The sequence below is a fragment of the Diorhabda carinulata genome, chromosome 2, assembly GCF_026250575.1.
Source record: "Diorhabda carinulata isolate Delta chromosome 2, icDioCari1.1, whole genome shotgun sequence".
Lineage (NCBI taxonomy): Eukaryota > Metazoa > Arthropoda > Insecta > Coleoptera > Chrysomelidae > Diorhabda > Diorhabda carinulata.
In genome coordinates this window covers 22,959,488-23,417,181 of record NC_079461.1, presented here as the reverse complement: position 1 = coordinate 23,417,181, position 457,694 = coordinate 22,959,488, and the positions used below count along the sequence as shown (strand labels likewise).

Sequence of the window (457,694 nt, the reverse complement as noted above, 5' to 3'; positions counted from 1 at the left end):
CATAGCTTATTGAAATTTCTAATAATCTATATTCGCAATTTTGTGTACGTCACTGATCGGCTTAATATCTCGCAACATACGATTTTTTTTGTTTGTTCTTTTATTTCCTCAACTAATTTTGTACAAACTTTAATCTCTACTTATGTAGTTGGAGATAGCTACAAGATTGTTGGGAGTAACTGTGGGGTTATTCAATTCTCTTCCTTACCAAAATTATACCGTCCTTATCAATGCCGAGATGTGCTCTCAACAGTGATCATTAGAGAAAAGGTCAACTTGAATTGGATATAATTAACTTAATTCCGTACTGAAATAAATTGTGCCACCATTAACTGAAGAGCAATTCTAAAATTGTTGAGAGAAATTTGCTAAAACTGACATGATAAGAGAGGTTCGAAAGACATGTAACATCTCAAATGATTTTCAATAAAATCTCATTTTGTTTTATCTCTATTGGTGATACGAATTGTAGCAATTAACTTTTATTAATAATTTCATTTTCTTTCTGTTCTTTTTAATCTTCTCATTTTTTCTGAATCATCCATTTAACTCTAAATTTCAATTTCTTGGGCGAGAGTGGCTCTCTAGACTCACGTTCGTAGCGTTAGAGTTCGTTTCGTATCTGGGGTGAAAATATTTCTTCATCATCATTTAATTAAAAATGATTTTCAAAGACCTATTGATGAGACTCTACTCAATAATTCATTACAGGGATTCAATTAACAGAGTTAGGAGTGCAGTGCTATAATAATGATGTATACATACAAGTCCCCGTTTGGGTGAAATGAATCTTGTAGGACATAAAACATTTTCTATTCCAATTTATATAATTCACGGTTTAGCCTTGCTTAACGAAAAAACTAATTTTTAACATTTAAAGTGCAAGTATGCCTCGGAACTTTCCAAAAAATTGTAGAGAGAAGTGTTTTATGTGGCAAATATAAAACAAAGTTATTGGGAAAAGTTGTTTAGAATTGATATCTAAGCTCATATACCTTATATTGAAATCATTTGTCAAACTATTCATTTCTTGTTATAGATAAATATATCTATATCAACTGACCAATTCGAATCTTAATGGTCGCGGCACTGTGCACGTGCAAGAGTGCAGTGGTGTGTGGGTGCCACAACAAATTCAACTTAACGTGGTAAATATGTTACAACGTAGTAGTTACGTTATAATTAAGTATAAAACCCAACCGGCACCACTCTGCTTCCTAGTGCTGTAACCGACCAGACCGACCAATATCCCACTTGAGTTGGATGTATCTACGCTCGTGATTATGTACCCGATACATCAAAGATTATTTACACGGATAAATATGTCATCAAGGGAGATTCTTAGCCCATGCTTCAGAGGAGCTAATGCAAGCGACCCCATTGGCGTGCTATGCGAAATTCGAAGGGGAAAGAGGTTAAATAAAGTAATCACCAAGGAGTACCAGAAATAAACCAACTGCTGGACTAAAAATTATTTCATTTTTTTATCATATATATTCTCATACTTCTGTATCGTCTGTATAATTCTTTTTTGCTATAAGTATTAGTAATAATCTAAGTAGATATAAATCAATTGATAAACTAAAAATATATAAGTCATTTCAAGTTATTTTATATCGCCTATATAATCGTAATTCTTTTATTATAGTTATTGTGAATGATCTATAGCTATAAGTTGAGATATTTTTTTTCCCAAAAATTTTGAATGTCGAACATTAGTTATTTATCACTAGTTGTAGTTTTTCTCCAATCTCGACAGTTTTGGGGGGTGAAACAACATTTTTGATTAAAGTGCTTTCGTCAAAATGAATTGTTGATTTATAAAAATTTCTGTTGTCTAAGATTAGCTCCCCTAAAGACAAATATAGCTGCAATCAACTTGCTTCGTTAATTTCTTATGAAGCGTGAAAAATTTTACATTTTTTAGTTAAATTTTGAGATCTGCATCTATTGAATTTAAAGCAACCAAAGGTCCTGCATCAGTTTCATCCAAAGATTTGTATATTATTTTAACGAATGCTTCCTGTAGGAAGAAATCAACACCACGCAATACATTCAACAGAGCCATATTTATTGATTGTTCGCTGTTTTCACAACAAAGAATCACATAAACTTTTTTAATATTGTATTTAAAAACTATTTAAATCTTATTAAGTGGGGTTTGACAGTTCATTTTAACAAATATATATTGATATCAATACACTTGATTTATGAAAAAATATGAAAAAATTATAGTTGATCAATGATATATGAATCTAAATGTTGATTCCAAACAACTTATCTAAAGAGCTTTCTTTCATATAAAAATAGGTTTTCTAAAATTTCCAAATACTTGATTCTTTAAAATCGAAATTATATTAGGAATTAGTTTATAAACAAGCAAGGCTGGAATCATACGGGAAGCTAATAAATCTATTATTTTTTAGTTTCCTTTTCATTCCGGTTTGACTTCTAGATGTAAATAAATCTTTTCTTTGGTCACACAGATTATTTTGATACTGTATTAATGTATCTATTTACAGAAAGACAATGTAGAAATATACAGACTGTACAAAAAATAGTTAAATCCAATTTATTAAGCGTCATACATTTTCATTTTTTGAGTTTCCAATTTTTTTACAAAACAGTTTCGTTAGTACAAGTTCTAGGGCCATTCACAATGGAATACTTGGAAGAACCGTTTCTGGCGTTTCCAATATCTTTGATAAAAATGTCTTTGAAAGTTTCTCTAAATTGTCTAGACATGCCACAGTATATGGCGAAATTAATTGGGTAACTTAATATGATGAAAAAATTTGTGAATAAAATTAATGTGTTCGCAACATCGTAGTCTAGAAATTCGAAAACTGTACTAGATATTATGTGTAAGATAGTAACAACTACTAATGGTATTTCTACAACAAGAAATACTGTTACAACTACTATAAGCATGAGCGTTGTACAATTCGAATCTCTTAATTTTTTACATTCATTCTTTTGATTTTTTTTGGATGATAATAGGATGTCTCTCCTCTTCTGAGCTTCTCTTAGGGCTTTAAATAAGAGTAGGTTTAGTATTACTAAGGATATGCAGGGAAGCAGATGGACGAATAATATCCGGAACATGAAATAAGTCACAAAATAAATGTCTTCATTTAGATATTCGTTTATCCATTCGGCTCGTCTTCTAATACATATTGGAGTGGTAATGTTGTTCCAAGTGATGTTAACCTAAAACAAAATAAATTGATTTTTATATATCCAAATATATGAATCTCTTTTCGGAATTCTCTAACTAAAATAGTGACATTACAAAATATGAGTTAATGGAATAATTTCGGCTATCTTGGAGTGGTTAAAACCTATTCATTGTTATATTTTGTATTTCAACAAGTCAAGATGTTATTTACACAAAATAAACATTTTTCATAAATATGTAACTACTACCACTAATATGTGGAGTTACGTAAAAATCAGTTGTAGTTTTGTTACATTATTATTGTTACATGAGTTAAAATAACAAAAATTGTTAAGTTATAAGTTCATTGAAGTTGAAGTGTGAACATAGTTTATCTGCCGATCAAGTTCATCCTAAAGGTGCAGTACATATGAATTGTACTGAAGAGATGCAATAATGTTGGAGACAGTCTTTTTTCTCTATATTGCAAACCAGACTTAACGGTTGAGGTATCTATATAGCCAGGAATTGATTCAACGAAAAATTGTAAAAAAAATGTATTACACATGAATGAAAAGATATTAAGGCGCAGAAACTATGTTTTCCACAGTACACAGAACATGCCCAGGTATACAAGGGGTGGTGACTTTTCATTCCTTTTTATTCTAAGCACTTAGTCCAGCAAGATTTTCAAACCATTTAAAATAGGAATGAAAATTAATTGGTGGGAGCTATTTCAGGTGAATATATCAGATGACGAAATATATCGTAGTATAAGTAGTTAGGATAGTTTTTATGCCACAATAGCAGACGAATGAGCAAGCTCATTGTTGTGAGGAACAAAATTATTTTCTTTAATAAATGCACGTCAACAAATTAGCATGATATTGACCGTTTATCTAAATCATAAAAAAATACATATTTAGAATCCCCAAACAACACTGTGATATTAGATTTTTGCAGAAAACACGGTTTGGTTTTTTGACAGTAAACAAGATTAACAACAAACTCCATTCTATCCTTATACTGTGAAAGTATGAATATACAGGGTGATTCATTAAGAATGTCCAATCTCGGAACTGTAGATTCTAGACCTTAAAATATGATGATTCTGTTCAGCATGCCTCATGCAAATATTGCTAGCTTCCGAGATACGGGGTGTTTAAAGTTTAAATTTTAATTTTCGCAATAATTTTATATGTTTTCACAATTTCTCTTTAAAAATTGGCGCAATTTCATGTTTTTTGGCATGAGGAATCATAATTTGCACTCTAATTTAACATTGCTAATAGAGGGCGCTAGCTACACTTGTTTGTGTTAATTAAATCAAAGTAAACTTTTTTTGGGCTAAACTTACAATTTTAATTTTTTAATAAAACAATTTTATTATTCCTTAAATATGTAACAATAACAAATTTGTAAACAAAAATGAAAAACTTCAAAGCAAATGCTTAAAATGCCCACCTCTTACTTCAATACACTTTATGATCCGCATTTTAATTTTTAATTACATCCGCGGTTTCTTCTATTTTCCGCCGCAGTTGTGGAAAAGAAGTAATTTTTTCTTTGTAAAGAATATGCCTTCATTTGCGACCAAATTGAAAAATCCAGAGGATTTAAATCAGGGTCTCTTGGTGGCCAAGCAAACTCACTTCCCCGACCAATCCATCGATGCGGAAACTGTTCGTTTAAGTATTGACGAACTTGTAGAGAATAATGTGGTGGTGCTCCGTCGTACAAAAACTACATATTTTGTCTTAAAGCGAGAGGTATATCCTCTAGTAATTCGTGTAAATGTTCTTGAAGAAAATCTAAATAAAGAGGTCCATTTAAATTGGTTGGCAGTTCAAAAGGACCTATTAAATACCCACATATTACACCACACCAAATGTTAACCTTAAACTCGTGCTGAAAATGTGTTTCCCTCATTGCATGTGGATTTTCAGAATCCCACAAATGATTATTTTTATAATTAAATATTCCTCGTCTGTATCCAGAAAATCTGGGTTAACATTTTGTTTATCTTGCAAAAAATGGGCAAATTGTAGACGCTTAGGTGAATGTTGAGGTAATAAATTCTGAACAGGACTGTAATGACGCAAATTTTTGCCTCTTCAGTATTCTAAAAATAGATGATTGGCTTATACCTGTTTGCAGATTTAATACTGATGTCTAGATTCTCCGTAACACAAATTAAAATTTAATATTCTTCATCGGCAGTGATTTTTTTTGTAGCACCGTGCTCAGTTTTAGAGCGTAAAGACCCGTTTTCACCTAAGCGGTTGTAAACATTTCGGTACAGTTTGTAATTCATCATATTTTGAGGTCTAGAATCTACAGTTCAGAGATTGGACATTCTTAATGAATCACCCTGTATATGTATTGAGTTATTATTGATGCTTTATTAAGGCTTCATAATTTTGATAAGAAATAGCAAATAACATTAATTAAGCGTTATGCATAAATATTCTTTTCATCTTTCCTGAAATAATTATTGTTCATACACTGGGTATTGGTTTTTAATTTGGCTTGATTTGAAATAACAATCTGGTGGAATATCGACAAGGTAGGTATTTTCTATTACTTCTTCTTGGTTTTGGCAATTTAATGTAAATATTTCTTTGAGAGTAAAAAATGGCAATTTAATCAAACAAAATATAATCATTTGTTTATTCTAATCGCTCGACGAATGGATGATTGATGACGATACGTGTTTTGTAGCAAGTGTAGGTGTTTTTCATATTTATTAGTTTGTTAAATGTCTTGTAGTTCGATGTTTTCGCAGAAGTACTAATTCTTCAGATAAAATTTAGGAGTGGATTTCCTCTTAAAAACGTATTGATAACTGTTTTTTCCAATAATGTCTGCTTTTAATCGATCTTACTTACCAATTGGTATTGGATACGAGTGATAGTAATCGAAATTTTCGGTTGAAATTGTAGGTATTCGTAATATGTAAGTGATTCTATTACTAGAAATATATCTATTAATTTTTATAAATTTTCTAAATGGCAATACATTTCCTGAATTTATTCCTATTGGTAGGGGCAATATTTCTCGTAATTTATTTTCGGTTTTGTCTTTTAAATAAAATAGGTTATTTTATTATAAATATTTTGAAATATGTATTTGTCGACATCGTTGATAAGTATTAAATTATGATAATAATCAATCATTTTTGCAGTTTCTAATTCTAGTCGTGTAAGTTTAAAATTGTTATTATTTAAAGTTTTTAGGGTCATTTTATTTGTGAGGATCCCAGGATTTCAAGCGATCTGAAAGAAATTGAAAAGAGTTAATTAGGAAAATCGTAAGTATTGTGTAAAGGTCGTTTTAAATGGCCCATTTTCGTTTTTGAGTTGTTCGAAATTATTTTGTTTTGTGCGTTTACCTTATTTATTGTTGTGGATTTGTTGAATGCGTTTGCCTGTTTCTGTATTTTGTGAGTTTTAACATATGTCTTTTAATTCTGTTGAAAAATCAATGGATCGTAACGGATCTTATTAATTTTTTCAATTCGTTTTTGTTTTACATTTAATAAGTCTTTTAATTTTAGAGTATAGTATTTTAGTTCTCTCTTTGTGGTCTTTGCTTTTGTGGCAAATATCGATATTACCTACGAAAGTTTGTATTGATTTTTCTTGTAGGTTTTTTCTATCCCTCTGTGGTTCGTCTTACTTTCATGATAAGTTTGTATATTTTTTTTTATGTCGTTTTCTTTTGTTATATATATTAGTCTTTTGGTACACCTGTTAAATTTTATAGAAGAATGTTTGAAAAAAATTTGCAAGGTTACTAAAAATTTTTCAAATATGTTTGCGAATTGAATATAATGAATGTTATCTGGGTTGATATAGTTTTTATGAGGCGAATGACATCTTATGTGTTATTAGAGATTTGAGCATTTAGTTTTTCCTTTCCAAACAAAATTTTGTCTTTAGGTGTAACTGTTGAATGAAGTACGTCATTAATAATTATTTTGTTTTGTCCTTGTTTTACTACAGTAGTATCTTGGTTTGTTGTTCGGGTTCGATATTTGTTATTCTCTTTTCCTGTACTTTTAAAGATATATTGTCTGTGTTTTCGTTTGTTAATGATATATCAATCAAAAATTAAATCATCAATTAAATCATTTAAAAAGTTATAGGTTTTGTTCATTGCGTGAGTCTACAACTTTTGGTAAGTCTTTACTAATTGGTCCTTGAGAAAGGATTGTTCCAAGAGCGACATTGCTTGTATCTGTAGTAAGTTTTGGAAAAATCAGGGTATTGTAGAATCGTCTGATTAATTAATTTTTGCATGTTTCAAAGCAATCGATAAATTCTTGTTTATGTAGTTTGTTTTCTCCTTTTTTCAAGCATATAGTCAAGAGCTTCGTTATCTAAAGAAATTTTGAATAAATCGGCGATAGTAGCTTAATAATTCTAAGAATCCCTTAATTTGAGTAGTACTAGATGGTATTGGGTAATTTTTATAGCTTCTATTTTATCAGGATTAGGTTTTACGACCCGCATCTCTAATCTGTTGAAAAACATTTTTTAAGCAATCAATACGTTCCTGCAATGATGTTGAACATATTATTATATCATCTGTATAAACTAAACATTGTTCGTTCTTGATACCACGTAGTTTCTTGTCCATAACACGTCGCTGGTGCTCCTTTAAGGCCAAATGGCATTAAACGCCGTTTTCTCAATTTCATTTTTATACATTTCGATCTTGTGAAGCCAGATCGTGGGTAGTGAAATACTGACATCTACCGAGTTGTCTAGCAAATCGGTGATATAAGGGAGAGGATATTTTTTATCAATAGTTTTATAATTCGATTGCCTATAATCGATCGCTACTCTCCATACTATATATTATATGTATATACATATATATTTCACTTTTATTCACATTTCCAAGAGATATTATTTGAGGTTTTATGTAGTGGCTATGAGGCCGGCCTCTTTAAAAATTTTTTGTGTTGTGTTTCTTCATGTAACTCAATGTAACTGCATTTTATTGAATTCAAACTTTGTAAAATTCTGTCATAGAAATGTTGAGATTTCTCTTTATTTTCTTGTCTCATCATGACAAGATCACGATTTAAGCTGGCCTCGTTTCTTTGATTTGCAAAATTTCTAGAAATGGTGTCTCTAAGTGACGTTTTGCATATTTACAACCAGTTTAGCGCTATGACGAAGTTTAGAAATTAAGAAAATAATCAAATAAGAATTTTGAAAATGATTTAGTTGAGTTCTATAGTAAAAATTGTTAATAAGTGATTCGCACACGTAGTTCATTAGGGTTACCGTCGAATTCTGGTAAGCAGCTAGAATACTCTGGTTTAAAATCTGCCATATTATCACAATTATATTTGTATTTGATTTTCTGTTTTTTAATCTTTTATGGAATATAAAACAGCTTCCTTTCTCTGGTCTAGAAAGATCGATTAGATCAAAGTCCAAATCAATGAATACATCGATAGACATATAATGACAAAATGAATTCAAAACTATTACGAATTTAAACATCTCCTTATCCAAACTATAAGGCTGAGGCTGAACAATGTTTGTCTTAAGTTTAGACGTTAGACGTTGTGAAAAGTCGTTGTAGTAGTCCTCTATGGATGAGATTTTCGATTTTTTAGGAACATCTCCACTCACGAATCACGTCACCGAGTTCGATTTCCAATCATTCGTTGAAATGAAATGGTTACGTTCGATATGCGACAATTTTGGAAATTCAATCTGACTATATCAGTTGAATAACTCAACTCACAATTTTGTAAGAAAACAATTTATGACGCAAAAGAATAAATAAATGTGGTTTCAATAACCTGACTAGCGTATTCGACGAATATCGAATTATTAAGAACCCAGTATCAGTGTACAAACTGCCTTAAATACCGAATATTATCGTATACAATAATAACTACATATTAATAATTATAAAATCAGTAGATAAGGATATTTATTGTTATTCAAAAATTACTTCTATATGAGATAAAAATATGTAATTGTAGATGTGTGTTTGTTATAAATAAAGGCACTTTGAATCACTTAACTAATGATTAACAGATTCTAATGGTTCCCCTGAGAGTGGTGGAATAATTCGGAAGTCAAAGTAACAGTAATTATTTCGTGTGTAAATTAACAATATTATTTTAACACTGATTCCATTATATTCATAATTGTTGTCTATATTATTTTTCCTGATCGATTTTGAGTTGTAATTTTTCTGTTTTTTCTGATATTTCTAAGAAAAAATTGATAATTAACTTTCAAGTGCCATTAGATATCAAATTGATTTTCTCCGAGGGTAAGGTCGAAATAATATAAAGGACTTCACAGAAAGCTTTTTAATATTAAATTTCACGAAACACTTTCACAAAATGAAGTGAAAATATTATCTTAACGATTTCAACGCTTTCAAAGTAGGCACTAAACTGTTTTTATCGTTACATCATAACCTTGACAACCTCAGTGTTTTGTATGTTGTCTCTGAAAAAAATATTCTAAATTATTTATATGAATCTTTACTGAATAAATAATCTCTTGTCCAAAATTAACATCGAACTTGAGAATTTGGGGTTTTGTTTAATTTAAGAAAATATAAATACACATTATTAGACAATAATACACCATCAAATATTTATTTTAATATAAAATTTGAAGAATTAAGCATAAAATTTAAAAATTATAATAATCTACTAAACTTTACAGTCTTACTTTTGCACAATCATGGTGGCAAGTACAAGATGCCGAACTAATTTTTAGCGGTGGGGTGAATTTATACTACTTTTCTAATTTATATACACTCTAACACAAAGCACACTAAACTAGTTACTATTTACTAACCTATGCACTAATACTTATTAATAAATGCTTATCTCCTAGCTCCGAACATTAATTTATTCGACACACCGTTTACTTGTCTCTCCCAATGTGTTTGGGATGACATCAGATTATTTACGGAACTCCTCCCTGATAAACAAAAAGGATTTCTCGGTAATAAACAAACCGCCGCAATATATAAAACATATAAACAGCTTTCCCAAGAACCGCCGCATCCGCCAAACATTAGATTCTTAGATCATAATCGACTAGGATCGCCTTCACGGTCCATGTCGTGGACGAGCTCGTAACAATACCATTGGATTTGAAACAGCACGATGGTTACTGTCAGATTTGAATGTTGCTCTCATTCAAGTAATTCTTGTGAGGCCTTCGGTTATCGTGCATTAAAATGTAGGTATTTACTTCTTATAAACATTGCAAACGGTATCAAACGATTTTGAATAATGTTTTACAGACAGGAGATCTTATAATTGAAAAATGAGATTGATGCTGTAAAAATTATTTATCATACAATTATTATTGGCAACGTTCAAAGTAATTCTCTTCCGCACTAAAACACTGATTTCAGTAATTTTTCCAGATTTTATAGAAAGTCTGTCTTTCACTGGAATTTTTGGGACATGTTTTTTTTTGGAACACATAAAGAAGTCGCATATATATTTGGCGCATATGGTGGCTTTGGTGATACCAGGATCTTTCTGCGGCCTAAAAACTGCGTCAAATTTAACGAGTAGTGGCAAGGTGCCCTATTGTAATGCAACACGCGATGTCTGGGTGCACTTTGTTAACCTTAATCTAGTTTATCAAGTGCTACGTGATATAATACTTGATTCACGGTGTGCGCGGCTGTCAATGAAGCAGATTACAATATCGACTTACTGTTTGTTAACTTCCTTTGCTTCGTTTCGGCGTCCTACTGGTAATAGTAGTACTCATCATGCTGAAAAAATTCGATCGAGTAGTGAAGCATCACATTCAGCCTATTTTGCGATTGACATTTGGTGTTTTTGCGCTTTTGATATCGGTCTGAAGTTTTCGCGTATAATTTTTTTTCTCTCTCCTAGCACTTCATCTTCCAGGCTTTTACTGCCATCCTTATGTCAATAAAACACTCGTTTACGGCGCATAGAATCTAAAGAACAGCAACTGTTCCGTTAATATCAGTTGCTGAATCGGTCAATTTCGCACAAAACTTGATCGCAATTTATCTTTTCCATTTTTATTACGAGAGCCACGTCCATGTATAAAACTCAAAGCTAAGAGAGAACTGATAATTGCACGCAGCTATATATTAATGGATACAGCAGGGTTATCACATTATGTGCTAAAATTTTTGTCGTTTTTTGGGGTTAATGAAAACACGGCAAAAATCCATCTCACTCATTTAATTGTGAGACCTTGTAGAATTCGGCATTTATGGTTCAAGGACGAATAGTAACCACCTTTGAAATATTCCCGAGAATATTCTTGAGCCTCAACCCAATAGCCCTTCAAAGGATAATACCAAAAAAAATCTTCTTCGAGGTTTGTTTCAACCTTTATCATAAACATCTGAAGATTTTTGGTTCACTCACAACAACACACTATTTCAGTCAAACCGCTTTGTAAGACCTCCAGCGAAACTTAATTTCTATATCTAATCTGTAGCAAATTCTTGTTCTCCTAAAGGTTGAGGCAGACATCCTAAAAATTTTAGTAGTATCGAGATAATTACTAAGCACTTTCTTAATATCCGTTGTTGGAGAAAGCACTCATAAATTCGACTTGTAGTTCTTTTCATGTCTTGACCAGGTTTTTTATGATGTGCTCTAGTTACTTGAATCATTCAACTATAAACTAATTTTTATATGATAAACACTTGGCCAAATACTTCTTATTTTTTCTAGTTCTTACGATTTCATCATTGTTTATATGAAGTGCTTTTCCTAGAAAACCAATTCCCACGAAAGAATAACTAACAATTCAATAGCAACTTCAAATAATACATTTATCAAACTGGAAAAAATTACTCAATTTTTTGATTATGTTAAATGTCATACAGTACTACTAATAAGCAACTACTGATATAAGCCACCTAAGATTTCTCTCAGTAAATCCTAATATTTGGCCTAACTTATTGAAAAACAAAAAAGTAGTTGATGGGTTAATTGCAAATTTAAATACGTTCAAGTTACTTTGAATTCACTATTTGAATTCTTTAATTAACTAGTGAAAATCTATCTATAACTTTTTATTGATTCACCCTGAATGTCAAATGAGAAAATTGGGTGTACAAAATATTATATATTTTGTTTACAAAATCTTTATTTATATAAATCAAATTAACACATTTCTTATAATTTAGTTAATAAATATTTCAGTCTATTTTCAGGAAATAACTTTTAGGTCACAGCACATTCTTTTCACAACATCTTGTTCTGTTATTGTCTGCGGTATTCTGTTGTAGATTTCAATACTTCTGTATAAAGACGAGTATTGTGCTTTTTTTGTTCTTACAAATTTGTTCACTGGCTCTTCCTTCTTTCTTGTATTGTGAGAGTGGCAGTTTTTTAATTGCACTAGAGTTGTTTGTATTTTTAGGTGACGATTTTCTAGTTGATATATTAGCTTAACTTGTTCAAACTATTTTAGCTTATCAAAATTTCAAATGTTCTATAAAAATTTATCGTGGGGGTGCTATATGGTAGTGAGTAGTTTATTTTTATACACTTATTTTTCTAATGATTTCTTAGGCAGATTTCCCCAACATGGTAGTAAGTATGTAAGGTGTGGCACTACAAAACTATTACACTGATAACTTCTAGCAATATTATTTAATGAGTATGCACATATTCTTCAGTAAGAACTATGATATGAATGTTCCCGTTAAAGCCATCTTATTCCTTATGCTTCTTAAGCTTAATGTTTTTTTTTTAACTTGTTTTACTCTTTATTATTTACATTTTCAAGTCATCTCCTCTCCACACTCCTCTCATAACCTTATCCCCTCCATTTTTCGTGAGAAAAATCTTGCCATTTTTGTAGTAGTTTATTTCTCTTCTTAAAGTCTAATGCTTGTTTGAATAACCTTTGATTTGCCTTTGTTAGGTCTTCGTTAAAGTAGATATTTCTATTTGCATCCTTCAAACCACACTCTTGTAATTTTATACCTTTTGTTTCTTTTACTCGTTTAATCATAAAAGGTTTTAGCTTATGATCGGCGTATCTTTTAGGAGTATTGGTGAAGTATATTTATTAGTAATTCTGTAGGCTGCTACTATATCTTTTTCTCGTGCGTTGATTTTCATTCACATTAGTACAGTGAAACTTGGTTAAGTGAGACATCAAGAGACCTACACTGTCGTTTCACTTATATTTACTTGTCGTATTCGCAGGCAGATACACGAGTTTAATGTGGCTTAGCTCGGACATATTATTGTGAGCAGTACAATTGTCCACAAACATTAAAATTTTTCGCTTCTGGGCTTTCATTTCTTGGTTTAAATTCTTCAACCAATCAGAAAAAATAATGGATGTCTCCATGCCTTTTTATTATTTTGGTAATTCACAGGCAAAGTTTTAATACCTTTGAAACATCGCGGAGACTTGGATTCTCCGATTAATAGGATAGACTTTTCAGTTCCTGACATGTTAGCACCTAAAAGTATTGTAATGCGCTCTTTACTGAGTTTCCCGCCATGACAAGACTCACCTTTTAAGGTAAAAGTTTTATCGGGTAGATACTTGTAAAATAAACCCGTTTCGTCTGCGTTCAAAATATCATCAGCAGAATAATTGCGTAATAGAAGTGGTAGGTCTTCAATCCATTGGCTACATTTGTTAAAATCAACAGCGTTACTTTCTCCACAAATTGCTTTGAAAACTATACCGTTTCTTTTCTTAAACCCTTCCATCCAACCATTGCTGCTACAAAAATTATGAATATCGAGCCTTCGCGCGAAATCTTGTGCCTTTTCTTTAATCATCGGTCCACTTACCGGAACGTTTTTGTTAAGAAGTTGCTTGACCCACGTTAGCAAACACTGTTCAAGTTCAGGATATTCTGATAAACGTACACGTATTAGTTTTCCTTGTCCTTCAGAAAATTGTGATTCAATTTTATGTTTACTCTGAATTATTCTACAAAGAGTAGATTTTGGCACATTAAATTCGGCACAAACTTCTTCGCGTGTCTTCCCACTTTCATAAACGGATATTAACTTCAGTTTTTCACGTAATGATAACGATTGTAGCTCTCGTTTTGGCATTTTTGTCTTACGTACTTGAAATTATGTGTGGAATTTGTGGGTAGAATAAGAATGAGTAAACAAACAATGTTATCTCAGTTACAGAGGTTTATGCATATAAAATTTACTCGCTGTCTCAGTTATAGAGGTAACTATGATGATAAATCGAAAGAACAAATCCCAGATATAGAGGCTTACCTCGTCCCACTAACAGAGGTAATTCAGTGCCAAAGTGTTGGGACCTCAGCATGAGTTCCAGTTATGGAGGTTTCTCACTTATCCAGGTTCCACTTAACCGAGTTTCACTGTACCTGTTTTATTATTTTTTAGGTTTGTTCTCAGTTTGTTTTGGTATACCAACAACCACCAGATTTTTTTTTGTTTTTATTTCTGTTCGTGTTTATTCAGTTTTGCTTCTAGTACTTGTAATCTTTGTTTTAGGGCTTCGTCTTTCGTTTTCAGCATCTTTGTCTCCTTTATTGCTTCCTGGAACGCCATTTTCTGATCTTCAAAAGCGTCCGACATGTACTGCATGGATATCTTCAAATTTACTGCATCATCTTTAATTTTTTTGCGAAACGGACGAAAATTTTTTCCGTATAGCTCCTTTACGTCTGCTTTTAGTTGGTTTTCATCAGATTTTTGTAGAAAACCTCATTTTTTGCATGTATTTTGCAACATGCTACAACATTTTCGTAATTGCACAGCTTGGATGGTAAGAGGCATCACAGTTTTCGCAATCCAGTGATTGTGATACTTTTTTCTTGCAATGTTATTCCGTTTTTCCATTCTCAATTTTTTTAGTTGTTGTTAACGACGCCATAACCACAAACTTAATGATACAATAAGAATAATATTTGCGTAAACGAAAGAAACATTGTCCAAGGTTTTAAAAATAGAACAAATTCATACCCCAGTTATTTCGATAGATCCTCATCGTAATCGTATTTCGCGCAATTTCTCCTTCCTTTCTTTCCTTCAATTTTATAGAAGATAGATTTTCTTAGTTTAGCTGTGAATCCTAACATTAATCGTCAAGAGTGTTTGTTTGCTACTACAAATGAAATTCAAAAGAATATAGAACATCGCGCTCTTTATAGATATAGAGTAGTGAGTATGTCGGAGTGTTTCCTATTCTCGTTTTTTTTTATTTCAGCTCTTTTCATAAATTCACTCTATTTATACTTTATATAATCATAATTATTTTTATTCGTTTTTGCCTTTATAACAGTATTTGTATGTGTTTTCAACACCAGAAGACTTTTTTTCATTGTTAGTTTTTTGGGGGACATGTATCGCTTATTTATTGTGGTATTTGACCGGGACTGTAATTTCTATGTTTTTCAAGTCTTCTATGAATGTTGATCCTGGCTTCATATTCACCCTTCGATATTCAGCTTTTACACCGTACTTCTCCATAATTGATATATATTTTCATTTTAGGACCTTGACGCGTCTTTTTCTTGAAAAAAATAGTCTAATTTCTGTTGTTCATTGGTTGAAAATTCGCTTCAATCAAATTCAATATACAAATAGTTATTCTATCAAGTTGATGTGATAACATTCAATTAAAAAAAAATAAGAAAAAAGAGCAAGCGGGAAAAGAAGCTCAATAGGTCGAGTATGGAGGGTAGAGGTAAGGAGAACCGTCTTTGTGCTACAGAAAGTGTCCATCAAATCCTTTACACTTCATAATTACTTGCAAAGATTCTTACAAATTCACAATAATTAATTAACATTCAGCGTTATCTCACAGTAACTTTTCTAGGTTAAATTTACAAAATTATTTTGGACCACTTGAATAGTTTAGATTTTGTATACTAATATTTATTTAAGGATTTTAGTCATTTCAAATACTAAATTTTCTAGCATTGCATACTTCAATCTATATAAAATAACTAAGTTCATGATATCTCGTAAAACAGGAGCGCCAATCTGGTCAAATTTTGAATTATAGTTTACCACAAGCGGACAGTTTTTAAGTTAAGCCCCCATATGAGATTGTCCTCCTTATCTCTACCCTCCATAAGGTCGAGGTTCATTCGAAACGCTAGCTTGTCATACTATGTGTCTCATATATTCTATGGTCTCTTATAATATTCATGTCTCGAAAAAGCCAAACCATTTTTAACGTTCATATTCTACGATTTTATGTACAGTGTTTTGTAGTTTTCTCAATATGCTCCCAAAGAAAAATATAAGCTTATTGTCTTTTGCATCTATCATTAAAAGATACTAGAAATTTAATTGTCAGAAGATTGTTTTCCAATTTCCAATTAATTACAAGTAAGAAATACATCGAATAAATATTTAGTTTCTTTGATTTGAATTGGAAACATTCTCATTAAATATTTTATTATTTATACAACGTTTTAAAAAACTCTATAAAGGAAAAAAGTTGAAAATTTTATTTCTCCACTAAAAGCGTTCGTTTATCTGACAGCTTTTAATTTTTTAATTCCTTCTCTACTTTTATTTCCCAAAACATGATTTCCATTTCATCATTTTTAAAATTGAAAGATTTCAAAGAGATATGCGATTTAAAAGAGTGGAGAAATTTCCGTATAATTAGTTTTATCTGAAAAAAATCATTTACTACTCTTTGATAAATAGAAGTAAGGTATATAGAAATGTTAGGTAATTACCCTTGATAAAAGTTTTAGTATAATTTTTGTGTTATTAGAGACAATTTCCAGTTGGAAAGGCTTTTGAAATATAAAGTTTTATTACTATTGAAGTGGTTCAGCTATGTACACGTAGGTGCAGTTTCTTTGTAAGAGGGATATTGGATGCAATCCAATATCCCTTTTGACTTTCGATTGTCTCAGCTTGTTGCCCTTTAAAGACGAGAAAACGATTAGAGTGAAAAAAGTGATTATTCATACGTTTTTCAAGAGGAAAATGTCTTTTCGACCTGATTTATCATGTAGAGAGTGTACCAATAAATTTAAACAACTGATTTATGAAGAAAAAACTGAAACATACAGTCTTAGGAACAGGTGGTAATTAGAACGAAATTTTAGTAAAATAAGATATTGAACAATACACAAAAAAGAAATTTTAATAAAAGGCGGTGTTTGTTTGAAGGGCTTGAGCATTAAGAAGTCGTACAAATTGAAAACTGGATGTAATATCCTCCAAGCGGGAATTTATGTAATAGAGATGTCTGTCAAGCTGTTAAATAAAATTGTCGATTCACAACAATCTACACAGATCACCAGGAAGTTATAAAGAGAATAGCATCACAAATAACACAATCAAAAGTGGTAATGAGCTGTCGCGATTATCTGTGAAACTAAAATAAGTCTCCTCCTTCCAAACAAACCATGCAATGAAATAAATAGCACAATTCCCTTAATATCAAAAAACTTTGTTAAAGGACAGGATAACACTATAAGTAAGAGAATTTATTCAAACCATTTATACCAAGCATTTCATTTTAGTGCAATGTAGTGTAATTCATTTAATTTATACCAACACTTTTGCATATAATGTAGCTGTTGGTAGCTTAGTTTTAACCGTCAAGCTAACAAGCGTAGAGCTGTAGGTATAAAAAATATCATCACCAATTTACTGTTAGTTGTTGTATCTGCTAGCAACGCTGATTGAACGAGGTCAGTTACAGTTTACTGAAATTATCTGAACTTTTTCCAACTTTCACATGGCCTTCATTTGTTGTACTGGTTTGGCTAGTTTCTTTTTTTATGTATATGTGGTTAGATGTCTATTGAAATCTATTAACGATTCTATCGATTTCCTCTATCATTATTTAATTCGATCTATCATCTGCTATACTTGATTATTGATTAGTCATAATATTCTTTAAAACTTTGGTTTTCAATTACTAGATTTTATTTTATTTTTTTATGTAGAATATGTTGTTTTCATTTTACAATTTTGTATACATTGTTGATTTTTTAGGTTGGTATTTATTTTTATAACAAGGTATCTTCACATTGTAAGTTCCGTTTCTATTTCTATAAAAGACAGCGCTGCGTCGCAGTTCCGAGCATGTGCGGCAGTTACTCTGACTCACGGTCTTACATACAGGTCTCGAAACCTTCTACAGAGTAGTAGCGTAGTTCTCTTCTTGTCTGAGTTTTAATTGTTTGAAATATTCATGACGCACGATGATATATAGAGGTAGATAAATTCCCTGTATTGGAAAATCTGGACACGAGATTGGTTAGCCTTGAGCTAAGAAATTAATGGCGGCTCTTATAAAAGAAGCGTGCGAAACAATGGTCTGTTTGGGCATTTTCCAAATACTTTCACATTTAACAAACGTGAATATCCATTTCCATTTTCGTATCTTTGAAATACTTCGAAATACAATACAACCAAATACAACGCAAGCAAATGCAAGTTTGGTCTGTTTTGTTGCCATTAATTTTTTGAAAGTAGAGAATAGAAAAGGACGCAGAATTCTTCCACTTACACTTTTCGATAAAGGGACTATAAGGGTGGACGTTGGTAAGAACAGAGATTAAAATTTTGACACAAAGTATACAACCTAAAATCGGCAAATGCGTAATAAAGCGTCCTATGCTCCAATTAAGTTATTTCGTATTTTTCATATTCACTATAATTCATTTGAAGTTTATTTTTATTTTATTTTTTAACCGGAGTAAGTTCTTTCAGGTATTTCAAATGAGAACCATGTACACAAATAATGATAATGATATAAAATGATAAAATTTCACTTCCCTTATTAATTGTATTGACAAAAATAGATTTTATGAGCATTCGAAAGCAATCTATCTTGGAAGAATCAAGGCTGAAACTGAAACATCAGCAAGAAAAATATGATCTAGAGTTGAAACACAATCAAAACAAACATGAATAAGAATTCAAAAATGGTGAAGAGAAACATGAAATTAAGATTTCAATTTTGAAACTTCAACACCAAAAGCTAATAAAAGAACTTCAGAAAATTAAATATTAATATATTAAATTTTTGTTAATTTGATACTATAAGACTACACAGAATAAGTGACGAGGATTACTGTCAAAAAGTGTCTGTTTTTCACGATAATGCTTTACTTCTGAACGTGACAAAAAAACTCGTACAGGAATTTGGCTAGGACGTGTTTGATCAATCTCCGAACAACCCGGATCGCGCTCTTGAAATAGTTCCTTGGTAGTAAACATTTCCATAATGATGGAGAGCTGAAAGAACATGTCACCACATGGTTGAAAACTTAATAGGTGATCTTCTATGTAGAAGGCATACAAAAACTTGTGCCACGCTATGGCATTCCGCTAGCTATGTAGAAAATTAGTTGTAGATTTTTGTACGATAAATATTTTCTCTTTATCTATAAATGTTTTTTTATATAACTAAACGGAACTTACTTTGTTGATATATCTTATTACCTTTATTATGTTTGCTCCAAATTGATGTTGCATGAAATCATATTATTCAAAGTGATAGGTGTTATTTCTACTTTGTTCAAAAAAATGATTTTTTGATAAATTACAATCTTGTAGGTATATTGTTGGACTACCAATTTACAATTTATTCATTTCTAGTTTTCTACACATTTATAATATGTCACTAATTTTTGTTACAATATTGAAGAGAGGAAAAATTAAATACTTACTGTAGTATATTCCGTATCAACAAATCTGAGTACTTGATGCAGAGTTGCTACAATTAGAACCCCAGCAACGCTTTTGTATACGTTCGGTAATGTGCAGAATTTTCTTGCGAGCGGTGCATGACAAACGTAGATATATCTCTGTATTGCTAAACCAAGTGTTAACCATATACTCGATGTATGAAAAATGCACGGAATAATCTGGAACAAACAATGACATGTTGATCGTACAGTTTATTCATTTCCGCTAACAATCAAAATGTCAAAATGTGATTACGAAATGAAATAAACAGTTGAAAATGTGAATCGAGGCTTAGTAAAAGAAAAATATCTTTAAATTATAACCATGTCCCAGTTTCAGTTTTCTGGTCCTAAAGTCTTAAACTTTGGATATGAAACTGAACCGTATTAGCTATTAGGTCAGAGACACTCTGTCCGGGTAAACGCCTATTTCGGGTTTTACAGAAGAAAGAAAAAAACTTTTTAGAGGTATTTAGGTTAATCCTATTTTAACAGCACAATCTATTCTTTCGGCAAGTTTTTAACGATTTATGAAGGTCGTCATTTGACGAATTTCTAGAGATTCATTCAAGAAGGTACCAATATGAGAAACAATTTTGCAAACAATTTTCTAACTGCTCCTCTTTTATTTTTGTTCTTATAAATATCTAATGTTCTGTCCCAAAGTTCAAACCTCTTCTTTACAAGCTTTTATTTAGTTTCACCTTTCCCGTTGTCTGTAATCAAATTTTGTAAGTTAAATTTGATTCACTTCCCGGTTTCCGATTGAGCTGAAATTTTGTATGTATGTATAAATCGGATGAAAATGCAATATTATTATGATATAGAGCTTTGATAGTGGAGCTGAAAGATGGCCATAGGAACTCCGTAATTAAACAACGCAAGCCCATCGAGTTTAGGCTTATTTGATTTCGTCTTGAGAAAGAGAAAGAGAGCGCGCGAGAGGGAGAGAGATAAGCTCTATTGTCAATAGAAAATTTAACAATTTTACGGATAAAGCGACATTTTATATTAGATAATATAAAATAACAATTTGGCTTAATAATAATGATTATAATACATATAATATCTTACTTCATACTAAATTGAGTTATGCCAGTCTATTGAGTATATTGTAAATTATAGAATTCTGCCTCAGAATAATGAGGTCTTCCAAGCCAAAGTACCTTTGTCAATCTTTGGAACTTATTAAATGAATTTGCCATTCTTAATTCTGAAGAATAATTTTTTGACACTGAAGATGATGAAATTTTTTATCAGTTCAAATTTGGGTATAGTTAAGTAAATGTCCAAATTCTTTCTTCTAGCTATGAATGGGTCTTTCAGTTCAGTTGTGAAAATGTTTGCGAATCAATGCGTTCTACTACTTAAACCATAAATTTAACGAATAGTTCTTTTTTGTAATTTGAAGATAGATTCGGGAAGGTGCAAACTACAAGATCCCCAGAAAGGCAAACCATATTGAAGATGCGATTTGAACAACGATTAGTAAGTTGTTAAAGCAGTACGACAATAGAGCTGTTTAGATACAGATTTATTAGAAAAACAAGTAGAGGATAATTTTTTCGCCAAGGTCTTTACATGACCATTCATGGGCATCGTTAATATATAGAACAAGAAACTTGATCGAATTTGAGGACCGTATTAATTCACTGTTGAGTGAGAGCTGGTGAAGCTGCTTTGTAGGATAAAACTAAAGCTTTCTCAGTGTTTAAACAGAGGCCGTTCGCGTAAAACCAGAACATAATAGTAATGAGATCTTTGACAATGGTATAATGTAAAGCTTGTATATCTGGACCACTCCAGGTTACACTGGTGTCATACGCGAATTAAGTGAGTTTACCAGTGATTCGTAAGTCTGTGACGTCATTGATGAATACAAAGACAAGAATTGGACCCAAAACTGAACCCTGTGGTACACCACTGTTAACTGGCAATTTACTTGAAACTTAAACATTGGCTCGTACTAGTTATTTTCTACATTCAAGGTACGATACAAGCCATTTTCAAGGAGCGCCTCAGATTCCATAATACCCTAGTTTGTTAATCAGAATTTCATGACGAGTGCTTTGATACTATATGGTAACACCAGGGTCTGTTGATGGAGCTGGAAGGTGGCCGTAGGAACTCTGTAATTAAACGACGTAACGACATCGTTTAATTCGACTTGACGAGTATCTGATTGGCCGTAATATGCAACTCCAACAAATTTGAGAAAAAAAAGTTCTTTCCGTTTGCTATGAATGTGGATTACGTCTGATTGATTATGTGGATCACCTAATGTTAAGGTGAACACGTGCCAAAGGCTGAATAGTATGAGGATGTATAAACATTTTGTATAACTAACATTGGGTACCTCAGGTTGCCTCAGGGTACCAGTGCGAACCTTGTACTTATCCCTTTACAATGGACCTCTGGGGGGATGGACCATTTTACTAGTGGGAAAAACATGAACAAAAAAAATTAAAGAAAAAGAAATATTTTTAAAAACAAGCTTCTATTATCTGTTATATATATTAGTAAAATGACTCTAATAAGAAATATCATTATAATTAAGCTTCTTCGTCTACGACAAAATAATTCCATATCGATGTACATAATTATATATTTTCAACACTTCACACCTTAATTATTAAATCTTCGCGTTTTTATAATAGTTGAATTAAATTACAAATAAGAGCGTGTTACATTTTGTTGGTATAGTTAAGATGTAGGGATGGATTTGGAAATGTAATCATCGAAACAGAAGTTGATTAAAAGTTATAATAATGTACATATATTTCCAACTATACACCAATTTGACTCCCCAATAATTTGAAAATGATAACTATTCATGGAAGAAACTCGGCACGTCTTGAACACTCGACATACTTAGATTATAATCGTGCATATGTCATGAGAAATCTTGTTATCTAAGTTCAACTTTTGTCGGATATTGCGAAAGCTAAGAATTTAATTGAATCGATTTTGAGTTATAGTTTCCTTTGAATAAATGAAGAAATTTTGTTATCTTTTATATATTCCGTGGAAAATAATATTATTTCCATGCTCATAGAGAAGCACATATAGCTTGGTAATGTGGTTTCTGAAAGCATTGCATTACTGAATAAGGTGAAATAAATGGGATACGAGGGCTGATGAGTTCACGTACAATAAAAGTTGGCAAAGAGATAATTTTCAATTTTTAATTAAGTCTTCATCAAGATTAACATATTTTTCCCATCGATGCTTTGGCATTTCTAACTAATCTCGAAATAAATATTTCAAACCGCTAATTTACTACGGATGTGACTTCATTACGTGACAAAAATCGTTCTTTCAGTTGTGGAAACAGTCAGTAAGCGTTGGTTGCCAAATCTGGAGAGTTATTACTAAATTTAATAATGTAATTCAGAATTCAACATTTCTACATTCCTCTCCAAAGTGGAAACCTTCAGCTGTCTGACATCATCTTAATCTGTAAACAAATGACCTTTGAATAATTTCAGGCGTTATATTTTGTAACTTGGCTTTGATTCGATGTTATAGTGTTTACAATTATTTGAGGAAAATCCTTACAAACTATAAACTTTGAATAGCACCAATAGCAATAGTTCCGGTTACCTTGCTACTTAATATAAACTCTTTCGCCCACCCACTTTTGCGGAGATACAGTGTTCAGGTATTATCTAACCCTAGTTGCATGATTAAGTGATTAATCATAGTACTGAAATCAAATTTCTGCTTATAACTGTAAATGGTTGATACCATAGAGAAGTGAACCATTTAATGTGTCTCTCATAAAAAAGGTCCGGATATTATTCCTCTGACGATATTCCTTCCATCCAATGTGGAGTACTATCCAACCAATACCGACAAATATTTCAAGTTATGAATCCATTCAAGCAAAATGTTGTTGCATGAGAAAATTGAATGTGTCTCATTCATAATTGCTTTGCAAAACTGTAATCGGATTTTCTTCATGTAATGCTTGGTGTCATTGCACTTTATTAGATTTCAATTTATATTTTAAGTATGATTCACACAGATCTCACACTAATATAGTTATTTATTGTGAGTGATAAGGTTCTTCTTGTACACACCCGGACCTAATAAATGGTCTTCCCACGACCTGACCTGACCTACAGTGGTCAGATAGCGATAGTGTAGTCTTTTCAGTTGGGTTTTTTACTTAAAACATAACTTGTGATTTACCCCGTGTCGGCTATGACGATGACCGATTTTATTCATTCACACATGAATAATCGACTCAAATTAGTTACTATAAATCACACAATGGATAATCTAATGTCAACTAATATATTTCTGGTTGGTCATTTGCTTTCCATCCCGGCCTAGTGATGGGTAAATATTCTATTTTTAATATCTAGAATATCAGTTTCAATAATTGAAATTGTGCATTATTCAATGATCCAATCAAGCTTAATTACATAGTTTCAATTTTTATAAAGGTTTCTTCTCTTTTTTTACCTCTCCACTTATATTTTAGTAGTTTCCTTGATAATGGAAAAAACACTTCCCGATTTTTAGTGGAATAAAGAGTACACAATATATCTACATTCGTAGATTATGGATTTAATACACAAATCTAAATGAAGATAATCTGGAATAGAAGCATATATATAAAAGTTTGAGTCAGCATATCGAGAGCTTTGTTTTTCTCTGGTTTATTGCTTTCCTTTGAATTGGTTTGTTGTTGAACCATATTTCGGTAAATATGGTTATCAGTGATAAAATCAAGAATTTGTACGGAGAAAATCGTCAGTTTTGTGAAATCAAATTTGAAACTTATATATTTATACCAGCGACTCGACGGTTCAACTCAGATTGTTGATATCAAACTACTATATGTATATTTTATGTTGTTGTCGTGAATTCACCAAGAGAAGATTTGGAAGTTTTCAACAGTAATGACATATTACATCTTAACTTATTTCATTCTCTGTAGCAGTAACTTCTAATTTCTAATATGTAATTTATTTATGTATTACCGTAGGTAGAAAGAATAATATTATTAAGCAGTGCCAAAAAAATTGTGTACTATTGTGTATTAATCATAGCTAACATAATAAATATAAAACATCAAAAAAGTGGATCTTGATAATAACGTTTTGCGAAGAATTATTGAAAATTGGTATATGCAAGAAAAAACAGCGCCTTCTCTATACGCTCACAACAAAAGGTTAAGGATGACTTGGCATTCGGGGGCGGTAGAGACAGTTAAATCATGAATAAAAAAAATTTATGAAATTTATTCAAGGAAAAATTTTCTTTTCAAAAGCCATAATTAGAAGAACCATCTTAGAAGAATAAAATTGTGAAAAAAGAATATAAAATATTAAAGCTCTCTATTTGTTTAGAACAAAACAACAAACGAAATAAATTTTTTTAACTAGTTTTAATTAATGCCACTATTAAGGTGGAAACGATAATACCACGATATGAAAAAATTATCAGAACAATGATGAAAAAATTAAGTTTTAAATAGAAATTTGAAAAATTGATATTTTTCGAACTCTTGGTTGGTTTTCAGAGACCGAAGTTAAACTAAAACTTAATTTGTCCTACATATTCATGCTAAATTTTTCGCGCTAATGAACTTTCCCGTTAATTCTAGAGGGAAACCTATTTCAGATGGAAAATTTCACATTTAATATTTATCTAATAAACTAAGAGTAAATTTAAAATTTTCCAACTGTACATTTCATTTCCTAATAGACTAACTGACCAGTGTCGTGTCGTGTCTGAGTGATTTCAACAATCATCTTTTAAAATATAAGCCATCATTTCAATCTTTATATATATAAATCTTTTGAACGTGTGTTTGTAATTAAACTCCTTCTAAACGGCTGGACCGATTTTGATGAAATTTTTTGTGTGTATTCAAGGGGGATCGGGAATATCTTAGATTCACAATTTAATCAACTAGATAATGTTTTATCAATAATTTTTAAATTGTTGTTGATGTTAGAACGTTTTCCAAAGAAATCCGACAGATACAATTTCAAAATTATATCTCATTTTTAATTATACTTTACTGGAAATAGTGAATATACAAAACTAAGAAATGAAATCATAATTACAATATTTGTTTAGTACTGGAAACTTTCACTTTTAGAAGTTACCTACATTGGTTGTTGTGTATTTTTCATAGTATTTTATTTCTACAAAAAAATGCCACGTCTTCGCGGAAGAGCAAGAAATATTGGTGGACGTTCTCATAATGCGCAAACGACTTCGGTATAACTTTTCAAATACCCCTCGAAACACATCGCAACTCTATATTATTGCAATGAGAAATTCAAGCTGATTCCAACTATGCAATGAAATAAACGGTGCATCCCACTTTGAGTCGAATTTGTGTTGGGATACTAGCATCCCAGACTGCTATTTTATTTTAATTTTTTGCCAGTCGTCAATATGACCCCCACGTATGAAGAGATGTTGTTGCTGATGTTACTACACGTAATTAAGAAAAGAAGGCGTAGTGCAAAAATGAAGTTTAGTGTGGACCTTTTTAGTTGTCCGTCGTGTTAAAAGCCTGTATATTACATTGTTTGATGAACTGTGCAATGGTGAAACAAGATTTTTTATTACTTTAGAATGTCACTTCCTTCTTTCAAAGAGTTTCTAGGCTACATCCAAAGCGACATATCTAAACAAGATACAAGATTCCTTAGACCAATTTCACCCGAAGAGAAACTAGTCATAACTCTGAGGTAAGATACACCATAATAATTATTTTTACATTTACGTAGACTACATGCACAGAGTTTCTAAACTAAAAGAAAAAGCACATGAAGGAATAGTTGAAAAATTGCTTTAATTCGTAGGTGTGTGACGTTTTATAAAGTTCCAGTTTAACTTAAAGTTTACAACTTAACGTAATTAACAACTACACCACTCAAAGTTCAAATCATTTGGTAGAATACTTTGACATCATACAATACTCAAGTTAAATGTAAATTGATTGTGTCATAAGTTGTTTTTATAACTTGGTTTTAATACAGTTACCCCAAATAAGTTAAATTACTGGAATTAGATGAATCATAGGGGGAATTCAATAACGAGTCTGTGGAGGTAGAAAAGGTGCTAGTGGGGCGGGAATTTGATTGTTGAGGTTGGGTTATGTTATTCATATTTTGAGGATCAAAAGTAGGAAACTGGTTTTGTTGATTAAAAGAGGCATAAGCCGTTGGGTGTGGATGTTAAGTAGGATGGGTTGTTAATAAATGAGAAGGATTGTTTGATTGAAAATGTATGGTTGGAAAACCGAACGGAGGCTGGTTAGGATTTGACTGTTGAGGGGGCCAATGAGTGGGGGGGGATATATGGCGCCGATGGAGCCTGTGCATTAGCTATCACCGAGAGAATATCTGATCGAACTTTTAACTTCCTTTCCTGTGGTATAAGCTTCATCTCTGGTAACAAAGACAGTGAAACCAATTTGTCCCCATCAGTTTCTTCACTTTTCTCTTGCACCTCACCACTGATGACTCTCTTTTTTAATACTTCAATTAACTCATCGTCTTGCTGTGTTTTTATCTGTTTGTAATTTTTTTCGGTAGTTATTGTTTCATCTTCCAACAATTCTGTAGTTTCTAATTCTGTTTCGGAGGCATTCTCATTGGAATGAATAATTTAATCCGAGTTTTTTTTTGGTTATAAGATCTAGGAAGCGAAGTTGTTCAAAGTACATGTATTGCTTTCGAGGTTTACTTTCAGAGCCATATTTTTGTTCAGATTTCCTTTTGACAATCTCCCTCGCATAGCTACCTCGGACATGTTTCCATTTTTTCATGATAATTTTGGCTGAAATAAAAAAATACGCATTAAAACAGTAATGTATTAGAAACAGCGCAAATTTACATTAACATAGAGTATGCTTGAATTTTTTATTTCTTTACAGGTATCTCGCTACTGGAAAATCAATGGCTTAGGATATCAGTATCGGGTGAGCCAGCCTTCTATATCTGGGATTGTGCGGGAAGTTACCAACGCAATTTGGAAAAACCTCAAACCTATATGCTTTCCAGAGTTTTGTGAAAAGTTTTGGTTAATAACGGCAACACCATTTTATGAGAAAATTAATTTCCCTCATTGCCTTGGGGCTATTGATGGCAAACAAACCAAAAAACAGTGGTTAATTGTATTATAACTATTTCTCCTTAGTTTTAATTGCAATGTGTGAGGCTTCTTACAAATTTACCTATATTGACGTTGGTGCATACGGAAAGTCTGCAGATTCTACAGTGTGGAAAGGAAGCACATTTTATAAACTGCTTCAGGAAAGATCGCTGAACATGCAATGATGCAATGCCATTTGTGTTTGTAGCTGATGAAGGATTTGGGCTGTCTAACAACATCCTAAGGTCGTATACAAGAAAATCACTTTCAGAAAAAAAAAAGAATTTTCCATCACCTTCTCTGTCGTTCAAGAAGAAACATTGAATGCTCTTTTGGTATATTAACTAAAAAATGGCGTATTTTTCACCGCCCGATGGATGTTGACATCTCTTTGTGTGAGAACATTGTGAAAGGTAGAGTAGAGTTGAAGATTGCTTAAATATGGATGGTTTGTATGATATTGATCTAGAACATTGTGAGCAACCTAGAAAAGCAACAAAGCTGAGGGACAAATTCGCTAATTACTTTGTTTCTGAAGAGGGAGCCGTTCCATGGCAGTGGGACCGTATAAGTTATAAGAAAACCAACACCATCAAGTTTACTATTTATGAATGAGTCAAGTTGCATTTGAAAAACATAAAAAGTTGAATGTTTGCAAAAGCATATGTTTAAATATCTTATCATGAAACCTACGTTATTAGCTCTTCCCTATATGGGAAATTCGTTAACAAAATACTTGTTTTTGTTTTCCTGATGTATACATGTTTTCTTTTTAAAAGTATAATATACAGACACACTCTTATTTGACATACATATATTGCATGACTATGCAGTATATGTAAATAAACTAAATTCTAAAAGTAGAATGCTGGTAAACTTAGCGGAGATACTATTGAAAAGAATTACTTACCGATTTTATCTTTTTTAAACTGTGTCAACTCTTCAAAATCCTCAAAGATTTCCATGCATTCATTTTGTCAATCTTGTGGGCGGTTTTGTTTGTTTTTCCACTTCTTTCTTTCCTCTTTCTTTTTCTTCTTTAATTCTAGTTCTTTTTGTTTGGTTCTTCTTCTAGAGAGAAGCCTTCCGAAGGAGCATTTCCTATGTCACCCACTTTCACTCACGTCATCAAACATTTCACTTTCCATCGCAAAACACACTAAAGATATACTGTACTAGACACAGTAATTACTCGACTCGAGACGACACGTGATTTGCAGACAGCAGTCTCAGGTCCTCACGTGATCAAACTGCGTGCGGGCGCATATGTCAAATAGAGCGCCTGCTCATATGCTAGCATCCTAGTATAATGCGCTGCATTTGAACCAATGCCCCACAACCGATTTTGTGAATCCCGGGATGTAAAAGCGACCGGCTGCTCGCATTTCAGCATCCTAGCCGGGATGCACAAAATCGAGCCTCCGGGTGGCTGTTTTAACATCCGATACTGCCATCCCTAGTCTAATCGCTCCCATTTGATTTAATGCCCCGCTAACCTCCCAGGTGCCAGCATGCCGGATGCTAGCATCCTAGTATAATGGTAGCCTTAGTCTTGATCAAGTACTCATACAGATCACATCTGGTAAGAAGACATAAAACGTCTTAGTGCGTTAAGTAAGTGGAATATATAAAACTTATTCTCATGTAACCTTTCATAGGTAAGTTATTAAGAAATTACTCAATTATTAGTATGTTTAACTTCAAAGTTACTGAATAGTATGGACCGAACTCGTTCGAAGTTAAAAAATTTTCAATTATTACCTCAAATATATGTTTTATAACTTGTATTATGCTTACATACATATATTAATTATAATAGTATTAGTTTAAATTTAAATTTGCTTAAGTTAAGGTAAGTATATTTGACAAATGTTTCCAATATAGAAAATACGGATTAATACTTTGCAAATATACCATAACATTTATTTATAACTTAATCACAAATATTGTTCAGGACAGAAGAAAGTGCCACTCTTCGATTTTTATGTTTTAAATAGGCGGTGTCAAAGAAACCATAATAATCCAACATATCATATAAAATATGTGTGAAAACGCGTAAAAGTCTCTCAGTGATTAATGTTTATTTTAAGAAGAATATATGGATTGAAGCAACATAAAGAGTTAATTGGCTTCCACGCTCTATCTAAAAGAGATGTTATCTGCTCTGCACAATTGTTTTTTTGAAATACTTTTAGAGGTTCATCCATTCATCTCCCACCAACGAGAAAATAAAAATACGAATGATATTGGAAATAATTCAATTGAATGCTCTGAGATTGAATTGCCAGATTTTGCCAATTTGTCTGAGTTTACAAAGAATTTTGTTATTTATATATCGAGATTTTTAGTAAAATACCTTCAAAACTTGAATTTATGTGGTGGAAAAATATCAAAAGATTTGTATAAACCAAAATTCTATATCTATATATATTTTGTAGATGTTGATATTTTTTTTAATTTGCAAATTCATCACTTTCCTGATTTTATTTTAATTCAGACAAATTGATTTATTTAATATATTGAATATAAAATATTTATCGATTAAAATGAAATAAATGTATCAAATGATCGATATTATTTTTTTTTCACAATAAATCCATTACCTGCTATTGTTACGCTTTTATATTTTTATGAGTACGAACCTGTCTTGGATAGAGATGGAGTGAGGCGATAATACCCCTTCCGCACTATAAGTTAACTTTTGCGCATTCCCCCTATTTTCTTTTTCTATTTTCTATTTTCTTTTTCTTTTTCTATTTATGTATTTCTATTCTCCAGTTTTGTTCTTCCTCGGCGAATTCTTTACAAATAATGCGCTGTTACTAGACTTTCTTGTAATATTTTTTTATTTATTTATTATATTACTGTGGGGTAAATTTATATAAATACTAATTAAATTGAAAACGCCGTTAATTTTCTACTATTCTGATAATATATAGGATTATTTACTGACTTCTACGGCTGTTTATATATACTATATAATCATATTCATATTCATATTCAGAATGTACGAAATCTCTAATTTGCCCTAAGCAAATAGAAAGGCCTCTTAAACATTGCCTCTATAAAAACGGCCACAACAAATTTAAACAGATTATAAAAGCAATATAAAAAAATATGATGTGCCCTCCGCATCCACAATACTTTAAATTCTAATAACATAATATAGCTGGCTTCACGGTTTATGTCATTATACGTGTTGGGAACATTATTGAGAAGCTCACTTTAGTCACAATTACTAATTAGAAAAAGAACTATAATTAACACATGAACAAGAATATATTTAGCACAGATACATACTTTTAGGCATGATATTAAGTTTTTTTACATGTGAAACTTGATATATATTTACGATTAACTCCAATTAGATATATTACTTATCTACTAAATTTAATTAACTTTGATTTGTCTACTGAAAAGTTATCAAACCAGAAAAATAATTAGCATACAATGAATCTTTTTCTTCTCTGAGAGTCACAATACTGTCAGTTTTTGAAGTCAATTCAAATATTCTCGGGTATATATTAAATTTAAATTAAGTCCCTATCAAATAATAATCTTAACTCCATGCTTGCACAAACTAAATTGAAGATACTGATTCGTTCGATGTACTTGGCTAGATACTCTTCAGGCGTCAATAAAGAAGCAAACTGATAATTTTTTTATAGAATACGCAAATAATTTGTACGTAATTGTATGCTTATAAAGTTAAATAAAATAATGTTTAAAACTTCATTTTTACACTGTATGTATGCTCGTTACACGTATTAAATATTTTTGAATAATTTTGCATCAAATTAAATTAGCAATTACGGTAAAACATAACGGCTTTTCAATAATATATAATGTATTCAAGCTTATTTACGATAAATTACATCGATTACCCTTATCCTTTCTAATTTTGGTTTTAAATCTACGATAATGGAACTATCAGGATTGGTGGTCCCAGACTATCAATTGAAGCGAGGAAGCTTTTACCTTATCGGATAAATTTCTGTTGGAGTAACGATATAAATTTGCCAATCAGTAATTTTACGACCGAAACTGACGTCGTATAATCGCGGAATATAGGGACGAGCAATTTTTGTGACAAGATACTGATGGTAGCATATTGATTTTAGAATAAAGTTTGCATTAAAAACAACAGTTAACATGTAGTTATAAAATTTTACTTTTCAATGTTTTTTCCTGTTTTCTGTAGTTGTTAGTACAATAACTTCAAATGTATTTCCCGTTTATAATGATCAAATTTAGTTTTTGATACAGCTTTTTCCTGATATATACAGGTATACTACGTAGCGGTCCATGAGTTCTTAGCTATATATAGTAAATGTGTTCGCAAAAATCTTTATGCACGCGTCAGTAACAGGTCTTAATAATCTGTACGTAAATTTTCAATTTGCTACTTCGATCCATTTTATTATAGATAGAGCACCATTCAGTCTAGTTGTATTGAAAAATGTTGCAAATTGAATTTCGCTATTTTATCAAATTTGTAACTAAAAAAAGATTAACACCAACACAAACTGAAAATAGAATGAAGTCTGTTTACCGTGACTTGGGTCCATTATTTTCATAAATCATTGGAAAATGAACCACGTACGGGAGGTCTTGTGACTGTGACAAGTATTCTAAGGATCCTACACGAGCATTTGAATATGGAGAAAATTAGTGCCAGATGGGTACTTGGAATTCTCTGCGCAGAGGAAAATCAGTGTCGAGAAGGATGTTGTGACCGATTTTTAGTGCTTTGCCGCGAGGAGCAAGAATGTGTAATCAAATCAACTATAATGGTTATAAAACTATGATCCCACAAACAAAACAGATTCCATGGAGTGGTAATGGAAAAGAGTAACCGTCTTAAAAAAAGAAAACGTCACGAAAAGCAGAAAAAATGTAATGGTCTGATGGTGTATCAGTAAATAGGTTTATTATCAGGGAAACGCCAAATTCAGTTCACGAGTTAATACAAACTTCTTGTGAAGACGGTTCTACGTCTATTGATAAGATGCTTTTTGAATATTTGAGCACTCGGTATTCCATCTAAAAGTTTTACAAATACTGTATTCTTGAATGAGAATTTATTTGATATAATCTGCATTAGACAGCATTAGCTCGATATACGTATGTAGTTTATAGTATACCAAATTAAGAGGTTACTCATTTATATCTGGTTACTGTAGAGTAGTCTTCTAGAAACGTACTTGGCGGTGTAACCATATTTACATATCATCATATTAATATTATTTCTAGATATTAGTGAAAGTAAAGGCAAATTAGATTTATTTGTCAACCAGCTACAGAATGTCATGGATAAGTTATACACAAGATACAAATCTATTTTGATCACAGAGGATTAGAAGCTAGACTTGAATGATGATGGTGAGTACTTGAAGATTTTGAAGAACATTTGACGTGCGTAAGGTCTCAGGTACTTGGTTCGCATGCAGACTAGAATACTAGTTCCTGTCTTGATTCTATAACAAACTTAGATAATAAACTGTATGCAGGGGTATAAAAGCCAATAGTGTCGGATCAAAGTGTTTTATTATTATTTATTTGGTCTGACTTTGAACGTCTAAATTCAAATCGGTATGCAAATCTCATCACTGATATTATCAGCTTATGCTGAAAAATAACATTTAGCTCTGCAGAACCAGTGAAATTATTGGGAATCACATTATATCCCGGTATAAGTTCGAGGAATATAGACTCAATGTTCTCCAAAATGTCATCACAGCTTTACTTTACGATGATCCAGTCAACTGGCTTATGGTATCCCTCTATAGAGCTACTTTAGCAGAGTTCAAAAGGTTTTTACCCTTTAGAAGGCTGCTTTGGGTATTATTCACAATACAAGAAGTCGAGTACATTGCCGCGAACTCTTCACGGGATATGGGATCCTGTCATTGCCTTACATGTCTTAACAAGCCATTCGGCTTGTTACTTTTTTCTCCAAACATTTTGAATATTACTTTGTTCACGTATTGTGGCACAGTAGTCACTTCGGATTTATTTATTATAATATTCGAGTTTTTGAAGAAATTAATTTGTTATCGACCTCCTACTTTATTCGATAAATTCAATAAAACCTCGTAATTGAATCGAATTCTTCCTCTACCTATCTACACTACAAGGATCAAAATAAATTTTAGTAAATTTTTGGTGATTTTATTCTTTATATTCGCTGGTAAGTATTTCATTGATTTTTTATTGTGTTCACTAAAATTTCTATGGATTTCTTTTGTTTTAAGCAGAACGGAACAAATAGAATAGAACAAATTCCTGTTTGGTTATATTTTAAAAATGGCATGTTACATTGTATATATTTGTATTCATAGGAGTGTTCGAGATAAGGTAACTTATTTTGATATTCATACTTATATCACCACCATGGGTGCGGTTAGACTCATTATATCCATTTTCTAGACTACAACAAACACAATATAACAAATTTAATGTTAGATTTTATAACAAGTTTCTAGATTTGCATATTGATAAAAACGTGAAAAATATAAGCCAGTTTGAAAGTTCTATGAACTTTCAAAGCGATTTTTATTATAAATTGTTTTTAGGAGACTACATATGTTTCAATTTATAGTCTTACTTATTGCATTATTATTTATATCAGAAATCTAATTTGATGAAAATATTGGTTCCAATTTTCTACTTTATCATCTCACGTTATTGATAACCGCTTAATAATTTACTATTGGGACTACAGACGTTATTGTATTTATACTAATCAATAAATCATATCGTAATGATGATATTTCCATTAAAACAATGGATTAAATCATTTTCAAGACACAGAAAAAAGTATTTGTATTGATTATGACAAATTTTTTCAGTAACACTCGAGCACTAAACTTTCAAGCTATTTCAACTTATGTTGTTTGAAATATTTTTGTTGCAAAAGGATATTTTCATCTGGATCATTTTCCTCATTTAGTGATGAACAAGAAAGATTTCACCAAGATATTTGTATAATACAGAGTATAAGTAGATGGGATGTGTCATGTATAATGACAGATTACTAATGAATTTTTATACAAGAAAATCATTAGAAAGATAGTTTTCATTTACTTTTAGAAATTGAATTATTCTTGAGGGGTTTTTCTAATCAATTGCATATATGTCATTTTCCGAAAACTGAAAGTGCCAGATATAAACAGATTTAATTTTCACGACGCCATTTATCTTCAAAGAAGCTCCTAACGTACTAGTATTATTCTGTGAAATCATCTTTGTAATAATGCGTTATCTTTATTAAAAATTTCGGAACATTCGAGTGAATTATTAGATTCCTTGGAATCAGTGAAAGGTGTTGACGTGTTTCAATATCCTTCTTCGTCAGTTTTTATCCCAAAATCGATACAAAATATGAATGCGTGAATAATTTAGTTGAAAATATAATTCGGCAAATATTCAGTTCCCTAATTTGGTTTCTTTTTATGTTAATTATTATTGCAGTAACCTTAGTTCAAGTTTAAACAGAACTTACTTCGTATCATGTCCTTCTCAAAATACTATAACTCTACTGACGTTAAAAACTTTAAATATTTATTTTGATTTTCACGATTCGAACTTCACAAAGATTTTACAAAGATTACTGTATTATTGAAGTCAAGTTGACTTCTACTTAATATACTGATCGATAGTTTCTATTCTATTATTTGTAATGTCATTTACTGTAGGAAAGTTGTTCAAATATTTCTCGTGTGATCAATTAATCGGGAAAAGCATATCCGTTTCTCATTTAATCTCTTAAAAAGTATTTTTCACAGACTAAAGTTACTTCATCCATATATAAGACTCTTTTTGTTAGCTCTTTGATCCTTTTATACTCTACAATATTTCTTGCTCACTGCTTTTCTTGGGAAGTAACATTAAGCTTCAAAGCAATTTACATTTTAAAAGTATCTGCCTACCCTAATATTTTCTTAGTTATAGACATTATTTGCATTCGTTTATAAGTATAGAGGTATTATTAAACCATTTTATTACCATAAGTCAAAAAACATTCAGATGCCCAAGTAGTATTTATTTAAATTATAATGGATAACACTAGTTTACAAAATTTAACTTTTTGTCTGTTGTCACGAATTTTATGGTTAAGTTTTTGATGCTTTGCTTTTGAATTTTATCATTTAACTATATATATGTTAATCATTAGAGGCGTTATATATATATATATATATATATATATATATATATTTATAATTTCTTTAATTTCTTATTCTTTAGACCTTTTGATATATTTATCCTTCCAAATATTCTTGGTTTTAGGTCTCTTCTGTTTTAAAATTAATTTTTTTCAATAATTTTTGAAAGATTGTTAAAAAATTGACGTTTCAACTTAACTTCAGTCTCTATCAAAATATGATATTGACATTGTCAATTTGCGTATTTATATTAATCAATAGATCACCTAGAAGTAACTAAAAAGCAAGAGTTCCAAGAAATGAGAAATTGAAGAAATGCGGAGAATATGTGAACTCAATGATTATAGAAAAGTTATAGCAGAGTTTGTGAAAAATATCTATTTTAGTATGCTCTTGGATAAAAACAAGAAGTTTTGGCTTCCAGTTGTGTGGATTATTTACGATAACGGAAGAATGGCAAAAAACTGACCATTTTGCGAGAACTACGAAATCATCTCGAAGATTGTTATATTTTTACGATGGCTAGAGATGGTGCTTCATAACCAGAAGTCGAAGCGAGTTGTTAGGCACACTACTTTTGGTTTAATCCACGTTGAGAGTCATAGAAAATCATCGCAAGAAAATATTCTCGATTTAATTCCATTTTTAGACCACAATGATTAATTTTTTTATGATATTTTTTCTTCGATGTACATGTTTTTTCGATAGTACATCTACATAGTTAAAACTCAGAAACTAAAGCTGATTAAAATCCTCATATTATATTTTTGAACATGGCCTATCGTATGTACTCAACAACAGCTATAATTTCAACAGATATACTTAATGTAAACTAGAATGAAACATACTTTTCATTAACTTAAAAGTTGTTCCAATGTACTTAAATATTGCATAATTTTTGATCTGTGTTCATTAAATATTTCATTGTTTTTAAGTAAATATTTTTCCAAAGTAAGAATATATGTGAATAAGAATGATAGGGAAAAATTATTATTTGTAAACTGTAATTTCCTATTTCAGGTCAATATTTTCTTTCGATTTACGGCACGCACCACTCCATGACTAATGTCATTGAAATTAAGAAAAGCAGAAGAAATTTATTCTACTGAATACCCTGCAGGGTATTTAATAGACTTTACGATCAACATTCAAGCCGATCAACTGAAATTGATAGTTTTCTCCTTAATTGTATATTCAGAAGTTGAATTTGGATCTCCATTGAAATTTAAGCATTTTGAGGGTATACCAACGTATATAAAATGAGAGTAAATAATAAGAGTTGAACAGAATTATAAAACAACTATAAATATACATTGTTATGATAAAATAATTTTCAAAAACAGATAATTTTAATAAAAAACAAAATAAACTTGATAATCAATTTATGGAAAAAACTACATAATTAAAATACTTGAAACAGACGTTTAGAATTTTGTGAGGCATTGCGATGGAAAATTTTATAAAAAGTGTGGTATCTTTAGACAAAGCAACGTTTTGTTTAAATGGTGCAGTAAATCTACAGAACTACACAATTGTTACTCGGCTCGAGACAGCTCCACTGGAGTGAGAAATAAAAACGCCCAGATCCCTAAAAAGATTAATGTTTGGGTAGGAATCGTCAGGAGAAGTTTTAAAGATTTTTATTTCTTTCGCGAGAAATTTAACAATTGATCTATATGCGAAACTTCTTCGTATAACGGTTCTTCCGGAACTAACTGCACTTCCGAATCTAAATAATATGGAAAACAGATACCAGTTTTTGGTTCTAGCAAATGGTGTACCTTCACATGATGGTCCTAATATTCGAAGGTTTCTGGAAAACCAGTTGAAGGAAGATGGTACTCGGATCAATAAAGTGGTTCAGGTTAATTTGCTTCCTCATCCATCGTATAGACCAGATTTGGCCACACAGCACGAAATCGAGAAGTTGGAGAAGCGTTGGAATGATTGTATTGCTCTTGAAGGAAATTACATGGATATGAAGTTAAGTGAATTAAAAAACTCTGTATCTCAAGTCCACCATCGTCTTACCCTATGCTAGATAGTGAACAGGTCATATGTTGAACAATTTCTATAAGAAATAGTTTTGGTTTAATAGACTGTTTAGTTGATTTGAAAGTTTTAATTGACAAGTAATTGTGTATTGTAAAATATTGAGCCCTTAACTAATTCTGAGCGTGAAGTAGGTAGGTGAAGGTCGTGCTCCACGTTCCTAAGTGGATAGCCATGCAACGTCCTTTCTGAAATTGGAGAAGCGTACTTACGAAGTAGGCAAACGGATTTAAATATGAAAAAGAAGGAAGAATCAGAATTTTTAATCTTTTAAAGAAGTCCCTGCAGTGAGCCCTGCTGTTTAGTGCGAGTGAATATCTAACAGCTCTCTTTTGTAGTTTGAAGATTCGGTCAAATTGAATTGCACCACAAGCACACCAGAAAGGAAGGTCATATCGAGGATGCAACTCAATAACTTCCTAACAGAGTGTTGATGAGGTGGATAAATTCAGTTCTTTGGAAACTAATCTCAGGGCAAAACAGGAGGAATTTAATTTTTTAGATAAGGTGGCAAAATATGTAATTCCCATTTCAAAGAATTGTCCACAACAAGCACTAATAATTTGACAGATTCCATGACATCAATGGTGGTGTTATTTAATAAATAAGGCTGCAATGTATTTTTGTATGATAAAACTTTGGTTTTAGAAACGTTGAGACAGAAGATCACTAGATATGTTCCTATAAAGCCGTGCGATCAGGGTTGCTCCAAAAGAAAATAGTATCGTCTGCAAATAGACATAATCACCACTGATGTCTAGATATGCGATGTCGTTTATAAACAGAAGAAACAAAATAGGGCCTAGTACTGAGCCTTGGGGTACTCCATATGGCTTGCAAGAAAACATCGTTGTATCAACCCTTACAAGCTGACTTCTTTTGGTAAGGTACGACTTAAATCAGGCGAGAGGGGTTCCCCTGAAATCGTAGTACTGCAATTTGTTAGTTCAAATATTATGATTAACATAATCTAAAGCCTTAGAAATATCACGAAAAGTTGTTGTAATGGAGTGATGGCTGTTTAGGCCAGAGTAGACATTATTTAGGGGGAAGAATATAGCATCTTTGGGCATTTGTTACTTAAAAACCCAAATTGATGAGTAGTAAGTATTTTATATTTAAACAGAAATGATAAAAGCCTCTTTTTGACCAATCTTAGATAACGTGGAAAGGAGTGCAATTGGGCAATAATTCGATGCTTGATTTTTATCTCCTCCTTTATGCAGAGGTATGATTATAGTCATCAATGGGGAAAAGTGCCCTTTTAAAATGAAACGTTAATTAAAGTGGTAAGGTGATTTAAAGTGCAATCGGGCAGACTCGAAAACATTTTTAATTCAAGTCCATCAGTTTCAGATGAGTATTTATTTTTTGTACTGCGAAGCTCTGCGAAAAACTACGGGCATAAAGAAGACACTATGTAAGTTAAACATGGTGGCCACACTGTTTCTATCAAGTCACTGTACTGTCTCGCACGTAGAACGCTCCTATACTATACATCAATTGAAAATTTTGTCGCGTCACTTCTGCTGTCCACGTAGAACGGGGGACGTACTATCTAAAATATATATAAATAAACCGATATTGATGGCGTAGTATGGTGGAAAATTTTTCTGAAGCTTTAATGGCCCTGTAATGTTTATTGAATAGCAATGAAATAGAACAGCGTACTTTTAAGTTCAACGTTGCGACAAGAAAGTAATTACTCTTCCAAGTGTGGCAATAAATCTTGCCCTACAGACATTTTTGTAGAATTAAGTGGCTTCTCATGAATGTGTTTCGGTTGCGATACAGCAGTTTTTCTCATTTATAGTTCCATCAAGGTGAAAATGAGCTTTATGCGAATAAAAAACCTAGTTACAGCGTGGTTCCCAACTGATATCTTCAAAGATTGTTTTTCCGGTGTTAAACTAGTATCCTCAAATTGTTTGATCAAGTCGAATGAGAGGTATGCTTGGCGCACATAGACCAAACAGTTCCCTGAATTAGCACGATTCTATATTCCCTCAGCTACTTTTAAGACTCAAAAAGAATCGATGTTTTTAAGGATCGAAAATGGTTTTCGATTCCATTACAAAAATTGTGAATAATTATAATGGTTTAAGAAGTACTAGAAATGATTTCTATTTTCTTCAATAAATCAAGATCGATTGTTGATTCCAAAAAGGAATTAAAAATTAATGTTGCTATTATCTTTAAATAATTGAAATGCATGAGCTGAAATCAAGTTATGAAAAATTTGATTCCCGCTTGAAAAATGTATCTATAATCTCTGTTATTTCTGTTATTTCTAATAGATGTTTTATAACTTTCCTTTTTCCATAATAGTTCGCACATCATTCAAGTACAGAAACCTCGAATACTGTTAGACTCACTTTTCCGAGAACAATAACTAGGTAATCCGTTGATTCCGGTAATAGCTAATAACTTTTAGTGTTTGTTATAAAAAAGAGCAACGGAGTGATTTGTGGGCTTTCGTCATACCAATGAAAATGCAGAAGGTATACTCTTCTCTTTCTTCCACTGAACTAATAACCTGCTACACCTGACACAGCAGACATGGAGAGATCTTTTTGTCTTGATCTCCAATTACAACAACAACATGTATGGAATAACCTTTCTCACATTTTCGAAAAATGGTCTGGATTCTGACTTTACCATAAATTCTCCACATTTGCAGGGTGTTTCAAAAAAAGTTGATCGCGTTTCTAGGATAGATAGAAAACTGAAAATTTCGGGTTTGTTAAAAAAATATTCCGTAACCGCATGCGCATTCAAGATAAAGGGCGCTGAAGAAAAAAAATAATACAATTTTTTGTGGGTTTTTCCGCAACTTTCTTGTAATATTTGACAAAAATCGTAATGATAAGGATGTAGCTGTTGCTCTTTAAATATTTTCGAAGTACTTGAAGAAAACTTATTCCTTTCAATATATGTTGGATTTTGATCAACTAAATTTAAAATTATTTTTATTTTTTTTAGGTCTCACATTCCCAGTTTCTCGAAAACGTCGTTCAATGTCTCTAGATATATTTTTATTTGGTAAGTTTCTTAGAGAGAGCTTTTCTGCACTAAAGTTTCCTCAACACTCGTCTAAGGTTAATAACATGTCAGTGTATTCAAAATTTGGGTAAACTTTGATTAGCAATATCTAATTCCACAAATAAACATTTCAGAAATGTTATTACTATTCACTCAACGTCATAACTATCAATGAATGACAGTTTTACATGGGAAACTCAGAGAAAATTCTATTGCCTTATGAAATTCAAAGTTAAATAATTATGGGTACTTAGTTATTAGGAGCATTAGTATTAAACAAACAACATTTTCCCCATATATGTTCCTAATGTATCTCGAAAGATTGTTAACATCTGGAAACCACTGATTTACTACACGTTTGACTTATCCATAGAAAATCGTTTATACACAAATGTTTTTTGAGTTTTGGAAACCGTCAGTGATGAGTGGGAGCCAAAATACGGCCTACCTTTAGATGGTGACATCTATTGTACGGATTTATATAAAGAAGCGAGAATGCTGGTAAAGAACAAATACTTCCCATAAGAAAATTCACTTCTATTATGCAGACCGAGCTATTAAAACTTATTCTCGAATGCTACAAGACCCCAAGCTACCACTCTAGCATACCTTTATTAATGATAGAAACTTTAGTTTAGTTTTGGTCATCAAAAATACTACAACACAAAGTATCCCCATTGTTAGTATTAGTATTAGTTATGGATTCATATTTTCGGTTTCATATATTATTTGGATTTTAAATGTAATAAAAATGTTTCCAATATTCTCTATGAAACCATCAGATATAATTAGAAGATTATAAACTGTATAAATTATTCTCAAATATTCCAAAATTCTCCCGATATCGATAGAGTTTACATTAATTTATCTCTTGAAGATTTATCGGTAATAATAAAACTGCGTTATTATGTAATTAACTTGAAATTGGTTGCTATCATTGGTCGTATACTTTACTCAACTGTCATCTGCTTAGAATTATAGTCCAATTAATTTATAAAACTTTATTACTGAGGCGGAATCATCACAGGGGCCAATGAAGCTATTAATCGGATAAGATAGAGATATTTATATATTTTTCGTTTCTCTACATTGGAATTCATTTTTGTGGTTCAAATATAAAACTTGAGAGAATTTACAATGAGTTTGGTTTGATATCTAGATGAAACTGAACAAACCACATATATTCTTAAGTAGAAAAAATTGAATGTATGATTTTATGAAGTATATGAAAAATGAAACTGATTACCGAAACAAAAGTGAAATTTGAAAACTAAAATATTGAGAATAGATTCATTCGTATTGAATATAAATAAAATTCAGCGTTTTTTTATGCGTTAATACTCGTATGTTCAATTATTATTGAAATGATCGAATCAAAACAAAAGAACTTTTCCACCAAGAATTCTGAATATTTATAGCTTCCTATTACTTTATTGATTTATATATTTGTTATGTTTCAATGCTGAAATAATTTTCTTCAATAAAATAAACCTTGAGTATTAAGCTGAAAAGTTTAGGAATACAAAACTTTATTCTTGATGCGCCATTAGGTACATTGGTACAAGATATTTCAGCTAGGAAGTTTCAGGAGCTGTAGTCACTGTGTTTCGTTCTGGAACATCATCTTTGTGGGTTTATCGGTGGAATCGTCGAATCCCTCGAAAATTCCTGTTTGTTATACGCATTTTTTTACATCAAACGGAAGTATAGCACATATTTAGTGTGTATCCATATAATAATTAATCAGGAACGAATAACCTTTGAGGTAACTAGATAAATAGAAGATTTGATCGTGATGGTAAAAACCAGTTTTTATTGTTCTCATAAATATATGACAAAAAAATTTCCCAAATTTCTAAGATCAGTCTGTCTACTACAAATTTTTTGTGTAGTACATTGGATCATTTTGAGTGCTATAAATTCTATTTCTCACGAATTATGGTAGCTATGGAAAATGGCTGTTGTCATTACGAAACTGCGGGAAACTTTGCAACGAGTATTTCAGCGGTACGAAGTAGGATTACTTACTCGAAGATCTGCTTCAGAATCAGGAAGGCGTACAGTGCTAGAGATGTTTTGAGAATTCGATTCAATTTGAAATCATTCATAAGAAGTGATAAATTGTGAGTGGATATTGGAGAGGTACTGCAAGTAGCTGGATTTATTTTCTGAACTAAAGCTACTGAACTCCCATTTTTTCATGAACACGTTATATTTTCCTACAAATCATGATTTTTTTCTTGCAAGTTTAGTTAGATGTGAAACTTAAGCTCACACGGAGTTAGTCTTCATCCTTATTGTACCATTAATGGAAAAAAAGGCAACTTTTTGGGTGATGATTATACTGATATGGAAATGAGAAATTCTTCGGATGGATGTCAATCAACATCTGGTACAGTGTCGTTATTTACATGTTGTTATCAGTGCTATACCAAAGTCATTAACTCTTTTTGTTTCAACTAAAAGCACAACACATTGTTTCTTTCAAAATTTGAAATGAAAATGAAATAACAATTTCTCCTGTTTCTAGCAGACACGACAGAACTTGTGGACAAAACTAGTGAATTATGTTACAACGGCAATCAAAAAAGTTTAAATGATGGAGTAGCCTCATGGTTTTTATGTCATAAATCCAACATCTTCATAAATCTGACGGACAAAATTAGTCTTATCAATTATATACATAAAACTTTTTCTTTGTTGGGTGAATATGAAGAAAAAAGAATTTTCAGTGTTAATCACAATTATTTTGTTGTGAAAAATTGATGAACACATGTGGTTAAGGGTAAAATCCTTTACCAAACGGGTCGTTTTATTTGAATTTCGGTATCAAAATGTATTAGCTAGTCAGCATAATATTGATTAGTTACCATTTTCTCTTTTAGTAACTTATCAATGAAATTTACACTTTTCAAACTTCAAAATACGGTGGCCATGCCTTTTTTGACCTAAAAATGTTTTTGATTTATTGGGTTCAGACGAATGTATTTTTCTTACCTGGTCATAATTGTGCAGCCTAGCTTCATCTACTATCACATATCAATGAAAAAATTTATTTTTGTGGTTAAAATATCTACTTCATTCACTATATTCTGTACTATTGATGAAAGGGCACGGACTTTATCAACCATTCCTGGAGTATAAAAGTAGAGAACTAATTACAAATCATTCCTTGAGAGAAACGACTTCCAGAATAATATTTACGTCACTTTTTCTCGAGTTTATTACTCAAAATCCTTTATTTTCAATATTTTCCATGGATATAGTTGTATTGTCATATGTCAAATGTTGACATATGATATTAGAAACATGGTAAGAACTAACAGTATAATCACTGTAGCGAAAGTATTGTCAACTTCGACCCTAGCTCTGGTGACGTCACATACCAATAGAGATAGATTCATTGACCTATTGTTGTTTGTGTTTAATGTTCTCTGATTGTTAAAATCGATCTGTTCCGAAGCACTTTCCAGACAATTTTTCACAGTTCTCGTAACTAATACTAAGCTGGAGTTTCGGGAACAACAGTGACTTAATCCGTGGCGACCTACAATTGGTTCTGTCTTTCTCAGGCAATTGTATGTTTTTGGTACAGAGAACAGACGTGCCTTGGTGATGGGGCAATTGCTGGTATGCCTTGTTACTGATGGAAACGTTGAAAGGTTGAAAGAATATTCAAGATGGAGCTATCAAGCGATTGAGGCAACTCTTAGTGTTTGTTCGTCAACAGCAACTTCAATTTATTTGAAAAAAGCGTTATCGTTGGGTACCACATACGCATAACGATTCATAAAAGACAGAGCGAGTAAGAATTTCGATCGAGGTAAGTGTTAAATATGTTATATAATCATGAATATCGTATTCTTCCCAAAATTTGTAACATCTAATGAAATATACATACCATTTAACGATACTTCTATTCGTCAGGAAAGCCGTGTTGTGTTCAAAATAGTGAAAAGGAAAATATATGTCAAGAAACATGTACGAAGTTTTCTCTCGTAGGATAATTTCACAAACGCTGCCACTAGCACAGACCGTGAAGCCAATCTTGTTCAATTGTTAATAGTTGAAGTTTGGTGGACGCGCCGGTTACAATTCCTAGAAAGCACCGGTAAGAAAGCGGCATCCTTTGTACAGTTTTTATAGGATATTTACATCGTGTTTTGATTGTTTTCATGAAGACAATTTCTGATAAGGCCTTTTTGTTTGTTTATATTCTAGACCAGAATTATCTAGAAAACTGTTATATATGTATAACTAGGCAATAGCTTAGCAGCCAGAGTCAGAAAATAATCGGATGTCGTAGTGAACGTACCCATAAGTTAAATAAACCCGTGTTTTAACCCACCTCATCATTAAAAATCTGTTTAAATGAATAAGAAGAACATTACAATATAATTAATTGAAGCAATTAAGCTTGAAGATCAACGTATAGTTACAGCAAACTGGTACACCACAAAATATTTATCTGCAATTCATTAGTCAGTAAATATTCGCACACAGTGCATACTAAATTCTCACGCGAACATCCTCTTTATTTGCCTTATTTATTCTCAAGTGATTTATGGTTATTTCTTAGCTTAAAGAAACATTTACGTTGTTGAACTTTCATGACGGAGTGGGAATGAACAGAGTATTTCATCATTAATTCATCAAGCTTTTAATTGTGGAAGCTTAGGTTAGAATAGTGCAATGATGTGGTGATTAAATTGATCATTTATTTAATTTAACGTATAATGAAGGATATACTAATACTAACTATAATAAAATGTAAGGCTCGATATTCAATAGCCATACCTCGTATAACTTACACTCGTTGTTCATAATTACCAAACATTACTTTAAATACAAGTTGAATGAATGAATGAATTTATTTGCCAGATATGAAAAGCAAAATTAATATTTCTTGTTAGTTAGATATTTTTTTAGTTCAGAAAATCTCCTTTAATAAAACTAGTCTGTAATATCTTGGATATAAGTTGAATATATGTTCATTGTATATTCCCATGATTTCCAACTGATTCTCATTAAGAAAGCGAGTATTACATAATAGATACTGATTCAGCAATTTAAACTCAATATGGAACTAAATATGTTCTCTGAAATTATATATATCCGAATTTGTTGATATTTGAACTGAGCCTCATTCCTTCGATATTGAAATCAAATTAAACTGATTTACTTAAGACATCTTGATTTTCACATAAAAAATGTACATCCGCATATTAGAATCATTTATAAAAATGCTTAAAACGATGATCCGATTCCATGGTCTCAATCTGCCTACTCCACGTAACTAATCACCCCTTTTCCCTGGTTGATTACACGGCCTCAATCTGTCCACTACTTGGAACTTTACCGATGAAATGAAAAGCTGAAACAAAGAAAAATATGAAATGATTGAAATAGAAAATAAAAATTATATGCTTACCATTAAGAACACTGTTGACACTAACACCCTCACTGCAGGTCTTGATCTAGTCGCCTGGACCTTATAATTATAAGGGACCTATTGGCGGGTTTTGGGGATTTGGCGCGTGTGAGAATTATATCATTGACGGAAGGGGTAATAAATGTATGGAGATTGGCTTCTCGGGGGGTTTAAGAAGAAATGTTGTTGTTGGTTCGAGTGGTATTGGAGCGAAGTGGATGAAGAAGTTGTTTCCAAGTTTCCGGTAATTTCTGGCTATCATCCCTTGTATTCAGACAGTTTGCAAGTTTCTCTATTTCGATAGCTTCTCGAATAATCCTGGACTTGAAGGATCGGAGTAGGGCGATAGTTTTGGTTCTGTTGAAATCGATTCTATTTAGGTATGTCTGGCCAATATAGGAACGAGAGCAATCTGAGCAGGGGATTTCATACACTCCATGGTGTTCATTGGATATTTTCTGATTAGGTGGGAGAGTTTCTGATTGAGTTTGTGCAATTGTGCGAATATCGTCGGAGTTTAAAGATTCAGAAAATTTTGTCTATTACATGTAAGGAAGGGATACCCTCAGTCGATCTTTCAAACCAGTAGAGAAGGATGGAGGAGTTAGAGATGAAAATTTGTGGATGCTCTTAGCAATTTGGGATTTGTTATAACCATTCTGAATCAATGTTTGTCTTAAAACATTGATTTCAGATGGTTGACTGGATTCAAAGTGTCATCGATGGGGATTTTGGTAAATAAGGAGATAATATCAAAGCTGACAAGAATATCTGTGGGGGAAATATCGAAACAGAGAAACGTCCAAACTGTCCGAATACAAGGAATGATAGCCGGAGATTGCCGGCAACTTGGAAACACCTTTTTCATCCACTTCGCTCCAATACCACTCCAACCAAGCTCAAGACCAGCAGTGAGTGTGTTAGTGTCAACAGTGTTTTTGATGCTAATCATATTATTTTTATTTCCTATTTTGATCATTTTATTTTTTTTTTGTTTCAGCTTTTCCTCGGTAAAGTTCCTAAGAGTAGGCAGATTGATGCTTTGGAATCAACCGGTATAAAGGGGTGATTCGTTGCGTGGAGTAGGCAGATTGAGACCAAGTAATTGGATTACTTCTTACCAATGAACGAATAACCACCCTATCCATACCCTTCTCTTGATGATGGCTCCAAAGTGGGAACCGAATCGTCGAGAATTTTTAAAATTGCAATACGGTGATCCAAGTTCTTTTGTTTATAATAATGTCCGCGGAAACCTTCTATAATATAAAATCTATAAAATATTGAAGCTTACTGATAAACAATTTTAAATAATAAAGTCAAATCTGCCAGCAATAAGTTTTAATAAATGACATTACCAGAACTTTGCTTGTGGTAAATGAATGTGAAATACTCAAAATAGTCAAAATTTAAGTTAACAAATGTACAGCTTTGGGAATAATTACTTACCAGAGTACATTTATCAATCGTACAAATGGTCAACGTCAAATATAATTCCCACAAGAAATTTTTGGTTAATTTCACCCATTACAGCGCATAGTAATCGCTCCCCGTCTGCAGTTTGAAATGTCACATTTGTGGCGTGCAAGATAAATATTTGTCAGTGCCCAAATGAGTTCCCTAGAATCAAGCTCTCAATGATAAGGTTGTTGTCATGAAATTGTAATACATTTAATCGACAACGGATTTAATGTAATTGACTCGATGTAATTTCATAATTGCTATTTTTTTTTAATTACCCCTTATCACGTAGCCTTTATTGCATTTCAGCTTCACATAGGAATATAGATTGTTCTTCCACAGGTTGTACGATGTATTCCAATCACACGATTTTAGTTTCCTCCAGTTATTCACCCTCACTATAAGTTAATATAAGCTTTTTGTTGTTGGTGCTCAAAAAAGTATCGGCGCACCATCCGGGAGAGCTTTCCAAGTGCTTATGATGGTTTCAACCCAAACTTAGTTAACCGTATGCCCAACCTCTACCCAAGGTTTATGTAAAATACCAGTACAACTATAAACGGTCCAAATCCGTGGCGCCTCGTGTTGAAAATATTTTAGGTGATTTGTAATGTTCCCAAAAAGTTTACCTTGTAATAGATTTGTCGTCTTGTCAAATTTTGTTGGCACACAACAAAAAGGAATCACCATGCAAGCACTACTTTATGTCTTTGCCGACGTTTCCCCATACTTTAATTTTATTGTCTTGAAATTTGCAAAGTTTCAATTTTCAAAAGTCTCATGAACAACTTTAACAGATTTAACACTCAACCATGTAGAACTATTGGTCAACTAAGTTAGGTATGCTTCAGAATTCAGTAGAATTGTATCTAATTTAGACGAAATACTATTACCTTCAACATGTCCGCGAGGAGCCCATTCAAATAATCATATTTTATGATCGTTCATTTCACCCGTTTTATTCCCTTTGTCTGAACTGCCTCGTTTTTCCTATATTTGATTATTATGTACTTAATCTCTTTTTGCCATTAACATGCTTTTGGTTTTATTTTATTTAGCTCTCTCTATACTTATTTCATTCATTTCCTTATATAATTCATTCATTCATTCAAATCATTTTTTATTAACATGAGTGGCAATTTATGGTTTTGTATTTTTAATCAGGTCTTGAATGTGTATATTATTTTTTTTATCACGTATGTGAGTGAAATATTTATATAAATGCCTTTTACTTTATGAGTACTTAACAGTAATGGAATGCGTTAAACATTTTAGACCAGATTTCAACCTCAGCATTATATTTTAACAAGACTCGTTTCCCTATAAATGGAACACAGAGATGCCTCGCTGGAAAAGGAAATATAATCATTTTACGTGAAATAATATCTCATTTGGTTTGAATAACTAAAATATGAAAGGACGACGCAATACGAATATATTTTAGAACCTTCATATTTTGCTCTTAATGTTTTTTTTTATTTTATTGACCGAGAAATACCCCCGTCCGGAATTTTTTATAGGTATACTTAAAATGACGTAAGCAATAAACGATGGATGTTACTAATTCCTCATCTCATATGTAACAAGCAAGTTTCTATGAAATAACTTTGATTACATTTAGAAATTCAGTAGGATTGAAATGGAAATTTGATTTCGTGATGCAATATGCAGATTTCAGATATTAGTTGACATCGTTGAAATAGTTACTGAACCTCAAATACGAATCCCATGATTTCGTCGATTCGATATAACTTTGCAGTGAAAGGACAATATTTGAATGTACTTAATAGAATATTAGACTATTTTTCGGAAATACTCCAATAATATTCTTCATTACATAATAAATACATTAATATTATCAATGTCAGCATTTTCTTTTATTAGATAAAATGTCTACTGCAACGGATCTCAAATATAATAATATAGCATTAAAGCGTCTATTACGAAGAGAATATTTCTTGTATTAGTGTTGTGTAGTGGAAGAATTAAGTGATTCGAAGTGTCCCTTATCGCAGTGACGCTCCATTATCAATTATTATGACTAAGATCTCTAGCCTCATTAAATTTATCATCACCAATAAATTGTTTATATTTCATATTTATGTCAGTTATACATATATTGTCAACTTTAGCTCCATTAACGAATCATCTTCAATTATTTATTTTTATCTTATAGTAATGTAAATATCCTCATCTACTGATTCTATCATTATTTATAATTATTATTGCATACGATAAGATTTAGTATAAAGGGCAGTTTGTACACTGATACCATGTTCTCAATAGTTTGATATTCGTCGAGTACGCTGGTCAGATGACTGAAACCAAAAGTAACTTATTATTAAATTCTCAGTTCGATTAATAAATTGTTTTTTTAGTTTGTGAAATGAGTTATTTGATTGTAGTGTAAACAGTGTGTTTCGGTATGACCAAAAGGTGGAAAACATGGTAGATCATAGCTTGCACATGTTCTATTGACAAATTCACCATTGACAGTATTGACAGTATTACCTATTGTGGTATTTAAAAACGCAGTGCTGATAGACGTATCTCATTTAGTTTCGTGGCATCTCAAAATATGCAGAGTGGCCTTAGTATTTGCGAACCATGCATCATTTGAAACAGTGTTGGAGCAGGCGTGTCACTATATTAGTTTAGGACACATACCGAAATCCTACAGTGCAAGATCCGGCGAATGGTCTAATACATGGATATTGAATTTGGCTAGGAACAGACAATGTGGTTTGTTTCGATTATTTCCAGGATTTGTATCATCTTTAATTATAAAAAATATTCATAATTGCTTTGTACTTTGATTTCAGTATCATGAAAAACCTCATTTCCCATTAATTTGGGATATTTTCAATGTCATTCAATTTATCAGTTGAAAATTTTTGTGAGCTTCTATTCTAATGTGAAAATTCCACACGTTTTATATTTCTACATCTTAACATTTTCATGTAGAATTTTCTTAATGAAATTCTCTATCGAATCGTACACTTCACCAATCTCACAAATACCTAATCGACGGTAAGGATCGAAGGATATAACCAAGTTGGATGTGAAAGTGTTATCTGGGCGAAAATCATTTAGAAAGTTTTCTCGTCCATCTTGAAACCTCTTGGCTCGTCTAAAAGCACGGGTCATATATTTTTTCGATTAATTATAATTTTTAGTTGCGGATTTTCATGTGATACTTCACACTACAATTTGTTGCAGTCCAATTCAATTATACTAAATTCTGATGCGAAAGGTATAAGTAAACTGATTTGTTTAGTAGTATATTATTTTTCTGTAACACGCCAATCTACTTATTGAATAGCCATCCTTCGTATAATCTTAGTCATAAAAAATAAATAATATTTGTTATTCAAAAGTTGAAAAGTATTGTATATATTTTGTGAATGTACGGTTATCAAATTTGCAGTCAATCTTCACAACTACCCTTTTAAAAATAATATGGCTCAGAGTATAGAGCACTAAGTTTTGTTCGTGATATCTGGATTTTAATAACATCTACATTGGGATTAGTTTCCAATTATTATTTAATTGGACATTATTTTGAAACACCCAAATGTAATTTATCACTATACTATGTTTCGTTGCGTGCCAATGAACGCTGTTATTTCTAAGTGGCGCCTGGAGTACAGTAATAAAACTCTCAAATAATACGAGGTCAATAACTATAGAAGTTGATACCGCAAGAACCTATAAAATCGTACAATAGGCTATCAATTTATAGCTTTATGTCTGTATATTTAATGAATTAGTTAACATCTAATATTTTCCTAGAAATGAAAACATAAAATAATTTTGGCATTTCAGTCGTGGATGTTATATGTGTGGAATTCACACTTAAACAGCCACGGAATTATTAAGGCATTATAATGTTCGATGTTGGGGGGTGAGGGGGATGGTAATATGAAGTAATCGACTAGCGGACGACAATTTTGAAAGTACGCATGCAATCGGGCATAAATTGATTCAGAATGAGACCCGCAAACAAAGCTATTAGTGATAAAAAAGTCATCATAGAATGAGATCTAGGTTGATCTGGATTATTTTTTTTGGAACATCTTCAATTTCCAAAGAAAAACATTCAGGTAAATAACTATCTAATCGTCGAAGGGACTGATTATTATATCATCACGTACTATACTACTTCGGATATTCACAAATAGTCATCGCTAAAGTCAAGTTTACCAAGCTCAACACCAACAAGAAACGCTATGTACATTAGACCTGGAGCTACACGCATGTGCAAAAATTTAATTAAATCCTTTGTGCTTCTTTTCGTTTTGAATTACAGATGACATGGTAAATCTATACCAATGCAGAAATTGCAATAGAATACAAAAATTATAAGAATGTACTTCAGAGATCAACAGATGCTGTTGAGGTTAGGACTCATTTGCTATCAAAGCAGTATGTCGAATTGGCCTGCGTCGATGACACTTGAGACTGGAGAAAGAGAAGCTGCAGGTTCTCCTATCGTAACAAAACTTTGTGCCATATGCCCGACAGCAAAATTAAGGGTGACGAAAAGTAGTCGCTACAAGTACAATGAATCGTAGTGTGGAGAACACAAACTTGAGTTTTTTTCAAAGTATTTTGTTATAGTTTATAATATGTCATCACTTAAATACCAAATATCTTTTATTAAAGCTGAAAATAAGGTCTTAGTGAAAAGGTTGATTATATAATCAATATGTAACTTAATTTAATGAAAATGTTATATTTTACATAAAAAATAATTGTAATTAAAAATAATATGGAAGAAATGAGTATTTTATTCAATTAGACATAATCCTTCACTAGAATTTTTATGTCGTTTCGAATGTCAAAGTATTGAGGTTTTAGTTTCCATTCTTCCCTGCTGAAACCAAGTTTAAATGGGTACTCTTTTTATAAAACCCAATTAAATTACTTTTTTGACTGCATTGTCGGATTGACGAAGATTATCAATCTTAATGGTTACTTATAACAATGCGATTTTAGTTATAATTATTCATTTTGTTTGTTAACCAAATTAGATGCAAAATTTAGAAAGCCCTTAAACTGAATATGTAGAACTAAATTTATTGTTTCTTCTTTTATTTATTGCATATATACTAATTAATTAGAGTAAGAAAGAATGAATCTCACTGAGATAGTTTATGCTTGGTATGTGTTTTTTTACTTATACAGTTTTCTAAATGAGAGATGTAGGTCATTTCTAAGAAGGTTCTTTTTTGGGATGTGGTCCAGTTGTTAAGTCCATCTGATAGTTGGTCGAATTAATATTGTTTGTTACAATCTTTACATGGAATACTGTAAATAATGTAAATAATATTTTTAAGTGAGAATAGAGATGTTTTATCTTTTACTTTGAAAACGATAGATCTGACTGTTAAAATTGTTTTATTTGCAATCTTGAATTTGTTATCGAGAAGAGAGAATGGAAAGTAAATATGTGTGAATTATATGAGATTGAGACAGTTCAGATGCACTGTTGGGTGTTGTAATAGAATTTATAATGGTGTATCAAAAGTTTGTTTATAAAATTTATCATTAAAAAAATATGTATTGTTGATAAGAAATGATATGAATTTAAAAAATCAATTCTTTTACAATGGATACTGACTTGTTCCCAATTTTTGTCAATAGTTCCAAGACAAGCTTCTAGATATACGTTATTGAAATATTGATTAATCAATATTTCTATCAACGTCAATTTGAATATTGAATTTTGAATTCTATGAGTTTTCTTTTACAAGCTTTAATAATATCAAAAATCACCAGCAATCTTGATTAATTATTTCCCAGACGATGAATACATAAGTATTCGAAAGCTAGGGAAAATATATTGAAGTTAGTACACTTTGGTGTTTCCTAGCCACGTTCCCAATAAAAAATCGCATATTATATATATATATATATATATATATATATATATATATATATATATATACATGAATTGTAAAGAAGTCTTTGCCAGCTATATAATGAGGAGTTTTTTATTGGGAACGTGGCAAGGAAACACCAAAGTGGACTTCAGTATATTTTCCAAGCTTTCGAATACTTATGTATTCACCGTCTGGGACTGAAATTATGGTCGAATACAATATATAAGAAATATTTATAAATGTATAACAATAATAAAATTTTACTCACAATAGTTAATTTCCGGTGATTTTGATATTATTAAAGCTTGTAAAAAATTTTAAATTCATGGAATTCAAAATTCAATATTCAAATTGACTTCAATAAAAATATTGATTAATTAAAATATTTATTCTGGTTACTATAGGAATTTTTAATAATTTTTGATTGGTTTTATAAGTTAGATAGGATAATTTTTAGTGATTGATGTTTAATATTGATTGGTGAATGGATAACATTAAATTTCAATAGGTTAGGTCGTTATGACTGTAGTTGAATATTCATTGGCTAGATCAGGGAATTAATTATACGTGAATTGCTATGAAATATATTTTTTTTCAAATCTAAATATAATTCCGTTTAAAAAAACAATCATCAAAATAACAAAGACGTGAATTTATGTCTTATTTTCATTTTGTCATTGCTAATATGCTTTAACGTTTTGTTTATTTTTCATATGAAGACTCAAGCAATGGGGCGTCTTAGTTATTCTAATTGATTATATAAAATATTTGTGGAAATTCAATATTGTTTTCGCGTTTTGCGTTTTATGCTAGGGAGGAAAATTAAGAAAATCTGGAAACTTCTAAAGAGAAGCTTTTCAAATATTTACGGATCAAATTACAGCATGCATCATCAAGCAGTACAATTGAATAGTTAAAATTGGAAACTTTGGAAGAACAAAATTTTAAACGTCGTCAGTTGGTTTTCTGATCGATCTTTCGTTTTCATTTTCGTTAAAATGAATGTATTATGAGGAAGGAATTATATGTAATCCTATCTTAATTTCGGAAATATATTTATATCAAAGTACAGTTGCTATTTTTTCCCGTCTGTGGAACTAATTCGCTATGAATAACTATTTCTAGATTATTTCATCATACAAAAAAATACAAAGGTCGACATAAGTCAGTCAACAAAACTTTAAAAGAAAAAATGCAGCATCAAAATGTTTTTATCAAAAGAAATTACAAAGAGGATTCGACAAAGGGTTACTGTAAGTACTTAAATCGATGCTCATCTTGATCAATGCATACCAAGTTGTCTGCGAAGAGTGTTAGATTCTTTTTCAATTGCAGTTTGAAGGTCAGGAAGGGTTTGTTGTCATTCTGTAGAATCGTGGTCCTTAAGAAGGCCCCACAGGTCAGATGATCGTGCGAGCCAATCAACGAATCCTCGACCGCCTATCCATTTTCCAAAATAAATATTGAGGTACTTCCGCACACATAAGGCGTAGTGCGGCGAAGCTCACGTAAATCTTCGAGAATTTCCAGATAGCTTTGGCCCATCACGTGATAAAAAAAGTACGTACTCACGAGACAGCATGGATTCCTGTCCACATACACACCCAAGGCAGGTTTAATTCTTCTTCAATAAAGACGTGAGGATTCTGGTCGTTCCAGTAAACGTAGTTATGCCTTTTGACCGTACTGATCAGCTTGAAGGTTGCTTGACCTAACCACAAAATGGATTGCTGATTATTCTGACTGCATCCGAAGTACTACTCGTGCGTGGAGGAGACGCAGACTGTAAACTCGATAGTGTATGCGTTTCAGTATTCGTCTCTGTCCCGATAGCCGCACCCGGTTTTTGGTTAGTTGTTATAGATACCAGTCGTCCAGAACACGGCGCATCGGCAACAAAGCCCGTTTTTAAGAATTTCTGGTACGTCTTCCACACTGTTGGACGATTTGGTAGCTGAGAGTTCGGAAATTGATGTTTAAATTCGGTAAACATAGTTTCGTAATCCGCATTCGTACGCATTCGTACGTCACAAAAAAATCCGCACATGCTTTGTTTTAATCTTTTTTAACAGCGTTGCCAGACATCTAGGCGATGCTGGGCTCAAGCCGATTTTTTGAGAGCATTGCCCGAATTATTTCGATATCTGTATCATTCATATTTGGTCCTGATAAATACATCAATAAATTAATATTGAGTCATATAAAAAAATACACAAAAAGCGTCTCTTTTACATCACGAACGTTTTCCTTAACTTCTGAAGATGATTTGATCAATATGATCGTATATATATAAGAAAATTAGTTACAGAGGTGGAATTAATTAAAAACAGTATACAAAGGATTTCAAAACAACTCAATTCTTTTTCATAACAACAGTATAATGAATAAACTTTATACCTTTACTCAGGGTATTCACTGATTCGGCATACCTTTGCGCAACTAAGCTGGTTAGGTTAAGTTATCAATCATCGCGCATATCTATTTTGGTTTAGTATTCTCATAGGGGTATAAGGGCTGCTAGTACGGACGGTCTGCGATTATATTTCAGTATGAGAAAAATAGTGAGTAGGTTATATCCACTTAAATTTTGATACAACAGCCAACAACTGGGCAAAATATTCTTCTCAAATATTTTGTTATCTTTTAATATGTAATGATTTTAATTCCTCTAAATTGATCATCGACTAGGTCTAGAATGCCTAATAAATGAGAGCTGTAGCTACTGATATGTCGGCGATGACTGCTGTACTGCGTTGGGCTGTTTCGATTCGACAAACACGTTGTTTCCTGTATATCTAAATATTTCATTTCCAATTGAATGGATTTTCGTTTTTCACTATTCTCTGTTCTTTACGTAGATCGATCAATTCATACGTATATAATGTTTTGGAAATTCTAGCACGAAAACAAAAACTATTAGCTACAGGATTCTTGATAAACTGAGGATTCTAGTGTAATGTGGGCAATATTTTGGTAGGGGACTGCATTTGTCAGCACTGAAAGCAAAACATTTTCTTATACGATTGTCTGATTATCTAGATCATTCATCGGAAATCAAAACCAGATGCAAAGTAATTGTGTGAATCCGGTACATTGACCTCAAAGCTAAATATGATACAAAAATCGGACAAGAATCAGTTTCTTAGGATGAAAAAAGAATGTTGCTTCTTAAATATATTCACACTGCTAAAATAATAACAGTGAGGTATTATTTGATTCTTCTGGATCAACTGGGTAGAGAAATGTATAAAAACACACCTGGTTTACACAATCATTTTCCAATAAGGTAACTCATCCCCTTAGACATATATCAAAGAAGTTGATAGAAATTGGAGGTGACTATATCGATTAATAATATCTTCCTGAAATAATAAAATTGTGATTTTTTAAAGAACATTATCAATTATATTCAGAAATTGGTAAGTGAAATATAATTTGTGGATTTTGAAGGTATCAAAAAAAATCGAATTGTACATTCTCGAGGTTGAAGTAACTGAATAAAATAAAAAAACATTATTTTCATGTCTATTCTAAATACAAAGAAAAAGATTAAATGTTTTTCATCAATAATTATTTCCTTTTATAGCTCTTTCATATTTGTACTATGTCAAAAACACTTGTGGTGCCGCAGGCGGTGAATCGTTAGCTTTGATACATAGTGAGAATCATGTTGTTTTAGAAAGTACATTGAAATTTAAAGAAAAAGCTTTTAGAGTGCATATAATTCAGTTTTAGCTGTACCTTATTCCACCTACTAAGGATTTCAACTTTTTCATCCAATGTTCGTTTACTCCCAATTTTACAACATGAAGACATACTTGACGCTTTATACCTACTTTATACTTTCTTAACAAAGTTTCATTTTTAAAAAACTCCCTTTCATGCCCCAAAGAAATAATAAAGATCGCGCGAATTTATTCAGTTCTATTCAAATTAAGATTCTGTGAGAATCTGAATTGGAAATTTAATGAAAAAACTTGGTTCACGTGTCGACAGAAATTTCATACGAAAAGATATTTTTTCGATTAAAGTTTGAGTTGAAAATTGATTGTAGGCTCTTCTAACAAATATCTTGAGAAACGTTCTCTGTTGAGATCTGTTTAAATGAAGTCATTTAGGTATCGTCCATCAATTTATCTTTGGCTTGATGCAGTAAATAACAGTGAAACTTATTTATTTTATTCTAGACAAATCGAGAAATTCTCTTCTTGTTCAGTGGACATTTAATGCTTGTTTCAACGTTATTATCTGTTGGTATTGTAGTTTCTTTCTATTTGTATAGCATGTGTGTCTTCATACTACCGAGGCATACGTAATAATAGTTTTTTTCTGGAGACTTTCTCATTATAACTCATCTTAATAGGAATTAGGCATGGAATGGTTCACTATGTAAGTAACTAACTCTGTTACTTAGATCAGGTCATCTTTTAATTAAACTTCACTTGGAGTGAACGTTTGAATATTTTGTGCAAACATTACGTGTATATATTTGAAATTTCTTAAAGGGATTCTGGAAATAAATATACTATCATGTAAAGATCGTGTAAAATTATCTATTCGGGATACGTTTCATGTAAAAGGTAATTTGTTTTTATGATACTAAAAAAAAGGAAATCTTTTACATTATTTACAATATGATGCACCCGGATGCAGCAATTAGTAGGAAAAAAATAAATAGAAATTGTCCAGTATTATAACAAAACGAATATTGGAGTCGATACAATGGATCAGGTGTTGGGTCGCCACATAACCCACAGACGGATTAACCGATGTCGTCTCGCATTTTAAAAAATATTCTGTAAATGTGTGGTCTTGCAAGTTACATAATTTATTATGAAAATAACAAAATGGGAAAAAAGACAACAGTGAAGAATTATGTTTGCTATCGATTGAGACACTGTTTCCAAATATTCGAATTATGAGAAATTTCACCTCTTGGATTGCAGGTATAGAATAAAAGTTATTCCTATAAAACTAGTTAACAGTAGTTTTGTTGCCCTTGATATGATATTGATTCTAGATATATTGATGGTTACAATTTATGAAATAATCAATGACTTTGCACTCGTTTCTTCACAAGCTTAGAGAAACACGAAATAAAATATAAGATCTGTTTAAAAACTCAGTTTCATTTATAAAAATTTAGATACATCAAAGAATTCAATGAGGAAAATTTTGAGAACATAATTATATTAAAAAAGCCTTTTAATAGCTTTTCTCTCACAGACCAGCAGTAATTGAAACAATCTCCTGATCCAACGGTTTGACAAAATACTTAATCATTTCTGACTTGGTATATAATGGTGGAAATAATATTTTGTTTATGCTTACGAACGGTTCCCTTATCATATTGACTTTAGCGACAGAATTTCTCACAGATCAAACATCTTTTTCCAATGAAGTTTCCACATACAAATGAAGAAAAGGTATTTCGTGTATCTACTTTGCTGGCAAAGAAAAAATTTAATTTAATATTTTTATATTCTTATAGAGTTTCATTAAATAGGAATGTGAAATGGATGCAACGTTATTTTTATTGTGCAGGAAGACGCATTTTGAACTAGTTTCACAAATGTCAATAAATCAGTTAGTTGGTTTCTGTTTATGTAAATCAATGTCTAGGGGCGGCTTTGCGATATTATTCCAATAAACAAGTTCTTTATTTTCACTGAAAAATGGTGATAACTCACTTTCTCGCATTCTTTATGTTGTTATTGTTACCATTAGTGCTAACCATTTTTTTAATCGCGAGGATTGAAATCATGTATTAAAACTACTGAGTAAAATCAGTATTCGGTTTGACTCTTTGACTGGTGCATTGTACAGATTTTTTTAATTTGGCAAATCATTGTTTCTGAGGGCATGCGAATTATTGTTGAAACGTAAATGGGTCTAAGGAGTGTAAAACGGGACATTTTGGAGACCAGGAGAGTCTGGATATTTCCCGTTTGATTTCGATTAAAACCTTTAGCATCTAATATGAAAAAGTAACAATCATCAAAATGATTCTTAGGCTCCATCCAGATCATAGACTTACCAAAGTTTAATCCAGGAAGTTCTTTTCTTCACAACTACAAACAATATAAGGAACTCATGTCTTATCACGTTTGTCCATTTTAAAATCCAAATATTATGAATAAGTCTCGATCACAAAGTCTCTGATATTATATTTTGGTTTTTTTCTTATATAAAACCACAAAATAAATCATTACTCTATTTTCACTTTGTTTGGCGAATGCGGTTTTAATATTGACTTGCTTATATTGTTTTATTAAACAATTTCTAGAAAAACCTATTGCTCAAGATAGTGATGTTTTTTGTGTTGTAATTATACATTGAAGAAAATTGTTAACAACTAATAAAATTGGTATCTGAGGCAGTTCACTTTTTGTTCATTTTCGATTTATGTCCAAAACGTTAAGACATACCAAATCCCTCTCTCGAACAGAGCACGGAGTCGTCACGTCTCGCTTAGAGTCTGGGTCGCAACATATCGGCCCCCTTGAAAGCCTCCATATGTGGCTTTAAAAGTTTGATTAACAAGTACACATAAATTGACAGCTGGTCTTCTAAAAATTGCCATCGAGATCTTGACAGAGGCTACTCGAACGATGCCATCCTTACCAGGGAACATTTCGGTTATGCGGCCTCAGTTCCATTGGAATCGTGGTAGATTATCTTCTTTAAGAAGAACTAGCACATCGGGTATGAGGTTGTCTTGGGAAGAATGTGTCCATTTGGAGAAATATATTCCTTCGACCATCTTTTCCAGAATTCTTGAACCATGGAATTGTTTGAGTCTGTTATCAGGAACAGACACTAAGTTTCACTCTAGAAGGGCTGTCAATGAAGCACTAATTAGGAAGTGCGAATTAGGAAGTGGTGTATTTCCGATTATGCGTCGCGGATGCTGTTTCACCGATTCAACGCCACTTTTCCATATTCCTTAAAAATGATGAGCCTTAGCAGGTATGGCAGATAATTTCTTTCTTCAAAGAACAATTTAATTTCGTTTGAAGCTTCTACTAGATTTGTGTCGTTATCGGAATTGATAATACTGTATTTTCCTCGTCTAGCTAAAAAGCGCTTAAGGGCGGCTAAAAACAAATTTGTACTCAAATCTCCTACGAGCTCTAAGTGTATAGCCTTATCCAGCTTATAGTTGTTGGTGATTCTGTCTTTTAGTTTAAAAGGGCCGGCATAATGGAATTTCACCCATCATAAGTGTGACTGACTTAGTATTCCCTTTAAAACATATTGCACAATTATGAATGGCCTTTTTGACTATATTCCTAATATCTAGGAGCCAAAGAGGTTCTCTTAAGGAAGCGAGAGTATGTTGGGGACCTGCATGCAGCAATCTTATATGTTACCTACTCGATATGAGTCTTGATAGAAGATAATTTCAATATAGGGCTGCTGCTTGGAAGTAAACCAGTTTTTGATATTGAAGACATTTTCTTTGGGAAATGGTTAAATTGAACAATTTCAATCAATTAATTTATGGAATTATCTAATTCCTTCAGTCTTGAATTCTTTGTTTTTTGAATTGTTACAAAATATCAAGACGTAAGAAAATACTCTTACCAGTCGGTTTAGATTCGAGAATCTATTTAATTGAGGGGAAGTATGAAAATCTGTCGTTAAATTGGCCGACAATGTAATTGCCTTAGAATGAATTTCGGGTAGATAAGAAGGGTTAATTTTGGCAAGATGTGACACTTGTTGTTGATTGGGTGGATATCTTATCATATCAGGACCGTATCATCATAGATTCGAATTTTTTAATCTGACAATGATATGCCCCTGGTTAATAACTTCGCAGGATTGCTTTCAGTTGGTATAATGAAACAATTTATTGGGATTACTTAGTCTGATTGATCTTTAATCCATGACAGGGTTATCGTGGAATCGGTATAATAAGAAATACATTGGATATCTAATTTCATGGAATTAACAATATTTAGGATAAGCTCTGCCAAAAGCATAGCAGCGCATAGTTCTAAGTTTGGTATTGTTGAAGTTCCTTAATGTGCTATGCTATTTTAAGAAAGAAAAATATGGCAATGCACTGAATTGTTTCTATCAACAGATTTAGCATAAATGACTGCTCCATATGTAATTTGAATAGCATCGGCAAAACCATACAGCTCAATAATTTTAGAATCGACGTGCCTTGGAATGGAAATGTTGTTGAGATAAAAAATTTTGGTTCGAAAATGTATCCACTTACTGTGGACGTCTAGGAGTACTAATTCGTTTAAGAAAAGCGCATCTGCCAAAGTTTCTGCAAGAGAATCTTAGGAGTTATAATAAATAGTAAGAGTAATCCTAGGGAATCAAATATCAAATTGATCTCTTGGTCACACAGTCCTGACCAATGACGATTTTTACCGAATAAGTTAGGGTATCTACATATAAGACATAGAGTTTTGGTTGGTTCGTTTGAACACAAATCGACTGTTCAAGGGGATATGCTGTACATGTTTTTTGGACATTTACTTATAATAAACATCAGTTTCTTAAGGGGAAATCCATAAGAAGAGAGTACAAATGAAGTTTCTTCTTTTATTTGGGTGATTTCAGATGAAGATGATTCACCCGTTAGAAGGTCGTCAACATAAAAGTCTTTCAGGATTATGGAGCCAATTGAAGGATTTTTATTAGCTATTTGATATCCAAAGTAGCGCTGGGTCATCGCGCCAAAGAATGCATTTAAGATTGCGTTGATCACCAACAATCAGGACTTGCCTGTACATTTTTTCTATATCACCAGAGAGAACTTATGTATGCTTCCTAAACCGAAGTAAAATGGAAAATAAATCGGATATTGGTAGTTGTGCTGTCCTCCTTGACTACGTAATGGTAGGGAAGATAATACAAAACCTAGAAAGTGGGATCTGATACAAGTGACATATACATATGTTCTAATTGGAAATATTCATGAATGAAGTTTGTTTCCTAGTCTGTAAAAACGTTTTTCAGCTAAGCATTCTCCAAGTATATTTGTATATTCCTTTAAGAGGTATTTGACAATAAATCGTCTCAAGTTTTCTCGAATAAGAGTTTCGAAAAAATGATGCTCACATAATTGTTCCTCGCGCGCCAAAAACATTGAACTATTAGGCGGTTCCTGTATCAGCCAGAACCTCTGAGGTTATTATTTGATTCTTCTAGAGATTGATTAGAACTGATTTAGTTGATGTGGAAACAAACAGCGAGCAAGTTGTAACTGGATTATTTGAAATAGTTTTTAGTCTTTGTGATAAGGAAATGGAGCCTGAAATGATCCAGGCAAAGTAGAGATTTTGAATGGAGATTCGTGCCAAGTATAATCTGGCCAATGCAAAGAATGTCCCAGAATATTTCCACTTTGCACATGGAAGATTGAAAGTTCTGCTTCTATGAGAGCATAAGATAAATCAGTATTGAAGGCACAAGTTTGCGATGAAAAGTTTATTCTTGAGCTTATTTTGAAAGTTTGATTGCCTATACAAGTGATAGTACATGAAATTGTGCAGGAAAGCCATGAAAATTTTTCACGGTAACCAAAACAGGTGACAAAACGATACAATTATTATTAAAAGACAATAAATCTGTGAACTACATGAAGGTAAGGGATTATTGGAGTTGGGTCGACTAACTTCTGGTTATATCTTCGTCATGATCGACTCTCTTCACACACAAATTCCTTCTCTCGAACAGAGCGTGGAGTTGTCACGTCTCGCTTTAAGTCTGGGTCGCAACACCTTATTAGTTTTTTTGTTCACTTTCTGAAATTCTAGAAATTCCTTTCTTGTATAAATTCGTGTTTGTTTAGCAGCGAGAGTGAGAATATAACGGATCAAAATACTAAAAAGTAACCGGTGAATTTAAATAAATTATATAAATTAGTTAAATATTAGTAGATAATTGTTGCTATATAAGTTAGTTAAGTCTAGTGCGAGTGATTGAATAAATTAAATAAGTAAAATAAATCGTGTGTTTAAATTTACCTCACCGCTAGAAATAGTTTAGGTGAATAAGAACAACATTACATCAGAATGAACATTCCAGTGGATGAAATAAAGTATGTTGAGAACTTGAGACTATTTTCTATTCCTGCACGGTTGACAGGATAGATATATCTTCAGCTTCCAGTTCTTTTGAGAGATGTACTTCTTATTATTGGCTAGAGAACCTAGGAGATCCAATTGTTTGGAGAAACCTTAAAAACGCAACCTCAATATTAAATTTGGGAGGTATTCAAAATTATATCATACCTACAAGGCTGTAATATTATTCGATTTTTCCTTTATGCTTAACAAATGTTGTTGCTTCTAACAAAATAATAAAACAATTCGACACCCTATAAAACTTTTCACGAATGTTTATACGAACTTTTCGTCTTAAAAGCACCAATACAATATTTTCGACTACTCAGGGAACACTGTAATAAAGTCACATACTATATTTTTCCTCTACGGTATAGTCTCTACTCTCTACCTATTGATATAAATGTCGTCATGAATAATAATCTCTTCTGATTTACCTTCCGTGAACCAATGCAATTACATTGCTACAAATTTACTTTTTCATTTGAAAATTCGATTTTTCAGAATTATATTCCCATATCAAATTACCAGGAATGGAATGAATTCATTCAAATCAGTATTTCCAAAAGCGTTGATACATTTTATTAATATATATACGAGATTTATAGAAAAATTCATTATTATGTTATCATTCTTTTTTTAACCCTTTGAGAATTCGTTATGAATGATAAATCCGAATCCTAATTATGTTAAATAAATTTTAATGAACACCCGTTTTGTTTAAACATGTACTTGTTCTATTCGATACTTTTTCCGATCCGAAAATTCTGATTCTCAAAAATTGTCAGCGATGTGGTTTCTAAGAAAACCTTCCTAGATCGTCGTGGAGGTAAGTGACCTATTTTCGATTTATTTTGCTGGGTTTTCTTACAAAAATTTTGGTATTCACAGGTGGATGCATATCTATTTCATTTATCATCATATCGAGTAAGTGAAATAAAGCAGTGACATAAAAAAATTACACATTCGAACATTATGAATTTTTAATGGAGAATTAGGTATGTCTATGTAGTGTGTTTGATGAAATAAATAATTTTACACTATTATCTGAAGGCCAGGGGCAGCTCATGAAAAATTGTTAACAAGTGATTGTGCATTTTGTTTGCATTGTAAGATATTGAGCCCTTAACAAATTCTGAACGTGGAGTGCTCGACGTTCTTACGAATAATGCAAACAGAATCTAAGATGAATAAGGAAGAAAGAGTCAGAATTTTTAATCTTTTAAAGAAGTTCCCTTCTTTTTCTGTTTATTCCCTGTAAATATCTTTTGCTTTTTGATGTAGTTTGAAGATTCACTCAAATTAGGTCGCGCCACACGTACCCAAGAAGGGAAGGGTGTATCGGAGATGCGACTCAATAAGGAGGTGGATAAGTGATTTTTTAAATAAGGCGGCAATGTATTTTTAAATAATAAAACTTTGGTTTTAGAAACGTTGAGACAAAGAAGATTAGAATCGTATCATGATTTAAGGGTGATTAGGTCACTAGATATGTTCCTATGAAGTACCATGAGATCAGGATTACTCCAAGAGAAACTAGTGTCGTCTGCAAATAGATATATTTCACCACTGATGTCTAGATAGGCGATGTCGTTTATAAACAGAAAAAATAAAATAGGGCCTTGTACTGAGCCTTGGGGAACTATTTTATTGGCTTGCAAGAAGACATTGTTGTCTCAACCCTTACAAGCTGATTTCTGTTGGTAAGGTATGAGTTAAACCATGCAAGAGGTAGTACTGCAATTTGTTAATTAAAATATTATGATTAACACAATCAAAAACCATAAAAAAATCTCAAAAAGTTATTGCAGTGGAGTGATGGATATTTAGGGGGGAGAATATAGCATCATTTGTGCATGTGTTACTTAAAAACCCAAATTGATGGATAGTAAGTATTTTATATTTAAAAAGAAATGATAAAAGCCTCTTTTTGACCAATCTTTCTTTGATCTTAGATAACGTGGGAAGGAGTGCAATACGGCGATAATACGATGCTTGATTTTTAACTCCTCCTTTATACAGAGGTATAATTATAGCTGTCTTAAGGCAATTGGGAAAAGTGCCCTTTTAAAATGAAACGTTAATTAAAGTAGTAAGGTGATTTATTGTGCAATCGGGCAGACTAGAAAACATTTTTAAAAGTCCGTCAGTTCCAGAGGAGTATTTATTTTTGATGTCATTAATTGCGAAGCTCTGCTAAAACTACGTACATAAAAAAGAAACTGTAAGTTAGCATTAGCATGAGGGAGATATGAAAGCGGATCATGAGAAGTAATTATTGAGGTTATCAAGTGAAGTAGAGATTATGCTCGATGAAGAAGCCTTATTTCTTAGATCATTCATAATGGACCGACCATGTTTCTTCAGAAACATAACGAGAATTGGCGAATCTCCTATTATAATTAATATCTTTGGCAGCTTTTATTGTCTAATGGTAAATTTTTCTTTATAGTTTCACGTAATTTGCTTACAAGCCCGAAGGAGTCTAAACTTCACTGATTGTCTCAATACAGGAGGGTACAAGATATACTTTTCAAAATAAATGAAACTGATAGGAAAAAGGCGATGGTCGTATTATTTTCCACGTAGATCTATGCAAATATTCGTGTTCTTCTTAAGAAAATTCAATTAAGAAGTTTTGTTGGGATGAATTAAAGAAGGCTAAATTCGGGAACGTCAATTTATATGTTCGCGTTATATTGTGGTGAGATAGAGAATAAGCAAACACGTAAATTTCAATTTACATCGGCTATGAAGCCTCACCCTTGGGATTCAAATATTGCTGGTAATTTCAAGAATTTCCTTGGGAAAATCATACGTGTTAACTTGAGTTCAAGATAATTGGTTCACATGAAAATAGGCTCAAACCTAAAACAATTTGGATTGGAATAAACTATTTTCCCAACAAATACGATTATTCAATGACGATCAAATATTTAGGTTATGTTCTGGGTTTTTGAATAGGGGACAAATGCGGTCATATTCCGAAAAACATTTTTGAATAACTATCAACTTCAAATCAAAGCAAAAATATGAAATTTCAACAGCTTTTTTAACTTGTGATCTAAAGAGCAATGAAGAATGTTTTTGTGTATTAAAATGAATCTATCAATTTTGGTAGTGGGAAAGTATTAGGCTTCATGGTCAAAATTTGAACGTTCTGCAGATATTGCAGATAGTGCATTCTAATTATTACCGCAATATAAATTCTGAAACCAGGAGGTGTAATAATGGGCGAGAATATTATCCAAGCATTATTAAACTGAATTCTTTGGAGACCAAATTTGTGGAAATGAAACTACGAGATGTTTTTGTCTCCGATCGTCTTGTATAGCGGCCACGCATGCAACAGTTGATTGATGTGAGTCGTAGCTATGTACCTTCCACACGTTTTGTTACTAGCAAGTCCCCTAAATAATTTCGTGTTGAGCTTTACCACATAAATACCGCTGCTTCTATTGATTCTCCTATTAAATGTAGATTGATAAATGTTATACCTTTCTTGTAAGCCGCGGAATTTAATAGAAAGTCAGTGAATAAAATTTTAAAGATCTCTATGATAAAGGAGATTAATTAAATGATATTGTTGAACGAGCTGACCAAAATGTTAAGGACAATCAGAAGTTTACCGTAAATCAAATTTCCAGTAGTTTCAGATTTTTATTATAATATATTTTTACTAAGCAGTCAGGCTACAGAAAATATTGCGTTCGCTGGGACACTAACTGGGACCGACGAATGTTGATTGACTACCTTGAATGATTGCGGCGTTGCAATACTGATGACATATTGGTTCAATATAATCAAACGTCAATCACACACTTGATAATAATAATATCGCAAACACGCTCCCTAGATCCTCTTAGTTATATCCCGCCACAAGTTCCTATTTCATGTCTTTTCCTGCTAGTTTCTAAGTCTTACTACGCTCCTCCACCTCTTTTAATCATATTGTGCTAAACCTATCGTGTCTTTTTCTACCACTGGGATCCCATTGCATCATTTGTTTTGTGAGTAATTTACTTTCGAATAATATCCTATTAGCATGGAAGGCTCTCTTTGTATTAATTATTTTTTCTTCAACCTCAGACTTTTCTACTTCCATAAATTCATACTACCAACTTTCACCTTTCCAAATCTCATTATTTTTGTTTTGTTTCCATTAATTTCCAAACCTATCCGTTTTCTTCTTTTGGTTTCAATTACTATATCATCAGCGTAGGCGATAATTTGTCCACCACTCAGCCTCTTATGAATTTTCCTCATCATGTATTCTAATGCTAAGTTAAAAAGTGTTGATCCTCACGTCGTTTATAAAGAGCAAATACCTCTAAAATTTGTACTTTTATATATATATATATCAGACTTAACAGGTAAACTTCCCGATAATTACTTCTGGTACTCAATTTAGATTATACCAACAAGCAGAAGTTTAATGAAGTGAGTCTCTAGGTTTTGCATTTGAACGTTGTTTCACATTAAATTCAGTTAGGAATATTATAGTTGAACTTTTTATTAAAAATATTTATAGTATATGTTATAGTATCTATGATTTTATTCGAAGGCACAAGTAATCTCTATTTTTCCTAAACTTCCCGAAAAATAACTTGAAAATCAGTTACAATGAAATGGTACGGTTACTGCTCTATACAAGACCAGAGCTGGACGCAGTTCTTACTAAACCTGTATATACTTTTTCTATGGGGTTACCTTAATGAAAGGGTATACAGTATAATCCCAAGAAATTTAAACCAGTTCCGTTGAAAAATTAAGAATATCAATTCAGATATCTCTTGGTGGGTAATTGTACATTTTCGCTTAAATCTGGAGGAGCTATAGCAGTAGCTTTAAGACAAAATGTACTTTACAAGGATTTTTAAAATTTGAATCGTATTGAAGTGAAGGAAACCTTTTGGGAAATTGTATTTACTTTATACTTTTATTTTATTTTATATTTTTTTTGGTCCTTTTTCACTTCTTTCCACTCCATATTTTTCGAGTTGGTTTTTCTAATTGATACAGTATGATTAGTAGAGATATTTGATATAATTAATAGCTAGTAGTAGTTCCTCAATAACAATTTTTCTTATACGTGAAACTGTATAGATTGGAACAGTTATTGTAACGACTTCTGGAATTTTTTGATTAATGAGTATTTTATCCTGTTATTAAATCCACCAGTTGACCATTTATCAAAAATATCAATAAAAAATACGACAGCAAAATGACCCAGCTCTCATTTTATTACTGGATATAAATAATTCTAATCTAGATACCCGACAGTTTCGCGTTACATTTGTATTGTTCAAGAAATGGTTTTTTCTTTTTCGTTTCCAGAAACTATTTGTTCCCCAATGGGAGAGCATTGACATGAAAAATGGAATTTTTTGGTCAAACTGACAACATCAAGTGAAAAACAAGGACTTCTTCCTAATAAATACAAAAGCATTATACAACGTCACAAAACACAATATTTGTGTGAAATATACAGTGGCTATAACATAATAAATTCTCTGGATACTTTTCTCACATGGTTAGGTAACTCTTATTTTTGCTGTAAATTGGCCTTTACCTATATGCAGTTATCGAAAAAATGGTTCCCTAGAATGCTCTAACTGTATGCGGATGGCTATAATGCAGTGCACGATAGGAGGAGATTAGGCCGATAAAAATTAGAAACGAGCATATAATATAATCTACAAGGAAGAAAATTACTAAACGACCCACTATACGCAAGTAGAAGACTATACTTTTTCGACGACTATACAACACACACTTGAAATTGAAACAAATTCATTATAAAAAAAACATTTAGATAAGAGCCTATAGTTTAAATTTTCTTTTCGATAAAATTAATTATGACATAAGTGCAATTAGTTATAATTGCTACTGATAGTTTTGACTCTTGACTGCACATAAAGTATGAATATTTGATGATTGTTCAAAATTATAGCGACTGATTATTTACCGTATACGTTTTGTTTGTCATATAATCCAATATGTAGCCTTCTGTTACCGACTTGCTCTTGAAGCCTCCGTGTCGCTTAAAAGAAGTAATTTCTCCACCAGCGTCAGCTAGCAGGGTGGCAGAAAATCAATGGAAGCTATATTCTGTGTATAGATTTGCATTCGATAACTTTAAATGGAAAGATATTTGTTTTCACATATATTAAACTTTATTAATATATATTTTCTGTTTGGTATACTTTTTATTTTAGTGTAGATACGGTAATTAGGAGAGGCGATTCAAAGTTTTGAATGTCTTCCTATTCCATGGAGTATGTCACTACGACAAGCATCATATACGCGTGTCATTAATGCAACCTCCTATGTTTATGTTTCTAAATGTTCTTGATTTTAGGTCTCTTCTGTTTCAAAATTAGTTTTCTTAATAATTTTCAAAAGAATTTGACGTTTCGACTTTATCAAAATATGATATTGGCATTGACAATTTGCGTATTTATAATGATAGATAGATTACCTTCATCATGAATATCAAAATAAGATTAAAATCAAACTAGAACTTTCTTCTAATAGCTCTATTTTGTAAACCTTAATAAAACTACAAATAACTTAATATTTGAAATATGAGGACTAAGGAAAAATTAATTTTTCTTATTAGAAATAGAATTTGAAGAAATATATAACAACTTTTCGTTTTAAAAAGTTTCGAATATTCTATATTTATTACATTATTTAATGCTTGTTAACACTGAGTATATCTTCGACAAGAACGAAGATATAGTTTTCGAAGAGTTTTGAAAAACATGCCACTTTGTCACGAAAAGATGTGACTTCATTAATATATCTCCATTTCATAAAAGCCCTATGTGTTTTATTATGGTGTTTTCTTGATTTCACAATTTCAAAATTATGCTTTCATTGTTATTCGAATTTATTTTTAGAAGAAACTTTACAAACATAACACGAAATATCAGTCATTAATATTTGGTGATTTAGGGACTTGTTTAGTGGTTGCTATACAACGTGCCACTTCTGTTTTCTACTCAATCTGAATCTAACGATCGTTCAAGGACCGTGGATTCCGAAAATACAGATATTAGTCGACATGCCGTGGATTTCTCAGCACAAATGATATTATTCTTCAATCCAACATCTAACAGAATTGTATATATATTCTTGAAGAGTCGTGAGAAAGTTGTGAATTTCAATTATCGAAATAGATGGAACCCCAATTTATTACAGAAATGGGTCAAATGTTTTTAAGATGAAAAAAAGATGATAGATAATTATACAAGATATATTACATTTTGTTAATACTTTAGATAAATTCATAACAGATATAGAGGAAGTATATGGAATGGGTAAGTGGCGATGATGTACTTTGGATCAGCAGTAGGAATAATCGTAATAAATGGTAAATGAATTTATAACGGACAGTGCGAGCATGAGTCCTACAGTGAGATATAATAATTCCATAAAAGTATAAAGCGATTAGAAACTATGGTTACAGCTGACAATTCTGGATATTTGAATCATAATAAAGAAAAATATTTCAGGAAGAACGGTTTTGTAGTTTTTTTGAATGAAGAAGCAATCATTTCAGTGGACCAGCTCGTTGTAGCATTGGAATTTGCACACTAAACAGCAAACGTTCTTAATAACGAACATTATTGATTAAAAATAGTTTAGTTTCCGGTCTCCCTTTGTATTAGTATACCCAAATACTACACCTATTTCTAATATTAGTGTTTAGGTATTATTAGGATGTTCCTCCTGCTATCAAATTTGTTTAATTGCTGGAGTACAACCGTGATTGATTTGGTTATCAAAGCCTTTAACACCCACGTGTTGATTTGAGATGTGTAACTTCGTACACACAATTCAAGGGCGCTTACATATAAAAATATGCAGATGAGAGTACAGGATTGTAACATTTTTTTCTTGTTTTATTAGAAACATGTAAGGATATAATTTCAGTGACCTGTAGGTCGAACAATATTATTCACTTAAATCTATTTTATATTGAACAAAGTGATATGAGAATTTAGATACATTAGATGTAAACTGTTACTTTTTGCTTAGGTAGAGTTTGATTCCATTAATTTTCACGATTATAAATCAATATAGAATACTTCCAGGTCTCCGATGAGTAGCAAGTTTTTTCAATAATCGCTTGATAATGTTTTAATCCCTTTATTTTGTAAATATAAAACAATAAATTACCATCCGGCGCTATCAGTCTTTAACCCTTTTCATTTCATACTTTGTTCAAATGTTAACGTTCTTCTATCACCATATTTTTGTGCGTTTTAGATTTGTCATTACAGACGACCTCGTTCAACAAATTGAAACAATGGTTAGAGAAATTCGTAGGTCCACCACAACAACTTTGTCTACAGAAACTGTTTTACAGTCTATCATAACTGAGACTTTGGGCCATGAAGGAGATACTATTTTTGATGTGAATTTATTTCGATACGTCAAATACAGAAAACGTCAACCATAACAAAGGATGCATTCATATTCAATAAACCAATCAAAATATTCCAAACTAACGTTCAGCAACAGCAAAGGTATGCTTACTGTGTTTTGAGAGTATTCTTCCTAATTAAGTTTATGTAATTAGGAACCACTATTGATGAGGCTGTTTATTATCAAACAGAAATGCATTCAAAATAAACTCCTGACTTAACACCCAGCGACTTTTACCTCTTTCAAGAACTGGAGATTAGGAGAGAAATGCTTCCAAACATTTACCATAAATCTCTCCATCTTTTGGTGAATATGTGAAAACGTAACCCTGAGTCTACAACCCTTTTGACGAAACATTTATTATTTTATATTATTTTGTCTTTTATTTATAGCCCCCTTCTGGGTTAGTAAAAGGAGTACTGCCTAATTAACAATTTTAGTTTCCTTTTTTTGATTTTTTCTATCGGCTTTAGTTTTAAAATTTACCACGTGCCGGAGTCCTAATTTTTTCCTCTTTTTTTGTATGGTCTCATATCCGTGGCAACTAGTTTCTATTTCATTCCATTCACTATCGTTGACATTTTGGTACCATATGCTGCTGATTTTTTTATCACTTTGTTATCCATTCGTTTCACTAAAAAACAACTTCACAAAGAAAACATTTTCCTCCAAATTTTTTCTAATATAATTTATAAGAGAAAGTTGATCTGATTTTGATAAAAAATGATTCCGTTGAACTGGAGATAACCAAATTTCGAAGATAAACGTTTATGTTTGTAATGAAAACAATTCTGATTCTGTTTCCGGATGCTAGAAATTCCCTATTTCATAATTCAATCGGAAAAGTGACTCCATCCAACTTTATTTTTTGAAATCTAGAGCGACCCACAGCACAAGAGCCAATCAATGCTCACAAATTTTATAAGGAAAATCTCCCATTCGAAGTGGTAAAAATAATAGATAAAAGACTACATTATTCATTATTATTGTTATAATAATAATAATAAGTCGTAATATAATCAAAATGGAACACTCATAACGTAATGTAACTTCTACTATGATGATTGTGAGAAAATATAATGTTAATGATACGGATGTACTTGATGGATTGACAGCAAATTATCAATATTTGGTTTGAGTTTTGTGAGGAATAACCACAAGTCTCCCCGTTCTGTGATATTCGATCTGCTGCTTTTTTTGTTAATAAGTTTGTAACGGCACTAGAACTTTTTCGACATAATATGATGAGGGATACGAGATAAGAAGCGCTTGCACAATTCCCCAGTCGGGTATATCTACCTGCAGCGAAAATTTTGGATACTCTCTTTAAAATGTTATTCTCAGCTTAGCATTAGTGATAAGCGCTAGTAGCTCGTCTCGTATCACATCCTCCACATTCGATTTATTAAATGAATTTATGATCTATAACATCTTCCAATCTATTTTTAAAATCATCATGCAGGGTAGTAAATGTTGAACGCTTGTTTGAGTATCTTTATCAATGCATTCTACCTGCGACAAGTTTGAAAACTATGAAAATTCGCGCCGACCAATCTTTTCCACCATAAAATTAATCAAGAAAAGCTGAAATTACATTTGTTTTCAGTAAATTGAAGCTGTCCACTTGAAATTGCAAGTTTAGGTTACTAAATTTTTTAATATATCTGTCAAATATGCGATGTCTGCTTTAAAATTGATCAGGTTTTCTTTTAAATCAGGAACTTCACTTTCCACAAACTCCAAATTTGAGTCAAAAAGCGAATAAAATCTTGATAAATATGTTCCTTTTGACAACCAGCGTACTTCGGTATGTAACAACAATCGTTTGAAGTAGTCATCATTTTCATCGCACAATTCTGCAAATAAGCATACATTTCTTCTTATATTAATAACTGCATTAATCACAAATTGAAACGATTGGTGCAATCTTTTACTAAAATTTTTTGCTACTAGATGTTGCCGGTGGATAACACAGTGAATTGAAATTACCTATTCACCTCTGGTATAACGCTTCTTAGATGGCTTATGAATATTAAATATTAATTCAAATTCACTTTTTGTCTCTAAAGTTTTCGCGAACTTCATAAATTTCCCATAACAAATCGAACTTATGCCAATAATAATGCTTCATTGCCAGGTAAAGTTGACTCGTCTAGTTAAAGAGAAAAATGAGTTGTTCGCATATGATCACACAAGAAACTTAGAGCTCATTTTAGTACTTCATTTTAGTACAGTGTTCTTGCTCAAAGGAATTCTTTTGAGTATGTCAAATAAAGTTCATTATAGAAACAATATAAATTTCATGGAACCTCGGTTACGAGTCTCCCGTGGATCCCTGGTGGACCACTTTGGGAATCACAGATTTATATTAATATTTACTTAAAAAAAATTACCTATTACATAGCTCTGTGTTCTGATTTCTAAAATAATCTGGAAATGAACCTCTCAGGCTATCGGCTCTGATAACGTAACTTATCAACCGATTTATTCAAATTTTGATAATTAAATGTTAAGTAACTAAGTTACAGAAACCAAATAAAGTGCTAAATTCTCATTATAAAGTACTTTCTAAAACATAATAATGCAAATGTCATTTCCCTGCTTATTTTTCTAAAGTTTCATGGTACGAGTCATCGGCGAGTCTCAAGTGAGACACATTTTCTCACGTATTATACTGTTTTTGTTCTACGGATGCGTTATTTTTATATATAATACATGTTTTTCTTAAAATGATAATTAACATTTATATTTGAACAATTTTGGAAAGTAATTCCTGGTGGATCATTGTGTTCCAACATTTCCGGTAATTGAAATATTAGCTGAGATCGAAGTTGATGCGAAACGTATTAAGCTTCTACGCATTGATTGTTCCAATCAAATTCTAGCGGCACAGGAGATGAATAGATCCTGTTGCACTTTTTTAAAATTTTAATTCTAATAGATTCAGAAACTTTGATGCATTTCCAATCCCAATAGTGTTTAAGATCTGCATCTGCATTAACTAAAATGGTGACATATTACTTAACCAGAAAGAGTACATAATTACGGATTCGGTAATTGCAAAATTTTTCCTAGATCATTTCCTACTGTACCAAGTTGATTCATTTTCACTGGCTGTTTTCTACACTCTGTAATTTAAAAAAGAAGTGTCTCGTTCGTGAACGATAGAAGATTTCTATATTTTTTTTTAAATTTGGTAGAATTCTTTTGTGACTATAAAAATTTTTTGAACTTTGGCTTCAGTTTCTAATAATATTTATGAAAGGGTCGGATTGAGATGTTCAATTCTTAATTTTCGTTTCGTTCATCACTAAAGCATGCCCCTGAACGACTAATCTCTACCAACAAATACTTTTCAGCAGGTGCATATTTTATAAATTATTGAATTCCTTGGAGAGTTCAAGTTATTGAAATTGATTTTTTCGAATTTCGTCCGTGTATTTCGATATATCAACACAGCTTTGTATAATTATGGTTCTCCTCAACATCGCATACTGGGACCATGATATTATGGTTCTTATTTTCGTGATAACTGTTTAAAATGAATGAAGAATCATCAGATAAATCTTGCATGCTCCAATGCATAAAGTTATTGTAAGCATAGTTATGTCTTAATGTGATTAGCAGCAAATTATTACGAACATATGGAGCTTTTGAACAATATCTAGAGGTCTATATTTAACCTATTTAACCTTCATTTGCCGTTGAAATCAGTACTCAATAAATCAGACGTTTTAATATGAAAAACAAAAAGAAAACTATTACCTTTTAGAAAGTTGACATAAATAATAATTGTGGAATATTTTGATTGTGTTGTTATCAAAATGTCGCAATGGCATGAATAGGTATTGTACACTAAAAGTCATCAAAACAATAAAAAAAAATTACTCTCTATAATGATAGATATTTTCTACATTTTTTAGCGACTGTAGAAAAAATAGTGTAAGCATAGAATCATTGTAAAAAAATTGTGTGAGCAATAAGTTATCTTTGCATTGATATCATAGGTATAGTTAAAATAATATAAATCATTTAGATGCCGTTCGAAAAGGTTTATGATGGGATTGATGTTAACACTGGGTTCTACAGTATCGCTGTAAGAAAGGAAAACAAAATAGATCTTTTGGGTCGCAGTTTATACGAGACCCCAAATCCAAACATACATACATACATACACGTAGTGGGGAAAAAGCAAAATTCGCTGTTAAAGCTCTAGTCTGCTTCTGCTGCGCGATTTCAATGGATATCCATATCTAATGCAACTGCCTCCCTAAATTAGCTAATTTTGTACGTCAACGTTTGAATAACATGCAAGGACTAGTCAAAATTAGATAAATCAATATACCTAATTACATCAATCCAGTTCAATTGGAAGTTTTTGAGCAGTGTATGATGGACGGTGACAAGCTAAAAATGAGAAATAATTACGGTGTGGAATTTTTAGAAAACTACGCAAAATTTTTAAAATCGCAGCTGTATATTACTTAAAACTTTAACCAAAGATTCACGTGGAAAATACAAGCTCCCATTTGAAATATAAAAACTGGTTTATGACATTGTAACTTCACAATAAGTGGAATCTACGATAATAGCAGGTTTCGTATAGATACAGAATATTTGAAAATAAATTGGATTTCCTTTTTCGCTGGAGCTGTTTACAATAAATCATAGGAATTCAATCCAAAATTAATCGGATAGCTGCGAATCAGTTATAATATTGATGGGAAAGAAATAGTTGGGGACAATAAGAGAAATTTCTATCTCCTGGTAGACAGAAGTGATTATAATAACAGAACTTCCGTGTACAACTTGGGACAATTTTAAAAGTATCTCTAGTTTCCGAGTTAAAAGCATTTAAAGTGCAAATTCACAACAGATATTTAAGTATATTTTCTAAATTGTACATTCGAACATTATGAATTTCTAATGTATGATTAATTATGTCCATGTAGTGTGTATGCGGAATAAATAATTCTACACTACTGTCTGAAAGCCAGGGGCCGCTCATGCCTAATGGTATTCTGTAACTTGTACAATCTAAAAATAGAAAAAAATATTTTTTCAATCGATTTTTCAACAAAAAGGTACGCTTTATTACACTCGATAAAATTCATGGCTTAGGAGATATACAGATTTATATATCGTTGTACATGGCAAGGAAACCGTTCGCCATAAAGAGACATTCTGAAGAAAATTATCCTAAATTGTATCTATTTATTGAAAATACTTACAGGAGGTATTAAAACACAAACGTTTCTTGGAGAATTAATCAATGGATATCATAGATCACATTAATGGTATAAGGAGAAACTTGAGGAGATTAATAATTATTTGTCATCTAGTAGGCTACTGTCAAATAAGCTAATACGTGATTTTCAATTAAATTTGCAAGTAAATTAATTTGTCAATGTCCGTTTGCTGTCAATCTTTTCAAAACCTATCATTAATAAATATCACATCGTATTTAAAGATTCAATTTGGTAGAATTAGAATTTATCTTTAGTGAATATGCCGACATGCATTTGATGTATGATTTGGCCTCTGGTAACTCATCATAAGCAAGAAGGTTGTATTCTGAACATTTTCTGGCAGAATTATTCCCGACTGTATATTTTAGGTGTCCCTTCTTAGTGGAAGTAGATGATTATCCAGCAAGACTGGCCTACGCTCATTGGTTTCTAAATAAATAATGAGTAGATAATACATTTGTTGGAAAAGTACTGTTGACTGTTTCACACAAGACGGTTTCGTGAATTCCCATAATTTACATTTATGGTTAGATGAAAATCCTCACGGTACAATTCAAACAAAGAATGAACATCGATTTTGTGTTAATGGGTGGGGAAAAATAATGAGTAATAATTTAATAGGTCCAAATTTTTTCATAACAACCTGAATGATTAGCGAATTTCACCAAAATGATTTTAATAACATTTTCTCTAATAGATGTATTGATCGGGAAGGTCCGTTTGCATGGCCACCACGTTCCCCTCAATTAAATATAATTTTTAAGGGGTATTTTAAAAGTTTGGTATATCCAACACCGGTAAACAGAAGGAACGAAATGGTCGATAGAATAAACTTTGTGATGACCATTGTGATGCTATGTAATTACAATTTATAATAATTTTCTTAAGAATGTCTTTTTATATGCTATGCCCTGAACCGTAAATTTTATCGAGTACAAAGAGTACCTTTTTGAGGAAAAATCCACTTCGAACATTAATTATAGTTTTTTTTTTGTTTTTATTTGATAAGTTGTAGGCTAACCAACTAACTTTTTTGACATCAATTTTTTCCTTATGTAAGTAACAGTATGAAGTTCAATTAGAAATGTTTCATTGCAAGTATTTTCGGTTATATATTTTATCGAGCTAAACAATGGCTATTTTTTTGTTAAAAAATTGATTGAAAAGTTTATTTTTGCTATCTGTATATTGTACAGGTTGTGTTTGTAAAAGATAAGTTTTGTTAACCATTGGCATGAGCCGCCCTTGGCCTTCAAATAGTAGAATAATTTATTCTGTTAAACACACTACATGGATATACGTAATTATTCATCAAATTTTCATTACGTTCAAATGTATAATTTAGAAACTATATTTTTTTTACATACTGTACTGTAAAGTCGACTTTATAGTACTAATTTGAGTTCGGAAAATGGCACTTTACGGTATCCTTGTACTTTACTGTACTCACAATTCCAATACTTCCAAAAATTCGATATATCTGCCTTTTTTTACAATGTTACCTTAGTGACTTCTGTTAATTTTTATTTTTTTAATTAATAAGAGGATCAAAGTAGCTATGTCATTTTCTATTTCATATTTTAATAAAATTTTGCTTTTTATTTAAAACCAAAAAGAGTATAAAAAAAAAAACATATTACTATATACGTTCGTGAAGTTATTATTACGGTATTAGATATTCTTCACTCGGCTCCTTCGTCGCCTCGTCCCGTCCATAAACATCTATTTCATACCGTACTAAATCACCTCCCGGACATATAATATAAATAACTATAAATATAAGTTTTGATTTCGCAGTTTCAAAGGCCCATATCAGAAACGAGGGTTCGTATGAGAAATTTTTTTTATGACACAGCATTGTATACATTACATATACAGTCGAATTGTTCGAGTCGATTCAAGATTCATAACTGTAGATGCAACCTTTTAAGGCGAGCAGAGTAGCTTATGAAGACCGCGTTTAGTTACACAGATAATAATATGATATTTTTTTTAAAAAACGACAAGCAAATCTTATTTCTTCACATTTATTTATATTAATGGTAATAATATAACAGTTTGAAGTATGTTAATGTTAAAAGGTAGTTAGCTGGTTGACTATTGTCGAACATGAAACATTTGACAGTTCAGTTACTTCAGTGCCTGGACACAATCTATTTCACTCCCGATTTCTTTCAACCAATCGCCATTATTTTCTCATTTTACTGCCGATTTCGGAAAAAATATATTATGAAAATGATCAATTTATACACTTATATAGTATTTCTTTTCACCTAATTTATTATCGCTCTGATGCCTACAAGATGTATTAATTTTTTATGGTCATACTTAATTTGATCAGTATTTTTCTAAAAGTGGGTAGATCCTATCAGCTTTTTCAGATAGTGTTTCTCCCATGACAAAATGTACTTGACAAGCAATTTAAATATTAATATTGGTTTAATTTTCCGAAGCGTAATTTTCTTTGTTTTCTTTCCAATAGCATTTATGTCACCTAAATTTATTACTGGAATCGAAGAACATTGTCCTTGACTCACGCCGTTATTACCGTTTCAAGTTGAAGGAAACTTTGAGTTGATTAGTACAGTGACAAAACAAAGTTACTCATTTGTAAAAGTCTGGTATCTAATTTTATTTTGCTTTGATTGCATAGATAAACAAGAAAATTATCGTACAATTGCAGTGTGTACATCAGCGTCTGTTTTGAATTGACTGTTAACCTATAAAGTAAAGTTAAGTGATAGAACAGTTTATGTTAACGTAAAATTCTGATAATAATAGGACGGCCTTCCGGGATAGCTACTGAATTGATTTGGCAAAACCTTCAAGAAAAATGTATTAAATATCCTCGTATTTTTGATATTAATACCCCAATTGCTACAGACAACTTAGCTAGTTTGATGATGGCTATTTCAGCTTTTGAAATAAGAAATGATAAGGAGATTGCTACATTCTATATTGCTAGTTTGCTCAAATAATTCAAATTCACAATGGAAATATCTCAAAGGGCGTTTGGTGTGCCTATTTTTTTTCAAGTCACTCAATTTCTTCAACGAAATCAGTGAATAAAATTAAAATGAATTATAATTAATTGATCTTCTTCGATCAAAATTACCTTGAATTCAATGAAGTATATCTGAGATCTGATATGGACATTGCTGCATACCGTACTTCATGTGATTAATCCAGGGCCATACTTGATGCTCTGAATTTTGTGGATAACGAAGAAATAATGTTAAGAACGAAAGAAGTTAGATTATCATCAATCATAAGCAATGTAAACCTGTAAAGTAATTTTTTAAATAAATATTGAACAAAACTCTTCATGCAATGATAATTTATAGATATTTCCTCTCCTCACAGTTCTAATAATTGATCCTATAAATAATTTATATGAAAGTACGTCGATCAAATAGTAGTGCTTTTCGTGAAAATATATAAAAATTTTATGGGAAGATCGTAAGATTTATCTGAACCTTTTTATATTTAGTATAATCGTTCCAAAAAATGAGATTTTAGGCATTCTTATCTACAGTTGATAATGAGTAAGACAAACAGAATTTACATAATAATGAACATAAATTCGAATGAATGGATCTACTTAAAAGGGTTGGAAAAAGAGATTCTTTCAGTCCATTATTGAATCCAACAATATAAATATACTCTCCGGTTTGTTTAATGTTTCTTTTTGTTATCGTTTCTAAATTAATACGGAAATATTGCCGGCGTAAAATGTTCCCCTAATATCCGTAAAATATGTAAAATAATAATTTTTTATTTTCGCCATCTTGAGCGATCATTTTCCCACCAAATCTAATGGTTCTGTGAAAACGTCATTAAAAAAGATTTCAAGTAATATTTATATGTTATGAAAATCGTTAAAGAAAGTTTGATATCTCGAAGGTGACAGGTGACGATTTCCCCCTCTAAATAATGTGACAGAAGTTCTTTGCAAGTACATGAAACTTACCAAGTATCCAGTTCCTAAAACTACTTAAATTTACTAACCTACTTTTAAGAGTGATATATTGGGTGAGAAATTTTTGTTATGGGAAAGATTCATAATTTCATGACTGAATGTTTTCACATGAGTTTCATATCAGCATTATAGGAAGGACAATAGAAATAGTTTATTAATCTTTTGATTTTGCTCCTTCCTCCTCAGCAGCGAACGTGCTTGTTGTTGTATAGACAGTCTCCGTTGATAGCATATCTTCCAATATATTTACAGACATCATGTCTACTCCTTTTCAAGCGTTGCTTTCTGCACAGACTATGCAAACCTGGGAAAGAATATCTGGGTTGGCTCAGGTAGTAATTTATCTCTCATCATTTGGTACAAGTTGTCAACTAATTAATATATTAAAGTAATTATTTTAGTCCCTATATATGATTAAAAATTATATAAAACAGCGTCAAATTCATTTTCAAGATAGTTTATAGGATCATTTTCAACTAAATTGCATTAAACACCAATGTAGCTATTAAACCTCTAATTATTTTTTACAAATAGAAATATCTGGTATGAGACAAACTGAGGCACATATAGCTGGATCTTATGTATAGTTCACCAAACAACTGTTCTACTTGAATAGGTGGACCAGTGTTTGATCTTTCAACCAGACACGGTAATCTAAAACGCAAAACCCATGCTATAGACATCAGGAGCGATCCAGAATGCATGGAGGAGAAAGTGATATTAGAAGGTTCAAGCCATGGTGCCTGATTAACTTTTCCAAGAACTACGGTTTTTAGTAATTTCATGTGGGATACAACATGCCTGGTTACCGTCACTGACTCTCCACTAACTTGACTATGAACTTAACTATGAACTTCTAAAATTTTGAATCTAGCAGCGTTGTGATACTTGATACGTGATACGTATGTAATACGTGAACTGAAAAATTCAGCTTTAGTTATGAAAAACACAAGAATTGAAATGAAGGAAATGTCGATCTCCAGTAAATAATATCCTATGAGAATTAAATTGGAAAATTGTAGAGCTAGACGTTATCAACTTTTTACACTTAACACAGAATTATTTAAGGAACTAATCTCTCTCCATCTCTTATCCATCCATACTAAAAATAAGGGATAAGATGTAATTTTGCATGTTACTTTCTGTAGAACATTTTCAAACTGAACTGAATCTAACCTCTTCGAAGTCTACAACTTATCCAAGGATTGTTATAAACTATTTAAACATCAACAGAGGATAAGTAACTGAAATTGAAATTTTTCTATGATTAATTTTGTTCTGGTATCAAAAAATATAAGCATATATTATTTGAACATGAACTGAAGTTATATTGCATCCTATACTTTGTTATAAAAGTTTTTAAGCGCTCTATTCCAAGACATGACGAATACTTTTAACTGAGTAATCATGTTGAAAACAATGTATACTTGAAACACTTCCATTGTTGTTTTCTGAAAGTGAATAATACATTCAAATTAGTTGGAATTTACCTCATGCTGTTATTTCCACAGTTATTCGATGTGTGAAATCCACATCTAAATAAATAATAGTTATTTGTTTTCCCAATATTCGATCTCAATTCGTAATATGGTTTATTTTTTTATGATTTATAGGATATCATTACAATGTAGCAAATAGATTCATATCGTACCCTGGAATCGCAAGTACAAAGAATGAATTTAGAAACAGTTGGCCGTTTGGTTTTTAATGTAACGTTTTGGAGTTTTATAAATCGTGTTTTTATATTCCAATATGGAAAGAAGCTGCAATACACACAAAGAGAGAATAAAATCGAATGTGTGTAATTTGTTGCGAAAGCTTTTGGTTAGTTGTCAGTAAATCTAACGTTTTATCTATAAGTAAATCCACTGTTATTTTTTATAGGAGTCTCAGTAAACAATGAAAAATTTGATTCCCAAAAGAAAGTTGCAAACCGTTAGATTTTTCTGTAAAAACTTGCGTAAGGAGGATTATTCAGACTATTTTTTTGAGAATTAAATACTGAAATACCAACGATTATAGTTTTGATGTGAATAATAAATACATTTATGGATACTATTCGGTTTTTCCGACGAAGCAACGATTTTCCTTAAAAGTAATTGCAGCTGTGGCTTGTGTCATTTTGGCTTAATGAGTGAGAAAAAAAAAGAAAACATAACATGGTCACTTTCGTTCATATTAGTAGATGTTTTCTCTGACAGTAGATTATTATCCAATGAAAAGGTTGAAAAATCGTTCACTGGTAGTTATGATGACTCCAAGGAGTTTCTTCATTTTTTTCTTTCAAGTTTCACTAAAAATTTGAAAAATATCAAACTTTTTTCTGCTGTTCTTGAAATATCTTAAATGGTGATTTCAAACAATTTCGTTATTTTGTTAATCTTCCATAAACATTACAGTTTTTTCGCTTGGTCATTTCTACTTCAAAAGGAGTCAAAAATATACGTGTACTTGGTGGTAGATTTGCAGCCACAAGCCACAACCAGCAAAATTTTTGTAGTAAGGTCTCTGGTACTGCACTTCTGGTACTGCTAATAGACGGAGAGCTAGCTACATAAAAACGACTCGAAACGGTTGCAAAGATCAGAGCCTGAAAATTGCAAGTAAAACCCCAATACATCATTAAATGGCTACTGTGCCGGTGCGAAACGTTTGAGCATGAAATTGCCAGCCGATTTTCCACGATGCAAAGCTTGCGAGAAAAATCGATAAGGTTTCCAAGTAAAAATTGCTTACAAATGTTCTTAATGCCTTAACTAACAGCGGTAAAGCAGTGGCAGAAGGTTTCATCGTACAAAAAACCCTTGGCAGAGGCGATTGAAAAGTGTCAGTAAACCCCCCCGAAAAATCGATACGGTTCCCGGGCCCAACTTTTTTCCCAACATTCTTCAGCCCTTAACTAAGAACTGTGAGTAATGGCAGAAGTTTTGGATGACAATAAACCCTCGGCAGAGATTATTTAGTTGGAAAATTTCAACAAATTTGTTAATACATGATTGTTCGTTAAGTTTACAAGTTGAGGCTAATTTTATCTATCTGACTGACGAATCGATGGATACCCCAAAGATTTTTGATGTAATGGAAGACTTTGTATGTCGAATGTATGCGCAAAAGAAATGTGTAAGAAAAGTAAATGAGGCCAGATTAGCCAGGTTAGCTCAATAAAAAGTACGATTATGATGATACTGAAGAAAGTTTCGAGAAATTAGACGCGACAAGCATTGATTCCACAATGTTGCCGCCATATCAAAGAGAACTGTACCGACACTTCTTGCGGTTTCATTTCATCGCTTGTACATGGGGTAATGCCGATCTCATAATTCCGAACGAAACAATTACACCAGAACAATGCGGTTGGATGAAAAAAAATTCCCCCTTTGAGTTTGTTTGGTTTGAAGGATCTCAGTGGCCGGCGCGTATAAAAGATGTAATAAATGCAATCGCAGAAGACGATGGTAACTACTTTTATTATTTGCAATCAGCTTATCGATATATTTTTTCATAATAATATTGTTTTTCTTTATAGAGAAAATGTCCAAACCATATGAGACTCTTGATACTGGTGACGGAGGCGATAGTGAGGTGATAGAAGATACCGAGGAAGTAAATGATGTCAATGAATTTTTCACAGAAAGCGATAATGACGATGGTGACAGCAATTATGATGATGATGATGATGAGTCAGAGACGGATAACGACGATGTGTAATTTCAAATAATCCCGTATTAGTGCATATTAACCTTTATAGTAACTATTGTTTTTTATTAGCAAATGATCAAAGTACATTTACCTTTCCTCCTGATTATACATTATTTACATTATATAGATTATATTACTTTTTATTTTAGTATCGAAATACAACCAATATTAAAAGAATAAATCTCTCTCTCTCTCTCTCTCTCTCTCTCTCTCTCTCTCTCTCTCTCTCTGGGTCCTGGCGAAAAGCGAGAGAGTGTTTCCATATTTTTTTTAAATTCAGGTAGAATTTGAAAATAATTGTAAAGGCATTGATAAAATTAGCCTCAACTTGCAAACTTAACGTGTATTAACAAATTTGTTGACATATTCCGACTAAATAATCTCTGCCGAGGGTTTATTGTCATCCAAAACTTCTGCCATTACGTAGAGTTCTTAGTTAAGGGCTGAAGAATGTTGAGAAAAAAATTGGGCCCGGGAACCGTATCGATTTTTCGGGGAGGTTTTCCGACACTTTTAAATCGCCTCTGCCAAGGGGTTTTTGTAAGATGAAACCTCTGCTACTGCTTTACCGCTGTTAGTTAAGGCATTAAGAACATTTCAACGTGGAAAACCAGCTTGCATTTTTATGCGCAAACGTTTCGCACAGGCAGAGTAGCCCTTTAATGATGTAGTAGGGTTTTACTTGCAATTTTCAGGCTCTGATCTTGGGAACCGTTTCGAGCCGTTTTTATGTATCTAGCTCTTGGACTATAGGGTTAGAGAATAACTACTGTTTTTCCGCATGGGTGGATCAAAGTCTATAGTTTATAAGGATCTACCTCAAACTCTCCAAGAGCTAGAATCAAATTCGCAGTATTTCAGAATTCAGAATTAAACTAAGGTCATATAGTAACAGATTTGGATACTTTAAGGTAACAACTATTGTTAATAAATACGAAATATTTATTTCCATTATGTATTGAATAAATATTCAACTCAACCATCGAATTTAATATTATTATTATTGTTACCGTAAGTCAGAGACCAACTATCTCAGGTAATAGTAAATTAGAAAATATGATATATACTAAAAAACCATTGAAATTTCACTCGATGAGAGCATAATCCAAAATGGTGATATAAACAAACACCATCACACAGTATACGAAATATACAAAAAATATATTTGAGACAAATTCGTTGTTTCGCTCATTTTTTTCGACACTGTTTATTGATAGAAGATGTATTTATTAACGACTGCTAATTATGCTCTAGTTTTGATGCGTTGCCGTGAGTTCGAAGTAGGCGTTTGATAACTTACGCTCAAGTGTTTTGATTAATGAGAATATCTGTTGACTACATCCTACATAATATTTATATATTTACTTTATAATGTAGTATTCATCAATCATCTGTGAAAATTTTTTATATTTTCCAGTTAATAGAAAGTCAGTACACTGTAATAACTCCAAGATGTACATTTTTATTTTTATCAAGTTGTTCGCGCCTCAAATGTTATGTTTGTTAATTATTCTCATTTGCTTCTTCCTATCACAAAAGACAGTTGCCTTAAAAGTAGAAAAAAGAAAAAAAAAGTTATTTATGTCTTGAGTTATGCCAGTGTATCTCACATAAAATTACTAATGTAGAAAGATGTGTGGTCACTGCTATTAAAATAAACAGTTACGTTTATTAAATAACCCTTCGATTTGAATTAATGCGCAGGCACAGTTCATACGCACAATAATGGGTGATACATAGTAACCAAATACATTTGTCCTTCGAAACGGATACTTTTGCGCACGTTGAAAATACACAAATCATCGAAAATAACGGGTAATTTTTAGCCAGCGGCAAGTAGCAAAACGAGACATCAAGAACCGAAAACAATTGGAATTCAGTCAGGAATCAGAAAAGCCACTCCAAACCAAGAATTAATCATCGCAATAAAAGGTGCAGCTTATATCCTTTCCATCCACACAATTCCTATAATCCACGTTCACAACTAAGTTCTTTTTTTCATTTCACTAAACCACAATGGCTGAAAAGGAGTTGAGAATTCTAGTTAGAATACGCAGCAGTTTCAAAAGGCCACTGAAGTTATTCAATAATTTTCTATCCATATTAGATGTTAACAATTTATCAAGTATTGACATCACCAACTCAATACTAAGATTAGCAAAAATTGCAACTTTATTAGATTTATGTCTCTAGGTACAAAATGAAATTGAAATATTGGGAGATGATGAAAATATGAAAGAAACAGAATCATTTCAAGATTGTTATTACAAGGCTAGCGAAACAAATTATAGAGAACTTTAATAAATCAATGCCGGACAATGCTGGAAGAGCGAGTCTTGACAGCTCTGTTCATTCAAAAGGAAGTATTGTATGTACATTTTCTGAACACCCTATATAAATTTTTGTCAAGGTTTTCACATATTTTGAAAGCTGTATGTGTTATTTGTCCAAATTTCAAAAATATTAGACATGACTCACTTAAACTTAGAAACATAATTTTTTTAGTGGAGGGTTAAATGTGTCCAAAAATTCCGAAAATATGAAATAATTAAAAAATGGTAGACTTTAGGCATACGATGCCTTATATAAAGTTTTATTCAAATTTGCGTAGATTCCAAAAATTTAATAGAAACTATAGCATTCCGTTTAAAATAACGAAATTTGGGTCCACTTCCGGTATAACCGGAAGTTTCAGAAAACTGAAATTATTTTAGCTGAAACGAGCTTTTAGGAAAACGCATGCAAGCTAATTTTCAGAACATTACTCGCAGTACTTTCCCATATACATAAAGAATCAGCTCGTCGTGAAAGACCCCGTACTCTGATTTTATCAGATGTATATAATTCACTCAATCATGTAGAAAAAAATTTAACCTGATTCCAAAAGAGGATTCTATCTTCTTTACCATCCAGATATAAAAGATTATAGTGAAACTATTAAACTGCGAGTGGTCTTAGATAGTTCATGTGAATTAGATTCTGGTCTGTCAATTAATGAATGATATATTTGGTATTCTTGGAAGATTCAGAACCTATTCTTATGTAGCAACAGCTAAAATGTACCGCCAAGTATGGGTACATCCTGATCACAGACAATATTAACGAATAATTTGAGGACAAAATCCTAACGAAACTTTAAGAACTTAAGAAATTAGCTATTGAGAGTCAGGATGACTTTCCAAACGAGTCTAGGGTAATCAAAGAAGACTTCTCTGTCAAAAACCTTATGACAGGGACAAATGTGATAATTGACCTCCAGACAAAAAAAATATCTTACAAAAAATTACGAATGTAAAAAGATATGTATGGTCACTTATATTAAAATAAACAGTTACGTTTATTAAATAATCTTTCGATTTAAAGTAATGTGCAGTACATTGCAAGAATATTGGATACCTCATTGTAATCAAATACATTAGTGTTGTGTAGATTTTTTTCATGAGATATCGTGTTATTGATTAATAAATCACTTAATCCATTTCACTACCGTGTATTTGGAGTAATTTTGTGATTTCACTAAATTATATGTTTTTTATTCACTTCATATTATATATTTTATATTCACTTGTATTGTCTCTCGTAACAAGCACCACATTATGTGGACCCACATGGGTGTAGTTATATAGAAATGTTGTTCGCAACCCTTTGTATTTAAAGTAAAAAAGCAATCACAAATTTCTGATACAAACTGAAATCATCAAAATTAAAACATTCTATCTCTATTTTGACACGTGCAGTATAATTTTCTCATAAAAATATTGTGTGTATGTTGAAGTATCATTCAACTATTAATCTCGTAGAAGCCATAGAAAGTACTAATATCTCTCCTCTCATACGACTTTTCAGACTAATTCCATAAATCTCGTGAGTAATGTCATTTTGGATGCATTACTAACACAAACAACAAGTTATATACACACACCTTGTGCATTACATTACAAGCTTAACATGAACTGATGAGCATATTCGGCCACAAAGAGATTATAATAGGTATAATACAAGAAGATTATTTATAGTTGTTTTAAAGAATGCTAGAATTTTAAAAATAATAATAGTAGAGGCCACGGAAAGGAACGCGTTAAGAAGAGCAAAGAGAATGTCAAGGTTAGGTCCGGTCAGAAAGGACACAATAAAAGAGGAAAGAAAAAAAAAAGCCTGAAAGTAATTATTATAGAACATATTGAGGAAAAGCAGTTGATTTGATACGGACACGTGCAGAGGATGGGGGAGAAAAGATTGTCAAAAAAATAATAAAATGAATACTAGAGAAGAACAGAGGGGAAGACCAAGAATGTCATGGATGCTTGGAAGAAGAAAACGAAACCTAAACGATCAGAGCTTCGGTGAAAAAAGTGGCAATTAGTCATTGGACAACGTCGTAAGACGTTTTGAAATCCGAATTTCTATATACATTTATAGTTGAGAGTAAGTCAGAGAGAGTAGAGTTCAGAAGAGCGCACCAAACTCTAGGAGTGTATTATACACGTGAAAATAATGTAAAAAAACTCATATGTTCTTATCCGATTTTCATTTGTTTTCAAGTTATGGAGTAATTAAAAATGTTAATCTAGTTTTCCACTTATATCTAAATGTTAACATTATCAAAGTGTGCCATTTTTGATGCTCGAAGCCATTTGAAAATTCTGACGTTTTGATGAGCTGTCAGTGTACAGTGAACAGTAACTTAACGTTTAATTTCCAATTTATGTGATTGTTAGTGTTGCAAAATGCCAGATACTTATTCAAATTTAGAATATGCAAATATGGTATTTGTTTATGGTTTCTGTAATGGAAATGCTACAGCTGCTGCTGAAGAATATCGTCAACGTTTTCCACAGCAAAGATATCCTGATAAAAATGTATTTATTAGAGTTTTTAACAAATTGTGCGTGACTGGTAAGCTTCCCAGTGCTAACATATCATCTGAACGCGCTACTCGACAAGGTTTGGTAGAAGTAAAAAATATTCTACATCTAGTAGAAGAAGATGCATCTACTAGCTCACGGAGAATTGCCACTAAATTGGGAATTCCACAAAAAAGGGTGATAAACACACTCCACGAACAAGGCTTATATCCTTATCACCTACAGAGAGTACAGCACCTACAACCAGAGGGTTACGCTAACCGTATGGAGTTTTGTCGGTGGATAAATAATAATTATCGTGTTGTATCGGATGAAGCTACATTTTCCCGTCATGGCATTAATAATACTCGTAACTATCATGTATGGTCGGACGAAAATCCACACGTAACAGTCGAAAGCAATATGGTTGACAGTTATTTAATTGGATCTTTCACTTTGGAGAATCGTCTCACAGGAGACAACTACCTAAATTTTTTACCAAATGAATTACAAGGCCTACTAGAAGATGTTCCTGTAAATATTAGAATGTAGATGTACTATCAGTACGATGGAGCTTCTGCACATGTAGCTCGTCAGGTCAAGCAACATTTGGACGAACGTTTTCCAGGACGTTGGATTGGTCGTGGATGTCCCATTAATTGGCCTGTAAGATCTCCAGACCTTACTCCACTAGATTTTTGTTTATGCGGCTGGATGAGAAATGAAGTCTACAAAATAAAAGTGGACACACGGGATGCACTAGACGAATTGAGAATACTGCAGCCCATATTAAAGAAGAAAGAAATTGGGAGAGCAACAAACGCTCTTCGTAAAGCAGAAAATTTTTAGAAGTCAATGGCGGTATTTTTGAGCATTTATTGAAAGAACGCTATTATTAACAAAAATTTTTATGTGATAATTTGTTTATTGGTTAATATGCTATAACTTGAAAACATATGAAAATTGGATAAGAACATACGAGTTTTTTTACATTATTTTCACGTGTATAATACACTCTTAGAGTTTGGTGCGCTCCTCCCGACTCACCCTGTATATATATATATATATATATATATATATATATATTTAAAAAAAGACGTATTATTACTAAAAAATAATTATATGTATATAGTTATATAGTTAAGAATAATTGTATAGTGAGTTGAAACCTTTCAGAAAATTTATCTGAAGACTTTGTTTTTTCATCTCCACATTTATTAAGATGTACTAAACTCCAGTTAATTAATTAAATTGATTTCCAATATGATATAGCTCGCTCTGTTCTAAAACGTATATGACGTTCTCGCATATTATGTTTTATCCTAGTTTAATTAGGTGTATCTTTATATAAAACTTCCTCTGAGAGAACCTGAATAAATCATCATTTTCAATGCAGTGAAACTATGGATTACTGATGGAATAGTTTTGTAATAGCATTCTAGCGTAGAATTAGATCATTTCAATTGCCAATTCTCTAGTTTAGATGCTTTTCTGGTAAAATACAGCGGGAGATGTATCGTTTCAAGTAAATGCTTCGAAATGAATTTGAATAGCAGTATGTTATTAGAGTGAACTGTATTTAAAGGGTAATTTCAACACCTTTCGGTTAATTTGATATAATCAAATTGGAGCGGACGAAGTTTCAATTTGTTTAAATTAAAAAAAATAGGTTTTACTAGAAACAAAATATATAAATTTACATATTTGTTAATTTTACTATTAAGTTTGTAATTTATGAATTTAAATTTATGAATCTAAAAATTCTTTTATAACCACTTCACATTGTAATCTATTATGTACAGACTCACGCTAGAAACTGATAAGTCTGAACCAGCTGAGCTCAATTTTCAGAATCAAAATGGATCGTGTCGAACTTGCCTTTAAAAGAGATGGTTCCAATGAAAATTTGCTAAGATATATATGTGATGCGCAGTCGTATATTAAACTATTACAGTATTAAAAGTCCATGATTTCATGTTGCTAAATCGACATGTAACTATTAGACAAATTCACACTGGTCAACTCGAAAAGCCATTTTGTTTGACATGGATCCATCACTATGATGTAGAGATTCAAATGTAGAATGAGAAGTGGGAACATCGAGTTTCAGCACCTCTAAAAAATTAAATATACATCAATAAGAAAGATCATACTAGTTTGGTATGCTGTGAAAGATGGCGTTTATTATGACTATCTAGTTCCAAAATTAAAATAAAGAGAAACAGTTGTGGAAGTAGCGCAAGGACGTTTTCATGTAAGAGAATGGCGGACCTAGCTTTGCAACATCTGCAATAGTTTAGGTAGACCCTTTCTGCCTCATAATGCAGATTTAGTTCCAAGTGATTATCATATCCTTGGAGTGCAGCAGCTACAGAACGGTTTCTCTTATCTCCCACGCTAGTAAGATCTTCCTGCATAACTTACACAACCGTCTCAAACCATTTCTTTTGCCACAGCATTTCAGAGGAGCAAGCAGGTTTTGAGCCAGGAAAGGGAGCTGGAGAACAAATCTTCAATATCAGACAACTTATTAAAAAGGTGAGATAATTTAATATACCACTATATCTCTGTTTTGTAGATGATCAAAAAGCATTTAATAAAGTTATCTGGAGCTAACTTTGGACCGTAATGGAGGAAATGGGAACGCCAAAATACCTGGTTCAACTAGTGTCCAACCTCTATCAGAAAAACAACGCGAAAATCAGAATCGACGGAGTTTACTCGGGGACTTTCAGAACGGTCGCGAAACGAAAATAATGATAGTTGATAGACAAGACAACAATTCTCCGCAAACATCAGAAATAACAGGCCAGTGGTAAACTCCGTCTAGTTGATGCTCTTATCTTCCCTATTGCAACGTACGCAGCGGAAGCAAGGACTTTCGAAATGTTGTTTTATAGATTACTCTTACAAGTATCGTGGACAGAACACCGAACCAACGTATCCGTATTACAAGAAATTGGTCCACGTACAAGGCTGCTAACCAGAATAAACCGCATGTATCTGCAGTACCTGGGTCATATAGCTAGAAGATCAGGAACAATGGAACAATTCATCATAGAAAGGAAAATAGAATGCAAACACCTAATAAGCAGATCTCTAGCTAGATGGGTAGACCAAACAAAACCCTTAATAAATATGAGACTGCATCATGCCTATAAGATTGCACAGGATAGGCAAGCATGGAAACAACTGCTGAATCAAATATAAATTGTGGAAATTCTTTGAAGGATAATAGAAAGAAGAGGAGGATTATCATGTGTTTTCAAAACTTAAGAAATACTTGCTTAGTAAAAGATTTTTTCGGATACAGAAGAATAGCGAATATCCTCACTTTTTAACCATCATTGTGAAATCCCATCAAATTGTAAGGGTCTCGTTATATAAACTTACTGTCATAGAAATTGTTTTTCGAGAAGAAATTTTTTGTTTGATAGCTAATAGCCACCTTTTTTTCACCTAGAAGACACGAGAACAAATTAATTACTGTCATGCTTTTGATATTAAATTTACAAGTAGTTTAAATTCTAACGTCACTTTCATTCTTTTTGCAGCCTCTAATTCGAGCGGTTATCACTGACAGTCACTACTTTCTGCTTTCATTCAAAAGGCATGTTAAATCTTATTTCAATTTGTCATAAGCGTTTTTTTACTGTAATCCATCTTCTGCCATTGGTTAGCGTCAATCCCGTGGACTACTATACCCTGCAAAAGTCCTTCTCACTGTGATAAAAATGGAACATATCTGGAATATTTCACAATAATTTCAAAAAATTTTAATACAATTGTGAAAAAAAAGTGATTTGTTGGGACAATTGAACATCCGATACATGTATAGCACGAGTTGCACTTGATCGAGTAAGCAGTTTGTGCGTAGTCATGCTTTTGCGAAGTGAGTTGCGGTATGCGTTAACGATCGAAATGACCGAGAGCAGTTAAGTCTGAGTCACAAACCGTTTCTCCGATCTTGTTAAATGAATTGGTTATGAGAAAGATCTGAGCAATTTCAGTAAACGAGTTTTTGGTTCCTCAACCTCCTTACTTATTTGACGTTATCATGTAACACTGAAACATTCAAATAGTGAAGAGGAAGACTCTCTCCAGATCCAGCACTAGTAAGAGGAGTGGAAAAATGGATTGTAATGGTACTTGGCTTCCAAAGAGAAACAAATATTCAAATATAAATCTACTCAAATGAAAATAATTCAGAAAATCAGTCTTATCACTTAATTTTCACGTATTTTCTTGTATTTTAGTATCTGGGCTTGAAATGATACTTTTGATAACAAAACTATTTTCGAACCAATTTTTCCGAATAAAAAGCGTATTGCACAAATGTACATAAAATATTATAGGAAGATATTTCACCAGGATAGAATTTAGTAAAATGGAAACTGAAATAATATGCAATACATCAGTTGATATGGAAAATAGAACACGGCGAGTATCTGTTTACTTTTACCATTAAGGATTTTATCATAGTCGCCGTACTCAGTGAACATATTGAATGGCACAATTGCAATGTTGTTAAAGATTCAACTAATTGATATTTTGTAAAAAAAATAATTTTTGAATATACTGTAGAAGAAAATATTCTTTAATATGACTTTTTCAATTCAACAGTAGACATGAGAAATGGTATAGAGTTGATTGGTAAAACATCACAAACAATGAGCATTTTTTTCAGTATCCTGGCTCTGTGAAATCAGTAAAACTAGAAATGATGAATGTTTGCAATTATTTTGAGAACATTTGGTTAGTATTTGGTCTAATTCGGTCCATCAGAAGTATCCCATTAAAGATGTGGGAACGAATGAAAGAAGCGAAATGGGATGTATTTTTCTACCATTCAAAAAACATGTGATGTGCCATTAATGACATTATTTAGTACTAAATTATTGTTCGTTTGGAAGTTGTATAATGTCCAGTATAATTCTCTTGTTCTACAAATAAAAGTAAAATTAGAGAAAATGTTTGTAACAAAGCGGAGAAGTCCTCACCTATAATTTATTCGAAAATATATAATAATACACATTTCATAGCGAATACCTATATGAAGGTATATAGAATAGATTCAAGAATAACAGCCTCGAAAAACCTCGATTACAATAAAATGAATTGAGCAAATTCTAACGTAACAGTAGAAACAGCAAGTACGATAAGCCATCCCACTACGATCATCATGAAACCCTAAACATAGACTATTGATATTACGAGAAATCGATTTAACATATCCATTTTATGCAGAAACATTTATTTGTAGCCATTATCTCAAGAAGGCTAACAGATATCGAACCATGGATAATTTTGTTCCATAGATCTCATCAAGATCTATCTGTGTGTGATTATTGACGCATCCGCAGAAGAGTTTCTGTGGAAAAAATATTCAATTAGATAAGTAAGTAAAAAGTTTAACGAAGCTGGTGCAGTAAAATATTTATCCAAATTATGGCCCAGAAAACCTACAACACCCGAAGACAAATATTTGAATATTTGTGTCATGTTAGAAGTAAATCCACATAAATGCGATTTTCAAAACTTTGCAATGCATTTTGCAACGTCCTTGACTGCTCAAGTCTTTTTATTTCTATGGTAATTCTTCCTTTTAATTCTTGAATATTGGCAGATTTTGTTTTATAAACAATATTCTTTAAGAGATCCCACAAGAAATAGTCTAAAGGATTTATGTTGGGAGGCACATTATTTAGGTATTGCATTACCACATACGCTTAGTGAGGTGGGGCACGATCTTGTTGTAGCCAAATATTGTTGTTTGGGACATTGTTAATGATAACACTTGAACCAACGTTACTTTCCATGGATATATGAATTTATTATCACGTAAAAGTTTCATACGGATGTTTGCGAAATATCAACTTCCCTGGATATTTGTCTAGTACTCAAGTGTGGATCGCCTTCTAACAGGACACAAACATCTAAAGGTTTGTTTTCAGTTGTTGCAGTTTTTCTGTGCTCTGATTTGAATGAATATTTTACTGAACCAGTTTCGTTAAACTATTAAACTTATTTACTTGCAGTAGATCTTGTTATGGGATTTCTGTTAGGATATAAATTATTGAAGATATTACAAGTTTCTTGTTGACTTTGTTATTGTAGCTGTCATAGCCGCCTAAATATATTATTTTAACTTCGGCGGAGATAGGCAAATGTATCCTTAACTCCAAAATTATGGCATTTAGGTATAGGGAACATTAGGTGAAAAATAACAAGGATTTCTAAAAACACAAAATATTTAGGGTGATCTATTTCGTTCCTTAGATAATTGAGGCGATCCATACATAAAACTCAGTCTGTATAATAATAAATTGGTCTCCTCACGTCTGCAGGACCCATACCTCATTTGTACTCTTAAGAATGCTATTAGGACTTTTCGGAAACTATGATCACGTACATCGTTGTTCGGAAACTAATCGAGTTTATCGGGTCGTACTCATATTAAATGATCCTTTCTATCCTGGTAAACCCGTGTGTGAATTTGATCAGCTGACAGGTTCTTTCATTTGTCTTTGATTCTTATAATTATTTATTCCTCTCAAATGTCTACAATTAATTTCCAACAGCATCGTCGTGATAAGTTACTGAGGTATGCGGTTTTGATACTTATTGGCATTTCTGCATAAATATAGCTCATTAATTTCAAACTTCAGGGCAAATTCCCTGAGAAGGGGTAAATCGTTGATAACTGCATAATAAAAATCACTAAACATCTAGAACATCATAGGATAATTAACGCAATAACAGTACTAAAAATTAAAAGTACTTGTAGATCATGTTCTGAATTTGAAATTTCCAAAGAAAAGTGACGTTCAGAAATCTCTTTTTGGGTTAGGATCCGTAATCAGCTGATAAGTGATCTATCTGAAATCGGGTTATAGCTTATTTATATTTTTAACCAACGCATTTACTTACTCACTTATTCCATTATCATATTTTTTATTTTTACCAAGAAACAAACCAAAAAATGAGAATATCAAATATCATAGTACTGAGCCGAATTCTTTGGTAATAATTCAGATGTAGTATTCGGCTCTTATCAGAGATACAAAATTCATAGGAATAATTCCTTTTTGTGCGAGATTTGTATTAAATACTGGCAACAATTTTTAGTGTGAACTGTAAGCAATATTATGATTGAACGTCATATAACATAATCAATTCACATAAAAAGCGATAATATGGACATTTCAAAAGACAATTAACTGACAAGAGACGTCACAAAATGATTCTCTTGAAATACTTTTATAGAAATAATTCGCTTGTTGAGAATAAGAGTGACATGATGCAAAACGTCCAACAATAGGTCACTAGTGTCGAAGAAATGTAAGTGGTTAATAAAAGAGTCAAATGGCTTGCAACCCGACGTAGTAGAAAGAAGTCAGGAATGTGTAGGTGGAAAACATTAAAAAAATAGAAGATTGGGTTTCAGTTAACATTGAAAAAATATATCTCTACTAATTTCGTAAAAATGGTACTTTCGGCAGAAAAAAACCAGAAATCATTTAACGGTTTTCCCCATCTTCCTATTTTGAAGTTGTGGACGAAAAAGAATTGACGTGAACTGTTGATTTTTCAATTCTCTACAACTTTCTCCTTTATATTATGAAAGAAAGTAGCCTGTAATTATTCTATACTGTTCTAAAAACGTAAGTATGAGTGAAATATATAAATTTATGTATACTAAACTTTCCAGCATATATTTCTTTCCTTTCTTATATTCAAAACGTGCGCTTGTGAAAGAAAGGTGGAGTTTGGCGTAGCATAGGTCGGTAATGGTCCCGAAGAGACTTCCTAAAACGATGTTTACAGAACTAAGATATGGACAAGTCGAGCGAAAACCGAGCGGAAATATGTTAGGGTGGTAGTTACATAATTTCTGTGTGCTTTGAATAACAATGTGGTGGTGTCGGAAAGCTCTTAAACTTGAACGTATACCGTGGCGAGAAAATGGAGCATGTCCTATTAGTGATAACGATGGAGCATGATAAAACTTGGTGTTTATCGTTTCTCCTCAAATTACTTTAATATTTTGAGATATTCGACTTATGTTAGAGAGAAAGCTTCAAAATTGAATCGGAACAAATATGATAAAAGACTCCTGGAACAATAATGATCAGATATACTCATCTTTATAAATATTCGTGAAGATCTCACAGAACCACTGAATTTTTGGAAATTCGTATATGGTGTTACAGTTAATATTTATTCACAGAAAAGAAAATGAAGAAATTATTTAGATAATTGAGAATTTGTTATGATTTCATCGATGTTAATATATGCTAAGGAAACTAGAAATTATTGTCAATTATCGGAGCGAATTTATGGTACTTACTCATCTTACTCATCTTAAATCCTTCCTAAATTATCAAGTACAAAAGTATTCCATTTATTAAGTATTTATTAATAAGTAGAGGCAATGAATTATCAAACATTGCAAAATACGAATCTAATTCATTTACTTGACGTACCAAGAGAAGAGATACTTAAGAAATTCATTTTTATTGTTTACTATTTTATAGTCACTTAGTCTCTGTGAAAAAATAAGTTACTGCTATATAATAACGAGGCGGACGCTGTAAAATATTTTTTCTCCAACCATCAAAAAATGTTGACATTTTAGTACTATTTTCAGGTGCAAAAGCCATCAATTCCCTTACCGTACAAAAATTTGCTCGTTGCTTAGCAACAATTTTAATCCTAGGACTAAAAGTAATTGTATTTGAGCTTTCTAATTGAAATTTGAAGAAAAAAACATTGTCTCTTACTAATTTAGTAAAACAAACTAATTGGGCAACTATATATAGGTATTTATTTGTTATTTAAAGTGATATTGAATGTACAATTGGAATAATTGCCAAAATTCAAAACACCACTGAAATTATCACTAACAATTTTCGAACAATTCAAAAGATTCTCATTAATGCTAGAACTACTCAAAATATTCTCCATAACTGTTGATGAAACATTGGAGGAAATATCTGAACAGGTACTTGTACCTTTTTTGTCAGATTGCAATATTTTTCTGGCAGTATTCTCTTTGTTGATACGTGATTCTTCAATATATCCTTCTGCTACCGTACTCGATTTCCAACCTCCATGTCTTTTAAGACAAGTGAGGTCACCGCCACCATCATCAAGAAATGTAGATGTTCTTCTTAGTGAATGTCCAGTATACTCCTTCCAATTTTCTAACTTCCAAAATTTTGCAATTTCTTGCGGCACGGCACTAATTTTGTGGATACCAACAACTATTCTTTGACACTTCCCATTAACATACTTCAAAAATAAACGACGTTCCTGTATATTTGATGGCCGTAGTGCAACATATTTTCGAAATAAACGCAAATAATTATCGCCTATAATGGTAAACAAACGAGGTTTCTTGTTTTTTGTCTGCAAAATTTTTACGACCAGGACCGAGTCCATATCCTCAATGTCATCAATTTTCAAAAGAACTAGTTCGTCACAACGCATAGCCCCTCCAATTCCTAATACTAGAACAACTTTTATCATGAAATATAAATTATCAGGTGCCATATCCAGGAACCGATCCATTTCCTCCTTTGTGAAAACCCTAGACTTTTTAGGCATATATCCATCACTTTGCCATTTTAACAATCCTCCCAATTTTGAATATTTACTAATAACCACACCATTTTTGATATCCAGTGTGGATGGCAACATTGAATACTGTAACCAAAGAGTAGATGGCTTGAGGGTCTTCGTTAAATTTGAGAAATACACCAATCCATGAATCGCTGATGTGCTAGTTCATAAACTTGACGAGATTTGAGTGGCAAAAGATTTAGATATACTGCTTCGGCATTTTCCAATATAACCGCAGGTATATTTTCATCGTGTTCAAGATTCATTTTGAAAGCAGCGTAAAAACTACTACAAAAATTATATGATTAGTACGTCTACTTGACAATCGAATCGATATTTACCAACAATACCAGACATCCGTGACTACCGACTTGCTATCGCTGTTATAATTAATAGGTGTTCAAATTTATTACCAAATTATTAACGATTTTTAAATAAAACTAACTTTATTTTAATTTTGACTTGGTTGGAGAAAAAATAGTATATATCATACGGACTAAAAGGACTATTTTTACTCGCATTCAGTCGGCTGAGGATTAAAATTTTTTCTCTATTCAAAAACATAAGAGGTAAAGAAAAAAATTTTGAATTTCCAATTCAAATTTCTATTGCAAACTAGATATCTCGTATTTGGATCTGCCTAATGCAAAATCTATTTGTCTTAACATACTTTGGTTCCATTTGTTAACAATTGGAAATTAATTGAATTTGAAAGTAAGAAAAACATAAATTATTTCATAGCCTTTTATATTTTGAAAATCTTAGATAAAGTAAGGATGTAAAAAAGTCCGTAGAAAAACCTATGGTACCACGAGCATTTTTAAAAACAATAGAATTCGACCGGCGTAAGAACCGGTGAATAAGACGGATGAACAACAGCAGGATATAGAGCTTGAAAAGTTTTGACTGACAATATGTAATGGATACCAATTTGGAACATTTTTTTTGTATATGTTATATTGATGGTAAATGTCGATTAATCCATAGAATGATTTTGGACGATGACAGAAAAATAAAAGATATTATACAATTTGTCTCTATTCATAATGTATTCTTAAAATGTAATTATTTAAATACTTCCATGTTCTAAAACTTTTAGCATAGATAATAATGGAGCTTTAGGAAGAATATTTTAACACATAAGAATAATATGGAACTTTTGTGAAACTTCCATTGTTATTAAGGCAGTGAAATAAGATTTGTGAAAACAGCTGCTTTTGCTTATTTTCCACAAGTTTACTTGAGTTTGTTGTTTTGAAATTTTTAGTAAAAAGTAAAGGTGGGCTACAGGATACTACTAGATTAAATCTTGATTAATGAAAATATATCGTTTCAGTTTATCAGTTAAGATATAAAATTACAGTATATGTGGTTGGGTTTCCTCAAAAAATGAATTATGGCAAATGTCTTTTAAAAGAAGCTAGTGCTGATGATCAATTTTCTCTACGTAGAGAAAGTAAAGAAGAAATATAAAAGCAAAATCTACAAGAGTGGTTTAGGGAGAGAGTAACTCTTCAAATGTATTATGTATAAATATTTTTTCCAGCATAGTTTCAACTTAATACAACGAGTTTATGATTTTCTCAAACAATCCGAAAAATAATCGTTCGAAACTCCACAAAATGTCTTTATCATTATTTCTTCGCTGCTGCTAATTTTCCTGCATTGATAGCTGACAAATTGATAGATGCATTATTTATTTTCTTCAACAAATGAGGTCGTTTTATTCCCGTATCTGGCACGAAAACGTATCAGCAAATCAAAACAACATTGACAAAGCTATTGTTATCCGTTCTTATAAATAATCAATTGTGATTACACCTATGGAATCTGAAGACATGATGTAGAAAAATTTCCGTTCCTCGGATGAAGTCTATTGCTTATTAATTGTTACTTGAGCAGTTGCAGTACATGATGGGCCCGGATGTTCACCATCATTCATATTCATATAGCAAATTTTAAAAAGAGAGAGCGATCTTCCAGCGGACGTAAAATATAATGCTTAACTAACACTTGAGATTCTTGTTTACTCTTTATATTTACCCAACAACAAAAACAATTTTTCTTATAGTATTACAACTAATCTATATATAACCTATATATACACTATACTACAAACAAAAGGTGAAGCTAACGGTACAACAATACAACAAGGAGTATTAAGGAAAGCTTTTATTCGCAAAAATAGACTTTTTACAGGATTTTTCTTGATCATTTTGCTGACCATCTAGCCTGTTCTCAAGCAATAAATCGAATAAATATTTCAATTTTAGATATTTAATCACAGCAACAACTACTACAAATAATAGAAGGGACTTAAATGGAAAAAGGAATTGGGGATTTTCATAAGTTGCCTATAAAAAAAACAGCTCTCTACATGTAATATACTTGCAATGGAAAGATACTCCAGATATTTTTTATTGTGGTATCTTTGTTGTTTCTCTTAAAATGTATTTATATTTACATTGTAAATACTAGAAATCGATTTTTTAGATATCAATTTTTGAGTTTGAATGATTTTCTACTCACCTCATGCATATAACTCCATGCGTAACATAGTCCAGTTGGATATAGGGGTCTGTAGTGGTTTCCTAAAGTGTACATGTAGATCAACCAAGGTGACGGAACTAATAAAGTGAACATATCGCACAGTGCCATAGCCATTAGTACAACATTGGTAGGACTACGCATATGCCTTCTACTCAATACTATTACAATCAACGTATTAGCAACAATGGTTATTATCAGTAAGATAGGCATTAGGTAACCATATAAAGGTATAGCGTACGTAATAGGCATTTCCGTTGTGATATTTATTACGTTTAAATGTGATAAATTTGAATCATGAAGTGTCAGATTCGATGATGTCCTATCTTGGTTTATGTAAGTATCGTTTTCGGCCATGATGTTATCCGACGAATTATCGATCAGTAGTTAACTTGATGGTCGTTATTACTGGATACAATGTCGAGGTGGGATATTTTTAATACACGCTTGATTCTTCATGCTTCTATTATTTTCTACGCGATGACAATCTGTAATAAGAAGGAAGTATAAATATATGAAAATTGTATAAGTTTGTATATGTATACCTATAGTATAATAATGATATTCAAAAGCCGCGGGGTAAAAGTGAGTTCATTGAAGTTTTGGAATGAAACCATATGTATTATGGAAATTTGTTTCCAAGAAACATGATATAATAATTTATAAAATTTTAATAATTAAGAGAAGTGGGATTAGAAATAACAAAAAAGTATATTCTAAAACTCATTATACAATAAAGCACTTTAAACTGAGCAGCTACTTTACATAATTCAACATCTAAAGTAGGAATAGTATATAAAAAGACTAGAATGTATATCCTTTTGCAATTCGAATAACAAAAAATAATAAATTTATGGCACATCTTTTGATTTATATGATAGTCACGCATCTTTCCATTCTCCTATTTTCTACTTAGAATGTATGGAGTAAGATTGAAAGATACTGCGATTGAATATTTGTAGCAGAATTTATTCAAATTGAATCTGCTAATGGTATCTCCCAAACTTCCAAGTGCTAGAACTGTGCTGTGGCAAGCTTGAAAATATATATGTCGAAACTACTAGATGACAATATTGGTATTGTCATAAATATAATCGAAAACGATAATTATCATCTGAGTACGAATTATAAAAACGCACCTTCATGGAAGAGCACAGAGAAAATATTAAGTTGACAAACTAAAAAATGGACAGAAAGGGTTTTTACTATTTTGAATCCAACTAATTCAAAAATAAACTATTTGACTTGTATTAGAAAGTATATTGCTTTATCACCTCCTATGGTGGATACTTCCAGATTCTTCTCAAAATATGTGAATGATAAATTAACAAAACAACCCAGTGGGCAAAAACATCTATTATAGCAAGATCATCGAAACCATCTTAACAAACTCTGGAGGAGACATCCTAGCCGTAAAAGAACACGGAGGCTGGATGTTATCTAGAGTTGCAGAGAGTTTAGCTTAAGTAGACTCTACATTAAGTAAAACAAATAATAATTCTAAATAAATATTAATGAGTGATAATATCCCTTTTCTATCCGAAAATAATGGTAATATGATTTTATTGGAAGATAATCCATTTCTACTATATCCATGCTCGTTACCGGCAATTCTTGCTATGGAATACTTACTAAAATTAGTAATAATACTGTAATTGCTGAATCTGTTTAGACCAAGCTAAACCATTGAAATTTGATAATTGCACATATCACACATACTGAGTGAGTTTTAATTTAGTTTAATCAAACGATTTATAGGATGTTTGTAAATTTTTGTGCACAAGGGTCTTGTGATACGGCCGGTATTATGGTGGTATCTACATTGTTGTCAGATCTTATCTTTTTCCGGAAAAATAATGAACTTTGTTATTTCAAATAGATCACCGCATATATTTTTCGCTTTTCGAAATCCTTAAGAAATATTGATTTTTTTTCATGTAATATTCTCTATATCCAAATGCCATAATTTCGGAGTTACGGCTACATTTGAAGTATCTCCACCAAAGTTACAATATATATTGTAGATTTAGATGTCTACGATTCCATCAATGAAAAAGAGACCAATTATTTTGTCGCCTATTATTCCAGTCCATACATTCAGTTTTTCTGGATATTGGGTGTGGAATTCATACATCCAACGAGGTTTGTTACGAGACCAGTATCTACAATTATGCCGATTTACGTTTTCATTAATACAAAAAGTTGCCTCAACCCAAAACATAACATTACTCAAAAAATTTGATTGTAACATTTTTCCATCATCAGGTCTGCAAACTCTTCACGTCTATCAAAATCGTCATCTTGAACCAACGTTATTTTGTATGGATGGAATTTATTATCACGTAAAATTGTTATTACGGATGTTTGCGAAATATCAAGTTCCCTGGATATTTGTGTAGTACTAAAGTGTGGATATCCTTCTAACAGGACACAAATACGAGGCATATTTTTTAAGTAAGTACCGTTTTGCGATTCCGCCGTCGCAACCTCAAGGTCGGCGTTCCGCACATGCGCGCTGGTTACCTACATCTCTTGTCTACGCACTGACGCCATTACAGTCTGATTCTGAACATGGTGTACGTTGTTTACTGAGTGTTTAAGATGCCTCCGACAATCGTGAGTCCCGCTGATCGTGAAGTACGGGCTGTTATACGATTTCTTAGTGCTAAAGGCGTAAAACCGATCGATATCCATCGTGAGATCTGTGAAGTTTACGGACAAAACATTATGAGTGATGGAATGGTAAGGAAATGGGTGAGAGCATTTAAAGATGGCCGCACAAATGTGCATGATGAAGAACGGAGTGGGTGTCCTTAGGTCGTTAATGAAGATTTGGTGCAGAAAGTGGACGAAAAGGTGAGAGAAAATAGACGCTTTACAATTTCATCATTGTGCGACTCCTTTCCTCAATATTCTCGTAGTGTTTTGTATCACAAGTGCCTCAATATTCACAGAAATTATGTAGAAAAGTAGATTAAGGTACAGGCTTTCAAGTAAAAATAAAATTATTGTGATATCTTTACATTTCTTTTTTTAATTCCAAAACGACAAGTTTTGTTTTCAGTTGAAGCGGTTTTTCTGCACCCTGAACCAGTTTCGTTAAACTTTTTTACTAATTATTTTTTTTTTTTTATAAATTTATTGTCGCATCAACTACAAAGGTTATTAGCGACATGTCAATTATAGTTTGTGATATAATTTGGTGTCTTTCAAATACTTAATTATGTTTGCGTTATTACAATTTTCATTGAGTAAGGTGGTTATATTGTCTGGAAAATTGTTAAGTATTCTTTCATTTCTGTACTTTCGACAGTTTAACAATAAATGTTCAGCATTAAGGTTCTCGTTACAAGTTTCACATATCGGTGGGTTTTCTCTATTAAATAGATGGGAGTGTGTTGCTTTAGTGTGACCCAGCTTTAAGCGATCGATTTTTATTTGATCTGCGCGACTTTTTGGGCTACCTTTCCATGGTTTAACGTATGGTTTGATGGTTTTCAATATTGACTGCGATCTGTTCCACTCACTTTGCCACTTACACTGAGCTTTCGCTTTTATTACCGCTTTGAAATCACTGACCATCACTTCGCGCACAATTGTTGCTTTGTTGTTATCTGCTGCTTCTCTGGCGTATTGATCCGCTTTTTCGTTTCCTGGGATATTGGTGTGTGATGGGACCCAGATAATTTGGACGCACGCTTTGGATTGGTGGAGGAGGTATAGTTGGGTTTTAATGAGGGAACCTAGTGGGTGTTTGGGAAAGAGTTGTTTAATGGTGTTGATGGAGCTCATAGAATCAGTAATTACTGCAATTTTTTTATATTCATTACTAATTATTGACAGTAGATCTTGTTATGAGATTTCGGTTAGGATATAAATTATTAAAGATATTACACGTTTCTGTTGACTTCTATTCATTGTGACTTTCAATAAACGATAATAATTTATTGAATCGTCAAATTTGTTATTGTAGCAGTCATAACCACTTAAATGTATTGTTTTAACTTCGGCGGAGATAATGCAAACGTAGCTATAACTCCGAAATTATGGCATTTAAATATTGAAAACAATTGAAAGATAATATATAAGATACATTTGAAATAGGGTGATCTGTTTGAAATAACAGAGTTCATTATTTTTCCGGTAAAAGGAAAGATCTGACAACAATGTAAATATCACCATAATACCTGCCTTATCACAAGATTCTTGTACACATAAATTTATGAAAATCGTACAAGCCGCTTCAGAGATAATTGAGGCGTTCCATACCTAAAACTCTGTATAATATTTTATTTATAGTATTTTTAATAATTGCATTCGTCTATTGCTGTGTACTAATTTTGATTAAAATATTGATCAATATATCATATATATTCTCTTAGGAATCAATAAAAGCGTTACCTATAGTTTCTTCTAAATACGAATTGAGCTTACTCCTCTCACTAATGCGTGAAGAAACATACTTTACGCACAAATGTGTATAGAAACAATCCACGTAATTTTCAATATTGAGTTCATAAATGTATAATATACAATATCTGAATACGCCTTACATGGTATATTTCTGTTATTTCCAATAAATATTGAAAAGAGTCGAAATGGACTGTTTTGTATTGTTCGTTTTATATATGAGAACCATAGATTAATATTTTTAACATTAATTTAACCACGTCAAATGTGTGTGGTTTTACTTTTTATACATTTCACCCATAAACACCTGAAGGTTTTTATTTCAAACTTCCCTATTAATTAAAAATTACATAAGTATTTGCTTTTGTTTATTTTCGAATTTTACGATTAGTTTTAGTAATAATAAAGTCGATAAAAAATATGATATCCGTTCCGACAACCAGCATATTTTTGATTAAAAATTTTCTACCACTCCCATTTATTGTTCCTTAGCTTAATTTTCACATTCATTTTTCCAAGCTTTAGATATTATTTCAAAATAAATTGAGAATTTCAATATTTCTTATTGTGTCGATCAAATTTTTGAACTAGGCTTGTATTTGATTCATAGAAAAGTATTGTAATGGAAAAGCAGCATTTTTTCAAGAAAATTGGAGGATTTAATTAGAAAAATAAATTATCCAGAAAGGAAAAGAAATCTTATTTAGCAGAAATAGGCTTTAGAATTACAGTTCTCTCAAAAAATGAGAAAACTAACTGAATTGGGAAAAACGTTATAAATTGCCTGCGCATTCATTATTTGAAGGTTGAAACTTGAAGGTTGTGAGTCAATTGCCTTGGGAGCTAATTAGATGTCACCGTAACCCTTATATTAAGGTAACGTATGAAACCACCTGAGATTGAGGGTAAGTTTATCATTTTAATTGGTTTTGAGATAAAGAAAATTACAATGAAACAATGAAAAATGTAGACTGCTTATCGATAAAAATATACAACATTTTGTGTATCCATATCACGAGTGCATTCAAAATTATATAAACCTTCTACGAGTGCATACCCAACTTCTGAAATCTAAAATGGAAATGTTGGTTGATTGATACCTTATTTTGATCGTCGTTAACATATTTGATTTTTTTCTAGTACGTGAAAATATTTCATGATTTAGGTATTTGGTAATAAAGTTTGAGTAATTAATTGATATTCAAAATTATGTTCAATGTTTTCTGAACTGTGATAAAGTGATAAACTTCTTTCTAATATTTTGAAAAGCTTCTTCCCAAAGCTCTTTTCATGCAGCTTTTATTTTTTTCACCAAATTTCGTGGTAACTATTCTATCGATTTAGCTGAACAGCAACTTAATCGTTCATATCTCATCCAAAAATGTGTGGATTCTTATTGTTTCTTAACAAGCGTAGCAAGAAGAAACGTACACTCATTAGTTAAGTAAATATTGTGAGAAATACTCTGATTTCCACTTTGCATGTTAATCTTTAGTGTTCTTTTACTCTTCTTTATGATATTCCTACCTAGTGTACCATATTGCGAAGTAACTTGGTGGATTAAGCTATTAAGGTGTAAATTTGAGTTTGTTCCGCGCCCTACAAATCAAGGCGATCATATAACATGACCTGATTTATTATTCAGATATCTTTCGTTGATCATTTTTCTACCGCATTTTCTGCCACACTTTCGGTTATTTATGTACATCGTTTGAAGACAATTGAATGTAATATCTAAGCTCATTTACTTTAAAGTGATTTTTGCGCCTCAAATTGAAGATAGGCATTGCCAAGCTAACATAAGTCGAATGAACTCAGAGCAAAGGAAATCCTCATGATACCTCCTGACAGAATATAGAAATCCTACTCACTTGATCAGTTGACGGACAGGCTACACTGTTGGGAGGGACAGCTATTGCATCGATGGACCAAAAAAAGCAGGTAGATACATACGAAATGGAGCTAGAGGACACATCCTTTCCCCTAGCAAGGCACGCTTCTGTTACGCTTTTGGCCATAGGGGACTTAAAGCAACCTAAACTTTTGATAGGACTCGAGCAAGCAGTGAAACCCGTTACTTGAGTATGGAGAAACACCTCAAACTGTGGAAAACGCAAGCGTCATAGGTGAGACAAACCTTTAGGCTGGGTGGAGAGAATATTGCCTCTGATAGAAGGAAGGCAAAAATACAAGGAAATTATCCAGGCAATTCAATTGGGCGTCCCTATTCTTAGTTATAATAAAACCAGCTGGCTTGACGACAACAGTGTCGAGAATGTTGAATAAAGAATATTTAACAAAACTTGTACAAGTAAAAAAAGTTTTGAATAGTTTTCAACAGATTTCTAGCGAATTATTGAGGATCGGGTATGTTTTTCCTTCCGTTGAAAATTTTAGAGGTTCTCTCCGGCCTCGATAGAGAGTAGATGTAATTATAAAATAAACACATAAACCCGTAAAAATAAGTATATCGTGGATTTGCATGTGAATTATAAAGTCCAAAATACAGAATCGTTTTCAAATTGACATCTTGTACAATTTCACGAACAAAATGTACTTTCAACAAAAAAATTTCACAAGATATATTTTGCATAACGTAGTCAACGCTGTAATCACTAACAAACGCTTGTTTACAAATACTAAAGACGCTTTCATTAAAATTTCCCACCAACTTTGTGGGGCAAATATTCAATGATCATCTCAAGCGCCTTAGGTAAAAAAGGCGTTGATGTTAGTATATATTTCAAGGTAATGGAAAAATGAAGGTTTTCGTCCTAAAAGATCAAAGATTTTACATTATGAACAAGTTGAAAAGTTTATACTCGAGGCACCAGATGATAAATAATTAATGGTTGACGTTGCAACTGTTTTCGGATTATGCGGAGCCTGTCGGCTTGGAGAATTGTATACTTAGGTAGTTCATTGATGAAAGATATCGAAATAACAAATAAATAATTGGCTATACAACTTTCAAACACAAAAACAAAAAAGTCAGTAATTTTTTTCTATATTATTGGGATGTATTTTAAATATTTCCGTAAGTACATTGCACTGAGCCCTTATTGTTATAAAAATATATTTGGGAAATTGCCAGAACCAAAGCAATATGCAGGCCACTGTTATTGTGTTCAGGAGCAAACATTAAGGAGATAAAAAGCCAAGGTTATTCCTTGTTTATTCCATTGATTATTCCATTGCATATAAAAATGCCATTGCGGAAAAATTTCTCTCAAAGCTGGTACTGGAGATTCTAGTAATGTGTAGTGATACTCCCTAACCTCACAAGGCATTTATGTTAGTGATTGTTATAGTTAAACGATAATATTGATGTGTTTTGTTATCATAATTTCATTTGATTTCATGAATATTTTTAACACCGTGTTAAAAAAATTTTTAACACTGTTGTCATTAAAAGTGTCACACTTATTGGTACTTGTTCTAAACAGTCTTCAAACATCGGTTTTTGTACACTATGTGAAATATGAATGTTATTTGTTCATTCACAAAACTGAATAAATACTAGAAAATTGAAAAAACTGCAATAACATTCGATAAAACATAGCAATCCTAGGCTTCCTTTCTTGTTTGACATATTCATTCATTACATAAAGAAATGAAATAATTACCTCATATCTGTCACATACGATCATGATTAGTTATACATTTTTCCAACATATCTACTTACAGTAGTAGTAGTAATTATCTTTTGAAATATGAAACGGAATGTTCAACATAAATCAAGAAATGTGACAGCAGTTAGTATGGACAAAAATAAGGGTGGTAAATTAAATTTATTGTAGCGTAAAATTGGGTCACAGATCAGATAGGAACAAAAAGAGTTCATTATTCTCATACTGTTTGAATACCATTTGAACTCAAAATGATATATAGGGTCGGAAATTTGTTGATTATCACTTGGATTCAATCGTTTGTTTCGGAAATACTAGTTTACATGGGTAAAATTTTTTATTGAGTTGGTAAAACCTTCGTTATGTTCGTGTGCAGTTTGAGCGCAATATCTCAATTAGTCTGTGGCTATCAGCTGTTTATTTATATAATAATAACGTTACTGAACTTCGGATTACACGTTGAGAAAAGTTTATTAAATACATTAACAAAAACATAATCTACTACTACAATATCCATATGTTTTATAAAATGCCTCGTCGGCGTTATGCAATAAAGCTTAATAAACAATGTTCATTAACGCAACTCGTCCGCTCTAAAAGAGAACTATGGGGATGGACCAGAGTTGAGGAAAATTTTCCAAAATATCTTCTTCTCTTGCTGTTTCCCGTTCAGGTTGATTCTTCTTTCTTCTTATTTCAATTATTAGGTATATAACATAGGCTGTAACTATGAGATATAATAAAATTGAATAAAAACCTATACTTTGAAAATGAATGAGTAAAGAATTTATCTTCTCAGCTGACTTCTTGAATAGCACTCATGACATTGTTCATTTTGTTAAGATCGATTGAATCCAAATGTACAGATTTCAGGTTAACACTATCTGGGGTGAAATTTTGTACGAATATTTAATTTGTTTTTATATTTTAGGCTTCTAGATTTAAAAGTTTTTTCTATTAAAATGTCACATTCGTTATTATTAAGTTCGATTAGTAAGATAACTAGCGTTCACAGAAAAGTTTGTAATGTCTTTGTTGCAGTTTTGTTTGACTATAACACTATACGGAGTGATCACAACTGGACTTCGCAAGGAGAGTTACTTCATTTTGCTCTTCTTTGTAATCCTTGGCAGATGAATTTTTCTTGAATTATTTCTTGACACTTAGAGTTTGTAGAGTCATAGTTTTGCTCATTAAAAGGAGAAATTTGGATTGGGGTATTATGAGTTTAATTATGAGTTTAAAATTTTGGTTTGAAGGTGTGGGTAAGGGGTAAAGATGATAGTAGTTATATTCAAGAAATTCTACAATCGGTACTTCTAATATAAAAATAATACTATTATATTTACTGTAAATTCGAACTTTAATAATTTCTTCTTATAATAAAATACTAGCTTTTACCCGCGGCTTCGCTTGCAACGAATCCATTAAATAAGTATCAGAAATCATTATAATAGAAAAGAACGAACTCTGTAGCTATATTAGAACCTGAGATATAGATCTTTGAATGTAGAAAAATTACCAAAAACCTACAAAAATCCATAACTCCACATTGAATGTCCGCGCCTAGCTCCTCTCCAACTCAACCGATTTAAGTGTTCAAAAACTCAAAAGAAAGAAGGTGTTTCAGCGAGTGTTCTTAAACCAAAACGAAGTCTCTATCTTGAATAGAATCTGAGATATTGAGGATAGAACGTGTGTATGTGAAAAACTCCCATAAGTAATGTACAGGGGGAAATCGCATTTGAGTATAACTTGAGAATGGTGAAAATTAAATGAAATCCGATGGTTGATGGCTGATCTGTGCATCAATACCTTTCATTGAAAAAAAAAATTAAGCAAATCGGTTGGGTAGAACGCCTGAACGGACTCGGAATGGAAATCATCAATTTTTTTAATATATAAGATTATTCAACGATTTCAAAGTTTCAAAAAGGAACTTGTTATTTTTATCAATATTTTTCTTAACTGATATTATCTCTGAAAGTATTTCATTTGGATTTGCTTTATAATTGTGGGAAGTATTCATTTTTGTGAAGCTTATAGCCACTTCAATTCTGTCGAGTAAATCATGAATGATTCGAAAGCTGATAGGAAATTGAGAATCAAATTGTTCAATTGAAAAGAAATGGTAAGTTTCTATCATTTCTATTTTCAGATTCCGTAATTCTTTTTGTAAATCATTAATACGTGAGCTCAATATTTCTTGGTTGCGGGATAAGATGATTCGAGTAATGTAATTTGATGTGTGAGCAATGTTTTGATACTATTTTGATTATTAGATAAGGCTTTAATAGCTTCGTTATATCGTACCGCACTAAATTACCTGTTAAAAATTTTATTGCTGAGCCAATTCCGTCAAACAGAGATCGTTCACATGTTTTCTCCATAATGGATTTAATTGTCCTTTTTGATTTTATTTTCTATTACTTGAATTATGTGGTGGGGATTATCAAAGTATTCTGTAAAGTTGAATATGCTAGGATGATTCGAAAGAGATTTATATAGATTATCATATTGGTCCTTCGAATTTAAAAAGTGGTCGGTTATATTTATAATGTCATAAACATGTATGAAAGTCCGAAAGTCTGTTTCTATATATGCTGTGCCTAGTCGTAAGGGTAGGAGGCCAGGTTTATTGTTTAAGTTATGGAATTTGGGGGGCATCTAATCTTCCTTCGGCGGTCCGAAAGACGAAACTGAAATGGGAGGTTTTTTTTTGTTCGAAGCTTGTAGAGCTGTGTATAGAGTTATTGTAACCTATTTTTGCGTAATTCATTAAATCGGGATAGAGTTCTCGTAGTATTCTAAGATGTTCAATCAAGGTTGAATGAACTCTTTCGGCTATAGAGTTGGACTCATGAGGACCAGTTGTGGTGGAATGTATATTAATTTTGTGTAATGTGATAGTATCGTTATTGAATTCTGTACCTTTAAATAAAACAATTAATTGTGATACTCCGAACAATGTGAAATATTTGATTAGAGCTGTACTTATAATAACAGCTGTTTTAGAAGGAATGTGCATTGCTTGTGCGAATTTTGTGAATGCATCTGTTAAGGTAAGATAATATTTTCCGATGTGTATAATTTGGAATCGTTTTGATGCAGCAGAACATAAGGTTTTTGCCTAGCATATTTTTCCAATAGTAATTTACTTTTAATTTTTCGAAGGTTTCTGGAATTCCTCTGCGTGTAGTTTTGCCTTCGTGATAATTTCTGAGTAAAAGGATCTGTTCTTTTTCATCTGATACAGTATCAACTGATTTAGTGCATTTGATAGGTTTTGGTTGATTTGAAAAGAAATGTCTTAAATAAACTCTATTAAAATCATGATACAAGTTGTCTATGTTAAAATAAAGATAGAATGTGTTGCTAAGATCTGTGTTCACTACTAAAAATTTGAATACAAAACGTCCTTTGTCATTTTCTAGAATTTTAACTTTTGTTATCTTGTGATTTTAGTATGTATTGTGAGAGATATCTAGTTTTTGATATAGATTTGGATATACTAAACTTTGTTATTAATAATTACATCTAATAGAGAAAATCCTTGGTTAGTGGTTTCAAAAGCTGAATGAATAGTTTAGGAATTGGATTTAGGGGTAGTAGGTTTCGTCCAGGTGTATTAAGTTCGTCTCGTAAATTTGGAGGTATATTAGTGGTATTTTTAGGAGGCTGTAATTGTATGTTTTTTCATATTCTTCTAATTTCAAACACCATCTCACCAATTTTGAGTAGGGTTTTTTTAACTTGAAAAGCCAGGTTAGGGGTTTATGGTTAGGTCGTCCATGCATATGTGTTTGCAAGCCCATTCGATTGCAACTAATTCCTTTTCAATTGTAGAGTAATTGATTTCTGAATCGTTCGGGGTTCTTGAGGCGTAAGCTATAGGTTTGTCATTTGGAATAGTACCTTGTGCCAATACTGCTCCAAGGGAATAGTTCCTACTATCGGTTGTTAGAATCATCGGTTTGGAAAATTCTGTATATTTTAATATAGGATCGTTTGTTACAATTATTTTATAATTTTGAAAAGAGTTTATGAATTCTTTATCATGAATTATTCGCATTCCTTTTTCGAGGAAACTTTTGATTTCGGTTTGGGTTTTGGGAATCGGGAAGTTTTTGATTACAGAAATTTTTTCGGAATTGGGTTTTACACCTTCGGTGGTAATTATATGACCTGAGTATACGATAGATTTTTGAAGGAATTCGGATTTGTCCAGTTGTACCCTTAAGATAAATTTTCTCAGTCTGTCAAATATTTGTTTAACTCTCCGTATGTGTTCCTGAAGAGAAGTACTGTATGGGGTATTTTTAAGCCCAAAATACATTCTCTTGAATTGAAAGTGACCTTATGGGGTGCTAACGGCAGTTTTGGGTACGTCTTCGGGGTCAACTTTGATTTGGTGGAAATCCAAGGATGTAAAATAGTTAGCTCTTTCTAGTTTGTCCATGATTTCGCTTATTATTGGGACTGGATAACAGTTTCGAATTGCTTTTTCATTTATTCTGCGGTAATCTATTACCAGTCTCCATTTTTTCTTACCGGTAGCATCTGATCGTTTTGGGATGATTCAAATAGGTGCAGTAGATTCTTCTATGATACCTTCTTCTCCATTTGTCACTTCACTTCCTCTAGATGAATTATCGTGAGCCGATAAAATTTAGTGTATATTGGACTATCGTCGGTTAACTTAATTTTATGTTTGATTTCGTTAGTAAAACTCAAAGTAATACCTTCGCAATAAAAAATGTCTCTATATTCACAACAAAGTTTTCTTAACGCTTCCTTTTCTTCTCTATTGCAATGATCTAACCTTATATTTTTTTGAATTTCCTTTAAATTTATTATCATTGGAATTACCTAAGTTTATATCTGATTCTACTTCCATTTTCTCTCAAAAATTTACTTCAACTAAATTCAAGGGTTCGATGTTAAGAGGTTACAAGGTTCTCATTTGAATTTATTATTCAGATTATTGCAAAATTATTAACTATATTCACTAATGCTTTTGGTGTTCCAAGATCATTACCTAATTTTTCGAAATCTAATATTCCAATGCCATTTTTATCATTAACTGGTAATTTTACAATTTCTTGAGTACGACATGGTATTATTAAAGAATAACTTTTTGTTTTTATCAGCATCTGTACCAAATATTAGAGGAATAATTGTATTAGGAGTAATAATTTGTTTTTCACTAAACTTGGAAAGATAGAATTTGTGAGACTCTTGTAAATTAAAAATATTGAACAATGGAATATACACTACCTCGTCGTGATAAGTAATATGAGCAGTTTGAATATTAAATTTTTGTTAGATTTATACGCTATTTTCGGATTTTGAGCTTCTCGTGTCATCTAAAAATATTGCATTTATTTCTGGAATTTCTATAAATGACAGATTTGTTTCTAGTGTGTTAAGTTACTTTGCTTGGGCTCGTGAGAGTATGAGAATCCTGAGTCTGATTATTTGATATTTTCTTTAACGTGAGCATCTGTGTAGAAATCGTTGCAATTTATCGTGGTTCAAAAGATATAATCGTTTTTCACTAAAGTCTAAATGTAAAGTGTGATAATGAGGTTCCTAGAATCTTGGCATCGCATACCAAAATTATGAAGGGTCTCATTCTTAAATGGTTATGGTTTAATAAGATCTTGAGCTCTTGAACTAAACAGTCAATGTGTCGTTGGTCTTCAAAGCTTAAATTTAAAGCTTATTTGATTTGATCCCATGTTTTCAATTTTGTGCTCCAACCAATTACTATTTGAGCTTTACCTGTTAATTTTCTTATAATAGCTCTAAGTAAAAATGTGTTCAACGCATTATCTGAATTACTAGCAAACGCAGAAATGAAACTTTCACAATTACCTATGAATATATTAAGCGTATGAGGGTTTGATCAAAATTTGGAATTGAATCTAAATATAAGTAGTTGTAGTTGGTAGTTTGTACCTGATGTGGTCATTTTTAAATCTATATTTCCTAAACTATCTTCACTAGAACTATTTTCAAAATTATTATCTTCGCTTGGTCGTAAACTTAAAATGTTTTCATATAATATCCTTATGCTTTCTACTTCAAATTGGCTCTCAAAATATACTAACGATTTTCATTTATTTGATTAACAACTAAATTATTGAATGTGGAAAAAGGAATGAGCACTTACGTTAGAACTAAAGCTATCATATTCTAGGGGTCCTAAAGGCTGGAAAGATGTTAGTTCTTAACCGAGGAAAATTGCGGTCTTCGTTTTCTAGCTCTTCTGAAGTTCTTCATTGGTGTCGTCCACTGAAGCCGCTGGAATCGCTCGATGTCCACTCGAACTATCTGCAGTTCTTCGAATTCACAGTTTCCGAACACAAATTCGAATATTCCGATTAATCGTTAAAACGAAAAATTTCCCGTGCGATTCAATAAATTTACGAAATTCCCTACTGACTGCACCAATTACGTTACTGAACTTCGAGAAGGCGATTTTAGAAAACAAATTACAGGTTGAGAAACTTTTATTCAATACATTGACAAAAACAGAATCTACTACTATTACAAAGTTACAATATTTATATATTTTACAGTGCCTCGTCGGCGTTATGCAATGAAGCTTAATAAACAATGTTCATTAAGGTAACTCGATGCAAAATTTTTTTCTGGCGATATTGTATGAAGAAAAACATTGAGCAACCTTGTTTGAACTTCGTATTTCCATTTGAATTGCGACTCCAGAATCATTGATAATGCTACAGATGGGTTCTGAAGTCTAATTTATCACGCACGCGCGAGTGTTTGAGTGACACAAAGCATTCAGTGGAGGTCATGAAGTCGTCAAAAACTTGTCTCATGTGAGTTGCCCATACACCTCTGTTAACGACAAAAAATATGGAAAATCATCGTATTGGAATCCAAAAAGAAGCAAAGACTAAAATCTAAGTCTGGCAAAATTATTCACTATTTTAATTTGTTTATTAGTTATCAGATTTCGTTTTCTACTTGAATTTTACAATTTTATGGAATCATGATGGTTGATGGGTTTCTTATTTCCATTTAACGGTCTAAAGCATATTTGGATAACACTTTAGTTTCCGAATTTAGCATCACTAAAATTTCATTATTAGTCACTTGTTCGATAATAGTTTCCTGGAGGTGCACATCACTAACATAACAGTTTTTAGACGAAGCGGGTATATCTGATCGTTCTTCTTACTAATGAAGTTTTGATTTCAACGTTTGAATGATAAATGCAGTGATGGTAATACATTAGCGATAACAGGTCTTGACAAAAATTTATTACTACCGGTTGCAATATATAGTTTAACTGTTTTTATTTATTTTTCCGATGTTCTTTTCGAAAATTTAATGTTTGATCATTATTATTTCTTTTAGCCCGAAAAAATTATATACTTTTGCTTCCATTTTCTCATTTTTGTCATCATTATCATTAATATATGATTACAATCCTTCTGATGTAAAATTTGGCTAAGTACCTAGTTTGTACGTAGGTATTTGGTTTAGTTGTAGTAATGTTACATTATAATCATCATGTAGACAAAAATTGATGATGTAATTTGTTTATTCGCGAGTAAAAGCTATTTCTCATTCGGATGTATTATACCACTCGCTATGGTGCAATCGTTAAGTAATAACCATCATTACACGCTCATTGAATGATAAATTTACGATTATTTTTCTATCTTCCGGCAGATAGTCAAAAAAATGTTTCCATACTCGTATCTTTTAATTCCTTCTTCTTCTATCTAAGAAGAAATGTTTGTTGTTAGTATAAAAATAGTAACGGAAATTAATTAATAGAAATAATAAACTTTCACTATTTGAATTTTTTCAATACTCGTTCACAAAACAACTGTAGATACACAATCCAATAATAGATATTTTACCTTTATTATATTATCCAGTAAAATGGAAGCATTCATTTGCTTATTATATTAATTGCTTCCCTCACAGTTGACTACGGTTCGTATTATAGACGGGGAGCTGGCTACAAAAAACAGAGTCGATAAGGTGCGCGCCATTTCAGCTTGTAAACTGGCGGCTCCCACTTAATACATCACCGAACGCCACTTCTTAAGGTCAGCACAGGTCGGATATGAAAATGCCAGCCGGTTTTCCCGAACGAAAAAATTGCGCGTGAAACCTTTAGTAACGTGGGGTTCAAACCTCAAATAAGAGCGGTGTAATAGCGCAAGAAGTTTTGCAGGCCGAAAAAAATTGAAGAAAATCGTATATTTGAAATGAAAATTTTTCGTATTCGGCTTAATGGAAAATTATTTTTGATGTCTCCATTCAAAATACCTGTTTGAGCTACCCGAAATTAAAAAAAAATCATCAAGATAAGATGAAAACTCGCTGAAATATAATCATTTTTTATCGCGCGCGTGATTTTATAGCGTTTACTCATTTTCCACCTACTCGAGCCGCCGCCAATAACGCAAAAACGGGCTTCTATCTTTTTTTTTTAATTCATTTACTGCGCCAATTATCAAGTGATTTTGATCAAATTTTTTTTAAAACTTCTGGGAATGGTTATACTTTTTGATAAAGTTGCTCAGTATTGAGTAACGGCTCGTGATGCCCCAAGAAACTTTGAGGAACGTTGAGGCAAGATGATAATCTCGGCGCTCGCCTCTATCATTGCAAAAATACGTTAAAGTATATACTTATCTAACGCGCGCATTTCATTTTTAATTTATTATGATACTTTTTAGTTGCAATATTATAATAAAAGGAATAGAATTGAGCTGTATGATCCGATACTTTCGATCCCTTCTTACGAGGGTTTTCCGGCCTGCAAAACTTCTTGCGCTATTACACCACTCTTATTTGAGGCTTAAACCGCACGTTACAAAAGGTTTCGCGCTCGCACGTTATGAGGTTTTTCAGATGAGTTTTCCGACACTTTCGATCACTTCTTACGAGGGTTTTCCGGCCTGCAAAACTTCTTGCACTATTACACCGCTCTTATTTGAGGCTTAAACCGCACGTTACAAAAGGTTTCACGCGCACCCGTTATGAGGTTTTTCAGCCAATTTTTTCGTTCGGGAAAACCGGCTGGCATTTTCATATCCGACCTGTGCTGACCTTAAGAAGTGGCGTTCGGTGATGTATTAAGTGGGAACCGCCAGTTTACAAGCTGAAATGGCGCGCACCTTATCGACCCTGTTTTTTGTAGCCAGCTCTGGGACTATTATAACCAATTTCTCATTCATAAAATGAGCTTCACTACGATTTTAGTCTTATGATGTCGACTAAAAAGAAGAGCTTTTATTGCATTCTAGGAAACTTTGAAGCAATGAATGTTTCTGTCTAATTATTCAAATTGATCCGAGCAAATACCTATATCATAAAATAATTATCAATATCACATAAAAAAATCTTGAGAACATATTCATAGAGCAAATGAGCAAATAAACGTGTTTTAAAATGTATATTTTCTCATTCCCATTTGTTCTATAGTCTTCGTTCTCAGAATATAAATTTTTATCAAGCATTGAAACCGTTACATAATATAAACTTGTATATATGCATTCCTGCTTAGAAACGAGTGACTAGTCCTTCTGAATGGCAATGTTAATCACTCCAAAAAAATTACGAACTGTAAATGATCTTAGTCCTAATAAGGACAAACAAAAAAATAAGTTAAAGAGAATGATAGCAGACATTGAAAATAAATAAAAACAAAACGAATGTGTGGCAAGTATTTTAAATAAGAACAAAAATAGGAGATTATAAATGGTACTAAACTAGTCTTGGAATAATGATTAACAGATATAGGAAATAGCTATTGAAGCATATCATACAATTTATAAAAAACGACCAATACCAATTAAGAGAGCCAAAATGGGTATATACAAATATATAATAAGATCGATACTAATGTATTTTACTGAAAGAATGACAATAAGAGAAAAACATGAGAATATATGGAAATTGTATGAACGATGAAATAAAAGAGGGACTTGGAGGGCAGAGCCAAAGAGGACACAATATGCTACAGTGAGATCCAGAACGTAAAGAAGCAGGGGAAGGCCCAGGTCAGAATGGTTAGAGTCTATAGTGCACAAAGAAGCTACAACAATATAAAGATATTCATTCCATCAAGCAGGAAAGCAGCCCTTTATGGTATGGTCATGTCTCCGAACTCACTGAGAACAAATAAAAGTTACTCTGATGTGGGTAATGGTCATACCCAAAGTTCACTGCAACAAATCACTTGATTACCTGGGAAATAAAAATACGAACTATTTCATAGGATCCCAACCTTTTATAGGTTTTCTAAAAATCCATCAAGTGAATGTTTTTGAGAAATAGGAAACAAGAAGAAATCATAAACCTGGAGGGAGATCCAGATCTGAAATAATCAGAGAGATTTACTTCGTATTCTGCTAATCGGACACAAAAGTTCCTTTTATCCAACAAATAGGAACTCTGGAGGATTATAGGTATGCGCACTGTTTGTTGAAGTATAGCTCTTGTTGTTTCTGCAAGAAACCAAAGTAAACAGCCGAATACTTTCTCTGTTATTGCGAGACTATCATTTGACAAAGTTTACGGTACTCAATTTACTTGGAGAGGTAAGCCACATAGTCTCTATACGGTAAAGTACCCACGGTGGTACTCACTAGATTAATAGACCAAATTGTCAGCGAACCAGTACAAAAAATTTATATAAAACCATCTTCGTTCAGTTCCTCAATAAGTTATGTTATTTCTATTCTATTTGGTTATATTTCAAAATTGTGGAATTGTGTTAGTATTATCACATTAGTTCTATGCACAGTTGATTTACAGTAGGTACTATTCTCAGTGATCAGTGACCATAATAATTTCTAGGATGCATGATAATTTCATGACTAAATTTCTTAGTCACTGATTTTTTTGGATTATCTCCTCTTTTAATTATCTATCTAAACCAATTGAATTCTTATTATCCATCAGCTTAACTTTTTCTAGTCTCTAATCTACTAGTATTTAAAATCGATGTCCTTTTGATTGGAATGGAAATAAAGTTCGAAAGTGAATTTACGATAAGCTGCTACTTCTTCAATCCCCCTTAAAAGATTTACAATCTCTCTGCAGGAAAAGATTGATGAAATCCCTGCCCTATTCGTTCCTATCGCGATGAACCTATAAAATGACGACCCATTTTCCGGAATAACAACGAAATATGTCAAAATATTCGTGAATCAGATACAAATATGATCTGTATTCCAAGTAAGTACCTACTTCAATACTAGATTCTTCAAAGTTTCGAAGTTGTTTAAAAAGTGGATAAAAATGTGAAACAAAGAGAAATAGGACGGTTTTCTGAACTCGAATTCTTAAGATATAGAAATTCTTTGTATTTAGAATTATTCTTTTTGACTTAAAGATGTTTTGTTTTTTAAGAAGAAAGTAAAAATAATATAGGAAAAATAACTTTAATTAAAAAATGTCAAGAGACTGTTATACATCATTCTCAATTTCTAATTACTGGGTGTGAAAGTCTAGATATTAAAAAATTCATTTTTACGGCATAAACAATCAATTGGATTTCATTTCCAGTTTGTTCGAAACAATTAAATCGTAACGAGTTTTAAAACTTCCTGGTGCTGTTGAGCAGAAATGAAAGTACCACAAAATTGTTTTTACTTCTAGTTTTTAGTTGAAATTACTATTAGATGGAATGATTATACTCTCAAATAATATGTTTCGTCCAAATACTATGAATTTTTGATTACAATGTATCTTTTTCAGAATAATTCATAAATTCTATGGAGGCGAATGACTTTTGTGGAGCTCATTCTATTATAAGCTACCCACTAAATAATGCATTTTTCATATAAACTGCATTGAAAATGGGAGTTTTAATGTCTATCTAGCCAACCGAAAACAGCCAATTTCAGCCAAATGCGAGTGTTGCTGGACATAACTCAATAACTTTCATCCCTGCGGTAGAAATCGATAATTTTCTGCCGCATAATGAAGTAGCAGCTTTCCTTTATATCTTGTAAAAATATATTTTTTTAAATTCAAGCCTCTATTTCTGTTATTCTAACCGTAAAATGAATTGATAGATATTATATTTTTAGGATTAAAGTGAATAATGATTCATTAAACATTAATACAAAAATTGAAAAAGGAGCTACTTCATAGTTTGAAGATCTATTGAAATATGCTATAGGTCAAGCTGCAAGATAGTCACAGACAATTTTGTGTGCAAATCATTAGATCTTTAGGTCGACTATTAGTAAAAAATAAAATATTGACATTATTCACCACATATTAGTTTCCTTGAAGCAAAAAACGGAGGTTTAGTTTTTTACATACAGAAGTAATTAACTAAACTAAATAATATTTTTTTTATATTTTTACTAGGATCAAATGTACCACAAAAAGAGGTATAATGGCGTCCGATCGTGTTGGTCACTCTTTCAATTTGCGCATGCCTATCGACTTATTTGGAGAAATTTGGTTTAAGTAGCGCTGGACATTCATTTGACAATGATTCGGAGCTCCATCTTGCTGAAATCATATTATATTTGTAGGAACTTGTGAGCTTGTCAGAGCTGGCACAGCATTATTTTTGAGCAGTTCTAATAGCTATTATCCGTTCAAGTTGCCACAAATGAAAAAGGGATTCACGATATGATTTCCAGCAATTCCTTCATAACTTTTCCAGGATGGTGCATATAATCTTCGCTAACAATGAAAATTCTCATTAGAGGAGAATGCATTAATGTCCAAAAATTATAACAATTTATAGACAAAAACATGTAACAACTAAAAAAACAAACATAAAAATAACTAAATAAAGATACAAATAAAATAAAATTTCAAAATACAGAAAAAAACCACAATAAGTAACAAAATTATAGGTAATAGTAATAGGTAATATTTAGTATATAAGTCCATGGATAAAATTAAACCGTAAATATGACCTCAAATTATTGCTGAATGCGAATGATATCGATTTGATTTCAATTGGCACGTGATTGTGCATTTTTTTGCATTGTAATATATTAAGCCCTTAATTAATTATAAACGTGGAGTAGGTAGGTACAGGTCGTGCTCCGCGTTCCTAAGTGGATAGCCGTGCTTAAAATTAGGGAAATGGATTCAAAGATGAAAAAGAAAGGAAGAATTGGAATTTTTAATCTTCTAAAGAAGTCCCTGCAGTGAGCCCTGCTGTTTAGTCCTAGTAAATATCTAACAGCTCTCTTTTGTAGTTTAAAGATTTTGTCAAATTGAGTCGCACCACACGCACCCTAGAAAGGAAGGTCATATCGAGGATGCGACTCAATAAGGGCATAACAAAGTGTCGAGGAGGTGGATAAGCTCAGTTCTTTGAGAACTGATCTCAGCGCAAAACAGGAGGAAGTTAATTTTTCAGATAAGGCGGCAATATGTAACTCCAATTTCAAGGAATTGTCCACAACAAGCCCTAAGAATTTTACAGATTTAATAAATAAGGCTGCAATGTATTTTTAAAAAATAAAACTTTGGTTTTAGAAACGTTGAGACAAAGAAGATTAGAATCGCAACATGATTTAAGGGTAATTAGGTCACTAGATATGGTCCTATGAAGTGCCGTGAGATCAGGGTTGCTACAATTCGTCTGCAAACAGACATATTTTACCAATGATTCTAGATAGGCGATGTCGTTTATAAACATAAGAAATAGAATAGAGCTTAGTACTGAGCCTTGATTAAAATATTATGATTAGCTTTAGAAAAATCATGAAAAGTTGTTGCAGTGGAGTGATCGCTGCTTAGGCTAGAGTACACATTACTAAAGATGGAGAATATAGCATCATTTAGATAGCGTAAGAAGGATTGCAATTGGACGATAGGGAAACTGGGAAAAGTGCCATTTTAAAATGGAACGTTAAAAGTGCTAAGGTGATTTAATTTGCAATCAGGCAAACTCGAAAATTTTGTTATCACTGCTTCATGATCGGAGAGATCTGATTGAAAGACAGTACAGTCGGTGGATTATGTATCATACGATGACATGACATAGTCCATAGTACTTGAATAGATGATGCTAGGACCATACCAAAAGAATCATAAATTGATGAAGACATTCTTGACCAGCATACACACTGGAATAAGCAATATTAAGATCGCTACATGGAATTAGTTTGCTTTTTAGAAGTAAGGACTCCAGTAAGGTCAGTGACAGATAATGTGCACATCAGCGTCAGGTGTTCTGTAAATACGAACAATATAGAGGTCATAAGCCTTGTGGTAGACGATAGAAAATTCGAGTGTTCTCTCAGATATTATATCATTGAACAGTTTTATTTCGGAAAAGTCGTTGTTTGTGGACATGACCAGAGTACCTCCATGGGGTAAATTAGTTTTGTTGAATCTGGCTACTGTGGTATAGTTATTGACAAGTACAGGCTCATTATTACTTAACCAAAGTTTAGTGATGGCAACAACAAAATTAAGCTCCTCTAGTAAAACATACAGTTGGAAACAAAAGAAACAGGCCGAGCATGCCATCATTCAGTCTTTCAGATGTTGCTTGCTGGTGGAAAGATCTGCTTGAACTTCGGCTGAACCAATACCATACGCGTTGTTGAACCAATAATATAACACGCAAGGAATCCACGTCCCTCTAATACTAGCATTAGTTTGATGCTAGTATTTGTGTGTCCTTCGAAGCACACGCTGTATGGTTGTCGTGGATATAAGCGAGGAATAGCCTACGTATTTCAAAGATTGTGGGATCCCTCAGCTTTGCCAATGCATAGCGTCCAGTTGTCGCATTTTTTTCTGCGATTATATTAGACCTTTCTATCTTCTGGGATTTACAAACAGCTATAGCCTCTCTGTCAGAGCCTATTTTAACACATTTAACCTCCTTAAAGAAGTTTCCTCGAGTGAAGCTAGATTCATTTTTCACATTGTTCATTTCATTATGTTCACTGATAGACGCAGTACTCACGGCGTTAGGTTTAAAGGTTGTGAAGGTGAGTTGGCAGTGTCTATTTTGGTACCAGGCGTCCCAGGCGGCCACATACTTATATCCTTGAGCTGCTTCAAGTGAATTGTTTTTGTATACCAATTTTGAAATCGGAGTGCAAACTGTGCCTATTTTTCAGCATCGGCAAGCTTCGTATAAAGTCATTTGTTCTTAGTTTTTCTTTCACTTAGTGTGCAAGCTGATCAGACCAATAACGGCAAAAGATAACATCTTCTAATTGGATCGCATTGTTATCTAACATTGCCATCATCTCTTCACAAAAATACATTCTCCTATCGAGATCATCTACCGTAAACTCTTGAGTTGGCATAACGTTGAAGTGATGCAATTCATTCTCCTTTGATAGTCGAAAAAGTGATTTGTGACTGGCTGGCTGCTTTTTGACCAGAATTACGTGGGTGTATATATACCTAATTTATCTAGAAAAAAGTGGAAACACAATAAGTATCTTATTCTTTTTGTACAACGGTAATCAGCTTCAAAATATTGAGAAGATAATTCACAACTTTGATGAAGTCATTGGTGTTAAGAGTACGTATTAATTGATCAAATGTCTAAGTTCATTATATAATGAATATTCTAAACATACTCGTAATTACATTATTGTTTCCGTCTCATGCAAGTTACATAGGCGTCATATCTACTTTGTAAATCATACCTAGATGATATATTTTTAGAATTTTGAAACTGCAAAGTCTGATTTGGGATATTATTATAATTATACAGGGTGTCTCATAACATAACGGCCGAACTGCTTTAGCTGGAAAAAAATACATTGTACTTATTTTTATATGGATTTATTGATATGAATTAAAAAATAAGAAGCAAAATTCTACTTTTTAAACAAAAACTTTTTGAAGAAGTGGTCGAGGAATACTTCTGATCTTTTCTTCAATATTCATAAAAGTAGGGCCCAATAATGCAGTTCGCCGACATAGCGACCCATACGGTGACTTTTGGGTCATGCAACGGGCGTTTATGTGAGACCTGTGGATTCTCTTCTCCCCAAAAACGACAATTTTGTAGATTTACGTATCCATTCAAATGAAAATGTGCCTCATCGCTGAAAAACATATTGTTGAAATTGTTAAATCTCTCTAACATTGCATTCACAGAATTAAATCTTATAACTTAATCATTTTCATATGGAGCCTGCACATTCTGAATTTTATAGGCGTTTAGGAGTAAATCAGATCGCATTATGCGGGGAATTATCGCTTTTGATAATGCCAGTTGAGATTTACAATTTCTGACTTTGAGTCGTGGCTGTCGGCTTATAGATTCTGCTACTGCTATTTCACTGCTAATGTTTCCAGGCGTTCCTACTGTCCTTGTGACATTGATTTGAATATTTAAAAACATCCTAACAGTTTTAGTTTCTACTCTCACTTTATAATATGATAGAATTGTAAAGTTCCATCCGAGCATCTGTAGATTGAAGAGTTTTGGTTACTGTTCTTTTGATGAAAAAGTGACATCTAAATATGTAAACTTTTTCGCTACTTCCACAGATTCGTTATTATATTTAAAATTAAGTTTATAGTTTTTGTTATATCTACCCTTAATGAATATCATTATTTTAGTTTTTTTATGTTTACTTCCAATCTTATGGAGTTGGAATAGAATTCTAACGTTTTTAATTTACGGCTAATATCTATCGGAGAATCATATTATATCATCGACGTACAGAAGCAGTAACACGTCGTTTCGTCCATCTATGTCAAGTCCAGTATGCCCCACAGATCTAAAGTTATCTTCAATATCTGATAGAAACAAAAAAGACAGCAAGGAACTTAATAATTATCCCTGTAGGTCTCCTTCAGTTATATCAAACTTCTTGCTGAAGCGACCATTCAGTTTATTAGACATAAATGAGTGATCGTATATATTTTTTATGATACGAATTATTTTAGAGCTCACACCTGCTTGATATAATTTATACCATAATAAATTATGGTTAATACTATCAAATACTCTCTTGAAGTCTACAAAAACAGCAAAAACTTTTCTTTTTGGTAACCGAAGGTGAAATTGTAGAACTGAGTTTAGGATAAATATATCATCTTCGCAACTTCGAGTTTCCTAAGCCCAAATTGACATTCCGATAGAATACGATTTTCTTCGCAGCAATTATTATCTAAGTGATTTAATAAGATGGTGTTGAAGAGCTTGGCAAAGCAATTAAAAATTGAGATACCTCTATAATTGTTTGGGTCATCATGTACACCTTTTTTATACCACATAGTTAGTTGATATATTTCATCGGTCGTAAAATGTGAGTCCTAGTAAAGTGAGTAGGCGTCATGAAATATGGTCACGGAGATGAGTTTTAGTTGATCAAATAAATCAAAAATTGTAGAGCATATGTTGAAATAAGCATTTTCTGAGCTAAGCAGCAACCCGACATTTGGTGAATATTGCATTAAGGATGTGTAATAAATACTTTCTGATCCACTCAGCTGGAGTACTAACAATTGCATTATACCCTGGACAGACACAATCAGATTCTACCTCGAGACCAATGGGAAAGTGATCAGATAGATATTAGTCCTCAATGATGTAAAAATTCTGTATTACATCAAGCTTATCAGTACTACAAAAGCATTAGTCAATTACGCTTTGACCAAGTGAACTACAATGAGTAAACATCGTCTCTCTGATATTATATGTCCGTTAATCAAGGATAAACTGTTTCTAGAAGTAAAATCTAACAGAGCATCTAACTTAGCAGAAACCATAAAGTGAAGTAAATAATAAAAATATCGAAATTGACCAATGCAATAATAATGTGAAATATGAAATAGCAAGGTTGTCAAATAGATTTTCTTAAATCGTATAGCTGATAGTTGGTTCATGAAATAATGTAACTAATATTTCGATATCTGTTTCGAATCTGAATATAATTTTTTCAAGTAATTTCACCTATTTGCAACAGTGAATATTTTTTTTCCATTGATATTAAGTAAGTATACTACACGCAAGAAACTGAGGTTTAACTTCTAATAATTGCAAAAATGCTTGAAAAATTCCTATTATCCTGTAATAATTAGTAAATTTCTATGCATAAGTTATGTATGTGACTGAAACATGAAGTGGTAGGGGTGAATCGGGGCTGAGTCGACCAATTAAAAGAGCTCCAAATTCCTTGGATGTCCTCCACGATAGAGTTTTGATTTAAATAACCGACACGAGACAATTTAAATAGATTCTGATTATTCATTGAATTATTCATACAGAGAGAGAAAAGTGGAAACAGACAAGGTCATACATTTGTCTGCATAACAAAAGGCTGGAAGAGAATAATTGTGATTACAAGGTGCAATATAATGATATAATTGGTTTTCTATCCTGTGCATCTTTGAAAAATACACAGAAAAAGAAGCGACAGCATTAATCGTTTTTTCGATTTTTCTACTTGGCTTCAGATAGCTGAAAAATCATAAAATAAAAATATTAACCAGCTGTAACAAACAGTATTTTCATGTTTTTATTCCTATCAAAAAAAATTGTCAATATTTTTATGAAATGTTCCATTGTATGTAGCTTTTGCGCATTGAAATTCTAAATTTTTTGCGGTTTTTATTTTTCTATTCTTTATTTAGTACCTACATAGAAATGGATGTTTGCCACGACACTTATTCTTCATTCTATTCAATGAAATGTCTCACTAGGCATTGTTTGTGTATGCGTTGAAATAGTTTCAAGAACTTTTTGTTTGTAATTTCAATGGGGAAATTCTGTTTGCTGCAAGCTTTTGAACAATTTGACAGATTACTTAAGTCCTGTTAACAAGTAACTTTTTAATCTCTTTGTAAACTTCTAGGCTCATAATTCAGAACTCATTTATCATCTCTGCTCGTGACAGGATTATACAAAATTGTTGTTAATTAAATAGCTCACAGCTAGCGAAGTATATTATGCCAATTAAATTATTAAGCTTGAATGTGTCAGTATTTCAAAGTTCAAAGCAAAATTAACTTCCCAGGAACTTAGAAAAAAATAGCTTCCTAAAATGTACAAGACACATCAAATTGTATTGGTTGGGGGACACCTATTTCATATTATGATAGAAACTGTTTTCAAAGCTTTATCTTTTGCAAGCACTAGTAACTGACATTTTCCGGCATATTAGAATCATGTTCTAATGATATCCATTAACATTCAATTTCTCAGGATTTTGTGTGTCTCTATGACTGATTAATGATCACTCTCTTTCTAATAACTACTGTTATTTAACATCAAAATACAAATATTGGGGGAACATATATTGAAAAATCGATACGGCTTGTTATTAGAAACTTCACTAAAATCTTTTCAATATTCTACCAAGACCAGGTTCATCTTCGTTTCATTCATGCACTAATCTTATTTTATATATGTCTCAGTTGATGAATTATAGCACTGTCTGAGGGTGCAAATTTATGATTCACATTACCAATAATACTTTATCATTCATCAATCTATTTATGCTACGCCAATAGATGTTTGCGTAAAATTTATTATGAGAATTATATTTTCTTGATGAATAGAATATATCAATTTTCTTACTGCAATTTTATAACAAGTAAAATCTCACAAATTGATATTTGGGCTTTGATCTTTAGGGTTATCCTTAGCAATAAAGATTATCTATACGATGAGCGCATAATATTGTCAATGAAGTATATCTCACTTTGAAAAGGTTTCTAGAATTGATGGTTTGTTTGTAATAGCAATTTCCTCTCCCACTTTTCATCAAACTAGAGCCAGAGCTCCTCGTCCATTCCCAGTAATGATTAAAATTTCTCGAAAAATCTGTGAAAATTTTAATGACATTCATGTGATATATCCGAATCGAGGATATGTAAAGTAAAGTAAGAAATTGAAGTGAAAAGTTACATGCTGATAATAAAAATTTCCAGAAGAATATATAAGTTGAAGTTTATAATTATTTATACAAAATGAATTACACAAATATTCAAAAAAAGACAAAATGGGAATTGTACATTGCATTTGTGTTAAGATATGACATACAACTAACTTCATCGATTAAACAAGAGAAAAATATGAAGTTTCAGATTTTCGCGAGAATATTTAGAAGATATGATATGTCTCTTTTTTCTTTAAAAAATATGGACACCAACACACTATGACGACGTGAGTTGGTCTATTTCACAATTTATATTCTGTCTTGATTGCTAAATATCTTGAATCCATAGAAATTCATTTATTAGGTACTTAGAATCGTACAGAAAGGGTCAACTTCTAGTCAGTGGTAAGATTTCTTTTTCTATAGGCACGTGTTGTATATTTCTTGGTAATAAAGCATTGGAATATTGGTCATAGCTCAAATGATCTATACGTTTGATATTTCTAGCGTTATTTGAGATAAAAATTGGTTATATAATAAAAAATAGCGGAAAAAATGTGTAAAAAAAGACAGTTTTTCATCATTTCTTCACTAAACAAGTATTTAAAAGTCAGATATCTATACACAGTAACTTTTCAAGGAAATTGAATTTCAATAAGTAAAAATAAAGTCATTTGTTTGAAGTCATTTGTTTGATAAGAAAGTTAAATGGTGGTAGGATGTAAACCAGAATTATATTTTGTATACAAAGATGTGAGGAGAGATCAATGATGGGTCAACAGTTTTTTGAAAATATATGATTGTCCAGATTATACTGGGAATGCAGATCAGAACATGGGGACAGAAGTGGAAATGAAACCTCTCCTATAAATTATTATCCTACACGTTATTTAATGATATTAAAATTTCAGTTAAATTGCTTAATTTATACTTTTCAATATATAACTTCATTAACTTTATGATTTTGATGTAGTTTTCGCATCTATTATCGTACGGAATGTAATCCATCTTGGATGAAGTAATAAACATAATTGGTTATAAAATGAAACATTGTAAGTTCCCTAATTAATATTCTTGCACATTTCGCATTTATGAGGTTGTTAAATGGATGTTTTAATAACAGTTTTCAGTGTTAAACTGAAAATATTGAGACCTAACCATAACTATATCGATAAAATGTCAATATTAATTGAGTTTCGAGGTGTTCTATTAACTAAAAAAATTTTATATGTCTAGTTTGATGACCGAAATCATAAATAGATTACACCACTCTGCATTTAAAAATTAATTTTTTTACGGATGATTACAAGAGAATAGCCTATTTCTGTAATTTTTATGTTGATCCTATATCTGTTTTCTGTTTCCGTGTGCTAAGAATTCAGAACAAATGTTCACATTTGGTTTGCTTTTCAAACACACCCCTATCCAGCCTCTGCGCCACTCCCAAATCTCTTTAACAGTCAACGTCAGTAAGGAACAATTTTTTTAATGGTGAAAATTCTCAATTTTTCAAAGTTAACTTTTAATATTATACACTTGATTACAATAAGTGATTTTAAGAATGTTTTTGTTTATATAACTTTAATGATTACTTAATAAAAAAGGTACAAACGATTATGTGAGAAAAGGACAATTTTAAAAGAAATTGTTATTATTTTTAATTGTAAAAACATGATAAATCAACATTTTCGTATAATTTTACACATGAATTAGTGCATTTTCATGAACATTTAAAGCCATGAAACCAATATAAATTTTTATTTTTTCTCTTCCCATAATTTTTTCGTAAATCCGCTGTAAAAACGAAGATTTAAAAAAAATTCATCGAAATCGGATGATTTTCCGATTTTCTAGAGCTAAAAAACGAGGGGACCATGAAAGTATCAAATTACCTTAGTTTACGTGTGCAGGGATGAAAATAAATAGTTGACGAAGAATGATTTTAATATCATTTCTAAATCGCCACACACAAGCCATTGGTGCACCGTATATTTGATATTACCCAATAGAGTTCCTATATTTTCATGTTTCCTTTGAGTGAACGGAATGGCCAACTGGAATTGTGGCCATTATGTAGAAGAAATCACTCACTTTGTGTAGACACTATTTTCATAGTTATTGGAAGAAGAACAAGAATTGAAGTGAATATAGAATGAAGAATTAACTCGCTGGGTGAATCATGAATGTGCCCTTTTCGCGTTGTGCGGGTGTCTAATTATTTAGTGGCTGGGAATGAATTCTCACGATAGAAATTATCGAATTGTGAGCTAATCAGAGGTATCAGAAAAAAATGAATCGTATTTTTGGAATAAGACTGAAAAACTGCTTAAAAATAGATTTTGATGCAGGGTGGTGCTTTTAAACTCCAGTAGTTGTCAAAAAATATTAAACCAACGTAGCCAATATGATTCTCGCTAGTGTATCAGCTTTGATTCGAGACATTTTTCAAATTTTTTAGTAAGTATAAAAAGGCGGTAGAATCCAACGCTTCTATGAATTATTCCTCGAGGGTTAAAAATAACTCTAGCTTCACACCTTTAAATTGGACATAATAAAATGATTGGATTAGTTTCATTTAATTATGTTTATTTGGATGTCTCTTTTCTGTTTATCTTCAAGATATTTATAACAGGATAAATACAAGACCTAGAGTCGAAAACTCATGAGGTAACTCGAGTGAGATGAAATCCTATAATTAAATCAAATTTTCAGTATATCCAAGAGCATTCTCAAGCACCCGACCATATATAAAGTACGCTTAAAAGCTAAGCCAATTGCATGAGCACTAACATCGTAGATATTTCTTGGTTGTCTGAGGTTTTTTTCTTCTTAAAACTTTACTTTTGTACAATGTAAATTCGAGAACTGAGGTTAATAGTAAAAATGTTAGTGTATGCGGTTTATACGTTGAATGAACGGGAGATTGCCTTGATCATGCGGGAAGTCATCTTAGTTGCGTAATCTTTACTGTCTATATCTTACTCCCGACTGACTCGACTGCTATTGTCGGCTTTACGCTGGTAAAGAAATCTCGTGTTTCATACGTGGATGTAGGATGGAGTAGAGCAATAATCTCAATCCTACATGCGACATCCTGCTCAGAATACACCTCGGATTCGTCGCTTTAATAGCTAACCCACGGTTTTATTTATTCAGCGCATGTTATCCTTCGGTTGGGTCCCTCGTGATCTCCGATTTTAACAACGTCATATCTATAATTTTCCTCAACCTTAATAATTTCGCACGGACCTAAAAATTTTCTCTTTAATTTGGATCAGATGTAAACTGGGCTCTTTTTATGGCAATCATAATATTAATATTTTCTTCTGGGCAATATGATTAGAATTCTTCAGAACGGAACGCGGATTCTCTGTCAGATATTATCATTGAAAGTTTTCTAAATGTTTTACGTTGTTTTTCAAGACAGCATATCACTTCTTTTGTCATGGTTGATGTTGTTGGTTAAAGCCTCATAAATTTGAAAAAGTCATCAACTACGATAAATATGTGCTGATAATTTTTGTTTGTTGACTTCATTGGTCCTAAGTGGTCGACGTGATACGTCTTTAACGGATCTTCTAGCTTTTGTATAGGATGAAGCATTTCTTCTTTCTTTCCTTCCTTTTTATTCTGTAATATACAAGGTATACAGTTATTTTTAATTGTTTCTATTTTTTCTTTTAGTCTTGGTATGTAAAATTCCTTGATTACTAGAATTTTGTCTTCCTCTGATTGGATTGTTCCTACTATGAATCTCAAAAACTTAACCTTGGTTTTCAATAGTTGACACTTTTTCTTTTTTATTTCTAGTTCATATTCTTCAGCTGTCTTTAATACAAGTTTTAGTCTTTCTATCCCCTTTTCTTCGTCGCACTCAAGATGATAAAATCGTCTATGTAGTGTATAACATACTTTCTAGTAGTCAACTCCCTGAAGATATGAGCGAAGAATCGTTGGAAAATTGTTGGACTTCTACATCTCATAAACTTCGTAAATTTTGTACTGACTATTCGGCGTTACAAAAGAATTATATTTTGTACTGTTAGCACATGAAAAAATCCATTTTTCATATCAAGGGTGCTGAATATCCTTGATTTTTGTAAGTTGTCTACGACCTCTTCGACAAGGGGAAGTGGGAATTTATCGCCTATTATATTTTTGTTGAAATGTTGAAATACAATAGGGCTAGCGAAATTCGAACAACTCAGTTTGATTATTCCATATTTCAACCATTTCTCTATCTGTCTATCTACTTCTTCTTTTTCGGGTGCCGATAATCTTCTTTGTCGCTAGTAAATGGGTTCTTCGCTTTTGAGTACAATATTTATCTTAATATTCGTTGTTTTTGTTTTAAGTGGTTTGTAGTTTTCTATTAATTTCTTCACCTCCTCCCTATATCTTGTGTTTTTTGTGTGATACATCTACTTCACACTCATTTTTCTCTTCTACCATAATGTGCATTATTGAGTTTTCTTCCGTCTTTTTGTATATTACTATACCATCGTCACCATGTTAACACTCGCTTGCTTCAAAACTTTGTTTCCAATTATAGCCCGATGGCATGTAGCTACTTCGGGAATTACATGGAACTACAGATCGAACGTTTCATTATTGATTTGAGTCTGATTACTAAATGATCCAAGTGTTTTCACTCTGATATTTTCGTCTAAGCCTTTTAACATTATATTGTCAGGCATCAATACTAAATTTCTAAAATGTGCATTATAAACATCTTCTCTGATCGTACAAACATCACTTCCAGTATCAAATAGAGCTGAAATCCTTACTCTTCCTTACGGCATTTTTTGGTTGAGTTTCTATTACATTCATGCTAGAATTTCCAGCAGTAGACTTTGCAACGTTCTTATTTGGACATTTATTTGACATGTGGCCATATTTATTACAGTTGAAACACATCGTACCCTTCGATTTATCTGGGCAAAGTTTGGATTTATGTCCTTGAGTTCCACAGTTGAAACAGGTGAATCTGTTCTCCTTTTTGACATTTTGAACTATTTCTTGGGTATCTCTGTCTTGATCTTTCTTTTCGATAGATTCCTCATTTTTTCTAAATGTCTATTTCCTTGTTTTAAAAGTTTGTACATGAGCATTACTCTTCTTTATCCGCTCATAAAGTGCCTTTCTTCATACCGTCGTCTTTCTTCAAATTCATGCGTTCTCTCTAGCATATATACGTATATCCTCGAGTCTTTTTGTTCTCTCTTCGTCTTTCATCATCTTCCGGTCTTTCTTCAAATATTCGTCTTTCTCTATCTCTTCGTCTTTCTTCATATAATCGTCCATTTTCATCTCTTCGTCTTTCTCTATCTCTCCTGTTTCGTGCGTAGCTGTAGGATGGAGTAGAGCGCTAATCTCAATTCTACATGTATATATAAATATAAATGGCATATGACAAATGTTAACATCACAATTTACAAATTTGAACCTACTAATAGTGATAAAAAAAGTCTATGACAGCGTTCTCATTGTTGTAAATTCAAATCACCAATAACCAGCTCCACAATATCGTTGGTGTATATCCATTTCATTATGAGCTATTTTCAGATCAGAAAAAAGTGGCTGATGAGAACACGTATAATTTTTCCCTATACATTGAAAGTTTGATCACATATTGACGAGTCTTCCATCAAAAGACGCATACCAACTATTGAAAAATGGAATAATTAATGACCTAGCGATTTCTACGTCCTTGTCTTATCTGATGTGAGGTATACGTATTGTACATTTGTATACTCTAATAATTTATGTTAAATAAAAATTTCTTCCTATAACAGGAGACGTATACAAATAGGTCCAGTCCTAGTTATTATTACACAGATCACCCAAAACGAGATAATATTAACATAATTAGTTAATTGACTTATAAAATTCATTGGGCTACGAAAAACTAATTTTCATAGTTTTCAAAGTAAATTTGTATTGATGTATAACTTAATTTATGTCTATAAGCCTTTTTTGAGAGCGATCAACTCTAGTAAATAATTTTGTAGAGATCGGAGCCAATGAAAGCATTATATGAAAACTACTCAACATATTTTTTGGTGACAAAGATAAGTGCTTAAAATTGTACAAATTTTAGTCAACTGGAATCTCAATTACTCAGTGATTTTTCTTCTATTTTTTCATTTACCTTATCAGGCCCTCGAATTTAAGGTAATGAGAAGTTACGATTTACGTTTTTCCTCTAAGCTCTAAGCAAAAGAATATTGTGTCCTTTTGCTTGAAAAAATACTATTTTTGTTACAATTATTCAAAGTACTGAACATGTTTATAATATTTATAGTATAATAATAAATCAAGAACAATGATAAATACATACATTAATAATAAAACAAATATATTTCTTATGAAAAATAAAATCAAGATAGGTCTAGGAAACCTCACATGATAGAGAACGAAGTTATCCACGTGGTTCACGAAACGTTGAACTAGTTCACTATTTAGAAAAATTGTCGTCCAGAATAATTGCTAATAAGAAAAGTTCATTTCGAAATTCAGGTTAGTTTGGCAGATAATCCTTTGAGTTAATAAAGCTGTTGGTAACGAGTTTGAAGTTATGTCTCCAATCGTTACAGTGAAGTTATTAAACTCGCCGGGTGTGATAGAGGCAGAAGTTTTATGCCCCATTAATTAAACTCCAAATGATTATTTCTATTATGGTCTTCGCAGTAAATTTTGAGTTCGGCCTGATGGATTTCCCTCCTGCGAAGCTGTGAAGTCGCCCTATATTTAATAGCACATCACTAAAGTTACTAGATGATGTGACTGTCCTGTATATTAATATGTATAATGTATAAATATTAATCGCTCTCCACATAGGAGAGCGATTAATATTTATCATCTCAGCATTTTCATTTTTGATTATTTTGTCAAACATTATTCTCCGACAATTTCTACAGGTTCAACGGCATAAGAATGGATACTCTATTATTACAATCGTTACAACTATTCTTGCCAAGTGAATTGATACGATAATATATTGGTATTCTGCTCACTTGAAACCATCGATTATCAGTTGTCATTGATCAAAACTAAAAATTCAATTCTTACAGCCACTGAAGAAAGTCACTTCTAGCAACCCCCAATGATCGGAATAAGCTATCCCAAAGGATATATTTTTTTGAGTTTTTATAAACTACATAAAACACAAGGATAATATTCTCAGTAGTATGACATATACATAATAAATTTTCCAGAATATTTTCGACTTCCTATTGAGAGAATTTCAGAATTTTTTATTAGAAATATTTTTGTTAAATCTTTTCACTGTCAGCACATTTTCCACATTTTATGCTTTGAGATAAATCTGATGAGAATATTTAAATATTGAAATTTTTAATTGCCAAAAGCACGTGAATTCTTACACAATGCGATATTATGAAGAATGAGAAAGTCGTAGGTTTATTCTTCGGATTTCTTCCTTCGCACATCGTTCTATGAAAGATTCAGTATTTGAACCAAAAGGTCTGTCCACTTTTAGTACATGTTTATATGTTCATGAGGTCGAAAGACGCCCTAACTTGTAGCCGTCCACTGACTCATTGCCCTTTTTAAATCACTTATACCACTTCAGATTTCAAAGATACAAAATTACCTGAAACAATTTTTTCACATTCCATGAATTTCTTCTTCTTTGAGACTTTTTTCAACTTCAAACAAAATTAATGTTTATGTGTTGGGTAAGGTCTACGTTTTATGACAGATACTTGCAAACTTTTTATTTACCAGAGGGAAAAGGTGCTAGCTGCAAATTTTCAAATTGATAACGATAAATTGAGAATACCAGTCATATTGCAACAGTTCCTTCTTGAACACACTCATCGCTGCTTCCTAGATATTCAAATGACTCTATCGTTGCAGTATTCACAAATTAATTTTGAATATTGCCAATTCTACCCCCAATGGGGGGTTTCAGGAAGAATGCTTAATAATTGTCATGATATTTAGTGTCGGAAACAACTAAATGAACTCGAACTTCTTTCCAAAGGGTTCCTTTGAATGAAATAGTGGTATTTCTTTCAAATTTTTAGAGTCTTTTTATTATCAACCTCTTTAAATATCGTTGAAATTTTTTTATTTAATAAACGAACAATCTCTCAAAGGCTGGATTGCATATGTGCAACCAGGGCCATGAAATTATACTACCTCTCTACCTCTACCTCTCTACATAGTACTAGAAAGTGTGGCAGAATCACCAAAGTAAAACCGTCCCTAAATAATGACCAAACCTGTTACATGCCTACACCAACACACATACATACTTACTTGGCTATTTGGGGTTATAACATTCCATTCCATTTAATTTATATGGGCCAATTTGATTGCCCTTGTCTAACAGCTGTAGGGCATGATTGAAATTTATATTTAATTAAAAATCATCATTGGCTATGAATAATACTATAAGAGCAGTCAAGAAAAGGTGTCATAGTTATTTCAAATTCAACATCAAAACTTTGTATGTATTTTTAGGTATTATTTAAAATGTCGTATATTGAAAATCATTCTCTAATAACTCTTTGGTGGCAATAAAGAATCTTTTATTGAGGTTTTTTTAGATATAGGGATGTACTCAAAATTTTATGCGTTCACTGTATGCAAAACAATATGACGACAATTTAACTTATTTGAAAACTGTTTCGTTTGCGGATTAAATGCGTAAAGAAATCCATGCTGTGATATATTTGTGGTACATGTGTAAAATATCAGGTAATGCATGATTTGTATCTTTTATAAATTTTTTGTCATTTCATCCAATACAACATACAATTCTTACCTCTTGATCATCACCCACTCCTCTTTTTAGAAAAGAATTTAAATAAATGTGTACAGTATATTGTTTGAATATAATTTGTTTTTAATCATAATCAGTTTATTTATGAAAATAAAATTATTTTTCACAAAGAAAATACCGTTTTGTATCCACGACCCGATAACACTGATAGATATAAAAATGTTTATGGAATAAGAAGCCAACTACGAGATAGTCATAAATAATTGAATATGAAGAACAAACATTTACAATTTACGTAGATAATTAGTTTATACGGTGTCGCAAGCATATTTAATGATATAATTATTAGAAAGAGAGTACAGATACCCTTGTGCTTGGGAGCATTGTAACTGTCAGTAATTATAAACGTCGTTATAATATAACTATAATATAACTATTTATCTGCTTTCCTAATTAAATTCGAAACACGCGGCAGAAGAAGTTTATTCTTCAATGTAATCAATGCTCAGCTCTATACAATTCCCCCCCCTTTTATACTAAGAACCTGCTCATCGAGTGTCGATTCTACTTTATCATCTACTGAACTAATCTCTCAAGTTTGAAGATAGACATAAAGAGAACTAAATCAGGCGAATAGAGTGTATGAGGTAATGTCTTAAACTACAATAAATCAATCTTCTTAATTGAAATAAATAATTGGTAAGTTGGTGAAAAACACTTATTTCTTAGCCAAATTTGACCATTTTTGCTCAAAATATTCCTTCAAACCTTACATTTCGTATAATAGGTACTCGCTGTTGATAGTTTTTTCTCATATTTACTATGTTTGCTTGTTTTAGTTTTCCTGGTTTCTGTATCTGAATCCTACCCAATTCTTTTCCATAAATGTTTGTAACCCAAAAATACTGCTGCTAGTGTTAAAGCTTTCTGAAACAATAACGCATTAAAGCATCTTACTTGCAAGTTAAGAAAGAATTTTATAAAATTTATTCTTACTAGGTAGTAGATACTCAAGCAACAATGTATTCTGTACAAGTCGATGCATATCTTTTGGTTTTCCTCACAAGGTTTGAATTTTTTTTGCTGATTTTGATAATTACCTCTAAGCTATTTCATAAATACTACTACTTTTAATCGTTGGATTGTATTTTATGAGGACAACAGAAAAATATTAATTCAAACTTATTATTCTAAGTAGCAAATGAAAATCTTTTCGTACAAAATACAAATTACGAGTATACTATTAAAACTCATTTATTTTTTTAGAAAAATGTATTCAATCCGGAACACTTGATAGTCTTATTCAATTTTGGTATATTCATATAGATTTTAACAAGATAACATAGAAGATTTAAATACTTTAATAGTTGGTCATCGGTTGATTAGCTGTTGTGTGATCGCAATGAATACGTTTATACCAGGGTTTTAGGGAAGTTGGGATCGATTATTAAATAATAATTGTTCATTTTATAATATTATTATATCAAATAATAATGGACCCACAACACTTTGAAATTGAAATTATATGATAGTATGTGGTTTCGACAGTTTCGACATTTGATAAAAAATATTTCTATCAATTAAAGTGAAAGACGCCAAAAATAGAAGTAATATCTAGCGTTAATTAATTGAACCAAATATTAACGTGGAGTTACTACTTGGTGTCCTCTTTTACTCAGTGCTTATTAATGTTGCATTCCCACGCTAGTTTGGACGTGCACTTAATAGGTTTCAAGACCTTCAATGCTGCTTGGCTATCTGAGAGAATATGAATGTGATTTGTGGAGAGGTTTCCATCCAAACAATACTGAGCACATTGGTTTATTAGTAGTAACTCCACCAAGAAAATGTTGAATAATTCACCTAGTAGCATGAAGAGCTTACATTTTGGTCCACAAATACCCAATCAAGGTCAAGGTGCCAGGTTCAGCTGCGCTTCTAAGGCTATGGTTGGGCAGATTGTTTTTGCTACTGTTACCACCTGGCAGATCAGTATTTGAATCATGTCTAATTTTTCGTGAGCTGTTATTTGTTCAGCTTTCAACCAGCAAACGAGCGATGTGTACGTGATCATGAGCTTGATTACTGTTTGGTATACCCATTAAACAATTTGAGGCCAAAGTCCCCGTGTATCGTGATAGATTTCGGAAAGTCAACCTTTGGAAATTTTGGAACAGTTCTTTGGTGATATTCATACTCAATACACTGTTTAAACTACCACTAGACTAACACTCACACTGTCTGACGCGTGCTTCGATTACCAAAGTTTCGTCTGAAGGTTATGTTAGGTGTAATTGTGACTGTTAGTGTAGTGGTAATGTTAACAGTGTGTTCAGTATATATAGTAATGGTTTCTTTGATAACACAAGATAAGTATTGTTCATGAAAAATTTTCCTTGTAAAATCAATATTCCATTTTTATAATTTTCATCACTGCTTCGTTGTTCGTTTACGAGTGAATCCGCAATCTTGCGACATAATTTTGAATAAAATTTTGAGGTAATTGGATACCCCAAACCTTTCTTAAACTCATGAACATATACGAAATGGATATTTTTCTTTGTACAATTAATTTAATTTTAACGAAAAAAGTTCACTTCAGTTATAATAATTATTCAAAATAAGCACTATAAAGCACTAGAGTTTCCACAGAGAAAGGAATATTTTTTGGACTCAATACCAAGATTAAGATTACTTTCACTCAAGAACCTTTTTCCTACTAAATGTAATGAATTTTATAACCTACGAAGCAAATCCAAAGTTTTTTTTTTATTTAAGAAATTTATTTTCATATTTTCACACAAAGTATTTTTCCAAGCCCTCTCTTGAATCATGATAATGAATATTTATTAGCATTAATTATATCCATTGAATTCATAATAATATGCGTCTGGCTCTTATGTGCGTCGTCTGGCCTGTTATGTGCATCGTGTATTTCACAATTCCTCGGGTTTTTATTCTGTTATAATGCCGTCTAGAAAGGAGATTAATTCTTTGAATAGCAAATAGTTTAATCTATGACCATAATTATTATATTTAATAATACAGATTCACCAAGAAATTTCCAGATATGTGAAATGGGAATTAATTGAATAAATGATCTTTGGAAAATTCATTTTAATATTTTTTTTCTCTTCTGATGTCCTAAGGGCACGCTCATCTTTTTACGTAATCCTCAAAGCACGGCGAGTTTTAGCTTTTCTTTTTAAATCCTGAAATGACATCCTCAACTAAAAATATCCTTGATAAAATTTAAAATCATAATCATATTTGATTTTGGAAAGTTTTTCAATGGATCGCAGAGAATCTCGTGAATCGGTACATAAACATTTGAAGGAAACTATTTGACAAGTAATAAAGTCACAAAATATTTTCGCATGTTTTCTTGAATCATGGTGATAAATATTCATTAACATGATTATGTTATGGTCTAATTATATCTATTGAATTTAAAATAATATACGCCTCATGCATTCCCCGATTTTCTGGGTATTTATTATGTCATAATGCCATCGAAGTGTTAATTGCTATTTTTTTCGATGATCTTAAAGAAATAAAGAAAATTGGGAAACAATTTAAAAGCATTATCTGTTGAAATATTCAAATGCCGTTTGGCCGCCCACATCTACGTATTGAACAATGTTGTAATTTCCAATCAATATAGAAAATTTAATACGAAGCAATAATTAACCCTTTATTGAAATTCAGTGGACATTGTTTTCAATCATATTCGGAGAATCAAGAGCTGTTACTATATTATTGGAACATATATTGACTTGTTTTGTTTGTATGATATGCATTCGATCTAAAATATTTGTGTACTGATGTAGTTCAATATGTAGTTCAAATGAATTACTTATTAGGATCCTATACAAGTTTTACATTCCTCTATATAGCTTTATTGAACTACCACTGCAAATTAATGGGAAATTGCCAGTTTGTTTATCTTTGTCATTGAACTTTGGATGTAAAATTAAAATTTCCTATATTCGATTGTTTAAGATTTATAAATAATGTTATTCACTCGGTTCGGTTATTTTTCTCTCCTTTGTAACCCATGTTTAGCCTATATGATCACGCAGTTAACGAATATTCTGTTGTATTTTTTAACAATACAGGATATTCTTTCAAAAGAGAAATTCAAGTGATGTGTTTCAGATTCTAAATTTTAAAATGTTATTAAATATAAAAAGTTATTTGAAGTTTAAATAAATATTAGGCTGTTCTATTTAAATCGACTAGTACAGGATCTTAAAATATATAATGTTAAACCAATCACAATACTTGGTCAATTAAATACAGGTCATTACTTGCCGTATATTTCGGTCGTTTTACAAATTACATTATAATAACCAAAGTCCAGGTGTAAATTTCATTAAATCACAATTTGAAAACTTCCAAGCAGTTGGCACGATTTTTACTTGAAAACAAACGATCACGGAGCAGGAGAAGCAAAGAGACCGAGGCGTAATCAAACAAATCTGTTAATCCAAGGTACTCTAGGTGCAAGCAGTTACATGCTAGAGCTTCATGATGAAACATAACTCTTTTCTTCAACAAACTCTTTCATATGTTCTCAAGTTTGGCCCCACAACGTATTAGCAACTCAATATAATATTGTCTAGTCAACTTTTTTTTCTAAATAATCAAAATAGATAACACTCTAGGATCATGTCCTTATCGGACGAAAAAAAAATTTTTTTTCTTGTGAGTACTTCTTCGGATTATGTCAAATGTATTGACTGTATTTCTAATTCTTTGATCAGTACTAAGCAATTGATTGCAGATAGCTTCTTAATATAAAAAATTGCATGCAAAATATTGCATACCCGGTCGGCTGACTTATTTCCTTTATTACTTATTTCAAGTACTTTTATTGTTGGCTTTCATGTTGGTAGTCATATTAACTATCATTACTTTATTTACTGCAGCGCGGATAAGCTGAGTTGTTGATTTTCCAAAGATTTTTCAACCGCGATGCTGTGAACCGATCTATATTTCTCCTTCCCATTAATTTGCCTTGAATTGCCAAGTGCCGTACTATAAAGGTTGCACTTCACATGACTAAATTATTCTGATATACTTTTTAAGCAGTTGACTATTTCTGAAGTTTTGCTTATGAGCTAAATAGCCTCAGTCAACCCAACTTATCTTTAAAATAGATCCACATCTCAAACGTTTTCAAAAGTTTCAGCATATTTTCCGTGAGTCTCCACGTCTCTGCGCCTTGAGAGAGCACAATCAAAATACAACATCGTGCCATCCTGATAAGGAGATGAAGGTTAAGATCGCGACTGCGAAACATTATTTTTCAAGTTTTACAAATATTCCTCTCGCTTTGTACGTTATTAACCATGATTTTTCTGTGCGATGCAAACGAGCAAAAAGTATTATCAGTGTAACATATTTTGATGACAAGTTTCCTATTAACCAAGGTATTTGCACCCTCATCTCACTCCGATTCTTATTCAAACTTCAGGAGAGCTTTTAATCCGGTAATCTAAGCGAAAGTAGAGATTAGCAATAACGTGAGAAACTTTAACATCTATAGGTGACTTCCAGAATTTCTAGTATCTTATCATGTCTGACTATATCAAACTATCTCTCAAAATCGACAGAATGTTATAAACGTCGTGGTTCATTTCTTTTTGATTTACTATACTGTAGATTATTGTCAGAAATGTTTTCAATAAGAAGTTAAAAAGGCTCATAGTTCTCACTGTTTTTTGTTGCCTCATATTTTTTCAGAATGTCTACAATAGTGTACTTCAAACCAATGATAGAATTATGTCAGATACATAAACATTATTAAACAGGTTTGTAAGTACTTCTATTTCATCTTCACCAAGCAGTGTCTGCACTTTATCTCTCGTACTGCTTTCTAATTCTAATTTATTATTATCAAATTAGTACATATTGTTGCCAATGTTCAAGCTGCTTTTCATCTTCAACATTAATGGTTATTCTGATTTCAGGCGTAGTAACATAAAATTACTGTCTCGAACCTTTTGATGGTTACTTTTGAAAACAAAAACCCTCAAATGATTCCTCATATGGAGAATTCTGACAATAATATTCACGTAACTTTTCCTTGATCTTTCCATTTGTTTTCTCACGTAACAAATAATGGTCAATCAATTGATTTGTTGTTGCACGGCAGAAATCATTGATATGTCCATTGAGTTAAATTGGTCTCGTATTTTTGCTTCCCAGTATTTGTTTAAGACTATTCTATAATGTTTATTTCTGCAGTTAGATCGTCGATCACGTATATGCGGGTCTAAAACACTGAATCGATGGACGTCAACTGTCGATATGCCGGACGTGATGACTGTGATGTTCCGATTCAGTGGGCGCTCTGCTTAATTTGGTAAACTATTATTATTTACGCTTTGTTAATTCACTATGACGAAGTTATATCCTTGTTATTTAATACTATATTTGGAACATGGAATATTTCAGTTATTTATTCTATGATACCCACAGTGCGTATTGTAAACAGCGATAAGCTCATTTTATGAAGGTGTAAATGTTATTAAATGTGAAACAGCAAACATTAAACTGGTAGAAATGGAATTTAATTTATGTGGGTGATGTTTGATATTATAATAAAGTGTTTTGGTTACGTTTTCTGATAACTGTTAAAATTTATTCTGCTCTGCTAGTGAAATTGTTGTTTATACCAAGACGCTAAATTTCGTAGCGAAAACTTTTCCTACTTCAGACGGAGAAAAGTATTTCTACAAAACAAATGCTGATATTATCTAAAGTGCAATTCAACCGTGTTTGTAGGAAAAATAGTATGTAGAATTTGTTAAAAATAAACTTTTTCACATTATTCCACTTTTACCTTTTTCTTTTCTCGTTACGTGTTAATATTCAGAGTATTCTACAATTCACCGGTATTTATAATGATTGATCAATTACTCTTGAAAATGCTGCTGCTATTCAAATCATGAATGTGCGGCAATGGCGGAATTGGAATCCAAGTAAAATGACTAGCTAATTATATTAATCAGTGGAAGCACTTCATATTGAAAATGTCGGCGATGATATAGAAATTATGAAATTTCCAGACCGAGTGTCCAAGACGTTTTCTCTAGAATTTGTTTGTTGAACTCCTCCATAAATTATTTCTCAAGGACGAAAATAAGCATCATTCCTAATTTAGGTTCAGGAGGTTCGTGTAAATAGTATCAAATACTCAGTTTATTTATTGTTGTTTGTACTACGTGGGCTTTGTCACTGCTTTCTCTGAAAATAGCTTTATTACTTAGAAGTATTTATACCTTGAATAAATCCATGTTGTGTCGATGTTTAGGCAGGAATAAACACTACTGATTATTCTAACATTCCACTAGGCTTGTTACATTCTTCGGCATATACTTTTCCTTTTCATTTAATAAATTTTTTAAGGCAATAACTACTCCTACTGAATAATCATGTCCAAAAACTACAAGAAATCAATATGTCTCAACAGGGTGGACGGGACTTGATGCAAAAAATTCTAAAGTGAGTAGATGACGTAAAGATAATGCTGTGACTGTGACAACAATTTCTCATAGAGCCCGTCATTTCCGAGTTTCAGGCATTTCAAGTTTAGATATCAGAGCTTATATTTAAGTGTATTTTCTAAATTATACATTCGAACATTATGGATTTTCAATGGATGATTACATAGGTCCATGTGTTATGGTTGACGACATAAATAATCCTACACTACAATCAGAAGGCAAGGGGCTCATGCCAAATGATCCGTAACTTTTACAGGGACAAAGATAGCAAAAATGACTTTTTCAATCGATTTTTCAGAAAAGAGGTACTCTTTGCTTAACTTGATAAAATTTATAGCTTAGGAATTATGTAGATTTTTATATCGTTGTACATGCCAAGGAAACAGTTCGTCATAAAGTATCATAAATTGTAATTTTCCATTGAAATTACTTCCAGGAGGAATCAAAACACAATTACACATTTCTAATTGATCAGTCGAACATCGTGTTACTTAAATGAGGAAAAAATTGAAATGTAGAAAAATTTAGTTGGTTAGACTACAACTAAAAACAGAAAAAAATCATATAAGCCATATGAAATGTTCGAAGTGGGCACCTTTCACTTCTACACCTTTCCGGGAGTCTGCGGAGTATATTACTCTTAACTTAGAAGAGTTTATTTTATCTATTTCGTTTACCGGTGTTGTATATACCAAGCTTTCAAAATATCCTCAAAAAAATGAATCCATTATATTTAATTCATGGAACGTGGTGGCCACGCAAATGGACCTCCCCGACCAATTTAGGTATTAGGAAAAATGTTATTGAGATCATTTTTCACATCATTCATGAAAGGAAGTGGAGAAGGGCTTCATATCACATGTCATGGGTGGAACAGGACCATTTGCATGGTCACCAAATTCCTGAATTAAATGAAATGGATTCATATTATTAGGGATATCTTAAAAGCTTGATATATGCAACATATATGGAATGAAATCATGGATAGAATAAACTTCAATTGTGACGTCATAAGGCACAATCTTGAAATACTCCATGTTCAAAGAAATATATGTGCGTATTTGCAGCTTGTTGACGGCTTTTTTTTTCTTTCAAGGATACATTTTGAACTATTCTTTTATATATTCTTTTCAGGTGTTCATCTAATTTTTTAAGTAAGCAAGCAAGCTCAAGAGGATCCATCTTGAGAAACTCGAGTAGTTCTAGTGACGCATGCCGTGTGGAAACTTGGACTCGCAATAAAGTGATGTTCTGGGCGAAGGGCGAACTCGGTGTTCATGAGCCACATCTGCCTGTCGAGTAGGTCTTGGAAAAACTGCTCTACAGAGACAAGTGAGAGATAATTCTTCTAAGCTCTAAGCTGTCCAAGTTTCTGATCAACTCTGGATCGCAAGTCAAATTGCTAACTTCTGTAATGAGTCAAGCTAGTGGATGAGTGAGGACTATAAACCGTACTATGTTAATTTATTAAGAAGGTTGGCATGCCAAACTCTGTCAAAAGCCTTCGATATGTCGAGTGCAATTGCTTTGGATTCTTCATATTTTTCTATTACTTCAGTCCAAAAGTTGATCACAGGCCAGGAAATCCCCGGTTGATCTATGCTTGTGGAAGCCGTATTGATGTTCGCTGAACATGTTAGGAGATTCAAGATCTCAAGTTTTACTGGTTAACCACTTTCTCCAAGATCTTGGAAATGGCAGGAACTGAAGCAATCGGACGTTAGTTGATGGAAATGTCTTGTTTGCCTTTTTTATTAGTATGAGTTGTGCGCTAGCAATCTGCATGGAAGAAACCTTTTATTGCAAGTATTAGGAATAACTGCCTGTATAGGGTATCACTTGGAGGTCTGTATGGGAATGGAAGAAATTTTGTTATTCTTTGAGTCGTTGATTTAAACCCCATAGCATCGAATTCTGAAGGCTCATCTAATAAGGTTAAAGCAATGATTTTCCAAAACTTTTGACGTTTAATACTTCAATAATTGTTTTGTTGATCGAGTGTACCAACTCCATCTTTTGTCATATTATAAAAGGTAACAATTTCTGGTTTATATCGATGCCCAGATTTTTTATCAATCACGCCGTTGTGATGTTTGAGATAATCATTGTTGACGTGTGGATATCTTTTGCTTATCTGCACTAGTTATTGATACGGGTTGATGATGGAATCCATGATTAAGGGCTTGATAACGTGCAAAGTGGATATTAGATCAGCTTATAAAGATTGTTTGTTACAACAAAATTGTAACCACTTTTTTCCTAACTAACTTTTTATCATTGACATGTGAGAAAGAAATTGTTTGGATGTATATTTTAATGTCATTTATCATCATCCCTAGCTTATTTTTCTAATAAGTAACCATTTATTCGTTATATCTAAATGAACCATCATCTGTAAAATATTGTAAAGACTAGGACTTTGAGGGACGTTGCGTTTGAACATTTTAGAAATATGGTCGATATATAACTCACTCACTATCTAGAACGTAGTTTAATCCAAAACATTTTTAAGAATATTATAAGAATATGAAAACCTCATGTGATAGTGTGTGGTCTTACGTTATGTGAATTTTATCTAAAATTTACAACTAATTATTTTTTTAAGTTCAATCCATCAAGTTAGTTTTGATCTATTTCCGAAATGAAATTGATCTATTTAAAAATTTTTATGTTTACGGACTCAGCAGGTTGGACGTCAGACTCGTTTAATAACTTGGTTTAACAGCGTAAATAATTCAGCCCAAACAACTTACCTATATTTCAGAAATTATTATGGGTAATTGAAAAATAATAACTGCTGTGTCGACATATTTATGAAAATTTGGTTTATTTATTGATTATTTCTTTTTGCATAATATCAACACGTTTTCTAGGATGCTGTAACATTTGTTTATATTTTAAAGATCAGTTCAAGTTATTTTTAGTATTAAATGAATATATGCAGGGGTTGGCGAGACTCGCCTACACATTTGTATACATTAAACGGTCTTACTTCGACAAGTTATCATATTTCATTTGATGGAGGAAATAATAAGAAATGGAAAAAATCTCACTTTGAATGGAAAAAACAGGAAACTAGCTATATAAGTACGAAGAAGGTAGAGATCTCTATCGAGTTGAATTCATTTTCTGTCTTTTTGTTTAATACGACTTGTTGATTCATTTTATTAGAAGAAAATTATTTTAAGAAATTTAATGAGAAAACAGCAAGTTGATTATTGATGAATTCCATTCAATACGTATAGTTACATTAGTTATAATCAATATTGTAGCCTACGCTATTTTAATAACATTTCAAAGGAAATTTTATAAAGTTAATTTTATTTAATTGTTAATGTGGCTTCTGTTTCTATTTTGGAACAATTTAATGAAATATTTCTGCTTCGACATACACTTAAATCGTCACCAAGAAATATAAAAACGAATTATCTCGAAAAAAACTCATTACAGTATATTAAAGAGAGAGCGGCTCAAGCAATAGTTCTTTTATAAGGAAGTTTAAGTTGAAAAACCACAAACCACGTATTTTATAGACTTTTTAAACAGATGGCCAAAGGTTGAATCATTTTTGTAATTAAAGTTCAGAACCCTAGATAGATCCGCCACCATAACTATATATCCAGTTGGCGAATGCGGCGCAAATGGATAATTTATAATGTTGAACAGTTTCTCTTGATGATTTATTAATACTAAATTAACTACAAAGAAATTGGAACAATCTCTATGCTTGGGATGAACAAGAGCAGTTTTTGAAAACTATTTCAACAATTTTTGTTCCAATTAACTTCACTTTACACTCACTGATGAGTGTACGTTTGCGAGTAAGAAAATTCGCAATTGTGAATTTTTAATAAAGGTCATACACAGGAAGTAAACATTTTGGTTGATATCCTTGAGTATACATTTTTTGTTACGGCTGATTACATAATTTTGCAAGATCTTATACACGTTCAACAAGATGAATCTCCACCACATTACTTTCATTCGCTTATAAAGTTACCAAATTTTTCGGAAAGTGAATTGGAACAATTGAAACAACATACATACACAAGAGATCTCTGCATATACTATAGAAGTGTACGTGTAGCAGTACAGAAAAAATCGAATGAGTGATTATTCATTTCTAATAAAATGTTAACGTTTAATTTAGCAACTCTTATACATGGTTTAAGTTCATGATTTATTAACTAACGTGAGTGTTTCACTATACTCGGACCGGTCCTTCATCTGTTGCATAGCAGTGTTCAATAAGAAAACGATACTATTGCCATATTTCTGACAACGTAGTCATCCTGGCCTGAAGTAAGTGATAATAAATAAAAAAAAACACTTAACTAAACAGTAAAGAATATCGTAGAACAAGAATAAATCGTTACACGTCAATTTCACAAATAAAAAGGAGCAGTACAAGTCAAAACTGATTACGAATACGATAACACAGGCTTATGTAGCAAAATATTTAGGGCTAACCCTAGATGCGGAGTCACGCGGGCAAGCTCACATCAAAAAGTAAGGAGAATTCGGTACCAGATAAACGAAAATGTATATAATAATATATTACATATTACAATTCCTCGAAACGCTTCGGACCTATGCGAAAGTAACACTAAAACTATTCAGAGATTTCAAAATATGGTAAAGTTGGAACTTTTGGAACCGTTGGTAATATTCATTATGAACACTGTTTACACTACCACTACATCAACAGTCGTAATTACATTATCTGACGGGTGTTTCAATAACCAATTTATCGTCTTCAGAAATAAACTATTTACTTTCAGTCTCTGAAATAAACGTATGGTTATGGTTATGCCAAGTAACATCGTTGATGCATCTTCCTACTTTCGAAATAATGAAATGAATGAGAGCAAATCGTAAATTCGTAAACATTAGTCTTCATATTATTTTATAATACAATTTATGAAACTTCTGAGTAAGACCCTCCTTAGTTTTAATAAATTCATAGTAATTCAGGATAGAATAAAATTGATCCCAGTGATGATCTCATTAGAATGATAAGGAAGCCTCGAAGGTTTTTTTGAAAGAAACAAAAACTTGTTGGAAAGAAACCTATCAGTTGGTCCAACAACTGTCTCATTATCTATTTATGTTGGCAGAGTCTAGGAAATGGAATTAATACTATAAGTCGTTTAAGGGTTCAACAATAATTATGCACTTGTTATAGAAACATCATGTTTCTGTAGGTTAACTGTATTATCAAACAACAGGTTTAGTAAAAGTTAATTGTGTATTTAAAAAATACGATATTATAGTTATAATTGAAAATGATAGCTATAATTGAATGGTTTCTCCTGTTGGCTAACTAAAAAAGAGAGATGGTGCGTGAAATCAGCAAATCTGATTTAATATGAAAAACCCAGTTATTATTGAATATTTACTCACCTGTAATCAACATTCATAGTACAAATTCCTATGAAGTGTCACGAATACTAACGTATGCCAACCGTTACACATACCACAAACAGTAAATAGTAGTTTCCAACATTCTCGTTGAAAAATACGAAGTGCAACCGTATCACAGATAATTGTTTATTGCAATGAAATTTTTCAATGTATCTACTAGCCAACTACTCAAACTACATTCAAACCACAATTTCGAATTTTACCTCAATCGACTATCAATTTTTAGGAATGAAAGTACACTGCATTCTATCAAAATAATCAAGTATACTTAAGAAAAATGTGATATTTATAAGTAGGTAATGTTTATAAACGAATACATTATTATATACAAAATTCTGTTCTGCTATAAAGGAAACAAAAGGTGGGATTTCATTAGCGTAATTCCTAAAATTGATGTGTACGAATTTTACAGAAAACTGAATGAATATTTAATTAAGTAGTTCATGGTTTTATGTTAAATTGTATAAATGAAAATAAATGTGAAAAAGATAAATTAATAAGTTGGTTTTCACTGAGAAGATTTTAAATTAAAGTGTTGGCGGTAATTATCACAAAAAATCTTTATAAGTAGAAGCTAGTCCTTATTCACGAATCAAAAAATTTAGAAAAAAATATTTTATGAAACAATAAAATTAGAATGGTTAGCAGTCAATAGAATTACAATGAAGAATACAGTCATTGTAAATAACCAAATTTTGCTTTGAAGTCATAGATATGGTGGGTCAAGCAGTCAATAAGCGGGAACTTATTCTTGAACTTGACAGATGTTTACTATTCCGATTTTCTTTTAATCAAAAGAATACGCTGTTTCTCTTCCACCCGAATATAAGGCATTAGTGTCTTGATATTCGAGAGTTCAACCGGTATTATTGATTTTATTACCATTTTCCTGCTTGTCAGAATAAATACATGGTAAGAAAACTCGCTCGCATGTTACGGCTTGACTTTTTTCATGAATCTTTCATTCAAATAGTCTATTCGGTCGTTAGTCAATAATAGTAATAACACAAGGACAGTAATAATTGTTCGAAAAAAATTTATAACAGACTACAAAGTTCCAGTGAATAGAAAATATCAGTACAGTTTGTTGAATGTCGTTGACGAAATTATCGCAATTATTACTGCATCTTAGCCTGATACTATGATGCAGTTTGATATTTCTTCCGATAATTTTGATCCGAGGCTTAGATATCCCAATAAATTAGCTTAAGTGATAGCTGTACATATGAACCTTTTTTAGTCACTATTTTATTCTTCTTTAAAACTATAACTACCAACTAAGACTTCATGTAAATTATTATTAACTGTTCAAACGAAGTTACTAGAAAGTGAGTGTAATTATAATACAACTTCTACCAAAAATTATATTTAAAATACTAAAATGAACCGAATTATGTTGAAGAAGTTTTTCATATTGAAGAAGTCCTCATTTAAGGCATCGACAAAGGTGAAACCGTCTTATCAAGTATTAGACTATCGAATTTGAAGGCTATGAAACTTTGAAAAAATAGGTAAATGCTCCTAAATCCAAATGATCATCGAACCTCTAGTCAGTTATGTCTTAGGAACAAGAAGTTAATGTATACACTTATAGAGAAAAGTCTGATTGTATTTTGGATAGCGTGCACCTTCAACCATTTTTTATAAACGTAGCTCTATTCTTTCTATATCTATCCAACATTTGGACAATGTTAGTTTTGCTGCTGTTAAAAAACTAGTTTAAAAGCAATATCATTGAATTAGATAGCGGGATTGCTGTTATGATAATGAGAAATATCATAATTTCAACATCGATTCAGCTCTGCAGTACTGGAATATTATAATTTTTCTGGAGGAGACCAAGCAAATAAGTTATTATGTTAAACAACTGAAGTTATTAATTGAACTGCAGGGAACAAGGTAATTTGCAAGAATACGATATAATAATTCATCAAAAATATCGAAGAAACATCATAGAAGAGCAAAATATTATGAGAATGTCACACTAAAAATCACCCTTAAAATAATTCGATGAGATCCTTGCATGATCTAAATTGTAAATGAATTGTTTTCGGAACCACCATTGTGACATTGAAATAAGTATCATGCGCTTCCTTATTTATCCATTTTTGATTCCCCAGGGAATTAATGATATACAAAAAGCAGATGAAACAAATACTTTGATTGTTTTGTTTTAGATAATAACATTATCAGTATATAAAAAATTATTTATAAATACAGGGGCATGGGATTTGTGTGCCCTAATTATTTTCAGAATATGTTGTGAAACAGTGTCAGTTTTAAATGAAACTTCTCAATACACCACTGGATTAATATGGTCTCAAAATAACTTGTGTTATTATTTTAAGCAATAAAAAGATATTTAATTTATTTTTTTAACTGTGCTATATATTACTGCAATAATCCCGTTGTGTAAATCAACAGAATCGAATTTTTAGAAATGATATATCTTCATTTAAATTTGAAATAATAAATTCATGTATATGCAGAAATATTTGCAAAAATCTCATCATCTCACAACCTCATTATATTTATTATTGAGGTTATGAAGAGAATATTTCATCATAAATGGATCATCTGATACTAGTCTTACTATTTTTTCCGTATGGTTATAATAATAGAATCAATTTTCTTGATGTCACATTATATAGAATTAACAATAACATAAGAACAGAATAGTATACGAAGCCAACTTGGTCCTCAATATATTTAAACTTCAATTCGTGTCATCCTATGTCACAAAAAAGATCAGTGATAATAAGTTTGGCTGATAGATCTACCCAACTAACAAATCCTGAATATAGACGCTTAGCTATTCAAAAAGCAAAAACTGCATTTAAATATCCGGAAAAAATAAGAAATAACATATTCCAGAAAAGGATAAACAGATACTACAATCAATTTGAAAGCAAAACAGAAACGAAACATCAAAACATAAAACATTTTTCATTACTATATGTTCAAGGACTTTGCCAACAATTATCGAATTATTTCAATAAATATGATATTAGTATAATAAAGTCATAAAAGACATAATACATTAACTAAATATTTCACGAAATTAAAATCTAAAACAACAAAAAACAAAAGAAGTAATATTATATATCAAGTGCCTTGTATTAATTGTGACGCTGTCTATATAGGGCAGACATCTCAGTATTTAGAAAATAGATTGAGAGGTCATTAATATGATAACAAAATAGAACTTCATTAACGAATCATGAAATATCATATAAACATTAATTCGATTATAAAGATTCAAATATTCTTGAAACGGAATCTAACATAGGGAAAAGAGAATTCTTAGGAATAGTTCGCATACATAAAAACGAAAAAGCTATAAATGATAAAAAAGACCTAAATATTTTAATTAAAATTTATAGCTCTATATTGTAAATTCTAATAAAACTACAAATAATTTGAATGACTGCTATATATGTGAGATGTAAGTACGAGGGAAAAATTAATTTTTCTTATTAGAACAAAATTCTAGTTTGATTTTATTCTTATTTTGATATTCATGATGTAGGTAATCTATTGATCAATATAAATACGCAAATTGTCAATGCCAATATAATATTTTGATAAAGAGATAAAGACTTAAAGAAAAGTCGAAACGTCAATTTTATCTATCTTTCAAAAATTATTAAAAAAAACCTAATTTTGAAATAGAAGAGACCTGAAATCAAGAAGATTTATAATAATAAACATATCAAAAGGTCTAAGAAATAAGAAATTGAAGCGGTTTCTTATTGGGAACGTGGCAACGAAACACCAAAGTAGACTAACTTTAATATATTTTCCGAGCTTTCGAATATTTATCGTCTAGAACTGAAATTATGGTCAAATACAATATAAACAAAATGTATGAATGTCAAATAATAATAAAATTTTCCTTACAAGAATTAATCAAGATTGCCGGTGATTTTTGATATTAGCAAAACTTGTAAAAATTTTGAAATTCATAGAATTCAAAATTCAATATTGAATTGAATTTTTATAGGTTAGATAAGGATGAGTTTCAGTGAATGATGTTTAATATATATTGGTAAATTTATGGATAACATTAAATTTCAATAAATTAGTTCGTTATGAATGTAGTTGAATATTTTAGGCTAGAATATAAATGTTGTAGGTTAGGTCGTTATAAGTGAAGAAGAAATTTCTATCAAAGTCAATTTGAATATTGAATTTGGAATTCTATGAGTTTAAAAATTTTTACAAGCTCTAATAATATCAAAATCATCGGAAATCTCAATCAATATTTCTTAGATGATGAATACATAAGTATTCGAAAGCTCGGAAAATATATTGAAGTTAGTCCACTTTGCTGTTTTCTTGCCACGTTCCCAATAAAACACTACTATATATATATATATATATATATATATATATATATATATATATATATGCATCAAATTAATGTAACAAACAATAAAAAAATATCCATCATTATCATTCTCATTCTTATAGCGGCTGGTTTATCCTGCATAAGTTTCCTTTATTAATTCAAAAATAAATTTTACAATAGAAGCATTGTACCTGAGAATCTTGAAGTTATAAAATATTGGAATAAATTTGACCATTACGAAGAGTAGAAAATTGGATGAAATCTATCTTTAGAATTCCAATTATTCCGCTTCCACATGCTGAAACTGTACAAAAGTTCAGCCTTTTATTACTTAGATGTGCATTGATAGTGCTCACGTTGTTACATAGATGATATGATCACAAATGAATATATTTTTGATGCTAACTAAGTAGGAGTATGAACATATAAATCGATTAAAAATGTGAAGACGCAGTAAAATATAATTTTTCACGTTGTGTTCACATTTCTTAGTTAAATAAATACATCCATTGTCTTCATATCATTTTCTATTCGTTTTGACGAATTATTGACACTGATTAGCAATCTCTACAGAATTGTTCCCATAATCAACGCAGACATAGTAGGAGGTGGATAAGTGTAAATATTATCGAAGAAGATTACAGTTCCGCTTGGTAAAACGCCCTAAATATTTTTATTATTCACCTAAGCTTCATTTGTTATAATGTTATTGTGTTGACTATTGCAATTGTATATGAGAATTGATATTTCATCAATTTATTTAGCCTACTTGGAGTAAACACAGTTATATGATGGAAATGCAACTCAAAAATTGCTTTGTTCTAAAATAACTTGCGTCCGTGTGAATATTACCGATGAATTGAAGTAAACTGCTTGAAGTAAAACATTGTCGATGTACAAGTTTCTCAATAATTATTGATTCAGTTCAGATGAGCATCGTGGAAAGATCGATACAAAGAAATCAGAAAACATTCTGGCAAAAACGTTATCAGTATTTCGTAATGTTTTCTTTGCAATTTTTATATCAATCAATTATCATACTGTAAAGATAATAAGAACGTGTATTATAATTTGATCTTATTATTCGACATTGATCTTTTTTCTTTTTCTCAAAACTAAGTGAAAGACTTGAGAAAATAAGAGGAGCTTTTATTTAGAAAATTGGATTATCCACGTAAACTTTCTGATTCGTATATCCTGTATTTAATATTGTTCAAAAGATGTGAGCCTTTAAATGTAATGTTTATAATAATTTTTTTATCCCCACTTTGTTATAGTAACTAAATGAGACACAGAGAAATACTATTCAACCTTTTTTGGTTAACATTTAATTTTCTATCGAGACAACACAACTTTTTTGTCTGTCAAATATTTTCAAAGTTACTGTGGAAATATTTTTTTTCAATTCAAAAGTATGGTTATCAAAATATCAGGTCCAAATGTATATGTATGTTAATGTTCACTGAAAATATCCTGGAAAATTATAATTATAATATTATTCACGTGTAAAGCATTCATAACGCGGATTAATGTGCGATAGAGGGTACGGAATGAGGGCGTGCATGAGATATGTTCAAGTATTTCTGCCAGGTAATAGTCGACATAATAACATCTTTAAACAGAAGTTTCTGCGACGTGTTGAGGTGTTCTGCCATCTTCTGAAACCCATACAATCGATTCAATAATGGAAAGATGTGCTTCTTTTTATATATTGACAGCGTTCTGCCATCCTTTTAAAAACGCGAACACTGTTAACATTAACGGCACTTAGTAAAATATTAGTCTGTGAAAAAATAAGTGTTAACTAAATCATCACTCAAAAATGTTTGTGGCCCTCCTATTATAATTATTGCTTAGAATATCATCATGTGGATTTTTATGGGAATTTTTTTCCAATACATCATTCATAAAAAACTAAATTTAAATGGAAAAAATATGAGACGGACCGTTTATTTTAGAGAATAATCTGTTAAATAAAGTAAGACTCTTTGATTTAAATAGGTATAGTGCATATATACATGTCCATGTACATAAAATAATGGAGTATGAATCAGAAGGGGTTTATTGTAAAACATTGCCTTTAACATTTGCTTCAGAAAGTTGAGTGTTTTTTATATTAAAACTTGAATATTATGGTATCAGCTTTGAATGCTCTGTTAACTCTAAAGTCTTTTATGACAAAATTGCTTTTAAATGATAGATCTATTGAGTAATTGTAATTGGAGTTGGACTATCTCGTTACCTCAATTTTCTTATGTTGCTCGATTGTATAATATACAAATGGCCCTGTATGTATTGCATATGTGGCTTGTAACATTCTTCTTTAAATCGGTTTCTTATTTGGTTAATTCATTATTTTAGCATAATAGAGTTATAGCCCCTTTCAAATTAAAAAAGAAATTAATTTGTTGTCTGTTGTCGAGGTTTCATTCAATTCAAAAGATTTTATGAAGTATCAGTCTCAAGATTCAAAAGTTTTCTTTTTTTATTACATCACTTACCAAAGTGTGAATATATTTTAATAAACTTGTGATGATATTATCATTCATACTCGTCGATAAATTTTTACTAATAACTTCCAACTTTGCTTGTTATGTGTAGTGTTCTTTCATAATTTGATTATAATCTACTATTGCTTGTAATCTATAATTTGAATCAAATTCTCTGATTTATTTTCTGGAAAAGCCGCTTTTTCTATTTATTTGGGAAAAAGGTTATATTCTGGAATTGAAAATTTAGTTCTTGTGTTTCTTAGATCATGATCTGCTTTTTACCCATATCTGTTCTGCCTACTTTTTCATTCCTCATCATTCATCATTCTTATCCGCATTCCCGTTCCTCTTCTCATTTCTCGTTTCCACTTTTCTGCAGCTGTCACGTTGGGAAAATATAAACCATCAACGGTTACATTTGTAGCGATCACTACAGCACCATCAACAGCAAATAAAAAAAAGATAATTGGAAGGTTAGCCTGGCCTTCTCTGTGGAATCCTAGTTCTGTGACAGGCACGTTATGTGACATCCTGAATTGGGAGACAGATCATAGTTTTATGTTTTTTTGATATCTCCTATAGAGAAATGTATATTATTGATAAGAATATTTTTGAACAAAATGTTCAGAATTTTCAAACAAATATTTAATACCCATAGTTGGATATTTCATGTAGTGGCTTATTTGCTGAATGTAATCATATAAGTAATATTTTTATATGGACAGTTCTTATGAGTGGAAGGTGTTCCGATTAAGTGAAACAAATAGTGTATCGTTCTCTCTCTTCTCCGAGCGCTTCAGTTAGCTCTGTGCTTATTTTGTACTCATGAAGCATGCGCAGTATAGATAAAGTGTCTCGAACGAGAGAGAAAATGAATATTGTCGGCACCGTAACGTTGTCATATTTTTCCCATAACAAGTGTCCATATAGGAGTATTACATATATGAATGTGATACATATCATTTTATATAGAAAATGATATTTGATAGAATGACCTTTGATTTATTTACATAATTCTCACTTTCCCACTACTTCATTGGAAGTACAATTACTACAACAATCAATTAAGAATGTTTTTGTTAATGAAAACTGACCAATTCGATTTTATAGAATGAGAAATTGGAAATACACAAACCCGAGAAACACTAATCAAGTCAAGAACTTAATTTACGGTTAAAGTTTCTATCGAAAGTTATTTTGTAACAATGAGGTAATGGCCTAGTGGTTAGTTACTTCAAACATGAGTGTTGCTTTTGAAGAGTTTGTTTAGGGTTTGCAGCTTTAAATTATTTGAAAACTTCGACGCTTTTCACGTTCTCAATAAAATAACTATTATACAAGTACATCAATTTATGACAGGATATCGATTCTTGTGAAAATTATTATTTTGTTCCTTTTCAATCTGTGTTGCTAGGATTCGGCGAGAAAGCCTTAAGGGCAAAAATACTTGTTATTGAATTATTTCTTCGATCAAAACTGGTCTTTGCAGTTCAACAATTAATTCTAATTTGATAATATTCACAAAATTAGTACTCGAATGATCCGTGTTCTGGTAATGTGTTCTGCTATGAAAATTAGTTATTTTCCATCTCGTACCGTTTGGTGTTTACCTAGTAGCTGCAGGGCTTTAGTGTATAGATGTAGTCTGGCTTCATAATTATCAGCAAATCTGTTTATTTCGTTTTAAACTGAGAAAAAGGTTGTTCAAAAATTTGAAAAGACTTTATTATTTGAAACTAAAATTATGCCTTAATAAATAGTCTCTAAACAAGTAGAGTTGGAACGAAAATTTGAATCGAGAATTTCTTTGATCTTTTACATGAGTCGTTTTTCTTTTTAAATATTCAAAAATATTTAGTTATATGTCAATAGCTACAAACTTATGTTGAAATGATTATAAACGCTAGCAGACGACGCGTAAACTCAACTATTATGTACATATCCAATAAATGGAACGAACATGTTATGAAGCGTAATGTAATGAAATTGGTAGGATTCGATTGATACTAGAGAACATTGGATTATGCTGGTGAAGTAGTATATTTATTCAGTCTGTTTTGAATGCTAGACTGAACCCTTCTAGAATTCTCAAATGAAAATTGTGAACTGATTTAAATTAATATTTTTCTAATAAAATTATTGCATCTGTGGGAGTCGATCTCGAAGATAAGAGGTTCATTTCTTTGTTAATATCTTTATTTTTATCCGTTGCCCACAAATGTGGATGGCCTGAACGAATTTGTTAGTAGGTTTATGGTAATATTCTTTTAGTTTTACGTCTTGTTTTGACAAGTCTTAACTATTTTATAAGTGATATTTGAAGAGTTTGTTCAGTTGCACTTGACAATGAATAGTTCCCAAAAATGACTTTTTTTCACAAGAAGAAAAGTAAGAGTTGTCCTTATTTCATTTGAGAAATTTTTAGTTATTTCCTTATGACAATGTTTTTTAGAATCATCATGACAATTTCATAATATGGAAAAACTACGAAAAAATCATTCATTTTAAAAACACGATTTACTGAAATCTGTCATACTTACGAATATGATTGATATATGTAAATAACTAGTAAATACAAATTGACATTTTCATATAGAAATGGGAGTAATCTCAATAGCATGATAGTTATTGCTGATAATGATACAAATGTAATTTTGGAAATAATATTAAATACCATGTTTATTGATGATTCATTCATTTCCCAGGTAGGCAGAAAAAAGAGAAAGAGTATATATAATGGGGCTTATTAAATAGGGATTAAAACTGACAGAAAAAACATAATGATGCTCTTTCTGAAATAATTTTTCGTCAGAAATACGTACTGGTTTCTCGCTGTTGCTAAGACACAATAATTGAAATTTAAGTCCGATATTACAACTTCAACATTTGCATATAATTTTTTTTGATAAATTGATATTCCGATCGTTTGAATTAATAATCTGGCTTCTATGCAAGAATTTCAAGAATTATTGAATTTTTATATTTGAATGTTTGTTTTTTTCTAATATTTCACGGTTTGTAGAAGCAGTTGTATCTCTCTCAATTATAAAAACTCAAAAATTCCATAAACGGATTCAAATAGAAGGTAAAAAAAATAATTACCAGAAATTGTTCATATACATAGAAACGAGAAAGCTGGCAATGATAAAAAAACCTAAACAATTTAAGTACAATTTATAGTTCCATTTTATGAATTTTCATCCAACTACGAATAATTTAACTGATGGCTGCTACATATTTTTCACATGTAACAACTGAGGAGAAACTATTCCTTGTCGTTAAAACAGATTTCTCAATGTTAAATCATATTCAAATGAACGCCGAAGTATCTTTAAACGTAAATTTTTACCTGTTTTTGAAAAGTAATTTTCCATAAAAAACACCAAAGAAGAAAACTTATCAAGAAGAACCTATAAAAAGGTCTTAGAAGTATAAAATTAAAGTGAAAAGTTTTTTGTTACAAGTTTTTAATGTATAACCTTGAAACCTTGAGTAAAATTCTTGTAGTTATGACAAGTTCATTCCTATATTAGGCAATATTATATACAAAAGGAACGGGAAATTGGGGTTTATTCAATTGTCTTTTAAGTAAACTATTTCGAGGTGGCATATGGAGATTATTCAAATTTCTTCCAGCTCTTCCAGGTATCAGCACTTCAAAATGAGCATTTCCTTAAATATTCCACCAAACAAACCATTTTCGGATGTGAGTTTGGCTTAGTTATTCTTCGTGGTGGTTGATATGAAGAGCTTTCTCTTGGCGGCTCTTTCCTTGTTGTTTATGCGAGCTGTTTTGTGTTGTGACTTTTTAGTAGAGACCATTTCTAAGAAGGTCTGTTAATATGTTTACGGCAAATTAGAGATTTCCAGGAGTTCGAACATTCTCGACACTGAGTGTATATAAATGAGTATATAAACAGCCGTAGTAGTCAGTGAATAATTCAAAGTGAACACATCGGAGTAGTGAAAATTGAACCACATGTATTTAAATGAGTTGTGTGTTGAGTATTAGTGAATAGTGTGGATAAATTCACCCCATTGTTTAAAAACTGCTTAACTAAGTAATGATAATAATAATAAGAACATTACAATATACACTATTAGAAGTGCCAGATTAAGCCCGCGTGGGGAATGTAGCAAATTCGGCCAAACGAACCCTTGGTTTACTTCTGGTTCAGGTGTATGTGAGAAAACCCGGAGCAGCTAGGTGGCAACACCTTTACCTATTTGTGTGCGTGTAATAATACCATTTCTTGAAATAAACCTCCTATATTTTTTATTACTTTTACAAATCATGTTCGCTGGATTTTTAAAACTTTGGTTAACGAAATAGTTCGGATGTATATAATTTAAAATTTTTATTACATACAATCAAAGTTACATGCGAACAATCAAATTCAAGTATATATTCGTGGTAGTGAATGACTCCATGATAGAGGGAAAGAGCAATTTGAGCCAATTTGCCTAGTGTCACTTAGCTGATTGGGGTTAAGCCATGAGAACTGACAATAAACTTTAGATAGCCTTTTTATTCGCGGCGGGTTAACAATAGTTGGGGATTTGTAAACTATAATGCTAGACTAACGGAGTGAATCAAACATACAACCTTAGGAACCTTATTGTGCACAAGTTTTTAATATTGTCGTTTGGTATTCAAATGCTGAGAGCCATAATAGAAATATATATATATATATATATATATATATATATATATAAAACAAAACACACGTACCATTGGAACCACTTTCTGTGAAAAATCGACCAGTTTATAGTAGCTTCTTCGTTTATGGAAAAGAGGAAAATAAATCTATTTTGGTTTTATACTGACGACAAAATAGACCTAGAATCAATCAAAAATTTGCCTTTAAACACGAAAGAATATATATCTACAATAATTTTAAGGGTGGAGTTGATGTAGTAGATATGATGAAGTCAGAATATTCTGTTGACAGAAAGAGTAACAGATGGCATGACAACTATAAATTCACAGATAATATGTGCAGCAAATACTCAAACAATTCTAAGACAAAGACCATATATTGCCGCATTAGCCAAGCAACTAGCTAGACCCCAACTATAGTAAAAAAGCACAATTCCAACACTGAGTACGTCGAAAGGTAACCAATGTAATTGATCGTGAAAACGTAAATTCCATAGTACCACAATAAACGCAGTCATAAACCACACTACGATGCAAATATTGTTCTCTAAAAAAAATATATTCACACAGAACAGTTATACCAACTGTTCTATCCCAATATACAAGGAACATACCGCTACTGCAATGTATACATGTGTCGAATGCCACAGAATAAATATTCAGATTCTGACTCCTGAATATGCGGCACCTTAAATTCATATAGATTTAATTTTCTTCACAACTTCAAAAATTCCGAATCATCTTCATCCTCATTTGACTGTTCACTATTGGTATTTTCATTCACATGATCTAAAGGAGCTTCGTCAATGTCACTATCCGAATCCACTGTTTTATATACATCAACAACAATTTCATCCACTCTAGGAATTTCATCAAATCATTTGAGAAGTTGCTCTTCCATTTTAAGATCCATACTCTGCAAAACAAAATCCATACGTAAAGAAGACATATGGAAATGAAGCTCGACTACACTGCATTTGACTTACAGAAGAAAATATACTCATAACCCTCATATTGCTTCAGGTATTCAAGTAAATAGTAATGTAAAAAAAATAACACAACTTACTTCACGATATTTCGCTGGCGTATTTAGTCGCGTTGTTAGAATTTCTCTAACAAAAGATAATACGTAAATGATTAGATGTACTTTTTGATAGCCTGTTAGATTTAAACTAACAAACATCAGCACCTAACTGCGGATAACACTGAACTGAAAGGCGCTACACGTACACATGGTTAACACTGGCTTTGAGGCACTTGCTATAGCAAAAATTTTGAAATAAATATTTAGGATAATCGTAATCTAACAACGCGACCGCTCCCGGGTTAAGCAAATTATGCTCTGTATTCATTAAAGTAAGGAAAAAAGTTGTTCTTGCCCCATTGCATTCTTTAACTCATTTTTTATGCGATTTACTGTAGAAAAAGATTATTTGCCAGTGTATTTAGTCATAATCAAAACATCTTTGGATCCCAATTCAATATCAGTTGATAAAACTTCTTATAGGTTTAATTTTTAGTTACCTTCTTTGTATTAAGCCGTTCTGCAGAAGTTTTTCTAATTCATTTTGGATTTTATTTAGACTTAACGTATATCTGTATCTTAGAAATATAAAAATATATCTCTTTTAGACAAAAATGAAACGTGCTACAGTAATAAATATATATATAAAACTACCTAATAACTACTTTCTGTAATCCACTGTTTATACTTGGTAGCATAGGAAAAATGATAAATAAATTTTGAGATATGGCAACACTGATGTGAATAAGTCATATCTGACTTTGCCATCATAAAGTTTGACATTATTAATTGTGAACATACTCAGACCGTGTTGTGTGAGTGCTATTTGAGTTGTTTACAAAAACATTTTTCTGTGTTTTTCTACACCTGAAGAAGCGGTTGATGCGTTCAAAGCGCATGTTTTGGAAGTTCATTCAATGGGAATGGAAAAAACGCTTCGACAATTGGTTCAAAAGCATGCAAAAGTGTTTTGAGCTCAATAGAGAATATTTTGAAAAACAATAAAACTCTATCCAATTATTAATATTTCTTTTCATTTATTTATCTCAAAACTTGAGTAGCAACCCTCGTATTTTATCTAAAAAATTGTGTGGAAACGTTGTATTCATATAAGATGTATCTCTTTCTGGCAGTTTTCTCATTACTAAGAATCATGATCACATTCATATTGTGTGCTATTAACATTACAAATATTAACATAACAAAAATCAGTCTATCGAATTAGTTAGGGCTACTTAGACTTTCCTCCCCCTAGGTTTCTTGAAACTCTCAACCTCTTCAGGTTGTTTCATGATTCCGTTCATCTTATACACAAAAATTCACACGACACAAAATATACTATCCTGAAAATACTTGAAACATTGTGAAAAATGGCATATATACAAATAAAATACTAATCACCGATGATTAACACCAATTAGTTTATTTATCTAATAATTGAGCAAGTTACCAAATTATATATTTAACTTTCGAAAATTTATTTTTAAAAACATTATTCACAACAATAACATAAGATACAATTTTAAAAATGAATGAACTTAATAAATTTCAACGATTGTTTGTCTTTCGCGAGCTTTGTCTTTCGCACCACAAAAGTTTATGATGTGGCGCGGTATTTCCGTTCATTACGAATGTTCATATTTCTAAGAATTCATTCGTTAGATATGTGCACTGTACATGAAATTTTTGCGTACACCTCTAGCACCTCATTTCGAACAAATCAAATATCTTTCTGATATTCCACGATACAGCTTCATATCGATAGATGAAGAGTAGTGTTTTAAATGTTTTAAATTGAAGCCATCTTTCCAAATCTGAATCTTTCCAGGCAGTGATAATCACTTTCAGTTTAACCCATTCTTCTTGCAACTAATATGTGAATTCACGATTTAAAGACTACTAATGGTTATATGAAACCTGTAGAATTTTATCATTATTATCATCATATTATTATCACCAAAAATCCAACAAGGAACACACTGCAATGGAGAATGAGATTTATCTTAAGCAACTATATGAAAATATCAATTCATAATTACAAAGGAATCTCAATATATCGTTATTTTTCATATCTCGAATACTTGATAGTTATTTCATTGGTTTGTTAAGAAAGTTTGTTTTTGCTTTAAAAAAACTGTAATCTTGGGTAGTTTCGGTATAAGCATATTCAAGGTATCCCTTAGTTGCCGTTAGAAACTGTCTACTGGTCTCGAGATGCGCCCTTAGAGATATAATAAATATCGTATCATATGCAGTATGAGGGCAGCACGTGCAATATAGTAGCTTCAATTTAAAGCCAAACTTGTAATGAGTAATGTGTGAAATAAATTTAGAATATTGAGTATCCACCTGTTGAGAAATAAATTATTTACTAATTTCAGATTATTATACACATTGGATAAATCATTTAATTCAATATACTTTTTTCATACTTATATTTGATAATAAATGAACTCGATTACTAGGACCAGAGACAGCATTCTCTGAATTATACCCTTCAGAAAATGTCATTACGCTGTTAAATAGTAGTTACATTTGTTCTTTCTTTAGTAATATGTAGAAAATCGCTTTGCACAATTTCGATACATTTTGTTCAAAAACAACCTTTAATTATTATGGTTCTACGCTCCAATTAAAGCGGAATGGAAAATTTTGTCGCAATATCTCAAATTAAATCGGCGTCAAATCTAATGATAAAATTGAATAAAGCAAACTCATACACAAAAATTCACACGACACATAATAAAATATCTTGAAAATAATTGAAACCTTGTGAAAAAGTGAACATCTACAAATGAAATACGAATCATGGATGATTAACACCAGATAATCTATTTATGTAATAATTAAAAAGCAATAGGATCAAATATCATAAACACTTTGTCAGCATTTATTTTATTATAAATACGAATGTTGTAAATAACTTTTTTAATGAATTTAGTTCATTCAATTGATATAGTTAATTCGCTTGTGAAATTAAATTTGTTCATTCAACTCTATAAAATTATTGTATTTTTGAGTTTAATAAATTTTTTAAAAACATTTTTTCAGCAATCGAAAATATAATTGGCGCCGTCATTCGGATTAGTGCGGTCGTGAATTTCACGTATAGTGCGAAAAAGTTCCGACTACGTACTTCAGTACAGCAGCACTAGATCTACGTGTTCAACGAGGAACTTCAGGACTTCAGATAGCTGTTAGTGCCAAGTTTCCTTTTTTTATTCCTTTTTTATCTATCCTTATCAAACTTTGAGTAAGGAAGAGATAATTTATTAATTTTAATTCAATTAAATATATGAACGATTTAGATAATTTACTAAATAAATTTTGTAAATTAAACTTAAAAGACTATTCAGATTGCGAAAAAATGGCAACAGCAAATCAAAAAATTCTGAACTGGGATTTATTTAAATTAAAATTAGAGAATATAAAACCTTACGATGGTAATATAAATATATTAAATAAATTTATTAACAGATGTGAAAGATTAATAGACACGTATTCGATCTATAATGATCAAGACATTAACAACTATGTATTGGAATGCATTCAAGAGAAAAACATAGTATCGTCCATCGAAAATATAATTACCGTAATAGATTTAATTGAACCAAACATACAGACAAACTGACTACAAACTCGACAACAGATTTATTTTATTTAATAAAACCGGGCTTGTCTAACTGTTGAGATTTCAAACTTGGTTGAAGTTTTGCAATATTCGTCCAAGGATTTTCGTAGCTTTGTCTTTCGTACCACTAAAGTTTATGATGACTTGGCGTGGTGTTTCGGAAAATCTGTTCCTCAAGGGATTATTTCGACACGGATACGTAGTTTTTAGATCCATTATGCGCAAACACTATCATTTTTTTCCTTAATATAAGATAAAATGTATAACATTCTTGAGTAATGTTAAGTTTAATACTAATGTCTTTAGAGATTTAAAATATTTACCGTTAAGGTATTAAATATGATTTATTACAAGATTGATTGTGGCGATACATGAACTGAACATCATTCAATTTATTATTGTAGATCTAGCTCGATGAATATTGCGTTTTCTAGCACATTTCATGACGTTGCCTTACAGCTACAAAGTGATTTTGTTTTTCTATTCCAACTAGCCGGAGATCTAATCTGAAAAGCATCCATCCTTGTGGATATATTTAATAACTATTAGTTCATTAAAGGGATGTTTTCAGAGACAATAGATGTGAATACTCTTAGTCTCCAAAATCGCATGTCTTTTGTCTTTCAGCTGGGATGAGTTGATTTTGAGATGGAATCTATCTTTATGTATTTCTATTCAGACGTATTTCTTAAAAAGTGACATTTTAAAACTCTCTCAAATACGTATTCTGATATATAATCTTTTTCTCAACATTTAGAATCAAGTTGATCAAATGGGTGTTTCGAAAATGCCTCATTTTTAGAATAAAAACTGCAGTAAAAAATTAAAAATGGAATTATTGGCATCTCATCTGTTATGAAACTTGTAGAATCAAGTAAATCCAATTAAAAATACTATTATATAGTGACAAAAATACAAAATAGAACATTCTGTTTTATATTATGAAAATTAACACAGTGATTTCTCGCGAAGTTATTGAATATTTAACTATCTTTTCCAATGACTTATCTATTGCTAACAAAAATAAGAAATAATGCGAAATTTCGAGTCAAAAAATTGATTAGATTCATCTGAACACAAAAAAAGATAATCTGACAGAGTAAGTTAAATAAAGTGTGGTAATCATGAGAATTGTCATTAAAATGAAGCTACTATCCCAACAACTGTTTCTATATGAAGAAGGCATCTTCCGGAATGAAGTCGTAGTTTGTCGTAATCTTCAGAATATCGATAATAGCGTTTCCCTTTGAACGTATTTATTATTCACAAAAACTAAAAAGGCTATGCCTAGTAAGAAGGGTTGATTTGGGTATAAATCAAGAAATATAGTTTCCTAATAGTCATGAATTAGAAGCGACTGTGGCATGGTACGTTGTCATAATAAAGAAGAAGTCGTTAGTTCGTTTTGACGTTGACATGAAAAAAAAATCCAATACTGAAATACTTTTTTGTTTTTTATCTCGCATTTGTAAAGCATCTGGTAAATGCTTCCTACGAACGTGTTTGATATTGTTCTTGAAAGCTGAAACTTTTCCACATTACTATTTTTTATTAATATATACCTTTTCCTCAATTGAATACTTCTCACTTTCAACCAAGAATAAATGTTATGCATTGTACAAAATCCGATAAAGGCATAAAACATATTAAGTAAAGTAGATAGATACAGCGTTGGTTAATAATTCGATAAGGATTATTGTAAGTTAATAGTTTATCCCACCTGTATATAATGCGATCTCAAGTAAAGTTAGTTGCAAACATATATTCGAAGAAGTTATAGTTTGTAAATATCCAATTCTAATTTGAATTGATTCACAATGAAAAAAGGATGAGAAATACAACGGAATTGTCGCTTCCAGACTAATCATAGTTTACCTGAGGTAGGAGACATTCAATTTACAATTCTTGAGCTAGACATATTTATATCCCTCTCAATCTGTTTTATGCATTATTCATTTATCTTTCCTGATCTAAATGTAAATGAGTTCAAAAGCTCAGGAGAAACGAATAAGTCGGCAAAACTGGTTCCAAGTTCGCGATCTCATTTACAAAAAGATTGAATCATTACTTTTTTCCATAATTGCCAACTGGTTTGCCTTAATTATAAAAAGCTCAAATATCCAAAAGGGTTAAAAAAGTACAAATTGAGTATAATTTGAAAGTTTTCACATAATAGAGTCAACGTTACTGAAATATTGAATTCATAATAATGATAATAAAAGTAAAATATGCATACTAACGCTGTATAGAAATTTAAAGAGCAATAGGAACAATCAAATTGTTGATTACATCCTACAGATTGAAATAAAGATAAAAACAATTACTAAAGGAATCTAAGTAAAAAAATAAAAAATTATCAACTAACGACGGAACTCTACGTAACAATCGAAAAAAAAAACAATCTTAGATGGTATTAAAATCAGAGACGTCACTAATAGATTCGATTTCAAAAGAAACAATGTCAATGATGTAGTTATTTATGAATTAATTATCAACAAAACTATTCAACTGCAGCACTGAAAGAAATTCAATTTTTTCTCTTTAATTGCTGATGAAAGGAAATTGCATGTTTCCAACGCAACGAATCATTAAGTGCATGTTTACTTGTTGGGAAATAATTTGTTTTGGTAGTTTTCTTCATTTTTCTCTAAAATGAACATTCGACAAATAATTTAATTGGGCTATATTGAAATTTTTCTTATAAAGGATATTGATAGGTATTGATTGTACTTTATTCATTTGTAGTTTATTGGAACAAAAATTTTTCAATTCCTAATAATATAAATTAGAGTAATATGAATCGATAGATAGGTGATGTAATATATTTTGAAACACAAAAAACTTAAAAGTCATTGTAGCAAAATTATTTTATCTTTGTTCAGACTAATTTTGGTCATCTTTTGTAGTAAAACGTTGACCACGTAAATGTTTCTGGATGTTAAATAATGAGCAACAATCACCAAATCAGATGTGTAGGTAGATTGTTCAATGACTCTTACATTATATTCATGTAAACATTTTACTGTCTGTCTGTGCAGTGATACAATATTAAAAGAAAATCGACTGACTTAAGAACTGCAATATTTTGTAATGTACCAGTCTCCTGTACGGTGATCTTTCTACTAAATTGCTTCTACTAATCCTGTACGGAATATCTTTGCTTTTTGGCTTACCAGTACGTGTATAGTTACCAAGCATTATACCTACGTCTATTTTAACTTCGCTACAGCAGCAAAGTACAGTTAATCGTGAAGGAATTTAATTATCGACGGCGAGTCGCAGCCATTCAAGACTTTAATGTTCAGTTAATACATTGAACAACAAAATTTTTTGACGAATCCTACTTAAATGCGGGCAGAGCTTACCACTTATGGATGGTGGCATACAAAATTTGAGTGTTTAGACTCCTAATACCTCTAGTTTCGTGGCATCTCAAAACATACAGAGTGGGTCTGCAAATAAGTTAATGTTATATATTGATGGTACATATTAACTTCATTATATGTTATACAGTAGATAGTGCTGTTGGCGGTTGAGAATGGTCAATCTGATTTTACCAAATATTATAACGTTAAACACAAACAGTCTTAGTTAAAACGTAGCGTAGTGACCACGGACTGCAAAATCCGGAATCGTAGCCCGTGAGATTCTGAATGTTTGGGGGAACTAGGAATACTAAACTTAACGAATGAAAAAGTAGTGCCCGGATTTTGTTGATAAAAGAGGCGTTGTGTTTCACCACAAAACGCCAAAAATTTACTGAATTTAGTTGAGACAATTACCCACCGTATAGCTGAATGTGGCACTATCTAACTATACTTGTGAAGGTCTTGTAAAACTTCATGGGAAAGAATTGGGAACTTGAGAAGAAGTCCAATCGAGATTTTTCTGTCAATAAACCACACCGAGAGAATTATTAATCAGGATATCTTTCTCTAAATATATTTTAACTTCTGTTTGTGTTCTTGTTCTATTTCAATATTCAATTCTTCTTCTATGAAATTATTATATATTTCATTATATAAAACATAATGTATACGATGTATTCAAAACACGGAATTGATTGGTTGGGATTACCGATTAGGTAACGAGGGATGTAATAAATTATTGGAGAATTTAATTTTGGGTTTATAAAGACTGAACACACTGTATAAATTAACATTCTATGTATAAGATCAAGAATAGAAGTAGTAATCGGCGAGTCAGAGCATTTCTGAAAATATATATTTTATACCTATAAAAATTTATTCTCCAGAAGCCATTTGTTTCAAACGACTATAAAAGAAACAAATGTGCCACTTTTGACAAACTCAAGTTTCCTACAGAAAACATTTTTAGAATTTTCGTTTCAGTGTCTTTTCTGCACGTTACGCTCTGAAATATCTCGTGTCTCTCAATTGAACATACTGGAAACTACAACTCAAAAGAACAAAAGTTTATTGAATATCAAACGATTTGTTCATACTTCCAAGATTCATTATCCTCCTGTACGAAATGAATTCTTAACATCTTCAATTATTAACTTAATATTCTCGTTATCGAAATTGAACTCATGATGTTTAAAATGTTGCTTTGTAAATTTACATCAATTTGAATGTTTTGAATAAGTGTGCATAGAGTGATGAATTAATTCTTGTAGATGAAGGAGCTTTCGAGCTTTCTGAAATATTAATCTAAATGTTTACGTATGAACTTAAACATTTGCGTACGTGAATGTTGAAGAAAATGGGAGTCTTATAGCTAACAAACCAAATTTGCGGCCGTCATTTCAAATTAACTCCAGAAATTACTTTTCTTTCACCACGGAATATCTCAATGAATTTTGAAAATTCAATTTTACTATGTTTCAATTTAATTTCCAAAAATGATGATTTTAATGAAAATTTCCAGAAAAAAACATTACACTCAGATTTTGTCAACTGATCTAGTAAAAATTTATAATCTGTGGGAAACTGGAAACCAATTTGATAAGTGTTATTTATAGTTCGTTTATATATAGTCGTAGAATTAACTATTGAGACAGGCGGCTTAGCAGTTTCAAGAAATCTTCGACTGTGACTTCCGTCAGCACGCTTGCCACAATCATGTCAATTGATTTAAAATGCTTTCTTTTTACGTCATTTTTTAATTTGAAGATGAGAAATGGAATAGAATCGACGGATAGAGTGGCTGTGATAATATTGGCGTCTTTCTGAGAATTAAAAAATGGGATACGCTCAACGCGCAGTCGCAGGGTGCATTGTCGCGATGTATCCCCCAATCTGCGATATCTGGGCGCACTCTGTTGACGCTTTTCAGATGTCTACCAAGTACTTTGAAATAGAAACTTGATATTCACCTGTTGTCTAGGTGGAACAACTTCGTTTAAATTACCCCGCAATTGTCAACGAAGCAGATGAGCACCGTTTTCACATTCCACGTTAGAGGAATAGAGAAATTCAAATGATCGCAATGAATCGATTTATCTTGATAAATCGAATCAAATAAGTACCGGGAACATAACTGGCAAATATGAATCGATTTTAAAATGGTACATTTTATTCCGGGATAGCGATGTGAATTTACAAATGGGCTTGAAACAATTTGTCCTGGGAACCAAAATCATTATCTCTTCTTGTTAATAGAAATTTCATAATCTTGGTACTATTGTATATGAAAGTTTTATTACTGAAGTAACTTATTGATGCACCTTTAAAAAATATCTGTATCAGCAAAAATTTGAATTTCTAGGTTCACCATTTTTGAAATGAAGAAACCCATATGGAGCAAGCCGATTTCTCACTTTGCCAAGCTACACGAGAACACAACGGGGTTGGAAATCATAGAGATACGTTCTTATTTCTTATTACCTTATTCTTATTTTCACGGTCTTCATATTTCAATCTGGGTTAAACATGAATCATGAACTGAAACTAAAATATCAGAATAACGTCGCACACGCAGTATTATAAAAGTTGAGTTGACTATATTCAATGACTCAGTGAACAAAACTGAAATGAAAATAAGATTGGAAAGTATTGTTCATACATTTTGATAATCATTAAGAACACTACCACTACACCAATATTCACAATTATACTGTCGACGCGCGTTTCAATAACCAAGCTATCGTCTTCAGAGACTGAAGCTAAACAGTTATAAATTTTTGGTAACAATAGACAAAGTTGAGCAATTTATTGAGATGAAACAAAATGATTACAATCATATAGTGAAAGCAACTTTGGATTTCCCTATGCCAGAGATAAGATCAGAAAACTTATCTAGAGACAACTGTGTAACTTGATCAAGCGGTCGTTGGTGACGCAGACATGCAGCGATCCATAAAAGTTGTCAGCTAGACAAAGAGAATTTAATTATCATATTCTACTATTCAAATATAGAATCGAAATAACCTAGAGAATGGATGAATTAATATCTTTAGTATAGTGACTGTAATACAGAAATAACTACAGCACAACATTAATGACTAAATAGAAAAAATTTTTAAGAAAATCCTAATTGGCCTGTTGGTACATCAAAAGTAGTCTTAGCTCAAAATTTGTGAGTGTTAATATAAAAAATATCAAACTTAACTTATGGGATACAAGTTTCGAGAAGTAAGCTTCGAATTTTTTATTTGATTTGACGTTTGTTCTAGTGGCTATGAAAGCCGCTGATAAGTAATATTTCCCTTCATTGGTAAACAAATGACGGCCTTTAAAATTTAAAAATTTGAAATTATGACAAACCAATGATTAAAATGCTAACCAAACAACAATAACTCCACTAAACTAATAAAAGAGGTTATATATTTGATTAATCTTCCAGAAAACTTGAAGACCTCGTGCTTCTAGCCAAAATAGCAGCTTAGGTATAGAATAGTGCAATATGCTCAAAACCCAATCCAAAGAAAGATAAGACAACCTTCAAAAATACCACTGTGTATAGGACTAATAAACAGTTCACTTTGAATATCACCCATTATTGCAGTAACTCTAAAACTTGCAATTGGAGAATGGTAGACTAGTTCCCATGTTATCAAAATATCTATGATATTTGACTGAGATTACTTCTTTTACAAAACATTCTAGCAGGCTTACGAAGAAAGTATTTGAGCTCCTAAAATTGTAGAAAACTTTGATAGAATCTATTCAGATTATCTATCAATTCAAAATGGCTAATGTAAGTTAGACCAAATATCAAGAACAATTAGATATCGCATTATGGAGGAGCTTCAATAATCGAGTTTTTGGACAATAAAAACAATCCCGATGATCCTTAACTTTCTCATTCACTCTGACGTGAGCGCTACTATCTTTCTTTCTTTTCTAAATTGCAAACTCTTCTGAAGGGACGTTGTTTGGAAACATTAGGAAACATTTTAAAAGGTAGTAAGTGACCAGCTAAAAGCTAGTTCGGTAGTTCAATTCCTACACTTCAATGATGAGTACCTTCTTCCTAATATTGCAAAGTGTATTGTGGAATAATAACTGAGAATATCACATTTATTATAGCATTATATGAACAGAATTACAACTGTAATTATCGAACAAATAACTTCGTTCCTTTTTATCAAATGCAATAAGTCCTTGATTTTTTTCGTAAATCATTAAATAGTTATAAATTATCTTGCCAATTCAACTGTCTCTCAAATCACAAATCAATAGAACAATCTATTGGGCTCATGAAAATAATCATGCAATAATTTCGATATCATTAGATATAGTTTGACAGCCTCCATTAACGGTTCGTGAGCGTGATACGGTATCGATACCTTATTATATTACATTAAAGGATAAGATCCAATCATGGATTATATTGATATTGGATAAACTATTAGTGTTTAGTCTAATATAGATTAATCTCTCCTTAAATGGATTGAGAATTAACAATTCTGCTTCGTAGTCCTATATGCTAATTATAAATATTTAACTAGATTTTTTAGACATCGTTTTTTTCTGATGCTTCAACGGATATTACATATTATTCAGATTTATATACTTTTCATGTATGGTTCACATCTCACTCTGATGTCTAACAGAAAATGCTTCATGTTAAAATCTTTTCAGAACTGCCCATTTTTACCACATATTATTTAACTCACTCTGTTTGTCTGTCTGTGTGGTACAAATTTTCGTTAACCAATCAACTTGAAATTTCGCATGTTCACTTACTCTCGATGACAATAGATCAATCAGTTTGAAAATCTACGAATTAACTGACCAATTATTGGTAATTAATTGAATAAATATTTGGGGGAAGATCGTGGATTGTGAACGTGATTGTCGTGGATGCTTAGTGGAATGCAGCTATAGAGGTTCACTAAAAAAAATTAGGAATAGATAGGGGTCGTAGCAGACACAGTTAATACATATAAAGTTGAGAAAAAAAATATTATAAAAATATTGGTGCTTTATAAGAGAATATTGATACTTGCACCTTTTTAGCTGATTCCAAACTCTCAATTTACCTACTACGTGAAATGAAAATATCTTTTTCTTTCATCTAAAATACCGTGTACTTACTACTGATTCAAAGCCAAATAAGTAGAATTCCAGAATATAGCCAAATTGAGCCGTTGAATTCAACCGAAAGGGTTGATTCGTTATGTAGAGTAGTCACATTAAGATGACGCAATCTTAGATTGATGAACGATTAATTAACCCAATCTTCCATTTTCTCATAATGGCTTTAAAATTGGAAGGGAAATGTCGAGAGATGTGGAATTTCTATGCGATTCAACCCTTATTTTCTCATAATTTTAAAAGTCGAAGTCGAAGTGAGATGCAAAAAAATTGAAAATTCACAACGCTTCACCCCCTATAATGTGTGGTTTATCAAAACTCCACAAACCTGACATTTTCCTTCGACTAAATTATTTGAAAAATGTTTTGATAAAAATTTTATACCAAAACAAATACTATATTAAAACACATTGAATTTCAAAGAAAAAATTAAAAATATAAAAATTCCTAACGAATATGTATTTATTTTGTTAGATGTGATTTCTTTATATACAAATATTTCTATTGCTATTGTGAGTTATATAATTTAAAAATTGGACAAAATTTTAGAATTTAAATACCTCTAAACGAATTTATAAAAGATATAGAACTCACATTTACAACAACATGGTTGTGCTATGGGAGCTTCTATTTCAAGTTTTACAGCACAATTAGTAATGGAAGATCTTGTGGAAACAGTCCAAAGCAAACTCTATAAATATTCCACTCTTTTTCCGATATGTAGATTGTATTACTGCCATACGAAAGAATCAAATTGAAAAATAAATAAAAAATTCAGTTCTTATCATTTAAAGACTTAATTCACAATCGAAATGGAACAAAATAATAGAATCAATTTTCTGGATGTCACATTATATAAAATTAACAATAACATAAGAACAGAATATGGTATACACAAAATATATGACCACAAAAAAGATCAGTGATAGTAAGTTTGTCTGATCTATCCATCTATCAGATCCTGCTTAGCTATTCAAAAAGCAAAACTGCATTAAAAGAAAATAATTAGACAGAAAAAATGATAAACAACATATTCAAGAAAAAGGTAACAGATACAAAATCAATTAAAAACAAACGAAAAATCCAAAAATAGACCATTTTTCCTTATACCCGTATTTTGATAAAGACTAAAAGAAAGAGACCAAAAATCAATGACATTTTCGATTATTTTAAACTAGCTAACGAGTGAGCCTTCGAACGTATTTGAGATAGTGGTAAGTATTATTTGGAGATTGTATTCAATAGTTTCAGTTTTTAGGCGGTTCCGCATAATTTGGTTGATCTATTAAAATTTGTCTTGTTCTGAGACTAATCATACCTCTGATAGGTAGTAAAGAGATATTTAGTCCTAGGCAAATAGAATACTATTATGGAAAGCTATAATTTTCAAAGAATCAACACTTTTTTAACTCAAAGTTAGTCGAGTGACAAGCATTTAAGAGTATTAATAGCCTTTACAACCAAGGTAGGTTAGAACTTATTCTCATAAATTGTTTATTTGATTTCGTTAATCACCTATTCTAATTTTAGGTGAACGCGGTTAACAATTGATATTTAATTTGTGTTGAAAATCACACCAGTCATTGCTTCAAGTTTCCGACGGAGTTTATTCTAATTAGATGTTTCCCTTTATAATATTGAAGAGAAGAGTAGTTATTAATTCTTCTGTAATCCTCAAGTTTCACTTGGTTTGCCTAGAAATTATTCAAATGTTTCTTTAGAAATAAATATTCAACTGAATTGCAAATAATGTTTCTAGAGATATGATTCCAAAGAAAATGTATGCTCATCAAATATGCATGACTTTGCTGACCGAAGAGAAAGCTATCCCAATATGGAAGTTCATCAAATACTTGGACTGAAATTGTATGTAGGTTTCTGTATCTATGTATTCTGTCGTCAACCAATTTACCTTAAATATTGGATGACATTGACTTGACTAAAATAAAATAAGATCGAAACGAGGTCTGGAAATTAGAGTTAACCTACAACTGAATAAAAACAAATAAAATGAGAATATAAAACTACGGCTAATTAAATATAAGCAGATGTTGAGAGTTAACAATAGCAGTGATTTTTATAAATGTTTTTGAGCGACAAGAATTTCACACAGCAACATTTTAATTCATTCAGTATAATTATAATATTCGATTCTAGATTCGATTATACAGTCAGCATCTGTTCATAGTTCATCTAAGTCTGATTTATTGAGATTGAGAATTCATCTGTATTCATCATGTATTAGTATACAAAGTCACACTAATATTCGCATTGGTAGTGGAGGACCAAAGGCTTCAATAGGAAAGTTACAAAGCAAAAAATTATTATTATACAATTTTCAGCAGACGAGGTACAGTAATACATCTGAGCTTCAAATTATTGATGATTAAACTTCAACTATTCAAGTTTATAGTATATTACTGGCACCTTGCGCTTCATGATTACCGAGCTTAAGCCGACGACATCATGATGAGCTGGACCGAGATATCAACTTTCAGCCCGTGGACTTTAACGAAATTCCCTCAAATCTCTGTCGAAGGTATGTAATTTTTTGTAGGGACGTTAAACATTTTATTTCGCCTCTGGTATTATGACACGCAGGGCCGAAAATTCAAAATTTGGCATTGTACTGTAATACGCGCGTATACTTCTTATAGGGAGTGCATTTTAAACTTACTAGGGAGAAAACTAAATACTAAAAATTATTTTATCTGTATTTTTTGTGATTGATCAACTGACTTTTTGTAACTGCGCAAAACTTATTTCTAATAAGTATTCAAAACTGTGTTCTCCAAGACCTCCAGGAAAAGCGACAGCAAAGATATTGTATGCGAGAAACAAAGTTGTCGAGAATTATCAACAATTTACCACATATCCAATTCATACATGATAGGAACACCAAAAGATCGGTTCAAGATAAAGATGTTTAGCTTCATAATATGTATAGTAAGAAAAACAAGTAGATAGGAGTGATTGAAGTGAATAACACACACGCCACAAATTCCCTACGGTTATTTCAAATACCAATAATGTAATTAAGAGAAAACTCTCTATATGGGTTTTACACAATCAATGTAAAACACAACATGCGATGTGTACCGCTATCGGTTTCCGAACCACTTCAATTGCTTTTCTAGTGAAAAATCGAGTCAACAAGTCCGTTTTTGTCTAACAAAGCTTTGTAATTGGCTCGAGCTGTTAACACACACGTGTACGGCTCGTTTGTTATAAAAATCTATGAAGAACTCCGACAAGTGAATTGAACAGTTGTCCTTCTGAGGTAGTTAAAACCAAATGAAAGAACTATTGAGTCATTTCACGTATACCATTGAAATGTGGTATATATATATATATATATATATATATATATATATATATATATATATATATATATATATATATATATATATATATAATTGTAAAGAAGTCTTTGCCAGCTATATTAGGAGCAGTTTCTTATTGGGAACTCGGCGACGAAACACCAAAGTGGACTAACTTTAATATATTTTCCGAGCTTTCGAATACTTATGCATTCATCATCTGGGACTGAAATATTGGTCAAATATAATATAAGAAATATGTATGAATGTATAATAATAATAAAATTCTACTTACAATAATTAATTAAGATTTTCGGTGGTTTTGGATAGTTTGATTACTTGTATTCACTACAACTTATCCTTATCTAGCCTATAAAAATTCAACAACGTCATTCATAATATTACCAATTTAAAATTAATAAAAATTCCAGTAGTACCAAACAATAATCAATATTTCTATCAACGTCAGTTTGAATATTGAGTTTTGAATCCTATGAGTTTGAAAATTTATACAAGCATTAATACTATCAAAAACCACCGAAAATCGGTGGTTTTGGATATTGTTGTTAATTATTGTAAGTAAAATTTTATTATTGTTACACATTTATACATATTTCTTAAATATTTCATATTTGACCATAATTTAAGTCCCAGACGATGAATATATAATTATTCGAAAGCTCGGTTAGTCCACTTTGGTGTTTCGTCGCCGCGTTCCCAATCAGAAACTGCTCCTAATATAGCTGGCAAAGTTTTAGTTTTAGTGCGAAGGTCGCTTCAGTTATCGAGTTTGATTAAGCTACAACGCAGCTTATTACAATTACGTCTTCGTTTCTGTGTCTTTTATTTTATGGCCGGAAATGTTTCTTTTAAGCTTCGCGATTGAAGTGAGAAATATTGATTTCAATCAATTGTATTTATTCTACGAGGATCGTCCAACAATTACCTGGTCCAACAAAGAAAACAAAAATTTTTAAAAAAATATATTTATTTTTAACCGTAATCTACTTTTAGCTCCATACACTTTTCCCAGCGATATTCAATAAGTTCAATACCATTTTTATAATTAGAATCGTAAAATTCTTCAAAATAGCCATTAAATACAATCATCACCTCTTCATTGTTGGAAAATCTTTGACCACCGAGCCATTTTTCCAAGTCTGGGAATAGAAAATAATTTGGTGGCTAAATCTGGCGGACAGTGCGCATGAGGTAGCAATTCAAACTTTAATTGATTGGTTTTGGTCATTGCAATAAGGGAAGTGTGAGCTGGTGCTTTGTATTTATGAAACAACATTTTACGGCCGTTCCATGCGGCCATTTTTACTTGATTTCTTCACTCACACGCTGCAATAAGCTCGCATAATATTCACCGTTGATAATTTTTCCTTTTTTATGGTAGTCAATGAAAATTATTCCACGCGAATCCCAAAAAAATCGACGCCATGACCTTGCCTGCAGAAAAACTGTCTTTGGTCTATCACAGCGATGATGGTTTTCGCAGATCGTATGGCCTCGCTTAAGCTCTGCTAACGAATATTTTATTGTTTATAACGAAGGAGCAGTATCACCCAGAGAAAAAATTTTTATATTAGTATATAAGGCTAAGCCCTTTCAAAAAAAAGTTTTGTATCATACAACGATGACCAATTTTTTCCATGTTTACAAATTCACTGAAAACATTTACTATTGACGGCTCCCGTGAAATAGTTTATGCTAGGTTTGCGTCAGTATCGTAGTGCTGTTCAAAACAATGTAATAGGAATAGACCGCGAGATATGGCCGTCGTCGTAGATGCTGTCAATAAATGGTAAGGTAAAAATTCACCGTCACTTCCTGTATAAATTACTATAATTTGCCGTCCAGCTTTCCGGTTGCTTGTGATGTCTGTGTCTCTTATAAATGGTGATTTTTCGATTTTGTTTGTGAAATTTTATATTTTTAGTGGTATTACGCAGCTTTGCTTGATAAGTTAAAAGTTGAATGAAAGTGATTTTCCATCAAGTCAACGCACTCCACGATAGTAGTCAAGGATAAAATGCACGAATTGGTTGACCAATACCAATACTATTTTAAAAAACGAAAAAGATCGAAAAAATGTTTTGTTTCTTTGTGACCTGAAAAACTTTTATACAACCCTCCTACTTGTTGATAGAGGGAATAAATTTGAAGTGGAATATATTGTATTTTCTGGGGCTGGAAGATGGAAAGGTAACAGAACTGAGAATCAAAATATTGAGTATTCAGTCAAGACATGGATAAACGTAGGTCATACTTTGCATGAAGTATAAGTAGATAACAGGGCAGCTCACTTGGACAAACTAAAACATCCTTTCGTTTACCTGCAGTGAATGCTTTCGAAGATAACTTGGAAAAAGTATTGGACAAGATGAATGAAAAGGTTTATATTGTTTATATTTCTTAGCACAGTAGAAGATTGCATGAATGTCTCAAAACGGTTATAAAAGCTATAAATTAAGATTGTCCTTTAATATCAGTTAAATCTTGTAATGCAGTAGAGAAACACCTGCACTTATAAAACGCATTAGTGCATTACGTATCACGGTTGTCATCTTACCATTATGAATATCCAAATTCAATAGAAATAATTTGGGCTAAAATTGAGGGTGAGATTACAATCAAAGAAGCCGTGCAATCTATTACAGAGGAAAATTGAATATAAGCAATAGAATAGTTGGGATCATGAACGATATGGAGCGGATGATAATTCTTTATTTAGCTATTTTTATGTTTGTTTTTTAAATTCTACAAGCTTTTGTCTACAAATGGTAACAATTTTTTGACAATAAAGCATTACCCTTTCTCTCTCTGATACAAGACAATCTGAGTCAGATGATTAAATCCAGAACGATATGTCAAATATCAAAATATGATTCAATATCTCATAATTAATTGTTGATTCTCTCATGAAAAAACTGTAAGGAACGTGAATTTGAAACTGCCAGCATAATCTGTTTTACCTGCTCAACCAAAATGCTGCTATAAAGAATATTAACTGGGTAAATAATAGAAAATCCCTATACTTTTCAGCGTAGTTATTTAGATATTAGAGAAGATATAAATGATGATTTAAATTCTTTATAAAACATATAACTATAATAGTTTTATTCTTTTCCTCCATAACGTTTATATAAGAAAATTGTTATGTATCGATAATGTAGCTGCTTAGTTACATTTTAGTTTGTTAGACTTCATAAATAAATATTCTTTGCATATTTCTTCCATGAAACATATTCTTCTGATCAATAACCTTTTGGAAATTAACAGCCAATCAAATTTTTCATTTAACAATATATTTTTCGCAGTTTAAATTGGTCTATATATAATGTGTCTTCTAGATTTATTGCTCAAACTATTTGGAAGTTATGTTAGTCTCATAATATAACAATACTTTGAGAAACATATCGCGTAATCGCTGAAGTTTTGGGTCATAAATCTAGTCGTGACTAACTCGGAAAGCAAAGTTAATATTTAACTTTCAGAAAAATATGAGTCTTAGAATATGATGATGTTAATCAATATATACTTTTCTTATTCTGTTCAGTCAGTATTTCCTTTATACTTAAAAAAACTCAACCAATTCAAAAAATTTTTCATGATAATGTAATATGGAAAATACTTTTTAAATTGTATTTTTGGTGGATATAACTTAAAATGGCAAAACGTGGAGTGCTTGACATATATATTGTTCTGTATTGTTGCTTTTTAATGTGAGACTAATAAAAAACTTTTTTTAGCATGGAAGTTTCTCTTATTCGATTCTAAGCTTAATAAAAAAATAATTAAATCCATGCAGAGACATCCTACGGCGTCGTTATTAAAACATGTTTTCCATTTCATAATTTTATACTCTTATCCGCAAAATGGCATAATGAGAAAATATTCTTGAAAATACGCTGTAATTAGTATATCAATATATGTAATAACGAATCCTATTAATTATCGATTGTGGAATTACATCGTAACGTTTCTGTTGAAAAACATTAAATTATTCCATACATTTATTTTCATGGCAATCTTACCTGCCTTTGTAATGTTCTACATCAATTCTCCGTCTCAGTCAATCAACCCACGCACATTTAAGGTATATTCTGTTTTTTTCCTACACGTAAAAAATTAGCACATTTTACACATTTACAGAGCATAATTCAAGAAACTCACCTTAGCGATGTGACGTATTTATATTTCAGATTATTTCGAAGTTTGTGGCATTATTCATATTAAATCTGCAAACAAAATATAATATTTTTTTAATGAAATTGAAGTTGGTTTTCTTCTTAATATAGAATAAGCCACTACACGATGTCTAAAAAATTATTCAAATCTCAACAATTTTTGAAGCTTAGCTATTGTTTGACGATCGAATAAGTGAGTCGTCAATATTTCTATCAAAATGTGAAAAGTTGAGTATCGAGCTGTCATTGAATATTTGTTTTTTAGAAGCAATATGGCTTCACAAATGGAAGAGGAGTTGAACACTATGAACGGTGTGCAAAAAAATTCTTGTTTCTTTTTTTGTTCAAAATATTTTCAGAAAACCCTTGTATTATTGCGGATTTCTGATATTCCTTTACTTGTCGAAGTATATATGTTGTACTCAATTGGTGGATTCGGACAAAGATCGAAATTTATACGCATAACGTACTCACAACGAGTTTTGGGCAAATTAGCAAATCCCGCAGGACTAATTGACGATTAAGAATGAACAAGATCGTCGGTCTATGGGTAATGTGATTGAGCCACAAAGCAAAGCATCATAGCCTATTTTATTTGGTGTGATTTCCGTAATTCGATGAAAATATGGAAGATATGTGAGAAAAATTTGAGGCTGGTTTGAATAAACTTCATGTAAGGATTGATAATGGATCTATACTTTTTTGAGAGGTGACTATAAATTATTGATAAAAGAAGTTGAACAAGCACAAAGATTACAAGAATCAGGAGGCACACTATCTCATCTAAATAATAAAAATATGATACGCAAAATATTGGACAAGAGGAAAAATTAATAGCTAAAATATATACGGACAATGATGATATTAAATTTCATATCCTCATTAAAAAGTTCTTCGATATTATCCATAGGGCTCATATAAATACTGAACATGAAAAATAAATGGCAAGACTAGTCAATTATTGCTGTTAAATGAATCTCAAATAAATTCATATTCATATCTGCGTTTTTTGGCATGAAACATGAATTAAATAAAAAATATGTTAATATCACTCAAGATATTATTAACTATAACGCGTGTTGAAAAAAAATCAATTTTTTAAAAATTTGCTCAAAACGCGTTGTATGGAATGCGCTTCACTCATTGGCCGAAATAATGCGAATAAATTTACTCACAATGCGAACTGAGTATATTATCAAGTCCACAACGCGTGGTGGGTATAGATTTCGGTCATTGCCAGAATTCGCCAGCTGAGTACAACATATTATATAATTTTCGGTCTAAAAATATTCAAATTTAATCTTTTGAAGTTTACGAAAAAAATTTAAAATATTAAGTCACGATTTCTTTCCAAATTAATGAAAAATATATCTGATACTTTGACGTTTTGAAATTGAGTTAATACCAAATTATTTTGTGTTTTGCGCTGAAAACTTTCACGATTGGTACAGTAGGAAGTCATCTTTCACAAAAAATGTACTTTTGGCGTATTTCAGCGGACTTAAGACTAAATATATAACATCATCCGAAGTAAACAGCAACCTCAAGGAATTATTTAAATGTCGTGCGTTTCTTGCTTTACTGGCCACGTATCTATTTTTGTGAATGGAGATGTTCCAACAATAATATTGAGAGAATATAATCTAGTTGGCTGAAAGCCGCATAGAAACTGTTACAGATGGAATCAATTACGGGAAACTTATGTTCAGCAGAGAACTCAGATGAGCTAAATGATGATGAATATGTGAGTTTATTGAACGTCGATTGGAGAAACATGTAACTAAAAAGACAGAATATTAATGATATGAATGAAGCTTATGATTCAATTCACTATTTGGAGAATTCTTATATTATAGCTTAGAAATATATTCATCTTACCAATAAGCTTGAAGCAAAAAGAGAAGACATATGTTTAAAATTACTTATAGTCTATATACAATGCATTGCTTTCATCCGTCGTCAAAAACTTCATTAGTAGATGCTGATGGATATAATACTGCACTGAAGCGGCGTAGCGGTTGCTAATCAACTACTATAGCTGAGGAAAACGTTGATGATTTCAAAAATAATGATATAGATACTGCAAATAGAATTTTCAGTTCGACAAATCCTCAACCTATATACATCAACAACATATATGGAACAAAAATAAAAAGAAATAATGAACGTGCATGAAGAAGTTCGACATATTCGGTTTACTGGCTGTTCAAACCTCACAACTAATTTTATTGATATATCGAAGAATAATTACAACTAAAATTTTTTTTCTCTTTTAAAGGTAACTATGAAAATTTGTGAATAAATTTGGTCTTTGTACTTGTCTCTTAGTATAGACGCAAAGTATTGTGGCATTATTATATCGCAGATAAGTTGAATAATGTACTATTATCACTTATTTTTGAACTTACTCTTTACTGGTTCTGCATCAACATTCACAATTCCACTATTAAACGTAGATACTAAATTAAATAAGATTGATATAATGTCAAATAATTTATGTCTCGATAGATTTATGATTCACACAAACAGAATTGACTTCCGACTCTAGATTATTCATGAAAAAATGTTACAACCTGAGTATATAAATCTAAAATAAATCTTTTTTATCGAAACGCGCATCAGACAGTTTAATAGTGTAATCGTGGATTGTTACTGTAGTAGCAGTAAACAATATATTGAGTATAAACTTCACCAACGGTTCCAGAAATTCTAATTTAGTATTATTTCACTCATTGCAAAGGAATTAACAGAAATTAAGTACCTAGAACCTGTTGTGTCATTTCGTTTTCTTCTAGGTAGAAAATGTTGCTTCTAAGAAACCCTTATTACAGTGTCCACGTTTATTCCTCTCTAGTTTAGTATACATATGATCAACAGGTAACAGTTAAAAATATGAATATAATATTTTCTGTCCCTAAGGTGTTTAAAATTTGCAATAAAATATTTCACAGAGGATCACCGGATATCATATTTTGTGAAATAATGAAAAAATTTAACCAGAACTAAAACGATATGGATTTGATGTCGTCCACAATATTCTCCAAAACGTCTCGTCTGGTCTCGGAAAAGCGAGAATAATTTTCTTTCTCTACGAAGCTAACTTGGAATCTAACTATATCAATCAATAAATCACGACGATTTAAAAACATAAACAATATTTTTTAATATTTCCGTATATTTTTTGTAGCCAAAATACGGTGTTGTTAATTCTCTTGTAATTTTCATTAGATAAAAAATATCTTACATAATATTTGCAGTACACACTATGTTTAAGATGAGATTGTTTTATATGTGGTTTTTCAAATATATTTGTTTGTTTGGATTGTGTTAAAACAGAGAACCGAAAAATTATTTTGTCAGTAGACAAAATGGATTTTAAAAATTTTACGAACGCTGATTATATAAGATTGATTCACGCCCAAAGATTGGTCTTGGATTAAGTTTTAGAGTCAGATTATTGATAATAGTCTTATACATGGATTATGCTATTTCTTGAAATAGAAATATTGGATGAAAACGCCCTTGGAATAAATTTTTATTCATCCAAAGATATTCTCTAGAATCTGATGTAATTCTTCATAATTTTTGAGAACCTACGAAAGCTTTGTATCTATTGGTATATAGTAATTAGCAATTATCTGTGCATTCATTAAGTACGAATTGAATGAATTTGGATATTAGATTGATGATTAGAAAGCAAATGTCAGTTCCGACGATTTATTGAAATTTATCAATTATATGCAATATTTCCTTGAAATCATGAACTTCTATCATCAATACGGATAAAACTAATACAGGACACTGCAAAAATCAGATATTAACAAAAGTTTTATGATATCTTCCTTAGTATTACTATCATATTATGATACTTCCTGTCTATAACTGGTTTCACTGTAAAGAGGATAAGAATTTCAATATTACCTCTTTAACCTGCTGAATTCCAATTTACTGGAGCAAATATTAATGAAGCCGCGTATCTCATCTATCCACTGGATTCCTATTCCAGTCTATGAGTACCTTCCTTGTTAGAACCTAAATCGATCGGTATCAAAAGAAAAATGAGGAAGTGTACGTTAAGTCCACAAAAATTATAATTTTCAAATGTTATTCTTAAAATATATTCTATTATGTATAGAAAAAATTGTCACAATACTTTAAAAACATGGAATTTGGAATTTTTGTATCCACTTATGTACTTTTTCGCGATATCTATTGATAATAGATGTTTACCACCAAGTTTGTCAAAAAACTATTTTTGTTTCTATTTGCCATAATTTCAAAATTCTGCCCGTTTGACGAAGTCATCAGGATATATTACATTAGTTGTTTGTTCGTTTAAAAACATTCGGCTTAGCTTTCGTGTGGAATGGGAAGCTAACAAACTTAGTTTATAGCGAACTTTTTTTTAAATTCACTCCGATAGCTTTAAAGTGAGAGCAAATTCCCTTGGTATAATTGGTACGCCATTATGTGGACTGTACTAATTTAGTGTTATCAAGAGAATACATTTGTGCGTTCTCCATGTAAGATGTGAAATCATTTATTTCAATACCCACATAAATATTTTAATGGAATTTTTTTTTTTTTCTAAATTTTAAGACTAAATGTCATATCAATTGTTACCTTAACAATAATTTTCTATTAATCATTTCTCTTGTTACTTCCATTGTTTTTCATATATTCAAAAATACATTTTTGTTTGTGACTACAATGGATATCACCTTTTGTTCAGGTACCAAAATATGCATCTTTTTAAAAGGGGAAATATTGAGTATACAAATAAATTTGACACAAAATGGACTTTGATGGTTTTTCCGAGTGCTTTTCAATTCGTGAAAAACCTCCATTATTCAAAATATTCTTTACATTTGCAGTGTCGAGCTTTTTTATTTCCTAACTTTTTTCAAGAAATGCGAGCAAGAATTATATGGGAATCTTGGTTACAAATGAAAAACTATTTAGAAAATGGTCTACCAGAGTATGAATATTGGGGTACTATGGATAAGATATATGTTTCAAGAAACAAGAAGTGCTAGAATAATAATATAAAAAACTATAATATTTGCTTCTTATAAATGTTATGTTTGCTGATTGAATCTCATTTTATGTGCACATTAATAAAACTGTTTCTGATTATTTTATTTATTATCAAAGTTTGCTCATCTCTAGTCTTATTATCTGATTCTGGAATACTTTATCCACTGTTTTTTTTCTCAAATATTTCATTTTAATTGCCATACTATACTCTAGATTGCAACTACTCATAAAAAACTGTTTTTTAAATACTGTGATTGAATTTTTATTTCCTTATAAATATTTTGAATTCGCAACAATATTATTGTACAAATTTTTAATATCATTTTTCAACTTTAACTCTAAGGTATATTTAGTCGAATAAAGAAAACAAATACTGAATATGAGATGAGCTATACTATTCATAATCTGATTATCTAGGTATCTTTTCTATGGTTGCTTGTACTTTCTCATCTCTGAACATCACTTTGTAACGTTTTGAACTGATTTTGAATTAACTTTCTACTCTGGATAAATTTTTTGGTGCTTTGTTGTTGAGAATTTTTTTCGTATGGTAGATGGACAATAGACGGCTCAAACTTTAGTTCATTAATGATTTCTTTCATCTTCTTCAGAATTTTATAATACATCAATATTCATTGTGTATCATCCTGAATCATTTTATCACCTCAAATTGGTTACCATTATTTTTTTATTTGATGAAGAGTATAGAACCCTTATAATAGTATCTCTGGTATTTCGAACTCCCTTCAAGTTATTAAATATAACTTGCTCATTTTAATAGGATGTAAATTCAATTATTCAGTTGATTATCAATAAATTTTCGAGATATTTCTTAACTGGTGGATTGTCTTTCCTCTGTTCCGTGAACCGATTGTGATTCTAGAACGTGTAGGGCTACTTTCAATTTGAGGCTGATTAGTTGAAAACATTAATCTGATTGAAATTGAATAAGGCAAGAGGCTGATCCCTTTGTTTGAAACAAATTTACACTTAACTATTATGACGGGCCCTTATGTCCTGCGTATATCAGCGTATCTAGGCCAAGCAGATCTAAATATACTCGATTCTTTAGAGATCAACTCTAACCTGGTTGTGTGTATGTTCTAAGGATATTGCGTAACTTTAATACATTTGATCTCTATAGAATTCAGATCTGCATGGCTATTTGTGAAGATCTATATCCACAGGCACCTCCACACGGAAAGCACCACTTGGACTACTCGAATGTAATAGGTCTTATTAATTAATAAGAATGGGGAGACTTTGAAAATGGAGTCCCTTCACAGATCTAATGGCCTCCGCCCTAGCTCATGGAGTTTCTCTAAAATTTTTTAGGGTATGTTGAAATCTTGGCAGTTACTGAGGATATATAATGTAGTTTGTTTTCATATTCTCGGAAATATCCAGATCTCTTCGTGTTGTATTCCTGATACTCTATTCAGATGTATTTTTATATGATGGGATGGCGACAAACTAAGATGCAATAAAATTGTTAATAGATTTTTTTGCATTACAAATTATATTTATAATAAATGTTCACAGCTAATTGTGTATTATGGGAAGACAAATTTCCACATATGTGTATATGAAAGGGTTAAAAGAGAAATTGTAATCGATTAGTTGATATGTTTAATTAAAATAATTTCTTCATTTCAAGAATATTCGAATTATGAGTGCTAATGATATCTGTGGAGTCGAAGATAACACGGTGAGTAATATAGGAAACCCATTATTCATTTATATAACTCGATAAGTGATTCTAATTTATTCCTCCAAAAAGTAGAAAGCTATGTTAATGAAATCTATTTGCAAGTAATAAAGTAAATATAGTGTTGTTTATAAGAAGGCTTGCCGTAAATATTTTGATGATATAATGTCACACGGAAAAGAATTTATGAACATGTTATCAGACTTTATTTCTTCATTCGTACTATTTGTACCGACAACTCAAAAGAGTTTAAAAAGAAATTCAACAAATATGCAACCGATTATCTCCATTTTTATTAGTCACCAGTGTGATAAAAAGTACTTTATATTATGTACTTTTGTGCAAATTGTTAAGTTTTTTTCATATATCGAGTGTATAAAGTTACATTCCTTGAAGCATGAGTTGTGAATTTTTAAAAAGATTACAACAAAGGGACGAAATGTTTCATTCATAAATCCCATATAGTTGTGAGCTGTAATTATATCAAAATTGTTGGTGAGAAAGACTGAGACAGATATTTTATTGTTTTTTATGTGTTTGAACCAATAAAGTTTAAAATGAATAAAAATATAGAAAACGTAAATTTTACGTAAAGTGCAGAGATTGCAAAGTGTAGATTCCGCTCGAAGTTGACGAAACCTCTACTTCTATCTAGTGCCAGATAATACCGAGAACCAGAGCATTACAACTGGTGGCGCATGTATTAAAGAACAAAGATCTTTTGCAGTTGGGTCATCTCATATTTTTAACTTTCTGGAAGAAGTGAGATAATATATCAGCTACTGAGCGAGCACCTCCCAGTGCCACAGCAATAAAACTACACATACATACAGTTATTTGACATATAACTTTTTCGTAAAAGTACTATCGGGTTTGAAAAAATACACACTATTTTTCTGCAATAATGTTAGGCAAAACTAATTGAAATTTATTATAATAAACATAGTAGGATAAAAAGATCGTAATTCACTGTGGTTTTCAAGAAAATATTTAGTTCTACAGCATTATCAAAATACAAAAATAACGCAATTTTTTTAACTACGTAGTAAAATCAGGCAGTATTACTAAATATAACAAAGTGTACGGATACTCCTTGTGGCAGTATGATTTCATTAACAACTCTGCTATCAAGTTGACAAAAACACATACTGCTAATAAGCTCAAGAAATAAATCTATATCTTTGCCGTATTTATTACATCAATTTCAATGACAATATTTTTCTATTGATTTCGATTTTTAAGAATATTTCAGCTTATTCTGTGAACATCAAAAAGCAATTTGACGGAAACTGTAACATAAAACTTCCGATATATAATATAATATGCTGATATTCACCACCTTGGAGAATTTGGTCTTTTAGTTGCAATAACTTTGTGCATTTTACACTTCTCACACCTTGTTTAATTATTTGTGATTTATTTTCTATATATGTCTACCTAATATCGTACTCAATAATCCACAAAACCAGATATAAAACAAATTCTTGTGATTTGTGAGCTTCAAATCATATTTGTACAAAATTTCACTATAATGTTGCTAGTAATTCGATGAAATCGTAGAAAAGATCCTGTAAGTTGTAAATAGATAGCGTTATCAAAATTTTTCGCCTAAATTTATTTTGGCACGTTTATTGGAATATTCTGTACACCAACAATATACACTAGTATTTATCGCTTATTAAATATCAATATTCATTTAAACCAAACTAAATATATTTAACCCTGTAGAATAAAACCAGACATTGACTCAGTGTTAATAAGTAGTATAAATATTATTCGGTTATATTTGGCAAGGTGATAAGTACAAAAAAATCACATATCATACTTAGAAAGAGAGTGACACTATTCAGATCAACATGATGGCTAAGGTAAGTGGAAATGTTGATATATATTGCATGGATTTCCAAAACTTTTTATTGATTGCTATATATTTTTGTATTTTATTCACTACAGTTAAGTAGCGCCTAATCCAAAGAGGAAATAAATGTTATAATTATGAAAAATTAGATTTGAATCGAACTTTGTAATCATTAAAACAAACCGAAACAGAATAACGTGGTCTTTCTGAAGAAGAAAAGCTGTTGGTTTTTCTCGTGCAACTAACTATAAAGTATTAAACCATCAAATTACCAATTGACAGTAGTCTTACAGCCCCTTTCATATTCCTCTAGTCTTTTTGAAAATATTTAATCGAGTTTGAATCAATAACTTTTGTACGGACCGAAATTCAAGAGAGAAATATCACCTATCTATTTTGATTAACATTTATAAATTATATCTTATTGAGATGAGATCCAAATACTACAGGATAATATGTCCTTAATTCAATAATAACTCCGAATAGCATTCTATCATTTCGGTAGTAAATTATTTGTACAGGTCTCTGAATTTGACATAGTAAAAAGGCAAATACAATTTTTTACTATTGCGGAAAACATTCTCAATGTAAACAGTAAATAATAGATCCCTATCCACGGATCTTGACTAAATTAATGAAAATAACCAAAAGTATACCAAAGTCGCTCTAGAAAACAATTCCATTTAAACGAGAACTGATTTATGTATGAACAGATACTTTGCAATTCGTTCAAAAATATGAATGATTCCATTGTTTGTGTTATGATCTAATGAGACCAAAGCGCAGTATATGTTATAATTTATTCAATAGTTTAATTTTCTTTCTTGTTTTACAAATCCTTTAGTATGCATTTCATGGATTTTTGGATTTTTCAGAAAAAAATTCATTTGGGCTCTTCCATTTCTAAATAGAACATTCCTGTATTTGAAGAAGAATTGGAATATAACCAGCAGTACTGTGCCATCTGCATTACAGCGTAGTGTGTAGAATGGTCTAAACATTTGTCTTTTAGCAAATTCTTTATTATCTAAAATGAATATTGTAAGAGCTTTGAATAGTAGGAAGACTTTTAGTCTCTGATGATACAATATCATCAGAGAAATATTTCGTTGATTTCTTTGGCACTTCTTTAATCCAGAAATAAAACTCCATGCTACTAGATTGAGATCCACACTGCGCAAGGTATACTATATATCAATGAAGCGGCAATATTACCATGTAGCTAATTCCAAACAGAATCAAAGTACTTGTCTTAACACATGAGTTGAAATAGAATCAATAACTTGAAATGGGAAATACGTTAATATACAAAATAGCTAGGTAATCTCCTAATTATTGGATATGATCCGTTAAAGTGTGAAATTTTACTTAAAATAGCAAATATGTAGAATTTGTGTTATCTAGTTATTCCGCTTATTAACGGATCTACTATATCGTTGAATCGCGATGGATATTAAACAGAATCAATTTGTATAAGTTTCACGCCTCTGAAGAGTTTTAGCAAAAAATGATATTTTTGATATCGATATTACTCTACGTCAAACTGCCACAATGCAATAATAAGGTAACGATGAAGGCTTAAAAAATATGACTATAAATCTAAAGGTATAACTTAAAGTTTGGTTTTGCGTGAAAATAAAATCTTATGTTATACTTGAAATAATTATTTTTTTATGAGAAGAATATGTGATAGAGATGTTAGAATGATTAAGATCCCTTATTTATTCAGATTGTCTTATGTTAGTTCTGTTGATTTTATTGAAGTGATTTTTCAAGTTCCCTGTCTAAATTGATCTATAGTGATGGGATTAATTTGTTATTCCCCGCTTCGTCTGTTGCATAATATAAATAAATAGCTTGGGCTACATCGATACGGACAGCCCTTGATTTTCCACAACCTAAAAACTGATATAATAACTTAACCAACCTTCCATATTTTTCCTTTCCTTGCTCGTGTTTGAACAGCTGCAATCTGAAATGAAGTTTTTCGGTTTTTCTTTTTCTAATTCTGCAATTTCTTCAGAAAAATTTACTGCAACGGCACGGACTGAGCCTTTCCATAACGTTGATCGTTGATTTGTTAGCAACCTCTTTCAAACATTTGACTTTATTGGTTTCATATTATTTTTGTGATAACGGATTCTTTTTTTTTCATAACACAGGCAAGACTTTTATTTTTAAAATGGTATGCAATAATAGAAAACATATTTATCAAGCCCTAACACGTACCACTTTTCAATAGCTTCATTATCCCTGTTGACATTAGCAGGTAGGTAATTTTATAAAGGGGCGGTTAATATTAGTGAATTTCATGGCCGAAAAAATACCTGAATTGTATTATTCAGAATAATCAACATAAAAATAACATTAAAAATTCATAGTGCAAAAATTAATTATAAAGACGAAAATGTCGAGTCAAACTATATTTGTGGAGAATTTATGGTGAAATCGTAGGCTAGGCCATTTTCCGAAAATGTGAAAAAAGTCCATTTCAAATATTTTGGAACTTTAATTGGAGACCAAGACAAGAAGTAGGCCTCCCACACGTGCTGTGTTAGTTGTAGGGTGTCATTGGTGCAGTGGATGAATGGGAAGAAAAAAATCATGCGTTTAAAAATTCCAAAGGTATGGCAAGAACCTACTAACCATTTTGACGACTACTATTGTTGTCTAACAAAGACGGAAGGTTATTCTAAGAAAGGAAAGCATAAGATCGAGTATCCAAATTTGCCGTCTGCTATACGACCTGTTTCCCATAACGAAAATTTACCAGCACCGATTGCACCCTTAGATACGCAAAATATTTTTTTAGAAGATGCTGGAGAAGACAACATATCATCAGGAAGCTCCGAAGAACAATGCACCGACCCTATTTTTACTCCAAGTACCAGTTCCGGCGAGCCACATTTGATTGTTCTAAGTGAGTTAAATGATTTAGCACGTGATTTGGGGTTATCTGACATTTTTTCCCGAAAATTTTGGAGCTGTCAGGGTGAAAGGTTCCACCAAGATATTAGAATAATGGAAATTCGGTATCAAGATTCGGCCATGATTGGTGATTACTGTTGGTTTTTAACAAAAGAAAGTGCAAACCCTCATTAAAGGTAAAAGTAGAGCTAATTGATATTTAAAGTAATGTTTTGTTTTCAATAGATGAGACATAAACTATGAATATTGTCAATATATACAATTTAAAAACGTGAAATTATTTTTTTAATAAATATTAAATATTTTACCAATGGTTCTATAAATGTAACATAAAAGCTTTAAATGCTACAATTATTTTTTTCATATCTTCGTATTTGTATAGGACTATTTTATCACAATCACATTTTTTTTTTGTCGACCATTGTTATTATCATAATCTGCACATTATCACCAGTGACTGCAAGTTCTGACTATGAGAGCGTGAAACACAGGAAAACGTAAGTTCTGCATTACAGAGACAACAGTGCCCGGGTTTAATCGAAATTGAGACAGAGAACTAACCTCCATGAAGTGGTTTCTAATAATAGCATTAACCTACGCTGTGGGACTGTAAAATCTGCTCATCATAGATCTAGCGAGAAGGGAAAAATAGATGTTTTAGGTCGTAATCTCATATGTCTATGACTAGGTATAATATATTAAATATAAGTTATAAAGCACCTAGTATAGAGTATAGATGGTATGGATAGTAATTTTAAATACAACTCTCTCAACTGAAGAATATTTTTTGGATATCAGTTTTGTAGAACAATTTCGTGCACATTTCAGATTGGTGAATCATAAATAATTCGGCCATATTGCATATTACAACAACATTTTTTGTGCAGAGTGAAACAGTGCTCCAGCTCACATAATGAAGTATAATAAGCTGCGATCTTTATATAGTGGCTAAATAATATATACAAAAAATATGACAGTTTGTAGTGGAAAAAAACAGTGATTTCTGGAAAGGTATTAGACGTTATTAACAAATCAATTGTTTCAGATTGTGGTAGTTATTTTACTTGCTTTATTCGTCTTTTGTAACAACTACAGCAAAGGACATTTCTTTGGTCAACGTTTTGGAGGTGGTTTTCGACCAGGGGCAGGTGCCGGTTTAAGAGGTCCAGTTATTGTATCACGTCCAGCACCACCACCTTCACCACCACGATTTGGATACCCACATTTTGGCAGAAAAGGATAAAAATGTATATGTAATAAATTATCCTTGTTATGGAAATAAACTGTTTATGATCATTCACATTCATTTATCTTAAAAAAATTTATTTCAGAAACCTAAAAACATAAAAATAAATAACATAAAAAATTAGGGAAATCAATGGAAATTACATCGCCAGATAATAATAAACTAGATTCCAATTAAGGAAGCGTACATTCGATATTTAATACTACTTACCTAATATATCAGAAAAAGTGAGATATTATGCAAAGTCTCAAGTTAAATTTTATAAAGAAGTATTTTCAAATATATCGACAAACAATAATTAAGAGGATTATGATCAGAGGTTTTTAATTACTTATTACCGATACAAATATTAACCCTAATAAATAGCTACTGATACGTAAATATTAAGATAATTTATTGTTCATCAATAAGTGAGCAACCTCTTGAAATTGTGAGCTAATTTATAAAAATAGCTAGTTAGACAAAAGTTCCACTTTTGGTGAACATATTTGACTATGGTATGCGATTATTTGGATAGCGTTGGGTTCACATACGTCAATCCTGAAATATATTACCATTGGTCATTTTAGTAGTCATTTAGTAGTCGTACGAGAAGTTATGATCGATAACTGCAAAAACAAATAAAATATAATATGAAATCAGTGTTAAAAATGGTTTTTATGTTACTTTTCCAGTTTGACATAGCCATTATCACTACACAAAAATCATTCAAAATAAATAGGGTTGTGAAAATTAATTTCATTGATAGTTTAAAAATTTAAAAATAGTTTGTAAGTACTTCAAGAGAGACGCGCATGTTTATAAGGATATTTGTATAAAATTTGAATAATTTAATATATTTACCAATACTTCAGATTACTTTGTTAAACACGCTATTATACTAATTGAATTAATTCCATGGTTTTGATGGTTTTGATAATACATCGTTTATGAGAAACAGAACAGTTGGGAGGGGAATGCAAGAATTCAAAATTGTTATTCATGGGTTTTTCCATTATATCGGGTGCAACGATTAGACGCATATTCTAGTTTCATGTAATTAAATATATGATATTTCTAATTGAATTAAACTTTGATAGGTAAAATTGCAATATGTTTTTCTTATATTCGTTTACACGGATTGTATAATATTTTAATAGCCAGGAGGAAGGTCCAAATTGTCATTTCGGGTGTAACAAATTTGGTCCAACTATTCCAGAACATAGAAAAAAACGTATAAATGTGTTTACTGTGATATATTTAATCGATTATGTCTTCATAATTTGTGAGATGTTCAAGTAACCATAAACATAAAACAAAAACTCTAAAGAAAACAAAAATAAACAACTCAATATATGCATCAATGTGCACTGAAAATACTATGAATGAATTATTTCCATCAGTTTTTTTCATTGGCACTTTTTCACGATATATTTAAATTGTTATGTCATTTACAATTTCTCTGGAACGTTTGCCATCAACAGTCGTCATAAATTGTACTCTGATTTCTTCATTTTCATCCATATTGCTTTTACACATACCCACTTAACGATACTGAGTAATTTTCTTGCCAGAAGCTCTTGATGAGTTTTGGGGAAGCCTTATTTGTTCTAAAATAGGCTTGTCCAGTGCTCATGATCATTGTTATTATTTAGATTCGGGATTGAATAGTTCTTTACGCCTTCTAGTTGCTTACATTCTTGTTTTGAATCTGATTGTAGCCAATATTTTTAAATATACATCTATCTCCATTTCATCACTTCTCTCGGTTTTGAATCGTGATCCTTTTTTCGATGGGAGTGTTCGGCATCATGCTCCGGATTTTCTTCTTATTTCTGCATATATTTCTTCGAAACTGTCTACTTGTGTTGTCTGTTGTCATTTCATCCCATATTTTTGTACATTTGTTGGCTATAATATAAAGACACATATTAAATATATAGCATCAACAGTATTAAACATAATATGAGTCGAGGCATATAAAAACAAAATATATGTGGTTAATCACACAAAAGGGTTGATTATTACAAATATTTTCACGTGAGATCTAACATCAATATCGCGGGTGCAACCAATTTATGTTAACATATTACCCAATAATTTGGGTTAATTTTTTTTCTCACTTTTACAAAGTTTTAGAATGTAATCTCTCAATTTCTGTAAAAAAAGAAAATTTTATTATGTTTGGTATAGCGGGTGTAACAAGTTAACAGTGTATATTCTAACTCTCAATAATTTTCAATGAATATATCATATATTGACATTTATTTGAAACGAAAATAAAGGAATATTGTCATTTCAAGTTGAACAGGTAACCTCAAACTACCAGCAACAACTATTTCGCGTTAGTATTGCTAGATTCGATTTTCAGTTTGTACTAAATCTTTGAATCGAAATATTCTCAAACACTTCAAATAATTTAAAATGGGGCAAAATCAGAAGACTATTTTATATTAAATTCCGACTTTCTTCTTTGCACTATTTGTGAAAAACAACGAATAACGTGATTAAAAATTGACATTCATAGCAGAGTCGCTTTTATTTGATGTTGAAAACTGAATAATTCTTATTTTCTGACAGACATAACATATATAATAGATTAGTATTAGTGTGTACAGTGAACATATACATACCTGCTAGCTTAAATTCTCAGGTACCAGGTGCTACAGATACGTAAAAATTGTACTCATTTTAATTTTAGTCTGTGGTCTGATTTTTACGTATGTTGTAGGAAATATCGTGATTAATTTGAAATGAATACTGCCAGACACCTTCTGTCAGCAGTATTTATTGCCAAGCAGCAAAAAAGAGGGTATTTAAAGTGTCGCTATGTGTAAGTATGAAAAACCATTGTACGTACGTTCGAGTGTGAGTGAAATAATTATACATATAGCGTGCGTATTGATTTATTAAGTGTAGTCGGTGCGTCAGACTGGAACTGTTATTTTGATTTCAATATTTGTGAAAAATTTTAAAGATGTGAAAATTATTATGACAGAATTTATTATTAAAATGTATTTTTTGTAATACGAGTAATTCGGATACAAATTTCATATTATTTATAGAAAAGACGTTAAATAAGTAATTTTAAAGAATAGAAAATAACGTAACCTCAAATTTAAAGATATTTTGCCGGTTGACTTATTTGACTGTGGTTAGCACAGACAATGTTACGTCATTCACAGGATTAATGAAGAAGTAAATGGAAATAAACTGAGATACGTTGGCGTAACTAAGATTTACGGCATAATAGAGTAGTTTAATAATGTAGATGCCGAGCAAAACGAATTCACAATCCTAAAACTTATTTATTATATTTACACTATGGGCGGGATTATTGATGTTGATGCGGCCAGGCATCGACACATATACGGTTCCCAACATGAACGAAGAATTTAATCAGAGAAATATTAAAGACTTATGAGCTTCTTTCCACTGAAAAAATTACATGGCTAGCCTCTGGAATAATTCTGACGTGAAGCAATTGAATATCTTCAGTAGGGTAAATAATGGATGGAGGTTGGAAGATAACCAGTATCAATTCAACTAGTTTGATTGAGACCAATTACCCACTTTCGTTAGTGAATCGTTTGAAAAAAAATCAGGTATTTCACGTTTACTTTTAATTATTTTTCTAAATTGGTTTTTTAATTAATTTGTGTTTTTACAGAGAAGTGTAAATGAAAGTATTACAGTATTAAAAAGGTACTTGGTTATTTTGCGTGCGCTTTTACTCACAGAGACACTTTAATACGCTTAGGAAGTGTTTGACCCTAGGATTTTGCCACTAGTATTGGTGTGGCAATTCACAAAATACCTAAAATATTACAGAGGACTATAAGTAAAGTACAATATTTACGTACTTGTAGCACCAGGTACCTGAGAATTGGCCATCTATCTACTCGTAAGCTAGCAGGTATATACACGCTCACTGTGCACACTAATACTAACCTATTATATATGTTTTGTCCGTCAGAAAATAAGTAAGGTATGGGGGCCACGGAATCTTGCTCTATTAAGACAACTGTAATTTTCACAAAGAAATTATTACTATTATAAGTATCATGAAAAGATGCTAGCATGAAATAAATTATTTTTCAGTTTTTTTAGTTGGATATAGTCTAAAGTAATTTTCAGTAAATTTGTCAATAAATATAGAAGCAGAACTAAAATGAAGGTTTTCGACAAAATGACAATTTTTCTTAATTTCTTTTATATAACAATATTGAAGTTTATCGTTTTTTCAGTTTGTGGTTCGGGTTCTAATAATACTACTTGTATTATCCATCAACGTCCACGGTCGTGGTGGCGGAGGGCATGGTGGAATTGGAGGAGGAGGACGTGGTTTTGGTGGAGGAGGGCGCGGTATTGGAGGAGGACGTGGTATTGGTCTAGGTCTCGGACGTGGTTTTGGGAGAGGCATTGGACGTGGTCTTGGCAGATATGGAGGCTTCGGAGGAGCACTTATAGTCTACAGGAGACGTTTACCATGGCCATATTATTACTACTACTAATTGGAGCTTACAAAATATTTTTTCCTTAATATACAATAAACAAACATGTTGATAAACTAATTTGCACATGTATAAACAATAATAATATAAAATTTACCTCAAAATCGTATTATTTATAACCCTTATAATGATAAAAATATTTGAGAAAGATATTTTCACAGGCGGAAGCATTAAATCGGTGTGAAAGTATTTCAGTGAAGTAAATGTCAATTATTTGTAGAATTTTATGCCAAAAAGAACGTTGCTGTGATATTCAGGTACTACGAGGACAAAATTTGATGAAATTAACAAGACTATAAAACGAACCGTATGAAATTTATGAAATACGTATAAATAAAAAAAAAAGCTACAATAGCTCTTTTTTGATAGCCATTGATACTATATAAAGGATCTAAGTAGTATTTACAAATCTAGAACGATTTTACTCCCGATTGGTAGCGACAGCTGGCAATAAAGTTGCTGCTTCGAGAAAAATCGAGGATTTGCAAAAAAAATATCGTACAATATAACGCAGCCAGAACTCTTCTGTAGTACTATCAGAGTAACAGGTTAGATATAGAGAAATTATAGCTAAAGAGACCTACAAATTGGGCAAAAACGAGAAAACATTTCAGTGGCAGGAAAACACCAAAGTGGACTAACTTTTAATATATTTTTCGAGCTTTAGAATACTGTTTGAGTTTTTGATTTTTTTTGTAAAAAATTTAACCGTTGCAGGCCCACCTGGTTTTTTCTATTTTAATGCATTCAGGGGTAACAAATAAGGCAAATTCATGTATACTTTTCTATACCTAAATCTTACCGTTATCCAGATATTAAATGTTTTCTGTAATTTTTTAGGGATGTAGGTGAAGTCTAAATTTAATTTTGACCCGTTGAAAGAATTAAAAAAGTATTTTTCTTTACCTTGTCAAGGTCTGTAAAAAAATCAAATCCAATTGTATTTACAAATCCTATTCAAACTTTTAGTCGTTTCTGAGATATTTGAGGTTTTAAATTATTATTGTATTTTTTAACAAGTCTTATTTTTTTATGTATACTTTTAGTAGGCTTCGTAATAAATGACACTTATTTAACTGATATCAGTCAATTGTCAATATTTTCGAAGGTCATTAAAATGGCTCGTGCTCAATTTAATAACGATTAAATAAAATTTAGACTACAACAACATCTCTAAAAATTTACAAAAAACATTTAATATCTGAATAAGGGTAAGGTTCAGGTATAGGAAAGTAGGAAAGAATTTGCTTTATTTTTTACCCCTGAATGCATTAAAATAGAAAAAACCTATTTTAAAAAGTGAAGGAATTTGATATTTATAAACTGAAACTTTGAACAATTTTTAATCAAAAATGTATTGATATACCCTCAAAAATAACAAAGTAACAGTTGGCCATCTTTGAAAATACTCTAGTTAAAAAATCATATCGCAAGACCCAAACCTAGAAATTTTCATAATTTTTTCATGATTATACATTTTGTGTTTTGCCATATACTGAGAGTTTTTGATAGTTTTTAAAAGAAAGATAAATTTTGACGTTAAAACGAATTGTATAATACATCTGACAGACATAAACATTGAATAATCATTTTCAAACATATTTTCTAACATTTCTTTTCCATATATATATATATATATATATATATATATATATATATATATATATATATATATATACTCATATACTTTACGACCTAGCCTATTGAAATTGAAATTCAATGTTATCCATAAATTTACCAATCAATATTGAAGATCATTCACTATAAATTATCCTTATCTATCCTATAAAAATTCAAGGTCATTCATAATCTAACCAATCAAAAATGGGTTACTATAGGGATTTTAATTGATTTTTAATTGGTTATTCAATTAATTATTTATTCCAATCAATCAATATTTCTATCAACGTCATTTTGAATATTGAATTTTGAGACCTATGAATTTTTAATTTTTACAATAATTAATACAATTCAAAACCACCGAAAATCTCAATCAATTGTTGTAAGTTAAAATTTTATTAATGTTATACTCTTGTACATTATACATATCTCTTATATTTTGTAATCACCAGACTTTGTTATTTTCGTTAGAACTAGTTTTTCCTTATATTGTATTTTTGACCTTTTTAGTTGTTCAGTTTATATTTTCCGTCTAGACTTTACTTCGAATCTGAATAGTTGTAACTTTCTTGAATAAATAATTTTTAAAAAGCCTTTTTTCGAGTGTGTAGAGTTAAGCGGCGCAATCAGTAGGATATTTTAAACGGGCGTTAGTAAATATAAGAACCGGTTGGTTTCAAAGATTTACTAACATACCTGTGAAATACTGGGACTCTTGGTTGAGTGAATTTAGTAACTCAACTCGAAATCTGTTGGCTCGTAAGAAGAGAAATTTGAAGAGAATAATAGTAGTACCAGCTTCAAGTTTAACTAGATGGCAAAAGCAGTCCTACTCTTGATGTAAGTACTTTATATCGTAAAGAGATTATAATTGTTTAAAGATTCTGATTCTGACTTCCGTTAATCAAAAAATAAATAAAATATTATCAAAACCTATACTATTGTTAGATAAATTTAACATAATTCTTACAGATCACGTAGTACCCCAATTAAAAAAGGAATATCTGGACTCTAGAATCCAGAATTCCACGGTGAAAATGCTTTACTACCTAGATTTATAGAAATTTCCGAAAAATTAGTTAATAAGTTTTTTAATACAGTAGATTTAGGAGATTTCCGAAACGAATAATTGATGTCTAGTATTTTATCTAAAATTAAAGGATAAGCAGCAGTGAATATTTCAGTATGTACCATATCTAACTGGCAAAATTTGAAAGATGCTTCATTAAATAATTATGCAGATAAACGAGACATTTACACGTTGAGTATAGAAATTTCCGAACTTAAACAAGGTAATGAATCAACATTTCTATTTCACCATTTCACATATTTATAACAGAATACAGCATCTTCTGTTGACGGTAATCAATCAACATTTACAAGTAAAATTGATTACCAAATAAAAACTACAAACGATGTACCTATTTATTATTTATTCTAAGTCGTATAGATATCCCGAAATATATGAAAAAGAAGTCCAAAATTAGATACAGAGTATGCTAGAGCAAAATATCGTAAGTCCCCAAAACATTACACATCTTGACAGCAAACCAATTACAGAGATTTTTAAACGAAGCTCCAGACAAGGTAAATTTATTTAGAAAGAACTATTTTTAGAATTCAAATAATATTATTTAACAGTTATGAGGACACTTTAGTATTTTTTTGGTTTCACTAATCATAAAAATAAAAATTATTTTCCATTACTTTTATTCTTTCAATTTGTGCAGTTGTAGAAAAAGTATGATGTGCAACATGTGGGAAAAGTACTTTTCTCACTCGTGTATTTACGGCACTTCCACACTCGTTGCACAATATATTATACAAAAGTTACCACTAATCTATTTTGGTATTATTTCACTACATTTTAATTCAAAAAGGATATCTAATTCTTAGAAAAACACCAAGGATTAAACATGTCAAGGGTAAGATGAATTTGATTGAATAATGAATACTTGTTTCAACGAGACAAAGTTGTTAAAATCTATTCAGTCGATAACCTGTAGATATTTAGTTTGACACAAATTATTTTAGCTTTCAAAAAACGTACAATAGGAAGATATATTCCACAGTACTCTTTTGGACACTTTGGTGCAAATTTTTTGACCCACTTATAGTTTGCATGATAAGACTTTTTGTATCTTTATCTAGCCATTTTGTATGCATATTTGATATAGCTTTTTATAACAAATAAACTTAGGGTATATAAGATTCAAAATACATGTATGCAATTACTTCAATCATTCTGTGATTAATCCGAATGACTTTTCTATTTCTAATCAATTTTAAAAACATTCTTCTCAAGTTTCTCGAGTGCCCAGTCACTTACCAAATTAAAAAGTTGAGAAAAAAGTCTTTCTTGATACTATGGCACCTCTCTGAAGTTAGTTATCCAGTTAAACGAACTCCGAGAGCTCAATCAAAATTGACGGCATGAACCTTCGCAATTTTCAATTAAGTTTAGAATTTCCAGCTGGTCTCTGTGTATACACAGATATCAATACCAATTAATTCCCGTTTTATCGTAAGCATTGAGGTTCGACAGTTCGACAGGTTGTTGACAAAATTAGAACACATTATGTTTTTTTCAGAATTAAACTACGCTCGTTTTATTAAGATATAACTAGGAAACTTCTGAATTCAGGTAGGTACTGTACTTGCGTTGTCTTTATTCTTGCAGCCTCAACTGGTTAAAAACAAGATTATGGTACAATGAATGTATTTTTTTTTTTTTTCGAAATTATCTCTTATAATTGAATTGAAAATACTACAATGAACAAACTTTATATTGTGTAACTAGCTGTTACTCGGGAATTCGTGGAATTAAAAAAAGTGTAGTTTCTGTTCACAAACTTTCGATTCCATGTAAAGAAATACATATGCTCAACTCCATTATTCTACTTTGTAAATCGATGTTTAGTTTTCACAATTTCTGGAATTTTTCGTTTTATTAATGTTTTAGTTAATTTTAGAATTTTTGTATCAATTTTATTGGACAATCTCTACATATATTTGGTGTTTGATTTTTTGGAGCTAACACCATTTGAAGTTTTCCATAGGTAAAACTACACTTGTTTATTAACTTTTACCCTTGCCAAATATCAATAGGAAAGATATAAATATAATATTTATGAAAATTTCAGGATACAAATATTGAAAGAATATAAAAGGAGAGTCGCTGCAACGTTTTTATTGTACACTTATTGTAAAATGTAATAAGAATTGATTTGACACAAAACGTATTTACGTATTTTAAAATCTCAATCAGGGATTGGGAAGATAAGTCTTTATCAAACTATTTTGAAAAAGATTTAAAGAATAGTCGAAACGTCAAAATTCATCTTTCTCAAATTATCAAAAAAGAACTAATTTTGAAACAGAAGAGACCTGAAATCGAGAACATTTAGATGCATTTATATATATCTGCGGTTTTTTATTAGGAACGTGGTAAGGAAACACCAGAGTGGACGACTAACTTTAATATATTTTCTGAGCTTACGAACACTTATGTATTCATCGTCTGGAAAATAGTTAAGATTTCCGATGATTTTTGATACTAATGGTTGTAAAAATTCTGGAACTCATAGAATTCAAAATTCAATATTCAAATTGACGTTGATAGAAATATTTCTATATATATATATATATATATATATATATATATATATATATATATATATATATATATATTCCAGGTATAATCACGTTTGTATATTTACCTAAAAGTTCATTAGATACTCAAAATCACATGAAAATTCAAGTATATACTGAACATGTGGGTGAAAATTATAATTTCAACAAAAAATATACAAACCTTTTTCATGTATTCATCTAAATATTTTATATATTATATATACATAATTGTATGGAGAAAGAATATTGCTCTAAGTATATGCTGATTTAATTCATAAAATATTTTTTATTTTTTTATACCCACATGAATATACATAGTATATACTAAAATTCGAACAGAAGGTACATATTTATGTTATACAAATAGAATACATGTATTTTTTAAATAATTAAAGAAGATTATTAATAGATGCTGCGTGAAATACGTTTCTGTGGATACATTAAATTTGCTTTCGTAATTGTATTATTTTACCAATGTATGAATTTTGTCAGTAATGTTTAAATTGCTACCCAGGTATTTGGAATAAATTTACATATTGTATTCTTTAACAGACAAAACAAAAATTCCAAGGAATCTCCAGTAGCTAGATAAAGTAATTAACCTCTAATTTTGGTTTGAATGATTTCTTGTCAAATTTTGACGTGAGATTTGAAGCAAGCTATTAGAGGTATTCTAAATGAGATAGTCATTCACGGGAAGTTTCTCAAATAATTTGAAAGCCAGCTTTTCATTTCGTCTTTTTACTTTTTTTTAATAAGTAAAAAACTCATTACGGCTCAGATTTAAACAATTAACTCATTCATGATATATAAACTGAACATCAAAAAATTGTGAGCATGACGAGCGCACAATGGTGTGAACCGTTAATTGATTTTACACTTTTGTCTCTGTCGCGCACTGAAATAATTCAAAAATTATTAGCATGGGGCTCGTTAGTTGAGCCCCGTGGGAACGCACAATTATCGTGTGAATAGTTGAGAGCATCGCACGATTCAATCATATTTATTTCATGTTTTTAAATAATTATTCTTAGCGTTACTATTTTTATCCATCTATTCAATATCAAAATATATCGTGATTACCTCGTATATTCGGTTATTTTGTAGTCAACAACAATATTAAGTAATATATATCTTAATTTTTTTTTTGTCTGGTATAACTTACTCCTATCCTTCCTATTATCTATTAATTTTGTGTAATAATTTAATTATTTTGTCTCTTATGTCACTACCCTGTATAAGAAATAAATTTACTAAAATATATTTTTGAATTTCTGCTTCTTGTATGCGTTTGTAGGTGGAGAGGTCGTTAAAAAATAGAGACTGGGATATTCTTGATTTTTTCGAAAAAAGCAAAAAATTGTTTTTTGAACTTTTACCTTGTATATTTCATGACTTGGACAAGAAATTTGTTTCAACGCTTGAGACAACCTTTATAATCCCAAAATAAAGGCTTTTACAAGTTTATAGCTTATTATCTTTCATTCCGAGCTACAACTTCTAAATGACTCGACAGTTAAAGCTCATCTAGGCTTTTCTTCGAAATACTATCTAATAATTGCTCAATTTCTAATTGAAAATTGAATGTAATTTTTCGCAAGAACAATAATTTTTATCATAATTCTGGTGGAATATTATTGAATCGTTGATGAATATTGCAATATAAGAGAAGAGGAGAGGATGTTTTTTGCAAATAAGTTTAAAAGAATATCTCCTCTACTTTGTAATGATTTTTTATATACTTACAATTGATCTTGATGGGTGAGATAATTCAAACACACTGTATATTGTCTCACTATTAGTTCTATTTCAAAAGCACTAAGCACTTATTTTTAATGAGGGCCACTCAGTATATTTTGACATGCTTCAAACCTAGAGCAGCTACAGCTGGCAACACCGTATTTTTTAAATACGAATAAGCTCTGTATGCCTGGTATCATAGAGTAAATAGTGGTACGTACTATTTGCCATAGAAATATGAATTTGTCAAGAATATGTGCGTGCTATGATCTACTAAGATTTCGATTTGGAAATCATACTGTATTTTTTGATGTGTTGATACCACAAATCTAACGTATTGATATTATTTTGTGAATTTTTCCGGGTTTTCGAATTCCTTAAGGAGGCCCCGTCATTATTTTAGCCCCGGGCCTTATAAATCTTAATCCGGTCCTGTGTGGTGATCATATTATTTGTAGCAAAAACAATTAATTCTCATTCTTTTGTATAAATTGCCGCTCCCGAACTATCTTTTACATTTCATAAATATTGTTTATATAGGCAAAAATGGACAAAAATGTAATTATTTAGATAAGAAGCCTGTTTTATAGCAATAACTCCTAGAATTCTACAATTGATATCTGCTTATCTACAGGCCAAGCAAATAATGTATCTACTTCATTTTCATATTAATATTGTTTCAGTTACACATCCATAAATTCGGTATCCGTTGTAATATTCGTTTAATTAACTTTGATAAGAACTCTATCACCTTTATCAGCAACCTCTGCCAAAGAATTATTTGCAGCATCTATTAATAATCTTCTTTAATTATTATTTCTATATATTTACGTTCATAAAAAAAATGATGGGAGTATTAATTATTACAGGTTATAACAGTACAGTTATTAACTTCTGAATATGATATATAAATTCCATAAAATAAACCTTTACCCTGATATCTTCTATTGGTAACAATGGGGAGTCGCCCCTATATGCTAGGGTAATCACATCGAGATTCTCTTGAACACACTCGCCCCATTCCATTGAGGGTCTCCAGAATTGGAAAACGCTTCGGCCATCTGGTGTTAATTATTATTATGTAAAAAAGAGGGCAGTCCCGAACTGAAGCAATACTTCTGCTGCATCTGTAATAATCGTGAGCCCGGCCATTAGGTCTATTACCTGTAGCGACATGACTGAAGCCATGCATTCCTCCGTTTGTCACATCCTAATCCACGAGAAATATATAAAATGGGCAAAATATTGTACATTGGGAAGTATAAGCACTATTGTTTTTTCCTTTTCATATGTTTGTCGTGATAATTCGTCGTGGTTTTACATATCTTTTGATAAACAGTTATTTTCAAAGGACAGGTAAAAATTGAAATGCCGACCTATTTCGGTCTTTATCAAAGTATGACTTGACATTGATCATTTGCATAAATATGTTAATCAATATATCAATTATAACATGAATATTTGTTGTTATTTTCCCGAATCTGCGCATTTTTTTTAAATGTTTTGAACTAATATAAATACATGAAAAAATACTTTTTATCAATCATTGGAAATATTAAATTTGATTACAAACTGAAAAAGATTACACTGGAAGTATTCGTGCTAGGCTTTAAAAATATTGGGGGCATTGGAAATAAATGAATTGGTCCACTAAAGGCTCACGTATATCAGCACAGAACATGCGATATTTAATTCATCTAATGAAATTCTCGGACAGTATCTTTTTCCAAAATTACGTAAAACTATAAAGAAATATTTATCATTAAACAAGAAAAGCCGCCAACTATATTTATTATTATAATCAATGAGAATAACAATAAATTCTTATTTGGTACTGATGGGCTTTCATTAAAAGTGTTTTCGAGACTTCCGGAATGCATATTAAATCACCTTACCACTTTAATAAACATTTCTTTACAAAATAGTACGTTTCCAAAGTGCCTAAAGACGGCAATAATCATATCTCCGTATAAAGAAGGAGGTAAAAGTCGAATATCGAACTATCGGCCGATTGCACTCATTCCCATGTTATACTCGTACAAGATTATTGAATGATTGGTCATTATCATTTATGTGTAAATATAAAATACTTACTAGCCATGAATTTGGATTTTTAAGTATCTTCACATCAGCGGTAAAATATGTCTTTTTGCGGATGATACTAGTTTCTATTGGAGCGACCCTTCATAGAACCATATCTAGCGAACTAATCATCCTTATATCATGGTGTGATTCTAATCTTCTCTGTCTCAAGGTTTCTAAAGCTAAAGTAATATTATATAAAAATACGTTGAAGCCTCTTGTACGAAATAATACCACCAATGACGTCGTTAAATCTGTAAAATTCTTAGGGATTGTTGTTCACAATTCTTTGAAATGGGAGTTCATTGCTCCCTTATTAAATCGCATCTCTGATATACACTTCCCTTCTGAGGTACGTGTTGAGCGACTCAATTTAAGCGAATCAGATTAAACAGTAAACTCACTGCCGGGACTTTTGGTAGAAGATTCAAATTACTGAATCTTCTTTCTTAATTTATCTTTGAATCCGTTTACCTATTCCTTCTTCTCCTATTTTAGAAAGGTCATTGCATGATGTTCATATACCTACTCCAAGTTCAGAATTAGTCAAGGGCTAAATACTGTACAATGTTAAAAAAATGCACAATGATTTGCCAATTGAAATCAAATCTATAACATATTTTCCCACATTTCGCAAGAATTTGGAGGCATATTTACTGGAAGTGACTTCTACGACTTGTATTGCAATAACCATATTTACTTCTGAGTATTTTACACACCATGGGTTAAAGTAATATTGATTTTTTATACAAATTATCACATATTTTCGGATTACCATATAGTAAACTTCGTTATCTGGGTTAGTATTGACAATGTTCACATGTAATGTATATTTCATATAAAAATTTTTACATGTACACTTTAAACGAAAATATCGTTATTCATTGTAGTTTTCGCGTGTACTTTATATTTCGATTTTATTTTATTTTGGTATCTGTGTGTTTGTTTTCTAGTTATTTACAAGTTGTCAATTATCTATAAACATGAAAGTATTTTAACATTAAAACATGTTTCGTATTATCAAATTAATACGGATACAACTTAAAAGAAATATATATATAAGGTTGGTTAGAACTCATAGTTATTGTAAGTGATGTCGGGATGAATATTTGATCGATTGTACTTCATGTAAAAAATTGTGACAGAAGAATTGCAAGATTTGAGTGAGAATTTCAAACCTCTTGTTATGAGGCAATTCGTATTTCACGTAGTACAACATATCTTTGAAGTTTTAATAACAGATCTAATTTGTAACGAGTATTCTAACCTTTAGTTATACTATCTCATTGATTGAACTGTTTATTGTGTTGCATAATCAAATATTATTTAACGAATATTTTGTGCTACAAAGTTTATTTGCGCGATTTATGTTCATTACTGCCAGTTAAATACTATACTTTATTTACGACTATCTAAAGATAAATGATAAGTTATAAGTGCACAAAAAAAACAAATTTCGATTGTTTTCACTCATTTTGGTTGAACAAACAGTGAACTGAATATATGGGTCCAAATTATGCAAGTTATTTGTTTTATTTCATGTATATTGCATATATGTTATTGATGCACTAACGAATTGAATTCTTACAGAACTCCATATTTTATTTACAGTATCAGTACGGAAACCTCAATGTATTCTTCAGTCACAGTATTTGATCGCTAACTACCAACTACCAATGTAGTTATATCCTCTTCAGTATCTACTTATAAAGTTCTTGACAAGTGATGAAAACAATATTTCCTGAAACAATATCTTCCAAATCTATCTATAATTTGCATAGAGTGCAATTCTGCGGCACGACAAGCATATGTCTTCCATTGTTAATGAAACACATTCTGCAATTGACTGGATGATAAAAAAGAGCCAGTTCTTGTGAGATCTATTACATTTGTCGCCATATATTTCTTATCAGGAGTATCTTTTATAAAATTATAAACCCTTCGCTAGACACGGCTGATCCGAGATAAGAATTTCATTAATTTCATTATTACTTAAAGATGAAGAAGCCCTCCTCCTGTGTATCTTCCTACCCTCGGCACTACCTACGACGTTTTAGCATGATTTTGAATTACATCTTGTTATATGTGGATCGCAGTTTTGTTTTATTATATTACCACAACTGATATCGTAAGTTTTGTATCTTTTATAGAATATACTATAGAAGATATATTAAAGATACTCTTCGATGAAAAAGACAAATACGGATGAAACAATAGACACGTCTGAAAAAAAGCCTGATGATAACAATTATTAAGATCACTATACAGGAATACAAAAAAAGGTGGTACAATAGTGTATGGAAATAAAAGAAACCCCCTTTTTCCAAAAAACGGATACATCCACCAAAGAAAATCAGACTCCATGATATCTTAAAATAATGGTAGTAAATATAGAACACGACAAAGACGCACATGAAATTGATTTGGTAAAAATTGAAAGTTTCATTAGACTGTTATACCTTGCTGAAGTTTATAAAGCTAACAATACTAATTTAGAAGAATTGTGGAGTCCAAATGGAGATGCCGTGAAAATATTTAGGTTAATCATGAGACTTAAAAAATTTAAATTTTTAGTTAGTTGTCTACGTTTCGACTACAATAAAACAAGGACAGAAAAAAAACTGACAAACTTGCACCCATTGGAAATTGTTTTAAAAGAAAAGTTACCAATAGATTGATATTGCGCTGGTTGATTGTTATTGCTACTATTAGAAATATTGTATTTGATAGCTGGTTCTGAAATTAGAACCTTCAATATGATTCAAAAAAATTTCCGTGGTAGGCACAATGAAGATTCTAATAGCATTTCGAAACAATAAAGTTTCACTATATTTCCTTTCTATTGGATTTGTCAAATTAATTCAGATTACATGCATCTTACGGAAATATACATCCATACCAATTTCAAATATATTATTAGGAGTAGAGAAGTTGACAATCGTTTATTCTCAATCTTCGAATTTCTGTGTTCGAATAAAATCATTTAAAAGATACGAGTGTTGGTTGGCACAATATAATTGAAATTATTCAATCGATTTTGTGCGGGAATAATAAAATATTTCAAGATTTTATCAGCCGAAAGATGTTTCTATCAAAGATGATGAAAATATAGCAAATATTGAAATCCAAGAAATCCTTTACAATTGAAATTGCCCAACTAGAAGTAATAGAAAAGTTCAAAGGAATAGGTAAGCGGATCAATAGGATAATTTTCTAGTGTAAGGTGTAGTATTGTGTCAGAAAAAAAGTGTTATCTATGCAAGGATATTTGATGTTTCAAAATAAAAATAAGCATGTTAACCATAGTTTTAGACCTTTTTGGAATTATTCCAAAACAAAATAATTGAAAGATTGAGAGCTACTAAACAAAGAAGATGAAACTTAGCAAATTAGAAGATGGAAAGTCACCAGGCGAGGATTCAATTAAAGCAGAATTACTGAAATATGAAGAGAAAAGCTTCACAAGGATACTATTCCAATACTGAAAAATCAATGAGCGATTATCAGTCAGGCTTCATAACTAGGAGGTTTACGATTGATCAGATTTTTAGTAGCAGGTTTTTTTTATTAAAAATTAAACTATATCAAATTGTTATAGATTTTAAGCAAGCATATATGATTTTATAAATGGAGATAAGTATATTGTGAATGATTTTGGAGTAATTGGAAAAATAATGAGACTTTGACAGCCACGGAAGCTGAAATTGAAATACAGGGAAACAATCTTAAGAATATTAACACGGAATGAAAACAGGGTGATGTACTGTCTAATAATGTTTTCAAAGTCTTGGTTTTAATATACATAATGAGGGAAATTCATTCTAGATGAGAAAGAATGATTTAAAACCCAACTTTTTGTATTGGCTAATAATACCAAGAACATAAAAATGCTTAAATGGAAGCTGCAGGGATTTACAAAAAGAGACGATATTATTAAGAGGAGAACTAAATATATTGTGATAGATTGATGGAATATAGAGATCACAGACAATAAGTAATGAGCTTGATTGTGAAAGTGTGACGGAATTAAAGTATCTTGGCTCCATTGTTAACAAAAGAAATTAATCAAAAAATAATCGTTAGGCTGACTACAGGCAATAAATGCTGTTTACAATGATTCATCCATTTATTTCCTGTCTAATATTAAAAATGATAAAACTATAATTGTACAGAACAATAATTAGACCTGTTAATAGTTATAAAGCCAAAACTTCATATCGTATCATTCAAAATCCAGAAAAAATGCGAATTACTTTTAAAAAGAAGATTCCGAGAGAAAATATATACACTAATAGAAGATAGACATTTTTGAAGATTTGGGAGAATTTAGAGTTAACAGAAAAAAAGTACATATTAAACGTTATAACAGCTGAACGAACACAGTGTCTCGGACATCTGGAGGGAAAAGGGAATGAAGAAAAAGTTAAGAAAAGTTATAAAAATACAGTGGGATTTAAAGAGAAGTACACGCTAAGAATTGGAAAAACAAGTCCAGGGATCATAAGAAGTGAGGCTTTGTGTTAAGATTAGCCAAAGTACGGGGTATTACGCCAAGTATTTGTGTGAGCAAATTTAATTGTCTCAGTCATATAGTTCAATATATATGTAAAAATAGAATACTAATATATACAAATACTATTAAGAACCAATAAACTAAAAGTCGTTAATTAATATTAAAAGATTGGCAACTACTCACACAACTCCTAGTGACTCGGGTGTAGAAGTTTATTACTACACTATTTATCAAAAAACTCTAAATATTGCCAATCGCAGCATATTCATGATTGAACAATACAAAACTTTTGCCGCTCATCAAACTACATCCATTTAGTATCATCACATTTATAACTTCATGTTAGAGAAGCATTCAATTTCTCAAAATGTAAATTAAACAAAATGAATTAACTTGACAAAGAACCCTTATCGAACTAAGGTCCCTTCTAATTAATTCATTCTTTGTAATAGACCCTGCAGTATTCTTGTCCCTGTCACAATTAGAAGGCAAAATTGAAGTTATTACAACTTTACTATTCCACTGTTGATAGAGAAAATACGAACGAGGTTAATAATCCTCATACATGTTTCTGATGAATAAACTAGATTCTCTTTTGGATGTGTAAAAACGCACCACATCGCCAAAAGCCAACGTTTAAGCTGTAACAACATAAACTACCACTGTCAACTGTTGATGAAATTGTGTTAGAAAAATTTGGAAGAGAAAATCCGGGTTTACATATAAAATATTGATTTCAATGAATATAAGGCTAATTAGTTCATAAACGCTGTTCAAAAATTTCAAACATAGAAACGAATTTCGTTTATAATTATTATAAAAGATGAACCATAAATTCCAAGTTTTGTTAGATAAAGGAAAAGAAATGTTAATAAAAATAATTCGCTATATTCTCCCGATTTGAAACGAAGAGATATTTGGCAATTATTCAACTTATGAAGCATTCGTTGTCTATACAGACATCTATAAAAAGAGTCATATTTTTTTTAAAAAACATCCAATATTTTACTGTAAATGCTATACTTGCAGCTTATAGCTACATACCTCAAGATTATAAAAAATTTTTCATATTTCCTATTCCTATTCCCTTTCCTGGATCAAATACATCCGAAGTGTCTACAGTCCTCACTCACAATCTCTACACAAACTATTAGCAGCTCTCCTCTGTTGATCTATCCGTTACTTTGTTCTGACTATCATCAATTTGCAGATTATTAGGCCAAAAAGGCACATTATACCTCCCAATCAAAATTATTCTATTATGTATCTATATTAAAAACAAAAATCTATTCGTCATAGTGAGAATACTAGGTCAAACCCTCTTTTGTTATTTTGATTCGTGATTCCTTCGATCTTTTGCAATACACAATTCACTTTATGAAAAATTTGAATTCTCAACCAACACAGCATAACTCCCTAACTCACTGGACCAAATAGACAAATTTTCAAAATTTCTATATCATAGGTAATTAATAAGATTGTGAATTTCTGTACTGCGGTACCTGTATAAATAATGGTTTCTACTAATACAGAAAGCATCATTTTCCGCCTTGTTTATACACATATACCGCTTTCTTTTTCAGAGATCTATAAGTTTTATATCGCCTATACAAGTATTCTTATACCTTCAAAAGATTTGTTAGAAATAGATGAATTAACGTAGTTATTGATTATTGAGCGACCGTATCTTAAAAAGAAGTTAGTAATAGTGTCATTTAAGTCTCCATATCGAACTGTTAACTGAAAAAATTACTAAGGATAACATAATACTGAGCTCGTTCATGTTGGGTTATTTAGAGGTAGGAAACAAAACTTATATATAGCCATCTTCTTCCACTGTTAAGTAATTTTGAATAATAGTACATGTAACAATTTTGGTTGATTATCATATTTTCACGAAAACATTTTTTTACTTCTTCAGAATTAGTCCATTTTCAGGAAAATTATCATTAATGCCGATGAAAACTATTAACAGCATTAAAATTTTCATTTTCCACTTTGGAAGAATTATATAAATAGTTGAATTAGTTACATTTAATGGGGAGTCGTCTTTTTTGAAATCATCTTAGATATGTTTCACAGTAAAGTGGATTTTGTTGAAATTTTGGTAAAGACTCATCTTTCACATTTCATGATCAATAATATCTCTCTCAAGCTCTCAAATATTTTATTATTTACATTATGAGAATAACGAAATAGTTGTTGCATAATAGCTGGAAAAGAGTTCTCTTGTGGTCCTACAGTAGCTCTATATAATTATTCTTTTGTGAATGTTTTCGCCAACTCAATAGGACCGTTGAGTAAAATGGTCTAATTCAGATAAATAAGATCTATTTGAATAATGTATTAAAAGTGTTTCTAACTATTTTGAGCATCATTCAGCTTCCGAAAACTGTTATGTAAACGGTTATTTCTCATTAATAAAACTAGTTGTATTACTTGGTTTGTATCAGCGTGAACCAGTTTTTGTATGCCTTCTTCATAGAAGTTTGTCGCTTGTGTTTAAAGGTTTGACCGAATCAACTTAGATGTTAGGTAGAAGTTATGGTATGACAAGGTTATGATTAGTTAATAAAGCGACATGAGAGAATATTCTAGTTCTTTGGCTATTGCTGATTGTCTTATTTTAAAGAGTCTTGACTACTTTTGAGAATCTTTTGCAGGTATTTATCAGATATCAATCAGTTTTATATATAAATATTGAAAAATTAAGACAAAATTAATATGCATTGAAAGTTTGAAAATCGGAAGCCGCCAACTTCGTGTTACTATATTTAAATGTTCTTTCTAATAACATTATAGTTTTGTTTTGTGCATGGAGTTACTTTGAAAGAAGGAGAAGTTCGAGACATGTTGATTCTATTATCCATTCTCAGGAAAAATGTGATTGATATCTAGAGTAGTCTTAATGTTATTTATACGGCAGTAGAATTACAGAAATAAACTAGGAATCTAGGGTAATAGAAAAACATTTCGAAAAAAGTTATGATTGGTAGAAGTAGATTAGATTAAATTAGATGAGCTAGGGTCTAAGGTCATGAATCGCTAATAATTTGAACTATCGATCTATTGTACGCCACGGATTTTTCACCAGTTATGTTTCTGATTTCTTCTCGTTTCCCATTTTTTTAAAACCACCTTGAGTAGACGGATTTATGGAGAACAGAAAGGTTTTGATCCTATGGAAGGAATCGTTCCTCCTTTTTCGATCAGATGATGCACTTGTCCATGGCCGTTAATCTTAACGGAACGTAAAAGATGTTACCGTTGCAGTCGAAGGCTTACGTACGCGAGCAACGTTTTCAAGTTTTGTTTATTTCTAAAAGTGAATTGGTGACAGGAAGTAGGCTAGCACATTTATGATTCTGAGAATTGCTATTACTACTGTCTCCAATCCCTCAGAAATCGACAAGCTAAGAGGTGATAACCATGACAGTTATGATATCGATACTTCCACCAATCATGAGTTAGCGACTACTTGCAACTAGTTTTCGAAAGTATACCGTACTACTAACATTCATCGCTAAATAAGTGCAACGCATATTGAACACTATATACTTAGAAGTGTTGTCAGACCAAGGTTGAGAGAAATTTACCGAAAATAGCTAATCAAATGATACGGGAGTCAAGTTTTACAAAGCTTACAATTAGCGAAAATGTGAGAGAAAACTGCAAAAGGAAATAAATCTCGTATACTAATGAAAAGTACCATTTTATTTTATTGATTTGTTGTTGAACAAATTGGACAAGGAAATCAGAAAACAGTGTTTCACTTCCACTTTACATCTTTGAAATATCCTAAAAAACGGATGGAACCAAATTGACGACGATATTTGTCGAAATTGTTACAGAGAATGCCAAAACTGTGCACCGAAATAATAAAAGCAAAAAGAGGATACATCGATAAATCAAAAATTCAAAATAACTTCAAAGATGGTGAGTAGAAATTATATATTTTAATATATTGGCATCAACAAAAAAATAATATAGTTTATTCCATCTTCTATTACTGTTTTAAAAATGTGTTCACCATTATTCAACTTTTCTGACGTTCCTAGCGCGATTCTTACTTGTTATGTATTTTTTCTCACGTCAGACGATTATGTGAATAGGACTCACATTGGATTTCCAACATTAACCCAAGAATTGGATTTGAGACCGTTGGTAAGGTTCACACTTTACACTACCATTACTCCGTCACTCACACAATCTAACGCGAGCTTCAATAACCAAATTATCTTCGCAGAACAAAGGCAAACTGAATATCCCTTGTACAATTTGCGTTTTTGATTGTAGGTCGTTGAAGAAAATTAAGGAAAGTGCAAGTTCGTATAGAAATGGACATTTGACCTTCACCTGTGCCTAGTTGGGGTGATCCTAATTAAATAAGTTAACCATCCAGAACAAGGAAGGAGTATAATATTTATCGTAGCACATAGCCTAGAAATAATTTATTCTAATTATTATCTAATAAATTATTAGTAAACTCTAATTAGTAACTGTATTTTCAAACTGCGGAAAGTGTTATTGAGAATTATCATTTCCATATACTAGCACTGAAAACTAAGATCTCAATTATTCAAAGTAGATTGAGAACTACGGCGATCTCAATCACGCAATTCACTGTCAATTCTCCTTTTAAAACCCATTTTATTATTTGTTGAACCATTTTCGCATCTCTAAGCACGTCTGTGTGATTTAAAGTTCTTTCTTTTCTCTAAAATCTTGAATATAATCACCATTTGTATTTTTTAACGGGAATATTCAACGTGGTGAGTAAATCCACCCGGAATATGCTAGAAAAAAATAAAAATTCTGAACTACAGAGGTGCTCGAGACTTATTGATAAAATTATATTTTTATCATAACAACATAACAAAAAATAGAATTACAAAGAGATATAAACATTTCTTTTAAATCTAAAACACTTCTACTCAACTCCTATGAGTAAAAACTGCGAATTCACTGTATCAAATGGTGCTCAAATTCTGCACGAGTGTAGATTTACTTGATGTGTGCACTTAACGGCGGTAGAAATTTTTACAAGCCCACTACGAACGTTTTTTAAATAACGATATCGAGATTGAAAAGTTCCTTTTCAGCTTTCAAATTAATTGCGCACGATAGAATCAGATATAGCATCCTCGTCCTGAACAGCAAAAATTTCTCTGCAAACCTATGATACATTATAACTTTTATATAGAATCATAGCGTATTTCTTCAGAAATTCCACTGATTCTTTTTACAAAAATAGTTACTAACAAAATCTCCTTTACTAAAATGTAACCTCAAATGCCATCTTTAGAGAAACTTATCGTAAACCAGGTCGAAATTAGTTAAATTACTACATAAATCGCTAAGAATCATCAAAAAGGTGTTAAGAACGGGTAATTTATCTCATCTGCGGAAGGTAACCCAAATCATACTTATTACTAAGCGATTAAAACTTACTTAAGAGACAACATATTAGAGACCAATTAGTTTATTACGTGCTATGTCAAAACTACATAAAAGTTACTGATAGAGAAAAAACCGTTTCTCAAAGCCAGTCGGCTAATACCTATCGCATACCTAACATTTGAACTCCCAGGCACTCCACAAAATCTGGCTCGAGGGACTATACAAAATAAGGAAAACATCCCGAAGAATCTTCTCTTAATCCTAAAATCCTCCTTGGAAGACAGATATTTTCATGCACTTTCAAATCAGTTTTCAAGATCGCATCACAATTCTGCCTCCAATTATATAAAGCATTCCAATTGCGAGTGCATACGGCCCGATCCTCTAATGTACACATCATATATTTACACACATAACGACTTTATATCCGCAACATATGCTGATGACATTGCTGCGCTAGTATCTCATCAGGACCATGCAATTGCTTACCAAACATTCGATACAAACTTGAAAGCTATAATCCTAGCGGCTAAAAAATGGAGAATGAGAATAAACCTATTAATGTTAGCTACACCCGATGGATAAAGTCCCGTTTAACTGTGGGTAGTGTTAAACGGGCATCTTCTGTAACAAAAAGAAAGTACAAAATAGCGTGGACAAGTGATTAGCATGTAGAATACTTATATCTACCAGAAGAGAGCAATTTGGCCTAAAACTCTGTGAATTTTACTGGTTAATAGGTCGAAAATTCGAAGTAACAATTAACAACAAGCTGCTACTATAGTTAGTCACAATTAAACTCATCTGAAGTTATGGCTTACAACTATAGGGCACTGCATTCAACTCAAACATAGTTACACCAAACAACTTAGTTATTGTTCTCCCTGAAGAATATCACTGAACTATTATCCTAAAAGTTAATTATGTATTGCCATTTACTATTTGCTTATTGTGAATTTTCTAGATTGCAATTGGAGGGGGGATGTTAAAAAAATATCACCTGTGGGACGTGCACTAAGTTGTTACATTCGAACTAGTGGCTTTCAATACATTGCTACTAACACCATTCATTAAAAAATAGTAATATATATATGAAACATGTGTATCATTTAGCATAATTAATATGAAGTGATTGTACTTGCTGCAAAATTGATATTTACTATGGGCAGCTTTTCATTCCAACATCAATAAACACCTGTTATATTCATAATACCCCTACCTACCATCGAAGCTATAGAATGGAAAAACGCAACAAAGCAAAGTTCATATTTTTGTAACTTTCAAGAGAAGCACATTATATCCTTTATTCATCATTCCTTTTTTAAAATAGAAACACCTATAAATTGAATACGAATTGTTTGTGCTTTGTGAGTACTTTTTTTGGTTAATAGTGTTTTGTTGTTCGTTTTCGCAAAAGGGCTTTTAATTATTTCACTCAGAATCTTAAATGCCAACGACATATCCTTTAGAGAATAATAATTTCAATGAAAAATTCTATTTACGAAAAAAATATGAATACACATTTCAAATATCAAGGGAGCAGAGAGAAAATTCTTGTTTATAATATTAAGCTTAAGCTGTAATATTTGTCATCTTATAAAATTGACAAAAAATTAAATGAATAGTACTTATGGTTACTAATTGGCAATTTTGAACTGTTTTTCTTAACGAGGTACTTTTGAGTTGAAATAAACAGTTATATTAAAAAGATGCCTGACTTCACAACTAAAATTGATAAACTTGGATACCTATACTGGTCATTGGTTTCGTAGCACATGGAGGATGAAAAGCTTCGATTGTGCCGGAGGATTTATTAAAAATTCTATCAATAATTAAATTCAAATATGAAATAGAACCGTTGTGCCATTACCTCTGCTACAGTTGCCTCCAAATAAAAAATCTTCCAATTACCAAAACTACTGTAGTACAAGATGATTTAACTGGATTTTACATAAGTATTGATTTTTGTACTAATTGCAACAGTAATGTTGATATTGTGAATACAAACCTAAAGAATTGATGAATATTTGAAAATAAATGATATCGCTGGGCAGTTTGCGTAACTACCTCAATCAGCCATTATTGAACTTATTCTAAATATTATTAATTTTGAGATGAGTATGTGAATTATTTGCTATTTCACTTAAAATTGTTTTCACCATTTTCTAGTAGTCCATCATATTTTAGTACCAGATGTGATGAAAAAATATACCTCAAGAATGTTTATATTAACCAATACTTACGTTATATCAATTTCAAGTAATATATCTGATACTATCATGTGTTTAAGCAACCAGTGACAAATTTTATTTTTTCTTACTTATTAGTCTGTTTTGGAGTCATACGACAAAGGCAAATGAGGGCATTTATTATTGTATTTCTCCTTCCTATATGTTTTGAAGGACGATTATTAAGAAGATACTGATTATTCCTGTCGACGGGATGTAAGTCAACTCACCTTTCCTGGGTAGTTATAATTTATGTCATATAAAACGTGTATTTAATTTACTTGAAAAACACCATAAGATTCTTTGAGATCCAACTTCAAACATAGGGGAACCTTCAATGGTTTATCCCATCAAAAATGTCTTACTAGCAATGATGTACGCGAGTGGAGCTATGTATACCAATTTAACGATATATCACATGACGGTTTACGTTCAGCATTGATGTTTTCTGGCACAACAGCCGATTTTGGACGATCGTCACGAAATTCATCCTGTACCGAAATTCAACCATGATTGAATTCGAGTTTATCGGCGCATTGCTGTTTGGTTGGTTAATCCACGTCGAAAGTCATAGAAAATTATGGAATGAACATTTTCGACATTTAATTCCATCTTCTCACCAAGATGAATACGTTCTGAGTACGTTCACAATTGAAAATAGAAAAGTGTTGCCATATTTCAAAACATATCTAAATGTTTTTGATTTTAGGTCTTTTTTGTTTTGAAATTAGTTTTTTAGATAATTTTGAAAAGATAAATTTTGATGTTTTGACTTTTCTAAGTCTTTATCAAAATACCTGTACAACAGGTAGAAAGTGCAAAAATGTTTAGATATCCTGCCTGCTTTGCTACTGTGTTCCTAAATCTCATGTCCAATCCAACTTCTGATGAAGAATCCAGCTTGAGGACTGTCAAATATACAAAATATCCTCATTTTTCTATCACACAATGTCCCCTTATGTAATCCTCTATTACTCAGTTTTTATTTTCATAGCATACAATCCATATCAGAACTAAATAATAATAACGAGACTCCATATTTGATATAAAGACGCACGAGGCATAAGTATATTTTCGTCAACAATAAGTATAAGAAAAATTAATTGATTGTATGGAACATTAAAATAAAAATCACATCCCGTATAATAGACTGGATGTATCATTTCAACAAACATAACGAGAGTATATTACAATTATCACTTTATATGACAATATCAAAGAGCTTGTCATTTTTACTGGAGTTTTTTTGTTTGCTTTCTACTTGTGGGTTTTTTGTTTCAATAGAAAGGATATCTCTATCTACAGTGGAATATGTCGCTTGACATTTTATTAAACGCTATAACTGGAGTCGGAATGATATATATTATTTCATGATCTTCAGTAATTTGAACAAAAAAAAAATGATTGAAAATAAGATGAAAAGGCGCTTTCTCAACATCCATAGCAGACAAAATAAGTGAAATTGAAAAATTCTCATCTTTTACCACAAATAATGAAAGTTAATGAATGAAACCTGTAATAAATGAGAATAAAAGCTACCACGGATGTAGAAACAGGTAAAAAGGAATTAATTAGTCCCTATCGTGATGTTGAAAATATTGTTAGTACAGGAAAATATATTAATATTATGTTCCTTATTTGGGGAGAAAATTTGTTGCAATTAACCCGAATGGAAATGTTTTTAATTGAGGGAGAGAGCACTTCGTCCGTAAAAAAATTAACACTGAAATACAACATTATATATAGTCAACATTCTCACAAAAAATAGTAGGGCGGAACAAACGAAAATTTGGAAATCATTGTGAACAATATAGTCATAACGCTAATAGGAAGAAAAGAGAGAGAGAGAGAGAGAGAGAGAGAGAGAGAGAGAAAGAAAAGAATAGGCTAGAACAGAAAACGGTTTCTTGCAAAGTACTTCCACGTCCAGCACATCTGTTAATGTTTAACCATAATGAGGCGCTGTGGAATAATTTTTATCACTTGTTACTTGAATGAAATTAGAATTACAGAGTGTGATTCTATATCAAACATTGAAGAAATTATATCTTCATATATATGGGGCAGTCAGAAAGCCTAGGACTTTTTGAATGAAACATACTTTTGGAAAAATAATCATCATCCTTAGTGTTGCACTATGCACTTTTATTCATATTTTTTTTATATTTTCGAACGAGTAGTATTTATCAAGTTCATCAAAATAATTGTTTGTGAAATAATTCCATCGTTGGACTCGGATCCTTTTCGTTGAGCCATGTCTTCATGTTTGGAACTCAAGGTTGAATCTGTCAAATGAGGAACTAATTCAGGTATTTTTGCCATGGAAACTGCATATTCGTGTACATTTGCATTTTTCTGATGCAAAATTTCATTACATAATACAACACAATATTGACTGTTAATTGTTTTACTCATTTAACGTTAGTCAATGTGGGTTATGTTTTTGATATTTTCTGAAATCAACTTTATGTTCAGTGGTGATAAAATTGAATCAGAAATATTCGTATCCGTTGAACCTTTAGTTCGAGTTGAAAATTTCTCAAATTAGTCGTTTCCAAGTAACATATCTAATGATATAGAGTCAACAGGATCATTTGATATATGTTGAGATTGGAATGTATTGATAAGTTCAAATAACTAGCTTTTTTGCTTCTACACATTGAATTTTATTTATAATATACATATAGATTAAGATATAAGAAATTAGGGCAAATTTGAGTTTTATTTCTATTGTTGGCAAAAGAAGTGATTAAGAATTCGTATTAAAAACGTAATAGTGAAAATAATTACACAGCTAACTTGGCAGTAATAGAAAGACTTTAAGGTGGCGAATAAAATCGAAAAAAATAATATTTTGACAAGACATTGGTGTTTATTTGACCCATAGTTGGAAAAATATTTGATACGACCATCACGAGCATTAAAAAAACTCAATATTTGTATGTAATTGAGCACCTAGCAACAGTCGTTTGTAGTATATGAGATAGGAGCAGCCATTGGATTTCGATTTCTGCGTAAAATAATCCAAAAACTAAGTAACGATTACGATATGAGGAAACTAATCTCTCTAGACCTGCAACGCATCAAAGATGTGTATGTTTTTGCAAAAGATGAATTAACATATTCATCAAACAGTTGACTGAAATGCGATTATGGTTATATAAAAATGGGATTAAAAAATTCTTAGAAACCGATGCTCATACGTAATATGCCATATTTGGAAAGAGTTTATTTATAAAGGGAAAATACTTGAGAGAGACCTTCTCTGATCACCATTTCGTGTTACGTTAATTGTCCAAATGCCAAAAGATTGTTATTACTGTTGTTGTTACTATCTGAACTTGCAAGATCTTGGTTATTTCAAGCGTTGTTAATTGTGTTTTTTTAAGTTATTTGTGTAAATATGTCAATAAACTTAAAATCTTCACCACAATGCCCTTTTGGTACATATACGCATTCGCTCAAATTAGTTCTATTATTTGAGGATCTTTGAAATAACCTCTCTACTATGATTCACATTCTGTGATAACGTTTTTAGTGAGTGTGAAACGCTTGTCTTTCCTATCCTGACATTATTACTAAAGTGATCTTATCTTTTATTCCTAAATTATTTCTCAGAAATATTATATTTGACTTTTAGATGTTTGATTTAGAGTTGCGAACGGTAAGTGACAAACAAACTATTCCTCAAAAAGTAATTAATCGTTTATATTAAACGTTATATTTAAAACAGAGAGCGCAATCGATCATCAACATTAGGTTACATTCGATAACAGCCTACTTACAATTATCAAATTTCGACATAATATATATTGACTGATTCTATGAATTTCGCTTGAAATAACATTATACGTACTCAATAAGTTGCCATTAATTTCAGCTCCAAAACTTGAATTTCGTCAACGATCTATAAAGCTTTAAAACTGAATTCCATAAATGAGCTTTTCAATAGACCAATAATATGAAATGGAACATATCGATCACTATTTGATGTAGTTTCTAATTAACATTGGAATGAGCATAATGAAGAAAAAAATTACATGAATAGCTCAATAATATATATATATATATATATATATATATATATATATATATATAAATATGAAGTTTACTTATTGGGAACGTGGCAACAAAACACTTTGGTGCTTCATTACCACTAACTAACTTTAATATATTTTCCGAACTTTCGAATACTTATGTATTCATCGTCTGGGACAGAAAATATAAGAATTATTTATAAATGTATAACAAAAATAAAATTTTACTTACAATAATTAATTTAGATTTTTGGTGATTTTTATATTATTAAAGCTAGTAAGAATTTTTCAGCTCGTGGAATTCAAAATTCAATATTCAAATTGACATTGATAGAAATATTGATTGATTGAAATATTTATTCTGGTTACTATAAGACTTTTCATTAATTTTTGATTGGTGTGATTTTGATTAACGTTGAATTTTTATATAGGTAAGATAAGGATAAGTTTCAATGAATGATGTTTAATATTGATTGGTGAATTTATGGATAACATTAAATTTCAATAGGTTAGGTCGTTATGAATGTAGTTGAATATTCATTGGCTAGAATATAAATGACAATAAATTTTATATGTATGGTCGTTATAAGTGAAATTGAAATTTATAGGTTCCCCCATGTTGGTTGGTTGTTAATGGCGTTGAATTATTATAGAATTTCTTTTTTCGAAATCTAAAAGATATGCATAAATTACACCAAGGTTATTTAAATCAGTTTTCTTATTAATGCATTTATAATTTTGGGCAATATATGTTGTTTCTAAAAATAAACGTTTTTTGTAGTTTTTTCCAGTTGCCAAAACTTTGGCAGATTCATAATTCAAATTGTGTCCTTCGTGATAGACATGAATAAACATCAGGATATAATCTGCTATCACTCTTGTGAGAAGTTATTCGACTGATCAGTGTCCTTTTCGACTGACCAATGTACTTTTTGTCACAATTTGAACAAGGTATTTCATATACTATGTTAGGCAATTTATTGATTGTTGTTTTATCTTTTACTTTAGTAAAAATAGATTGAATATTAAGTGTTTGACTGTATGCTATTCTAATATTGTGTTGTCTGAAAATTCCAGAAAGTTTAGAAGTAACTGATTTTATATATGGTAAAGGTGTAAAAATAGATAGAGTAGAAATGTTAGAAATGACGTTTTAAAATGATGATTCAATGCTAATGTCAATGTCAAATGACTGCTCAATTTTCCCTGAAACAACATTTTCCAACATTCTGCTTCTAAAACATCAAGATTCGGGAAACAGCAATTTTTGGTGAAATCAAACATAATATTAGAAGAAATCGATGAAAAATAAATTCTCAAAGGCAAGCCAAAACCCTTCTGGAAATCCAGAAGATATTAGAAGGATGATGGCATAAGCCAGAATAAATCTGCGTTAACATTTTCCACAATTGCTCACAGGACATTCCCATTCACATGAACACTGCAAGTAACTTCCCATAACATAAAACCAGTGGATATCTTGAAATTCTTCGAAGGATCAGTAATGAACGAACAGAGTATTTTGAAATTAGAACAGAGTAGAGGAAAGAGCTTTTCCTAGACTTCCACCGTTCTATTCAAAAATAAAAACGATTACACTACGAAAATTGAATTTATTAAGCATATTAGTTAATAATCGCAATGGAAAGTAAAACAAAGTGCATTTAAAGGTATCAACGTTTTTATAAAAATTAGCTACATTGTAATTAAACGTGTAAAATTTAGGATGTTTTGTTTGATTCTGTACTATTCTTCAGAAATATAAATTATGAAGTTACTCACAAAGCGGAAGAGTTATACTAAATTATTATTATGTCACTGTTAGTGTTCAAAGATTCTTGATGTTCTGTTATGACTTTTGTAGTTTTAATATTCTTTTGTATATTTTCATTCTCTTGTACTATTGTCTTCATGTGCTCAATTCATTCAAATCCATTTCATAAAAAGTTTGGCATCGGTTTGAACTCAAAGAACGTTGCCTTTTCTAGTCTGATTTCTGTAGTAGTGAAATGGTAGAATGTGATGGAATTTCTCTTTCACCATATCCAAAATAATGATCTCATTTTCAAATTAACCTTGCTTTGGGTTTATCAAAATTTATCAACATTTGATGTATTGGACAATATTATGTGGCGCTGAGAAATTTTCATAATTACTTAAAGAGTTCGAAAATTGAATTTGTCTCCTGTCGTCCAATTTTTTTTAGGCTATTTCCTTCTATTAGAATCTGATCCTGAAGATCAATGAGCAATTTTTATCCAATCTAAACTCATTAATATAAAAATTCTTAAATGCCGAATTCCTACTCCTTAGTATAACTTAGTGTCTAATTCTAGAAATGCTGTAATTAAATAACTTAATTCACCAACTTCCTTTTTAAAAACAATTTAGCAAATTGAGGATTTAATAATAATTTAAAGTTACAATTGGTTACCCTAATCTGACTGGCGTACTAGACGAATATCAAATTAAACGAATAAAGTATTCTTTATATATTAGTTCTTATCTTATACAATCATAATTATAAAAGTAGATGAATATATTTATAGTTCATTATAGTCACATTAATAATAATGGAATAATAAATAATTGCAGATGATACCTTAATGGAGCTAATGTTGACACACTATAAAACTGACAGAAATATGAAATACAGACAATTTATAGTGATGATAAACTTAATTAATAACGTTATAGTTCATAGTATTAAATAAGTAATTGATTATGATGTGATAATAATTCAAAAGGATTGATAAGATTGAGTCTTTTCACTAAATTGACATTATAGATGAGCTACATAACCTCAACGTTTTCATGTTGTAATATTCTTTGTTAATGGCTACTGACGAATTTGGCTATGTTGTAAAATTTTCTGTATCTATGAAGATCACTGTTACGGTAGTATCTACCAATGTAAATAAACGATGTTAGTTATAACTCTATATTGGAAACTGTACACTATTTGTCCAGTCAGGTTTCAACATCTGCAGTAGAAAAGCAGTTTCTTGTGTATGTAGTATTTGGAGTTTCAGTAAAAACCAGTACATCTTTTCATATTTATATCATATCAAGTTCATTCTATAGTGCACTCTACAGAGAAATATAGTATCAAGTGTCATTCCCCAATTTGCATTGTTTTTATAAGGAATTTGAGTAGATTTGTTTCCGTTCCACTTGATATTTTATCTATTAGTCCAGGTGTTAGTCAGGTCTATGGATGTTTGTAATTTCATATAAGCTTATTATATTTTATTCAATAATACTTATCGCTTTTTATCCCTAATGTATATCTTTACGATATATAGGATTTTAGTAGTTGTAAATATTGGCTTGGAACTAGAAAATTCAATTTTCAATTTAGGCTCTCACGTCAAACTTCATCAAAGGCGCCTAGGAAAGCCGCAGTGCAGACTGTGCTTTTCTATGACGTGCAACTGACTTGAAAGGTGATTATCTTTGTTAATATCCACATCCATCAAGATCGTCCTCAAACGCACTCTAAAAATTCGAGTTTGCTTCCAACTGATAGAAATAACAAATGTTAAAAATATCGTGAAATACTTGACAGCACTCACTGGAAACCATTGAACGAACTGTCATGTAGAATCAATATCACGTTTTACAGAAAAATAAATTTTCTTATTTGAATATCGCATATCCGGAATCTTTTTTTTCCCTTGTCAACTATCGAATGAGAAAAAAATCACAAATAGAACACGGGATATCTGCTATTGGATAAAGGTTATTGAAAATTTTATTGAGAGCAATTGCTTGTCTGGAGATTAAGAATTTTTCTCATTTTCAAATATAGAAAAATATTATACAAGAAATGGACGCGTGGTCTAGATAGATAATGTTTTCGGTTACCAAAATCCTAGTTGGAAAAATTAAAATTTGACCAACTGTTGAAAAGCAAAAACAAACTATGGATATTATTATACATGAAATAACGTCTGAAAACAAATTTTTCCATTAGTTTTCATAGATTACGTATGTGGAAACTTGAGAGCGCAAATAGGAACAAACACACGATATGATTTTATTTGTAATGTAGTTTACTCACGAACATATCTGACACCAGTTAGGTTTCCTGAAGTTCTTTAGTCTAACTCGATCAATGATATATATTCTTTTAGATGGAAGAATATTAAAAAATAAGGATTCTGACATACAACAGGATGAAATCAATATTTACAATACTTATTACAATTTTCTTATATATTCCCACACAGTAATCGTCACTTTTGTTTATTTTATTCTTTATACAAATATCTTATTATTACGAGCAAGATTCTCTATTTGTTTATGGTATTAAAAGTTATTACCTTCCTGAAAATACATTTTTTTCTTCCAATTCGCCTCCCTTCACTAATGTACACATACAATCCGGTGGGTGATGTCGAATAACCAACCAATTTTAACTTTAGGAATTTATAGTCACTGTTGTTATCCGAGTGTCATTATAGAAAACGGAGGACGAAAATTATCATATTCTCTTTTCCATATCCCCCAAATATACACAATTCTATGTTACTGAGCTATATATAGGGTATAATAGGTAATAAAGTTAAAACTTTTCTGTGGAATGAATACTATAAAACTGATAAATTTCTTTCTGTCCTCCGTACTATAATATACAATTTCTACTTCATTCAATTTTATCTTTTGATTGCTTAGCTGGTCTCCATCCTTTCTCTAATTCATCCCTTCTTTTATTATGATTTTCACTTTGTCCCTATATTTTTTATATATTTCATAATCTTCATCCTTTTTATTTTTGTTGAGGTGTCTCTTCCATAATCTGTTTTCTTTTTTAATTCTATTTCCATTTCTCCATTCTATCAATGTATTAGTTTATTTTGATTTGTTGTTTCACTTGTCCCACATACCTCAGTAGCTATATTTCCGAGAATAGTTTTGAACATGCTCCAAAGTTCTTCGAGATTCATTACTGCTAATTTCATTATTTCTTCATCTGTTCTCTCCTGCCATTGCTTCTGTATGGCTTCTCTTCTTAGCTTCTGATTCTCATAGACTTATATTCTATAATTCTTAAATCTTTCCTTAATATTCCTATTTATTCGTTTCTCTCATTCCATCACTGAGGCTGTTACAAGAAAATGATTAAGATGATTATTTTTTATATCGTAACTTTTCTTACCCCTATATCTTTTATCTTCTTTAGTGAGCTTTATTCAACTATGCAGAAGTCAATAGATCTTTCATTTTCATTGGTTACATCTTGGGTGAATCCATCATTGTCTTTATGTTGGTAGTAGATCTTATCTACAACCATGTTATTCAAATCACAGATGTCTATAATTCGTTAACCATTTCTGTTTTCTGTTACATCTCCGAACTTTTCAATGCTTCCATTCTCTTCTTATAGATTGTTTCGTGCTCTTCCGTTCATGTCTCCTATTAATATTGAAGTTTTAATAGCTTTCCAGAACTCTTTGATCTTCTTTTTATGTGCCCCCTAATTTGGACCGTATACTATCAATATGGTATACCTTTGTTTATTTTTCTCTATTTCTAGCTTTATTAGTCTTTTTGACCCTACTCTCCAATTCCTACTTCTATTTTTGTTACGATTAATGATAATGTACGACACTGCTGCTTTTGCCCATTGCTCACAGTATATCATCAGATATCTCCTTCCAGTTCTGTGTATTCTTCCATTTTCCTTTTTGTTTCGGTTATCGCGAGTACATCTTATTTGCTTCCCTCCATCATATCATTTATTTCTATCTCCTTCATCAATTTATTTTTGAAAAACTTAATTCACATTGTTTTTCTTTTGTAACGGAATCATACAAATACATACTGTTGGGATTATTGATTTTGGTAGAGTTTATTGTTTATTAAAATGATCAAATAGTTTCGTTTTAAGAAAAAAAATGTTTATTAAAATAGAGTATGGAAGGTACGTCTATACGATCTAAAGAATCAGAGAGAACTGACTACTTAGAACTATATTTCCATATAGATTGTAATAGTAAGAAACATTTGGGGCCTAAACTACACTTAAATATTATACCTAGTTTTATGATTCTCTTCGAGTACCCTTATCCTTGCTTCTCGGAAATAATAAAATAAATCGTTTACAAGGTTGACAACGTGTTTACTAAATGTTTCTTGAAAGTAAAAACTTTACTTTCAAAATGAATAACTAAGATTCAAGTACCTAAAAATAATTTTATTTTACAAGAAAGAAATTTTTGTAGACGAACATAATATTTCAACACATTGAATATTGAATTAATACATGGATTTTGATTAATAATTTTATCACATGAGAAATTCAGGAAACAATCGATAATTTGTCGGTAATTGAATGAGTATAAAGACATACATTTTACATACATCTATTTTTTGGATCGACTATGAAACAATGCGATCTTTTGTCTTCTTCTCCTATGGTATCAGAAGTTACTTTGGAAACGTTCAATCCCACACAATGTTCTGGGACAATATTCAATCCTCTACAGCAATAAAAATTCGATCCTATGATACAGTTATAATAGAAAAATTTTTATATTTCAAATTTAGTCAGCATTGACCTGGGTATTTTGACCATACGAATACGGGCAGAAGTGTTTCACGAATGTAAGATCGTCAATTGTTTTTTTTTACAGTTGAATAATTTTCACGGCTGAATTCAAAGTTCTGAATGAATAAGACATTAGATGATTATTTCGCGATAATACATGAAGCCAAAGGCTATAATAGAAGCATCTGTTAATAAAAGGGGAGGTTTTGAAAAATCTGGGTGCTGAAGGAATTACATAAGAGCTGCTAACACTCTTCAAAACATTCTCTATAGTAGGGTGATGTTATCTGTGCGAAATTTAGTGTTCTATATGTAGAGTCACATATTATATTAAAAATAGTCTAAAGATAACTTATTCCACAAAAAATGCATTATCAAGAAAGTGGATAAATGCAGAGTCGGATAGGCGGGAGGAAAGTACCATATACTTCTATATTTTGTAAATTGTTGTCAGTTGTGTGGGGTGATAAATAGATATTAGGGATTTCATATTTTTTCTTAGACTTTTGTAAGCTAATCGTAATTTTTTGGGTATTTCTCAGAAAATCCTATCCGTTAAGGGAATATTTATCTGTTTATATCTTTATTAGGTGATAAATTAGAACCTTATGACCTCATGAACGGCATATACAAACAAAAGGCGGTATATACGGTAGAGCTAAAACTTTTCTTTCTCTTATAAACAAAGAAAAATTAAAACCTTTTCTCGACGCGTTTTGCTCTTTTCTACTTTATAACTCTTTCGGAACGATGCTCCCTTACTTGATGGTGGCTTTTAAATCCTTTAGGAATGAATGTTTGTTTATTTTGTTTGGGGTTGAATGCTTTAGTTGGTTGCTTCATACTTTTCTTCACTCATATTTTTTGTCAGTAAGTGATTGTAGCACAAGGTAAAAAACTGATTTGAAATGGTTTGGTTATAAATAAAGTGAAACTAGAGTAAAATAACTAGGGTTTTCTTAACATGGAACAAGATAAATGTCAGTTTCTGAAATGTAATTACATTTTTTTATTACTATGGCTCTGTATCATTTTGAAAAATTTGTACTGTAAGTAAATAGAATATTGTCATTGTTTCAATGATATAAAGATGTAGACATGAAAATTGAAAGAAATTTTGTGCCCTATAACGTTGAAAAATTTGAAATTTGTGCAAAAAAGCTCTTTTTAGAACAATTCAAACTAGTAGTTACGTACACTGAACTCATATCTTTACTAATTTTTTCAATCGTTGTTAGTTTCATGAATATTAATATTATAAATTCCACTATATTTCCGCATGAATGGAAAAGATTTTCGAAAATTCAATTACGTTCAATAATTGGAGAGATATCACCAAAAAGACTCAAATCTTGAGTTGTCTAAATACTACTTTCCAGCTGAATCGTCATCTTCAGCTAGAAGAACTCACTGGGTTGCGATATATTTTGAATTACGGACATGATATCCCGTCCCGGAAAAATTAGTGTGCTTTGCCTAGCTTCACCGGACTAAGGTTGTGGAAAATGAAGTTCTGTTATGGACACGGTTATGATATATAAATGAATCAAAATGACAGCCACATATTAGCGCAATGGATCAATACTATTATTGTAACAATTTTGCCGTTTTCTAATTTTTGATTATATTTTCTACTTCTTCAATCCGTCATTTATAGGTGACGAAAATTCGCAATTTAATTAATATCAGTCCGAATGCGGTTCAAACAGTTTTCCAATTATGAATTGAATCTACTCTGCGTGCCTTTGATCTAAATGAGAAGCCTTGAAATATAAATATGCATTACATAAGATATAGTACATATCTTAGGAAAAGACCGTGCTGAATTGATTTCGTAAAAGCATTTGTCAATAAAGGTCCAAAATGTAAACGCTTTAATAGAGAAATTAATATTGATCACGGAGTATATTTTCGGGGATAATTCCAAAAGTGTATGAAAATAACTGATAATTTTAGGTACTGGAATCAAGTAGATTCAAATATTTTAGTTAAGAGGAAATACCAATAGAATAAAATTAAAATCTTTGAAAATTACAATGAAAAGTGATTAATTTAATTAACAATACTTAGCTGGGAAGTCGAAAACATTGTAGTTTATGCAATTGATGAGCGAGAACTTATTTGAGCTGAGGTCCCTCTTCAACTCAACGATTGGTCGGCATCCAGCATTCTTCAAATTTAAAGCATATAATGGTTCCCGCCCATTCGAATCTGAGGTGTCAGTGAATTGGTATTTGAGTGTCCACTTAATGTGATTTACTATAGTTCTCAAACACTTTTCTCCATTCCCATATTTGCTTTTAAATTATAATTCATTAATTTGACTTTTTGAGCGAGACCTCAATTTTTCGCTTGTGTGTTGGTGCATTCATTGATCGAATTCAGTTCAACTGGTATGTGTTGGAGTCATAAGCAAGATTATCGGGACGGATTCATCATACATTTTGGAGATGAGCGGTGGTTTACCTTTTTCATGTGTAGTCTTGATAAGACACTTCATCCAGTTATTTTCAAATATAGTTTTTTAAACATGTTGGGCTTCGTCTTCCACGCTAGACGTCGTGTGTTTCCTGCTCGAAAACTCTATTTTGTGACTTTGCCGTTTTATTTTTCCTGCTCCTGTTGTAGTTGCTTGTGCTTAGCAGAATGATTCAAAATTATTCATCAATTATAACACTCGGTCATATTTAAACATATTTACCAGTTTTTGAACATCTGTGTTCTCATAAACGAACCCCTTCACGGGCAGACCCAGTCGTGATTGGATGTAGTATTCATCTGAGTGTTTGGGTTCTTTTCTGCTTCCTTCTAATTTTTAGATCTTTGCCAAATTGAAATATATTTGTAGTTGAACTGCGTATTCAGAAAAGTTCAGACAAAATAATTGAAGAATCTATGTAGCCACGGATTATTCCAATACAAATAATATTGATTAATAATTCCCAACAGTTGAGAGAGAGAACTGAAGTGAAATAAAATTTAAAGAATGCTACTTATAGTGACCATAAACTTTCATCGACATTTAGTTTTTTGTCTGCTTTCTCTCAATAACATGATGTTAATTATCGAAATACGAGAATTTTCACAGTGCCGCAATTTTGTGAAAGTTGCATTCCTCTTAAGGAGACAAATAAGGGAAATATTCAATTGAAAATTTGTAAGAACATAACTCACAATGATATGAGTGAATTTATTTTTTCGCAAACAGTACAACGACTAATAGGAAAGTACTTGGAAGTGGTAAACGCAATGACACTTCTATTGTTAACGTGTGTAACTGAAACGTTTTTTTCCTGCAAATTAGAACCCATAGACTACCGAAAGAAATCTAGTCTTGCAACCATTTCCAATTAAAAAAAACTACCCTAAACGTTCATAAATTAATCAAACTATTGATCAAGTTTATGAAATAGCTACGCAAAGTCTACGGACCAAATGTGGTCGTAGGTAAGTAATAAGAAAAAACAAGAAAACACGTCAGCATTGGTTTTTGAAAATTCTGGAAAATAGCCTTACTCTTATAGAAAGTTTGGCTATCTAGGACCTATATAACTATTTCAAAGTGACATAATCCTACTTTCACAATCATAGGACATAATAGAAAATTAGTTTACTACAGTGCTATTCAAAAATCGGCTACCTCCTTTTATCTTTGGAACCCTTATATGTGAACTACTGAGAATTGGAAACTGAATATTAAGGATAGTATGATTCCCCAGGCGTGATAATAATGTCTATTTTTTAAAGGCATTGGAAAAAACTCATTCAATGTCGTTTGTAAAAACATGACAACAAAATGAACCAACCAGATTATATCAAGAAAATTTGTTTTAGTAATGAAACCACTTTCTATTCAAATTGAAAAGTGAATACAAATATTTTAAGGTATTAAATTGAATCCAATCCTCACGTGTTCCATGAATCACATACTCATGGAAGTTTAGGATACACCAGATGAACCCTGTAATTTGGAAATAACATTCAATCTCCTCCACTATTACGATATAGTGAGATGTTTTTTGAATGATAACTATGTAATTGCCAGTTCTATCCCAGAATTTCACAGACTTCACGATTTCTTTTATGGACATATCTTCAATCGAAGGCTCGCGCCACTGAAACCGACAATAATGATGTTTTAGAAAAACTCTTTGTTGCAAAATGTGGAGTTATTTCCGCGGGACATTCGACAAATAATGAGAAGTGTTTCATAACAGTATAGTTCACAACATGTTGAGCAATTATTCTAAAATATTTTCCAATCTGTAATCAATGTAACATTTATAACATACCATTCAGACTGCTACGTTTCTCCCCATATATTTCCATTTTTTCTTCATTACTTAATGTGGTTCGATAGTCACTACTGTTTTATTATCACGGTTATGTTGTCCAAGAATTTTTTCGTCAACATCACAATTCATGAAAAAGTTAGAATAGAACAAATTTCTGTATGGTTATATTATAAAAATATACACTTACTTCCTTTATGTGTTAAAGTATGTTTTTTTGTCTAGATCTGTTTTACCTACTTGTGCCTTTTTTATAGTTTACAACCGTATTTCCTTTTCCCTACTAATTTTTTCCCAATTTTACGAAAAGCCAGTGTTGCACTGGTTGGATTTTTGATATGAGTTATACTGAAACATTGCAACTGTAGAACTGCAGAAAAAATTGAAATAATGGGAGGAAACGGCTATAAACTACTAAGATGTTGTGGGTAGCTATTTTGTGTCATCTCTCTCATCCCCAGTAAGAGCTGCTACATCAGGTCAAACGATCCTACCAACGCGAGCTTTGAATCTCTCTCCATGTCTATTCCAGTGATATATGCCCAATTCTTCTTTATCCCGTACATAATGTAGTTTTTGTAATACTTGAAACCTCACTAAGGCTGGTGTTATGGGCCATTATAAAGATCAAAATCTGGTAATAAATGTGTTTTAGTAATTGCTGATTGATTTGCCAAATTTTATTTTGTCTACACTCAACAGCTAAGGGTATTGTGAATCTTAGAGAAAAAAAAAGTTGTCTTTCTTATTGGTTATTTTTTAAGTTCACAGAATTTATATCTTAGTATAAAGAGCAATGTATTCGTTATCATCCTCAAAGAAATCTCATTGAAAGAACAAGTGTTTTAAGGTGTTATATTGATAAAAATTCGTTTAATACTAATTGGGATACTTCGTTACACAAAGTTCTACAAGCAATTAGAGCCGCGTAATATGACGTTACGAGTTATTCCTCCGCTTTTATGAATTTTGTTCGAAATGTTCGGCAAAGTGTGGAAGTTTACGATCCAATTTCTGATAAGGCGAATAACATAGTTGTTGGTCAAACCACCTTTTTTTAAACTTTTTGTGGAAATTCGAAAAAATGCATATGAAAATTTAAATTTTAATTACTTTTAGTATAAATAAACTATGATTGAGGTTGTTTCAATGCCCTTGAAAAGAGGTTCTAGTTAAAATTAGTCACAATGACCTTGTAACGTCATCTTCGATAAATACGCCAGCTATCATAACTAGCAGAAAACTTTACCACCCTTAATATTAAGTTCCTTAATATTGTTCCAACAATGAGAAGTAGAAAGTACTTTTGAATAATAGTGACTTGAAGTGACTACAAATATGGTGGTTATGAAGAATTATAATTTTGCTTTTGGCGATAATATACCAAATCATTTTTCAAAGCTTATACATATGAACTACGAGAGCGGTTTATACTCCAAATAATGATGGTAATGAAAATAATATTTTGATAGAACACGTAATTTCACAATAGAAATGTTATTTCATATTTCACTATTAAGTGAATACCAATATCAATAAGACGCTAGTGCTGGATTGAGAAATGAAGAAAATAAAAAAGTTTCTTACGAATGACATAATGAGCATTTCTGATATTTTCAGGAAAGTGAACTTTTATTTTTTTCCATAGAATGAGCTGAACTTTGAATATCTTTCTCCTTAGTAATTGAGATTCCAGTAGCTTATCATAAAAATACAATCAATCATTGTAAATCCAATAAAAAAACTTATGAAACCATAATCCATCACACTTCAAACAACGGATACGTCATTCATTCATATCCTAGTCTCCTTCCTAAGATACATTTTCGTGAGACAGCCTCTTTGACTAAATTTTTCTGCTCCAAATTTAAGACCTAGAAAAAATCTAGCGAAAAAACATCAGGGTAGACATTATTGATTCTTACATGTCATGTTTTATACGTATTACAAAGTGGTTTATCATTTTTCCTTCTCGTTTATAAAATACATGTGACAAGAAATTGTTTTGCTTATGAAAATAAACAGTTCAAATATGATGAAGCACTTAGTAGTCTATATACCGTATCATAATTTAAAAATACAATGCAGAATAGTTTTTTTTGTAAATTGAAATCTCAATGTCTCAGCATAGAACAACATACAGTAAGAGAAATTAACTAGTACAGATGAAAATGAAAAAATCATACTGCATTCACATACCAAAATTAATCACGAGAGGTAAAAATAGTTGTAATACTAAAAAAATTGGAAATGATTTATATAAATTACGAGTGAAGACTAAAAACCGCCTGTGGCTGTTTTATACAGCCACAACGCGTTGTGGATCTTTCAGAACATCAACCTAAATAATTTTCGATATTTCGATTCACATCGGCAAGCGTAGGTTAGGTGAAGCTAGGCTAATCTTTTATTTCAATTTTAATGCATATAATTCGTGTAGTGACTTTTCAAAAACAGCTATTCCGGTCTCTGGCAAAACACTCAGAACGCTTGTGGATCTTTTTATAACGGCATCGATACGCCGTGGTCGTCCACGTCACGTTGTGGCTGTTTAAAACGGACACTAGTTGTAACATATACATCAAAATGAGTAATCCATCCACAACAATAAAAAGCCTATAAAACTATGAATGAATGAATCATTTGAATTCATAATGCTTCTTTTCATATATAATTACAACATATTGTATATTAATATTCACATTTTTCGTGAAGAGGCTCGCAAAATCCTTGAAGACGCTTTGCTAGCTTTGTTCTTACTTGTAGTTAATTAGTTAATTCATTACCGACTAAAAAACATTCCTCTTCTGGCACTATCTCATACCGGAAACTGCTCACAATTACTTCGATATGTTATCTATTGGGTGTTATTTGAATTTTTCGAACATGACAGTGTGATTTCTTTGATTTCTATCATTATTATGAATCTTTATGTCATATTCCATTTAAGTTCAGATATGTCCAAACTTGATTTGATTTTATTCCTGTATGTATAAGCTGTCTCTTGTAATATTTTTGTACTCTTGCCCTGACTTTTCCCATCACTCACATACAAACAACTTATGGTAAACACAAATAATTCTACGACAGTATATGCATACATTTGTATAAGTTTTTTTCTTGTGTAAAGGTTTTCCCTAATGCAACTTGGCCCCTACAAGATCTAAGTTATGAAATAGTGGGTATCACCATAAAGTTTGTTTAATCATCGGTCAATCTCAGGTATTGAATTGTAGATCTAGATTCCTTTTTGGAGTGTGTCCATCTATCTTGACCAGGTTTCTTTGTGCGTCTTATTTATCGCAGTCGTCGTATTTCTCAACTCTTTCTTTGAACATTGGAGAAATACTTGTGATTACTTCTACTACATTTACCGATCGTATTGCTATGGGCTGTTATTCCAATGGTCAGGAGTCTTTGTGTTTGGTGTAGTTTTCTAATTAGTGATTTATTTTTAGTTATCCCGTGCCAGATCAAAGCAGCGTATAAGATTATGACATAAAGAAAATTATTTATTATTTTATTTGATTTCGTTGTGAATTGAAGTTTCTTATGATGAAAATTGATTTTTTTATTTATGTTTCCAATTGTACTTTTTGGTACGACGGTAATAATTAGATAACGAGGTGAGAGGAGTTTGAATACTTGAAACAATCGGTCGAAGGTAAATGTCAGACTAATGCAGCTTTGGTAAACCGTATATTTTAGGTAGAAAGGCTATTCCAACAACAATATCCAACACTCAGATTGATGTAGATATGGTCATGAAATGTTTTGGAGTTTTGCTCTGATATTTTCTTAAATCTTCGTTATCATCTTAAAATACGAAAAACTGTTGATTTGGTAAATTTGGAGAAAAATTATTTGTTGTCCTTTTTTGAAAACCGCTACACATATCATTCAATTTTATCCTTTTTTATAAGATTTTATCTTATATATTATCCCAATAATTTCGTGAAATTGCTCCAGAATCTTGAAGCTTGTCAACATTTCTTTGAAATATGATCCTTTGTGAGAAATTCTCAATCAATCCCTTTCGAAAGTCATAAATTTCATGAAATTTGTATCTTCCAGATATTGCCGTATTAGAAAACCATAAAGAATTGCGAGTTTCAATCTCTCTATATCAAGCTCAAGAAATTTTCTACATATGCTCCTACATATATTTATGTGCAACTTGATTTAATAGTAATAATTGAGTTTTTTCCTACTATTCCACCGATAACTGAAACAAAGATATATTGTGTATTAACTTTGTTGACCAAATAAATAGACAGACTGAGGATAATTTTATTCGTATAAAACAGGAGCTTTTGTATAGTAATTGGAATTTCTAGCTACAACTACAGTAGCAATAATCAAAATGATTTTCACGATCGAACCAGATCATGTGAGATTCGCAATCTAATCCGGTATGCTCTCATTTCGTCTATAACCCTGAAGATTCAACATAGTATTCATACCGAACCCATGGTTCACCGAATCTTCCATATCCATTTCTAAATATGTCATATTTCCTGTATGATTTTTGTTACTTAAACACCACAAAAATAAAAAAAATGAATCATTTTTATGCTTGTCCGTGACGAATACATTTTTCGCTAATTAAAAGAAAAAATGAACGTTGTGCGTACTTCAACGGGGATATCTGTGATTCTGAAGAATGAAGGGTACGAAAATGTGTAAAGAACGAATGACAGATAACATAAATTTTACTGTTCAAAAATTGAAAAACGCATATTGATTACTTTCATAAATATTGTGGTAATTTATGTACTTAATAAAAGCAAAAATTCATAGTTATATCCAATAGCAAAACAATTTGTTGAGTTGTTATTGAGCTAAGCACTCCAATTATCGTAAATATAAAGAATTTTGCGTAAACGCATTAATAATTAAAAACCTATTTATTTCCAGAAACTTTTTGAGTAGCTTTGGGAATTTTTAAGTGATAACTTGATAAATATATACTGATAGACTACGCGAAAGCATCTCCTTACATATGCTCTAACTTCAAGATATTAAATATATCATCTTATTATGATCAAAGGAAAACGAACTCATGTGTATGAAATCTCAACTTTACGATATCTAAAGAGCTCAAACCGTTTATGTCTGGCACTGTAAAGAAATTTTCCTTAATGATGTAGTGATGCATATGAATATGTAAGTGATCAATTTTCTATATTCATAGACTACCAATATTTGCTACTACGATTTAATCATGCAAAATTTTTCGGTTATTTTTCAAAGATCTAATCCTAGTCTGTAATATATAGTTGATTGTTATGTAAATTTATTGTGCAGTGCAATACTGTCTATTTCTCAACTATTGTTACATTTTTCATAAAATTTAATTTTTTTTTTGGATGAAAATTAGTTTTTGGTAAATAAACGTTATAAATTCTTTTCTAGAACTATTTTAAACTGAAAGTAGCCCATTATCGGATACTTTTCTATTTTAATCTACAGTTTTCTTTTTAAATGAATGTCAAGCTCTTGTTTTTGGGCATATATTCGTATAATATGTATTCTTGGATATTTTATAAGCGTATTGATCGAATATCATTTTTTTTCCAATTAATCGTGGGAAAAAATACAAGAGTACATGAATAATTCTTTCAAAATTGCGTTTCAAATATCGGATAGTAGGTGTTCACAATATCGGACATGTGCGATATTAGGAACACCTACTATTCAACATTCGAAAAATAATGGTTTATATACTATTCTACTCATATCCGGGATTAGTAACACTCGAAAAGTACAAGAACGCCAAAGGTCTTGTAATTTTTTTAGTAAATCAAGAAGCAAAAATAGAGAAAATTGTATGATCAGTCCAAACAAATTTCACAAATAAAGCCAATATTGAATATCTTAAGGTCGTTTAGTTTTTTTGTTTCTCCCCTTTTAGTTGACATTTGTCTTCGGTTCCTGCTCAAGTTTTCTTTGTATTCGTTGACTCTCTTAGTTAAATATAGACCTAGAGACTACTTTGTAGCTATATTGCCTTCCTTTCTTACTAGTAGATACATGAGAACAACTGGACAGAGGACTGATATCCGCAGGTTTTATGCAGGTTTTATTTTTGGTAGGAGTGAAAGAGCCATTTTTCAGAGGTTGTGTTATCCTCTTCTTCATTATTGCTAGAGGAAAGTTATCTTCGAGGTCACTCTCAGGTTGTCCTAGTTGAGTTCCTTCTTGACGAATTCTAGGTGGTGTTGGTGTTCTTTCTCGACGAGTGTGAATAGCAAAATCATCCTCTGTGTAAACATTGAGCGAAAAAATTCTGCACTTTCTGAAACCATTTACTGCCACCTCAACACTCGCAGCACGAAGATATGCTCCCAATAACTCGGATACTCGGATAATGAGTTACCACTCTTCCAGGATTATTTTTTATCTATGGTTCAATATTTACTGTATAATATGTTTTGAAGGGGGACATAAACGCTACATCTAACATAGCAGGCATACGATATCAATGTAGTTTTTGCCAGCCAAATCAATAAAATAGATGTTGCAGGTATGGGAGAAGTGCCTATTTAAAATTAGCACTACTGGGTCTTCGATCGAGGATTTTATATTTTTTTTAAAATGCTGCAGCCAACCTGTGAAAAAATCATGTTGAATCCATCCAGAAGGATCGTTTCTATCGTCTAGTCCCAGGCGATCCGCTAAGGAGTTCTGGCTTCATGTTTTTCCTTGGAAACACTAATATGGGTAGCATATACATTCCGGAGACGCTCATACATTTCACCCCAGTAACAAGTACTCCTCTTTAAGAAGTCGTTAGGGCTTCTACTTGCCGTTTTTCTCTCAAGCTAAGTACTTTTGTATGTTTCTGTTTTACGGTTGTTATACCGGTCTCATCACAATTGACCAATCTTGCTGGATTCAGTCAAATTTTTTGAAAAGTTTCCTGCAATAGTTCAAAAAATTTCGGGCAGTTTTCTTGAGTGAACCCTTTTAGCTGAGAATATCTCTTCAGAAACCATTTTTTCCACTATTTTCCAGCAATTAATTGTCCTATAGAAAAAAGTTGTCGTAAGCCGTAAGGATAGTTAAATGAAATACTAATCTTATATCCATTACTGTTGTCCATAAAAGCGTTTGTCCATATCCAAGCAATAGGAAACTAATAGATTTCCCATTTCATGCTGGCTTTCGTTCCAATTTTTTCGTGGATAGTAGACTTAATTCTTTATCAACAAGTATACTTCTATTCTATTCTATTGATTCTTAACGCTTAACGCTTTTAAAAACCCCATTCTTGCTTTTTACTGCATTCCCAGCAAGTTTCATCGCATTTGCATCCCAATTTTCACGCTTTTCACGTTTTGTTTTATTTCATGGTCTGTTCATCAGTAAAAATCAAAGTATTGGGTCAAATCAAAGCTAGGACATTATCTTGAAATATTTTATCTTTGCATCACAATAGGAAAATAAAGCAGACCGTTGTGTGTATCGTCTAATCGACGTTTTTGTCTATGAAGAGTCAACAACCTAGACTGCTCCACAACACGCGCGTTAATACATCTCTAGGGGTCACACAGCAGCTTGCACATCCAACATATCGCATAATAGCTATTATCTGTTTGATTCTCTAAAAATCATCTAATCAACTTTTACAGCTACAGGAATTCTGGCGACCAGAAATTCTTCGGCTCGTTAAACAGTTGCATAGTTGAGCTTAGTTAACTGGTGATTACTTCTCAATTAAGACTGCAATTATACCCACAGTGTGATCTCATATCTTCTCCTTTGAACAACCCTTCTAAAATCAGAGGAAGACATTTATTGATATTTATACTGAACATATTGTTCACAGTACCACTACACCAACATTCATAACCAAGTTATAGTTTTCAGAGAGTTTACCTTCAGTCTCTGAAGAGGATAATTTGGTTATCGAAAGCGCGTCAGACAGTGTAATTGTGATTGTTGATGTAATGGTGGTGTGAACAGTGCGTTCAGTATGAGTTGGGAAGATTAAAACTAAAGCAATGGAGAAACTTTTCTAAATTGGACAAAGAAAAGCATCATTGAAGATAGATAGATAGAAACGCTTTAATTTATATAAGTTTTATATATCTGTATTTTCCATAATTAGATATTAATAATAATATTGTAGTTGTACATGTAGTTGTAACAGAGACAACTGGATCCAGATGATTACTTTCGGTTCAATAGTCTTCAGCAACCATCTTCCCTACCATTTGATTCAAACTATGTTTATAATTTGACCTTTCATGACTCATAAATGAGATAGAATACAATTTATTATTCTAATATTCATTGGTATATAATATTTGTTGTGTACTGTTGCTGATTGAAATGATAGCACTAGAACAAGTCTGATTACGCAACACAAGCTTGGGAGTTAGACATAAAACAATAGAGAAAAGAAAATTTTAGTTTATATAATATATTATGAAAGTTTTAATAAAGTGTAAAATAAATTCATCCCGTACCAATTTTCCGAATCTCATCAAATGTCAAACATTGTTATTAGAAAATCAAATATTGAGCTTCAATAAAGACTTGTCTATAAAACAACTTTATCAGAATTATCAAACCCACATTATTCAAAGTTACAGTTGACATAATACAAGTGAAATCTCACAAACTTAATCTACGCCACCGTATCGTTGTGTTTTGTATTTTCATGAATCATTTATTGAGTCAACATTGAGATCTCATTTCCATTCACGCACTTTCTCATAGCGATGGTAAAGTAATTTTATGTATATGTAGTATTATTTTGTTGTACATAATTTCAAAAATAGTTTTATAGTCATTGATATATAGCGGTATTCGTTATATAAAGAGAATCTATTACGGAAATTATAGATATCACCAACAATGTGGCTTAAACAATCCCTAGATATATACCGTTTAAGTATTTTTATGTTGATGCTGAAAACCTCCAACACATAAATTCTATTTTTTAAGAATTTTGTTCAATTTGGTATTAGGTACAAATATGTGAAGTTTCCATATGTAATGTAGGTTTCTGATGTGAAAGGTAATATTAACGTATAAACAGGCAGCTTTTGGAAGGTCACAGGTGACTCAGCGTTGGGGTAAGAAGTAGCGGATTTTTGAAAATATATTTTTTTGTTAATATAAATATGTCCACGATGGTATATCAATGAATATTTTCATAGTTTATACAAACTTTATATTTCAAAAACATTATTATCGAAGAATTTTATACAAATATCTTTCTTTGATCTAGGTAATTCGCCTGTTTCTTTATTGTTGTCACACTGCCCATAGAAATGCTAAATTACTACTTAATCATTTCCAGAAGCGTCCTAATATCCGACGTCCCCTTGGTGATTTTTCGCGCGCAGGCCCAACTTATCGTCCATACTAATGACAAGCTCGTTCAATCCCTTTTTTCTACCCTCACCTAGCCATTAACGTTTTCTACCTTCCACGTTCTCTCTGAACCCTTTAGAAAGGTCTACTTTCAATTTGATTGTCCCATTTTTCTTTGAGTTGTATAAGGTCGAGTTTTTTCAGTGTGTGATATAGTTGGTCTTAACAATAACTATGTAGATTATTGATTTTGTTTTAAGTTGAAAACTTTTATTTCTTTCTATTGTTGTCTTCGTTATCTATTTCCGAATGTCACCATAACTTGACATATCTATTTCTAAATACCTCAATTTCTTCACCTTTTTTTTGCTGAATAACTTCTCTTTCAACTGAGAGACGTTTTTGTAGTGATACTATATTAAATGATTTGGGAATTTAGAAACAGGCAGCAGATCCTCCTCATTCTTAGTCACCAGTACAGCGTCGTCAGCGTAACAAAGAATCGTATTTCATAGTTCCCAATTCTGTATCTTTCCGATGGCCGTCTATTTTTCATTATTTTGTCCAGAACTATGTCTGATATTGTTCATACATATTTCTTATGGTTTCAATATGTGATTTGCTTGTTGCAAAGAAGGTTGATATCCCTCAACTTCACACACATCAAAGGCTTCTGTCATATTCGATTTTACTGTTATCTGTCTTGTCATCAAAACTGCATCTGTTCATGCTTTTTTTCTTAATAGCACGTGCACTCTAAGCTGACGAACATCAAGTACTGCTGAAAGTGAATTTTATTTGCTATTTCTGGAGTCGGCATCTCATAATATCAATTCGAAAACAAGCTTGTTCTTGTGTCTTTGAATTAACATTTTAGTATTATAACCGAAGGAACAGATTCAATTAGCACAGAAAGTAGTCAATGTCTCCCAAAATGTTTAGAGAATCTCGTTATAATTATATCTTATGTTTTACTATTACAGAAAAATCATTTTGAATATAAAAACTAAGGGAATGGTGTAACAGGTGAGTATATAGAACTAAAAAGCGCTAAACTTACTTTAAAGTCAGCTTCTATTCCACTCTGACATCAGTAGTGTTTTGTAAGTGACGTACGCAATGTTTGTCTCCTTACATTTCCAGTTTCTTATTATTTTGTTTCAAATGTAAAATTAATATTTCAAAACAAAAGACTGCTTATCTATTATTATATATTATCTAATAAAAGATATCTATGTTATGGTTTCTAATCAAATAAGGCTTGATTCGAATAACACAATAGCTGGAAGGTGATTAATAATGTTCTAATTCTCCTCAGGTAATTTCTCCATACTTGTTGTTGTTGTAAATACCTATAAGTCTGGAATTACAGTATTGTTGATTTTGTTTTATTATTATGTGCAACAAACATCAATTCTCCGGAAAAGTATTACTCAACACATCAAAAGGATATAGAGTAGAAGTTTGTTATAGATCAGCTAATTATTTTGCACGTTAAATGTAATTTTATTCACAACCCATTTTGAATCTAAAAATAAACATAATAAAATTCATAATTCATAATTCTCCTGACATTAATTTATATATAAATTATTCAACTGCTTTAGAGCAACTGGTTGTTTCTATAAGACTCGATACTATAACTCAATATTAAAAATCCTAAAGGATTCTTTGAATTATTTACAAACATAATATCAAGCGACGTACAAGATGATTGATCGAAAACAAACAATTCATTTTTCTTATTAAGGGGAGATTTCAAATTAAATTATTACCTGATTATTGTAACTGAAAAAGCTGAATTCATGACTATGACTATGAATTGTTATGTAAAAATGTATAGTTGTATATTAGAATTTTCAAGAGTAGTATAGTTGTAAGAATATTGACTCATTGTTCACAGAAAAAATATTATTGGTATACTTAAACGAAATCTAAAACACACTCAATCAATCAAACAATATAGAGAATTATTTAAAATATATGCGTTTCTTACATTTTAGTCCTACCGATTGCAAAAGATATCAATCTTCAAACTCCAAAATATCATTCACAAAAACTTGGCATCAATGAAAATTGAATAATTCGAAAAAAGGCTTTACGTTGTTAATTCTAGAAATTTAAAGAGAGATACTGTAAATGGAATAAACAATTTATATCACAGTTATCTAAAACTACATCAATAATTGCAAGAAACACAAAAAGAAACAATAAAGCTGCAAAATTCAGTCCCACGTGTGGACAGTTGAAACATTTTTCAAGATATGCCAACCTCGAGTATTTTCGTATGAAATAAAAACTGTATAAATATAACGAATACATCGAGTGCGCAGTTATACAGGGTGTCCCAGAAATTGCACGCCAGGCTGACACGGGAGGTAGATCAGCTTTAGATCTATCAAATAAAAGCAACATGACCTCAGTAAAAGTTTTTTAGTTTTCGAGATATTAACACTTTTAGGTTTTTTCAAAAAATCTCTACTTTTTGCCCTATTTTTGTCTGTTATGGGCATAAAAAACCTCTAATTTATAATTCTTTTTTTCTGGGCTACCACTAATAGTTGGTTGAGACAACCCAGTATTCATTTTAATAAAAAGTAGCACGACATTAACAAAAAAAACAACTCAATCTTACCTTTTGTTTCAAAGCGAAAACCTTAACTAAAGTTTGGTTAGCGACTGTGAAAAAAAAATGTACCAGACTGAGTCAGAAAATGTTCTTAAAAACTAGCCTACTTAGTGCTCTTTAAAAAATGGTATAATATTCATAGCTTTTTTTTACTAAAAATTAAATAATATCAAGTATAGTCATTGAAGTCGTACTACTTTCGCAATACTTCAAATAAAAAATAATACGTAATACAAAGTTAAGCCGACTTTTGTCTTCAACTTACAACTTTTTAGTTACTGTAATCGCTTTTTAGTTTAGCAATGTCTAATAGAGTTATACATTATTCTTTTATAATTGTTGTTGTAGGCTGGCATCAAAATAATTTGGGTACAGAACATAGGGTTGTATTTTTTTTTATTTTCATTAGATTTTACAATTACAACATTCAAATAAATATTTACCATTCAGAATTTACATTGAATAAACTATTATAGCAGATTTTCAAAATTTCTGCCACCTGCTCTTATGCATAACCTGCATCTTCTTAAAAACTGTGTCTTTAAACGTCCTAAACTTAAATTAGTAATTTCGCGAGCTGCTTCATTGATTCGTTGCCGCAATTCATCGACCGATCGAATTGGTTTACTGTACACTTTATCTTTTAAACATCCCCAGTAGAAAAAGTCCAGTGGGTTTAGGTCTGGTGAGCGTGGGGGCCACAAAATTGGTCCTAGCCGGCCAATCCATCTTCTTGAGTATGTGCCATCCAGATAAGCTCTAACTGCGCGGGCATAGTGAGCAGGGCACACATCATTCTGCAGTCACATTCTTCTTCTTGTCTCAAGAGACACATCTTCCAAAAGAATGGGTAGATCATTTTGTAAAAATTCTAAATACATTGCGGAATCCAAGTTAATGAGAAGTTATCGTAAAAATGCAAACCGAAACTTCAAGACGAAGGAATTAAAGAACATGTGTGTAGCACTAAACACAAGGAGCAGTACTAAATTTACCCTGCGCCCCTGCGGTGCAGTGCGCAGGTATTACCTCTGATCCTCTTCATAACGTCGTTACCGACCGAACAATGAGTGTGAGCGAGATAGTCAATAAATGTTTAAGGTCATTCAGTTTCTCAGTAATATGGAGACAAAAGAAGGCTGCACATTCAATTAAAACTATTATTTTTTAGTTTCTTAATTTCGAAGAATTACGACTTCAATGAAAAAACGTGGTATTATTCAATTTTTAGTAAAAAAAACTATAAATGTTGTACCATTTTGGAAGGAGCATTAAGCAGGCTAGTTTTTAAGAACATTTTCTGACTCAGTCTGGTACATTTTTTTTTCACAGTCGCTAACCAAACTTTAGTTAAGGTTTTCGCTTTGAAACAAAAGGTAAAATTGAGTTGTTTTTTTTGTTAATGTCGTGCTACTTTTTATTAAAATGAATACTGGGTTGTCTCAACCAAGTTTTCAGGCTTCTCATTATTTACAGCGTTCAAAATCAAATGTTCAGCATTTCGAAATTTTTTTTTAAACTTCTCACTTTATCTGTGGCCATACTGATTCAATCGGATTTATTTCGCAATGATATGGTAGAGACCTAACCATCGTCACTCCACGACTTTCTGTATTTCTATGAAATACAGTTATTTGTCACAGAACCGGGATGGAACTTAATGTTCTTTGAATTTTCGTAATTCTGTAAATCTTTTCTTATCCACTTGGTTGTGGGCAATTTTTCTAAAAGTGATATCTTCAATTATCCATTACTATTATACCGTTCTGAGGAAGATGAACTATCATTCCTTTGAATCATTTTCAAAAACACTAGCATTCATTTTCTCATGGTAGACTTTATTCATTTCTTTATTCAATACTTCCAAATTATGTTAAATGTCGATTTATATATAACAGTGCCGTGTCCGTTCCGTGTCAGTGCCGTGTCCGGGTATTTTTAATGCATATTTATAAAATACCGAGTTGTGGCAGTGTCAGTGTCTCAAAGCGTGTGTGATCAGTGACTGGGACTGAGAATTTAGCTATGGCGGCTTGGATAGAATATCTCACCATCTCACCGTATTGGCGTTTTTACTAGACGAAGAGGAAAAGCGTAAGCAGAAAAGGCGGAAGCAAAGAAGATGGAGTGTTCGTCCCGTATGGAAAAAAGATTGAGCGAAGGAGAATTCAGAATAGACAAAGAATTGGTGGACGATGAAACAAAATTCCCCAAGCGAAAATATCGGTTCGGATGAATTTCTGGGCACTGAAGACCCCGTTCGGGAAATGCCAGTGTATAAACAGTCTCATAATGATGTACACTGTTTTATTTGTTTTTTTTTCTGTCCGAAAACTTCGGACACGGAACCGACACGGCACTGTTATATATAAATCGACCTTAATTGTCGTGTACTCCAGCCTTTGCTGATATTATTACTATTACTTTTCTAATTTAATTCTGCTTTTAAACGACGAATAGAGTATGAGAGTGAAATTGAAAAAATAGTTGTTTTAAGAAAATACATAAGCTATATCGGTTTTTCTCATGTGGAAATACTTACACCTCAAATTAAATATATCGTAACTTGTTAAGGCTTGTCTCTAATTCTGTGAAACGTACAACAACAAAGTACGTCTTTATAATTAATACTATGGAGTGCGACGAATATGAACCTAGTGTATTATTAGTACATCAAACCATTACAGTAACGAAAATATGTGGAATTGAGGAGGAAGACACAGTTGATCAGCGACAGCGTTGATTTTTTTATTTTAATAGTAGAGATTTGATGCTTCAAGATCGTTTGCGCTCAGGTTGTACACTTGCGTGCGATATTGAGATTACAGAGGAAACAGAAGGAAACATTGTAGAATAGTACCACACGAATTAACCGTGATTAAAGCTCGACTTAATTAAACGTCGAATATAGGTGTGTAAATACTTGTCCTGCCACAAGATCATCATTTTATTAGACGCATCGTTACTTGCTATGAAATATAGATTTAACTGAACATCTCAAATATTGAAAATCAATGGACATTTACCAGAATCCGTCGAAAAAAAGGTCGATTCGATCGGAAAGTTTTGTTGCGTGTGTGGTGGAATTATGAGGGTTAAGAGTACTTCTAAACCATCCTAGATGGTTGAGTTATCAATACCGAAGCTTATATTTTACAGCTAATAGGAATGTTTTGAATGGTTTTACAAAGGTCTCAAAGAGCTTGCTGAACGATGGGTTAGGTTAAGTTCACAACACATCATGGGCTACACTTCAAATATAGAAGCTTTTCTTCTGTTTTATTATTTGATAAACAAAGTGAACATTGGAAACCGACATTATTTTTGAGACTATAGAAAAATTACCTACAGAGATAGGCAACATTGTAAATTGAAACGGAACAGAAGACCGCATACTATTAGAATTAAACATTCAACTAGTTCGCAACTCAATTAAAATATTTCCATTACAAATGTTAGAGACATCTGTACATCTTTTTCCTTACTCGATATTGTTAATCAAATTCTTATTAGAAGCGTACATCTATCAAGTTTTTATATATTCAAGCGCTTAACCAAATATTTTTATACCAAAATGTCAATTCCTCAAAAGCTTAGAGCAGGGCTTACATATCTTTATATATCTCATTTAATATCCTATATATATCAAAGAATAAAACGACTCGAAAGTTAGAAGAATCAGTAGAATGACTCAACTAATAATGTTGATTGCTGAGCGCAGTTCATTCTTATAGTTTCAGTTCACAGCACAATCAATCAGCACACATTTTTATTATCATCTGTATACTTATTTTCCGGGTATCTAATCAGTAAATCCATCCTATACGAGTAACATATTGTTTATTTTAGATTATTTCACTCGTTTATTGAAACGTTACGAGAATTATCAACAAAAATGTTAACTGTTTGAATGCGCTCTTGCATCTTGTTGCTTACGCATAACCAAAATTGTAATTTGTAGATTCTTATTAAGAACAGTGAAAACGAGAATAACCAAGGTTCAGTTAGTTCATCATTTGTGTGTTCATCAGTTTTAATTCTAAATTTGATATAGTTTTTAGTTTTAGTGATTTCCTATTTTGTTGATTAATTAGTAATGTTAGAGGAAAAGATAAGAGAAGCTATTAAAAAAGTGTCGGCAGGTAGAACATCAGGAAACATTGCACATAAGTAGACATATTAAAAGTAGGAAATAGCTTATTAATAGACTGCATAAAAACTATAATGAATGAAATACTAAGAATAAGAGAAGACAGGCAAACTGGCACAATTGTTCCAATATGCAAGAATGCAATAAATTATAGAGGCATCACATCAATAAGCATGATTGATACATTGTATGCAAGGGTAATGCAAAGAAGAACGGGACTAGTAACTAAGGAGATTATAGAACTTCCTCAAAACGAATTTAGATCAAATAGAGGGATAGAAGATGTGAGCTTCATAAAAGAGAAAAAGCTATAAAAGAAGAAAAAAAAAGCATCACACTACGTGAAACATTGAAATATGGAAGATTTGGAAGTATCGGAAATAGCCTATGCGGATTGTTCACTCTAAATGAAGATAAATGAGGAGAGAAGAAAATTATTATAAGTAACGACAAAAAAGTACATGACCTCAGATGGTTTGGACATGTTACAAGAATGGAAGAAGACGAAATAGAAGTATACGAATATCAAAATCGGAAACTAAGACAAACATGCAATAAGGAAGACATTGAATGAAGTGGGGTAAGACGGAAAGTTATTTATGGAAACGAATGGTGGATACTGGAGAAATTATATATTGTAGCTGAATTCCACACACGCCTTATACCTGCGAAGGTAGATAGGCTTAATATTAGTAATTATTGTTGTTAGTACTTTATTTGAATAGTATGTAATATGTCTTTCAAGAATGTAGTGGAAAATAAAATCGTGATCCATTGAGATATTTCTAAAGTGAAGTGGAAAATAAAATTATGAACTTGTTGAAAATATCAACAATTTAGGCATACAAAAATACTATTAATAAAGTTTTTAGAGTGAGGTTTATGTATCTTAAATTGATTGAACTAAAAGGAAACAAGGAAAAAAAATACCTACTATGAAACAAATTCATGCGAAATCACAATCTGACTGACTATAGACTATAGAAGGAAGAATAAAAGAATACGGAATACATGAACTGTGATTAAAGTGGGAAGAAACTAAAAGCGGTAGAGCGATGTTAGTAAAGCGGCATCCAATTCGGCAGCAAAGTTACAAAGAAACAGAAAATATGGCAAATAATAATATTAAATTCTGATAACATTGTACAAATCCTAATATTGATTTCACATTATGTCAATTACATCTCTCTGTAAATTTGACTGTTTATTTTTTTGAGTATATAGAATATTCCAACCAAATTTCTTTTAGTCAACTTGTTGAATTGATATTTCTCAAACTTACTTGAGTGGATAATATTAATTAATTTAATTTTTATAGGAAACAGAATGTTATATTTGTAATGATTGTTATTCCATTATATTATTTTTACATTAATCAGTTTCTTTTTATAATTTCCATAACTAGTTTTTGTGAAATGAAGTTTTTATACAGAATTTACCACTTTTCAATACTAAATACTAAAAATATTGAGTAAAGTGTAATTCCATAAATTTAAACTTATTGAAAAATGGAGGTAATGAATGAAAAAAGCTTGAGTTCGGAAGTATCTGGAAGTATCTCTTGTTTACTTACGTTTAATCTATTTTCTCATAAATGTTGAATGAATCACATTAAACGTGAATATCCATGCCAATAATGTCACTCAATAATGGGGTTTTCATTTAATTTATGGAGTATAGATGTGAGGAGAACCATCTCAACGTATCAAAAAGTGTCCGTTGGAAGAGAGTATTTAGGTGGCGCTTTAGTAGCATGTGTAAAGACTTTAAAAACAGCTAAAAGTTATTAGAGAAGTTTTATTGCTGTTGAATGAGTACAAATAGTATTTTTTCTCTGTAGAAAAAAACATAATGTTCTTTTATTGTCCATCTTCTTCTTGTTTATTCAATTGAGTTCCATTACTGAATTCTTAGTATCAAAGGTTTCTTCAAGATTAATAATTATTGTTATTGAAATAATTTATCATTCTCTTTAGCCGTTTGCAACGTTTTTTTAGATTGCAAGCACGTAAGAAGTTGAGATTTTAAATCCTGTATATGCAACAAACTTCACTCTGTGTGTAACTGACAAGTTCACATCATTTCTACTTGGTACACTAGCACTATTTTGGTGAGAATTCACTGTTTACTTACTTTACTTTTTACATAATTTAATTCTTAAAATGGTCCTATATGATGAACTTTCATTTAAATTGCTGTACCTATATGTACCAATTATATTTTTATGCTTTACCATCATCTGCGTCCATTATTCGAATTAAAGGAGACCGTTTTAAATAAATTGCTGTCTTTGAGGAATGATCCCTCAATTTTTTTGAAATAGTTTCTAATCCTCGTTTCATAAATTGATAATGTAAACAGCAAACCAACGATATTATTGAATTTTGGCCACAAGGAAATTGCTAAACAGCAACCACCTTTAATTGTATTCATAATTCAATTATGCTGACAAAAACAAATAAGCATGATTTAATAATCAAACTGAAAAGTTGAAACTTATTCTCAATAAATGAATATAATTACTGATCGTAAAATTAATATCGCTGTTTGTTTAACTGTAAAAGCAGGAACGCGCATAAGTAAAAATATAAAATCGGAACAATAGGAGATTTATTGTAAATAAAAATAATAGCATTATATATATATATATATATATATATATATATATATATATATATATATATATATATATATATTGTTTGAAAATCAGTTTTTTTTTAATTTTTAGAAGATGAAATTTGACGTTTCGACTTTTCTTCAAGTTTTTATCAAAATATGATGACACCGAATATTAACACTGACAATTCGCGTATTTATATTAATATTTATATTAATCAATCCATTACCTAAGTTACCTAATGAAACTACAAATAATTTAATATTTGAGATGTAAGAACTAAGGAAAAGTTAATTTTTCATATTAGAACAATGTTTTAATTTGTTTTATTCTTATTTTGATATTCATCTTGAAGGTGATATACGCAAATTGTCAGTGGTAATATCATATTTTGATAAAAACTTAAAGAAGAGTCGAAACGCCAAATTTTATATTCCGAAAATTATAAAAAAAAACAACAGACCTATAACAATAGATTTATTGTAAATAAATTAAATAAAAATAGCATATATATATATATATATATATATATATATATATATATATATATATATATATATATATATTATATATAAATATATGTATATGTAAATATTGGAATTTTGAAAATTCTCGACGTTTCATTCATTGGTAAGAAGTGATCCAATTTCGTGATCTCAAACTGCCTACTCCACGGAACGAATGACACTGTTCACACTAACACACTCACTGCTGGTCTTTAGCTAACTGGGGAGCTAGTCACCTGGACCTTGTAATTATAGGGACCTATTGGCGAGTTTTGTGGTTTTGGCGAACGTGAAAAATATATCATTGGCGGGAGGGGTCATAAATGTGGGGAGATCGGCTTCTCGGGGCCTTTAGAGAAATAATCGGTTTCCTGATTAAATTAAATTTCAAATTAATTCTACGTTTTGAAGTGATAAAAAATCGGGTTTGAAGATTCCATGAGTTAAAGATAAGAGCATGTTTAAATGTCATGCAGAAATTAAAATGTAAAAACTCTTTGTCGTCACATCATCCAATCAAGTAAAAAAAAATTTTTAATTTGCTGACAACGATATACAATTAACGTTAGTTTGATGTACAATGTATGTAATTTTATTTTCATTAAAAGGAGTAACGAAAATATAATTTCCCAAGTTATTTGAACAAAAACATCACTACCATATTTGATTATATACATTGTCCCTTAAAACTAGTTATTTTATCATATAACTGTCTTTTTGTTTATTTAAAATTGATTTGTTTTACAACGAAATTGAATCTAATGTATTTGTTATATTAGACTATGTCTGGCGTCTATTGATTGATTGAAAAGAAAACTAAAACGTTGGGCTCCAATCGAGATATATTGTAGTACACGATATAAATAAAAAAAAAACAAATTTGATAAAAGTAGTTATAATACCTGTATTGTTCCAAAAATTTGATTTTCCCTATATTCTAGAATATTCACCTATTATCTATCAACAAATTAGCAGTACTTGGAACAATATATGAAGAAACTTTTTCTCTGTGGGTATGATGTGTTATACTGTCGATGTTGGGATTCTATCATTTATGACAGAATAGAATTAAATTTTCACAAATATGCGAATATTATTTGATTGGTTATAGAATTCGATTTGCACTAAATAATGACAATTTGTAGAATTGAATATCAAAAATTCATATCCTATCTCTGTCTATTTTAATTATTATTATGAACTGAAATAACGAATGTTTATATTTACGGTTCCTCAGGAATCTATTTGACTTTGATACTTTGTACTGGATTTATAGCTTTGGGGCTTATGCACACTTCAGTAGTTTTTTATTGTTTTTTCCCTTCATCCAATTAAACGTTTAGAATATTTTGATTACTATATACTCTTTCGGTTTTTTTCTTTATTCACTATCCGTAACTCTCCACTAGTATTTTCCGTTAACTATTTGTACTTCAGAATTTACTTTTGGTAACTAAGTAAAACCTTCTTTTCCCCGTCTTTTATAGTCCTTTCCAACGATTACCCCTTTTTTTAATTATGTTCTTCGACGATATCTTTTTTTTGTCATACCCTGAAAGTAAACTCTCGCAATTTCTTCTTTTTGTTGTTTTTATCTTCTTATTATATCATTATAAGATTACAAAGTTCACAATGTAAGATGCAACATTAATTTATAGGTTATATTCTTTCATCTCTATAATTAATTATATGTACATATATCATCTTTCTCAATCTATAATTTTGCTCAAACAGTTTCTCCAATTATTTCAATTTAATTTAAATTAAATATATTAAATATATTAAATATATGAAAAAGTTATTATTATATATTAAATTAGTTATTATCTAATACCTAATGGACAAATTCACAAACCAGAACAAATTTGTAGGTATTTTCCTCCACATAATTTTCATTCCAATAACACTTTCAAAAAATGAATCAAATCACCCTTCTTCCTAATCCATATTAAAAAATAGATTAAGTTAATTTCATTAAAAAAAAATTATCAATGGACTGTTGACGATGTAAAAGTTTTAGTTTTACTACAAATTACCCTTTATAAATAAATATTACTCTTGGTAATTTCAGACAAATGGGCAAAATCGGGCAATTTAAACTACAAACAATCTATAGTTAATATTTAAGTTACCAATTTTAATATCATTCAATAGATTTCCCACTATTTCATTTCATATAATTATTATCAATTATTATATTATCAATAACAGTAACTCGTGCTAATGGCCAGATGTCATGTATACGTTAAGCTGCATAATAAAAAAAATGTCATGTTAGAATTCTTTGTAATCCAGACTTCATTTATAATTAATAAACAAAGCTTAAAATACAAAAATAGTCATAATCATGATTTACAAACAACAAGATGTTCCAGAAAGGAAAAAAAATTCTTTTTTGAAAACACAACTAACCTGCTTATACAACGCCTCTAAAGATATTTCATAAATTCACAAAACACTAAAGAGAACCCGCTAGAAGTTGGTAAAAGTTTGTAATACGTTTCCGACGACGAAAGCTTTTTGTATTAAAACGCGTCCGGACGTTTTCCAGATGTCGGGCTAGCGCGGCGAAAGATCGCAGCAGATTGTGTGAAAACCGAGTGAGTTCCAGTATCAGAGTTTCCATTAATGGGGAAACAGGTGAGCCTGTAAAATTATCCCCACCATTAGAGTGAGCATGGTTATAATGTCAGGCGTTATTTCGGACTTATGCTGTTTGAGTCCTTTTGACGTTGGAAAAAGAAGTGGGAGTTTCATATATTTTTTTTCTTATATTCACTAAAATCAAAGCTTTGATAGAGATCATTTCAATGAAAGGGGCCTTTATGCAACCTTTTTTAAAGTATAGTGTGATAAAATAAAAATTTATATTATCGTCTGAAAGGCAAGCCTACACTGCAAAATGAACATTCATTTTAGAATCAACTTAGAAAATTTATACAATATTTAAAGTAAATCGAAAAATCTACAAAAAATATGGCATATTTTAAACACATGAGGGAGCTAGAATTTTTTAAGTAAGCCTATTTTTCAACAAACTGGAAGATTGTTAATCAGATAAGTTTTCTCATACTTCCTTCATCGTTCTAAATTGAGGTTATATAGAAAATGCTTTGGCTCCGTAGATCTTTTCTTACATACATACAAATCATTATTATTTTATTAAAGTTTTAAGAATATTTATATTTTGTTTATAATAATTATTTTAAATTAACAAAAAGTAGGTGTTTCTTCTTTTTTGTTTATAACATTTGAATTTTTTGTGGCCTAAAGATAATTCAAGATAAAATGAGATAGTCCACATAATTTTAGTAATTGTATGTTGACTTAAAACTTACTTTTTCATATTAAGTAACAAATAATTCATTAATTTGCTTCAACAATGTATCCCAAAAATGTATTTTATATTTATGTGGTTGATTAGTATGGGTGGGGAACGACCATACAACATACGTTCATCTCTTTTTCCTTCAAACTTTTTTGAACAGAACTGAAATTCTTTCAATTATGCAAAGAATTATGTGAATTATTTACTATTAATCTAAAAATACATCAACAGAGAAGACATGAAAATTAATTTTGTTTTCCTGACTATTGCTGCGTTTCTCTTCTTCTCGGAACAGAACCAATACCCCTAACAGCTTTCATTATCTATATAAATTATGAATCGTTTCTCATTCAAGCATTATTTCATTTTTCTCAAAATAAATACTCGATATTTGAAACATCATACTTATTCGTTCCGCTGTTGCTTTATAAATTTATGAATTTATATATCGATAAATTTATCTATCAACTTCTAATAATGACATCTAAATGAAATAATCGAAATTTTATTTTATGAAATCCCAGTAAAATGCCAAAAATATTTCAAAGTCTTACATTACATAACAACAGTGTGGGATAAGCTTCAAGAAATTGAATTTCTAATATATATGAATATACAGAATGAGACGTTTCTCAACGATAACACACCTATTGTTATAATTTGATTAAAAATAGCATACTGCTTTCATAAAGCATTGTACATCGCAACTGTCTATGTTGATGTTTCGAACAAAACGTGAGCAAAGTAAGGCAATTTGTATAATTTGTTATGGTGGTATGATTAAAAAATACGTTAACTGAATTTCTATAATCAATGCAATTGATATTTTCATATGTTGAGAAAACAAATTTGAACGCGTTCGAACTTAACATCTCCTATTGTGAAGTCGTGTTTGCAGTTTTATCGTGAAATGCGAACCTCAAACAAAACATTAGATTTTGTACTAAAGAAGCCTACCAAATATCTTCAAAATCACAGATGTATTTTTAACTCAATAACCGTCAAGATGTCGGCATCTAGTTGTGATGCTGATTCGAATATATATATATATATATATATATATATATATATATATATATATATATATATATATATATATACGTGTACTTTTTCTTCGAATGCTCTGTTTTCATTTGTCCAAGGCAAGATTCAGAATAAAAATTCATGCATACTACATTGATTAATTCATATATTATATGGAATTGTGTGATTAACAGTTATATTCTACCAATTTCTAGTAGGTCGAATCGTTTAAACATACTCTCGTTAATTGAAATATTAAATAGCGACAAATTTGAAGTTGATTGTGGAACGTACTGAGTTTTCACAGCATTGTTGTATTCAGACTAAATCGATATTTTCAATTTGTTAACCATAGAGTTATTAATATATGATTAAGCAACATTGCTGAATTTCCAATCTCCTTGGCGTTTCAGAGTGAAATAATCTGCTCCTACATTAATTAAAATAACCGCAAACTTTGGTTTTGTGTTGGTTTATTTTCTAAGAAGAGCCAAATTCAAATATTTCATAAATTTTTTATTTTCGAAGTTGATCAAAACGGTTTGCCCCTGTTTGTTTGCAAGCTAAAGCAAGAAGCTAAACAATAAATAAACAACAAGAAACTAAAGCAACCAGGAATTAAAACCAAAACTTTAATCTTTCTTAGAACTATTTTAAACATATCTCTAAAGAGGGACTTTGTCCTTCAAATTTTTAAAAAATCATTCCATTTATTACGGTTTGTTAATTTACAAATAAGTAGAAACAAATGTCGAAGCGTTTCCCGGATTTCGAACGCTTAGGATATTTTAAACACGTTTGACGTTGGCACCGTCAGCGCGCTTTGACCGTATCAACTAGGCGCCCGGCTACCTGGGTTCCTGAATCCCGAAATAGTACGGGCGCAGAAGATCGCATCCGTCTTTCACACAAAGTGGCAAATTGGGAAGTTACCACACCAAAAAAGTTGTCGACACCATAGTCACATCGAAGTTTTGACAATCTTGCAGCTTTTGGGAGAAGAAAAAGATTAAAATCCTTCTAGTTACGATGAATGGAGACAAATACACGAAGAAACTCACTGCAATCCACGTCGGTTCTGCATGAAAAATAGAAATCTCAACATGAGCAACTAGAAGAAGAGAAGAAATGCCTCTATGAACGAGGTGTTGTTGAATAGCGCTAATTATAAACACATTTGTGTAAACGCATTACAACATTTTTAAAGCGACAATTTTAAGCTGTTTTGAACTTCATTGACAAGAGGAGTTATTCTTCTTCCCTCTGTAACATGTACTTCGCTTATGTACTTATGAAGTAAGTATTATATACTTAAATAAAGTATATACAGGGTGTTCCGGAACTAAGGGCTCAAAAATCCGGAGTGAAAAGTTGACGTGAAAATAATGTTGTGAAAAGAAAAAAAATTCTCAAACGACTCCTCTTTGCGAAATCAGAATTTATATTTAAGTATATTTTCCACATTATACATTCGAACATTTTGAATTTTTAATGGATGATTCCGTATGTCCGTGTATTTGACGACACTACTATTTGAAGACCAGAGGCAGCTCATGCACAATGATTAACATCCGAAGCATTTGGCTTCTGGTAACTCATCAGAAACCAGAAGGGTAAAATTATACCCGATTGTAGAACTTTTGTTTAGGTTGTTCGCAGCTAACGGGAAAAAGATGAATTGAGTAAACTAGTTTTCATCACTGTTTCACTGATATAAACTGATATTTTAGGGTGTCCTATGGAAAAAATGGCGATGGTCAACAACGAACTATACGAACACCAGCTTTAGAGCAAAATGTATTAGATGCAATGCAATGTCACTACAATTTAACATATCAACGACAACTATTCAAAGGATTCCCCAAGAGCAATTTCTTTACCTATTTCACACTCAGAAAGTGCATGCCATGGAAGAAAAGGATTATCCAGCAAGACTGGCCTACTATGGTGGTGGTTGGTTTCTAGATATACAACAAGTTGTTAATAATCTTTTTGGAAAAGTACTGTTTACCAATGATGCTGGTTTCACACGAGACAGTTCCATTTATTCCCAAAATTTACACTACAGAGGAAATTCCTCTCGGTACAATTCAAACAAAGAATCAATATCTATTTTGTGTTAATGTGAGGACAGAAATAGTGGGTAATAATTTAGTATGTCCATAATTTTTTGGTATGCGATACTCTGTGCAAAATGATTTCCCACCCGTGTTATGTGATATTCCTCTAAACATTCGCACAAACATGTGGTTCATGCAGGATGGAGCCCCTTCCCACTTCTTTAATGATTTAAACAATCTTAATAACATTTTTCCTAATAGGTGGATTGGTCGGAGAGGAACATTTGCATAGCCACCACCTTATTGCTACACCACTAAACATAATAACCAATTAAATTTCATTGTTTTCCTTATGTAAGTAACACGATGTTCGACAGTATAACAGATATGGCAGTTCAGTTAGAAATGCTTGTTTCTGTTCTCAAACCTCCTGTCATTATTTTCAATAAATAATTACAGCTTATGATGATTTTCATCAGAATATCTCTTTATGGCGAATGGTTACCTTGGCAAGTACAACGATCTAAAAATCTACATATCTCTTAAAATATAAATTTCATCGAGTTGAATAAAGACTATCTTTTTGTTGAAAAATCGATTGAAAAAAACCATTTTTGATATCTTTAGGCAGGTTGTCCCTGTAAAATTTATGGATTGTTAACCACTGGCCATGAGCTACCCCTGGCCTTTAGGCGGGTATTCGGTCAAATACACTTCATAGACATATGTTCTGATTTCGCAGCTTTGAAGGCTCATAACTCAGAAACGAGAAGTCGTATGACAAATTTTTTTATACCACGGCATTATCAAGTCCCGTAACACTATATAAAAACATGAAAAAATATATTTATTTTACTCTATCATCTCCAGTGCTAGAACCATAGGAATAAAAAAAAATTACAGTTACACATAAAAACAATAATCTAACTACTATATTGAACAACTCAAGGCACGCACTCGTATTTTGCCGAAGACTTCACATCATTACAAGTTCATAAGCTAAGTGCCATACTTCCCTCTGTATTAAGGGAAGACGTAAATACATTATTGAAAAAATATTTACATAATCATTGTTACAATCAAGTAGAACTTTTTTTTAACCAAATCCATATTTTTCAAAAAATGTTGATGGTGCTTACATGTTGTAATTATACCTTTTGTGAATTCACTGAATGTTATCTTAAATAAAAATTCCAGAATTGAAAACGAATGGAAAAATAATAAAAGCTTGAATGAGGATATAAGACTTGTTTTGACGTTTTTTCATTTGAAATTGGATTTATAGAGAAAACAAAGTGAATAAAAAAACAGATGTTCTATATCACAATTTGTTTTCAAATTACTTATTTAATATTAATAATTATTTTTTGTAGGTTCGTATTAGCATATAAATAAATAAAAATGGAAGAAGAGAAGATTTTTGGAAAATAAACATTGAATATATTTATCAGGACATGATGCCCTCAATTTACAAAAAAGTCAAATAATACTGACTAACATATGCGACTTCAGTTTCTCTAATAAAAATGCTAATTTCGTATACCAATTCTATGAAAATATTGCGATGAACAGAACTATATATGTCTGCTGAAAGAAACGTAGTAATTTGGGAAATCAAGTACTTAAAAATAGCTTTAACAAGCAATCAACAGAAAATATTGTCAATAGAATAGAAACTCAATTCTATAGAATCCGAGGTAGAAATGTGGATTTCTTTTTTTAGTTTTAATGTCTCAAATTATGTAAGAATAACATACGATGATGGTAGAAACAAATAGTTTTATTCTCTAAGTGGACAAATAAAATGGTTATGCACATTTGGCGCTACACAATTTGAACTACAAAAAAATAAAATGAAACTACAATTCTAATAATTGAATCAATAATAAGAGGGAACAGAAATAGTTTTATTCGTTAAGGTCATTCGGAACATTATCTGAATCAGGGTCCGCCTTGCAATCTAATGCATTCGGATTTCCCTTAAAATTTTTATAAAAGGCTTGGTGCTATATACCGAGTCAAAAATAATAAATTTTCAACCTTTCCAGCAGTAAGCGCCTTTCCATTAGGGTATAACGTATCAAGGTCTTTAAAAGGATAAAATCGTCTTCCTTACTTTTTTGGCCACAGGTCTAGTTCTGAACAATTGGCTTCGACATTATAATTTTGTTTCATTTGTATTAGAAGCGGTTTATCTTTTTCCATTTGTTCCAACGTGTCTTTAGCCATTGCACTTTCCCCCCTTCCGATTTTCTGTTTGTTATAAAGCTTTCGAGGTTCTTGCTACTAAAGAAATCTTCTCTATTCATTCGATATACATCAAAACGCGGACTTTTATTTTTCGATTCTTTGATGTTGTACATCCACATCTGACGTTTATAATATGAGACGCTCGTTTTTAATATCGGCGTTGCTAGAGTCTTTTTTAAATCAAAAGTGATGACATAGCGCGTTGGATCATGTTGGGCTTCTTCGGTGTCCCTTTTCAGAGTATACCTTATAGCTTCTGCTTTTCTCTGATGGAGCTCTCTTTCAAAATGTATGCAGTCCCTCTGCTCTTGCGTGATTAAAAAGTGGACTGAAGCTCTGCGTTATATTTGTCACATCTTTGACATGTGTCCGTCTGTGGACGATGGAAATGAAGATTGAATTTTGTATTAAAAACTTCTCTGAAGACGAAGGTAGATAAGAAAACAACCGTTCTCACACTTTTATTTATACAGTGCATATAGCTTACCATTGTTTTCATAAAGCTTTTGTACTGCTTTTATTAGGGCCGCATTTATATTTGTTCTTTCCCATAGTTTTGTTTATGGTACGCTGTCATATGCTTTTTTAAGCTCAACATACAAAAGGTGGAGTTCTTGATTTTTGGCGGCTTACTTATCAATTATTTGCAAGATCGTGAATAAATAATCGATCAATAGTCGACCTACCCTCTCTGATGCCTGCCTGTTCTTCAGCCACCATGTAGCAATATTCCTGTTCGATTTTATTTTTTATGATTCCTCCATAATTTCTGGATATTGTACACAGCAGTGCAAGTAGTTGTCGCAGTTTTCTCTACCTCCTTTTTTATATACGGTAGTCATGTAAGATGTTTTCCACTCTTCGGATAGCGCTTCACCATTTATACACTTCTGGAAAAGCATTTGCAGATGAGAAAAGAGAGTTTTTAGTGCTATTTTTAATTAACTCTGGTGCTATTAGACCCGGACCTGGAGATTTTCGATTTTTTAGTGACTGAAAACAATAGGTCCCAAGTAAAAATAGGAAACAGAGGTCTCACAAGGATTTTCCATTAATAAGGGGTTAAAATAAGGATGCTGTTCGTCACCCACACTTTTCAAGATATACCTAGAACACGCACTAGCAAACTGGAAAAGAAAATGTAAGAACATGGACATTCCACTAATTGATTCCACACTATATACCCTCTGTTTTGTAGACGACCAAATTATCTTGGCACAGGATTACGGAGACTTAGAATTTATGACAAGACAGCTAGTAGAGGAATACAGGAAATGAGGTCTGGAAGTAAATTTGAGTACAAACAAAATTCAATACTTGAAGAAACACAACAGTCGTTGTACGAAATACAAATACCTAGGCATGATCATCACTAATGATGGAAGATCAGATGAAGCAATCGCACAAAGAAATAACGAAGGAAGACAAGCAATAAGACAGCTAAATAGAATATTGTGGGGCAAACAAATATCCAAGGAAAACAAACATCGAATATACAATAGCATAATAAAAAGTATAACAACATATAGTTGTTATACTTCTGGCATCTAACAGAAAAAGCAATAAAAATGCTTGAAGCCACAGAAAGGGATTATTGGAGACGAGCGGCAGGAATCTCAAGACATAGAAAAATAAGAAACGAGAGAATCGGGGAGATCATGAAAATGTAACATACGATTACAGCAGACGTTAGGATGAATCAGTTAAGATAGTACGGACATGTCCGAAGAATGCCTGAAGACCGCATACCCAAACAAATTTTAAATTGGACACCACGAGGAAGAAGAAAAAGACCAAGATTAAGTTGGAGGGAAGGTATCGAGAAGGATATTCGAGAAAAAGGATTAGAAATTGGAAGAAGATCTTTGGGAAGATCGAGAAAGATAGAAGCTGGGAATCGGAAGACAGCGAAGAACGTTTTAACCCGATTAATATATATATATATATATATATATATATATATATATATATATATATATATATATATATATATAATATAATATAATAAAATATATATATATATATATATATATATTTTATTATATTATATTATATTATATATTATTAATGCATCTAAATGATCTTGATTTTAAGTCTCTTCTGTTTTAAATTTAGTTTTTTTTGATAGTTTTTAAAAGAAAGATAAATTTCGACTTTTCTTTGAGTCTTTATCAAAATATTATATTGAAATTGACAATTTGCTTATTTATATTGATCAATAGATCACCTTCATGATGAATATCAAAATGAGGATAAAATCAACTTAGAACTTTGTTCCAATAAGAAAAATTAATTTTTTCTTTGGTTGTCACATCTCAAATATATAGCGGTAATTAAATTTATTAAAATTTACAAAATAGAGCTATAAATTTTACTCAAGTTATTGAAATAAACAGTGATTCAAAAATACTCATATTTACAAAAAAAAATACCGCCATTGACTCCCAAACATTTTCTGCTTCGTATACGAAGAGCGTTTGCTCTCCCAATTGATTCATTCCTTTCTTCTTTAATATGGGCTGCAGTATTCTCAATTCGTCTAATTAGTGCATCCTGTGTGTCCACTTTTATTTTGTAGACTTCATTTCTCATCCAGCCCCATAAACAAAAATCTAGTGGAGTAAGGTCTGGAGATCTTGCAGGCTAATTAATGGGACCTCCACGACCAATCCAACGTCCTTGAAAACGTTCGTCCAAATGTTGCTTGACTTGACGAGGGACATGTGCAGGTGCTCCATCGCGCTGATAGTATATCTGCATTCTAATATTTACAGGTACATCCTGGCCTTGTAATTCATTTTGTAAAAAATTTAGGTTATCTCCTATGAGACGAATTTCCAAAATGAAAGGGCCAATTAAATAACTGTCAGCCATACCACACCACACGTTTATAGAAAACCGATGTTGCAAATTGCTTTCTACTGTTGCGTGGGGATTTTCGTCCGACCATTATAGTTACAAGTATTATTAATTCCATCACGGATAAATGTAGTTTTATCCATAAAGAGTATACTCGATACAACACGATGATTATTATTTATCCACCGACCATACTTTTAGCGTAATCCTCTGGTTGTAGGTGCTGTACTCTCTGTACGTGATAAGGATATAAGTGTGTTTATCACCCTTTTTTGTAGAATTCCCAATTGAGTGGCAATTCTCCGTGAGTTAGTAGTTACATCTTCTTCTAGTAGATGCAGAATATTTTTTACTTCTACCAAACCTTGTCGAGTAGCGCGTTCAGATGATATGTTAGTACTGGGAAGCTTACCAGTTACGCACAATTTGTTAAAAACTTTGATAAATACATTTTTATCAGTATATCTTTGCTGTGGAAAACGTTGACGATATTCTTCAGCAGCAGCTGTAGCATTTCCATTACAGAAACCATAAACAAACAGCAGATTTGCATATTCTGAATTTGAATAATTATCTGGCATTTTGCAACACTAACAATCACATGAATTCGAAATTAAACGTTCAGTTACTGTTCACTGTACACTGACAGCTCATCAAAACGTCAGAATTATCAAATTAATTACTCCATAACTTGAAAACAAATGAAAATCGGATAAGAACATATGAGTTTTTTTACATTATTTTCACGTGTATAATACACGCCTATAGTGGTTTTTTTATTCACTTCGACAGTATGTACGACATGATAGGGGAGGCACTATCACCCTAACTATTTTTCTAGTACTATAGACGTCGACCTTACAACTCGAGATCATGACATTTTTGCATTTGGTTGCGATTGTTGTTGCTTCACCTACATGTTCGTCTGTACATGACTGTCTACTGCATTTATCCTAATGTATCCAAAAATTCTTCATGAATTTGCATTAAGGGCGACTCAATCCAATTTGCTTCTGAGATATGATATTCTCTATTTTGGGCTACGACTGTTTACGCTTTGTCACGGATCAAATACATCAGGAGAAAAGCAAAAGGTAAGTTTTCATAATTATAATGTGATTGTTCAATGAGTTGAAAATCGAAGACTCGTCAAAATGGAAACAATTATTAGAGATTAATTAAAAATTACCGAATGTCGACTTTAGTTTACAGCCAGACATATAGGAAACTTTCGGATAATTTTATGTTTAGGAAAGTCTGTTTGTATTTTAGAAAATGATTTAATCAAAATGATTGATTGATCTCTCTAACATGCTATGACCACAACGTCAATTTATTTTACCTGAAAAATAGCTTTGCAATTGTTCTGCCTGATATAATATAAGGCTTATGAAATTGGGGTTTGAACTATTTGAAAACTTCCCATCCTATTCTGCTGGTGAATAATATAACATAAAAAAAACCGGTATATCCTCTCTCCCTGAAGGAAAATTGGTTCTCGATGAAAAAGTTTCACTTAGTTTTCAAGGAATTTGATTTTACCTTAGTCGAAGTTTTTACAAATTATAACTTTATTAATTCGTTAATGACTAGCTAAAATAGGGAAAATAGGGAATTTCCCCCACATAATTCAATAAGTTCCTTTGGTCAATTAGAGGATAATTTATCTTCATCAAGATAAAATTATGAGAGCGACTTTAAATAACTCAATCATACAACTCCGATATAGTAATTGGTTTTGCTTCTTAATTTCTTGTTGATTTTTTTAATAACTCTTAAAAATGCTATTTAAGGATAATTTATCCCGTTATTAAGTTCAAGTCTACGTTTCATATTACATCTTAATAATATCTAACGGTATAATCCTTTTAGTCGACAGGGTGGAGCACTAATAATTTCAATAAAGAGTTAATAAATATTCAAAATAAATGGTTTTTATAAAATATCAGATACCCAATTCCTTATCTTTCATGTACTTGCAATTGAAAAAAAGTTGTTGTATTAGTATATATGACGATGATCGTGAAGGCGACCGAAAACTGCGGCAACCAGCGATATCATAGGAGAAACTCACTAAATGATACTGGGTGACTGTCAAATTAAAACTAGAGACAGAAAAGATCATATGTGCTAAGTATTGACTGAGGAATTATACATTTTTCAGGCCTTTTTGAAGCGGTTTAAACAAAATGAATCATATTTTTAGCATCGATTTATAATCTCTAGATGAAACTTGGATCTATCACAACACTGAAACAAAAAAACAATAGACAATGGATTGAAAAAGGTGAAGCTGCTCCGAAAAAGACAAAGCTAGTTTCATCGAACAGAAGGGGATCGTGATCGTTTTTATGAGAAAGATGACAACTATAATTTGGAGGAATGGGTTATAAGTTTAGAGCATATCTTAAAGAAGTGGAAGTGAAAAAATGATCATGAAAGAAAAGTCTTGTTTCTTAGTTGACAGACATATAGTAGTTTTATTTTTTCAATATTTTCCGATAATTTTGTCCCTTCTTATATTGTTAGTCGTATATGCAACAACTTGTATATGAAATTGGTAAGTATCTTTTCAAACTGTCATTAGTTGTTCCTTTCGAGTCCAGTAAAATGATAATTCTGTTTTCAATATATAAACCAATATATTAGCTTACTACCCCCTGCATAGACTTGCGTTAAAAAATTGACATATCATTCAGGCTTCATAAGTAAAATATATAAAGGACTGAAGTTGAAACTATTGCAATTTGAACGTTCATTGCATAAACTTCAGTTTGACAAATTGACAAATTTAATCATTCTTATCGAGAAACCTGATAATTTTCAACCGTCTTTAAAACGATTCGATTGGTCGAAAATTTCCACCGGCGCTTTGAAGCTAGATAAATGCGGGCAATATTCACCTAATCCCTTCTGAACGTACATGTCTACCATCTGTTCTTTCAGAAGGCATCACCTCTCAAATTGTAGTAATTAACTAGGGAAAGTGGTGAACAGGCGGCCATTAACACAACTTTGTGCGTGATTGTGCTTCTCTAGGGTCCATCAGTATGAAAAAATCCCTTTTTAGAAGCAATTAAAAATAAAAACTCTCGGATTTGTATGTTGCTTCTCAAGCGTTTATTATGAATTAATGTGAATCTGATTAAGTTCATTGTTGTTATTGTTTCACCATTTTGATACAAATCAGTGCAGGTATTATCCTTTTTTTGGTTACTGTAGTAATTGAAATTGAAGAAACATGTGTAGGCAAAATCTGCTGTGCACAACATTATATCATCTGGTAATACATCAAACTACCAATCAATAATATGTTCCAAACAATCCTCATTTAAAATTAAGCTTAATATCTGGTATAATCAGGTGTTAATAAAAACATCATCAATTGAAAATATTTTTATTATAACTGACACTAACGCTCAACTAATTTTCATGTCCAATATCGACAATCTACTTGATGTGACTGTGAGTGGACTACTTATTGATAACGTAGATTATAGTCAAATCTCTCGATACTTTCGATGGCTTTCAGATGAAAATAAAATCAAAAGGTAGACGTAGAAAAGAATTTTGAAGGCAGAGAAAATTATTTGAAAAATTATGTGACTAATGAAGAATGTTTTTGCACTGTTTGAGGCAAAATTTTTTAAGAATGAAAATCTGAGGGAATAAGACTGCACAAAGATACGTCCAGGAGGGACTAGATGGGCGTTTTGCAATAATGCATGAGACCTTTTGACCACATAGGTATTAGTTTGCCGAAGGGGAAATTACTGCTATTGAGGAGGTATCAAGCGGTACTGACTGAAGTGTAAAGGTTAGGTTAGCTTCCAGAAATTACCCAGGAACTGGAAGTGGCTATTGAAGAGAAATGAAAGGCACATTTGAAGAACTAATGCAAATCAAAACATTAATAATAGAGTCCATGAAAAACAGGACTAAAGCTGCTGGACTTATTCATCAGAAACAAATACTAGTGGTGAAATAGTAGTAAAATAATTATAATTACAATTTAGTCACAATTCCTCAAATAAGCCAAATTGTTGTTAGAAGCACAGTGTTCCCAATATGAATCCCACGCGTCATATCCTATTCCTGATAGTTCCCGAGTATCCTTGTAAATTTTTAAGGCACATGCGATGTCATCGGCCAAGTGTTTGTCCCTAAAATTACTACAAGTTGTTTCACATTCTCTACCGGGATAATCGTAGGGTGAACACCTGTAATAAATTTGATATTAGTAGAATGTCGCCACAAAAGATTATTTAATTATACGAGGGCTGCTACTTAGTTGTGATATATGGAAATACTAATATTAATATGTCATTACCATCATAAAGTTTGACTTTTTCAATGGTGAACGTACTCAGAACATGTTATCATACGAGTGCTATTTAAATTGTTTATAGACACTTGAAAAATTCATCACAGTCAAAAAATGGAATGAGGTAAATTGCAAACATTCATTTCGTGCGATGATTTTTTATAACCTTCCACATGAATTAACCCAACAACGATGTGCCGATCAACTCGCTTCGACTTTTTGTTATGAAGCGCCATCTCGAGTCAACGCGTTTCGCTGGTTATACGAATTCAATCGTGGTCACACTTCACTACAGGATGAATTTCGTGAGGTAACTGATATTACAAGATCGTCATATGACATGCCGCGAGTTTGAGGTATACGTAGGAATCACTTTTACTTGCATACAATTCATGGATATTTGGCTGTCAAAAATAATTGCTCGCGTTGTTTGTCAAAAGTGTTGGACAAAATCAAAAACAATGCGCGCTCTCACACATTAGTTCAAACAAAAACGTTATTGAATGGTCAAAACATCGATTTGATGGGTCATTCGCCGTACAGTCCTTATTTGACAACCAATTATTTATTGTTATTCTCCCAGTTCAAAAAGAAATTGCGACGTCAACGTGTTTCTACACCTGAATAAGCGATTGATGCGTTCAAACCACATGTTTTGGATGTATTCGTACCGGAATGGAACAAACACTTCGGCTATTGGTTCGACTATCTCAAAACTTAAGCAGCAACCTTCGTATATTTATTTATGACTTAATTTTCTTGACAATTAACTAGATCTAGATAATTAAACTGATCATTCTACAAGAAAGCATATACTCGTAAAGTTTAATAATGTAAAAAGGAAATTAGTCAGGCGTGTTACTATCACATAGTATATATTATTTTATCTTTGATAACAATTGGAATACAAATATTTCCTATCCAATAAAGACGATGCTAGAATTAAATAATTCAATTCACCAACTTGCTTTTTACAAACAATTTACTTACCAAACGGAGGATTCAATATTTTAAAGTTACAATTAGTTACACCAATCTTGGCGTACTATAAAAAAAAGATAAATACATTTATGGTTCATTATAGTCACATTAATAGTAAATAATTGAAGACGATACTTTAATGGGGTTGAACAGGAATCTATAAAACTGACAGACAGACTAAACATAGACAAATTTATAGCAACGATAACTTAATGAGGTTAGAGTTCATAATAATAAATAAATAATTGATGATGATGCGCCGCTATGAAGAGGGTTGTTTTGGATTACTCAACTCTAGCAAAAGCAAAGATTATTGAAAACATTGGAATACGGTGTAAATGATTAGGAATTCAGTCTAAGCATATAGTGTATAAAGTTTATGAATATTTGACAAAGATTTTTTTTGAACGCTACTATTGTACTTCGAACTGAACGTTGTTCAAGGTTCATGCACGACACTTTTATGGGGACGATGATGTATTGAAATTGATTCGATGTCTATAAGATCTATAGAACATTAGAATTCTGCCACCAGTGTATAATTACGATCTTAACCTTATAGAACTTATGTGGGTACAGATAATAATTACGATACCCGATACATATATTTCAAATTACAAACATGGAGCGTTTGTTACGTGCTGGAATAAATAGAATTACTCCATTATCATGGAAAAACGCTATAAATAACCTTTGAAAACAGGATAATTTTATTTGTTATTCATTGGACGTATAGCAGGAACAGTTCAATATCAATTGAAAAAAATACAACCAAATAATATGATAAATAAATCAGATCCTTGTGAAACTGTCGCTGGAATTTGACAACCTAGCTAAATAATTTGGTTTTCAGTTTGTTAGACTGCATTTTTCTCTTTTATATTTGATTATTGAACAATTACATCAAGAAAAATGCTTAGGAATTCTACACCAATACTCATAGTTTCGTCTCTAAAGGTTATAACTCTGTTAACAAAACGTGCTCCTTATATATAAGCATTGGTACAGCTTGTGTTTGGTATCGAGTTTCGCCAACGGTCCCACAACTAAATTAAATCGAGTAAATGCGATATGAATTGAAATCATTGCGGCACATTCAAGAAAATAGAACTTGATTTTGAATTTCAATCAGTCATCATCACATGAAATTATCACAGAAACATCAGTTTCACCAATAATATACAGTTGGATTGTTTTACTTTCATATCATTAAAAGAAACTACAAGTGAAACAGGCCTAATAAACTATACTAAGTCTTCCAGGACAGGAAGAAATTTGGCAGTGAGTAGATGACGTGAAAATAATGTTATTGTTACTCCTCGTTTCTGAGCTGTAGGTATTTAAAGTTGCGAAATCAGAACTTATATAAGTAAATCTTCTAGCTTATACATTCGAACATTATGAATTGTTAACGGATCATTATGTATGTCCATGTAGTTTTTTTTGATGGAACAAATAGATTTATACTACTATTTGAAGTCCAGGGGCGGCTCAGTTACCTTTGTGCCTATGATTCCTGTCTAAACTATGATTCTTTGACAGTTGAAGTTGGATTGTTTAGACCAGATAAAGAGCTGTGGAAAGTTGTCAAGCAAGTAGAGCTACAATCGTTCCAAGAAAACGATGCGTAATAGTTAGTGGCTATTTCCGAAAGAAAAACAATTGTGCAGTGTAAGTGGATGTTCAAAAGAAAAAATAAATGTGACAAAAAATGCTGTATAGGGTTAGGCTAGTTGCTAAGGGTTTTACACAAAAGCTAGTGTTGACTCAGATGAAACTTTTTCGCCTGTGGTACGATAGTGTACTAGATCTAGACATAACTCTTTCAGATACTAAAACTGAATTTTCAAATGGTTTTTTGAAAGATGACGTTTTGATGGTCTTACTCGAGCAATTCGAAACATCTGGTGCCAAAACAGAAAACAAAGTAAAAAAGGTCAAAAACTGTATCATGATTGTTTAATAAACAGAAAGAAAGTTTTACGACTATTGTCACACTTTATGTAGACGATTTCTATGTACATATCCTCTAATAACCCAGTTGAAATGGAAGACTTTAAATTAGGGCAGATGCTTGAAATTAATTATTTGGGTCTACTTAAAAATTGTCTCGAAATGAAGGAAACAAAGTCAACTGCTGATATATGTAGCACCACTGAATGGTGTTGTGCTAATAGCCATCTGTATTAAATCACAGTTTTTCCTTCTTGTTGTTAGGGCTTGTTTTGTGCCCTTATATATTTACAATGAAGACAATAAAAGTCTATGGCTAGAAACCGTGTATTTTCCTGTTATAATAAGCGTGGCTCATGCACGATAGTCTCGGTAAATAAAAGGAAATATATTATCGATAGAAAAAACTTCCATTGTGACGCTATAAGGCAGATTCTTGAAATGCTCTTCAAAGTTCAAAGAAATACCCTCCGTAGACTCCAGGAGTGTGTAGGTGGCCAAATCGACCATTTATTATAGTTCTGATTCCATAGCTTTAAATGCCTATAACTCAGAAACGAGGGTTCGTGTGAGTGAATTTTTTATGTCATAATATTATTTTCACGTCATCTACTCAGTCCCAAATTTTTTGTATCAAATCCCGGAACACATTGTATTCAATAACCAGAAAAACTCAACAAAAGAGAAAACAATCTGGAAAAAGCTATTTCTAACAAAGCAGAAAATATTGAAATTGTGAATTGATAAAGATCGTTCAAGATTAATAGAAACAATATTGTGGAAGACTGTGGAAATTGAAACAGATTTTAAAACTAAAATTGACCGAGTTGAAAGGTGAAAATTTTTTACAAGGATTCGATAATTATTATTTCATTAAAAACCTCTCTGTAAAATAATTTTGTTAAATTACCATTGTTTATAATGATAATAATATGATAGCTAAAATTACTAATCACTGGTACAATTTGAGTATTTACTGAAATGAGGGGTAATTTTATGATCTTTAAGTAGAAATCTTATTCGGATAGTATTTATTCAAAACTGTATATTATTTATAAATAGCAATCTTTCGAAATTTGCAAAAATTCTTAGTATTTTGATTTACTATGTTTTATTGTGAACACAAACATTTTATGATCTGAATTACTATTAATACATGAATATATGACGTTAACTACGCCATTATACTTGACTCTAAGCACTTATTTTTAAATGAATAGTAGTAAGTTTTTGATTTGGAGGAGAGAAAAGATTTTGAATCTAAAACTATACACTGAATTAAATAACAATACTATCGTTCTACCTAAAATAGGTATAAAAGCTTGTAAAGCTTGTCAGGAAAAGATAGTTTGTGAGTTTCCAAAACTGAGTTAATTTAGTGGTATAGTTACAACACTGAACTGTATATAAATCTTTAAAATAATTACGAAACTCCACAGTGAAATTACTAAACAAATATTCTATTACCGCTCATAAATTGTGATATTGTTAAACTGAATTGAATTATTTTTGTTAGTAAATTTCCCAAACGGTTTCGCATTAAAAAAATACATTTCCGGTAATATTACCAAAGAAATTTTTAACAATTTCATATTAGTTATGATGTAAAAGCATGAAATACGCAAAGAAAAACCTAAAGCTTCTGAATAAAAAGAGAAGTTAATGAACAAGCATAAATTATGTCTGTAGAAGGAACGATGTATGAAAAAATGGAAGTGATAGAACTTTCTCAAAAATACACGCAAGTAGAATTTTATTCAGAACAAATGGTGTGGTAAGAGTTTACAACATTGTAGAAGGTAGAAAATGGGAGCTTTATTTAAAATTCTAGTCGACGTATAAATGAGTAACAGTAAATATTTATCAATTAGGTTTCTCCTAGCGTAGGAAACTTTGAATTCTTCAATTAATTGAAAGGATAATATATTAAAATATGTATTATATGTATTATAATATTAAATTCCATGAAACATACCAAACTTTTTCATTAATTTGAAATATTCCATGTTTTCCATATTTATAATCAAGCTTTCCTGAGTCGAAGCTGGATTCCCATTTTGCCAGACATGTTAAAGTCGGTATTTGCCAATCAGGAACTCCATGTTTTTCTAACTGATGAACAAATTCGCAACGTTTGAAAATTTTCGCTTCAGAGACGTAGAGAATAGTTACAACTTGAATTAAGATCGGTAAGAGACGCATGGTTAACTTAATAGAATCCTCCAAACATACGAACTAACTCGTTGATATGAATAAGAAATAAAGTGAATTGTGTTGAACTTGACAAAGATAAATATGTGGTTTCCCTTTCCGGTGGCTTCATCAAAGTTAATGTTATATTATGATTTAATTCACCCAACAGATAAGTCTATAAATAAATAAAAACCGAAGAAATTTGAAGGTCTACATTTTACTAAAGCGCATCATTTGAATATTGCCTTCCAGTTTTACCTGATATTTTCACAAATTTATTGGTACTATCTTGTGCTCTATGAAGTAGAGTAGGTATAGTTATAATTAGTTGGGAAATCGAAGAATTTCTAGGACAATAGAATGAAAAGTTTCTATGTCTTTAAATCTCACTTTTTTCCTCCCCATATTGTGAACAATGCGCTTTGAATGACGTAAGTCACAATTACCAACAAGATATCGATTGCCTTTGGTGACGATCATCATAAGTCAACTTATCACTCTTGGATGGTAATTATTTAGGTTAGGTTGGTATACTGCTTGTTGTTGTTAATTTTTCAGAATGACTTTGAATAAATGAGTATAATATTGATATTAATGTGATACATTTGTTCCCAATTTCGCAAGTTATTGGAACATTTTATTGGAGAACTGTTGGCTATAAACAATATCAAATAAGATGCAAAGACCAAAATGAGGTCTAATTAGTAAGAAATATTCTATTTAAATTAATAAAAATTGTGTAACTTTTGAAGTGTTAGTCAAGAATGAAATGGAGGAAAAATCAATGAATCTGTCTTATCTTTTAAAGACCATCTGCAAACAATGGTTGAGAATAAGGCTCATGAGCTACAAGGTGTAATAAAAAACTGTGATTATACCCCTGCCAATATAACTTCTTTCTTATCGGTCTTAAAAAATTCTGGTTCAAATGTTATTATGATCAAACCCAAAGATTCAGCGCAGACGAACTATAAAACTCGATCGGATATGTTGCTACAAATGATTCCTCTTGACGAAGGTCTCAACTCAGCAAAAATTAAGAATCTACGAGATGGTGACGTGGTCGTTGGATGCACGACTAATAAAAAAATTAAAAAGTTTAAACAGCTTGTAAATGACAAATTATATGGCAATTATGAATTAAGGAACTTGGCTCACTGAATCCTCGATTAAGGATCTCTGGACTTACATAGAAACACGAACCTTATAGCTAGAATTCTATTATTGATGTAATAAACATCTACCCTCTGAAAAAAAAATAAGTTTATGACGCCATTGGATGTGTTTCAAGTGTTATAAAAAATTCATATCTGATATGTTTGGTATCAAATAGCAATCACAACAAGATTTAAATTTTCTTGTTATCTTCAACGGAGGCTCTGCTTATGACCAGACACTTAAAAAAACAGTTCATCAACTAATATCAAAATGATCTGAGCATGAATACTAAACATCTTGATATTCTAAATGCTTCTATGTTCTTTTGATTTAATTGCTATAACTGAAACATGGTTGAACCCCTCCGTGCTTGAATCTGAACTTTTTACCGACGATTTCGTAATACTCAGGTCATAAATTTGAATCAACCATTACCAAAAGTGATAGCGAAGTATTGTTTGTATTAAGAAAGCACTACACTGCAAACTCTGTCGACCTGTCGGATGTAACTAACGTGCTTCCTATGCTTAATATTATTGGAATCAAGACTGTTTGGACGGAAATGGTTTGGTATTTTGTGTTATAATACTCTCACAAACTGTATTCATTTGTTGATTGATGATGGTCTTGATATTATTCTCCAATACTATAGGATGCATGCATGACTCAACCAGAGATTATAGGTTTGTGAGTTCCTTGAACAACTGGTAGAGCTAGCGAATATTTTTAGAGTCAAATTCAAGATTCGATCTCTGCTAGCGTTCCCAAAACAATTCCCAGATATTTCAAAAAATACCTTACGTTTATTACAAAAACTTAAGAGCACCAATAATAATGACTACATTGAATTGATCTACGAGCCAAAATCAAGAGAGTAGGAGTTTTATAACTACACGAGAAATGTAAAACAACAGCTAACAAGTGGCCCTAAGAAGTTTTGGTCCTATTTAAATACCAATAGGAAAATTACTAGCATATCTAATAGCATGTTTTATAAAAACCAACCTCTCACCAACCAGATGACAATATAAATGGTTTTGCCGATTATTTTCTGTTAAGATATATTACCTCATCTACATATAATTTTGACCATACTGATTCAAATATAAATGGTTTGCCTTGTTTTACTCCCTATTTTACTGAGTCTGACGTTTTAACTAGCCTCAAATGAAACTCTTTACTTGATCCTGATGGGTTACCAGCCGTTCTATTAGGAGACTGTGAAAAACCATTGTGTTACCTTTTTAATCTCTCATTAAGATGTGAATTTCTGTTCATATGGGAAACTGGAGGAATTTGTCCCATTTTGAAGAAAGATAATAAGGTTGTTATTAAGAACTTTCGACCCATCACAATTATTTCCAACTTTTCTAAAGTATTTGAAACACTGCTCTACGAAGTTGTTTTCCACCACGTGAAAATATCCATATGTAATGAGCAGCATGGTTTTCATCCTGATCTACGGTCTCGAATTTACCGCAGTATACGGCAGCACAATTGGATAGCAATGGTCAGGTTGATGTTATCTATACAGATTTTTCCAAAGCTATTGATCGCTTGGATCATGGCACTTTTCTCACTAAGCTATCCAACATTGGTTTAACTGATTTATTCACCAACTTTTTATTGTCATGTCTCATGTCATATCTTTCACTAGAAAACTTGAGCCTCTCCATTTTAATTACCGCATTTCTAATATGTGCTTAAAACCATTGCCACATTCAAAGATCTTAGTGTTACATTTGATAGTAAATTGAGCTTTTTTGAGCATATTAATATCATCCTTGGTAGAGCATTTAGAAACCTCGGTTTCATACTGAGAAACTCAGTTTACCGAAGCTAAAACTGTTTTTATACTTAATGCATTCGTTCTTCAAAAAATAGAATATGCTTCACTTATATGGGACTCAGGCTACTAAACTCATATTAGAAAATAATAATAATTTCAATATTAACCAAAAGTATGTTAAAAATATATGATTCAGGCCTGACAATATTTATCACCACAAGGAATACCTTAAAACACACTGTTAGAACGCTTTAACTTAAAAGATCTAGCGAATAGACGTATGTCTTCTTCCTTTTTTACTTTATATCGAATGAATATCACTGTCAGATAGAAACTCTCTGGATACTTTTTGCAGCACTATATATAACATAAAAAGGAAATTTTTACCGTTTTATGAATTTCTCATTATTCGTATTTGGTAGAGTTATCATTGAATTCTAGTTACTACTTTTTTTAAATCTTATGTATGTCTTTCTCACCTTGTAATTGTATTGTAATAAAATAAATAAGTAAATTACTATTAAAACCATATTAGTGTACATTTCATTTGAGTGAACAAAATAAGTTCCTTTATAATAAATTACAATATTTCTCTGCTGATAAGATTACAACTAAAATTTAATAGTTGTCAAAATTTCACCTTTCCTAATATTGTATCTTAAAAAATGCCATTTTCAGAAATATAAACAAAATATAAATTTTGAAACTCTATTAATTTTGAGGTAGCAGTATGAAGGTTATTATAGTAATAGTTCAGTTTCAGACCCCCAGTCGATTTCAATTTAATTAGAACAAATAAAGTTGTCGTGATCCATCCAAACATATATCCAGATATATCCATCCACTTGCTCTCAATACAATTATACAGATGTACCAAAAAAAATAGAGATCTATAAGTCTGTATTATGAAATAGACTGAAATGGCTAGAATTTTCGGTTATTTATATATTTCACTATTTGAATAATATTCTAATTTTGCTTACTACATTCAGAATTTGTGAAACTATTTTTAGTCTAGTCTAAGTCTAAGTCTAAGATATACTGATTTTGGGAAACATCATGGATCAAGAAATTGCGAGTTCTGATTTCATTATTGAAAATATCATTCTGCATACAACTTATTCATGTAGTGTTTCAGTATTCCATGTCTCGATTAAGTACATTATTTGCTTTTGGGTTTTCGGTAACGTCTCCGTCAACTTTATTATCCATTTTGTTATCTCATATTTTTAGATTATCTAAAAGTAAGTTTTTTAGTATTTCTACTAATGGAGGGTGGTAATATTTCTGCATTTCAAGAATTGAACAAAGTTGAATGAACATCTAATTTTGGGGAACCGCCAGATTATCTTGTCATAACTCACTAAAAGGTCACCTTGAAATCATCGGTTTTACTATTAACTGGAACGTACCTAATAATTTACATCCATTCAAATTAAAATATCTGGTATGTTTATTCCACTTATTTCCAGAATAGACTTTGATATTTATTTTGATTAATATACCCGAGAGATCGTCGCTGTTACCCAAAGTTTCAAATTAATCACAAAGGTGTATGTATGTATAGATATCATGTAACAGTCTAATTCAACTAATATTAGACAAACAAAAAAAAGTTAGTAGTCTCATGCTAACATTAAATTATCTTTAGTTCGCATGCTGCTAACATATTAAATATTACATGAGATATTTTCGTTAATCTGATTATGTGATTATGTTGCTTTTCTCTACATTTGTTTACTGAGTAAATCTATACACAACTCTGGTAACTGTATTCCAGTTCAAACCGACTGGAACAGAAATTATTTGTTAACCATATAACCTGAAGCTCATGCAATTTAAATATGTGACATAATTAAATGTTTAACATAAACACTATTTTTTTAATGATTTCCGAGTATTACAGCCCTACACCACTGAATGTTTGCTAAGGACTGAGGAAAAATTAATTTTTCTTATTAGAATAAGTTTTTATTTTGATTTTCTTCTTATTATGATGTTTATTATGTTGTAGGTGATCGTGATCTATTGATTAATATGAATACGCAAATTGTCAGTGTCAATACCATATTTTGATAGGGACTGAAATAAGTCGAAACGTCAATGTTCTTGATTTTATGTTTCTTTTGTTTTAAAATTAGTTTTTTCAAATAATTTTTGAAAGAAAGATAAAAATTGACGTTTCGACTTTTCTTCAAGTCTTTATTAAAATATTTTGATAAAGATTAGTGGGTTGTTTTGACAATCACCATAAAAGCTGATTACAACTGTTCCAATTATAATTATTCCAATTATCTAATACATCGTTTATTCACACCCCGACGTTTCGGCTCCAACTTTGGAGCCATTATCCAAAGAAGGCTGGGGATAGGGTGGTCGATCATTGGTAAGAAGTGATCCGATTCCGTGGTGTCAATCTGCCCAATCTACGCAACGATTCGCCCCTTTGTCTTAGTTGATCCCAAGGCTTCAATCTGCCCACTCCTTGAAATTTTACCGAGGAAATGAAAAAAAATGAAAAGCTGAAACAAAAAAAAATATAAAACGGTTTTTCTGATAGCAGATATCGGTTAGATAATCTCCTCTCGCGTTTCAAGGAAACTGATGGAATGATGGAGTGGGTTTAGAGTTTTCGTTCTATATAGTGCGAATAACATATCCAACTTTTAGATCGTTTTTATCTATATATATATATTGACATATTGTTCGGGAACAACTGGAAATTATATTGGCAGTATCATTTAGCAGATAAACGTTTGCTTTATATTTTTTACATAACGTTGAAATGAAGCAACGTTGTACCAAAGTGATAAATACGTGTTTTATTTTCTCTTACAATAATCTCAAATTTGGTATTTGTGGTGATAAAACAACTACGTGTAATATACAAAGGTTTTCTTTAATTATTGATTTTGGTGCAGTAAAGAAAAAACTACAGTTTTTCATGTGAAATAATAATTTTAAGTGAGTAAACATCCGACATTAAAGCAGGTTATCTCAAAAAATAAATAAAAACTAATTGTGATAATCCGACCAGCATTGATTTGATATTGTGGAAATGGAGAAAAACATGAACAAAATACAAAGTATGTTCGAAATTTTTAATAAATGTATAGTAATATTGGGCACGAAACTAGAACAAGCACTTAATAAATATAAAATAAAATAAAAAGTGAAATTTACACAAGTAATGACTGCGTTAGATATCAAGTTTAATGTAGAAAAAGGCATAGTCGGAAAAAGGACTACTGTACCTACAATTGAAGATCACTAGAAATATGGTCAAAAGCATATATCAAATATTATAAATTAATTATATATAACGTGGTGTATGAAAGAAATAACAGAGGCTTACACCAAGGCAAGAAGATAGGGATATAAAAGTAGAAGAAAGATTTCCAGAAACAAGCACACTGATGTACAATTGAGAAAAATTACGCGAACAAGCAAAAGCTGATAAGTCAAAACTAAAAAGCCTGAAAATAGCTATGAAAACGGATATGGCAAGGAGAATGTAACGAATTATATGAAAACGTACAATAAAAGAAATAAGAGGTACAGAAAGGATAACAAAGGGACAAATAATGGAAAGTATATTATGAACAGAAGCATAGAGAATGAAAAAATGTAGAAAATAGCAACATAGAACATCAGAGTGATAGCAAAAAAGAACAATAAAAAATACAAGAATTTGAACAAGAAATGTTGGATATATTGGGAATTACAGAAACAGATAGGAATGATCAAGACGGAATAGAGCTATAAAATGAACGTTTATCGATTTTTAAAGGAATAAATACAAAAAATTGATCAAAAAAAAGGAATTGGAAATATAATAAGAGGAGAACTTGAACAACATAATAAAAACTGAACTGAAATTACAGAAAAAAATACTGAAAGTAGAACTGAAATTAATGGAACGCAATAGATATAGTGTATGATCCAAATGAAGATGCAAGATCGAAAGAGAAAAAAAGAATTTTAGGACAAATTGAGTGAGACAATAGAAGAGGCTGGACACGGGTTAATAATGTTGGGGAGACTTTAGTGTAGGTATATATAGAGAAAATGAGAGAAACAACAATGGAGAGAGGCAAATATATTTTTGTATATTAAACCATCAAATAGTGACTAATACATTCTACCAACATAAAAATATATAGCGACCATTATCTAAAATTGAAAATGGCAAGTTAAGGAAGGGAAAAATAGCTGAAAATTAAAAAAAATATATATGACAAGATCAAATAGTAAGTGTTTATTATAGAAGAGATGTGTAATAAATTCAAGGATATAATACTAGAGACAGCAGTGAAAGTAAGTTGCAGAACAATAAAAAAGTATCGAGATTTTGGTATAAAGACATACAAGAACAACCAGACAAAAATGGAGAGAATATCAACGAAATAAAATAGAAAAATACAAGAATTATAAAAGTTATACAAAAAAGTTAAAAGTCATGTTAATCGCAGCAAAAGAGCTTGGAAAGATTTTGACAAAAAGATAAAAGAAGACAGTAGAAGAAATCAGAAACACTTTTCCAAAGTCCTAAAAACACTAAGAAATGGGAAATCGAACAATATAAAACAAATAAAAATGGTGTTGTACTGAGACAAGCCGAAGAAACTATAGAGTGTCGGAAGAAATACTTCGAACTACTACTCATAGTAGAAGAGAAGAAAGAACTGAAAATGCAAGATGAAAGTTATCTAGAACTAGAAAACGATAAATACGAGTAACCGATACATAAAGAAGAAATTGAACAAGCTATATGGAACCTAAAAAGAAGTAAAGCAATGGGAGAAAGGGGTATACAAATGCTAACAAAAATATTACAGAGAATATGGATGGAAGAAAAAATTCCGATAGATTGGAAAATCATAGACAAACAATTAGAGTAATCTCAAAGCGTATTTAGGAAAAAAGTACAAAAGATCATGTCTTTACATTGAGACAGGTAATAGGAAAAAAACTGAATACAAATCAAAGATTAAAACTCGACCTCATAGACATCGAAAAGCATTTGATAGCCTTCTAAGAAACCAAGTATGGAATATTTTTCAACAAAGAGGAGTTAGAGTGAAATTAAGAAATAATTTCGAAAGTATATGTGTTAAATACAAGGAATCCGGTGCGGAAAAATAATGACTAATCCGAGAATGATTAAGACAGGGGGAAGTACTTGCTCCGGCGCTATTGATAATGATAATAGATGATGTATTGAGAGAAGTAAATACAAAAGTGAAGCAGATACACGCAGGATACAGAAACTTGGGAATAGCTGGGTCTCTGAAGGTGGTTTCAGCGCTAAAATGAAGATAATTTATTAACGTGAAAACAGGAAGAAGATTTCAAAATTGAAACAGATGGAATAAAACCGGAGCAAGTGAGGAGTTTCAATTATTTAGGCGTGAGCATACAGGGCGATGGAAATCAAAAAGCAGGGGTGAATAAAAGAATCAGCGCCGCACTCAATTATTATGTTTTGAACAGACATTTTCTGGAAAGAAGAGATTTAACAAAAAACATCAAAATGAACGTATATGAATCAATATTCTGACCTGTCCTTATACATAGTAGCGAATGCTAGGTACTTACATACTTACTCAAAGCAATATTCAAGCAGCTGAAATAAAGTATTTGAGCAGAGTCAAAAGAGTCACCAGAGAATAAGAAACGAAACAATAAAAGAGGACTTGAATGTAGATTCTGTGATTAAAGCAATTGAAAAACAACAGCTTAGATAATTTGTAGAATAGAGGACAATAGACCAGCAAAAAATAATTTGACAAGCTACAGAAATGGAAAACAAAGAGATGATGGCAAGGAAATCATGGGTTACTGGTTACAGTTACTGGCTGCGTGTACCTGGATATGCTTCAAAACTTTGCTCTTCATCAGTTGGAAGAATTACAGCCGATTAATTACTTCCAACAGGATGGTGCTACACCAAACTGGTTGACAGCAGTTCAGGAACACCTCAACGAAACTCTTCCCAACAAATGGATTGGACGGGATGGCCCAATTCCATGGCCGTCAAGGTCTCCGAACATAACACCCCTCGACTTCTTCTTGTGGGGTTATTTAAAGGACATTGTTTACCGTACACCGGTTAATGATATTGATGACTTGAAAAGCTGCATTGCACAAGTTTTAAGTACAATCACAGGCAACATGTTACAGCGTACCTGGCTTGAATTTGATTATAGACTGGAAGTGCTTAGGGCCGCCAATGGTGCGCATGTTGAAAAAACATTATTAGTTGCAGTAATACATGCAAAAAACAGAATATAAATATCTTACTAAATTTATTGATGATTATTATACAAATGTATACTTATCTAAACTGATATTTACGTTCACTCGTCGATTTAACTATGAGTATTTATATAGACGATAGCCAAATTAACTTCTTCACTTTCAAGTTTATACGTAATTAATAGAACTTTTGGTGAAAAACACGGAGTGTTATTCATCAGAAGCTGAATATGAGTTTAATAACGACGTGAGAATAATAAAACTGATAGTCGGATATGAAAACGCTCGATCATTTGAAATTTCTGTCCAGTATAAAATATTCCGTCGTCAAAACAAAGATAATGAAATTTATCTGAAAAAAAGCTAATTGGAATTAATCCGAAGCATATGATATATATTGGCTCTCAAATGTAAAAGGATTAATACCAAGCTTCAAAAATATGTATGTGTGTAAATGATATTTCATTTTTACGTGAAAATTATGGTATTTATCTCAATTAATCATTGTAACTGAACTTTTTGATCGAAATTGCATATTAGAAATGAAAAATTTTGAAGGACTGGATATATTTAAGTATCTCAAAATTCAAATAAAATTGTACTGCGAGATTATGTATTTATTTAGAAAGAACTAAGTAAAATGATGAGAACAAAATAACTTTTTTATTTCTTGATCCAAGAGTTTTAAGAATCTGACTTCTGATACAAAAATTACTAAAAACCAGACTTCTGATATAATAAATAACATCACTAACTCTAATAATGAAATTGCTCCAAAATTATCATCAGCAACATCAATAATAATTTTTATTTGGTATTAGGCATTACTTATATGGAAACTCAATTAGAGTCCTGTTGTGCTAATTACAGTAATAATATAATGTAATGAATTGATTCTTTTGTTAAATGTTGTATAATTAAATTTTCGTAGTAAAAACTTTTCGTAGTACTAGTGTGAAAAGCTTTTTTTTCGTGCTCGTATTCATACACACTCACATGAAAAATTCGCTTTGTAACACAAGTAAAACAAATAACTGTGAGTGAACGGTATGTTTGGTAAAATAATGAAACGGGTACCTGAAGAATGTAATGTAAATGAACCAAATATTATCATAAATTCGATTAATTCACATGACCATTTTATGCTTCTAAAATAACTACACGTTATAGAACATTTTAACATATTTTTATCATAAACCTCCACCACAAATCATTAATTAATCTCGGTTATGGTGACCTGATTAAATAAATATAAAATTATATAGATGGATGAACTTTGAAATTTGTATACATCTCATTATTATGTACGAACGTGCTGCTTCAGTTTCCTATAGGTATTAAATTGATGTTGTTTTGCAATTATGTCTAATTAATATGCAATATGAACAACAAATCAATCAACATCTATCCATCATGTAATATGTATCTATGGATAAAACAGAACATTATTGCTAATACCCCTTAGCCGAACCCAATAGTTTCAATTTTTATCAACCTGTTTATAATGAAGTATACTTGATTGCTAATGGGGAAATCTATCTCACAATCTTGAAATTGACAAATTTTTAACAAACCACCATATATATGTTCAATTGATGTAAAATATTTTTGAAATAACAAATACAAACCATATCCTCAAACAATTTGAAATATATTAAGTTGGAAATGACTAAATAACTGCAAGTGACTGACAGTGAATGAAACTTACCTACCTGAGACTATTTCACATACCTATTTAATAAATACATCAAGAAATCCATTCAAATTAACTCTAATATTATATAAACTAGAAAACTAGCTATAAAATATATAATACGAATTTTTAGAGGAAAAAGGTAGTTTTGCGTGCTTAAATACTAGGAAAACAGAATATTTTTTCTTTGAATTTATGAAAAAGTGATTCAGTTCTTTCTTGACATTTTTCCTCAAACTTTTATGTTATGTTTTTTAAATCATTCTCTAATTTTTTTATTAGAGTAGTTGATTCGGTTATAGATGTATGACTTGAAAAATAAATCTAGATAAAACGTGATTTTGACATTCATTCTGTAGGCGACTATTTGTATATTTTATATCTGATAATTTTAAATTTAGAAATGTAGGTTTCAACTTTTTTTTGCATCTGAGTAGAAAAATTCCTCAGTTTTCCAGTTTTGCAATTTTGTGGAGAATATATTCGAAATTCAAAGAAAAAATTATTAAGAAAATTGATAACCTAATATCAAAACAACAACCAATTCTTGAAAATACAAATGAAGTAAAATCAAAATGGATCGAAAATTTAACTGATACTGTCATATCAGATGAAGTGAAAGAAGTTTTATCTTTAGGTCCCAATTTTGCACAAAATATTTCTAGGGACAAAGAATTACCTGTGACAAATATCTTATGTAATATTGAATGCAACACCAATCATCTAAATAACGAAATTCAAAATAAAATAAGATCTGATACTTGTAAGATTATCACAAAAATAAATTGAAAAACAAAATCAACAGAGCAATATAAAATATATAGCAATATAACTGAAACCAAAGAATTCGTAAATAAAAATAGAAATCTCAAAATTTTGAAAGCAGATAAATCTAATAAAACTGTTATCATGAAATCAGAAATTATAATAATAGAAAGATGAAATTATTAAACGATAAGACAACTTACAAAAAAATTAAACAAGAACCTACGAATTCTTATCAAAAACAAAATAATGATCTAAGTCGATCTTGGAAAGAACAACTTTTTATTTCGCTATAAGACGCAAAAAATTTGAAAATTCACAATGCCTTACCCTCTAAAATATATGGTTTACCAGGTTTACAAAAACTCCACAATTCTAACATTCCCCTTCGACCGATTGTTTCAAGTATTCAAACTCCTCTCACCCCATTATCTAATTATTTGAAAGATATTTTGAAAAATATATATATATCAAAACAACTACTATAGGATTTCAAAGAAAAAATTAAAAATATAAAAATTCCTAACGAATATGCATTTATTTCGTTAGATGTGGTTTCTTTATATACAAATATTCCTATTACCATTGTGAAAAATATATTAATAAAAAAATGGGACAAAATTAAAGAATATACAGAAATACCTCAAAATTAATTTATGAAAAATAAATTGATGGTTGTGCTATGGGAGCTTCTATTTCAAGTGTTACAGCACAATTAGTAATGGAAGATCTTGAGGAAACGGTTCTAAGCAAATTTGATATAAATATTCCATTCTTTTGTCGATATGTAGATGATTTTATTACTGCCGAACCAAAGAATCAAATTAAAAACATACATAAAAAATTCAATTCTTATCATAAAAAAATTCAATTCACAATCGAAATCAAACAAAATAATAAAATCAATTTCCTTGATGTCATATTATATAAAATTAACAATAACATAAGAACAGAATAATATACGAAACTAATTTGGTCCTCATGATATTTAAACTTCAATTCGTGTCATCCTATGTCACAAAAAAGATTAGTAATAATAAGTTTGGCTGATAGATCTATCCATCTATCAGATCTAGAATTTGGATGCTTAGCTATTCAAAAAGAAAAAACTGCATTGAAAGAAAATAAATATCCGGAAAAAATGATAAATAACATATTCAAGAAAAGGATAAACAGATACTACATTCGATTGAAAAACAAAACAGAAACGAAACATGAAAACATAAAACATTTTTCCTTACTATATGTTCAAAGACTTTCCCAACAATTATCGAATTATTTCAATAAATATGATATTAGATTGAGTCGGAAAGGACATAATATATTATCCAAATATTTCACTAAATTAAAATCTAAAACAACAAAAAACCAGAGGAGAAGTAATATTATATATCAAGTGCCTTGTACTAATTGTGATTTTGTCTACATAGGACAGACATCTTAGTATTTAGAAAATAGACTAAGAGGTCAACAATATGATAAACAAAAATAGAACTGCATTAACGAACAATGAAATATCAAAACAATATAAATGCCGTCATAAAGATTCAGAAATTCTTGGAATGGGATCAAATACACATAAAAGAGAATTTTTGGAAATGGTTCACATTCATAAGAACGAAAAAGCTATAAATGATAAAAAAGATCTAATTAATTTAAGTAAAATTTATAGCTCTATTTTGTAAAGTCTAATAAATTTAATATATTTGAGATGTGGAAACCAAGGACAAATTAATTTTTCTTATTGGAACAAAGTTCTATGTTGATTTTGTCCTTACTTGGATATTCATGATAAAGGTGATCTATAGATCAATATAAATAAGATAAAGACTTAAAGAAAAGTCGAAACGTCAAAATTTATCTTTTAAAAACTATCAAGAAAACTAATTTTGAAACAGAAGAGACCTAAAATCAAGAGCATTTAGATGCATTAGTATATCAAAAGGTCTAAGAAATAAGAAATTGAAGAAAATTTTTAATGTCGTACCTTTATCCGTCACACAATTCACGACGTTGAAATCAATTGCTTATAAAGATCAATCCACTTTTCATAATTTTCTTTGTTATAGACATTGGAGTGGAGAGTAATTCCTTCACAGGTAAGTTTTTGTGGCAAAAATTTATATATTTTCATATTCTCCAATTTAGATTAAGTAAACAAAACGGATAACAGAATAAATACATTAATAATAAATATAACTTAATAATTGGGGTAAATATATCCAAACGGTTGAAACTTATAAAATGCTATGCTCTCTTACATCTATTTCAAGTTGGCCACCTGTAATATGAGAGTAATCTGTATATGCTTTTGGCTAGATTTTATCCGAGAAAGTGCTCCCAGTGAAGTCAAGATAATATTTTGGGATTCCAAAGGTGAAATCTTCATATATCTGATATGTTTTAAGGTCTATCGTAAGAAAAAATGATCGCATTTGTTAAAGAAAATAGTGTCTTTCTATAACGACAATGCACCTACCCGTTTGTTAATGATTGCAGAATTTATTACATCATCCGTCATCAAACTAAGAAAACAGAACTGGGTAGAAAGCGATTGTAGGAAAATGAAGAGGCGATGACAGAGAGATAACTTGAAAAAATTTGAAACTAGCTAAGCTAGATTTGTAATTGAAGTTAAAAAAAGAGAGTAGGTTGAAAATTGAAATATTCTATTCATAATAAATTAATTTTTTCATTGTCATTCCTTAAACTTCAAACCGTCTCCTACAACGAACTGCAGTCACTATTGTTACTATAGATACTAATGGATAAGTATGAATAAATTCTCGAAGTTGTTTCTTTTTTTCTTTTGGAAAAGGGTAGATACAAGTCACGTACGAATCTTAGAAAAACTTTCTTGAGAAACTGAGCTCCAGTTTTTTGCATAGTAGAAGCACTTGCCATGAAGCACGAATCATCATCAATCATCCATTTCTCTAGCATTAGATGAAAACATACGTTTGGATTGCCATTTTTTTCTTTCAAAGAAATAATTACATTAAATTTCCAAAACCAAGAAGTAATAGAAGTTACAGGCACCTCACCTAACCAATATTCCATTCAAGTGAAATTAAAATCCTAAATCAACGGCAACCGCCCTGAATCAAATTTTCAAGAAATTAATTCAATTCCCAGTATATGGACAATAATTATTTATTTTCCTCTTATTCTATATGGAGGAACCACAGTTAGCAAGAAACTTCATTCCCGGTGGATGCCACCGACAGAAAAGCACCCTATCAACCCTACTAGTGTTCAATTTCCTCGTTAGCTCTCAAAGTTGAACTTTAGAAGGAAGGAATAATCTCACCACTCCTGATGGGAACCATTAGGATCTGTTTATCATATATTAAGTAATACTATGTGTCTCTTATTTTGCCCTCCATTAACGTATCGTCTCAGATTACCTAATTTTTCTCTTATATTAAAGTGACTGTGAATAATCATAAAACTACCTATTTAACTTCTAGTTATTGTATTCTATGTATTCGACATATCAAGTACCCACGACCCATAGATAGCAAAATTAGAATCTACAAGACTTGTATCAGACCCATCATGACGTACGGCACGAAAGTCCGCGAGGACACCAACAACACGAAACAAATGCTGAGGGTGACGAGATGAAAACACTGAGAACAATAGTGGGGAAAACAAAAAGAGACAGAGTAAGAAATACAGATGTCAAAGAGCAATGCAAGATACAATACATTGTGAGATGGGGAAGACAACGTAAGAGGCAGTGGTGCAACCATGTAAGACGGATGGACGAGAACAGATTTCCGAGAATAGTCCTAGAAAACAACCCGCCCGGCTCAAAGCCTCCCGGGAGACCACCTAAAAGGTGGAAAAATAGTTGGCAATCCACCTCTCACGAAAAGATGCAGAGGCAGCTTCAGAACTAACAGATCGACAGATCTCCAAGAAGTAGAAGAAGAAGAAGATGTATTCGTTATAATTTATTATACACTGACCGATCCTATGGGAACCAACGTTATATTTAAGCGATTTCAAATGTCTAAGGGACACTTGAAGTTCCGTTAACGTAACAAATTACTTACTTTTAATTTATATCAACAGATATAATTATAGCTTTTGTATACACTAAGATTAGTATTTAAAAGAGCATATTCACGCATAATGTGTTCTTAATAGTGTTGACATCCAACGAGTACAGGCGTCAGATTATTGAAACCACTTTATTTAATTATATTTTTTTCTTAATAAATAGCGTTTTATAATTGAGTGAATTGAGTTATAAAACTCACGTAAAATTTTGAAAAAAAGGCATTTCTGAATATGAAAATGCAATTTCTACCTTCATCCCCTTTATAATGATAGGTACATCTAATTTTTCAAATGGGAAGTATTGGCTAGTGATAGATTTTTGAAATAACTCCTCATCCTCTAATCGATGTTATCTTTTCCAAATTTATTACAATGATTAAGATTAAGTTAAAATAAGATCATATGAATACAAAAATTCCTTGTAATATATAAAACTTTTCAACTAATTTAAAAGCTCAAAATGGCCATCCACAGATCTCATAAGCAAATCTACAAATTCTTATTGCACATTACGAACAACTCCTGGAGTAATTCTATTTACTTTGTCTCTAATTCGATTTTTCATCTCCTGTAGATTTTATGGTTTATCTACTTAAATCTTTGATTCAAAATAAAAAAAAATGTAGAAGCTCAGGGAGATATTGGACACCTTATCTACCAATCCATTTTTCAAGAAAACACTGCTATCAAAACTCGAAAAATCATGAGGATAATGCCAGAGTGCGCCACCTTAATGTAACTAGATACTACTATGTATTAAGTGAGTATTGAGGTGGTGTTTGTAAACATATTGAAAAAAACAGTTATCACTTCTGTTTGCAGGAATTGCAGATAATCCCTGTAATATTTTCTCAAAAATGATGAAGATCAATAATTATTCATCAACTATTCCCGCACAGATATTGATTTTTTGATGGTATAGATTCATACATACAGTGAGGATTATCCTTATTCCAGTATCTGCAATTTTTACGATTGATTTAAGCATTTAGTTGAAATGTAGCCATATAAAAAAGATCTGCTTAAGCCAAGCATATAATTCTAAGCAACTTCAATTTAGTACTCGGTCACAACTGGTATGAATGTCAACTACTTATAGAATATCACAAAATTATTTGAAATGATGCAAATCTCTATGAATTATAATCCTTATTACGAATCCAGTGGTTATTGGTCAGTTCGGATTAAAATCGAAAAGATCTTGAGTGATAGATAAATTATCTCCTAAAGTTAGAATATCTGAGGAAGTACAAGTAATGAGAAAATCAGAAAACAAAAAGCTTGGTGGACCTTAATCAACTATATTTAGGTGATCAGTGAGACAATTGAAAATGGGATCAACCACTTAAACCTAAAAGGTACATACCATCATAAGGTATACAGATATCAAAAACCTAGATTATTTATTGCTTCCATCAAAGACTCACTACTATTATCAAGATCCTGCGCTAGAGCTTACCATCTAGTAGAAGGGTTAAGTGATCTTTTGAAGCTTTAAATCCTGGTGGCCGTTTCTCTTCACGCGATAGAAATGTTAGTTTCGGCATTCTTTTCCAAAACAAGCCTGTTTTATCAACATTGAAAACCAATTCTGGAGGATAGTTTCCTTCTTCAATTATTTTTTTTAATATCGCTAGAAATTCATCCGCCGCTTTTGTATCACCACTTGCTGCTTCTCCTGTAATCTTTATGTTGTGAAGGTTATTTCGATGTTTAAATCTATTAAACCATCCTCGACTAGCAACGAAAGTTTCACTTTTGTCAATTGTCTCAGCCTGAATGTAATTAAAAATTCTTCTAGCTTTTTCCATTATGATAGATTGGCTTAATTGCATATTGCGGTCAATTTCGTCGTCAATCCATATAGACAGTCGTTTTTCCATTTCCTCTATGATATTATTTCTAGAACGGGTAATTCTAGTAGCAGAGCTTGACGTAGTTGCAGTTGCCGATGACAGTATTTTTTCTTTATTCTTCATGATGGTCCTTATTGTTGAAGTTGGCAAATTCAATGAAGCACTAATTAGAGTTAGACATTCATCAGAATCTAATCTTCTAATCTCTTCCATTTTAGTTTTGAGTGAAATGCTTTTTCTGGTTGCTTTCTTTTCTTTTTCATTATCACCCATAGTAAAAAGCTTAAGATCAAAATATTTGACACTGTAATATAGTATTAAATATGTAAATTAATACCTACTTACAATAATATCAACAAATGTTTCCAATAATTAAAAAATGTCTGTACAATACGGCACAAAACAAGAAATAGAAGTACACTCTTTCGGATATGTATTTGAAACCTATCACTGCATAATATTTCGGGGAATCCCCGTATACTGCGAGCGATTTCGGGGAATCCCCGGGTTGAAATAAAAGAGCGCTAAACCGAAACAGCGTTAAGCGGGGTCTTACTGTATGCAGAAATAAACATGAAAAAAAAACGCGACACAGTGATCAATACTGAGTCAGGTATTATTAAAGCAGTGACTTTCCGTGTCATCGATTAAGATCTGTTCTGGAAATCATTCCACTGTACGAAACCTTTCTGAGGTATATGATAATGTACTTATAAAAATAGCTTGGGACGAGCCATTTATAATTCAAAGATGTGTTGTGTAAAATTATTCCTTACATATGAATTTGAATCTAATATTTTGGACACAAAATAGACATAATTTAAATTAGGGGAGCAAAGTGTGAGAGTTAACAACAACAATTGCTGTCTGTGTAGTCGCTGCCCTCATATAAGCTTCCCCAAAAATAGAGCTGATATGTTTCAATGTGACCACTCACTTTCCCAGGATTATTTCTTAGCCACGTGCATAAAAGGTGTTCAGTGGCTTCATAAACCCCACGCCCAATGCTTGAAGTCGATGGGATGTGTGAGGCGGAATAACCAAAATATGCACGTTATTTGTTCGCGCCGTCTCGAGGAACGTTAAATTCTTGGTATGAGGGGCATGGCCATCTAATATAACTAGAACTGGTTCTTCTTTAGTTGGTTGAGCATGGCGCAAGAAATTCTCGAACCATATTGGTGCGAAAATTTCAGGTTGCATTCATCCAGACTGCCGGGAGGAAGACCCTTCTCAAAAGCTGGGTCTTTTCTAACGCGAGGGAAGATCAGTAAAGGAGGCACATATTGCCCAGACGTACTAAAGCAGACCTCTGCCGTCACCAAGGTTCTACGTTCAGCTGACGCCAGCAGTTTCTTCCCTTTCAATGAAAGAATTTTGGGCTGTTTGTTGAGACTGTAGTTATGTCATTTTCATCTGTATTAAATATTTGGCTTGCAGAAAATTTAAATTTGCCCATTAGGTCCCCCCAGGAGTTCAAAAAAGGTCCCAACATTGTTTTTATAAAAAGCGGATGCTCGAGCCAGTAGGTATTTTCTGGTTGGGGAATAGAAATTTCTGGATGCCGCTTTAGGAAACCATACACCCAGTCCCTTCCTGCCAGACCCAGCTCCTTATTAAAAGGATGGATTGAATTTTTTTCTGCAAACTCCAAGGCAAGTTTCTGAAAATCTTCTATTGTTGATCCAAAAAATCTCTTTTCTATATTTAAAATGTGCTCTTATTATAGCTTCTCTTCCTCTTGTGTAAAAACAGGCCTACCCATACCTTTTAAAGGGTTATCTTTTTGAACGCGCCTGTGTAAAGTTCCTCGGGGCACATTAAGCTCCCACGTATTTTTTTTCACCGCTTCTTACTGCTGCTATAGCTATTTTTATTGAGTCTTCCGACCAGCTTTGTTGAGATGTCTTCCATTATAGTTACGCACCATCTAAAATAAATAAAACATAACATATTTTATTTTAGGATAACTTCTGGGGCAAAGAGGAACCATATTCCACATTGCCCCAAAGTGGGAATTGCTAGTTAGAGAACTATAGAAATGTCTAAAGGTTGTTTTAAATTATTTCCACTTAAAAAATTCCACTTAAAAAATAAGGCCATTTATAATTCTAATAACAAAGTTAATGTAAACACTTACCTTTTCTTTCAAGAAAACGTGGTGAGTCACAAAAATGGAGTTCAAACACAACATAACCTAACTGAAGTTACAATCGATTTATAAAAGAGTTGATAAATAGGTTACTTATCATTTACAAAGGGATAGAAGGGGGTGGCGCCAAAAGTATTTAATTCAAACGGATATTCCACTTTGCCGCTCTGTTCCACATTGCCCCACATTTCCCTATATGTCGAATCTCATTTTATGGTCGGCATTGTAGATATATAAGAATATCAAGTTATATCCACATATTAACAAAATTAGCAAAAACTAGTTATTGATATACAATAAACTGTCAAGCGAAATCTAGTGCCATTAAATTTTAGAACACCCGTAGAATGGTTTGAATTACAAAGCGTAATTTAAATATCATATTTTTATTTTATCATTAATCTCAATTTGTTTTTAAAACACGAGTGAAGTACCGAAGAGACTGTTTCTAGATAAATATACGCTGAATAATCGTAGATACAGTTTCGTATACCAGTCTTGACCTTCAGTATAAACGTACTGCTTATCTTAGAGTGACTAATTTTTTATAAATTGCAAGTGAATATCACGTCATGTTAGTGTTAGGTAAGTTATTTGTAAATTTATAAGATTATTATATATATAGTTTTTTACTACAAAAAGTACAAGAATTCGAATCTTAATCTTTATTATATTGTAAAATAAAATTCAATTCAGATGACCAATGCAAAGATTCTTTTTTAAAATTTAAACAAATAACGGAGCAATCGGTAGAAAAAGGTCTTTCAATAAACATCTTTATCACCATTATATTTCAATAAATTCCAAAATTACTGTACCAATCAACATACGTTATGTTAAGCTTGACCTTTAGTCTTTGGTATAATTTTTATATATTTCGAGATATTGTTTTAAAATTCCAGTCATTTTATTTCAAGATAATAATCCAAAATAATTTGATATTTTTCAAATATAAAATGTGTTGAAATCTGTTTCAAGTTTTTTTCATTGGAACTTGAGAATTCCTTTGTGTAAATATCACGCTTATGGGTATTAGGTTGTTATATGTGTATATGTAATGGAATTTTTGTTTGGATCAACTGAAAACGTCGGATACATGAAATATCACATACTTCTAGGAGCGATAATTCAATATTTTTTTTAAAATACGTGGGGTGCTTTCAAGATACTTTTGTCTCTACTTATATCAGTATCTATCAACATAAAATATTCACATCAATGGACATCAAACAATCCACGCCTTTTTACATTAAAATGAGGTCTTTTTTCAATCTCTTCACCCTTTTGCATGTATTTTTTTATTGTTTTAAACTATTATTTACTTTACCTCTTTCGTCTGCAGCATGTTTATGAGATTTTCAATCTTTAAAGTAGTTTTTCAAATCAAGATGGAGACGGCTCTCAAACAAGTTTCTGAAAAGTGTCAGCCGATGTTTCTCTGTGCGATTTAAATAAATCTCTTATGAAATATATAATATATCAATTAAATTTTTCACACTATTGACGTAAACGACTTTGGTTGAAGCAAACTATGGTTACATTTGAACTTAGTCTATAAGCTAAAAACGAGGACTATACATGGTGATTTATTGCCAAAAGTTATAGACCACAACTAAAGTCATAATGAATCATATTTCATAATACATAAATAGGGACTCTTGTGTATCGAGTCTATAAAGTATGAAAATAAGTATTAACTTGGGGAAGTTTTACAGAAAATTGCTTATGCTAATTTTGAAAATTAGATAATGGAGCTAATGCTGTTAAAAATATTTATTATGAAATTATTTCGCCAGGATCCCCTTATATTTGCACCAATAAAATGATTTCAGCTATTTTTCTAGAGGTTGTAGTATTTCTAAAATCTTATGTTTGAACTTTTGATAGCACTTTTGTTACAGGTTTTTGATTTTGTGGAAAAGAGAGAAGTTACAGAGTGAATAGGGTAGCTGTGGTAACACACTCTTTTTGGAAGACAAAAACTACTACACATTCAACACGCAGTGGTAGAGTGCATTGTCATTGTGCAGCAACCAATTATTCGTGATGTCTGATTGTTTCTGGAATTCTAACAAGTAATTCTAGATAAAATACTAGATTCGCGGCATATCCAATTCATGCTCCAACTAACCAGCGCCTTTCACAGACGCAGATAAGCGTCCTTCTTATTCTCAAATGCTCATGTGAGCTTCTTTTGATCTTGGATCCTTTAGTAACAGTCACTATTTATTTTGGTGCTCTATTCGGAATCATACTTGAAGAATATTTCAAAAGCTTTCCCTACCCATAATACTGGTTTGAGCAGCCTTGGATCACTTTCTGCTTATTCCAAATGGTCTTCTGCAATTGACATTTGATGTTTATGCTTTTCTTGAGGTTTTAGGGAATAATTTTGAATGGAGCATTACAGTTTCTGGATAATAATCGACACGAGTGATTCAAGTTCCATTCTAGTTGGTATTCTAAACTGACACAAATTTATGAAACAATATGTTTTGAGCTCACAAATAATTTTTAGTAATTGTCGAAATATTCATAAATATTTATTTTGTAGAGAATTTTGTCAAGGACTTGTTACGAGAGAAAATCATCGTTAATTACCAAGCTGACCGAAATAGAGTTCGAGAATTTTACAACCAAAAATATAGAGGATTAGGAGAATGTTGTTTTTACGACTTCAACTGGAAATTGTGGGAAAAGTGGTATATCAGCTCATTTACCAAGAAAATAATATATTTTGACCAGAGATGGATTGATCATTTTGCTGCAGAAGTGGGTATGTATTCACAGAAAATAGTTACTTCTTCTACTGAATCAAATACCCGCTGACGACACGGCTTTAGTCTATATAGGAGAAAATGTGGTGATCGATACGATTAATCTATATTAAAAAGGATTTTACAGAAATGAACTCAAAATAAATATCAAGAAAACATATTATGTAGTATTTAAATAAACAATAAATTCAACCATTCATAAATTGGAATCGATAGTTAATATTTATAATAAATTAATAGTAATGACCATCACTTAGGATCATAATAATTGGAGTTCAATTAGGTACTTAGATGTATAATAAACGATTGTGCTTTGAGGTAAAAAGCTGTTGAATCGCAGACATATACAACTATTGAATGCACAAAAAGAACTGATAAGGCCATGGTGCTTTGACCAAATGTAGCCGTGGATAAAGTAAGCGTTAATCTATAGTGTAGTAAACTCTCAGACACGTGCTTGATGTAAAGACTACAAGGTGTGTTCTTCCCGAGGACTCATTTTCGACTCGTTCTGCGCATCTCATTGGGAGCGAATTCTTATTGGCTGCTTCCCAGCTGGTGCGCAATAGCACACCTTGTAGTCTTTACATCATGTATTCAATTCAAATGTTTCAAATTGGCGCGTCGTTTTGGAAGCAAATTCTCATTGGCTGCTTCCCAGCAGGTGCGCTATAGCACATCTTGTAGTCTTCACATCATGGTCACATGCACTATATGGTTATATTACTTCTTGACGTTCTCATTCAAAAACTTTCTCATTCACACTTTTTCAAATGTTTATGACATATTAAATCTTATTATAATAAATAAGAATATGGAATTGCACATAAAACTTCATTTACTACGATTCTACTTAATAATGCATTGTTATAATTGTGACATAATAGATTCATATAATATAACATTTTTATTCATTACAGGTGGTAATCGTGTAAATTCAAAACCATTTCAAGAAGAAGCGTACGTCGATGGAATAAAATGTCACATTTGTAACATAGTCTTTACAGAACGTATTTCTCGTAAAACGCATCTAAAATCACTACCTCATCAAATTCGGACCCAATATTTGAAAGATCCGTAAGAAAATATTTTCTACTTTTTAAATAAAAAATTGTCGATTGAATAAGAATGAAATAATTGAAGCAATTATTACCCGAAACAACGGTTTATTCAGGCTTTTACATCAGGAACACTAGAAGGACTAGAGAATTTACTTACCTAAAAGGACGGCACGGGTCATTCTACTCGTGCATTATTTTACTCCACTTATCAATTTCGTTGATTTATTTTTATCATTTTACCTAATAACTCTAAATTGTAATAAAGGTACACTTTTAAATAATTTTTGAAAATCCTTGGAATAAAACTTATTTTTAATAGTCTGTGAAACATAACGACAAAAAGAAAGTCATGCGATAATAACAAAATATTCTTATATTGAATCATATGATAAAATACAGTTAGAAAAAGTACGTAAATGATAGCTATATTGATAAAATTATATTAACTTGCACTAAATCAATTACTCTTGCAATTTATACACAATGTAATTTTAACACTACATTTTCCACAATAATTTTTTTACACTTTACACAAATGTTTCAAGATTTGTTCTCACATTCCGGTCGAATTTGGCATCTTTTTCTTTTGTGGCCCCTCTGAAGAATATTTTACGTTATGTTTTGAGCTGTTTCGCAAGTGTGTTGAATATCTCGAGAATAACCACAAGTTGATTCAATAAGATTTTTTGCAAAGGTTAATCTGCTTATCTTTTCATATGTTGTTTCTTTATAGAGAATCCAAGAATTCAAAGCAGCTATATCCAGAATATTGTAAAATACATGGACTGGCCATCTCCTTGTCCCAGCTCTCGTAGAATACTTCCGGCACATAGAGTCCATGGCATCTACTCCGACTTTGTTTTTATTATAAAACTCTACCGTTTCTGGCTTTCCCTTTTTACCTCCTGATATACTTATGTCACTGTGCATTGCAATAGCACATTTTTATGTCTTTTCGTTTGATATGCGGTGAGCGAATGCTTTTTTTCATTTTGAAATATTTGGTGCTATGCAAATCAGAGTGTTTCCTAGCAGAAGGCGGTATCTTTTCGATTTTTTTATGGTTCCTACTAAGGAAATTTTGCTTGTTTGGAGTTTCTCAGCCAAGTTCATATTGGAAAAATAATGATTACAAGTGTACATTTATGCCACTATTTTTATATGGCTCTAATAGGCGTAAAACGACATACTCTCCCATCTGATCCGAAGACCTATCTTATTTTCCCAAATATGGAAAAGCGTTCAAGCAATACTTCGATTTCACGTCTGCCAGAATCCATTATTTTAGACAAAACTTGTCCGGCTTGCTGGGCATGTATTGTATAAATGGACAACGACATTTCATTGGATACAGTTGTTCGTCAGCTGTCACACGTTCACTAGGACTATATACAATTATTTATAAAAAGATCCTAAATTTCTGAAGCTAGTGCAAACCTATCAGATTGAAAACTGTTGTTTGGATTGTCGAATCGGAGATGTTTCATGATATTAAAAAATCTGTCCCTAGGCATTGCATTTCTCAAAATATTAGAACCCCAAGTTCTATCTCAGCAACCTTTCACGTATAAATTGTTTTACCCTAAAACACCCCTTGCGTAAACCAGTGAAATAAATATTAGAAGTTCTTCTTTAGTAGTAATACTCCAATTTTCATATTATGAATTCCGTTCTTTTGTATATTTTTGAACTATAGTCAGTCAAGCCAGTTGTCATCAATTATTTGGTTGAAAGCCGACAATGGTAAATTTTAAAAAAATAATAGGCCCTGGAGTTATACGCAAAATATTTTTTTTGCTTGCCTACCTTGTACCAAAACTAGTTGAATCTCCGTCCATTCAGTCCCATCGCGAGCCACTTCATTGTTGGTTGGTTGATGAACATTGTTCGTGATCCACACTGGAGTCTGAAGAGCAAGAATTTTCATTTTACCTTTCAACTATAAAATCGGGATCCTCTTCAAGTAAATTCAATGATTGAGTAGCATTACTTATGGATGGTTGATTTATATCCATTTCGTCCAAATCAATCTCTAATTCGGATGCTTCTTCATCCATTTCCCGTAATGCGGTGAGAGCTACCTCGGGATTTTTGTATATAATTTTACTCATAAACATTCACTACTAATAATCACTATGAAACAAACTAAAAGCGGACGACTGTTTTGATGTTTAAGAGAAGGGTCATCATCCTACAGGTAAACATTTGCAAGCTGTGGTGGGGAAAAGGTCAAAATCATAATTATCTCTCCCAGGAATAAAAGAGATCCTAAAAAGAATAGTTTTCAATCAAGTTAAAAGATATGATAAGTTCTGAAAGATAGAAATAGGTGTTTTTCTTTAAAGGGTCAAATGACCCTTCCCCGTCCTTCCAGGAATAACTTTAAATATTAAATAATATCATTTTATTTTAATTTTCGTAATTTTTGGGCTTTTAAAAACAAAATAAACAAAGTCAAGAGGTATTGAGAAAAAATAATAATTCATAGGTATTGAAAAATTAGATTTAAATCCCAAAAAGGGTTATTTGACCCGGCCCGCCCTTCTAGTGTTAAATAAAAAAGTTCGACATATTGAAAGTTATGTTCTACTTCAATTATTCGAAAAATTTAATATAAAATATCATATATCTACTAAAAGTTGTAATCTTGTTTCAGACAATCATTTCTCACTTATAATAAGGTTGTTGATTGTGAGTTAGTATTACACAATACTACCAATAGAGATGAACCACTAAAATTGGAGGTACCAACTAAAACTGATATAAACGCTTGCCTTCGCATACAAAATGCTTCATCAAATGTTATTAATATTATGGATATAATTGAAGTGAATTCTCTTATACCGGATATCACAGTCGAAGCCAAATTTGATCATGGAGTACTTTTGAAACAAAACGATTTAGCTGAAATAGATATTCGCGCATATTTTGAGCATAGTGTATATTTTTTGTATCCCATTGTCATCGTAACCTCTGCTGTAGAAAGTAATGAAAATATTTTCAATATAGCACTTCTTGTAAGTACTTTTGATTCAATTTCACTATTCACGGAAAAAAAGATGAATAATAAGACTGACTCTGCGACAAAAGAATCCATTGCATTCGTATCTCAGTTGTTTATTTATTTTTACGCCAAAATGTAATGGCGTAATGAGTGTAGAAGAAGAGTAATGAATTATTGCATAACTGAAACTTATATCTTTTCATTGAAAAAAAGTATATTTTTAAGGCGTGCCTGCGTTTTTTAGTGCTTAACGAAATATATGACGAATGAAATTATGACACAATTCGGTAATCTGTTTTCATTTGACAGTTAATTAAGAAGCCGTAATGCTAATTTTAACACGCAGAAGTGTGAGCTAACTTGGTGACTTTTATTATTAATAAATACGAACACACCAGTTTCACGTGCCGAGCCGTGGCCATCCAGATTAATTCCCCATCCGACTTTGCCGTACTGCCCTAGTATTCTTTGGAAGTCATGCTAACATAACATCTCCCCTTTTTACAATAGTTAGAAGAAAATGTACATAAATTTAATTTATCTAGTCACTCAAATAAGAAGGCTTCTTAATGTTTAGCTTAGGTCTGTTATCTAACCTTGCGTCAGATATAAAAAACTACTGTCAATAATATCAGTGTTCATCCAGTTTCACTGTTGTGATCGTTTACACTTTAATAAACTACCGGAAGGCTTTGGTGTGTGTGACAAATTTTGAGACACTGGCATATTATATTGAAATTCACGTTCGTAAATAATTAAGTTTTGTTTATTATCAACACTATAAATTTTTAAAATAGAAGTATTCGATTCATTTTGTTCTGGTTTAGATTACTGCTGGTGTAAATTGATTAGGTTTTCCATATTAAGGAGCAGGTATTAAATGCCTTCTGTGACGATGGTAAATGTGACCAGAATTGGATTGAATCATAAATGAACGCGGATCTTCAGAAAACTCAGTTATTCTTGCATTGACTCTAAGATCAGTTACCCAGACATAATCTTCTAATTCCAAATCTCACAAATTTTTTGCTCGATGTCTGTTGTTAAATTGTTTAGAACTCTCATCCTTATTCCTACCCTCTTTTTCTTTCAATAAATTTGAGTTTACTCTACAATTCAGTATTTAATTTTTCTACCATACAAAAATTCGGCTGGCGAAAAGCTACATTCCAAGGGAATAGTTCCATAGAATAACAGAGCTTATATCGTCGTTTTTCTTAATTAAATTTTTTGCAACTTCTACAGCAGCTTCAATATAGTCGTTAGATCGAGAAAAATGTGGGCTGCTTGTTATCAGTTTGAAATTGTATTCCTTGGTAAATTTATGAAACTAAATTGGGCATTATCTGAATAATTTTACAGTTTCCATACCGTGAAAAGATTTCTTTCACCTTCCCAATAAGAACGTGATTTTGCACGTTTTTAACCGTATAGGCAAAGTCAACGAAGTCTCGAAGGGTTGCTTCGTTCTCCTTTAATGTGTTTTAAAAAACAAAATTCATTATTACATTAAAATTGTATATTTCTAAGAAAATAAAGGAACATTTACCTTTTCGCAAGTTAACAATTATATAAATTAATAACAACTCTTTGATAAAATAATAATAACTCTTAGGTAACAAAATAATAAGAACATAATTGTTAACTATTCTAAATAGCTAGTAAGTCACTAAAGAAACTTTACGAATGCTTTAAAATAAATATTCATATTTTTACGAAACAAAAAATTAAAACATGTTATATTTGGAAAAATCAAAATTTTCGTATGTAAAAATTGTCTTGATGTCGATGTAAGCTTTGGAGATTCTAAAATAGTCTCAATAATATGATGACCTGTGTCATCGATATTAGGAAAACAAAAATTGTTTTGTGATTTTAGTCTTAAAAACTTCACATTACAGCAGTCGTTTTCTTTGTCAACAACTTGTGCAACAAAATGCTTGTATTTTTTAATTCCAACTAATTTCGATTCATCTTCAGTGTTGCTATCTACAATATCAGGGGAGCAATTGGCCTGAGGCTCGTCATTGCGGTCATCAGTCTTGTGGAAATTATTGACTTCATCTAATTCTAAATTGTCCTCAGATTCACTTTCCATGGTCCAATCATATTCTTCAGTTTCTTTATCATGTTTCTTCTCTTTTAAAATACTTGTCGTGAAATCCTCGCAACAGATTTTCCAGGTTCAATTCTTAACATCTTCTTTCTCTGTCGAGTGCTTGCTTTTAAATGAGCTCTATTTTCCTTAAGGAAATCCAACAAGGTCTCGCTTTGTTCTATCAAATCTTTTATTAGGCATTCTTTTAAGAACCTCTGTTAAATGGGTATATTCCTGTTGCTCTGAATCCATTTTGAATGATTTGTTTGTCTTTTAATTAAATTTCTTTTGTTTACAGTACTGTCTCGTGGATTTTTGGTTTTGTAGGTTGTTATAATACGGCGCCAAACTACCTTCATGGACTTAAAGACGCTTACATCCAAAGGTTGTGTCAAGTGTGTTGAATTTGAGGCAAGAAAGATAAATCTAATATTGTTTCTTTGACACTCTCTGATGATTGTTATGTTTGAATGACTTGATAGATTATCTCCGATTAGAACTTTTAGCCCATCAATTTATATATTTATAATATATAAAATAATATAATATATATAATTTATCCACAACAAACTGACTTTTTCAGGATATCGCAGTAAGATCAGAATTTTCAGATCTACATTCGAAATCAAAATATGTCAGTAATATTCCGAAAGTACTCTCATCAGTTTATGAAATGGTTGACGATATTATACCAGGAAGACAACCACCTCCGTAAGTTACTAATCTACTAGAAAAATATTAGAAAATTCTAGATTTTGTATTTCATCATCCCTATCACCACCAATTTTCTTATCTTCCGATATTCATATATAGGACAAATATCAATGTTGTCCCTAGTACATGCAGCAACTTTAAATAAACAAACGGCCAAGCAGAAGTTTTTAATGTTTTTAAAAATACACGAAATTCTTCTAATTCTGTTGTCTCTATGACTTGTGAACCATATTCCGGGTATAATACCTTAATTGTATTATTTACTTAAATCGTCTTTTATGGTTTTGTTGCTGGATTCGAAAGTTTGGAGGAAGGAATTTTCAATGTAATAATCTTAAAACAATCGAATGTATGTTAATCATAATATTTTTCACTTCAATTTATAATAATAAATTATATTTATTTTGGCTTATTAATTCACTAAATATTGAGAGAAATATTCTATTTCTATCCACTATTATAAGTTTGCGCAGATCATAACTGTATTATATAATGGGGATGTTTTATGTGGTTTATCCCTGCATGTACATTCAGCTGAAACAAGCTTATAATAATACCCCCACAGTTTACGAAAAATATGTTCAAATTAAATAATGTTTAAAACCGTTTACAATACATTTTACTTTGTTTTTCTGTTACTGGCTCTGGTATCTCGCCTCTTTTAAAGTCTGTTGCTAGATTTTGTCTCAAGCAAACTTTGAAACAAAAAAGATCATCATGAATCATTCTAGTTGCAAGTACTTTTTAAAATTATTTTTGTATTTATTATGAGAGGCGATTGTCTCATAACTACCTCTCTTATGTTCATTCAATAGTGTTTAGTGAATTAAGCTTTTATGTCGAATATTTTTCTGGTTCAACTGAACTATATAAGTAAACATGATTGGCAGTCTAAATGCTCAACAATACATTCTCCTTTCCATTGAAGTTTGTAGTGTACTTATCGAGAGAATAAAGTACATTTTTGTATTTAAATAGATAATAAGAGAAATATGCAAAAGTAGTAAATCAAGAATTGATCGAAATGTAAACTACTTGATCATGCACCTAACGTAATATATATTGAAGTTGAATGAAATTCTTTATAATTTTTGTTAATGTATAAGAATAGAAATTCATGTTTTCCAGATATATGTCCTTCTACAAAGAAAAGTTGAAACTAAAGAATTATGGGATTCCCCCAGAACTAGATGAGAAATTCAAAGCATTGGCTAACGTCCATCCACAATTTATAGTCAGAGATACTACTGCAGGAGAAATTCCATTTGAACTTTTTTGTTCTATACTTCAAATTCAATATCCAATTAATAACAAAGAGAATTATCATTCTAATTTGGAAATGTTGTTACATGTTGAGGAGAATCAACTGAAAGTGGATATTAGAGACTACGACATGCAGGCTGCATTAAAAGAGGTTAAAGATAGTGCTAGATTGTACAGCTTGGAGGTAAGAATATAGATATGCTTTATTTTCTTATATTTTAATTATTCTCCACTATAACCAAACCCGTGATATTGTAGCCGATATAGGCACAACTTTACTACTTTACTGCTGTAACAAAAAACTTTTCTCCAAAATTTCCGCGATAGGTTTACTAAAATAAAAAACTTCTATTTGAGAATATGTTCTCAATACTTTTTTTTCAAACATTTTCATCCATAGGTGTTAATGTTATGATTTCCTTTCCTCATCAGCAATGATATGTGAAATTAAATTTAATGTGTGCGTGGAAAACATAGAGTGCAACACATGAAAATCTGATAGAAATCAAACAAGTAGTAAATTCTTTGCCCCTACCATATCAAACAGGCCACTTCAAGTAAGAATGTAGCACGACTGTATTATAGCAATTTAATCTGTACAGAATATGATTGGAGATGACCCAGACATCTGGCTACAGTTTTATAAGATTATGATTTATGAATTCTAAATCAATTTTTTATTCAATACTTGTGTATTGGATGGATCTTTCTTTTTGTAAATGCTGCCGAGAATATCGACACAACTACTGCGGTACCATTCTCACAAAAATCCTAATCTATAAAATGGAACACAAATCCAACTACACTTAAATCAAACGTGTGACATCTTAGTTTTTAGTCATTTTTTTCATAAAATTTGAACAAAGAAACATCTCATAATATAACTATACATGATGGATCCTGCTCTCACAGATATATTATAAATTGATAACATATACCATATACTCTGTAGGTTATCTATTATTTCACCAAGACGTCACACCTTTACATGAGAATAGAGTTGTGATGCAAAATGAATTCCAAGTATAAATTATTTTTTAAACCGCATGAGAGTTTCAGGAGAGAGATTGAAATGAAATGAGAATTAATAATTGGAAACTTTGCATTGATTTGAATCAAATGTTGAATTTAACGTTATTATATTTGAAATCAACCGCACATTTTCATGAAACAAGAAAATGATTTCAAAAAATTGAAAAAAATGTTAAGAAGAAGCATCAAGTGAATTTGAAAATCGTTGCCAAATAATTCAAAAAGAACCGGTAAAGACATCAACATGTGCTACAAAGACGGAAAGAATACCCTCATTTTTCAATACGAATGGTGCATTCACCACTTTATACAGCAGAAATAATCAACAGAAAAAATAACCATACTTTTGTAAACAAAAGTAAAGTATAAGAAAAACCATTTAAATTGTTAACGTTTGGGGAACCATTGTTTTTTAATGAGATTGTGAAGCCTATATTTTTTGATTTCACGAGAAAATATTTAGAAAAGTTATTGCCAGCGGTGATGCAGTTTTTGGCGAAACCGTGTTCTACTGAACTCACGATTTACTGCTATCACAACACTAAAACTTAAAATTAATCTGTTTGACTTACGACAACCAAGTTATCGTCCTAAGATGTGTTTATCTACACTTTATCGTGGCCGTACCTAAATGAATAAATTTATTTTTATGATATTGAAAATTTCGAGATTAATGAAAACAAAATTAGAATAATCTGAATCTGAAATCTGAACCATAATATTGCTTCCCAAATATTTCAACTTCGGGCAAAATCGAGCAGTTTGTTTAGCACTGTTTATTGCACACCATGACACAATATTTCTAGGCCATTTGTACACATTTTTTGTATTTTTTCATAAGTAAAAATAGTTTCTCAACGAGGGATAGGCAGAAGTATTTATATTCGTAATCAGGAGAAAAGGAGTTGCGTATATACCTATAATTTCCATTTGGGAAATCATTTCGAAACATTTTCTGCTTATTAACCAAACTTAAGAGAATATAATCACCTTTTTTTCACTAACATAGTTGAAATATTCAACTCAGTAATATTATTCGAGTAATTTTATAATCTTCCACCCTCCAAATAACATGAAATTTTGAATTGATGCAATCAGAAGCAGATATTTTCTTGAGCACTACTGAAGATAATTCCATTCAACAAGCTCAATCGATATTAAAAATTTTAACATTTCTAGGATATGTTTGTGACATAATGTTTCAATTGGTTCTTCACATTTTGATATTAAAAAATTTTCGAGAAAAAAATATGTAAACTACTCTAATACATTCATTTCCCAATTTTTGTCATAAATTTCCATTTTGAAATGCGAGAGTAACACCTAATTGTTCCTGATCACCATAATTTTAATTCACTTATAGATAAAAAAAAGAAGAAAAATTATAAAAGCGAATACTAATTTATTAAATATTTCGGAATTATGCTATATTGGAGTTATATAAAATTTAAAACTTTTTCAATTGAAATAATTGCTTCTTAGTTGTTATCCATAGATATGTTTAAACTTCTCCTTGGTAGTTTTCAAAATGTATTCCCTTTTTCTTTTAAACACCCATCATCCACTTATCAATCAATATAATTATAAAACCAACCTTTCGAAAAAACAATTCACCTTATATACAGCCTTCGAAGTAAATACAGAACAACGCACATATCAAAAGGTACAAGAGAATCCACCTAATAAGGACGAACTAAAACTGAAGTAAACGATAAATAAAAGAACAAAACATAATTTACAATTGTCCTGGTTAGGTCTTATTGCTTATAATAAATAATGAACTCTTTATAATGTGTCTGTATATTGATCAAAACTCCTTAACCTCTTTTCTGAAGAAGACTTATTTTTTAATTTGTCAATTTTGATTATTTAACTACATTTAGAAATCGAAAGAAATGAAGTAGTCACAAATCAATCGCTTGATTGATGATTGGTCGTTGTTTTCTACCTAACCTCAACGTCAAGCGATACATATGAAAAACTAAACATGATTCTTTCTCATTTTCTATAGGTTCCTGGATTAGCAGAGGCCAGACCCTCTCTATTGCGTGGTGATAAAGTATACTTGAAGGAGCAAAAGAATTCTCCAATAAAATTTGAAGGAATTGTTCATCAAGTCGTAGAAACACAGGTTTACTTAGGCTTGAATAGCAGGTGAGTAATTTGGAGATGAAAACTTGGTTTTAAGGTATGGCAACATAGACACCTAAGTAAAAATAGGATGCTTTCCAAGCATCTTCCCTCATGTTTACCCACAATTAGCAATCTGCTCCGTCGAAACAATCTACCTCGGTGTAACACTAGATAAAAAACTTAACTAGAGAAGATGCATTGCTAAACAGGCAATGAGCTCCTAGTAAAATATGGGAGCAATTAAAACTATACCGTCGATAGCGTGCAAAAATCTAACGGAAAAAACTGTGAGTTAACTGTAAGCACAAGATATTTTGACAGCATGCATTTATACTAATAAACAGGAACCTCAAAGATTGTAATCTTTGGATGTGAGCATCCTCCCAACTGATGTTGAACCTCTTAATTTTCTAAGTTCAAAAGGGTTTGTTGGTACATACATGGGTGCAAGACACTACTGACATCTCTGCTCGACACAGGAACAAATCATGTCCGTAGTTATCACCTCTAAGGTGGTTCAAGACAGTATTGAATGGTTGAGAAGAAGAATCACTCTGTCAAGTTTGTGTGACTATGTGACTCCCTGGACTTTATGTCAAGGAAAATGAAGTAACAAACTAAGTTAGAAGTTAGCAATCAGTACTATCACTAGTGTGTTATCGCTCCCTAATTCCTGTACTCGATGGTTCCATCAAAAGTGTAATAAACAGCAGAGTTGGAAACAGGTGGCAGAGCCTCGTCCGGGGTACTGGAGGACAGTCCGAACCGACTTAAAAGGCTATTTTTCAGAAAAGGCTATTTATCAGGTTAATTATGAGCCACTGATATACACCTCATAACAATGAGCTTCACGCATGATACTCAATGTCCAAGATAAAAGGTGAGAAGGAAACATATTGTTCAGCTGCACCTCTCTCCATAGAGGGGAAATTCTAACCGTATAATTTTTTGATTTTCGAAGTAATAATGAATAGTAAATAAAACGGGATATCTTATAAGTAATGAAGAGCTAACATGAAAATAATGTTCACAAAGGATAATAAATAATATTTCACGTTGTTTCTATAGATTCGATAAAATTTTTTTGCCAAAAAAGAAGTTTTATATACAATTTAGTTTCAACAGAAGAACGATTAGAGTTGAAAAGCAAGCATTGAACTTAGCATTGCAACATAATATTATACCAAGTTTGTACCCGGAATATATTGAAATGACCATATTGTCGGCCGTACCCAAACAGTAAGTATAGCTTGTTATCATTCTAACTATTAGTTCCAAATATTGTGCAAGTGTTGCAGAATCAGTTGCTTTTTGTTTTTCTTCTTATTAATAGAGCTTCACGTATAGATCAAATTATTAAAATGAGTATCAGATCGCACTGAAAATCTTCGAAATTATCGTCGTATAATTAGTCATTTGGTATAACTCAAGAAATGTAATGTAGTGTGTGTGTGTTTTTTTATTTAGAGTTCAATATTTGTTACGCTATTTTAGAATAAACTTCTCCAACCGACAGTTGAATGAAGAGCAAAGAATCATAGTTCAAAATATCATGATACCTAAAAATATCCCTTATATAATATTTGGGCCACCTGGTACGGGAAAAACTGTAACAATTGTTGAATCTGTATACCAGGTAAGTTTTGGCACCTCTAGAAATTTGATCTAAGTAAATCGAATCAAATTTGTTACAAAATAATTCATAAACACGAAAATAGTTCCAGACAATAACAATAATTATTATCCTGAACTATTTTCTTCTCGTTTTGTTAAAAATGAGACTAGATGCGCCAGTCATCCAAGTATAATAATCCTTGCAATGAATAAATGTTTTTCAATGAATTTCAGCTCTGGAAAAATTATCCTAATTGTAGAATATTGATATGTGCACCTTCCAATGCAGCGACTAATGAAGTAGCAAGTAGATTAATTGACACAATGCCAAAAAGTGATATGTTCAGATTACTTGGAAGTGCATATGCTACCGAAATCAATCAAAGAGTTGATCTTGGAGATATTGTTAATATTCAACGAGATGGTGAGTTTTACATGCCCTCCTTGGACCAATTACTAAAATATCGAGTCGTGATGACAACCATTGTTACAGCTGCTAGGTAAGATACTTTCTAATTCTTGGTTAATTCCAATTTTTTTAGTATTTGTCTTTGAACGTTAACTTAGAACACAATTTCTTTAAAAGAAGAACTACATTTTTTTAAAGTAGAACTTTATTAATAAAGATTTCAGTTTGGAAGGTGTAATTTGATTCCCGTTAATAAATTTCAATATACATCGGCTTTCACAAATTATGAATTTCTATATAAAGACATCCTTTTCAATTAGTATATCTCCTGTGTTGAGACGAGACAAGCAGAGGCAGTTCCGGCTTGTTTGTCTGTCACTATAGCCACGTGGATATCAAACAACGCTTTTATATTAAGTTTCATTCAAATTGAAAAAAAAAATGTGACAAACATGAGAAAATCTTGAAATCTGTCTATGGCTATGACCCAGAAATAGTTCTCAATGGAAAATCTAAAATTCACCGTGCCCTAAAAGAATCCGTCATATATAAAGTTCGTGATATTGGAATGTTTGCAAAAAGACATGACAAGTGGCTGATGACAATTAGCCGTATGACAAGATTCGCTTCTTTCAGTCTGTCCACTCCCCGCCTTAGTCATTTAATTTAGCACCAGGTGACTGGCTCTTTTTAAACAGAACAGAGGAAATGTTTTGACACTATTCCTATCATTGAGAAGACCATGCCAGATCAGACAAAAGGCTATTTCTATATGTTACCGTTTATGCAGTAAATCTTGGATTGAATGAGTTAATATTTAAGGGAAGTAATTTGAAGGGTATTAATTCAAACTTTTTGGTTAATTTTTCTTTATTTCTAATAAAATCATTTTCTGACTCCGAATTATAAAAGTTATAATTCAATTGTGTTGTGAAATTCACAAACTCTATTTGTATCTGTATCAAAGCAGTCAATTAGTTTCTGGTAGTTTAGCTGCATATCATTTGAGAATAACTTTTCAAAGATTGATTTAACTCATGAAACTAGAAGTATCTGTGTGAGTTATTGCATCGTTTTCCATTTGCTCACGTAAATTTTCAAGCATTTCCAGATAACTTTGGTGCGTCACGTGACCCTCAAAAAAGTACGGTCTCACGAGATCTCTCGCATGGATACCTGTCGATTTTTAGAGAACTTTTCCTGACTGATGCCGACGCCTGTATACTCCAAATTCTGGCAAAAATAATTTCATTGTATAAAGCTAGTTATACTAATACTTTATATTACCGGAAAATGGCAAAATTTTTTCGTCAATTTATCAAAATTACTTAAATCAACTTTTAGACTCGTTAATGGAGGAGTTCCGAATGGTCACTTTACACACGTATTCATTGATGAAAGTGGATACGCAACTGAAACACAAACACTTATACCTATAGCAGGAATTTTATCAAACGTTGATAATAAAGGAGAGTTAACAGGGCAAATTATTCTCGCTGGGGATCATAGACAGTTAGGACCCATTATCCATTCCTCTTTTGCAAAACATTGTGGATACGGTAAGTTGAATAATATCCGAGATTATTAATAATAAGAAGCTTTCATAGATATCATCATAATAAATAAACAGAAAGAATTCAGTCCCGGGTTATCAATTTTTTAAAGGAAACAAAAACTAAAAATACCATCCAGGAATACCTATCTATTTACCTTTTTATCATCATAATCATTTAAGCGTTAGATATTCGTATGTCAACAAAAAAGATAGTCACATTATTTGAAAAAGTGTACTGTAAATCTTGTAGATAAACTTGATGCAATCCATTAAGTTTTTTCATAATATGATATATAAGCGCAAAACTCCTAGTAGCTGGCCCATTATTTTATGAGGTTGGATTTAACTCATCAACTGCCAATTTTTCTGCAACCTCTTATAATCTTTTCATAAATATATTATACTGTCTTTCCAACGTCGTCTATGGAATTACAAAAACTCTTTTATTTCATACTTATCAACGGTTCCTTATATAGTATATATCTTCTTTTGATGTCATTTAAATTACCAATATTAACGGCTATTACATCATTAATTTCATTCTGTACATCCGATTAATAAGATACAAGAAGTAGTTTGAGAGTTGAATTATGTTTGGAGAGCAAGGATGTTAAATTTCAGAAATTTTCTTTGACAATGCTGGTCGCTTCTAAGCACGATACATGTGACTCTAAAACAATACGTTTGGTTGGTCAAAAAGAACTAAATACCTAATAGAAGGTGAATATAGGCTGAAAATCTAAAACACCATCGAGAAGATGGATTGTGTTGCCTTTTGAGCTGGCCACCAGGAACATTTTATTGGTTTTATCTTTATTCAGTTATTTTTATGTGTATTTTTTAGTTTTTACGAGCTTTTTGCCCACAAATTGTAACACTTTTTTGACAATAAAGCATTTCTTTCTCTCTCTCTTTCTCTCTCATGTTTCTTTCATATTTACTCTATATTGTACTCCTTACACTGTATATGATTGTTAGGCGCATCATAAACACCGTGAATCAACTGAACGATTTGATTTCACTTTTTAATGTGACATATGTCAAAGGTCATCTCAAGTACCTATTTGTCACACATATTTATGTTATTGGGAAAATTGAATGAAAGTTACTTGAATCATTTTTTGTTCCATTTATCTTGATATATCATAAAAGATAAATATCATGAGCGCCAGATCTTCATTGCTTGTTAGTACAAGTCGATAGTGAAGGTGCCCATGATGGTTTCATTTTTTTTTCTTATACTTTTCTAACATATACAGCTTTAAACGCCGTATGGTTTTTACTTTATTATATTTTTTATTCTGTATAATAACAAAAGTATATGGTGTTTGAACCTGAAGAACCAAAAGAGGTAAATTACGAGACTAAATTCAAATAAGCAGACCGTTTTTGAAACTCTTGGAATGAATTCATAATTTTCTTCTTTTTGCACATATCAGGGTCCAACAGCGGTCGATTATCATGTCTTAATCGCAAAGTCCTTGGAATCCGCCTTTTTATTTTCGCTATATCTTGATGCACAACTTTTGTGGTAGTAGTTCAGTACTAATGGTACGTCTGGATATTCACACTGTGCTAGTTTTTTGCATTTGATGGATTGCTATTGTTTACTACAGCAAAATCACGGTACCACCAATATTTTATGCATAACGTTTTCAGAGCATATAATATCCATATAAGTAAAAAATACTTTGAATAAATTTTTCTGCATTGAGTATTTATCGAAGATCAATCACAGTACAAAAACATGTTGTATATTGAATGTAACGTGGTTGACAGATAGCCGTTTTAAGAGACCAACACTGTACACGAGAAAATAGATGAGTGTACTTTTTGTTCCCAATTATGAGATTGTTTTTTAAATTCGTTGTATGTTGGATCACGATATCGTTTTGTCATTATTGCAACACTAATATGTATTCTGTTTTTTCTTCAGGAACTTCATTGCTAGAAAGACTTATCACAACGTCTAAATTATATTCAAGAAATACATCAAAAAACTCATACGATAGCAAGTGCGTTAGTAAACTTGTCAAAAACTACAGATCACATGAAACAATATTGAAACTTCCAAATGAGTTATTTTATGATAAAGAGCTCATAGCCGTTGGAAACGATATCACGAATTTATTTATCGGCTGGAAAACTTTGAAAAATGTAGACTTCCCCATTATTTTCCACCATGTTGAAGGAGTAGATCAAAGAGATGAGACCTCTCCTAGGTATGGAGCTCGTTATAATTGTTTGTATCTGAAGAGATTCTTCAATAAATCAAAAACATTACTATACTAATTATAATCGACATATACAGTGTGTCCCCGGATAGGTGAAATGACTCCTGTGGGAACAGTTATTAAGAATCAACATATAGGCCCATATACCAAATTTAGAACCAGAATTTTCAATTTTTATTATAAAAAAATAATACATTCGGAATATTACTACTAGATAAATACGAATAAGTTATAATTAAATTAAAATAAGTCGAAAATCTCAGAAAAAATTTTAGGTTTCACTAATCCCCCTCCTACATCTATGCAAAAGCTTGTACTTATGCTCTCGTATTTGGAGGAGCTGCGTGAGTTATGTTTATTAATACTATACTCTATTCAGAATATGTTATTAATTAACTATTTTTTACAAAACAATTTATTAGTGTAAGGTCAGGGAATCTAGCAGGACAATTTGCCACACTCATTTTCCCAGATCATTTTTCACCACACTGATTATTGGGACATCCTTTCTGTAGACAGAGCAAGGCAGCCATCATGTTGAAAGAAGTCTGTCGTTATGCCACCTTATACCAATTAGTTACTTTATTTGAAATACTGCCTTATTGCTATATTAACATAATAGGGATTGCTTTTGCTCCAATATTTGAGGTTTTGGGAAGACGAAACACCATCTGTACTAAAAGTACTTTCATCGGAGAAAATTATTAATTCAAGAGAATTTCTGTTTCACAAAATTATTTTCTCAGAACTCACCTTCTTATATAGTGAGACAAATTTTGACTTTGTATGCTTCATGAATTCTGTGTAAATGTGTTTTACTTATGTTTGTGTTACGATTTGATTTCTGAGTGACATTTTAAGACGTGAATTAAGAGCAATTAAAGTACCTGCATTAGTTTCATCATAAGCTTTTGTATATTTTTTTGATAATAAAGGCTTCTTGTTTTAAGGAATCTCTCAATCAAACGTTAAGCAATACTTTTGGTCATTGCAATATTTGTATACCTTCCACTGAACATAGCAAAAACTATATTTATCGATATTTGGTTGGTTGCATAATTCTGAATTATACGAACTTTTTACTCTAATGTTAACATTGTATTCGAAAACCATTTAAATATAATCAAGAAGTGTCTCGGTTTTTTTAACAGATCAATAACGCGAATTTAAAAAAATTCTGAGCTATGCCATCAGTTCAAAGTTTGGTTCTACAGAGGAATTTCGATTTTTACACACTATCACATACCTAATTTTTTTAAAAAGAAAATTATATTAGACATAAGTATTTAGCCAGACAGGACTGTATTATAGAAATGAAAAAGTTTATGAGAAAATACTCTTTTAAAACAATAAAAACAACAATTATCGACTAAATATTCGGAGCGTAAAAATTTTCATGAAATGGAGTAGACTTGCTCTGAATTAACTCTAGATAACTAAAATATGTGAATGGTCACATTGGTTTTCATTATTGGTGAGTTTTTTTTTCTATTATAATTGGATTGATATTTTGTTCCCTATTTGTGAGTTTTTTTTCTATTATAATTGAATTGATATTTTGTTCCCTATTTATCCGTATAATTGAGGATCACGTAAGTCACTTTGATAGAGCACGAACATTCTGAGTTGAATATACCACATTTTTTGCAAATTCTTAATGTTTTCCATTGTAAGTGAAAGATTATCGTTATGGCAAAATTTCTCAACGATATAATTTCACGATCATGTTTTTGTTGAATCTCTCTTGAAACTTAATCATCTTAATCAATATTTTCATTGGAATGAAGGAAGATAACTCCAAAACTAGAGCAATATCTGTTCAAATTCAACTTTTAATCACTTTATAATTCAAAAATAACATTATTTGCAGGTAGACAAAGATATAATTTTAATACCAATACTTGTTCTTAAGTTCTGAGAGTTTGAAATGTTAATGCCACAAGTTCGGTAGCGAGAAAATCCTTTATTCACACTGCAAACTAAAAATTCAAATTTCTTCTTATCCATTCTTTTTTCTACTTAATGTCTAGATATTTTGTGCTCCTCATAGAAATACGTAAACAATGTTATGGTCGTGTTATTAGTATTTACTTTCAATTTTAGTTTTTTCAACATACAGGAGGTAGAGCAAGTGATAGAATATCTTTCAAAATTATTTTCATCCAAAGTAAAAGGTATGAAGATAACTGAAAAGCATGTTGGTGTAATAACACCTTACAGGAAACAAGTGAGTATTAAATTGTCATTTTTATTAAACACTTTATGGAAACAACATATCAGCTGGAGACACTCATAGAAAAATTCACATATAAAATTTAAACACAAAGTCCATTCAATTCAAATAAAAGTAAATCCAAAAAATTTTCCAATATACAACGTAATCAGTGGTAGGATTGCAAGAAGTTTCTAAAAAATATTTGATGCATCTGTATAATGCTGTTCTAAACAGATAGCTCAAGTTATACTGATGCCAATGACGGGAAAACCACTCTTAGAACTAATAAATAAATAACTGGCCACAAGTTTGACTCAAGATCATAGCACAGTACCCTGGAAAAAATGCACAGGCCTTTGGGAAGTTCTGGCGTAATGGTTTACTTTATCAAATCAGAAAAAACCTTTCACATAACTAGTTCCTTTTCTCCGAAAAATACTATCTACAAGACCGACACTTCCAAGTAAAATTTGTAGAACAAACTTCACATTAATTTCATGAAGAGAAAGAGCACTGTCACATTCGACTATTATTTCTTACAAAAACAAGAGCACCCCAAATACTTAGGGATACATCTGGATAGCTGGAGCACACTTATCAAGGAAATGTAAACAATTGGAATTGAGAATCATTAGCAACAAGGTTGAAAATAATATTTATATTATATATATATATATATATATATATATATATATATATATATATATATATATATATATGTATATATTATTGAAATTACAAGGTAATTCTATTACTATGTTTTTAAGATATGTACAAATATGTTTCATCTATTCTACAAATATCATCAAATATTAATTATTCTTTTGAAAATGCTCCCAAGGAAGGAGCGAAACGTCAATAATAAGTGATTATTTTGAACAAAAAAATCAGTAACTACAATATGAAGATTTCAAACATCGCTTCAAGTCAAAACATAAAAATCGATTTCAATCTGTGCTTTAAGTCCATTGAGTGTTATATTACATTAAAAATACATAATATTCGTCCATTAACAGAGGGGTACACAATGGACTAGGAAAGGTTTTTTCTTCTACATTTTACGCCACTGGTGGAATTTTAGTATAATTTTCCGATTAATGGAGGGGCATGTGTCGCAAATCTCACCACCAAATTAGATGGCACAGACCATAAAAAATCGCCAAAGTTAAGAGCGAGGGTATCAATAACGTAACGATTTGTTTCCCCTCCTGATTTTGGTCAAATATTTGGATTAGGGATTGATGGTTTTGAATAAATATTTCGTGCAAAATCATTTGAAAAATAAGAAGAAGATTTTGCTGATGACAGATGGTTCCAATCAAGATCATTTGTGAATGTTTTAAATAAAAACTCGTGATTACTCTTATATTTATAATAACTGTGAATTAATCGATGTTTTCTTGGCATGAAAAAAGTGATACGAAGAGAATAGGATGCTGGCAGTCGTGAAGATCAAGAGAACACCAAAAAGAGTTGAGTATGAGATCATGACTTCGGCTGATACTGAAAGCGATATTATGCTACAAATGGAACTTAATGATAGATAATGATATTAAATATCATTAAAGTCACAATACCTAGATCTATTGTTTATTAAAGAAAACTGCTGTAAAAGAAAAACCGTGGCAACGAGCAGAAAATGTGGTAGCTCTTGTTGAAGTTAAACTTACTAAATTAATTGCAGTTGCTTGTAGGTACCACAAGATTCATACGTTTATAGAATATTGTGGAACTAAAATAGATTGAGAACCTTGTAGAGAAAAAATTAGAGGTTATGTCCACCATAAACATATCAAAAAGCCAAAATTAATAAAAACCTATTTTCGTGGAGCTCCGGCTGTTGATCTTCACGACCACCATATCAGATAATGTTGTCTTTCGCTTGAAAACGGGTGGTATATCCAAAATATAGAATGTATGCTAGTTTGCTAGGGATAATTGATAAACAAATTTTTTCCTAGTATTTGAATTTTTAAATCATGATATCAAAGATTTAGAACTTACCATCTAAACTGGAAATCTTGTCTACCTGTTAATAAATTACAAAAAATTACCTAACAACAATAAAGAACATTCCACAATGAAATAGGTCGGCCACAGTTCACAAGATCCTATCATCGGGACGTAATTTGCAGTCCTAGAACTGAACGAATCTTTCTTACTTTCCATGTTCAAAACGGCATACCTGGCTAATTATGTCGAAATATTATCTTCTGTCTATGTATGCGTTTTAATATTTTTGGAATAGAGTATTTTTCTTGAAAGCACAATGCTGAATTTTTCGCCTATTGACGCTTTTCGAGTTCTTGGTAAATCACCAAGTTCCTCGATATTATTCTACGTAACTTTCGTAGTATGTGGCTTAGCATTATCTTGTTGTAATAGAACCTGCTTTCGTTTAACTAAATCAGGATATTTTCCGATAAAACCTTATACATTTGCATCAGCTGTTAACTTGATATTTTGGTATTGATAACTCAACCATCTGAAATAATTTAGAAGTTCTCTAAACCCTCATAATTCCACCACACAAAACAAAACTTTCCGCTCGAATTTATTATCGATGGGTTCTGGTAAATATCCTTAGTCTAACCACTGATTTTCCATGTTCCTTTGTTGTTTAAACAAATCTATATTTTATAGCAAGTAACAATGCGTCTTCTTACATAATAATTTTAAATGGCGATTTATGGTATCTTTAGGTCCAAAGGAGCTCAATAATTAGCGAGTGCAGACACAAAGTTGGCTTTATACCGCTTACCTTGTAACTTCATTTTCCCACGCAGGTGGACGACAAGAGCGCGAACGATTTTAAAGCGTGAAATCTCCACTAAACGATTAAGCCAACACTGTGCTATTCGCATATGATCTGTGTCTTTCCCTTTAATTTGACATATTTTCCTGCCACAGCTGTTTAAACTTTTGTTGTTAATGATCTCTTAACAATACACGAATTTCTTATTTTTTGCACTCCATCCCATTTATTAAAAAAACGTACTGCGTTGTCAATTGTAAAAAAGACAATGATTCGAGAAAGTGAAGCAATTGTACTCTTCATACAATGAAAGACCAGTCTTAAGAAGTACGACATGTTTAAATTGAGGGGTAGGAATTTTCACATGTAATAACCGACATTACTTATGAGATACCCTCTGTAATTCTTCAGGAACGCCTCTGATACGAAATATATAATTTACGCTCGAACTGGCATGATAAGGAATCGATCAAAATAAGTCTAGTAAATAGAAGTCGGACATCATGCATGAAAAAAGTATTCGCCACTATAATGCTTCAATACACACTATACAGCAGAATTTGTTCGTAATAGTCCTTGAAAATCCACCCTTTCGCTATACTGGATTTTTGGTTATTCTCTAATCTGAAGAAACATTTAAGTAACTATTACAAAAGTACACTAATGTAGGTGGTTATTACTTTGAACATAAATAAAATCATTATTCTAAAAAGACTTCTATTTTTTCTTTGTATCTTAAAATATATAACATCATCCTTGTATATTTACTTCTGCACTGTGAATGGATATTCCAAATGACACTTAATTAGTTATGATATATTGAAGCAAATAGTTTCTATCGAATGCAATTGAAACAATACAATCCTTCTATAGCATTTTGCTTGGTATTTATACATACCCTTGAATTACATCATTCATAATGATTAGAATGGATTAACCAAATTCTGTGTTATTAACCAATATCAACTGATTCATATTGGGAATTTAAAGACTAGTAACACGTTCCGTCTATTGAAATAATGAGAATTGCTGACAGAAAATATATTTGCATACGAGATTGCGAAATGAATTGTTTTTAACTGTTAACTCAATTAAGACGTGATTAATTTTTGGATTATATATTGAAATGTTAATGTTAAAATTTCATTTATGAGTTACAAAGAAACAATACCTCCGCTTTCACTTTTATTGATTTTTTACCGCAACACAAATATTTATTATCTCACACCTAGGAATAGCTAAAGAATGGGTATACGGGGGTCTCATTTGAATATTCCCTAACATTGAACAAGCTAAGTCATTGAGTTTTTATTTGACATTATCAGACTACCCCACAATTTTTGGAAAAAATTGCAAAATGTGAGATTAGTTTGTTATGTTGCGAAAAAAACATCACTTCAAAGCCAAAATAAGAGAAGAAAATGACTAAAAAACGAATAATGATGCGTTGCGCAACAGACAGACATCCTTTTCGCTCATAAATACACTAATAAACGAGATTATGCGGTTCTGGCTGTTCTCTACTCTTCGTAATAGACCAGTGTAACATCCAGTGCAGCATCTTTTTCGACACTAAATTTTTCGCGGGTAAATTCAAAAATTCGGGTTCATATTTGTACCACCCTTGTATAATCCATTTCGTTATTTCAGAAGTTTTCAGTGGATTCTAAAGATTTGTTTCAAGTTTTGTTAATGTGATTTTTTTGCTGAAACTCTGAAAATTTTACTTATCTCCAACAAAAATATGTTCACATATGTTTAACACTTTAAAAACGCTCAAAATTTTATGGAAGATATTTTGTTTACAAATATGCTTAGTGAATTTCATGGAGATAGGTTCAAAAAGTAAAATAAATGCCCCTGACTCTCTTGTAATAAAAAATTGACAAAATATATTAATTTAACACGTTAACGATTTAGCATTTCTAATAAATCTCTAAATCAGATATGATTTTATCGAATAAAATTGTTTGCCATGAAAGTATTACCAAGTTTTGGAAACAGCCAGTGATCGAGAGAGAGCCCAAAACTGATGAATATTACAATATAAACGACACCATATTTATGAATTTGCGTTGGACTCTTTTAAAAGCAAGTATTTAATCACGAGCGTTGCTTCTACTGTAGGAACGCTGCAATAATTTCAGATTTTTTAATTCCAAACTTGAATTTACACATAAGAGGTTATATTCTGACGTGATGAATATTAATTTTTTTTTATTTCTAAATGAATGGAGGGCAGAGTAAATTGATCAGCCCTCAAAATTCTTCGAAAAATGGTTATCTAAATCTAGAGCTTAATTCTATGTTCTGTGAAATCAAAAAAATAATTAAATTGACTGTCTTCATTCCACATATAAAAATAATGTGTTTTAATCAACAATTTGAATAAAAAAAATTTTACTGTTTTCGACCTTCTGGAGTATTTGTATGAAATTCTTCACTAAAGCCATTTATCTCAAAATTAATCAAGGATTCATCTCATCGTGTCTTGACATTTTAATTTACCCACTTCTACAGCCAAGCAACTTCGTGAAATTTATTACTCGTTTGAATCTGAAGGTCAATATGTTTCAAAGTCAGGGTTTATTAAGATAATACATATTTTATAATTACATATTTGAAAACTATTTGCAAAAAATATTTTTTGGTTTATAGGTCAAAAACAAAAATCATTGACAACACAAATAAACAATGCATATAAGTATACCACACCACGTACAACTGATCCTTCTTCAGAATACAAATTAAATTTTAAATGATTATATAAATTCCAATACACTTTGCTCAAGCTTCAGTTGTTTGGAGTCATTACAATGAAGGTGAGTCACTTTTTCTTTCAATACACAATGTAAATATTCACATTTTCTTCTTATCATTTACCTAAACAAAAGAAAAACATTTAATTCGACCATTATGGACAATATAGTAAGATCTCTGTGTAGCATCGGACAGATCTAGTGATAGAAAGTGGTAAAAATGATGCTTGGTTCAATAATATTCAATAAACTATATAAAAATGTGAGCATATATAATTCATTTCATAATTTATATCCAAACCAAAGGTTATCAGAGAAAATATGTATCAAAAGAAATAAATCTTTTGGCATAACATTTCAAGAATTCATTCAATTATATCGTTTTTTTATAGATTTTCAATCTATGATTAGTATTATCACAAATATATTAGATATTTTAAGAATAATACAGGCGTCACAAACAATCGGAAACGCAAACGACTCCAAGCAAGTTTCTCATTGTTTGAATACAGCTTGACACTTTTCCAATCCATAGATTTAATATTGAAGATAAATATAGGTATGTAAGTGGAAGGAGTGAAAGAGCAAGAGACTCTAGCTGTCTACTTGCATCTGATTGGTGTTTCATGTATAGAGTTGATATTGAAGATCCATTCAGAAAGAGTAGATAGATATAGAAACTGGTATACAGATGCTCTTTCTCTCGTTATCGATAGTTCGCACCTACTTAAACAAGCTTCTATACCTAGCTTTCTCTGTCTTCTATATTAACTCTACGGTTCAACCACCTAGGACTTTTCAATTTTGAAAAGAGTTAGGAAATCTTATGCTCAATAAATCCTTTCGTATTTTCTATACTAATACATTCTATCCCTAGTGACTAGCGCGGCGCTTTCAATTCGGATACAAAAAGTTATATCTCCCTTCTATTAAGAGAGTTATAATTTAATAAGGGGCTAAGATGTATAAGGCAATGCAAACATTTTTACTGAACGTATGCAGTTCATTCACTGGTTAATTGTCAGAATTATGCTTAATTAATTTGACTTGGCTATTTTACAATTTGCTTAAGAAATTGATTTTATTGGACGATTCTGAAATGTTCGATTTTACTGTCTCGTTTCGAAGATGTTATGGAAGAATGATCATTAAGATAAATGAAATTCTTATTCAGAGTTCAATAGTTGTTGATTTATAAAAATGAATTGGCTAAAAACTAATATATAAGTTACAGTTTAAGATCTAATCAAACAAAAGCATAAGAGAAACCAGCAGAGGTTGTGTTAAGATAATGGAAGAGAAGAGGAATATATTTGAGAAAATATTGATAGGAAATCTAAATCCAAACCATTAAGGTTGGTTTGTAAACTGTCATAACTGTTTATAAATTCTTTGGGACAACAAACCTAATCACGATCATTATGGTAATAACTTTGAGTAATAATTATTTATACTATAAGCGATGTAACTTTTAATAGACGTAGTTATTTGTGGCGTAAATTATGACCACCACGGGGGTGGTAAGCTGACGCACATTTCGTCGTCAAGGGCAATCAATACTTTTTTTCTTCTAACGTTCTTCAGAACAGTCACAATCTTTTATTAATTATTCTTTCAACAAAACTGATTGTTTTATTTTTCGGAGGAAATATTACCAAATAAAACAAAATGGATGCTTCATGTTAATCTGAAGAGGTGGCCATAATGGTTGGACGTAAGAAATTTACCAAAGCCAACGCCAAAATTTAACTCGTATATGAAAAAGATGATGTGAGTTTGGTGGAATTTTGAAGGAATTCTTCACTACGAATTCTTACCCACCAATTGGAGTTGTTTTTTGTTTTATGTAGGAATGGCCATGGTATAGAAGAGCCTTTGGGGTGCATTGTGTACTAGAAGGGGGAATACAGCTACAGCTGTATTATTTGCTATCACACCATAGAAAACCTGTAAATCCTATTACTAGAAAGGTTAGAATGAGCTTTTAAGAGAGAAAAAGCCGTACTGATTAATAGGAAGAGGAAGGTTACAAGACGCAAAAAGTAACAGGAAAAATTACGCCATTTCTATCACAACCGTCATATTTTTCAGATAACTTTATTCGAATATTATTTGTTTCGTTCCATGGAAAATTTTCTTATAGGACATATTACAATATTGGAAAAACGCATTGAACGAATTTTTTTAATCAAAATCAAACTAATTCTACAATAGGAGCATTGGGTATAAACAGTAGAACACAACGGTGACTATATCATGGATTAAATTGTTTTGTTTTATTCAATATAAGTGGACTTGAAAATTTATCTAATAGGAAAAACCTATTCCAATTATAACAGTCGATATTCAAAGAAGATTGTTAAGGATATTGTACAAGTTTATGAAATAGTTACTTGTACGTCTTCAATTAAAAAATGTTGACATTAGTAAATTTTATTACTTAATTGCTTTTTAGAAACGAAACTCGAATTTAAAGAAAGTATTGCTCCCTCAAAAAAAGGTGATGAAAAATATTATTTATGAAAACTACAATTCAAGCGTAATACCGAAAGTTTAAAGAACAATTTCGACGTCTATCTCTTAAGTATATTAAACGCTCAATTATACCTATGCCGACCGGGCGGGACGATATCTCAAGACAGGCATGGAAAAACCTGCCTGAGACAGCTCTGCCTAAGCTCTGCGGCCTATTTGATGCCTGCCTTGCATTCTCTTACTTTCCTCAATGTTGGAAATCCGTCAACACAGTTCTCATTCCTAAACCCGGTATAGACACTAGCAAACCTTACCTTACCGCCCTATCTCGCTCATCAGCGTCTTGCGTAAAGTCTTTGAACGTTTGATTAAAGACGGAATCTGGCACTTCTGTACAGAGCTTAATATTATTCCAAAGCTCCAATTCGGATTCAGGCCCGAACACTCCACGCACGACGCCATCACCAATCTTCAAACTATCTTGACCAGAGCAATGAACCAATACAATGTGCCTTCGCCATTTTCATGGATATTCAGAAGGCTTTCGATCAGATCTGGCACGCCGGACTTGTTAGGAAGCTTCTGGCCGAATGCCACCTCCTACTATAAAATTGATATATTCATACCTCACCAACCGCTCCATCAGAGTCATAGTTGGTCATTCTTTTACCCCACTTACTGGCGTTCTGCAAGGCTTCATCTTACCCCACTCCTCTATATTATCTATACGTATGACACTCCAGTCCCTCTTAACCCATAAGTGAAGGTCCAATTGTATGCGGACGACACCGCACTCATCGCTTACGCCCAAAACATGCGCTCCCTCAATACCAAATCCCAAAATCTTCTGAACCAATTTTCGGATTAGTGCAGAAAATGGAGGGTAACTCTCAACTCCCAAGAAACTCAAGCCATGGTCCTCATACATCCCCAATACGTGCGCAAACATCAACCTCAAAACCTCCACTTGAGACTTTGGGGAGAGAGGCTCGAAATCGGCAGAGAAGCCGTCTATCTGGGTGTGAAATTCACTCACGCTCTCAATTGGACGGCCGATCTGAATGACACTCTAAGCAGAGTACGGAGGCAAGTCTGTCTCATCAAAGCACTCGGAGGAAATTTCAGGCGAACCCACCCCCTCACCCTACTTCATACGTATAAAACATACATCCGCCCCATTATCGAATATAGAGCAAACGTCTTCAGCACCTAGCCCGAATATCTCCTCAAAAGACTCTTGACCTGCGAGCTGTCTATTCTCAGGTACTGCCAATACAAGTATAGGTTTAGCGTTAGCAATAACGTTCATGTCAATACTAACATAACCCCCATTCCAAGCCGCCTAAATGACCTCCAAGACCGCTATGTGATTCGAACCATCGAATCAAGTAATTCCGCTGCGAAAGAGACCCTTCTCATCCCCTGGGCCAACAATATGCGGCCCTGAGGATCAAAAAAAAAAAACTCTCTTACCCGCCACTACGACTGCTAGCAACAGCATACGATGATCTCCCTGAAACCTACTTCAATTTCCTCGATCATTCCCCCATATCAAACCTGTTGAATAATACAGCCGCAGATGTACCCACCAAAATTAAAAAAAAAAAACAAAAATAATAAAACCTCTAAAAAAACCGTTTTTGCCTTTTCTCAGTCAAAAAAGCCGCTTGCAATAGTTAGATAAACACATCCCAACAAAACCACCAACGGTCCAATAATGCTACGCAATATTCGCTGTTTATGGTATATTACCTTTTAAAGATAGTTTTAAATAAACTCCGATTCTCTAAAGTATATAAACTATATTAGACTTTTCCAATGAAGTTCAAAGAAAAAATTACAATTCTGAAGGCTTCATAACGATATATTTTGTTCTGGCATTACTATAAAAGTAGTTCCAGAATATATCGACATTAACATGTTCAATGAGAAACTGGACATTTTCCTCAAACGAGGCAAGGTAATATTTGAAAATAGTTTATTAGATAAACCGCATAATCGAAAATTTTCCAAATCAAGCCACTACTTTTGGCCTCATTTAACACTTTAAACTAATGAAACTAGTTTTCATATTTCTATTCTCAACACATCGACAAAGATGCGACGAATAATATAATCTGTATACCAAATTAACTTATTACTTAATCGATAAAAGTATGTCATTTGATTATTGTTAGAGTCAATAAAATTACTTAATTCTATTTATCGTGTTTAACAATATTCAAGGATGATTAAAATATTAATGAGTGAAATTCAAATATCATAATCAAAAATTAAGTAATAATAAATTTATCAGAATTGTATCAATTGTAAAGTTCGGAATTGTTGCTAGATGTGAGATAAGGGTTTTCTGAAAAGTCTCCGCCCTTACAAAGACCTAAAATATTTTTTCCACTTTTCTTTAAAGTCTATATATATCATATCGAAATGATAGGTGTAAACAGATATTATGTTTTTTAATTACTGAGCATGCTTCACATATCACCTAATAATTTAATTCACATATCGCCATCTAAGGCAGAGATCTACTTGACTAATGCTCGCAGTTGAAAATGAAGATGTCGCTAGAAGACATCTACTGACGAATGTTTAACTACATGGAATCAAGTAGAAGCGCTGGCCGGCTGGCTATGATTTCAGTTCGGATTGGAGACTCCGAAAAGGAGGTCATTAGGCTATTCCGAAGAGATTCAACATCGTCGAAATTAGTCCGTGGCTACAACTCTCTTCTTGTAATTGTGAGCCATTTAGGGATGCCAATTTCGGCGGATTGTAGATGACATCACGTTCTTCGGAGGAGATGTAATTCATTCAATATTCTTCGTGGTACTAGCCAGGAATGTAGTTATTTTTTAATTACTGAGCATGCCACGTATATCACCTAATAATTTAATTCACATATCGCCGTCTGTGACAGGATGTCTGGGAAATAATTAATTTAGATTTTCGGTGGTTTAGGATAGTATTTATGCTTGTATAAATTTTCAAATTAGTATTTAATAATAATAATAATAATAATATTAATGATAATAATAATAATGATACTCTACTACGATAGGTCCATTGTCACCGATAGACAGGTCACGAATAACAGACCTGACATCGTGGTGGTTGATAGAAGAGTCAATTTAGTCCTTCTTGTCGATATAGCTATACCGAACACTCATAACGTTCTCAACAAACACCAGAAGAAACTGACCAAATACGCGGTTCTGGCAACTGAGATTAAACAGATATGGCACAGCGAAAATGTGGAAATAGTCCCAGTTATTATGTCAGCAACTGGCGTCGTGCCTAAGACCCTACACGATAGCATCGCCAAACTGGGCTTACCAAAAAACCCCTTCGCCAACATCCAGAAGGCTGTAACACTGAATAGTTGCCACACAGTGCGCAAGTTCATTCTGTGAACCGAGCCTGATCCTTTTGATACTTTGTATCCGGGATAGGTAATTAATACCGGATCTAAGCTGAGTAGTGCATAAGTCATCCGCTTAATAATAATAATATTAATAATAATATAAGAAAACCGCTCATAATATAGCTGGCGAAGACTTCTTTACAATTTATATAACGAAATTTTTTAGAACTCAATGATTGATATTTTTTTAGAAAATTACTCTTAGTAAATACATGTCTTTTTTTCTATTCTAAACCTATGTAGCTGAAACTCAGACTCTAGAGCTGATTGTTCTAATTCTAATGATATTCTTGAAAATATCATATATATATATATATATATATATATATATATATATATATATATATCGCACTCTAAAAAAATAACAGTATTCGAGATGATTTCGTGGTGGTCACCAAATAATCAGTATTCCAAATTCAAAGGCACTCCTTTCATAACTTTTCCTTAATTTTAAATATTCCAATATTTCACAAAAAATTCATAAACAGACCCAATATTTCTCATTTTTGGATACAAGCATATCGAAATACTTAACTTTTCTACAATCTTTAAACATATATTCCACACTTATATAGTAAAAATGATCTGGATTTTTTAAACAACCACTCTTTGAACTTCTCACGACTCAAAAACCTTAGACTCTAATCTCAACACTATTATCGGTTAATATATACGATCAAATGATAAAAATTGAAAGATGGAGCTGTTCAAAAAATTTTGAGAGTAAATTGAACAAAAACGTGAAAATTATCAACCACAAAAATCGTGGCAAGATACGTAAAGTTTCATTTTGTAAACTAGTGATAATCAACCAAACTTGCTATAGACGATTAAATTCCTTAAGGATGGTAAATAAATTTAAATCTAAACCTAAATTTTAAAATATTCGAGCCTCACCTATAATAAAAACATGGGCAACTTAACTTGAATTTGTTACAATAAAAAGTCCATTTTAATTTATATGGTAACGAAGACACATCATCAGCCTTACATTAGAAAGTACAATCAAGTTTTTTACTGCTTCTCTATTTTTTTCAAATTTTTCAGATCCTCGTTTGCTTACTTCTCACAATAACTGAAACGTTATGTGAGGTGCCACCACCATATACTACTAGAGGATTTAAACTAAGCTCTCAAGTGTCCATTCCCCAAAGTACTTATGGATCTCCGAATGGATCACCACCAAAGCAGTTACCAACAAAGTATGGCCCTCCACCAACAAATAATGCAGAACCGTTAGATCCTTCATTTAAAGAGAGCTCTACTCCAATAAAATTCACACTGAATAATCAATACCGGACAATAAAAGGCACCTTCGAACCTGTGAACACACCTCAAAGATTATACGATGTACCAAAAAGAGTTAACTCGCCACAAAAACAGCAAGTACAAACACAAAATATTCCACAAACTATATATGGTGCACCGACAACATCTAATCTGTGGACACAAAATGGATTCACGTCAAAACAACAAATACAACAATTACCTAAAGTACAAAAGCAAAATATCTTCTCTGCCGTTCCGCAAACTGTATATGGTGCACCAACAGTGTACAATCAATTGACACATGGTGGATCAGTGACACAGCCACAGGTAACTTATGGAGCTCCTAATACCCCTCAAAAACAGCAGTTGCTACAAATACAAACGCAGAACGTTTTCAATCCCGTCCCACAACCACAAAGAAATTATGGAACTCCCGATTCTACCAAAACAACTATAGATACAGCAACTTTGGAAGAAATCAGGGAATTGAAGCAAGTCTTGCAAAGAATCGAGGCTTCAAGATTAGCTCAACAAGTAACAAACCAGTATGCAGCTCCTCAAATAACTCAACAACAAAATCAACAGCTCGATAATAGATTTGTCCAACACCTACCTACACTAGCTAATAACAACTTCAGAAATTCCCTTTCTGATCAATATTTACCTGTGAAAGAGCCGGAGAATTTCAAGAAATTTATTGCACCTACTTCTCAGTTTAATCCTCAAGATAGTGCCAATGTGAATATTGACAACACGATATCTTTTCGTAAAGAGCAGGGTCGTATATCACCCAACAGATATATCCCTCCAAATCAAAATAATAATAATAATAATAATAATAATAATCAAGAAGGGTCAATATCCGAATCTACAATTTTTGGAAATATTCCAAGAAATTCGTGGAACAATTTAGATTTGCCCAATGTTAATAATGTGAATACTCAATCAAATAATGGTTTCTCCAACTCAGTTCCTCTTACTAACAATGTGGACATACAAAAAGTAGAAGTGACACAATTCGGTCCCAGAAATCGAGTCAGAAATAATAGCGCTAGTTCCGGTACAACAGTTAAACCTCAAATTGATGATTTGGGTGCTGGTAGTAACGAAAGAGAAGTGAATAACAGATATCTTCCGCCAAGAGTCGAAAATTCAGTCAGAAGTCCTCGTCCAACCACACCAACACCGCCAACATCTGAGCCTGACTATGACGACCAAGTAAGTAATTTTATGAAAAATCACTTTACTCTTTTTATGTGAATTTGTTGAGAAATTTTTCCCTAATATAAACTGCTAGCTAGGTAAAAAGAGTACAATGTTAAAAGTCAAGAATAAGAAGATAAAATGTTTTTGGCTCTTCAATTATATATATATACCTAAAGCTGTTTACTTATTTTTCCAGCTTTATCGCTTATTAATAAATATTTAGTGTGTATTTTCTAATATTTTCAAACTAGTAGCTATCTCACGAACTAACTAAATTGACCTTGGTAGCTTTCAGCCCAGTAAGAACTCAAATACACATAATCTATGTTTGACCACTGTTATTTAGTGCATTCCACTAAGCCATTCATGGTACCAGAAATACTCTTTTGTGCGTTACACATAGCGATTGCCATCGTTGCGGGGAGAACCTGACTCACGACAACCCTTGTCATAAAATGTGTCGAAGGGGGCGTTGAAATAATTAACGGACTTTTCAACACTCAAGCAACGTAGATTGCAACCATGAGAATCTATCTCATTGTTTGATGCGGTATGGGATATTATAAGTACTTTTGAAGCAATGTTGTGACGCACCACCAAATTTTTTACTATCGCCGCAAAAGACATTTTGATTTTACTTCAATGTAAATTAGTTAACCGTAAAAAATTTTGTTCACTCTATAGTCTATATGAATCTTCAAAGTATTTATTTAGTTGATTTAGATGAATCCCAAAAATGATATAAATAAAAATTCAAAATTTTTAATCATTTACTTTTCATTTAAAAGAATGCTGCAGTAGTACTTAAAACTTTTCCATTATCCATTATTCTGATATTCAACCTTTAAAACGGTACTTTTGAATTTCGTGCACGTATATATGGATTTATGAATTTTCTTCAATTTAACCAAATAATGGTTGTTTTTTGTTGACCGCTATTATTTAATAATTTACAACGTCACGAAACTGTGACACTCTTTATAAAATTCATTGCAAATAATAAAGTTGTTATACCTGTAATACTTGAATTGTAAACAATGCTATTCATGCCCACCAGTCTAGCGGGTTGCCTACCGGCTGTTACATGATCGGACAAATTCAAGAACAATTATATAAAAAATTTTACAAAATATATATGACAATCTTGCTATACAAATGAAATTACATACTTTGCGGTATTCATCTTGAAAATACCATTGTTACAGGGAGCCGGCGCCGAAACTCCGAACATTGCAATTGCTACATCAGTTGCTGTTCCACAAAATGACCTACAGTATTATTTGCTACAACCAGATGGTACATACCAGAGCATAATACTTGAAAAAGGAGGACGCCAAGAAAAAGCTATTACTTACGGACAAAACTATCTGCTACAAAATCTACGTTCGAATCCAAATATTGCATATACTCCAATAGTAAATCTTTTGGGAAAATAAAAGTGTTGAGTTTCGTAAACTTTATTACCTAGAAACCATAAAAATGAAACTCGTTAATAATTAGTTCCTTTTTTAGAACATCTTTCGCTGCATTCTATAAGATGCCATAGAAATGCAATTATAATGTTGTTGAGATTACCCTGTGAGTCAGTCAAAAGTATATTCTAGAAATAACCTTAACCGAGATCATATGTCAGTTTGTCAAAAATTATTCAAAATGAAATTCCATCCACTGACCCATTATCCAGTTTTCTTGTGAAGTGAGAGTGAAAGTAAAGCTTTTAGTGGAGTTTCCCATAATTTTTTTATCTTAATAAATTGTCATAATGAGTATGTAAATATTTCTACATTGTGGCCGATATAAAATATTCAGTTTTGCGGAATGGTACTTTTTATTTGTAGATTAATATGAAATTGCTCAGAAAAGTCATTTTATTTTTTTATTGTGTTTATTTCTAATTTTCTAATATATTTTCAATAAAATGATTTGTATTTATTTTGAAACCAATAACGAGAATAATTTCTTTTCACTCCTATCAACTTACTATATACCTAGAAAGGTTGTGTATAATGAGAAATAGATCTCTTTGCCTCAATATGAACAATATTTAAGAAATTTCTGTCTTCTTGTCTTTGAGATAAGAACAAAATTTAATAGCTACTCACCATACTAGAAATAAGACCGCACCAGTAAAAAAGAAGAAGTAAAAATTACTTACATTGAAAATAAATAAATAAATAAAATGGGGCGAAGGTATTATTGTGATTATTGTGAAAAAAGCTTTATTGATGATTTGGAAGCTAGAAAAAAACATCTTCAGAGTTCGAATCATATTAAATTACGAAATATGCATTATGAGTCATGTAGAGGTAAATTGAAAATAAAGTATTATTTTTTGTTAGTTATTTCGCTTTAATTGTCAAAGGAAATTTTTAATAACATATAGATCATTTCCAAATTATCTAAAATAGGGAAAGATTTCAATATCAATTAAAGATTTTATGATTAGGTATCTGGAGAAATGTACACTTCATAGCGAAGTCTGAAGGTACTGCATAAAATACAATTTTATATACAGTTGTATTACAACTTGAAATTTCAGTTACTGCAATAATTTTTAATTGAATGCATTAAACATTTGCATTATTTGTTTCATTACTGGAATCTTGACCTAGACAGTTTAAACTATGAATGGCCTAGATGTATTGGTTGTATGAATATATAAAACAGTATCAATAACACATATATTTACTATATTGCTTCAACCATTTGAGTATAAATCTATTTTTTTTCTCTTTCTAATTTCTTGGGTTCGTAGGTTGTTTGGATAAAATGTTTGAATTGTCCTAAAAATTATATAGGAATGACTATGCAATATTTAGAAAACAGAATAAATGGTCACAAATACACCAAAAATGCATCGACTGCTCTACATTAATACGAAAAAAATGAACATCATAAATTTTATTTTAAAAAAACAAAAATCTTAGCTACTGACACAATCAAAAATTATTAATCAAAGAAATGATACACATAAAACAAGATAAATGTTCTGTAAATGATAGACAAGATATAAAAAACCTCAACCAAATTTACCATAATTTGATCAATAAGTTTATTTCAATCTACTTGGTATAATCAAATATTAATTATTCTTTTGAAAATGCTCCCAAGGAAGGAGCGAAACGTTAAGTTATACATAAAAATGTGATATTTTATAGAAATTTCAATATTTTATCCAAACAACCTATGAACTCAAGAAATTAGAAAGAGGAAAAAATAAATTTATATATATACATACACAACTTATAAAATATCACATTTTGAGCAGTTTCTAAACAAAAATATAAAATGTATTTGAAGATCTTCTTATTGAACTGACTTGATATGAAAAAAGTGAGTGAGGCTTATTCAAGAGAATATCTCAAAGTGCAGTACTGTGATTACTCACATAGAAAACTGAAATTGATTTGATTAATTTATTATGTCTATGTTTCAGAATAGCTATCCTTTAAAGTACACAAATGAATCAATTCAGATGTCTATATAATAATAGAGGAGATATTAGGGTTGGCTGGGGTAATTGTAAAGAAGGGGTAAATATAAACAAATAATGTTAGCTTCAATATTATTTTTCTTGTATTTCTTAGATTTTCAGTGGCCTATCTTTAAGAAATGTTTCAGAATTTGTTACTGTTTTATAGGTTTTCACTATTAGGAGAACTTTTTGGAATAATATATTTTCTACTGCTAGAGGTAAAAGTAAACTGGTATTTTCTTAGAAACAAATGTAAATCCTGCATTTGTAAATACCTCAATAGTGAGTAAAATCATAATTGAAACAGGTTTTGGGGCTGGTAAACTATAAAATTTGTAAACTGAGATATTACATCTTTGTGATTTCCAAACAAGACAAAATCATTTACAATTACCCCAGCTAACCCTAATATTTTTTTCATAAATTAGGAATAGTCGTAAATTACATGTGTAATCAGTTTGTAAAAAAATAATTCCTATTTTTATAGATCCAGAGACAGCATTAAAGGAAGAACTTTTAAAAATACCTTGTAGAAGATTTTTTCAAGGAGGTTGTCCATTTGAAGGAATTTGTAGGTACACCCATTATTCTCCCGAAGAACTATGTGAACTTAGACAACAGGGTAAGAATATGAGAAATAAATAAATAGTTTTCTTTTATCTGTTGCTCTGTAATCAAATTATTTTCAACTGCCCCTGGCAATATCTGGAACTGAAGTTTTATTGTTAGTGGTAGATTAGTAGATTCAGTTATTTTATTGAGTACTTATCTCTTACAGACACAGTTTCAATACAGTTTCTTGAGGTCTTTAAATAACATTTTAATTTTGTGAGAAAGAACTTGATTATTTTTAATTAAAAAATTCCAACACACAGTTACACACACACACAGACATATATTTATATATATAATTTTAAAACAGAAGAGACCTAAAATCAAGAACATTTAGATGCATTAATATATCAAAAGGTCTAAGAAATAAGAAATTAAAGAAATTTATATTTATGTATATATTTGAATGGTAACGTAGCGTTTGCCAGCTTTATTGTTATATATTTCTCATATTGTATTTAACCATAATTTCAGTCCTAGATGATGAATACATAAGTATTCAAAAGCTCCGAAAGTATATTAAAATTAGTCCACTATGAACAAAAGAACTAGGTTTACGGGTTGAACCGCGTTTCTCCCACGACAAAGTTATCAAAACAAAATTGCTGTTTTTTAGACTTAAGTACAGAGCTGTTTGAAAATGTCCAATAAAGGCATTCACATTTATTCACTGAAATCATAGTATTGACCTACATAGCTACATAGATACCCTTCTGTTTTAGTTGAGCACATCCAAGAAATGAGGAGGAAGCAAAAGGAAGAACAACACCAAGTACCTTCATCGGACTCTTGGATTGATCAATATAGAGAAAAACACATGAAAGAAGATAGTGATGCTATTCATATATTTTGGAAATATCCTGAAAATTTTGAAAATAGAATAGATCTACCCCCTTCATTAATAAAATTCAAGACTGAGCATTTTTATGATGATAACTTTGAGGAATGGGGTAACTGAAAAATAAAGTAAAATTGTATAGATTAAATTTACAATACTTCTGTGTCTTCAGTATAGTAAACATTATTGTTTCTGTAATATATTTTTTTGATAATAGCATACTTTCTTTTCTCTGTGTAGGGACAACATATAAAGTTAATACATAAATTAGAAAATACATAATGAGGTAAATAATTCTCTAAAAAGCTAAAAAATTGGGTACCTATTTTTTTTCATTGCTGTATATAAAAATAGATTAAACCTCGATACAACAAGTTTCTAAACTTCAATTTAAAAAAATAGTTCTTTAAACATAATTTGTTACTAAATTGAATATTTCTATCTTTTAATGGCAGTTATTTTTGAAATCCTAGTATATTGATGAAACTGGAGACATCAAATATTCATTTCAATATGGTTTTTGTTTTAATTTTCGTCTATCCATTTTCTGTTTCTGCATTCCACTCTAAATTTTAAAATTTGAGAGTAATAGCTGAATTTCATATACAGGGTGTTTCTATATTCGCTAATGATTCATTCTGATATAGGAATACGAACCCTTACGGAGCCTAGTTGCTGAGATGTAGGGGGTTCAAAATTTTGAATCAAAATCAAAAAGTTGCTATAATTCAAGTACGGATTTAATTTTTTTTTCAAATTTGGTGACCAATATGTTCCTTAATAAAGTAATATTTTGACATAAACAAACTTAACAAAATTAACCAGTGGTGCGCTGTCAGGGTTAGTTATCACTTTTTTACGCCATTGGAGCAAACTCTTTTTAATTTTGTTTTGAATGTATTTGTTAATAATAATATAAAATTTTTCCAAATATAATAATAGTTATTTATTATAGGAGAGAAAAAAGTACTAGGTTTTAGCTTAAGTTTGTATTATATATAAAAATACAAAATTTTTTTCTGTGACGTAAAAAACGATCATTTAATATTGAAAAATTGTATTATTACAATATTCAAGACAGAAAATTATCGATGTGAAATTTGAAATTAGTAGGTTGTACTTATAGGAACAATTAGACCTGCGTTGCTAAGGGAACTTTTAAAGTAATCAAATAGCTGTCAATTTAATTTTGTTATTTGATTTTGAAAATATGAACTTAGTGGCTGATTACTTTATAAAAGTAAAAAATGTCTGATTCCGTGTTTTCTTTGACTCTACCGGAATTAATTGAAGAATCATAAAAATTATTGCCAAAAAAATCGAGGAAAATTAAAAAAACTGCCACATCAAGTTTCATGGAATGGAAAATGAAAAAAACATGCAGTTTTTTTCTAGGAGACGGTGTTATTGGCTTATTTTTTGAAATTTGCTCAACAACAAAAGCCATCAACAGTGTGGTCTGAATTATTCAATGATTAAAAGTATGTTATGATCCAATCATAATGTAGACATCATAAAATATTTCAAAATAATTACATTTTTGGACAAAATGGGAAAGGTTACAAACCCAAGAAAGTTCATTGAATGATCAAGGTTGTTGTATTTGGAGCTTGTCGAATTTTGTGAAATCAGCCTGATAACATTAGATGATATTGAAGATTCGGAAACGTTATTTATTGTGAAACTTGAGGAAACAGAGACTGATGTAAACAGGAAATTTGTAGTTACTGAAAAATATGTTTAATGTACATAGCCCTTCGTCGCCGCCTGTCATCATAATGAAAAATGTGTCAATCAGGTTGTAATTAAAAACCACTTCTATAAGGTTCCTTAAAGAGTGGCTATTTTTTTTAACTTGGTAGTACACCGGATTTGCGACAAGTACATCAAAGAGAGTTGTGATGGTAGGAAGAAATGAAATTTAAACACAAGAAAATTCGACTGATGTACCCAATAGTTTAAGTAATGTGTCATTCATGCAATGTACATAAAAAAAGTACTTATTTTTTCTGGGAAAACAAGTAATGTCAAAAAAGTGACATTTTGTTACCTGTCAACAGATATAAATTGTCAAACTTTTTGCCTGTCACAGAAAACAATTTTTTTTTATATTCGAGTGTGCTAATAGTCTTGAATTAGAACACTTGTAAGGTCGGGATTATTGAAACAACATAAGGATCTTTTCACATCACATATATTTTAGTAATGTAATAAATTTTCGATCTACTAGCTTACGAGACTTTGATATCGCTTCACTTACGTTTTATAAAATACTTTAAGTACTCCAAATTAAGTACCCAAATAATAAATGTATAAATTAATTGCACATCATCTTTGATAAACTCAATATAATAATGTTAAGAAATATATTATGTTTGCTTCTTGTTACATTTTTAGTTTGATGAACTCAAACTATTACACATCGGTCTGCTATAGCTTAATCCTAAAAAAGAGGAAATAGGACAAATTCCAGCTGTTCCTGTATATTTGATAATGCTATGTTGTAATCTATAGAGGATTTAAAATCAAACATAAGCTTTGTAGTTTCATTTCATTTTATTAAGTACCTCAAATTAAACTTATTATTACAGTAAATATAAAGTACATAAAATTTTTGGGAAATCAATCACAAGTATATGATCTTAAGATGTATTTGATCCTGTATATAAATATTGGTTAATTTATTGTTAACACTGAATATAATAAACTTCTCATAATTATTTTAAGCAGGTATACATACAGTACTAATTTCGTATATTGTTCAACTAGTGCGACGACTCTTGATTAATCATCTTAGACCAGTATCAAACATTTAATTTTCGTACATTATAATTTTCTGATGACCTATACGAAATACTCAATATTGTGTCAATTCAATATTATATCATAGAATTTGGATTGATGAAAGATTATAAAGCTTTTATTGTTTTTTTTTTGTTATTATGGAGTCTTCATTTTATTTATTTACAATATTTTTGTAATGATTAATTTGTTTAACCTTCTTGGCATCATCCAAAAAATAGTATTAGTAGTGGTTTCTGGTATTAAAAGTTGCTTTGTTATATTGATAATTTTGTATATTTCTTCTAAATTGATATTTTCTCTTTTGTACTCGTAAAATTTCTGATTTTTCCATGTTTAGGTTGAGGAACAATAATAATTTTCTTAGTCGAATTCTTATGTAGCTTACATATTTTTTAGTGTTGTCTTCCATGTGACATAATTTTGGTTAATTATTTTGTGAAAATCATTGGAGAAATAATTCACAAAAATGTTAACGGTTATCGCAAAAATGGTTTTAGAACTTTGACAACAATTTCCACTACAGGAAATTAATAGAATTTATTATGAATGGTAAAATTCTGAAATATCGCCAAGATGAAGCAATAACATAGTACTGGAGGAGGAAAAAGAGATAGACCCAAAGTGAGATGTAGACGAGTCGATGAACGATATGAAAAAACTAAAAATTGGAAACTAAAGAGGCATACACAAAGATGTGCAATATGCCTTTGATGTTTTCAGTACATACATACAAATACTTTAAAAAGTACTGTTTGTATACATCTTAAGCAAAGACATTACATAAAAATGTGAAAAGAACATTACTTTTTATTTGTTTCCACAATCACTATATTATAAGACATATTTCAACTGAATACACTGTTTACACCACCAATACTCACTATTACACTGTCTGACACGCGTTTCGATAACCAAACAGTGTATTCTCCGTTTATAGTTTCTTCCTTTTTGGTAGAAATTATTTGACCACGGCAACAAATCTAAATTCACTATATCTTATCGTCTTCAATGTAATATCTTTGGACTTATGTTGCGTGAATTGTAATCTGCTCAACATCATTTGTAGCTTTTAGTGTTAAAATATCACAAACGAAATCATAAGTATCTTTATAAATTGTTCCACGCAAGCAAAATATACTAATAATTCATGTTGTAGGAGCTACAAAGTGTATATTTTAATGAACTGCATTTACAATCTAACCGATCAAATATATGTTTATATTAAAAATCCTAAATCGGAAGATTGGTGTTGTTAATAAGCTGTGGAATATTTTTATGTAGATTTTGATTCTCGACTCATGAAAATGAAGATATTTTTTGTCCCGAATCAAGATGAATCCATGAGTTTTGGTGTAAATCTTTTCATAAACCTACCAAACTTTATATAAAACCACTCTAATAAATTTTACAGCTCCAGTATACCTGTCCGGTTGAATTTTTTGTTAAAATTCAAAAAGAATTTGTTCAGTTTTTCACTGCCCGAAGATATTTCTTAGGGTATATAGTCTGTGAATTCTACATTACAAAAATCAAGGATTCAATTATTGATTAAATCCTTAATTATACATCATATTTTGTTCTTCATTATCTTTCACAAAGATTATTAATTATTTGACTAGAATAATTCAAATAAAAACTTCACTTCAAGGCATAATTTCTAAATAACTTCTGAATTAGGAATAGGTATTCAGATGTACCTACAGGGTTATAATGAGCTGAGTATATGTAGATCGAAAACTACTGATAGTTCTAATAAGGCAATAAAAAACCGGTGATAAAAATAATGTTGGAATTCACGTATACATTTCTGCTCAACTCAGTATGGTATGCAATATTTGTTTGATTGACAGAGAGCTTCAGTCAGCTTTGCATCTCAAATCTAAATTCGAATCAGTTATTTTTGTTTCATTATCACAAAATAGAAACTGATTTATTTATATTGCTCTGCAATAATCCGCTTTTATATGCAATGTTTTCATTGTTTTAAATTTTTCTGTGGATATTTTAGAATTCAACCTCATATCTGAAGTTTGCTTTATTAAAAATTTTTTACGCTGCCTATTAAAAAGACATAAGAAATAAGTCGGTAATCAAAACCTATGACTACATTTTATTACAATCCTATATATGCATTTTTAATAGGTACCAGATGTTTTACAAGAAGTATTAACTGTTGTACTTAAACTGGCTACTTCCAATATATTTTTTACTGTTCTATAGAACATTCAGTCTAAACTAGGAAATCAAAAATCTAATGTCCAAATTGTCATTTGGCAATATTTTTGCGTTGCATATGAAAGTTTGATAATGTATCCTTCACTTGTTGAAATTGGCGACTGTAGAGAACAAATTGACTTTAACTAGACGCGAATTTTCTTTATTCTTCTATCCACAAATCTTGGGTGTTTTCATTGGTAGAACTGAAAATATTTAGGTAGGGGGTATTTTAAAATGATATGGAAAAATATTAAGACTAAAATGCGTATTTGATGAAAGCTGTACTGGACATGGAATGAAGGAGATAAAGAAGTATTGGTAACAGAGTAGCCCTTAGAACTAGATTGTATATAAAGCAATCATCAGATGATAAATAAAGCATAATAAAGTGATTATGTTTCAAAATTATTAAATAATTAATGTTATTTTAAATGAGATAACAAAAATAACTCAAAGATCATTCCAAGGCTACAATTATTCGAAGGGATGACGTATAAATTATCTTCATTTCACATGTCACATGTATTGGAATGCCATTGAAACAAATTTAATTTAATTATTTGGAATTAATATTCTTAAAACACAATTTGCATGTGAAAACGTCCTATATTTCTACATTTCTTTATGTTTTAGATATGCTGATATATTAACTTTCTGTTAATAATTTATTAGCTCATTACACTTTTTCACACAGGCAATATGTATGAATTCGTCTCTTGTTCCATGTTGAGTAATTTCAGAGGCTTCTTCTGGTTAATTATTTCTATATATGTTACGTCCCAAGCCCGATCTTGTACGGAGTCGAGCTTCGTACAATGAATTTGTACGAAGTCCGATCTGTACAAGCCATTTTGTACGAAGCCGAGATTGGCGGACGGACTTCGGACAGAGATGATTGTACGAAGTCGACTCTGTACAACGCTGGTTGTATGGAGTCGGAGCATCGATACTCACTCGGTAATGAGCGCGCTATTAAGATGTTAGTAAACACAAACGTAGTTATTGTGATTGAAAGTATGTTCTCCGGCTAGTTGGCTACCATCTATTGTTAGGTTAGGTTAGGTTAGGTTAGGTTGCGTGTACTACTTCGGAATAACGCGCTCATTACCGAGTGAGTATCGATGCTCCGACTCCGTACAACCAGCGTTGTACAGAGTCGACTTCGTACAATCATCTCTGCCTGAAGTCCGCCAATCTCGGCTTCGTACAAAATGGCTTGTACAGATCGGACTTCGTACAAATTCATTGTACGAAGCTCGACTCCGTACAAGATCGGGCTTGGGACATAACATATACATTGAATTTTATTACTTAAATAATTATTTATAACATCTGGTAACTATCAATTGGCAATTAAAAAGCTATTGAATGAAAAGGCTTGTTCGCAATTACATTATTCCAATAAAGTATTTTTGATAAGCTACATAAAGTAAAAGTTTTCAAATATTCGTTACCGCTTAAATTTTTCACTCAGTGAGTTAAATCAAATTTCAATTTCGCTAAAAACTAAATTCAGTAGAGGCTGCTTGACATGGAGCAATGAATGATGCAATATATTTTAGCGGAGAGATTTCTAGAAGATCTTGCAGTTGGTATCAGTTTTTTGCATCAACTTTCTTATCCCTATGAACTTCATCATCACTTAATAACGTTGCTAATTTTTATGCCTCTTAACAACATCATAATATTGCATTCATATTTAAATCAATAGCAAGATCAACCTATCAGTTTACAATGTGATTTCAATGAAGGTTTAATATTCAAAATTCATATAATTTGGCCTGAGCAACATCAATATAAGTTTAGAATTATCATAAGCATTTAAAAACTTTTACCTTGTTAGTCTAATTTTCACATTCGTTAAATCTAAGTTGGTATAGAATTAAGAAAGGATCACAAGTTTGCTTTCAACATCAATTTGTGAGATTTGGATATACATATGTATACAGGTAAAATCTTATTACACTCTTTCTCTTTGTTTTTTCAAATGCTTTGAATTAAGAGTATTCTTATGGCATATACAATAATATTCTGGTAGAAATTAAATATAAAATGATACCTACTGTAAGGATTCCCTTTCAGTTGTTTCTTTTAAATCTTCATAAATTATATTGTCAAAATCGAATGAATAAGCAACGCAGTTTTATTTCGAAACGATCGTAAAAGCATAGAAAACTTGGTTATCTACTTCTAATATGATTATAATCACAACGAAGATAATATCTAATATCTCTGTAGTTCTGATATGAACGAAAATGTCTCGATGAATCGCTAATTGCAGACAAATTACATCAAATCGCGACCGTTGTGACAATACCCAGATAAAAGATAATGTCTCCTAAAAATGTACTTTCCACTGTTCAATTAGTGGATTTTTGATCATCTTTACGAGTCATGTGGCCTCTGAAAGAAGCTTGTATTTTGACAGCAGCTTTGTTCAAATCTGGATCTGAAAGATCGATGTCCAATTCCTCTTCTGGATTCTAAAAAATAAAAAATCTTTATTATTTTAAATTAAAAAAAAATTATAATTAATTCCATAAATCTTTTAGAAAAATGAGGTAACACCGATATTACTGCATTTCGTTCGCAATACATCTCGATTTGGGTTTATGTATCACCAACTCAATATATTTCAACTAGTATGTCTTATGTTGTGAGCAGTAATATGTTTTCACACCTTATGGTTTGACTATTGATACTATAAAATGCTTTCTCTATATCGTATTTGTATTGTCTATGGACCACGCTCTAAAATAATAGGTCCATGATTCGAAGTCCAACGTCATGATTATTGTTTCATTAGATATTATGAGCTTATTGCGTCAAAAACCATACTGTCGAAATTCTGTAATTGAACAGAGGGCAATGGGAGCGGTGCGATTAAAGACATAACTTTAGCTCGGGCGCCTTTGGCATGCTGCCCTTATGTCGGTTTTTTGGTTCGCGCTTGAAACAAATATGAAATTTCATCTACCAGGTATGTGTGAACTCATACGTTTGTTAGATCCAAACCTTTTTTTATTTCATAGCTAATGTTATCAATTTTGAGTATATGTGCGTATAATCCTAGATTTCATTTTATTTAATTTGAAAATGGTGGTAGTCGGGTGAAAGCTTATCAGGCTCTGATTACCCTTTGTAGCTCCAATTGCCCCGTATGCTTTTTAGGGGGGCACACCAGCACTTTGAAAAAGAGATTCAGATTAGCTAAACCCAACAATACTAGCTATAAATTTCCACCAAAGCTAGACCTTCTGTGTTCACTGAGGAACAGAAGCAAATCTGGATGATCTAATATCTACATAATCTACATAAAATCAGTTTTGTAAGGTATGTTACGCCATGGCTGAAAAATTTAGTATTACAGATCGATTTAATGAAGCCAAGAAATTTGCAGGCACAGACTTTCTGACTGGCTTTTTTCAAGGATATTTTGATCTAAGTATGAGAAACCCAGAAACGACAAGCATTAATAGGATAATTGTATTCAATAAAGCCGAAGTGGATCGATTCTTTGAAAATTGGGAAAATGTCATAACAAAATACCACTTTCGGCCGTCTTATATTTACAAGTTGGATGAGACTGGTGTAACGTCGGTCCAGGAAACAGAAAAAATTATAGCCCATAGAGTACAAAAACATATAGGAACAGTCACATAATGGAAAAGAGGTAAAAACGTCATGGTTATTTGAGTTATGAGTGCGTCAGGGTCTTTCATTTCAGCACTTTATATTTTCCCTCGACAGCTTCACTCACCGCAGCTAGAAAGAAAGGCTCATTATGAGCTGCTTACACATGTTCTCATAATGATTGGACAAATAATAGCTATACATTAAATAGATATGACATTTCATTAAGTACTCAAAAACCATTGCCGAATAACGTGTTCTACTGATTATGGACAACCACAACAGTCATTGTACTTTTTGAAGCTTGAGAAGTGGTTAAAGCTTACCATGTTGTAATGCTTTTCTTTTCTAGAAGGAAAAAAACAAAAAAAGGCAACCAACAAAAAAGAACAAGTAAAAAGAGTAAACTGACACGTCTAAAGAAGACGTTGAGAATCATTGTAACGATGAGTCAGATTGTCCCTTTTTCCGAAAAATCTATTTGCTGTGACTCAGAAAAAAATAACGAAATGTGGTTACGTTGCTGGGGTTGCGGTAAATGGGAACTTAAAGGATGTTCTGGTTCTGACAGCCCGGTTGATTATATTTGCGTTTTTTGCTTTGATCCTTAAAGTTAATGACTATACGGTTACGTTTATTTCAAAATTGTAAACTGACATAGATATTTTAAGAGTGGCTTAATAATTAAGTAGATATTATTACACATATGGGATTTTATAGGCTCTCATTTTCCACAAAGTCGGATAATGACAGTTTATCTGTGACCAAATGCTTGGTAATGTAAAGTTAACGTTGTAATTGAATTGATAGTCAAATGGGTGAGGATTTAGTTGTTAATAAAAAGCTTCTTAAGTATTCATAAATTTGCCTTTTATTGATTTCTCCTTAGTAGGTTTCAATTCCCCCTTCTTCCTTAAAAGACATTTAACAATAACATGAAAGTTAGGATTTCTTAATATACAACTGCTTTCTAAAAATAAATATATTTACATAAATTCATTTATTTAAGAGCCATTGAAGGTTTTAATCTTTGCGAGATAAATTTTGAATCAAAAGAAAGTGTGGCAACACATCATGTAATTTCCAAATAATTGGACTTAACCTAGTCACTTGATTAACAACTTTCTTCAATTGCGGAGAAATTCGTCAAACAATATATTAAGTACCTTAACATTTTTATTTTCAACACAAGTAATCATTTAGCGTATTTCAATATTTGTTCAAAGAATTTGCAAGAGTTTTGAATCCGAATATGTTCCGAGCTTTCCACTAAAACAGTTCGCAATTTTCTTCTGTCTAAGCCGAATAATCTTGAAGTTATAAATGAATATCATGAAGATGATGATGATAAAGGAATTAAAGAAGAGAACGAACTACGTTTGTTTTTCTTTAGGTAGGGATGAATAAAAAAATAAGTTTTCGTGGGAAAGCTCTCAACGTTTTACCGCTCTTTCCAGAAGTCACTGATGGTGTCACAAAGAATATAGTCAAAGTTCAGCTAATTGATGAAATAATTAATTGACTGTCGATATCTTTGAAAGGATGGTATAAGATACACAAATCAGTATCCATAAAACAGTAATTTTCTCCACAGACGAAATCATACTTATAAATATTATTGTATTGAAGATTTCCATTAGCATGTTATATCTAGTAGGATCCATTAGCATGAAATTCCAAAGCCCGATTGACCATAGAATACAAAATTAAGGATACGCCTATTTTGACATACGGAGATTTTCCATTCAATATTTGTAATGTTGTCATTTTCATGGTTATCTTTTAGCTTGTTTTTTGTCTTGAGATTTCTGTATGTTAGGACCTAGGAAGATCTTGTTTAAATAAATTACCTACAAGATCAAAAGTTCAAGCTTTTAGTCCATTTTGGTGTAAATATATGGCGTTAATCAAATGTTACATATCCAAAAGAGAAATTTTTGAAGAAATTATTTTTTGCTCAGTTTCATTTTTATTATTTGCATTGGAAAAATTTTGAAGGTAAAGTTCACAAAACTAATCCAGTAACATATGCCGAACTATTGCCATAATATTCTCATCAATATATTGATAATTTTCAGTCTATATTCCAAGACATCATGATAGATTGTTTCATATAGAAAAGATATGAAATAATTTGTTTTCATGTATTTAAATTCTTTATAATCAGAAAAAAATATTAAGACTATAACGTTCAAATAAACTTACCGGTGTTTTAACTTGAGAAGTACTAGATTCACTTTTCTGATGTTCTTCCTTGCCCTTTCTAGTCATGTGACCTCTAAAAGAAGCCTGTATTTTTGTAGCGGCATTACATAATTCTGAAACAGAGATAACGTGATTAGAGTATATGTTACCAAGTTCTCGTATACACGACTTCAGAAAAGAAACTTTTTAAAACATCGGATCTCTGTTATTGTTCCATCAAAATTTCACAAAACTCAATTCGTCTATCAAAATAATCTTTCATAAGCTCTTGTACTAAACTTACTTTGTAGGGAGGAATGCCACATTTCCTTCTTTAGCTTTCTAAGAACTGTTGAATGGTCCATGTCGTTATCTAATGCTACTTGCCGTGAACTGGTATGGGGATTATCTTGAAATACTAACAGAACATCTGGTTGTTTGTTTTCTGATATTGGTTTTCTACTACCTTTAGGGATGTCTTTGACATGACTCGTTTCTCTGAATTTCCTCTCAATTTTGCTTATAGTGGATTGTGAAATTGGTTCTCGGCTGGGGTATTTATTATCAAATAACGTACATATTTCTTTCTGCTTACGTGCTTTATCTCCACAACCAATCATTATTAGAATTTCAATTCTTTGCGTTTCAGTCAGCTTCATGTTGATAGATACAAGACTTTTTGAATTAATCTAATACAATAATACTACCAATCATTTGACAGAAAGTTAATTATGTCCAAGTGTTAATGTTGATGTTGAAAAGGTAACTAGATTTTTAAAAAAGGTAAAAAGAGGGTAGATAAGACATTTCATTACCAGTGACGGCCTTTACAAAATTTATTTTTGTGTGTCAATAAATACATCATACCAATACTTAATACATTTTATTAAAAAATCTGTTGAAATTTCATAAATAATATTTGTGACAAAACGCAAATCAAATACTGTACATATTGATATGGCTGAATAGGTATTTAAAAGACCTTTCAAATAATGTATTAAAACACCCACATTCCCATTTAAAAATTTTAGCGATTATTATTGGAAACGTGGGAAAGAAACATCAAAGTAGACTAACTTAAATATATTTTTCCACTTTCCGATCGGTCGTCATCTTCAATGGAAAATGAACCTGTTTTGAAGCTTGCAGTCCAATTTTTCACGGTCGCGTCGTATACGAAGGACATTGATCACCAAGGGTATTAAGTATATCTTCGTAAATCTGCTTACCTCTTAACCCTTTTTAATACAAGTACTTGATGAGGGCTCGATACTCCATTTTTCGATTTTCACAATTTCGGTGGACATCTTTTTTCTTTTAATACACCGCGTAACTCTGGTTTACTTTTTTGACGTCAAACTTTACACTGACACTTCTACTAAGTTATTGTTCGTTGCTATGGCAACGCAACATTTTGTTTATGCATGGAACTGGTTCAGGCTAACTAGATATCAATGCATCCTCGTATCTTGTCGATTCGAAACCTTTATTTGAATATGTTATTTAATTTGGGGAGAGAATTTACCGTATGGACGGGATGAGTATTGAATCTTTGACAGTTATGGAACCCATGAAAATTTTGGTTTTATTTTATTTCTGTTTAGCTGTACTCAACGATTATGATAAAAAAATTGTAAAGAGGTTTATCAATCATCATTGGTTTAAGAAATCTCTATATCAAACCACTTTTTTCTAAACCCAAAATGAAAAACAAGAAAAATTTGCTCTGACACCTTTCAATCCTCTTTATTGAGAAAGATTGGAAGGAATATTCAGCAGAATCAGTTTTAAATTCGTTTATAAATCCAACAATCCATTAAAACAATTGTTGGGCAATCCTATGCTGATATACCAAATTTGGAAAATAGTGGTATATATGAAATTAGCAGTGGTGATTACGACGGAAAGTATATTGGGCAGACTAAGAGATCCTTTATTGTATGGTTTAAAGAGCAAATAGCTCATTTGAAATATGGACGGACCGGAAAATCAGGTATTTCCAATCACGCTGCCAGTCACAATCATGAAATAAATATTAATAATTCAAAATTAATGAAACATGTATCTAATAATAAATTGTTTATAGCGAATTCAATTCATTTCAAAGCATTGAAATTATTAGATTGGGTAGCTTAAATAGGGACAAAGGGCCAATTCAATTAGAGCCCATTCTATAGTTTAGTAGTCAAGGAATGAATGTGAAGATTTCCGCCAAGGAGTTTTTCCCGCTGGAATTAATTTTCGCGGGAGAATGTTTATTGGATATAACAGGTAAGTTAAGTCATTGGATTTTAGTTTACCTGCAGTCTTTGACGATGAAACTCCCGTCAGATAGTGTAATTGTGAGTGTTGATGTGAATAGTGTAATCAGTAAAAACCATGAAAATCGGACCAGTAGTTCTCGAGTTATGCACCGACTTTATTTTACTGAGATATTTTTTCTATCTTTATAGACCATTACTTAGTTATATAAATATATTCTGGTTATTCAATAATTGTTACAAAGCAGTTATTCGTGATTCACCTACACGGATTTTAGACTAAAGTTTGATAACAATAAGCTGTCGAAAAAAGTATAAGAATCGAAATCTATTTAGATCAGTTCTGGTTTCATTTATTGCATCGCATAATCTCAAAAGCTATTTTATACCAAAACAAGTACGTTTTATAAGAAATATTAACTATAAATCACAACATTGTTCAACTCATTTACTTTTTGAAAAATACTCTAGAATTCGAAATAGAAAAAGCTTCAGTATGAGGAGTGTGGAATGCTTATTATGCGACAACATAATAAAAGAATAAAGACTTTAAGTATATTTTGAGGGATTCACAATAATCTTTCGCATTCATTTAAAAATAATTTTTTTAAAAAAGGACTGAATTCCTACAAGTAAAATTCTATTGTGGTCGATTTTTCATATTAGAAATGAACTATAGCAAATTTAAGAACGTAAAATGGTCACTTTCAGTAGTAAATTCACTGATTAGCTTTCTATTTAAAAATCAGTATCAGTTTCTGTTCCCACTTGCTCCTAAGAAGATCAACTTGTCATATAGGTAAAAATAAGTGTTAATAAGTTAATATTTTTCCTTCTCATTGTGATACTGCCAAAACTGTGATTCAATAAAGATTAGTTTATATCGAAATTAAAATAAACCCAGAATTTCTATAGAAAAATGTAAGTTCAATTACGATGGAAAATGTCTGTAAGTAGGTGCATGAAGTCTCATTAATTATAAACAAGTCTCTTAAATTTTCCGGTTAAATAAGGATTATTAAGTGGCTAGAATTCAATATTGAACGAAGATAATAGTTTCCGATATTAAGACCTTCATAAAACATAATTTCAACACCGAGATATGTGTATAGATGTATAGCATAATCTGTAAAACCGTTTAGAATTGATTTATTACGTTCTATTTTTTCGATATTGTTTAAGTATTCCAACGTTCTTGTTCTACACATCGAAGAAATTCAATAGAGATGAGAACAGCAACAATATATTCTTTCCGATAATTAGAATCCCTATCTAATCATTTCTATTTTAACACAAAATATATTTCTGATCTATCATCCACTCTAAAATTTAATCGAAAATTTAATCAATTTAAAGCATACTCGCATTTTCAAATATTACTAAAAGTTGTGTCAATATTTTTAGTGTTTCGGAATTTGAATTCCAGAGGGTTTCAGCATGTTTTATGAATATACCTTTGGGATGTCCGTCGCCGTCGGAGATCGTATTGATTACCAGTGCAGGGCGGGAACGGTAGAAGCTCACCTGGAAATCTCTGGAATTCCAACGGTCCCGTTTTCTTTGAAGTTATAAAAATAGCACTTTATAAAATGGTTTGCTCAAATAGGTTAATGGAAATTCTTTAATTTCCGCTAGTGCATTTTGTGGAAACCCTAAAGGATGTACTGCTCCTAGATGCAAATCGAATTGATTCAATTATCTAAAATTTTATAACGAATTAAAGTGAATTTTCATACATTAAAATTGAACAAATAATTGAATTATGCGAATTATCTTGACTTTTTTCAATTATTTAATATAATAATGAGTACTCTTTGGAAATATTTTACACTACAACACACTTTGTTAACAGTACATTTATAATTTTATCGAAATTTTGGTTAATGAAATAGCTGTATAAATTTCCAAAGCTTCAATGGATAATTTTTTTGGCCTTTCGATTTGGTTTTTACTGATAATACACTTGTAATGAAGTTATTATTTTTCTAAAACTTAAAAGCAACGATATTACGGATTTTAATTGTAAATTTATATGCCCATTATTTTTCAAGGTAAAAATGTAAATCTTTCTCGAGTATAATCAGAAAAATAGCCCGGCCGTAGCCAAAGCGACCCCGCCTTTCGCTCCATCAGAGAAAGGGAAGGGCTTACAGCAATAAAAGAGATGGTACCAAATCTAGAAGGGCAGCCGTCCGGCTCTCCTCATCGTAGAAAGAAGCCAACCAAAGAATACCGTTGTAAGTACAAATATTTTGTCAAGTTCCGACCGGGATCCGCGCAGGTCCAGCGGATTGTTAGGATGAAAATATCGGTAGCAGACTTAATATTTGGAAGAGAAAAGGCAGTTCTCAAAAAACTAGCAGCTTTTCACCATGTATCTACAGCGAAGATAAGACCCGGAGCAGAGTAAGTGCCCCAAGTTTTACTAAGTCCGTTTAAGAGTTTCTGCGTTAGTCCATCCGAATTTAAGTGGGAGAAACTTAGGTAATTCGATATAACTCATTGAATTGTGAGAGTTAGGTCTGCAAGAACCGCCGAAGACTGCTCAGGTTAATATACGAGATGAGTTTGTGTTTATCATATTTATGGGATTGCTGTTCTCAACCGCCGGGTTTCCGTTTTCTTAGTTTAAGGAAACTGCCACCGAGGTCACTCAGTATTCACATCTCAGTGGTGGTCGTGATAGGGTCTCCTGCCAACCAATCTTACCGGGTTTAAGAAAACTGCTACTGGAGGCGCTGAGTACTCACACTCCAGTAGAAGTGGTGAAACTGCTATTGAGGGCGCTGAATATTCACATTTCGGCCAACCGAGTACGAAAAGTTGTTATCGGATTTGATAAACGCGCATGCGGTAGTTTCCTAAAGCGAAATTTGAGGCCCTTACAGTAGGGCTTTGACCGACCGAGAGCTAAGATTTTGTACATCGCCTAACCCTGACTGTTACACACATCCGCATTCGCTTTGTGGCACCGCTTAGCAGCCATTTGTGTCTCACTTGAAGGTTACAAGGTAGTAACTATAGAGTTTATGTTTTTCATATGGTTGTTTTCAATAATTTTATCATAACTTTATCATGTATCAATGACTTCAGTTGTCGAGATACATTAATTTAAATAAAAAAAGACTTATTTTGATGATTCCAATTTAGCTTGATACCTTTATCTTACTCAGATAAAGTGGTTTTAGGTAGTTTTTTTGAAGCAATTTATGGATATAATAATAATAAAGAATGAAGTGATAATCTACATCTGATTTATTTATTATATGTAAAACATCAAACAGTTCATATTAAATATGTTCACAGTAATTGTAAATATCACATTATTCGACCAACAATTCATACCATAACACTTTATTATTATGTTTTGATCATTGCCATCCTTCAATCATCTAATTTAGTTAGTTACTTCCCAATATACATGAACATATTCAAATTGCCTCTCTAAATTCAAATTAGTATTCAAAATACTCGACAAGTTTTAATTTAGGTGCCCCTATTTTATTCATTCCAAATGTAAAGTCTGGCTCTTTCCATGCTTACTCTATAATTTTTCAAACATCAAAGTTTTTGCTTGTACACTTTCCTTTTAATTCTAGAATATAGCGTTAATAATGCACCATTTCTATGAAATCAAGTTCCACTAGCACAGAAGCTCACAAACTTTTTTTCCTCATAAACCACTGTCAAGTACACTCCTGTTCTAGATTCCCATGAACCCCAGGGGGTACACCTGGACTACTTTGGGAATCACTGCACTAGCAGAATTGATATTGCTGTACTTCTATATTGTGTTGCAAAGTGCAATTGCAGAGTATTTATTTGCATTACTCCTCAAAAGTCAACAGCAGAATGCACTCCTAAAGTTCTATACAATCAGCATTGGAAACATGGAATAATGCTAATGTTTATTTTTAAATAAAACCTCCAAAGTGAAGATTTATAATTATGAACTACAAGCTAACAAGAAATTCAATATACACATAAAAATAATTCAGTGATAAGAATATCAATACAAAGCTAGATTACTCCGTCCAAGCTGAATGTTTATTATAAATTGTTCCATCATCACATCACATATCTATTCAATTGAGAGAACCAGGGCCGGATTAAGCTAGGGGCTAGGGGGGGCTATAGCCCCGGGCCCCAGGTCCAAGAGGGCCCCATCATTTGGAAATCATTCTGTATTTTTTGATGTGTACCACAGATCTAACGTATTGATATTATTTTGTGAATTTTTCCGGGTTTTCGAATTCCTTAAGGGGGCACCGTCGTTATTTTAGCCCCGGGCCTTATAAATCTTAATCCGGCCCTGGAGAGAACTGATATGTTACGAATAATGTGGGTCAAGTATCTAACTAAGAAGTTGATTAAGGAGCTAAAGCTGCATATTTTTCCAAATCAGAAGATCGTTGTGTGGCATGGCGTGACGTCATTTATTCAGGGAATGAGACTAAGACACACTTGGGAAATACACTGAGGGCAAATTTGGAACATAAGTAACAACTCGTACTGCTAAATACACTAGAACCATGTAACGGTTCGCACACATTATAATAAAATTTAGATTAGCGTATCTGAAGAATGCGATTGTAATAGATATGTTTAGCTGTCCTAATAATTATTGATTTTGCTAAATCATTTAATGCATTTGAATGGTCAGATATATGACTCTTCTGGACTTCTGGAGGGGGAGAGTTTAATCCTATTATAAGTATTGTGTTGTTATATTTATGTAGGTACACTTTTTCTAGGCAGTACTGTGAAAGGATAAGCTGATGATGATGCCTTCGCTGAGGAGTGCTCATTTCTTTATTGCTTGAGATAATGATTAAAGATTTATTTTTCGTCTGCTTATTTTGAACTGATAATTTTTAAAGCTTTTCGAAATACATGCACGTTGGATGACAGCTAACGTTAAAAGAGGGAAGGAAGCGTTTCTAGGATAGGAGGTTAGAAAAAGAGACATATCGATGATGATATGAAAGATTGGGTGCCTACTCAACAGTAAAGATTTGTTTATAAGTATTGCTATGCAACTGATTAAGATAGATACTCATGTGAATTATTATCTAGATGTTTCCGTCGAAATAGATAAGTTTGAAACTGAAACGAAAATTGATTTACCGAATTGAAAACCATTCCTCGAGAGACTAGTAACGAGCGTTTGGAAACGTGATAGAATTCAGGTAAAGTGACACAAAGAACTACAAAGCCAGTAAAATGATAATAATCTATTTATTTTGTGACTGGAAGTTCTGCTCTAGCGGTCGATGCAGCAAATTTCGGAATTTGAAAACTCTTTCTTAAACTAAAAATCGAAGCTTTCGGGAGGTGTTCCCATCATCAGGTAAACTACAATATAAGTACAGAAGTAAATAAAAATAATATTAAAGCTAACGTTCAATTTGAGAAGGTAAGTCAACTTGATATTATATATTTGAGATATGTTATATACATGGTTTAAATTTCTATTTACTTCTACACTTATATTGTAGTTTCCTTGATGATGGGAAGAACACTTCCCGAAGGCTTGGATTAACAATTAACAAGATTACAAGGACAAATTTAAAAGAAACGCTTGGAGTTTGCCAATGTAGTTCAATTGTATTACTCACTGCAACGCCAAGCCACATACTCGTACATCTTTGACTGACTTGGTTGGGAAGTTTTAATGCATTCACCGCATCTTTTCAAAACTTTCTCCATGAGAAAAAAAAATGGACACTAGTTGAAAAGTGAAAATCATGTCAACTCGTTTTTGCCTTTAAGCCGATGTTCCACACCTATGGAATTATGAAAATACCTCGAGTAATAATGGAACACTTTTTTCTTTTGAATAACATTAATTTTTAGTAAATAATTTTGTTCTTTTCTCAATCAATTAATTGGGAAATACTTTAAAAACGACCTGTATAATGTATATAGAAAAAGAACAACGTTGTACTTTATGCTGATATTTCCTCACATACCATGAACTTTTCCTTCTGAATTTTCCTTTTTTTTTTCAATTTAGCATCTACCATTTCGTCACACAATTTTATTACTGAAAACTAATCTCTTAAAACTCCTTTCTTCATGAGGTTTGAATTCAAAAGGTAACAATCATATTATACGACCTAAATTCAGTCTGCATTTCACGAAGGCACAACCATCAATTTTCCTTCCACAATGTGTGAATTGATATTAATCATTCGTTTGAAAGGAAAATCTGGAGCTAACTTAACTCAATGATGTTCTTTATATCATGTTCGAATTCAATAAAAAAAGTTCATCTAATAACGCACAAAATTTCTAATTTGATTGAATACGGCGAACTGTACCTTTTATTTTTTGGCAACTCCCTAAAATGAATAAGCTCTGCTGTTTATTCATCTATATATTATATGAGTTTGAACGTATCATAGTTAATAAGATTTTAAGTAGAACTGCTAACGTAAATAATTCATTACCTTATCGGTTCACTTCCTTGATTTCTTATCTATTGGCAGTGATATCTTCATCCATTAGTCTTATTCGAAGAATAGAATAGAAACGCCAATTTTTATCTTTCTTTTAAAAAATTATTGAAAAAATTAATTTTAAAAACAGACCTAAAATCAAGAACATTTAGAAGAATAAACATAAAAGTATAAGAAATTAGAAATTAGCGTCATATTCTTATGTTATTGTTAACTTTATATAATTTACTTTATTATTTTGTTTGATTCTGAATTTATGTATTTATGTTTCCAATTTGATTTATTGGTACGGCAGTAATGCAATCATCTACACATTGGAAAATAATGGAATATTTATATTAAGTTTGTTTCGGACAGTTTCCTCGAGATCTTCCATTACTAATTGTGCTGTAACAATTGAAATGGAAGCTCCCATAGTACAACCATCAATTTGTTTGAATATTTCATTTTCATATTTGAAGTATGTTATTGTAAGTGTGAGTTCTATAGGAATTTTTATATTTTCAATTTTTTCTTTAAAATCCCATTTGTTCCTGAAGTAGGATTTCTTTTGGTAAATTTTTTTTTTCAATAATTAGAAAAAGGGGTAAGAGGAGTTTGAATACTTGAAACAATAGGTCGAAGAGGAATGTCAAATTTTGGCAAACCATATATTTTGGTGGGTAAGGCATTTTGGATTTTCTCAAGATCGAATTTAATCATTGTTTTGTTTTTGATAAGAATTCGAAGGGTGTTGTTTAATTTTTTTTTGTAAGTTGTCTCATCGTTTAATATTTTTATCATTTTATTATTATTATATACTGAATTTTTTTTGTTAAAAACATTGCGATTTTGATTCTATTTTTATTTTGATATTCATGATGTAGTTGATCTATAGATCAATATGAATGGTCAGTGTCAAATTATATTTTGATAAAGATTAAGTCGAAACTTTCATCTGTCTTTAAAATCAGATCGGCTACTACAGGTCTTCACCCTACTTCCTAGATATCGTTTTCAGCGGGCGTGACAGTATGAAGGTTGGCTCCTACATCAGAATTAAGATGGACGGTAACTTACAGATGAAACCAGAATTGAACTTATTAGTGATGACAAATAGAGAGAGGGAGATAGAATCACTAGTTCGTCAACAGTCAACTCCATATAAAATTGGTACTATAATATTCAACTATCGTACCTCTTTATTTCGCATACCATAAAATACAACAATTTTGTTTAACAAGACCTTTCACGTAGTTGATATAATCAAAAATAGATGAAAATATGATTGATACACGGTCATGGCTATTTTAAATCATCTACATGTTATTGAATTTGATAGTAATAAGCGAGAAAGTCACCAAATTTGTAAGAATGTGACAAATACACGCAACCTTATCGGCCTATCTATGATTTATCAAGCTTTGGTGGCTCTTAGCTAGTAATATATCACTATTTCAAATTTTTGATCACATATTTTTAGAATATATTTTTCACGTTGAATATAGGTACTGTACTGTTTAGCCCAATCAAACTTCCGCGGAATTCACTCTATTTTTACACGCATTTTCGATTCAGCATTATTCAAATGACTCCTACAAATATGAACTGAGTATAAACTCTGTTGAATTTGAGTTAATATTTCATTTCAATAGTTTACTAATGGTTACTTCCAACTTGTTTGGACATAATTAAGAAATGAAAAAATAGTTGTTCCTACAGCAAAAAATTAATGATACATCGAAAATAATAAGAATGTTTAAAATGTATATGCAAGTTAAGTCATGTAAATACGATTTTGTTATATTGGGCTTGTTCGACGCCAGAAATGAATATTTTTACAATAAAATAATTTTACACTACAATTTACAGTATCAAAAATACTGTCGGCTTATCAGAAGAGTAATTCAGTAAGCATATCCACGTATTTACTTAATTAGATGAAAAATAAATATATGAAACGTAATTATTGTTACATACTATATGAATGATTATTATAGTCCCCACATCAAAAATTTACCAGTCACCACAAATGTTGTATATGAATTTATCCGATTATGTGTGTGGATATAATCATATATTGTTAAACTTTCTACTTACCGGCATCATCTAACCGAAATTCCGCCTCAAGTTCCTCCCTAGTGGGCTCATTTGAGTTTGTGTTGGCCTTGGATGGCTCTACTTTCCCGGTCGGTTGTTTCATACTTTTTCTCGTTTGATGTCCTCGAAACACTGCCTGGATTTTAGTGGCCGCTCGTTCTTCGTCTTTCGAGTCTTGTTGGGCTACTGTCGGGGTTAATTGGCTTTCGTTTTCAACCGAAGTAGCACCGTCCCCGACGTCACCGAAGGTTGATTCTTTAGAATTTTCTCGGAATGTGTTGGGAGTAATATTAGTCGAGTCGTTTGATTTGAGAGTAATTGTTTTGGCAGAAGCTGGTTTTGAATTTGTTGATTCTGAAAAAAGGACAATCTCAATTTATCTAGAAATATATTAATAGAGAGTTTTAAATTTTGAAGTATTCATTAAATATACCAGGGCGGTTTGGTAGATATCTGACACATAGATTAGTTTCAATATCCATGTAGACACGTGAAAAATCAATTGAAAAACCGAGAAAATTTACATGAATATTATTGTGAAAGTACTGAGATCCATAGAATTATTCGTATAAGTGGTATTCTGCTTTCAAAAATGGCCATATGAATACCAATCTGGTCAAGTTACAGGACCATCATTTACTATTACTACTCCAGGAATAGTTAATTCAAACGTTTAAATATTTTCAAATATAACAAACAAAATCCAGTTTTTTGGCCAATAAGTGTTTTGGAAATCTTTATTGATTTATTTGAAAAATGGTAAATCATGGCGAAACAATGGAATTGTTTTTTCTCCCAGAAATTGAGAACAGGTCCTTATTAGACCACAAGAAATAAATACAGCCAAATATTATATACAGAACCAACACATAAAAGAAAATTAACAGAATGCGGGGACTGTTGGAATATCGAAATAAAATTAAACAAATAAATAAGATAGAGCATGTAATAGTTCACATCACTTTTATATTGTATTCTCAAAATCCCAGATGTTGTAGAGGAATCATTTGGGTAAAGGGATGTCTACCCCGAAAGGGTACAAATAAATGGAGATCAAGCGAGTCAGTAGTTAAGTAGAAAAATAGAAGTAGATAACTGTCCCATATTTGACTGATTTGCTTACACGTTTTAATGCTGAATTAAAAAAAAATCAACCGCATTTATTGAAGGAAAGAATATTAACCTGGCTTCCCACATTTACTTTTTTTCCCAAACTTGAAAAATGGCTTGAGTGAGGGCGATTTTGGATAAAAAAAGAGATGGTAGTGAAAACAAACGTGTAGTTATCGAAACTATTGAAATATGTGAAGTGATTTAGCTGTATTTCTTAATGACTTATAGTCTCATCCTCCATGGTTACCTGATTTGGCTCCCTCGATTACTTTCTCTCCCCACGTATTATGAAAGATTATATAACTCGATGGACTGCGTGTCTAGAAATGAAGTAGTGAAATCAAAATATTTTTGTACAATAAAGTAATATCCCTCAAACTTTTCTCGTAATTTACAATTACGCGGAATGATTTTTTTAATAAATCACTTAGTATACGCAGTTAACATCTAAAGTTACATAAAAAAAAATTAGATTATTCTAAAAATTAAAACGCAAAAAGATCATTCATTTTAATATAAAATAGTATTTGTAAAATTAAAACTCGTATTTTTTGTGTTAATAACATTTTTAAAAATATGTTTCGAAAGTTAAATATATAACTGGTGCAGTCAGTAGGAATCGTGCGGTCGCGAATTTTGCGCATAGTGTGGTGAAAGACTCGACTACGTATTTTAATACAGAAGCGCGAAAATCTACGTTTTCTTCGAGGGACAGGAACTTCAGATCGCTGTAAGTGCCAAGTCTTTTGCAATTTTTTCATTTTTTACTCTATCCTTATCAATCAGCTGAGTAAGGGAGAATAATTTATTGATATTTGAATATTAATTATTGTTTTGAAAGATTTAGATAATTTATCAAGTACATTTAATAAATTAAATATAAAAGAAGACGAACACAATCCAGATTTACCAAAAATGGCAACGGCAAATCCAAAAACCCTTAACTGGCCAAACTCGAAAATATAAAACCATATGATGGAGATATCAATAATCTAAGCAAATTCATAAATAGATATGAAACATTAATTGGAAAACACGCTATTATGTATTAGAGGTCATGGTGAGGAAAATGATAGAATTAAATACATGGCCAAAAATTAAAGAAGCATTAATACAATTTTTCGCAGATAGACAATACATAGTATTCTACAAGAGCTAACAACAACAAGATCGTTAAAAAATGAAAACTAAATAATATTTGGAAATAGATTATTGTGATACGATTGTTGTGAGCACCTTAAATGAATTTTAGTTAATTCAATCATTGAGATTAATTAGATTCATTCAGTATTTGTTAAATTCAGATTTATATTTTTTGTGTTAATGAAGTTTTTAATAATAAAGTTTCCAAAATTAAATATATAATTCTAAGAATTTTGTTTGTTCAAGCTCTAGCCAACGTTGTTGCTAACGGTCGAATGATATGAGTAATTACACACGTTCAGTACACAGGAAAACGTGATTCTGAATTAAATTGTGGATGTTTGACACCGAAATGAGAAATAAGTAACGCTTTAAAGTTATATGGATCCTACTTTCAACGACAAAGTAAAGTAATAAAAGGACTACCATGAAAATAATCGTGCAAGACTATGCCCAATTATATATTCTTTTGGGTAATTTTAGTGAGTAAAAAAGATCCAAAAAGCCTGTTCAATGGTTTTGTTTTATAGATTCTTTTAAAAGAATACATTTTTCTTATTCCGTTAATTATTATTGCGTACCAGTATCACTTTTGATTTATAGCCATCTCGCACTTTATTCAAAAATTTTGATCTCAATCTCGATTTTAACACATACACTTTACATTTTAGTAATTTTTTGTGATATTATTACCTGCCGGTAAGTTTTTCTAGTACTTTTCTTCTATTTGTGTAGTACTCACACTAATAGAATGAAAAAGATTCCGGTTTGGTCATATTTTAAATATTTGAGCTTTCTTTTGTGCTAAGGTCTATGCTTTTTTTATCCAGACTACTCTCGTTCCTCCTTTAGTATTTCCCAACTATATTTTTTATTTTTCTCTTAATTTTATTGTTTTCCCACAGGTCTGCAACAGTCAGTTTGTAGTAATAAAGGATATACTAAATCGACCAACAGCTATACTGTCATCAACGAAGGGATATCCACCAACTTGGAGCACAAAAAAAGCTGCAGCTTTCTTCAGGTAAGCTCTTTTCCGTATATCTGGCGCAGTTGTTTTCAATTTATAACTGTACTTTTTTTATACGTTGCCCTCTTTTGCATAATTCGAATTTCATCACTTTTTTAAGTAAATTCAATTATTCAGAGGGTATTTTCAGCTTTTTCCTTTATTTCAATTTCGTTTCGCTAAAAATTTGGTGGGGTACAGTTAAATATGATTGCTCACCCCATCTAAATACCAGATTTATTTACTTTAACTGACGCTGAATTCCACATCCTGAGGAAATGTCTAAAGCCGGGAACTTGAAAATTCGAGCGAACCAATTCGTTTGTGTCGTCATTTCTTCTTCTCACTTGGATCATATAATATTCTCCCGCTACGACTTCTCCAGGTCGACAGCCTAATTATAGGTCACAAGGAAGCCTCTTTTTACGTCCAAACAGGTATTTCACCGGTGGACTCTTTAAAACCCGATCGATAGTCATTGCAAATAGGGATAGATACTAATTCCAATCTCTCTTGTGGCTGGAAACCACTTTGGATAGATATCTGCCAATGGTCCTGTTCATTCTCTCAACCTTTCCAACTGATTCTGGATGTAATGCGGTCGTCCTGGTCTTCTTCATACCCATCTGGTCGCAGATTTTCAGGAACACATGGCTCTTGAAGTTTCTTCCTTGATCGCTGTGGATTTTCAAGGGCACACCATATCAGCTGATGAATTCTTTCACCAATACTTCTGCATCATTTTGTTTGTTATTTTACGGCTGATTTTCTAACAGTCTTCCCTCGTTTTAGTAAAAATAAGTCTCGATACTGTAAGAGGAATTCCCTAATTCTCCTTTTCTCAGCTAGATTCAATGATTAACCAGCAACTGATATCATATGTTCGGATCGGTCATGGGAATTGTCGGTTGTCGTCGTTTAGAGGAGTATAGACCTTATTGGTACGAAGGCCCCACCCTGGTTATCCTTTTAATAGTAAATGGCATACTTATTCAGAGCCCACTTTGATGGTTCTGTTTCAGTCCAATTGGAAACCATAAAGATTCATTACGTTTATTCCCATAATTACGTCTTCTTCAATGTCGGCTCCGATTACCTTATGTTTAAACTTTTCTGCACCAATTGCCAATTGTATTTGTATTTCTCCGTGAACGTCGGCACTCTCACCTATGGCGGTCGGTAGTCAAATCTTGGTTGGTAATACCTTCTACTTGGAACTCATCAAATCGGGTCTTATAATAGCTCTAGCTGTTCTTGTATCTACCATTAGTTTACATTTCTTCCCATTTACTTCTCTATCGACATATACACTATCATTGCGACATCTGAGAGAAGCTATCAGTATGGGAGGGTCTTTGGAATGATCCTGAGTTGGTGCTGCCCCCTCGTAGTCGACCCGTTCTAGTTTTTCTGCACCTGTGTTGTTGGAGTTCTGGGATGCGTCGGATCTCTCTGCATATCGTGATCGCGCAGGTCATCAATGAATGTTTGGATGCTCAAATATTCCATCATGTTTTCTGGCGCTGATGGATTAGCAAATCGGACAAGTCTACTTCGTACTCTTGAAGAGCTTCTGCCTTCGGTTCTTCAGCTGCGATTGGTATAGGTGTTCTAGATGCTCGTGACCATATCACATGTCCAACCTCTTCTTTAGCTGTTCGAAGTCGTAGAAATTGACGAAATCAAGGTGAAAGACTCGTCATTGAATAGATACGGTTTTGGATCTCTCTTACTTACCAGTTTCTAACTCGCGATTCTCCAGCTCAGTTTTCACTTCCGACTTTCAGGTCACTTATTCTCTTGGCCATGTTTATGTCACTATTTATTCATAATACCCCACACCTGATACCGTTGTAACGTTTTTCGTGTTTATTTACACTGTTTCTATTCGTAGGATGAATTATTAAACACTGTCTATTACGTTCTTAATTTATTTATACTATTACTAATTCACTACTACTAGATTCTCAAAACTAAACTAACTGCGCTATGTACTTATATACCTGTCCCAGAAGAGTTGTCTAGATTTAGAACAAGAATAAACAAAAGAATTAAACCGCTTGCTAAAAATTTTGTTTACACTCAAATATAAAACGGATCCTGCTATTTACGCTTTCACCAAATTTTAAAATTCCATTGTAGCTGGACAGGGCCGGCCTAAAGACCTATTTGGTGAACATGTTGGTAACATTATGTATTATATGAATTATAAAGGCTCTAATTTTCACCATAATTTGATTTTGTTTTTATAAATAGAATTGTAGCATTCATAATAAAATAATGGTGTTTTTCATTATGACCTAGTCTATTCTAGATTATTTGAGATTTCTTCTTAATAACCTGTAAATTTGCGAAATTACTTAGCATTATAATGTTTCAATTGATATATTCGAGCTGCAGAGTTCTGTCATGCAATGTGTTGATATATCAATTTCAATTTCAATCTTAATTTCAAAGGAACATTCGCTTTCATAGAAATTGCTACATTTTCCAATACGTTAATATTTTAATTAAATGACACATTATTTTCATTTGAATCTCCATAGTTGCATAAATATTGTTTTATAAATGCATTTCAACGAAACAAAGAGATTATTGATTGCTGTTCCGTCACGGTCCTTGCATTTGAGCTATTACATATGGAAATGCAATTTTGTTTTTCTCAATTTTTCTATTCCGTCAAGTTATTCTAATGTTTATTTTCTAGATTAACCATGTTACTCTAAGTGCATTTTTTAACAATATACAACCTAAAAATTACAAAGGTATTCACAATCGCATTGCTGTTTGAAAGATTTTATGACTACAAGATAGCTATAAATATTATAACTGAAACATGTGCTCAAACTACGGCTTAATTTGAGCTCGACAATAAATTTCAGAATATTGACATGTTCGAATAGTTCAAAAATAAGGCTATCTTGTTTATGTGACGTACCAAAAATAAAGTTTAAAAATATACTAGCTTCACATTATATCCAATGTCACTGAAAAAGTCAGTTCACAGGTTTACAGAAAATTAGGAGGACAGAGCACTGCTTTGTTAAAAACTCACTTTTCAGGAAGCAGCAGTACAACCTCCGAAAACAATATGGAGCATAGCTACGGAAGAAACTGTACACTCATGGTATACACGTATACACGACAGAGCTCTGGAAAGGTGCCAAAGTAATCTTTATACCAAAAGTAGGGAAAAGATACACCACACATGCCAAATCAATGCCACAATGTGATGAGATCCAAGACAATAGAGAAAACACTAGCAACGGGGGTGGACATGAAAAAATCAGTTTCTGGAAATTTACTAATACTAACGGGAGTAATGTTGCGGTATTGTCGTCTCATTATATAACTGAAGACACTTTACCAAAGAATGCAACGTGCATCCTCTGCTACGAAGAGGACGTATCTTATGTTTACATTCTTTTGAACAATGATACTATAAAACTAAAGAGGATCGCACCTGGGAGCAAATAAAATACAGAATTTTGGCAAGTGAAAACATTCTACATCTTGAAGGGAACACAATAGCTCCTTTGAGTCGCAGTTTATATGATACCTGAATCACACACATACATAAATTTGTCCAATGTGTCTAAAAAAGATTGCTAAAAAGTTGGGCACAAAATTTGTTGTATATTATATATTCTTTCGAGCTGGGAGAATTATGCATAAGTATTTCATTGGATAATTATAATTTTATAATATGCATAACAGTTGTTTAAATATCGATTTATGCATGGAAAAATCGATGAAATAATAATAAAAGCATCAACAATTATATAAGACTGCAGCAAGAACCCTCATCAAGATTTCATGTAAATTGCGATGAAACTGTTTGAGAGTAATTTATTAGATAAAAATGTCAAGAAGGCTTTCCATTTGAGTTATTAATAGAATATAAAATTCATGTCAAGAATATTCTATTTAAGGTCATTACCAGACTACCCGCGTTCAGGGATTTTGAAACTTAATAAAAAATCTGAGAAAAACCACTATAATTCAATTGTTAAACGGCATGTTTTTCACAGTGACGACGTTTACAGTGCCTGATATTAGAATATTTTCAAAGAATAAAAATAACATGGATACGGAGTCTGTAGTTCTACCTAAAACAATTTTATAAATATACATACATAAGGAAATCAAGAAATATGAAAAATTAATTTCTATAGTTTCTAAATTTAACTCATCTAGCCTTGAGGGAAAATCCTACACATGTCTGCATACAAGCCGGATTAACTGCCACTGCAACTTCATTTTTCTCAAAGAACCAAAGAACAAAAATTGCCCACTAAACTATGATTTAAGAGAATGAAAAGGCATTTGATGCAATTTCTTGAATATTGCATTGAATAGAATGGAATTGCATGGATTGAGCCGATGAAATTCAGTTCTTAATTACAGCTTGTTTGACCATAGTGACTTACAATTGATTTATGGTCCGGAATAGGGGCCAACAAGGCTGAATAAAAGAGATTCTGAAATGCGCGCAGGGTTGCGACCACAGAAAAGAGCACATTTTCTGGACATGCTGTATAATATAAGAGCGATTTTTGACAAAAGTTGTGGAATAAGCTCCTGTCAGATATCTATTTGCGGATCGTGGTTGTATCTGATTCGAAGTATGCTATTTGAGAATCAAATCTGGCGACCTAGGTGGAGTCAGTTAAAAACCTCGATTTCTTGTTCCTTCTAAAACCACTCAATGGATTTTTACATTATCATCAATAGAAATAATTAAGGGACCTATAATGAAATGAAATTGTGGCCACTTTATGTTTCCATTTAATCCAATCGACCATAATCGTACCTCTCCTAAAGCGATCAATATCTTCGATAGGCAATGGCGTTAATGGATCTATCCACATTAGTTCTCGACTACTGTGTGAAAACAATCCATAAAGAAACGCATCTGTAAAGATCCAGTTTCTCAATTCATTACGCCAGTGTTGGTGCTCAAATGCTCAAGCTAATCTTTGTTGTCTATGCACATATGTGAATGGTACTCCTTTAAAAGTCGCCTGGATCTGAAATTAGCATTTCTAGAGTTACAAGTCTTCTACTCAGAATTCTGGGGTTAATACGAATATTTCTACAAGCCGTTAGTTTCAGGCAACAATTATTAATGGTAGTTGTTTCTATGGGCCTTCCAGTTCTTCAACTCTCAATAACAGTTGCAGTTTGATGTTTGTGACAACTTCAGTCGATATGCAATATCCGTTGGTCTTAAGCCTACTTAGAGTAATTCAATAGTAAGGGAAGACTGACCGATGATTAATTTTAAAATTATAGAATGATCAAAATACAACTTTACACATTTCCTACAGAGCCTATTGTTAACTAATTCTTGTTGAAAATCGTTGAGAGACATAATTCATATATGAAATAATAGTTAAGTCAGTTGATAATATTCATCACTCATCAAAATTTCGAGTCGAGCCAATGCTATTAACATAATAACATTTTTCATTTTTTGTCGCATTTTTCGTAGTAAATATAAATTGAAACTTAGCAGAAGCATCTTTTGATGGAATTTGTGAAATTATGCATCTAATGTTTTTTGTAACGACATCTATTAGTGAAATTTCAACGATAATTTTAGCATTCTGTTTCATTTGAAAATAATATATTGTCATCAAGAGTGAGGAAATATGCCCAATTACAAATCAATAGGTTGATTCAAAGTTTGTGAAACCAATAAAATACAATAAAAATTGTAAATTAGTAGACACAGTTGAAATTAATTCCATAGCAAATATTATCGATTCTACTCAATTAATCTTAGCTTCTACATTACCACGAAATCTATTATTGAAGGGTGAAACATTGAATAAATAATAACCCCTAAGGGCTTATTCGGTAACATCCTGTTTGATTTCGAAGCTAGGAACAGTCAACAAGCGGGAATGTGGTTAACATTCCCTTTGGATGTTACTGCAATACGTTTCTGAAGAAAAGTTGCTCTGCTATTTATTTCATGAGTACATTCACGAATAGTTCGACTATGTTATATGTTACATGCTATGTTGACTTAGGCTCACTTCCACAAACGAAAAGTGGTTTGGATTCTTTCAAGGAATTGTTCAATGTTTGCTTAATCCACAATATCACTGTTTAGGAGTAGTTATGTAAGGTGTGAATCAAGAAAACAAGCGAAATACATAGTGAGGAAGTAATTGAAACGAAATATTAACATTATCTAAAACTTGCCGAGTAAAGAGGTATAGAAAAAGTCTATTACTTTGAGTATAAGTTTCACAAATAAGAGTTATTAAATCAGAAAATTTCACATATCACTTTATGTGAATACATAATTTAGAAAATAATATCATAAGAATTTTCTAACCCAGGATCTGTTCGAATCCACATTCAAATTATTGTTTATTGAAAAATGAAACACACCACAAAATTTAGAAATATAGCTCTGTGAAATGCTCATGGATATGAGTGTTTTCAAAGTCTTAATATATGCAAGAAAGAGAATAAAACAAAGAATTCATGCCCAAGTTTAACCCTTATAAAAGATTTTCCTTCTATGAAGAGATCACTTTAATTTCCGATATAACTGGAAAACATACAACATGAATAGACTTGTCTTGAGCCGAAGGTCGATCGTTTTCAGGGAATATTAATGTCCACTCTACATGCACTTACCTTACGTTCTTTTTTAAGATGGAACCGATATTAAAAAGCATGTATAGAGTGGTACTGGACTCGCATGTTCGATAAAAAATATTTGCATATGATTTATGTCGGCTGTATTGATTTATTTAAAGCAGGTTGAAAAGTTTGGAAACAAACAAGTGAGCTACTGGAAAATCAATCAATATTACACGATAGGTTTCATAATACATGAAAGATAGTACCAATACTTCCACATATCATTCACAATTAGTTATTACAATTAGAAAAACTAATATATTTTAGCGATAATCAAACTAAAGTGAAATATAATTTTTAACATGAGAATAAAATTTTTGATGAGAAAATTGATGACACATTATAAAAGTGCTTTCTTGACATTTTTAAACCACATTTTTTTCAAAAAACTCATATTATTTACATTAAAAAATAAGCAGGTTAATACGATAATAAGTTCAACCCAACCGAAATATAAGGAGTTTGCAGAAATTATAATGAGGTCATAATCTGAATATTCGGAAAGTAATCACGTTCAATGTCGTTCGGAAACTAAACGAAATCACGCCATATGATAGTATCGTTTCTGCGAGCAGATGTCAGGTTACTCCGTTGGTTTTCGATTTTTTTTTAACTGTAAAAAAGAAAAGATTTGATGGATTTTTAAGGTTGACGGACGTATCTGGTTTCATCCAAAACATACTTATTACTGTTATTCAAATATAAACAGAAAATTAAAGCAATTTAGCCAAATTAGTGTAAATTTGTTTTCTTTTAAGTTATTGTTGAACAACGATAAGTTTGGATTAGTAATTCCGTAAGATAAAAACAAGGACGCAATAACTTTTAGAACTTCAATCTACGCAAATTATTTCCACAATAGGGGAAGGTCTCGACAGAGCCCTATCATTAACCCCTCATATCAAAAAAACCTATTGATCTATTATTTTTGCACTCTTATAAATCTGAGATAATTGATGTGAAAATACATAATCTTAAATTCTCATAATCTTCTAATAACCAAATATTCCTATCCAATATTCTACTGGAAAAATTGCTTGATTACCAGACAACATATACCGATGGCTCTACCAATGAGAAAAACAAAACTGGGTTTGGGATGTACATGAAAAACAAAGACAAGTCAACCATATTTAAAGCATCAGCAAGAATCTCGAACTATTCCAACATATGCACGGCTACAGCGCTAGCAATTGATGGGAATAGAAGTTCATTGGCTTATATACCTAGTCGACCAGAGATTCACGGGTCTGACGATGCAGATAAAATCGCCAAGCAAAGCCTTGATTAAGATAATATTAATGTTAGAGAAAATAACTATAGTTACTCTGAATCAAGCATAAGAAATGTACGCCATTTTCAGATCACTGCAGCTAATGCGTTTTTCGTAGTACTTTTTTATGATGACAGCCTTAATGGAATGCAAAAACAATTAAACCACATCAAATTTATTGGCAAATCTGAGAGGTTCGCGGACAAAATTCTACAGTGATTCGATAATTAGAAGATGGGTCAGACAGCTCAACGACAGGACGTGATCAAGTGCACGATAAAGAACGATGGGAACGCCCGGCTTTGCTTGAGCAATTGAAGAGAAGCTGGGGCAAAACTGTAAACTTACAATTATTGCTATTGCTATAAAATTTCCGCGGATTTCTGGATGACTAACTCATGAAATTATTACTAAAAAACTTGAATTTAGAAAACTTTGCTCACAATGAGTACCCAAAACTCTTACATAACAACACAAAAAACAAAGAATGGTCAGAATTTAAGTTTTTGATATGCTACAATGAATACGGTGATGATTATAGCTCTCGAATAGTCACTTCGTCCTCAACGAAAGTTGAGTTTCAATAAGTCTTGACATCACGAAAACTCATGTGCACCGTTTCTGGGAAAGAAAAGGCATTTTGGTCATTGATTTCTCACCACGAGGCCAAACAGTCAGTGCATATGTTTACTGTAAAACCATTAAGAAATTACGACAAGCGCCCGATTACTGTCAAAATGTGTTTTTTTTCCACGATAATTCCCGACCTCGTATTACAAACGTGACAAAAAACTTATAAATGAATTTCGCTGGGATGTGTTTGATCATACTTTGTACAGCCTGGATCTCGCTACTAGCGACTTTCACATCTTCTTACATTTATAATTTTTCTTTGATAATCAAAACGCTGAAAGAACATGTTACCGCATGGTTGAAATCACAGGTGGCAATTTTCTATAAAGAAGGCATAGTTTAAGAGCCGTATATTATGTAACAATACATATTTTTTTTTATCTGTACACTCTTTTATATATAACTAAAAAGAATATATGGATATGGATATATCTCATATATTAGCCCTAGTGAATTGGCTTCATATTCATATGTCAACAAATTTCTCGATTTATCTTCAAAAAAACAACAAAAATATTAAAAACTACAAAAAATACAAATGTTGGGCAAAGTGGAAGAGAGATCGCTAATAAAATTAAAAACAATGCTTCGAACACAATCCTTTTAGAGATACTAAGAAAGGACAAGAGAAAACCTTAAAGTTGACAGTCAATTTTAAAATAATCGAGTTATATTGACAATTTTGAAACATTGTTTTCTTCGATAGTATAAAAGTTAAAATAATAATTCCTATCAATGGATATTCTAATTTAAATATGAAAAATCGCCTGAATATTCTCATAAATTCTTCTAATAATCAATTCTTCCTATTTCTTTTATTATTTATTGTGGCGCAGTAGTCACTTCTGTTGTTTTTTCATGACTGCAAAATATCCAGCTTTGGATCGTCGCTTATTCCTGGGTCATAATCTTCTAGATTTTGTAGCATTCCACACGCTTCTTGTTCCAATTGATTTTGCTTAATTTGCTTGTAGCAATTGGAGGCCACTCAAAACGTGTTCCGCTTTTTCATGACTTCGTGAATGTAGTACGTTTTATGAATTTTGTGCATTACTTTATCATAACTCGTATATGGAACAATAGAAAGTAGGTAACATCCAAAATATTTGAAACGATTTTCCCCTCGAGCTACACTAAAATATGCAAATATAAACTAAAATTCGTAGACAAATCAATTGAAAAAAAAACTTATTCATGGTTGTATCTATAAATACAAATATCACTCTAAATATTGAAGAATTATTTGTTTCCGTCATTATCAAAATTCAATACTTGGAATATATGCAAAATGCAACCATAAAACAATAGAATATTCATAAGACAGGTTGTTAGTGATGCCTGATGCAGCTAGATCTGTGTGAATTTTGCAGTATATTGGTCAGCTATCGATCTTCCTTTTTCTAAGTAATCAATGAAGATTTCAACTTTGGAATACCAAAGCACTGTGGCCATGACCTTATTAGCCAGACTGAAAACACTGTTTACACTATCACTACACCAACACAACAGTGGCAACTAGTGGCAACAGGAACAGAGAATCATAAAAAAGTACCAATGCCTTACCCTTTTTACCTTTTCAAACCAATCTGTATAAGGATTTTGGTAGACATTTAAATTCTGTTCAGTACGAACAAATTGCGTATTATAAACATTGGTTTTAATTTATTTTCATGAGCGATAGAATTAGATAACGAAAATAATATTAACACTTAACGGAATATTAATCAAGAGCTCACTAACTCCTTAATACTAAAATCAACTTCAAATAGGCTTGGGATGAACTGGGATATTTTTAAATTTAAAATTGATAACATTAAAACGTATGATGGTATTTATAGTTATGCACAATTATCTAAACACACATTGCAATCAGTTCGAGAAAAACTTATAGATAAAGCAGAAATATTAGGTAATCGTGCTGAGTTAACAGATTGGCCTAGATTGAAAAAAGCCCTAATACAACGTTTCGGTAATCGTAGATATGTTGATTGTTTAGTCTAAGAACTCACGAAAATGAGACAAGTTAAGAATGGACCATTGATGAACTGTGGAAGTCGAAATCAATTATTAAAAAGTAGTATAACACAGAAAAATAGTAATAATACTACGTAATTAATGCGGAGAAAGTGTACCGAATAAACCATTATGATGAAACTGCACATAGCACTTTCATAGCAGGTTATAGTGGTACCTTAAGAAATAAATTGCATCCAGTCTCTCTGGAAGATGTCATTGCCTATTTGAATTGATTTGAAAACTTTTAAAAATTGTACGGCAGGCGAAATTACAATAGTGGAGTATCGACTTTCAGATTTAATAGTAAAAAGTCGACAATCTTATTCACAACCAAGATATTATCTTTAAAATTCAAAATCAACTCTTTTACCAACAACTGTATAATTCCGTTAACAATAATAAACCAGTTCATGAATTCTATAGTCCACAAATTAAGATCCAACGTAGACAAATGCTCCCCAGACAATATCCGATGAAGAGACAAGTATTTGTATATCCACAAAACGTTTTCAGACCAAGCCAAAAATCATGAATCAACTTCCTAAGCCAACACCTATGTCAATAACTTCCAGAAATCCCTCCACATTATCACATGGACAAACAAACAACAAGACACACCTTAGTAGAAATTAACATTTCATCAGAAAACACCTTACCTTACATCGAAATTGATAATCCTAAATCAAAATTACTTGTAGATACCGTAATTATTAAATTTGATATACATTATGAGCAGTTAGCTCAGGATATCGGATATTGCTGCGTAGCGGGCCAATTTGCCATCTAAGCAAAATGTATGCGTGTAAAAATAAAGTTGATAGACCTAAAAGTAATTGTTAGATTTTTAGATATTGTTAGATTGTTAGAATTGTTAGATATGTTCAGTATATTTTAGAAATTCGTGAGATTATGCGGGACTCACTTGTTTTATAAAAATATAATATTACTGTCGAATTTCTTTATGAACAAAATTATACAAAAAAAAACAATAAAATAAACATTTCAAATATAAAGCCATTAGAATCATAGGCCTTTGTTCCCAATTCAACGGGATGCAGCAAATCTTTACAAAATTTAGACATATAGCACTTTAAACTTTTTTTACGGGATATGCGACACTGTCTTTGAGGTTTCAATTTTGTTCCACCAGTGGTAATGTTTACTTATACCTTGTGGGATCTTTTAATAACCTCCCTGGATCACTTCTGCTTGACGTAGCGGATGTACCTGGTACAGGATCGTCTGTATTGCCAGGAAGAGCTTCGCTAATCCATTCCTTTGCCAAATCATGTAAAAACACCTTATACTTTTTGGATTTAATAGTTTAAAAACTCTAAATGTATTAAATAACGCACAATTGATAAAAAACATAACATGTTTTGTCCATTTTTTGGTACGAAGGACAATCGAGTAAAACGATAAGTATTGGTCAGCACGATCAACACCTTTCATGTATTTATTATAATCAATCACGCATATTGGCTTCCAAATTCTTTGTTTTGTTGCCCAGTCAATATTATGGCTTTCCGCAAAGTCAGCTGAATGTATAATTGAAATCATTCGGACTGTTCTTTTTAATTGCCAACATTGTAATAAAATATTTTGGCGGCGACGGTATATAGATTCCCCCCTTGCTAGTTTAGGATTTTTCAAATAACTGGGAACGCCTCTGTTTACCTTAATAGTGCCGCATATCCAAAATGTTTTCTGTAAAAGTAATTCACAAGTAGCAACACTATTGTAACAATTGTCCATGTATAGGTGATGCCATAAGTTGGAAAACGGTTCAAGCAGATTTAAAATTGTTTCTTGCAAACGGCTTCCTTCACCACAGTACATGCGAAAATTACAAATGTATCCCGTTTTAACTTCACACACCATTCTTATAAGTAAACCATAATTTTTGATGCATTATAAACTTTAAATGACAAACGACCCCTCCATGGCATTATGCTCTCATCCAGTGAAAACTCCATCTCTAATTTATAAACCTCCTGATATTTAGGTAAGAAGTAAGATAGAATCGGTCAGATTTTTTTCAGGCGATCTCTGTCGTCATTATTGGAGAAATGCAACGAATACCATATCTGTCTAAATCTATCCCTGCTCATTTCTTCCGCGACAATTGGAGTTTGGATAGTTTTATCTGTACACCAATATTCGTCTCTTGTATCTTTACGAACTGGCCCCATTAGAAGTAGTCCGAGCATTTTTTAATCTACCACATTCAGATCCTTCCTCTTCACAGATTTTGCTCTGTTTCGAAATGCATCGGGGTTTTGTTCGTGATACCGATTGGTTTCCGTTGCCATATATTCAAATAAGTCATCTCCAATAAATAGCTTAACCACATTACACTTTCAGAATTACCTGGCATTACAAAAACTCCACTTTGTCCTAGGAATTATTTAATAATAGGTACATTACCAGTTGTTGACCAACCAAGCACTTCGTCATCACTGGCTTCGCTGTCGCTAAATGATGGTATTGGCAACACTCGAAACGCGTCACTTGAAATCTGCGACAAGTCATCTTTATATCACTATCACTATCACTATTAGAATCCATTGTCTTTGAATAACAAAATTTATACCGCTCTAAAGAGTATTAGAAAAATACGAGTTGTGACAACCGCCTACATAATATCAACTTTATATTTATCTCTTTCTGCGAGCTGTTCAACTAATACGCTATAAACATACAACATCGCATAAAACGAATTTGTAGACACATGGCTGCGAGGAATATTATTGGTTAAAATATAGATAGACGGAATTTTTTTTATCTCACTTTACGTTCTTTGATAAACATTATTTTTCCCTTGTGCCACTTGAAATTATTTATTTTAAACGGGTACTAATACCCGTCCCGCTTTTAAACTGCAATGTGGGGAACGAGTTCTAGTAACTGCCCCGTTCATAATGCGATATTATAGAAAAAAATTATCCAAATTCCGTTAATAGAATTATTGCACAAATCAAGTCAGCTTTGGATAGTTGAGATACACACTTTTTCTGAATTTCAGAATTCAAATTATTCTATTTCTTTTCAATTATTTAATTTCCACGAGTTTTTTGAAGATATAGAACTAAATGAATGAAGAAATTTGAACTAATATTGATCAGATTAATAACAACTTAATAGGACAAAATACTGAGATAACTTTCAGATATAGACGAAAAGAAAACCTAAATATATTATTCTCAGAAGAACTACAGCAAAAAATTCTAAAATATGTCTGTTCCTGTTTCTATTTTTAATGAAGAAATATTGGTAAGTGAACGTTAAATAGGGTCATTGTATATACCAAAAATTTTGACCAATACCGAACACGGATCTGTTTTTGTAGAAATCCAAAACAAAACAGATCGAATTATTTCAGTTAATCTCAAAGAACCTTTAGAAGTAGAGTCCTTTGGAAAGTCTACTTATGATATTTTCGCTATTTATTCATTCCTTAATCTTAATAACAGAAAAGAATGCAATAAATCGATTTATCAAAATTAATTAGAACAAATCACATAAGCGATATCTTCTTTAAACCGGGCGATAAATTATCTTTCACGGGAAGAACAAAACACGAAATTAAATCTATCGACGAAATTTCTATACATTTCTATACATATATATATATATATATATATATATATATATATATATATATATATATATATATATATATATATCTTACAAATATCCCTATTTACAAAAATAAGAAATAAATAATTAGATTAATGAAATGTTGGATAGAGGTATAAAACGACCCTCAACTTCGCCGTGGTCATCCCCTATTTGGATAGTCAATAAAAAAGAGGATCAATCTTGGAAACAAAAATATCGTTCAGTTATCGATTATTAGAAACTTAACGAAGAAACCATTCCTGATCGATATCCGATACCAAATATTAATTCGATTCTCGACAAACTTGGAAGGTCAACTTAACCTACATAAACAACATAACCTAACCAAACTATTTCTCAACTATTGCCGTTGGTCTGGTTGTCATGAAATTCAAATCGACAAAAATTCTATATCAAAAACAACTCCTATCTCATCTTATCAAAATATCAAGAAAAATTCGTCAATTCTCTCGAAAAATTTCAAATTAGCGTGCCAAAATCAATCGCCGAATCCCATGAATATTTAAACTTCCAAGAAATTATTTCACAAATAAATCTAAACTGTCAAATGTTAAGTTTAGTTAAGAGTTAGTAAAAATGTTAGAATATTTAAAAAAAATTTACCCAGGTAACCAAATTATAGAATTTAAAAATATTTCAACATACTACCAAGTTTTAGACACTCGAGTTTAATTTGCTAATAATAAATTAATTTTTGCTATACCATGTATCAAGTATCAAAGCTGAAGTCCTAAAATTATGTCAACTTCTCATTATTCAAAACAACCAAATATGCTCCATAAAATATTCCTATCTGACACGAAACAAGTAGAATCACCAATTTAAAGGTTCACTACTAAAAAATGTCTTCACGACAACTGCACCCTGCAGCTCCTCAAAAACCAGTAGACGAAAAGTTGCCAAAAAAATAAATTCAAAATTAGAAGAATCTCCTACTGAAGAAATTACACAAGATGAAATCATTATTATTACAGTTAAAACAGAAAATGCCACACAGAACAATACATAGAAGTAAAAAATCCTATACTGATAAAAATACTAAAACCATACCAAATAGAAGTCAAGCAAAAAAAATTCCTAAACGACCCCAGAAAACAACGAGAAAAACCACTACTTCTTTCCAAACCAATTACGGAAAAATACCATACTAACCCAGAATACGCCCAAAATTTACAAAATCAATTTAGATGAAATCCTCAAAATTAGCAGTGACAACTTACAACTTATACCACTAAAAATTTCGACTTCCAACCCCTATCCCAAAATCTCTGGTAGTTTATCTTTAGTAGCAATCATTTTATTAATACTGGTATGAATTTTAAGAAGAAAACCAAAAAACTTTTCCAAAAATGCTGCAAGAACCAAAACAAGAAATAAAACGCAATAAAAGTAAATCCAAAAGAAAAACCGAAAATCAAACACCGCTCCGTTAGATTCTCATTTTAGAGGTAGGAAGGATACACGAAAATTAATAAAAACTGTTATTATTTTAATTATCCATTCTTTGTTCTAACGTTGCTAAATAAAAGTATATTTGTAATTGTAATTTTGTTTTGAAAAATACAAATTCTAGAGAATTCAATTTGGAACTCAATTCAAAATATCCGTAGAAAAAGAAAAATAAAGTACTGTTGCCATTTTTAGATACTTTAGTAATTAAGAATTGTAATAGACTAGAATTTGATGTATTTACGAAAAATACCGCTACGTTCAGGAACACTCCGGCTGATTCTTTCCATTGTATCCAACAGTCTCCATTTCTACTCTCCAATATATATCGAGAGATACAATAAGATACGACCTTTATTGAGGATGTAGCTGCACTCAACAGTTGTGATAAGACAATCATAGGTTTGATAAATCTCTATGTGAAACCACTTTTTTCCAAGCTCAAAGTGAAAAACAGGAAAAATTTTCTTTGGTACTTTTTAATCCTGTTGATACAAAAATGATTGGAAGGAATATTACAAAGAGTGGGTTTTGAATTGGTTTATAAATCCAACAATACATTAAAACAATTGTTGGGTAATTCTAAGGATAAAATAGCAAATTTGGAATAGAGTGGTATATATGAAACTAGCTGTGGTGATTGTGACGGGAAGTATATTGGACAGACTAAGAAATCCGTTAATGCGCGCATAGTTAATTTAAAATACGGTCGAACCGAAAAATCGAGTATTGCCGATCACGCTGCCAGTCATAACCATGACATAAATATTAATAATGTAAGATTGTTAAAAAATGTTATATGAATTTGAAAGCTTTGAAATTGCTGACTGAAAAAACAGATAAGGACAAAGGGCCAATCCCTTTCCAATCCAAGGGGCAGATAATATTAATTTTCCTCTCTTTTTCTCTTTATGTTTACTAAACAACAAGAATAGAAGAGGCTGCAAAGAAAAAAACTGTTGCATCTAGTTACTTAATGACATATGCAGAAGACATAGCACTAACGGCAAAAAATACACTACACTAAATGAAAGAAATAACTGATAAAAATATAATAGATTTATAAGAGACAAGAATTCAAGTACCAAAGCCAGGTTAAAAAATATAAAATAGTATTCAAACATACCTTTCTCTCGAATTTATGTACTCTAAACCATTCTTCTAAATTCGTAACAGTGTCAACAATATTTATATTTTTTTCTGAATGATTTTTTGAAATTTTTGTGTTCAAGTATACTACATCTGTGCTGACTATAAACCGCGTCAGTATTTCAATGATAGATTTCGTTAAGGTCTATTGTGAAATCGCTCCAGACATCGGTTGAACGGTTCTTTTATTAAACGAGGTGTTGTTAAGAACTGAAAGGAAACTCTTGAATTTTTCACATTATTTTTCTCACAATGCTGACATCGAGTTCTTTATAACAATTTTCTACCACTTGATATTTTTAAATAAAATTTTTATGATCTCGAATACACGCAGACTAATTAATTCACTAATGTAGTTTTAATATGTACAATGAATTAAACATACCATATCATACCGTGCTTATTCGTATAACTTTCATATATATACTGTTGTTAATTTTTGGGTGAATGCATTTTGAAAAAATTCTTGGAATAATTAAACTAAACATAAATGACTATTACTCTAAATCTAGATGTATATTTCATATAAGAAAACTTCTCAAATCTATTTTTTTAATTCCATAATAATATTAGAAACTCAAAAATTATACTGTAGTACCTGAAAATACAATCCTTCATTTTAAGTAATTTTTAAACCCTCCGAGTGGTCTTGATTTTATTTTTTGTTGGTATTTCCAAGAGAATACTTTTACGTTTTACGGTTCTTTTCTCCTGTGATGGGAAACAATGGAACTGAGTTTTATGTTATCGATATAAAAAACTAATATTGTTGGCCTAGAAATCATGGTTGAGTAAGAAAAAAAGAAACGGACGAAAACAAGATCAGCTTTAAACTGATGATTCTACTTCAGTATTGAAAGGAAATTTTTATACTGTATTATTAGCTACTTTGAAAGAAATGTTATATATCCTAAGCGAACCCTAAACTATATTGCGAAAACCTTAGAACATTCTGAAGAAAAATCCTAGAAAAGATATGAAATAAGAAGCCATGTAGTAATTCACCGTAATAAAGGAATCGAGGAGCTCTAAGAAACGGCCCAATTTCTATGATATAACGTTCCTTCTCTTCCTGATTCCACTGAACTAGACTTACAGGAAGATTTCTAAAAAAAAAGGAAATTCAAAGAGAATTATTATTGGGGGTACTTCCTGGTCTAGTCCACCATCATATGATGGAACTGGGTGTGCTGTTTCTATGTGGAACAAGAAGAAACTCCACATCGTTTGGTTATAGAATAATTTGTCATAACAAGATAATGAAAATAATCTCTAGATAAGAAGTTTGTCTATCTATTTCATAAATAATCTTGCACTCAGATAAAAGCATTTCTGATAGGAGACACAATATACCTTACTATCGTAGTGTACCGTTACTCCTCAGTACAATCTACAAACAATGTATGTATGTAGACTATCGGGTGTTTACATGTATTAATCCCACTCCTTTTAGAAAGTCAAAAAAGTTGGGAGGGCTTAGCTGCCAGAGATCTTCGTCTTCTATTTCATACGCTCCAACTTGTAGTGCTCTCGAGTTCTGTAGTGAGAGAATGTGAATAGAGGTTTCGTCCTCTGTGCAACAAAATCTGCATGCCGTATTATCTGCTAATTCTAGTATCTGCAGGGGTACATTGAGGCTAGTAGTTTGTTCTTATTTAGGTTGATACATTCAGCAAATCTTCTCTGGTTATGGTTTCCCAGGAGAAACTTTGCCTGTCTCAGCCCATGCAGGTTGTCACAATAATTGATTCTGCTCCTATCCACCTTTTTTTCCAATGCTTCTTCAAGTATTCTGTAGCTGGTACCACAGAAGTGGTCAGGTCCCACGAAAGGCTTGTCTGTCGCTGCTTTAGCCAGCTTATCAGCTATTTCATTTCCCTTCATTCTGGTGCGACCCGGAATCCATTACATTATTTTTCTTGTCTAGATCATTTAATTTTTCTAGGCAATCCCAAATGAGTTTGTATTTTATGATATTGGAACTTAAAGCTCTAACAGCTGTTTGGAGGATGATCTCCTGGAAAAATTTTCAATTGCATAAATTTCTGCTTGACAATTGCTTGGAGTGTTGCACAGACCGTCAGAGTGTGTGGTTCTGGGCACTCCTAATTCAGTTCCGTTTGCTGCTTTAGATCCATACATTTGCCAATTGTTGGCATTTCTGTTTATTTCTTGTATGGTACTTTGATCCTACTTACCTCTACGGCTTAATATTGAGGTCAATTTTTTGGTGCATTATCCTGAGCCATGTCCTAGGTTTGGTACTTACTTAGGGACGATTAAGTCTCTTCTGCCCCACTTTTCAGTGTGAAGAGGTAGGAGATTTATAATCACTTCTAGTGCAGCTGTTGGGTATGGTTTTATGTCATCAGTTGCATACATGAACGCTAGTCTTTGTACCTTCGAGAGATTGTTCCTTGTGGTATCCAAACTAGTTCTAGTATCCCAAAACACTACCTCATATTTGATGATTTGTCTCATAAATGCCGTGTACATTCACAGTAAGATCTTTAGTTATAACCCCTATACATAACAAAATCCTTTTTTTGTAACCAAATATTTTCAAGATTATTTGTCAAGTAATTTTAAAAATATATCCTAATTTCCCGAGGAAGTGTCTCACAAATGACCTTTATATAAATGTGATTAATTTACCTTTGGTAAAAATAGTAATTCTGATATGCCATTTTCTTCAAGGTTGATCTCATCGTAAATAGCAGAAGGGTTATTAGATGACCCACCTATAAGGGGTGATAGGTCCTCGCCCTATACCTGGTAACTTTATTGATTTATTGTTGAAGGTCGACAGCGATTTCGTTTCCGTAGGATGTGTACATAAACTAATTATGTTCTGTATGACTTTTTTGCTACTCGTGAGGGATGATGTTAAGCACATTAAACTTTTTCAGGATTATAAAAACATGAATTGGCTTTGAAAATATATTACATCATTAATCATAGTCCGGGTTAATTAAATAGTCATCAAGTTTTTGAGTGTAATATTATATTAGAATATGGTTCATCTGAGTAACATGAAAAAGTGTGAAACTAATTATTGTATCATAATAATATAATGAATAATGTATATTTGTTAAAATAATTTTTCAGTATAATTTGCTGCTATTGTCGGAAAAAAGAACTTTTATCAATTCTCGAAGGATTTCTATTGATTCTACTACTCGTTTTGTTTGGGGATACTCGGCAGCTTTTTGGAAGACAATAGAGATGTCTTATTTGAAAATCTAATCCATTTATCATATTGGGTGCGATTTTTTTGTATACGTTTTTCAAAATTATCTTACGTCTTCTTAACCTTGATTGAATTTGGTTTTGGAGTTTGAAACTATTGAAATTAAAACGTCAAGACGTATAATTTATGTGAAAAATTATAATCCAAAAACAAAATATTTATCATTTGATTTAAGTTTAAGAGCGCTGGCTATTTTAGATACAATTGGAATTTTATTGTTATTAACTCGTCTTTAATATTGTTGGCCTCAGGGTATTTATCTTCTTACTAAAAGATATCTATCAACACATCTACACTAACTGCTCTAATTCGTTCCAAACCTGATTTATTTGCACTTCTCTTAGCAGAACATGAAGGATTATTTTATATATACGTAGAAGGCCTACTTTAAAAGAAAATGAGGAAAATCTAGCGACATTTCTAAGGTTAAAAATATTTTTCATAAAAAGATATTTTAATGTTCCAACTTGAATCTTTAACATCGCATAAACATTGAGTTAAAAAAAGAGCCAAAGAGTCTCACGTTTATGGTGGTAATATAGTAACTTTGAAGATTTTTCATAAGTTATATGAACGAATACAAATTCTTTCGAACCAAAAAAATTTAAAATGTACCCAAGTGAATTTGGAGAGGATTAATTTAAATTTTTGGTTACTTAGGAGTCGAGTTAATTTTAATCAATTCTTTGACACAAGTCCTATTTTAAAGGGACCATAAATTTTTTCGTCCCTATATGATGAATGGGATATGGACGTACTGATACGTATCTGATTTCATTTATTAGTCTTTGTTAAACTATGTAATGACCTCGCTCCTAATATATTTCTTTGTTTAACCTTTGAAGCTGTATTCGCCGAATTTGTAATACTTAATAAATCTCTTAAGAAATACTCTCGGTTGGTGAGGATTTACTCTAAGCAAATTTCATAACTTATGTCTAACAAATGATTGGATAGATCTTTCTGACGATATTGACCTTTCTCGACAAAATTATCATAAATCGTGGACTACGAAAGGAACACGTGCCTCATCCAAGAATATGAGATCAATCTTGTATATAAAGTTCACAGATATTCCTCACATACTCGATTATATCAATAACTATAGATCCTTGTATCGGAAAACTATCAAAACTATTACTACAATCGCATCTCGAAGGCTGAAAATTTGTCGAAAGACACTTGGTCTGTTATCAATGATTTGAGAAAGAAATCGCGTTCAACAAACATTATTTATCTCGACCCAAACCTGTAAATAGATCTGAGCTAGAGGAAACCATACTCAGCATCCAAAACAAGACATCCTGCGGCATCGATGAAGAACGTGATTATTGACGTTTCATGTCGCTAATAAACGAATCCTCTATACAAGGACGGCAAGAAAAATAGCACTAAGAATTATCATACTATCCCATTAATACCAATCTTATCGAAGATAATTGAACGACTAATGAAAAGTCATCTTTTAAAACATAAAATCCTGTCAGCTCAACAATGTAGTTTCCTATCTAATAAATGCACTAATGACGCTATGTTTTTCTGTTCTCAACGAAATACTCCTATATACTTCACTTAACAATAAATTTTATACGGCTTCGATTTTTTGTGATATCGCTAAAGTCTTCGGTTGTGTTGATCATAAAATTCTGATTAACAAACTAGAATATTATGGCATCCGAGGTATTCCATTAAAATGCTTTGTATCTTACCTTGAATGTCGAAATCAATTGGTACGAGCTGATGGTAAAGTTTTAAGTAAATTACCAATTGGCAGTGGGTTCAGTTTTGAGTATAGTTCTTGTTTTGATTTTCATCAATGATCTCACTGACCTACATCAATGGTCAATTCACCTTATACGCAGATGACACCAGTGTAACCTGGAGTGGTTAGGTTAGGCTCTATATAGCTCAATACTTGACCATTGGCAATGATCTCTATTAAGTTCTGTCCTGACGCAGACTTTATTTAAACACTGAGAAAACTTTATTTTTATCCTATAGAGGAGCTCTAAAACTCAACGATGACTTAATACGATCCTCAATTTCGATCAAATTTCTTGGTCTACATATTGACCTTCAATAGTCTGTACGTATAGAAAACCTGACAAAAAAATCAACCTCTGCTTGCTTTGCTATTAAATCTGTGTCTGAACAGCTCGATTCTCATACTGCTTTAACAACTTACTACTTGTTAGTCGAATCGCATCTTCAGTGTGGTTTGTCTTTCTGGCGGTCTTGTCGTTTGCACTTTCTCGATTCTATCTTCAAATCACAAAAAAGAGCTATTCGTTATATTTATGGTTTGAGTAGTAGAGCACATTGCGAATTCTATTTCAAAAAACACAAAATTCTAACTATCTTCGCTCTCTTCAATTTAGAATCTGTTTGTTTGGTTCTCAAGCAAGTCCATAACTCAACTGAGAGACCCATGCATACCTACCCTACTAGAAAAAAGAAGTTGGACATTTCTTCTGATCTGGTGAAAAATTCCATTATCTTTAGTGCGAAAAAAATTCTGAAATAAAAACGGCTAAAGCTTTTGATAAGTTTCGAGGTTTGACAAAAGCATTTCTGCTTGAAAGATCTTATTATTCTGTGGCTGAATTCTACAATTTACCATAGGCTCTAGAGACTGGCATAATTCATTTTGTGATGTAAGATATTATATAAGTCGTAGGTCAATAGATAAGTAGGGATTTAAGCTAATATCCCAGGATAATAGGCAGTTGGCTGATGGAGCGCCACGCATACCTATTCTCCCGGAGTATTAGCTAAATGTCGGACAATACATTATTCGTCGAAAAATGAACAATCGTTTGTCTATTCTCCTGAGACTTTAGCTAAAATTCGGATAACAGACTATTGGGTTTACAGAATAAGATAAAAAAATAGGATAAAAGAAGTCTTATTTATTTATTTTTTGCATGTCAATTTATTGAAACACCTGGAGGATTGATGACATTGTGATTTACATTTTATTTTTTTTTTTTAAACAAGAACACCGGTTTGTTCCAATTTGTTTATTTGCAGGCTTGCACGCACCTTTTTTAAACCCTTGTCCTACCGACACTGACTGCATAGAAGATGCTTCTCGTAAAAATATTAAAATATTAATTTTTCTTTATCGACATCGCTTATATCCAATAAACCAGCAACTGCCTTTCGTCCCGACCTGATAAACACCATGCCGTGTGTCAATAATGGCACCGGCAATTAAAGGTAAATCAAGCTGTCCTCGATCGACTGGTGGAACTAATAGTGTTATATAATCACCAATAAACAGAGGTGGAAACTCATAATTTTCTCATAATAATCTTCTACAGGTACACTGTACATAACAGCATCTGTTTGTTTCGACTTTTTACGATTACGTGACATTCATTTTCGATTTGCAATAGTTCATAGCTATTCACATAATGGTAGTAAATATTGTAAGCTTTGGGTCCAGCTTCTCTATCTGGAGGACCAGCGAGTAAAATTTGTTTTACTCCTTTTCAAAATTTTCACTATCAACAATGATCTCTATTCCAAAGAGTTTTTGCAAATGACTTTTCAAGTTCACGTATCGACTAAACTAACTAATAATATACAAAACTGGACAAGACACTGTATGTTCGACAGAAGCGACGTACGACTGATAAATCTGGAGACAATGAAAGAGAGAGAGAGAAAGAGGAAAATACGGAAAGTCAAGAAAGTGCCAGTGCGAACCTCAGTGTGAACACAAAAATAAAAACAAACATTGAAATTGGCTTCGGTATTGGCCAGCAGATAAACGCTTAGCCTTTTTCAATAGATATTCTATTATCCGAATTCGATAACAATACCTGAAAGAATTATCAATGCCTAAGACAATATAATGTATAATGTATGTGGATCGCTTTGGCATAAACATATCAATAATTTCATTACCTTACATCACAGTGACTATAATTGTTGATACTACGAATAACGCAATTAAATTCACACTTATCACTGCAGTTTCCCACAAGTTAAGATAGATATCCAATTAACAGTTTTTTTAGATCCACTTTTAATTGTACTCTTTCTATAACGTTCATGTTCAACGACTTCTCCTATTTTGATTTTTTTGAGCTCTTTCGCAGCATCAGTCGAATGTCCGAAATTTTCAAATTCTTCTGTACCATCTAATCCTGCCCATTCTATTATTACACCTGCTCCTCCAGGATGATCATCCAAATAATCGGTAACGTCGTATATAGAATTTTTTATTATTATCCATATCCTAGGATCCTGCTTTCCGTCATGTTTTGAGATTTCTTCAAGTGTATAAAATTGTTTAGTATCAGCGTCCATTTGAATATTTCGACTTAAACTTGAATAATTGTTGAATGTTTTTGTTAAAAATGTATTAATATACGTCCTTATCATGCGTTTTATATTACACTTTATAAACATTAAGTATTATCTCTGCTGTAATTCATAATAAAGTATTGATAACATTATTATGTATAAGAAATTATTACAGTACCAAGAAAAGTAATTCAAGAGTTGGCAGCAAAAGTTTACTAAGTTACGGATATGATCCGATGTTACTAAAAACATCACAAAAATTCACCTTAAAAAAATTATTATTTTCAAATGAAAATTATACAAATATAAGTTTAGTGACTGCAAAAGGAATAAATAGTAATCATAAACTTTGAAAAATACGACGAAACTGCAAGGCTTGCAATTTTTATTATTTCATGCGTCGTCCAAAAGGGTTGAGATAACTCATGATCACGAATACAGATTCTACTGATTTGATAATATTGATTATTTGAACCACTTTTCCTTAGAATATTTGAGATTGTAATATATCCATGCAACTATCAAAAATAATTCAGTGAACAGAAAAATTGGAAGTCCCAGGTAACAATCGTGCAGAGTACATGTATCACTAGGACGTTACGGTAACGAATTAAATTGGTGAAACGATAGAAGGGAATTGAATTTTTTAGAAATATATTAGACAGAACCCATACTAAGGGATCCAAGTTATAAATTTCATAAAGACAAAAGAAGTTGATTTTGTTTGGCTTGGAAAATCGGAACAGACTGAATTCCATGTGGATAAATTGAGGAAAAAGGGGGACTTTTTAATGGCAACGTACAGAGGACTCAAGGAACAATTCAAAATTCTTTGAAATTTGATGCATAGTGTGAACAACTTTATAAGCACTCGTGGATGAGCCTTTTGGGCGAGAGCGCTCGGCGAGAGTTGGCGAGAGCACTCGCTCAAGAGTGTACACGCCTAAATGTTCCACAACTTGTACCTGGTACTTAGAAGCACTATATATTATAATTATTTTTATTGATTGCTAATGACCGTAAATCGAAACCATCCTGTGTGATCGTTGACATACTTGTATTTTCACTATTACTATTTTTTCAGATCATGCAATCACCGTCATCATCATGTGAAGCCGGTGGCGTGGTTTCATTGACGTTGCTTATGTTTACCAACCATTCGTGCATACAAGGGATCTACGGATACAAAGCAACAATCATTGGAACGGCGACACTCTGGTTCTCCAAGACCTAAAAAGTTTCGTGTCCAAAAATCAGCTGGAAAAGTTCTTGCTCTGTTGTTTTTTGGGATTGCCATGGAGTAATCATGATTGATTTTTTGGTTAAGGGTAGAACAATAACTGGAGATCACTATACGACATTACTGATCATTCTACGGGAAAAAATTAATAAGGAAAGACGCGGAAAGCTATCCAAAGGTGTTTTGTTTTTGCAGGACTACGCCCCTGCACACAAATCTCATGTTGCCATGCAAAAAATTCGTGATTTAGGGTTTGAATTACTAGAACACCCCCCTTATTAACCAGATTTGGCTCCGTCCGACTATCATCTCTTTCCTCAACTGAAAAAAATTCGAAAGGTTGTAAATTTTCTTCCAACAAGGTGGTAATAAAAGCTATGGAGGTCTGGTTTGCAGAGCAAGAAGAAAATTTTTTTGAAAGGTCTAGAGACTTTGCAGGTTCGCTGTAATAAATGTATCCGATTAAGAGGAGAATATGAGTAATAAAATATTTTGATATTGAAATTTTGTTTGCTTATATAGTAGGCTAAGAATTTTTCAATAAATTCTCGTATATTTACAAATAAAATATTGCATACCTACAGAAATAGACAATAAAGATGCTATCTATTAAATAATTAGACCTAATTGCTGTTGATTTAGTATTGTTTATAGCATTAGGAGTATTTGGGAATTAATGCATTACAGTAATAGATTCGCAATGTTTAAACATCATTTATTGATAGACAGGAAAACACTGCACAACACAATGATAATGAATCATCAAGTGGAACTCTTTAATGTATACGAACATTAATTTATCCAGTTTTGTGTCAAATTCGTCAGCTTTGTATCAATTTATTTGTACTTTGTCATAGTTTCAAAGTCGGATAAGCCTTCCGTGATACATATATTTTTTTGCGTTATATCATGATTTTGATTTTGTGTTATTAGCAACCTACACCTTTCATACCCGTTACAAGTATTGATTATATTTGACATAATTTTTTCATCATTTCTACTTGAATTCTTGGTATTATGTTCATAAAATAATCCATATTGAATAAACAACATTCAATCTCTATAACTGGGTAACTATTTATGAGGCTATCATTGGACTTCACGCTGAGCGGTATTCATAACCCTAAACTATCACCAGGAGTTTTGGGATTTTGGGGATAACATGGAAGTTAGAGATAAGTCTGGTATCGTTAAGTAGTTTGTTCAGGTGTTCGTACAAATCACGTACAAATCACATCTTTTAAAAAGACATTTAACGCAGGTCAACAAAAATTAAACTTTTTTTGTTACGCGAAAAATTAAACTGAATTTTGAATGTACTATGGCCACCAAACAATAATATATCAATAGAAAAAAATTGACACATCAGGTTTCTTTGTGACATCAACACATATATTTTTATAAAAAGTACAAAAATCAGTAACACTAAAAAATACTCCTTAATGTACAATAAATAGCTATGATTTCCGTGAATGAATGGCTTCTGGTAGGTCCCTCTTAGTTTTCCATTAGAAATCTGCCAACATTCCTTGATTATTTTTTATTTCATATTGCTTTTCTATAAGGAAATGTTCTGATGAAATCTTTCGATTTGTTCGTCACTCACAGCACCCAAATTCTCGGGTAAGAAATCCAGATGAGTGCAGGATATATATTTTTAAAGATATATTACATCTCAAAGCTTTGAATGAAATTATAAGCTCATGTATTAAGACAACATTCTCAAAATATTTCCGGCGACTTTTTCCAGATCATGCAGCTTTTCTTCAAACTTTGTATCCCTCATTAGTTACCATATTTGTGGGCCAAATATTTCTTTAATTTTTGTGTCGCTGAGTTGGAAAATTTCTCTTTCAAGTATAAGAATCCAGTGTAATACAATGTAACAATCGTAACTTAGTTAAATGCAATAGTTATACAGTCGTCTAGAGCTATGCTATTCAAACAAAAACACGTAAATGAGGTCAGAAAAGAATTTATATCTGTTACAAAAAACTGAATGGGACTGAAACATAATAATATTTTTTTTAAATGAGGGCAATCAACACAAATAAAAATTATCACAAAGTTCATGTGTCAAAAACAGTGTTTACCAGTGTAATCCAAAATACCTAACAAAGATGGATTTCAAAAATATGTGGAGTGAGGCTACAGGAATAGTTGATTGGAATCCTCCTAAAAGAGCTTTAATCTCCTCGGTTCACTTCAAAAGATTCTGTTTTTTTTTCATACTTCTGGCTCTTCCGCCAACCAACAAATAAATAAATGTAAAAATAATATAGGAAATACTCAGATGTGAGAACTTTGTGAGTTAGATTTGCCTAATTTTGCCAATTTTTCTGAGGATATCAAGAATATTGTTATTTATATAACAATATTCGTACTAGAATACCTTTTATATTGTCATCAGTCCACTAATAGATCGTATTTTACTGAAATCAACTTAACGTATTTAATTCTGTGAGAAATAATCAAATATCACTAGACCAAAAATTCTATAACAGAGTCTAAAAAATTTTTGTAGGTGTTGATATTTTAAAATATATAGATATTATTGGATTTCCTTTTTTTGTAGAAAATTAAGCATCTTTGAAGAAACAAAAAGACAGTTATATAATGAGGACCATTGAAATTCGAAAAGTTTATTTATATAAGTATTTATTATGAAGCATGTTTTAATTCATTAGTGAAATAAATGTATTATATGATTATTACGATTTAATACTTTTACTTAAGGTTAGTGTGGATCTATCTTAAAGAGAAGTGGTTTGTTTAATAGGCTTTAATTAATAAACATGCGAGCGTTTCTCACCTTTTCTAGTTCTATGGGGGAACATATTGAAATAAATCAGAGAAATTCCATTTGAAATTTCTACTCCTACTGTATATCTAACAACTTGGGTGATTCTAATTCATCAAATCAACTTCATCAGGTTCGCATTTTTTTATTTTTTATATAAATCCTCGTATACTTTGTTAAGTAAAACAAAATTTGCTTGATAATTACACATTAGAGAAATGGTAATTTATATTTTTTGATAGTCTAATACGTTTCTGAAGAGGATTTAGCGTGAAGACTTATTAAAAATGTATGATTTCATAGTGTATAATAAGAATTTTAAACGAAAAGCCATTATAAGGTTTCTGGTAGTAATCAGGTCACATGAATTATTCATTGCAGAAGAACATGCTTTATCTTTAATGGCATAATTATTTTCTTCTAAATTGAACATTCAGCTATACAAAACATTTCTATAAAGTTGTTCAATTTATTTGTAAGCAAAATTACTAATGAAAACTCACATTCCACACTATATTAATAATGGTCTTGGGAAATTTAAAAAAAGTATATTCTTTTTTACGAAAATAAATACAACTTAATTTTACAAGAATAATGGTGTTTATTTCAAGTGGATTGGATTAGAGTGAACAAAGTTACAAAGTTTAGAAGTATGTGTATATTTTATACCGCCGATTGTGTAGGAGAACGGCCGGCATATTTGACAAAATACTACTGGCTAAAGTGCTATTTTCACAACATAGAGTTGATTTTTTGATAAAAAAGAGCAGGGGTTTTTTTCGAGGTTCTTGAGACAAATTACCCCAAAGATATTCCCTTGCAATTGCCACAAAACGATTTTATGACTGTTAAAATCCGCGGGAGGAGTCAGATGAATGACATATTCATAGAGCAACAACAAGAAATGATTTTATGTGCACGGTACCTCTTATTTTCAGATACCAAGTGTTAAAGTTTAAATATTTAATTTGAGCAATTTCGACTTCGATTTTGTTGGACTTATGGTGTTTGATTGAAAAAGTGTCGGATTTTCATCACAAAATAATAAAAATGAGATAGGGCAATACCATTATTTTCTAAATGTTATAATATCTCTAGATTTTATTAATTTAAATTAGTTCGGTTGCCTGATAACTAACAAAAGGTGTCAATAAACAATAAACTTTCATAAAAAGTGTGGTTTCATAAAATTTTTTACAAAAAAAAATATGTCCGTACTACATTTGGCGATTTCGTGATGAAAATCAGACCGATTTTATTTATTTTTTATTTAAAAAATACACTGTTGGTCAAATTTGCTCCATGTTAAACGTGAATTTTGAAAATTATTAGTTCTGAGCAGCCGGTGGTGCCAATATTCAGTCTAGTCTGGATGCACGCGGAACTTTAGAACTACTACATTATTGTTGCAGTAAGTTACCCTGTATCATGAGTTTCAAGTTTTGAATATGCTATTTAAAAAATGAAAGTACCTATTTATCTCGAAATAATCTTAACAACAAAATCGATTACTTGTAATTGATAAAACAGTATTCCTTATAATGTCATTTTTCATTACATCAGACTATTTTTTCTGTTATTGTTCTTCCTGAGGAATACTTGAAAATAATATATTTGAGGCAGTAATAGTGCTGTTAGTACATTTTGGTACAATATTTATAAAGAACATTTGTCGATCCAGGCTTGGACATCCCAACAATAAATACAACTAATACGACACGATAGAAAAACTAATAGTAGAATTCATATTCTATTTTTTCTAATAATCATTATTTGTGATACATTGAGATGTGAGAAAAAAGTTTATTACGAAGATGAGCAAAAATAATATCGAAAATATAGCTAATTCTCAAAAAATGAATAAATTACGTTGACCTATCTCTTGAAAAGGATCGAAATTATAGTTAAGCTTATAATATTATGAAACAATCTGCATCCATTTTTAAAGTGATATGTCAGATACCAGATCAATAATTAACAAAACCAGCAGGATCTGGATATAGGCATTGAAGAACTAAAAAAGTGGAGAAAGAAAGAAATTATTTAGATTGAAGAAATAAACAACTTACTAAATTCTTCCATCTAGCTAAAAGGCTCAATTATAAGAAAGTATTTGTAAGCTTCACAACATTAAAACAATATAAATATATCATTATACAATTACGCACAATGAAAATATAGAAAAACAAAGACAGAGAGATTAAAAATAATCAAAAACGTTGCATGTCACCAATCATAATTGAAATTTATCAGCACTCGGCATTAACTACTTGGAAACGGAGATCCCATAATATGGAATAACACGATTTAATTGCAGAGGACCAAACCAATGTCAGGATGTATACAAAATATATTTGGATACAGAGAGAAGTTTACAGCTCTAGTAAATGTTTTCATAAAAATAACAATGAGACTTCATAACACATAAACATAGAAAGAAGTGTAGTGATCTTTTGATGATTGATAGAAGCTCAAAAATTGTCAAATATAATAATTTTGTGCACTAGACGTAGATTACTGATGAAGGACAGAAAAGTGACGGAATAACAAATGAAAGGATAGAGCTAAGGATAAAAGTAAAATTCGTTATTATATATGCATTGAAAACTATGTCAGAATTCAATGAATTCCACAATTGGAAAATTCGAAGGAAAAATTTAAAGTAGATTTAATCAGAAAAGAAAAAGTACAAAAAACAAATGAGAACATTAGCGAGTAAGAATATTCTAGAATTGACGCATATGCATACTTCAAACAGTATGAAAATTTCATAATTTTCTTAAAATAGATAGTAAGGTAAGGAATTCTTGTTGGATTATATAAAAAAAATTGCCGAAAAACCAAAAGCATGTGAATTCCTGACTACTAAAACTTCAAAAGATAAAAATGTAAACAATTTATTTCATCAATATATTTTTGGTCATTAGCCAGAACAAAATATTACGGTAGTAAACATTTTCGTATACTCTGTTTTTATTCTCATTAGGTATTTCTTTCCAAATTCCTTTCTTGGGCTTTATGAGAATCCCTTTCTAACAAAAGACTTCCTCAAAAGATCTTTGAATATTAAAAAATCGTTATTATACAATTTAAATGGGAAAAGGGATCAGAACGTTAAGAAGGAAATAACTGAATCGTGATTCCGTGATTCCTGTTGAATTTTTCAAAATGTAGCAGATGGTGCAACGAGACTCACAACTCTGAACAAAAATATCGACTACGGAAACAAGATTTTACAATAGCGTCGAAAGAAAGGTGATGTGTTTGATTACATATTTATGAGACAATACCGATTTTGAGAAGCCCTTTTTATTTTTTCACATGAGTCAAATTAGATTTAAATTATAAGCAATGCTTTTACTGGAACTTTTCATCCTGTTTTGGAACTCGATTTTTCTAAACAAAATAAACTTAAATAGGAGCCCGTTAGTACAGTGAATAGGCACGAAAGTCAAGTACGACCTTCTAGTAGGTTTTATATGAAAATCTAGATTGTAGCTTCTTTAATTATGTTTATATGTATATATATGGACCTGTATAATAAAAAATCATGTAATCAGTGATAATATCCATAATTTTATAGTATATAGTATTTTAGAATTCTCATGTGTCAGATTTATGAAACTAGGTGGCTTCAAAAGTTTATTTAGGTTTGTCGTTGATACATCCAATGACAAATAATTAATGTACTCGTGTACCTCTGTGCACTAGATAAAAAGTTATATACTGCCCTCCGTATCATAGTACTTATTTCACATATATTAATAGAAAAAAACTATTGACCTCTTTCTGTATAATACTATTATAATTTCCATCCCCAGAAGGGTGGCTTCAACACCATAGGGAAATATCAATTACTTTACTGAGTATTGTTTATCTTAAAATTTATGATCAAATTTTGTATATTTTGGAAACTTTTCGGGTTCAATGCGTTCTCTCCTCGTTTTAAAACTGCCGAAAAATGTAACCTGTTTACTTGGTGTTCGGACAATCTTTCCTGAGAAGTGGACCTATTGGGTATGCAACAATTCTATAGAAGAGCCATTTAATGTAACACTCCTTCAAAAGAAATAAAATACGACAAGAAAAAAACGAGGCGTAAGCAAGAATGCCAACCTAGAATTTCGACCTTTCTGCTTTCACTTCATGGCCGAATTAAGCTTGGTGCTTGGGGGGGGGGGGTCTATAGCCCCGGGCCCCAGGTCCAAGAGGGCCTCATCATTTGGAAATCATTCTGTATTTTTTGATGTGTTGATACCACAAATCTAACGTATTGATATTATTTTGTGAATTTATCCGGGTTTTCGAATTCCTTAAGGGGCCCCGTCATTATTTTAGCCCGGGGCCTTATAAATCTTAATCCGGCCCTGTTTCACTTACAATTAGTATATATATACTTATTACATATTATTTCGCCCTGGGCTAAACATTTTATTTATAATTGTAGCTACTCCAATGGAAAATCCCATAAGGTTTTTCCAACAAATTTTTGATCAGGCTAGAAATTATACAATTTATTCAGGTGATAAGGTTCTTGTAATCTTTTTGAGATTTTCACTCTAAAAATACTATAGCAATATAATTACTTATAATCATGGTACTCCCCAGCATCAAATACTTGACTATAATGTTGATGGTGTGTTCAGAGCTTGTATGCATTCCCTAGTTCATAAAGTTACTGTAATCGATTTCATATCTTCAGTTTTTCATGTGTTGGTACCAAATTATTACGAACGAAATTATTATTGGCTGGAAAGTTGATAGCAATACTAATTTTGCAGTGTTTTGGTCGGGTTGCTATAGAAACTATTCATGGTTGACTTGGGTTATCGTAATAAAATTATTTCTCACTATAATGGCGGATATGGAAGCCTTGAGAAAAGTAGAAAATTTTATAACATCAGTAGCAAAAAGTATATTTTTTCATTATTGAACAATAAGTAATGTAGGAACATGCCTTGACCTTAAGTTGTGGAATAGAAACTGACGTTGATAATTTTCACAATTTTGTAAAAAACGCGAAATATATATTGCGAAGTACTAAGCTCGCTTTTCCGCAATAAATAGACCCCAGATGATTGAAAAATGTTGAAATTTCCGTAATTTCTATGAAACGGTGTCGACCTTTGATTCGATTAACTATGAAACCCATTATATCCTTTTATATCGCATTAGAATGTTATGCGTTTCAATTCACTTTAATATATAATATTCATCAACCTAAAACATATCGTCCTAGTATAAGAAATTTTGCGGCTCGAATAGTATTGATTCAAGTCATGTTCAGTGTATTTATAGAAACTGATAATGTACAACCATCTGCAACCAAATTTGCTATAGGAATCGGAACCTATTAGCTCAAATTACAATTTCATTATTATTATTATTATTAAAAACAAACTGTGTTCTTGCGAATTCAAAAAGACCCTATAATTGAGTTGATGAATAATTGATTTATAGGTACTATTTTTAATTCATTCAGATTCATGAAACTTCCAAAACAGTAGCAGTTTTATTTTCAATAATTTTTTAATGAAAAAACCTAAGTTGGAAAACCACAATATCAACGCTTTTTTGGCTAATAATAGATTAAAAAAACATAAATTCTCCGATTTGTTCAGAAAGCAGTATTTTTTTGTAGAATGTACAAATTCTAAAAATTCTTTTAGGTTAGGTTAGATTAGAGTTGCCAAATTTATTTGTAGCCACCCCCAATGTTGGATCACCATAACAGAAATGGTCAGGAAGTACAAATCAATTGAACCCCAATTAATCTAGTAAATTCCCATTAAATAAGTAGAAAACTAGAATTTGGATGTAGTTGAAGTGGACATCTTATCAATTCTGAGATTTTTCTTCACCATTTTATTTGATTGTACGCAATAAAACAATTCGATTTTTCTAAATGGAAACTTGTTGACCAGTATGATTTTTCAACTCTTAACTTCTTTCAAACTAAGTATCAAAGTCTAGGCGAACTCCGCTTCAAACTTTGAACTTTGTTTATGAAGTGAAAATATTTCAATAACTCCTTGGGTTTTTACTATGACGTTATAAGATATATTAGTTAGGGAGTGTAGTAATCAAAATTTCTTTTGTATTACAGTCTACGATTTTAGGATCTTCACGAAACGATTCAGAAGCTGCTTTGACTGGCTCTATATCCTTCTCAAACTATCCTCAAAAATGTAAAATTTTGAGGTTTTGAGACTGTTATCAAGTTGTTAATACCCACCACTAGAATCTAAAGTAAAATGTGCAGAGAATATCTAAATAGATATAAAAAAATAGAAAGTAAGTTAATTCAATCGGAAAATAATTTTATATTATAACGAAACTGCTGTATTATAACACTTTTCAACTTAATTGTCACTTGACAATTAGCAAATCAATGAACATAATTTGGTCTTTAAACTCCTGTAAATTTTGTGGTCTACATAAACTTTTACTATAAATAACCCTATCGAAAAAAACTTGAAGTGTAGGATATGAAGAACTTGAGGGACACTCTAATTTTTCCAGGTTTCCAATCCACCTCACTGATTTCAAAACTCACCACCAACATGAAGATGCACGATCTTGCTGTCACTAGATACTTCCATCTGATAAATTGGGCCTGTCGGCGTTTCGAAACATTTTGGCAAAAACGGATCTCAGCCGAAGAGATTGCAGATAATGTTCCCTTGGAAGATTTTTGTCAAATAAATAAGATTGTCGAGTATGACTTTTAGTCCTCAAAATATATAATTGTTCCATAAAAATAGTAAAATGTAAATTCTGTAAAATGCCACAAACGTTGATCGGGATCATCCAAAGTTGACTATTTTTGTCTTAAGATCTTTTTATGTCTACTGCAATTTGGCATGAAGTATTTTAAGAATTGTCTTCACACTTAACATGACCAGTCACTTTTTAATTTTACCGATTGATTGTCAGCCGGTAGGGTTTTTCAAGTACTTACATAGAATAAATCGCAGCTCGTGGTGAGCTGACCTTTTTTTAATTATATCGTATGAAAATTGTAAGTTTCTATACGATGAGTTTCACTTAAAGAAGTCATATTTACTTTTTGAACTCTATATTTCTTGCTGTAAAGAATGTTACTACTACGTACAAGACAGTGCAGACTTTTAAGCTTCGAAATGTTAAAAACCGTTTGAAAACGATCACAAGATCAGAACAAACATTCTCAACATGTCAATTTTTGGCTGAAACATCATTGTATTATTGCACATGAGCTTGACTGTTTTTGTATAATTTTCAAGAGATATAACTATCTTACAATTAGTCTTCCTATTATTATATCAAAGGTTCAAGTCTCTCACTGAATTGGGTGAAATAAAATCAATATGTTTTTTATAGCCGATAATACACACCATAATCGTCACATCTATTAATTGTTATAAAAGAAATCGAGGGAAATTTATTGCTCTATTCTAAATTACTTCATTTAGGTATGTATTTTGAGTTATTTTGTATATATTATCTTAAGATAGCTTGGAATGCATACCTATAACATAAATAAAACGAGAACACTGACTAGACGACAAAATTATTTCATAAAATGATAAACTTTTATTTTATTGAATCAGTTTAAACTGGTATCAGTTATACAAAAATACCGTAGAAAAACAATCTGCTGTAGTTATGCGGCCAGGCTTTGTCTTCTTGTTCGATTATCTTTCTCTTACCAGCGAGTTGCAACTTTCTCGTAACATTTTAATGTTATAAATTTTAATGTAAGTCAAAGGAATAATTTTGTGCAATGATTGTTCAGTTGGTATTGTATAAACTTAACGATTAAATTTTGGTACTCTAGTTTAATACTCCAATTTATATGTAAGAGGAAAGAATGGGTAATTTCAACCTGAAGATGTCATCACTTATCAATAAATCACTTATCAACTGCAATTTCAGTCAAAATGGTTGAAGATTATTGTGTATCGTTGGAAGGATTTTTCTGAAAATGGAAAAAAATTGAGGATCAAAGAAAGAGAATTTAAAGAGTGTGTACGGAGACATAAAACATACCCAGGGTGGAGTATATTCTGTGGTGGGCGTTTCAGCTTGACTGACGCCGAACCTTAGGGACGGCTAAAAATTAAGACAATTAGCGATATCATCCAAAGAGGTCATCTAATGGTATTGGACAATTCTCAGATTAAGGTTGAAGAAATAGAAGAGGAAATCGGTGTATCAAAAGAATACATTTGTCATTTACTAATTTTGGGATTATACATGTGTAAGCTTTCTACGTGTTTGTTGCCACGCAGCTCATTTTGGACCCAAAGCGTATTGGAATGAAGATTTCCTTATTCACCATGTTTAAGGTTGAGGCATCGCTAAAAAATGTATAAGCTTAGAAAGAAACTATGTTGGAAAATAAAAATGACTATGGAAAAAATGTCTCGTTTTATGGCGTAAATGATAATTATTAGCCTTTTTGGATATGTAAATCTGATCTGAGTAGAGTCTTTAAATTTTTTGAGAATATCTAAATACTTCACTTCAATAATTTTTAGTTAAATCCAATATTTTCAATAATTTATAACTAAATGAAATATAATTACGTTACAATAAACAATGAATCAAAATTAATAGGTTCTCACATTTTCAAAGGCGGAAATATTTTTTGCTATTTGAATATTTTGTCTTAGTACATATTTTCAATCGCAAATACACATCACTACAGTATTTATTTCAATTGAATATTTGCATATTACTTTTTTACCAAAGTGCAGAATTTAGATAAAAGTTTCAATTTCCTGTTATCATATTGTGTCTGCTAATTTACAGAACTGAACGCTAGTCCTCAATCATTATATCACTCACATATACTAAAGCAAAGTACAGTATGGTCAAATAAAAAATAGAAATGGTTTGTCTTAGCGGCAATTACTTACGCTGTATCTAGATACGAGCTAACAAGTTTGAACTCATCACGCCTTTCCAATTCGTTTTAGCTGTTTCAAAGTGGCGTTAAATAGGGATATCAAACAATACATTAAGTTTTATTTCAAACTAATTATATTCAAATATATAGAAGCCTGGATCAGTTATATGTGAGCTTCAAACTGACAAAAAAGTTATTTTTACTACTTTTTTTATTCATTTTCGATTGAAATTGATTTTTTGTTTGGGATAGTAGATTAGTTCTGTTATAAACTTTAACAATAACATAAAACAAACGTACTGCATAGAAACTGGCATGCAATGAGCCAAAAGGTTTTGTTTACGCGATGAGAATAGGTTATCAGAAGAGAATGTCGAAATAAATTGGACAAAAAGGAAATGAAAAATGGGAATTCACTATTAAGTAGTATATAGGATGTTTATGGAATACATAGGTAGTTTTATATCGACTCTAAAGACCAAAAATATTATTTATTATTCGACAAAATCAAAAATAGGTTCTATATTCAAAATTTTTCTTATATAACATAATTCAGCTTTTTTGAACGTGGAAAAATACTTAAGCTGAAATACATGCATCCAATAACTGAAAGAGAAAAAAGGAAACTTTGAACAATTGTAACATCAGAATTAGCTATATTGAGCAATTTGTGATTTCCTGCAAAAATATAAATAAACGCAACTTATACAACGTCGTATAGGTATTCAGGTTAATTTAATTACTCTAATCCAAATATTCCCAATTATTGATAATATTACGAATAAAAATACTGCTTAATGATTTTGTTTTATTCTCATTATGAAGTAAAATTAGTTTAAAACTTACCGGAAATACTTTTGTAATGCTTTTCCGACTCGAGACACACAATCACTGTGATATATATGTTGCAATATAGTTGCAAAATGGGCCTTTCTCGCGTTTTATACATAAACACCACCATCCGCATTTATCAAGGACGTATGAAGCGGATTCGGAGCTTTCGACCTGCTTCGAAAATTTCCTTGTCGTATGTCGAATTCGTGTTCGGAAGTAGGTGAAGCTTTCGCTTAGCTTCGGAATAGATCGCTTCAAAATCTAACTTGATTAAAAGCTCCACAAATAATTCCAATCTCATGGTTGGTGAAACAAATAGAAATGTTTCGAATGAGCAGAAGAATTGTAATAGGTGGAATTTTTGCTTCGTAGTCATTAACAAATTTCGAATCTTCATTCAAATAGGAAAAAAGACATTGGAATTTATACGAGGTATGGTTAAAAATACCGTGGAATAATTTAAAAGAAATTATTTGTGCTACATCTGTTTCAAGCAATATGTCTTATACCATTAGATAGTTGTCCATTTGATCCTATAGCTATTCTACTAGATGATTACAGTACCTGTCGTGGAGCTTGGATCTGAGACAATGCATTAACGTGTTGAAGAAATTACCAAAGAAGCTTACGAAATGTTTAAATATATTTATGGTAATGATGTATCAACTTTACATATATTATCAGAAATGAATCAGTTAACGACGGCCAATAACATGAAAATGAACAAAAATGTGACAAACATGTCTTTTGGCCGCTTAAAGTATTACTGTTTCTCCACATTCATCTTATTCACCAAACTTAGTATGTTACGAATTCTGGTTCTTCTCAAAAACGCAAAATATATTAAGAGAAAAATATTGTGATACTTTTCCTGAGCATGACGAAAGAAGGTTTCCAGAAATGCTTTTAATGAATGGAAATCAAACCAAAGAATGAATATTATGTCATTTTTCATAACAATTGAAAATATATGAATCAATACTACTATAATGGATTACAAACAGGACTCAATAATCTCAAAATAATGAATATAAATGGACTAAAGAATACAGAAACTATACACAACTAACTTAATTATTGTAGTTATTCATTATTACTTATCTGACACTGGTACTATATTGTTTCAAATATTAATTGTACATCATTGAGATTATTACTTACTGTTCTTAAATAATTTATTAATGTTGATCATTCAGATTTTTAATGTTTTTAAAACCTTTGCATTTCGAAAAAAATATCGAGTATAGAAACAATTCTCTCCAGCATCTACCAATGACAAGGAAATTGCAAACTAACGTGCTATGGTGATGCTCCTTCTTAGATATATCAACTAAAGGACATAACACAAATTACAATCAGACTTGATGTTGAAATGTGCTAGCAAATATGGTTGTTCAACAAGTTAGTATAATATGAGTATGAAACTAGGAAATATAATCTAATCTATTTTTATCGATTAAGAAATTTTTTCATAGCGATTTTTTCTTTAACTCGTAAAAAAGTGACTTCAGCCCCACTTTGAATCGATAAAGCAGTTCTTTCAAAAATATATATCGAACAGACATCTGCCAAAATCCCCGATCAAATATGAGATTGCTTGTCTCAAGCAATAAATTGTAGAAGTCAATTATTCATTTACATTTTTGAGATATCACAAAAACTGGGGATTAAATAAGTGAAAAAAATAAATACTTGAAAAATATTTCTTTTTGAGCTACTCTCACAAATTTTCAATAAAAAAATCTCTTTAAAAAATTTTTCAGCTTCAAAAAATAAATGCAGAGTGTATAAAATTTATTATTCTCACGGGCGTGACTTAAATACTGTTGGGATAAGGTATATAACATTCACACGTTCACTGTCTTGAGGGACTATTTCATCAACACCCATTTGGAATCGTTCTCAGATTTCAGATATTTTAGAAAACGGTTGAAACTACTATGGAAGGATGATTATAATTAATTCTAGTTAGAATTGGGCCAAAGTAAATTATAAATTTACAATAAAATAGTAATGAAAGATGCTACCGAATTAAATATTCCCTTTCATAATCTTAAATGCTTAAATACTGTCCCAGTGAGAAACAGAAGGCAAAAATGACCTTACATAATTGCTATTACCCCTCTCAATTGTGATATTACAAAAGTGGGTAATTGCTCAATTTTTGATCTACTATTTGAATGTGTTAGTTATCATATCAAAATATATGATAATGTCCATAAAATATTGGTAAATAATTAGCCGATTACCATCGAAAAGGAAACCAGTGCTGGATCTTACGTACCAGTAACTTCTATAGTTCACAAAACGACGATAACCGGAAATTTCCATAACCGAATCGATCAGATGATATCAGTAGCTGGTCAATCCTTGAATCGAGCTGAGAAAAGGAGAATACTAGAATTTTACTTGCAGTATCGACACCCGTTTGTACCAAAAGAAGGAAAGATTGGTAGAACATCAGCCGTCAAACACAAAAAATATACTGGAGATGCCAAGCAAATCAGACAATCAGCTCGCAGATTTCCAAGAGCAAAGAGAGAGCATGCTGAAATAATAATTCGAGAGATGGAAGAGGAGAAAATAATAGAACTATCTACTTGACCATGAGTGTCTCCAGTAGTGCTTTTGAAGAAAAAGGATAGAATAACGAGATTCTACGTGGACCTTCGCCAGATAAACAACGCGACGAAGAAAGACAGCTATTCTCTAGACAGCTATCCTCTATCCTGAATTGACGATACACTGGACACTTTAGCTGGCAACAAGCTGTTTTCTACCTTGGACCTGAAGTCTGGCAAGTAGAAATGGCTCCAGAAGATGAGGAGAAAACTGCTTTTACTACTGGATCTAGACTATGGCAATAAAACGTTATACCATTCGGGCTTTGTAACGCGCCCGCGACATTTCAAAGACTTATGGACAACGTCTTGAGAGGGTTATCTTAGAAAACATGCCTAGTTTATTTGGTTGAGATCGTGGTATTAGGGAAAACATTTGAGGAACATATTAAGAATTAAGGAGACATATTCAAGTGACTTCACGCTGCCCAGTTCATGCTAAGCCCAAAGAAGGGCCAGCTATTTTAGATCCGAGTCAACTATCTAGGCCATATAGTAAGCAATGAAGGAATGGCAGTGGATCCAGAGAAAATTGCCCCTATACAGCGATGACCGCGACCAAGCTAAGAGTTTCATTCAACTTTGCACGCACTATCGAAGATTAATAAGAAAATTCGGAGATATTGCCAAGCCAGTATCTCAAAGATGAAGAGAATGATCCTCACCTAAAAATGATTCGGCAATGGAAGGAGGAAAATCGGCGACCTACCTGGCAAGGAGTGTCAACACATCCATTTCCGGCTATCCAGGAGTTTCAAGAGGAACTTCCACATAAGGAAGGAGTAATGTTACGACCGCGTCTCCACCCAGGAGACGCCTGGATATATATATATATATATATATATATATATATATATATATATATATATATATATATATATATATATAGTCGTTTCTGTTGTATAGTTTATTTAGTTAGTTGAGTGTTAGTGATGAGTGAATTATTATAAGTGTAGTGTATAGTGTTTAAATAAATTAAAAACGTAAAAGACAGTGTTTATCAATTCACAGCATCTCCCAGAATGACCTAACAGCAGCTTTAAGAAACCTACAGTGAAACCAAAATATCAATTAGTAATGACTAACAATGTGGCTGATCAAAGCTAGGAAGACCATTTCCATAATTGTGACTACATAGCTACAACATAACTTCAACAATAGCACCCATAAGCCTATGATGCTAGATATCTGAAGGTTTTTAAACAGACTTTCTTGGAACCGATTTTTGCTATTTCTTAGCTGTGTAAATTTACTTGACATTTGTTACCATGTTTACCAATATTAAATTTTCAGGTATTTACAAAAAAATTTACTCTTTTATTTAAACTGAACTCAAATTAATTATTGAATTATCCACGAAGTATAGATATAAGAAGTCTAAACGTAATATTAAACGAATGGTATCAACATATGGGACAGATGTTTTTGCCGGTAGAGTGCGCCAATTTTCAAGTACTCGTTTAAATTCTCACTCGAGAAGTCTTGTTGCTATTGACTGGAAAAAAATATTCTAAGAAAGTAAATAGTTAAAATATATTTAAAAATTACCAAATGTTGCCTATTCTTTTCAGTATTACGATAAACATAATTGATAAAAAAATAATTGAAAAATTATTATCAAACATGTTATTAATTAAAATACTATAAGATAAAAACAAAACATGTTAAATATTCAAAAACCCAATTAGATATTTATATAAAAGTGATTAATACTTTTTGTTATTAATATAATTTAGAATTTTTACGAGATTTTTTACATTTAATTTTTCTTTCTGTAGCACTTTTATTGAAACATTTGACAAGAAAATGTCCTCGCATCATTAAGAAATTATTAATGATTTTTTTTGTTAATTCTTTCTTATGTTTATCACAGCCAACAAAAAACGAGATATGGGTGATTCCGTTCTAACTGTGATATTCAATGTCCTGTATTGTTTTTTTGTACTAGTCATTAATTAATAATCAATTAATAAAAATTTTGTGTTAATTGAATAATTCTTAAGATATTTAAACATTATTTTTATACAATATAACTTGCCACTTAAAGAAAACTTATACTACATCACTTGAATGTCAGTACCGTGTCATGTCCATTCCTAGAATTTACCGATAAATTATTAATTTTTTTTGTCGTAACAAATGATTTAAACTAATTACCTTATAAATTCTAATGTTTATGATCAAACTGAGGAAAATTGATGCACTTGTTGTTTAATATCTTAAGTTACCATGTCAGTACCGTGGATAAATGAGTCAGTACCGTGGAACTCAAAATCCGACATTTGTGTCTTGCTCGTGATACTTTGAAGTTGTAGTAAATTCCTCTTAGAGTTTTATTTTTACAGTAAAATAGATGAATAATATGCATAAAAAAGTTAGAAAAGTTAAATTTTAAAATCTTGAAATTTTGAATACAAAAAATCACAGTTAGAACGGAATCACCCATATTTCTTTTTGAAACAGCATCTAATATGTCAAACATTGTATCGATCTGTACTTATCGCATCGCCATTTATATCAGAGATAGAAACATGTGATTTAGGCTCAGCTTTCTTCCGCAAATGATCTTTTTCATATTCATACACATATACACTGCCATATTTTAATTACATCCTCTGAATAAAAGTATAGTTCACAAATAAAACTGGTAGCTATTAATTCTTGTCCCAGAGCAGAGGGCCATCTACTACGCCATTCAACGTCTTCAAACTAAGACAACCATGAACAGGACAACATCTTACCATTGTTATCTTAAAATTAATTTTAAATAAATAAATTAATATTTGTTATTTAATTTAATTAATTTTAACATTCGTGAGCTAGCGCATGTTTACATGTATAATAAAATAATAATAATAATAACAACGGTACGTCCTGAATTCTTGCGCAGCCAGTGGCAGAAAAGAGAACTATGATTTGGGTTTATTTTTGTATACATGAATACTATGAAAAACCCGATACCGTTCAGACTCCTTATATCTATACTTCGTGGAATTATCTATTACTGACAATGACAGTGACATTAGGTAGGAACTCTGATTTGAACAGGCAAAATATAAGTGTATTCTTTTCCAGTAAACAGAGACTTAACTGATTTGTTGTAAATAAAAATTATATCAATGAGTGATTCTACATAGCATCCCTATAGAATCTATTAAGAAAACCTTACACTGATACAGTGCGAATTACAGTGTAAGAGTATTAATACATCCTAATGTGCCAGCTGATGAATAATAATTCAAGTCAATGAAGTAAATAGACATCACAATATACTGAAATTTAAAGGTAAAATTCAAAATTTAGATAATAAGATTAGCTTTCATTATTCATTGAAGTGATCCTCCTGTAAGAGTTGCAAAAAAGACTTCACAGCAAAAGAAAGAAGCTGACTTATGATTTTTGACATGTTGTTAATAAAATCTCCAAGGTTTTGAACTAGCTACCTTCAAATCGATACTATTTCTCTGGATACCGCGTTTAACAACCTCATTGGTATTTTGAATCCACGATTCAATTCAATTGAAAATTATCTGACGGCAATAGTCGATGGAAATAATTGAACCAAAACTTTGGAATGATTCTATATGCTATTGATGCACAAAATGAAAGAGCTTTCGCTCCAATAAGTTCATTTGATTAAATTCTATTAAACTAGAGAATAGGTATTTGAGAATGTCATTTTCGTAGGTGGTGACTATCACAAGAATACTAATAAATATGTTTGTACTGTAACTTGTTGTTATACATAGAACCTTCCCATCACATTCATCGGAGCGTACGTTTTCTCAACTACAAACAGTCCAAAATCCTAAAATGCAAAGATGGTTACATGAAAACGGGCTTGGTGTTGATATTGCAATTAAGACTAAGTTAATGGCAACTATAAAGCTACATAGAGACAATTACATTCAATACATTGTTGATAAAATGGCTCGTAGAATCGGATTTCATGTTTCACAACAGTTACTTCGCACGTAACAATGTAATATTTAAAATGAGAAATAAGGAGTGTTTACTACGTACTGAAATAAAGTTACCTTATTAGAATAGAAGTACAGTGTAAGTATTGTTTAAAGAGGAGAGAATCAGATTTTCTATTATGGGTATATTTTGTTCAATTCAGTCTTATTCATTGTGGCAACGATAGGGGTAGTTCCATATTAATAAAGACGTACTAAATGATTTTAATGAGGTGCTTTCAATAATTTTTATTTATTAGTAAGTAAAATGGTGACAATTATAATAGCAAGAAGTGGATTGAACTATTTGTATATGAGTACCATATACAATAGAAATATACATGTATAATTCTGATCATATTACAAACAGAATTACTATACATTATATACAACTCATATAAACGCATTTTATATAAAAATTATCAGTCTGCTTGGTTTTGGACCTCTGTAGAAGCATCTATAACTATCTAACCACACATATTCAAAGTAAAAAAATATTTCGGTTTTAGTAGAATCCAAATTTAAATTGAATAAAAGGAGCCGAGAATTTTTGCATTAACATTGTTTTTGACAGACAAAATGAGAATCTTCATTGTACTCTATTATTGTTTGTGGCGGAATAAAGAAAACTAATTAGATTTAATAGGTATCTGAGTTAAATTAATCATGAACATATAATGATTGTCAAGGAGATCACCTTCAACCTGGAATCTTCTTCATCCACCTCTTTCCAACGCCAATAATCATATTTCATTTAAAACCCCCTGAGAAGCCGAACTCCACAGATTTATTGCCCATCACACAATAACATACTTCCCACACGTGCCAAGAAAAAAACCCGCAAATAGGTCCCATAAACTCGTATATACAAGGTCCAGACTGCTAGCTCACCAGGTGAGGCCAAGGTGATAATGTTTGTGTTCATGGTATTCACGATTACCATTTTATTTCTATTTTAAACACTTTTATTTGTTCTTGTCAGCTTTTTCCTTTCTTCAGTTAAATTTCAAGAAGTGGGAACATTGAGTTCTAGGAATCAACCAAAAAAAAGTTATTTGTTGTGTGGAGTAGGTAAATTGAGATCATGTAATGTGATCACTTCTTATCAATGAAAGAATAATCAACCTTCTCCCCCTTTCTATATATATATATATATATATATATATATATATATATATATATATATATATATATATATATATTAATTTCTTATTTCGTAGACCTTTTGCAACTAAATTTTGTTGATTTCAGGTCTCTTCTGTTTTAAAATTAGTTTTTTTAATAATTTTTGGAAAGGTTAAAATTTGACGTTTCGACTTTTCTTCAAGTCAGTGTCAATATCAAAATATCATATTGACACTGACTTTTTGCGTATTTAAATTGATCAATATATTTGCGTATTTATATTGATCATATTTATTTTGATAAAGACCTAAAGAAAAGTCAAAACGTCAAATTTTAACTTTCCAAAAATTATTAAGAAAACTAATTATGGAACAGAAGAGACCTAAAATCAAAAAGATTTAGAAATATAAACAAATCTAAAGATCTAAGAAATAAGAAATTAACTAACTCTCATGGAGGGCGCTAGTTACACGATTCGTACCAACCATTTTTTAATATTAGATTTATTAAGCAAAATTTCAAGTGAACGTAAACATCATTTAATTTCATACCAAAAAGGTACTCCGATTACTATATGTTGACAAGCTTAAAAAATTGTTTATTAGTAAGCGATTTTAGAGAACCAAATCAACCGTAGACACTAAGAGTGTATCAAACAAATTTCATGTCAATGTCTGGTATCTCAAAAACTAGAGCGTTTTTCGTCGAAGTATTATATTCGGTTGTAATATCACATAAACTTCGAAACTAAAAAAAAATTTACGATTGAGTGAAAAATCATGCATAGCTACTCTGGCACATAGTAGTGAATAATGGGACTTTAAACGAACATCACAACACATAAGATCCAGATATATAATAGTGGATAATAGTATTTTTAATCAGAATGCTGATGTGCAATAGTATTTTAAGCACCCTTTCGTGCATATAATAGTATTTTCATCCACCATAATGATACGATAGCGTTTCAAACCTTTATCTGGGCACATAATAGAATTTCTGATATATAATAGTTGATAAAACTCAAGTGCTATTCGTTACAATGAATTTTTAGTCTTCACAGTATACCAAAAACTATATATAAATGCATATCTGCGATTTCAGCATGTTTAGGGGGAAAACCACTTAGTTTGTTTATTTCTAAACTTGGAGCTATTCTATTAGTTTCCTCTGTATGTTTGTAACTCAGTTTTTAGCCTCCATTTTTGCCTATTTTTAGCGATCAGATTTAATTTACACATTAACTTGTAAAAGACTGATGATAATGTAATAATTCGATCAAAATATCTGACTATCCTGATTAGATTCGCCAAGATTCATAAATTTGTAAATCTAAAGATAGAGCTTGTTGACGAACTACGTAATCACGCAGTCCTAGACTTGTAAATTTTTTCTGATTACTGAAAATTATTCGGACTTCTTTAAAAATTATTCCTGTCTTTTTTCTTTTCCTAAATAAGCTCGAAATGGCTCTCTACGGTAAGATGGAAACTAGTGTTTCTCGGTGGGTCTCTTATCTAGGTGACTTGAGGTACGTGTCACTATGATAGCTTAAGTGGTAGCTTCTAGAGCGTAACCAATAGATCTGGGTTCGATTCCTATTCCCGTGATCCGAATTATTTTTCTGTTACCGAAAATTAATCATGAAGTGGATCTTCCCTTTTCTCTATTCTCTATTACCCCATTTATTGGCCCAACTAGCTTCATTCTGAAACACATAATTAGTTTACAAATGTAATAGAAAGTACTCCACGCTTCTATAATCAATTTTCTCACCAATAGTTTTATTCTTATGCCAAGAATGATTTTTTAATTTAATTTGATTATTTATAGAAGCCTGTTTTTTTTTTCAACTCGAAATCATTATCATGAATTATATAATAGATAATGTATCAACATTTTAAAATTTTTACTGAATGAAAATTATTTATATCCCATATATATCAAAGCAAATATTAATTAAATTCCGTTTTCATATTCATTACTCCGAATATTGCATGGTCTATTGAAATTTTGAAATAAAAATAACCTCTCGCAATTTTAATCCAATCATTCCCGTAACGCCCACATGTCGATGTTATAAATAATTAGGTGAATTTCATCTATATTTCATGTGAGATTTATTTAATCATTCGGTAATTATTATTTAACGACTCGGATGAATGAATTTTTCACAATTAAAGTGGATTTCGAATTTACTCATAAGTATTCAGCTTTTTCAGATTATTTTTGGAAAAATTTTTTCTCAATAGTAGTGTTAGATAATGGGCAAATTCCTGTAGCAACCATCTGACTCATTTTTTAAAAATTGAAAGGGAGGATGCTAAATAGTGAATTTCGAATTAGGTTCACGTTCCTTTAATTATTGAAACAATTGGATAAGTTCTTCCCCACTATTCATGTCAACGAATTTTTGACTTAACGTAAGAATCCATGATACTCAATGAAGTGAGAGATAGATAGAAAAAATGCTAATAACCTATGACATTCATTCATCTCGGAAATAATTGCTTAATGCTGCCACTACACAATCACAATCTTAATTTTTGAACTATCTCTTTTTTCATTTTTGAGCTAAAAAAGCTGAGGAGAGGTGTTTTAAACACTTAAATTAGAAATTCGAACGACTACATCTCGGTTAATATGAAAAATATGAAAAATAGATATTCCATCAAAGTAGAGAGTAATGCGAAACAGCGTTAAACGAGTTTATCTTTACATGTGAATATTGGGGTTAGGGGAAGATGGTTAGGAAATTGGTTAGATAATAAATTTAAAAAGTAGTAAAGTTTTTTTAATAAAAATAAAACCAAACATTTATTTCTTAAGGCGCAAATTAATACCACATTATTATTTCTTGCAAATTAAAAACAAAATATAAATAACAAAACGAATATTCTTAAAAAAAAACAAATAAAATTCTAAGTCAGTCATATTTAGTTAGCCTTCTGCGTTTTCAGTGTTCTGCCTTTTTGTGACAAAAGCATCTAATGTTGTTTGCCTTTTTCTTTTGCGTTGTTCTCTTAAAAGTTCTTCATAAACGGATAGAGCATCTCTAACACCACGCCTTACTTTTGAGCTCCTGTCAAAATTCGGATTATTTTCAATGAATTGATCCATTATTTCAGTTATGGTAGACAAACTCCTTCTTACAAAGGCCATCGAAAATTCTTTTTGCTCTTCTTCTGAATCACTGCTGTCAACATTTTTGTTTTCTTCTTGTTCAGTTAATTCCTTGAGCTCATCATTAGAAAGACTAGCCGCTGCTTCTTGAATTATTTCTTCGACATCTTCCACATTTACCCCTTCAAAACCGGTTTGCTTCGTTAATTTCACTCTTCCACTATTTCATCCACATCGATAGAGTGTCCAACGTCATCGCTCTTACTTAAATCCAGCCAAATATTCTTCCATACTCCTTTCAAAGATCTTTCTGTTACCCCATTCCAAGAAAGGCCTATGTTTTCTACAGCATCCACGATGTTGTAGTTTTCCAAAATTTTCTTATTGACTGGTTCTCTTCTCCGTCTGTTTTTTCAAACATTTGCTTAAAGGTTCGCCACAAGTAAAAGCCTTAAAATTTAATATAACGCCTTGGTCCATTGGTTGAATTAAGGCAGTTGTGTTAGGCGAAAAGAAAACCACTTCGACTGGAATGCTTGTTGTTAAGTCTGAATAGTAAATTTGTTGGATGGCTTGGAGCATTATCAATTAACAGAAGTGCTTTTTGTTCAAGTTTTTAAATTTCGCAATAACGTTTAACAGATGGGCAGAAATGTTCAGTGAAACAATCCTGGAAAATTTTCGCAGTTTTTCATGATTTTTTATTAGACTCCCAAATTACAGGTAAAGTTGATTTGGATATGCCTTTCATCGCTCTTGGGTTTTTGGAATGGTAAATTGGTATGTAATGGTTTTAATTTAAAATCTCCGCTTGCGTTACCACCTAGTAGAAGAGTTAAGCGATCTTTTGAAGCTTTAAATCCTGGTGGCCGTTTCTCTTCACGGGATAGAAATGTTCGTTTCGGCATTCTTTTCCAAAACAAGCCTGTTTCATCAACATTAAAAACCAATTCTGGAGGATAGTTTCCTTCTTCAATTATTTTTTTTTAATATCGCTGGAAATTCAGCCGACGCTTTTGTTTCACCACTTGCTGCTTCTCCTGTAATCTTTATGTTGCGAAGGTTATTTCGATGTTTAAATCTATTAAACCATCCTTGACTAGCAACGAAAGTTTCACTTTTGTCAATTGTCTCAGCCTGAATGTAATTAAAAATTCTTCTAGCTTTTTCCATTATGATAGATTGGCTTAATGGCATATTGCGGTCAATTTCGTCGTCAATCCATATAGACAGGCGTTTTTCCATTTCCTCTATGATATTATTTCTAGAACGGGTAATTCTAGTTGCAGAGCTTGACGTAGTTGCAGTTGCCGATGACAGTATTTTTTCTTTATTCTTCATGATGGTCCTTATTGTTGAAATTGGCAAATTTAATGAAGCACTAATTAGAGTTAACGTTCACCAGAATCTAATCTTCTAATCACTTCCATTTTAGTTTCGTAGTTTAGTACACTCTTTCGGATATGTATTTGAAACCTATCGCTGCATAATATTTCGGTGAATCCCCGTATGCTGCGAGTGATTTCGGGGAATCCCCGGGTTGAAATAAAAGAACGCTAAACCGAAACAGCGTTAAGCGGGGTCTTACTGTATGTATGGAATTTAATAATGTTTCTGAATAATATTACGTGAGGTATACAAAGTTTGTCTTAAAAGATTCTGACCTAACAGAGAAACAAGACATTTTGTTCTATAACCATTCCCATTTTCAACAAAGTTCCCTTATAAGTCTTCAAGTTTGATTTTTGATTTAACGATCCTCTGACGTTTCTAGCTCCTCCAAATAATAGTTGTCGCCTTCCTCCTCAAAAGAGGCGATTCACTTATACGAAAACGCCCTTGTTTGATGAGAATCTCTCTTCTGGAAATGGAACTTTAATGTTATGAAAAAAAAGTCACTGGGAGCCAAATCCGGTGAATGCGGTGGGGTGGCCCATCAACTGGAAGTATAATTCGTGATTTTTAATGCAGTTTCCCCATTTATGTTATCAAGTCTTGATGCTTAATACTGTTAATGTTTTACCTAAAGCAGGTTGGCTTTTACCAGAACGAAGAGTACAGAAAATAGTATGCAGTATACAGAAATTTCGGCGTACAATCCTACTTCATTATGATTTAGTGACGGGTTCTTGGTGACCGCTACTTAATTCTATTGTTAACCGTATTAAATACCACCGCTCTTTTCTGGTCTGGATAGAAACCATAAATTTAAGGGTTTACTAAACTCGTGCGTATAAGTTTCTGTGGTCTCTGTAATCTTTGACGAAGGTCAATACAAGGCCACTCTTTGCCACTTTCTCATTACGCCGTCTGGCATTTAAAACGTTGTTTCTATGCTTGAAAATATTCGATTGTCGCCATATCAATGAATAATCTGGTTGACTGTTAGGTACACTTAGATATGTTCAAATACAAAAAAAGTTAGTCTTACTAAAGTTTACATCCAATTTCTTAGAGTTTATGATAAACTTGTTATAATGGAAATATATATATTATATATATCATGAAAGACAAATCTTCATTGTAACGCGTTGTGTCATGAATGAGGACTTGTCAAAAACCGAGGGCAACACAATGGTTTATTAATTTTGGCACTTCTTAAGATCAGAGATCGTTTTCTATCCAAAGACACAGCTCAAGCGACGGTGTCTACTATACCGGGGAAGTCAATTAATTAGTAACTTGATGAAAATTCAATGTCTTTAGGATGGCGTTAAATTTAAAGAAGTTTTTAATAAAGATTATTATAGGTTATTATTATATTATATTATAGATCTAGATAGATAATATAATAATCTATATTATATATAGATTATTATATTATTATTAGACTGTCCACAAGATGCAAGGCTATACCGTTAATCATGCAGTCGTTTATCTCGATGAAAACAAGATCTTAAAGATAATCAAAATGGATAAAAAGATTTATACTGAACACACTATTTACTACTCTACCACTACTCAAACCCTCACAATTACACTGCCGCGCGTTTATATAATCAGAGGTCGAAGTTAAACTGAGGCTTAACTTGACCTCAATAAGTAAAGTTTGAAACAATTGTTAGGTGATCGTGAGGATACAATACTGGATGCGGAAAAAATGGTATATTTATTGAATTATCTGTGAGGATTGAGCCAAGAAATATGTTGGCCAAACTAAGAGGTTTGTTAATGTACGGTTTAAAGGGCACCTAGCGCATTTAAATATGAGCGAACAGAAAAATCGAATATTGCTGAGGCCATCAGTCATAATCATGGAATTATATAAATAATGTGTAATCGTTTAAAAATGTTTCCAACAATGAGTTTCTGGATGTGTTTGAAAGTATTGAGATTATTCAATATGAGAATAGTAATAATAGGGTCATAGGACTTATTCATTACAGTCCACTATAGTTTATTTGTTGGGGAATGGAGAGGAAATTTCCCCCCGAAGTGGTTTTCCAGCTGTTATTGATTATCTCGGTGTCTGAAGAGGATTACTCGTTTATCGGTTAAATTGGTAGCAGCTTCAGAATTTTCAACATAGTAGGAAATATTGTTTGAAAAAGCTAAAAAGAGGCTTTTATAGTTAATTAAACTAAATAATGACTGACAAGATTAATTCATGTCACTGTTCTAAAAACGTCAGATGCTTTGTACAACACGTTTCTTTTAAAACTAACTCTGCTTTTCGCAATAAGAAAAAGTGATAAGTTATAAAGATTAGCAATAATTTAGTTTTTTCAACTATGATTCTTTCAATATTTGTATTTTTCCATTAATGTATACAGAAATTATTAGCTTCTTATATCATTGAATTATTCATTACAAGTTCATGATATTCATGTCTATATTCTTTTTCTAGTAGTGTAGTTTCATGATAACTAAAGAAGAGAAGATAATATACACTTTGGAAGCGAAGAGATATCTCAGAAGACAGAGGTTTTGTCGTGGAAAATAAATTACCGTGCTAAGAACAATGTAAGATCTTACAAAGAGACCTAGAGATGAATAGATTCCTTTGTGTCGACGGTTGCGTGTAAACAAAACTGTTAATACGACATAGTACGAGATGTGTTGTAGAGACGGAAAATGACAATATTTTGAAAATGAAAAATCAGATCATGTCAATTACATTTTTTTTAGTTAAGAACAGTTTACATTAGAATTTTTTTAGAAATATATACTTATCAGTATTAGTGGCATAAATTTTATATCTAATATACATGAAAGTATAATTCGATATAGGAGTGCGATTTTTTTGGAGCAGGAAGGCATAGCCAAAGTATAATTGATTTTAAAGACTACTTATCTACGAACACATGCAGCGTTGTTGTTCAAGTACCTATTCATTAAAATCATTAATACTCAAATTAATGTATGAAAAACAAACGATAATATAAGTTCTGTTCATGATATCATAGGACTTCAATTAAACCAAAAACAGGAGAAACCATTAATAATCATATGTGAAAGTGCATGCATTCAACTAGCAAGAGACACGTAGCCAAGAAGGTATACGTTTATAAAGATGCGTCTCCATTGAAGAAACAATGGGGAAACAAGTTTGTCAAACACGTTGATTAAAGTGCAGTTTTAACAAACATTTCTTATTTCAACAAACAATTGTTTGACAAACATTTTCACCAAACAATTGCGATTCGGTATGAAACATTAGTCAGTTAGGTTTTGTCGCAGAATGGGTAATTTGAACCGCTCGTTCTTGTCTATGGTGGCAGAGACACTTGATTTTACGGCGTTATGATTTCTGAAATTATAAATAGTAATTTACACACCCAATTCAAAATTTGATATGAACCATAAAGGTTAGTCAATTTTGAAACCACATAGCGAACGGTGAATCTCTGAACTCGTCATTATATTCGCTTATGTCGCCCTCTTCCTTATTTTCAATTTCATTGCCAAGCTCTCCGGCGTTTGTCGTTTCTGGTGTTACAAATGTCCTTGTTTCCTCATATTCCTCTATTTCATATTAAAATAATAAATTATCAATCTTGTTTTTTAAAACACAAAGTCTCTTTGGATTTTTTATTCTCCTTAATCTGATGGCTACATTTTCGCCATAAACAGATTGTTCATCCCTCTCTTTGTTCATTCCCTTATAGCAATCTTTCATTATCATGTAAGCTTCTTCTGAAGCTTGCCTCTTGCTAGTCTTTTTATTAGAATTCGTCGACGGCATGCTACTCGTGGGGCTTTTTTCTGACGATCCCACACCGGTTAATGAATGGCGATCTCACTTGACTGTCGCTATTTTCCAATTGGACTGATACAACGTTGGAAAACGTTTCCCGGGGTGTTGATTTGTCGGCCAAAAGTTAATCCCCACCAAGGCTTATTTTTTTCTGTAGCCCCCATCCCGGACTTACAATTTATTGCTAGTAACTTTTTCTTTCGTCTATATTGCACTAGAATCTATCTTTTAATCTCGGCGACATTATTTACACCTAAATCTTTTGCAATGTCATCTAAAGCATCTCTTCTTTTGATTTTTGTTTATAATCATTATTACTAGGGTCCCAAAATGAAGGTTTACCTTCGTAAGCGTTAATTAACCTTATCAAATTCTCCTGGCTCCAAAACTCTTTACTCATATTGCGGAAAAACCACAAACCACTCTCACACTTTTCCACTGAATATTTTCAATAAAAAAATATACATAATAATATTTATATCCAAAATACGCCAGCAAACCACTTCAAAATACACTGAAACAGGTGGTAGGGGAAGTCACTGACAAACAATGTTGAATATAGGACGGGAACATTCTAGAAAAACAAAAATGGCGGCCCCTTTTCCTTCCATACATGAAATGTTTGTTGGGATAGCGTCTACACCAAAACCACCGGCGAATATTGTTTGCCAAACAAAAAGGTTTCTCGAAATTATCGACAAATGTTTGGCAAACAATGTTTGTCCATTGTTTGTCCAGTGGGGACGCGGCTTTAAGAGAAACGATTTGGGAATGTTTTTCGATGATACACTGGATATTACGTATTTATCCTTGAAGAAGAAAACTATTTGCAGTATGTCTCGTGTGATTTACGTTAACCTGACGTGAAGGAAGAAGATAGCGTATAGTTCACTACGATCCGAACTTCCAAAAATGAAATGAGTCGACATTTTACTACCTTCTCCTGTTAAATGATATTTACAATAGACTTTGATGATTTCGATAATTACTGATGAGCCAGGAAATTTTCAAGCCCACGTTTTTGAAAGCTGGATATACATACCGCCGTACTTTAAAAAGATATGCAATAAAAATCTATATTTTTGCGATAAGGAACATATTAGATTAAACTTTTGTAGTGTATCCAAAGGCGAGATATATTTAGCTTTCCCTTAATATGTTTCTTGCCCATCTCGCTACATTCTGTACTCCACAAATTTATCTTATTTTCCAGTATTTCCAAAGTGTTACAGTCTTTTGGGATTCCATAAGTGTAATGTTTATTGAGTATTAAGAAAAAGAAAGAATGAAAACCACTAATATTTCGCTTTTTTTGAAGAAAAAAAATTTTATTCCATCACCACAATGTGTCTGCCCATTCGCTACTTCTACAGAAAAATTGGTCAAACTGTGTTATAACTTATTGCCTCATCCATCCTATTCATCTATTACTTTCTGTTTCGAAACTAAAAAATAGCTTGGAGTAAAGGCTTCCGAAAGATTATTTTTTGGATGGTTTGAAAAAAAATTGAAAAATGAGATTTTTTCCACACAGCAAAGAAAATTCTCAATAAAAAAATCCTTCTCCCTTCACATCGCCTTGGTATAATAAATGAAAGAAAGAATCTAGATTTTCTTTTCATTGCCGCCATCTCCTGGAAAGTAGTTTATTCAAAAATTTCCGCGCGGACGCGTGGCGAAAAGCCTGTAAACTATACTGAAATATTGATTATTAACGGCGCTGCAATGTAGAATACTTTACTCCTTATTGGGCGCAAATGTTATACCTACATACAGCTGTCTGTACATTTAAGTGTTCAAGGATTGTTAGTAAATAAATTATAAATTACTACTTGGATTATAATAAAATAATCAATGTATATGAATTATTTGGACTTGTGTTTTTGAAATACCTATGTCAAAATTTTTATTCACAACATTTCAATTTGAATGCATTATATCCAGTCGTTAACATATACAAATATCGATCTATATCTATTTTATAACGCTCTCGCAGGAAGATTATTTGATGTTATTTTACTCCGTTTATGTCGTATAAAAACATTGCAGTTAACTGTCATATTCTCTATTCAAGTTTCAAATTTAGACTAGTCTACATATTACATCGAAGTATATAACTAACAACGAGTAAATTACATCTTTCATACCGTGACAAATAAAAAAAATGTACCGTTCATTATTTCGATTATGGTCTGAACTGAAAGATAAGTTGAAACTCTAAAATCAATTATTATCTTAATATTACTTTATAAAGTTATTTTCAACAAATAATTTGAATTCTCTTAATGTTTAGATGTTGCTGCTAATCGATATAGTTCGTTTTCCTAATTACAATATTCCATATATTCATTTCATATGAAAAATTTCAATTCTCAAGCCAAATAGAGAAACTTTATGCCAACTTTAGTTTTGAGTATTTTTGCCAATTGTTTTTGGATGGTTACCAGATAAAGAAGTTCTAATTTTAAACTTGGAGGATGAATATTGTCAAATAAAGCTAACCCTTATTTCCAAAGAAATCGTGTCAAGTTGCCAAACCAATTTTCCTCAGCCTTGTAACGTTTGGATAAACATATTAATTATGTTCACGTGAAATTTATCACGTTTTTTGTAATTGTATTTGAAATAATTTTATATCATTATTGAGCTAGAATTGATTTCATACTGATATTATTTCAAACACACTTTAATTAACTAATGATTTTTTATGTCTCATATGTGTTCAAAATGGCAGCATATGCGACAGATTGGAGTTAAATTTACTGTGTCTCATAGATATAGGAATCTTCTTCGACAGTCGTGCAAACTATAAAAGCTACTTCAATGTAAGAATTGTTAAAGACACTGAATGAACTGGGCAAAGAATACAATGTCTTTCTAATCTGGGTACCAGTGCACAAAGGTGAATAAGAAGCAATTAATCTTCCGAAAAGAGGGGCTCAGACTCCTTTCACCGGACCAAAACTTTCCTATTTTCCTGGGGAAAACCAATTAAACCTAGAAGTAGGAAGCTCGAAAATAGAAAAATACAGATGAGCATTTGAAGAGGGTTTAATTCCAGTTTCAGACGCTCGAATTCGTTCCTCGGAAACTGAGACCCTGTAAGATATAATAAATACATCGAAATAAGAACGAGTAAGTTCACAGGATTCGCGATGGGATAGTGTCACCTAGATGAAAACATTGTAGGAATAAAAATAATTTGGCGACTGAAGATTCTAAAGAGAAGAGGGTGAAAGTAGAGAACTAACCTTACTGAAGTCATCCCTAATAATAGCAATCATCAATGCTCTGAGGCACGCATTGCGTATACATACCCCTTATATCTTAATCTACACTTTGCTTTGCATATTATGATTTGTATTTTGTTACTGAGACTGTAGCTATTTCCTAAGCTGCTTTTATCAAAACGTATTCGATTCAAGTAATACCTAAGAGAAATAGCTCGAATCCTACAGAGAGGTTTGTACGTATTTGACTGGTGCCCAGACTACAATCGATTACAAGTATTAGTTAGGCAAGCCCCGAATAGAAAACTGCTCCGTTATATTCTTATTACTTAGTAGGTTTTAATTCTTTTCTTATCTTATGCTTCTTTTACAACCAAATCAGTATTTTAATCCAATATAAGAAGAGTTACTTGCTAACACTGTTGTCGTCTTTTTTTTAGGTTAGGTCATTATGATGACCTAATCTAAAAAGATTAATATCATTCATAATCGAGTCAATAAATATTTAGTTCCATCCATAACGATCTAGTCTATTAGATTTCAATGTCATTTATCAAATAACCTTCAACGTTCAACATTATTCACAATAACCTAGCCTAGTCTAACCTATAAAAATTTAATGTCATTCATAATCTAATCTAATATTTCTATCAAGCGTCAATTTACATAATAAACTTCGATTCGATGAATTTGATGTGTTTTTAAGAAATAACGAAATTTAAAACGCCGCAATTCTTAACTAATCACTGTTAGTAATGTTCATGATTGTTATACTTTTGTACATATTTTTATATTCTACTTGACCATATTTTTATCCCTACCTATGCGAAAGTTTTGAAATATATTAGAGTTCATAAACTTTAGTGTTTAATGTTGCCATAATCCCACTACGAAAAGTCTCTTTCATATTTGTCATACGTCGAAAAAGCTATAAATGATAAAATGATAAAAAATACCCAAATAATTTAAGTAAAATTTATAGCTCTATTTCTTAAATTCTAAGAAAACTACAAATAATTTAATTGATTTAGTACTGCTTCATATTTGTGATGTAAAGAATACGGAAAAATTAATTTTTCTCATTAGAACAAAGTTCTATTTTGATTTTATTCTTATTTTGATGTATAATATAAATACGCAAATTGTCAGTGTTATATCATATTTGATAAAGACTTAAAGAAAAGTCGAAACGTCAATAATATATATATATATATATATATATATATATATATATATATATATATTTTCAACACCTCAAGTTCTTGAGATGGTTTGGAAGTATCTCATATTTGTATGTGAATTGTAAAGAAGTCTTTGCCAGCTATATTAGAAGCAGTTTCTTATTGGGAACGTGGCGACGAAACACCAAAGTGGACTAACTTTAATATATCAAAAATCACCGGAAATCTTAATTAATTATTTGTTTCCTTGCCACGTTCCCAATAAAAAACCGCTTAGCAATTTAAACTATATAACACCTCCCCCATTAGATCGAGGCACCTCCTGGATGTTGAATTTTATTTTCTTGTAATTTCACTGGAGTTTCTTCAAGTTTCTTTTTCTTTTGAGTTTTCTTCCAAAATAACCAAACAATAATTAATACTGTGCAAGAGTACAGAAATACAGTCCAAATGCTGGGAATGTGTTTTAATCTTTATTTCCAAAGGATGGATATTAATTTTGTTAAAATGTGTTTGAAGTTCAAGTACCAGTGGTTGACTGGAAGTTCTCTCTTGAAATATCGATTCTTTATTTTTACATGCACTTACCATAGCTTTCATTTTTCAATATTCAAATTTTTCTGTGCTATGTATAATTGACTTGTTTTTTATATTTTCGGTTACTTCAGATCACTTTCTGTTTCTACTTATCATAATAAAAAAGAACTGTAATGTATTACTCCATCAATAATTCTGCTGGAAATAATCAATCTCATTCGCTTCGCTACCCCAATTCCCACATGCTGTCATGAAAATCACAACGGGCTTAGAACAAATTTAGTTAGTTCGAAACGAAACTTCACAATATGCATTCTCCACGAAAAGATAGATTGATTTCAGTGAGCGGCCGTCGCTTGTAAAGCAAAATTGATATTAGGAATTTTCCTCTCATCTTATACTATTTCGAAGGAAAAAATTGCTTCTTATTTTTAGTGGAATAACTTTCGAGTTGGGTTATACATTTTTCTTTTGAATGAGAGAGGTAATTACGCCCACATATATTTTTATTGATTTTGTCTTATTTTGTTTATATATTGTTAACTAACAATCTAGAGTATTGGAATAAAAGAATTAGTAATATAGAATATGATATTTAGTACAAATAACAGTTCAGGAAAAAGGATATTGTGATATAATTAGTGAAATTGCTAGATTCGTATTATTTTTGATAAAAAATTTAGAAAATTCATCCAGGGAAAAATTGTCTGTCATTTTTAAAATATAAATACTTGTTGAATTTTCATACTATTATGTAGCTTATTTGAAAATATAGCGTAAAATTGGAATAACATTGCCTCTGGTACCTTCTTTCAATAAAATTGTATGAAAATACTTTCTGCTTATGTATCACATAAGTAATATCGATATTTCCAACAAAATGATTTTGATGGATGAATGGGAATGCTTTTGGCAATATTTGAGCCATTTCAGGCTACATCGGTTGCTATATTTGATTTTATTTTTAATGGCATATATCTACAACTATGATGTAAGATAGAAAAATCAAGAATATACAGATTTTATATTATTGATGATATGGATAACTCATCGTATAAAATTAGTATGGGGATTGAAGGTATAAAACAATTATTAGTTTCATTTTTTAAATTCAGCCTTATTATAGTTTTTGATTACCAGAATGGTAAATGCACTACATAAAAATGTGGCTGCAATCAAACTGATATGTTTCTAAGACACAATTGATTCATTTCGAGGTTCATAGACAACAATTTGAGTGGGCGGATAGCTGTAAAAACACAAGAGAACTATTCGGAAACTATGATCGGGATAACTCGACCATTATCTCAATGTTCGGAAACTAACTCGATCACTCAATGTTAGGAAACTGATCGAGTTAATCGGATCCTTTTTGCTATGTTATGATTCCTACTATTCTGGTAGGCCAGTAGGTTCTTTCATTCGTCTACGGTTTTTTAAATCTATTTATTCCCCTTGAATAGCTGTCTGTCTAATATTATTTCTCCTGAGTAGCGTCATTGATAGGCTACTGAGGTTTGCGGTTTTTATACTTTTCAGCATTTCAGCTTAAAAAAGCTTACTAATATAAAATCTGTGTTAGTGGATAAATCGTTGATAACTACTCGATAACAATTACTTAACATCTACAATATATTAGGTATATAACTAAATAAGTATCATGAAAGTAACGCACAAAAATGTAACATAATTAAAAAATTCTTGTAAATCATGTTGTAAATTTGAAATTTCCACCGAAAATTGAAAGCGACTTTCGCAAACTGTCATCTAAATCTCTTTTTGGGTCATGATCCGAAAAGTATTAAAGTTCGACAAGGAAGAAAAATTATGGAAGTTATTAACAAGATTAACTGTACCATACAAAGTGTTAAGAAAATTACAAGTATAACTCCCACAGAATTTACTATTTATAATATAACAGGTGAATAAATTCTACCTGTAACTTTCTATAGTTGTGGTAATATTACTATTAATTATAATTATTATGTATACAAAAATAGATAAATTATTGTGAATATTATTATCTATAACTCTCTCATTGATTAATATAGTATTTCATCATACCTCGAATATCATTTCTGTTGAAATTTCTTAGGTAAGTATACTGATATTAATATGCTTTTTCACTACCATTCCAAAACAGCTATAACTGTATATTTTTTCTTGAAATCAACATATCCATTCAAAATGCTTCCAGCGAGCAACCTAACATTGAAATATGAATAAAAACCAAACAAATTCATTCAAATTAAGTGAATGAAGAAAAAAATGAATCAATAAATTTATATGGATATAATTTGGATTATAAGTATACTCCCTGTTATTTATCTTATAGTCAATGTAGACATCTAAAAGGAAAAATCACTCTCCATTCTACCCCTTCACAATGTTAATAAAACTTAAAGTTAGGAGTCAGACAAGCAGCTTAGACTGAAATGACTAGTCGATAAAATAAAAAGAGTCCACTTTTGTTTTATTTGGAAACTCGCAAATGGATATTTCCCGTCTGGGAAATCTACAGAGTGATATATCGGCTTAACTTTGTTAATTCAAGAATTTTTTCTAATGATATTCAAGGGAAAATGTATTAAAAAAAAGGAAAAATGTACTAGCGTATAAAATACACTAAAATGTACTAAAATTGTACAATTGTACTAGCTCTGGCAACACTGGTTAGCAACACAGATTACCTACATGGATCCTGACAATGTTGTTTGTTCTGACCAAATTGACGTCGAGCGGAGGCCTGAATTTGAAGTATTAATATGATATCCTTCATAAAATACTGACAAATTTAAATTTTAAGAAATGGTGAGTAATTTAAATTATTTGAAGGTTGTTCATACTGCTACCTCAGAACTAATAAACTTTCAAATGTATGTTTTTGTTTATAATATGTCAAGATATAATGTCACAAAAGATAAAAGTTTGAGAACTATTATGAACAGAAATTTGAAAATTAGTTGTAAATAGTTGTAATTAGGATAAAAAACGTTTTATTGTTTATTAATAAAATAGAATAAAACTTGAAGAGAATATTTAATTTCAAGTAAAATATTGCATACAAAAATAACTGATTGTAACATGTTCCATATTAAGTAATTAAATCTAATTTTGGAAAAAATTATCACTCTAATTTCAAGATAAATCCCTTACAGTTAATTTGGTATTGTACCTATATATCCAGCATCCATTTATTGAAGCGTTATAAGTCCTTATGAGGATTTGGAAACAAATGTATCACTTCAAAGGATTCGCAATATTATACACCACATTTATTGGAAGTTATTTAGGAAAGTCAAAAGGAACATTATACACAATGAAAAAGACACAAGCACAATCCAATGATGATGAATCATTAAAAGAAACTGTGCAATGTATACCAACATTAAATTATTCAGTTTTGTGTCAAAATCCCCAACGTTATATCGGTTTTTGCTGGCAAATCCGTCTAGAGCTCTGAACTTTAATTAAAAAATTGATTCAACTTTGGATCACCTGTGTGAAACGTCTAAAAACTAAGTGGTTTGTGGTTAGCAATTGGATTAAATGTAAACAAAATGTTTATTACCATCCATAATTTTGATAAATGCAATGTACGCATTCTCTGATAATCCAATTCCCATATATTTCAATTTATAGCTCATAATTATTGTTATATTCTTCATCAGACACCTCTAGGACCACTGCTTCAATCACACTATTAGTTATGGTCAACTATATATATCCGTTCAAGAACTTTTTCATTCATAGCAATATATTCTTTTGTCGATCAGAATACCCACGGTTAGGACGTCTATTGAAGATGTCGCTAGATGCATTTCACATCAATAAAAGCACTCGTACGTGGTATTTATTTTGTACACGAAACAAACAGAACCCAAAATATAAGTTCACAAGATGCACAATTCATGTTTGTAAAAACGAATGTCACCTTTATAGCAACCTCTCATCATCTACTTGCTTTAAAATAATGCATCAAAACTATGAAGCATAGTTCGCCAAATCGCCAAATATATTTGCGCCCTGGACAACATTTCATACTTTTGTACAACGCAAGTCTATCTACAATAGCTACATTCATATCTTATCCTCTGTCTACATCAGTGCTATTCTGGAAGGATACTCCTCCTTGCCTCTACCGTCCATATTTATAATTTATTTTTGACGTGACTTTTGATGTGACGATTGAATGATTGTTTATCTATAAAAAGAATTTCATTCCTGTTTTTTTCCACTTCATATTTTCTTTTGTGATATTTTAACTTTCTTATGATATAAAATATCGTGAAGATTCATGAACTTCTTTCCATTATTTATTCACAAACAACCATCAATCACCAGGCCTAACTGTTCATTTAATTTATTAAATAGGTTAGGTTGATATCAAATACAAAGGAGTCGTCACAAGAGTCTTCTTTCTTCCTGTTCCAACGACTTATAAGTGGAATTTCGTTGTTTATTGGAAGTTAAATGGAAAAGCAAACAAAAGGAAAATTGTACTCGAGGGTTTTGTAAGAACATGAATGAAAGTATATTCATTCGATAACGACTATCTTGCCGGTGAATCACACTTATATAATGTTAACACTAATGGCTTCACTTTTGATGTGTAAATGAAAGATATATTGGAATAAATGCAACAGAAATGTACCTAATTCATAATTCGATTGTAATTGTCTCCAATTCTTCTTTATATAGAATATAACAAAGAATTTTCCCTAAATTAGTGATTCTACTTATTTCAAACGTTTTCATTGTTATATATGGAAAAATTTTATTTCATAAATTTAAATATTATAAAGGTTTGGTTATTTTTTGGTCATTCAGGTATGTGTATGTAAATGTAAATATCTGCTACAAACATTAGCAGATGCGAATGCGAATATTGCATGAGCCACATAAATTACCACCAAGAAAGTTTAGCTTAATGTAAATTTCATTTTAGTTTTAATTTTGGCTGCTTAAACCAAGCTTGAGAAGCATTTAATTTTTTGAGATCCATTAAATTTTGTTCCTGCTTTTTAAAGTGTTTTGTTTTATTATTATTTCCAGTTTTTTTGCAAGAAGCTGATTATATATCATTGAAACTTGCGTAAAATCTGCCAAAAATTTGTTCACATTGCCTCATTGCATTATACATAAACTTTTAATCTCATCATTGTTTATTAAAATTCAATTATAAAGGTCCATTGTCCAAAGTAAAATAATAAATAAATGATATCTAATAATAAAGTGCCTTAAAAACCTCAGCATTGAATAGATTTTCAATTTTATATATCTACTATTTATTACCCCAAATTGTTTTTTGTTTCCGATATTAGTATTCGCAAAACATGCGAATTGCGAATATTGGTTACATCTCTGTAAAGGTGTAGCTTCTTTTATACCAGCAAGTACAGCATACGACATACGTTATCAAATACTAAAATTTTATAGTATTCAAATGTATTATTCATATGAATTTGTAACGTTATATTGTCGTCTTCTACTCGATATTTTGGCTTGCACCTGGTATATTATCTTATTTAATCATTAAAATTTGTATTTGTTTATCACAAATGTAGAAATCAAATAGCTTGATTTCTTAAAATGAACCAATCAAATAATTTTGAATAACAAAAAAATTGCCTGTCTTCTACAGTAACACATCTGTCTGCGTTAGGTTATTTTTGAATTCCGACACAACTTCGTATCAAAAACCTTTAAAATATATTGATAAATCTCTATTCGATATCAACAAAAACATTTATTTATAAATAATTCCCAATTCCGGTACCACTGTTAGTTAAATTACCTATAGTAAAGTTGATTAATTGTCTAGTCTCGGTAAGGTAATCTAGATGTTTTTGGCTGGTACTCTTTTGACCTTTAAATACTCACATAGTTGGGGAAAATTACCAATATCAGTTTTCTCGCTCTCGCGTCGCTAACGACCGCTACCTTTGCTTACATACTTGGAGGCGATTAGGTTGTTAGGTTAAGTTAGTCAATTTGACTTCTTTCGATGTATTTTAGGTCGTACAACCAAAATAATAGGTTTTTCTCTGAAATCAATATTTTCGGAAATAAATAATTGGATTATCATAATTTTGAAGGAGGCTTAGGGGCGAACAAACATTTTCAAAACATTCTTGATAATAGGTTTTGTTTTGCCTTTCCAGCATTTCTTGAAATTTCGTCCGTTCTTGATTGTTATTATATTTCAATACTTATCTTCCTAGCAACATAATAGAGACAATAATAATGTCGAGGTAATATCGTAAGTAAATATAAAGAATTTTTATTCAAAACGAACTGATACACATTGAAGCTTGTATGCATCATTGGTATTGATAGATATAAACCCACGGGTAATTTATGAACCATTAGGTCAGAAGCACTCAGATTTGTAATATTGTAATTAGGGCATAAACATCTACTCAATAATCTTGAAACACAAATAACTATTGAAAAAGAAGCATAAAATTATAAAAACTACTTCTGAAAGATTGAGCTCTCAATCTGATGAGATGCTTAAGTAACCGTATATTTTAACTTTTAGACACATCTAATTGAAGGAAGCAAGCGAAGAATACGAAATACTTTCCTGATAAGACTTTTTAATGACTTACTTTCATTAAAACAAATTTATTCAGTTTCTTTCGTGTAAAAGTCTTTTTTCGTAGACAACATTCGGACTGATGTTTTAAAAAAGCTTGTACCTTCATATAATTTCCCAAACTCTCAATATGAGAATTGAATGATATTATTATCATTTTATTCAATTGACAAGTGTAGAAAGTTTAATCAGGCAATCTAAGAAAATAGTTAATTTATGACGGCCGTTTTTATTGTTTATTTCAAAAAGATATAGAGTATAAAACCTCATTAAGTATGCAAAGGGACCACATAGTGAACCAACGAATATTATTTAAGCCACTTTCATAGTTTGGCATTGATTTCATCGTAAAATTCTTCCTTTTTGTCAAGTGCAGGTTAAACAGTACTTGTTAGACGCAAAACGTAACTGTATAATCTACTACCTAAGTAATCCCTACACAATATTTCAAGACTTACACCTATGGCCGACACCGGAATTCAGCCGAAGTGGACAGATTTCCCCATTTTATTACTCTTTGTTTTCCTTTCTGAAATAGACTATATTCAGCAAGTAAGCTTTCAAGTTCATAAAACATGAGTGAGTACTTTTTAAGGTTGCTAAGGGATAACCTGGTGACAGTTAAAAAGTACAAGACGTACAAACTTAAAGCTTTAGGTGAAGTTAACAACTTATCTTTAGATAAAATGAGCTGTATTCACAATCTCGATAATTTTCCGTAGGTTTCCGTTGTACATGCTTTCCAGACTATATTTACCGCTAACCTATACTACGCACTATACATAGTCGAAAAAAACCAACAAATCCACATTTCCGGAAAACAATTCACGAAGCCATTTCGCAATAAAATTGAAAATAATAAGGTTTAATGTCCAAAAAATAACATTACGAACCACAGAGAAACTTACAACACAAGTATTTGTTTACTACACGGCGGCAATTTTTAAAAGGGCATCGGATGATTTTGACAATTTATAAGACAATTATTAGATTACTAATAGATTACTCATTACCTATCAATATTGTTTTAGATATTCATAGATCATTTGCTAGATTCTACTATGATTATCTGCCATGTCTTCCATACATATGCGTTCCAGATAAACAGATATAAAATTCAACAAATAATCTCTGACTTTTGTCATAATAATAAACAAACTAATTGTTAATAAAAAGATTTCGTGTGTGATATATTTGAAGTATCAAAATATTTTGCCATCTATTAATCGTGCTTAAAAACCTCTTTGAATCACAACTGTACGTTCCTAGTGTCTGTTGTTAACATAAAATTTATTAGTTGAACGAACCTTAACTACAGTCAGTCGCATACAATAACTTCTACACTAAAAATAACCCATAGTTGTGAAATGAATATTCAGACACAATAAAATTGTGAGAACAACAGACCGGAGTAGATAGCAGCAAAATGAGAAGTTGGAAAGGGTAAGGGACTATTCGACAAATTTGGTGAAACTCAGAGAATTCAAAGCGAAGGGTCAATGATCCGTAGCATGAGTAAGGCGTGCCCTACCAATGTGTGGCCAACAACTTTTAGCGAATTCATAATCTTTCATGTAATCTGACAATTATTGATCTTTCATGATGAAATCGCGGTTTTTGTTCTGTTAAACCAGTACATTATGAATCACAATGATAACAAATAATAAATTAAAAAAAACTGTTGAAGTAATTATATAAAACATCACAAACAAAATTGGAATTATATATTAAAGGAAGGATCGCCATGTAACTTATTTATTTACTTACTAAATTCATTATTATTCATAATTAAATTTTTCACAACTACAAATTTAGTTTTCGTATGTGTTGAAGTATAAGGTCTTTTTTCTCTAGATCTAGTCCACCTACTTCTTACCTCTTTAGTAGTTCCCAACCGTACTTCCGTTTTCCATCTCATTTTATTTCTGTTTCCGCAGCTACGCAACTGCTAGGAACAAAGGTTCAAACAAAGCCACTAATATCTGTACCACCATCAACGGTGGCATCTCTGTCAACTAAGACCACAATGTATTCTAGTTTTCTTGAAATATGTTCCTATTCTTGTGTCTAGCATATATAAGTGTGAGTTTTTTTAATTCATAACTGCTTTTTATTAGTTGTGTTAGTTCCTGACTACGCAGTTAAAGCGAATTATATTACTTTTTCAAGAAATATAATATTACTGAAACTTTTTCGATTCCAGTAATTTTTATACATTTGGAAAATCGTATTTTTCCAGCTTTTTTCATTTTTATGTCCATGGTAATCGCATTTCGTTGGGAAGCATCCAATTTAATAATAATTATTTACCCCATCTGATAGTAGTTGCATATAGAAAGACTCTGCAGCCTGGGATCTTATGTCTACATTGTTATCTCTTTCGCTATTTATACATATGAATTTATAGTTAAAACAGTATATACAAACTTTCTTTTGCTTACAATTACGTAATTGTTAAACAAGATTTCGACATCATTTATTTCACGATCAAGCATGATTTCATGTAGTCACGTAAATGACACAAGCCTGACTTGCATTACGAATTTTGATACGATCAAAACCATTTGGTATATCATAAAATTGAACAATTTGAAAATAATTCAGAAATAGCAGAAGCCAGCGATGAAATGAATCAATACATTCATGCTGTGTCGAAGCTATATCTAAAACCAACTTTAATAGTATTTTGTAGCTTGTCTACAATAGAGAAATAAACAATCATAGGTTGATGTTATATTCACAAGCTGCTCAAAATTAAATTTATAACACACGATATTACACAACTTAATGTAGAAGAAAATAAACCTCAATAACAAAAGAGTGGTCAAAGCATGATGCACGATATTAATTTTAAATTAAATAAGAAGTTTTCGAAGAATTATCTCAATTTTACGCTCATCAAGACTTCAGTGGCGGACCTGTATGTGATGGTGTATATTTCAAATAACGTGAACTTTTAATTTTAAATATCCCCAAAAAAGAAGTCCAACGGTGTCAAATCACATGATCGTGGCGACTAGTTAACATCGCCTCGACTTGACACGACCATCAAATTCTCGTGCAATAGAGTCATTTTGTCGTTGGTTGTATGGCAGATATCAATTTTGACCCTCTATTATTTCACGATAACAGTAAGTGCTTAGTCGATCTCAATGTTCTGCAGAAGCAACTAAGCGAGCATGCACGGGTGTTCAGAAACCTATTTTATGAGACGCTTCAACAATATTAAGGATGTACTTAATATTCAGCTTCTCAAGTATGTACCTCTGCATGGTTGAGTTTTTCAGAGTGAAACAAGTAAATGTCAAATAAAGAAGAGCAAAAACTTAACGTTAAGGCGTGACTCACAATTGACATTGTGTATTTATGTTTGTTCTACTTTATATAATAAATTTTCCACATGAGGAATACAGCTATATTCGAAATGACATTAATCAACTTCTTGAGCACTATCATTAATTTGAACCGTTATTTTAGATATTAATAATTCCATCGTCCATATTTGTTCGAATAAAAAAGTGATTCAGTTTCCTTAACAGCTGAAATTTCACTTCTTCAATAGCAATGACTAACCAATCAACTTCGAATCAAAATAAGAATGAATGAAGAACCATTTCATTTTTCCAATGTTCAAGGCTTTGTATAAAGTTTCTCATTTTCTATCTCTTCCAAGACATAGTAGTTGATTTGAAGTTATCGCAAAGTATGTTGTTGTTCAGTTGGAATCAAATCTCTTTCTTTTATAAATATTTAGGTTTGAAAATAATCATTTGAGGCTGAATCTTTTCTTATGGTGAATCAAAAAGCACAAATACAAAAATAAGCACTGATGCAAAACTGCTATACTATAATAGATCATATAATAATCGACACTGATTACTCGTATTTTGCCTTTCAGTTGAATGTGAATATGAATTATATCACGTAAATCTTAAGAAACGATATAAAACACGCGTTTGTGATCGATTGGGAGCAAACCTCCAAGTGACTATTCAAAATTGAAACCACCGAACCATGCCTTCCAAAACTCCTGCTCCTACAATCTCCTACCGACCAACACCATTTCATGAATTTCGGAAATTCTTAAGTATGTAGAGACTTCAACCGAGTGTCTAAAATGTTTGTGAATCTTTCTTTTACACCTAAAAATAAAATCCACTTTGATATCAAAATTGTTGGTATATAGTTTTCAAAGTGTTTATGAAGCTTAGTTTTTTATGTTACGGTTTTTTTGCGTGAAATAATGAATCACTTGAATAATGCTTCCACAATATTAATAATAGATATGTGGAACAATTTCATTTGGGATTATACACTACAAATGCCTTTCATAAATCTATAGTTATTTACTGCATTTCTATTTCATAGGTACAAATTCAATATAAAGTTTTGATATTCTGTTTGTACACTAGCCAAAGCATGTTTTGAAAGCAAAACAATGTTTACTGAATTTTCAGAAGAGAATATTTTCACCAAATACTTTTAATCCAATATAATTACGTTCATACTCAGTTCACTCACGTAACCTACAAGAAGGTATTGAAACATTTCATTTCAAGTAAAAAAATGTACAAAAGTGGTACAAAACAACAATTTAAGTTTCACTAAAAACAAATGTTCCTTAATCTATATTACCAACATATATTGTGAATTTAGAAATTATCTGTCGTAACCAACTTGTAGCTTAAATCCGTAAGATTGCAATTGAAAGGGTGCTCGCAACATTTCTGATCGATACTTACAGCTTCAGGAAAGTTGAAAATCCGCGACAAAATTCAATTCCAGAACGAACTTCTCCTTATTCATTGAAAATAAGAAATTAACATTTTTGTTCTTATTGTTATAAATTTTTGATGAATTCTCAGAAACAAATGTTATTGTCCCTATCAATTATTGTTGAATTTATCTAAACAGCAATTGGTAATTCAAAATTGATTTATTCAGCATTAACATTCAGTACAGAAGATATTTTATAAACAAAAGTATTTCAAGAAGACTTCTTTCGTTATGGTACTCATCTGCTCTGTCAAAAAGTTCTCAATGTCAGTAATAGTGTCAAAAAGTATCGGCATTTCTTTCAGTACATTTTTCATTTTATAGTAGAGCCATAAGTCACATCTGGTGAATGTTTTTTTTTTATAATTTTTAAAAGATAAATTTTGACGTTTCGACTTTTCATCAAGTATTTATCAAAATATTTTTGAAGAATTAATATTCATAAAATAGCATCTTTTAAACTTATTCAGCTAAGTTACTTTTAAGAAAAGTCAATAAAACCATTAAATCTTCTTTTTTATTACCCTATACAACAATAAAAATCAAAAAAACAGTTAATCATTTTGGTCATCGAGGTTGTCAAAGAAAATATCTCATCAATAGCTATTGAAGATGTTTTCAAATCGCTGTAAAAATTATGATGAATTGGGGGTATGTAAGACAGTAACTCTATTAAATATTTCCTTTTCTTTTCACGGATTGTGTTAGCAGCAGGATATAAAAGTTCAAGATTTTCAATGAAAACAGAATTTCTCTTTTTAAGGTCAACTTCACGAAAAAGAACATCATTATCATTAGAATGTTTAAAATAAAATTTAAAAGAATGCACTTCACAAAACATTAGCCATTGCATCCTCAACCATTTAACTTTGCCTTTATTTCCATATAGTTTACGATTCTTAATATTGTTTTTTAGAGATTTACAAAAAAAATATACACACATTGATGTTTTTGAAGAACCGTTTCTGTTTTTCCACTAACCCAAAACCTGATCGCATGACATGTATGAATGTCCGCTCACAAAAAATTTGTGCTCAATTTTATAAATACCATATTCGTACATAGTACTATATGTAAAAGGATATTAAGGATTTATGTTTTGTTTTTAAATTGATTGTAGTATCTGTTTATCCTTTTCTTGAATATATTATTTATTATTTTTACCGGATAATTATTTTCTTTTTGATAGTTGGATAGATCTATCAGCCAAACTTGACACAAATTTAAGTTTAAATATCTTGAGGACCAAGTTGGTTTCATATACCATACTGTTCTTATGTTATTGTTAATTTTATATGATGTGGCATCAAGAAAATTGATTATATTATTTTGTTCGACCTCGATTGTGAATTGAAGTTTTTTATGATAAGAAATGAATTTTTTATGTATACATATTACATATTACATATCGGAAAAAGAATGGAATATTTATATCAAGTTTGCTTAGGACAGTTTCCTCAAGATCTTTCATTACCAATTGTGCTTTAACACGTGAAATGGAAGCCCCCATAGCACAACCAATTATTTTGTATATTTCATTTTCAAATTTGAAATATGTTGTTGTAAATATGAGTTCTATAGCTTTTATAAATTCGTTTTGAGGTATTTCTGTATATTCTTCAATTTTGCCCCATTTTTTTATTAATACATTTTTCATAATGGTAATAAAAAAATGGGAAAAAATTAAAGGATAGACAGAAATACCTCAAAACAAATTTTTAAAAGTTACAGAATTCACACTTACAATAACATATTTACAAATTGATGGTTGTACTATGGGGTTTAAGATCGGTGTTAATAAGTTTGGCTGATAGATCTATCCAACTTTCTGATCCTGAATTTAGATGCTTAGTTATTAAAAAAGCAAAAACTGCATTCAAAGAAAATAATTATCCAGAAGAAATGATTAATAACATATACATGAAAAGGATAAACAGATACTACAATAAGTTTAAAAACAAAAATGAAACGAAATATCAAAACAAAAAACATTTTGGCTTAACATATGTATAAGGACTTTTCCAACAATTATCGAATTATTTCAATAAATATGATATTAGAATAAGTCATAAAGGACATAATACATTATCCAAATATTTCACTGAATTAAAATATAAAACACCAAAAAAAACAAAAACAAAATATTATATATATATATATATATATATATATATATATATATATATATATATATATATATAATATGCTTTGTTCTTGTGACGCTGTCTACATAGGGCACAGATCTCAGTCTTTGGAAAATATTTTAAAAAACTACAAATAATTTATAATTTGATATGTAAGAACTAAGGAAAAATTAATTTTTCTTATTAAAAACAAGATCTAGTTTGATTTTATTCTTATTCTGATATTCATGATAAAAGTGATCTATTGATCAATATGAATACGCAAATTGTCAGTGTTATAATTTTGAAACATAAGAGACTTAAAATCAAGAACATTTAGAGAGATATACATATCAAAAGGTCTAGAAAATAAGAAATTTAAGAAATATTTATATGTATGTATGTGATTTAATGATAACAATATTTGACTCTTTAATCGTCTTACTAGGAAGGTAAATACCATTATTGGACAGAATGAGAAATAAATATTACGATTCAAGGCATAAAACTTTTTGAACGTCCAGTTTTCGAGTAATTGGATATTCGCCACAAGATTTAGGATCAGGAAATAATCTTCAACAAACAATAACATCTTAATGCATAGTTTAGAAAGTACTAATTTTTTACGGCAGCTGCAAAGGTATCCTAAAATTTAAGCTAATATCAAGAGCATGCCATTTCATTTGGGTAGTTTTGAATTATAGTAATGATTGTACTTCATCAAGTAATTTAATTCTTTTTTGTTCATCCAAATATAAATTATTTTTTTTATAATCCGTTTGTAATCGTATAAATAGATTTAGATTTGCTTAACAATCCTTAGTTCGAAACGTCAGTTAGGCCTGCAACCCCTCAGTGATTTAAGCGATCGTCCGCAGAAGAGTATGAAACAATGTACGAAAATAAGAAGTTGGTGGATATGCACTTATTTTAGAGATTAGTCGAAAGAAATGAACCGTCAGCGGAAAAATTCTATGGGGAAATGTACCTGCAAAAAAATATAAACCAAATTCTGATCACCGGTTGATTGATTATTGTGAACCATTTTCCTGACGACTACGTCTTCCAGATTCAAACGATTCGGTTTCTTCCTTCAAACTGAAGTGCTATCTTTGGAACACCTATGGATTTAGAAACAAATCCAGTTACAAGAATACAACAAAACCCATGTGTATTTGAGCGAGTTCGCCAATATACGGGCCGACAGTGTAACGCATGCTCCTCTAACAAGTATTATGTACCAATGAATATTTTATATAATCTCTATCTCATACCTTTTCATTTCTTGTATCTTGTATCTGCTATGCAAATCCATATTCTTGAGTCCACTTAAAATTTATGGTATACCCTGTATATTCCAGCTAAAAACCATTTAGCTATTTTTCTGAAAACCTTTTATGATGATACTTGCGTAAGGAAACATGTTTCATTATGGATATTCAGTTATAAAATGATGGGTGGTTATTTGAATTACTTAGTTCATGTTAAACGAACATTTATTTTCTAGCACAATACCAAAAACTAATACCAAAGCAAGGTGTGGTTAACGTTTGGCCTTAACGTTATTGATATGGTCAATGAAATAAAAATAGGTTAAGAGTTCCATGAATCATATTTTTACATATACAGTTCTACCTACTATACAAATAGCACTTATCAAGAAAGTATTTCTTCCTATTTCGCCTCATACTTTCTATTTCTAATCTATTATATTTTTTGTATGTATTTCTTGTAATTCTGTCGTTCTCAGGATGGAATTATATAATTGTTCTCCATTTCGGATACTTCCGAATCTATAGGTGCCATATATGATTTTCTCTAATGGTATGGTTTCCTACTATTTCCATTTAGCTATAACAATCATTATCCTTCTTTGTTCTAGTAATTTCTACTCTTTTCATCCTATATGATGATCACATTCTCTTCTGTTGATAATTGTTTATCCAATCTTATCCTATTCCTATTCCTTGCCCACAACCTCTTAGATTTCTAAGTCTAACATAATTCCTACACCGTCTACTGTTTATACCTTTAAACCTGCATGCGAATATATTGTCTTTCGCTCCTTCCAGCTTTAGTATATTTTTCCAATGATTACTTCTCTACATTTTGAAGATATATATTATACGGTATAGGTTGTAAAAGCCAAATGAAATTTTTCATTTATTCATTATTCCAAATGCGATCAGTACCTTCAATCTACTTATGACTTTAGCACACCCCATTTTTAGAAGTGATGTGTAGGCTTGTGATATATCGTTTTAAGGGTATCTCTGTTCTCTATTCAAAAATGTTAGGTAATATTTTAAATTTTTATGCAACAATTAGGATAGAATAAAATAATATCATATGGCACAGGCAAAATATAGTTGGTTTGAAACTACTCAGCAAATTGGTTTGTGATTAAATTTAGGTGTTTAGGAAAACTAAGAATTTTCCCTCAAGAAGAGCAGTAAGACTAATAAGGAGAGCAAAAGACAGATTCGGGGTTTCCATAAGAAAATTAGCGCATGGATACCATACTTCAAAGAGTACCTTGTTATCTCAATAATCGAAGGAAGAGATAGTTTTTATACGGACAATATAAAAGATTTCCCCAACAATGCAAAATAAAAAAAAAGCAAAATTAAATGTTCTGGTGTGGTATGCGATTTCGTCCAGAGGGATCTCCAGATTTTCGACTAATAAGAAAGAAAAGAAATAAGAAATAAGGATTATGAAACAATAACTTCCTCACTAAATTAATTGATTTTGTACGTCAACTCGTTGTAATGTTTTGGCCTTGATTTAGTTATATTATATTGCTTTCTAACAAAAAATCGATTTTTATAATTTCATCATGTGAAATATTTTCAATTTAGTTCTGTACACATAACAAAAATTCGAAATATAAATTTTCGTAGACCAGATTCGAACACGGGAACTGCAATTTGAATGGAAGAAGCATTAACACTGAGCTATCAGCGACTATTAATGTGTATTAATGTCTATTCCTTAACGTACCGTGATTTTTGCAACAATTCATGAATTGAACTACCTTTTGAAACAATATAAATTTCAGCCAAAACTTGCGTGTTTAGATTCCTCAGAGTTTTAATATTTCATGTCAAGTTATGTTTAAAAATGGAAGTGACTTTTCTTCAACACCACCAAAAATTAGAGAAGCTGCTGATGTTGCCTTATTAAATTTATTGAGGAAAAACAAGTCAAGAAAAGTATATAATATGATATATGAATTTTGAACTGATGAAAGGGATTATCATTAACTATATAATATATACCATCCTCTTATAAAATTAGATACCCAATATTTGTTAAACTAATACCTAGACTTTTGTCTCAGCTTAAGTGAACAATAATACATTGTATGAAATATATGTTGGAATATAATAATAGTTTTTCTAATGATGTAACAGAATTTTTCAACTAAAATATCTAGATAATATTTATTATAAACTTCAACATCTCCTGTTTGTTTAACTTTTCATGATAATTTCAAACATAAATCAGCCTTGTAGGCGGGGAGCCGGTAACACTGAAAGTCCCGTCATAGCGGAATCAAAAAATTTTTATTTAAATAAATAGAACGTAAGTATAGGAATAGATTAAGCTCGGTATGCGTGGATTCCTATTGCCGAAACAATGTGAAAAAAAAATTATTAAAAAAATAGAAAAATGTTTTACCGTCATCGCGGATATTAATTTTTTTTTGTATTCGACAGTAAATTTTATTGGCTTTTAGAAAAAAATCACGCAAACCACTTTTTCTTGCCGGAAGGGTCTGGCATACCCACTTGAAGTGTGTGATGAGGGCTAAAATTTCTCCACCATGCCGGAAACCTTTTTTTTATTTTATTCATTTTTATGTAATTTTTAAAAATAGCTTGGTATGCCCGCTCAAAAACTGCCGGAAAAATCCCGCATACCATCTTGAAGTGCATAAACTATATTAGCATCTATTACCGTTGTTACATAATTATTATGATCTCGTATATTACATCAATAATAATTATGTTTCTTGCGAAATTTTTCTTGTTGTTGAATGTTTTTTTACATAAATAATATAGTGTAGTACAGGAGAATAGACTATATAGTCTCCATGGTTTCTATGTATATATTTATTACTTTTCTCTAGTTCAGGTAAGGTTGTCTTTGGGCATTTTAGAAGGTACAAGCTATTCTGTCCCTTCAGTTTGCTTCACCTTCAAGTGTCGAATATTTCGTCATTTCGTTTTCTATTTTGGATAGAAGTGTTGCATTTTTATATTTTTAAATATTATCAACTCATATTGTTTTCTTTTGTACTGTGTCGTAGTGACAATTAATTCAGTGTGTTGTAGTTTGTGGTGAAACATTTGATTGAAATTGATTTCGATGATTATAAATAAATATTCTAAGTTTAAGAATAAATTCCTGTCAATTTTTTCAATATTATTTTATTGTTTCAATTTTATAAAATAAAAATTCTCCTATTATTCCTTAAATCATATTAATCCTCATATTCTCTTAAACCTAGGCAGAGAAAAAGACATCTTATTCGACAAAAAGCATTTACTCCAAAATAAATATATTGAACATCGTACATTTTGGAGTAGATGCTAATATAGTTTATACACTTCAAGATGGTATGCGGGATTTTTCCGGCAGTTTTTGAGCGCGCATACCAAGCTATTTTTAAAAATTACATAAAAATGAATAAAATAAAAAAAAAAGGTTTCCGGCATGGTGGAGAAATTTTAGCCCTCATCCCAAACTTCAAGTGGGTATGCCAGACAATAACTGCTTCATATAAGTTGAGGTAGTTCATAAATTCTGAAATATTCTTTCAAGAAATTAAAATTTTTAGTCACCAAGTGTTTGTATTTTATACAATGAATGTTTTCTCCCATTAAGGGAGTATCACACACTTCAAGTGGGTATGCCAGACCCTTCCGGCAAGAAAAAGTGGTTTGCGTGATTTTTTTCTAAAGCCAATAAAATTTACTGTCGAATACAAAAAAAAAATTAATATCCGCGATGACGGTAAAACATTTTTCTATTTTTTTAATAATTTTTTTTTCACATTGTTTCGGCAATAGGAATCCACGCATACCGAGCTTAATCTATTCCTATACTTACGTTCTATTTATTTAAATAAAAATTTTTTGATTCCGCTATGACGGGACTTTCAGTGTTACCGGCTCCTGGACTATTGGCATAATAAAGAAATAAACATATTCTATTTCGCCCTTCTAGGTGCTGTTCTATGAAAAATCGTCTACCATGTTCTTTTTGAAAGAGGTAAACAACCAAACTAATTACACGAAGTAAGCCAATTGTTTTTCAGCTCGGATATAAATTTAATCAAACTAAAACACCTCACAGTAATGAAATGAACTTACATATTACTCAAACTCTAAATAAGTATAACGTGTTCAGAAAACTTCTAACTGGAACGGCAGATTTAATTTATACAACCAATTAACAGAAGAAACTTTCAAGTAATTAGAGGGAAAGTCCTATTTGATATATTATATAGTATTAAGCACATTGGAAACTGGTTATTTAATTTTAGTTTAATTCAATGGAGTTTAATTTATTTTATATAACTTCTGCATTATTTTTATTCAATGTTTTCCGTTTATCAAGAGTGATCACAAAATCTTCCTGCATTGAGCCTATGGAGATGAAGACAAAAAAATACTACACAAATTGAATTTTCATTATATAGGGTAGAAAGTTTAGAATATACTATAAATCAAGGTTTGCTCCTTAATTCATAAACACACTAGGAGAGGTTTTGATATTATTATGTCCCTTCTTCGCGAAAACAATAACCGCTTCATATAAGATGAAGTAGTTCATAAATTCTGAAATATTCTTTCAAGAAATTGAAATTTTTAGTCACCAAGTGTTTGTATTTTATACAATGAATGTTTTCTCCCATTAAGACGTTATTGTGTATAGTACATTTATAGCTTTAAAAATCAAAGAACTATAGTTTAAAATGGTGTACCAATTTTATGAAAAATTTATTAATAATGGATATGCTTTTCTCCAAAATGAATTACAGCAAAACAACGATGCTACGTACTTTTAATAAGGTATATGTAGGATACCATGGAAGTCTAAAGCATCTTCAACTACTCTCACTACAAACCTAAAACGATGGAAGCTGAACCAATAAGATCATTTGGAATTACTTGTATGTAAATATAATGTCTCCCGCTACTATCCCACTTCTGAACGATCGAATTTCCTACACTGATACTATAAAAGTCTATTCACGAAAATACCGACTATCAGGAAAAGGAAGGAAGCAAAAATATCTCGACTCATCTGGAACTCTGGAACATTATGAACTCCATTCAACGTTGCAATTAATAGGAAAATTTCAAAGACGTTGTTGCTAGTACTCTTAGGCGCTCAACAAGTAGAAGCAGTTAGAATTTTTTTTTGCATGGTGTTAAATCATTGTCTTCACTTTTAGGTGTTTCTTTTTTCAAGTTGCCACTCGTTACATATTTTTCCAATATCACACAATCTAGAATAAATTTTTTGTGTGAAACTCAATTTTGGTAACTTGAATGTTTTTATGTGTCCGACTCTGAATTAAAAAGCATGCATATAAATTAACTGGAAATGATCTCTAAAACTGGACGCATGTTGATTAATTAAGAGTAAAAGGCCATATTGGGCTTTCTCCCTACCATTTTATGTTATTACTTTTATCAAAAAATACCTAAATTTCATCATATTTATTGTTGAAGTTAATGAAAACTGGTTCTAAAAGGAAAAATAATCAAATTTATTCTAATTACATATCTGAGATTGTCGGAACTTTTCAGAGTAGACAAGTGTTACAAGTAATATAATTCTATACCGTCATAATTATTAAATGAACAGAACAATATTTTCAGTTATTCTCAAGTACCATTTAAATTAAGTAAATTGATATAAATTACTTATAAAAAGACCCAGTTTATTGCAGTACACGACAAAAACATTTTAATTTGAGGTAACGCAAGGATTGAGGCATAGAGACCCAATATCGACTATATGGTTCAACCTGACCTTATTGACGAAAACCCACTAATATGCAAATAGCTACAAAAAGGGAAGAGCTAAAGAGAAAAATAGAAAACCGTGGGCTTGAACGTAAATGATTTAACACGTGCTTGATCTGTAATTACACGATAGTAGAAGAAATGAAAATATGAGCAAAAATTAATATTAAATTGAACGTTACCGACTTCTTAACGAAGCGGTATTAAAAAATAAAAAAAAACGTGTGAAAAAGCTAAAAAAACTTTTGAAGTAAATAAATTTACTAAAATATATAAAACAAGCCCCGAACATTCTTCTCCAAATCAATAAAAGTTGATGAAAACAAAAATCAGGAATAAAATATTTATTGAAAAAGTAATAAAATTCGCATTAACTGCGTAATCAAGGGAGCGCAATCAATAAGAAGTAGTTATAAATTAAAAACAACTCAGGCTTCTATATAATGCCAGAGGCACAAATAAAATTTATTTGAGGAACGTCAGACGATTGCAACCTTAAACCATGTTCTCATTAGTATAGATAATACCATTGATGATGATACTTCAACCTGACAGCTGCAGAGCAATAACTTGTCGAATAGAGTGGGAGGCCAACAATAAATCTTTTTTAGAAATAGATAAAATATTTGATTAAAAGCCTAACAGCCCGATTGGAGGTATAAGAAAGGGTAATTTTGCAAAGAATCTACAGAGGTGTAAAGAATGGGTGGAGCGGTTGAATAACGAAATGTATGCGTTGTATAACGAACAAAAAATAACAATCGTAATCCGATCTCAGCAGTTATGAGAACATGAAATCTTCTTTAATATATCAATAAAACAGTGCATTCACAATTTTTCCTTTATTCATTGAGTTACAAGTTACAAAACAACAAAATCTAAGATTTTTTGTTTCTAGTTTCGTGAATAAAGTCGTTTTAACGATTAACCGAAAATATCGTTTTGACCGACTTATCGACTGAATATCGAATTTTGTGCTATCTGTATTGTTCGAGTGAATATCGGAAATAACTCGATCAATCGTCCACTTGGAAGAAGAAAAGAAAATCGAAGTTTATATGGGGTTCAATACTACATCGATTGAACCTATAAGAAGTAGAATTAAGAAGTGGAATTAAGACGTAGAGCTAGAAGATAATAAAAGATACCCTTCTGTAAGTACCAATTTTTCTTTGATTTCCTTTGATATAATTTTATGAACGACTTAACGTTAAGTGAAAGAGATAATAGTAATAATAATTTAGAAATGTTTGACACATTAGTTAATTATCATATGCTTAAACTTTATTTAGATCCAATTCCTTTTTAAGATGGAAACTCACTATATACACAGGAAATTGTTTAAATTTAATATCTGTTTTTGCTAATGAAACTGACGTAGCTTTATCAAAAACTATACTGGGAAAACTCACAGTATGAGCTCAGATATTAATTGGTTCTAGAATAGATTTGAGGGCATGGAACGAAGTTTAAGAAAGATGCTTTAAGTTTAAGTTTTGGTGATCAACGCAATATCGATTGTCTTGTTTAAAATTTAATTAACTTAAAACCTTGTAAAAAAGAGTCACATAATTTTGGCATGCGTTGGCAAGATGCACGTAGTCTAATTATTACATATCATATGAATTAAATTCTATTCTCTTAGTAATATTAACGACATTAAACGGAGACTTCAGCTAGAAAATTATAATAATTTATCTTTAAAAACTTATACAAGAAAATTACATCTACCTTTACAAACAAATATCAGGTTGAGAGTAGCAGATAGTTTAAAAAAGTCAATGAATGTAGTTATTGAAGAAGACAACTTCATGTATTGAACCAAGAGTAATAACTTTAACTCAAACACTACTTTCTGTGATTACGAGAATTAATAATTACATACAATGATGTTAGAAACAACCAAGATATGTTCTCATGCAACGATTCTCAAAATGCAATTCAGGATTTTTTTAACAATTCACAATCCCACAACCAGAAGTAACAGCAAATTTACTGTATATCAAAATTCAAAAAATTTTTAATCGACACCGGCATACAAAATCCCTTATCAATCTAGAGTTAGCTTACAAATTCTATAAACAAATCATTTTTGAAGAACCTTTTAAATAGAATGGACGTCTCTAGAGAAACAATGGAAGAAGATAAAGAAAGAATAGATAAGCAAGAAGAACACATCAAAGAATTGAAGAAACTTCCTGTCTCAGATTCCTTTTCTGGATCTCCAATGCAAAACCAGACACAGCCCTTATCCATAACCTAGATGACAACCTAACCTTTGTCCTCTTCATATAAGACCATCACTAATTAGAACGAAATACTGGACGTTTATACATATATTTGATATTACAAACAAACAAAGAATTTCTAACTTAAAAAAACAGAATAATAATCTACATAAATCGTTATCGAAATCTCCTGAATTTTATAATTTTCGTGTTCATTTTCAAAAATCTTATAAAATTAATTTAACATAAAATAACTATTCAATTGGAACAATTGAATCCATTTTGGAACAATTGATCGAAAAGATCATTATTCAACGGATTAGGAGCTGCAATAAAATTTAAAACCGGAAATTTAAACCAAAATAATGCAAAACGTTACGATGAAGCTATTACAGCTTTATCTAACAATCAGAACAAGTTGAAATCTCTTATTCATGATCAAATAACTTTACTCCAATCATCCATAAGCAAATTTGAAAACAATTGCAAAATATTAGCTCATAACCAATTATTACTAAGTTCACGTATCAAGAATTTACAGAAATTTATCATTATACAGAACATACTTAAAAATAAATGGAGTAGAAATTTATTATCGCAATAGAACAACTCGTTTCACAATTTTCTATCAGTTTTGATAAACTCAACACTTTTCATAATTCAATTGTGGACCCTAACGATGTATTTTTTGAAATAATAGAAATCAGTGAAAATATTGATAATACATCATGTTTCCAATTAGTTTATCATTAAAAATATTTTATTATTGGAAAAAATTATTTAAATCAAAAGTTAAAGTAAAGGCATTATTTTCATATTAGAAATACCAATAGATGAAAACTGAAAATTAAATTACTATCATCTCTATTCCTTACCTACACCGTCAAAAGAATCCTTCAAAACAATTATACCACAATACAAGTTTATCCTTTTTAACGATCAACATTACGCCTTGTCACGAAAAAGCTGCAAAGAAATTTCTCAAGAAGAATTCATATGTGAAGATTTCCAAAAATTAGCAAATTCCAAAATTACCTTGTGAAGTATACCTCCTAAAATATTTAAAAAATGTATGTAATAATCAGTAATGTGAAAATTCAGAAGACAATCAATGGATCCTAATATCTTCAGTGAGTACAATGGCTATCTAAAAATAGAATAAAATCATTAACAATATCTTTTTGAACGGTAGTTACATAATTAAAGTGAACAATCCGTGCATAGTTTCAATAAACGAAATATAAAAAAATACAACTTTCCAAATTACAATTTGGAGCTTTTCATTGGAATAGCATACAAATAGGCTCAGTAAAATTGGACGAATTAAGTAACATTCAACGAATGTTTCAGGAAGACAAATCACAACTATAAAAATTTGACTTGGCTTCAGTTCATTTCACAAAATCAGTTTCTATACAATATCATTATATATTATAGTATTTTTAAGCACGATATTAACAATCATTTTAGTATACAGAAGGAAACAAAAGAAGACTAATAAGAAGATAAGAAGAAACAAGAACAAAAAGATTTCAAGAATTTCTCAATTTCTCTTAGGCTGGAGGAGTTAAGAAACAATGAAGGCTGAGTAATCATAAACAGATGCTTACTTTGTAATTTTAATATATAAAATGTATAAAAAGAATAATGTTATTTAAAACCTAATATTGTTTGTTTGTAATTTAGTGAATATACTTCTTCATTTGTAATTTTTCGATTTTAAAAAGTATTTTTCGGAGTGACGAAATATTATTTACAACATATCCTAGAATGTCCAACCAATTTATATAAAGCCTATACAATCACGCCCCAACTTAATTCCCTATACAATACTATATTCCACATATTGTCACTGTATTCAGAATTCGATTTACCAGACACATAATTAGAGCGTGACGAGGGCATATCGGGATATTCTACAATTTATATTCACATAATAAAACAGGTTTTCATTATTTCACTGTTTTAACCACAGAGTTAATTGGAACAAATTCTTTAACCTAGATATTTTCTATAATATTTATTCTAAATTACTTTAGAATTATATTTTATTTTTAGATTCTTTGTGGTAATAACATAGTTCAATAGATTTATGTGAGGTTTTAATATATATTGACAAAAAAAGAGATTGTTTTTTTTATTTAAATTAGGATTCCATTCTAATAGAAATACCATCAAGGAAAAACCAATCACCGTGGCATAAACAAAACAGGAACTCAAATTCGAAGACTATACTATTGGCCAACTCTAAAGAAAGACGTTGAAAAAATTATAAATCTATGTGACATTTGTCTAATCAGTAAATATGACAAAAATCTTCCGAAACTAAAATTTATGATAACGCCAACGCCCACGAAACCCTAGGAAATCATTCATCTCGATACTTTTCAAGCAAACTGCCAGAATTTTCTAGCAATCGTTGATATAACTATGTCAATGTCCTAAATACTCTTCTCATCTATGTAATAAATCATAGAATACCGCAAATGGACATATGCAAGAGTCTGTCGACACTCATAATCCATTAAACAACTGCGGATATCCCACAATCAATTGAATAGTTTATGATTCCACAATACTTGAACACATTAGAACAGAACAAATAAGAAAACCTTGAGTATAAAAGGAGAAATGTTGTACGCTATTCTGGGCTGCAATAATTCAAATGGCCATCTAGATGTTCAAGACCCATTTGACTTAGACATCGATAGAGATCTTCTGAACAACTACATACAAAATCATAGAGAAAAAAAACTAAAGAAATATTTAAAACCATTAAAGAAAAAGTTATTGGAAGAAGAAACGGGTCACGAAAATCTCCTATAACATACAAAGATTCCACTAAATTCTACACAAAAGATTATTAAAAGAAACAAACTTTTACTTAGACTCTCTCCTAAATTGGTCACATAACGAAGTCACCATCAACACTCAAAATACAACTGTACACAAGAAAAAATTGAAAAACTAACCAAAAAAATCTAATACAAATCCTATATTGCCGATGTACCTACATAATCATTCAAAAATTCTTCCCCTCAAGGTGGGACTGACAAGAATTCAAACTATCAATACGATTTTATCCACTATTTTCACGTGAGACCGCTAGCTGAAGGAATAAATTGAACTAGAAACGCAATATCAAACAGTCACATCAGAAATCCATGAAGGCTTACACAGCCCTACTTCGGCCAGCTACAAAATTTTGATCAAGAAGACGACAAAAGATATGACAAAGCTATCACCTCACTTAAGAAAAACCAGAACAATATAATAGTTATTTTTTTATTTCAGACTATAGTTGCATCAACCACGCAGTGTTATTAGCAACGTAACGGTGTGATTGTACAATTATGTAATTTACATTTCATTTCTTGCTAAATTTTGCTGATAATATCAATCTCTGTTAGATAGGAAATAATACTTTTAATGTCACAGTTGTTCCCCAGCTTTCGCTCCAAAGACTGACATAAACCATGTTCCCGTCTTTTTTCTGCGAACTTATGACACTCCACTAGCACATTTTTCACCGACACTTCAACTCGGCACATATCACATACATTTTTTTCCTGTCCTGTCAAAAAGTGTTCATGGGTATACTTGGTATGTCCCATTCGCAAACGTGACAGAATCACGAGTACTCTCCGTTGTTTCGGGTTGTTCTTCCAAGGAGTGACTGACATCTTAACCTCTGCTAATTTGCATCTGCTCCGTCTCCAAACATTTTGCCAATTTTCATGGACTGCTTTCTTTAGGTGAGCTTTCAAGTCTCCATGTGTCGTTGAACTTTCCTCTTTCCGCTTTCATTACCCGGTATTCCGATGTGTAAAGGTACCAACAAAAGTTTTAACAATCGTTCCTCTTGTCTTAGTCTGTGTATTTTTTCTTTTAGATTTATACTGAGTGGATTATCTGAATATACCGATCGTAGACTGTTGATTGCTCTCAAAGAATCACTAATCAAGGTTTTAGTTTGACCTTGCCTTTCTCTGTACAAAACCGCTTAAAGAATAGCGCGTGTCTCTCCTGTATATACTGTACTCTGTTCTGGTAGTCTTAAGCCAGTATTTGAGATGGGTGTTAGAATTGCTGCCGATACTGCGTCTTCCGATTTAGATGCATCCGTGTAAATTTGAGTGTAGTCTTGGTGTTCGGATAATATTTGCATAAAGTTATTGAGTATGATTTTGGAAGGAGTTTCGACTTTGCTAAAATATGCTAAATTTGTATCGATTAGAGTGATTTCGATCAACCAAGGTGGTATATTGGATTTATTTATAGGGTACACTTGTGGAAAGGTAATTTTTAGTTCATGTTTGTATCTATTAATTCGTTCATAGAAAGGTGTCGTAGTTCGTGGTTTGTTCTGATATATGGTTTGGAATCGATGAGCGTGAACGTTTTGATGTACAGGATTATTTTCGGTCGATAGAATGTTCACAGCGCGTAAGACAGGCTGAGGTATTGTCTTTTCAAGGATAGAGAAGGTTCACCGGATTCGCTGTGCAGGCTTTCAACTAGGCTCGTTCTATATACTCTGATGATCTGATGATCATCTGATGATGATCTGATCTGATGAGAGCTTTGTACAATGATAACAATGATTTACTATCTGAACCCCAATGGTGGTTGCTTAATACTTTTATCACGTTGATTCTATTTTGGCTTGAAGTTCTCAGATGCTTGATGATTTTTTCCCAGTTGAGCTTTTGATCCAACATTAAACCGAAGTATTTTATTTCACTCACTGGCTGTATATAGATATTATTCATTTTGAGTACGGAGACAGGTGGATCCGACTTTCTCGAGAAATGAATGCATTTTGTTTTTTGAATATTAAGTTTCCAACCTGTGTTTTTGAGCCAGTTCTCGATATTGTTTATAGCTTGCTATATGTTTTTCTGCATAGTGTTGAAATTCTTGCCTCTGGTGTGTATAACTAGATCATCCGCATAGAGCCTGACCTATACAAGGGAGTGACTATTTAGTACGATGTCTTTTATTGCTATTAGAAACAATGTGGGGCTGAGAACTGATCCTTGTGGGGTTCCATTTTCCTGTTGGTATGTGTCTGGTAATATTCCATTGGCCCTCACTCGAAATGATCTTTCTTTCAAAAGATTGTGTATGAACTGCAATATGTGTCCATTTATGCCCCAGAGTTCTAGTTTCTTTATTATATATAGTCTCCATACCGTATCATATGCTTTGCTCACATCAAAAAAGCTAGCAATGCATGTTTGTTTATTGGCATATCCTTCGTTTATGTAACTTTCGATATCTACTAGGTTGTCTACTGTTGAGCGTTGTTTTCTGTTTACTGTTTTGGTGTGAGTCTTTCATTCTTCTTTCAATACCATGTGAGCCTTATGTTTATTATTTTCTCGAGTAGTTTGCACATCGAGCATGTTAAGGAAATTGGGCGATAGGATTCTAATTTCAATTTATCATTTTTTGGCTTCAGTATTGGTATTATAATCGCTTGGGTCTATGCCATCGGAAATTGATTATCTAAGTATATTTGATTGAAAATTTGTATCAAATGAGTCTTTGCATTAAGTGGTAAGTTCTGAATGAAAATGATCATCTAGTCCTGGGCTGTATTTTTGAATTTTTTCATTGGGTCATTTTCGTTCATCACTATTGCAATGGGTTTGGCTTCTTCTGTAGTTTTCAATATTTGAAATTCTTTCGTATAATTTTGGTTGCTTGCGTATTCTTGGTAGGACTTTGCAAATATGTTGGATATCTCTTCTATGTTGGATATTTCTTCCCCTTGCTGTATAATATGTTTTAAACCAATGTCTATATTTCTGCCCATTACTCGTTGGATTTTTTTTCAGACTTCATTAATTGGAGTTCAACAATTTATAGTCGATACGCAATTCTTCCAAGATTTTCTTCTGCTGTTTTTCATTGTCCATCTCATTTTAACTCTAAGCTCTTTGAATGCTACAAGGTTTTCTGCAGTTCTGTGTCAATTGTATCTATTAAATGCTTTTTTGGATGCTCCCATTGTACTCTCACAATCTGCATTCCCCCATGGTACAGGGGTTATGGGTAAAGAGACCCATACATTTCATTGATAGAAGAAATCTAAAAAGATTTTCGAATGTAAAAGTTCCAATTAAATGATTTTATTGAAGAAAATTAATCTTGTTTACCTTTATTTCATTATCTAACACAACCTAATCTAACCTAACCCAACCTAACCTATCCTAACCTAACATAACCTTACAAAAATTACTAAATTTTCATTTTGTCTATTGATTTTTCGTGAAAATAATGCATTTACATACTTTCTCCATAGAATATGTCAATCATCATGATTTCACACACAGATAGATCTTGATGAGATCTATCGAATTAAGTTATCCATGGTTCGATATCTGTTAGGCTTCCTGAGATAATGGCGACTTCCGGTATCTCCGCATAAAATGGATATGTTAAATCGATTTTCCGTAATAACAATAGTCTATGTAAAGAGTTTCATGATGATCGTTGTGGGATGGTTTACATACTTGTGTCCAAATTTTGTCTTCAGGAGTAAAACCATAAATAGTGAGCCAATAGTGATATTTTTTCTTTCATTGTTCTCTTGTATATAATGAAAATCTATAATTTTATGCAATTTATCTGTCAAGGTTGCTTTTTGCATGCAAGTTTAGTAACCTAGGTCTTAATGATAAAAATAATTATTGAGAGTATGAACGAAACCACTTCGTACCTAGCACAAGGAATATCCGAGAGACCCGTTTCCCGCAGGCAGTAACTTTTATAAACCATATACATCAGATACAACATATAAATATTGGAATTGGTATAAGTTCTTACAAATAAAAAACTAGGCCAGTTCAAAGAGAAAAACATAAATTAGTTTATCTGTATATCTTATTTCTCATAGGTGTACTAACCATTGGATTCTATAAAATTTAAGTATGTAGCGTGTATAGAGAATATCAGGTTTATAGGGTTTCACTGGTCATTAACATTTTGCTATTTTGCCACATAATCACATTTGGGCTAAGTCAAAAAAGGTTTGCAAATCATTCCAACATTCTCAGATCACATAAGTTCAAAATTTATAATCTAAACAGAATACAACCTGAATAACCTTTCAATTTTCTCATATTCCACTGCAAACCTAAAGGGTATATATTCTGTCGAATGTTCACAAAATCTTTAAATTAGACAAAGAAATGAATATTTTTTCAAACAATATCTTACCTTCAACATGATTACCCACTACATCCTTGGAACCCTCTTCTGAGAGTTTTATCTCCTTCTTATCTTCAACAATATTTTCACTTTCTCCTTCTTGATGTTCTTTAGTTTCATTTTCTACTGGGACAGTATCTTTACTAGTATTACAGCCCATTTTACCTCAGGAATATCTTCGAAAATGTACTGTTCTAACTATCACTACACTTTAGTTATAACATCCTCCGCATTTACTTAGGATAAAGTGAAAACAAGAAACTGTTATTGAAAATGTCTTAGAGTAAAAAGAAGCTGTAATGAACAATGAATTTCTAACTATATGAAATAGAATCAGTGCCTACCTAAAATCTGAATCTATAGTTACGTTTTAAATAACAAACCAGCCAAAAAAAATAAAGTCATGAAGTATTGGATTAATCCCTATTATCTGGTTTTCTCTTGTATAACGTATTTTTAAATACCGCCCGAAATAATAGTCTAATGGTAATAAATCGGGCGATCTAGTGGTCTCTTAGTTTTAAACATGACTCTCACTTAACAAAACTTTATTTAAATAATTTCGAACAGCAGCACTCAAGTATAGTGCACCATCCTGCTGAAACCCATTACCATTAACACGTTAGCGCCATCATGTTAAAAAAAATAATGGCTGGGGACCAATGTGTAGACTTAGTACCAATTATTAAAAAAGGTTCTTTTTAACTGTTTTTATAAAATTTATGTACTAAATTTTATTTTTTTTTTCATATTCAAGAATTAAAGTTTTTGGCCTCTTGTATCGAAGTGAAGAAACAAGCCAGTACTTGTGGAATTTTGTTGGTAGGGAATAATCTACAGGCGTTTGCAAAGTGGCTCGCGTAGTGTTCGTATCTTTGATGTTATAAGAGTTTTATCGTGAGTGAAAATAATGTCAGATGTAAAAGAACAAGCACATTCGCAAATAATGTTGGACATGAAATTTCGGACGAGGAGGAGCCTTTCGGTGCAGATGAAACAGCCACTAAAACCCACAAAAGGAGATAAATTGCAATATAAAAATACCCATTTTAGTGTATCTTTCAGTAAGTTTCCTAGTTTTACTTTATTAGGAAGTATTATAAATAATATGTATTTTTTATTTAGCTTTTGATAACTACAAGGCGTAACGGGACTTGATGCAAAAAATAATGCTGTGACATGAAAAATATTTCCTCATACAACCTCTGGTGTCGGAGTACATTTTATAAATTATACATTCGAACATTATATATTTTCAATGGATTATTATGAATATCCATGTAGTGTGTTTGACAGAATAAATAATTCTACACTACTATCTGAAGGCCAGGGGCGTCTCACGCCCTATGGTTAACAATTCGTAACTTTTACAAGGACAACCTGTCCAATCTACAGATAGCAAAAATAAATTTTTCAATGGATTTTTTAACAAAAATGTACTCTTTGTTTAACTTCAATTTATGGTTAAATCGTTGTACATGCCCACCAACTAAATTATTACCCACTATTCCTGCTTAGACATTAACACAAAATCGATATTGATTCTTTGTTTGAATTGTACCGTGAGGATTTTCATCTAACCATAAATGTAAATTATGGGACTTAATAAAAACGTCTCATGTGAAACCAGCTCCATCAGTAAACGTTTGAATATCCTGTGTAGACTCCGGAAATATTTAGAAGTGCAAGTGATAAGTTTTAGTATAACCAACTAAATATTTCTACATTTCATTTTTTTCTAATGTAACTAACACTATGCTCGACAGTATACAGTTCAATTAGAAATTTTTGATTGTGTTTTAATACCTCCTGTGAATATTTCCAATATATAATCAAATTTTATTATAATTTTTCTTCACAATGTTTATTTATGACGAACGGCTTCCTTGATTCAACGATCGAAAAATATACATATCTGCTAAATCATAAATTTTATCGAGTTAAACAAAGAGTACTTTTTGTTAAAAAATCAATTTAAAAAGCTATCATTAGATTGTACCCTGTAAAAGGTACGGAATGTTATCCATTGGGCATGAGCCGTCTGATAATAGTGTCGAATTATTTATTCTGTTAAACACGCTACGTGGACATACTTAATCATCCATTAAAAATTCATATTGTTCAAATGGATAATTTAGAAAATATACTCAAATAGAAATTGAAATACAAAAAAGATGTTTTGGTGATTTCAACAAAAAAAACACGACAAGACGTGGAGAGGGTTTAGTAAAACCAATAATAATTTTAAATAATAATGAAGATGTATACATCTTTCTGAGCAGTTGAAACTATATTCTACAAGTTTACGTAAAAGGAACAAACGGTACCGAAAGTTAGCAGTAGAGTTGATACCAGGAACTACACTAAAAAATGCATATTGTTATAACTCAGCTTCTAGATGAAAGTTTGACAAGACCTACCAAGCCTAATCAAATCAGCGTCAATGATGATAAAAAGAAAACTAGATGTTCTGCTTGTTATAAAAGACTAAATATAATTGAAACTATGCCCAAGTTAAATCTTCACAATCTCCCCACATAAGTAATACTTGTGAAAAATGTTTTTAATAACCCATAAATCAGAATTAATCCAATAAATTATTATAAATTTTATTTGAAACAATAGTACCCTATACATTTAAACGAACACGTTGCATCTGTATGAATTTACCCAACCTAGTCCTTTGTATCCGTTTGGATAGAGGTGGCTCCTATGATCAAGGGTACTTGTAACCAAAAGGATAAAAATAGCGCTTAACGTGTTAATTATATTATCTTTAAACTGGATTTCTTATTACAGGAACTATTTGATTTTTGAAGAAATCTAAATATATTCGTCTCTTCAAATTTCTTTTTACAAATAATAGTCTAATAAGAGACAATACCGGTTCAAATATTAACTTTCAAAGACCTTTCTATATACCTGCAAGTGTCTAGAATTTGTATCAGTGCAATTTCTACAACCGTTATGATTAACTTCACATATCTAACATGAAGGCTGGAACTTGTAAAATGAGGTATGCGTCTACCTTTTAGATATAGTTTGACAAAATTCCATTTTGCAGTCGTGATCAGCATCACATAACTCTTGTACTAGCATTACTTTCTGGCGACGAAATAAGAATGTTACAGATGGATCCTACATTATCATGCAGTTTTCCAAATCGATGTACAAGAATTTCGTATAGACTTCATCCAAAGATTTATCATCTTTAATTAGTAGGATAATTGAGCCCTGCTCCAAAAAGCTTTCCAATTTTTCAAACTACAGTTTTAGTTACATCTAATTATAATAAATAGGTTCCTTTAATGATAATAAGAAATAATTTATGACATTCTAACACAAATAGTGACAGAAAAACCTCCTACTTTTTAACGAAACCAATTTTAATTTGGTGAACATTAAATGTAGTCTCAATAATTTCATTTGTACACTAATCGTTTTATGCTGACGGCTTGAATTCTTTGAAAAAACTCTTATTCAACATTTTTCTCAATGGAAAAAGAAAGAATGAAAGAAAAACATCAGCAAGTTACGTTTCTTTATAAAAACACTAATATATCAAATTTTGAATCATGAGGGATTATCTGACTTGAATTTCTCATATTTATTCGAAAAAGCAAACTACGTTAATTACCCGAATAATACCAGAACCTCAAAATATCGAAAATTTTAGAAATGCATGTTGTATAAAAACTTAATAATCTTTACTTTACAGTGATTTTCTTCTGTGAGTCACCCTGTAAATCTGATTCAACAATTTTTTTTCAACTACTTGTTACAATATTATCACTAACACACGCTTTCTAAACACACTTAACACTCGACAGTTTTACTAAAGTCGAAAATCCAAAACAATCCGTAATTTTACAGTCGTAGAAAATCCGTCGCTTTCCCGGCGTGTGACCAGAAGAATATTACGCACCCTTGTTGATAGCATACAAAGGGTGTTTCTCCCTGTTTCCTGCCTTGTTCAGTTCAAAACATTCTATTAGGGCTTGCGCTTTCGCATCTAATTTTAGGCCAGCGTCATGTTCCCGATATTCAAAAAAGTGGTACCAGGTGAACTATAGTTTAAAAATAATTCTGGATACACTAATACATTATTGATATGTAAGAATTGTACAATTTTGAAAACATGAAACATTCATCAATGATATAATGTAATGGTATGAAATTCAAGCATGTCATTATTAAAATTACATCCCATTTCAACGCAAACATTTAAGGAACTCGTTTCGCCTCCAATGAGAAAGGCATTTTATATAGATTAGATCATTAGATAAAAATAAGTGTCATTACTTATGCCATCATGGAATTTACCGTTCAATTATTTTAAAACAAAACATGGTAACAGAATTTATAATGTAAAAAGCCAAATTTTATTCTGAACTGTAGTACATAAAATCAAATATGTAAATAATTTTGCATTTATTATAACTGTATTACTTTATTATATAATATATAAATTAGATTTAATGTTCATTTCAGTAACTTAATTTAGATATTTGCTTATGACATCCTACTTTGCCCATAATTATTTTATTTATACAGTTTCTTACACTGGTAATGGTTCTTTGAAACATTTCAATTTTTCTCATTTATGCGATATCTTTGAATAAATTTATATAACTGACTGATGTATAATCAACAACGTATCACTAATGCTATTTTTTAGAACATATATATTTATTCACCACATATTGCAATACCTTTGATAAGAACGAGAATATCACCTTTTTAAAACCTTCTTTCACTTAATTTTCTTTATATATTCCTTTTTAACATTTACATACTTTTGATCATTTTAAAGTCGTTTGTCTATTGTTACAATGCAATTTCTTGCATCATCTATTGTTCTCCATTTCTTCCTGTCGTGCATCTGTTTGTTATTCACGTATTCCTAAACTTTGTCTATCTTGTACAATCTAATACTCCCATCTATTTTTTTGTCTTCTTGGTGATCTTTCCTCGTTCGCTCTCCATTCTGTAATTTCCCTTATTTCCTGTAGTTTTTGCATGATTTTAATGTATCCATACCATCGTAATCTTTTTGCTATAATTGTGTTTACTATATCCTCATTTTCTAATATATTCTTAATTTCTTAGTGCTTCATTACTCTATACTCATTATTCCCAACTTTCACTGGTCCATGAATTCTCTTAATTAATCTCCTCTCATATGTCCTTACCAGTTCTACATTCAT

The 457,694-nt window shown here is 31.4% G+C and overlaps 8 protein-coding genes and 2 long non-coding RNA genes across 18 annotated transcripts; 6 read left to right on the top strand and 4 right to left on the bottom strand.

The window, feature by feature from the left end:
- Nucleotides 1–526: 526 nt before the first annotated feature.
- On the bottom strand, nt 527–259,419 carry LOC130904095 (sex peptide receptor). 3 transcript variants are annotated; one of them, XM_057816655.1, is made up of 5 exons: nt 259,245–259,284; nt 184,222–184,286; nt 102,467–102,972; nt 19,832–20,029; nt 2,458–3,210 (listed from the first exon to the last, which is right to left on the bottom strand). In XM_057816655.1, exons 3-5 carry the CDS (start codon nt 102,839–102,841, stop codon nt 2,617–2,619), a joined length of 1,167 nt encoding a protein of 388 aa, XP_057672638.1. In that variant the 5' UTR covers nt 102,842–102,972; nt 184,222–184,286; nt 259,245–259,284; the 3' UTR covers nt 2,458–2,616. The 3 variants fall into 3 exon arrangements, with proteins under 3 accessions (XP_057672639.1, XP_057672638.1, XP_057672637.1); XM_057816656.1 differs by lacking the exon at nt 184,222–184,286 and having other exon boundaries at nt 527–3,210; nt 259,245–259,419; XM_057816654.1 differs by lacking the exons at nt 184,222–184,286; nt 259,245–259,284 and adding an exon at nt 152,037–152,155.
- On the top strand, nt 34,058–38,387 carry LOC130904098 (uncharacterized). Its single transcript, XR_009060812.1, has 3 exons — nt 34,058–34,166; nt 34,234–34,333; nt 37,162–38,387. It is a non-coding gene; the product is annotated as an uncharacterized LOC130904098 (long non-coding RNA).
- LOC130904099 (uncharacterized) lies at nt 44,920–51,048 on the top strand. Its single transcript, XR_009060813.1, has 3 exons — nt 44,920–45,058; nt 45,163–45,346; nt 50,533–51,048. It is a non-coding gene; the product is annotated as an uncharacterized LOC130904099 (long non-coding RNA).
- Nucleotides 192,765–201,601, top strand: LOC130904097 (ctenidin-1-like). 2 transcript variants are annotated; one of them, XM_057816657.1, is made up of 2 exons: nt 192,765–192,848; nt 201,239–201,601. In XM_057816657.1, exons 1-2 carry the CDS (start codon nt 192,837–192,839, stop codon nt 201,503–201,505), a joined length of 279 nt encoding a protein of 92 aa, XP_057672640.1. In that variant the 5' UTR covers nt 192,765–192,836; the 3' UTR covers nt 201,506–201,601. The 2 variants fall into 2 exon arrangements, 1 of the variants encoding a protein (XP_057672640.1); XR_009060811.1 differs by lacking the exon at nt 201,239–201,601 and adding an exon at nt 196,812–197,062 and having other exon boundaries at nt 192,768–192,848.
- A 12,316-nt stretch (nt 259,420–271,735) lies between the features above and the next one.
- On the bottom strand, nt 271,736–277,847 carry LOC130903667 (lysozyme-like). Its single transcript, XM_057815894.1, has 2 exons — nt 277,586–277,847; nt 271,736–272,572 (listed from the first exon to the last, which is right to left on the bottom strand). Exons 1-2 carry the CDS (start codon nt 277,810–277,812, stop codon nt 272,365–272,367), a joined length of 435 nt encoding a protein of 144 aa, XP_057671877.1. The 5' UTR covers nt 277,813–277,847; the 3' UTR covers nt 271,736–272,364.
- Nucleotides 277,848–294,819: 16,972 nt separating this feature from the next.
- On the bottom strand, nt 294,820–297,965 carry LOC130890826 (tigger transposable element-derived protein 1-like). The gene is made up of 2 exons (XM_057795179.1): nt 297,531–297,965; nt 294,820–297,320 (listed from the first exon to the last, which is right to left on the bottom strand). Exon 2 carries the CDS (start codon nt 295,661–295,663, stop codon nt 294,983–294,985), a length of 681 nt encoding a protein of 226 aa, XP_057651162.1. The 5' UTR covers nt 295,664–297,320; nt 297,531–297,965; the 3' UTR covers nt 294,820–294,982.
- On the top strand, nt 297,765–320,210 carry LOC130890824 (putative helicase mov-10-B.1). The gene is made up of 13 exons (XM_057795178.1): nt 297,765–298,127; nt 300,097–300,318; nt 301,240–301,396; nt 304,037–304,397; nt 307,066–307,193; nt 308,325–308,643; nt 311,503–311,645; nt 312,693–312,863; nt 313,119–313,260; nt 313,473–313,738; nt 314,992–315,206; nt 317,139–317,424; nt 319,540–320,210. The coding sequence occupies exons 1-13, from the start codon at nt 298,115–298,117 to the stop codon at nt 319,730–319,732; spliced, it is 2,616 nt and encodes an 871-aa protein (XP_057651161.1). The 5' UTR covers nt 297,765–298,114; the 3' UTR covers nt 319,733–320,210.
- A 4,982-nt stretch (nt 320,211–325,192) lies between these two features.
- Nucleotides 325,193–335,351, top strand: LOC130903553 (uncharacterized protein DDB_G0288805-like). 2 transcript variants are annotated; one of them, XM_057815725.1, is made up of 3 exons: nt 325,193–325,228; nt 332,109–333,548; nt 334,742–335,351. In XM_057815725.1, the coding sequence occupies exons 1-3, from the start codon at nt 325,223–325,225 to the stop codon at nt 334,970–334,972; spliced, it is 1,677 nt and encodes a 558-aa protein (XP_057671708.1). In that variant the 5' UTR covers nt 325,193–325,222; the 3' UTR covers nt 334,973–335,351. The 2 variants fall into 2 exon arrangements, with proteins under 2 accessions (XP_057671708.1, XP_057671709.1); XM_057815726.1 differs by lacking the exon at nt 325,193–325,228 and adding an exon at nt 326,437–326,589.
- Nucleotides 335,352–335,482: 131 nt separating this feature from the next.
- On the top strand, nt 335,483–338,680 carry LOC130903554 (zinc finger matrin-type protein 5). Its single transcript, XM_057815727.1, has 3 exons — nt 335,483–335,842; nt 337,499–337,633; nt 338,346–338,680. The coding sequence occupies exons 1-3, from the start codon at nt 335,716–335,718 to the stop codon at nt 338,579–338,581; spliced, it is 498 nt and encodes a 165-aa protein (XP_057671710.1). The 5' UTR covers nt 335,483–335,715; the 3' UTR covers nt 338,582–338,680.
- Nucleotides 338,681–340,998: 2,318 nt separating this feature from the next.
- On the bottom strand, nt 340,999–456,389 carry LOC130904120 (uncharacterized). 5 transcript variants are annotated; one of them, XM_057816689.1, is made up of 5 exons: nt 456,199–456,389; nt 452,497–452,781; nt 360,102–360,455; nt 349,322–349,434; nt 340,999–345,966 (listed from the first exon to the last, which is right to left on the bottom strand). In XM_057816689.1, exons 2-5 carry the CDS (start codon nt 452,645–452,647, stop codon nt 345,844–345,846), a joined length of 741 nt encoding a protein of 246 aa, XP_057672672.1. In that variant the 5' UTR covers nt 452,648–452,781; nt 456,199–456,389; the 3' UTR covers nt 340,999–345,843. The 5 variants fall into 5 exon arrangements, with proteins under 5 accessions (XP_057672672.1, XP_057672671.1, XP_057672673.1 ...); XM_057816688.1 differs by having other exon boundaries at nt 456,204–456,389; XM_057816690.1 differs by having other exon boundaries at nt 452,497–452,723; nt 456,199–456,210.
- Nucleotides 456,390–457,694: the final 1,305 nt, after the last annotated feature.

What these genes read in the sequence shown, in the direction of transcription:
- LOC130903553 (XM_057815725.1), top strand. An exon ending in AGCCTGACTATGACGACCAA is followed by an intron (nt 333,549 to 334,741) that starts GTAAGTAATTTT and finishes CCATTGTTACAG; the next exon opens with GGAGCCGGCGCCGAAACTCC.
- LOC130903554 (XM_057815727.1), top strand. Translation starts at nt 335,716, where the DNA reads ATGGGGCGAAGGTATTATTGTGATTATTGTGAAAAAAGCTTTATTGAT. An exon ending in GCATTATGAGTCATGTAGAG is followed by an intron (nt 335,843 to 337,498) that starts GTAAATTGAAAA and finishes CTATTTTTATAG; the next exon opens with ATCCAGAGACAGCATTAAAG. An exon ending in ATGTGAACTTAGACAACAGG is followed by an intron (nt 337,634 to 338,345) that starts GTAAGAATATGA and finishes CTTCTGTTTTAG; the next exon opens with TTGAGCACATCCAAGAAATG.
- LOC130904095 (XM_057816656.1), bottom strand. Translation starts at nt 102,841, where the DNA reads ATGGCCGAAAACGATACTTACATAAACCAAGATAGGACATCATCGAAT. An exon ending in CATGGAGTTATATGCATGAG is followed by an intron (nt 20,030 to 102,466) that starts GTGAGTAGAAAA and finishes TGTTTGTTCCAG; the next exon opens with ATTATTCCGTGCATTTTTCA. An exon ending in TTGATACGGAATATACTACA is followed by an intron (nt 3,211 to 19,831) that starts GTAAGTATTTAA and finishes ATTTTGTTTTAG; the next exon opens with GTTAACATCACTTGGAACAA.
- LOC130890824 (XM_057795178.1), top strand. An exon ending in ACCCAATATTTGAAAGATCC is followed by an intron (nt 301,397 to 304,036) that starts GTAAGAAAATAT and finishes ATCTTGTTTCAG; the next exon opens with ACAATCATTTCTCACTTATA. An exon ending in TGCAAAACATTGTGGATACG is followed by an intron (nt 315,207 to 317,138) that starts GTAAGTTGAATA and finishes TTTTTTCTTCAG; the next exon opens with GAACTTCATTGCTAGAAAGA.
- LOC130903667 (XM_057815894.1), bottom strand. Translation starts at nt 277,812, where the DNA reads ATGCGTCTCTTACCGATCTTAATTCAAGTTGTAACTATTCTCTACGTC. An exon ending in CAAATTAATGAAAAAGTTTG is followed by an intron (nt 272,573 to 277,585) that starts GTATGTTTCATG and finishes AATTTATTACAG; the next exon opens with GTGTTCACCCTACGATTATC.
- LOC130890826 (XM_057795179.1), bottom strand. Translation starts at nt 295,663, where the DNA reads ATGGGTGATAATGAAAAAGAAAAGAAAGCAACCAGAAAAAGCATTTCA.
- LOC130904120 (XM_057816689.1), bottom strand. Translation starts at nt 452,647, where the DNA reads ATGGGCTGTAATACTAGTAAAGATACTGTCCCAGTAGAAAATGAAACT. An exon ending in AGTGGGTAATCATGTTGAAG is followed by an intron (nt 360,456 to 452,496) that starts GTAAGATATTGT and finishes TCCTTTTTTCAG; the next exon opens with AATCAACAAATTCAAAACCA. An exon ending in CTTCTCAAGTTAAAACACCG is followed by an intron (nt 345,967 to 349,321) that starts GTAAGTTTATTT and finishes TTTATTTTTTAG; the next exon opens with AATCCAGAAGAGGAATTGGA.